The following is a 521,768-nucleotide window of genomic DNA, read 5'->3' on the forward strand; positions in this document are numbered from 1 at the left end:
CCGGCCGGCAGGGGACCGGGGTGGGCAGGGGGCGGTGCCGACCCTAGGCCTGGTTCCGATTTCCCTTCAATTGACCTCGGGGGTCATCGTCTGCTGCGCGCGCTTTCTTATCTTCCCGTTTCTAAAAGTGAGACCTGGACTCGGCCCAGACCCACCCGCCCCGCCTCTCTGACCTCGGCCGGACCCGCCTTGGCCGCCAGCCCCTGCCTCCCTGTCGCCTCCGGAGTCGGGGGTCAGGGCGGGAAACCCCTCGGGAAACCCCCGGGGAGCAGCTGGAAGAGGGGGCGGTGGCAAGGAGCCCCGGGCGCCGCTATTTAAGCCACGGCCGCGTGGGCTGGGGACACGCAGGGGCCGGCATGGAGTGGGGCCTCGGCCTCCTGCTGCCCCTCTTCTTGGGGCTGCTGCGGCGCGGCCGCGGTGAGGGTGGGGAGCTCCGGGAGCGGAGGAGTCTGGGGAGGGGAGGGGGGTCAGGTGAGACGACGGGGCGCAGGGAGGGGAGGGGGCTCAGGAGGGAGGAGGGGGCGCAGGGAGGGGAGGGGGTCCTGGAGGAGAGCCTTGGCGGGGGCGGGGCTGGGAGGGCTTGGGGTCCAGGCGCGGGCGCCCCTGGGACCAGTCCAGGCCAGGGTCCCGGGTGGCGGGCGGGGCGCCCGGCTGAGCGCGCCGTCTGCCCGCAGGTGCCCTGGAGGTGGAGCCGCCCGAGCTCGTGGTGGCGGTGGAAGTGGGTGGGTCGCAGCAGCTGACCTGCCGCGTGGCCTGCGCGGACCCCGGGGCGGCCTCGGTGCAGTGGCGCGGCCTGGACACCAGCCTGGGCGCCGTGCAGTCGGGCGCGGGCAGCAGCGTCCTCTCCGTGCGCAATGCCTCGCTGGCGGCGGCGGGGATCCGCGTGTGCGTGGGCTCCTGCGGGAACTCCACCTTCCAGCGGACCGTGGAACTGCTGGTGTTCTGTGAGCCCCGCCACCCCTCGCGCATCTGCACACCCGGCAGCCCCGCATCACCTCTGTCCTCCTTTGCCGCTGCCTCCTCTCCGGAGCCTTTCGGGATTGCCCACCCCGCCCCAGCTCCGTGCCTGCGTTCCAGCTCCAAGTCGCTCTGCGGCCCGCTCCCTCCTCTGCGCACCCTCCTCCCTGCAGCCTCCAGGCCTTCAGTCCCCCATCCTTTCTACTCTGGGCCCCTCCCCCTTATATTCTAGCCACACCGAGCTTGGCCTCTGGGTCTTCCATGTCGCTGTGCACCAACAGTCCCCGCTCACCTTTGACCCCACCCCACACCCCCTCCTCAGGGCCCTCTGTGGTCCTGACCCTCCGGACTCAGCCCACCCCCCTCCGTCCCCTGTCCACAGCCTTCCCGGACCAGCTGACGGTCTTCCCAGTGGCCCTGGTGGCCGGGCGGGACCAGGAGGTGACCTGTACAGCCCACAACGTCTCGCCTGCCAGGCGAGACGACCAGAACACCGTCTCCTTCTCCCTGCTCCTGGGGGACCGGGAGCTGGAGGGGGCGCAGGCCCAGGACCCGGAACTGGAGGAGGAGTCCCAGGACGGCGAGGACTCGCTGTTCCAAGTGACACAGCGCTGGCTGCTGCCCCTGCTGGGGACCTCCCCCCCGCCCGCCCTCCAATGCCAGGCCACCATGAGGCTGCCCGGCTTGGAGCGGAGCCACCGCCAGCCCATTCCAGGTGAGTGCGGACCTGCCGACCCGCACCTTGGCGACCCCCAAGGAGCAAGTGAAGTTGCACCACCCAGCTCCTCTGCCTCGATGAGCGGGGCCCTGCGCTGGGACCCTGGTTCCCCCCTCACCTGCTGCGTTCCCATCCGAATGGTCACACTACCCATGGTGGCTGGGGAAATTGCAGGGTCCTGCCCCGGGGCCTTTGCGCTGCCGTGCCCTGCACCCAGAATGCCCTTCCCCCGGATCTCTCTGTGGCTCCCTCACTCACCTCCCTCAGGTCACCTTCCCAGTGAGGCTTCCCCTGACCCCCCTGCCCTGCCCCTCACATACGCACACGTGTATGCACACACGCGCACGCACACACACAAGCCCTTTCTCCTCTCCTGTTCTTGTTTCCGACACCTTTTATCAACACCTGACATCCTGTACATTCTCCTTATTTCCTTTCGTTATCTGTCTTGCCTGCGGTCGGCTTCACCAGGATGTGGATGTGTCTGTTTGGTTCTTGGGTGTGTCTGGGGCTAGAGCGGTGCCCGGCGCACAGTAGGTGCTGGATACCTACGTTCTGAATGAGTGAATGAACGAATGAGTGAATGACCTCACCAGGCACAGGGCAGAGTAGGTGCACGATAAATAAATACGTGTGGTGAACAAACGAAAGCATTTCCCGTGGGGCCTGGTGCACAGCAGGTGCTCCGTTCGTGTCAGACGTTACTGTTAATTTAACCCACACGTGTCTAATCCGGGACAGGCCCTTCGTGGCCTCTCACTACAGAAGCACCAATTCTCTCTCAGACAGGGCACCCTGAAACTCACGTTAATGTGCTTGGGGTCGTGGGGGTCAGGCAGCGCTTGGATCAAGTAGAAGCCAGGGGCTGGGGAGGGGGTGGTGGCAGGGCACATGGAGAGGCTGCTGGATCCGAGAGATTTTATAGGAGGACGTGCAGACCCCTCCTGGGGCCTCAGTCTCCCCATCTGCACCACAAGGTGACGAGCAGAAAGCTCAAGGACCCCCTCCCGCCATGGGGAGCATCTTCCCCTCTCTCCACCTCCCAGTCCCACAACAACCCAGCAGTTGATGACCCTGACCTTGCACTCCAGGCCCCCGTGTGAACTGGGTCACTGTCCACAGCAGCCCCGGGGGGTGGCCATTGCCCCCAGTACAGTGGAGGAAAGTGAGACCCAGAGCCCCAGCAGCTCGCTCAGGGTGGGGCGGCTGCCATGGACCCCGAGACCGCTCCCAGCCACCGAGATACCTGCGATCCACCCGAGAAGCCCAGGGTGTGCTCGCAGCTGTTCTGGTCCAACCCCATGATCCAGATGGAGAGACTGAGGCAGGAGGGGGGGCCTGGGGCGGCAGGGAGGGAAAACGGCCACCTTGTTTTCCAGTCCTGCACAGCCTGACCTCCCGGGAGCCCCCTGTCATGACCTCCCCAGAGGCAACGCCCCAGCAGGGCTCCACCCGCAGCCCTGGGAGTCCAGACCCCACGAGTCCTCGCCCCACCAGTCCAGGCCCCACCTCTGGGAACAGCTCCGCCAGGACCTGCCGCCCTGAGATCCACCAGTCGCCTGCGCCAGGGGGCCTGGAGCTGCTGTGTGAGGCGGCCTGCAGCCCTGGTGTGGCCGTGCGCTGGATCCAAGCCCCTGGTGGTCTGGAGGCCTACGATAGGCGGGAGGCCGGAGCCCAGGCTTGGCTGAGCATGCCGTGGGCCGAGTGCACCCCCGAGGGGTGGTTCCAGTGTCGCCTGGACCCCGGGGGCCAGATGGCCAGCCTGTACCTGGTCCCGCAAATCTGTAAGTTCTGGGGCTGGGGAGGGCCCAGAGGAGCCACGGGCGGTGGGGGGACGCCTTGCATCACCCCAGACCAGGAAGTGCCCCACCCAGCCTCAGTGGCCAGACGGCCTCCCCGACATCGTGCAATTACAGTGGCCTGGCATGGCAATGGCTGTAAATTTCAGGGACGTGAGATTTTACACCTCTTTGTAAACTAAAATTTACAATACAGACCCGAACAGCCTGTGGGAGGGAAATGGAAATAGGATACCGCCACTTACGGAATTTCAAATTTTCTGGCAGCCACATTCAGAAAAAAAAGTACAGATAAGTTTGATACTATGTTTTATAGAACCCAATATATCTCAGACGTTATCATGTCAACATGTAATCTCTAAACAAGTGTGAGTGAGACATTTTATATTCTTTTTATCTGGAGAAATACACATCTTCAACGTGCGATGTGTATTTACACCGAGGGCGCTTGCAGATGAGCCACACTCTGAACGCTGACATGGCCTGTGCCCACCTCACTGGACAGCCCACCTCCCACCGTCAGGTCCTATGCACCTTTCAAAAGATTCCCCCTGGATATCCAGGGGTTTGCACATGTCAAAAGCTGTTCTAAATGGTGAAGCCCTTTGTAAAGTTTCAGGGAGCTCGGTAGATTTGGAAACCCTCAGCAGCTCTGCTGAGCTTCTCCCCAAAACCTGCAAAGAGGGGTTCAGGCTCCTCACGCTTCTTTCTCCAGGCTCCCCAGTGCCGTCCGTGACCGTGTGGACGGGCAGCGTGGTGCTGGCGCTGCTGCTGCTGGCGGTCCTCACCTATCGCCTGTGGAAATGCTGCCGACAGACCACGGGGCCCACCAGCTCCTCTGGGCCCCCTGCCCTGCCTGGACCTGACTGAGGGGGTGGGAGTCAGGAGGTCACTCCTGAAGTGACCGGCTGTTCCTTCACTCACTTTTGACTGGAGGACGTTTGCAGGGTTCTGGACTGCATGAGGGCTGACTGCCGGCCCCTCACCCTGAAGGTCAGCAGTCCAGGTTCCCTTGCTGGCTGGATTTCCCCTGAGTGGGGCCCCTGGGAGCCACCCCCTACGGTCCAGAGCTGGAGAATAAAGAGCATCTGGTCTGACTTCACTGGTCCCTGTCAGGGTATGAGGATGCTGGAATCCTCTGCACAGCCCCTCTGAACTGGGTGACTCCCCAGCGCCACGTGGCCAGGGCTGGGGAGAAGGGGCAGCCGGGAGGATGTGCTCTGCCCGAGGTGGGCCATCACCGGTGCCTGCGCCCTTCCCTGGATTTGAGGACACCAGAGCCTAAAGAATATCTAGGACTCCTCAAAAGAAGTGGGGGACAGTATTTGGTGGAGGAAGAGCGTGGGCAGAGACACAGAAGAGAGGTGGCTTATTAAGGGAAACTGCATCTCTTTCTGGGTGGCTGGGGGCTGAGGAGGGGGGAGAGGAGAGAAAGGCTGGAGATGAGACCAGCATATGAAGGGGTGCAGGTGCCGGGGACTTCAGCCTGCGGGCACGGGGGAGCTACGGGAGAGTCTAGAGCTGTAGAGGATGCGGTGTGAGAAAGAGCCCCTCGATGGTGAGGAAAGGTAACAGCCTGGGCCGTGGGGACCACGAGAGGGCCAAGCATTCCGCGAACACGTGCTGGGGACTTGGGGCCACGGGAGCCCAGAGCAGTCCCTAAGCCCAGCCTGGTGGGTGGCTGCGGGGAGAGGGGGGGTCTTTCCCCCTAAGGTGAGCTATAAACTCAGACGGAGATTGGGTTGGGTTTACGACCAGCCCGCGCACAAAGGCTCAAAGACGAAAATCAGAAAAGTGGGCGGGGGCGGCGCTCAGTCCGTGAGTCTGGGCGCATCCATCCCCGCCCACGCTCGGCCGGGCCTCTCCGGTAACCAAGGAGACTCGTTGCTAGGGGACCACACTACTAAAAGACTCGCCCACTACCAAGATGGCAAGCAATCCGGCTTCATGCCAGAAACCAAGCCCTGCCTGAGGAGCCATTTTGGAGTCTGGCAAAATTCAGGTTCCGGACCCGAGCCAGGAAACTCAACCAGTCCACGGAAAGAGAAAACCCGAGGGGGAGTGCCGACTAGAACCCAGGGAGAGAAGGATCTGAGCTAGTCATTTCCCAGAGTCTCCCCGCGGGATCCCCGAGCTCTCTGCCCTTAACCAAGATGGCCGCACCCACGGCGCCAGCGCAGTGGAATATGGCGGCGCTTCCGGTCCCGCTGCCCTCAGCGAAGATGGCGGCAGTGGAGAAGCGGCGGCCGGCGGTGGCCCCGGCGGCCAGTTTCCCGGACAGCGGCCGGCCGGTGGTGTCCCGGGCGGCGGCAACGGCCGAGAGCGAGGAAGACTTCCTGCGGCAGGTCGGCGTGACGGAGATGCTGCGCGCGGCTCTGCTGAAGGTGCTGGAGGCGCGGCCCGAGGAGCCGATCGCCTTCCTGGCGCACTACTTCGAGAACATGGGCCTGCCCTCGCCGGGCAACGGCGGCGCCGGGGAGCCCCCGGGCCAGCTCCTGCTGCAGCAGCAGCGCCTGGGCCGCGCGCTGTGGCACCTCCGCCTGGCTCACCACTCTCAGAGGTGCGGGGTGGGGCCCGGGCGGGCTGCGGGCGGGAGCTGGACTCCAACTCCCAGCGTGCTCCGCGCGGCTCTCCGCCCTCGGCGCCGGTGGTGGCGCGCGGGGCATGCTGGGAACTGTAGTCCGCAGTGCCTCCCGGGTGCCGGGTGCACCGCGGCCGCGATGGGCTTGTGCTGCCGCGGATAGCCCGGCAGGCTTCGTCCCTTGTGACAGCTCTTTGCAGGTGCTGAGTTCCCCCTTGCAGCCCACCCCACTTTGAAAATCTCAGTGCCCAAGGTTGCAGAGCAAGGCCGCGGAGCCTGGTCCCTTCTTGCTGCCTCGTTGCCAGCATCCCCGTCCATTCAGCCAGAAAATGAACACAGACAGGGCTGGGCCGTGGAGACAGAGAGCAACTCGGACACCCAAGGGCCCTACCCCAGGGGGAGGCTCCTGGCGGTAGGAGGGGCGTCCAGAAAGAGGCCTGCCTGATGCGCAAGGGCACCGGCCTGGGGGCTGCAGAGCAGCAGGGTGGGACCCACGGGGGGAGCAGAGCCTGAGGCAAGCATTTATGAGGGGGTAATTTTATAAGGGGGTGCCCCCGGGAGAACCCAGGAAAGGGGAGGAAGCCAAGCAAGGAAGCTTTTCAGGGGATTCCCAGGTGCTTCCAGCAACCCCCACTCCTGAGAGAGTCACAGCTGCAGGTCACAAGCCCGGGAGGGAGCCCTGGTGTGGGAAGGCAGTGAAGGGCGCGCATCTCAGCAGATCACCCACATCCCCACCCACAGAGGGGAAGGGAGTGGGGGGGGTGTCCACGATGACAGCCATACAAGGAGTGGTGGGGCGTCTGGGGGCTGGGGGCCCCCTGCGGTGGGGACCGGGGAAGAGGAGCAGGTTGGTGGGCTGTGTGTGGTCTGGGATGTGCTGGGAGGGTCGAGCTGATGGGTGTGCTGGGGCCAGGGTGGCAGGAGAGCGTGTGAGAAGAGTCCCAGGTGGCCCGTGGGGCTGTCTGCTGAGATGGGAGGTCACTGGTTTGGGGGAAGTTTCCAGAGTCACTTTGGGACTGTTAAGTCGTGGGGCTGGGAGAACCTCACAGCAGGAAGGTGGACAGGAGGGTCTGCAACTGAGACAGGCGACTGGGACAGGAGGTTGTCACCTGGGAGGGGTTGTGAAGGCCTGAGGCGAGCTGAGAAGAGCCCAGGACCCAACACTGAGGAGCCCCAGCCTTGGAAAACCCACAAAAAAGCTTGAGAAGGCAGGCCGGACGTGAAGGAGAGAATAAGAGAGCAGCACCCGGAACGTCTTCCAAGGAGGAAGAGTAGTCAGCTGCAGTGCTGCCAAGTACAGTCGTTCAGGTCGAGCACTGGACAAGCCGCTCACCCCCATGGACACCACAGACGAGGATGTTCAGGTGAAGGCTTTTTGCAGAGCCTTCTCCTAATTCACACAGAGACACCGTGTGGGCTGGCGGTGGCCCTGTGTCCAACAGCCCATTTAGGGCCAAGGGGACTGTATTTTTTTTTTCAAATTGAGTTCATAATAGTTTACATCAATGTGAGATTTCAGTTGTACATTATTTCTTGACTGTCACCACTAAGAGCTCCAGGGGGCTGTGTTTTTCTTCCCGTGGCTGCTGCAACAAATTACCACAAACTTGGCAGCTTAAAACAACAGGAATTTATTCTCCTGCAGTTCTGGAGCCAGAAGTCTGAGGTCAAGGTGTCTCAGGGCCACGCTCCCCCCGGAGCCTCCAGAGGGTCCCTCCTGCCTCTTCTAGCTCCTGGGGGCCCTGGTGTCTCTGGGCTGGTGGCCTCTCCTCTGTGTCTGTCTCTCTCTGTTTTCTCTCTTGTGAGGACACTGGGCGCTGGGTTTAGTGCCACGTCATCTCCAGACCCCGAACCGATGGCATCTGCAAGACCCGATGTACAAATAAGGCCACACGCACAGGTTCCAGGTGACGTGCATCTTGGGGGACGCTGGTCACTGCACCGCAGGAGCGTTGGAGACTTTGGCTGGAGGCCACCTGGAGCAGCAGGGGCCAGAGGGAGGGGAGCGAGCAGGGGAGGCAGCGGTCACTCAGAAGACGGGCTCACTTTCGGAGCCCCTTAACCTCGCCTGACGGACCAGAAGCAGAAGCCGGGTTGGGCGGGTCCCGGGTGTGGAGACGGGTGCTCCCTCTGAGGCCAGGAAGCTTTGCCGAATGCTGAGGGGGTGACCCGTCCTGGCTGCTCTGAGAGCATCATCACGAAAGATCCGGGTGAAGTCAACCAGGGTGCCCCCTGCCGGCCTCAAGGCCCCACAGCACAGTCATTCTGGGACTTGCTGACCTGCGTGGCCAGCGGGTCAGAGCCAGTGTGGCCCCAGGCTTCCTTCCAGGCCATCTCCTTGTTAACAGTAGTAACAGCAGGAGCTCCGTTCCTGCGGGTCCCTGGGACCCGGGAAAACTCGCGGAGGGTCCTCAGCTCAGATCATGCTCTGGGGGGCCATCCTGGGCCCCGTAGAGAGTTCAGTCGCATCCTTGGCCCCACCCACCCAGTGTGACCACCACAGACGTCCCCGACATCACTCAGTGTCCCCTGGGGGTCACCTGTGTCAAGAGCCCTGGTCTGGAGTGAGTCCATGGCTCTTTCTGGGGACACGTCATGAATATATATATTTTTAACAAACGCTCATGGCCTGCTCTGTGCAGGCACTGTGCTGATTGAACCCCCAGTAAGCGCCCGATCCCCGCTCCACAGATGGGGAAACTGAGGCCGGAGCCCGGGCTCCCCCCACAAGGCTGAGACTGGAGCCTGGGCGTCCCGAGAGCACAGCAGCCAATGTGGGCTTCCCTCGTGTTCCCAGTGACTCAGCAGGTGGCAGGGACCCGCCAGGACTGTGGCCCGGGAGTGTGGCCCGGAGCCTGGCAGCCCAGAGGTGGAGGCCACCTCCTCTGGGTTCTTGAGGATCCTCATGGGCGGCAGTGACACCTGTCGTGTCCTCCTGCCTGCAGGGTGGGGAGCCTCAGAGAAATGGCGTCTGACAGCCGAGGTGTGGCCTGTCACAGCTGATGACGGCGTGCGTGGCCACCGCCCACCCTAGCACAGAGTCCGTCCTCTGTGCTCACGGAGGTCCGAGAGGCAGGGACGAGGACACTCCCCTCCAGGCAAGGAGAGCAGGCGGCGGTGACAAGGACCCCGGACAGGACGGGCTGGGCCTCACGCGCAAACAGGTGACCCCGGACCCTCCGTGGCCCTGGCACGGCTGACGCTCACTCCCCTCACACGGCGGGGTCAGTGGGGGCCCTGCTCAAGCCGCCGTGGCAGCGGGGGGCAGGGAGCACGATGGCTCTGAACCTCCATGGAAGGTGACCACTGGGGCTCCAGCTGAGCGGCCCCGCGTGGAGTGTGGGGGAGCCCTGGCAGCCAAGCCCTGAGGACCTGCCGTGGCTGCAGGTCATGAGGACCCCGAGCCGGAAGCTCAGCCAAGGCCCCGAGCCCGACACACAGCCCCGCGATGTGGTAAACATCTTTGCCGTCTGAGGCTGCTGGTCTGGGCATCTGTTCCGCAGCCACTGGTGACGCCTCACTCAATGGGATGGCCCCGCGGGCACCTTCCTGCTGAGAGTTGATGACAGAGCTCCTGCGAATGTTCTCAGGGGGCCTGGCCGGCTGACGTGTGACAGTCCTAATGACGGCAGGAGCGTTCATCAGCGTGAGGCTGCCTCTGGCCCACCCTCAGCACCTCACGGCATCATCTCACTGCCCGGGGTGCCGCAGGTCGGATGGGAAGAGGAAGCGCTCATGGCCAGATGGGCCGAGATTGAAGCCGGCTGGGAGAGACCCCCAGGGACGGCCTCTCACCCTGGACTCGGTGTCCTCCTCTGTCACAGGGTGCTGCCCACGGAGCCCCTGGGCCAGCACATCCATGCACAGGCCCCACACTGGGCAGAGTGGTGACAGAGTGGCCAGCATGTGCTGGGCGCCTGCTGCATACTCTAGGGGAGGAAGACGGACTCTGGGGCCTTCTGCTGGGCTACAGATTAAATCACCATGAGACAGAGTAACAGGAGGAAATCACGCACAGCTTAGTAACACGTTTACATGGGAGAAACCCAGGGAAACTGAGCAACTCGCCAGAATGGCCGAGCTGCCACCTTAAATACCGTCTTCAGCTAAAGACAAAGGAGGGTGTTGGGGGAGCATTTGGGGGCTTCGAAGGGGAGGAAGGCAACTCACAGGGACGTGGCAAAGCAAATGTTTGACGAACAGAACTTTGATGAGAGTGGGCTTAGCAAGGACCCCGCCAGTCTGCGATACCCAGCGTCATCTGTGGTGATGGCCTGTCCTGGGGACAGATCTATCCTGCGTTCTCTTAGGCAGTTGTGGGAGAAGTCAAAGTTTCTTTCAGAGTCTTTTGTTCTTAAAAAAAATTAAGGCAAGGGGCTGGCCCGGTGGTGCAGCAGTTAAGTTCACACGTTCTGCTTCGGCGGGCAGCCCGGGGTTTGCCAGTTTGGATCCTGGGCGTGGACCTACACACCGCTCGTCAAGCCAGGCCGTGACAGGCGTCCCACATATAAAGTGGAGGAAGATAGGCACGGATGTTAGCTCAGGGCCAGCCTTCCTCAAAAAATGATAATAATAATCAAGGCAAGGCAAAAAGACATTTTGAGGTGGCCAATTCTGATCCCCCATAATACCTGCCAGCATGTACTGGGCGCCTGCTGCATACCAGCCTGCAGAAAGGTGAGGCGACATTCCCAGGTCACACAGGAGGAGAGGGAGCTGCCCTGCGTCCCTCCCTCCCCAGGGAGCTGAGCCCCCAGAAGGGACGAGTGTGAGCCCCGCGGTCAGCCCCTTCCTCTGTGGATCCTCGGCCCACCATCAGCCCTGAGCCTCACTCCCCATTGTTGCAGTGGAAATAGTAACGAGCCACCCACACTCTGGCACCAGACCACGGGCCCCACACTGGGCTGTCGATGCCACAAGGGGAGTGAGACACGGGGTCAACCAGCGGGCAGGCTAACCCCGCAGACCCCACCTTCACCACAGTGCCCCCAGCTGCTTGCTCCTGGAGCTCACGACACAGCCGGGTATGTGCTGGGCCCTCAGGATCCCCGTGGGGCAAGGAGCCATACCCCTCACGGCCGACAGTGGGTGGACAGACTCCTGTGAGGGAAGTGGTCAGTATTCTTGCTTTGTGGCCCGTCCCTGTCGTGACCGCCTGCCTCTGCCTTCACAGCAGGAAGGTGGCCATGGGCAGCGTGTCAGTGGATAGTCGTGGCCCTGCGCCAGTAAGACTGTCTTTACAGAAGTGGGCAGTGGGCCGGGTCTGACCCCCCCCCCCCCCCGCCACGATAGTTGTTGACTCAGCCTGTGGGACTGTGGGAGACTGAAATGCGTGGACTCATGCTGGCGGCCAGGCACAGTGTTTGGCCGAGAGTGACCCCTCTAAGTGCAGGCATCATTGGGGGGACCCTGGGGACAGATGCCTGGGGTTGACTGGCAGACGTTTCTCGAGGACCTGCTGTGTGCAGGGTCATGTTCTGGGCACCAGGGCCATAGCAGTGACCGACATGAACTCCCTGACTGGGCTCCTGGCCTGATGTCCTGGTGGGAAAGACACAGTGTCCTGAGGACGCCACATAGGAAGTCAGATAGTAGGAACTCCCGTGAGGGAAGATGGAGGAGTAAGGTGTCGTGGAGTCAGGGGGCCCACGGAGGAGCTGTGGGGAGGTCCGGGGAAGGGCATGCAGGGCAGAGGGCACTGCCCGTGCAAAGGCCCTGAGGCTGGGCCGGGCCTGATGCTTCGGAGGCAGAGGGGGGACTGGAGATAGAGGGAGGATGGGAGGCAGAAGAGGCCTGGAGACAGAGGGGGGACTGGAGGCAGAGGGGGTGAGGGGGGATGAGGGACGGGAGGCCGGGCCTGGTGCATCGGAGGCGGGGACGGAGGCGGGGCGGGGCCGGGAGGCCGGGCCGGCGGGGGCTCCCCTGCGCCGCCGACGCCCCTCTGCCCGCAGGTCGGCCTTCAACAACAACGTCGGCGTGGCCTACGAGTGCCTGAGCGCCAGCGGGCGCAAGAAGCGGCCGGGGCTGGACGGGCGCACCTACAGCGAGCTGCTGCGGCGCGTGTGCCGCGACGGGGAGGCGCCCGAGGAGGCGGTGGCGCCGCTGCTGCGCAAGATCCAGTGCCGCGACCACGAGGCCGTGCCGCTCGGCGTCTTCCGCGCCGGCACGCTCGCCTGCTTCGTGCTGCTCGAGTTCGTGGCGCGCGCCGGCGCGCTCTACCGCCTGCTGGCCGAGCCGGGCCTGGCCGTGGCCGACCGGCGCCTGGGCCAGGCCGTGCTGGACACTCTGGAGGGCGCCCTGCAGGCCGGCGACGCCGCCGCGCCCGCGCGCTACCTGGAGGCCGGCTCGCGCCTGGGGCCCGACAGCCTGGCGCTCGCCATGGACCGTGCGCGGGGGGCCCGGCGGCCCGGCGCCCCCATGACCCGCGAGGAGTTCCTGGGGAAGGCGGCCGCCCTCTTCATCGCCAAGGTCAAGCCGGTGGGCTGAGGCCGCCCCCGCGCGAACGCGGCGTGGACCGGGGCTGCGCGGCCCTGCGTGCGGGGGTGCGGGGAGCCCCCAGACAGCTTCGGACCTGGAGCCACGCCCCAGCCCCTGCGGGGGAGCCGGGGGTCCCGGGAAGTGGGCCCCGTTCCCAGCCCCGCGAAGACCCCTCCTCGGCGGTAATAAAGTCTGTTCCCGAGGCCGGCCTGCTGTGTGTGCTCCCCGCCCGCGCCCCGTGTCCACGCGGGCCAGGCCCCCCGGGTCCCTCCGCTGCCCACCTGGAAACGCCAGGGCACCCTGGACTCGGCCTTATGGGAGCAGAGGGCACGGGGCCGCCCAGCGAAGTGCCCTGGACCCAGGAGCTCTGCTCTGCTCGCCACGCACTCCCAGCGCAAGCAGTTCCTCTTGGCCTCAATTTCCCCAGCTGTCAGAGGAAGAGGTCAGCTGGGCAGATACTGATGACAGTGGTGACGGGAATGGCTGACACGTTCGAGACCAGCAAGCCTCATTCGACTCAGCACGGCCGCAGGAGGAAAGTAGGCCACCACCCGCGTTAGGCGGATGGGGAAACTGAGGCCCAGAGAGGGGAAGGGTCACACAGCCAGCAAGGGAGCAGGCAGGGATTTGAACCCAGGCCCGGCTCCAGAGCCCACACCCTACACTGCCTCCCCCACCTGCTGCCAGTTCCTCTGGAATCCACGCCCGCCCACAAGCTCCCTCCAGTCACTGTTGACCCGGCGCCCGGCCCCCTCTGCCCCCCAAGGGACGGAGAGCCCGCAGGGAGCAGATTCGCAGCCGGAACCACTGCTGTCTGTGGCTCCCCTCGGCCTTGGTCGCCCCCTGATAGAGTGTCATCAGGACAACCCCTCTGCTGACTGAGGGAGACCCCACGGGAGCGGAATTTAAAGCCTTAATGAGCTGCCGATGGTGGAGTCCACATTGTCCCCACCCACCCCCAGACCTGCCCTGGGTGTAGGGTAGGTGGTCAGTGAACCGAGGAACCAGGGCACATCATGCTGGCCCTCGTCCAGAGCTGCCTGCGCCCCCTCAAGAGGCGGATCAAGAGGTGGCATCTGTGTCCCCTCCCCGAGCCCGAGTGGCTTCTCTGCCTCCCACAGGAGGCAGGCCTGGGTCACGGCCACGTTGTGGGGAAGCCCAGGCCACGTGGTCCCCGCCCAGCAGACCCGTGAGTTAGATAAAGGATGGTTGTCATCTTAACGCACAGTGTTCTGGGGCCATTTGTTACACAACAATAGGAAGCAGAAGGTTAAGAAGTGGCCGCTCAGTCAGCGGTGGCCATTATGTCACGGCCCGCGAAAGGGAATGCACCCGAAGAGTCAGCATCTGGCGGCCTCGGGCCCGGACCGTGCGCTGGGGAGCGGCAGGGAAGAGACGTGGGTGAGGCCCTGCGGTTCAGAGCTCACTCACGGGCTCCAGGCCGGGACAGGACCCCGGGCACAGCGATTCCCAGCAGACTTGGCTGGGCACCCTCTGGTGGGCTCTGCTCCCCGGGGGTAACCGCTCCCTCCTGGTCATCAGAACCCAGGCTGGGCGGTGTGCATCCGGCGTTGCTGGTGCCACCAGATGCCCCTCCCAGCTCGCACCTGCCCCTCGAGGGAGGAGCCACACGGCCCAGGAGGCTCCATCCCTCCTTTGGGGTCAGGCGTCCGCAGTGAGTGACACCGAGGGTACAAAAGTCGGCTGCTTGCCTCAGACGGAGCTGACTGGGGGCAGCTCACACTCCAGGGCCCCCCATCAGGCTGAGGGGACTCAGGCCGGGACCACCTCCCCACCCCGTCCAGCTTCCCTCACGGCCTCCACCGAGTAGCCCACAGCCCACCCATGGGTCCACAAGTCCCAGTTGCCAGGATCCTGGCTTGACTTTGCCAGCACAGCCCGGGGAGCTGACCTGCCCTCCTCACCCGGCCTCGCAGCAGCGTGCACCATGCAGGGCCCCAAATCTCCCGCCTCCAGCAACACGTGCTTCCTCATCCCGCACAGGACGCACCTCCTCTTCCCCGCTTCCCTGGGGGACCGTGTCCTCCCAGCTCCATCCGGGGCCTCTCCGTCCTCTCCTCATGCATCCTCCTCTCCCAGCTTCAGTTACCGTCTGGTTGCCAAGGGTTCTCAAATTCACCTCTCGGCCCCGCCCTGCCCTGCTCCAGCCCTTGAGAGCCAACCACCTGCTGGGCATCTCCCCAGGGGCACCTCAAGGATGTCTCAGGTCTGCTAAGTCTGGGACGGAGCCTGTCGTCAGCCTCCCTGATCCCAGGGCTCCTCTGGGGCGTCTGGTCTCTGAGGAAGCCCCAGGTCCAGCCAGGCACCGAGGCAGAGATTGGGGGCTGGCCTTGCTCTGCATCCTGTTGGTTGCAGCTAGTAACTTGGTCCAGCCTGCTCCTCCCTGTGGTCCGGCCGGCATCCTCATTCACCTGGGAGAACCCATCGGCCCCACTGGCCAAGAGGATTGCTCCAGGTGCCCTGGTCCCAGTGATTGGTTCAGGAATAGCATGTGACTCCCAGCTGGCCAATGAAATGCAGCCCTAGGAATTTTTTCTGGGACAGCTACAATGGGAGGATCAGGGCCTGAATTCTGGAGCCATCTTGTCACCATGAGGCCTGTGAAGGGAGCCAGCACTCAGGAAAGCTGAGCCAAGAGACTCCTCTGCTTCTTTTCTTGTCTCTGTCACCTCACTCCGCCCCAGGCACGCTGGTCTCTAGGTGATCCAGCTTGGCCCCACCTCAGGGCCTTTGCACGTGCTGTTCCCTCTGCCTGGAACACTGTTCCTTCGGACCCAGGTGGCTCACTTCCTTCTGGTTTCTGCTCAACTGCTGCCTCCTGAGACGCCTCCCCTGACCCCTGCCCAAAATAACCCTCCTGCACCACCCACTTTACTAAGACCCACCACACTTTATTTTTCCTCATGGTAATTTTTGCTACCAGAAAGTGCTTGCTTATCCATCAGCTTGTTTACGGCCTCCCTGAGGACAGGGGTTTTTGCTCCTTTTGTTCACCACTGCGTCCTCAGCGTCTAGATTTGTGCATGTAAGGCCATGAGTGAATGAATGAACGAATGAATGAGTTTCCCAGAGGAAGAATCTGAAGTTCATAGAGATAAGTGTGCAGTTCCCATGGCTGTTGCAGCAAGTCCCCGCAAAGCTAGTGGCTTAACACAAGTTTACTGTCCCAGTTCCGGGGCTGAGTCCTAAAGTCCAGGTGTGGGCTGGGCTGTTCCCTCCGGAGGGTCCAGGGGAGAATCTCTCTGTTGCCTTCTCCACTTCTGGAAGTGCCCGCATGCCCGGGCTCACGGCCCCTTCCTCCCTCTCCAAAGTGTGTCACTCCATCTTCTGCCCGTCGTCACATCGCCCGCTCTGCCCCCAACCCTCCCGCACCCCCCCCCCCGGGGACTACACGGGACCCACCTGGATGACCCAGGATGACCTCCCCATCTCCGGGATCTGAATCCCGTCTGCAGACTCCCTTTTGTCACGTGAGGGAGTGTATCCACAGCTCCGGGATTAGGACGTGGCTGTCTATGGGGGGCCTTGTTCTCCAGCACAGTAAGTAGCAGAGGGCACAGCCAGGGGGAGGCAGAGCTGGCCTTGCAGGGGCCACATTCTCTCCTGTGCGTCCCCTTTTACTCCCCCTGCAGCCCCTCTGCCTCCTGAGATTGTGTCTTTCTTCCCAAGAGGCATCATTGCCCCAAAACACTATTGTCTAAGCCTCCATAACATCTTCAGGATCCATGCTAAGAGCCTTTCAAATATAACATCATGTAACCCATTTAACAGATAGATAAACTGAGACTTGGTTTAGCACTTGAAGACCATTTCCAAGGTCGTGGCTGAACTCAGATTTGAATGCACGGCTCTTCTTTGGCATGTGCCAGAAGGCCCAACGCAAACTGGCTTCATAAGAAAAGAAGTAACTTATCAGCTTGCATCATTGGTGCATTCAGGGGGGGTCAGGTATGGCTGTATCCAGGAGCACAAACAGGGTTATCTGCCTGTCTTGTCAGTCAGCTCAGCTTTCCTGAGTGTCAGCTTTGTTCACAGGCCTTGTGGTGATAAACGGTCCCATATCTCCAGGCCCAGGTCCTCCCAGCTCAGCCACCCCAGCGCCGTGTTCCCAGAAAAACTCCCAGGATGGCTCAGTCACATACTGTTCCTGAACCAGCCACTGCAGCCAGGGGTCCTGGAGCCCTCTGATTGGATGACCATCCCTGCAGCCAGGGCTTGAGGGTCAGTCCAATTCCAACCTCACAGACTAAGAGTGGGGACCCCCAAAGGAAAAATCGAGGTGCGATGGCCAGAACCCAAGGTGCTAAGGCAGAAACCCCAGACGTCCACCACCCCATGATGTTTCAGAGCCTGAGGAGCAGGCTTTCCCCGGGGACGAGACCCCACATGGGACCAGCTGGAGAGGCCATCAACCTGGTACCTCCTTTTACATTTCCAGTTCCGCCCACCCACCCAACACGCCCCAGGGATGTGGGGTGTCGTGTAGAGAGATCTTGGGAAACCTCTCTGGAAGAATCTTGATTAATTCTCATTGTCTACGAGCTGCCACATGCCAATGCTGTGACACTGCACCTCTCCCCACCGCTCACACTGTCTTCCTTCCCCCACACAGGGTCACCTGCTGCCCCCAGCTGGATGAGGCCAGGGCCAGGTGTGAGGGCACCTGGGGGAGGGAGCCAGCTCAGCCCAGCCAGAAGTGACACCTGGCAGCAATGCCCCAGGGCCAGGGCCACAACAGGCCCCGGGTGCCACGGCCCCCTTCCTGGGGGGCTGTCACCTGCAGATGGGAGGGATGGAGGCCAGGGGGCAACGCCCACCCTCCTTACCAAGTGTCCTGGGGAGAGGCCTCTGGGCCTGCCCTCAGCCAGGTCAGAGCTCAGGCGGTCCAGTGAAGCCCAGGTTCAGGACTTGTGTGGGGTCGAAGGTCAGCCTGAGATCAGGGCGCAGCGAGGATCGCGCTCAGTCCGGGGGTTTGGCCGGGAGGGGAGCTGAATGAACCGGGAAGAGAGCTAATTTCTTCCCCAGCTTCTCGGGGGCGCAGCGCCGATCTGCTGGGATTCTAGCCCGTTGGAGTGAATCAAGCCGCGGGGGAACTTTGGGGCCTCCCCGCTGACCCTGGGGTCCCAGCGAGCTCCCCCCCCGTACTCAGCCCCTCTGAGGGGAAACTGAGGCACCGCCCGTCCAGGACCCGGTCTGCGGGCCGGGCGCTCGCCTGCCCTCCCGCCTCCCCGCACAGGCCCGGCTCCCCGTCTGCCCGCCCGGAGCACCGGCGGGGACGGACGGGGAAACTGAGGCTCGGGCCGCGGAGGAGGGGGTCTGGCCGCCCCAGCCCCTCCCTCCGCCCGGCCCGGCCCGGCCCCGCCCCACGCGAGGACGTCACAAAAAAGGCCCCACGGCCGGGCGGGCGGGCGCGGGTCTCAGGGCACCTCCGCCGCCTCCCGCGCACAGGTCCGTGCTCGTCCGGCCGGGAAGCTGCCGCCTCCGGGGTCGGAAGCGCACGGCGCCTGCGCGCTCGGTCCCTCCCTCCGGCGGCCGTTCTCGCGTGCACGGGGCGGGACTCCACTTCCCGGCGTGCCCCGCGGGCGGGCGCGCAGTCGCGGGCGGCGGGGGCGCGCAGGCGCGGTCCAGCGCGGGGGTCGCGCAGGCGCAGCGGGGCGGGGCGCGGGCCCAGGGAGCGCCGGGCGGCGGCGGCGCCAGAGCGGGTGGAGCGCTCGGGGTCCCCGGGTGGCGGCGGCGGCGGCGGCGGCGAGGAGGAGGAAGGCGGCCCCGGCCCGTCCCGCGCCCCCGACGCGGCCCCGGGCCCGTCCGCCGCCATGGCCCGGCCGCTGGTGCCCAGCTCGCAGAAGGCGCTGCTGCTGGAGCTCAAGGGGCTGCAGGAGGAGCCGGTGGAGGGCTTCCGCGTGACGCTGGTGGACGAGGGCGACCTGTACAACTGGGAGGTGGCCATCTTCGGGCCGCCCAACACCTACTACGAGGGCGGCTACTTCAAGGTGCGCGGCCGCCGGCCCGGCCCCCTCCCCCGCCCCGGAGCCCCCTCCTCCCGTGGACCCGGACTCTCCTCCTCCCCTGGACACAGATCTTCCTCCCCCGCCCCTTCTCCTCCCCCGGGACACAGACCCTCCTCCCCCGGTCCCTCCTCCTCCCAGTCCTCCCGGGCCCCTGTTCCCTCTCTTGGACCCTCTCCCCCAATTCCTCCCCCTATGGCCCCGGCCCCAGACCCTCCCCCCCCCGGAACCCCCCTCCTCTCAGGCGACCCTCCTTCTCCTGCAGGACCCTCTTTCCTCGCTGGCACTCCTCCTCCAGCTGGATGCCCTCCTTCCTCTTTCGGCCCCCCCACTTTGACCCTGGACTGCCTCCTCCCCCAGCCAGGCCTTCTTCCTTTGGTCAGGGTGGGGGATCCCTTGGTCTTCCCTTCTGTCCGCCTTCAGGAGACCCTGAGAACCACCCGGTTCCCTGGAAGGCAGCTTCAGGCCCCCAGAGGGGAGGCAGGACCCCTCTGAGCCCCTGTTTGTTGAGTGTGAGATCTTGCTTCCCTCTCCCTGGGAAGCTCACCTCCCTGGTGCCATCTCCTTCCCACTTGGCCGGCCCTGTAGGGAGGGGAAGGGAGCCCTGGCCGACCCAGCTCTCAGCTGCCTGCTCTGCCCCTGCCCAGAGGGACAAAGGGCTCTCCCCAGAACCAAAGGCACTATTGTTGGGGAGCAGCAGCCTTGGGGAGGGAGGAGCGGGGGGAGGGAGGCCAGCCCTGGGTGGCCGCTGGGTCAGTTGCTCGGGTTCCAACAAAGGCTCGGATGGGCCTTGGCAGCAGGACTTGCTTGGAGAGCGGCCATCCTGGCTGATAGCAGGGGCCAGGTCCTTGGCTTCATCCTGGGCTTTATGTAACACATTGTCCTGGGGAGGTTGAGGCTGTTCTCCCATTCTCCACCCTGTGCCTGCACCCACTGCAGAGGGTGTCCCGTGGACCCTGGGCCCCAGCTCCTGCCAGCACCCTGACCCTGGCTGCAGAAGCTGGGTTCCTCTTGCCCCAGCTGGCCTTTCTCAGGTTCCACTGAGCAGGTGGCTCCTGGGGGCCCGAGTCTCAGGCTCTGGGCCATTTTTCCTGTCCTCTGCGGTGGTTTAGTTCCAAGGGGTTCCCTTTGGTGGGGGTTGTTGGGAGCAGGGAGGTGAGTGCTTCCCGGGCCAGCTGTTTCTGTCTGGAGTGACAGGATACTCGGACCAAAACCCAGGCAGCACTCTCGACCTCGTGACCTGAGCTCAGGCGTGGCCTCGGAAGGACCCCATTCAGAGGGCAGGGGCGTCTGCTCTTTGAGCCACAGGTTCGAGGCGGGGGTCTCCCTGCACACCAGGTAGGGAGTAGCCTCAGCAGAGGAACCCGGTCACAGCCTGCCAAGAGCCCTGCAGAAGCCACAGCCCACTGGCCGCGGGGAGGGGTGGGCAGACGTCTGTGTCTGCGCTTTGGGCTCATGTCTAGGCGGGCCTGCTGCGTGGCCATGAGGGGGCAGCCGGGTCTGCTGGACGTGACCCCTGAGTCAAGGTCCCTTGTGCTGGCATGGGGCCGGGGGTGAGTGTGGACTGCCCTGTGATGAGTTCTGCATCTGGAATCCGGCCTCCTCGTGCTTGGAGCGGGTTTGGTCACTGAATGGTGTCAGCAGCCATCTCCCTAGCCTCTCTTGTCTACTTTAGGCTGGCTAGCTGTGAGGATAAGGGCTCAGAGCTGGGATAATAGGGTCTCCCCTGAGGCCAGGCCAGGATCCCAAGCAAAGTTGCCCGTCTGGGAGGAGAGAACGTGGGTCTCGCTGTTGCCCACTAACTGGTTGCAAGGGATTGTGGGTAGAGCTCCCAGGCTGGCGTTGCGGGGTCATCCCATTTCTCTAGAGGAGAGTAGAGGGTTCATCACAGCTGCCGTGGGGTGTGTCCTCGGGGGAGCCAGCCTGGGACTCTGCGTGGTTCTGCCGTCCATCTGGTCCTCTAGTCTGTGTCTGGCGGGGGGGGGGCTTCTCTTCCCAGGAGATGTGGAAATACAAGGGTAGGACGTGCCCCTGGGTCTCTGTGGGTTGCTTCCGCCTTCCTCCCGGCCAGCCCAGCCATGCCCACTTCTCCTTTTACGAGCCGTAGACGGCCCCTGGTGTGTGAGGGGGGTGCCGGGGAGACTGGGTTCCAGAGCCCGCTCTGCACCTCACTTGCTGTCTGCCCTTGGGCACAGTGCTTTCCGTCTCTGAGCCTCGGTTTGCTCAGCGGTAGCGGCATCTCCGTGGGCGCGTGAAGTGAGGTTCGCAGTGGGAACAGTGGGTGTCAGTGCAGGGAGGCCTGTGCTGTTGTCGGGCTGCCCTGTCGCCTCAGCATGCTTACCCAGTGGCACAGGGGCTGTCCCCGAAGGCCCGAGCCCCTGCCTGTGAGGGCAGCTCTCCCAAGGTGGGCCTGGCTGTCTCCAGGGCCTGGGCGGCGCCCCTCCCCCCGTCTGCCGTGATCTTCTGCTCGGCCTTCCTGACCCCCCAGAGGGACACCTGCGGGCAGAGTGCCGGCCGCCCTGCGCTGACTCATCTCTGCCCACGGCCCGGCCCGTGGCGGCGGCAGGAGCGGTTGCTGAGTGAACACACGGCTATTTTAATCCCCTCCGTAACTGGAAACTGAGGCGAGGGAGCCCAAGTGCGCGCTCGGGGCACACGGCTCCCAGGGCCTCAGGCCAGCAGCTGGGAGCCCCGACAGCGGGTGGAGGCCACTCAGCCCACAGACCCCCAAAAGCCAAGGTGGCCTGTTGTGGCCCGGACCCCAGGCCTGCCGGGGCGTGGGCGGCCAGCAGGGTCCCTCGAGCACACCCACCCATCCTGATGGGGTGTCCATCCCAGGCCATTGTCCTGTTTGTGTGTTTGCTGGCGGAGTCCCCGAGCGGTGCACGGTGCTCGGGAACCAGGCCATCTTGGCTGAGCCGCTGATCCCCACACAGGCGCGCCTCAAGTTCCCCATCGACTACCCCTACTCCCCGCCAGCCTTCCGGTTCCTGACCAAGATGTGGCACCCCAACATCTACGAGGTGAGCCTGTTCTCCGGTTCCTCTGTAACGGGGGTGGGGGGAGGCCGTGCCGCCACAGAAGCCGCTGACCCCTCCCTCTCTCTGTCCTCACGCAGACGGGGGACGTGTGCATCTCCATTCTCCACCCCCCCGTCGACGACCCCCAGAGCGGGGAGCTGCCCTCGGAGCGGTGGAACCCCACCCAGAACGTCAGGTGAGGCGGGCGGGCCCCCGTTCCTGACCTCCTTGCTTCCTTGGGCCCGGCCAGCCCTGGGGATATGGACCTGGGAAGACAAACCTGTGTGGTCCTTGGGGCCGCAGCCTCTGTTCAGACTGGCCTCCCACCAGGATGCGGGGGCCCTGGAGTCCTCAGGGCTCGATCTGCTGGCCTCTCCCTCCTTCCTCGACGTCCTGCCCGCCCGCCGTCAGGCTTGGCTTCTGGGGATCTTGTGTCTGTGGCTCCCTGCCCCTGGGTCTCTCCTCCTTTCTCAGCCTCTGCCATCTTGGGGGTGAGCTTCTCACCCTGAGCGGGCACCCCGCCTCTGGGCCCAGGCATCCTCGGTGCAGTCCCAGCCGTAGTGGAAGTTGGCACAGAGGGGCCTGCTCCCCAGGAGGGACGTCCAGGGGACGGGGACACCCAGGGGATGGGGACGGGTGGAAGGAGGGTGCCCAGGCGTCTTATCCCTGGCGCCGGGCAGAGGGCAGGAGGGGCCCGGTTGGTAGGGCTGCTCAGTGCTCCTCCCCTCCTGTCCTGGGGGTAAGTCCTGACCAACATCGCCTGCCGGGGAGGGGGGATGGGGGGATGGGGCCCCTGGGCGGGTGCTGGCTTCACGGTACGTCCAGAGCCCCGCAGTGACTCGGGCCTGAGGAGCCAGGAAGCCAGGACTCGGGGTGTCCCCCCCATAAATGGCAGCCGCGTCGGCCGTTCACAGCCTGCGGCTCCTGCTGCAGCGTCGGCCGGACTCCGGGGCGGACGTGCCCACACCTGGCTCCCTGCTCCCCCAGGACCATCCTCCTGAGCGTCATCTCCCTCCTCAACGAGCCCAACACCTTCTCGCCGGCGAACGTGGACGCCTCGGTGATGTACCGCAAGTGGAAGGAGAGCAAGGGCAGGGACCGCGAGTACACGGACATCATCCGGTGAGGGCTCCTGGCGGGCCTGGCGGGGACACTGGGGCCACAGAGGGTCCAGTGGGCTCAGGCCCAGTGCTTCCTGGGCTCTTCTCCTGGTTCAGAAAACTCAGTGTTTCTTTTCTTTCGCGTCAAGATCTCCCAGTCGTGGTCCGTGTGTTTACTGTGACACGGAGACACGCGTGTGCAGCTAAACGCCCGTCGTGTGCGTAATGCGCGTGCCTCGCACACAGGCTGACATTGTGGTGCACATGCTGACACCCAGGCGCCCTCACAGCTTTACAGGGTCCCCACAGCCGTTCACCTCGTGCCTGAAGCCCCAGGATCCCGTCTTCCTCTGCGCCCTCCCCCACGGGCAGCACCTCTCAGGACGCGGGGCCACTGTTGGCGTTTTGGCCCCAGTGTGTGTCCCACAGCCAGGCTGGGCTTGCTGTCAGCTTCTGGGTGCCACCTGACCCACATCGGGGCATGGGTGTGGTTGCGTATTTGTGCATGGGTATGTGCGTCTGTTTGCGTGCATCTGCAGGTTTGCACTGTATTGTTCGTGTTCACACATGTCTGTGTTAATGTGTGGGTTTGTGTGTTCATGTCTTCGTGTGTGTTCATGTGTGTCTGCGTGTTCGTATGTGTGCGTGTGTATCCCTCTGCTGGCTTCTGCTCCTTGGCTTGGCTTCATGCCCCTCCTCCTGGGGAGGGTGTTTTTCGTGTCACTGAGATTGTGTTTCACGTAAGTCTTTCTTCTCCATGTGACAGTCCGTGGGCGTCAGTCACCTTCGTGATTGTGAAACCCGGAGTCATCTTTGGAGGCAGGAGAGTCGTGGTGTCGCACGTTTCAGTAACGGTTTCTCTTCTAAGGAGTAGCTTTTCTGGTGATTAAGGTGACGGGTCACTGGAGTCTCGCTGGAACTGAGCCCCTTGTTCTAGTTGTTTCCTGTGTTTCCCTCGCAAGCAAACGGGTGAAGGTCTTTGCTGAGGATCTTGCGCTAGACGGTTCTCAGGGCGCAGGCGCCACCTCCTCGCTTGTGCCCCGCGCCCACTGTCCCTGTTCAGTGCGGGGTCTGCTGGCGTCTTTTGAGACAAACTTAATCCTTCGTTAGGTTTTTCCGACATTGTCGGTTGTCGTTTGCCTTCAGTTAGGAAAGCGAACAAGCTAGACGCACCCCTGCCTCCTGACCTGGCCCCTCGAGGCCCACGCTGTGCCCACGGGAAGCCGAGGGTGTGTCCCCCCTGCGTCCACGCAGACAGTGAGGACACTTCGGGCCCCAGACGTTGGCGACAGCCCAGAGGCATCATGGGTGGAGGGTGAGGAGCCACGGCCTGTCCACGCCACGTCAGAGGGCCCCACCGTGGCACCGGAGTGGGGCTGGAAAGGCAAAGGGCCTGGGGGACGGTCTCTGGGAGACGCGGCCCAGCGCTCGGCGAGGAGGCGACAGACCCGAGCGACGGAGGGAGCACGTTCACAAGGGAGAAAAATCTCAGACCAGAGCCAAGAAGACCCCACGGCCCCAGCCACTGAGGGCGACGTCTAGGGTCTCCTTCCAGATGTCCAGCCCTGGACCTCTCTCCTGGCCCAGTCACCCCCCTCCCCGACCTCTGACCCCTGACCTCACATCTAGAGACACAGAGGACAGCCTCCCTAGGCCACTGCTCTCACTTGACCTTCGAGGCCCGTCCATGGGGACTGACACACCTGCACCATCCTGTCACACTGCGTGTGGCCCCACCAGTGCCCACCTCTGACACACGTGAGCGGGCAGGTGTGCACATTACAGGCACACGCATGTGGGCAGGTGTACACGGGTGAGCAGACATGCACACGCAGACAGGGGCGCACGTGTGGACGGGCGTGGGGGTGTGTTGGGGTGACGGCTCCATTCCCGGGTCTCTGTCTGCTCTGCAGGCCGCCACCCATTTATCCTGAAGTCCCGTTCCCGGGGGATGCGCTCTCGTCCCTCACATGCCCTGTCGGGTGGTGTCTGCGTGTCTCATGGGAGCAGTTTCTGAACAACCGCGACGGTGCCTCGTGGTGACTGTGTCTGCTGCGCCCCACACACGCCTGAGGGGCTCTCCTCTGCGTCCCCACCGTCCGGAGCGACTGTCCCCCGTGCTGGGCGGTCATGGCTGTCGCTCTGGGGCCTGAACGGCTGTGATGGACGTCCCTGCGTGTGGCGCTGGTCCCACTGGCTGTCCTGGGAGGTGCTGTGGAGCCGTGAGGCACTGACCCCCGGTCGGGGTGAACTCGCTGGGCTCCCGAGGGTTGTGCCATCAGCTGCTCTCTGCCTGTTTCTCCTGGCTGCCCTCCCACGTGGCACCACAATAAGCACCGGGCTGTTTTTATCTTCGAGCCTCGCTGTGGCAGCTCCCGTGGCCATGTGGGTGAGGACGACAGCTCCTCTGCCTGTCGGCCACCCTGGCCACGTCCCCAGCCTGCCTGGGGCTCAGACATTCCCATGTCTGTGGCCGATAATGCACGGTGCTCGTTCTGACGTAGCTCCTGCCGGGATGGCGGGCGGGGGTCACGCTCGCTGGGGGCTCGTGCTGCGCTCCACATGAGCCGCGGGTGTGCCGGCTCTGTGCCCGCGGCCGTGTGCGGTGTCTGTTGTGTGCGTCTTCCTAGGGGTGAGCCCCAGCATCCGTCCGCTCCGGGGATCCGTGTTGCGTCTGCAGGGTGGGCTCGGCCTTGGGGCCCGTCCGCGGGTCTGCCCGTCTGTCCTTCCCTGTTCACAGAAGCACGAGGACGGGGCGTGAGTCCCTCCTCCCGTCGCCTGCGGCGGTGGTGCCGTGGGCAGAGGGTCTCGGGGTCGTGTCCCTGCAGTCTGAGGTCCCTGTGGTGCGGGCCGGGTTGCGCACCCTCCCACTGCTTCGTCCACATGTGTCCCCCAGCCTCGCACGCAGTCACCCCCTCCCCCAGAGGCGCGGCCGTGGGGTCCCGGCGCCCGCCCGCCGTCAGTGTCGCTGACGCCCCGTGTCTCCGCAGGAAGCAGGTCCTGGGGACCAAGGTGGACGCGGAGCGGGACGGCGTGAAGGTGCCCACCACGCTGGCCGAGTACTGCGTGCAGACCAAGGCACCCGCGCCCGACGAGGGCTCGGACCTCTTCTACGACGACTACTACGAGGACGCCGAGGCCGAGGCCGAGGCCGACAGCTGCTTTGGGGACGAGGACGACTCGGGCACCGAGGAGTCGTGACGCCGCGTCCCGGCCGAATAAACTTGCAGATTTTACCTCAGCGGCCGGCTGTGTGGGCTCTGAGCGCCCGACGCCGAGACTACCTCACGGGCGGCGCGCCGGCCCGGTCCCCCCGCTCCCGCCTCGGTCCGCGCATCCCGCGTCCGCCTCCGCTGGAGAGGGGCCTGCATTGTGGCCCGGGGCCCCGCGGGAGCTAGGAGCTGGGCGCCGGGCCAGCCGGGCGGGTGGGCCTGGAGCCGCGGGGACCCAAGGGACCGTCCCGGCCTGTCCACAGCTCCGCCGGCCGCAGTGGAGGCTTGGGGCTCCCGGCTCATGAGTGAATGGAGTGACTCGCGGTCGCCTCTTCTCTCTGCTTTGGTTTGTTTGGAATCTAAATAAAGCGACTTTACGAGAAGCCACAGCTCCCTCTCCTTGGCCACCTGGATGGCTGCTTGTCCCCAGGTGCCCGGCCGGCTCGCACCTGCAGCAGCCACGCAAGTGACCGGGTCAGGCGGGCCGCGGCCACCCTTGTGCCTGGGGGAGGGCCAGGGGTCAAGGAGGGTTCTCGAGGCCCAGGGTGTAGCCCCCATCCTGGGTCTCCAGCCCGGGAACGACCCCGCAGCGCCCGTCCAGCCTGCAAGCCGCCGCCAGCCAGGGTCCCAGGCACGGCTGGGTCAGGCCCACCAGGGCCCCGTGGTGGGGGCGGTATCGCTGCTCTGGCCCCAGGCAGCCCCTCTGCCCCCAGCACCCACAGGGTGCACCCGTCCCCGACGCCACCCGGGCCCTGGTCCTCTTCCATGTCACAGAAAGTCCCGTGCGGCTGACTGACATCAGGACGAAGGCCCAATGGGTCAGCCTGGGTGCGTGCCTGGAGCCTGGATGGGCCCTCACAGTTGCGGGCCCCACGGGCCTGTGCAGCCCCCGCGGTCCAGTGGTTCCGCCTCTCTCCTAACGTGAACATTACAACATGGAGGGTTTCACCCAGTCTTCTCAAGTTCTGGCTTTTCTTAAACCTGGAGGGCGGGCAGCCTGGGGCCAGCGAGGCCCCCGGACGGGACACGGCCGCGTCCTGCTGACCCACGGGCCGTCCTCATCCTCCCCCCGCCTCGGCCACCGCTGAGCCCTGCGTGTCACCAGCCATCCCACTCTCGGAGCACCGGGTGTCCCCGGGCCCCACGTGGGACCCTCCAAGCGCTCGCAGGTGCCGGGGCCAGGCCGACCCCTGTGTGACCTGCAGGCGGCTCCCAGGGCTGAGGCCAGCGAGGGGCCTGTGTCGCACCGGTGGGGCCAGCAGGTGGCAGCAGTCCCGGGTGGGGGGGGGGGCCCCGGGAGGAAAGGGCGGGGCCGGCCGCTGCCCATGGCGCAGAGAGATTCCTGGACCCGAGTCGAGTCGTCGTCAAGGCACAGAGCGGCTGAAAAGCCAAAGACGTTCATGGAAAAGCTTCCCCACCCTGTCCTGGGGTCGTCGCGGGACCCCACTGCCCCTGGCCCCTCCACTCGCTGCCGCGGACGTCTCCCTCCACCGTCCCCTCTGCCGCTGCTGCATTACAGGCCCCCAAAGTGATGGATGCGGGCCCACCGCCCATTTGTGAGCTCGGCTTCCTGGGTCAGAGCCTCAGGGCACTCTGGGCCAGCTCGTCCCCGCTCCGCCTGTCCGGGTGACCCCGACCTATGAGACGGCAACGCTCCCGTCCCCTTCCCCCCACACCATCCCCCCGCACGGCCCCAGGGAGCTTCCGCTGCGGATCTGACTGCGGCATCTGAGGCTCCGGGTTCGAGTGCTGTAATCCTGATATGGACAAGTGGCCTCAACATTCGAAACCTCAGTGTTTTAAGCTCAAAACGAGGATAAGCATTAGGGTCGCCCAGTTAAGTGTGAATTTCAGAGGAACAAGTAGTTCTCGCTGTAAGGATGTCCGTGCCACGTGGGACAGACTTGGACCAAGAAGGTTCCCCTTGTCTGTCTGAAATTTGGACTGAACTGGCACCCTCTGTTTTCAGTGGCTGAATCCGGCCACCCCAGTAGATGGAGCCACATCCCGGGGTCGTCAGGATCAGACAGGACGGGACTCTATAGATGCTGGTTCCTCCTAAACTCATCCCTGGCCCCATGCACCCCACTGGGTGAAGACCCGATTCCAGGACCCCACGTGCCAGACGGCGTCAAGTGAGAGACTGGATGGGGACGTGCTTCCAGAGCCCCAGCACAACAGTGAGTTCATCACCTCTTGGCATCAGTTTTTCCAGCCACTTCTCCTTTATTTATTGTGACCTTTTCGATAGCACAAAGCACAACGCCCAACTCAAACTGACTCAAGCAAAAAGGGATTTCATTGAATTTCGTTGACTGACAAGGCTCAGGGTTTCAGGCATAGCTGGATCCGGGCGCTGCTTCTGTCCAGACTCAGTCTCCGTCCACCTGTGGTCAGCAGAAGAACAGCCCCAAAGAGTGATGCCCGTGTCAGACTTCAGAACAGTAAGAAAATAAATTTGTGTGGTTTCAGGCACTGAATGTATGGTAATTTGTTAATTTGTTACAGCTGCAGGAGGAAACGCACACACCCCAAGCTCAGCTTTCTCCATATGGCCTCGTTCTCAGCTGGACTCCTCTTGCCTTGGGACCACCCCAGGCTGACATCCTTGCAGCTCCCAGTCCAGCAGGGAGTGAGGGCTGTTTCTGAGAAGTTCAAGCAGAAGAAATCTGGGCCGTGGTCTTCTTTGGGCTGGCGTAGGGAGGTCCTCTCTGCCCTGAGCTAATGGTGCAGCCAGGGGATGGAGCTCTCAGGGGTCTGGGTCCTATGGTGTGGGGGAGGGGCAGGCTGTGAAGGAGGCGGGGACGGGAGCCCCAGGAAGCCTGCACACCTGCCCCCCCCCAGCCTCACTAGCCCATCACAGCCCTCCACATGGGGGAGCTAACTCCTCATGGCCCACAAGCATCCATACCGCCTCTATTCATAATAACCAAAAAGTAGAAACAGCCTAAATATCCACAGACATATGATGGATCCACACAGTGTGTCCATCCACACCCTGGAATATTACGCAGCCCTGAAAAGGGAGGAGGTCCTGACACCTGCTCCCACGTGGACAGACCTGGAGGACGTGATGCTCAGTGACATGAGCCAGACACAGAGGGACACACACTGTGTGGTCCACTCACAGGAGGTCCCCAGAGGAGCCACATCCACAGAGACAGAAAGTGGATGGGGGGCCAGGGGCTGGGGGAGGGGTGGGAGTCAGTGTTTCATGGGGACAGAGCTTCAGTTTGGGGAGATGAGAAAGTTCTGGAGATGGATGGAGGGGATGGCTGCACAGCAACGTGAATGTGCTTCATGCCGCTGAGCTGTGCAAATGTGAAAATGGTGAGGACGGTGAATTTTGTGATGTGCATTTCTCCATAAAAGAAAAATGAGGCAAAGAAGACACATTAAAACCACAAAAAACCCACATGTGTGACAGGGGTGAGGGTGACGGGGCGCCGGATGACGAGGGGAATTTTGTTCGTCTCAGGTGTGATAACGAGGATGCAGTTTTGCCTTCAGAATCCACGTCTTTCTGAGATGCTCACGGTGAAGTACACGGGGCGGGGCAGGTGTGAATGCCGCCTCCCCCACAGGAAGGGGTAAGTGAGAGGCCCGGGGGCCGGAGCCTGCACCCCGCTGACTCCCCACACCATGGAGGCGCCCTCGTCCCTGCTGCCGCTGCTGCTGCTGGCCCTGGGGGCCCTGAGGGCAGGTGAGTGAGGCCTGGAGCCAAGTGGGGAAACTGAGGCCTGGAGCTTAGGTTCCCCGGGGTCCACGAGTGGGAGGCAGAGCCCTGGGTGTCAGAATGCGGATTGGAAACGGCCCCACTGTCGCCAGAAAGGGACAGATGGGAAAGATGGCGTCTGCTCTGCAAAGAAGGAGGCAGCTGCCCCTGCAGTGCCCCCCAGGGAAGGGCAGACGGGCCGTGGAGCCCAAGGCGGGGGTTTCTTTTCTAACAGGATCTGTGAGAGTCGCCCCTGGCGACCGGGACGTTTCTGGAAAGAGGCTCCAGAACAGGGTGGGAGGGAGAGAGTTCCACTTTCCGCCAATGTGACTCTCCATTGTGAATGTTGGGCCGGGCACACGGATGACCTAGGGAAAAAATACCGGAATTCTTAAAAAGTGTGGAGAGGGCTGCTGGTGGGTGATGAGAACATTCTGGAACTAGGTGGTGGTGACGGTTGCACAATCATAATGCACGGGGCGCTCCCGATGGTGAGTTTTAGGGGACGTGAGCTGCATCTCACTAGAGCTGTGAGGGTTTCGTCTAAGTGAATTCCAAGGGTGGGCCAGGCCTGAGCAGGGCCCCAGGTGGAGGTGAGGTCGTCTCAGGACCGATATTTTAAATTGTTTCACTTTGACTTAGTTTTGATCTCACAGAAGAGTCGCACGGATGGCCCGTGTTCTCCTCCCAGACTGCACGGTTGTGGACGTGCCGTCCCAGCTGCCTTACGGTGCCCCCGCCGGCGTCTCTATCAGATAGGAATGGACGTATTGATTAGTATTTTTCTGAGCCCTTTGAGAGTGAGTTGCAGACACACGGCCCTCGCCCCTAAATGCTTGGGCGTGTTTGCTGTGACAGGGACAACCTCTCACGTGCCGGGTGCCACGGTGCTGTCGCCAACCTGCAGACCTACTCAGATCGGCAGTTGCCCAGATGGCGTCCTCCGTGGGAGTGGAAATCCAGCTCCCCTTGGTCTCCTCCACTCTGGACAATTTCTCCGTCCCCTTGGGATGGGTGTGGGCCTGTCTGCTGTGTCCCCAGGGCCGGGTCCAGGTTGTGCATTTCCAGCGGGAACCACGGACGGGGCTGTGTTCGCCCCCTTCCTGCTGCCGCCCTTTGATCACTTGGTGGAGCTGACGTCCCCCAGGTTTCTCCAGGGTAGATCCTGCGCCCCTCGCACCTCACCCCGAGCTGGACTCACGGATCGTGGGGCGGGTGCAGGCCGTGCGCCCCCCAGCAGCACCAGGAGGCAGGGCCCGTCATAGCACATAGATACAACCCCAAGTTGCAGAGCAGGAAACCACAGCCTGGCGAGTGAGGCCCCCTGCCCAGGGTCGCCCAACTGGGAGGGACGGAGGTGGAATGTGAGCCCCAGCTGGCGGCCTCCCCAAACCACACGTGCTTGGCCAGGACTGGGTGCCTGGGGACTTGAGATGGGAGGAGGTGGGTGGGTGGTGGGTAGCCCAGGATTCTGGTCGGGCCGGATGAAAATGGCTCTGTGATGAACTGGGGACCCAGTGGGATAGGGATCCAACCATCCATCATCCTTTCTCCTTTCTTTCCTCTGGTCCTTTCTTTCATCCATTTATCATCCATCCCTCCCTCCATCCATCCATCCACCATCCATCCACCATCATCCATTCATGTCCATCCACCATCCATCCATGTCTACTTCATCCATTCTTTCATCCACCCACCATCATCCATCCACCATCATCCATCCACCCACCATCATCCATCCATCCATCATCCATCCACCATCATCCATCCATCCATCATCCATCATCCATCCATCATCATCCATCCATCCATCATCCATCCACCCATCATCTATCATCCATCCATCCATCCTCCTTTCTTTCTTTCCTTCCCTCCATTCACTTATCCATCCATCATCCATCCTTTCATCCACCTATCAGTATTTGCTGTGCAGATACTGTTCTAGGCCTGTTGTGGACAAGACCGGCTCAGGGCCTGCCCTGGCATTGCTTATGGCCTGCTGGGAATAGACGGGTAATGAGCAAGTCTGTGCTCGATACAATGTCAGGGAGGAGTGAGCTCTGGGAAGAGAACAGAGCGGAGGAGGGGAGGAGGGTTGTATTAAGGAGGCTGGGGGGAGGTCTCTGAGGAGAAGACTGTTGAGCAGATGCCCTGTGAGGAAGCCAGACTTGGGAATGTCCAAGGGAAAGGCACTCCAGGCTACCGGAACAGCACAGGCAAAGGCCCTGAGGTGGGAATGAGGGCAGTGCACTGGAGGAACAGTAGGGAGGCCAGTGTGGCTGGAGCGGTGTGAGGGCGAGGGTGAAGGAAGCAGGGCCCAGCTGATGTGGGTCTTGTGGGTCATGAGGAGTTTGGGTGTTTAAAGCATGATGAGGGATCATGGGAAGATTTTGAGCTGATTTACGGTAAAAAAACTTTTTATCCTTTTAAATTCATGATTGGTTTTAAAACAATTTTTATAACAGCTTTATTGAGACATAATTCACATACTCTACTATTTACCCATTTAAGTGTACACTTCAGAGAATTTTTGTACAGACTTGTGCAACCATCACCATGGTCTAATTCCAGAACATTCCATCCCCCAAAATGAACCCCCACCCCCTCCCCAGCCTCTGGCCCCCACGAGCCCGCTCTCTGTCTGTGGATCGGCCTGTTCTGGACGTGTCCCGTCCATAGCATCACACGCCATGTGCTTCTGTGTCTGCATCTCTCCCTGAGCGTTGTGTGTTCAGGTCCGTCCACGTGCAGCCATGTCAGGGCCTCGCTCCTCTTCACGGCTGCATAATATTCCAGTGTATGGGTGGACCCGTGTGTGGATCCATCATCCAGTGATGGATGTTTGAGCCGTTTCCACTCTTTGGCTCCTGGGAATCGTGCTGCTGTGAAAGTGCGTGCACAGGTTTTGTGTGGACGTGTGTTTTCGTCTCTCTTCGGGGGGAACTGCTGGGTCGGGTGGTATCTGTTAACCCCTGAGGAACGGCCAGACCGTTTGCACAGCGGCTGCACCATCTCACATTTCCAGCCGGTGGGTACGAGGGTCCAGTTTCTCCTCTTCAATCAGCTCCTGGCTGCAGAGTAGAGGCTGTGCTGTGGTGCCCGAGGGAGGCCCAGGTGGGGCCCAGAAGCAAGGGATGGTGTGGACACGGGAGAGTCACCTGCTGGTGACCAGGATGTGGGGGGAGGGTGCGGAGGGACGGGGGTGGCCCTACTTGTCAACCTGACCGGCTCGGGGAACAGAAGAGAGTGCGTCAGGGTGGCCAGTCTGTGGGGGGTCCAGGAGGAGGAAAGTCACGGCCGGGGCCAGGTTCTAGCCCTAACCTGGCCCTCGCTGTCCCCTCACCAGGAGGCAACACCTTTGAGACCTGCATCATCGGGGGGCGCGAGGCGGTGCCCCACTCCCGCCCGTACATGGTCTCGCTGCAGAAGGCCGGTGCCCACCTGTGCGGGGGGGTCCTCGTGCACCCACAGTGGGTGCTGACAGCTGCCCACTGCCTGGACCAGCCGTGAGTGACCCTGCCCTGCCCCACCCCCTCTGTCCCCCCAGGCGTCCCCGAATCTATCCCTCAGTCCCTCATTCTCACCAGGGGGTGGGTCCTGAGAGATTTAAGCCAATCGTAGGGTCGTCAGGGGGTCCCCTCCCTCTCTGGTGACATGCCATATGTGACAGGACGGATTCCTGGGGAAGTTCACTAGCTACAATGAAGCGCCTTCCAAATGGACCTCTTGTGACACCCAGGAATGTGCCTCCCACCTGTGGCCGTGGGATAGAGCTGGCCTACAAGGGTGGGCAGAGCCGACACAGGAAGGAACCTGGGTCCCTGATGCCACTGTGAGGCCACCAAATAAACCCATCCCGGAGCTGCCCTGCCTCTGGATTGGCCAGTAATAAAGACCCCAGATCAACGTGGTTGAAATCACCACAGGGCATTCTTGGCTCATGTAACTGAAAAGTCTAGGAGGCACAAGCTTCAGGCATGGCTTGATCCAGGTGCTCACACGAGGCGCTCAGGAACCAGCCTGTCTCTCAGCTCTGCCTGTTGCCCCTCGGCGGCACTATCAGGAAGGCTCTCTCACGTGGTGGCAAGGAAGGGCCCTCTTATGTCCTATGGAAAGATCTGGTTTTGCTATAGTTCTGGCAAAGTTCTGAGGACGGGTACTGATGGGCCCAGCCTAGGTCACGTGCCAGCCTCTGAACAGATTGCTGTGGTTGAGGCACAACATATGCACCGGGCGAGGCTGGAGCCTGCGAGGAGGGGAGCCCTAGGCTGGGGGGTCGGCATTTTTGGACACACACAGCCCCCTCCTCTGGCCGGGGCTGGGCTGGAGTCTGGGGCAGAGGCGGGAGCAGGGAGGGCTTCCCAGAGGAAGCGGACAGAGAAGGAGCAGGGAAGGGAGGAGAGGCGGGGGGAGGGCGCGGGACCGCGAGTGTCCCCGGGCGGGGGAGGGAAGGGCCCTCGGGCTGCGGGGCGGCCGCCCGCGCCCCACTTGCCCCCACCCGCAGGGAGTCGCAGCTGAGGCTGGTGCTGGGGCTCCACGAGCTCGGGCGCCCCGGCCTCGCCGTGCGCATCAGGGCGGCCGTCCCGCACCCCGAGTACAAGCCGCTCCCGCACCTGGAGAACGACCTCGCGCTGCTCAAGGTGCTGGGGGGCGGGCGGAGGGGCGGCGGGAGCCCCGGCGCCCTCCCGTCCCCTCCCCTCCCCTCCCCCCTCCCCCCTACCCCCTACCCCCCTCCTCTCCCCCCCTCCTGCCCCCAGGGCCCTCCCCGCCCCTCCAGCGCCCCTGCCCTTCTCCCGCAGCCCTGCCTCGCACCGCCCCTGCCCCCACCCTTCCCTGCCCCGCCACGCCCCTGTCCCACCCCGCCCCCTGCCCCGCGGCGCCCCCTCCCCCATGGGCCCTCCCCACCCCCACCCCCGCCCCCGCCCCTCTCCCTCGGCCCCTCCTTGCGCCTGCCGCCACTGACCTCCCCTCGCCTCCCCTCACCTTCCCTTCCCTCCCCTCCCCCTGCCCCACGGGCCCTCCCTGCCCCTCCAGCGCCCCCGCCCCTCTCCCGCGGCCCCGCCTCGCTCCCCGCCGCCCCTCCCTCTTCCCTGCCCACCCTGCTCCCCCCCTCCACTGCCCCTTCCATCCCACCGCTGTCCCCTGCCCCGCCACCCCTCCTTCAGCCCCCTCGCTCGCTGCCCCCGCCCCTCCCCGTCACCTACCCCCTCCTGTCCCCTGTAGCTGGACGGGAAGGTGAAGACCAGCAGGACCATCCGGCCCCTGGCCTTGCCCGCAGGGCGCCAGGCAGTGGCGGCGGGAGCTCGGTGCAGCTTGGCCGGCTGGGGGCTCACCCACCAGAACGGGCCCCTGGCCAGGGCGCTGCAGGAGCTGGACCTGCGCGTGCTGGACGCCCGGATGTGCAACAACAGCCGCTTCTGGGACGGCGCCATCACCCCCCGCATGCTCTGCCTGGAGGCCCCGTCCAAGGGCCAGGGCCCCTGCAAGGTGACCCGGCGGGGGGTTTCGGGGAGGCCGGAGGGCGTCAGCCTGTGGCCAGGGGCACCCCACAAGCCCCTGACTCTCCCTGGGCCCCAGCTCTGTCCATTCTCCGGGGGCAGGGCGTCCTGGAAGTTGGTACCAGCATTAGCCCATTTCTCATATCCAGAAACTGAGGCACAGAGAGGTTATGAGGCCCACGGTCACATAGTCGAGAAGCGAGCAGCACAAATGGGGTTTGAACTCTAGCACCAAAGATGATCAAGGCACAGCTACAGCTTGTGCAAAGGCCCTGGGGTGGGAGGAAGGAGCAAAGAGTGTTAAAAGGACAAGAAGGAGGAAGAGAATGACAGAGTCAGGGGAAGTAAGGAGATGTGGAAAGAGGCCCTACAGCCCCGGGGCGGGGTTTCTGCTCTCTGATCTGGAATCAGCCTGCCGCCCCAGGGAGCATGGGGCCCCTCCAGGGCGCACAGGGGTGACCTGTGCTCTGTGTGGCCTCCGGCAGGGCAACTCAGGCGGGCCCCTGGTGTGCAGCAGGGGCAAGGTGGCTGGAATCCTGTCCTTCAGCTCCAAGGCCTGCACCAACATCTTCAAACCTCCCGTGGCCACCGCCGTGGCCCCCTACGTGTCCTGGATCCGGAAGGTCATCAGACACTGACCGTCTCCGCCTGGGCCTGAGCTCCAGGGGTTACCCCGAGTCCCCGGCTTGGAGGGACCCTTCCCCTGCAGGTCACGTGGAGGGCAGAGAGGGGACCGCCCCGTCTCAGAGGACCAATAAATCCTAGTGAGGCAAACTGGATTCTGAGCCGACTTCTGCCCGTGCTGGCTGCGTGGCCTTGCGCAAGCCTCAGTTTCCCCACTCATAAAACAAAGGTTGCACTGAGGCTGCTCGGGGGAGCCCGGTGGCTGCTCCCAGGAGTGGGGACTGCAGAGGGCAGCGTTGGCTGGTGCCGGAGCCACAGCCAGAGCCTTGGCCAGCAGGGGGCGGGCAGGGCCGTGCTGGTCTGCGGTGAGCACCAGTGTGTGCCGGGTGCTGGGCCTGGGGAGCAGGCGGGGAGCCAGCAACAAAAACATCCAGACCCTTCTTCTTCCTCTCATTTTTTTGGTAACATCTTTACTGAGATGTAAGTCACGTGCCATGTAACTCACCCTTTTAAAGTGTGTAAATCAGTGGGTTTTAGTACATTCACAGTGTTGTGCGCCCATCACCATGATCTAATTCCAGAACATTCCATCCCCCCAAAAGCAGCCCCGTCCCCATCAGTATCACACCCACCCCCGCCCCCAGCCCCTGGCCCCCACGAGCCCGCTCTCTGTCTGTGGATCTGCCTGTTCTGGATGTTTCCCGTCCATGGGATCACACGCCGTGTGTCCTTCTGTGTCTGCGTCTCTCCCTGAGCGTCGTGTGTTCAGCTCCGTCCACGTGAAGCCGTGTCCGGGCCTCGCTCCTTGTCACGGCTGAGTCGTGCTCCAGCGTGTGGACGGACACGTGTGTGGATGTGTCACCTGCCGAAGGACACTCGGGTTGTGACTCTGCCGCTGGGGACACGTGTGCAAACGTCCGTGTGGGCGCACGTAGGAGGGGGATGGCTGGACTGTGCGGTCACTCTGTTTAACAGTTTGAGGACGTGCCACTCTCCAGCAGCATCATTTTATTTTACTATGAAAATTCTGAAACACGCAGCAAAGTGGGAATAACTGCTGGGTGAGCGCTGAGGTCCCCGCCGTGCAGGCTCAGCCACGAACGGTGGGACGTCTCTTCCTCTTGGTCGGCTGTCCCTCTGCGCCCCCGTCCATCCGGCTGAGCCGCTGACGCCTTTCAGAGTGAGGTGCAGACTCGGGACGCTGTGCACGTGGCTGGGATCCCGGGATTTGTTTAGAGCCCTCCCTCTCTCCCTCTCTGTCATACGGTGAAATGCACACATCTCAGGGGGTGATTTGCCGTTCTGACAAAAGCATGGAAGCCAAACCCTGCACGAGTCACCCCGGAAGATTCCTCAGCCCCTCACAGCCTGGCCTCAACTCGAGTTTTGACATAGTTATCACTTCCCATAGGAAACCAGTTAGAGGGGTGCAAGGTCCCGTTCCTCACCTCGTCCTGCTGATCCCAGGAGGCAGCTGTGCCGGTGCCTTCTGTCTCGTCCCAAGGTGTTCTGGGCGAAGGTTTTATACCCACAGAAACACGGGTACACATGGTGCCCCGTCACGGTGCTGACCTTGGAGGTGACCTCAACCTCTGGATCATAATCTTTTGGTTGTAATCTTTTACGGGGTTTCCTCCCATGCTCCCCCTCCCGCCCCACGCCCCAGGGTGTATCTGTGGGCAAGGAGCCCAGAAGCCGAGTTTGCAGAGCAAAAGTCAAGTGTTTTTTTCCCTTCGTCATGCAACAGCATTTCTTATTTATTGAGCACTCCTAAGTTCCAGGCTTTCTGGAGGAGAGGACGAGGAGGACGGAGAGGACGAGGAGGACGAGGAGGAGAAGGGGGAGGAGGATGAGGAGGATGAGGAGAAGGAGGGAAGAGGAGGAGGGAGGAGGGGGAGGAGGGAGGAGGGGGAGAGGAGGAGGAAGAGGGGGGAGAGGGAGGAGGAGGGGAGGGGAGGGGGAGGAGGAGGAAGAGGAGGAGGAAGAGGGGGGAGGGGGAGGAGGAGGGGAGGGGAGGGGGAGGAGGAAGAGGAGGAGGGGAGGAGGAAGAGGGGGGGGGAGGGGGGAGAGGAGGAGGAAGAGGAGGAGGAGGAAGAGGGGGAGGAGGAGGGGAGGGGAGTGAGAAGGAGGGGGAGGAGGGGGGAGGGAGGAGGAGGGGAGGGGAGGGAGGGGGAGGGAGTAGGGGGAGGGGGAGAGGAGGAGGAGGAGGGGAGGGGAGGGGAGTGAGGAGGAGGGGCAGGGGGAGAGGAGGAGGAAGAGGGGGAGGAGGGGGGAGGGGAGTGAGAAGGAGGGGGAGGAGGGGGGAGGGAGGCGGAAGGGGGGGAGGAGGAAGGGGGGGGAGGGGGGAGGGGGACGAGAAGGTGCAGATTCTTTTTTTTTGGCCCGTTGCTGAAGGTTCTTCATCTGTCTCAACAGACCTACTTTTTAGAAGAGTCAGATTCACAGAAGAGTCTTGAAGACGGTGCAGCGTCGCCGTGTCCCAGCCCCTCCCCTCCTGCTGACGACCGGCATTCAGGGGGCACATTTGTCACAGTCAGTGAACTGACATTGACGCACTGTCCTTCACCAAAGTCCACACTTCACTCACACTGCCTCAGTTCCCCCTGACGTCCCTCTTCTCCCCAGGACCCCACATGACGGTGACACTCAGCCTCCTCGTCTCCTTGGGCCCCCTGGGCTGAGACAGCTTGAGGCCGCGGGTCTGGGGAGGGCCGGGTGGGCTTGGCCTTGAACTTTGTAATGAGGCGTCAGCTTCCGAGGAACGGGCCCAGCTCAGGAGCCGAGGACTTTGCACAAACCAGACGGCGTCGGTGTGATTCGTGGAGGAGCCGTGCGCGTGGTCCCCTGGGAGTGTCCCACCCGACGAGGGAGACACAGGGGCCCCTCGCTCCTGCAGCCCCTCGGTCACAGGGGTTTGGATGATGAGTGACTTGGGAAGCCCAGGGAGGAGGTCTGGTGAGCGTCATCGGGGAGGCGAGGGCATCGCGTGTGGGAGGACGGCGACCCCAGTCCTGGGGACAGACCCGCCGCCTGGGGGCCCTTCTGGCCCCACCGTGTGTCCCCTCCACCTGCTGTTCATCCAAGTCCCATAGAATAAACCCAAACACAGGCTTCCTGAATGCTGAGCCGCTCCAGCGAAGTCTGAGACCCAACTGAGAGGAGGGGAGGCCGGCGAGGGGCGTGGATGAGGGGTGCCCCCGGAGGCGCCAAGCCCCTTCCTCCCCCGCCTCCCCCGGAAGGTGGGAAGCTGCGCCCCCTCGGCAGGGTTCTGGGGCGGCTCCCACTGGAGGCACAGCAGTGGAGGCCGCGGCCCCTCCAGCAGGAAGCTTATCTCGGCCTCACAGCTGCCGCTTCCTGGCCCGCAGCTCAAGCAGCAGAGCTGCCCGCCCATGTTGGATCCCAGCTCTTCCTTTGGGCGGGTGGGCTGGCAGGAAGGTTCTGGAAGGCCAGGCCCCTGGCACTCGTGGGGCCTGGGGACTCGGTGCCACCTGGCTGTGCGGGTTCTGCTGGAGTGAAGGGAGCGGGCGAACGGGGTGGGCAGCAGGACGGGGTGGGCCACACCCTGGTCTGAGGGTTTCACTGCATGGATAGCTCAGGGCCAGTCTTCCTCAGCAAAAAGAGGAGCATTGGTGGCAGTTAGCTCAGGGCTAATCTTCCTCAAAAAAAGGAAAAAAACAATCGCAACAAAAAGAATAAAATACCTTAGGGTAAATTTAACTAAGGAAGTGAAGGACCTATATAATGAAAATTACAAGGCTTTTCTGAAAGAAATGGATGACGACATAACGAGATGGAAAGACATTCCATGCACATGGATTGGAAGAATAAACATAGTTAAAATGTCCATTCTACCTAAAGCAATCTACAGATTCAACGCCATCCCAATCAGAATCCCAATGACATTCTTTACAGAATTAGAACAAAGAATCCTAAAATTCATATGGGGCAACAAAAGACCCCGAATTTCTAAAGCAATCCTGAGAAAAAAAGAACAAAACGGGAGGCATCACAATCCCTGACTGCAAAACATACTACAAAGCCACAGTAATCAAAACAGCATGGTACTGGTACAAAAACAGGTGCACAGATCAATGGAACAGAATTGAAAGCCCAGAAATAAAACCACACATCTATGGACAGCTTATCTTTGAAAAAGGAGCTGAGGGCCTACAATGGAGGAAAGAAAGTCTCTTCAACAAATGGTGCTGGGAAAACTGGAAAGCCACATGTAAAAGAATGAAAATTGACCATTCTTTTTCACCATTCACCAAAGTATACTCAAAATGGATTAAAGACCTAAAGATCAGGCCTGAAACAATAAGGCTTCTAGAAGAAAATGTAGGCAGTACACTCTTTGACATCAGTATTAAAAGGATCTTTGCGGACACCATGCCTTCTCAGAGAAGGGAAACAATAGACAGAATAAACAAATGGGACTTCATCAGACTAAAGAGCTTCTTCAAGGCAAAGGAAAACAGGATGGAAACAAAAAAACAACCCACTAACTGGGAAAACATATTTGCAAGTCATATATCTGACAAAGGCTTAATATCCATAATATATAAAGAACTCACACAACTCAACAACAAAAAATCAAACAACCCGATCAAAAAATGGGCTGGAGACATGAACAGACATTTCTCCAAAGAAGATATACTGATGGCCAATAGGCACATGAAAAGATGCTCATCATCGCTGATCATCAGGGAAATGCAAATCAAAACTACACTAAGATATCGCCTTACACCCATTAGAATGACAAAAATAACCAAAACAAAAAGTGACAAATGTTGGAGAGGTTGTGGAGAGAAAGAAGCCCTCATCCACTGCTGGTGGGAATGCAAACTGGTACAACCACTATGGAAAACAGTATGGAGATTTCTCAAAAAATTAGAAATAGAACTACCATATGACCCAGCTATCCCACTACTGGGTATCTATCCAAAGAGCTTGAAGTCAGCAATCCCAAAAGTCCTATGCACCCCAATATTCAGGGCAGCATTATTTACAACAGCCAAGACGTGGAAACAACCTAAGTGTCCAGCAACAGACGAATGGATAAAGAAGATGTGGTACATATATACAATGGAATACTACTCAGCTGCGAAACAGAACAAAATCATTCCATTTGCAATAACATGGATGGACCTTGAGAGAATTATGTTAAGTGAAATAAGCCAGTTAGAGAAGGACAATCTCTGTATGACTCCACTCATATGAGGAATTTAAAAATGTAGACAAAGAGAACAGATTAGTGGATACCAGGGGAAAGGGGGGTGGGGGTGGGCACAAAGGGTGAAGGGGTGCACCTACAACACGACTGACAAACATTAACGTACAACTGGAATTTCACAAGATTGTAACCTATCATTAACTCAATAAATAAAATAAAATAAAATAAAATATTTTTTAAAAAAAGGAAAAAAATCCTTAGGGTTCTGGGGATAGAAATCAGAGGTCAAGGGGGGCAGGGCCACAATCTCCCTGGAGGCTCCAGGAGGGAGGGTCCCTCCTGCCTCTTCCAGCCTCAGGGGCCCCAGGCGTCCTGGGCGTGTGGCCGAGTCGCCCCACCTCTGCCTCCGTCTCCACGTGGCCTCTGCTCTGTGTCTGTGTCTCTTGTCTTCTCTCAGTTATGAGGACCCCCGCATCCAGGACGAGCTCGTCTCGAGACCCTTAACTTAACTGCATCTGCAGAGACCCTTTCTCCAAATACCGTCCCGTTCACAGGGTCTAGGGGCCGCCTTGTCCCTACCCACGTCCACTCCCGACCCTCAGGCCCCCCTCCCCTGGCGGCCGAGACATCCCCCTACCGCACGCGTCAGCTGATGACGCGCTCCCGCTCAGTCCCTCCCTGGGCCCCCTGCGCCCAGAGAATAAAGTCCACGCGCCCCACAAACACCGCTGGGAGGGGCTGGATCTCAGAGTTCCCCTCTCAGAAAAATGCAGAGAATGAGCCGGAAACCCTGCGCAAGAGCCAGCGAGGGCACCGAGATCCTATGCCGTCTTCTCTGCCCTGGGCTGCGAGTTGAAAGGTTTTGTAACAAAAAGTAGAAGGAAGCCAACGGGACGGGACGGCCAGCCGGGGAGGCCTCTGCCAGGAGGTGGCCAGCGTGATGCAGGGAAGGGCATCGGGGCCAGGCACAGCCCAGACAAAGGCTCGGAGGCAGGAAACGGTGCCCATGAGGCCGGAGCCAAAGGTGTGGGGGGCATGGAGGGCGAGAAGCCCAGGGGTCAGCGGGGCTGGGCCTGAGGCTGCAGGAGGGGTCCGGCTTTGATTCCTGGAGCTGCTGGACGAAGGCTCTACCGGGCAGGCCCAGGCGCAGAGCAAAGCTGGACAGACGGCAGCTTCCCTCATCTTGCTGTGCCAGGAAGACGCCGGATCAAAGTCCGGACCCCTCCCGAGGGGTGCAGGCCGCAGGGGCCGAGAGTGGGAGACAGCGAGGGTCCTGGAAGTCTACTTGGCCATAGCCAGTTAGGGGCACCCGCCGGGAGCATGTGGGGCCCAGGCCAGGCCAGGCCGGCTGTCCCTGCCCCTGCACACAGGTGGGCGGGCAGCAGGCGAGAGGCCGGGATGGACCTGAGGTCCGAGAGTGACCCATGCGATGAGGGGAGTTACCGAGGGCGAGGGGACCGGGTGAGAGACGCCAGGTGGAATACTGGACGCCCAGTGAAGTTTGAATTTCAGGTGTAGAATGGATCGCTTTTGGGATCAGTATATCCCAGATCCTGCGTGGGACATACTCATACTAAGAGACGGACTGATTTTTTTTTTTACCTGAAATTCAAATTTAACTGGGTGTCCTGTATTTCTGTTTGCTACCTCTGCCCACCCTTCCCGGAGTGCTCCTGGTTGGCCTTTCCCTGGAAGCAGAGGGGGACGGGGAGCCTCCTGCCCCCGGGTGGGGCCAGGACGGAGCAGAGAGGGATCTGGGGGAGGGGGCAGGAAAGGCTTTCAGGGAGGGGACCAGAAAACTGGGTCTTCAAGGAGGAGCGGCTTTATTTTGTAAACAAAGGCTTCCTGGCAGCCCTGATATTTCCCACGAGATCTGTCGGCAGCCCAGCCCAGGGAGGGCAGGGGGGGCAGGAATGCGGCCCCGGCCGGAGGGGCCCTGGGGCCAGCTGGCCGCCGGCCTCCCTCATGCTGCACGTAGCTCTCGACCCCGTGCAGGCGGCCTTGCCAAGCCCATGGGCCCAGGGCTGGGGCTTCTGGTCAGCTCCGGGCACTTCTGAGAGTGGGTCTCGCAGGCCTGAGGTCCTCACCCCATAGCCCCTTTCTCAGCAAGTCCTGGCCCCTCTGCCACCTCCTTCCCGCCTTTGCCTCCGATGTCCACTGAGCTGGGACTCTGCTGGCCGGCTCCTCTCAGCCTCCTCCCCGGGCCTGCCTCCCTGCGCCGGACAGGCTGTTCCCAGACGTACCGCTCACCCCTTCCCGTGGCCACTGCCTCCTCATTGTCATCATCTCACATGTCATCACCTCCAAAAAGGCACCTGACCCCTTAGCTAGAGCAGCCGCCCCCTTACATGACCCTATGTTTCAGTTGAGATAATTCACATACGGTACAATTCATCCATTTAAAGTGTACAGCTCAGTGGGCTTAGTACATTTCAGAGTTGTGCGCTCATCACCACAATCAATTTTAGAACATTTTCATCACCCTAAAAAGCAACCCTTTCCCCATCAGCATCACCCCCACCCCCTCCCCAGCCCCTGGCCCCCGCAAGCCCGCTCTCTGTCTGTGGATCGGCCTGTTCTGGACGTTTCCCGTCCATGGGGTCACACGCCGTGTGTCCTTCTGTGTCTGCTTCTCTCCCTGAGCGTCGTGTGTGCAGGTCCATCCACGTGCAGCCGTGTCAGGGCCTCGCTCCTCTTCACAGCTGCGTCGTGCTCCAGTGTGTGGGTGGACACGAGTGTGGATCCGTTCATCCATCAGTGGGCATTCGGGTTGCTCTGCCTTTCAGCCATTATGAGTCGTGCTGCTGTGAACATCTGGGCATGAGTTTCTGTGTGGATGTGGATTTTCAGGCTTTGCTGGGTCAGATGGTAACTCTGGTTTAAGCCTCTGAGGATCTGCCAGGGTGCTTTCCACAGCGGCTGCACCGTTTGGCATCCCACCAGCCGTGCACAGGCTCTGATTTCTCCACCTTCACCAGCACTTGCTATTTTCTGCATTTTTGCTGACAGCCATCCGCTCGGGTGTGAACCATCATCTCACTGTGGTTTTGGTTTGCACTTCCCTGAGGGCTCAGGATGTCGTAAACCTTTTCAGGGGCTTCTTGTCCATTTCCGTATCTTCTTTGCAGAAGTGTGTGTATTCAGATCCTTTGTCTGTTTGTTTTGCTCGTTTGTTTTTTGCTAGAGGAAGGTTGGCCCTGAGCTAACATCTGTGCCAATCTTCCTCTATTTTGTATGTGGGACCCCACCACAGCACGGCTTGATGAGCAGTGTGAGGGTCTCCACCCAGGATCCGAACTTGTGAACCCAAGGCCACTGAAGCTGAATGCAGGACCCTAACCACTACGCCACTGGGCTGGCCGCCTTTGTCCGTTTTCTTAATTGAGTCATTCATCTTCTTTTAATCCAGTTGTAAGTGTTCTTCATGGATTCTGGATATAAGTCCTGATCAGATACACGATTTACAGATATTTTCTCCCATTCTGTGGGTCTATTCACTTTCTTCTTGGTGCTCTTCGAAGCACAAAATTCTGTAATGTTAATGAAGTCCAATTTACTGTTTCCTTTGTTGTTTGTGCTTTTGGTGTTACGTCTAAGAAACCACTGCCTAATCCAGGGTCACGAAGATTACATGACCCTGTTTTTGCTTGAAATTATTTATCATTTTATAAAGCGTTTGTTGTAAAACGTGGGGACGCCAGGGTAGGTCTCCCAGGCAAATATCGGATGGCCGGTTACGCTTGAATTTCATACAGATAGCGATCCTTTCCTGGCATAAGTACATCCAAATATTGCACTGGATGCTTACACTAAGAAATCACTCAGTCTCTGTCTGAAACTCAAATTTAATCGCCTCCAGATGTTTTTTGGCCAAATCTGGCCTGCGGGCCCACATCCACCTGTTCACAAGGGTCCCTATCGCCTCCTTTTAATGCTTTTTTCTTTTTCGTATTGTGGTAGAAAACACATACTATAAGTCGAGCATTTTAGCCGCTTTCGGGGGCGCAGCGCCGTTCTAACACGGTTTCCCAAGAGCGAGGAGAAACCCGGCTCCCAGCCCCGCCTCGCCGGCCGCGCCCCCGTCTCCTAGCAACGCAGCCACGCCACAGGCCGAGGGGCGGGGCCTGCTCGGGTCACGTGGTGCTGCCGCCCCGGCTTCCGTAGCAAGAGCCGGCCCGGCCCCGCGCGGGCATACGTGCACCCGTGCGCGTGCGCGGGCTCCTGCCGACGTGCCGTGCGCGCCCCGCTCCGCCCCCGACGCCGCCCTGCGTGCGCGCGCCCGGCCCGCCGACCGGTTCTTATAGCGCCGCGGGCGGCGGTTGCGGCGGGGACGGTGGCGACATGGCGGCCGCGCTGGTGGTGGTGCTGGGGCTCGTGGTGCTGGGCGCCGGGGGTGATTCCGGGGCAGGTGAGGCCGGCGGGCGGAGGAGGCCGGCTCGGGGCCGCGGGGTTCGGGGGGGCGGCAGTGCGGGGGGTCCCCTACGTTTGGGGGGACCCGAGGGAGTTCCCGGGGCCCGCAGCGCGGAGGGTCCTCGGGACTTGAGGGGACCCCGGGGGATCCCGGGGACGGCAACGCGGGGGGTCGCCGGGCTTTGGGGGACCCAGGTGGATCCCAGGGACGGCACCGCGGGGGGTCGCCGGGCTTTGGGGGGACCCAGGTGGATCCCGGGGACGGCACCGCGGGGGGTCGCCGGGCTTTGGGGCACCCAGGTGGATCCCGGGGACGGCACCGCGGGGGGTCGCCGGGCTTTGGGGCACCCAGGTGGATCCCGGGGACGGCAACGCGGGGGGTCGCCGGGCTTTGGGGGACCCAGGTGGATCCCGGGGACGGCAAGGCGGGGTGTCCTTGGGCTTTGGGGGGACCGCAGGGGGGACCCGGTGTTTGGGGGGACCCGAGTGATTCCCAGGTAGGGCAGCGTGGGGGCTCCCCGGGTTTTGGGGGGGTTCCCCGGGGTTTGGGGGAAACCAGGGGGGCCCTTAGGATTTGGGAGGAGCCGGGGGATCCTGGGGGCGGCAGTGTGGGGCTCCCTGGGATTTGCGGGGCCTCGGAGGCTCCTGGGGGTGGTACTGTGTGTCAGGGGGTCCCCGCCGAGGTCCTGCGTGGGGCTCGGGGGCAGTTCTGGTGTGGCAGTGCTGTGGGTCCCCTCGGTTTGGGGAGACCCCGGAGGGTTGCACTGGGTCCCCGGGTTTGGGAGCACTCAGGAGTGGGTCGGGGGAGCTCCGAGCGCAGCACTGCCAGATGGGGGGGGTTTCTCAGGCTTTGGGGGGACCTCCAGGGGCGGCAGTGTGGGGCTGGGGGCAGGCAGTATCTGCTTGGGCGGCCCCAGGGGTCTGACCAGGGTGGTACTGGGGGCGAAGCTCCTGATTTTCTGGCTCAGGGGAGGGGAGGGGAGGGGTCTGGAGCCGGCCTGACCCCTGGATGGGGCCCCTGGGGAGGGGATCTGGAGGGACCCCCACCAGGGGAAGGGACAACCCCACTGGGTCCTCCAGCGGCCCCTCTGGGGCCTGGGGAGACAACTTGAGGGTGGGGCTCCCTGCCCGGGGAGTGTTGGGGGTGAGTGGAGGGACCCCCCCGACTCCCTGAGCCCTTGGCTCTCACCCGGGGAGTGGGCTGTTGTCCTCAAGTGGACGCTGGAGCCACACGCACGGAAATGTCCCTGAAGGGGGCCGGCTCTGCGAGCAGGAGGGGATTGTCATTCTTGCCGGGATTTGGGTCCCGTGGCCTGCACCAGGTCCGCACCTGCTCCTGGCTGTTGGCCCAAACACTGAGCCCTTGTAGGGAGCCCCGGTCGCTCTGCTTCCTTCCATCTTGTGTGATTTCGGGGCCCAGGATGACATGGCGTGTAGTCTCCCCTCTTCGTTTTACAGGGTGGAAACTGAGGCCCGGGACTGGAGGCGAGATGCCCCAAGGTGGCCGAGTGGTGCCGAGTGGGAAGCGTGGGGAGGCTGGTTGTCTCGACTCCTCGCGGCGGGGGCGGGTTTGGGGTGGCAGATGTCTGGTTGGGGGGATGTGCCTGGGAACGTAGTTAGGGCGTTTTCCAGGACGACCGCTCTCCCGTGTCTCGACTCGGCCTGTGGTCCTGGGTTAAAGATTTATGGTGTCGGGCGCGGAGGGAACAAAGTGCAGCCCAGAAGGGTCGGCCCGCGCCCTCCTGGGAGGCAGGAGCTCTGAGCCCTGACCCGGTTGGCTGCCCTGAGTGGGGCCGGGAGGGACTCACCTGGTCACTCCTGACCCACTTCCAGATCCCAGCCCACCCCTTTTCTCTTCCTTATGACCAAAGCGACCGTTTATTGACGGCCTCTGGGCCCAGGCCCTTGGCCTCCGGCCAGCCTGCAGGCGCCTCTGGGAGGACTCAGACGAGCTCGGAGATAGGCCTCGAGTCCGCCCCAGCCCCTCAGACCTGGCGCCGATGGCCCGGTGGGTGGAGGAGGCCTCGGCCGGTGTCAGCTTCTCGGGGGGCCCTCCTCGTGTGACAGCACCTCTATTCCCGGGGCTGGGGACGACCCTCCCCCCGGGTGAGTGAAGTAGGAGTTGCTTCGGGGCCCCTGCAGGGGTGGTTTCCTCCACCCGCATGTTGCTGGCGCTCATGTCCTCTCCGGGAGAACCAGGCTCCCCCGGGACCATCTAGGGTCCCGTCGTCTGCTGGGCCGGCATGGGCTGGCACGGGGTTGCCAGCTGGTCCTGTGGCTGGTGACGTGGGCCCTCTGAGCCTCAGGTCGGGGGAGCCGCGTGCTGGCGGGGTTGGGGGTGGGAGACGGTGAGCCGGGCTGGCGTCCCAGACACGTTCTGTCCTGCCGGGCCTGCTGCACGGCAGCGGGCGGGGTGGAGGGCGGGTGCCTGCAGCCTTGTCCCGAGGGCTCCCGGGCTGCTGACCACGAGGCCTGCCTGGCCCTGCGCCCCGGCCCTGCCCCAGTGGGTGCGGAGTGGGTGGCTGTTTTTAGATGAAGGTGACCCTACGGGGAACTGGGGTTCCGGTCACGCGGCAGAGTTGGGTCTTTGAGTTTCCAGGGTGGCTCAGGGCCAGGCCCGTCCTTCCTCCCATCCCATTCCCTGTGGATTCCCCCGGGGTGCCCCACTCCCTGTGTCCAGGGCCCTGGGCTTGGCCAGGGGCACCGGAGGGCGTCATTCCTGCCCTGCTCCATTGTCGCCCCCTGCTGTCCCCACGTTTGCACGTCACAGGTCATGTCACCTGTGGCAGCAGGTCCCTGGGTGACCTAGGTGGGCCAGCACCGTTGTGATGCTCCAGACGTCCCCAGGTGACGCAGCACACGTGGCAGCACGCAGCCAGGCCACAGAGAAGACTCCTTAGGGGACAGGCTGGCAGGTGGCCCAGGTGGCCTGGCTCGGTCCCCTGCTGCGTGTGGCCCTCAGGCTGCGGGGTCCTCAGACACTGGGGAGGGAGGTGGAGCTGGAGATGGCCCAGCTCGGCCCCCACTGGAGGTGGCCTTCAGGGCTGAGGCTGGGACAGATCTGGCCAAGGTCCTTTCCAGCAGCCCTGGCTGAGGGACAGGGGTGCAGCCGCGGTGGACGGGCAGCTGGGCTGGGAGGGGCCACCAGCCTCGCTTGTGCCCCAAGTCACCCCCCACTCTGCACGGGCCACGGCTGTGCTATCTTGGGAGACCCTGACTCCTGACTCCTGAGAAATGTGGAGGCAGGAGGTACTTCCTTGAAGACAGTGCAGGCGCCCGAGCCTCCTGTCTAGGCAGCCGGCATCCAGACCCGCCCCGTGCCTGTCCTGAGTGCACCCTGGGCCCGGGCCTTGGCGCCAGCAGCCTGCATGTGCCGTCCTGCGCAGCCTCGGCCTTGAGTGTGTGTCTGTGTGCGTGCACTGCCTGTGTAAACGTGTGCATGTGTGTTGTGCGCATGTGTGCATCTGTCTAACTGCACGTGTGCGGCACTGTGTGTGTGTGTGTGTGTGTGCGTGTGTGCGCGCCCAGGAGCTGCTGAGGGCATCTCCGCAGGTCCTCTTGTCCTGCTGGAGTCCGGGGAGCCCTGTCCTCATGGAGGAGCCGCCCGCCGGCGGTGAGGCTGAGCACCGGCCCTGCGGGCGTCCCGTCCACGCGGGAGAGGCCACCGGGGAGGGAGGGCCCTCTGCAGTCGGTCCCGGGGGTGGGGTAGGGCCCGCTGCCAGGCCCCTGCTGCCAGCCCCTGCTGTCCCACGGACCCTTCTAGAACAGGCCCCGCTGTGGCGTCTCAGAGAAAGGCCGTCTACTGCCCTTTTGGGTTTGAGGTCTGATAATCTTAACAACCGACCAGCTGACGGTCTCTGGGTGCAGGGAGCAAGCCAGGCGGGGTCCCCTCGTGCAGTCAGGTTGTGTCCCTCGGGTGGGGTGTGGGCGTGAGTGGAGATTTGCTGCCTGTGGAGTCGGCTCACACTGGTGCTGAGATGACCGTCCAGTGGGGTCAGGATCTCTGGCCACCCACCTGGTTCCACGTGTTGGTTTCGCGGTTTCCCACTGGGGTCCCGGGGTCCGCGTTCTCGTGGGGCCGCTCTGTGTGGCCAACATCGTTCAGACACGGCCCGTGTTCTGCTGGTCGCCTGACCTGGTGCCAGGGCTCCTGCACTCGGGCCGAAGGGGAAGCTCTGTGCCGCGTCCCACGGGCCTGGGCTCAGGACGGCCGACAGCGCTTCTGGGTGAATGACTGTCACGCTGTCACGCTCTGCTTCAGGCCAGCAGGCGGGGGCGGCGGGGCACCCCGCGACCAGGTGACATCTGCCCAGCCCTGGACAGGCTCCGAGAGGGCATGGGGGGCTTGCTGCTCCAGCGACGGCCGGCGTCAGCGAGGGTCAGGGCGGCTCTGCCCTCAGCACAGGGTCCTGGTTCTGGTGGTTCCCCTGCTCCCCCACCCCCTGCTCCGTTGTGCCCGCAGGTCTGGGGTCCCCAGGAGCCCCTGTCCAGCCCCGTCCCAGCTCCCAGAGACCCTGGCTGCCCCTCAGCCCCGCTCTGGGATCTCCAGGTTTGGTTCCCAAGGGGAACGTCGTTCGCTGACAGGGGGGTCGCCAGTCGGAGGCCAAGCAGAGGGGCCGCAGGAGCCCACGTCAGCGTCCCGGGCAAGTGGGGGCTTGGTGGCGACTGTGAGGGGCTGTGGGAGCGCTCGGTCTTCCAAGACGGGCCCCTGGAGCCCCCTACCCACCGTCCCCCCAGGCCCGAGCATCCCGGTCCCACCCTGGCGGCCTCACCTAATGGGGGCAGATGGGATCTGCCAGACCGTCCGGTGAGGGACCCTGACCAGCGGCCACGGATTCATTGTGACAGAGGAGCTTGGGGTCTGTGCTGGGCTGGAGCAGCGGGCCATGATGCCTCGTCTTTGTCTGGGGCCCAGGGTGGGCGCTGGTCTCTGTCCCCATGCCTCAGACCCGGCCCGTTAAAACGCTTCCCGACCCCATGTCCCACTCTGCGTCCGCATGGTCGCTCTGCACACCGAGGCCGCTGACAGGGAGGGTGTCCTTCCAGGCGCGACTCCGGATGGTCCGGCAAGGCCGTGTTCCCTCCCAGCAGTGCCGACCTCAGGGACTTGGGGGGTGGGGACATGGGGGCGGGGGCGGGCTGGGTGCTGTCCCAACCCTGTGCCCTTCTGCTTCACCCCAGAGAGCAGGATCAGGCCGGGGCAGGAGGAGCTCGGCTCCAAGACCCGGCTCAGCTGCACGCTGAACGACAGCGCCGCCGAGGTCATCGGCCACCGCTGGGTGAAGGCGGGCAAGGTGCTCAAGGAGGACGCGCTGCCTGGCCAGAGCATGGAGTATGAGTGAGTGCGGCCCCGAGGGCCCGAGTCCCCGTCCCCACCGCTGCCCGCGTGCCAGGACTCTGCGGTCAGCGGGCTCTCGGACAGACGTGATACCAGCTCTGCTTGGACCTGGGCCTGGGGAGCCCGGGAGGGTCCAGTGGCTGCTGGACAGCACGGCCTGTCCGGCCTCTGAGCCTCCCCACCCCCATCCCTGGTCCGCGGCTCATTAACCCTCCGGCACTTGTGGCCCCCCGCCCTGGGGCCTCGTCCTCACTGGGCTGCGGACACCCGCTGTCCTCAGGCTCGGGGGTCGCTGGGAGCAGAGGCTTGGTGTGGCCCCGTCCCCACCCGGTCCCTCCTTGATGGGGTGGGCACACGCCCCTCCTGCCCCCCGCAGCCAGGGCTTCCCGCCACGCCCACTCGGACACGTGTCCCCACCCGCGTCTGCCTGCAGGGTGGCCATGGACGAGGAGGACTCCTCGGGGGAGTACGTGTGCATCTTCCTCCCGGAGCACGTGGGCAGGAGGAGCATCACAGTGAAGGGTGAGCCGCGGGCGGGCGGGCTCGGCCTGGGGGTGCGTGGAGTTGCCGGTGCAGAGAGGGACGCTGGCCTCCTCGCCCCCAGGGCGGCCGCACATTAAGGCCGTGAAGAAGTCGGAGCATGCCACCGAGGGGGAGTCTGTCGTGCTGGCCTGCAAGTCGACCTCGTTCCCGCCAGTCACCGACTGGTTCTGGTACAAGATCAGCGAGTCTGCGGACCAGGTGAGGGTGCGCCCACGGGGGGAGGGGGGTTCCAGGCTCCACTGGGGTCCTAAAGGCCCGCCTGCCTGCAGGTCATCACCAACACCTCCCAGGGCAAGTTCTTGGTGACATCCTCGGAGTCCAAGACCGAGCTGCGCATCTCGAAGCTGGACCTGACCACGGACCCCGGCCAGTACGTCTGCAATGGCACCAGCACGGCTGGCAGCGGCCAGGCCGTCATCTCGCTGCGCGTGCGCAACCGCTTCGCCGCCCTCTGGCCCTTCCTGGGCATCGTGGCCGAGGTCCTCGTGTTGGTCACCATCATCTTTGTCTACGAGAAGCGGCGGAAGCCGGACGAGATCCTGGACGGTGAGCCTGTGCCCTCGGCTCTGCTCCCAGCCTGGGGGGTGGGGGACCCGAGGCCTCCCAGCGACCTGCCCCAGCTCCCCGGCTGGCCTGAGCGCCGGCAGGACAGGCCGCCTGTGAGGTCCCGGTCCAGGGACCCCACTGACGGCCTGTCCTTCTCTCGCATGCGGCTGTGTTCTGTGCAGACGAGGATGCAGGCTCCACTCCACTGTAAGTCCCGGCCTCGCGGGGGCGGGGGTGGGTGGGGTCCGACGGCAGGGCCTGGACGCCGTCCTCTGGGTCTGGGGAGGGGCCGGCTGTTTGGTTCTCTGAGCACCAAAGCCCGGTCGTCCACAGGAAGAGCAGCGGGCACCACGTGAACGACAAGGACAAGAATGTGCGCCAGAGGAATGCCAGCTGAGGCAGCGGTGAGTGTGTGGGGGGCTCCTGCTCCATGCGGGCGGCAGGGCCGGGGGTCTGAGCGCGCTCTCCACACCCCGCCCTCCGCAGGTGGCTGATGAGGAGTCTGCATAGGCCTGCCCAGCCCTGGGAGCCCGCGCCCCGCGCCCCCTGCTCCGAAAGGAGACCCACCCGGATCCAGACCAGTCTCTCTCCTTTATAAAGAACTAAAGTAGGGCTTCCTGCGTGTAGGATTCTGTCCCCCGGGCTTGTGTTTTTCCTACATCACCATTTCCGAGAGCCCCGAGAGAGGCCGCGTCCCTCTCCCCTGCCCCTCGTGTCCCCCGTGTCTCCTCGTGTCCCCCGGGTCCCTTGCACAGGCCAAGCGGAGGGCAGGCGGCCTTCCCCAGGCTCCTGCCGCGTCCACCTCACGAGGTGTGTGGGCCGGCACCCGGTCCCTGCCCTTTGCGGAAGGTCACAGGTCGTGCAGTGCGAGCTTCCTGCCGTCTGAAGCCGGCGCTGTCGGTCCTGGTCTGTGTCATGCCGGGGACGGCTCTGACGGCGGGCTGCCGGCCCCTCGGGTGCCCCCTCACTCCTCCCACCCCCTGGGGTGGAGTCAGCTCTTGGGCCCCCTCTCCAGCAGCGAGGCTCCTCCCACAGCGCCCTGACCACCAATAAAGGCCAACCGCGTCCTCTTCGAGTCCTGTCTGCGCCGCGCCTAGGTCTCAGCAGGCGAGCTGTGGGGGGTCAGCCATGGGGCCGCGTCCCCCCGTGAGGCTGGGGGCTGGAGGCCATTCCCAGGTTGAGGGGTGCAGGTGGGGGGGTCCTCTGGGTGTCCCAGAGGCCACCCGCCTCAACTGCCTGCACCCACGGTCCGGGTGGTCTGTGAGGGGCCGGGGCAGCCGGGAGTGGGTCAGGCCAGGGCACGGTAGTGGGGGATGGAGTCAGGGCCCCAGGAGCCCCCGGGCAGGGCCCCATGGAGGGTGGAGGAGGTCTCATGCTCACCAACCCGCACGCCAACGGCTACAGGGAGGGGGGCATTCTCTGGGGCCCGGAGGTCAAGGGGCAGCCTTGAGGGCATGCCCTTGCCAAACCCTGGGGCCCGGCATGGACCATCCACGCCTCCCCCCGATGAGTGGGGAAACTGAGTCCCAGAAAGGGGAACGGCTTGTCCGGGGTGGCTCTGCTTCCACGCTCAACCGTCGCAGGTGCGGTGAGGGTCTCGGGTGCAGGAGGCAGGGGTCCCGGTGGCTCTTGCTGAGTCTCCAGAGAAGCCGGGCAGCAGCTCAGACGCAGAATCTATCTTTTCAACGTCGGCAAAACTCCAGCACAACCACCTCGGAAGCTGAGGGCGCTCGGCCCGAGCTGGGGACCCCGCGGGCCTGGGGTGGACAGGGGCGCCCTGCCTGCGGACAGGACGCTTCAGCGAGGCCTCGGTGCCCTCCTGGGTGCCCCCAACCCCACCCCCGCCCCCCGCATGCCGGCCCCACAGCCTGCGGGGAGCCCGGCCGCCACCAGAGGGCGCCACGCACACGCCGCCGAGCGGGACCCGGGCCCCCCGGCCCTGCGAGACCCCAGCCCGGCGCCCACCGTCGGACTCCCCGGCCCGGAGGACCAATGTCCCCGGGGCTACGGGTCTGGGGAGGAAACGGGCTCCTCGTGGCGACACTGCGCGTGCCCTCTGGGTGCTGCGGTCTGTCCGCCCCCTGGGCGCCCGACTGAGCGGCCCGGGACTCCGGAGCATCAGCGGCTGCAGGACCCCGGAGGCGGTTGCCGACGTGTGGTTGGCTTACCCAGAAGGAGCCCCCCCCCCACGACGCTGCTCACCCCAGGGCCCTCCAGTCCCCGCGTGGAAGTAAAGTTGGTCGCACACATGCTTCCCCTCAGCGCCGAGCTCTTGTCCTTCCGTGCACCCGACAGGCATTTAATGGGCGCCTGCAACATGCAGCCCATGGCGCTGGGGAGCGACCAGGCGGCAGCCGCTAGAGCTGCCTCAGGTTCCTCAGGGGTGGGATGGAGGAGTCCCAAGATTCAGGGGGCTCCTCTGGCGGGTGCCTGTGGGTTTCAGGTTCAGCCGGCCAAGGGCAGAGGGGCAGCACAGGGGCCGTCGGAGGAGCAGGGGCGCCTTCCTGGGCCTGCGCGTCCCCTCGCTGGGCACCCTGTGAAGCGGCCCAAGCCAGCCCCGTCCCCACCCCAGCGCCGTGGCTCCCAGGGCACTGCTGCCTTATGTGGGGCCCTGAGGCCGCCAGCGGGCTGGGGCCTCGCCCGGCAGCAAAGGGCAGAGCTGGCAGGGAACCGGCTGGGGTGTGGAGAAAGGGCATCAGGGTGAGTCCCGGGTCAGCAGGACTGCAGACGCCAGGGAAACTGAGGCCCAGGAGACAGATTCTCTGCTTGAGGTCACTGGCTTCAGGACTGGCCGTCTGGGTTCTGTCCACACAGTGGGGTTTGCACGTGTGGCTCTGAGACAGGGGCGCGCCGCCCCCTTCCCACGCCAGCGGTAGACGTGGAGCCCCATCCCACCCCCACGGCAGGTCAGACGTGGAGCCCCGTCCCACCCCCACGGCAGGTCAGACGTGGAGCCCCGTCCCACCCCCACGGCAGGTCAGACATGCAGAATCCGGGTGGCAGTGGATCCTCCGGCCCCTCCCTGGTCCTGGGCTCGTCTCACCCTGAGGGCCCCGCGCTGCGGGCTTTGGGCTCCGCCAGGACCTGCCCCAACTGAGGAGGACACGGGCTTCAGTGCTCACGGGGAGGCTGGGGGTGGGCAGGCTCGAGGGCCAGCATGGACGGGGTGGGCAGGATTTGGCCCAGAGCCCCAAGGAGCTGCCCTGCGGGAGGCTCTGTGCCTGGAGCCCAGTGACAGTGGAGCAGAGTCGGGGGCCGACTGGACGGCAGGAGGAAAGGGGTTTCCACCAAGAGGCCATGGGGATCAAGAGCCCATAGCCTACCGTGAACTGACTCAGTTTTGGTTTGTTATTTTTATTTTATTGTTTTTGAGGAAGATTAGCCCTGAGCTAATATCTGCCACCAATCCTCTTTCTGCTGAGGAAGACTGGCCCTGAGCTCACATCCATGCCCATCTTCCTCTACTTTATATGTGGGACGCCTGCCACAGCATGGCTTGACAGGCGGTGTCATGTCCGCACCCAGGATCCAGCAAACCCCGGGCCCCCAAAGGGGAACGTGCAAACTTAACTGCTGTGCCACCAGGCCGGCCCCCAACTGAGTCAGTTTTAACCTGTGCACACAGTCGAGGCCCACCTGCTGTCTCTGGGTGTCCCCCTCCCCAACACCCACCCCTGGATCCTCAGCATCCTTTCTCACACAGCTGGGCACTGTCCTGCCAGGCTCTGCTGCTTGCAGGATACTCTTCCTGCAGGTGTCCACAGGACACCATCCCTCCCTGCCTTCAGGTCTTCACACAGACATCTCCTCCTCCGAGAGGCCCCCGGACTTTGCCCCCAGCACCTCCTCATCCCCTCTCCCGGCTCTGAGTCATGTAGCCTGTACCACCTTCTAAGGGAGGATGTGCCCCCTACTAAACGTCACGTGTGCCGTGCTGGTCCTTTGTCTCTTCTGTGCGGCTCTCAGCACCGTTAGGTTCCCTTCTGAATCCCAGCCCCTGAGCAGGTGCTTAGTAAGTCCTTGTTGAATGAATGAGGGAATGAACGAACCCCTGGCCTGGACTAGGGGTGAGAGCGGGTGGGAGAGACGGCTGCAGCCTGTGGGGGAGCAGTGCTCAGGACCTGGGGACGAGGCCCCCAGGCTCAGAGTGGCCTGGGTCCCCAGGTCGCCGAGTCCTCTGCCTTGAGGCCCAGGCCAGGCCCCTGGAGGAGGGCTGTGTCTGCCTCTCCGCCACCAGGCGTGGTGGGCCCTCAGGCTGGGCCGCGGGTCCGCCTCCCGGCTCTCAGCCACGAGCCCCGGGGCCCTGGCCGCCTGCCCGGACTGACATCTTCCCAGGGCGAGCATGAAAGGTCCCCCTTCAGCTGGAACACACATCTGCCTGGGGCGGGCCCAGCCTGGTACAGCCAACGCTGCTGCCCGCCCAGCCGCTCGCCACCACGGACCGGCAGCGGCCCTGCCTGCCTGTCTGGCTGCGGGTCTGGTGGAGGGCACGGCAGAGGTGGCACCCTGGGAGGAGGCCAGACCCGCCTGGTGGGGGCGCCGAATCTCCACGGCTCCGGCCAGGCTGGCGGGGTGTGCGAGATGGCCCGGCTCAGCCTCCCATTGTCCAGATGGGCCCATCCCTTAATCGCTGTTGAAGACCTACTGTGTGCAGGGAGTCGTCCATCTCAGGCTCAGGGCCCTGGCACCGCCAGGACCTCAGGCAGAAAGGTGCTGTGAGGCTGAAGGGTCCCAGGAAGCCCCTCCTACCGTCCTGCAGGCCTCCTCTCTCTCCTCCGTCTGTCTCCCCACCACCCTCCCCTAAGGACACCTCCCACTCTCTGGTACAGCTGGGGTGGGGACTGGGGCTAAGGACAGAGTCCCCAATGTCACCTGACACCAAGAATCACCCTCAAGCTGGCTCCAGCCCAGAAGAAGAGCCTGAGGGGGTCTTCCCAGAGCTGGGGGCCTGAGCCCAGGGGCCAGAGAAATGGGGCGGGGGGGGGGGGGGTGGGACCTGTGACCCTGGGCACTTCCCCACTTTAAAGCCCACCCCCTTACAGGAGACGCCCTGCCCCCACTGCTGGAGGCAGGGGTCGCCAGCACCCTGGGGGGGCTCTTCTCGTCGGCCTGTCCTCGTGAGCAGGAGGTGGGGAGAGGGGGCGACCGTGGGAGCCGGAGACTCGCGCGCGCGGACCCCACTCTGCCCCTCCCCACACGAGGCCTCGGTCCGGGGCCTTCAAGGGACAAAGCCAGGACTCCGGCGGCCTCTAAAATCGTCCTTTTATTATGGAAATTCTCAAACCTATAGAAAGGAAGGAGGCGGCGGGGGCGGCCCGCGTCTCCGAGCCCGGCGTCAGCGGCACCGCCCGCTGTGCCCTCGGACGGAGGCGACGAGCGCGGGGACAGGCCCCTCGCCAAGGACGCGCGCAGAGGCCGGGCCCGCTGACCTTGGGCGCGTCCTTCCGCTTCGCGGGCCTCAGTTTCCCCTCCTGGGGCGAGGCCCGCGCGTGTCTCCGAGGCCTGGGGCCGCGTGACCTTGGGCCGTCCCCGGCCCCGGGCCTCAGTTTCCCGGGCGCGCGCGGAGCGGGCGGGGCGGGGCGGGGCGCGGGAGGAGGCGGGGCTCCGGTCCCGCCCGCCCTCGCCAGGCCCCGCCCCGCGGCTCCGCCCGCCCGCCCCGCCTCCCCCTCCCTCGGGCTCGGCCGGCGGCGGCGGCGGCGGCTCCCTCCGCACTGCCCGGCGCCGCCTCGCCATGGACGCGCGCGGGGGCGGCGGGCGGCCCGGGGAGAGCCCGGGCGCGACCCCCGCGCCGGGGCCGCCGCCGCCGCCGCCCGCGCCCCCCCAGCCGCAGCCGCCGCCGCCGCCGCCGCCCGCGCCGCCCCCGGGCCCGGGGCCCGCGCCCCCCCAGCAGCCGCCCCGCGCCGAGTCGGCGCCCCCGGAGGCGGCGGACGAGGGCGGCCCTCGGGCCCGGCTCCGCAGCCGCGACAGCTCGTGCGGCCGGCCGGGCACCCCGGGCGCGGCCAGCACGGCCAAGGGCAGCCCGAACGGCGAGTGCGGGCGCGGCGAGCCGCAGTGCAGCCCCGCGGGGCCCGAGGGCCCGGCGCGGGGCCCCAAGGTGTCGTTCTCGTGCCGCGGGGCGGGCGCGGGCCCGGGGCCGGCGGACGAGGCGGGCAGCGAGGAGGCGGGCCCGGCGGGGGAGCCGCACGGCAGCCAGGCCAGCTTCATGCAGCGCCAGTTCGGCGCGCTCCTGCAGCCCGGCGTCAACAAGTTCTCGCTGCGGATGTTCGGCAGCCAGAAGGCGGTGGAGCGCGAGCAGGAGCGCGTCAAGTCGGCGGGGGCCTGGATCATCCACCCCTACAGCGACTTCAGGTGCGGCGCCGCGGGGGGCGCGGCGAGCGGGCGCGCACGGTGGCCGTCCTTGGAGCGCCTCGCAGGGCGGGGCGGCGCGCCCCGCGGGTGACCTAGGGGCCCCCTGGTGACCTCAGGCGCGTCCGGGACCCGCCCCGGAATGACCTGGGCGCGCGGGGCTCCGCCCTTGGAGGGGCGCTGGGAGGCGCGCGCGGGTTGCCGCCGTGACCCCGGCGCGCCCCCTCCCGCGCACCTGACATCCCCCGCCCCGCGGGGTGGGCGCACGTCACGGGCCGCAGGACCGGGGTCTGAGGGCGCAGGGGCGGAGAGGACGAATAGAGGGGAACGTGAGCGCCCAGGAGGCGGCGGCGCGGAAGGAGGGAGGAGGGAAGGAAGGGCGCCCGGAGTGGAAGGACGCGCCCGGAGAGGCTGGCGGCGAAGGGGTTAAGCGAACACGGCCCCCTCCCACGGTCGCCACCTGCGCCCCGCGCCGCAGCCAGGCGCGTCCCAGGTCCCCGGGCCTGGACACCGCGTGAGGAGGGGGCACCGAGAGGCCCCGGCGCTATGTCTTCTCTGAGCCGCGTCAGCCCAGCGCCGGGTGGTGTGCCCATGTGTCAGTGGGTGTGTGGATGCTGATGTGGATTAAGCCGGTGGATGCGCGGAAGGGCTCAGAGCGAGGCCCGGCACAGGTCACGGGCTGTGTGTGTTTGCGGTTCTGGCTCCTGGGCGCGCGCATGGCCTGCGAGTGCGAACGGTGCGGATCACTGCAGGCCGTGTGTGTGGTCACGGGCATGTGACCGCGGGGGGCGGGGGTCCTAGGGGTGAGGGCCGAGCGAGGGGGGGAGGCGTGTCGCTAGGGGTGTGTCTGCGGGATGGGTCACTGGTGTGTGCTGGAGAGAGATGGGGTGTGTGAGCGTGTGTGTGCCCGGGCGGGTGTGCTTCGGCGGGCAGTGGGGGCGAGCTGTGTACGTGGGGGATGTGTGTCCGGGGAGCCGGGCGCTGAGGGTCCCTGTGGGTCCCGCCGGCGCCGGGTCCGTCTCTCCGCCGGGCGCGGTTTCAGCACCGCGGACAGCAGCCGCGTCCCCTGGGCCGGAGCCCGGTCCGCGACCCCACTGGCTCCTGGGTCCCCAGAGCAGGGAAAGGGGCTGTGGGCTCTCCCCTTCCTTGGCCCTTCCCCAAGCCCCAGTGCTTGACAAACAAGGAAACTGAGGCCCAGGGCACAGAGTCGGGGACAGAGGCTGGAAGGAAGTCTGGGATTCCAACCTCTCAGCCCTCAGCCCTCAGCCCTCCCCTGGGAGGTGGATGCTGGACTGGCTTGACCACTGGCTCAGGTTGTGGGAGAGGCCAAGGTTCCAGGGGCCCCGGGGGGAGGCCCAGATGGCTCAGCGTTCCTCTGTCGAGCATCTCGGTGCGTGAGATGCGGACAGACTCGAGTCCCAGGCTTCCCGGCCTGCCTGGCCCCACTGTGAATGGACAGCTAGTGCCAGCTGGCTGGGCAGGGACTTCAGTGACATACTGGGCAGGGGGAGGGGCTGCAGAAGGTAGCCATTCCCCCCGTCCCCTCCGGCGTGTCTGCCTGCAGCATCCCCTGGGTGGTGGGAGGCCCCGGGCTTCCTCTTGGCTGCAGAAGGGGTTGTGTGTGGCCTGGGGTGAGGGCTGCCCGGAGGAGGTGTTGGGCCTCCCCGTCCTGTGGCCCCCAGTGAGCAGCCGCCATGGGACCCTGGGCAGGCCATGCGGTCCGGCTGCACAGATGACGGGTAAAATAGAGGGGAGCAAGCCGGGGCCAGTGTGGGCCGTAGTAGCTGGGACTAGGGGAGCCACAGTCAAATTAAAAACTTAAGGTGTCGCCAAGCTGGGGTGCAGCAGGGCCTCCACAAGCCCCCGTGTTTCGGGAACTGTGCCCCCCCCCAGACCCTTCATTTGATACAGGGGCAGACCCCAAGCACCCGACCGAAGCAACACTTCCTAAACCCACCCTGGGCCGGGCGCTGTCAGAGCACCTGACCAATGTCGATTAATCCTCATGTCAGGAAAGGGGGGCACAGAGAGGTAAAGTCACCTGCCGAAAGCCACACAGCTCATCAGGGGCAGATGGGGGAGTCACACCTGGCCTGCAGGCCCCAGTGTCCACGCTCTTGACCACCAGGCAGCCTGGCCTCTGGCCAGGTCCTGTCCAGGCCAAGAAGAATGGGAGGAAATAGGCATTCTGGGGATCGTTCAAGATGTCAGGGGCGCCCGGGCCCGGGCTGTGGGTCATCTCTATGTTTGCGTGTGTGTGTTCGTGTTTAGAAACCCAGCATGGAGCCTGCGGGTCTGTTTTTCCACGATTGCTTCCCCTTGTGCTCACCACCGTCCCGTTGGGGCCCGTATCTGCCCACCGCATGCGATTGACAAGGGAGGGGGGTGGAGAGGGAGCCCCAGGCCCCCAGGTCCCGCCCGGGCGCGCTGCGGCTCCACTCCCCGAGCTGTGACTCTGTTGCCTGTGGAGCCCGTCCCGTGCGCACGGGCCTGGCACCCGCCTGGCACCAAGAATGGGACAGTTAATGTTGGTGGCCTGGAACAGCCCTGGCCGTGCCGCCCTCTGTGTTTGCAGAGGCCCCAGGGAGGGAGGCTCTTGACAAATGGACCTGGGCAGAGGGAGGTGTCCCCAGGTGGGGGGGCCAGAGAACAGCTGGGCCAAGGCCAGGAGGCAGGAGTGCGTGGGGCCAGCTGCGCTGGGGACAGTGTCCTGGGCGGTCTGCAGAGAGACCTGTGCTGCCTGGGCCTGGCCTCCAGTCCCCGCTGGGCCTCGCTGCCTCGGTTTCCCCAAATGCGGCACTATGAGGGGGAGGTGCATGCCAGCATCTCTCCGGGCCTCAGATCTCACCCCCTTTCTGCTCCCCGTCCGTGGAGCTCGAGCCTTTGCACCCCATCCTCCCGACGCCTGCCCTCCCCCCTCCGGCTCCCGGGTCGCCTCCCCAGGCCGGCCCTGCCTGCCCGTCGGCATGGCCCCATCTGGTGCCCACACTGCCCGCCCGCCCGCCCGCACTCCCTCCCCAGTGGCCTTGCTGCTCAGCGCGCTGCTCACCTGCCTCCCGGCCCGGCCACGGGCTCACGGCCTGTCGAGGTCCCCGTCCCTCCCCGGGGCCGGGCCACACGGGGGCCCCGGACGTGTCTGGGGACCAGGCGACAGGCACGTGGGGTGCTGGGCGGAGGCGGGTCAGCTCGCGGCCTGGTGTCCCGGGCGGCTCTGGACCAGCCGGGGCTCGCCTGAGGCTGTTCCCGCACCAGCACAGCGGGGCCGCGGCTCACACGCAGCCGTCTTGGGAGGCGACCCTGGAGCGGGCGGGCGGCCGAGGCGCGAGTTCCAGGCACAGAGGGGAGGGTTGGGATCAGGAGGTTTGACTTTCCTTCTTTGGGGACAAACGTGAAAACCAACGGATGAAGGAGGGCGGTGGGCCTCGCGGAGTGCCTGGGGCCTTCTGCGTCTGCCCCAAAATAATTTAAAAAGTAAATGTAGTTAATTCCCGCTCCCTTCACCCCGGTGGCCCTGATTCTGGGGGCCAGACGGGCTCGAACGTACCGAGTCTGAGGTGGTGAAGCAGGAGGTGGTGGGGCGTGGGGGGATGGGTTGTCGGCTTCTCCTGACGCTTCCCACCGCCTCCTCGGCTGGTCGTCATGGGAGTGACCTGGAGGTCGGGGGGGCCCCGGTGGGTCTGGGGTTTTCCCTCAGGAGCTCCCAGTCTCCCTAGAGCGAGAGGGTGGGCGGCTGGCTCTTCACCGGCTCCTGAGGCTGTAAGTGCCTCTGGGGTCCGACCCGAGTCTCTCCTGCTGCGGGCGCGTCCTCCCGGGGAGGCCTGAGGGCCAAGAGAGGAGCCGGTCTCTTTTCTGGCCCCAGATGCTGCCCTGTATCTGTGTCCCATCCTCTGGGGCCCCCGGGGGACTGGGACGGTGGAGGGGGGCCGGCTTGAAGAACTGACGACGGAACCAGAGCCCGTGTCCCCCCCACCCAGCTGGCCCGGCGGATCAGCGGGGGAGCAGGATGGGGCTCAGCAAATCCACGTGTCAGCTCGCGGGACTAAACCAGCATTATCCAGAGTCGGGGCTGGGGGGCGGGGTCGAGGGTGACTCTGGACCCGGCAGCCAGGCGCTCCGAGCGGGGGGGCCGTGGACAAACCCGTTTCCCAGGCGGGAGGCCCAGGACGCTCTGTGGTCCGTGCGAAGGGTCCGGCCGGGGCTCCTTCCTCTCTCCGGGGGCTTCCCGCCAGAATCTGGAATTTCTGGTCCCTGAATCTCCCACCTGAAAACCTTCACGTCCCCCAGCCCCCTCACGGCCCAGGGGCTCCGGGGCTGCTCCGGGGGTCCCTCAGGCCACCCACTTGCTCAGCTGCACCCTGCTGCACCGACCCCGTCAGCAAACCCACCCCACATCCAACCCGCAGAGGCCATCCGTCTCCTGCCTGGATGCCACCCTCGGCCCCCTTCCTGAACCCCCGCTGCCAGCAGCTTCCCTCTCGCCTGAAACCTCCCACCGTGGTCCCGGAGGCCCCACACCCTCCCTCATCTCCTCTCACCTCCCTTCACTCCCTCTACTCCAGTCCCGACCGCCCGCTGGCCTTGCACCGGGAAGCCCCACGGCAGCCACGGGACCCCGGCACCTGCTGTTCCTTCTGCAGCGAACTGCGCCAATCGGCTCCTTCTCCATCATCCGCCCAAATGCCGCCTCCTCCAAGAAGCCCTCCGTGCCCACCCCGGCTAAAGGGCCCCCTGTGAAGCATTCCGTCCATTTATCTGTCTGTGTGGGACGTCCGTCCCACGACCCCGGCTGGGCCCCCAGGTTGGTCCGGTGACCGCGTGTCCTCTGGGCCCAGCGCACAATCGGCCCCACGGCCTGCCCCGTTTTGGGATCGCCTGGGAATCTGGCCTCTTCCCCGGCGAGAGTGTCCCTTTCATAAGCCCTGACGCCGGCTGGGATCCGTGACTCCATATCCGAGGGCTCGGCCCTGACCCTCCATCCCTGATCACCCTTAATCGCCCACTTCGGCCCCTGATCCCGCGGATTTGCTGAACGTAATTCCCACTGCTTCCTGCCCGGTTCTGGCTTCTCGCCCCTCGGTCCTGTGAGGAGGGAGCCGGCCGCCCTTGCCCACAGTGTCCCTGACCACCGGCCGTGGGGGCTTGGCCGAGCTCCCAGGATGCCCCTGCCCAGGGGTGGGGGGCAAAGACCCCCTGGCCCTCGTCTGGCGCCGCCCGCTCTGTCCTGGAGGAACGGGGCACTTGTCACCTCGGGAACTTCAAAGCAAGGGGCCCTGAGTGCCAGAAGCAGGAAGGTGACCCCATGGCCTGAGCTCCAGCCTGGAAGTCTGGCCGCCTGGGTTCTGTCACATAACACTTGCCGTGCCTCAGTTTCTCTGTCTGATGTTCTTGCTGAGCATCCCCCGGGACGGCTGAGCGGCTGCTCCTTGGTCCCAGCCGGGGTCTGACAAGGGAGAGGCTGGCAGCCGCGGGCTGACTGTGTGCCAGGCCCCTGCTGCTGCCTGACTGTGTCCCCCGTGGCCCCTGGGGCGGCCCAACGTGGGAGGCTGCTCCGTCCCCTGCCTGGACCCTCTGCCCCAGGCCTCAGTTTCCCCTCTTCCTCCTCCTGCCCCTTCCAGGGGGACCAGGCTGGCTGGAGGGACGAGGGTCAGGGCCCCAGGCCGGGTGGGGGGGGGTCTCCCCATTGGAGCTGGCGGGATGCCCCGGGGATGCGCTGGGCCGTCCTGCCCCTCAGCCCCGCCCTGGTCCCCTGTCCTCTGCACCGGCTGCTCTGAGCCCAGGGACGCCACCCGCCTGGAAGACAGGCCGCACCACGTGACGGCGGGGGGAGGGGGCTGGGCCTCCGGCCTGCAGGGGCCGTTCCCGGACAGTGGGGGCAGTGGACACGGGGCGGGCCCTGGGGGCTGCGGGCCTGGGTCTGAGTTCTTCGTCCTCACTCCCGGGCTGGGCCACTGCTCCGGTCTGTCAGTGGGGAAGTGGTGCCTGCCCCTCCCTCACCCCACCCCAAGGATAGAAGGGGAGACCGTCAAGTACGCCCTCAGCTCTGTGGCCATTTAGATTGTTTCTAGGCCCTCTTGGTGGTTTCTAGGACACCCCCACCTCAGTGGTTTCTAGACCCCCCCTTGTTTCTAGGCCCCCTGGTGGTTTCTAGCTGTCCTCCCCCCCCCCCCGTGGGCCCCTGGTGGTTTCTAGTCACCCCCATGGTCTCTGGCTCCCTGGTGGTTTCTAGGACCCCCCTGGTGGTTTCTAGCTATCCCCCCCGTGGTTTCTAGGCGCCCTGGCCTTCTCAGTTACTCTTTCCTGCTTGCTTGGTCGTGTGCCATGAAGGAGGGAGTCAGGTCTCAGTCCAGAGAGGACTCAGGGCAGGATTAGCTGTGCAGCGGATGCCCTAGGGGTTGGGGACGGGGAGCGGGGCCAGCAGGCAGGTGGGACCCCCAGTCCCATCGGATGCTGGGCCCTGGGGCTCTGGAGGATGAGCAGATGCCCCAGCACCGGAGTCTGAGCCTCACAGTTCGTCTAGATTCAGGCAAAGGAGGGGTCGAATTTCCAGCAGTCATTTGATTTTGCCCTTCACATGCACCCCCGGGTCACGTGGCCCCGTCTAGCTCTCAAGGTCTTCATCCACCCCGGGCGGGTTTTGCAGCTCCCTCCCCATGGTGGTGAGGCCCCCCGAGGCCGCTCATCACAGGTGGGCCGGGCAGCCTCAGGGGGACCCTCCAAGGCTGCCACTCCCTGGGCTCCCCCCAGATGGATAGAAGAAGAGACTGAGGTTCCCAGAGGCTGGAGGCACTTGCCCAAGGTCACGCCTGCCCGAGGGCAGGAGAGCTGGGTGTCAGCCCAGTCTGGCTGCTGCCTCCCTGGTGTCAGACGCTGGGTCCCTTCCAGGCTCTGGCTGTTGCAGACCGAGCCGCTGTGAACATCTTGGTACAAATCGCTTTTTAATTTTTTTCTCTTCCTCTTGGACAGTTTCCTTGGGCTCAATTCCCCGAAGTGGAACGCCTGGGTCACCAGGCAGGCGTGGCGTTTAATAGCTCTTCCCTCGCAGGGCCGTCCAGAAAGAGCCAATTCACAGCGGCTCCCAAAATAGGGAGCTCACTGAGGCCAGCACTGGATTTGCGGCTTTTTATTTACTTGTGCTAATTTGGGCGAGTCTCTCCAGCCCCTTGGAACCTCAGTCTCTTCTTCTGTTCATGCGAGAGGAGAGGCCCAGGAGTGGCAGCCTTTGAGGTCCGTCCAGGCCCTGTCTGCCCACGTGGGATGGAGCCTTCTCTAAGTGGACGTGGGGACTCCGGCCGTGACGGGGAGGGAGCCGGGCCTACGGGAGGAGGAAACTCTCAAGAGAGCTGAGTGGGCTGACGTGATCCGGGGTGGGTGTCTCTGCAAAGTCAGGGGCAAAATCAAATAAATGACTCTGTTCAGAATTCGAGCCCTCCTTTACTTGAATCTAGACGGGCGTGTGGGTTCAGACCTCCAACCTGGGGCACTTGCTCCTCAGGAGACCCCCAGCCCCCCAGGGTCTTTTTTACAGTGTTAACATATATATAACATGAAATTCAGCAGTTAACAACTTAAAAGTGCACAGTTGAGTGGCATTAAGTATAATTACATTGTTGTGCAACCATCGGCCGATCCATTTCCAGAACTTTCTCATCTTCCCAAGCAGAAACTCCCATTCCCAGCCCACCCCCCGCCCAGCCCCTGGCCCCCACGAGCCCGCTCTCTGTCTGTGGATCTGCCTGTTCTGGACGTTTCCCGTCCATGGAGTCACACGCCGTGTGTCCTTCTGTGTCTGCTTCTCTCCCTGAGCGTCGTGGGTGCAGGTCCCTCCACGTGCAGCCGTGTCAGGGCCTCGCTCCTCTTCATGGCTGCATAATAGTCCAGCGTGTGGGTGGACTCATGTGTGCGTCTCTTCACCCACTGAGGGACCTTTGGGTGTGTCCACTGTCTGGCGCTGCTGTGGGCGCCTGGGTACAGGTGCTTGTTCGAGTCCCGGCTCTCGGGTCCTGGGAGCTGGACCGCGGCGTCAGATGATGATTCTGTTTAACTTTTTGAGGAACCGACAGGCAGTCCTCCCTCGGAGCCGGTTTGATGTGCGTTTGCTCGGTTGCTATGGGGCCGGGTGTCTGTCCCTGTGGCCTTTTGCTGCGTCCGTATGTCCTCCTGGGAACGAGCTTTATTCAGAACACCGTGCCCGGCCGTCAGCAGGTATTTTTTGAATGACCGGGCCTTTCTCTGAGAGCGCTTCCCAGGCGGGGTTTTGGAACCGACCTCGGGGACGTGTATCGTCCTGGGTGTATCGCTCAGGTCCCTACCAAGCTCTCTTCCTCCCTCCTGGATGGGCGCCCCGCCTCCTCCCTGTGTCTGGCCCCCAGGATTGCTTCCTGAAATGGAAACAGCCAGACCCCTCCCCTCAGCCTTCCAGTGCCCCACGTGGAAGCTCGGCCGCGTGGGACGGCGTTGGGACCCCGCAGCCCTGGACATCGGGCTGTGCACATCCAGCTCCCACCCTGCCCTCTCTGGCCCCCATGTCCCCACCGCGCCTGCTGCCCAGCAGGCCCAACGCTCCACATGCCCTCTCCACGCCCAGCGCCTCTCTGCTGCCTCCTCTCTCCTTCTCCCTAATGTTTTCTGGATGCCGACTTGTGCCAGGACTGGGCCAGCGGGAGGGACCCAGGCTGGGGAAACCCAGCGGGCAGTGGGGTGAGTTGGGTGCTGTCTTAGGCGTGGGAGGGCTTCCTGGAGGCGAGGTCCACGCCAGCCGTGAGCCAGGCCGAAGTCTTGGCTTTGCAGGAGGAGGGACGACCCGGGCTGGTCCTCGAAGGCACATGTGCCGGTGGAGACGGCGGTCCGCAGGGGTCACCACGAGGGCAAAGGCGCAGAGCAGTGACGGCCCGCCTCCCCACAGGTTCTACTGGGACTTCACCATGCTGCTCTTCATGGTGGGGAACCTCATCATCATCCCCGTGGGCATCACCTTCTTCAAGGACGAGACCACGGCCCCGTGGATCGTGTTCAACGTGGTCTCGGACACGTTCTTCCTCATGGACCTGGTGCTGAACTTCCGCACGGGCATCGTGATCGAGGACAACACGGAGATCATCCTGGACCCCGAGAAGATCAAGAAGAAGTACCTGCGCACGTGGTTCGTGGTGGACTTCGTGTCCTCCATCCCCGTGGACTACATCTTCCTCATCGTGGAGAAGGGCATCGACTCCGAGGTCTACAAGACGGCGCGCGCCCTGCGCATCGTGCGCTTCACCAAGATCCTCAGTCTGCTGCGCCTGCTGCGCCTGTCGCGCCTCATCCGCTACATCCACCAGTGGGAGGAGGTGAGGGCGGCCCGGGGCGGGGCCGGGGCACAGGGGGCGGGGCCACGGGGTTGGGGCGGGGCCACGGATTGGGATGAGGGTTTGATGGACGCAGGGGGTGGGGACACGATACGGGGGCGGGGCCACGGGGACGGGGCGGGGCCACGGTTGTGCGATGAGGGCTTGATGTGCACAGGGGGCGGGGCCACGGGGATAGGGCGGGGCCACGGATGTGGGATGAGGGCTTGATGGGCACAGGGGGCGTGGACACGATACGGGGGCGGGGCCACGGGGGTGGGCGGGGCCACGGGGATGGGGCGGGGCCACGGATGTGCGTTGAGGGCTTGATGGGCGCAGGGGGCGTGGACATGATACGGGGGCGTGGCCATGGGTGGGGCGGGGCTGTGGTGTGCGCAGGGGGCATGGCCAGGGATGCGGTGGAGGGACTTTGATGGGTGCAGGAAGCGTGGCTGTGGGTGTGTGGGCGGGGCCCGTGGTGTGAGGGCGGGGCCGTGATGGTGGCTCTGCTCCGGGCTCCGAGGGTCCAGGGCTGTGTCCCCAGGGAGAAGATAAACCCTGTGACAGGCACAGGAGCAGAGTCATGGGGGGGCCACGGGGTGGGGTCACAGGGGTCCCTACGGGGCAGATCCGCAGGGTGGGGTCACCCAGAGCACAGTGCTGACCCTCGACGCATCCGTACCCCTTCCCTTCATTCTGTCCTTGAGAGGAGGAATCCATAGTCCGTTGGCAATGGGGAAACTGAGGCTCAGGGAAGCGAAGTCACGCTCCTCTCCCCCAAGTCGGGACCCACCTCCTGCCGCCTGTGCCCAGCGATGTCGCCCTCAGTTTCCAGGGCGGGACAAGGCTCCAGGGGGAAGCGAGTGGGCACGAGGGGGTCCAGAGAGAGAGGGTGGGCGGCGGGCTGGGCAGGGGCCACGTGTCTGCTCTAGGACGTTTCATCCACCAGAAGCAGCTGGGCCTCCCGGGAGCAGGGGCCGCACGGGCCGCGTGAGGGTCGCCGTGCGACGGGGGCGCCTCTCAGAGCGCTGCTGGGGGGAATGTGGGTCCCCTTGTCGGGGAGCGTGGGGGAGCGTCTTCCTCCCGCTTCCCGCTGTCGGGGTGTCTGCGGGACCCTCACGCCGGCCCCTCCGCCCCCAGATCTTCCACATGACCTACGACCTGGCGAGCGCGGTCATGCGCATCTGCAACCTCATCAGCATGATGCTGCTGCTGTGCCACTGGGACGGCTGCCTGCAGTTTCTGGTGCCGATGCTGCAGGACTTCCCCCGCAACTGCTGGGTGTCCATCAATGGCATGGTGGTGAGCCCGCCCGCCCGCCGGCGCCCCGGCCCGCCGCGCAGACAGGGAAACTGAGGCCCCGGCTCAGACCCCAGCGCTCCCACAGGAGTGCGCAACGCCTGAAACCACCCATCAGGGCCCCTCGCGGCTCCGGTCCCCACTTTGAGCCTCTCAGACCCCAGACCGATGAGACGCACGTCCTTGACCGCGACGGCTGTGTCACCAGGGATGACATCGTCCCGTTACTTTTTTTACCAGGTCGCCTCCACTTTTTTATTCACGTGCATTTATTTAAAAGACCGTTTTATGTCCTGACCCTCCAGTGGGAAAGTGCCTCATGGGCCAGAAATAAAAATCGATGGAGGGAGGCCCAGCGCCTGGGTGCGGGCAGGCGTTAAAGTCGGGTTGGCACCACGGGGAGCCTTTCTCCCGCCCACTGGGTGCGTCTGGGGTGGGGGGGGCATGCGATGCGCGTGGAGTCACGCACAGAGCAGGTGGGCGCTGGTGGGCGCGGAGCGGCAGAGGGCGCCCGCCCGGCGCCTGGCACAGCTGCCGGCTGAGGCGGCTCATTGTCTGGCGGACACGCGGGCCTGCTGTGCTGTTTCCTGAATGGGGCCCCGCCACCCCTCCCACGGCCGGGTCAACCGAGGACTGGCAGGGGGTCCTCCCGGGCCCTCTGGCCCGATCCCAGTGTCCCCAGCTCACCGCCCCTGGGGATCCTTGGAAGTTCTACATGCTCTCAGCCTCACAGACACTCTGATCAGAGGCTGCAAAGGGGGGGGGGGCTCCTGAGCCCCCAGGGCCAGACTGTGGCCCTTCTGAGCCTCAGTTTCCCCAAGAGTGGAGTGAGGAGGCGGCTTCAGACCTGCCCCTGCCGCTCACTCGCTGTGACACGCACACATCCTGTCACCTGCCTGAGTCTCAGTTTCTCTCGGTTACCTTTGGACACGGGGAACTCACCACCTCGGGTGCCCGGGGGAGGACGGGCAGGCGGGGCCCTTGGGGTCGGGTGGCTCCCTGGGGGCCGTGAGCCCCTACCCACCCGCCCCCCTCCCCCGCGGCCTTGCAGAACCACTCGTGGAGCGAGCTCTACTCCTTCGCGCTCTTCAAGGCCATGAGCCACATGCTCTGCATCGGGTACGGGCGGCAGGCGCCTGAGAGCATGACGGACATCTGGCTGACGATGCTGAGCATGATCGTGGGCGCCACCTGCTACGCCATGTTCATCGGCCACGCCACGGCCCTCATCCAGTCGCTGGACTCCTCGCGGCGCCAGTACCAGGAGAAGGTCTGAGAGGGGAGGCGTGGCCCTGCCCCGGGTCTGGGGGTTTGGGGAGGCCACCCCGCCATCCTTCCAGGTCCTGAGGGGGGTGGAAGCCCAGGAGGGAGACAGGAGTGAGGGGGTCGGAACGGGACGGGGCCAGGCCAGGGGCGTCACCCTGGGGCAGAAGGCACAGGTGGCACCTCTGTAGGAGGTGGGGCTCTCGCGGGGGTCTCTGGGCCGGCTCACGAGGGGCTGGGACGGGGAAGCACCCAGCAGGGTGGCTGGAGGACACACCACGCGGCCGGGCCCCAGGGGAAGCCTCGGGGAAGCGAGGATGCCGGGCCTCTCGGATCTGTCCTCGGGGTGGGGGGCCTCCATGGGGCTAGTCCTGGGGCTGGGGGCCGAGAAGGGCCGAGGGAGAGCGAGCATTGAGTCTAGCTTCACTCTCCACTCTGTGCCTCAGTTTCCCCTCCGTAAGGCCCAGGGTGAGCTTGGGCTCCCCTGCCAGACGCTGCCCCGTCTGTCCCGCCCCACTGCCCCCTCGCCAGCCTGGCTGGGCAGCCGCGAGCCCCCCCGCAGTGCCAGCCGGGTCGGCCGGGTCAGCTGGGCCCGGTGCCAGCGCCCCGGCTGTCCGGAAGCCGCGGGCCTCGCACCCAAACAGGAGCTGGTGCCGCCACCCGCCCGCCGTCACGGGTTCCGCTGAGCTCAGGGCAGCTGTGGCCGGGGCGGAAGCGGGGCCGGGGCCCCCCTGGGGCACCGTCCTGGAGACAGCAGGGCCTGGCACCCCCACCCTGCTCAGAGGGGTTGAGCGGCGGTTTCTAGAAAGGTCATCGGGAGGGGGGCTGGGGCCAGCGGCCGAGACTGGGGTCTCTGGGACAGAGTCCAGCATCTCGGGGGACCCCTCTGAGGGCCTGGGGCCCCGGGGGGTGTTGCCAGATAAAACTCAGGACGCGGGAGTGACCTTTCACGTTGGCCCGTCCCCACGCCACGCCCAACTCGTTGCCTGTGTGTCTGACGTCTGATGGAGCCGGGCATCCTGGGTCTGTCGCTGTGGTCGGGGGTCCCAGCGGGGATGCTGACGCGGCCCCCCCCTCCTTACAGTACAAGCAAGTGGAGCAGTACATGTCCTTCCACAAGCTGCCCGCCGACTTCCGCCAGAAGATCCACGACTACTATGAGCACCGCTACCAGGGCAAGATGTTCGACGAGGACAGCATCCTGGGCGAGCTGAGCGGGCCGCTGCGCGAGGTGAGGCGCGGCCTCTGGGCAGAGCAGGAAGGACTGAGGCCACAGTGGTGCCTGAGGGGGCGGCTCAGAAGGATGGAGCGGGGAGGCGGCTGGGGGTGAGCCTGTGGGCCCCAGGGGAGCGCGCGGCCGGGACACAGGCCCGAGGTCTTGGGGGGGGGGGCTCTGAGGCTTCTTCCTGGGGGGCACTGACTTCACTGTGTTTGATAATTTTCACTCGTTCGTTCATTCATTCATTCATTCATTTATTCCTTCATTCATAGACAGACCTCACAGACCAGAACATGCGTAAAACTCAGCGGGTTTTAGCGCAGTCAGAGTGGTGCAGCCACCACCATTGCCTACACTCCTATCCCCCAAAGGACACGGGTGCCCGTGGGCCGTCTCCCCCCGCCCAGCCCTGTACTTGGCCGTTACGTAGCTGTCCACACGGCTCCGTGTTCAGAGGTTTCCCGGCTTCCGTCCGGCCCTCTGCCCGCCGTGTCCCCCGTCTCCTCTTTAACACGAAACCAGGGTGCACGCTCGGGGGTGTGGGCCCCTCGCTCGGCTGCCTGCCCCGGATCCGGACGCCAGGCGCTGGGTCCCCCGGAGTGGGCTGCGCGTTGCGGGAGGAGCCTCAGGCCGTCCCCCAGCACCGCCGGCCCCTCAGAGCTGTTTTATTTGCGTTTCTCTGCGGCCTGTCGTGACTTTTGCTGTTTTTCTGCAGGCCTTCGGGCCTTTCTGTTGTTTTCAGCAATTCCAGCTGGAGGACTTCAACTCTTTCTGACACAGATTTCCATCCCGATGGCCCTTTGTCTATTAACTTTTTTTTTTATTTTTTGGCTGTGGTGGAGTTTTAGGCTGCACACAGCAGGTGCTCCACGTGCGCTTTGCTGTATGCAGTAGGTGCCAAATGTGTGCTTGCTGTGCAGAGCAGGTGCTCAGCACCTTCTTAGTATGGACAGCAGGCGGGCAATACATACTTGCTGTGCAGAGTCGGCTCCGATACCTGCCTGCTGTATACAGCAGGTGCACAATACTTGCATGGCACGCCCAGGTTCTGGGGGCATTCACCCACGCTTTCTTCCAGCCCTGGTGTAGTTTCACACCGCACATGTGGACCCCTGACCCCTCTGGAGTCCGCCCTGGACCGTGACGTGACAATAGGATTTGGGCTCCTCTTCCGCCGCGGGGCGGACACGTCCGGCTTCGCCCCGTGACCGGGGCCACTTCTGCCTTCAAGTCCAGCCCCGTTGTGCTTGGGTCTATTTCTGGCCGTTTGCTCCATGGGGGTCGAGCCCCCGCCGCCTGAATCAGAGGCTCCCCACTCGTCTCGGCGGCTGGGAGGGCCGGCCCGGCCCTCGCTCTCCTCTTTCACCAGCTTCCTGCTCTTTGTGCTGCGAATTGTGCCGTTTTGCTGTTTCGCTGGTTTGTCCTAAATGCACTCGACCAGCTCCTGTTCCTGAAAGCACACCTGGTGGCATTTCGCTGGGGTCGTGTTACGTCACGAGTGGACGGCGGGGGGGACGTCTCTGGTCCTCACGACGGTCAGAGTCCCGTGTGCGGCACCGCGTGTCCCACTCCCCTCTGTGCCTTTGGGAGCGTTTCTGAGTTTTCTTCAAGGAGTTTGGACGTTTCTTGTCAAATTCAGGCTGCACCTTTCGGCTGAGGTCCTGGTGATGGTGTGAGTGGGGTCGTCTCCCCCGTTTTAGCTTCTGCTGAGAGGGTTTGGTTTGTAAATGTGGAGGCTCTTGATTTCTTCTCAAAGTGAGCTCCCTTCTGACCGAATGCGTCCTCCGGCACAGCGTCCGTGCCGCAGGGCTCTTCACGGATGGGCGAGGAGTGAAACCCCCGTGTGACGCCTCCCAGATCACACGTGTGACGACTCCGGCCCCCAGCAGCCTCTTTGCCCAGGGCAGCCGTCACCGGACGTCCATCCACCCGATTGGTTTTGAGGTTCTTGGTTTCCACGTTGACTTTTTTTTATCACTTGCTATTTTGACAAACTTCCCACATTGTTACTGCTTCCCACTGATTCTTTAGGGTTTCCGGGCGGTCGCATCAGCAGAGGCAGTTTTACTTTTCCCTTCCCATTCCTTATGTCTCCGAGTGCCTTTTCTTGTCCAATCGTGTCACCCGGCGTCACCAACACGGAGTTACGTGTGGGGAATCTGTGCGCGTCTGTTCTCGCTCCTTTCATGGCAAAACCTCCAGTGTCTGCCTGTTAAGAAAGACGGATTTCGGGGCCGGCCTGGTGGAGCAGTGGTTAAGTGTGCATGTTCCGCTTCTCGGCGGCTTGGGGTTCGCCGGTTCGGATCCTGGGTGCGGACGTGGCACCGCTTGGCACGCCATGCTGTGGTAGTCGTCCCGCATAGAAAATAGAGGAAGATGGGCATGGATGTGAGCTCAGGGCCAGTCTTCCTCAGCAAAAAGAGGAGGATTGGCAGCAGATGTTAGCTCAGGGCTAGTCTTCCCCCCCAAAAAAGAAAGATGGATTTCAGGTTAAAGTGTTGAACTTTCACAGACAAAGAAACTGAGGGTCCGAGAGGTGAACCGGGCCCAGAGGTGGGGCGAGACTGGAGGCGAGAGCGGGCCGTGTGCTGATGTGGCCCCACCTCCCGACCCTGCAGGAGATCGTCAACTTCAACTGCCGGAAGCTGGTGGCCTCGATGCCGCTGTTTGCCAACGCTGACCCCAACTTCGTCACGGCCATGCTGACCAAGCTCAAGTTCGAGGTCTTCCAGCCGGGCGACTACATCATCCGCGAGGGCACCATCGGGAAGAAGATGTACTTCATCCAGCACGGCGTGGTCAGCGTGCTCACCAAGGGCAACAAGGAGATGAAGCTGTCCGACGGCTCCTACTTCGGGGGTGAGCGTCGGCGGGCCCCCACCCGGGGACGGAGGGGGGCTGGGGCGGCTGGTGGGCCTCGGGAAGGGGCTCTGGGGGGCCAGAGCACACCCGTGGTGGCCGGGGGCAGCCGGGTGTTGCCCGGCGGCTGAGGACGCCTCCCCGCACTGCGCACAGAGATCTGCCTGCTGACGCGGGGCCGGCGCACGGCAAGCGTGCGGGCTGACACCTACTGCCGCCTCTACTCACTGAGCGTGGACAACTTCAATGAGGTGCTGGAGGAGTACCCCATGATGCGGCGGGCCTTCGAGACGGTGGCCATCGACCGCCTGGACCGCATCGGTGAGCAGCTGCGGGAGGGGCTGAGGCTTGGATGGGAGGCAGCGGGGCCAAGCTGACCCTCAGGGCCCCCCTGGTCCCCAGACCGGATCCTCTGACTTGCTTTCTCCCCTGGCCAAATGCAGCCCGTTTCCCAGAAAGTCTGGGTGTCCCCAGCTGTCAGAACTTCTGCTCACTTGGCAAACATCTGTTGAGCACCTTGTGTGCCAGGAGGTGTAGACGGTGAGCCGCGGGGCCGGCCCTGGGCCGCCCTCAAGAGGCTTCTGTTGTGGAGGAGGGGCTGGGGGTGGTGGTGGTGGGGGGGCCCTTGTAGTGCTGAGTGGAGACCAGGAGGAGGAGTGACCAGACAGCAAGGGAGAAGGTGTATTCTAGGAGTGGACACGGCATGTGCAAAGGCCCTGAGGTGGGGGCGAGGCCTGGCAGCTGGGAGGAGGGAGTCTGGGGTACAGGAGGGGCCTCGTGGGCTGTGGGGGAGGAGTTTGGACTGTCAATCAGGAGCAATGAGGGTCACAGTGATGCTAGGCAGGGGAGGACCTGGTCAGATTTGCATTCCAGAGGGGTGGAGGTGGCCTTGCCTGCAGGGGGAGGCTGGGACCTCAGAAACTGTTGAGGTGAAGCCCTAGGGACTTGCTGATGACGAGACCCAGGATCAGGGAGGTGGCCCCTGGGGCTATTTGTGGGAATAAAGATGACGGCTGGAGAAGCAGGCCTGGGTGGGGGGAAGAGATGTTAGAGGGAACACTTCCCAGTACACAGGCAGCGCTCAACACGTTTATGGACAACCGGCACTTGACAACCTGCTGTGCACAGTAGGCACTCAGCACATTCTGTGTAGATGGTAGGCACTCAGCACTGGCTGTGCACAAGCATGTGTTCTGGGTGTGATGCTGTACACAGCAGGTGCTCAGTACATGAGTGCTGTGCACAGCACACTCATGCTTGCAGTATGTAGGAGGAGCTCCCACGTGTGCTTCCTGTGTACAGTGGGCGCCCACACCCACTTACTCTACATGGCAGACACTCATACTTGCTCGCTGTATGTAGGAGGAGCTCCCGCGTGCTCGCTGTATACAGCAGGCGCCCCTGCCCTCCTGGTGTATGAAGGAGGAGCTCTCCTGGACGCTCGCTGTATGCAGTGGGCGCCCACACCTGCTTACTCTACTCAGCTGACACTCATACTCTCTCGCTGTATACAGCAGGCGCCCGCCCGCCGCGCTGACACCCCCCCCCACCCCCCGCAGGCAAGAAGAACTCGATCCTGCTGCACAAGGTGCAGCACGACCTCAGCTCGGGCGTGTTCAACAACCAGGAGAACGCCATCATCCAGGAGATCGTCAAGTACGACCGCGAGATGGTGCAGCAGGCGGAGCTGGGCCAGCGCGGGCTCTTCCCGCCGCCGCCGCCGCCGCAGGTCACCTCGGCCATCGCCACGCTGCAGCAGGCCGTGGCCATGAGCTTCTGCCCGCAGGTGGCGCGCCCGCTCGTGGGGCCGCTGGCGCTCGGCTCGCCGCGCCTCGTGCGCCGCGCGGCCCCGGGGCCCGCGCCCGCCGCCAGCCCCCCGGGCGCGCCCGCCAGCCCCCGGGCGCCGCGGACCTCGCCCTACGGCGCGCCCGGCTCCCCCGCCGCGCCCCGCGGGCCCGCGCTGCCCGCCCGCCGCCTGAGCCGCGCGTCGCGCCCGCTGTCGGCCTCGCAGCCCTCGCTGCCCCACGGCGCGCCCGGCCCCGGCCCCGGCCCCGCCGCCTCCGCGCGCGCCGCCAGCAGCTCCACGCCGCGCCTGGGGCCCGCGCCCGCCGCCCGCGCCGCCGCACCCAGCCCGGACCGCAGGGACTCGGCCTCGCCCGGCGCCGCCGGCGGCCTCGACCCGCTGGACTCCGCGCGCTCGCGCCTCTCGTCCAACTTGTGACCCTCGCCGCGCCGCCCCGCGGGCCCGGCGGGCCGGGGGCGGGCCGCCACCCAGACCAAAGCCATGCCATTGCGCCGCCCGGCCCGCCCGCCCCAGAAGCCATAGAGGAGACGTAGGTAGTTGTAGTCGGATGGGCGGGCCGGCCGGCGGGGCGGGCAGCCTGCGCCCCCGCGTCCCCCATCGCCCTGCGCCCACCCACATCGCCCCTGCCCAGCGGCCGCCTCGCGGCGCGCGGGGCTCCCTTCACCTCGGTGCCTCAGTTCCCCAACTGTGAAGCGGGGCCGGCCCGGGGCAGGGGGCGCGGCCCCGCCCGAGGAGGACTCTGTTTTTTAAGTGCAATACTTGGCCCGCCGGCTCCCCGCTGCCCCATCGCGCTCACGCAATAACCGGCCGGCCCCGCCCCGAGCGGGCACGCAGCCGCGCCGGCACCGGCCGGGGTCCTGGCCGCGCCTGGGCGTGGGGGAGGCGCCGGGGGTCCCCGCCGGCGTGATGAATGTACTGACAGCCGAGGCCGCAGCGCCCCCCGCGCCCCCCGCGCCCACTAACCCCCACGCCCCCATTCCGCGCAATAAACGACAGCATTGGCGCCCAGCCTGCCCGCGTCTGATTGCTCGGGCGGCCCCAGGGGGGCAGGCGCCCCGGGACCCCCAGAAGGCAGCGGCTCCCGTGGGTGGCGACAGAGCTTTATTTACACTGTGTCAGCGCGCAGCGGGGACGCCGGGCGTCAGCTGAAGAAGTAGGTGGAGCGCTTCACCTGCTCCAAGTTGAAGGGCCCTGCGGAGCGGAGAAGCGCCGTGGGCGGGGCCGGGGCAAGGGGAGGGGGTCCCAGGGGCGGGGCGGGGTCCCAGGGGCGGGGAGGGGCCCGGAGAGGCGGAGCGGAGAGGGACCGTAGGTGCGGCCTGGAAGGGGGCGGAGTCCCAGGAGTGGGGCAGGAGGAGGGGAGGGGCGGGGCCCGGGGTGGGGAGGGACCGTGGGCCGGCCCCGGGGACACACGCAATCAGGACGCCCGCCCGGCCCGCGGCGGTACCTGTCTTGGGCACCGACAGCAGCGTGTCCAGCAGCCGGGAGACCCAGACGTTCTTGGAGGCTTTCGGGGACCTGAAGGAGAGCGCAGGGTGGGGGTGAGGCAGGGCGGGGCGGGGCGGGGTGGGGGTGGCCGCGCTGGGTGGCGCGGTCCTCACCTGGGGCCGGAGCAGAACCGCTTCACCAGGAACCTGGACAGGTCGTGCAGGATGGGCTGGCTGTGCAGACGGACGAACTGCTCGCGGCACACCTGGGGAGGGGGCGTCAGCAGCGGGGGCCAAGGCCGGGGGCGGGAGGGGTGGGAGGGGCTGGGCTCCAAGGTCAGGCGGGTCACCACCGGCTGCCCCACCGCCCAGGAGTGCGTGCCCGGACGATGGCCAGACTAAGGTCCCACGTGGGGAGGGCCCGGGCCAAGGGGCGTCTGCTCTCACGGCGGGGGGCGGGGGCGGGGGGCGGGGGGCGGGCGGCACCTGGTTCATGACGGCGACGTCAGCCGCGTGCGTCCAGAAGCAGTCGTGCACAGACACGAAGGTCAGGCCCTTCCTGCAGCGGGTGCGGGCTCGGTCAGCGGCCGCCCCTCCACCCACAATCTCCCCTGGGGGGCCCAGCTCCCCACCACCAGGCGGGGGGCTCCCGTGCAGCGCGCACAGGCTCCCCAGGCCCCCACCCCTGCGCGCTCCCCATCTGTCCCTCTGCCACGTGTCCCCTCCACCCAGGGTGGAGTTCTCATCTGGGACGAACCCCTCTGCCCACCCCCCCCACTTGCCCAGCTGAGTCCCAGCTCCCCGTAGGGCAGCTCTGACGCCCCCACCCCGGGGCTCTGTCCCAGGAGCCCCCCCATCCACCGGAGGCAGACGGGGGCCTGGAGCCCACCCCTGAGCCCAGGGGCCGCCCAGACACGACCCCCCACCAGGGCTGACTTTCTAACAGTGTCTACACGCTGCCCATCACCTTGGGCTCGGCCACCTCTGAGGGCTCAGGAGGGACACGTGGACACCTGTGCCTGCCTGAGAGGCTGTGCATCTGTCAGGACAGTGTCTGAGCCCAGAACTAGCCACCCTGCACTGCCAGCACACACCTGGATGGGTGGAGCCCCCCGAGCCGGGGCCACGGGGCCACAGGGCCCACCAAGGGCCAGTTCCACACTCAGAGTGACCCTTCCCTGCCTGCCCACCAGCCGCTTCCCCCTCCCCCACACCTCGCTGCCTCAGGGCCTCTGCACGTGCTTGCAGTCCTCTTGTGGGCACCAGGTCCCTCAGGGCCACACGGTGGGGGTCCTTGCCTGTTGTAGGCCTCTGCCTGGGCCCCTGACCTCGTCCCTCACTGACACAGCACCTATCTGCGGGGCTGGCCTCACATCCTGTCCCCCACCATGTGGGTCCCTGCTGTGTCCCTAACCTGTGGTTAACGTGTGAGGGGGAGCGCGCCCAGCCTGCAGGGCCGGCCACGAAGCAGGGCCCACCTGTAGCAGTGCAGGGCCGTGAGCATCATGTGCGAGGAGTCCAGCGAGTGGATGAAGTTGGGCGGGAAGCCGTTCTTCTGCTTCAGCGTGTTGGGCTTCCTGGGGGGCGAGGGACTCAGGTGCCTCTCCCGGGCCCCGGCGCCCCCCGTCCTCGCCAGACGCCCTCCCCTGACCCCAGCGCCCCCCGTACTCACTGGCTGGTGTCCCCGCTGCTGCTGAACGTGAGGCTCTGGAGGCCGCCGTTGATCTGTGGGGTTGGGGTTGGGGTGGGAAGGCATGGGCGTGAGTCCTGCCCTGAGGCTGGGGGGGTAGGGGCAGTGGGGTGGGGGCACCTACCAGGATCTTGGAGTCATGGTGGTAGGGCTGGATGATGGGGATGCCCAGGGGCGTGACCCACTCCACGGCCGAGCCTGTGTGGGCGATGAGCCGGGCGCTCTCCGTCAGCCAGCGCTGCAGGAAGGGGCATGGGCTCAGGGTGCGGCCAGTGCGGGGGGCCCGCGGGGGACCCAGACCCGTGGGGGACAGGGGCGCACCTGGATGGCCCGGGTGCCCGAGAACATCTCCTGGAGGCTGAGGAACACCTGCCGCACGAGGTAGTGAGACGCCTCCCAGACAAACTCCTGCGGGGACGCGGGTGAGCGGGTGGGGCTCCCTCCACACCCACCCTGTGGCCCAGCACGAGACCCTCCCGGGGCACTGAAGCCCACGCCCCCGTTTTCCAGATGGAGAAACTGAGGCGGCGGCCTGAGGGTCGCTCTGGGGGCCCGTGGGGGGGGAGGCGAGCCCCTTCCTCAGAGCGGCCCAGTGGCCACCGTTCCGGGAATGGCAGCGGCCTTCGGGGTGAACAGTCCTGCTGCTGACACCCGCGATGCCGCGCACCTGGGGGAAGTCGCTGAGCTCCCGCAGCCGCTTCTCGATCTGCAGGCGGCCCCCGTAGCGAGTGACCCCGTAGACCACGGTCATCACCGTCTGCTTCACCACCTTGCGGCTGATGAAGCCCTCCAGCACCTGGGCCACCCGCACGCCCTGCTCAGCGTCCTGCCTGCGGAACACCTCCACCTGGGCGGTCGCAAGGTCACAAGGTCGCAGGGTCAGCGGGCGGGGCGCACACACCCTCCGCCTGCCGTCCCTCCCTGCCCCCCACGAGGCCCCCTCTCCCCATGGCCCTTGCTGCTGCCTGACACCTCCCCAGGCAGCCCGCCCAGACTGCCCAGTCACATCATGCATGATGGCTGGAGGCTGTGGCTGGGGGTCTCCAATGCCCGGGTGTCTGCAGGACAGAGACCCCAGGGGGCTGGGGGCCGTGGTGCCCACCTGCGCGGCCACCCCACTGTACACGTCCTGCGGCAGGTCCGAGGGCACAAGGTTGACGGAGGCAGCCCCCACGCTGTCCCGGCCCAGGGCGGCGTAGTGCTGCAGGCCGTTACAGGAGCCGTCCTGGGGCGAGGGGGCAGTGAGGGTCCGGGCAGGGCCGACAGGAGCGTCCGCGGGCAGTGAGCCCAGCTCCCTGCCTCCCCAGCTCTTGGCTCACGTTGCCAGCTCACTAGACCCCAACGCTGAGAGAGTTACCCCACACGAAGGGGAAACCGAGGCACAGAGACACAAACGGAAGTGCCCGCACAAGGCCGCCCGCAAGGCCAGCTGGTCCTGCGGGGGCTGGCCCCCACACTGTCCTGTGGAACCTCGGACCGGAGACACCCCAGTCAAGCCCCCCGTGGACCAGACACACAGCACCCTGGGTCACCCAGCTCACCTGGTGAACCGGGAAGTGGGAGACGTGGGCGGCGGGGTCTGGGGAGCGCGAGGCCCGAGCGATCTCCATGCAGCAGGCCAGGGCCTGCCAGGGCTCGTCCGCCTCCATCCACCACTTCCGGCCCTGCGGGAGGGCAGTCAGGTGGGCTCAGAGCAGCCGGGTGGGGGCGCTTCCTGGGCATGGAGGGGAGCTGGGCCGGCCCAGACGCCATGAGGACACAGGGAGGTGGGGACAGAGCCCCCAGGACAGCGAGAGGAGGACGGGAGCCAAGGAGCAGGAGGGAGACATGGGAGCAGCCAAGGGGACGGGGAGGGGCCTGGAGGAGGGCTGCCCTGGAGCGGGAGGAGCAAAACCAGAAAAAGGACGGCGCCGCGACTCTGTCCTAGGAGAAGACAGCAGGAGCCGCGGTGCTGACTTTCCTAGGGGGACGCCTGGAGGACGTCCGAGGGGGGCCGAGGTGGCTGGAGCCGAGGGAGGAACAGGCCTGCAGAGAGACAGGGAGACAGAAGGGCCCGGCCGCCACCCCCGCCCCTACCGTCATGGGCCTGTCGGCCGAGTCCAGGATGTCCTCCATCACCTCATCCGCGAAGGCCAGACGCGCCCGCAGCGACTCGCGCTTCTTGAGCCCCGTGAGGTTGACCAGGTGGATCTTGAGCCAGTCGAGGCCGTGGGGGCCGAGCGGGCGGCCCTGGGCGAACTCCAGCAGGGCGCGCGCCAGGTCACTGCCCAGGTGGTTGAAGTGGGGCGGGCAGGGGTAGGTGCGGCCGCGGAAGTCCATGTTGTGGGGCAGCCAGAAGACGCGGTGCCGCAGGTGCTGGGCCAGCGAGAGGCGGTAAAGTGCATCGGCCCGCAGGCTTTGCATCTCGCGGGCCACTTTCAGGCAGCGGGCCAGCTCCCGCCGCAGCTCGGCCTTGCGGGCGGGAGGGGTGTCTGGCGGGAGGCGGCCCCCAGGGGCCCGGGGTGCCTCAGAGGGTGGGGCAGGCACACCCAGGCGGGGACAGCCCTTGGCGGTGAAGAGCTCCAGCACCAGGTCCAGCACGCGCCCGTTGACTCGCCAGGCGCAGTTGCCCAGCTGGGTGAGGGCGTCCAGGGCGCCGTGCAGCTCGGCGGGCGGGCAGCGCTCCAGCAGGCGCTGGTGCTGCATGGTCCCCTCCACAGAGCGCATCAGCTTGGTTGGGCTCAGCAGGAAGGCGCCTGAGTGTGGCGACGTCCAGGGCAGTGGCGGGCACAGCATGGGCACCTCGGCGGCCTCAAAGGTCAGCGTGCGCTCTGCCGCAGCCGCCAGCAGCTGCGTGAAGGCCGGGTGCGGCTTCAGGATGCCAATCTAGGGGCGGCAGGCAGGGACCAGTCAGGGGGACTGCCGCCCCAAAGGCACGTGGCGGGCGGGGGGCCCCAGGATCTTCCCCAGATGCCCTGACCCTGAGGCTGGGCCCGTGACCCCAGCAGGATTTCCACAGGACCCAGCTGTGACCCAGGGGTCCCCACACCACCAGAGCCCCCTCCCCCCAGCAGCAGAGGAAGTGCCCACAGCACCCACCTGGCGGAAGCTGCGGAAGGAGTACACATGGTAGAGCACGGGGATGAGCTTGGGAGGCCCCTGGGGCGCGGCGAGGCTGCTGGGCATGCGCACAGCCCCCACCAGCAGCTCAGCCAGCTGCTTGCCCAGCTGCACCAGCACCGGCAACGGCCAGGGCTGCTCGTGGGGGGCCTCGGGCGCCCCCAGCGCTTCCCAGTGTTGCCGCGGCAGGCAGGGCTCCGCCACCTGTGGGGGCAGGGCGGGTCAGGGGCTGGGCGCGGGCTGTGCGCACTGCCACCCCCGGTGGGAGACTACTATCCCGGAGTTACAGATGAGGAAACTGAGGCTGCAGGTGGCAGAAAGTGGCTGGGCTGCAGGTCAGATCCGGCTGCCCTGGGGATGCAGGGGAAAGGAGATGTGCCCTCAGCTTCCCCACCTGGAAACTCACCTGGCACCCCAGGCCTGGGAGGCAGCCCCCCACCCTGCCCTGCACCCTGCCCCCATCCAGGGGCCTCACCTGGGCGTCGGAGGCCAACAGGTGCAGGTACTGGGAGTAGCGCTTTTCCAGCTCCCGCACCTGGTTGCTGAGCAGCTTCCTCTGCACAATGTGCCGGTTGAAGGCGCGCAGGCCCAGCTGCTGCGCCAGCGAGAGGAGCGACTCCCCCTGCGGGGGCAGCGCCTGCAGGGTCTGGGGGGCAGCGCCGTTAGCCCCTGCCCGGGCCCCGCCCACCCAGGTCCCGCCCCGCCCACCCCGGCCACGCCCCTGATCGCCCCGCCCACCGCCGCGGCCCCGCCCCCGAGCGCCCCGCCCACCACCCGGGCCCCCGCCCCCTGAGCGCCCCGCCCCGCCCACCTGCAGCAGCAGCCGCACGAACTCGCGCTCGCCCAGCAGGCACAGGTAGGGCAGCAGCGTGGGGCGGCCGTCGCGGGCGGCCTGGGCCTCGCTGGCCTTGGTCTCCTGCAGCGCCCGGCACAGCGCCGCCTCCCACCGGGTGCGCAGCCCCTTCAGGGTCTTCCGCTGCGGGGGCGGGGACAGGGGATAGACGCGGGTCACCACCGCGCCTGTCAGCCCGCAGCACCCGAGGCCCCCCCCCACGCCCCCCCCCACCCCCGGCACGAGGGCGGGGTCCCGGGCCCACAGGACCCCACCGGAGCCGCGCTAGGAGCGGCCGGGCCGGGAAGGGGTCTCGGGACCCAGCGGGCGCTGACCACGCTCGCAGGCGGCGCCGGGTGCGCACACGGCCGCCCTGGCCCAGCGCGGGGAGGGAAGGGGGTCGGCTGCGGGGCCACCAGCCCCTTACCGCGCGTAGGACCTCCGGGGTCAGCCGCGGGGCCTTCTCCACCGACTCCACGGTGACGGTGGTGGCCATCTCCACGCGGAGCTGCTGCTGGAAGAGACCCTCCAGCTTCTTCTGGGGCAGGTGCAGCCTCGGGTAGGACACGGGCCGGTCCTGCGGGGGCACAGGCGGGCGGTGAGGGCCCAGGCTCCTCACAGGGACACTCGTCCACACCAGAGGTCGGGAAGAGCAGCTGCCCACCCTGAGCTTCCCGGGACCCCCACCCCCCGCCTGGCAGAGTCACATCCGTTTCTCCGGCTCCTGGATCCTCTGTCTCTGACGTCAGGGAGAAAGCAGGGGGCAGAGGCATGTGAAATAGCTGCGCAGGTTTAAAAGAACAAAGCATTTCCCCCCTCACTCGGTGGGGCGGGAGACAGTCCAAGGACCTGGATGCTGCCCTTTTCTGTCTAAATTTAGAACAGGTGACCCGTCCAAAAGCAGATAAATTAAAAATAGCCAAACCCAACACACTGAGAATCAAAAATATACATCCACACAGACTCATGACTCGTGTCCACAGGAGCATGATTCATAACGGCCAAAAAGTAGACACAACCCGAGTGTCCACCGACAGCTGCATGGACAAAGGGTACGTGTCCACCCACACGCTGGAGCACGACGCAGCCGTGAAGAGGAGCGAGGCCCTGACACGGCTGCATGTGGAGGGACCTGAACACACGACGCTCAGGGAGAGAAGCAGACACAGAAGGACACACGGCGTGTGATCCCATTGACGGGAAACGTCCAGAACAGGCAGATCCACCGACAGAGAGCAGGCTCGTGGGGGCCAGGGGCTGGGGAGGGTGGGGCTGATGCTGACGGGACAGGATTGCTTTTGGGGTGATGGGATGTTCTGACTATACTAAGTGAATATACTAAAAAACACTGAATTGTACTTTAAAACGTGAACTGGATGGGAAGCGAATCATATCCCAATAAAAACAAAACCCAACACGTGGGGTGGCTCCGCCCCACCTCCCCATCCCCTCTGCCCTGGGACGCGGTACTGGGGTCCTGCCCGAGGCTGCCCAGCCTGGGGAGGTCACACCGCCTCTGCCTACAGCCAAGGTTCTGGGTAGGAAACGACAGCATGGCCGTGACACCCAAGGTGCAAGTGGCAGCCTCTCCTCCTGGCCCCTTCCAGCTTCACCCTCCGGGCCGGGCCCTGTGGGACCAGGCTTGCCAACGCTGTGGCTTTTTCAGCCTCCAAGGAGCAGGGAGGGCTCCTCGAGGAGAAATACAGGGAGACCCCATGGGGATGGGGCAGCCTGGCTCACCCCCAGGCACAGGACCCCCGCAGGCTGGGCTCACCTTGGCGTAGATCTCCCTGAGCAGTGGCGAGCTGCTGACCGGGGGCGGGGGCTGGGGCCGCGGCGGAGGGCTGAAGCCGGGCCTGGCCTTGCGCACGGCCCTCAGGAGCATGCCCTGATCCTCCTTGCACAGCGGTGAGCCCACGAAGAGCTCCTGCAGCTGCAGGCCATCCTGGGCCATCTGCTCTAGACACCTGCGGGCACAGGGGGGAGTGGCAGCCCACCTGGGGGATGGGGCAGCCCGACCCCCTGCAGGTCTGGGCACCAGCCGGCCATCGGGGCCGCAGGGGTCCCGGCCCCCTGACATGTCACTGTGCCACCCACCTCTGGATGGTGCTGGCGTCCTGGTCCAGTCGCCCCATGCACTGCAGGGCGGCCGCGTAGGACAGTAGGTCCGGGGCGAGACCGGCGTCCTTCACCATGAAGAAGACGTAAACCAGCTCTTTGAAGCAGCCCTGGGGAGACCAAGCCGGGTGAGGGGGTGGCCCAGCCTGCCCCCCAGACCACTCTCTGCAGCCATCGAATGCAGCGGGAGAGGACCACCAGCCGGGGACAGACGGTCCACCTGATGTTTCAAGGTTTAGGTTCGGGGGTCAGTGTTGATATTTTTTGGCTTTGTGGATCTGAATGTGCACGATTTCGGGGTGTAAAGGGGGCGTCCTGTTTCAGAGGACCACGTGCGGGTTCTGCCTCGGTCCCACACTTCTCCCATCGCCTGCTTCACGACAGCAGGCGCCTGTTTCCTCAGGTGCGAGCCGTCACTGACCCCCGACCTGCCTCCCCTCCCTGCACAGGCATTTTGGCATCCGTGTCCCTCTGGGCACGGCCTTGGCTGCCCCTGTGATGGTGGCACGTCGTTCTCATCTCCAAGTGTTTGCACGTCTCCCGCGAGCTCTGTGACCCACAGGTGGGTGAGGAGAGCTGTCACAGACCCTCCGCAGGGGAGGACGTCCCCACACCTCCTCCACGGTCTCGCGGCCCTCGCTCCACACTTGCCATCACCGGAGGTGACAAGGTGCCTGCAAGCTAGGCTTCGAGGTGCTCGTCAGAATGACCCTGGATGGGCCGCCCATTCAGCAGTCACCGCCATGCCCGTTGTTTGGCGTAAACGTGAATTGAATACTCAGTTCTGCACGTGTGTGGTGGCTACATGGGGCCGGTGCCAGCAAAGGCTGAATGGAGGCCCAAACTCGCGTCCACCCAGAACCTCAGAACGTGGTCTCGTTTGGAAACAGGGTCTTCGCAGGCTAATCTTCTAAGACAAGGTCACCTGGGTTAAAGTGTCTCCCAAGGTGGCTAGGTGACGATGGAGGCAAGGACCAAAGCGAGGCGGCCACAGCCAGGGACGCCAGAGCCCCCAAGGCTGGACAAGGCAGGAGGGCCCCTGGCAGGAGCCCTGGGAGCCCAGCCCTCCCACACCGTGACCTCGGACGTCTGGCCTCGGGGACTGAAAGAGAATGAACTTCTGTCCTTCTCAGCCACCAGGCTGTGGTGCCAGGAAGCTCGCCCGTGGGCGTCACGGCACGCCCGGCCCTGAGAGGCTCTCTGCCGGGGACTCCGAGGGCTTGTGACCTTGGGAGGGAGCACACGACCCCTTCGTCTCCACGGACTCCCTGGCTTGAATACGCTTCCCACGGGGATGAACGCCGGCAGGAAACCACCTGTGCCGGTCGCCCGTGGAGACCTCGGGCATCTCCACGTCTCGCCACGGTGACACAGATGGGAAGGGTCAGCAGCCACGGGGCTGCTCCCGGGCCTTGTCGTTATTGGATCAGAAGAGCACGTCCACCCTCTGCTGCGATTCTCTTGGCACCTGAGTTTTCACGTAACCGCTTCCTTCATCCACCTGAGTATCGCCAGCTTTTCCTGCTGTTCTTCACATTAGGGCTGCAGATCCTCGGGGAGAGAGGGTGTTGGGGAATGTCCTTCCCTCACAAGGGCACGTAAACAACACTGTCCTCAACAACCACGGGTCAGAGAGGAAATCGCAGAACTTTCCTAACACTTGGAGATGAAGAGAACGGAAAGTCACAGGATGCAGCTAATGCAGTGCCCAGAGGGAAATTCATAGCCGTGAACGCCTGTGTCCAAAAAAGGGGATCTTGAAGTAACCTGTCTATCTTAGGAAACTAGGAAAAAGAACCCAACTAAACCAAAAGCATCCAAGTCACTATCCTGAGCAGGGTCTGCAGGCCGCCTGGACGCCAAGGGCACCCCGGGCACCAGATGGGAGCGCTGGTCGAGCAGACCAGGAGGAAATGCACCAAAACATTAGTGGAATTTCTTCCTTCTTTTCTGGGCATTTTCAAATTTTCCTTTGACGACCACACATGATTTATATTTGACAAACCTGAAAGAATTGTTGAAACGATAACAAACAAAGGGCTTGGACTTTGGGGCTAAAAGACAAAGATCTGAATCTAAGTGCTACTGTTGCTGGCTGGGAGCCGCAGGCAAGTCCTGCCGTCTCGGGTCTCAGCTCCCACCTCTAATGGGCAGGGTGGGCACGCTGCAGCGACACCTTCCTCCTCGGGGGGGCCGGGCCAGGCGCCACTCACCTTGCGAGCCCAGCCGAGCATGACGGTGTTGTACATGGCGAGCGTGAGCAGCCGCTGCTGCCGGGACCTGCTGTGCTGGACGACCAGCACGTGGTGGGCGAGCGGCAGGTGGCCAGTGAACAGGCAGCACTCGAGGAAGGCCAGGAGCCTCTGCCGCTGGCTCTCCAGCCGCGCCTCGGCCACCCTGTCCGCTGGGGCCTGCTCCGCCTCGCAGCCCAGCCTCCGCGGGGCCTCCTGCAGCAGCTGCGCCAGCGGCTCCTCCCAGGGGCTGTGGGGGCCGCCCTGCTCCCAGCGCTGCAGGCTCTTGGCCAGCTGTCCGTTCAGCAGCCGGGGCTCCACCCGCAGCTGCTGCTCGCGCGCCAGCTTCCGGGCCTGCTCCTCCAGCTTCGCCTCCAGCCGCTGCCGGCGCTTCTGCATCGTCCACTTCTCCTTGTCCAGCTTCTCCGCCCAGCGGCCGCTGAGTCCCGGAGCGGCCCCCGTGGCCCCCGGCTGCGCCTTCCTGGGGGGCTGGAAGCCGCCAGCCTCCGGGAGCCGAGCCACGTCCACCCTCTTCACCGTCACCTCCGACACACACTCGGCCTGCAGCTGCCGCACCCGCGCCTCGAGCACTGTGGGGACAAAGGGCGAGGACGTCAGGGGACCCCACTCCAGCACCGGTCTCACCAGACCCCTGAGGTGGGGGGTGCTGTGTCACCTGGTCTTGGTGCCTCGGTTCTACATGTTGCTGACAACACCCAAACGTCATGGATTTTCAGGCGGGCACAACCCCTGCCCCAACCAGCCCTCTCCCCCAAAACCCTCCAGTGAACGTCCCAGACAGGCGCCTCGTGTCCCCAAACTGCTGCTCCGCATGCTCCCCAGTCACTGGCAGCTCTGCCCTTCCAGGTGCTCAGCCAAGAACCCAGGGTCGTCCACACTCTCTCCCTCCACGTCTAATCCCTCAGCCCATCCTCAGGGCTCAGCTGGCAGATCCATCCAGGTACCCAGACACCTCCCTGTGCTCACATCCTCCACTCTCCTCCTTGCTCACTCCACTCCAGCCATAATGACCTCAGGGCCTTTGCATGTGCTGTTTCCACTGCCTGGAAGGCACTAACCAGACAATCCACAGTCCCTATAACACCCAACGATCCACAGCACACCCCCCTCAACACCCACGGCCTGGCCCCTCCTCTCTACAGCCCACGGCCTGGCCCCACTCTGCTCTTCCCGAGCACGACCAGCAGCAGGTCAGTCACCTCACCATCTGTGGCTTCCTTTCTACAGTCATCATAACACCGAGCCAGCCAACACCCACCAGTGCTCCTGGGGACACATGGCCCCGCCAGCCCCTCAGCACATCCCCACCGACTGATCTACACAACCTCGTGTGACGTGCACTTCTGCTCCAGATGCCTTATTTCATACACTTGTTGGTCATCCCACTGAGCTCACAGCCCATAGCCCTGAGCCTCCCACGAGGGAGAAGCTCATCTCACACTTGGGTTCCCTCCAAGGGGCCCTCGCAGCTTCCTTGTGCTCAGAACACTGGGTGGCGCCTCCTGGCTACACCTGGGGGCCGTTTTAAACAGCAATTTGCCCACAAAAAGCACAAGAACACAGAAATGGGGAGAGAATCTGCCCCAGAAAGGATGCTTGTCCACAGACAGCCGAGCACCAGCCGGGCACCGGGAAGCTCCAAGTCCTGCTGCTCTGTGCACGTCCACAAAGGACCTCGCCAGTGCTGACTATGGGGTTACGGATAAACTAGCAGATGACTCTGCAAACAGAGGACGCGCATAACGAGGACCAGCCATGTCTGTCTCCCGCCCACACCCCTCACTGGGACATCAGCCAAGAGAGAAGGGGTGGCCTCGTGCCCAGCTCAGGGCTGGCACCCAGCAGGGGCGCAGGGAAGATCTGCTGAAACAGAGCAAGAACGCAGGCATGAATGTGGCCCTCAGAGCAGGCCAAAACGCAGCAGATGCTTCTAGAATGCACGCGACAGACTCTCAGGCTGGACCGTGCGGAGGAGGGAACGAGGCCACCGTGGGAGGGAGTGGGGACATGGGCATAGCTCCCCTCCCTGAGGCAGCGACATCTGAGCCAACCTGCGAGGTGAGAAGGCCTCAGCCCTGCAGGGACCTGCAGACAAGCAGGTGCAAAGGCCCTGAGGCGGCTTCAGATCCTCCTGGCAGAGGCCATGGGAGTCTGTGGCCCTCTGTGGGGGGGGCTGCAGTTTATTCTGCATGAGAGGAAACAGTTGGAAGGCTCTGGGCTGGAGAGTGCTGTGACGACGTGATTTAGGTTTCCAGAACCTTCTCGGGTTGAATGATCTATCTGGGCTTTGCTTTAGAATAATTAGGTAGGTAAAGAATGAAGAAACGGTGCTGGTGAAGCTGGCGGCTCTTGTGTTTACTTCTGTACAAACGGAATTTTCTGAAATAAAGCTTTTCTTTTCAAAAGCTCCCCTACCCCACCCCCGGCTGTTGGACACGCACTGGACGTCGGGCAGGAAGGGAAGGGGAGATGCTGGACATTGTCCGGGAGGAAGAGGTCACAGTGAGGAAGGACAGACACCCCCACCTCCCTCCAGAGGCCGCCGGGACTGGGCTGTCCCTCCAGGTCACAGAGACCTGACCCCAGAGAACCGAGGAGGGCGCAGGCGGGTCAGCTCAGGGTTCGAAGCCCGGCTCTGCACCAGCAGTTGCCTGTGGCCCGGGGCGAACCTCTCCAGCCGAAATTTGGGGCCTCGACTGTCTCGTCTGGAAAGTGGGAGCCCCCGGCGGGTCTAGGGGGTGCTTGGGATGTCATCAGAAAGGCTGGGACCGTGGTCACCAAGCCCATCTTACAGACTGACATCCCTCCTCACGGGGTGGTGGCGAGGAGCCCGGGAGGTGACCCGGCGGCCCGGGGCGGGGGAGAGGGAGGAAGGGGTCCCGGCTCACCCTCCAGCAGCTCGGCGTGGCCCCAGTCCTTCCCGCGGTCCTGCTCACAAGGGCTGGCCGACGAGCTCCTTCGGCGGCCCCACACGCCCCCCAGGGCCCCTGCAGGAGACAAGCGAGGCTGAAGGGGGTCTGGCGTCTCGGGGGCTGGGGGTCCTCATATGGACAGAAATTGCAGCATCGGGGGGCGAAGGGGCCCTAAACACGTGGAAACTGTCAGTGGTCTCAGGTCTCTTAGTGGAAGGAAACTAAGAGGTCAAAGGTGAAGGGGTCCCCACGAGCTAAGAAAAGTGGGGCGTGGGATCGAGAGGAAAGGGTTCCTCGAACTAAAGGTACAGAGAGTTCAAAGGCCAAGAGCCCCAAACCCCAAATAGGGGGTCAGGGGGCTCCAAAAGAAACCGAGAGTCAAAGGTCAAAGTGCCCTGCCGACTTCCGGCAGGACAGCAGGCCAAGAGCGAGTGAACGCGGGATCCCGTCAGTGGGCTTCCCAGGACCCCACAGGGCAAAGGGCAAAGGTCGGGGTGGCTGGATCCTGGGGGCCGAGAAGCCAAAGGTCAAGGCCGCGAGCAGAGGGCGTGGGCAGAGGCCGCGGCGTCGTCCCCAGGCCTCCCCCACGTTACCTTCCTCGGCCAGGAGGCCGGGGTGGCCCGCCGGCCACAGGGCCCGTCCGAGCCCGGCCGCGCCGCGGCCCCAGCGCAGGGCCGACATCTCCCCGCACGCGGACCCGCCGGCTGCCCGCAACGCGCCTGCGCCGCCCGCGCCTGCCGGGAGTTGTAGTTCCGCAGCCTACGGCGGCTGCGAAGGGACCGTGAGACCGGAAGGGCGCAGCCGGAACCACAACTCCCAGCGGGCAGCGGGGCCTCCGAGGCACGAGGGCATGCGCCGACGGAGCCCTCTGATTGGCTCTTCTCTCTGTCAAGGAGGGGCGGGACAGAGCTGTTGCTAGGGCAACGCGGGGAGATTCTAAGCCGTCTTTGGGAGGACCCGGAACTCGGATTCTTTTTTTTTCCCTAAGGAACAGTCGCCTAATAATTAGGACAGCGTTCTGCAATTCATAGATTCCTGTTCGCGATCTTCATTGATCCGACGACAACTTTGGGGCGAGAACTATTATTATCCCCAGTTGATTGTGGAAGAAGCCGAGGCTCAGAGAGGTCAATCAAGTTGCCCAAAGACACACAGTATGAACATTAGCGAGACTGGAATGAAAGCCAAGATCTGTGACTCCCAGACAGATGTCTTTGGGATATTTCCCTGGACATTTCCCTGCCCCACTCTTCTGGCCTGAATTTACCCGCTAGTTCCCAAGCTCCCAGGGACGGGGCACAGTGAGGCAGGAGGAGTAGACCAACCTATTAAATAGAGATGATGACACATGGAATCATCCCTGGGGCTTCCCAGGCCCCGCCTCCGGGGTGATCCCACTCAAGAGCACACAGGGGCAGAGGTTTAGAATCAGACCTGGAAGCCAAGCCCACCTATGGTTCAGTCGGGGAAACTGAGGCTGGGGGAGGGGAGCACTTGATTTGGAATCAGCTAGCATGTGAAGGATGAGAATAAGAATATCTGGGGTAACTGCGTTCCAGGCGGAGGTCAGAGCAGGTGCAAAGGCCCTGAGGCAGGACCTTGAGCAGAGTCGAGGTGGGGAGAGGAAGCAGAGACAACCACGGCAGGCCTTAGGGGCCTGGGCTCAAGTAGCCACCGGTCCCCAGATGCCAGGGCTTCGGTTTTTCCAGAGTGGAGGCGGGACCTGTGCTCCGGAAGAGCCAGAACCACCCCCACCCCCCGGGCAGGCCTCCTGACAGCACATTCCAGACGCAGCTGCCCACGCGGCCTGAGCACCGTGATGCCACCGGCTGGGAATGTCTTCCGCAGGCTGCAGCGTCCTCTCGAACGTGCCCCAGCCCACCCATGTGCCCGGGGGGCCATGACCTCAGTCCTGACTCACACCTGGGGTTGCCTTCCTGGCCCCAGGGGGCTGAATCAGCCGGGCTGATTGCCCAGGACAGAGGGACGCCCCCTCGCGTGCAGCAGACCTGCAGGGCCAGGAACCCGGGCCGCAAGCCAAGACTCACGACTTCTCTCTCCTCTCCTCCTGCCTCGGTTTCCTCTCGTCTTCAGTGGGACGTCAGAACGTCCCCAAGAGCTGGGGTCCCGGGTCTCGGTGGTGAGAAAGCTACTCTTTCAGTTCCCGCTCAGACACGGGGGGGCTCCCTCTGTGGCCCCTGCACTGACTTCCATCTCGGCTGCCGGGCTGTGACCTGAGAGGCCGTCACGTCGTCGTCTTCTCATCCTATTTCCTTTCACGGCTCCTTGTCAGCGTGTCGACGTCGAACACGGGTTTCCCACCCTGATGGTGACCCCGCGTTTCCTTGACGTTGGGGTGAACCCCGGCTGTGGGAGGGAGACGTCGGAAGTGTGGGCAACGGGAAAGGCCGGGGAGGGCAGGGTCTGCGGCTGAAAGAGACGGTATCAGGTGCCGGGGCTGCTGTGACAAATGACCACAAACTCGGTGCTTTCAGCAACAGAAATGTGTTTCCTCACGTTTCCAGAGAATGGAAGTCCAAAGTCGGCAGCAGGGGGCTGAGGTCCGGGGAACGGGGCCGCGGTTCCCCCCGTCCCGACCCGAGAGGGTCCCTCCCGCCTCTTCCAGCCTCTGGGGCTGCAGCGTCCTGGCCTTGTGGCCGTGTCACCCCATCTCTGCCTCTGTCTCCACGTGACCTCTGCTCTGTGTCGTGTCGGGTGTCCCCCCGTCTCGCTCTTGTACGTGACCGCGTCCAGGGTCCACCAGGACGACCTCCCCATCCGAAAATCTGAATCGAAGTGCATCTGCCGAGACTCTTCTTCCAAATGAGGGAAAATCCGCAGGCTCCGTGCATTAAACTGGATGTGTCTCTGGGGGCCGTCGTCCCGCTGATCACGGAGCTGAAAGGGAGAACTGGAAAGGCTGCGTGAGCCCAACCCCGGGATGTGCAATCGGGGTAGAAAGCCACTTGAGGACGCTGTGGGGACAGTAGGGGAACTTTGGGCACGGATGGTGGCTTAGGTTGCAGCTTGGTTAGGATGGAGGACTGGGCCTTGAGGACCTGCTCTGATGTGCTGAGAGGTGAAACGACACCCTCTCTGCGGCTCAGTGTCACAGATCCGCTCACGGAAGAAGGTTCCACAGTTTTGCCTGTTTGACAACATCACATAAATGGACCTCTTTTGTGTCCTGCTGCTTCTACTCAGCACGGCATCTGAGATTCATCCACGTTGTTGTGTGTTTCGGGGATTTGTTCTTTTTCATGGCTGCGTAGTATTCCCTGGTGTGAATTTGCTCCGTGTGTCGACCCATTCTCCTGACAACAGAGCAAGAAGAATGTACAGAATCAGGAGTGGATCCAGGAACCAGGTGTCCGTTGTGCTGCTCTGACGACCCTTCTGTAGGCTTGAAGTCTCAAAAGACCACAGTGAGACCCACTCTACCCCACAAAGACAGCTGTAATCAGAACAAAGCACAACCGCGAGGGTCGGCAAAGACGGGGAGAAACTGGAGGCCTCAGGCGCGGCTGGTGGGAACGTAAATGGTGCAGCTGCTGTGGGGAACAGTGTGGCAGGTCCTCAAAAAGCTAGCCACTGAATTGTCATACGACTCAGTGAGCCTACTCCTGAACACATAAACGAGAGGAATGAGAACACATGTCCACCCAAAACCGTCCACACATGTCCAGGGCAGCAGGACTCACAACAGCCGAAAGATGGAAGAACCGCGGTGTCCATCGACGGATGAATGTGTCCACCCACACACTGGAATATGACGCAGCCGTGAAGAGGAGCGAGGCCCTGACACGGCTGCACGTGGACGGACCTGAACACACGACGCTCAGGGAGAGAAGCAGACACAGAAGGACACACAGCGTGTGACCCCATGGACGGGAAACATCCAGAACAGGCAGATCCACAGACAGAGAGCGGGCTCGTGGGGGCCAGGGGTTGGGAATGGGGGGATGGGGAGTGATGCTGATGGGGACGGGGGCTTCTCTTTGGGGGATGGAATGTTCTGGAACCAGATAGAGGTGATGGGTGCACAGCTCTGTCCTGAAAACACTGGGTTGTAAGCTCACACAAGTGAGTTGTGTGGTATGTGAATTACACCCCAGTGAAGCTGTTATTAAATAAACTCCAACAACACTGGGCAGAGCCGGCTCCCCGGGCGTGGGTCCCATCCCGTCCCACAGGCCCCGTGGAAGCCAGGATGCTATTCCAAGTCTGCGAGCCTCGCCCTCCGCCCCGTGAGCGCGTGGATGATCTCATGCCAGACATCCTCCCAGGCTCCCCTTCCCGGCCCATTTTCCAGGGGAGCCAACACAAACGCAGGGTCCCCTGGGGGCTGACCTCCGGGCTCCGAGTGCAGAGAGATGAGCCATGGGGACACCCCTGTTTCAGTCCTGGGTCCTGGGGCTCGGGCATCTGCCACACCCCTGCGTGGTCCTCCTGGGCCGGGAAGAGGGATGGGGAATCCCCAGGGCCAGCAGGAAGGCATCCGGTGTCCGGCCGGACCGGTTACCCCTCCAGCCCTCCACCAGGGCAGGCTGGTCACCTTGAAGATGTCCCCTGGGGTTGTGGCCACAGGACGGGCCAAGGGGAGCAGACGGGCGGGGATTGGAGCCCTGAGGAAGTCGCTGCCCCTCTCAGGCCTCAGTTTCCCTGCCTGTCAGTTACGTCTCTTAGCTCTGAGTCTGAAGGTTCCCTGGGTCCCCCTCTCGGCCCAGGGCACGGCCTGGCGCCCACTGGGGCCAGGGTGTGTCTCTAAATGACGCGCAAGTGTGGGTGTACACGGGGCCGCCCCATTCCTGCCACCTCGGACGTGCAGCTCTGGACGCCCAGGACAGGGTGCTGGCCTCGGTCATCATCCGTGTCCCCGTCGGTCAGCCACGGACACGCCCACGTGTCATCCTCCCGTCGCCACCTTCTGGCCCACCGCACTCCCCCCACCCACCTGCCCAAACCTGTGTGCACACCGCCCCAACTGCCCCTCTGCTCCCCGCCACGGCGCCCACGCCCACCCTGCGCGAAGCCCGTGCCCCGGGGCCTGGCTCTCAGGAAGCCCCAGTTTGGAGGGAGGATGAGTCCCACCGGCCCGACCCCCTGGCATCTCCATTTCCCCGTCTCTGTGTCTCACACGTCTGTCCGTCTGTCCATCTCTCTCTGCTCCTCGCCCCGCAGGACAAACACGTGGGAGGCCAGGCGCGCGTTCCAATGGCCCCGCCCCGCCGCCTAGTCGCCCCGCCCCCGCCGGCGCTGGCCACGCCCACGAGACTCCCTATTGGCCCGCGCGGGGGTCTGGGTCGGGCGCCCCGCCCCCCGGCCGCGCGATGGCAGAGCCGCGGACGCGCAGGGAGGCAGGAGCGGGCGGCGAGCGGGGCGCGGGGCCATGCGCGGCCGCCTGTGGCTGGGCCTGGCGTGGCTGCTGCTGGCGCGGGCGCCCGGCGCCGCGGGGACCCCCGGCGGTCCGCGGAGAGCGCGCAGCTACCCGCACCTGGAGGGCGACGTGCGCTGGCGGCGCCTCTTCTCCTCCACCCACTTCTTCCTGGGCGTGGACCCCAGCGGCCGCGTGCAGGGCACCCGCTGGCGCCACAGCCCTGACAGTGAGTCGCTGGGGGCTGTCCGGGGACCGGGGAGGCGGCTACAGGGCGGATGGGCGGACAGTAACAACAACGGCTGCAGTAATAATAATAAGGATGAGCTGGGCCCTATCCACATGGTGGGAGGGGTGGACGGTGGAGGTGAGGGTCACAGAAGCTGCTGCCAGCTCAGCCCTGGCTCAGGAGCAGAGAAAGGTCTTTGTGGAAGAGCTGAGGTTGGGGGTCACTGGGCCCATTTACAGAGGGGAAACTGAGGCTCCAGGAAGGGCCCTGGAGCAGGCAGAGCCGGGCTCTGAGCTCTGGACTCCCCACACTGCAAAACCAAGCCCAGGAGCTGTCTGTACTGGGGATCCCTCTACTTCTCCCTAGATACCCATTTCGCAGATGGGGAAACTGAGGCACAGACAGGGGACATGACCTGCCCGGGGTCACATAGTAGGGGGAGTGGGGTTGCTGGGGCCCCTGGATGCCCAGAACCCCATCGAGTTGGAGTCCTTGTCCCTGCTGCCCCACCCAGCAAACAGTAGGCACTCAATAAGTGTTTGTGGAATGTATGAGGCAAGAGGAGACGCAGGGGCAGAGAGGTGGGGCTGGGGACAGCTGGGAGACCAGGGCGGCCGGCGACCCCAGCGGCCTGCCCCAGTCTCCCCACGGCTCTGAGGCCCAGGCAGGGGTGCCGGGGCTGAGCACATCGCTGGCCGCTCCTGAGTCACCATCGGGGCAGATAATGGCCCCTGCCCTGGCTGGCTGCTTTCATCTGGGGCTCCCGAGGCCGTCATTAGGCTCGTCAGACGAGGGCGACGACCGGAGACTGGCCGGGCAGGTCCATCGGTGGTGGGCACAGCCGGGAAGGGTGGCCTGGGACAGTGGTTGCTTCTCTCTGAGCCTCAGTTTCCCCATCCGGGCCGTGTCCTTAGTTCAGGCATCCTGAGTTGGGCCCCTCGTGTGCTGCACTGGGCACGGGGACGTGGCAGCCACCAGGACAGCCCACATAAGGGCTCCCAGAGCAGAGAGTAAAGCAGCAGGAGGGAAGGAGTGACAGGGAGATGCGTGGGAGCAGACAGCGGCCACTTCGTCTGGGAGGTCCGGGGCCTCTCCGAGGAGGTGGGCCCGACAGCCTCACACTGAGAGGAGCCAGGTGCCTGGCCCAGGAAATGCGCAGGCCCCGTGGGGCAGGGGGGAGCTCCCCATCGCCTCTGGCATCCAAGTCCAGCCTGAAGACCAAGGGGCAAGGCCTGGACTCGAGTCGGCCCCAGGGCACAGGTGGAGCTGAGACTGTGGGCAGCCCCCAGCCCTGCTTCGCTGGACAGGAAATAGGGGCTCAGAGCAGCACGGGCCTCTCCCAGGGTCCCCCGTCGAGGGATGAGGCCGGGACCTGGCTCCTGGCTCTGCCACCTCCCAGGCTTCAGTTTCCCCTTCTGGGCAGTGGGCACCTCCCACCTGGGGCCGCTGTGGGGTCTGGCATACGGTTGGCGCTCAGGCAGCATTAGCGGCTGTCAGCGCGTGGAACGCACGGTGTGTGGACGCCCCGGGTCCCTCCCACAGGCGTCCTGGAGATCCGCTCCCTCCGCGTGGGCGTTGTGGCCCTCAAGGCCGTGCACACCGGCTTCTACGTGGCCATGAGCCGCCGGGGCCGCCTCTACGGGTCGGTGAGTGTGCGGGTGGGGAGGGGTGTCCAGCGGGCGGGCGGCGGTGGAGAGGGTGGTCTGGCGCTCGCTCACCCGCCCGCCTGCCCGCAGAGGGTCTGCACCGCCCACTGCAGGTTCCGGGAGCGCATTGAGGAGAACGGCTACAACACATATGCCTCGGTCCGCTGGCGCCACCGTGGCCGGCCCATGTTCCTGGCGCTGGACGGGCAGGGGGCCCCACGTCGTGGTGGCCGGACGCGGGTGCACCACCTATCCACCCACTTCCTGCCCGTCCTGGTGTCTTGACCAAGGGACCATGGGGAACAGCCGGACAGATTCCAGAAGACGCCGGAGCCGGGCAGCCAGAGCCAGAGGCTGGGGGAGGCCCAGGCCATGGCTGAACACGTGTGCGGCCACTCATTTGTCTCAAAAGCATTAATGGAGCGCCTACTGTGTGCAGGACCCCCACAGATGCAGCCTGGCTCTTGGGGAGCTGCCGTCTGGGTCTGCAGGAAGGTGGACACTGAGCTGAGCGGGGCCATCAGCGTCCAGTCCTGAGCTGCAGAGCAGGGCAGCCCCAACAGTGCACCTCCTGGGCTGGAGACCGGGTACAGCCGTGCGGCCATTGGAAGGTCCAAGAAGGGCACTCCAGCCAGGATGCAAGTGGGCAGAGGCTTGGAGCGGGCGGTTGGCGCAGCGAGGGGTCTGGGGTCAGGGCAGAGGGCCATGCGGACACGCCACAGAGTGACAAGCCCCAGTCCCAGGACCTGTGGACGCTGTCACCTCGCAAGGCAGAGAGGACTCTGCAGATGGGTTAAGTCGAGGCCCCTGGGATGGGGGTGACCCTGGATTCCCGGGGCCCAGGGTCAGCCCAGGGTCCTGAGCAGAGGGAGGCGGGAGGGTCAGAGGCCGAGATGGAGACGCTGTGCTGCTGGCCGTGTGGACGGAGGAAGGGGCCCCGAGCCAGGACGCGGCGCCTCTGGAAGCTGGAGGAGGCGGGACACACTTCTCCCCTGGGGCCTCTGTGAGGACCCGCCCCCCCCCCCCCCCCCCCCGGGTTTAGCCCCGTGGGACCATGTCGGACTCCTGACCCCAGGACATGAGATGACAAATTTTGGTGACTCGTCACTGTGGCCACAGGGAGCGTGGATATGGTGTCTGAGGCGGGTCTAATTAAACACAAGTCTCCAGAGGTGCTCGGTCCTCGTGGGGCGGGCAGTGGGAGTGGGCGCCATGAGCAGGCGGGGGCTCCATGTCCTCCAGGGAGGGGTGGACACACTGCACCGCAGCCCCCCCACGGAGGGGGATGTCCAGCAGCCAGAGGAGCGGAGCCAAGAACCAGTTCAGACCCCAGCTCCAGGCCGCAGTTTCGCCCTGAGTCTGTTTCCCTTTTAGGAAATAGGGATGACGATGGCATTTACCGACAAGGCCTGCGGGGGGCCCCTCCTACCCCTCCCCCCACCCCTCCCCCCACCCCTCCCCCGACTCCACGTACAGAGAGCAAAGTCAGGGCACTCACGAGGTGCAGACTGCACGCTCACTGCGGTCAGGCCAGGGGGCCCCCCCGCCGGTGACCCTGCACCTGCAACAGGCCCCGTGAATGGGTGTGGGGGCTGCCATGGGGGCCGGGCAGAGGCGGTGCCTCGACGGCCCCCGACCCCTCGCAGACGGGGTTTGTGGCTTCACATCTGCAACAAGGTGAGGCTCTCCTCCTGGCTGACCGTCAGCGGCCCGCGTCCAGGGCTCGGCGGGGACGGCGGTGTGGACAGTGTGGGCCGGCACAGAAGGAACACGCCGACCGCCGCCTCTTTCCACGTAGGTGTATTTTAATAGCTTTCCAGACACAAGCAAGGCTTCCTGTGAAGACACCCCGGGGCCGTGCTGCTCTCGCTTGGTTCTGGTTCTGCGGGTCGTGCTCGGTCGTTGTGGCTGTCCCAGGCCGTCCTTTGGTCCCGAGTCCCCGCGAGCGGCTCCACCCTGTGCTTCCACAGATCATGCGGGCCCGCGAGTGAGCTCAACGTCCATTTATTTCAAAGCAGTAATAATTTAAAATTATAAAAACCTTTCCACCGCTGAACACGTAGAGAGCGAGGTTAGACAGACGGGGCAGGCCGGACGCCGGGGCCACATGTGCCTGTGCCCCTCGCAGGCCCGCGGGCCGTCTGGGAGGGCAAGCTTCCCCACGGCGGGAGGCAGCGGGTGCTCCAGCCTCTGCCCGCAGCAAGCGCGGCCGCCCCACAGTCCTGGCCCCGTGGGGCCTCCCAGGCTGGGCCGAGGGCCCTGTGCGCACGTGGACGCCGCTCAGGTGCTGCTGGCTGGGTTCTCGCTGCCTGGGGAGCTGGAGGAGGACGAGGACGAGGACGAGGAGAAGGCCACGCCGCCCAGGCCTGGGGGATCGGTGGCTGTGTTGCGTCCCGTGAGACTCTTCCGGCAGACGGGGCAGCTGTCATGCTTCGGGGACAGAGGGGGCGGTCAGCGGCGGTGGGGCGGGGAGGGGGCGCGGCCCGCCCGCCCGCTCACCTGCTCCAGCCAGGGCACGATGCAGCCGTCATGGAACAGGTGGTTGCAGGGCAGCTGCCGCACACGCTCGCCCAGCCGGTAGTCGTCCTTGCACACCGGGCACTCCAGCCCGCAGCCTGCGGCGGGACGAGTGGCCATGACACCGAGACCTACACACGTGGCCTCAGGAGCCCCCGCCAGAGGCCCCACTGGGGAACCTCCCCCGCAGGATGACCCCGTCCCCAGGCGCGAGACACCCACCTACATGCTCCTCGGTGACGGGGACAGTGGGGAGGGCCTGGATCTTCTCCTTGTCGGCGGGCGGGGGGCCCGTGTTCTCAAACTGGTTGAGGAGCTGGAAGACAACAGGCCGGGTGCGCGGGCGGGGCGGGCGGCCCGGGATGCGAGGCCGCGTCACCAGCGGGAGCTCCACAGGAGCCCTCTGTCCTGGTCCCCAAACACCCCCAAGCCTATCTCGTCAGTGTCACCTCGCACTGGGAGCACCACGGCCAGGGGACAGCACAGCCCTCCCGGGGGCTCAGCCACAACCTGGCGCCCGTTTCCCAGGGACAAGACACTCAGCCGGCTCAGCAGGAAGGGGCCCTGACAAGGCGACACCCCCGCCTCACCGGTGCCGCCAATGTCACAAGGAGCACAGGCCCTGAAGACCCGCGTGACACAAGGCCCGGATGGTGTGGGGACGGCCGTCTGGCCAGCGCCTGCAGCCTTGTTGGGAGGGAGGGCGGCCGAGCCGGGGCCACATGTCGTCCTCCAGGGAGTGCAGCCCGTCAGGCCCTGGCGGGAGGAGCGAGGAGGCCCCCGTACCTGCGTGATGATGGCGTCCAAGCCATTGGCCCCCCAGGCGTAGTCCATCGGGTTCGAGTGCAGGACGCCCCTGAGCAGAGAGGCCGGGGTTGAGGGGCAGAGGGCATGGGAGACCCGCCTGCTCACCAGGGGCCCAGGGCGGAGAGGCCGAGGTCGAGGGGCGGGGGATGTGGGAGACCCGCCTGCTCACCAGGGGCCCAAGCCCAGGTTGGGGATGGTGGCGGGGGTGATGATGCCGTTGACCAGCTGCTGGATGATCCTGGAACAGAGCGCCAGCGCCGTCAGGGCCATGAGGAGGCAGGGCACGTCCGCGTGCGCACCCGCAGCGCCTCCAGGAAGTGTTTCCAAAGGCGAGATGCCCGGCCAGGAAAGGAAGCCACATAAGAAGGCGTAGATGCCCCTGTGCCTGCGGCCTGGACGGCGGTGTCACCGGTCACCACCCCAGACCCCACCTCACCCCGGGCGTGTCCTGGGCACCCAGAGCCACCAGGAGCCCCAGCTCGGCCCTGCTGTCCCGTTTGCAGCAACCACAAAACACAGCGGCGGAAGTCATGGCGAGGTCACAGGGGACCCAGGGCCCGAGCGGGGTGGTGTGGGAGCCATGGACACCTGGGCATCAGGGACGGGCTGTGTCCTGAGCCGGGAAGCCCTCACACTCTCGGAGGGGAACCGGGCGGGAGTGCAGGCTCCTCAAGTCAGGGGAGGGTCACGGACACGGTCCATCCGCAGAGATGGGGGAGAGGCCCTGTGTCCAGGGGGACAGGGCTGGGGGTGGACGCTCGAGTCATTTGTCCCTGTGGACAACGGTCCGTCCTCTGTGTCCCCGGTTAGACAGGCCGACCCCAGTGCTGACCCTGCACCTGGGCGGGGGCTGGGGCTCAGTGATGGGGTGGGGGCATCTGAGGGGTGCAGACCCCTCTCAGCAAGGTGACAGGGGCACTCAGTGACATGAGGCCCACAGCCTGCCCAGGTGCTGCCGCGTCTTCAGCCCCCGGCCCCCGAACCCCGTCCTGCATGGTGGGCTCGGGCAGTGCTGCCCAGAGACCAGCCGAGGGCCAGCACCCACACCCCCAAGCCCACAGAACCTTCCGGAAGGCGGACACTGCTCCGCCTGAGCAGGGCGGGCAGGCTGGCAGCCCCGCGAGCGCCCCGCCCTCACCCTTCCAGCGTGGGGACGCCCTCGTGCCGGCCGGTGGCCCGCCGGGCAGTGAGGCGGGCGCGGGGCTGCCGGGCACCGTAGCGGTGGCGGGAGTGCGGCTCCCTCTCCCGCCGGCCCTCAGGGTCCCTGCCGTCGTCGGTCTGCGCCCCGGGGGGCAGCGTGGGGATCTCGAAGCTGTCGTCAAAGATGCCAAAGGCGAACTGCCCGTAGCCCTGCGGCAGCGTGAAGAGGTGCTGGTCCACGTTCTGTGGGGAGCGGGGCGCCGTGACCGCGGGCAGGAGCCGCGCACGTGCTGGGCTGGTCAGGGCTCCAGGGGGTGGGGAGAAGGGACAGCCCCGCGTGGGGCAGGTGGGAGGAACCCCATGGGGAGCTGGGCGCTAGCCTGTCCGAGGGAGGCCCGCAGCTGCCGACAGGGGGTTGTGCCCACTCCTCCCGCTAGTGAGAGGCGCCACCCGTGTCCTGGGGGCTGGGCCGACTCACCTCGAACGGCTGCCGGCCCTGGTCCAAGGGGGCCGTGGAGGGGCCCGAGCTGCTCTCTGCGCTCCTGGGGGACGCGGCACAGTCAGCAGCGGGCAGCCCGCAGGACAGGGCAGGACACCCCGCGCCCTGGACAGAACCCGACAGCAGGGACCTCCGCTGCCGGCTGCCTGGGACCCGCCCGCCCGCCACACCTGCTCCCCACAGCCCGAACGTGTTACCTGGGCTCTTCCGGAAGCTCCTCGATGAACCCGGACTCGCATCGCGGGCAGATATAGTCCTGTGGGAGGAGAGCAAGTGAGGGCGACGCGGGGGCCCGGCCATGTGGGGGCATCTGCAGCTTGCAGGACACCCGGCCTGGCCCCAGCAAGTGGCGGATAGCAGCCAGGCTGGCGGGGCCGGTGCACGGATGTTCGGCAGCCATAGCTGCATCCCTGCGTCCCCACAGCCAGGAGCTGGGGTCGGACCCCGTGACCGCCCGGAGGGTCAGCCTGCAGTCCCCTCAGTGACAGACGTCATGGGGTTTCAGGGCCTCCACTCGGCCACATCCCACCCGCTGACTGGGGCTCTGACGAGGCCTGCAGCAAAGAGGCCAGTGAACATTCCTGACTCAGGGGACATGACGATGCCCCGAATGACCCCATGCCCATGCCGAGACGCGGCCCCGGAGACAGGGCGAGCGCCTGTCTGAGGGCCTCGGGCTCTCAGAACAGATCGGCTCCCGGGAAGGCAGCCGCCGAGGGCAGGAAGCACCACCCAGGCCGAGGGACCAGCCTGCGGACGTCCCACAGCAGCATTTCTAGAACCTTTTGGCAGCCCCAGCATGTGGCCAGCGACCTCCAGCTGGAGCGAGACCCAGGCGCACAGCCAACACCCCCTGCAAGGCCCCCACCTTCACGGGCCCACCCATCCCACCAGCCAGGTGGCAGACGGAGAGCGCACGGCGGCCCGGGGATGGGGAGGGACATCAGCGCCAAAACCGAGCCACATGTTGTCAGTCAGGGGCTGCACAGGTGTTCCTAAGACCACACAAATGGACGGGACACCAGCCAGGCTGCCTCTGCCCAGGGACATTTCCACGCGCGGCCCCGTGTGTAGAGTGTGAGAAAGTGCGGGCTGTTCACGTCCAGGGCCTGGATCGCAGCTGGTGGTGGCCCACCCTCAACAGAGAGCGACACCACGGGCGACGCACGGGCCTTCCCTGTGGGCCCCTGGGGGAGCGCCGGGCACCTCTGTGAGGACAGCAGGTGCACCGCGGCGCATGCCATGGTCCCACTGCTGCTGCCAAACGCAAAGGGGCGCCGTCTGAGCTGAGCGAGGAGGCAGGCGGAGCCACAGGCAGCAGGGACTCGTGTCCAGAGTGTGAAAGAACCCTGCGGTCCAATGACAAACACACAACCCACACAATGAAAAAGTGGCCACAGGGTCAGAGTGGACCTTCTCCAAAGGAAACTCAGGACAGCAACGAGCCCGAGAAAAGGGCTCAGCATGACAGGCCCGGGAACCGCACGCAGACCCCAGCCGACCCCGTCCACACCCGCCGGGGGCCGGGCTCAGACCCAGGAGCCAGCGCTGGGTACTGGAGGATCGAGGAGGCGGAACGGGGGGCGGGCGGTCTCCCTGGGACGGTTGGCAGGGGCTCAGGAAGCTCAGCGGTCACCATGGCCTGCAATTCCGCTCCCAGGCATGCGCCCGAGAGAAACGCACACGTGTCCACATGGACCTGCACACAGACCTGCACACGTGCACCACCGTGGCACAATGCACAACAGCCAGACACAACCCCAGTGTCCATCGACAGGTGAATGGATCCACACACGTGTCCCCCCACACGCTGGAGCACGACGCAGCCATGAAGAGGAGCGAGGCCCTGACATGGCTGCACGTGGACGGAGCTAAACACACGACGCTCAGGGGGAGCAGCAGACACAGAAGGACACACGGTGTGTGATCCCAGTGACGTGAAACGTCCAGAACAGGCAGATCCACAGAGAGCGGGCTCATGGGTGCCAAAGGCTGGAGAGAATGGAATGTTCTGGAACTGGCAGAGGTGATGGGTGCAGGACCCCAAGTGGACACCTTAGGCGACTAGGTCGTCTCTCAAGCTGTCACAAACAACGGCAAGGCCAGCAGCCTTCTGCCCTCCTGAGAAGGAGCGTGGGCGCATGAGGCTGGAGGCCCCGTGAGTAACCACGAAGGTCATCCCTGGGAGTGGGGCTCCTGGGCCGGCCACTCCCCAAGGCCCTCCCGCCGGCCCCGTCTGTTGTTCCCGTCTCACACAGCGGGCAGCGCAGCCACACGGGTTGTGAGCAGGGCCCGGGGAGGGTGACAGACGGGGCCGAAATTAGGACGCCGGGAACCAGACCCTTAAACGTGGCGAGTCATGGACAAATCTGAGCCCTGCCTGGCCCTGACACCAGGGGCCACCTGACCGCCCTCGGCTCGGGGCCCAGCAAGGTCCAGGCTCCCAGCAACGGGATGGCAGGGCGGCATGAGGAGCCCAGGCTTCTGCCCTCCTTGCCTGTCGCTTGGCGCCCTCTGTCCCCTCCCTGGACCCCACGCTCTGCGTCCTGTCACAACACCAGCTGGCCGCTCCTACAGCCACCGTTCCCGTGCGGAGCGGCCACCCCAGATCTACCTGGCCACCCCCTCGCGGAAGTCAGGTCTCAGCTCAAATGGCACTCCTGCCTGCCAGCCTCAGTCTCCCCACCTGAAAGTGGAGACGGCCTCAACCCCGGGGCTCCAAGATCCGCAGCTGCCGAGGACCGAGGGCCGAGGCCTAAGTGCTGGCTGTGTTGGCGCCCTGCCCTGTGAGCGCGTCCCCAGGAAAGCAGCAGGTCCCAGACTCCAGGCAGCCAGTCCCTGCTCGCGGGCGGTGGGGAAGGGACCTAATCTGGGGTCTCCCCGTGCTCACCCCCAAGGGCACAACCCAGGGATCTTATGAGGTCCGGGTGGCCAATGGCAGAAACCCGCGTCCCAGCAGGGGACCCTGCGGCAAGGTGTGTGCCCAGGGGGCAGAACCCTCTCCTGAGGCCCTGACTGGCAGGCGCCTGTCTCTGGCCGGTGGCTCTCCCTGTGCTGGGAGGGGGTGGGAGGGAATGGGGCTGCCCAGCGCCATCACCATGGTAACAGCGGTAGCCAGAGCACCCAGGACGGACAGACACACAGGCCGACGCTAAACGCTCTGAGCACTCCACCCAAGACACATGCGGAGGTGCACGTTGGTGCTCCTCGGTGACAGGGCGGATGCGGGCTCTGGAGGGGAAGGACCTACCCAGCTCACCTGCCAGGCCAGCTGCGGCGGCGCTCGGAGACAGCACCACCAGCATGCCCACACTCCTGCACACCACAGACGGAGGCCCACGGCCGGGCGCGTACGCTGAAGCTAGGGAAACTGAGGCAGGAGCGGGAGAGGTGGATGGCCCTGAGCAATCACACTCCCAGTGCCACTGGGGTGGCAGGGCTCCGGGCACGGGGCAGACCGAGGGAATGATGATGCGAGGGACCTCCGCACCCCCACACTCCCCCCTCAGACGTCACTGGGAGAGACCTGCCCGGACCGCAGGGCAATGCTGGCCGGCTGTCACTGGGCCAAGCGCAGCATGTGCACGCCTGTCTGCCCCCAGACGTCTGGGACCCCATGGGCTGCCGGAGGCCGCGTGCCACCCCTGCATCTGTCGCACACACACCCGGCACATGTGCTGACCCCACGCCTGGCCGTCCCCCACCTGCCCGGGAGCTCAAGGACACTTCACCCACACGGACAATGGCATGGAGAGGCCACCGAAGGATCAGCCATGACGAGGAACTCGGGCGTGAGGGACGTGGCGCCTGCTCACGCCCCGGCAGGAACCTGCGTTGACTTAGGCCTGGCCTCTGGGTGAGCCCCGGGGACGTGAGCACGGCAGACCCTGCCGCCGACGCTCCACATCCACACCCTGCTGTCCGGGCACCAAACCAGCCATGCACCCTGCCCCCAGCGCTCTCACATCCTGGGAAGATGGAGTCCAGGCCTGTGTGCCAGCCGGCCCATCTGGTTCCTGCTGCCACATGCCCGCCCAGCCGGCCGCCTGCCCTTCCCTGTGCGTCTGGGGGTCCCACATGTGCTCCCCTGGACCCCCCAAACACACCTGGATTATCTCATCAACTGAGGCCCAGGGAGGTCGAGCGCCACACCCAGAGACACGCAACTGGGACGCAGTGAGCTGGGGGCGGCCTCCGTGGGGTGCCACGGCCGAGCCCAGGGCCCAGCTGCTGTGGAGACGCCCCCTGAGCGGGCGCGCCCGCCCTGTCCAGGAGCGTGAGAAGGTGCCCCTGATAGCGGCCAGTCCTCTCAGGGCAGGAGGAGCATCACAGGAACGCGCCCGCCTTCCCCCAGCTCAGAGCTCCAGCTTCCTGCCAGCAGAAGCCCGTTCCAGGGGCTCGAGTGCTGGCAGGGACCCGCCCCCGCCGCCGGCTTAGGAGCCCGCCTTCCTCCCCCAGGACACCACGTGTGTCCCTACTGACAACGTCACCGGGCAGGCCTCCCCGAAACCTACTCCAAACCCACCCAAGGCTCCTCCCGCCGGCCCGCTCAGCTGAACGTCTCGACTCTCCTGACTAGACATTTGCCGTGGCTGCTCTACGCTGGCACCTGGCTGGGGGCAAAGGTCACGGCTACCTTGTCGCTATCGGGTTCCACGACAAGGAAGTTCCTCCCGGGCCCAGTGACAGTCAGAAGAGGTCAGGGTCCTCCAGGTCCAAGGCCATATGGCCAGGAGCTGGCCACACCAGGCCCTGTGCAGGCCCGGGCAGGGGAGGCCCAAAACGGTGGCCGTGCACGCAGCCAGCCAGGCCGGCCGCAGAGCCACGGCCCGGGCCTCCCGGGGCGTGGCCGGGCCGCTGTGGGGCGATCCCGAGACCTGGGCCGTCCCGGGGCTCACGCAGCTGCGAGGGGCCGCAGGGCGGGAGACAGGCCCCTGCCTGCCACCATCGGGGCGCAGACCCGAGGCCCGGGCACAGGAAGCCGGAAGAGGCAGAAGCAGGACTTCCGGGAGGCTGCAGGGGAGCAGAGCAGGTCCCAGCCCCCCGAGTCAGCGCTCACCCCCCGCCCTGCTTCTATTCTCCCCTCTGCAGGGCGGGGAGCTGCCCCGCCGGTCCCTTCTCTGCACGCCAAACCCGGACGGCAGCTCGCGCCCCTTGCGCGGGGCTGGGATGACGCCCCCAGCCCCCAGCAGCAAACCCGCCTGCAGGGACCCCCACCGCCGGACGCGCAGGCCAAGGGTCCGGCTCCGAGACCGAAACGGCCCCGCCGCCCTCGAACCCGGCGACGGTGGGAGATCGGGGACCCGGAGCGCGCCCGGCAGGTGCGCAGGAGCCCCGCGCCCGGCGGCCCCTCTCCCGGTGCCCGGGCCGCCTCCTCGTCCCCACGCGGCCGGCCCGCGGCGGAGGTCGGCGCCCCGGCTTCCCCGCCCGCCCAGCAGCGCCGCCGTCCCCGGGCCACCCGCGGCGGGGGACCCCGGCGTCCCGACCCGCGCCCCTGCGCCCGCGCCCAGCGGCCCTCCGCCCGCCGCCGCCGTCGGGCCCGAACGGGCAGGGGGCACCGGGCAGGGGCCTGGCCGCCGTCCACCGGCGGGGCCGCCGCGGCCACGCGCCCGGAGCGGCCCCCGCGCCCGCCTCCCGCGGCCCGCGCGCCCCCGCGGGCCTCAGTTTCCCGCCCGGGCCTCACCGGCAGGCGCGGCACGATCTCCACCGAGCAGCAGTGGCAGAAGTACCGTCCGGGCTGCGGCGACGCCTCAGCCATGGCCACCGCCGCCTCCTCCGCGCCGCCCGCCCCCCGCGCGGCGCCCGCCGCCGGCCGTTTGCTGCTCCCTCGCCGGCCGACGCGCCCGCGCACGCTCACGCACGGCACGCACGCCAGGCGCGGCGTGCGGCGGCGCGCGCGGACGCGGGACAGGCGGGGCGCGCGGCGGGAGGAGGCCCCGGCGACGGTGGCCGCCGAGGAGCAAACTAGGGAGGCCGATCCTCGAGCGGGGAAACGGTCAGGGGGCGGGGCCAGTCCCAGGGGATGCGGAAGAGCACGAGGGGCGGGGCCTGCGCGGGGCGGGGCCTAGTCTCCTTGGCAACCCGGATCACAGCATGGGGGTTGGGACTGAGGGCGGGGCCTGAGCCGGAGGCTGCGGAAGAGCCCGAGGGGCGGAGCCTGCGCGGGGCGGGGCCGAGTCTCCTTGGCAACATGGATCCGAGCGTGGGATTGGAGCTGGCGGCAGCGCCCAGCCCGAAGATTGCGGAAGAGGACGAGGGGCGGGGCCTGCGGGGGGCGGGGCCTAGTCTCCTTGGCAACCTGGATCTAGGCGCGGTGTTGCGGCTGGGGGGCGGGGCCAGTTACCCAGGTTGCGGTAGAGGTCGGGGGCGGAGCCTGCGAGGGGCGGGGCCGAGTCTCCTTTGCAACATAGATCCGGGCGTGGGATTGGAGGTGGCGGCGGGGCCGGTCCCCGAGGTTGCGGAAGAGAGTGAGGGGCGGGGCCTGCGAGGGGCGGGGCCTAGTCTCCTTGGCAACCCGGATCAGGACGTGGGATTGGAGCTGGCGGCGGGGCCGGTCCCCGAGGTTGCGGAAGAGGACGAGGGGCGGGGCCTGCGCGGGGCGGGGTCGTTCCCCTCCTCTTCTCCAAAACCCATAAAGACCCCCGCTGCCCTCATTCTTTCTCCCGGGTGAGGTCCCACTATTCTGTCCCCTCTGCGTCCTCACTGCTCCTGGGTCGCCGGGCGCGCCCTCACCCCCGGGCCTTTGCACTGGCTGTGCCTCCGCCGGGTGCACCGTTCCCAGACACCAGCGTGGCTCCCTTCCTCACCTCTTTCAAGTCTTCGCCCAAACGTCTCACCTGCCGAGAAGCCGTCCTCAGCTGCGCTCGTTTCCACCTGATAAGCTGTAGGGTCAGCCGCACCGCAGAAGAGATTTTGCATCTTGTTCCCGGCCGGACTCAGGCATTCCGTGAACGCGAGTGGCGCGAATGCGGACGGGAGGGCTTTTCCTGGGTCTGGGGGTCGGCTGCCCTCCGGGCCGCAGTGTGACCCACGGGGGAAGAGAGTCGGAGGCCTGCGGGCGTGGCCTTGTTTCCATGATGCTCTGGGGTGGGACAGCCTGGGGGCCTCTGGGAAGGGGAGCGCGGAGGAAACCTAACCGCCCCCCAAAATTAATAGAAACCGTGACCCAGCGCAGGCCGGGATGGCCCCTGAGTGTCAGTCCAACCGCGCGTGTATGTCTTTGTCCACCCAGCGGACATCCACTGAGCACCGGCTGCATGCCGGACCCGTAGGGGGACAGCTGGGTCAGACGCCCCCAGTCCTAGGGTCGAGCCTAGGGTGGGCCTGGCTCTGCCTGGGGAGACAGACAGGGCTTCCTAGGGAAAGGGGCCTTGGAGCCAGGGCTCTGAGGAATGAGTAGGAGTTGGTTGGAGTTGGGCTCCCTGCAGAAGGGAGCGTTGGAGCCAGGGTGTGAGGAATTAAGAATTGGAGCCTGTCTATAAAGGGTGTTGAAGGCCAAGCGGCTGCGGACGGAGAGCGGTCTGCCAACCACAGGTGGTCCCCTGCAAGGCTCAGGGGTGAGTCCAGGCCCCTCCGGCTCTGACCGCCAGAGAGCACGCGGGCCCCGTCCCTGGGAATCCAGGAAACCGCAGGTCGCTTGCCGCAGGCCTCATGCCCAGTCTCTGGCTCATTTCACGTTCAAATCCCACCAAGCCCCCCTGGCTGTGTGACCCTGGGAAGTAGCTTAACCTCTCTGAGCAGGTGGCAGAACCTGCCTGCCAGGGTTTTAGGACTGGATGAGCTGTGGAGCACTCGTTTCATTCTCTCAGGCCGGAACGTTGCATGGGGGTTGTGACGGAGCCACGATGAACGTGGTGCACTGGCAGCGTTGAGCGCCCTGAGGCTCCACGTGTTCGCCGATTTGGGTTGGAATCAGGCCTCGGGGAGCGGCCTCTGGGGCTGGAGAGAAGCCACAGCCCCTCCCGGCCGAATCCCCACAGGAGGGAACATTCCTACAGGTGTGAACATTTGCACGGGTGTGAATATTCCTACAGGTGTGAACATTCCTATAGGTGTGAATATTCCTTCAGGTGTGAATATTCTTGTGGGTGTGAACATTCCTACAGGTGTGAATATCCTGATGAGTTTGAACATTCCTTCAGGTGTGAATATTTCTATGGATGTGAATATTCCTACAGGTGTGAATGTTCTGATGGGTGTGAATTCCTATGGGTGTAAACATCATCACAGGTGTGAATATTCCTGCAGGTACGAATAGGCCACCATATGTTTATGCACTTTTGCTTATTTTTCTTTTATTTATATATTTTGTCTTTTTCTCTTTAGTCACACTTTTGTTTTGTATTTTGTATTTCTTTTTCTGTTTGCATGTTTTGATTCTGATTTTGCGGATATTTTGGGTTGTGTTGTTCTTTATTTTTCACTTTTTATTTCACGTATTTTGGTTTGCTCAACTCTCTGGCCGACACTTCTTGTTTTTTGTGGTTTTCTCTTCTTCCCGTTTGAGGGGCAAACACCCAGGAAGGGGACTCGAGGCGGCCAGGCCTCCGGGTTCTGTTCAATCGGCCTTTTGTGAACCTGGCCCCTCGGGCGGCCACACCCAGACCCGGAGCCCCCGCTGCCCCGAGGCCGCTGTCCGCAAGGCGGCCACGTCCTGATGGACTGAACCTGCGGGTCCGGGTCCCGGTTCCTCGCCGGCTGTGGATGCCACAGGCCGAGACCTCAGGACGGCGCCGGGCCGTGGGGACGGGGATGGCTCCATCCTCCCGACCGAGGCCTCTGAGCGTCGCTAACTGCTGTGAGGCGACTTGAACCTGCAGATGAGCTTCCGGAACAGCACACTCACTCGCGCCCAGACCCCAGATGCACCGCGGTCGTCATTCTGCCCCCGGAGCTGTGTGTGCGGGGTTTCCAGCAAAGGGGCAGCCCCCTCACCCTTTATCCCAAACACGCCCAGGTGTGTTTCCAAAGGTGGCGGCCTCGTCCCCGAGCCAGGCGCACACTCACCAAGTCAGGGGATCCGCGGCCGCAGACACGAAGCCACGGCTAGTCCACCCGAGGCCCAGGGAGGCTGCCGCTCGCCCACGGTGGCAGCTTCAAGGCTTGGCGGAGGCTGCCTCCTGGGAAAGGACGGGGGGGGGGGTCCCTCCACCTCCGTCCTGGCAGGGACAAGACCGTCCTTTATTCACTCAATGACAACTCAGCGGGGCACTGAGCATTGCCATCACCCCAAGAATGGCCCCAGACACGTCTCCAATTTTAGCCCAGAGAGACTCATGTCGGACTCCTGATCTCCCGGATTAGAAACTAATAAATTTCTGCTATTTCCAGCAGCTCAATTTGTGGTGATTTGTCAGAGCTGCAACAGGAGATGAATACATCGAGCTCTCGTGAGTCATGTCCAGAAAGTCAGCCCCACGTCTGTCTTTCCTCGATGCCCTGCCCCAGCAGGCCATCCCTCCTGCCATTGGTCAGAGCTGGGTCACATGATTGTGTCTGAACCAATGGCCAGCAAGGAGGAGGGGCTGGCATCACTCCTCGGCCAATCAGGAGTCAGCTTGGGGCTGAGGGCGGGCCCTGCCTCTTGTTGCTAACGTGGCCGCCAATTCCTGCATGAAATTGGGTCCCTTTGCAGGGAGGGGGACCCCTTGGGGCGGTGAGGAAGAGCTTCTGTGGGAAGGGGCATGGATGGAGCAGGCCTGGACTCCGTGGGGGAGTCCAGGGGAAGCCGTGGGTGGCGTGGGAGGGCGAGGGCACAGGCGACGGGGGAGTTACAGGGCCTCCTCTCTTATCAGCATCACATGCCCCATCAGAGAACCCACAGGACCTGGCCTCCCACAGCCCCAGCTCTCGGGCACTAAGCTGACATAGAGTCTGTACCAGCCATCCTTCTGGCTCGAGGAGCCAGCATCCTGGAGGCAGAGGTTGGCACATCCGGGTGCGCATGCCTCCTACAGACACTGCAGAACCCGCTGCTCTGAGTCCTAGAGGCCGCACTTGAGTAAATTGTGAACGGGCTTACTGGAAGGTGGTATTGTCTGCTGCAAACGACAGACGCGCAGCTTAAACCAGCTTTATCTTATTGAGGAGGAGGAGTTCAGGCATGGCTGGATCCAGGGCCTCCAACAATAGCACAGGGAATTGCTGCTGCCCCTCTTGGCTCCGTGTCCCCTGGGGCTGGCCTCTCCCTGGCCTTGGGCAGGAGCCGCTTGCAGCTCCAGGCTCACACCCCTCCCCTCGGGCTTGGTCAGGACCTGGGTGTCAGTTTCCCCACAAAAGTCTCGGGGCCGACTCCTGGTTTGCTGACGGTCAGGTGCTTCTTATCGGCTGGCGCCCCCTCCTGGGCCATTTGGCTGGGACTGCAGCAGGTGACTCCACAAAGGCACATCTGGTGCTGGGAGCGGGGATGCCGGCCGTGACCCAGGGGCCGGCCCTCACCGCACAGTCCAGAGATGGGAGGGCCCTGCCCCGAGGGGGCTCAGCGCACCAGTCCTGGAGCCCTGCTCCCCTGGTTCTGACTCCAGTTCCCAGCCTGTGGGGCTTTGTGACTCCCAAGAAGTCACTTTCCTGCCTCTAGCCTCAGTTTCCCCCTCTGTGAAATGGGTGTCTGCCTCACAGCATCGAGGCGGGCAGCAAAGACTCTTCACGCTGGGCAAACACCTGCCCGCTGACTAACCAGAATCTGTGGGTGCACGTCCCGCCCTCCTGTGCCCCGGCCCTCGTGGCCTGGCTGGAATCTGCAGAACTGGGATCTGTGCCCATTTTGCAGACGAGAAAACCTGGGCACAGAGAGGTCACGCGGCCTGGCCGAGGCGGCACAGCCTGGAGTGGGCTTCCACCAGACGCCTCCTTCTCCCTCCAGGCCTCAAGGGCAGCCCCAGGGAGACCCCCACACCTTCCTGCTCCCGGTGCTCGCTCCCTGTGAGGCCAGGACGGTGTCACCGGGGCACAGGACCCCCTCTGCTGTGCCCACCGGTGTCGGCCGCCTTTGGCTGCTGTAACGAATTGCCCCAAACTCGGTGGCTTCGAACCACACAGATTGTCTCTTCCGGGTCCGGAGGTCAGAAGTCCCACGCGGGTCCCGCGGAGCTCAAGTCGAGGAATTGGCCGCATTCCTCTCCGAGGCTCCGGGGGAGCGTCTGTTCCTGGCCTTTTCCAGCGGCTGGAGGCCGCCCACATTCCTTGGCCCGAGGCCCCTTCCTCCGTCTTCAAAGCCAGCCCCGCGGGGGCCGTCCTGCTCACAGCCCGCCTCTCTGACCGCAGAGGGAGAGGCCTCCGCTTTCCAGGATCCGCGGTCCCCTGGGGCCCACGGGATGATCGGGGTCCTGTCCCCAGAGGAAGGCCCTTCACTGAATCCTGCCTGCAAGTCCCCTCGCACGGGTGACAGACTCGTGGGGTCCGGGGATCAGGCCCCGGACATCTCGGGGGTCGTGTCTGGCCGACCACCCTTGAGTTGGGCTTCCCCTTTCTCGTGGCACAAACGTCCGGTGCCTTCTGTCCCCACACCCCGTCCCCCCACCGCTCAGTCGGACTCGACTGAAACGAGAAGCCAGCCTCAGTCTCCCCCGGGGCCGGGTCAGGTCCAGCGTCCCCCGTCACAGCTCTGATGGCACTGGACTGTCACCTGCGGGGTCCAGGGGACCGCGGAGCCCATGGCGGCGGGCAGGGGCTACCAGGCGTCGCGGTAGGTGTTTGAGTTGGGGGGCCGGGTAGGCAGCTGGGGTGGGAAGCGGGCTGCAGGGGGCAGGTGGAGAGGAGGGCACGGATGGGAGGGACGGGCGGGGGGGCTCCCCAGGGAGGGCCAGTGTCCTGCCCGAGGTCACCCAGGGCACGGCCTCCGGGTCGGGGAGACGGGCCAGGCTGGGGAGCAGGAGGCGTCTGGCAGCCGGCCTCGGTTTCGAACCCACGCTGGGCTGACAATGACCCTTTGATTTGCACAGCCCAGGCCGGGGTGACGGAGCCACAGCGGGGTCAGGTCTCGGCCAAGGTCACGCTGTCCAGGCCCCAACACACCCTTGGCGAGAACATGGTATCCCGTCCCCGCCCCGTTCCCCAAGCCGGGAGCATCCTCTTGGACTGTCAGAGACCAAGGCCGGGTCACGACAGCCTGGCAGAAACGTGGCCCTTGGCTGCTGGCTGGGGGACACGGTCAGGCTGGGTGGCCAACAGTGGGGAAAGGGCTCTGGGCGTGGCGTCTGCATGGGCAGAGCTCAGAGGGGTCACGCAGTGGGGCTGCAGGGATCCTGTTTCCACACCTGGGGTAGGCGTTGGATGCTGGAAGGGGGCAGGGCGAGGAGGCACAGGCACCCGGGGAGATACCCTTGTTCTCAATCTTTTTTATTTTCCCGAAAGCATTTGCCACTCTTTGAAGTTATACATTCATTTGTTTGTCTATGCATTTTGTTGTCTGTGGCCCCTACAAACCATCAGTTCGGTGATTACACGACTGGGTCTGCCTTGGTCAGTCTGGAACCCCAGCACCCCGCAATGGTCCCGGCCACCAGGAGATGGTCACTGAGAGGAACACAGAGGGGCTGCCCAGAACCAGCCAGCATGTGGAAGGAGGTGCCCAGGATAGGAGGGACCAGCTCCAAAACAGGAAGAGCGCCGGCTGAACGGAGGCCCCGGCGGACTCCGGCTTCCCAGGCCCACACCTACGTCGCCGACGTCAATCGTCGGAAGCCCGGGATTCCGGGGCGCAGAGGCTGCAAAGGCCCGGGGGTCTAGCGCGGTCTCCACGGGGCAGAGCGCTTTGCAAGTCTGGTACTATTACTGCTGTCGGCGGTGTTGTTGGGACCCTTCACGTCTCTGGGTCTCCCCCCCCCCCCCGCCCCCCGCTGTGCCCCATGGCCGGTTGGGTGGCCTGGGGTGGAGCAGGGAGCCAGCGGGGGCTGAGGTCCCCGGGGTGGGGGGCGTTGTAGGGACGGGAGGGAAGGCCGGGGCCCCAGATCACGCTTGGGCCACACGAGTGGCCACATCAAACCCCGGATCCGCAGGGACACCCTCCCCGCGGGTCGCCCGCCGCGGGAGACCCCGACACCCACGGTGACACCTCGGACCCAGGGTCACCACCGGGTGCCCTCCCGGGCTGCGGCCACACCCTCCCCGCTGACCCCCGGGCTGCGGGCGGGACCCCGCGCGCCCCCGGGCCGGGCCGCCCTGCGCACCGAGCCGCCCGCCCCGCCCGCCGCCCCGCCCCGCGCGCGGGCTTTATAGGAGGCGCCCGCCGCGCGCTGGGAAGTCGGTGCCGCCGCCCGTCCGCCATGCGTCCCGGGGCGCCGGGGCCGCTGTGGCCGCTGCCCTGGGGGGCCCTGGCCTGGGCCGTGGGCTTCGTGGGCTCCGTGGGCTCGGGGGACCCCGCGCCCGGTGAGTGGGGCGGCCGCGAGGGGCGGGCGGGGCGGCCACCCACGTGGGCCGGGCCGGAATGCGGCTGGGGGCGACGCCGGGGGCCGAGGGCGGGCCGGCGGCGCAGGTTGACTCCGGGAGGGCTCGGGGCTCCCCTCCCCCCCCCCGCCCCGAAGGGCCCAGGGAGGGTCACCCGGAGGTCAGCAGAGCAGATGGACTCTCCCCCGCTGTGATTATGAAGACCGGGAGTCACAATGACCGCTCATTATTGAGTGCTTACTGTGTACCTCTTCCCTCCCTGACCCCACGCCACAGCCCAAGAGGGTGGGGACTCTTAGCAGCCTGGTTTCCAGTTGGGGAAACTGAGGCACGGGGGTCACACGGCTCTTGAGGGGCAAAGCTGGGATCCGAACCTGGACCGCTTGGGTCCTGAGGCCCCAGAGAGGCAGGGCCGGGTGGCTGGACCCAGGACCTCCCGCCACGGTCTCAGATCTTCCCCGAGGGGCCGGCTTAGGCAGCCGGGTCCCGGGCATCCCATTCCTGCCACTCCTGGGGAGACGCCAAGCAGGCAACATCCCCACTCCTGGCCTCAGTTTCCCCTTTATGAGATGGGTGCCGAGGACCTTGGGTTCCCAGGGCTGGTCCCTGGAAGGCGCTCGCCACGGCGCCTGGGAAGCAGGGAGTCCTCAGGCCAGGGCCGCGGCCACTCCTGGCCCCCAATCCCGGCCAGGACACCCAGGGGCCTCTGCCCCACCCCCACTCAGCAGCCCCACCCGGCTGGGCTCGCAGGGGAGCACCGAGCCCCCTCTCCGAAGGCTGCGTCCCCGGGGAGACGGTGAGCTCATGCGAGGGGAATGTTCCCAAGTTGGAGTGAGTAAGAGGCGGGCCAGGCGAGGGGGGGGCCTGCCAGGCGAGGGGGCTCCACGTGCCCTCGGGCCCTGTCTAGACAGAGGGCAGAGGCGGGAGAGGCGGCTCCGGGGCCCACTGACCCTGACACGTCCAGCACCGGGCGCTCGACGGGTGGGCAGAAAGCCAGGCCCGGGCTTGGGGGCCTGGACCCAGCGGGGGAGCTTCCTGGGATGGGACGGGTGGGGGCTGGCGGTGGAGCGGGGTGGGGTGGAGCACAGCGGGCAAGGACCCCAAGAGGGTCTGGAGCCCGGGCGGGGACGCCTGTGCAGTTCCCTGCCTGTCCTTCCCAGCTTGGGGGCAGGCCATCCGCTCTGCCATTACTGAGCGCCGACTGTATGCATCCCCTCGGGCCGGGAGCTGGGTGCCAGGAGGGGAACGGGAGGGTGGCCCCTGCAGGAACTGCCCGCCTCCTCCACAGGTGGTGTTTGCTGGCTCCAGCAGGGCCGGGAGGCCACCTGCAGCCTGGTTCTGAAGACCGACGTCAGCCAGGCTGAGTGCTGCGCCTCTGGCAACATCGACACCGCCTGGTCCAACTTCACCCACCCGGGGAACAAGATCAGCCTCCTGGGCTTCCTGGGCCTCGTCCACTGCCTGCCCTGCAAAGGTGAGACCCTGGGCACAGTCGCTGCGGTCAAAGGTGGGGCGGCTGAGAGTGAGCTCCCCGTCTTGGGGGGTATGCAAGAGGAGGCGGAGGCTGCCAGGAGGGGATCCCAGCCTTAGAGGGGGAGCTGGGGGGGGGGTTCCCAGGCCTCAGCCTCCCTCCGTTGAGGATTCAGGAAGCAGCTCTGAGGACTCCGAGCCTGGTTTCCAGCCTGCAGGTCTTTGCTCAGGCCCAGCCCCCCACCCGGAAGGACAGCAGGCTCACTCCCAGCTCCTGGGAAGGTGGATTTTCCTGCTTGGCCATCCTGGCCTGTGACCCCAGGCTCCACGTTCCCCGACGTCTTTATCTGCCCTCCACCCGCAGATTCGGGAGGGGGCTCTGAACAAACTTGTGCCTTCTGGACCGTGCGCTGAGCAATGCTGCCTGCTCCCTCGGGCTAGGAGCTCTTCGAAGGCAGGACGAAGGACGGAATGAGCCCAGACACATTCTCTGTCCTGGAGAAAGGGTTTGGGACCCTCCCGGGCCCCTGTGGTCAGGGCTGAACGTGCAGGGGCTCCGAAGGGGCGTGAGAGCCCGGGTGCTGGGGGATGACTACGAGTTTGCCAGCTGGAGAAGGTGCCGGGGCGCATCAGCAGGGACGAGGCCCGGGCTCAGGCCCCGGTGGGTGGGGTCAGGGCGGAGGCCCGAGCGGGGACTGCAGACCCGAAGGCCAAGCTGAGGAGCCTGGCTGGCCGCGGGGACGTGATTGCTCCCAGATCCTCCTGGCTGGGTGGTCCCGAACTCACTGCCACGTGCCCTGGCTCCGTCCAGAACCCCCTCCGGCTTCTGGGAGGAGGACGGACCTCAGACAGCGCCTGGCCTGGGCATGAGATGATCCAGGACACCCCCCCTCCCCACCTCATCTGGCCTTGGGGGAGGGAACCCAGCCCCCCCACTTCCGTTCCCGCTCGCGTGAAGCCACCCAGGCGGGCGCAGCGGTTCCAGATGTGCGCGTGGGCGGGCAGCGTGGGAGGTGCCCAGGTGCGACCCACATGCCCTGGCGGGGGGCAGCGTGGAGGGGGGTGCGGGTCCTCTTCTTAGGAGCATCCGCTCATTTTATGCGGGGAGGTGGGTTCCCACATCGGCCCCACTTTACACGCGTGGAAACTGAGGCTGGAGCGCGCATGCGAGCTCAGAGTCCGCCCTGCAGATCCACAAACTACAGAGCTGGGCGGGGGGGGGGGGGTCCTTCCGGGGTCTGGCCTGGAGTTCTCATGCTGAGGTGCACCTGGCTCTCCTCCCCTCACGGCTGAGACGGGCCTCAGTTTCCCCCTTTTGTAAACTAGTGACAAAGCAGCGTCCTCTCGTGGGGGCGGCCGGAAGGGCCTGCCAGGCGGGAAGCGGCCATTAGTGGGGTCTGACTTGCATTTCCGAAGGTCCCTGGGCTGCAAAGGGGACGGGCGCCCCAAAGAGAGGCTTTCCCTGGCCAGACCTGTTTCCCTACCTGAGAAATGGGGCTGCGGGGAGGGGGTGACCCCCAGAACAGAGGGCTCGGGCTGGGGGGGACCCCTCCCTAGGAAGTGAGCCCGGGCCGGGCGCCGACGCCTCTCCGGGAGGTTCTGGCAGGCACGGGAACAGGCACTGCCCGTCCTCCCCAGACCCGCGCCTGCACGGGGCGGAGCCCCCCTCCCGCGGGCTGACGCAGCCGGGCCCCCGCCAGCCTTCCCAGAAACGCGCGTAAATCAGGGAACAGACGTCAGCCCGAGGGGGTGGCCCAGCGGCGGGGCGACGGCGGGGCTGGGGGCCGGACGCCCGATCCCGGGTCCCGGATTCCGGCGACCCCTCCCGCCCACGCCGAGCCGCGCCTGCAGGCGGAGCCCCCAGCCCCAGGCCAGCCCGAACCCCGGTGCAGGGGGCCCGGGCGGCATCTCGCCCCCAACGGACCCCGCCCGCAGACCCGACCCAGTCCCCTCCCCGTGCGCCCCACCGGCCCGGACTCCGGTCCGCAGGGCAGGGGCGGGGGCGCGCGGCTCCGAGGACCCCCGGCCCCAGCCTCGGCCCGCGCCCCCGCCCACGCGCGCGTCTCGTGTCCGCAGATTCGTGCGACGGCGTGGAGTGCGGCCTGGGCAAGGCGTGCCGCATGCTGGGCGGCCGCCCGCGCTGCGAGTGCGCGCCCGACTGCGCGGGGCTCCCGGCGCGCCTGCAGGTCTGCGGCTCGGACGGCGCCACCTACCGCGACGAGTGCGAGCTGCGCGCCGCGCGCTGCCGCGGCCACCCGGACCTGCGCGTCATGTACCGGGGCCGCTGCCGCAGTACGTGGGGGCGGGGCCTGCGGGGGCGGGGCCCGCGGGAGGGCGGGGCCACCGGGCGGGCGCGTCCTATGGCGGGGCCGCTGCCGCAGTACGTGGGGGCGGGGCCTGCGGGGGGCGGGGCCACCGGGCGGGCGCGTCCTGTGCCGGGGCCGCTGCCGCAGTACGTGGGGGCGGGGCCTGCGGGGGCGGGGCCTGCTGGAGGGCGGGGCCACCGGGCGGGCGCGTCCTGTATCGCTGCCGCAGTACGTGGGGGAGGGGCCTGAGGGTGGAACCCGGGTGTGGGCCGGCTGGCGATCGGGGCGGAGCTTGCGGGTGGGACCCGGATGGGGGCGGGTCCCTTTGCAGGGGCGGGGCTTGGTGTGGAGCCGGTGTGGGCGGGGCTCGTGGCTTGGGAGGGCTTGAGGCAGGGCGTGAAGGTGGAGCCGGGTTGGGCGGGGCTCGCGGCTGGGGCGGGGCCTTGGGGCGGGGCTTGAGGGTGGAGCCAGTTTGGGCGGGCCTCCGGCGGGGGGCGTGGCTGTGGGCGGGGCTTCAGGGTGCAGCGCAGTGCCGCGGGGCTCTCAGCTGGGGCAGCCCTTGAGGGTGGAGCCGGTGTGGGCGGGGCTCCTTTGTGGGGGCGGGGCCTTGGGCAGGGCTTGGTGGTGGGGCTTGAGGATGAAGCCGGTGTGGGCGGGGCTCACTGAGGCGGGGCTTGAGGGTGGAGCCAGGCGGGGGCGGGGCTTGGGGCGAGACTTGAGGGTGGAGCCTGTTGTGGGCGGGGCTACTTGCCAGGGCGGGGCTTTAGGGTGACGCCGGTGTGGGCGGGGCTCTTTGCAGGGGCGGGGCCTTGTGCGGGGCTGGGGGGGGTGAAGCCGGTGTGGGCGTGGTTCCTGGCTGGGGCGGGGCTTGGGGTGGGACTTGAGGGTGGCGCCGGTGTGGGCGGGGCTCTTCGCAGGGGCGGGGCCTTGGGCGGGGCTTGGGGGGCGAAGCCGGTGTGGGCGTGGCTCCTGGCGGGGCGGGGGCGGGGGCGGGGCTGGGGGCGGGGCTGGACTGGCCCGCGCCCTGACCGCCGCCGCCCGCAGAGTCGTGCGCGCACGTGGTGTGCCTGCGGCCGCAGTCCTGCGTGGTGGACCAGACGGGCAGCGCACACTGCGTGGTGTGCCGCGCGGCGCCCTGCCCGACGCCCTCCAGCCCCGGCCAGGAGCTCTGCGGCAACAACAACGTCACCTACATGTCCTCGTGCCACCTCCGCCAGGCCACCTGCTTCCTGGGCCGCTCCATCGGCGTGCGCCACCCGGGAAGCTGCACAGGTGCGACGCGGGGCGGGGACAGCGGTGGGGGCCAGACCCCGGCCCCTTTCCGCGCCCCCATCTCTCCCTTCGTGCCTCCCCGTCTGCAGGCACCGCAGAGCCGGCAGAGGCTGAGTCGAAGGAGAAGGAGGAAGAGGAGGAAGAGGATGAGGAGGAGGAGGAAGAGGAGAACTTCGTGTGAGCCTGCGGGGCGGCCTGGGCCTGGCGTTCAAGGCCTCCCCGTTTTATTTATTGCTGCAGCAGAGTCTAATTTATGTCCCCCGGAGACTCCCCAGAGCCTGGACCGGGACTATCTGGGGAGCCCCAGAGCCCCGCGACGATGTCTTGGAAGGGCTGGGGGAAGGAGCCCTGGGAGCAGGGCTGCGGGGTGAGGCCTCCACCCCAGCCACCCTGCTGCCTGGGAGGACCCCGCGCTTCTGCTCCCTCGGGGGTAGCTCTTCATTATCGTGGCCCCCGGGAGGGCTGGGGATTCCCTGCCAGCAGTTAGTCAAGAGGGACCCCAGCCTTTTAGAACACAGACGGGGGGTGAGGAGGCAGCCCGCAGCCTGGCATGTTTAGACGAGTCTCAGAACGTGCCAGACCCCAGACGGGCCAAGGAAGTGACCGCTGCCCTCTACCAGCCCAGGAACTCCAGGGCCTGCCCTCCCGCTGCGTCCGTTTCTCTGGTACCTCTTGAAACACCAGCTTGTCCCCTGGGGCGGGGGGACGATATCTGTGCGTCCTGGTCCGGGCCTCAGGGTGCAGCGGCCAGGCTTGGCCCAGAACAGGGCACCACGTCCAACGGTGCCCAATCCGCTTAGGTGGCGACCCCGTGCGCCCGCAAGCTGCTGCTCACCCACTGGCTTGGGGTGGGGTGTAGACCCGAGGCCCACTGCACCCCTGGGGCCTGCTGGCCCATCTACAGGGGAGGTCCAGACCCAGGACCCCTTGGTCCCACGTGGGCCACCCTGGTCCCGGCTGGACCCTCCTCGCCCGACAGCCCGGCTCAGGGGTCTCAACACCAGCCAGATGCCGGCCTTGGGCCGATTCCTTTCATTCCGTCTGGGCTGTCGCTCAACGTCACCTCCCGATCCGTGCGTGCAGACCAGAGGCTCAGACCAGACGTGGGGGGTCTAGCTCCCCGAGTTTGGGGCGAGGAGCGAGGGGGCAGTTGTGGTTTCCGTCTCCCAGCCCCCAGGAAGTGCCTTATTTGTGACACCCAGAAAAGTGCCCTTGAGGAGGAGGTGGGCTCACTCAAGCCCCCCGACAAGGCACCTCCCCCACCCTGGGGTCCTCACCAAAGAAATAAAGACTCAGAAGCCACCTGGGGCGCCCAGGCCTCCTCTGCCCCATCTCTGTGCCGCCCACTTTGGTCGGGGTTACTAGCCTGGGGCCGGGGTGCTCTTAGGGTGGTCAGTGGGGGACTCCGGAGGTGTCTGGGGGAGACACATGGGTGTTTGTCTTTGGGGCAGCCGCCTCCTGGCTCTGGGCCTTGGTGTCCACCTCCGGGCAGCGGGCAGCAGCCAGGGAGAGAAAGGAGGCCTCCAGGGGGCAGGGGAGGGAAGGGGGTTGGAGATGGCTGCGGGCAGCCCCAAGAAGCCGTTTGGGTCAGAGTCTCGACAGGGAGGCGTGGCCTGGAAGGGGTGGGGGTGCAATTATAGCAATAACACGATAGGTGATGATACTGCAGCAGGCACACCAGGGGGCGCCCACCCGGCCCTCGCTCCGGGCCCGGGCACCCTCCCTTCCAGGCAATTTTCAGAGAGCGAGGAGCTCGGCCCCCTTGAGACCATGCCCTGTCACAGCCCGGTTCTGTCCATACATGGGTGTGGTTAGTGGCGAGTGGAGGAACAGCATCCGGCCAGGGGCACAGCAGGTGCAAAGGCCGGGAGGCCGTCCTGATATGGCTGTGGGTGGGGGTGGTGAATCCAGAGGGGTCAGCAGAGGAGGGTGGAGGGGGGCCCGGGGCCTGCAGCCCACTACCAAGTGAGGAAGCTGAGCCAGTGGCTGGAGGTCACCGGGGAGGGAGTGGTAGAGCGGGACCCTCGGCCACACTGGCACCAAGGAGAAGCCAGAAGGAAGGTGGGCGGGCCCTGGGAGCAGATGACCCCGTCTGGCTAGTCAGTTAACATTTTATTAGGTTATTTTGTCCCTTTCTGTTTGGAAGTGATGTCCCCCCACCCCACACACACCAGGCCTCCGGGGTTTGCGGGCCCCGTGGCGTCCCTGCGTGGGCCGCAGAACTTTCCAGGGTCGAGCCGATCTGCATCGTTCTCTGTCCCCCATGTGTATCCGGCGTGGTTCAGGCAGCTCCTGCGGGGACCCCAGGGGGGCTGGGCTGGGGGCCATGCGGGCGCTGCCGAACCACGTCCCAGATCCAACTCACGAAGGCGGACACCTGCGTGTACACGTCGGGGGTCTTGGGGTCGCCACACCAGAGGCCCGAGAAGGAGACGAGGCCGTGGGCCCGGTTCCGGCACACCAGGGGCCCCCCGGAGTCCGCCTGGGGGTGGAGGGGAAGGCGAGGTCGGGGGTCCCTCTCGGAGCCTCACTTTCCCGGAAGGAGCTTGTTGTGTGCATCCAACCAGGACCCTCCCTGCCTTGGGACCTTCCACGGCCCCCTGGTGCCCTTGCGGCAGAGACTGATCTGCTCATCTCAGCCTCCGAGGCCCTGAGGATCCAGCCCCCACCCACCTGTCTGCCCTCCTCTCCCCCTCACCCACCTGTTTCCAGCCACACCAGCATCCTCGCTGTTGCTGGGTGAAACCAAGCTCCCTCCAGCCTCTAGTCTGCATATTCCTGAGACCTGTCACTGCCCCTGCTGGATGTGGCTCGTATAGATACACACGGCTGCAGCGCTGTGTGCAGTGTGCGACCTGCACAGCTGTCCACGGCGGGTCTGTGACCGGTCTCTCTGCCTCGCATGCCTTCTCTCAGATCTTTGCAAGGCTCCTTCAGGCCTCAGCTCTGAGGTGCTCTCCTTTAAGAGGCCTCCCTGAATACTCACCCTAAGCTTCCTGCTGTCTCCCCTCCTCCCCTCCCTGGTCCTATCACCCTAATTACCATCTGAAATCGACTCTGAGCCTAGGAAGGGGCAACTTCACAGATGGAGACAGTGGGGTCCAGAGAAGCGATGTGACTGTTTCAAGGCCACACACCTGTGCTCTGAACCACTGAACTCTCTTGCCTGGAACAAGAGACCCTCCAGGCTCAGTTTCTCCCTCAGCACCAGGGCCGGGGTTGCCAGTAGTCTATACGAGGTTTTAGGAGCGGGAGTTCTTCTCTTGACATGTTACTTTACCCTACTGGACACCACTTAGAAATACACAAAGCTGTAGCTCTTTGTGCAGTGCACGACCTGCACAGCCGTACACGGCAGCCCTGTGACCCTAGGCAGCTCCCTGCCCTTCCAGGGCCTCAGATGAGGCCCATCTGGTCAAAAGCAAGCTGGGACTTGGTTCCAGAGGCTCTGCCCGGTTCTGCCTCTCTCTGTGGGCCTCAGTTTCCCCACACGGTAAGCAGGTGGGGCGAAGAGTGAGGACCTTACCGAGCAGAAGCCGCGCCTCTGGCTGTCCTCACTGTGGGTGCAGAGCATGGCCGGCTTTAGCCGGCCCGTCCAGGAGCGGTTGCAGGCGTCCAGACCCAGCACACGGACCTCGGCCTCCATCAGCCCAGGGGGCTGGTCTTCGAAGTCAGACACAGAGCCCCAGCCAGCCACACGGCACAGCGTCCCGGCCCTGGGTGGCCTGGCGCCGCTTCGCGGCAGCTTCAGCAGCCCCACGGCAGGACCCAGGACAGCAGAGCTGTTCAGCTGTGGGGAGATCGCCGAGTTTAGCCCCGCCCACAATGCCCACCATGGCTCCTGCCTCGGTTTCCCCGTCTGTAGTACGGGATGGAGCAGTGAGCCCCAGGCTTCGGGGCTCCACAGATGAGTAATGTCCACACTCGCTGGCCCGTCCATTTCACTGAGAACACGGCGCCCGGACCCCTCCTGTCCCAGGGGACCCGGTTCCGTCGTGTCTGTTGTGACCTTCTGCCACATTTTGGGGGGCAGGTTTGGGATGCTCTCCCTTTAAGACGGAGGCCCCGGGGGGGCCTGGAATCGAAGCCGGGGCACCCGGGTGGGAGCTGCGGGGGGGGCGGCCCCCTAAGCAGGACGGGGATGCGTGGGGTCCCCACGGCCACCGGGAGGAGCCGCTTCCTGCCCGCCCAGGGAAGGCCGAGGGCGCAGACATGGGGTCTTTAATGGGGGGTCAGGGTCTCATCATTCCCTCCGTCCACACGAACGTTGAGCGCCTGCTGTGTGCCGCTGACCCATGACCTGAGGTCGGGGGGGCAGCCGCGCACGGTGGTGAAGAGGCGAGTGAGCGGGTGGGGGCTGCGTGGACACGGGAAAGTGGACCAGGGCGAGGGGCTGGGGGACGGGCTCCGCGGGGGTCGGTCGGCCTCGGGTGGGGGTGAGGGGGCCACCCTGGGGGTGACGGGGACAGGCCGGGCCTGCGTCCCGCGCCCCCGCCCCGCTCACCCGCAGCAGGCAGATGTCGTTGGCGTGGGTCGCGGGCTGGTAGTCAGGGTGACTGACGACGGCCGAGACGCCCAGCACCTGCTGCGTGGGCTCCGCGACGCGCAGGGCGTGCGCCCCCAGCACCACCAGGTCCGCGCGGGGGTCTCTGCGGGGGGAGGGACCGCGTGAGGCCCGCCGTCCTGGCCTCGGTTTCCCCATCTGCGAAACGGGGGCAGCGGTGCATTCCGTCCTCACGCCAGCGCCGCGAGGGCTCGTGGGGGTGGCCGTCCCACCTTGGGCTGCAGTGTTGGCTCGGACGGTCCTGATGCTGATTCTGATAATGATCGTGGAAATATCCTCCCGGAGAATAAAGCGCTCACTGGGGTGGTTTAACTCCAGTGACCTCAACATCCGCCTTCGCGGTCACAACCACGTCCTTGGGGTCAACGTGCCGTTGTGACACCTCCTGTTGTCACCGCCGCCCCGGCGAGCCCGCTCCCCCGCAACGCCCCAGCCAGGGGTGGGGTCCCCGGCCTGGAATGTGGCCCCGCCCTCGGGGGGGGTGGCCACGGGTGGGGGGCTCACCTGTCCCTGAAGCAGTGGGCGGCCGAGACCACCCAGCGGGCGCGGAGCAGGAAGCCCCCGCAGAAGTGCTCGCCCTTGAAGCGCACGGACGCCATGTACGGCCGGGAGTGGGGGGTCACCTGGTGGCCGCCGATGATCCGGGCCCCCCAGGAGCCTGCGGGCGGGGCGGGGGCCGCGTCAGGGCCGGGCGGGAGGAGGGCAGGCGGGGCAGCTGATGGGGTCGGTGTCGGGCTGGGGGGGAGAAGGAGGCAGACACGGAAGGAGACAGAGAGACGCAGACAGAGACACAGAGATACAGAGACAGAGAGACAGAGAGAGAGAGACAGACAGAGACAGAGACAGGGAAGGCCTTCGAGAGCTGGGGGCCCGAGTGGGGTCGGGGGGCTCCTGGGGGTCCTCACCTGGGGGCCTTGTGAGCAGCGTCAGGACAGCGGCCACGGTCAGCAGCAGGCGGCCCCGGCCCCCCACCCCGCACCCCATGGCTGTCGGGCTGGCGGCTCCCTGGAGGACTCTGCCAGCCGCGGCCCCACCCTCGCCCAACAGCCGGGAAGGGGGCCCGGCTGCAGCCTGTGGTCAGAGGCCCCACCTCCGCCGGAGCCGGTGCTTCTGGGAGCCCGGTGACCGCCCGCCTCGACCATTGGCCACGATCGCGATTGCACAGGCGGCCAGGAAATGGGTGGGGGGAGGCTCTCGGGGCCGCCTGCCCGGGCAAGCCTGCGCTCTGCCAGGCCGTGTGACCCCAGAGGTCATTGACCCTCTCTGTGCCTCAGTTTACCCAGCATCAGCCCGGGGACCGTGTGCAGGGAGCTGCCTGCAGGACCCAGTACACGGTTGACGTGCGTGGTGCCTGCGGCCGCCTCTCGGGGGTCGTGGTGCCGGCTGTCCAGCCGAATGGGGTCCAGCCCCAGCCCTGCCTGTCGCTGACTGGAACCTCAGTTTCCCCATCTGCAACCCCAGCACCGATCTCAGGGCTGTGAGGACGATGAGAAGGGCTGGCCCCTGGAGCCCCTGTGATTATTGCTGCATTTATGGAGCACGTACTGTATACCAGCCCAGGCAGGAGCTGGAGATAGAGCGTGACGGTGACAAAGGCCCCCCACGGTGCTGATTCTGTGGGGCTGGGGGTGCGGAGCCGGCGATCTGGGATCAGGCCCTGGTGCCCCGGGAGCCCAGAGACCGACCGGGTGGGTCTCTCAGGGCCGCAAACGAGGGGCCAAGATGCTCCAGGGTGCTGGGGAGCCATGGGAGGCAGCAGAGCAGGGAGATGGCAGCTGCGGTGAGCCAGGGGGACACACGGTCGGAGGCGCGGTGCCGCCTGGAGAGCCTTTATTGAGGGGGAGACCCCGCCTGCCCGTCAGTAGTGCTGCAGCACGTCCCTGATCCAGGACACGTAGGCGGACACGCGGGTGTAGACGTCCGGGAAGTGGGGGCTCCCACACACCATGGAGGAGAAGGACACCACGCCCTGCAGCTGGCCGCGGCAGAAGAGGGGGCCGCCTGAGTCGCCCTGTGGACAGAGGGTGGCAGGGCGTCGTGGGTGGGGGAACTGAGGCACAGCGGGCAGCCCCCATGTGTCATTTCCACCCGAGGGATAGGGCTATAGGGCGCCCGGCTCACCGCGCACACGCCTCGGCGCTCCCTGGTGCCCGTGGAGGCGCAGAGCATGTCCCGCGTGAGGGCGCCTCTCCAGGACGCGTTGCAGGTGTCCCGGGGCTGGACGACCACAGTGGCCTCCAGCAGCGCGGCCGAGGGGTCGTCGTGGCCCGTGGTCTCGCCCCAGCCCATCACGTGGCACTGTGACCCTGGGCGTAGATAGCGGTTCCGGCAAGGCAGGGGCGTGGGGCGAACGGAGGAAGTGCGGCGGGCCGAGGTGTGGAGCTGGAGGTGGGGAGAGGCAGAGACAGAGGTGGAGAGACAGAGAGACAGGGACGGGGCGGGGGACAGGGAGAGAAATGATGATGGTAGTGGTGGTGATAATGGTGGTGGTGATAGTGATGATGGTGGTGATGATGGTGGTGATGGTGGTGATGGTGGTGATGGTGGTGATGGTGGTGGTGATGGTGGTGGTGGTGGTGGTGGTGGTGGTGGTGATGGTGGTGGTGATGGTGGTGATGGTGGTGGTGATGGTGGTGATGGTGGTGATGGTGGTGGTGATGGTGGTGATGGTGGTGGTGATGGTGGTGATGGTGGTGGTGGTGGTGGTGGTGGTGGTGATGGTCGTGGTGGTGGTGGTGATGGTGGTGATGGTGGTGGTGATGGTGGTGATGGTGGTGATGGTGGTGGTGATGGTGGTGATGGTGGTGGTGATGGTGGTGATGGTGGTGGTGATGGTGGTGATGGTGGTGATGGTGGTGGTGATGGTGGTGATGGTGGTGGTGATGGTGATGGTGGTGATGGTGGTGATGGTGGTGATGATGGTGATGATGGTGGTGATGGTGGTGATGGTGGTGATGGTGATGATGGTGGTGATGATGGTCGTGATGGCGGTAACGGTGGTGATGGTGGTGATGATGGTCGTGATGGTGGTGATGGTGGTGATGGTGGTGATGGTGGTGATGGTGGTGATAGTCGTGATGATGGTGGTGGTGGTGGTGATGGCGGTGATGATGGTGGTGATGATGATGGTGATGGTGGTGATCATGATGGTGAGGACACCTCCCCATGCTCTCGGCCTTGTCCTGGGTCCCTCCCCCTAGGTGAGGCTGCCCCTCCTGGCCCTGCCTGCCCGGCCACCTTGAGCAGCTGAATGTCATGGATGTCCTGCTGGGCGTTGTAGAGCGGGTAGGGCACAGCCCGCGTGATGTTGAAGACCTGCTGGGTGGGCTCCGGCGTGTTCAGGTTGTGGGCCCCCAGGACCACCCGGAAGTCGCTGAGGTTCCTGCCTCAGGAGGGACGGGGACAGGGCACTGAAACCGGAGCACGCCAGACCTGTAGCCCACCCACCCCCCGGGGCAGCCCCAGCCACTCACCAGGCCACCTCGCAGTGCGCAGCGGTCAGCACCCAGCGACGCCACACCAGCACGGCGCCGCAGATGTGCTTCTCGTCCAGCTGCAGAGATGCCATGTAGGGTCGTGAGTGGGGCGCCACTTCACGGCCCCCCACGATGCTGCCTCGCAGGGTCCCTGTGGGGCAAAGCCGGGTGAGGGGCCTGCGGTTTTAACCCCAGACGCTGCCCGTCCCCACACGTACCTGGGACTTCCAGTGGCCGTGAGTGTCCTGCAAGTACCGCCACAAACACCGTGACTTAAAATAACACACACTTGTCACCTCACATCCTGGGGTCGGGAGTCCGACGGGGTCCCACGGGGCTAAACCCAGGTGAGGCCAGGGCGGGTCCTCACGGAGGCCCCAGGGGAGGAGCGTGTCCCGCCTCCTCCAGCTTCCAGAGGCACCGCGTCCTGGGCTCGGGGCCCCTTCCTCCGTCCGCACGGCCAGCAGCGCAGTGTCTCCATCTCGGCCTCTGACCCTCCCGCCTCCCTCTGCTCAGGACCCTGGGCTGACCCTGGGCCCCGGGAATCCCGGGTCACCCCCATCCCAGGGGCCTCGACTTAACCCGTCTGCAGAGTCCCCTCTGCCCCGTGAGGTGACAACGTCCACAGGGCCCGGGACCAGGACGGGGGACGTTTCTGGGGCCGCATTTAGCCGACCACAGTTCCCTGTGAATTAGGTCACTGTGTCGTCATCATCCCCACTTTACAGACGGGGAAACTGAGGCACAGAGCCTCAAAGCGACAGGGTTGGGGCAGCACCAGCTGGCGTGGAGGGAACGGGCCTGTGTGTGGTATCCGGACTTCAGCCCAGGGAGGCCCGCTGGTCGGATAGTAAGTGATTGTCATTCGGCGTGACTGTGTCTGTGACAACGTGGCAGCCACGGGAAGCCGACGTGGCCCTGAGGACACCAAGGAAAATGCAAACCACGGGGTTGGTGGGAAAGTCGTCCCTGGGGTCTCGGCTGGGGCCGGACACCGTGTGGCCACTCGGAGCCCAGTCGCAGCTCATAGTGGACAGTCCCCGGGAGACTCTGCTGGCTCCTGTCCACTCTGGGTCTCTGGGACCGTCCTGTCACGACCGTGTCCCCAGCCACATACCCTGAATGTTGGTATGAGGACTACGTGAAGCTGCAGAGACAGCCGAGGATGGCAGCAGTGTTTCTGTCCCCATGTTACTGATGGGGAAACCAAGGTGCAGAGAGGTTAAATGCCTTGGTCAAGGTCACACAGCGAGGGAGCAATGGGGCCAGAGATGCAGCCTCGGGACAGGTCTGGTTGCCTCCACCAGGGGCCGATTCTACCCACAGCCAGTGCACTTCCTTCCCATCTGAGAAGCAGTTTCAAAACAAAAAAACCGTCCTTCGAGGTCCCAAATAACCAAGCTGCCCACAGTGGAGCTTTGCAGGGAGGAGGGACCGGGTGGGGGTCAGTGATCCCACTTCCCCAGCTGAGGCCCAGAGAAGGGAGCCTGGCTTGTCCAGACCCTGGGACTCCTGGACTGCACCCTCAAGGGTCCTTTCCAAGGGAGATGTGGGTGTCATCCTCGTCCTTGGGTCCCAGTCAGAGCAGACTCAACAACAACGACAATGACGATGATGATAACCATAGCTCCCTTTACTAAACACTTTTGTTATTGATTTGTTGGAGCTCTTTACATATTGAGGACATGAACTCATGGTCACATGAATTTCTTTTCCTGAGCAGCTATCAAGTGCAGAGGACACAGCCCCCCAGGGAGTGGGTTTGGCTCCTGACGATCTGCAATGGGACCCAATGCTGGCCCAGCCACAGCTGGACAGCTCCATCAGACCCCAAATGGTCTCTGTCCCCCTTACCTGCAAAAGCTGGGGATCCCAGGGCCAGTGTGCAGGCCAGGAGGACGGCAGGGGCGGCAGCTCCGGGCATGCTGCTCCGTGCAGGGCCCGACCTGGCTGGGTTATGAAGCTGGGGGCGCCCTTCCCTCTGGGATAAGCTCCCTCTTGCATCCGGCGCATCCTTCCCAGCCTCTTCGGGGGCTTGTGTAATGCGAGGTAACGGCACCAATGGTTCCCGGGGGGCTGGCCGTGGCGGGGGGGGAGCCAGGACCGCGTGGGTGTCGGGAAGGGGTGGGCCTGTCCCAGCCCCTCCAAGAAATGGTCAGTTCTGGCTCCCGTGAGGTTCTGACATAAATAAGAGTAACGAATAACGACTCTCATCGTTATTGATGCTCACCTCCCCGACCCTCCCCCTCCGCACAAGGGCTGCTGACGTCCCCGCCTGACAGAGGGAGAAGCTGAGGCACAGAGAGGCCCGGTGACCTTCCTGGGGTCACACAGCTTGGGAGAGACGCTGAGCCTCTTACTGCCTCACCAGATGCTTGTGGAGCGACCCTGCGAGTGAGGCCCTGAGGCCCATGACAGACAGTGGCTCCCAGAACCTGCATGCAGTCGGTGCTCATCACTCAGCCTGAGCCGGGTATGCAGCTGGCGCTCAGCATGTGCACAGCCCCTGCCCGCAGCCCAGAGCAGCAGGGGAGGTTCAAGCAGTGTGGGAGGTGGGGAGGGGGGGGTCAGGAGACCCTGAAAATTTAGGAAAAACTCAAAATCTTCCCAGAAAACCCCCCAGATTCAGTGTCGGAGGCCCAGGCACCCCACTTTGTGCCTCAGTTTCCTCATCTGCGACGGGGTCGGTGGTGACACGGCCGCCCATTGCAGACTCTCTCTGAGACCAGCGTCGGGGGCCTGAGAGGACTGAGGAAGGGACGGGTGCGTGTGAGTGCCTCGCACGTGGGGAGCCCCGAGCAAGCCCATCGCACCGATGGGTAAACCGAGGCCAGTGGGCCAGAGCCTCATGGCCCCTCCCGCCTCCTCCACCCTGACAGACTCCAGGATTTCCGCCCGGGGACGATAACAGGGGGAAGTGGCTTGGCTGCTGCTGGGGTCCCTGGAGCAGCCCCCACGGCTCTGAGCCTCACTGTCCCCCTCTGGGGGTGCGGGCGCCCCGGCAGGGCCTGTTTGCTCATCTGTGTGCAGGATGCTAGCGGGAGATGTGAAGTCATTCATCCCGAAAGCGCGTATTGAGCACCTGCTGTATGCAGCTGCTGTCCTGGGGCCACGGCAGCGGGGACGACAGACGAGTCGCTGACCCGGTGGAGCGGCGGCCAGAGACGCCACGGTGAGCAGACGGCGTCGTCCGCCAGGAGAACCGAGTGGGGAGAGAGCGACCGGCCTCGAAAGGGGGAGAGTGAAGGGGGCGGACTCAGAACAGGGCGGGAGGAGGCCCAGCAGTGTGGGACACGGGGCGGGCATCCTGGAGGAGGCGCGGCGGGTGTCACAGGAGGCGCGTGGGCCACGCAGGGCGGGCGGATCCCGTGGGGGAAAGAGAGTGAGGCCGAGGGCCAGGGTGGGGGCCACAGGCCTGAGCTGGGCCGGTGGGAGGTCGGGGGGCCCCTGACTCAGGGACGCAGAGCCCAGAGTGAGAGCACCCTGGAGCCCGAGGGCCCCGCAGGGTGTCGGGGCGGCCGCAGCTGCGAGGTGGGCCGGGCCTGGGCTGGGGCCGGGGGCGTCCAGGGTGAGCAGAGGCTGCGAGGAGGCGGGAGGAGAAGGGGGGTCGTCATGGAAACGGTGGGAGCCTGTGGTCCAGGAAGGGGGCGGGGCCGGGGGCGGGGAGCAGAGAGGAGGGGCCGGGGGTGGTGTGGCCGCCCCTCGCCCCTCGGGGAGCGAGGGGTCAGCTGAAGCCCACCTCACGTCAGAGTCCGTCCCACCTCCCGCCTCGGCCCCCCGGCTGTTCCCGCCACCGCCGTCTCTGCCTCACCCAATTCCGCAGCTCACATGGCGCCACCTCCAGGCTGGTCCCCTGGAAACAGCTGCCCACACAACTGAGTCTGGGGTGTGGATGCCGGCGTGCCCGTGTGGGGTCTTGAGGGCTGCGGAGAAGACTCTGGCTTTTGACCTGAGGGAGGCAGGTGCCCTGGGGAGCTTAGGGCTGGGAAAGGACGTGGATGGTTTATGGGGACGGGGAGAGAGGTCCCCACACCCTCCTCCCCTCCCTCCTATTTTTAGTTCTTTTTTTTTTTTTTTTTTGCTGAGGAAGACTGGCCCTGAGCTAACATCTGTGCCCATCTTCCTCTGTTTTATATGTGGGATGCTGCCTCAACGTGGCCTGATGAGTAGGGCTAGGTCCGTGCTCAGGATGGGAACCTGCAAACCCTGGAACGCCGAAGTGGGGCGCACGAACTCAACCACTGTGACACCGGGCTGGCCTCCCTCCTATTTTTCAACAAAATGCATCCACCATCCTTCAAACCTCGAATCATTTGTTCGGTAAACAAGAAACACCATGTCTCCCAGCCTAGGGCTCCTGCATCCCTGGTACCGTCGGGGCCAGGCACACAGCAGGTGCTCAATAAGTGTTTTTGGCTTGAACGGGCTCAAAGGCCAAGGGGCAGGGATGAAAGTGCCCACAGCTCACTTTTGCTGAGCACCTGGTGCGGGGTCAGCGGCAAACCTCGGCCCGCAGGTCGGACCCGGCCCACAGCCCGTTTTGTAAATAAAGTTTTATTGGCACACGGCCACCCGACGTTCACGCGTTGCCTCCGGCTGCTCTCGAGCCGCAGTGTCAGAGCCGAGTCCTTGCGACAGAGGCCGTCTGGCCCGCAATGCCGAAAATATTTACTCTCTGGCCCTCGACAGAAAAAGTTTGCCAAACCCTGAGGCAGCACATGCCGGGCCCTCCTCCAAGCCCTCCGTGTCGATTCGCCCGTTAACCCTGGGAGCAGCCCTGGGAGGGTGGGGAAGTGAGGTCCAGAGAGGTTAAGAAACAGATGCGGAGGCACACAGCACGGGTGGGGCTGAGCTGGGACTGGAACCCGGGGCCCCTGGTGTTTCTTGGGTCTTTTTCCTTCTTCCACCTTCTGTGTCTTCCTCCAGAGCTCGGCCAAGGCCGTTTGCCCTACACACACGCCCTTATCCAGCACGTGCTGAGAACCATTTTAGGAGAAAATGAAGAGGTTTTGGACAAATCTCCTTCTCCCACCCCCGACCCCTCGACCCCAGGGAGTGAGTGTGTTGGGGGCCAGGGGGCAGAGTTCCTGGAAGAACCGGGAGTCAGGGCCGCAGTCGATGTGTTGATGGGGACGGGTCCCGCCTCGCGCCCCGCCGCGGGGTCCACACGGGGACCCAGGCAGCGTGAGGGACTCAGACAGCCCACGAGGAGTCGAGGGGCCGGCAGGGGACCTCGCTGCCTCCTCCGCTCCCCCCAGGCTCCCGTCCAGGCTTCCCCCCCGCCACAGGCCGGGCCTGGCCCCCAACTCCAACCTGGGTGTCCAGTTGCCCACCGACGTCCCCCGTTGTCGCTGCCCCCAACGCCATCCACGTCAGCGTGTCCTTCCAGGCGCTCAGGCTGGAGACGGGGACCCCGGGGCCTGTCACCCCACATCCCGTCTGCTGGCAATCTGGTCGGCTCCCCCGTGATGGATCCAGAATCCACCTGTCTCTCAACCTGGTCCAGCTTCAGCCACGTCCAGGGGGTCCCAGGGCAGCCTCTTCCGGCCCCCACCCTCCCGGTTTAATGCAGTCCCCACCTGGCGGCCCAGAGGCCCTCGCCAAGACAACCGGGTCGGCCCCTGTCTGGCTCTAAGCTGTGCTGTGGCTCCCCAGTGCCCTGGCCACGGAGCCCGGGGTCCCCCGCTCCCTCCGGCCCTCGTGCGCCCAGGAGCATCAGCGGCTGCCGTGTCGTCCTCCATCCCGCTGGGGCCTGGCCGGTCCCCCACCCAGACGCTCTTCTCCGGGCACCCGCGCCAATGGCCTCTCCGGACCTGCCCCCGAGGGGGGGCTCCCCGGCCGCTCCCCTCGGACCTGGGGGTGGTGGGGGGGCGCGCGGGGGGCGCGGGCGCGCGGAGGGGCCGGGCGCGGGGCCCGGAGGCCGGCAGGAGGCGCGCGCGGGCCGGCGCGGGGGCGGCGCGGGGCGGGGAGCCGCGCGCAGGAGAAACGCGGCGGCGGCGACGCGCGCGCCCAGCCCACCCCCCGCGCCGCCGCCGCCCGGACAATAAACAGCCGCGCGCGGGGCGATGCCCGAGCCGGTGCCGCCGCCCCCGCGCCCCGCAGCCCCGGCCGCCCGGCCTTAGCCCGCGGCCCCGCCCGGACTCGCGGGAGATGGAGTGAGTAGGCGCGCTCGGCGCCGCGGGGCTCGGAGGCCGGGGGGCTGGGAGGGGGGCCCTGTGCATGGGGAGGGGGGCGGCGAGGGGCTTCCGGGACCCCCAGCTCCGCCCGGGAGGGACGAGGCCGGGCCGCGCCCGCCCGGAGGCCTCCCCGCGGCCGAGCCGGCGGCCCACGCGCGAATGGGGATCGGGCGGCGGCGGCCGGGGGCAGCTCGGGACGCCGCGAGGGGAGGCCCGTGTCCCCACCCGCGCCCCCCCGGACCGGCCTCGGCCACCTGCGCCCCCCGCCCAGCGGGCGCCCTGGGGGGATGGAGCGATCCCTCCCGGTGCACCGGGCACCCCCCCCCCCCAGCCTGAGCTCGCTGCTCCCTGCGCCCTGGGCGCGCGCTCGGGCCGCCCCGCTCCCCGCCCGCCGCGGGGGCCTCCAGGGCTGTCCGGAGCCGGAGCCCCCGCGGAGGAGGCCGGGGTCCGGCCACCGCCAGGGGTTGTCCCGAGTTCCAGCGGGCGGAGGGGGCTGGGATGGGAGACGGGAGGTCCTGGCGCTTTCCGACAGGGGGCCTGGGGTCTGCTCCCCCCCCCAGGAAAAGTCCCCAAGATGGGGCCCCAAATGGAGCAGCCGAGAGTCGGAGGGCCGGGTACCGGCGGAGTGGGCGGCGGGGTCCGTGTGGGGTGAGCTGAGGAGCTGGTGGGCGGGGGCTCCTCGCACAGGCAGGTGCCCGTGAGCGTGCACGGTCCTTGCAGACAGGGTCCCCTCTTCCCGGCCTCGGGGTGTCCCCCAAGCCCCCACTCCCACAGGTGGGCGCCTGGAGGGCGTGCGGTGTGGACACGGGCAGGGGGCTGGGCAGCCGGCCCCTGTGAGGCGGGTCGGTGGGCGGCTGCCCGGCTCTGGGCCCGAGGCCGGCACGTGGAGGTCCGGACGCCCACCCGGCCGGCCCCCCTGCCCTTCCCACGGGGTGTGTTTTCGGAGCTGACAACTTTCCTCCGGGGAGTCACCCGTGACCCGCCACACCCTCCCGCCTGCCCGGGAAGGCGACACCCACTGTCCTCTGCTTTTGAAAACCAGACAAAGGCCTGGCCGGCTCCCCCACCCGCCCGGGAGCCCAGCCAGGGGCTCAGGGGAACCAGGGCCCAGACTTGTCTGCCCGCTTACCCCCCGCTTGTTTATCTGCTCCACTCCCCGGGCCCAAGGGGAGTCTCTGGGCCTCCTGACAGCAGGCCCTGGGCAGGGTGTGGCCGTGGGGAGGGGGCCGCCTGGGGGAAGCCAGGAAAACGCCCACCCAGAGCCGAGGGAGGAAGAGAGATTCTGCTTGGACTTATTGTTTTCTTTCCCGCCACCCCTTTCATTCTTGGGGGGTGGTGGGAGATTCTGAGGCCCAGAGAGGGGCAGCCGCTGCCCCAGGGTCACACAGCACAGGGAGGGCCCCTGGGTGCCTGCTTGGTCATGGGCCTCACAGGGCACCATGCCCCCCATTAGGTGGACCCCTGGCTTTTCTGGGTGCAGACATGGGACGGGGACTTGGTGTTACGGGGCCCGAACAGCCGTAGAGAAAGCCTGTGTCCCCATCGCTGGGGTTGCTGGTGGGTGTGGAGAGGCCGCCGGGGCGTGAACACCTGCCCCCTGGCTCATCCGTCGTCCTTTTCCACCAGGCCAGAGCCAGCCCCGGGCCCAGGGCCTCCCTGCCGGCCTCCTGTTTCCTTAGAGTTTGCCGTCGGGGTCACAGGACGTGGTGGTGGTGGCGGTGGCGGCTCACGGGGTTGCCGGAAAGTTCCTTTTAAGATCGAATTTAAGAATTTGACAAAATTTGCTTCGTTTAAGGATCAAACTAATTTTCCTTAGTTTAAGAATTTAAGGATTTGGCGAAAAGTAGTGAAGACATAACCCCTGAGGTGGCGGGGGCCTTGGCTGATGCTACAGAGGTGGGACGGGGGGGGGGGGGGGGGGGGGGGCGGGCGGCAGGATGATGAGACACTATGTGGGGGGGACGGCTCTGCCCTGGGGGGCACTTGCTGTGTGACCCCGGGGACCTCAGGGTCTGACTGGCAGAATGAGGCGGTTTCAGACACCCAAACCCCGGTCCTGGGTGAGGCCGAGCTGGGGCCGGGCCGAGGGGGGTCGTGACCTTCCCGGGTCCCCGCCGGCCCCCAGGCCTGGACATTTGCAGGGAGAAGGTGTGGGTTGGGCACCCACCCGGCCCTTAATGCCTCCTGGGCGCTTGTTAATCTCCCTTTTTAATGAGAGGGAGCCGGTCAGAGGCAACGGGCCTGCTGATAATTGAATTTAATAACAAGCTTTTGTTTTCATTGTATCTATTTTTCAAAAACGTGTTTCCTCTGGAGCAGCAGGGGCTGCGGGTTGTCTGCGTCGTGGTAACAATGTAACGTTTCCTCCCAGAGCCGGGGGTCCAGTGTAGACCTGACCCCGAGGGAGGTGGCAGAGGAGCAGGGGGAGGGCGGCGTGTGAGAAGTGCGGGCGACACTGAAAAGTCACTGAGGAAGCACCTGCTGCATACGGCGCCCCGTTCCGCGTGCCGTGTCCCTGTGAACTCGCTTGATCCCCACAGCAGCCCTGTGAGGTGGGGAAACCGAGGCACAGAGAGGTGACGCATCCCGCCCGAGGCCACACAGCTGGAGAGGGTGGGGCTGGGATTTGGTCGCTGGCTGGGCCGTTTCCTCAGCTGCCGGCGTGGGGGGGTGCAGGTCTCCTGTACTTTCTTCCCGGGTCCCAGGGGCTGTGGTCTGGGGGGCTCCAAACTGTCCTGATCTCGGCTTTTCACCCCGGTTTGTCTACCGGGCCGCACAGAAGGTGTGTTCTGGCCCTGCATCCTCCCCCAGGGAGCCCTCCATGACTGCCAGTCTTGGGGGGGGAGGTATGGAGCGGGGGTGCTGACTCCCCACGAGGCTTCAGGTGGGTCACTCGGCTCCTCTGGGCTCCTGTTTCTCATCTGGTGACGGGGGCACCTGCCCACCGCAGTGGCCCATCCTCAGGGGTCTCAGATTTTGATGCTGGGAAACGGTTGACGATCTTGACAAAAACCACATCACCTTCTCCCGGGTCTGGAATCCTGTTTTCTGTCAGTCTTTCTCCGTCCAGGAAGCCTGTTTTCTGCTTATTTAGGACATATTCTCTGCGGACCTGCAGGACCCCGTGCAGGGTCGGAGGGTCTGGGGGGCCCAGAGGGTCTTCTGTGAGGTGTGGGGAAGGCTTCCTGGTCTTTCCCATCGTGGGCCTTTTCTGTGAAAGATGCTTAAGGGTCCACCCAGGCAGGCAGAGGGTGCACCTGGTGGAGAGATGGGCCCGGAGTGCCCAGCAGGCAGGAGCGAGGCTCTGGTGGCTGAGGGGCCAGACCAGGGAGCAGCAAGCCAGGGTCGGCTCCGGCGGGGCCGTGGGGGGCCGTGGAGAGAGGAGTGGAGCCGGCGGAGGGCAGGGCCCGGGGCCTGGGTGGGTGCAGACCCGTCTCCAGAACTTGGTGGTGGGCCCAGCTGCCCGCAGGGACGGGCCGGCCCCGGATGCGCAGGGGTCTCCCTCAGTGTGGACGGCGCGGGGAGGTCTCGGTGTCTGAGGGAAATGGCACGGGGTGGCCTTCTCCTGCCCCGGGCTTGGAGCAGGCGCTCAGGGCCAGTCAGAGGCCGTCCCGGGACCGTCTGGATCGGGCTGGGGGTCCGGGGGGCGGCCTGCTCTGGGCCTTGGTGGCGGGTGAGGCCGAGTGTGGACAGAAGCGGGTCGGGGGACGGGGCCCAGCCTGGTGGGCAGAGGGGGTGGGGGCAGCGATGGGGCTGCATGTGGGGCAGGGGCTGGGGGGCTTCTGGTGACGCGCGTCAGCGAGCGAGCAGTGGAGCCCCGGCCGGCATGTGTTCAAATCCTGCCGACCCAGGAGGGTCCGGGGCGGGGCCGGCGGGACTCATGATGCGCAGGGCCCGGCTCTGGCCCCGGCAGAGGCGTCCTCGATGCTGCTGTGCGTGTGTCTGTGTTTATCGTGATGAGGTTTATGGAGACACAATCCACCCCTTGAAAGTGCACAGGCCACTGGTTTCAGTGCATTTGCAGAGCTGTGCAACCATCACTTCCACATAATTCTGGAACATTCCGTCCCCATAAACAAACCCCGTCCCGTCAGCAGCACCCCCACCCCCTCCCCAGCCCCTGGCCCCCACGAGCCCGCTCTCTGTCTGTGGATCTGCCTGTTCTGGACGTTTCACATCCGTGGGGTCACACGCCGTGTGTCCTTCTGTGTCTGCTTCTCTCCCTGCGTCGTGTGTTCAGGTCCGTCCACGTGCAGCCGTGTCAGGGCCTCGCTCCTCTTCATGGCTGCATCATATTCCAGAGTGTGGGTGGACACGTGTGTGGACCCATCACCCATCGGTGGACTTTTGGGCCATTTTATGCATTGATTTGCACAGTCGCTCCGAGTGGTTGTGACTTGTGCCCCGTCCGTCGGATGTGGAGCTCTGGTCCTGTTTTAGACAAACCTGAGCTGTGACTGTGGGTTTCTTTAAAAAGAAGAAAAGGGAAGTGGTGGTGGGACAGGTGTGTCGCGTGGCAGGCGGGGCGGAAACCCTTGGGTGGGGCCTCCTCCGAAGATGGAAAGACCCTCATTGACTCGCTGGTCCAGTGAGCATGAATTGAGTACCTGCTGTGTACTGGGTGCTGGGGACGGGGCAGGGACAGAGACAGCTACAGTCCTCGTGGGGGAATAAGAAACGCAATTAGGGAAATGACTGGGGTGTCGCGTGGCGGTGAGGGCTGGGGGGTGTTTGGGGGGTGTGGGCGTGCAACTTAATTGGGGAGGTCAGAGGAGGTGACATCGGAGAACAGGCCTGCGGGAGCTAGTGAGGCCGTGAAGACCTGGGAGAAAGCGCAACGGGAAAGGGGGGGACACAGCCAGTGCAAAGGCCCTGGGGCTGGAGCCAGCCCGGGATGTTTGAGGAGAGTGGCTGGAGTGAACAGAGTGAGGGGTGGGGGGCACCGGGGCCTGGGAAGGGGTCTCTGCAGCCGGATCTGCCTCGAGACCCCTCCTGCCTGGAGCGGGAGGAACCTCTGCCTCAGCTGCCCCATCCAGGCCCCACTGGCCCTCCTGACGTGGCGCCCGGGGTGGGGGGCAGGGTCCAGCTCCTTCCCTCCCCAGTGCAGGTTAATAGGCAACAGGTTTGCTCCTGTGGGTCTGCGGCCTCCTCTGACCTCCATGTCCAGCAGCGGGGGGACCCTGAACCTTCTAGAAAGCCGGTGCCACGGGGCCTGTTCACCTCACCATGACAGGGGTGGTCCAGCCCTGCCCCCTTCCTGGGGAGGGGAGGGGACCAGGAAGGCTTCCCGGAAGAGGCGGCTGGGCTGGAGCTGGGCTGGGAGGTGGAGGAGGCAGAGGAGGGCAGGGGTCACCGGCTGGGGGAGGGTTTGGAGCCGGGAAGGTTCTGGGGCAAAAGGGAGACGGGCCTGCGGGGAGCTGGGAACCAGCGTCTGGAACGGACCTGCGAACTCCATCCCGCCCGCGGGGACCGGCCCGGGCTCCCCGCCCCCCAGCCCCGCGTGACTCCCCCCCCACGGCCAAGGCCAAGGTCGTCGTCGTCAGCTGTTTCCTTTCAATTAGCACAGGAATGTTCGGCTGGGCTGCGCCTGCCAGGCCCGGGACCCCTCATTCCGGCTGGAGCTGCCCGGGCGCGGGCTCCGGAGGGACAAGTGCGAACCCCCCTCCCGCCTCCCGCCTCCCACCTCCCGCCCCGTCCTGCCCGCTGGGTGACCTTGGGCTGGTTGCGTAACCTCTCTGGGCTTTTAAAAAACTAAACGCTTCGCCAAGCCGAGGCCTCTGCGGGCCGGTTGGGTTTGGGCCCCATTAGCTCATCTGCTGGAGCCCGATTCTCTCACGCGCTCGCAGCCGCCGCCCTCGCCGAGTCCTGAGCCGCCCACACCGCGGCGTGAGCCCAGAATTTGCTCCGAGCGCCGTAAAAATAATCGCGCGGGGACGGGAGCCGGAGCGCGCGAGGGCGGGCGTCCGGCCGCGGGTGTGTCCCTCCACACGGACGGCTGCGGGCTGTGGCCCATTGCCCAGCGGAGCCGGTGGAGGCTCAGAGACGCGGGTGACCTGCCTCGGGTCACACAGCCCGTGGGGGCAGCTGCCACGCCCTCTAAACCCTCCCCACGCCTTTTGGCGCAAACTCCGCTTCTCCGCCCAGGATGTGAGACCTTTTGTGATGTGGCCCCTGCCTCCCTCCCTGAGCCCGAGTGAACGAGCGTTTCAATCATCCCGCTGACCCCCCAGCCCCGTCGGACCTCGGGGAGACCCTGCGCTCCGTGTGGTCCGTGTGCTTCGGAGCCCGTCGGCCTGGGTCCGGGTCCCGCGTCACCATTGACCAGCTTCCGTTCACTGATAAACACACGGGGCCATCAGGAGGATGGAGGCTTAGCCGACGCCGCGCCTCCCCAGCCTCAGTTTCCCCTCCTGACCGGCCCACAGAAGGCGGCGAGCGCGGGGGTCGGGGGGGTCTCATTCCACGGCCGTGTCTTTAGGGTTCTGTGGGGCGACTTCGCTTTGTTTTTCGGATCTAGGGTGTCGGGCGTTATCTTGGCTCCACCGCGGCCACCTCGCGCCAGGGGCGGGTCCAGATCCTCCCCGGAGAGGAGCCGCTCCTTGGGTGGGCGCCCCGGAAACGCGAGCGGGGGGGGGGGGGGGGGTGCGCTAGGCCCGGCTCCCCCTCGCGTCCCGCCTCTCCAGGCAGCCCCTGAGGCCCGGGGTGGGAAGGCCCCCAGCGCCCCAGCCCCCCAGCACCCCCTCCCTCCCTCCCAGCGCCGGGCTGGGGGCGGGAGATGCTCGGCGCCGGCCCCGCCCCCGCCTGCCGGGCCTCGCGTTGCCATGGGGACGGCGCGGTTGCCAGGGCGACCGCCTCCCGCGGGCCGCCATCCCTCACCCGCGCGGCCGGCGGGGCGGGGCCTGGGGAGGGGCGCGCGCCCTGCGCCCCTCGGGCTGGGACTCGGGCTGTGCCCTAGGGCTGGGACTCGGGCTGGGACTCGGGCTGTGACCTCCGGCTGGGACTCGGGCTGGGACTCGGGCTGCGACTCGGGCTGCGACTCGGGCTGTGCCCTCGGGCTGCGACTCGGGCTGTGCCCTCGGGCTGGGACTCGGGCTGCGACCTCGGGCTGGGACTCGGGCTGGGACTCGGGCTGTGACCTCCGGCTGGGACTCTGGCTGGGACCTCAGGCTGTGACCTCCGGCTGGAACTCGGGCTGGGACTCGGGCTGGGACTCGGGCTGGGACCTCCGGCTGTGACACGGGCTGGGACCTCAGGCTGTGACCTCCGGCTGGGACTCGGGCTGGGACTCAGGCTGGGACTCGGGCTGTGACCTCCGGCTGGGACTCGGGCTGGGACCTCGGGCTGGGACTCGGGCTGGGACTCGGGCTGTGACCTCCGGCTGGGACTCGGGCTGGGACCTCGGGCTGGGACTCGGGCTGGGACTCGGGCTGGGACTCGGGCTGGGACTCGGGCTGTGCCCTCGGGCTGGGACTCGGGCTGGGACTCGGGCTGTGACCTCCGGCTGGGACTCGGGCTGGGACTCGGGCTGGGACTCGGGCTGCGACTCGGGCTGGGACTCGGGCTGTGCCCTCGGGCTGGGACTCGGGCTGGGACTCGGGCTGTGACCTCCGGCTGGGACTCGGGCTGGGACTCGGGCTGGGACTCGGGCTGCGACTCGGGCTGTGCCCTCGGGCTGCGACTCGGGCTGTGCCCTCGGGCTGGGACTCGGGCTGTGACCTCCGGCTGTGACCTCCAGCTGGGTCGGGGCGCGGATAGGGAGGGATGGACAGTCCCCTCGCTGCGCCGCCTGACCCTCCCCGGCCCCGGCTGGGCCCCGCGGGGACACTGCCCGCCTTGTCTCCAGCCCGGCGAGCTGGCCGCACCCCCGACCCTGCATCTGGCCTGCATGGCCACCTGCCCGCCGGCATGGGACCGGGCGTCTGGCTGCTTCCTCTCCTCTGTGTGGCCCTTGTGTGCCGGGGTCTCGTCTGTATATGCCCCCCCGCCCCCCAGCTTTGCCTCCTTCCCGCCTGGGTCCCTGGAGGCCACAGTAGAGCCGGGAAAGGGGAAGACGTGGGGTGAGGCCTGGAGTTGGCAGTTGTGGCTTGGATCCCAGCTCTGCCACTTCCTAGCTGTGTGACTTTGGGCAACTGACTTGCTGTCTCTGGGCCTCGGTTTCCAGCCGTGGGAAGAACATTCCAGGCAGAGGGAACGGCGAGTGCAAAAGTCATGAGGTAGTGATGAGCTTGGTGCAGTTGAAGGGCAGTGGGAGGGTCCTGGTGGCTGGAACAGAGTGAGTGAGAGGAAGGGCAGAGAAGTGCTGGGGTCTGGGCTGCGCCGGCCTCGGGGTTTCTTTAGAGGGCTGATGGGAACCAGGAGACCTGAGAGCAGAAGAGTCACGGGATCGGACTCTCATTCTGAGAAGCTTCCTCTGGCTGTGGGGTGCAGAGGGGGCTGCCTGGGGCCAGGGAGGTGGCAGGTCATGGTAGAATCTTGGGCTGGGGAGTGGGGAGGGATTGTGGGGTTTGCAGGAAGTGAGGTGCTGGGCCTATGTGGGGAGCACAGGGGTGGCACCCTGCCTGCATCACACAGGGCAACAGGGCAGACCCAGAACTCTAGCTGATCTGGCCCTCTGGTGTCTCTGAGCCAGATAGCTGGATCAAGCCTTTCCTGAACTCCACCCAGCTGAGCCCAGCCTCCCGGAGGAAGCAGAGAGGGAAGCCACAGAGGGCGTGGCTGATGCTGCCGGGCCCATGGGAGGTGCAGAGGAGCAGGTGCTGCCAGCAGGAAGGGAAGAGCTGGGTGGGGTTGCCTGACTGGGGCGTGGGAGCCAGATGACCTCACAGGTCTCAGGGAGGCCAGGAAACTTAACCTGCCTGGGGTGGGTGGATGGGGCGCTGCGGCCCAGGACAGACCTGACCCGGAGTAGCCTTCTGGGTGGGGGCGGGGCCCTGGGGTGGACCCAGCACTGTGTGACCTTGGGTCTCTTTTTCTTTCTGAGCCACCAGGGGAGGGGGACAGGAGGGCTCAGAGCTGGAGTGTCTCCAAGTGTCTGTGCTGATGGGAAACCGAGGCCCAGAGGGCAGAGGACCCACCAGGTGGCTCCGGGCCCCGGTACGAGGCCGAGGGGCACTGGGACCAGCAGGGTCTGTAATTTCAGTCCTTTGGGTGACAAGGGGCTCGGGCGGCCGGGGTGCAGCTGGAGGGTCTGTCTCTCGGCTCAGACTCCCCCGTGCCCGCCTCTCAGCGCCTCCCAGGGTGACCCTCGGGGCATGTGGGGTTTGGGGCAGAGAGTGGGGACCCCCCCGCCCCCCGTCGTCACAGTGACCTGGAAGCGGGAGGTTATGGTTGGCCCGTCCAGGCCTGGTCCAGGCTGTGCTGGTCGGAGCATTTAACTCACGCCGACTGTGTGCAGCTTCCAGGGGTCCCGTGAGAGGGGAGAGGGGGTCGTGTGGGGAGGGGATGTGGGCCCTCGTCCTGGGGCCCTGGGCCTCCTGCCCACCCCACAAAGGCCCGACCTCGGCAGCATGGAGCCCTGCTCCTTTGGGAGCATCTGGCAATGCTGACATTGATCCAGCTCCTTCTGCAAACCGGTTCAAGGCTGAGAGTGTGCCTGGTGGGCTGTCAGAAAGCATCGACTGGATGAGAAAGGGAGTCCGGTTGAATCCCGGCTTTACTATGTCCTTGCTGTGTGTCCTTGGGAGGCCCACCGACCTCTCTGGGCCTTTAGGTTCCTGGGAGACTCCAGGGGAGGCCGCTGTGAGCAGCCCCAGAAGTCCCGGGACAGATGGTCAACTTTGCAAGCCCCAGGGTTGGAAGTGGGGCTGGTGGATCCTTCGTCCTCCATGTATCCCTCCCAGTCTGGAGAAGACGTGCTTGGTGGGGCAGAGGGCGGGGGGTGGTCCTGATCCGGCTCCCAGGCTGGGCCAGGAGGTGATGGAGCTCTTCCTGAAAACTCCTCTCCGGGCTTTGATCCCGGGTGAGCTCCTATGCATCCGTCATGGCCCAACCTCAGTGCCCTCTCCTCCCCACACCCTTCCTGGGTCTCTAGACAGAGCCTGGCCCTCCGGCCCCTTGGCCCTGCCCTGAGGGGCGGCAGGAGGGTCTGTTGAGGGGATTAACGAGGTGATAGGGCTGGATGAGGGCACAGTGGGGCCTGGGGGGCAGGGAAGGGAAGATTGGCTGGGTGGCCACTGCAGGATTCAAACCCGGGGTGGAGTGGACCCCGCTTGACCTTGTCTGTGCCCCCAGGGTCCTGGTGGCAGAGACCACGTCCCAGCAGGAGCGGCTCCAGGCCATTGCTGTGAGTTCCTCCCTGCCCCTCGGACGGGGGTTGGAGGAGGGGTGGGGACGGGGCCCCCGGGACTCAGAACGGGGGGGGGGGGGGGGGAGGTCAAGGGTCAGATTGTTTCTGGGAAACCTGAGGGCCCTGGCTCCACCCTACAAACGAAAGTGGAAATTTGTCCTTAGAACGTGGACTCTCGGACCCCCCTGCAGGGGAAACTGAGGCCAGTGTGGACTAGACTCCCGCGCTCGCCGTGTGGTGACCGCGCTCTGTGGTGGAGGCGTGGGGGTCTTGGCGGTCTCTGCCCCAGAAGCCCTACCTTGGGGTCTGTGGACGCTTCCCGGTCACTCTGTCCCCTTAATGCTCTGGGAACGACCTGGGGTGAGTGGCTGGGTGGGCGCCAGGCCGGGAGAAGCAGGGTCCCGCAGTCCTGACCCCGTCTGTCCGTCCCGCAGGAGAAGCGCAGGCGGCAGGCGGAGATGGAGAACCAGCGGCGGCAGCTGGAGGACGCGCGGCGGCAGCTGCAGCATCTGAAGGTGCCGGGGGGGGGGGGGGGGTTACCCCGATTCTAACTCTGAGCCTGACCCCGACCTCGACCCTGACCCTGGTCATGACGTGACCCCAACCCTAACCGTGACCCTGATCATGAACTAACCTGAACCCCACCCTGACCATAACCTGACCCTGACCCCAGCCTCAAGCCTGACCCTGACCCCAACCTGATTCTGACCTCAGCTTCAACCCTGACCCTGACCCCAGCCTCACCCCGACCCTGATCATGAACCAACCCCTACCCCAGCCCGACCCCGACCCCATGCTGACCTGACCCCAGCCTCACCCCGACCGACGTCCTGACTCCAACCTCACTCCTGACCCTGATCATGAACTAACCCCTCCTGACCCCAGCCTGACCCCGACCCCAACCTGACCCTGACCCCAGCCTGACCCTGACCCCATGCTGACCTGACCCCGGCCCTGCCACCCAGTCCAAGGCGCTGCGGGAGCGCTGGCTGCTGGAGGGCGCACCGTGCTCGGCGTCGGACGGGGACGAGGACCTGCGGAGGCAGATGGAGGCGGACGAGCAGAGGGCGCGGCTGCTGGAGGAGGCCATCGGCAGGTGGGCGCCGGGGGGTCCGGCCGCGCTCGCATGCGGGGGGCGGGGGGGGCAGGCAGGTCGCTTCTCCTGCCTCGACGGGGCCTCAGGGGGTGTTGACGCGCAGCCCAGCGGGCTGGAACGGGGACGGGGGGCCGAGACCCTCCTGCGACACCGGCGGGCGGGCAGGTGCCGGGTGGGAGCCGCCAGGCCGGGGGGATGGGAGGTGCTCGTCTGCGGCCCGGTGCTGATGGGGGGACGGCCGGGCTGCAGGAAGCGGGAGAGGGCCGGCCGCCGGGGAAAGTGACCCCCCCCCCTCACCCGGGGCTGGGACAAAAGGCCGGGTTTCCGGGCGGCCAGGGGAAGTGACGGCCTGGATTCCAGATGTCCACTCAGCTGCGGAAAGGCCCGGATCCCGGAGCCCCCGCCGCGCTCGTTTGGAAGAAACTGGGGGGGTCCGGCTGGGATTTTCCTCCCGAGTCTCAGTTTCCCCGCCTTTGGACCGGAAGGCGGGAATCCCGTTGTGCGTCTTAATTGCAGCAAACGTTAGTGCCGACTGTGTGCCTCCGGGAGCTGGGCCGGGCCTGTGAGAGGGCAGTCGGGACTGACGGGCAGAGGGGCGCGGGCGGGCGGGAAGCACCGGCCGCCAGGGCTGCTGTGCATCACCCCCCACCCCGGGTGCAGCTCTGGGGAGGGGCCCCCTGTGAGCCCTACTGTGTGTCCTGTGCATGGCAAGTGCCCTCCCGGGGCTCCTCAGGCCACATTTTGGCCACTCGGTGTCCATGCCAGGACTCCTCCTCCAGGAAGCCCTCCAGGCTGCCCCTGGCCGCATCCAGCCAACAGACGTGGGCTCCCTTTGTCAGGGGGCCGTGGACTCACCCCCGTCTGTCCCGAGCCTTGAAGGGGAGTGTCCCCCACGATGCAGGGTGTCCCGTGACGCCCGCAGCCCCGCGCCTCGGGCAGGCGATGGCCGGGCAGGATTTTGGACACGGGTCGTGTCCTCACTGGGTGGCGCGGACCGTTGTCCTCATACTTGGAAAGTGAAACGGTTTTTCCAGTCTCCCGGGAGGGAGGACGCTTCCCGTGAAAACACACGTGTCTGGGTGGAAGTGCCGGGGGTTGGCGGGAGGCGGCCGGGTGGGAACCGGGGGTCACGCGGTGAAGGGACCCCGCCCTCCGCAGGCTGGAGAAGGAGATCGAGGTGCTGGAGAACGCGGACGCGGCCCCCGCCACCGCCAGGGAGCCCGCGGCGGCCCCCAGCCCGGCCCAGGAGGAGGAGAAGGCGGAGGTGGTGGTGAATTCCCAGCAGGTGAGGGGCGCCCGGGACCCCCGGCCGCAGAGCGAGAGCCCACCCGGCCCCCCCGGCCCCATGGCCGCTGGTCCAAGCCCAGATGTCAGAGCCGGCGCTCGCATCCGAGTCCCAGCCCGCCGCCCTCCGGCCTGTGACTGGGACATGTGGCTTTGCCTCTCTGGGCCTCAGTTTCCCCACCTACAAGTGCCCACCTGCTGGGGATGCCTCGTGGGCTCAATGGGCCCGTGGACGGTGGGCACTGGACACGGGGCCTGCATGTGGGGAGCTGCCCTGAGGCCCAGAGAGGTTGAGGGGCTGGCTCCAGGCTGCACAGCTGAGGAGTGGTCTCTGATGACCAGGATCCCTGGGCCCCGAGCTCCTGGTGGCCGCGGAGTGTTAACGCAGGACCCTCACGGCACCCTCCGTCGTGTCCAGGCCTCGAGGGGCCTGGGGGACACGCCTCCTGTCTCCTGCCCATCCTTGTGCCCCCCCCCCCTGAGCTGAGCTGCAGGGGGACACGGCCCCCACGGCGTCCCCCACAGTGTCCGACTCCTTGCCCAGTGGACACACCTGCCCACTCACCTGGGCCTGGTGTGGGCAGACTGGAGGCTGTGGGTGGAGCCCTGGCCTCACCGAGCCCCCGTTGGGTGGACACGTGGACGTCTGTGCACAGGGAGGGCGGACGGGGCCACTGGGGGGAGGCCAGGGCCCTGCGGGGTCCCCGAGGAGGCCCCTGACTCATGGGAGGGTGGGGCAGGCTGGGAGGGGCTTTGAAGGCTGGCTAGGAGTTCTCCAGACTGGAGGTGAGAGGGGCCATGGGGAAGGTGGACTCACCTCGGACGCCGCGTTCGCGGGGTCCCTGCCTTCTTGGTGCCCACGTCCTGGGGACACGGAGACACTGGCCGGGTCAATAATCTGGTGGCTTGTGGGGCAGTGACGGACGAGGGGACCCCCTCTGGATGGGGAGGTTGGGGAGCCGAGTGAAGGGGGAATCTGGGAAAAGCCTTCCAGGCGGAGGGGACCCGGCGCCCAGAGGCCGGGGACGGGGAGGAGGGAGAGGTGGAGGGAGGGGTCGCCCGGGGCCGGGCAGGGGATCCGTCCGCGAGGAGGTGACTCCTGCAGGGGGTCTCTGGAGCCGGGACCCCCCAGGCTCTCGCCCCCATCGGCTGGGCCGCGCTGGGCACCCCTGACCTCTCTGTTCTTTCTTGCAGAGCCCGGTGGGCACGCCCAAAGGTAGGCTTCCCGAGGGGACGGGCGGGCCTCGCGCCTCCTGGTGGCCAGAAGCGGGATGACGGGCGGTTTGTGGCCGAGGAGCAACATTGTTGCTGATAAAAGAGGAAAAGGCAACAGTGACCCATCGCTGCTACTTTGTCTCTTTGACCCAGACTCTGAGTCTGGCCCCGTGTCCTCGCCGGTCACGTGATTTTCACAACGTCCCTGTTACAGATGGGGAAACTGAGGCTCCGGAGGGGCGTCTGGCTGAGGTCTTGGCTGTGTCCCGAGGCTCCGGGTCTGTCCCCGTCCTCGTGGGGGCAACCAGGCTCGGCTGCCTCTGTCCCACGCCCCCCTGGGCCTCGGTTTTCATGTCTGGGAAGTGGGGTCTGCGGGGATGAGAAATCCAGACCCCGGCCGCCCTGAGGGTTAGGCGCCATTTGAAAGGATATGGGGACGGGGGGCCAGCCTGGTGGTGCAGTGGTTAGGTTCACACGTCCTGCTTCGGCGGCCCAGGGTTCTCGGGTTTGGATCCCGGGTGTGGACATGGCACCGCTCGTCAAGCCATGCTGTGGCAGGCGTCCCACATAGAAAGTAGAGGAAGATGGGCACGGATGTGAGCTCAGGGCCAGTCTTCCTCAGCAAAAAAAAAAAAAAAGAGGATTGGCAGTAGATGTTACCTCAGGACTAATCTTCCTCAAAAAAAAAAAAAAAAGGGACATGGGTCCCAGCACGCTGGTAAGAAAGCTGCCATCCAGGAAACGGGAAAAAGCCGGAAGTCTGACCCATTTTATGCCCCCAAATTATGACAGACCAATCACGTACATGTTGGCAGCTATTTCACACATACATATGACATTTAAATACACGCTTAGCTGTGAATCTAATAGTTTACGGAATCTGTTATTCAGTATATTACATTTAATATAAATCATATTTTAGAAGTGCAGATTCACCCCGTCTGTGTCTGCATCGCAGGCCGGCGGCAGGAGCGTCTGTGGCCTGATTTGCGTGTGTTAATTATTTATGGGGAGAGCGTCTCCTCGTCTTACCGCGGGATTGAAAATTAATAATTAAAAAATCCTCTCAGGGATTTTGTGAAAAGCACTCGGCCGCGATGGGAGGCGGACCGCGGGGCTGGCGTGTGTCCCCTGTGGGCGCGAGGGCGGTGCCGCGTGCGTGGGGGGCTCCGGGGCGTCCGTGTCAGGTGTCGTGGTCTGTGTGGTCGTCGCCCCTCTGACCCCGTCTCTCTCTCTCCCGCCGCAGAGAAGCGCGTCTCCACGCCCGCGAGGACGGCCGCAGGCGCCACCATGATGAAAGCAGGTGGGTCACCCCGTCCGCTGCGGGTCCGGGGCCGAGGGTCGCCGGTGCCGTCCGCGGGGGCTGTGGTCGCACGGCTGGACCGAGGCGGCGCTCCGAGCCTGGGGTGGGGCCTGGCCGCCTTCTGCTTTGGCTCGTCGGCACACGCGGCGCGGCTTCCCCCGAGAAGACGGGCCCCCCGCATGGCGGCTCTAACCTGACGCCCCTCGCGGCTTCTCTGCCCTAACCTCGCCGCTGCTCCCGGCCCGTGGGGTGCTGCACACGCCCGCACGCACCCGCTGCACGTCCTCCTCCTCCGTCCTCAGGCCGCCTCAGGAGAGGGAGTGAGCGCCCCATCCCTGGAGGTGACCAAGCTGGGGTCTGGGGCATTTTGGGAGCTGGGGTTAGTGCTAGGTGTTCTCCAAGGTCAGGGGTCAAATTCCCACTCTGCCCCTCGACACTTGGCGCTGGGGTCCCCCTGCCAGAAGGGCGGGAGTGGAGTGACCTTGTGGCACCAGGCCGAGCGGAGAGTGATGACAAGTCATAGCAGACGGCAAAACCTCGTTGCTGCTGCTGTTGCTGTAATTGAGCAGGGAGGCGGAGGCCGTCCTGGGGGCGAGGTGGCCGGGATGTGACGACACCCGGCCGCCCAGGGGGCAGGAGGCAGAGGGTCGCATTTCCCAGAGACGAGGTGCCTTCAGGCCTTTGCGCCAGATGGACCAGGCCCAGCAGCACCGGGGCCAGACGCCCCTACTGTTCTCTCACTCCGTGACCTCTTGTGCAGTGCACGACCTGCCCAACTGTGTCTGGAGGTGGGAGTGTCAGGCTGTGTAGGAACATCGGATTGAATAAGAGTCACTCATTCATTCAAGCGCTCGTGGGGCCCGGTGTGAGGCACACGGGGGGGGGCCGGAGTCCCCATGGGGCGACAGCCTGTGCAGTTAACTCAGGGAGAAAGCGAGGCAGAGAACGGGGAGCCAGAGGGAGGCAGTTTTAATGGGAGGTTTCAGGGGAGGCTGAACTAGGGGGTGACGCTGAGCAACGACCCGCAGGAGACGGCGCGGGGCCTGCGGACAGCGGGGTGGGGGAGGGTGTTCCGGGCGGAGGGCGCAGTGAGGCCGGCGGGCCTGGTGGAGGGACAGCGGGGCGGTGAGGGGGCGACGGAGGCGGCGCGGCGGGCGGGGGGCGCGGGCTCCCGAGGGAGGGACGTGGGGGCCGCGCGGCTGCGGGCGGAGCGGGGACGGCGACTCGGGCTCGCCGCGCCTCTGGCGGCTGCGGGGCGAACAGCCGAGGCGGCGCCGGGAGACGGGGGGGGGGGGAGGAGGGACGGGGGGGGGGGGGGAGGATGCGGGGATGGGGGAGGGATGATGGGGGGAGGATGTTGGAGGATGTGGGGTGGGGGATGGGGGATGGTGTGGGGTGGGGGATGGGGTAGTGGTGGGAAATGGGGACCGAGGAGGGAGAGTAGGGGATGGTGGGGGATGGGGGTCGGGGTATCAAGGATGGGGTGGGGGAGGGGTGGCAGGCGTGGATTGGGGGGTGGGGTGGAGAGATGGGGGAGGGACAGTGACCCCCCCCCTCGCTGGGCTGAGCCGGGCAGGTTCCCGAGTCCTGAAGGCGGAACCCGCAGGACTCACAGATGCACGGCCGTGGGGGGAGGGAGGAGGGAGGCGTCCCTGCGAGAAGTGGGGAGACCCCGGGGCAGCTGCAGGCAGCGATGGGAGCAGGTCTGGGAGGTGGTGATTTGGGGGCCCCCCCGGGGGGCAGTGTGGAGGAGGGGGGGGCTCCTGGAATTCGGGCCGAGGTCCTGGGGCCGCTGGGAGGCTGGGGTCTCCCGTGGGGTCTCGTGGTGACGATTCCTACGGGGCAGAGCCGGGCGCCGCTGAATCGTGGCCTCGTGGGGGTCACGTGACTTCGTGTGACGCGGACGCGGTTGAGCTCAGTCGGCGACTGAGGGACGTGAAGTGCGGACTCGCAGGTGGACAGACGGGGGGGGGGGGTGGTGGGGCCGAGGTCCGGCCGGGAGCGCTCACCCCTGCGCCCCGCTCTGCTCTGGGGACACGGGGGCAGTTTGAGACGGCAGGGATGGGCCTTGAAGGCCGAGCGGAGGAAGTGTGGCCCGCGCGTGGGCTGCGCCGGGAGGCCCCACCGCTGCTTGGCTCTGCGCTGCCGCCTCCCCCCTGGCTTGGCGGCGGCCCCGGGGGCGCGGGGGGGCGGGCGGCGGCGTAACCCCTGCCTCTCGTGCCAGCCATGTACTCGGTGCAGATCACGGTGGAGAAGGACAAGGTGACCGGGGAGACCCGGGTGCTGTCCAGCACCACCTCGCTCCCCCGGGAGCCGCTCCCCCAGGGCATCAAGGTGTACGAGGACGAGACCAAAGGTACGCGCCCCCCGTCCCACCCCGGACCCCTTCTTCGGCCCGAGCCTGACCCCGTCCCATGGGGACGCCACCCCATCCTCCTTTACTCCAGGAACCTGCCTTGAAGCTTGGCCGATCCCGGGTGGGATTCCTGGCCGGCCTGTCAGTCCCAGTCTCTGGGACGCTTGTGATAAAGGCTCCAAAACCCCCCAGACGCAGACGGGGTGTGAGAGGGTCTAGCAGGGCGGGGAGGGGGCCGGGCGCAGGACCCATGATGCACAGCGAGGTGGGGAGACAGGGCACCTGGCAGAGGCCGCAGCACGTGCAAAGGCCCTGAGGTGGGGGCGTTTGCTGGGCTGGAGGAACTGAGAGGAGTCGGTGGGGCCGGTGAGGAGGGGAGGGAGGCGGCTGGCAAAGGCTTGGGATGGGTGAGCCGGGGCGTGGTGATGAGGTCCCATTCTGTTTTTAGGGTTCCCGGTGGTGGCCGGGAGGGGAACAGGCCGTGGGGACACCCACGGGGAGCTGGGAGCCCCAGATTTCAGTCTTTCTTGATATGATTCAACCATAAATTCACTTTTTTTTTAACTGTGGAAAACTTTTATTTCCATGGTGCAACCTGTCAGCGTTTAGGGGCCAGTTTCATAAACATCTTGGCGTTTAAATTTATCCGCTTTCGGCCTGACCTGTGGGACGGGGTATGAGTGACCCCAGGGAGGGGGAGATTCTAGGCAGTGTTTGCGGTGATGCTAGAAAAGGAGAACAAACCCGCTCTGGGAAACTAAATGTGTCTTAAGAAGACATTAAAGGACACACTCAGGATCAAGGCGGCTTCTTTGTGGCGCGGAGCTCAGAGCCGGTCCCCCCGAGTCAGGTGCTAAATCCTAGAGCTCGGCTCTAGCGCCCGTTAGCGGGTCCACAAATGCCGCCCTTACAAGAACCTGGGACACGGGGTGGAAGGATCCAGAACACCGTGCAAGTCAGCGTCCGATGCAGTGGGTTTTGGAATATTCACCGTGTTGTGCACCCTTGCTGTCTGGTTCTGGAACATTCCGTCACCCCAAAAAGCAGCCCCGTCCCCATCAGCATCACCCCCACCCCCTCCCCAGCCCCCGGCACCCACGAGCCCGCTCTCTGTCTGTGGATCTGCCTGTTCTGGACGTTTCACGTCCCTGGGATCATACGCCGTGTGTCCTTCTGTGTCTGCTGCTCTCCCTGAGCGTCGTGGGTGCAGGTCCGTCCACGTTCCTATTTTATGGCCGAATGAGGTTCCGTTGTTGGGATGGACCACGTTGGGTTTGTCCGTCCTCAGCTGATGGGCGTTTGGGTTTTTCCCGCCTTTTGGTTTTCTAATGCCTTTCGAGGTTTTGGGGCCAGACGTCTGGGGACGACCCCCAGGAGTGGAACTGCTGGGTCAGGCGGTGACTCCGTTCCACCCTCTGAGGACCTGCTGGGTGCTTCCCGCCGGCCGCGTGCGAGGGTTCCCGTCTCTCCACATCCCGGACACGTGTCCTGGTCCGTTTTATCCCCGTTGACGCGCTGGGGGGTGGCCAGTGGTTTCGGGTCCCGGAGCCTCGTGTTCTCAGAGGACGTCGCGGCATCCGGGGTGCTCTTAAAGGGGCCGCGTCACCCAGCTCTGCGGCGGTCAGGGGCGTAGGCCCTGCCGCCTCCGGCTCTCGCCAGCCGCGTGGTCCCGGGCAGCCGCTCTGTCCAGCCCGGACCGGCCCCTGGGGATTCGGGACCCGCTGGACCGGACTCCAGTTGCTCGGCAACGGGAAGGTGATCCGTTTCCATGGCAGCCGAGGGCTCGGATTCCTGTGGGACGTCCTCCGCTTGACGCCGTGTGACCCGGGCGCTCCCCGTCCCCGGGCCTCCAGCCCAAAGGCACCGCCAGGCCCGGGGCGGGTGGACGCCGCCTCCCTGGGGGTTTGGAAACTGAGAGTAGAAAAAGCACTTTCCTTCTGGCCTGAAGCCAGGAACCCGGCCCTGACCTTTGGCCTGAGAGGCGGCGCGTCCCAGGGGCGCCCGGGCGTCCCTCCCCCTGGCAGCCGGGGGCCGGGTCTCTAGGAGGCGTTTGCCGGGCTCTTATCTGGGGCACCTGACGGTGGCCGGGCTCCTCCTCCTTAGAGACGGCCACACAGCCCGGAAAATCAGAGACACGAGCGCGAATGTCGGCGAGATTTGGAAAATGCGTTTGGCAACGTGGATGCACGTACGAAACTCTGGCCGGTGGAGAAGGGCATTCTTTTCAGTCGGGCCAAGCGTTTTCGGGAGGTGACGTAGTCCCGGGCCACACAGGCCGCTCCAAGGACTGTTGCAGAGTTTCTATCTTAGGCTGTGGGTTCTCGGGTTGCAGCTCCCCCAAACTCCCCGAAATTTAAAAACGCCCTTCAAAATAAATGCTGGCTTAAAGAGGCAGTTGGTCAAGGTGGAAACGGTAAACTGTTTACACTCGAAAGAAAACGACCCGGTGGGATCCAGGGGATGCAGCCAAAGCAGGACTCCGAGGAAAATGTATAGCCTTCAGGGCATTTACTAGAAAACGAAAAATATCGAGTGAAGGAACTAAACTTTAATTCAAAAATCACCCCCATAAACCCAAAAAAGGACTGAATCTGGACGCCTTCGACTCCTCAGGCCTAGCCTGGGAGAAGGAGCGGGGTCCAGCTGTGTGACTGTGGGCTGGTTGCTTCCCTTCTCTGAGCTTCACCATCCTCGCGGTGGCCGAAAACGGACCTACTCCACATGGTTATCTGACTGGAGTCAGTCACGTGGGGAATGTGGAAAACCCTCAAAATGCAGGACGGTAAAACGCCAGCTCCTTGGGTGACGCTCCATCTTGGTTTCTAACAAATGCTTTGGGGGTCTATGAATTTTTCTCTGTGCCCCAGTTTGGCTGCATCCACGGGTCCCGACTTGATCGTCCGTCGGTTCTGAATGCGTAATTTAATTTCCTCGATACCCCGGAGGGGGGCTCGCGGCCTTGCCCGGCCACCCTCCCGTCCGGGAACCAGCTCACTCCCCCTCTCTCTCTCTCTCTCTCTCTCTCCCCCCCTGCCCGCCTCCGCCAGTGGTCCACGCCGTGGACGGCACCGCCATGAACGGGATCCACCCGCTGAGCTCTTCCGAGGTGGACGAACTCATCCACAAGGCGGACGAGGTCACGCTGAGCGAGGCGGGGTCCGCGGCCGGGTCGGCGGAGACCCAGGGGGCCCCGGAGGAGGCCGTGCGGACCACGCCCTCCAGGCGGGAGATCACTGGGGTGCAGGCGCAGCCGGGCGAGGCCACCTCGGGCCCCCCGGGCATCCAGCCTGGCCAGGAGCCCCCCGTCACCATGATCTTCATGGGCTATCAGAACGTGGAGGACGAGGCCGAGACCCAGAAGGTGCTGGGCCTGCAGGACACCATCACCGCGGAGCTGGTGGTCATTGAGGACGCGGCCGAGCCCAAGGAGCCCGCCCCGCCCAACGGCAGCGCCGCCGAGCCCCCGGCCGCCGCGGCCCCCCGGGAAGAGAACCAGGTGGGGCCCGAGGCCCCCGCCAGCGAGCCCCAGGACCTCGACATGAAGAAACACCGCTGTAAATGCTGCTCCATCATGTGAGCCGCCCGGCCCCCCAGACCCCGGCCCCGCCCTCCGTGCCAGACACCCACCGCCCAGCCCCCCCGGCGCCTGCCCACCCTCCACCCACCGCCACGGGCCCCAGGACACGCCGTGTCGTCACACGTTCCTTCTGAGTTTTCTCTCACTGGAAAGAGAGGGACGGGGAGGTCCCGCCCGCCCCCCACCCAGGCACCGCCCCCGACACGCCCTAACCACTGAGCCGCACGCCCACACCTGGCCGCAGAGACACACACGGCAGACCCACCCGTCCCCGAGACGAGACCCCCGTGTCGCAGCAGCTCCACAGACGCGGCTCCCGCCCACGGCGTCCCGGCTGGCGTGACCCGGGGCCTCGGGGCGGCTCCGGGCCAGCCCGCCACCCTCTGGGCCTCCTGCCTGTGCCTTCCTGCCACCTCCGATGAGGTCCCCGAGGGGACATCTCGCCAGAGGGAGCCGCGGGGGCCTGCTCAGTCCCCACCCAGCCCCTGGAAGCGGGTCCCTCGAGGGTCCCCAGCTGAGGCGCCGGTGTCCGGGTCTCGGCTGGGGGGGGTGAGGCCGTGCCTCTTGGGGGCCCAGGCTCGAGGTCTCGGCTGGAGCACACGCCCCTCCCCGCGTGCCCTCTCTGGGCGCAGCCGGTGGACGGTGGAGCCTGGGGAAGGGGGCGTCCTGTGGACAGGCCCCCCGCCGGGTAGGGACCTGTGACCCCTGCGCTGCCGTCTGGTCGGGGTGGGTGGGGGTCTCGGAGCTGCCCCTGCGCGAGGCAGGGACGCGTGAGCCGCTTCTCATGCCGACCGCCCACCCCCACTGGGCCCTCCTTCCTCCTGGTGCTAATTCGGGGACCCCGAGGGGCCACCCCCGGCCCCGTCTCCAGCCCGCTTGGTCCAGGCTCCCGGGTCCCCCCGACCACACCCCGGCGATCGGGCCCAGTGCCGGCTCCGCTGGGTGTGGCGCGTCCAGGCAGCGAAGGGGGACCCCCACGGCCGCCCAGCCTGATGTGAGCCTGCCCCCCTCTCACCGGGAGGGGCGAGGGGTGACCAGTGCCCGTCCTGGGGGCGGCCAACACCCAGCTGTGCACGCACGTCTCTGGGGTGCAGCCACCCTTGTCCCCAGAGGCGCATTCGTGCACGCGCTCACAGCCCCTCTCGCGGGCGGAGCTGAGGACGACCAGGCCGCCCCCTCAGCAGGGCGGGTGCAGGGGCCGCCTCGACCGAGGCCCGGGTCCCGTCTCAGCTCCGCCCCTCGGTGGCCGGGAGGAGAGGCCCTCGCGAGGCGCCCTGGGCCGTGGCCGTGGCCCCCCCTCCACCCTCCTCGAGTCCACCCGCGTCCTCGAGCCGTGAGCCTCCGCCGCCCCCTCTGCTTTCGATGTGTGACGAGGCCCCAATGTTCTTGACTTTCCCGGAGAAGCAAATAAAACAGTGTGAGCAGCCGCGGGTCCTGGAGTTCTTGGGTTTCACGGGGCGGGGAGGGCGCGGCCGGCCGGGGGCGGGGCCCCACCTGCGCCATAAAGGGAGGCCGGGCCGGGCCCCGGGGAGCTGGCCTCTCCCGCCTGCCGCCGCGCACCCCTCGGGCTCACCCGGTGCCGTGGGTGGGGGCGTCCGTGGAGTCCGTCCCGCATCTGCGTCCCAGCAGGTAAGGCCCTGGGTGAGGGGGCAGCGCCCGGGGGGACTCGCTCCCCGGGGACAGAGGAGAAGCGGGCTCGCGGGAAGCGGGTGGAGGCACAGGGGAGGCGGCGTTTACCGGGGTTCCCACCCGGCTTCGACCCCACTGTGTGATCCTGGAGAAGTCCTGCCCCTCTGGGCTTCGGTTTCCCCATCCGGGCTTCATGAGCCAGGACAGTCGGGGCCTCATCCCCGCGATGCCCCCAGCACCCTGGGTGACCCAGTCTCTGCCCTTTCGGGGCCTCAGTTTCCCCGCATAAGCGGTGGGCTGGTGAGTACGGTGGCGTGCGTGAGATGGGGCTCGCGTTCGGATCCCAGCCCCACCCCTGACACTCAGCCCTCAGGCAGGACTGGGAGCTTCCCGTGCCTCAGTTTCCACACCTGCATAACGGGGACAAAGGGAGCCATGGGGTGACGGGAGGAGATGGAGGGGCTGTGTGCCCCGGGTTTTCACAGACCCACGCACGGCACGCGCTCAGCTGTAACTCCGGGCTGGGCCCTTTGTCCGGATCCGTCCGTGAGTCCCCTCCTCTCGGCAGCCCTGCCGGGTCCGGGCTGGGGGCCCGTTTGATGGAAGAAGAGACTGAGGTTCAGAGGGGCCTCATGTTCAGCCAAGGGGCAGGTCAGGACAGAGCCGCAGCCGTGGGATGGAGGCCCCATCCGCCGTGTCCCCTCCCCGTGGACTGACCGCCGGGCCCTGCGGCCCTGGGGGGGATCCCTGCTCCTCAACTGAGAATCTGCCCATTTCGAGCCTCGGGGGGGCCGTGTCCATCCCGCCAGTGTTTTCTGGTGCTTTCCGTGTCCTCGTTCGGTCCTTTATGTCCCTGAAGTGGCCTGGGGACTTCCAGCCGTGCGGTGGCTCCACTTCCCAGAGGAGGAAACTGGGGTTCAGAGGTCAAATGGGATTCGAACCCAGGCCCGGCTGAACCCCCAGAGACGGGAGAGCCAGGCTTGTCCCAGAAAGGGGCTCCCTGGGGGGGGGCGGCCCCAGAGGGTGGGCTGAGCCGGGTGGCACGGTGGGGGGTTGGGACGCAGACCTCCCACTGAGAAACAGACGGCGGGCTTGTGGCCTGCTGTGTGCCCCTGGGTGGGCGGTGTCCCTCTCTGAGCGGTGCCAAGAGGTGGCAGGAGAGCCAGACCGGGCTGCTGCAGGGAGGTTTCGGGGTGAGTTCCGGCTGCTCCACAGCGCCCGCCCCGCCCTGCCCGGTGTCGTCTTTCTCTCTCCTCCCCTGGACTTTGTTTCCCGAGGCCGGGAGGGGCCCAGGAGGAGGAGGAGGGGGCGCACCTGCTCCCGGGGCGGGCCGTCCCCTGGCAACCGCGGGCAGGGCGGCGCCGGGAGGCCTGGGTGCCCGTCGGCGGAGCGGAGCCGAGTCAGGAGGCTGCTGGGCCCGGGAGCCGCGGGTGAGGCTGCGGGGGTCCCGCGTGTGGGGTCTGTCTCCGGCTCGGGGTCAGTGTGCCACCGGTCGGCACGGGCTGCTCAGCGGTGGGGCCCCGTCCTCTGCCCCCACCCCCTCTCCCCTCGCTGTGAGCCCCAGGCTGGCTCTGAGGCCTTGGGGTCTGCGTCCCCCCCGCCCGTCCCTGAGGCCCGGGGGGCCTCGGTCTCCCCTCTGGCCCTCCTCACAGGCCCCCCCACGGGTTCCGGGAATTCCTGAGGCTTCTGGGAGATGCTGCTCAGCGCCAACCAGAGGCTTGCGGGGTGGGGGGGGGGGTCGTCTCGGACAGCACACAACAGCCCCACGGGGTCCCGGGCCCGGTTGGGGCGCACAGCACGGGGTCAGGGTGTCGGCCCAGAGGCTCGTGGGTGTCCAGCCTCTGAGGGCGGCCCGGATCCCGTGGGGCCGGAGACTCAGCCGCGTCCAGCTGTGTCGAGGGGTCAGGGGACCGTGGACCGAGTGACTGAAGGGGAACCCCGGAGCCCCTCCCGGTGGTGACCGGCCCAGCCTGAGCCTGGGGCCCCTCAGCAGCCCTTTGCCCCGAGGGCAGGAGGCCACCCGCAGGTGACAGGGGAGCAGGTGTGTGGCACCTGGAGCCATAAACCCAGTTCAGTTTGGCGTCTGCACAACACAGGGTCGGGTGGGGAGGAGGCATCCCGGGGGTCTTCCTGGAGGAGGAGGAAGGCTCAGGCTTGGAGACATGTTGCTCTGTCACTGGCTGTGTGACCTCGGGTGAGTGACCTCCCCTGTCGGGGCCTCGGTTTCCTCCGCTGTCACCTGAGGACAGGAATGGTCCTCCGGTCACAGGCTCTTAGGAGCAAATGGGATGCTGGTGCTTGGTGCTCGGTGCTCGGTGCTCGGGGAGCCGCCCACAGGCGCGAGGCTCTGGGGTTGTCACGAGGACCCACTTGCTCAGCACCTCCGAGGTCTCAAAAGGGACGAGTCTCCTCCCTGGGGTTTCTCCGCGATGGGGACCCCGCTCAGGCCCCATGGGGGGCAGCAGCATCCCGCGTTACAGATGGGGAGACTGAGGCTTTGCGAGAGGGGGTGCCTGCCTCAGGGTCACCCTGAGACCAGCGGTGGATCCGGGGTTGAAGGAATAATAGCAACGACTGCTGTGAAAGCATTTATCTAGCGCCTGCTGTATACCAGGCACAGGGTATGGATCTGTATGGCAGCCCTTCGGGGTGGAGCCATGCGCCCTGGACTCTGCTACCATCCAGGTGTGGACGCTCAGGCCAGAGGGCGGAAGGGCCTTGCTCAAGGCCACGGGCAAGTGGGACCCGGGACCCTTGCACCCACAGCCCCGCCCGGCCCCGCCCCACAGCCTCAGTGACTCACCCGCGCCCCGCCCGACACCCTGCGGCAGGTGGATTTTCCTCCCTGAGTTCGTGTCTCCCGAGGCTTGTAAATCCCGCTGGTGAGCAGCCGGTCAGTCACTCTGCAAACACACCTGCGTCAGCCGCCGCCCCCGCCCCGCCGGGAGCCAGGGCGCGGGCGCAGAGGGGGCCGGGGACGCCCAGCTGTGGGTCAGCGCCCGGCCAGCAAGCGGCTCAGCCCAACCCTCACACCCCGTGTGCTCAGGGCCAGGGGTGTCTGCGGACGCCGCGCCATTATTAAGCGCCTGCTGTGTACGAGGCTCTGGGCTGGAGCGGGGGGATGCTCACCCGGGCCCCACGGGGAGGGTCCCAAGCTGACAGCTTCTCGTGGGAGGAGACGGACCCACCCCCAGCGACCCTCAGGGAGAGTCCGCGGGGGCCGCGTGGTCCCTGCGCCGCGGCTCAGCCGGGTCGGGTCGGCTGGGATCCGTGACCCAATCCTGCTTGTTCTGAAAGATTGTTTCCCCGAGTCTGATACGTGGAAACAGCGAGTGAGACATAACGTGTCAGCTGTGACATTGTTGCCACGATGGATGTTGCACTGATGGACGCCACCCCCAGGTCGGGGAGGGGCCGCGATTTCCACCTCGGAGCTGCATTTAGGGTTTTTTTTTTTGGTGGGGAGGATTGGTGCTGTGCTAACATCTGTTGCCGATTTTCCTCTTTTTTTTTTTTTTTTTGCTGAGGAAGACTGGCTCTGAGCTCACATCCGTGCCCATCTTCCTCTACTTTATATGTGGGACGCCGCCTGAGCATAGCAGCTTGCCAAGCGGTGCCATGTCTGCACCCGGGATCCAAACTGGACAACCCCGGGCCGCTGTAGCGGATCGCACGAACCTACCCACTGCACCGCTGGGCCGGCCGCTGCATTTAGCTTTTATAACCAAGTGAATATGAAGGCAGCGAATGTGCACAGTTACTGTGATGGGACCAGGGGGCCGAGGCCGAGGGCCATCTGGGGAGTTGGGGATGGCCCCCCTCCTTCCTCAGCTGTCAAAAGGAGACGCCTCACACTGGGTTCTGGGAATGCCGGAGGTGTTCAGACAACGGGCTCCGAGGCCGGGGCAATCTGGGGGGGCTCCCTGGAGGAGGGGTCCTGTGGGCCGCCGCCAAGGAGGCTGTGGAGGAGCAGAAGGGAGAGTCCTGGGGCAGAGGGAGCCGTGCGGGGAGGAGGAGGGCCGGGTGTGGGGTGCGGCACCTGTGGAGTCCGGGGTTTGTGCCGAGGCCAGACAGACGCCTGGAGGGCCGGTGCGGGCGTGAGAGTGGCACCCGGGGACGTCAGGAGCCGCGGAGTGGGACCTTGGAGGAGCCTCCTGGAGCCGCGCTCAGCGGGAACTCGGACACTTGGGAGGGGCCCGTCCCGCCGGGGTCACTGGGTCAGGGTGTCACTTGGTCCCTCGGGACAAGGTCCAAGGCGTTCCCCAGCCCGTCTTGGCTTTATGGCACCGAGATGTGGCGGGCGGGGCGGGTGGGGGGAGTTGGCTGGGATGGGACGGGGCGTCCCCCTGGGCGGGTGCAGGGGGAGAGAACCGGGATGTGGGAGCCGGGAAGCTGGAGTCTCTGCCAGTCACTACCCCTCCCTGGGCCTCAGTTTCCCCACTTGACATCCCTCAGCGAGGGGCAGGCCCACTGGGGCCATCTGTAAACGTCGGAGGGAAACAATCACAGAAGGGACCCCAGAATGTGTGTGCCCTGGGAGACAGGCGGACACACGCACTGGGGGCGCCCAGGGAGGCTGTCCCGGCGTGGCAGTGGGTCTGGATGGGAAACTGAGTGGGGGAGGGAGGAGCAGAAGGGGTGGACAGCAGGGGGCTGACTGCGGCAGAGCCCACCGTGTTTGGAAGATGAAGTGGGCAGAGGTGCCTACAAACGTCAGACACACGTGGGGTGGTTTATTGAGTCCGTACAAGAGTGCTCAGGGATTCACGTGTGGCTGGATCCAGGAGCTCAAACATTTTTAGGATGCTGGGTTGGGGTTGGGGTTGGTCTGGAGAAGGCTGTGTCCACAAGGGGACACCTACGGCCTCCAGAGGTTCTCAGCATCATCTCACCATCCTAATAAGCCCAGCGGGGAGAGGGTGCAATTTTCCACATTCATTACAAAGTCCCAGGATTTCCTGTCATTGGGCAGATTGGGTCACGTGTCCAGCCCTCCACCAATCACAGAGGCCCAGGGCATGGAATGCTCTGATTGGTCGGCTGGGTCGATTGTCCATCCCCGAACCCATCAAAGGGCCAGGACGGTGCCCTCAGAGGGGCCGGAGATTGGGCTTCGCCCCAAGTCCCCTGACCTGGCGGCTGTCGCTTCCTTCTCCCTCAGTGAGCCCAGCGCATCTCCGCCCGGGAGCCCGAGAGCCCGGAACATGGACCGAGTGACCAGATACCAGATCCTGAACATCCCCCACTCGCGGCGCCTGGCCGGCCCGGCCTTCGACGGCGACCCCAGCTACACGGTCGAGCTGGTGAGCGTGGGGCCCCAGGCCGGCGGCTGGAGCCAGGACGACCCGCAGGCGTGGCCGGCTGACCGCAAGGCCCGGCCGAACCTGGCGCGGCCGGGGGCGCCCTACAGCCCGCGGGCCTTCTCGGTCCAGCGGTCCGCGCGGTCCCTCCACCCGGAGGACGGCGAGGAGGAGGAGGCGGAGGTGTACCACCTGGACGTCAGGCGGCCGTGGGACCTGGAGCGGGAGCGCTGGGTGGTCATCCAGGGCCAGGCGGTCAAGACGAGCGACGGGGGGGCCACGCTGGGTGACGCCCCTGACCACGGGGCCCCCGGGAGCCCCGGCCGGCGGCCGCCGTCCACACCCGCGGAGGAGAACGCGGTCGACAGGGAGCAGATCGACTTCCTGGCGGCCAGGCGGCAGTTTCTGGGCCTGGAGCAGGCGCGCACCGACGCCCCTCGGAGACCCGCGGGCAGGGCGGCCCCCGCGCACGACCCGCCCAGGCTCAGCCCGGCGCCCAAGGCCGGGACCAGGCCGCCGCTGGCCAACGGGCACGCTGCGCCGGCGAAGCCCCCGGGGAAGGAGGTGGTCCTGGAGGAGAGGGGCGTGCACGGTTGGTCCGCGGGGGCCGCCGTCCCGGCTGCCGTCGAGCCCCCCGAGGCGCCCGGGGAGACGCCCATCGAGCGCGAGATCCGGCTGGCGCAGGAGCGGGAGGCGGCCCTGCGGGAGCAGCGGGGGCTGCAGCGGGCGGGCGGCCGCCAGGAGCTGGTGCAGGTGGTGTCGCGGCCGGTGCTGAGCAAAGTGACCCTGGCCGACGCCCCGAGGCGCGAGCGCGGGCGGCCGTCGCTCTACGTGCAGCGGGACCTGGCGCAGGAGACGCAGCGCGAGCAGGACCACCTGCGCGAGGGCCGGCGGGTGGGCCGCGCGTCCACCCCCGACTGGGCCTCCGACGGGTCCCCCCCGCCCGCCGGGCTGCGGAGGGCGCTCAGCTCGGACTCCATCCTCGGCCCGACCCCCGACGCCAGGGCGGCCGACCCGGTTCCCGAGGCGCGCAGGGTGAGCCGCATCCCGCCCAGCGCCTACCAGCCGTACCTGGGCTCCGCGGCGCCCCGGTCCGAGCTCCCCGCCGTCTACGCCGACGACGCCGAGGCCGCGGGGTCCCCGAGGCATCTCTGGGGAGCCCCCGGGAAACCCCGGGGCGCGAAGCAGGAGCGCTCCAAGGCGGCGCAGGGAGCCCCGCGGGCCGACGGGGGCGTCGTGCGCTGGGAGAGCTTCCGCCTCCGTCCGCTGCGTTTCGGGGTCCCGGAGGAGCCCCCGCAGGCCGAGGCCCCCCGGGGCTGGGGCTGGGAGGCGCCCGGGGCCCCCGCCACGAGGCTGCACAGGTCCGGGTCGTCGGAGCTGCTGGAGCGCGAGGTGGAGACGGTGCTGCGCCGGGAGCGCGAGTTGGCGGCGGAGAGGCGGAGCGCGCTCTTCCCCGAGGTCTTCTCGCCGTCGCCGGACGCGGACGCGGACGACGACCGCGGCTCCAGGAGCTCGTCCCAGGCGTCCGGTGAGGGGCCGGGGGTGTCGGGAGGGGCCGGGGTGCTGCCCACCGTCCCTGCGCGCTCGTCCGGCTCCTTAAGCCGCGGACCGTGGGTTTGGACACGTCGTTAGTGGCGCGTAAAGGTTGACAGAGGTTGTGTCCTCTTGGTCGGTGGCTCCTCTGCGTCCATCCCAAATATCGCCCTGTGTTACTTTTTTTTTTTTTTTTGAGGAAGATTAGCCCTGAGCTAACATCCACTGCCAATCCTCCTCTTTTTGCTGAGGAAGACTGGCCCTGAGCTCACATCCGTGCCCATCTTCCTCTACTTTATCCGTGGGATGCCTACCACAGCATGGCTTGCCAAGCGGTGCCATGTCCGCACCTGGGATCCGAACCGGCGAACCCCGGGCCGCCACAGTGGAACGTGTGCACTTAACTGCTGTGCCACCGGGCCGGCCTCACTTTTTTTTTTTTTTTTTAAGATTGGCACCTGAGGGAACATCTGTTGCCAATCTTCTTTTTTTTCCTTTTTCTTCTTCTTTTTGCCCCCCCCCCCCCGAAGCCCCCTGGTATGCAGCTGTGTATTCCAGTTGTGGGTCCTTCTGGCTGTGTCCCCCGTGTCACTTTTAATGCCTTTCGCCTCTCGCCCTCGGCCCGCCTGCCCTTCCAGTCTTTCCTGACCAGCTGTGCTGGTCCCCCCGTCGGTTTTCCCAGCTCGCTGTCTGCTCTGTCCGTCTGTCCATCCGCCCGTCTCCTGAACTGGTCCAGCCTCTTGGCCCAGAGACTCCGTGTGTCCAGGGCTGGGGTCGGACCGCTGTGCTGCCCTCGAGGGGCCCTGGCACCTGCCCTGAGGCGCCTTCCTCCCCTCCCCCCGACCCCACAGGCCTCACGGGCAGCTACTCGGTGTCCGAGGTGCACTTCCGCCCCATCCACCTGCAGTCGGGCCTGGCGTGGACGGCGGAGGCCCCGGCCGAGGCGGCGCCCGGGCAGAGAAAGAGGAAGGAGCAGTGGGTGAGTCGGGAGCATTTAAGCTTTTGCGGGACGCGCTCGGGGCTCTGCGCCCGCCAGGCGGGGGAGGGACCCACCCAGGGTCACCAGGCTCCCGGCCGGGACCGCAGCCCAGGCCTGACCCCACCCCCCGTGTTTGTAACCGGGAGGCCAGCTCCTCCCTGGCTGGGGTATTGGGGACGTCACCGACAATCACCCCAATGCTGGCCGCGCACACCCGGTGCTCACAGCCGTGGTTTGGGACACCGAGTGGAGCCCAGTGACCCGGGGTTCAGGTCCCAGCCCTGCCCCTTGCCGGCTGTGTGATGTTGGACAAGTCCCTGCCCCTCTCTGAGCCTTGATCCCCTCCTCTGTGAAACGAACTTCAGTCAGAGCAGCCCCCTCTGAGCCTCAGAGCGGACCCGGCCGCATTAGGAGTCCACAGACGTCGACCCCTTTGTTAGGGGACATTTATATTGAAGAAAAATGTCAAACGAGGGACTGAGGCCTCATGGAGGGGAACAGCATGAGGGAACAGCATGGTGGATGGCTCTGAGGTTGGGGTGACTGAGGGGCATTGGGGGGACGCCTGCGGACAGGGAAGGCCTCCCCTTCTGCCCCCCCTGGTGGCCGAGTGGGCCGTGCTTTGGGTTCCAGGCGGGCTGTGGGGTGGGGCGGAGCGTGAAGGGCCCGGGCTGACGGACGTGTTCCCTTCCCGCAGTACGCAGGCATCAACCCCGCGGACAACATCAACTCGGACGTGAGTGGCTCCCGGGGCCGAGCGCCCGTCTCTCCCTCCCCCGTCTGTGCCCCCCGACCAGGGGCATCGGGGCCACCAGAAGCCCTTCCTCGGGGTGTGGGGCCCTCCCTGGGTATCTGCTCGATGGATGGTGTCTGCCCGAGGTGGATCTTGCTGTGATCCGCTCGTGATGCCTGCCGCGGGCACAGAGGGTGGAACAGGGTCCGCGTGCCGGGAAGGGTTCTGTCAGGTTGGGCCCAAGACGAGGGCATTTTCTTCGAGGGAGGGGTCCATCTGAGAGTGTGCAGGAGGCCAGCGACCTCAGTGGCCCCCTCTGAGCCGCGTCCAGAGTGCCAGGCCCGGGCGTGGGCCCCGCTGTGGAACTCAGCAGGAGTTAGCTTGCTGGGCACTATCACTAGGAGTAGAGGGTCTGAAACAGAGGAGGGGATGGTGCAGCTTTACCCCGTCCTAGGGCTCCCCTGTGAGCCGGCGGTGGGGGGGGCGTCCGGGGGAGGGTCAGGACCCTGATGTAGGGTGGGGACCCTGACGGGGATCCGTGCCCGTTCTCGCAGATCCTGGAAGCCACGAGGGTGACCCGCCACAAGAGCGCCAGGGCGGAACGCTGGGAAGCCGGCATCTACGCGAGCGAGGACGAGGACTGAGCCTGGGGACAGGAGCGCCCACCCCCTGCCCTGCCATGACCCCGTGGGAACTGCCAAGACTGCCCCCGAGCCCCCCGCCACCGACCCCAGCTTAGGAAATAGGTCCCCGGCCAGACCCACACGGGGGTCACGGGCGCCAACCCCGGGGCAGCCACGCTCTCCGACTCTCGAGGGCTTTCTTTTCCGTTTTTATTTTCCGGGAGAAATCGTTGTGGGTTTTGGGTCCAAAGCTGGGAGGAAACGGGATTTCTGTCGATTCTTTCTGCTCCTGAGAGTTTGCCAAACGCCGTCCGGCCCGAGGAGGAGGGGGGCCAGCTCCCCGCCACCCGGGGTCTCCGAGCCGAGCCCCCACCCAGCGGAGGAAGGGCTCGATTCGGGGTCCTCCTGCTGTGCCCCCCACACCGCCTGTCCCGCGAAATGAAATAAACCCGCGGGGCCGCCTGGCCCCCTCTGTCTGTTCCACTTTCTTGATGACATGGGTGCTGTTTTCCACCCCGGCCCGGCCGTCGGGTTCACCATCGTTCCCGGCGAGTGGTATGCAGTCGGTGCTCACTCCATGCGTGTCCGTGAGCGAGTGGCCTCTCCAGTGGGCCGGCCCAGTCCTGCTCCCACGGAGCCCGTCCCGCTGCCCAGCCGCTCTCCTCCACCATCGTCCTAGGAGGTTTGTTGAGCGCTTGCTGTGTCCTGGGCGGCCGGTCTCAGTGGGGCCCGAGGGCTGGCAGCTGGACCGCGTGGCCACCAGCCTCACGCCCGGCGACGAGGTCATTCGGGCAGAGGCGTGGGCGCCGCCTGTGTGTGGCCGCTGGGTCCCTGCCCGCCTGTGCCTCAGTTTCCCCGCTACACACAGGGGAGACGGTGGGACCAGCCTCACAGGCGGGCAGAGGAGGTCCGGGCACGGATTCAGGGCCCGAGTCTCCACGAAGCTCCTTCCCGCGGCTGCAGGGAACGGGCCCGGTGGCTCAGTGGGCGGCGCGGCGGGAACAGCGGGGGCCCTGGGGAGGAGCTGGGGACGGGGAGAGGGACTCAGACAGTCTGGGGGGGCAGGGCCCTGCGGAGTGGCCCCTCGGTGGCCAAGGTCACCTCTTCTCTGGGTTCCGGCAATTCCGTCCCGGGACCCCACGCGCCCTCCGGACGGTGGTTTCAGGGCCTCAGACACAAGCCGTTCGTGAGTCTGTGGCTCCCCGGCCGCCTCCCGCCACGTCCTCCCCTGGGGCCGTCCCTGCGTCCCCCCGGCTCCGGGGACGTGCGAGGCTCCCGTGGCTGCTGTGACGAGTGACCAGAACCAGGTGGCTTCAAGCAACACACAGAGGAGGACGGGCAGCAGTTAGCACAGGGCTAATCTTCCTCAAAAAAAAAAAAAAATTAAAAAACAAAACAGCAACACACACTTATTGTCTCAGTCCTGGACTCAGGAGTCCGACAGGGTCCCACGGGGCTAAACCCAGGGGTGGCCAGGGCGGGTCCCCCCGGAGGCTCCAGGGGAGGAGCGTGTCCCGCCTCCTCCAGCTTCCAGAGGCACCGCGTCCTGGGCTCGGGGCCCCTTCCTCCGTCCGCACGGCCAGCAGCGCAGCGTCTCCATCTCGGCCTCTGACCCTCCCACCTCCCTCTGCTCAGGACCCTGGGGTGACCCTGGGCCCCGGGAATCCAGGGTGACCCCCATCCCAGGGGCCTCGACTTAACCCGTCTGCAGGGTCCCCTCTGCCCTGTGAGGTGACACAGCCACAGGGCCCGGGACCAGGACGGGGACGTCTTTGGGGGACGTTATTCCGCCCACCACAGAGGGTCTCATCCCCTTTCTCAATTAACCTTCCATGGCCTCTGCTCAGGGCCACCCAGGACTGTTGCACAGATCGTGTCCTGCACAAGGCACCCGGCTGAGGTGCAAAGGGCTGGGCTCCCCCACGGCCCGGCTTCTTTGCCAGATGGGCCGCGTCACCAAGGGGCACGTTCGTGAGTCACCTCGTTTGGGAGACACCCCCACGGTGGGCCCAGCTCCTGGGGTCTCGGTACATTCTCCCCGAGCCCATAACACCCCTCAGGCCCGACTTGTGACTGTCTCTCCGTCTCTGTCGCCCCCACTCCTCTCCGTCCTCGAGTCCCGCTCCTCATCGGGAACGTCGGGTCCCATCGAGAATCCTCGGACACGGGGAGCAGTTTCCCGGCCTGAGGCTGAGAGACGAGCCTCCGGCCCAGCTGCCCGGCCCGCGCACAGCTCCCCCTCCACCACCCGCGTGCAGACGAGGACACGAGGCGCAGACCTGGGCCCCGTGACACCATGACCCCGACCCCAGGGCGCGCCCCCTCTGACCCCCTCTGGCCGGCGTGGCCCCTCCACATTCCTGGTCCCCCCCCCCCACTCCCGCCCTGGCCCCACTCGCAGTCGGGGACACTCAGGACCCAGGAAGGAGGGTCCGAGCCCCGGGCTGCACGCTCAGGCAACGTTGTGGGTTCTGGACGAGGCAGTGGCCAAGGGCCCCTTGACTGCAAGAAAAAACCGGCTGAAGCAAGCTGGCTTTGGCAAAACTGGTTCAAGTAACTGAACAGTCCAAGTAGGATCGGCTTCAGGTTCAGCTGGTTCCAGGCCCCAAGCAGGGCATTCAGGTCCCTCTTCACCGCTGAGAGCACCAGGTTCATGTCCGAGCTCTGCCCCTAATCCCTGAGTGACCACGGGCAGGGCCCGCCCCTTCTCCCAGCCTCAGTTTCCTCACATGCAACTTCCTGGTTTGAGGCCGAGAGGATACGCGCACGCGGCCACCAGAGGGCGGCAGGACACCGGCCGTGCGGCACCGGCTTCGCCTCCGCCGGAGGGAACCCGCCGCCGCCTCTTTCGGGCTCTCGTTGTGAGGGGACCGACGTCTCCCCAGAGCCCGTGCGGGGTCCAGGCGGCAACGAACGCAGCCCCGGCCCCTCGAGACCCCGCTGGGCCGGCGGAGGCCACGGGAGGGGCGCGGGGGGTGGACGACCGCTTCAGGGAGAGAGAACCCGTGCTCTGCCGACCTCTCGTGTCTCTAAACGTCTCTGAATGTGTTTTTCCCGGAACGTGGAAGGAGTTGGGAAAAATTGAAAAAAAGTGGGTGCGTTACAACGCAGAGCGTTATTTGAGATTTTCACGCACATGTTTTGTTTCTGCTGCAGACAGAGTGGACCATTCGCCCGAGTCCCGCCTCTGCGCTGCTTCCCGCCGGGACCCGGGCGTCTCCGGGGTCGGTGGTCAGTGGTCAGTGGTCAGCGCATCCGCAGCTTCAGACGGTTCCGAGGGCGCTGGACAGGCCACGCGGCCGGACCTGGGGGGGGGGAGTCGGGGCGGGGGGTCAGGGGGCTTCCGAGGGACCCCGTCTCCGCTCTCCGTCCTCAGCCTTCTGGGTCCCAGCCAGAGGCGCGGGCGCGACGGCACAGACTCCGAGCCATTCATTCGTTCATTCGTTCGTTCATTCATGCCTCCGGGTTCTGGTCGGACAACCGGGGCAGGAAATCAACGCCACTCACGCTCACGGTGCGTCGAGTGAAAATGTGATAGTACTCGGGCCTCGGAAACGGAACTGCCCACCTCGCGGCCCGACGCCCGCAACTGTCCTCCCCCGGCCCCATCCCCCACTCTCCCTCCTCCACCCACACTTCCCACCCCCGACCCCACACCATCCCCCATGCCTTAACCCCGTCCCCCCATCCCTCCCCCATCCCCGCATCCTCCGCCCCTCCCCCCGTCCTTCCTCCCATCCCTGCATCCTCCCCATCATCCCACCCCCCATCCCCGCATCCTGCCCGCATCCCTCCTGGACCAGCGCGGTCCCTCCCCCATCCCCGCATCCTCCCCTCTCCCCCGTCCTTCCTCCCATCCCCGCATCCTCCCCATCATCCCACCCCCCATACCCGCATCCTCCCGGACCCCCGCCGTCCCCTCCCCGTCTCCCGGCGCCGCCTCGGCTGTTCGCCCCGCAGCCGCCAGAGGGCGCGGCGAGCCCGAGTCGCCGTCCCCGCTCCGCCCGCAGCCGCGCGGCCCCCACGTCCCTCCCTCGGGAGCCCGCGCCCCCCGTCCGCCGCCTCCTGCGCCCTGGCTTTGCGCTGGCTGTTCCCTCTGCAGGGACGCTCTTCCCACTGCGGTCACCACCCGGGTCTCTATTCAAGCGCCCTTCCCAGCCGCGTCTCCCCCGACCCCCACCCCCTGCGGCCCCCTCGGCGCGAACCTCTAGCCCGCCTATGGTCCCCGTTGACTCCGGTCCCTCACCGCCCCGCCGCCGCCTCCGTCCTCTCCTCGTCTTCCTCGGGCTCGAGGCGCGGTCCTGCCCCGGGGCCTTTGCACGGCCTCGCCCTCTGCCCACACGCTCTGCGCCAGAGCAGCCGCCGCAGGGCCCGGTCAGCCGCCTGCAGGGCGCGCGGGTTGGCGTCTCAGGCTGGCATCGAGGACCGGACCCTCTCTGGGCTCAGGGTCCCCCACACCCACCTCACTGCTAACACAGGTCACCCCATTTGCTGCCGGCCCAGGCCCAGCACACAGCAGGTGCCCAATAAATGTGCTGGATGGAGGGATGGAGACGGGTCCCCAGGGCGGCTGCCCACCTGGCCTCCCTCCCGTCTGTTTACAGAGGCCGCGTTTCCAGCCCCACAGCTGGGCCAGGGCAGGGGTCGAGTGACCGTGGAGTCCGGGGTGACCAGCGCTGGCCCCCGGGAGTGACCGAGTGGGGCCTGGAGGCTGCTGCGGAGACATGTTCTGTGCACCCAGCACCTCTATCTGCTTCCAGAACATTCCATCCCCCCAAAAAGCAACCCCGACCCCATCAGCATCACCCCCACCCCCTCCCCAGCCCCTGGCCCCCACGAGCCCGCTCTCTGTCTGTGGATCTGCCTGTTCTGGACGTTTCACGTCAATGGGGTCACACGCCGTGTGTCCTTCTGTGTCTGCTTCTCTCCCTGAGCGTCGTGGGTGCAGGTCCGTCCACGTGCAGCTGTGTCAGGGCCTCGCTCCTCTTCATGGCTGCGTCATATTCCAGCGTGTGGGGGGACAGGTTCCCTTTGTCCATGCAGCTGTTGGTGGACACTCGGGTTGTGTCCACTCTGGGTGTTGTGACTCGTGCTGCCGTGAACACACGTGTGCAGGTCTGTGTGGACGTGGGGGCCTCGCTCTGGCCTCACCCGTGTGTCCCCATCTGGGCCCGGTCCTCAGGCTGCCGGCACCTGGTAAACGAGGTGCCACTCAGCACAAGGATGGAGCGGAGGGCGTGGGGTCCCAGGCTGGGTTCCCGCTGGGCGGCTCGTGGCTCCTCTGAGCCTCAGTTGCCTCATCTGTAAAACGGGGACGACAGGAAAACAGCCCGGAGGCTCCTCAAGAAGCTGCGAGTGGTCGTGAGATCCAGCACTTCCACCCCCAGGTCTGCGCCCCGAGGAGCTGACGGCACGTCCACAGCAGCAGATTCACCGCAGCCAAAGCTGGACGCGGCCGACGTGCCTGCAAACGGGCGAACGAATGAACAGTGCGGCCCATCCACATGGGGGAATATTACGCAGCCATGAAAAGGAGGGGAGCCCCAATTCATGCCGTAATGTGGGCGAACCTTCAGAAAATGATGGTCGGCAGGAGAATCCAGACACAGAAGGAGAAACGCCGTCTGACTCCACCCCCATCAGGCCCCCGGACCAGGCGAATCCACCGGGAGAGACGAGGAACCGCAGTTACCTGGGACGGGTGGAGGGGGACAGGGTGGCCGCTAACGGGCTTGGGACTTCCTTCCGAGGTGACAAAATGCCCTGGAATTGGATGGTGGCGACGGTGGCACAAAACTCTGAATATACCAGAAACCACCAATTGATCTGCTTTGAAAGCGTGAATTTGATGACGTGCGGTTTCATCTCAGTGAAAACAAGATGCTTCCGGAACTTTCTCAACACGAGCTCCCCCGTTCTGCCTTCTGATCGGCAATGGCGGGGAGTCCCCGTTGCTCCAGGTCCTGGCCGACATCTGGCGGGGTGGATATTTTTGGTTTCTGCCGTTCTTGGGGTGCACAGGGGCTCCCCACTGGGATTTGAATCTGCCCTTCCCTATGGGCGGGCGACTCAAGTATGGAGCCCATTTTCATTGCCATTGGGGGTCTTTCTTCAGAAGCTGCTCCATCAAACCTGGCCCATTTCCTTAAGCTGTTTTTCTTTGTCATTGATTTGTGAGAGTTCTTTACATATTCTGGACCCACATCCCTGGTCGGGTTACGACTGACCGCGAGCATCTCCTCCCAGGCTGCGCTTTCCCGTTTGACTCTCCTGGTGGTGTATTTGGACAAACCAACTTGTTTAAAATAAAAAGCTAAATGTTTTAATTAGAAATAAATCCGATGGGCAGGGCGGCTCAGGGCCTGAGTCATCGAGGACACAGTCGGCCAACAGCAGCGTCAGCATCTCCACGGGGAGGAGGGCAGAGGCGACAGGACTGGCGTCGCACACAGATAAAGAGACCGAGGTTCCCAGAGGCCCCCTGACTCGTCCTGGGTCACCTGAGGCAGCAGCCCTGCCCCTGACGTGAGTGGAAGCCGGGGACGGATGTTTCCGGAAGACACGGCCCCCGGCCCCCCTCAGGGTGTTTCTGGGCAGATCTGCAGATTTGGCACAAAATCCTCAATTTCGACTTACAAAACCTCGTTTCCTGCCAAGTCGAAGGGAAGAGGCCGGGGACGGGGCGGCCGCTGTTTACGTCTGGTCCACGCGGGCCGGCGGCCGCGACGGCTCGTCCGCTCACACGGGGGGCAGTGACATCGCGGGACGTCCACCGCGGGCGGGCAGGGCTGGCCGTTCTGGGCGCTAACTATCCGAGGGCTCGAAATTCTACCCGCGGGGTTTATGCCCCAAAGAAATGAAAATATGTGTCCGACCCAAACCCCGTGCCTGAGCGTCCACAGCAGCACGCGTCACGGCGCCCAAAGGTGGAAAGCATCCGTCACTCGCGGACGGATAAACAAGATGTGCACCAGGGGGAAACCGAGGCAGGAGGCTGTGCGAGGGAGGAGTGGGGAGGGGAGGGGAAGCCGCGTCAGAACCCGGAGGAGGCCGGGGCATCAAAGCCACGCGAGACAGTGTGTGGCAGTCAGTGATGGCCTGACCCGTGTGACGACAGAGTGGGGAAACTGAGGCTCCAGGAGCTGACGGATCTGCTTGTGGCCAAGGAACGGGGGCTGCAGAGGTGCGTTGGCCACCTGATCCCAGAGCGTCACTCGCCACCCGGCCAGGAGCCAACGACGGGACGCGGGTGCCCCCTTCGTGTGGCATCGACGCCGAGCTGCCCAGAGTTCGGGGAACTGAGTCCCGGGGGACCCGGTCGGCCTGGACCCCTCCTGCCTCTCATCCTCTGACCCCGGGGAGGCCCTGACCCCAAAGGGCAGGGCGTCCTTGCAGCCTCAGTCTGTCCACCTGAGATGGAGGGGGAGACCCTGACTTGGCGGCTGCGACGGGGCCAAGAGGGGACGTGAGGAGGGGGAGGCGCCTGGGGAGCCGGGAAACTGAGTCCCCACCTGCTTGTGCCCCGGGGTTCGCTGGTTCGGGTTCCGGGTGCAGACATGGCACTGCTTGTCAAGCCATGCTGTGGTAGGCGCCCCACATATAAAATAGAGGAAGATGGGCACGGATGTGAGCTCAGGGCCAGTCTTCCTCAGCAAAAAAAAAAAAAAAAAAAAAGAAAGAATATACCAGAAACCACTGAATTGCATAATTTATTTTTTCTGCATAATTTAAAAACACGCCTTTACTAATTTTGGGCACAAATTCATTTTCACGCACAGAGGGTGTAAAGACGTGTCTGCTCCAACTCGTTCCCACCATCCTTCTCTCTGGGAGCAAACACTCTTATTTTTCCACACTTTTCCCCAGCTTTATCGAGCTGTGACTGACAGATAACGCCGTCTGTATGTGAGGTGGAACGTGATGGTTCAGCGTGTGTAAACGTTGTGACGTGGCCCCCACGACGAAGCCGGTGCACACGCACCCGAGCCCCACGCGGGACCTGTTTCTCGGGGGGAGAACACGGAAGATCTGCTCCCGGCACGTTTCAAGCACCAGGTACAGGCCTCGAGCCTGTGCATCAGGCCGCAGAACTGTTTTCTTATAACCGGAAGGTCGTGCCTGCGACCACGTCTCCCGTCTCCCCGTCCGCAGCCCTGGTGACACCGTTCTCCTCTCTGGCCCCATGAGCTCAAGTTCTTAGATTCCACACGTAAGGCAGACGGGGCGGAATTTGTCTTTCTCTGTCCGACTCATTTCACTGAGCATCACGCCCTGCAGGTTGGTCCATGTTGCGGGAAATGGGAGGGTTTCGGTCTTGTTCCTGGCTGCGTAGTATTCCGCTGTGCACAACCACCACGTCTTTATCCGCTCGAATCCCCCTCGATGGGCACTTGGGCTGTTTGCACGTCTTGCTGTCGTGAGTAGCGCTGCAGTGGACACGGGGCGCACGCGTCTGTCCGAATTCTGTCTCTCTGGATAAATACCCAGAAGCGGGCCTGCCAGACGGTACGGTATTCCCATCTTTAACGTTTTGAGGAATCTCCCACCCTGTTTTCCACGTCGCCCGCCCCAGCGCACGTTCCCACCAGCCGGGCACAGGCTTCGCCTTCTCCGCGTCCTCACCGGCCCCGGTGTCCCCCTCAACGCCTGGGCCCACGGGTGTCTCCGTTTCCAGAGGGTCCTGTGGTTGGAATCGCGCATGTCTAACCTCCTCCGACCGGCTCCCTTCGCTTCCTCACGTGCGTTGAAGGCTCCTCCGCGTCTTCCCGTGGCGTTAGGCTCGTTTCTCTTTCTCGCTGAGTGACATTCCGTGGTCTGGACGGACCGCAGTCCGTCTGTCCGTCCTCCACCGCAGCGCATCTCGGCTGCTCCCCGTGTGACCAGCTGTGAGTAAACCGGGGAAACGTCCGTGAGCGGGTTCGTGTGTGGACGTCACCCGCTTTTCGAGAGCCTGGGCCTCCCGGGGTGGGGGTCTCACTGAATTCTGCGTCCCCCGGACCGTCCGTCTCACCAGGGATCCTGTGAAGGCGGGGACGGCGGCCTCCCGGCTCCCGTTGTGCCCACGTCTGACCCCGACGGTGGCTGGAGGTCGGGGTCGGGCAGATCTCGATTCGAGAAGCAGCATCTCCGAGCTGAGTGACCTTGGAGACTGACCCTGGGCCTCAGTTTCCCCAGCTGCAGGGAGGCCTGGAGGAGAGGGCCAAAGAGGCTGCCAGTGCTCCTGCAGTCCCAGCACGGGCCTCCCCGCCAGCTCCTCCTCTCCTCCAGGCAGAAAATGCTGGAAAGGAGCCACCGGGGCGGCCGCAGGTGGACACTCATGGCTGCCTGGTCCTCGCTCCTCAGGGACAGTGGCGCCGACTCAGGGAAGCGGGGCCCCAAGCACCCCCGGCAGGTTTTTCCAGCCGTGAGTCCAACGTGGTAACTCACCGCGGGGCTGCCCGAACTTGCCCAGGTTTCCGGCTCTCCCTCCTGCGCGCCCAGCTCTCCACCGACAAGCACACGCCCTGCGGTCTGACGCGCACCCGGCCCGGCCACAGGGCGGGTCCCAACCCCGTGCTCCAGGCTCCGTCCACACGGGGGAAGAATCCTGGTCACGGTGGGAACAAGGTAAACGGGGCCGAAGCTGCGGAAAAGGGCGGGTCCTCCCCAACCGGACGGAAGGCACCACCAGCACCCACAGCTCCGCCGTCTACACCCGAATGACCAAAGCCAGGCGTTCAGACAAAACTGTGTCCACAGGGCTGGCCTGTCCACCTCCGAGGTCCCACTGTGTGCCTGACACTGGGGACAGAAATGTGGACTCTGGGTGACAACGGTCAGGGGCTGCGGGGGCAAATCCAGCAAGGACCTGGGGGGGACTTTGACCCCCTCGGTTTCCTCCCAGCAAAGCCCAGCTCTTCACAGTCTTGCCCGGTCCCCCGTTCTTTCCCCTCCCCCAGGGCAGGGCCTCATGTGCAGCTGGAGCCAGCCTGACCTGCAGGCCACCGAAATCCCCATCCCCTTCCTCCTCAGCGGGAAGGTAGACGTTCTGACGGGCCGGGGTGCCCGTGGGGTCTCGCAGGCCGGCCGGACCCTCAGGCGCACGCCCCCCACAGTGCAGGGTCTCCGGGGGGACGGCCTGGGCGGCGCTGGAATGTTCCCTGGCTCCCAGGACTTGCTCAAAGTCCCCGGAGGCTGGCGGCCAGCAGAATCCAGAGGGAACAGGACTCCCGGGGCGGCTGATTTAAAAGCAACAAACAAACACCGGGCAGGAGGCAGGAACGCACGGAATGTGCCCGTCCCTCCGGGTGGGGCCTCCGGGGTCTTGGCGTGGGGGGAGGCCCTCGCGGTTGGAATCCTTCCAGGCCCGGGTCGGAAAGGAACCGCCATGGAAGGTTCCGGAGATGAGAGGTTCACAGGGGGAAATCGGCGCGAAGGCCGCGGGCTGGCGGGAGCCTTGGCCCGGCCGTGTCCCCACGTCCCCACCGGAACCTCGCACAATATGTGGAAATGACACAGAACATTCCGGAGCCCAGAGGCCGGCTTTGGAGAGAGCGCGAGTCCTGGTGGGTCTGTTTTCGTTGTTGGACCCAGTTTATCTTCGGAGAACGGAAGTCGCCCAGCAAACAAGGGGCGGGGCCTGCGCAGGGCGCCCACCTCATTCTAGAACTTTCCGCCGGGGACGACGCCCCGGGAATTCAGAGCCTGTTGGCGACAGAGGAGCCTGGGGCGGGCGGGGGGCTGTCTGTGCGTTTCTCTAAAGAATAACGACGCCGGGCTTCCGGGAAAGACAAACGGCGGTGGCCGCGGCCTTTCTGGGGTTTTCTCGTTTGTCCGGCTCTGCTGGGCCCGGGGCGTCGGCGGGTCGGGTCACGGCCAGCTGGGCGGGGAGGGGCTCCCGGCTCGCCTGGAATGCGGGGTTGGGGCCGCCGGAAACGCCCGCAGGCGCCTGTGCCCCGCGACCCGAGCAGCTAGGAGCAGCCGAGCCTCCTCCCGCTTCAGACGGCGTTCCGGGGGCATCCGTCTGTCTGTCTGTCCGTCCATCCGTCCGTCCGGGCGGGTGGGCCGCGCGCCCCAGACCGGGGAGGTGCTGGTGCCGCCGAGCTGGGCAGGGAAGGGGCTTGAAAGGGCGGGTTGTGTGTTGGGTTTTATCACGATTTTTAGAAAGTGACGTTTCAGAAGAAATGATGACGCCACCCGGGAAGTTTCAGGACGTAAACTTGGGGGAAACGGGAACCTGCTGAGCGGGGAGTGCGCTCGCTTTGGGCAATGGGCTGAAGCTACGAAAATAAAACCTAATGACTTGGTTGGCGTCACAGCATCCCAGACGCGTGGCTGCTTCTCCTCTGCCCTCCACTCGACTCTTAAACCTTTTCCCACACAAGCCTGGGAGACGGAGGTGGTTTTGGGGCCAGCCCAGTGGCGCAGCGGTTAAGTTCGCATGTTCTGCTTTGGCGGCCCAGGGTTCATTGGTTCAGATCCCGGGTGCGGACATGGCACCGCTTGGCAGCCATGCTGTGGTAGGCGTCCCACGTAGAAAGTAGAGGAAGATGGGCACAGATGTTGGCTCAGGGCCAGTCTTCCTCAGCAAAAAAAAAAAAAAAAAAAACCCAAAGATGGAAGATGTGGAACCGCGGGGAGCACGAGGTCACCTGAGAAAAGTCGACAGTGACTGTGTCACCCACGGATTCCGGGGTTGAAGACAGACGTGGAAAGCGTCTGGAAGCAAAGAGCGCGGACGAGGAACAGTGGGAACCTGTGGAACGCGCCGCGAGGTTCGCCCTTGGTTCTGGGTCCGTGTGGATTTCGTACAAAGATGCTTAGTAACTTTTAGGAACACGTGGGAACTGTTGGCACCACCCCAGTTACAGATTCAGTGTCTGTGTCTAGACTGACGCCTGCAGCCTACGTCTGTCTGCGTAGACATGCGTGTGGACAGACACGCGTGTGGGTGGACATGTGTGTGGACACGCGTGTGGGTGGACACGGCCGTCCATCCATGGGCACCGGGGTCGTGTCCACCTTCTGCCCGTCGTGAATCCCGCTGCTGTGGACGCGTATGAACAGCTTCTCGTGTGGACACAGGTTTTCAGGGTTTTTCTCCATTTCCACCCGGGAGGAGAATTGCTGGGCCACACGGTCCCCCCACGTCTGCCCGTCTGAGGGTTGGCGGCCGGGCGGCGGTTCTGAGGCCCGGGCCAGGCGCGTCCGGCCGTGAAGACGGCGGCAGGAACGACATCCCGGCCCGACTCATGGATGCGAGCGGCTGCGCGGAGCCCGGAGAACTTTCTGCTGTGATGCGGGGGCTGCTGCCCGGGTGCAGGTGGGGGTGGGGCCGCGATGGTCTCCCTTCACCCTCGCGTCTGCCCTCCTCCGGGAGGGGGCGGCTCAGATGCCTGTCCGCGTGTTCGGCCCGGGGTGGGGGGGCCGGGCCTGTGCTGGTCGTCACCCCCAGGCCACCGGAGCCGCTGCTGCGCGACGTGAGCTGGGGTGTCCGGTTCCCGCCATGAACTATTGATGCGGCAGCGTCTCCCCCTCTCGGCTCCGTCTTGGGTTTCGCGTGTCGCCCGTTGTGAAACCCGAGGGCCGCTCTGTCCTGGCCCCGCCGGGCCCCCCAGGAGGCACGTTCCTCCCTCTGCACCTGGATCCTTCCAGAACCAGGACCCCATGTCGCCCCCGAAACGGAGGCCCGACCTCCAGGGGTCACGGCTGCAGGTGACCCCGGGGGCTTTAATTTAACCCCGCGGGCTGCTGGGTCGTCTCTGGGGGCGTCCTGAGCGCTGTGTGGGGTGAGCAGCGTTCCTGGTCCCCCGCCAACTGGATGCCGGGAGCTCCCGCGTGTGACGACCACAGATGTCCCCAGACGAGACGGAGGGTCTGAGTGGACCAGGCCGGGTGCGGGGGGTCTGCTCCCCGGCGAGTGAGGAGTGGGGTCTCTGCACCCCCGTCCTGGCTGGTGTCCCCGGCCCGTGACCCTGTGGCTGGCGGGCGCCGGGGGAGCAGATGGCGGCCGGATCGCTTTCAGCCTGGCTCACGTTCCCCGTCCAGGTCGGGACGGCTTCCTCCTCATCAATTTTGCACGGCGTGGAGGCAGCCGGCCGCGTCCTGTCTCTGGGCAGCGGTCCCAGCCTGACACAGCCGTCTGCCCGGCCGGCCCCGGGAGCCGGCAAAGCTTGAGAAAGGGGACGAGACCCTCGGTGGTCGGCAGAATAACGGCCCCAAAGGCGTCCCCATCCCGGTCCTGGGCCTGTGGCTGTGCCACCTCACGGGGCAGAGGGGTCGGGGGTCGGGACACGGGTGCACCTTGTGGGGACCTGATTCAAACCAATGGGTTCGCTCGTCCACCGTCGAGGCCCCAGCGGCCCTGACCCCTCCCTTCCCACCTTTCGTTCCTGTGTTTCCTGCTGGGCCCATCATGGCTGCCAGGGCGGCTGCCCTCAGTCGTGAGTCCGTCTCCGTCGTCCCCGCACACCCAGGGCCCGGCCGAGTCCTGACGTGACCATAGGCCTTTAGGGCCCGGGGTCTGAGGCTCCACCACCAGCTTGACAGAAAGACCCCTGGCCCACCGTCCGCGTGGGCTGCACATGGTGGCCCCTCCTGAGGACGGTGTGGAGGGGGGACCCCAACGTAGGGGCCCAAGCAGCCCCCACCAGGAGGTCAGGGACCCCCAGCAGCGAGGAGCCACGTGGACGACAGGGCACATACCCCCAGAGGTCTTCCTCCCGATACCCTATTGCCCTTCAGTGGGTCCTGAGAAAACAGGAGATGGACCCCAGGGAGGGCGTCCTGCCCACTCCTGCCCAGTGCCTCTTCCGATGTCCCCGGGCGCCCATGCGAGGGACGTCACAGGAACCGTCCCGATGGCGTCCCGGGACAGACGAGGACATCAGGGGAAACTGAGGAAATTCACCAGTACAGACAGATGGGGGGAGACGTGGAGAAATTGGAGCCCTCGACGCGGCCGGTGGGGACGTGAACGGGTGGCCGCCACGGACAACAGGCCGGGGGCCCCTCAAAGGGTGGCGGGCGGCTCCAGGGCTGGGTGTCCGTCGTGGGCTGATTCTGTCACTGACCCCTAGGACCCCTGAGGGGACCTTCCTGGAAACGGGTTTTACGGAGGTGACCTGCTGCACCGAGGGCCTCGGGGGGACGGAGTCCCGTACGGCGTCCTTACAGACGGGAGACGAGGACGAGGACACACACTGAGGACACGGGGGCTGGCCGTCCACACGTGGGGGAGATGGGGCTCAGCGGGAACCGGCCCTGCCGACCCCGGGACCTCGGACGTCCAGCCTCCGGCACCGAGAGGGAGGAAGCGTCTGCGGCTGCGGGAAACTAGTGACGGCGTTTGTCCAGGAGCAACAGAAGCCACGTGCACACGAAACCCGCACATGCGTGTTCACAGCAGCCGAAACGTGGACACAACCGAGCGTCCATGGATGGGCGACGGATCCACACACGTGTCCGTCCACATGCTGGAATATCACGCAGCCGTGAAGAGGAGCGAGGCCCTGACACGGCTGCACGTGGACGAACCTGCACACACGACGCTCAGGGAGAGAAGCAGACACAGAAGGACACACGGCGTGTGACCCCATTGACATGAAACGTCCAGAACAGGCCGATCCACAGACAGCGAGCGGGCTCGTGGGGGCCAGGGGCTGGGGAGGGGGTGGGGGGGATGCTGATGGGGACGGGGCTGCTTTTTGGGGTGACGGAATGTTCCGGAATTAGGGAGATGGTTGCACAATGTTGTTACTGGAAACCATCCAATTGCACAATATAAGCTGCTGAATTGTGATACACAAATTATTTCTCCCTAAAACCTGTTACAAAATTCATTCCTTTGTTGCCTGTTTTAAATACTTCAGACACGCGCACGCGGAGCAGAAGGGGACCAACCGCGCAGACCGAGAAGTCAGAGGTCAGTGGCCAGAGTCTCGCCCCCCGACTCCCAGGAGTGAGGGGTCCTGAATCCGGGGTTCACCGTTCTCTTCATTTCCTCCACTTTCCCCACAAACACGCGCGACCCCGTCGGCGCCCACGGCTGCTCTGCTTTTTCCAGGCCCACCCTGAGCCGGGCTGGACGCTCATCCCCTCGATGGGCAGCTCCAGTGCCCTGTGCCCCCCGGGACGTTCCCTCGGCCGCGACAGAGGGTGGCCCCACCGCGTGGCTTGTCCAGCCCGGCCACGCCTCCAAGACCCTCCACGGCCCTAGGCTGCCGTCCCCTCCGCTCACCCCTTTGGGACCCCACAGACACGCCTCCTCCAGGAAGCTCTCCTGGGTCCTCCCTCCGGCCCCCGCTCCATCCTCTGTCCCGTCGCCCTGACACACACGTCCAACAGCAGCGAGATGACCTGCGGTGTGGCCGGACCTCAGCTCTGTGTCGGCCGCCGGCCGCAGCCGCCCACGCACGCGGGGCCGGAGAAACCGCCAGGGGCCTTGGATCAGAGGAGGCGGACGTCTGGCTCCTGGGAGGAAGCCCAGCAAAAAGGAGCGCAGAGAAGCAGCCGTTCGCTCCGGCCCGGCCGATGGGACTTCCCCCGGCCATGAAACGATCCTGGGGCCTCGGGGCGGGGTGGCCGCCAGCCCCGAGAATCTGGTCCTTTTATTTCCTTGAAACCATCAGGCGGCCAGCGACCCCTTTATTGCAGATCCAAACGGCAGCAGATTCTGGTTATTCGCAGACCCTGTGTTTGCGATTCCACCGCCCGTTGAAGTCAGTTTGTATCTATTTGCAAATGTATTTGTGAAGCGTGTTTATACACTTGCAAAACGCATCCTAAGTGGATGCTCTGTCGCTCTCGGGGTCATTCCAGCGGAAAGGAGCCGCCCGAGGCGCCCGTGGCGGAACCAGGCGACGTCGCCTTCTGAAGCCGCTCGGCGTGGACACCAGGGTCCTTTTCGTGGCTTATTCGGTGCCGCGTGTTTTCATCTGGTGCTTTTTGTGGGTGATTCCGCCGTGTATGTGGCCCCCGGGGTCGCGCTGAGGTGCCGGCCAGGGTCCCTGAGCACGAGGTGGCCGCGATGCACCTCTGGGAGGAGATGCGTGCGGACACGGCGTCCGTCAGGTGTGAGTTAAGCGCCGCTGGCCGTGGGTTCGAGGCTCGCGGATGGACAATATACAGGAAATGAGATGTCTTACGCAGGAACGCACGTGACACAGACGACGGATTGACGGGCGGATGGAAATATGGTGACTGCAGGCTCGCGGGACCCTGACCCTGTATTTCCCGCAGGAGCGGGGGGTCAGTGCTAATTCCGCGTCCGTGGAGGTGCCCCAATTATGCAGCAGTTTGCAAACGGAACGTGCCATGAGTCCTCAGATCGAGAGAACGTCCCCAGGTCCCCAGCGGTGCCCTCCACCCTTCTTGGCCACTGACTCGCCAGAGTGCCCCGGCCCGGGTTCCAGCACCATCCGTGGGTTTTGCCCCATCGAGAGCCTCATTCACCTGGAATCCCACAGCGTCTGTTCATGTGTCGGCTTCTTTCCCGTTGCTGTGAGCAGCTGTTCTTTTTCTTTGCTGCGTAGTATTCCACTGTGTGACCTCACCACAAACGATGTCTCTGTTCTGTGGTTGGCAAGCGCCTCGGTTCTTTCCAGGGTTTGTCTGTTAGGTTTTTTTCCAAAAAAGCTGCCGTGGAGATTTCTGTCAAGGCTCTTGTTGACTGTTTTCCCCACGTTTCTCTTGGGTAAACACGCGGGAGCTCGAGCCCCTCTGCTCAGACGAGGTAAACGGGCAAGTTCACGAGAAGCTGCTGAGTGGATTCCAAGGCGGCCGGACCGTCCCTGCCACCAGGGGCGTCTCCAGTTCCGCCTGCCCCGTCCTCGCCTGCGCTTGGCATTTCCACCCTTCGTCTCAGCGATTTCTTCAAAACAGCTTTATTAAATGTAATTCACATACCATGCAGCTCGCCGTGTAGACGGTACAATTCAGTGCTTTTCAGTACATTCAGGGCGTTGTGCAAACATCACTACAATCAATTTTAGAACATTTCACCACCGGGAAAGAAATGCCTGACATCGGTGGTCACCCCCCACCAACTCCCGGCCCCCACAAGCCCGCTCTCTGTCTGTGGATCTGCCTGTTCTGGATGTTTCCCGTCCATGGGGTCACACGCCGTGTGTCCTTCTGCTTCTGCTTCTCTCCCTGAGCGTTGTGTGTTCAGGTCCGTCCACGTGAAGCCGTGTCAGGGCCTCGCTCCTCTTCACGGCTGCGTCGTGTTCCAGCGTGTGGATGGACACGTGTGTGGGTGGACACGTGTCCAGCTTTGGCTGTCGTGAGTCATGCCGCAGTGGACACGTGTCCGTGCGTGTTTTCAGTTCTCTGGGTCACGGAGCGGGGATTGGAGTTGCTGGGTCAGGCGGCAGCTCTGTGCTGCCCGTCCGCACGTCCGCCCTCACTGGGACCCGCGCGTGCACACACACACACACACACACAGAGGCAGAGCCGCTGGGTCAAGCTGGGGCCAGAACGCTCACTCAACCTCTCTGGTCTTGGAAAAGGAAATGATAGTATTTCCTACTCAGAATGAAAGGGTTAAACAGGAAGGCGTGGAGGGAGGGGCCGTCCCAGCTCCCACACTGCGGACAGGATGGGGGATCTGCCTGGGCTGGGGGTGGGGTGGCCCTGGGGGGGGACCTTGAGAGCGCTGGGCAGGGCCTGGGGCCAGGGTGGGTTCCTTCCGAGGGTCTGGACAGATAAGACCAGGCGCTGCCCCAGGGCCTGGGGGAGGGGGAGCTGAGCGGGGGATGGGCGCCTGGGGTGAGAAGACCCTTGAGAGGTGACAGGACAATCCAGGGGCTGGACCTTGGGGACCTCCTCCCCCATCTGGCAGGGACGGGGTCCCCCTGGGGGCTGGGGGGTCAGCCGGCCACAGCAGGCGGCCACAGTGGGCGGGAGGCAGTTCTGACTCGAATATTCTCAGGCCATTCGGTTTGGCCCTGAGTCCCAGGAGGCCCGGGGCCATGCAGCCCGGGGAGGGGACGGCCTTCTCCATCCGCCGCCCCCAGCTCAGTCCAACAGAAATCTGGAAAATGGGTCAGAGGCGGGGAGGGGGGTGTGGAGCCACTCGCTCAGGCCCACACCCCCCATTGCTTTTGTAATCAGGGCAATGAATTAACAAACAGGAGAACAAATATTCCAAAACTATTCAGGCATCTCCAACTGAAACGCTGAAACGTGGGGGGGCCCACAGGGAGACGGCGGGGGGGGGGGTGAGGGAGAGGGGTAAACTGAGGCACCATCCTCCACCACCATCAGATCCGAGAAGAGGAACGAGGCCCAGCAGCAGGACCCGCACCAGGCCACCCCGCACGCCCCCTCGCTCCTCCAGGGACAGGGGGACAGTATCGCTTTCAAACTTCTCAGACAATGGCAAGGTGAGCCGGCGGCTCGGCTCGCCCTGAATCATTGATGAGGTGGCAGCTGGCGGGCGGGGGTGGGGGGGGCGGTTGGCTCCTCTGGGACTCGGGGTGCCATCTAACCGTGAATGCCGGGGGCTCCCCAGACCCGGCCCGGCATCACGAAGGGCCTGCTGGCAGCCCATTGTTGGGGTCCCGGCTTCAGACGGTGTCGTGGGCGGACTGGGGGCCTCCAAAACAACTCATCCACATCCCAGTCCCCAAACCTGTGAGCACGATGCTTGGAAAAGGGCCTTTGCAGGCGTGATTAGGGGTCTTGAGACGACATCGCCCTGGAGTGTCCGCGTGGCCCTAAACCCAGGGACAAATGTCCCCTTTAGAAACACGGGGAGAAGGGACAGAGGGAGGAGACGGCCTTGTGACGATGGAGGCGCAGGCTGGGGGGACGCGGCTGCAAGCCCAGGTCGCCTGGAGCCCCCAGAAGCTGAGAGGCAGGAGGGACCCTCCCTGGAGCCTCCGGAGGGAGCGCGGCCCTGAGACACCTGGATTTCCAGCGTCTGGCCCCCCAGAGCTGGGAGAGGACGAATCTGTGCCATGTTATGTCCCCTGGTGTCTGTGGTGCTTCTGACGGTGGGAATCAGGGTGGGTCTGATCAGGGCGGCCAGTGTCCAGCCAGATTCGGGGGCTTGCCCGAGACAGCAGAGGGACTTCGTCTCAGCCGCGGACATTGCTGTTCCTGGCTTCTCGGCTGCCCTGCTAGTTTTCTACCTGACCCTGTCCTGACCTCCAATTTACACCCAGAAGCTCCAGCGGGTTGTGGGAACGAACCGTTTTAGAGGGAGCCGTCCATTGCGGAGGCTGTTCTGATGAGGGGGTCTTTGTGCAAAGGCCCCAGAGCGGGGACGTGAAGGTAGGAAGTTGTGCAGGTCTAGGGAAGAACTTTCCAGAAGAGAACGGCTGTGCAGAGGAGGGCTGCGTGAATGAGGTCGGGAAGCACACGGGGGGGCCGTGGTGGGGGCCTGCTGGGCTGCAAGGTCGACCTGGTTTTTACTCTGAGCAAGATAGGTGGCCGGAGAGGGTCGTTATCAGAAGTGGGTTTTAACACGATTCTGACGGTTGACGTGCTGGGACCGGTGGAGGCTCCATCAGTGTCGCCACCCCCTCTTCTCCCTCCGGCTGTGAGGCTCCCATGGCCCCCTCCCTCCCCGGCGCCAGTGACCGAGGAGGAGGAGGAGGAGGAGGAGGAGGAGGAGGGAGAGCAGCTGGCTCCGTGGGACCCAGGGCGGAGCTGGGACGGGAGCCCCGGAGGGAGCAAATCCGCGGGAATGCGTCGGGGATTCTCCCAGATCCACCGGGACATTCCTCATTAGCGAGGCGGGGCTTCCAGAGCCGGCGGCGGACCGCAGGGCGCGAGGCCTCCCCGGAGGCGGCGGCCGCCCCTAATCCCCGGGCGCGTCCAGGCCTGAGGCTGGAAATGAAACCCGCCCTGGTGGGGGGGGGACGGCGCACCGCCTCCCCTCGACTCGGGGGACCGAGAAGCCCCGCGTCTGCCCACCTCGAGGCGGGGGCCGGTTAGGAACCCCCTGTGCGGCCCTGACGTGCAGCAGACGCCGGTCACGGACGCCGCTGGTCCTGAGCCTCCGCCTCCAAGAGGCTTCCCAAACCTCCCGGCCGCGTCTGCCGCCCGCCCCGCGCTCCCCACACGCGGCTGGCCCTGGTTTCCCGTCGCCTCCCCAAGGGGCACCCCTGTGACCCGCAGCCCTGTTCAACTCTTCTTGCAACCAGTGCTCTCGGAACACGTTAGGGGTCCCCCTTCTGCTGGGGTGGAGACGCGCCCGTCCTGCGCGGCCATGGTGGCGGGGCCCCGCTCTGTGAGCCTGGGCCTCAGTTTCCCCAAGTGCAAGGCAGGCCCACTCTGCACCCGGGGCCTCAGTTTCCCCGCATGCAGGGCAGGTCCACTGCGCGCCCGGGCCTCAGTTTCCCCGCGTGCACGGGCAGATCCACTGCGCGCCCGGGCCTCAGTTTCCCCGTGTGCACGGTGGGCAGGTCCACCGCGCGCCCGAGCCTCAGTTTCCCCGTGTGCACGGCAAGCCCACCGCACGCCCAGGCTTCAGTTCCCTCCTCCCCCCAGCCGGCGAGCGGCCCGCAGGCTCGGCGGGAGCGGCGGACACGGCGGTCAGCGGCCGCCCCGCTCCCCGCGCGCCGACCAGGCACCCGGTCTCAGTTCCAATCAGACTTTCCGGCCACGTGCCCTCAAACAAGATGGAGCCCCAGAGGTTTCCTGCCCGACCCCAACATGGCGGCGCGCCTCCCTTCGCCCTCAGGCCGGGGGTGGGCGGCCCCTGCCCGTTTGCAAGATGGCGGCAGCCTGGGGGAAGCACGCTTCCCGCCTCCCGCCTCGCCACGTACCCGCTCTCAAGATGGCTTCTCCCGCGAGCCCCGCGCAGGAGGGCGGCTGGCTCACGGGCTCAGGCGCCGTCACGTGGCCCCGTCTGGCCTCCCCTCCCCCGACTCCACGGGCCGTTTCCGCCTGGAGGCCTGATGGACGGCCGCCGCCTCCAATGACCGCCCGGCGTTCCCCTTGGCCCCACCCCCTGAGCGGTTTCTTAGCCAGTGGGAGGCGCCGGCGGCGGCCCGCGGAGCTGGCCCCGCCCCTCCCCGCGGCGGGAGCCAATGGGCAGGGCGCGCGGGGGACGTGTTCGGGCGTCTCCGCCATTTTGTGAGTCTATAACTCGGAGCCGTTGGGTCGGTTCCTGCTATTCCGGCGCCTCCACTCCGTCCCCCGCGGGTCTCCTCGGTGTGCAATGGACGGGTGAGTCGTGCCGGCCGCGCTCCCCGCCGCCTCCTCGCGCGCCCGCCGGCCCCTCGCCGCCGCCCGGGCCCCTCGGGGCGACGGCCCGCGCGCCGCTCCGTCGCTGTCCCGGCCCGCGGGCGCCTTTGGTGCCTCCCCACGCCGGCCTGGGCGCGCGCGGGGCGCGGGGTACGGCGGCCGGGGCCACGGGGGGACGACTGGGCCCGGCCCAGTCCGTTTCCGGCCTGCGCGCGACCCATCCCGGGCGCACGCGGCGGCCGCGCGGCCTTCCTCGCTTCCCGTCCGGTCCCCGCGCGCCCCGTGTGGCCCTTCCGGTGCCCCGTCCCCCCTTTCGCGCCCCTGCTGTGGCCCTGTGGGCCCCCAGTTCTCTCTGCGCGCGCCCCGCGTGGCCCTTCCCGCTCCCCGTCCGCCCCCCGCGCGCGCGTGCGCAGCTCCGCGCGCCCCCGCCGGGCGTCTGGTGCGCGTGCGCGGCCTTTCCCGCCGCGCGGACTCTGCCCCCGGCCCCCCCTCGCCCGCCGCGGGCCGGGGCGCGGCCGGAGACGCCGCCTCCTCCCGGAAGGGCGCGGACCCCGCTCGCCCCCGCCCGCCGCCCCTTTGTTCCCGCCGGGGGCGGGGGCCCGGCCGGCGCTCGCGGAGCCCAGAGCGGCGGGTGGAGAGGGAGGGAGGCGGGCGCGGCGACACAGTGTCGGCGCCGCGCTACAAAGTATCCGCGTGGTGGCTACAGTGTCGCGCGCGGGGAGGTGGCGGCGGTGCAGGGGCCTCGGTCCCGGCGGCGGCCGGTCCTTGCAGCCTGCCCGAGGGGGAGGGGCGCGCGCCGAGTCCCGGGAAGTTGGGAGGTTCCGGAGGCGGCTCCGGTTTCTTCCGACCGGGCGGTGCGCGCCCTCCCCGGCCCGACCCCCGGGGTGGGGGGGTGTGGCTCTCGTGCCCGGGGGTCACGTGCCTCGTGCGGCTCGGGTTTGAAATGATAGGTTTGGGGCTGAGTCGAGTCCAGCCCTTTAGAAAAGTTGCTGCAGCAGGAGGAACATGATCTTCTCGGGGTGCGCCTTGCTTTTCGGCTTGGACGCCGCCGCCGCGCCCCTGCCCAAGCCGGCGGGCCGCGGGGGCCCTGGAGAGGGTGCTCGGCCCGGCGGGAGCGTGTTCCTGGCCGTCCGGTCGAGCGCTGGCGCTCGGGCTGCTCCCTGAAGGGGCGTCCGGGGTCCGGGGGGCGTTCCGCCCGCAGATGGGGCGGCCAGGCCGCGCGGCCTCCCCGGGGCGGGGTGGCGGTCACCTGGGCGGCCTCTGGCGCAGGTTTGCAAACCGTTTGCAGTAAGGCCGCTTTGCGCAGAGCGCTTCCCGCTTGGAGGCCCCCCGGGTAGCAGGAAGCAGAGCCGCCCCGGCTTAGCCGTCGGGGCAGCTGCATGTTTCTCATTCTTGCAGTTTTTCTGGGGAGTTCTTCCTTGGCTTAGTGAGGTCTTTAGAAGTCTGCTGACACGAGTCCACGAGGTTTTGTTTCGTAGGGCAGAGGGGAAGGCGCTGCGGCCGAGGTCGGGGCGAGCGTGCCTGCGAGCAGGGGAGGGTGGCAGCGGCGTGACTGGGGTGCAGGGCTTGGTGTCCCCATGCCCGAGGGCGTCAGGCCGTCGACTTGGTTTCCTGAGGGCAGGAGCGACAGAAGAGGAGCTCGGGGCCCCCAGGGAAGCAGTGCAGGCGGCTGCCCCAGGGCTCTGTGCCCGGCCTAAGGCCAGCCTCCTCTGGCCCACCGGCTGAGGGGGACATCGCTGCGTGACATCACGGAGGCTCTGGTCACCAGACCACCAGGCTGGGCAGCCAGGTGACCTGGTGGGGGGCGCCGCTGACTCAGTTCCCTTCCTGGACGGGCGGTCTGTGAGTCACTCTGTTCGGTAGTTTGCCACTTCCTATCTGCCACGTCGAAGCTCTCGGGGGCTCCCGCTGAGTGGCCGCGGTGCAGTGCAGGCTCAGGGCGGCTGGAACCGGGGGCAGGCGCCATGCCTTCCTCCTGCCGCCCTGAGGAGGGCCCGAGCCCCACGGCGGCGGCGGAGGAGAAAGTCCAGTCACGCGGAGCCAGGTTGATGAGTAACTTGGGCGCGTTTTATCTTCCGTTTCACCTGCTGCTCCTTGCTGCCCGTTCTCCTCTGAGCTTCCCCTCTGTGAACCTTGAGTCCCTCCTCGTGCCCCCCGGCCGAGCTCTGACCTCAGGGCCTGTGCGCAGGTCTCTCCCCGGCCTGCCTCCCTGTGCTGGAAGGGTCCCTGGTTTCCAGTGTTTAGAAAGCAGAGCAGAGCAGCAGACTTTAGCATCAGGCTGCGGGAGCCCCAGGGGCTTTGCAGGGGTGTCTTTGTCTGTGGACCGTCCGGAGGCGGGGCCTGGGGTCCTGCTGGGAGGGAGGGGCGGAGGACAATGGTGGCTCCTTTTCAAGTGGAGCTGAGATGGATGGCTCACTTCTCTGCCTTAGCTTTCCCGCCAGGAGGGCCCGGGGGGCACGTGCAGCCGGGGACCCCACGCTGGCGGCTTGGCGGGTCTCCACACCTGGGCCGGCCGCATACCTGCCTAACCGTTTTCTCTTCTCTCTCCGCAGCATCGTCCCAGACATAGCAGTTGGTACAAAGGTAGGCGCTTCTGACCCTGCTTCCTTGTTGCTCGCTGGCCGCGGCTCCGGGTTTCCCATTTTGCTTCAGGTGGAGAGTGTAGGCCGGGCGAGTCTCTCGGCAGCGTTCTCTGCCCGTCAGCGTGTTCGCGTCCAGGCTGAGAGTCCCCAGCAGGGTGGGCCAGGTGGCCTTCCCGGTGAATGCTCTTTTAGCCTTGAGTTGGGATGGGCAGTGGGCGCTGAGCAGGGGTCCAGGGGCTGCGGGTGGAGACTGGGAAGTTGAATGTAGTTGCACCGTGAGGAGGCTGGAGTGGGAGGTGGGATTGGAGGGGCTGTGGCGCCCTGGGACCTTAGGGGCGGCTTGAGATGGTGCTGAGGATGAGTTTTGCTCTGGAACATTCCAGGGAGTGTTTCCGGGTAGAGGCAGGGGAAAGTGCTGGGCTCCAGCGTGCGGCTCAGCACGCTCATCTGTACCCACGGGGAGAGCAGGGTCGAGGGGCAGGCTGGTCGTCCTGGGCTCTGGTGGCCACTGCTGGCCACTTGGTTAATGATTTGGGACTGGGTCCTGGCCGGGGTTGGGGTCCTCCTCCTGGGGCTGAGTTCCCTGAGCCTGCTGGGGGTGGCTTGGGTGTCCCGCTGGTCTCTGGAAGCTCGGCTGTGGGGCCTGGGCTGAGTTTCAGTTTCCCCACGGGGTTCCTGTCCTCGCCGCCTGTCTGGTCCTTCTGCAGATAAAACCTGTTTGTTGGCTGGCGGCTGGGGGAGGGGGCCTCCGTCTAAGGCGCTTGTGACAATCGTGGAAACGCCTGGCTCACATGTAATCCTCCCGGCTGCCGTGGGGCCCACTTGGTGTCCAGCTGGAGCGGTCCCCTCCCGTCCCCAGGAGACTTTGCCCCTCTCTGCAAGCACAGCCCTGTGCCCGAAGGCCCTCAGCAGGAGGGCAGCATGGGGCCTGGGCTCCGTCGTCCCTGCCCCTGGTTCAGAACGAGCTGTGCTGTGGCAACAAGGGAGGTCCCCGTGCTGTGCGGAGCCGGGCACCCTGTCCCCAGCACAGGCATGCCCGAGTGCCAGCCTGGCCCACGTGCCCCGGGGTTCTGCCTCGCAATTCTCCCGAGTGGGCTGGTCCTTGTGAGTCACTGTCACTGTGTGTGCACACCCCCCTATGGGGGGCCGTGTCACCGACCCGGCCTGTGTCAGGGCAGTGGGCCGGCCGAGCAGGCAGAGAGTTGCCCGCAGTTGTGGGAGTGCCAGGCCACCTGCCATGGGAACACGATTAGGGCCAAGAATGCCACCACTGTGAGGAAACAGGGCCTTGGCCGTCGCTGTCAGGAGCCAGACGCTGTTCCTGAGGTGTGGGGTGCCTGGGCCGTCTCCAGCTCTGAGCCCGAGGAAGGCAGGGACTGGGTGTAGACAGGAAAGGGCTTTGCTGAGGACTCTGTAGGACTTGCACCTGCCCTCGGGGTCAGAGGGGCTCTGCGGGGGGGGCCACCTCCGTCTGTCCCTCCTGAGCCCTCAGGACCCGGGACCCACAACCCAGCATTAGGACGGTGGCTGCTTCTGAGCGCTGCCGTTGTAGCCCGGGGAGCAGTCTGGTCTGTGGTTGCTCTGCCCCGCGCCCCCCCACACCCTGACCTTGGCCCTGGTCTCAGGCCCACGCCTCCAGCAGAGCAGAGTTGGCCCCCCTGCAGGCACTCAACGCAGCCAGGGGCCTGGTTTGGGGACCTGCCCAGTCGGCGTGCTCGTTCCTGCTCCTCCTCCCAAAGGGTAGTTTGTTATTCTCTTTGGACTTCTTCAGTTGGTCTTGCCTGCCGGGGGGGCAGGGCTGGCAGGGGTCCAGGGTCCCTCAGCCTGCAGGAGATGGGGCCACACGGACCCAGGCAGGCAGGGTTTTGCTTGTTTGTAAGAGGCAGGTATGTTGGCGTTTGGGGGAAGGGCAAAGATAAGGCATCCTTGAGATGGGACACTGAGGGGAGGCTGAGGCTCGGCCAGGGCGCAGGGGGTTCTGCTGAGGACCCAGGAGGGCTGGTCTTTCCTCTTCCTGCTGCGGAGCGGAGGGCTCCTGGGGGCCGGGGACCCCTCCATGGCTGTCGGGTTCGCATCTGGACGTGGTCGGAGGAGTCACTTGGGTCCTGCTTCCCTGGCAGGGCGGCCCCGGGTGGGGGCCCCATCCTGGCTGCCCTTGGGGCCTAGTTCTCGGTGGGCTGGAGGCCTGGGGGCTCCTTACACCCACGTTCCTGGTGCTCGTGCTCCCGTTCTCCAAGCCCAGGGCCTGCCTCTGGGGAGTTGATTCGATTAGGTTGAGACGAGCAGTGAACGAGTCGTCTCTGGAAAGAAGCGGGCCAGTCAGAAGGCACAGGGAGCTTCCCTCGGCCGTGCTGGTCACCTCCCTGGTCTCAGGGCCGGGCCTCGCGTCTCGCAAAGCGCCAAGGCCCAGGCTCGGGTTTCCTCAGCCGCTGGGAAATAGGGCAGGCCCTCCGGCTGAGCGCGCGGCTGTGGCAGACAAGGGGGCTTTGTTCCTCGTGGGGCTCAGCCTTGTGATGGGCACTTGTGCCGTGGCCCCCATGTGGACCCAGGGGGGCCGTGCCCAACCTGGAGGCGGGGTGGCACCCACAGTCCCTGCAGGTGACGGGACTCCCGCCCCCTGCTTAGGAAGGCCCCATGCTTGTGGCGGGTTGGCAAGGAGGGGGGCGTCCTGGGACTCTGGACCTGCGCTGTGTGGGCAGGTGGGCTCAGCTGAAGGCCGCGGGATGTGGTTGGGGGTCCAGAGGAGGGTGGGTGCGGCTGTGCCCCCAGTTCCAACATGCCCTCTTCTCTTCCAGCGGGGATCCGACGAGCTCTTCTCTGCCTGCGTCACCAACGGACCCTTTATCATGAGCAGCGGCTCGGCCTCCGCAGGTAGCCCACCGTCCGGTGTGGTCGTGGCCCCAGGTGCTGTGGGGATGGACTCGCTTGTGGCGCATCAGCCCTGGCCCCCGTGGCCTCGTGCCCCAGTTCACACAGCGCCCTGCTTCCTGGGGAGTGGGGGTGGTGGAAGGACACCAGACGTGGGCCCCCAAGGCGGGCAGGGGCGCCGTGCCTCACGAACGCTCCTCCTCAGCCAACGGGAATGACAGCAAGAAGTTCAAGGGCGACAGCAGGAGCGCAGGCGTGCCCTCCCGCGTCATCCACATCCGCAAGCTGCCCAACGACGTCACCGAGGGCGAGGTCATCTCTCTGGGGCTGCCCTTCGGGAAGGTTACCAACCTCCTGATGCTGAAGGGGAAGAACCAGGTACGGCCGCTGTGCCGGGGGACGGCTGGGGGTGGCTCTGGGGGCCCGGCTCACCTGCGCCACCCGCAGGCCTTCATCGAGATGAACACGGAGGAGGCCGCCAACACCATGGTGAACTATTACACGTCAGTGACGCCCGTGCTGCGCGGCCAGCCCATCTACATCCAGTTCTCCAACCACAAGGAGCTCAAGACCGACAGCTCGCCCAACCAGGCGGTGCGGCCCAGGGCGGCGGGCGTGGGCGGGCCGGCGGCCTGGGGGTTGGCCCGGGCACGCGGCTCACAGCTGTGCCCCCACAGCGCGCCCAGGCAGCCCTGCAGGCCGTGAACTCGGTCCAGTCAGGAAATCTGGCCCTGGCCGCCTCGGCCGCCGCGGTGGACGCCGGGATGGCGATGGCCGGCCAGAGCCCGGTGCTGAGGATCATCGTGGAGAATCTGTTCTACCCGGTGACCCTGGACGTGCTCCACCAGGTGAGTGACCTGCGGGGCGCGGCTGGGGCGGGGGCGGCAGCCGTGGCGGGCGGAGGCGAGCGTGTCTGTCCCGCAGATCTTCTCCAAGTTCGGCACGGTGCTGAAAATCATCACCTTCACCAAGAACAACCAGTTCCAGGCGCTGTTGCAGTACGCGGAGCCCGTGAGCGCCCAGCACGCCAAGCTGGTGAGTGCCCCCGCCCGAGGCCCTGCCCCCAGCCCTCCCCGCCCCTCCCCCCGGCGCAGCGCTCACAGCCCCTCCCCGCAGTCGCTGGACGGCCAGAACATCTATAACGCCTGCTGCACGCTGCGCATCGACTTCTCCAAGCTCACCAGCCTCAACGTCAAGTACAACAACGACAAGAGCCGCGACTACACGCGCCCCGACCTGCCCTCGGGTGACAGCCAGCCCTCGCTGGACCAGACCATGGCCGCGGCCTTCGGTAGGACGCCTGGGCTCCTGGGACGCCTTTGTGGGGGGCGAGGATGTAGCTCAGGCTCAGGGCCCAGGCCCCAGGGGTGCCCAGCACAGACGCGGCCCCGCGCCCTGCCCCGGCGGCCTGGGCGGTGGGAGCGGTGATTAGCGTCTCATTTATTTCTAGGTGCGCCTGGTATAATGTCAGCCTCTCCGTATGCAGGAGCTGGTTTCCCTCCCACCTTTGCCATTCCTCAAGCCGCAGGTATTCACACACCCGGTCGTCCCCACAGCCGTCTGCATGCCCACACTCCTCCGTAGCTCTGCTTCCGCGGGCAGCTGACGTGGCGCAGCCCCGGGGAGCCACCTTCCTGGGCGCGGCTCTGGGTCCCCGAGGAGCCTGGACAGGGCAGGCGCAGGCCAGGGCCGCGCAGAGAGTGGGCTAACCCTGCAGTCTCTGGTCTGTTCCCTCAGCGTCTGCGGGGCGAGCCGCGTGGTTGGAGGGATGTGCCCCTAGTAGAGGAGTTTAAGTGGCCCGGTAAGCGGAGCGCATGCCCAGGCGGGCACCTGCGCGCCCCTCTCGGGGGCCGGCGCCGCCGCGTGAGTGTCGAGCCTGCTGGTTGCGCCGGCCCGTCGTCTGCATGGTGACGGGTGTCTGCATGCACGAGGCGGAGGCCGCGGCCCAATTCTGCATCCGCGGAGCTGGCGCTTCTGTGCTGTCTGGCGCATGTAGACAGGTCCAGGCCCAGCACGAGCTGTGCCACGAGGAGAGGATGGCGCGGCCGGTGGCCAGGCAGGGCCGTGAGCAGCCGGGCGCCTCTGCGCGGCTCCTTTGCATGAGGACGGGCAGGACCCGCGCCCCTCGTCCGGCTGCTGCTCACCGCATCCCTCCCTCCCTCCCTCTGCAGGCCTCTCTGTCCCCAACGTGCACGGGGCGCTGGCCCCCCTGGCCATCCCATCGGCAGCGGCAGCGGCAGCAGCGGGCAGGATCGCCCTCCCGGGCCTGGCTGGGGCCGGGAACTCTGTGCTGCTGGTCAGCAACCTGAACCCCGAGGTACGTGGCCCCAGGCGTCCTCCCAGGACACGGGCGGGCGGCCGTGCAGGTGGCAGACAGGCTGGGCCCCGTCACCCGGCCCGGGCAGGGCACTGTCCCCTGCGTCCCTCTGTGCTGGCGTCGCTCCCGCGTCCTCCTTCCCTTTGCGTGCGGTCTCCCGTCTCCATCACCTCAAGTCAGGTTTAACCTTGTGGCGCCCAGAGTCGCAGGCTCCTCGCCCGGGAGCCATCCTGACACCAGGGCAATGAGCCTCAGGAAGGGAGGGCGCGACCCCGTGTGGCTCGGCGTCCAGCCGGCTGGGGCGAGCTGGGTGCGGTGACGGGCTCCCAACTGTACCCTCCGGGCGGTGGGCGCAGCCAGGCTCTCAGACTGTCCTCTGTCTGTCTGACCGCTCCTCTCACTTCTCGGCCACGGCCCGGCTGTGTTAGCGGTTCCGGCAAAGCCGCCACTAACAGACCCGCCGAGCTCGTGTGAGCGTGAGGGCCCGCGGCGGCGAGGAGGCCCCGGCGCTGGTGTCCCCGGTGGCGGCCCCGGGCCCGTGTGCGTGTGGAGCTTGACTGTGGACACTGCGGGTTCTTATGTATTTACTGACCTGTGTTTTTTGCTACTTTTTTCTTTTCTCCCCTTCCCCTTTCCCGGTTTTTTTTCTTGCCCTGATCCGGAATTTCTTTGCCAACTGACTGCACGGTTCTTCTGCTTCCGTTGTTGCTTGAAACAAAACAAAACCATAAATAAATAAAAACAAAATTCCCCCTCAAACCCTGCTCTCCGGAACCAACCTGCCCTTGAATATTAACATCCTGACAACTTCATCATCCATCAACCTGCACGCCTGCCTCCTCGGTGGACGATGGCTCCTGCTCCCTGACCTCTCCCTTTCCCTGTCCCTCCGCTGCCTTGCTCTGCTGTCCTCTAAAGAGAGTCACACCCCAAAGCCTCTTTATTCTTTTCGGTATGTTATCATTCACACTTTTATTACCTTGTTTGCGTTTAACGGAGGTTACTGTGGCCGCCCAGCCGTGCGGGGTGCGCGGCGGCCCGGTCGCGCGCGGCGGCCCCGGTTGCGTTTTGTATCTGGCGCCGTGGACGCATGTGGCCCGCATGCCGCAGAGGCCAGCGTGTGGTAGCATGTAGTGCTGGCTCTGGCCGTTGGCGTGTCCTGCGTTTAGGACTTGTGGCTGAAGGTCGCGCTCCTGGTAACGTCCCCGTGGTAGACGCAGGTCCCCGAGGCAGAGTTTAAGCAGAGCTGCGGGGAGAGCCAGCCCCGTGCGGGGTGCGGGGTGCGGGGGCTGGCGGGGAGGCGGCGCGGGCCAGCGGCTCAGGCCTGTCCCCGCGCTTTTGAAGGCGTGTACGGCGACGTGCAGCGGGTGAAGATCCTCTTCAACAAGAAGGAGAACGCGCTGGTGCAGATGGCCGACGGCAGCCAGGCCCAGCTGGGTAAGCGCGGGCTCCGCGGGCGGGCGGCGGGCGGTGGGCCGGGGCCTCGGGCCACGTGTCCCATGTGTGTCCCGCCCCCGCAGCCATGAGCCACCTCAACGGGCACAAGCTGCACGGGAAGCCGGTGCGCATCACGCTGTCCAAGCACCAGAACGTGCAGCTGCCCCGCGAGGGCCAGGAGGACCAGGGCCTCACCAAGGACTACGGCAGCTCGCCGCTGCACCGCTTCAAGAAGCCGGGCTCCAAGAACTTCCAGAACATCTTCCCGCCCTCCGCCACCCTGCACCTCTCCAACATCCCGTAGGTGCCGCGGCGCGATGGCGGGCGGGGGTGTGGGGCCGAGCGCGTCCAGCCTGGTGGGCGCCGCAGACGCTCGGGTCCTTGGGGCCTGGACGCGCGCTCAGGGCCGCCCTCCCCGCAGGCCCTCCATATCCGAGGACGACCTCAAGATCCTCTTCTCCAGCAACGGCGGGATCGTCAAGGGGTTCAAGTTCTTCCAGTGAGTTCCAGGCCCCCCCACGTCCTCCTCCCCCGATTCCTCCCCCCGCTCACGCCCGCCGGCCTCTCGTCCGCAGGAAGGACCGGAAGATGGCGCTGATCCAGATGGGCTCCGTGGAGGAGGCGATCCAGGCGCTCATCGACCTGCACAACCACGACCTGGGCGAGAACCACCACCTGCGGGTCTCTTTCTCCAAGTCCACCATCTAGGCCGCCAGGACCCCGCGGGCGCCGCCACCACTTCCATCATTCCAGAAAAGCCACTTTAAAAAGCAGCTGAAGTGACCTTAAAAGACCAGAGATTTTATTTTTTTAAAGAGAAATCAGTTTACCTGTTTTTAAAAAAATTAAATCTAATTCCTTTGGGGAGCCGGCCTCGGCCCTCGCTCGGCGAGTGGACAGCGCGCCCGCCGCCCCGTGCCTTCTGCCGCCGGCGGGCCGCCGCGGCCCTCCTGTGCCTTAAACCCGCGCCCCGCGGGCCTCGCGGGGGCGGATGTGGGGCAGGGCCGGGTGCCCGGTGGCGGCCAACCCAGTGTAATCACGTGTGCGATGGCCCCCGGCCGCCGCCTTCAGCTCCCTAATCTTGTGCTTTGATGCGCCGCACGCCTGTGCCTAGCGATCTCTCCAGTTGACCAAATATGCTAATCTTTCTTCATTTATATGCAAAAGACATAGTTTAAGTAACTTTTTATAGCGAGATGATGAAAATGGTATGAGTGTATCTAACTTCCTCCTCGTGGTGACCTGTATACTGTACTCGTGTTTCTGTGACGGCCGCAGGGCCTCCCGACGCCTTAGGCCCGGCCTCGTCCCAGGACGGGCGCGCTCCGACTTTCAGGGTCTCCTTTTTCCTGCAAATTTTGGACCAAAGTTTTCTGTTTTGTCTGCCTCTGACACTGGGACCCAGACGGTGGGGCCGCGGCCCTCGAGTCTTAACGTCTCCTTCGCGCCTCACCTGTTCCCGCGGGTCCAAGGGGCTCCCTGCGCGCGGACCCCGTGCTGGCCGCCCCGCCCGGGGACCTGGGCCCCGTTTCCAGATGGGGTGGAACAAGGGTGTAGATATTTATAATTTTTTATACCTGTTGTCAGAGACGAGGGGCAGCAATCGCGGTTTTTATGGTGACAGATGTATATTTTGATAACAGCAATTACAGGTCAGTATTGTGACGGGGGCTCGGCGCGCTCCACCGCCCGCCGCCGGCTTGTAATGCGGAGAGAACGGAATTAAAGCAATTTTATAACAACCCTGCCTTGTCCCGCTCGTTCTTGTGCCCCTGCAGGGTCACGTGGGGGCACCCAGTTCCCGTCTCTCAGCCTCGTCTCCTGTCCTCATGCAGCTGGGGGGGCTGGGAGGTGGGGCCAGGGGTCGTGCCCCACAGTGTGGACCTCGGCACTGCCCTAGCTCCCGGTGCACTCGACGGGCCCCGCCCCCCACAACGAGTGTGCGCCCCAGGCAGGTGGAGCTGGGGACCCCGGCCCGTGTACCACCACAGGGCTGCCCTCGGGGTTCCTTGGACCGAAATGACTGAGGAGCCAGACGCCAGTATCGACCTTTATTGTCTGCCACGAAGTCCCGCCCCGCCCGCGTCCACCCCGCCCCATGCGGCTGCCCCGCCCCGTTTGGCCCCGCGGCCGCTGCGCTCAGTCCTTGAACCTGCGGGCCACCTGCATCTTGCGGTAGTAGCTCTCTGCCTCCGCCTCGCCTGCCGCCTCGCGCTCGCCCAGCGCCAGGCCGCCTGCTTTGCGCCGCAGGGTCGACTCGCGGCTGCCCGGCCCCAGCGCCCCGTCGGCTGCGCCCAGCGGGGGCAGCCCCTCGCCCGTGGCCAGGTTGACGGTGGCCACGGCACCAAAGCGTGGCTCCTCCTGGTCCACGTCGCTGATGGACGAGCCGGGGGACACGCCGGGCGGCTTGGGCCCGCCCCGGAAGCCGCGAGCCAGGTCCCCCAGCTCGTAGCTGCCCTCGCCCTCCGCCCCCTTAGCCCCGCCGCCCGCCGCCTTCCACTCCCAGGGCCCGTTACCCGCGGACAGGTGCACCACGGGGTGGTGGGGCGCATGCGCGTCAATGGTGACGATGCTGGCCGAGTCGCGGTCTGACGGCGACCGGTACTGGGAGGAGTCGGAGCTGGCGCTGGAGGATGAGGCCGTCTCGGCCGCCTTGGGGCCCGGCCCGCCCGGCGCCTTGGACATGGCGATCACCTGCAGCAGCCGGGGCGGGTTGGCCACGCGGGGCTGCGCGGGGGCCGCGACCATGGCCGCCCCACTCTTCTCGGCCATCATGAGCCACTTGGCCCGCACGGCAGCACTGCTCTTGGGGGACAAGCCGGCCGCCGCCTGCGCCCCCTCCTCGGGGATGTGCACCAGCGGCTGCGGCCCGGCCCGCGGCGGGAGGATGACCCGCGGCCCCAGCCCCGGCCGCGCCTGGACAGTGGGGTAGAGCGAGGGTGGGGCGGGACCCCCTTCCTCCCCATCCTCCTCCTCCTCCTCCTCTTCCTCCTCCTCCTCTTCCTCCTCCTCCTCCTCCTCCTCCTCCTCGGCCATGGGCTCGGCGGGCGCCCGCAGGTGCGCCGGGCTGGCCTCGTCGGGCAGCCCCAGGCCACGGCCCTCCAGCGCCTTCTGCTTCCACTCGCTGATGAGCTGCTTGGAGCGCGAGGCGTCGAGCGGCACGTGGATGGTCATGTGGCGGCGCGCGGGGTCATCGAGCGAGGGCGTGCTCACGCGGGGCAGCGTGTGGCTGAAGGTCACCATGCTCTCCTTGCCCATGGGGCTGCGTGGGGCCAGCAGGTCCACATCCACGCTGGCCCGCTTCAGACTGCCCAGCGAGGTCTTCTCGCGGGCCACGGGCCGCGGCACACCCTCCAGCCGCCCGGGCGGGCCCAGCTCGTCCGTGCTCACCGACTTGTTCTGCTGGTACACTGAGTCGTGGCCCCGCTGGGTCAGCGCCCGCAGCGCGTCCTTAGCAGGCGCGGGGGCCACCGGCTTCTCCGCGGGCGGCGCCTGGAAGTTGCCCACGGCGTGGCAGGCCTGGGGAGGAGACGCGGGCGGGGCATGAGGCGGGGGCCGGAGACGAGGGTCCCCACTGGCTGACACACTTGCCCTGGGGGGTCCGAAGGGGGAGGCCTGGCCCTCGCTGGGGGTCTGAGGGAGGCGTCGGTCTTTCCCAGCCGGCGAACTCTGGCCTCATGCTGCTGGCTCTGCATATGGAGCGCGTCTGCGCCACGAGGTTCTGACTCCAGCGTCCAGGGCACAGGACCGGTCAGAGCCTCAGCGCAGGGCCAGGCCGCGTCCCCCCAGGGGTCCCTCCGCGCGCCTGCACCCACCCCCAGCCCCCTCACCAGGTAGGCGGCGATGCCAGCGCCGATGAGGAAGCCGGCGTACACGTCCACGGGGTGGCTGCGGTACTGCGTGATCTGGGTGAGGCCGCACACGCCCGCAGCAATGGCGAAGGCAAACACCAGGACGGGCTTCAGCAGCTTGGTGGTGTCCGAGATGACCGAGTTGAAGTACATCTGTGGGCGGGGCGGGCGGGCGGGTCAGGGTGGCCGGGGAGCGGGGGTCGGGGGGCGGGCGGGCGGGGCCGGGTGGCCGGGGAGCGGGGGTCGGGGGGCGGGGGGCGGGTCAGGGTGGCCGGGGAGCGGGGGTCGGGGGGCGGGGGGCGGGGCCGGGTGGCCGGGGAGCGGGGGTCGGGGGGCGGGGGGCGGGGCCGGGTGGCCGGGGAGCGGGGGTCGGGGGGCGGGCGGGCGGGTCAGGGTGGCCGGGGAGCGGGGGTCGGGGGGCGGGCGGGCGGGTCAGGGTGGCCGGGGAGCGGGGGGCGGGGGGCGGGGGGCGGGGCCGGGTGGCCGGGGAGCGGGGGTCGGGGGGCGGGGGGCGGGGGGCGGGCGGGCGGGTCAGGGTGGCCGGGGAGCGGGGGTCGGGGGGGCGGGGGGCGGGTCAGGGTGGCCGGGGAGCGGGGGTCGGGGGGCGGGGGGGGGGGCGGGGGGGGGGCGGGGCCTCGCCGAGACTCACCGACACGTAGACGGCGGCGAAGGCGGACAGCGTGGCGTGCTGGGACGGGAACGTCTTCCTGTAAGAGGCGTCCGTGAGCCCCACAGGCTCTGGGAACCCCTCTGTGTCTCAGTTTCCCCGTGCGCTCAGCGGGCCGGGCCGGGGCGGCTCACCGTGCGGACAGGATGGCGTGGGCGTCATGGCCGGAGCAGATGTCCTGCGTGACGTAGGGGTTGGCGTCGCACGACGTGCCCAGCAGCGTGTAGTTGGGCTCACAGACCGTCAGGAAGAAGGGCGCGTGGTAGCCGGTGGCCAGCTGGATGACGTCGGTCACCAGGGCCGTGGCGCACAGGCCGAACACGTGGACGCCTGCGGGGAGGGAGGGTCAGGGCCGGGCAGGGGCCCCGCGGGCAGACTCGGGGAGGGGCTGGGGCGCGTCCGCCACTCACCCACGAAGCGCACCGTGCGCCTCAGGAAGGAGTTGAAGCTGCAGCCGCCGGCACTGATGCTGCCCTCGGCCCCGCCCGGGCCCCCGCCGCGGCCCCACAGCCGCGACTGCAGGCAGTACAGCAGGGCCTCGCCCACCATGATCTGCGGACAGGGAGGCGCTCAGACGGGCCCGGCCGGGGGCGCCCACCCCCCAGCCCAGACCCCGGGCGCCCAGGACTCACCGACGCGGCGGGCGCGGCGAAGGCCAAACTGAGGAGCATGAGCAGCGGGATGAGCTCCTCGTTGGTCTCCACGTAGGGCATGGAGAGCGTGCGGTCGTAGCACTGGAAGCCCACCTTGGCCGGCTTGAAGAGATCGGTCAGCTCCAGAAAGTACAGGGACACGATGGACGACGCCACGATAGGCAGCTGTGGGGAGACGGCCGGCCAGCTCGCCCCACGCTCGCTCACCGGGTCGTCCGTCCATGAATCTAGGCCCGTCCCCTGATCCAGCCACTGTCTGCCTGTGCACGCTGCGGTGCACCCGTTGGTCAGCTCACACGTCCATCCCGTGACCCACCCGCCACGCTGTGTAACATCCAGAGAGCCAGCCGGCCGTCTCAGCCACTCCTGCACCCAGGCATTCGTTCACCAACCCACCGAGTTACCCATCCATCATCCTCCCACCCACCCACCCACCCATCCATCCATCACCCACCCACCCATCCACCTCATTCATTCATTTCTGCTCTCCAGCCGCCCTTGGCGTCTTGAACAACCTGGAAACAGCAAACACATTCCTGCCTTTGGGCCTTTCCTCTCAAGGAGGAACAGACGCCCTTGGACCTCCCTCTGGTGCCTCGCCCTCCTCTGAGGGGCCCCCGGGGCCGCCGTCTCTCCATGCCTTGTGCTGCTTCATTTCCTTGGGACTCTGCGCCCCCAGACACCAACCTACACTCAGCATCGGGCCCACGGCAGGTGCTGAGCTGAATGCCTGAATCCGTGGTGTCGCTCATTCGTGCTCCTGTCCTTCCGCACAGCCTGGTCGTGCCCCCTCCCCGAGCTGGGCTGCTCCCTGTGACCCTCTGTCGACGCCCCCACGGCTTTCCGAGCCTCAGGGTGGGTCCTCTGCCCCAAAAGGACATGAGAGGTGGTGGGGCCCCCGCCACCCCCGGAGGGTCCGTAGGTACCTCCTCAAGCCCCCCAGCCTCTTCTCATCACCCCCAGAGACCCTCAGCCGCAAGCTAGGGACCCGAGAGCGTATCGGACCCAAGAAAATGATTCAGACACTCGCGGATGTCCTGCCAACGCATCTGGGACAGACGTGCGTTCGTAGAAGGTCAACGTAACGCTCGCAAGAAGGGAAAGGCAAGGAGAGCTGGCATGCAGTTTTGGGCCCATCGGGTTGGTCAAAATCCAAAAGGCCACGGACGCTTGGTGCTGCCACGCCTGGAGGCGAACGGGCACCCCTGCAGACGAGCTCCCTCTGTGCCCAGTGACACAGGCCAAAGGGGCTAGAAGCCCCCAATGACCAGTGCCTGGGGAAGGTGCCTCCGAGCTGGAGTACTACGCAGCAGTGAAAAAGGAAGGGACTCCCTTTCCTGGGACAATGTAAATCAAAGCAAAGAGCTCTAATCTCTGCCGGAAAAAAAGCCAAAAGCAGAAACTAGTGTTTTAATAGGTGGTGCCAGAAGAGATGGGCATCTGCTGGACCTGACCCCAAGCCTGAGGGGAGAGGAGTGGGAGGGGACTTCCGAGGCAGGGGGAGCTGCCTAACCTATCGTAACGGGGATTTCAATGCAAATCTAAGCAATAATCAGAGTTTCTGCCTGTTGGGGAGGGAGGGCTGGCCTGAGTTGAGCCAGCCTGTGCACCGGCCGGCCGCGGGGTGTGGGGGCCGCCGCTCCACCGTGTCCTGCCCGGGCCCCTCACTGCAGCAGTTTCCCCCATGTCCACTGGGGGAGATCGTGGCTTCAGGCGGACTATGGCAGGTGCTGGCCCTCCGAGGACAGAGAGCTGTCACCCTGGGCCATCGTCAGCATTGCCAGGCGGCTGCGCTTATGGCCTTTGATTTTTAAAACACTCGTGAAGTGGTCACCGTGGGTCCGGCCTGTCCCCGCCAAGGTTAGAAGTGCCGCAGCCCACAACCAGCAGAGGGGGACTTGAACTCAGGCCCTGGGGCTTCAGAGCCAAGTGATGGAGGAACATGCTGCACCCCCAGCCCCTCTGGGCCCCCAGCCCCTGCTCCAGCCCCTCCAGGGACCTGCGGACCTGCACCCCAGGTCGCCTCCACAGCCCAGAACACCCTTGTGGGCCTTGGGAACTCCTACTCGACCTGCAGAGCCCAACCTCTCTGACTCCCACCCCGGGGCACCCGGCTGCGCCCCGGACCCAGGCTGACCCCTGCTGCGGCTGCCCCTGTCCCTCAGCGTGGGGTCCCCAAGGGGTCCAGCAGAACCGAGGCCACTGCCCCGCCCCCCCTCCCACGCGACCCCCGCTCACCTCCACGAAGTAGAAGCAAGGCAGGAGCGTCATGCTGTCCTTGGGGATTTTATTCTTCTCCTTGGTCGCGATCATGGTGCCGCGGCCACCACAGGCCGTGGTCGGAGGGGACAAAGCCGCGCTGGAGGAGGGGGCCGCAGACTGAGCCCGGGGGGACCCGGTGCCGGCGCCTGCGGGGGAGGGGCGGGCGAGGATGCGCCAAAACCTCTCGGGGAAACTGAGGCTGGAGAGGGGGCGTCGCCGCGGCCTCCCCCGCGCACTGCGGCCCTGGCCAACCGGCCGGCTGCCGGGCACCCGCACGCCCCGGATGGGGGGGTCGGGAGGGGGCTCGGCGAAGAGGGCGGGGCCGGCCCGGCGCGGGGGTCTCGGGGCCGCGTCAGGGTCGGGGCGTCGCGGGGAACGGGGGGCCGGGGCCCGGGTGGGTCGGGCCCCGCGGCCGCAGCCCCTCACCTGGCGCCCGCGCGGGCAGGGCGGAGCTGGCGGCGGCGGCGGGCGGGGGCTGCGGCGCGAGCACAAAGCGCGGCCCCTCCCCCGCGGGGGCGGGGAGGCGGCGGGGGGCGGGGGGCGGGGGGCGGCGGAGGGGGAGGGGAGGCGGGAGGGACCCCGCCGCCGAGACCCCGCGCCCGCCCGGCCTAGACGCGGCGCGAGGGGCGGGGGCTCTTTGTCTCGGAGCGAAGGGGCCGCCGCGCGCGTCCGTCTCCAGCCGGGGCCCCGGGCGCGCCGTCCCCGCCTCCCCGGCTCGTGCCTCCTCCGCCTCCGGGGCTCGGGGGTCTCCGTCTGCGGGGGGCGCGGGCCGGGACCGGGGTCCGCGGGCTCCTCCCCTCCCGGGCCTCCCGGATGGGCCGCGGGAGCCTCATCGGCGCGGGGCGCGGGGGTCTCCCCGGGTCCCGCCCCGTCTCCGCGCGTCCCCGCGCCCCGCCCCGGTGCCCGCCGCCCGCCGGCGCGCGTTTCCATGGCGAGCTCCCTGGGCGCCCGAGCGGTCGGAAGACAAAGGAGGCTGGGGGGCCGCGCCCGCCCGCCCCGCGTCCCCGCGTCCCCGCCCGCCCCCCGCTCGGCCGCTCCGGGCCGCTCGCCAGGCCCCCAGCCGGCCCGGGATGCGGGGGCGGCGGGCGCGCCCTCGCTGGGAATTTACGTGTCGCGCATTGAGGCAGCGCTTGCTGTTTGCCAGGATCTACTCCCGGCCACACACAGCCGTGTGGCGTAGGGACTGACTGACCTCTAAGTTTAGAGGAGGGGGAAACTGAGTCCCAGGGAGCTTAAAATCCCCGCTCGAGGTCTCCAGGCCCCCAAAGCCCAGATGTATTCGGTGCATTTGCTCAGCGTCTCCTGAGCTCCCACCGTCTACCCGGCCCCAAACAGCCCCTGGGGAGCCGCTGCGAACCGAACAGACCCCGACAGTCCATCCCGCGGTTAAGTGTCTGATGAGAGCACGGGGGGGAAGGCTGCATTAATTGAGCGCCTACTGTTTGCCTCCGCGGGTCTTTGTTCCCCTTCAGCCGCTCACAGGCTGCCCCCCTCCTGGCTGTGACCCTTCTGGTTTTAAAAGAGATGCTGGGCCGGCCGGGTGGTACAGTGGTTAAGTTCGCACGTTCCGCTTTGGTGGCCCGGGGTTCGCCGGCCTGGATCCTGGGTGCAGACACGGCACCCCTTGGCAAGCCATGCTGTGGCAGGCGTCCCACATAGAAAGTAGAGGAAGATGGGCACGGATGTTAGCTCAGGGCCAGTCTTCCTCAGCAAAAAGAGGAGGATTGGCGGTAGATGTTAGATCAGGGCTAATCTTCTGCCCCAAAAAAATAAAATAAAAGAGACACAGCTCCCTGTGTCTTCAGAGAAGATTGTGTGTCCTTAGGAGGGAGCCCCAGGGCGTTTGAATCTCACAGGGGCCTCAGTGTCCTCCCCGGTCAATGGGCACTGGGGCTGCACCGAGCCTTGGCCACACCGGGTGCCGTCCTGCCTCCCCGGGCCTCGGGGGGACCGTCGGTTGGGAATCCTGGTGTCGAAAGGCGACCACAAACAGCCCCCGGGAGGTGGGGGAGGAGAGGAGAATGGGGCAATAGCTCGTGGCTGCCTCCCGGGGGGCAGGAGAAGGAAGGGGTGTCCTGGGGGCCCCTCCTGACAGCTGGGGGTCTGAGAGAATCTCAGGACTGGGGGTGGGGGTCCTGCTTCCTGCGGGATCCTCGGTGGTGGAGATGGGGAGGGCTGGGCGGTGGTGGCACGTGGCCCGGCTTGGGGGCCTGGCCTGGAGTCGGGGGCTCCAAGGAGCCATGGAAAGTCCAGAGCGGGCGCGAGGGGCTGCTGGAAACCTCTTACCGGAATTAACCGCTGGATGCTCCCCACAGCTTTGTGGGGCGAGGGGTTGTTGAGGTGCTCGTTGCACAGACGGGGAAACTGAGGCCCAGAGAGGGGCCCCTGGGGTCACCCAGCTGGGAAGGGCTGGCCCTGTGGGCTCCTGAGTCGCTCCTGTCGCCCCTGTGCTCTGGGGAAGCAGATTTGGGGGGACACTGCTGGGCGGGTGGACCAGGAGCCTCGGCGGGGACCAGGCCTGAGCCCCGGAACCCCGACATTCAGACTGAGCAGAGGCCCCTAAAGTCCAGCCTGATCCCTGCACCCCAAAACCTCCCAAGACACACTCTGTGGAGGGAAAGTCCCCCGGGAAGAACCCCCAGGGCTCCGGACACCAACTGGTGTCCCCGAGGTGTGGGGGTCACCAGCCCCAACTGCTCGGTTTCACCTGGAAATAAGCCCCATTTTAAAAACTGAGGTGAAGTTCACATAACATGAAATTAGCATCTGAAGCGTGCTGTTCAGCGTTTTCAGCACATTCACAGAATTGTGCGACCAGCGCCTCTATCTGGTTCCGGAACATTCCGTCACCCCGATAAGATCCCCCGTCCCCATCAGCATCACCCCCACCCCCTCCCCAGCCCCTGGCCCCCACGAGCCCGCTCTCTGTCTGTGGATCTGCCTGTTCTGGACGTTTCACGTCCATGGGGTCACACGCCGTGTGTCCTTCTGTGTCTGCTCCTCTCCCTGAGCGTCATGTGTGCAGGTCCATCCATGTGGCTGTGTCAGGGCCTCGCTCCTCTTCATGGCTGCGTCGTGCTCCAGCGTGTGGGCAGACACGTGTGTGGACCCATCGTCCATCGATGAGCGCTGGGGTCGTGTCCACCTTCTGGCTGTCGTGGGTCGTGCCGCAGTGGACGTGCACGTGTGCGTGTCGGTCTGCATCCGTGGCGCACACCCGGGAGCAGAATTGAGGAACGGGATGACCCGGTGATTAACAGCGGCGGAGTTGCCAGCCCGTGGTCCGCCAGCAGCGCCTGAGGACACTCGTCATTCTCCGCATCTTTCATTCTGTCTGTGGGTGTGAAGTGGTGTCTCTGTGGTTCCCTGATGACTAACAGTTCTGAGCGTCTTTTGCGGCTGGTCGGCCGCACGTGTATCTTCTCAGCCAGGCATCCGTTCCCATCCTTTGCCCATTTGTAATAGGGTCGTTGGTCTTTTTGTTGAATTGTGAGGGTTCTTTACGTATTCTGGACCCCAATCCTGTTCTTCTCTCCCCTTGGCTGCACCTCTCACCTGGGTCTTGGGTGCCTCAAAACTTTGAAGACCCTGAAGACCCCTGTGGTCAGTGGCAGGGCCCCCAAAGCTCAGGCTGGGGAAACCGAGTCCCAAGCTGGCCTTGTGAGTGATGTTCACAATTCTGCTAATGTGTTGGATGTCAGCTGTGTGCCTACCGTGTGCTGGGCCTTCTGACAATTAATTCACATCACCCTCCCCCGCACCTGGATGTGTGGCCCATTTCACAGAGGGGGAAACTGAGGCACGGAGCGGGCCAGTTGGAGGAGGCCAGGGAGGCCCCAGGAGCGGTTGGCGGTGGAGGCCTTGGGCAACTTCCCGTTTTCCCGCCCGGAGGGGCTGGACCCCAGCGTGGTGGGGGTGGGGGGGGTTGCCGCCAACGGCCCAGGCCCCCGGTATAAAGGTGGCCGCCCTCCCCAGCCACCCCAGACTCCCGGTCATGCCAGCACTCAGATTTCTGGCCCTGCTGGCCGGCCTGCTGGCGACTGCCGGCGTGGGTGAGTGTCCCACCGTGTCCCCTGTCTGTGCGGGGGGGCTGGCTGCAGGGGGAGAGGCCACGTGGGGCGGACCTTAAGGGGGTCTTGAGGCTCAGAGAGAGAAAGCGACTTGCCCAGGCCACACAGCCAGACTGGCCCTCAACAGCCCGGGACGGGGCATGCAGGAGGCCTGGGGTCACCTGTCCTCATGGGGAACAGGGGAGGGGACGGCCCGGGGTCCCCCCAGGGATGGGGCTGAGACTGGAGGGAGCTGCGCCTGCCTCCCCCAGGCTCGGCGGCCCGCGCGGACATCGTGGGCGGCAGGAAGGCCCGGCGCGGGCAGCTCCCGTTCCTGGCCTCCGTGCAGGACCAGGGGCGCCACGTCTGCGGGGGCGCCCTCATCCACGCCCGCTTCGTGCTCACGGCCGCCAGCTGCTTCCGAAACCGGTGAGGGGGGCGGGGGTGAGGAGGGGGCTCTGGGAGGGGGCTCGGGAGGTGGGGGACCCCAGACAGAGGAAGGCAGCCAGGGTGCGGGGTGGGTCTCGACAGGGGAGATGCGGCCGCGGAGGGACCCAGGCCTCCCCTCGGCCACCGGACTGGCCACTCCCCCGTTATTTGCGAGCTTGCCCCCTCCTACCCCGGCCCAAGGCGGGTGCAGAAGGTCTGGGGCTTCCCCGCGAGCCCCCAGGGGCTGCCCCAGCCTGGTGCCTCCCCCCTCCCCCCGCTCCCAGGAACCCCGGGATCAGCGCCGTGGTGCTGGGGGCCTACGACCTGCGGCGGCCGGAGAGCACCAGGCAGACCTTCTCGGTGCGGAGCATCAGCGAGAACGGCTACGACCCCCAGCAGAACCTCAATGACCTGCTGCTGCTGGAGGTGCGCGGGGGGCTGGGGCGTGGCCAGAGGCGGGGGCCCTGGGCGTGGCTGTGGGCGTGGCTAGAGGCGGTGCCGGGGGCGGAGGGCTGTGGGCGTGGCTAGAGGCGGGGCCCTGGGCGTGGCTAGAGGCGGTGCCGGGGCGGAGGGCTGGGGCGTGGCTAGAGGCGGGGCCTGGGCGTGGCTGTGGGCGTGGCTAGAGGCGGGGCCGGGGCTGGGGAGAGGCTAGTGGCGGGGCCGGGGCTAGAGGCGTGGCTGTGGGCGTGGCCGAAGGTGGTGGGGCGGGGCGGGGGGCGGGGCGAGAGGTGGGGGCGTGGCTGGGCTTGGCTGGAGGCGTGGTGGGGCGCGGCTGTGGGCGGGGCTTGGGCGTGTCCATCAGCCGGCGGAGCTCGCAGATGCAGCCAGGCCGCCCCTCCCGCCGCCTGTAGGTGGGCACCCGGGCTGTATCCATGCGATTGTTGATAGAATCTCGATGGACTTCTTGCACCGCGTTTGCTTGCGGAGTTTCCCGGGGCAGCCGGAGTAGCTGGGCCTCCCCGCCCGCGGAAGTAAAAACTGCCCGTTTGTCCGCATCGTCACTGACACTGGGTTTTATGGCTTTTTAAATGTTTTCCCAGCTGTGACGGGGATGGTGCCGTGCAGTTTCGTCTGCGTTTCCCGGAAAAGCCCTTTCCCTTCAGGGTCTTGTCTCCTCCACCCAATCGCTTTCCTGGCGAGAATTATCGATTCTTCTTTTTCTATGGTGGAGGGATGGGAGACCCAGAGAGGTACAGCGACTTGGCCAGGATGGCACAGCCGGGTACCGCCCAAGCTGGCATCTGAACCCAAACCACTGTACAGACCAGAATTCATGTGGCCGCCGCTCTGGGTCCTGGCTGGACCCCATGAGGCTCTGGTCCCCACTTCCTCCCTCTCCTGACTTGGTTTCCCTCCACAGCTGGACCGGGAGGCGAACCTCACCAGCGGCCTGGCGCTGGTCCCGCTGCCCGCGCAGAATGCCACGGTGGAGGCCGGCACGCGCTGCCAGGTGGCGGGCTGGGGGGCCACACGGAACGGGGGGCGTCTCTCCCGCTTCCCAAGGGTCCTCAATGTCACTGTGATGCCCCCGGACCAATGTCGCCCCAACAGTGTGTGCACCGGCGTCCTCACCCGCCGGGGCGGCATCTGCCAGGTACGGGCCGGGTGGGCCCTGGCACGGGCTCCCCATGGTGGGAGGAGGGGTCGTGAGAGGTAATGAGCTTCCCTGTGGTGGGAGAAAGCAAGCCCGGGATGTGGGCCCCGGAATTAGAATTGGATGTTTCCAAACTTGGAGCGATTTAACTGCGTGAGAAACAGTATTTATTAAACACCTACTGTGTGCCACGTCCTGTGCTGGGGGCTGGAGGCACAGGGGGAACAAGACGGAGCAGGGCCCGCCCCTGTGGAGCTCCCAGACCCCGGGGTGGGGGGGGAGTCAGACATGGATCACGGGAGGGGCATGCCCAGGACACCATGATCACGAGGTGGGTGGGGGGGAGGCTGGGGGGCACCTGGTCAGAGCAGCCGCCAGCTCAGGGGTTCCGAGTGGGAGCAGGGCGGGCAGTGCGGCCGGGGGGGGGGATCCCTGACTCGCTGCCACCCGTCCAGGGTGATGGGGGCGGCCCCCTCGTCTGTGATGGTGTGGCGCACGGCGTGGCCTCCTTCTCCCTGGGGCGCTGTGGCAGGGGCCCCGACTTCTTCACCCGCGTGGCGCTCTTCCGGGACTGGATCGACTCTGTTCTGAACTCCACGGCGGCCGAGCGCTGGCCCGAGGGGCCCCCCGCCGAGCCCGTGGGCAGCCTGTGACCTCCCAGGCCCATGCCCGTGGCCTGTGGCCCTTGTGCACCCCCGAAGCCCCCGGCCCGTGTGGCCACGACTCTAATAAACGAGCCATTCCCGTTCTCCTGGCGCCTGACTCTGCTTTGCGGGGGGCAGGGCGGGGCAGGAGGCGGTGACATCGGTGGCCTCCACCCCAGTGGCCTCTGCTCACTGAATTCACACCGAATTCGCTGAGACCGGGCGCTGTTGTCACCTCGGCCTGGCGGGAGGGCGCCAAGGCTCAGAGAGGCCAGGTGACTCCCCTGAGGTCACACAGCACGAGCGGGCTTTGAACCCGCGTCTGTGCGGTTGCAGACGCCCCTCAACACCTGTGGTTCCGGTCGGGAATCTGTGGGGCAAGACAGTCACAGACGACGGAGGACCTGGAGTCACAGATGGCTGACGCGCATAGAAAAGGGCTAAGATTTAATATTAAACAATAAATATAATTACATACAAATAGTATAAAGACATATAATAAATACAATTATATCCTCTACATTCTAGTTTATGGAGCTAAATAAAGCTTTTGTTAGAATAAGCACTTAAGTAATATTTATTATTTTCTATATGTTACTGTTACATTCTATACATTTTCACATATATTTAAAAATATGTAAAATATAATTAGAATAAATCTAATATATAAAGAGCATCTAAAATCAATAAGAAAAACAATAGCAGCCAGGTGGTAACCAGTGGGCGAGGATGTGACCTGAGGTCCACACGGAGGCCCTGCTGGCATGTGGGGAGCCTGAGTGACCCCCCCCAGGGACCCCATGTGTCGGCCGTGGGTGCGAGGGGCTGCCAGCACCGGAGGCACTGGGTCGCCCCTGGGTGGGGCGGATCTGGGGGTGTCTGAGCCAGCAGTACCACTCCAGAAGTCCCCCCGCCCGTCATCGTGCGGAAGGCGAGGGCGTGTGGCCTCAAGGTGCAGAGACTGCAGCCAACCCTCATCCCCAGGAGGGGCCCACAGAGCTCGTGCTGGGTCACCCGGCAGCGGAATATTACACAGCCACAAAAAAGGTCCCGGCCCCAGGTGCTGCCCCAAGGCCCGAGGGGTCTTCACGGCCGGTGGAGACGTGACACCCCAGGGGGGGCAGTGTGTACGTGGGGGACGTTCTCGTCGGCTGGTGGAGCGTCGGGGCCGAGAAAGTGAGTCGGTCTCGTTGGTGGAGGAGGCGGGACGTCCCGATCTCTCCGGTGGGGACTTTGCACACGAACCACACGAGGGCGGCGTGAAATTCAAGGTGAATCGTAGGTTCCAGGAGAGCGAGCGCCAGGGACCCCGACCCGTGGAAGGGGGGTCGCCTGGCTTTGGCTGCTCCAACCTGAGCCCAGGGCCCCCGGTGCCGCCCAGACCAACGGGGGAGACTGAGGCCCCGAGAGGGGGGTGGGCGGCTCAGCAACCCTGACCAACCCAGAGCCCACTTGGAACTTCGAGGGGTCCAGTCTCTCATTGTTCAGACGGGGAAACTGAGGCCCAGGGTGTGAGGTCCCAGAGCACATGGTTTCCCCAGCTCAGAGCCCCCGACGCTGACACAAAAGGGGTCTTTTTCTTTTTTGAGGCGAGGAAAAAGAGACAGAGACAGAGACACAGAGACACAGTGACAGAGAGACAGAGACACAGAGAGACAGAGACAGAGACAGAGAGACAGAGAGACAGAGATGGACACGCTCCAGGCTGGGCCCCCCACTCTTCCCACGATGCCGGGCGGGTCCTCCATGGCCCCCACGGCCGTTGCCGGTTGCACCACCCACAGTTGGAGCGGGAAGGAGCCGAGGCCACAGCTTCCAGCCCCACTTCCCCTCGGCCCCAGCCCGACCCCCGTGGCCCCAGAGGGTTCCTCGCGGTCGCAGACCCCAGGGCCGCCCCCCAGCCCCCGCCCGCACTCGACCCCCAACCCCGACCCCGGCCGCGGGGCGAGGCGCACAGGGAGCAGAGTGCTGGGAGGTGGGGACCCCAGGCCGCCCCCCACCCCCGACTGGTGACTGACCCCTGACCCTCCAGGGAGGCTCCTGGGGCGCGAGTCCTGCCGGGACGGGCCAGTTATCCAGCGGGGTTTGTGGTGTGTGTTTCTTTTTCCTTTTCCTTTTCGGTTAAAGCTTCACTGAAATGCAGCTCAGGCACCTAGCAGCTCAGGGTCTTCAGTGCAACCATCCCTTCCACGTAATTCCAGAACATTCCGTCGCCATCAGCATCACCCCCACCCCCTCCCCAGCCCCTGGCCCCCACGAGCCCGCTCTCTGTCTGTGGATCTGCCTGTTCTGGACGTTTCATGTCCATGGGGTCACACGCTGTGTGTCCTTCTGTGTCTGCTTCTCTCCCTGAGCGTCGTGTGTGCAGGTCCGTCCACGTGCAGCTGTGTCAGGGCCTCGCTCCTCTTCACGGCTGCGTCGTGCTCCAGCGTGTGTGCGGACACGCATGTGGATCCGTCACCTGTGGATGGTCTGTTCGCTCTCGTTTGTTTAGGTGCGTTAACGCCTGGGAGGCGGGCTGTTCTCATCATGCCCATGACAGACGGGGAAACTGAGGCTCAGGGAGGTGGTGTGTCCCGCCCAGAGTCACAAAGCAGAATCCAAACCCAGGCAGCGGGCACTGGAACCAGGAGGGCAACAGCGGCCCGGACAAGAGCCGGAATGACAAAGGGGTGCCCCATCCCGGGCCGGCCGCCGAGAGGATGAGCAGAGAAGGGGGTCGGGAGTCGTAGCCGTGACAGTGGGGACGATGATGGGGTCGTCCCGAGGCGTTAAGTGCACACGTTCCGCTTCTCGGCGGCCCGGGGTTCGCCGGTTCGGATCCCGGGTGCAGACATGGCACCGCTCATCAAGCCATGCTGTGGTAGGCGTCCCACATATAAAGTAGAGGAAGATGGGCACGGATGTTAGCTCAGGGCCAGTCTTCCTCAGCAAAAAGAGGAGGATTGGCAGCAGTTAGCTCAGGGCTAATCTTCCTCAAAAAAAAACAAAAAAAAGCATTTCTTTTTTGTCTCCAAGTTTCTGTAGGTTTAAACTTCTCACAATAATGAGTGAGTTCAAATAAATAGGTAAAAAATAAACATCTCTGCACCTGGCAACATCGGGTGCGTCACTCTCTGGGGGTCTGTCCTGGGCGCTGTGGGGGGTCGAGCAGCATCCATGGCCCCACCCACTCGATGTCAGGAGGACCCCCAGTGTGACACCCACAGATGTCCCCAAACGTCCCCCGGGGCAGGACGGCCCAGGTGGGCACAGGGAAGCCTGAGGCAGAAGTGGGGCAGAAGGATGTTTCTGGGGGGTCTCAGGAGGGGACGCGGCCTGTGGCCCCCCCGCCTTGCCCCTCCTGTCCCCCAGCCCTGGACGCGCCGGCCCCGTCCCCCTTTGCTGGGACCCCGGGCGTGGGGTGGGCGGGAGCCGCTGCCCACACCTCCTGGGCGAGCGGGGACCCCGAGGCTGGAAGGAGGAAGTGGGGCAACCCCAACGGCCTCCCCGCCCGGGGCTATAAGAGGGGCCGGCAGGCGGAACCCCGGAGCCGCCGACCATGACCTGCAGCCGCCGCCCCTCCGGCCCTGCCCTCGCCCCCATCCTGCTGGCCGCACTGCTAGGCGGTGAGTGGGGCTGTGTGTCCATCCGGCCGTCTGTCTGTCTGGGTCCGTGTGACTCTGGGGACATCCACACCTTCACATCCCAGATGGGGAGACTGAGGCAGGCCCGGGGCAGGACTCCAGTTCCTGCTGAGGACAAATGCCTCAAGCGGGGGGACAACGAGAGAAAGGGGGGCCCTGGGTCAGTTGACTCAGTTTCCCCATCTGTAAAATGGGCAAAACCCTGCCCGTCCCTCGTGGGGTACGGGGGCGGTTAAATAGAACCAGCGACTTCCTGGCCGACGCCTGGCATACAGCAAGCGCTCAATGAGCGCACGTGAACGAATGGATGACGGGTGTCGGGGGAAGAACAGGAGTGAGACCCCCTCGGACCCTCAGCCTCCTGAGGGTTTTCGATGCCTCGGTTTGTCTCTCTGCAAAATGGGTCGCGTCGTCGGGATTTCCCTTTTGCTTCTTCACCCGCCCCCCCGACCTTCGGGGCTGGGCGCCGTCAGAGACAGCGCTAGTGACCACCAGCCCCTCCCGACCCCAGCACCCGCCGTCCCCAGGCCCGACCCCGCGCTCGTCTGCGGATGGGGTGACGGAGGCTCCATGAGGCCCCCGCCCGGGTGGGGTCGCCTGGCGGCGCTGCCCTCCCTCCCCCTGTGGGGGGCCCGGTGGGGACAGGCCCCGGTGGTCGCTGACGCCCCGTGTCCCCAGGTGCGGCCCGGGCCGCGGAGATCGTGGGCGGGCGGGCAGCTGAGCCCCACTCGCGGCCCTACATGGTGTCGCTGCAGCGGCGCGGGTTTCCCGGCGGCCACTTCTGTGGGGGCACCTTGATCCACCCCCGCTTCGTGCTGACTGCCGCCCACTGCCTGCGGGACATGTGAGTGTTGGGGCGCCCGGGGGGGGCCGGGCGGGGGGGCCGGGCGGGGGGCTGGGTGGCCCGGTGGTCAGTGCCCCGACCCCCCTCAGGAACCCCCTCCTGGTGAGCGTGGTGCTCGGGGTGCATGACCTGCAGGCGTCGGAGCCCACGCAGCAGAGGTTCAGCATCGCCCGCCTGTTCGAGAACAACTACGACCCAGAGGAGCATCGCAATGACGTCCTCCTCCTGCAGGTGGGCGGATCCCCTCCTTCATCCCTCGGCGAGCACTTATTGAGCGCCTGCTGTATGCTATGTCCCAGTAGGCGCTGGGACAAAGCCCGGTGGGGAGACAGCCGTTCAGACTGTTGCCCCACAAACCCCCCCGCCCCCTGGCCTTCGCCCTGGTGATGACCCCACCCGACATCCTCACCTGGACCTCCCCGTCGGGAGGCCTCCCCGCTCCTGCCCCGAATCACGGTCACTGTCGAGGTCTCCCTGGGCCGCACTGTCATCCTCTTCCTCCCAGCCCCTCCCACCCCAAAAGGGCAGCTCCCCGAGGGCAAAGGTGGGGTCCCCGGGGCTCAGCCCAAGAACCGAGCCCTGGTGAGGTTGGGAGGGTCAATCAGGGCAGGCTCCCTGGGGGAGGTGATGCCGAGGGTTTAGTGAGATGGGGCTGGGTGGAGGGAACAGCATGTGCAAAGGCCCGGAGGTGGCGCTCCGGGGTTGACTCGGGAGGGGACAGCGGTGGGGCCCGGGGACGGGGTCTCAATGCCCGCCTGCCCGCGCTCTGCCGCAGCTGGACCGCCCGGCCACCCTCAACGACCAGGTCGCGGTGGCCCAGCTCCCCGAACAGAACCAGGAGGTGCCCCAAGACACCCGCTGCCTGGCCATGGGTTGGGGCCGCCTGGGCACGCGGGAGCCGCTGCCCCGGGTCCTGCAGGAGCTCAACGTGACCGTGGTCGCCTTCCTGTGCCGACCACACAACCTGTGCACCTTCGTTCCCCGCCGCAGAGCCGGCATCTGCTTCGTACGTGTTTCCCGCTCCGTGGGGGGACGGCTGGGGGGCCGCCCCAGAGCTGAGGGGACGGGAGGCGGGCGGGCGGCGGGGGCTCGAATCCCATGTCCTCCCGCTGGGCAGCAGCAGGCCGTGCTTTGGTCTCTCCATCTGGACGGTGGGCTCACCCTCTGTGAGGGCTCAGGTGCGGGGAACGGCCTCGGCGCCCACGGGCGCTCCCGTCGTATGCGGCGGCCTCAGGGGTCTGTCTCAGGAACCCTGGGGAATCTGGACCAGAGTCAGGGGTCCAGGTATACAGCAGGAGGCCCATAGATGCACGCTCCCCTCCCGTCCACGTGTCTTAAAGAAAATTTGGTGCCAGAGACATTTCACCCTAAATGGTGGGAGGCCACTGTCCCCGGGCCCGATTCCCCGACGTGGCCACGTCCGCCCGGCCTGCGTGACGGACAGGCCTGTCCCCACTCTTCCCAGGGAGACTCGGGCGGCCCCTTGATCTGCAACGGCGTCCTCCAGGGCGTGGACTCGTTTGTGATCCGCGCGTGCGCCACCACTCACCACCCCGACTTCTTCGCCCGCGTCTCCCTCTACGTGGACTGGATCCGCTCCGTGCTGGCGGGCGCGGAGGGCATGGCGCCCCAACGGAGGCATCAGATGGAGGCCGAGGTCTCAGAAACCTGAACCTCCAGACCCCCCCCCACCTCGGCCGCTCCCCACCCCGCACAGGGCTCGCAGGAGCCGCCCGGTGACATCAATAAAAGTCGAAACTCCCTCTCTGCGTCTGCTTTGTCCTTCCCAGGGGTGTGGGGGGACCGCGGCCGAGGGTCCCCAGCATCCAGGTGCCCGAGCCCCAGACCCGGGATGGGGGATTGGAGGCCTGGAGGCGAGGGGGACCCAGGACACAGTGCATCCCGCCTCTCGGATCCCCACAGATGTGGGTTCTAATCCAGCCCCTCCAGTGTGACTCTGGGCAGGTTGCTGCCCATCTCTGTGCCTCAGTTTCCTCGTCTGGAAAGTGGAGTCATCTCAGATTTCCCAGAACTGCCCATGGAGCCGCACCCTGTCCTCAGGGCTGGGGGCGTCGTGCTGGCTCTGGGTTTCTGGGCGGCTTGAGGACCAGGCTGTCGTGACGTGGAGTGTCCAGGGCCCCTGGGGCTCCTGATCCCATCACGGGGAGGCAGAAGGGCCATTGGGGAGGCTTCCCGGAGACGGTGGCAATGCATGAACGGGAACATAAGGAGAAGGGCCCCCGGCAGAGCAGGGCTGTGCAAAGGCCGTGCGTCAGGACAAGCTCGGGGGCGTGCGGTGTGGCTGGGATGGAGTGCGGCAAGGGGAATGGGGGAGGAGGGCAAGTCGGGGAGGTGGTGAGCCGGAGCCCAAAGGGCCACGGAAAGGAACTGGGGTGGGTCTCCAGGTGAGCCTGGGAAGAGGCAGAGGTCACCGGTCAGCCGTGAGAGGGCGAGTGGCCCCAGGGATGAGGCAGTCGAGGCTGAGAGAGAGGCGCCACCCCGCCCACGGGGCACACCGGGGTCGCAGGCAGCTCTTTCCTTATTGATCTACTCTGCCGCCACCTGGTGGCAGCGTACGAACCCATGCAAACGCGAGAACTCCTGGCCTGCCCGCTCGTCGGCTCTTTCCGGCCTCGGCTGACCAGCCCCGGGGAGTGTTGGGCGCTGCTGGGAACCCCCTGCGTTTCCCACGGCCGGGAAGTGGCTTCTGTGAAAAGCCCAGAGGGACATTTTGGTGCCCAGCCTTGGGGGTCAAAGGGCTTTGCCGGAGGGAACGTCGAGGGAGCCCAGCGATGGGAACGGAAAGACCCAGAACCCAGCCCTGGGCGCGTCCTGTGGGGTCACGCGTGGGAACGATGGTCACACGAACGGCCTGGGCCCTGGAGATCAGCCCCAGCGGGGAGCCGAGGACGGGCTCCCGGGAAGAATCAACAGGGTGTTCAGGACGCTTCTCGGAGCTCAGGGAGTAACGGTCCCCGGGGGGGTGGGGTTCTGTCGCGGGGGCCACGCAGCTTAGCGGGGTCACTCCCAACAGCTTGGGGTCCCCCAGCCCGTCCCCAGGTCTCCCCGGGCAACACCCCCCCGTCCTGGGTTCACGGTCAACGCGCCCTCGTCCGAGGACTCGCAGCTCCCATTCCTGAATCCTCGAGACAATCCTGAGAGACAGAGCCGGTTGTCACAACGTCCACTTACAGACGGGAAAACCGAGGCACAGAGGGGTTAAGTCAGGGGCCCCAAGGGAGGCAGGGGGCGAGTGGCCACTCCAGGATGTGAACCCGGAGTTGACACGTGGGAGCGTGGTATACAGGCGGTGCTCCATAAACGCAGCTTTGCTTAAATCTGGTCTCCCTGGCTGAGCCGCATCCCCCAAAGACAGGGCCTCCCCCATTCTCCCAACACCCCCTGGGGCCCGAGACAGGGCTGCGTATGCAACAGGCGCTCACTATGTGCTCGGTGATAACTGTAATGTGATGGCAGGGACCCCACCAGGAGGCCTGGTTGCCTTGCGTCTGACCAGGGGAGGGATGAGCAGCAGACACCGGGCGCCTGCTGTGCGCCCGGCCATCCTCACTGGGAAGAAGTGGGGTTCGCATGCCCATGGCCACACACGGAGGGGCCCCGGGACCCACAGGACTCTGGCCCCACCCGCCTGTTCCCGCACAGGGAGCCGTTGGGCCCCCCGGACCTGCTCGGAGCCGGGGGACGTTGCCTCTTGCGACAGCCTTGGCTCCAGCCGTTGCCACTGGAGTGTCGGGGGAGGCGGGGGGCGGGGCTGCGGGGTGGAGGGTGGCCGGGGTCCCCGTCCCGTTCCCAGTGCCACACACGGTCCAGCCTCCAGGCCAGGCGCGTCCTTTCTCCAGCATGTCCCGCCCCAGGCGTGCGTCGGGCGGAGCGGGAAGGGTCCAGCGAGGCTGGCGGGGGGTGGGGGTCTTTTCCCAGAACCTCCGCTGGTGACCGGGCTGCGGGCGGGGAGTGAGTCACCGTCATGAGCAGCAGCCACAGGGAGGCCGGAAGGCCGAGCCCTGAGAGGGGGACCTGGGGCTCAGGGAGGAGCCCGTCCAGCTGTGGTTTCGGGGCCTGGGCTTGAACCCCGGCCCTCCCACGGCATCACTGACTCATGGGTCCTGCCGTGCCTCAGTTTCCCCATCTCAGCAGAGGCCCCGCAGCCCCTGTCGTTGCCCCTGGGGAACATGAGGATGGTGCTGGGTGCACCACTGTTGTGGTTATTACTGTGCCCTGGGTAAACTGAGGCACGCGGGGGGCCAGCCGACGTCCTCTGGGCCCAGGGTGGCGGGATTTAGCAAAACTATGGGCACCGGCGGACTCGGCCCGTCAGGGGCTCGACGGCCCACCCTGCGGACACGTGCACACACACAACGTCTGGGACAGACGGACAGACACCCAACGTCCAGGGGCAGAACCAGCCTCGCGGCCCCACCTCCCCACGCTTCCTGCCGCGCCCCTCGTCCCCCACGTCCCCGCGGGAGAGGAAATGGGGCAACAGCAACGGCCTGGGCGCGAGGCAATAAGAGGGGCCGGCGGGCGCGGGGTGGACACCGAGCACGCCGACCATGACCCGCGGCCGCCAACCCTGCAGCCCTGCCCTCGTCCCCGTCCTGCTGGCCGCACTGCTCGGTGGTGAGTGGGGCCACGTGTCTGTCCATCTGTCCTTCCTGCCTCTCCGCTGTGCCCCCGACCCGAGTGGCCCCTTGTCCCCGTGGGGAGGTGATGGCCGAGACGAGGACACCTGTTTCCAGAAGAAGAGACTGAGGTTCTGAGTGGTGGGAACCCAGAGCTGGGGTTCGATCCTGGGGGCCGCTGAGCACACCATGGGGTCTCTGAAGCCACGATAATCCAGATCTGTCAACGCCCTGGCTGGGGGACCGTGTAGCTCCCTCCTCCTCGCTGTGCCTCAGTTTCCTCATCTGAGCACAAACAGCTGTGACCCCGAGGGGTTCTGGTGGGGGTTGGGGGGCTGACCGGCCTTGATCCCTGTGTGTCCCCAGGCCCCGCGCTGGCCTCGGAGATCGTGGGCGGCCGGCCGGCCCGGCCCCACGCGTGGCCCTTCATGGCGTCCCTGCAGCGGCGAGGGGGCCACTTCTGTGGGGCCACCCTGATTGCCCGCAACTTCGTCATGTCGGCTGCACACTGCGTGAACGGCCGGTGAGTCCCGCACCCTGCCTCCCAGCCCTCAGTTTCCCCTTCTGTCTGGCTGTTGGGGATGGGGGGGACCGCCCCGAGTCACCCCCGTCCCCCCCTCGCCGGCAGCAACTTCCAGTCGGTGAGGGTGGTGCTGGGGGCACACGACCTGGGGCGGCAGGAGCCCACACGGCAGACTTTGGGCGTCCGCGGCGTCTTCGAAAACGGCTTCGACCCCGTGAACCTGCGGAACGACATCGTGCTTCTCCAGGTGACCCGGCAGGGTGGGTCTGTCTGTGCCTCAGTCTCCCCTCTGCCACACGGGGAGACGAGCCCCAGCCGGCCGGGCCGTGGAGAGAAGGAGCAGGACGAGGCAGGGAAGCTCCGAGCAGTAGTCGATCAACAAATCCGTTTGCATTCGTGCGCCGTCGAAGACGCCCACATTCGGGCAGGCAGGAGACTTGGGGCCAAAACCCTCCCTTCCTGCCTCTCTCAAAGCTATGATGATTCTCTGGGAATGTTCTAGAATGGGAGCTTTCTAGGCCTCAGGGTTGCCCACAGTTTGTCTTATTGAGCACCCACTGTCACGTCCAGGGACGCCTCGGGCCACTGCGGCTGCTCCCGCTTGCAGATGGGGAAACTGAGGCCCGGGGTGGGGGGAGTCGTCGCCTGCCGCCCCAGGTGACACTCTGGTGCCCTGTCCCAGCTCGACGGGTCGGCCAGGATCAACGAGAACGTGCAGGTGGCCCGGCTGCCGGCCCAGGGCAGGGGCGTGCCCAGCGGGACCCCGTGCCTGGCCATGGGCTGGGGTCAGCTGGGCACCAACCGGCCGTTGCCCAGAGTCCTGCAGGAGCTCAACGTGACGGTGGTGACGTCGCTGTGCCGGCGCTCCAACGTGTGCACGCTGGTGCAGCGCCGCCGGGCAGGCATCTGCTTCGTGAGTGCCCCCCACCGTGCGCGCCCTGCACCCCGCCTCCCCTGGCCCCGCCCCCGCCCCGCCCCGGCCCCGCCCCATCCCAGGCCCCGCCCCTCACCCTGGGCCCCCTGCCCCAACCCGGCCCGCCACTCCCCAACTCGAGGCCCCGCCCCTGCACCGAGCCCCGCCCCCAATCCCCGCCCACGCCGCATCCCAGGCCCCGCCCCTCGCCCCAGGCCCCGCCCCCCAACACGGGTCGCAACGCCCCTGGGCCACGTCCCTACCCAAGCCCCCCACCCCCTGCGCTGGGCCATGCCCCAATCCCCGCCCACATGCCAACCACACCCCCTAACCGGCTCCGCCCCATTCCCAGGCCCCGCCCCTCGCACAGGCCACGCCCCAAACAGGCTCCGCCCCATCCCAGGCCCCGCCCTTCGCCCAGGGCCACGCCCCCCACTCCACACCACACCCCCCAATTCCCTGTCCCCACCACGCCCCCACCCTGGGCCCCCAGCTCCCTGACCCTGCCCGGCTGCAGCACGACCCAGGGAGGGATGCCCCAACTCCAAGGGGGCCCCCTGAAGCCCAGCCCCCCGACGTCGTGCGGCTCCGCAGGGCGACTCGGGCGGGCCGCTGGTCTGCAACGGGCTCGTGCAGGGCATCGACTCCTTCATCCGCGGAGGCTGCGGCTCGGGCTTCTTCCCGGACGCCTTCGCCCCCGTCGCGCAGTTCATCGACTGGATCAACTCCATCCTCCGCCGCCACGGGGACCCTGCGAGCGCGGCCAGCTAGGACGGGCTGCCCCGCTCCCCGCCCGCCCCCACCCCGGTCACCCCACCCCGCCTGCCCCCCGCCGGGCCCTTCCCACGTCCCGTCCCGCGGCCTCCAGCACAATAAAGACCCTCCCTGTCTCCTGGATTCGCGTCCGGCTGCGTGTCGGTTGTGCAATCGGGTGTGGAAAGGGGTGGGACCACCTCACGAGTACGCTGCCACCAAGTGGCGGCAAGGTCAGGGCCAGGGGACGAGAAGCCCCTTCCCCACCCTCCTCCTCGAAAGGAGGCCACTTGCTGTTTCTGGTTTCCTTCCCGTAAAACCCACTTCCACTGGGTCGGGGTGACACAGGGCGATGGCGGGTGTGCCTCGGGTACTTACCTGGCACGAGAGTTGTTCTGAGCCTTGGCGGGAGCCCAGTCCTCTGGCCCCACTGCAGCCCTTGAGGGGTGTCCTCTCCGAACCCCGCCCCACGCATGAGGCTGTGGAGGCCCAGAGCGATGGGAGCTGAGCCCAGGCCCGGGTTTGAGGCCCAGCTCTGTGACTTTGGGCAACTTGCTTGCTGTCTCTGAGCCTCGGTTTCCCAGCTGTCCAGGAAGAGCCCAGCCAGGGGTTGGGTCCCGGAGGCCTTGGCTGCATTGGGTGATGGCGCCTGTCCCCCGCCTCCCTGGCCATTTGCTCTGACACGTGGGGAGGGCAGAGCTCCTGTTCCTGAGGGAACCCGGGCCCAGATGGAACCAGCCCTGGGGGAGGCCTGCGCCCCACTTCTGCCTTTCTGGGCCGGGTCCAGAGGCGGGGACAATGACATGTGGCCTCTGCCATCGTGTGGCTCGCAGGCTGATGGTGGCAGAGGAAACAGCCGCCAACGCAAATGAAAAAACGAAAGAAGTACCTTCAGATGATGCCCCCACATGCAGCAGGAGTTTGGGGTGACTCGCCTCCCGTCCCTGCCCTGACCCCCCGGAGCTCATGGCCTGGGCGGCCCCAGGGCCTTTGCCTCCATTCCTGCCCCCATCCCGCTCCCCCCACTGCCCCATGATGCCCTCCCCATCCCACCCCCCGCCCAACACGGCGCCCGGCGGTCTCTCCACGTCAACGCGGCATCCGGGGTCCATCAGGGTTGTTTACCAAAACGGCCCATCTCGCTGGGTCGCCTCCAAATTTTGTCGCAATTACATAATTGTCCACTCTTGCGAAATCCGGGCTCCACATCCCAATGGTGTTTGTTCAGAGTGTCTGATTTTAACGAGGAGACGTCTTAGGGTCTAATTGATTGCATTTGTGGTGTTATTTTCTATTCTTCTCTGCACGTATGAAATTGTCCTCCAGGAAGAGAAAAGAAACCGAGGGGAAAATGTGGCGCGCTGTTCCCACTGGGGACGGCCGAGGTCCAGCCCACCCTGCTGGTCCAGCACCTGCCTCCGTTGTCTCCTGAGTGTTGACCCACCATCTGCACCCTACAGACGGCCACGTGACCCAGGGTCCCGTCATCAGAACCCACCACCCCCTTTCCCCAGTGATTGGTTTCCCAGGGGTGTGCCATTCAAACTCAGCCAATTTGCGGCCGCCTCAAGACACTGGCTGGAGTGATGGGGAATGAGGAGGGCCCACTGAGCCGCTAGGCTGAGTGTGGGGCCCCTGGGGCCACAAAAGGGGAGCCTGGTGAGGAGAAAAGCCATCCAGGAGAAACCAGAGGCACAGACCTGACACTGTTCAGGTGCCTGGATCGAGCCACACCTGAAGCTAGACCCTGAACTTCCCATTTAAATTTTTTCATTGAAGCCTACACCCAGTTCGACTTGGTTTTCCCATCACTTGTGTCCAATCGTCTTCCCAGCTGCCCCCTACATGCCACTTTTCCAGTACTGTTCTTGTTGGGCTGTCAGGCCCCAGAGCCACAGCAATGGGGACAATGGTGTCAGGCGTCCTTCCTCCCACCCCCACCCAACCTTCTCTCCAAGTTGGAGGAGGAAGGGAAAGAAGGGAGGAGGAGAAGAACCAGGAAATGCTTGTTTACAAACTGGCCTCCAGCTGTTGTTGCGAAACCTGGGGGGCACTCTGGGGAGACGGGGCTGGGGGCTGGGGGATCCACCCTCTGCTCTGCCTCCTGCCGTTCCCGGGGGTCTGCTCCCCACAGTGCACCGGGGCCAGCTCCGGGCCGGGGCGCAGAGGCGGGAGGCACCCCAGGGGTTGCTGACTCCGGGTGCAAAGTCCCCCAGGAAAGAAGCCGCAGTGGGGGGAGGCGGGAAGGCGGCTCCCCTTTCCCCAGCTGGGCCGCTGCCCACCCAGAGGGTTTATGGGAGCTGCCCGCCTGCCCCCTCCGCCCTCATAAAAGGGCCCCCGGCCCCGTGGGGCCAGTGTCGAGGCTGCAGCTGCATGATGGCGGACCGCGTGGTGCACCTGGCGGCTCTGATCCTCCTGGGGGCCGCCGTATGTGGTGAGTGGACCTGGGCCCACAGGGACAGCCGGGGGCCACCGGCCTGCAGGGCAGTCAGCTAGGGGCCCCTCCATCAGCAGGACTGACCCCAGCCCCACTCGGTGGCAGAAAGAGGGGACAGGGTCCGCGAGAATGGAAGGCTCTGGAGATTAAGGAATTCTCAAAACTCTGAAATCGGAGCTTTCTGCGCTCTGTGCACCGGGAGGGTCCGAGGTTCTGGGTGGGAAGCTGGGGGGCCGGCGGGAAAGGCTGGCGGGAGAGGAGGGTCGGTTTCCTCAGCCCACTTTTCTCTGTTTAACTCGAAGTCCTCAGGTCAGAGTGTAGGGTGAGAATTGCCCCAGACCCCACCACTCCCTATTGTCTGTCCCCTCGGGCATTCCTCCTCGGACCCCCGATTTCAGGCTCTGGGGAGGTGGGGGGGAGAGGATCCCAAGGATGGAATTCCAGGTGTGAGGGGCTGGGGAGGCCTGGGGGCTGCAGGGGGCGTCCGAGGGCTGGGCTGCCACCGCCCTGAAGCCCTCGCCCCGCTGCCGCCCCCAGCGGCGCAGCCCCGTGGGCGGATCCTGGGCGGCCGCGAGGCGGAGGCGCACAAGCGGCCCTACATGGCGTCGGTGCAGGTGGGCGGCAAGCACGTGTGCGGCGGCTTCCTGGTGGCGGCGCAGTGGGTGCTGAGCGCGGCGCACTGCCTGGAGGACACGTGAGTGCGGGCGCGGCGCGGGGCGCGGGGCGCGGGGAGCTGGGGGTGGGCTCTGACCTGCGTGGACCCCCCGCTCCCGCCCCAGGGCCGGCGGGAAGGTGCAGGTGCTTCTGGGCGCGCACTCCCTGTCGAGGAACGAGGCGTCCAAGCGCCTGTACGACGTGATACGCGCGGTGCCCCACCCGGAGAGCCGGCCCGAGACCATCGACCACGACCTCCTCCTGCTGCAGGTGCGCCCGGTCCGGCCGCGGTGCCTCCTGCTGCCCCCGGGACCTCGCCCCGCCTCCTCCCCTTCCCCGGTCCCTGCCCCCACCCGTCCCCCCGTCTAGCCACAGCCCCTCCTGCTGCACTGGGGACCCCCGGGCGTAGCGCGGTCCCTCCTGCTTCGTGTCCCCCTGGCTGACCCCGGGCCCTGACACCGTCCCCCCACAGCTGTCTGAGAAGGCCACGCTGGGCCCCGCCGTGCAGCTCCTGCCCTGGCAGCGCGAGGACCGCGATGTGGCGGCCGGCACGCTCTGCGACGTGGCCGGCTGGGGCGTGGTCACCCACGCGGGCCGCCGGCCCGACCGCCTGCAGTACCTGCAGCTGCCGGTGCTCGATCGCGCTACCTGCAACCTGCGCATCTACCACGACGGCACCATCACCGAGCGCATGATGTGCGCGCAGAGCACCCGCCGCCAGGACAGCTGCAAGGTGCTGGGGCGGGGCCATGGGAAGGGTTTGAGCCAGGAGGGGTGGGGCCAGGAGGAGGGGCGGAGCCAAGAGGGGCGTGGCCAGGGAGGGGCGGAGCTAGAAGGGGCGGGACCGGGGGCGGGGCCATGGGGGCGGGGCCACGAGAAGGGGTGGAGCCAGGAGGGGCGGGGCCAGGGGCGGGGCTATGAGAAGGGGTGGAGCCAGGAGGGGTGGAGCCAGGAGGGGCGGGGCCAGGAGTGGCAGGGCCAGGAGAAAGGGTGGGGCTAGGAGGAGGGGCGGGGGCCGGGCCCGTGGCAGAGGGGTGGACCCAGAGAGGTGCGAGGCATGTGGGGTGGGGCCAAGAGGTGGGTGGGGCGCCAGGGGTGGGGCCAATAGAGGGGGCGGAGCCTGTGAGGAGCCGGGTGTGCGGGAGGGCGGAGCCAACAGAAGGGGCGGTGCTTGAGGGCTAGGGGAGTGGGCGTGGCCTGAGCAGGTTTAGGGCTGAGATGGAGGGTCAGTGACACAGCAACAGGCCCAGGAGGGGCTGCCTGAGATCAAGGCAGGGCTGGGAGCAGAGGCGGGATCTGGAGGAGGGTGCCGGGCCGAGCTCGGAGAAGGCCGGGAGTGGGGCAGCGTGGGGCAGGGTCGGAGGAGGGGGCTGAAGCCCGGGGGCGACAGGCCTGGAGAGAAGGCGACCCCCTGCGAGGGGCGGGGCCGGGAGCCTGGAGGCGGGGCTTGGCGGGCGGGGCCTGGGGAGGTGGACGAGCGAGCGGGCAGGCCGGGGCCGGAGCGCGGAGCGGAATTGCAGGGCGGAGAAGGAGCGGGAGGGGAGGCGTGGCCTGCAGCCACCCTCACACCCCCCGCGCACGCAGGGCGACTCCGGGGGCCCGCTGGTGTGCGGCGGCGTGGCCGAGGGCGTGGTCACCTCGGGCCCGCGCGTCTGCGGCAACCCCAAGAAGCCCGGCATCTACACGCGTGTGGCCAGCTACGCGGCCTGGATCGACGGGGTGATGGCCGGGGACGCGGCCGCCTGAGCGCGACGTGAGGGGCGGCGGGCGCGGCCGAGCAATAAAGTCCCGCACTTCTGCATCCGGGCAGCCTTCACTGAGCGCGCGCCGCGTGCGGGGCCCGGGGGGCGGGAACGCGCAAAGGAAGGCGCGCCGGTCACGCGGTGCCCGGGAGTGGCCAGGTGGCGGGGCCTGGGGACACAAGCCTGGAGCCGGGCCATGCAGCGGCGCCCTGACTCTTCCCTGGAGGCCGGAGAGCCGCCCCGAGGCCAGGGAGGGGCCGCGGTGGGGGGGAGTCCCCTCTCCGTGCGGCCGAGGTCCAGCTGAGACTGAGAGACACAGAGACCCTCTCAGTTGTGTTCTTAGAACCCGTGTCCAAATGGGGAAGCTGAGGCTCGGAGAGGCCAGGCGAGTCTCCCGAGGTCACCGGGAAGCTGCTGGGCCAAGCCTGGACTCGAACCCAGGGCCACGGCGCCTGCGCTCAGAGGCCGTCCCGGGGCCGTGAGGCTCGATGGGGGAGGCCGGCGCACTTACCCGGGCAGCCGCGCTGACGCGGGTCCAGCCACCTCCCTGCCCTCCTGGGTAGCCACACAGAGGGGCAGAGGGCAGAACCCAGCCCCAAGGCCCTTTCTCACACCCGGACGAGGGTCCCAGGAGGCCCACACCTGCTAGTCTCGAGGCATTAAGCCTAGTCCACAAAGGAGGTCAAAACCTCTTGTTGAAAAAGAGACCGAGGGTCTGAGGGGACCTCACGAGCCCCACAGAGGTTGAGGTGTCGAAACCGGAACCTGCGGGGGGTTGTTTCCTGCCACAGAGCGTCCACCTGGGAGCCCTTCCTTCCTCCACACGTGAGAGTTTGTCCTGCGTGCTGGGCTTCGGGCAGCGTGATGTGGAAGGCCCAGCCTCGCCCGAGGGAACCAGGTGACACCCCAGGGTGCCACCATCCCTCGTGAATTCCACGTGTGACTTGAGACGTTTAAATAACAGGCGAAGGGGGCAGGGCCGATGGTGGCCTCACCGTCAGAGGTCGTTCTGTCCACAGTGCTTCCTGGATGGCACGGCGCCGGGCCGCGGCTCTGGAAGGCTCCGGGGGTGGGGGTGGCGGGTAGGACCATGTGCCGTCTCAAAGGAACACACAGGATGTCCAGCTAAGTGGGGATTTCAGGAAAAACGACCCCGTTTATAATGCACCCACGTGACGCTGGGACAGGCGAAAAACTTCATTGTCATCTGAGACTCGGACCCTGGCTGGGCACCCGCACTTCATCTGCCACGCTGGGGGGACACGTGTCCAGGCTGTCCCTGTGTGTCCACTGAGGGTGGCCCAGACTCGAGGGCACAGGGTGGGAGCAGCCCTGGGGCGGGTGGTGAGGCGGGGAGAGGAGGGGTGGGTGGATGGGTCTGCCCAGCAGAAGAGGGGACGGACGGCCCTCGCAGGAGGCACAGCCGGGCCGGGCCTGGCAGGGGACTAGTGCTGTGCGCCCTGCAGGGACTCCTGCCATCACAAGCGCTGGACGAGCCTGTGGCCCTGCGGGGCCCCTTCCAGCAGCTCCCCACTGACACACGGGTCCTCCACATCGGTCAGGGTCATCACAGGTCCTCCACGTCAGTCAGGGTCGTCAGCCGCGGTGGAGGGGACAGCGGGGGACCCGGAGCCACCGGGAGGGGCAGGGACACCAGGGTGTGCAGGGGGGGTGGGGCCGTGTGGCTGTGCCCTGGACTGCAGACCGGACCCCACTCGCAGCTGAGAAGTCAGGGGCCACCCCTGGGCACCCCTCCTCATTTGGGTGCTGGTGGGCCAGGTGGCGGGTGGGGTGTGGGGCTCACGACTGACCGGGGTCCTCGCCCCTCTGACGCTGCAGCCCCTGGGCATTTTCACCCCATCCTGTGCTCAGTGGGAGCCCTGGAAGGTTCTGGAGGAGATGGTTGGGGGGGGGGAGTGAGTGGCACTAAACGCAGTGTGCGCGTGCGTCTTCTGAGTCTGAGCCGCCGCGTGGCCTCGGCTCCCTCACTGTGACACGGCCCGGCGGCCCGGCTCCGAGGAGCCTGCGGGAACTCAACCAGGGCGCTCGGGATGCGTGCAGCCCGCTGACGAACGCCTCTTCCTGTAACAGTGACACTCCGCTGTCCTTGATCCCAGAGGTGGGAACTGTGGGGACACATGGGTGTCACAACGCCCCTGGTGGGGGACAGGACAGGGGACAACAGAACCTCAGATCCACAGACCCCCCCCTTCAGCCCCAGAGAACATTCCAGCAGGGCCCCCATGCTGCCCCGGATGCTTCTGCGCAGCTGGGCACCTTTGGTCCCAATGGGCTCGTCCCAGCGATTGGCAGGACGTTCTGATCGTCCACTGCTGCGTGACGGACCACCCAGAGAGAGTGACGCGGAGCCCTCGCCATTCCTGACGGTCAGCCTCCACAGGTCAGACCTCAGGGGCACAGCGGGTGGCTCGTCCCCACTCCACTGTGTCTGGGGGACCTAGAGTCCCCCAGAGGTGTCTCCCCCGCGCTGGGCGCCTGGGCTCGGGGACGAGGCCCACAGTGGCCTCCTGCACTCCGGGCCTCCTGACAGCCGGGCAAGGGCCCAGCATAGGCGGCCGCCCTCCGGCCTCGGGGCCGCATGCGCCACTCGTCTGCACAGGACAGGTCGACACAGGCCAAGCTCGCCCAGATTCGGGGGGCGTGGACCCCACCTCTCCATGGGAGTGAAGAACCCGGGGCCACATGTAAAACCGCCACGATTTAGCCCCAAACCAATGAGACAGGAGCGCAGGCAAACAGGCTCCTTTCCTGAGACAAGTCGCTGCTTCAGAGTCGGGATGACTCGGGACGCCGACTGCTGCACGATCCATCGACCGAGAGAGACAGGCTGAGGGTGACGGGGGCCAGGGTGGGGAGGACCCCAAAATCGACCTCCGAGGGGGAGGCCTTGTTCCCGCCCCCGAAGCTGCCTGGGAGCCCGTTCCTGCGGGCGAGTCAGAACCGTCCACATGGACGTCCTCCCTGCTCCCCTGCCCGGTGGCCAGAGGTGGTGGGTGTCCCCCCCGGTGGGCACAGATGCTCCCAGTCCCCGTGGGCGCCCAGGCTCACACGGCGGGACCTGATGCCCTGAGTCCTGCAAGCACAGTGGCAGGGGCTTCAAACCCCGGCCTCCCGCACACGTGGCCCCAGCAGGTGACAGTCCACTCCCGCGGGCGCCGCCTCCCTCGAGCCTCCCAGAAGGGAAACAGGGACCATCACCACCGAGCGGCAGGCGCGGGGCTGGGCGTTGTGGACGGCAGAGGCGGGAGCCCTGGGGACGAGGGTGAACTCCAGCAACCGGGGGCCGGGGAGCCGAGCCGCTCGGGGGGGTTGTGTGGGGGACGAGGCAGAGCCACGTGGGGACAGGCCGTCGACAGAACCCACTGCCCACGCCCAGCCCACGGCTCCCTCAGGGACCCGGGTCCGCATACAGCAGGCGCTCAACACACGTTCACAGAGCGAGAGAGCGACACACGGGCACAAAGACCAGAACTGCGTGATGGGGCGTTGGGACGAGGGTCTGGGGGGCTGCACAGGACACCCACCCCAGCGGGACGTGTATCCGGCCAGCCAGGTCAGGACCACCTGAGGCCTGCACAATGCCGACGGGCACAGGGACACAGTGCTGGCTCGCAGCACCGGCAGCGCCCGCCAGATGCCTGACAGTCCAGGTGGGATGATTTCGAGGACAGACACCCACCGTCCTGGACCCTCAGAGCCGTGTGTGAGCTGTGGGATCCGTGGGGCGGCCCGGCTGTCTCGGTCACCGCCTGGCATGGGGGCTGCGCAGTGGGCCCCTCCTCTGGACTCCGAGGGAGAGCGAGCGGCGCCCGCTGGGCAGAGGGGTGCCAGCTCGAGGCTTTGGGCCGCGTCCTCGCCTGCCCCATGGTGACGGGGCGTGACTGAAGCTGACGAGGCCCCAAAAGCCGCACTTTGAGGACGGCCGTATGTGGACACACCCAACAAAGCTCCCGGGTGTGCAGGACGTCCCGCCACCAGCGAGGGGTCAGCGTCCTTTCCTACAAAACCCACTGGGAATGTATTCACAGGGCCGGGGCTGGGTCAGGGGCAGCTGAGGGGCATGCGCCGCCAGAGCCCCCCGCACAGGCAGTTCTTGATCCAGCGCTGCTCCCACTGCTTGACGGCCGTCGTCTTGTTGGGCGACTTGAGCATGGTGACACAGCCGCACCTGCAGGCAGAGCAGCGGACGGGTGCTGGGGGGGATGCTGCCCCCGCCACAGGGCCTTTGCACACGCTGTGCCCCCACTAACACTGTTCCCTGCACTGCCCCCCATGCAGAGCCCACTCTCCCATCCTGCCCTCCTGGCTCAGGCAGCGCCCCCTCGCCTCCCTGAGTGGACAGAGGGGCAAGGTTCCAGTCTGGGCTCGGCCACTCCCTGGCTGAGACGCCGGAGCCAGAAGCTGGGTCCGTGGGTGTTTGGCAGGAATCAGGCCACGTTTGCAAAGCTCCAGTGCAGGGCCACAACCTCATTGCTGCGCTTGGCGGGCTCCCGGGAGCCCCGCGGGGGCAGGCTCGGGCTGTGCAGCCACCTGCGCCCTGGCACCCCTCACCGTCCACAGCTGGGACAGGACGTGTGGGACCCCACGGGGCGGCCCGGGCCCTCAGAGACCACCTGGAGGCCCGCTCAGCAGCCCCACGGGGGAGGCGCATTCGCAGTGGGGACGCTGAGGCTGGCGGGTGGTGGCACGGGCAGCGTCTGCCGTGGGAACGGAGGGGCCGGCGGGAGGCGCTCACCTGGTGCAGGCCTTGCACTCCTCCGTCGGGTAGGCGCCCAGGTGCAGCCTCCGCAGGTGGTCGATCTTGGGCTGGCCCGGCGCCCTGGCGGACGGGAGGGGACGACGGAGGGTCAGGGGCCCGCACGCACACACCACACGCACATACACACGTGCGCACAGGTCCAGCTCAGGCAGAGCGTGCGTGATGTGCGGCTGGCGGTGGAACAGCAGGGAGTGTGTGCGTGCGCGGTGTCTCTGCGCCCTCTGCCCCGGCCCCTGTGGACGACCGGGGACCTGGCCTCGGGAGCCCCCGAGGGGACGGCTCGTGACCCGCATGTTACAGACGTCTGGACGTCGCGCAGACAGGGCTCACAGCCTCCTTCCTAGTGCCCCCGAAACCCACACACCGCCCAGGCCCAGAGCTCACGCGGTGCTCCCCTCCGAGACGAGAGAAAATGCCGGAAGGTGCCAGCGCCCCCCACACACAGCAGCTTCCCCAGAGCTGGGCCCCGGGAGCCTCTGTCCTCCTCTGGCTCGTGTGTTTTCTGAAATTTCAACCCAATCACAGGGGATTTGTGTCTCTCTCCCTCAAACGCAGCCGGGGCCGAGGGGGCCTGACATGGCCCGGGGTCGGAGCACAGCCTGGCCGCCCGCAGCCGGCACCTTTCTGAGGTCGCCTGCTCGTCTGTAAACGCGCACACAACCCCCCGACAGTGCTGCAGGGCAGCAGGGGCGGACGCGGCAGGCCATGCCGCACGTTCCAGAAAAGGGCCGCCGTGACCGCACCGGACGTCTCGGAGCGCTGGGGACACGCTGCCCAGGGAGAGCGTTCTGGTTACCCCAGACACGCCGGCCGGTCTGCGCCACAGGGTGACTCAGGAAGGGCGGGACACGCATTATCAGCTCGTCCTCTGGAGGAGCCGGAGCCCAATAAGCAGGGTCAGCCTTGCAGGCACTCCACGCAGGTGACAGAGTGGAGGGAAGATGACATTACACAGACAGCCGACTGCGCCCATCAGGAATGACCGAGGCGGCTGGATGCAGGGAAGTGACAGGCTGCTAGCAGGCAAGGGGAAAATGACTGACTGATGGGGATCTTGGGGCGGCACTCAAGTCAAGCTCAGAAGGAAGCAGCAGAGACAGCACGTGCAAAGGCCCTGAGACAGAGGCACGTGGGGGGGGTCAGGTAGGATCTGGGGAGAACCTTCCAGAAAGAAGGGCCACAAAGGCCCTGAGGCGGAGCAGGGCACACACCTGCTGAGGCCGTCCAGCTGCAGGGCCGTGGCGCTGCCCAGCAGAGCGGGCGCCTTGCCGAAGTGCAGCCGCAGGGGCTGCTTGGGCTGCAGGCGGCTGACGAGGCCATCGCTGACGGGCAGCCAGTCCAGGCTGGGGATGAGCAGCTGGCTGGGCAGCAGGCAGCACTCGTCGACCAGCGCCTCGTCCGGCTCGCTCGTGGGGCCCTCGTCACGGCCTGCGGAAGGGACCACGGGACGTTGGGCTCGGCGGCCTCCCCATGGCTCACGCACAACAGGTTCAGCCCAGCTCTGCCCTGACTCCCCGGGCGGCCCTGGGACGCTCCTTCCCCCCGTCAAACGGGGACCCACTGACTCAGTTAACAAGCATGCAGGGAGCGCCAGGTGCCCTCTCTGCATCTGCCCCAGAGACGTGAACCCAGTGACACACGACAAGCCACCAGGGGCCAGTAACGGCTGACGTTTCACGAGCACCACACCACGTGGGGACCTGTGCTGGGTGCTGGGGGAACAGCCGGGACCAAGCGCTAGTTCCACCTGTGGGAGCTCGGACTCTGGTGGGGGGACTCGGTCAGGGCCATATTTTGGTGGGGGGACGGGAGCAGAGGGCCGGGCGTCTTACAGCAGATCCAGAGCTTGGTGAGCAGGCGGAAGAGCAGGGACATGCTGTCCTGGGTGTCCGAGGTGGCGGTGTACACAGGCAGGCAGCTGGGCTTCAGCAGGCCCCAGATGCGGATGACCACCATCAGCTCGCGCAGCATGCCCAGCGAGGTGCCGTCGCGCAGGAAGCTGTGGCCGGGCCGCAGCGGGGAGCCCTGTGGGCGGAGGCCTCGGCTGGGTGCGCGCAGCATCCGGGGCGCCGGGGCCAGGGGCCTGGGGAGGGGCGGGGCCTGGGAGGGGCGGGGCCAGACGAGGTCGTGGCGGGCGGGGCTCTGGAGGGGCGGGGCCAGACGAGGTCGTGGTGGGCGGGGCTCTGGAGGGGCGGGGCCAGACGAGGTCGTGGCGGGCGGGGCTCTGGAGGGGCGGGGCCAGACGAGGTCGTGGCGGGCGGGGCTCTGGAGGGGCGGGGCCAGACGAGGTCGTGGTGGGCGGGGCCTGGGAGGGCGGGGGCCAGACGAGGTCGTGGTGGGCGGGGCTATGGAGGGGCGGGGCCAGACGAGGTCGTGGTGGGCGGGGCCTGGGAGGGCGGGGCCAGACGAGGTCGTGGTGGGCGGGGCCTGGGAGGGCGGGGCCAGACGAGGTCGTGAGGGGCGGGGCCCGGGAGGGGCGGGGCCGGGCGGGCGCACCTGGTTGGGCAGGCTGGCCAGCAGGTAGAGCACGAAGTCGCCCACCCACTGCAGGAGCTGCTGCAGCGCCTGGAGCGTGTTCATGTCCAGCACAAACTCCTCTGTCTTGAGGTTGATCATGACCTTGTCGATGTCTGGAAGGAGATGGCGAGATGGCGGTCAGGGGTGCCGGGGACTCACGTGCACACACCGGCGACCTGGCTTTGCACCCTCAGCCCCTCCACCAGCACCCGCTGTGCCCTGGGCCCCGGAAGGGGCAACCCCAATGCCACGAACAGCAAATGGGGGTGAGCGTGGCTGTGCGGGGACCTGGAGGGCAGGGGTGGATCGAGGGGGCCTGGGCGTCCACGGCTGGCCCTCAGAACGAGCTCGGGCCACCTGTATGGGGCACCCTCCAGCCCCAGGCCTCTGAGGGTCCCTCCAACAAGGACACCATTCCCCAGACCCCGCCCGCCGACAGGACCAGCGCGACCCATCCTTTGCTCCCCTCTGTGAGCATCTGTCCCCAGCCCTGGGCGGGACCTGTGAGGGCCAGGACATGTCCCCCCCCTCGGGTGACCCCCACGCCTGGCACACATCATACACTGTGGACGCCCCTCGACAAACTGAGGATGGCCCCACACACCATCGGCTCTCAGCTATAGGGGGTCTGTGGTCAGGTCAGACAAGAGGGAGGGAAGCCACTTGCTGTGTGTGGCCACAGGGCGGGGCCAGGACCCACCGACATCAGTGATCTTGGCACAGATCTCGGTGAGCCGGTCGCCGGGACTCTTGTCGGGCGTGTTGAGCAGGTGCGGGCGCAGCAGCGACTTGAGCGTGGAGCTGACGGCGATGAGGAAGAGCTTGGCGTGGTAGTCGCACACGCGTGTCACCGTGCAGGGCGACAGCTTGCAGAGCGAGGCCTTCATGGCCAGGATCCGGGTGGACAGCACCTGGGGCAGACGGGTGAGTGGTGGCGGGCGGGCAGGGCACCCCGAGGGGCCCGGCAAGACACATTTGCCAGCGGGTGGCTGGCGGGAGAGCGATGGGGCTGGGCAAGCTGGGGCAAGCCGCTTAACCTCTCTGGGCCTCACCCTCCTACGGCAGAATCAGTGCCTGCCTCACTGTAAGGGCGGAACTCAACCTGGGAGCAAGGGACACCAGATGACACCTGGGGAATATCTATGGTTGTCACCCGGGGGGTGCCCTTGTCATCGACTGGCTGGGGGCCAGGGAAGCTGCTCGACACCCCATAGCACCCAGGATAGCCCCCCAGAGAGTGACTCAGCCTGACGTCAGCAGCGCTGGGCAGAGGCGGATGTGGTCTCAGATGACTGAGTGAGTTAAACATAAGAAACTTGCTCACACTCAGGCCGCGTGGTAGCCAGGCTGCCGTCCTGGCCTGATGGGATCAGCTCTGATCCCGCAGCGTCCGGGTTAGGGCTCGTGGCCTCCTCCCCGACAGCCCCACGCGTGTCTTATCGGGCTGCTGTGGGGCCAGGGCCTTCCTGTTCATTCTACTTCCTGATTGGTCATCGTCAGTGCGGAGGACACAGATTTTTAAACCGCTATCTCCACGTGGCCCCCTGTGCCAAACTGTCTCCAGACCTGACGGCCCCTCGCGGACGCTCGAGTCTACAGGTGCAGGACCTTCTCATGTGAAATGACCCTGTTCCTCCGGCCCCGTCTCTAAGCCTCTCGCTTATTGCTCCTACCCTATCGTGTGGGCGGAGGCTGCCACCACTACTCGGGTGGCATGGTGCACTGCACACCGGTGTGCCCTCTGAGAAAGCACGGTGTGTGCAGGTGTGAACACAGCGTGTGCGCGCCCGGCCCCCACCCCCGGCCCTGCTCACCTGCTGCAGCGCAGCGTTCTGGCGCGTGTACTCCTCGTGCAGCTTCTCCACCAGGCTCTGCACCATGCCGGGCTGCACATGCAGGAGGATGTCCCACCAGTCGTAGCCGGTCACCATGCAGTACTCCAGCAGGAAGAGCAGGTGCCGCAGGGCCAGGTGCACCTCCAGCGCGTGGCCCATGGAGGGCGAGATGCGCAGCATGCTCAGCTGCCGGAGAAGGCGGGCGGCCAGTGAGGCCACGGGGGCCGGCCCTGGGCCCTGAGGCCGCACAGATGGGGTCTGGGCTCTGGGTGCCTGGCGCTCCCTCCCTGGCCTCACCGTCCCCCATCCTGGGTGGGTGGCCACAGAGGTGGAGCCTGGCGGGTGGAGCGCTAACTGCACTCGCTGGGCCACGGGCACCAGGTTTCCCAAAATAGGCTGAAGGCTCCCAGCTCCGCGGGGAACTCTGGGGTGACGCGACCCACCACCGCGGCTACGTGGGGGTGAATCCGCTCGGGTCAAAGGCAGGAGACGGTTCCAGAGAAGCCAGACCGTTGCACAGGAGGGGTGCCGGACGGCCTGCCAGCAAGGCCACCACACGGACACGCCGAGGACACAGGGAACGTGCACGGACTGTGACCTGCGGGAGCCGCTTTCCTCCAGGCAACGGGGGGCTGCTCCCCGCTCAGGTGAGCGTGTGAGCATGAAAGAGTGTGAGTGTGAATGTGCGTGAGTGAATGAGCGTGCGTCTGTGGGAAAGCATGAGTGTGCGTGTGAGTGTGTGTGGATGCGTATGACGGTGCTAACCGGCTCCCGCCAACCCCAGGACCGTCCCCGGGGCACAGGATTGCAGCGGTTCCTGGGCACTGTGTGGGCCCGGCCGTGGGGGGTTCCCCGGGGGCTGCCAGGGGTCCCCACGTCTCCTTCCAGGGCTTTGGGACATGAGGGCGCCCACCCCGCCTGAGCGCCTACTGCGCACAGTGAACCCACCGCAAGCACAGGCACCTCAGGCTCCGAGTTAGTGACCTGCCACCGAAGGGCAGGGAGGGCGGAGGCACACCGGGCTTCCTCACCCGAGGGCCCCTCCTCAGTCCACCCCCTCCATGGCGGTCCACGGGCATCACACGGTTCACCTTCCCGTGGTTGTCAATGCCCACGAGGGCCAGGGAGGTCCAGGACAGCTGCATGGCCTTAAAGTGGACGGCGGGGCCCGTGGCCCGAGGGCGCTTGACGGCCGGCTCGTCCACGGAGCGTGGGGCGGCGGAGCTGTAGAACACGGCCATGGTCTGCAGCGAGAGCCGGTGCACGATGTGGACGCTGCCGTCGTGGAAAGCCAGGGCCAGCCCTGGGGCACACGCGGGGTCAGGCCCAGCCAGAGGGGCCCGGAACACGCCCACCACGGCTACAGCCCTCCTGCTCTGGACCATGGGACGCGCTGCCCTGGGGAGGGGAGGAGCCCGAGCCCCCGTGGCCCCCAGCGTCCAGCAGCCCCCCGGCTGCCTCCCTTCCTCTCTAACAGCCCCGAGGAGCGAGGAGAAGAAGCTGCCCGTCAGGCCACATCTCCGCGCTCCCTTGCGGCCGGCTCTGCTGCTGGCCGACGTGAGCAGACACGACTTCCAGGGACAAGGTGGGGGGCCGTCCAGGCCACGGGGACGGCAGATGCAAAGGCCCTGGGGCTGGTAGCACATGAAGGGCCTCGGGGTGGGAATGGAGGTCAGGGGCGCCGAGAGCCCCAAGCGCGTGATGGACAGGGGCAGGGCTGGGGTCGCTCATGGTCAGAGACTCGGGGACAGCGCTCAGGGTGACACTCAGCTGCTGGGCTGCAGGGGCGGCTTCCCTGGAGAGTCCGCCCCATGCCTGACCTCCCCTGACGGGCCACTGACAACTCTTCTCTGCTACGAGCACAGCTTTGGGTCAACCAGGCGCAGCCCTGCGGGAGCGTCATAGCCTGGGAGCGGCACCCACGGCCCCATGACTGAGCCCGTGCACCAGGCGTACCGAGGCCGGGGTAGAACTGGGTGTCGCTGGCCACCTTCAGGTCAGTGTTGGTCAGCGAGATGGGCAGCTTGGGCAGCGCCACGGCGGACACACGGTCCAGGTCGTTGGTGGCCGACAGGATCCGCCACTTGAGGATCATAGGCTGCTTGTCGCCAACTGAAAGTGGGGAGAACGGGACGGCGGCGGGTGAAGGCCAGACTGAGGCAGACCATGCAGGGTCACCAGCCGCCAGCCCCGAGCCCCCTCCACCCGTCCAGCGCCTGCCCCGGGGCCCCTGCCCCAGCCGGCTGCTGGGTTAGACGGGCCGCGATCCACAGTAGGCGCTCAGGCGGGGTGGGCGCCCTCATGTCCCGAAACCCTGGAAGGAGACGTGGGGACCCCTGGGAGCCCCCGGGGAACCCCCCTCTGCCGTGGACGGAGCAGAGGTGGTCAGCTAGTGGCAGTGGAGGCCACCTCGCCCCCGGCTGGAGCCGACGCACTGAGAAGTGGCCCACCCCCAGGCCCTGCCACCCTGAGCCCCGAAATCCCCCTCGGGACTCGGCCAGCTCGGGTTGGGCTTTCTGTCCCTTAGCATCTCGGGGGTCTGGGTGGGACCCAGCTCTCCACCCATTGAGGCTTGAGCTGGACAGGCAAGTGGCCATACATCTGTCCCTCCCTCAGCGTGACAACAAAGGCCCACGAGGGGTGGGCGTCTCTGCGAATCTGGGCGGCCCCATGGGTGCCAGCACACGTGATGCGAGCAGAGGCTCGTGCGCCCGGGCTGGGCTGCCACAGGAGAATGGACACCCACCGACGGCCAGCAGCCCGAGCCGCCCCGGAGGCTGCCGGCGGACACGCGGCCCAGGAGGAGCGCGAGGCGCCCAGCCCAGGACAACCCGGCGGTGGCTCTGCTCGGGGCCGGCCTGTTCCGCAGCAAAGCCGGCTCTCAGCTCTCCCTCCACCTGTGCACCCGGGAAACTGAGGCCCAGAGCTGGCTGGGACCACCCGAGGTCAGGGTGGAGTCTAGTATCCAACACGGACAACGTTGGCAGAGCCTCGCAGGAACAACCCTGTGGACGTCTGGGTCGTGCGCGGCCTAGCACCGGCCATCCGAGTCACACCCTCCCTTCCTGCCGACAGTCACACAGACGCCTGTGATGGCGAGGCCAGCCTGGGGCGTCAGCGCCTCATGCCCGGTACAGGCCCATGCTCTGCCTGCGCCGCGGGGCCACGCCAGCTGCTGCCCTTGAGCGCTCGGGCACGGGTCTGGGGACAGGGCGGTGGCGGCCGGCTGCACGCTGTTACTGCACAGCCACCACGGTGCACGCGTGCCGACTCTGCAGGTCAGCAGCACCAGGGGCCTCCTGACGCAGCCTCATCCACGGCTTCGGGGAGCACCCGCCCCCACGGCCCCCGCTCCAGGTCTGTCAGTGTGAACAAGCAGGGCGGCTGCACCTGCACCTGCGGCCCGTCCTGGGCTCAGGGCTGGAGTCCCAGTGGCCCTTCTGGCTCCCGAGTGGCTCCAGCGCGTCCTGGGTCTGCATGGAGAGCGGGTGCCGGCTGGGGGAGGGGCCGGGCGCCTGAGCCGTGGCTCCCCAGGATCGAGGACGGGACAGGAGGGGACGGGAGCTGGGGGGCGTGCTCTGGGCAGGCTCCATAACCCCTCTGAGCTGGGTTTCCTCAGTCTAAACCAGGGTTTCTGGAGGATTCTGTGATCTCCAGGATTAAGTAGCTCCCCTGGTCCATGCGCCATATGAACCCCCGGCCCTGCCCCATGGCCTGCCCCTTGCCCAGCCCACTCCAGCTCCTGGCCTCATGCCCCAGGACTTTTGCACTGCCGCTCCCTAGACCAGCACACGCTCCACACAGGAGGGGCTGGTGTGAGGCGGCCAGGTGTCGCCTGCCGGGTGACCGTGGGCGAGCACGTGGCCCCTGAGTCTCAGCTCCCTGAGCAGGATGGGAAGGACAGCGGCCCTCGGCGGGCATGCAGAGGGGACCAGGCGGCCAGCAGGAGCGGCGCCGAGGAAACTCACCCACGGGGGAGATCTGCTGGAAGATGTTGTTCACGGGCAGCCCCTCCTTGCGCAGGGACCAGCACTCCACGATGCTGCTTGTCTGGCTGGACGCGCACAGCAGCACCTGCGGGACGTGAGTGGCTGTGAGGGCGCTGGCCTCCTCCCTTGATGGCTCACGGCAACTCCGGCCTCAGCCCTGGGGATTCGCACCCAGGCCCACCCGCCCGCCACAGCGCTTCCGTGGGGAGGCCATGCTGGACCAGCCAATGTCACCATGGCGGTGCCCTCCCTGGGGGCAGCGTGGGCCCTACTGATGCATGGCTATGACGGGAACTGGGGTGACCACCAAACGATGGCCCCAAAGACGTCCCCGTCCTGGTCCCGGGCCCTGTGGCTGTGTCACCTCACAAGGCAGAGGGGACTCCAGATGGTTAAGTCGAGGCCCCTGGGATGGGGGTGACCCTGGATTCCCGGGGCCCAGGGTCAGCCCAGGGTCCTGAGCAGAGGGAGGCGGGAGGGTCAGAGGCCGAGATGGAGACGCTGCGCTGCTGGCCGTGCGGACGGAGGAAGGGGCCCCGAGCCCAGGACGCGGCGCCTCTGGAAGCTGGAGGAGGCGGGACACGCTCCTCCCCTGGGGCCTCCGGGGGGACCCGCCCTGCCCTCACCTGGGTTTAGCCCCGTGGGACCCTGTCGGACTCCTGACCCCAGGACGACGCGCGTGGCGCTCGGTGGCCGTGGCATGGGCGGCTCACCTGCTCCGACATGTCGCGGGCCAGGAACTTGAGGTGGGTGATGGCGGGGAACTTGTCCTTGCGGTTGAGGTCGGTGGTGCAGCGCATGAAGAGCGAGGGCAGGATCTCGGTGTCGATGCGGCACTTCTCGCTGACCACGCTCACGCACACCTTGTAGAACTGCACGGGCGACGCGCTGCTGCCGTCCGCCGTGGCCACCACGATGTTGCCGCCGCCCGTGAAAGCGATGTCCGCCAGGGCCACACGCCCGCGCAGCCGGCACAGGCTCTCTGTGGATGTCAGCACCTGCCCACTGGGCTTCAGCAGGGACACGGTGACCAGGCCGCTGACCGTCACCGCGATCCAGCCCTCCATGGGCTTGCCGCCGAACAGCGTGAGGGACGGCGAGAACTTGACCCGGGAGAATTTCTCACCGAAGCTGGAGGCGCCGGACTGCGGAGGGCAGGAGGCGAGGGGCTGCTCAGGGCGGCGGGAGAGAGGCCCCCAGCCTCTAGGGGTCTGCCTTCTGCGACCCCACGAGCCCCCTCTGAGAGTCGCGTCCACAGAAACACGCAGGGACCACGGGGCAGAAACCGCAAGACCGTGGCCTTGAGTTCAAATCCTGCCCTGGGCCCGCGAGCGCTGTGAGACACCACCTCTCTGACCCTCAGTCTCCTCGTCTGTAGCCCAGAGGTCCGTGTGAGGACTGAGTGACCGGACACCGGGAGGACAGGGTCAGCATCTCTCTCTAAGGCCCGGCCGCCCAGCATTTTCCGCTCTGTGGGCCAGGCCAGGCTGCTGCAACGGTCGGCTCCCACTCTGCACAAGTGACGCAGAAGCAGCTGCCGATCGGGCTCCACTGACAAGTGGGTGGGGCTGCACAACGTCAGGAGCCATGGAACGTTCTGGAGTCAGCGGGCTGGCTGCGCTAGACACGAAACACTAAACTGTGCACTCTAAGTGGGCGAGCCACAGGGTCCGTGCATAACCTCAACAAAGCCCTTACGGTCGAAGCAGCCCATCCCAAGCTGCCCCCCGTGGCGTGGAGCCCGGCCATGAGCACTGCAGCCACAGGCCCACAGGAAGTGCGCGGCCCTGCGCTGGCCCCAGGGAGCGGACCAGGGGAGCCACAGGAGCAAAGACACTTTCCGCTGCCTCGATCCAGGAGGGCCTCCTGGTTCCAGGGAGTGGCCCAGCCAGAGGGGCCTCACCTCGCGCCAGACGGCTCACACCTTCTCTCCTTGAATCTCCGCCACAACCCCCCACCGACCCCACTGGACAACGAGGGGAGGGACACACACAGGCGTGAAGTCAGGATCTGAACTCAGGCGCCCCGACCCCGGTGGCTCCTGCTCTTAATGGGGATGCTGGGCTCAATCACGGGGCACAGACAGGGGCTCTGGGATGCTACTGAATTAAAGGGTGGGCTGGGTTCTGAGGACAGCAGCCATCAGTTAAATGGGCATCTCACTGAGGACAGCAGCCATCAGTTAAATGGGCATCTCACTGAGGACAGCAGCCATCAGCTACGTGGGCGGCCCACTGGAAATACAGGTACCAACAGACAGCTCGATCGCAGGTGAGCTGGGCCCAGGGCTCCACAAGCCAGAGGACGCTGGCGGTGGGAGAGGAGCCGGGCTGGCGGGTGGACGGGCAGGGTGAATGACCTCGTCCACCCGCCCCGCTCACTCAGGCCCAACGCTCACCTTTTCCACGTGCAGCGCCAGCTTCACACCGTTGTGCAGCCAGGACAGGGCCACGATGGGGTCCCCCTCCACCAGGCTGCCCACGGGGCTCTCCCAGCTGTTGGCCAGGTGGTCCGCCATGCTCCAGCACTTGATCTGCCCGTCGGCATCAGCTGACAGGAGCCGGGAGCCTGTGGGGGCAACCCCGTGTCACAAACCCCCAGCAGGCTCAGCGGAGAAGCCAGCCCGTGGAGGCAGGGCAGCACGGCACAGGGCATGTTCCGGAAATGACTCTGGACACGGGGAACGGGGGGAGCACTGGCCGCCAAGCCACAGGTCGAGGGTTCGAGTCTCAGCTCTGGACATTGGGGACGCAACTGAGAAAAGACAGAGCACAGTGCTCTGCGGTCCAGGGTCCGGGGTCAGGGTGCGCCTCAGGTCCCCAGGCCGCCTTACCTGACTGGTCCCACTCGAGGCAGGTGATGGCCTCGCTGTGCTCTGAGCTGATGGAGTGCACCTCCCAGGGGTGCTCCGTGTCCAGGATGTGGATCATGCGGGTCAGGTCTGCGGGGACCAGGCGCGGTCAGCACAGCGGCGACGACATGGCCCCCCAGCTCCCGATGACCAGGGCTCGAGAAGAACCCAGCCAACACCCCGCCCACGGGGACGGCACAGAGCCACCACCCACCATGCCGCCCGGTCAACTGAGGAACAGGCTCGTCCCCGTCGGGAGACCAGAGCAGGCCTGGGGCTCTGCCACCAGTGTGGCTACAACCACGTCTTTAAAAGACACGGAAAGTAGAACTGGAAGAAAACGACCCCACAATGGCAGCAGCGGCTGGTGCTCTCTCTCCTGAGCCCCTGTGCTGCTCTGCTTTTCTCTAACGGACACATGTAACTCAGTCGACGGAGCTCCACGCTCACCCCGCTCCACCCCACAGGGGCGACCCCCGTGTCCCAGGCACCAGAAGGGTCAGCACGGCACTGCCGGCCCCGCCCCAGTTATGGAGGAGGAAGCCCGGAGGGCCTGGGCAGTGGGGGCGCTCCCAGGCAGGCCTCGGGCCCCCCACGGTGGCACAGAGGGGCTAGGAGGGGGCGCACCCTGGTCGTCGTTGCGGAGGTCCGTGGTGAAGGCGACGAGGTTGCGGCAGGACCAGGCGCAGGCCAGCGGCACTGACGGGCAGTGGGTGCTCTTGGGCCATTTCTCCCACTCACAGACGTAGGCCAGGTCCATGGCGCCACCTGCCACAGGGCACGCAGTGAGGACGTCCCAGCTCCTGGAGGGGGGACAGCTTGTCATCGACATTCACTGAGTCCCCACAGGGGGCGCGTGCAGGCAGGATGCCGGGTGGCCAGAGAGTGACAGGGTCCCGACCCTGGCCCTTGGGTCGCATGTGTGTGTGGGGAGGGGGCCGGGGAGACTACAGGAGCACAGCTGTGAGGGGGCGAGGCAGGCAGATGTCTGAGGGAAGAGCATTCCAGGTGGTGGGAACAGCCAGCACAAAGGCCCAGAGGCCAGATGGAACCCCAGATGTTCAAGGAGTGGCCGGGTGGCCAGAGGGGCTGGAGCAGAGTGAGTGAGGGGAGGGGGCAAGGTGAGGGCAGGGAGGGGACGAGGCAGGTGGTGCAGGGCCCTGGGTGAGGTGGGAGCCCATGGTGGGCCGTGACCCATCTATGTTTCAAGAGACCCCCTGGCTGTCTGGAGGGCGCAGCTGGGGGACGTGGGGGTGGGGGGAACTGCACCGGTCCGGGTGGGCAATGACAGGGGCAGAGGAAACTGCGAGGAGAGGTGCGACCCGGGGTCTATCCTGGAGGAAGAAGACCCCACAGACGTGCAAGAGCGCATGTGGGGCCGCCTTATGCGGAGATGGGGAGACAGGCAGGGAGGCAGCAGCTCGCTGTGGGATGTTTCCTTTCACCTCCAAACTCCAGTGAGATGGAAGAACCCCCAACCCCATTTCTTTCAACCCCCCCCCAGGACACCCTATTCTTCCAGCCCCGCCCCGGAACACCAGGCCCCGCCCCCAAGTCCCTCCAACAGCCCTTACGCCCCGCCCCCAAGCCCTTCATCCCCATCCACTACATTCTTTGCTTTCCAGACCCGGCTCCCAACTTGCCCCTGGAGCCCCCAGGCGCGGCCTAAAGTCTCAGGCTCCACCCCAGGGACCCCAAACAACCCCTAGGTCCAGCCCGGAAACGCTCCAGCACTGCCCCTAACACCTTGTGCTTTCCAGGCCCCGCCCCCATGTTCTCCAGGTCCCACCTCCAATTCTCCCCTGCAGACCCCCAGATCCCACCCCAAGGACCCGACATGATCTCCAGGTCCCGCCTCCAAACCCCTATCATTCTTAAGCCCCGCCCTAGGACATAATCTCTAGGCCCCGCCCACCAGGAACCGCAACCACTTTGGCCCCGCCCCCATGACCCCCGCTTCCCGAACTCGTCGCCACCTCCAGCTCGCCTCAGGCTTCACCCCTTGTCTCGGCCCCTACACCCCGACCCCGCCCAGTGCGCGCCAGCCCGCGTACCCAGCACCCTTTGCTTTCCAGACCCGCCCTCTGACCCCACAGGCCCCGCCCCGGGCCCGCAAGGCCCCGCCTTCTCCGGGCCGCGCTCCCCGGCGCCGCGGGCGCCGTCCGGCCGCCAGCATTCTCCCCAAGCCTCGCAGCCCCGCGCTCACCGGGCCGGCCGAGCGTCCAGCCGAGCAGACGGCCCGCACTCGCCCTAACACCCCAGCTCCGGCGCCGCCATCTTTCCCGCGACCAACGAGACGCCCGCGCAGTGCGGCCGCTTCCCGGAGGCTTCTGGGACGGCGGCGGCGGCTCCGGCTCCTCCCCGCTTCCGGGTTATTTGCATATGTCTATTAACAATTCCCAGCAGCCACCTGAGTTATATTTGGTAGAACAACGAACACCTTCTCAACTCCGGCGCGTGACTCCAGTTGGTTATGCTATGAGTTGTACTGATACATAAGAAATGGGCGAGTGGCTAAACCTTTTTTAACGGAATTCACCCTTACCGTAAAGAAATTGGTTCTATGCGCTATAAATAGCCTTCCGGCCGCAGTAGCGTTCGTGCTCGCTTCGGCAGCACATATACTAAAATTGGAACGATACAGAGAAGATTAGCATGGCCCCTGCGCAAGGATGACACGCAAATTCGTGAAGCGTTCCATATTTTGCACCTTCCTTTTCTGACCTCCGCGGGTGGGGAAACTGAGGCTTGATCAGCTGAGCGACATATCCAATCGAGGACACTTCCCCATCCTCAACTCCTCCAAAAGCTGCTTCCATTCCTGTTTGCTTTACATTTCTGTGTGTGTCTGTGTGTGTGTGTGTGTGTGTGTGTAACACTGGCCTACAACACTGTATAAATTTCAGGTCTTCATCCTTATATTTCGATTTCTGTGCAGACGACATCGTGTTCACCACCCAAAATCTGATTTTCCCTCCATCACCATCACCTGTGCCCTGTCCGCTCTCTGGCCCCTGCCCTCCTCCTTCCCCTCTGGTAACCGCCCATCTAACCTCTGTGTCTGCTTGCTCGTTTGTTGTCCTTGTCGTTTTTATCTTCCACATGTGAGTGAGACTATATGGTATTTGACTTTCTCCCTCTGACTTATTTCGCTCAGCATAATATCCTCAAGGTCCATCCATGTTGTCACAAATGGCATGATTTTGTCTTTTTGATGGCTGAGTACTGTTCCATTGTGTATATATAACACATCTTCTTTATCTAATCATAGGTCGATGGGCACCTGGGTTGTTTGCCTGTCTTGACTGTTGTGAATAATGCTGCAGTGAACACGGGGTGCATAAGTCTCTTTGAATTGTGGATTTCAAATTGTTTGAATAAAGACCCAGTAGTGGGATAGCTGGGTCATACGTTATTTCTATTTTTAATTTTCTGAGAAATCTCTATACTGTTTTCCATAGCGGCTGCACCAGTTTGCATTCCCACCAGCAGTGGATGAGGGTTCCCTTTTCTCAACATCCTCTCCAATATTTATTTTTTGTCATGGTGATTATAGCCATTCTAACGGGTGTAAAATGATATCTCACTGTGGTTTTGACTTGCATTTCCTTGATGATTAGTGATGTTAAACATCTTTTCATGTGTTTATTGGCCATCTGTGTCTCTTCTTTGGAAAAATGTCTGTTCATATCCTCTGCCCATTTGTTGATCGGGTTGTTTGTTTTTTTGTTATTGAGTTGTGTGAGTTCTATATATGTTGTGGAGATTAACCCCTTGTCGGATATATGATTTGCAAATATTTTCTCCCAGTTAGTGGGTCGTCTTTTTGTTTTTTTCCTGGTTTCCTTTGCCTTCCGGATGCTCTTTAGTCTGATGGAGTCCCTTGTTTCCCTTGTCCAAGTAGACATGGTATTGGAAACGATCCTTCTAAGACTGATGTCAAAGAGTATACTGGCTATATTTTCTTCTAGGAGTTTTATGGTTTCAGGTCTCACCTTCAAGTCTTTAATCCATTTTGAGTCTATTTTTCTGCATGGTGTAAGATAATGGTTTACTGCCATTCTTTTGCATGTGGCTGTCCAGTTTTCCCAACACCATTTATTGAGGAGACTTTCCTTTCTCCACTGTATGTTCTTGGCTCCTTTGTTGACAATTAGCTGTTCATCGATGTGTAGGTTTATTTCTGGGCTCTCGATCCTGTTCCACTGATCTGTGTGTCTGTTTTGGGCTGGCACCATGCTGTTTTGGTCACTATAGCTTTCAGTATATTTTGAAATCAGGGAGTGTGATGCCTCCAGCTTTGTTCTTTTCTCTCAGGGTTGCTTTGGCTCCTTGGGGTCTCTTGCTGTTCCATGCTTTACATTTCTGTTGTTCATAGGTGGGGAAACTGAGGCTCTGATAAACGTGGTGACTTGCGCACTCGGGGGCCCTTCTGGATTCCAACCCCATCCCCAATTCCTCCTCCAGAAGCTGCTTTTGTTCCTGCCGGAGGCTCCGTTTGGAAGGTCTTATCCAGGAAGGCCTCCTGGGGCTGCAGGGAGGGGTGCATGGGGCGGGAGGCACCGCCTGGGCAAAGGCCCGGAGGCCGGGCTGCCTGGGGGCCGAGCTGGGCTGGAGGGGTGGAAGGAGCCCACAGCCCCGCAGTGGCAACCGCAGGGCTGGAATCCGTATGGGTGTGGACGTGGCCAGTGGGTGCCCCGGGAGTCCACACATCGGACACCCTGTGGCCCAGCCCTGTCCTCTGGGAACCCGGCATTCAGTGCCCTTCACGAGCGGGAGCCTCGCAGCTCCCTGTATCTCCTTGCGTCCTCCGTCCTAACCACTGGGATTTCGTCCTTTAGCATCTATCTTTAAAACTGTCTAAACGTAGGGGCCGGCCTGGTGGCCGAGTGGTTGGGTCCCGCGCTCTGCTTTGGTGGCCCGGCTTCCCCGGTTCGGATCCTGGGCGCGGACCTAGCACCGCTTTCCGTTTTCTCCCCAAAGCCCCCTGCGTACACAGCTGTATATTCTAGTTGTGGGTCCTTCCAGTTGTGGCATGTGGGATGCCACCTCAGCGTGGCCTGACGAGCTGTGCCATGTCCGCGCCTGGGATCCGAACCAACGAAACCCTGGGCCGCAGAAGCGGAACCCGCGAACCCAACCACTGGGGCGCCCGGCCCCGCGACCCTAGAGATCTAACAGTTGGATAAACACGCGGGGAGAAGAGAGATGTCATGTGGGATTCCCAATAATAACGCAGAGCTCTGGCCTCAGTGCAGCTCCCACCCCCGCGAGGGCTGCACACAGCGACCCTTCTCGAGGGCTCGGTGTGGAGGGGGGACCCCGAGTGCAGGAGCTCACGGCCCCCGCCAGCAGAGAGGGGCCGCGTGGACGGCAGGGAGTCCCCGACGTGGCGCCCTGAGCAGGGCACGTGCCTCACTGAGATCACGGAAAACCCAGGCTGGGGCCGTCCCGGGACACCGGCCAGTCCCGGACACACGCAGGGCGAGAGGCCACATGATGACGAGGCGGAGGCTGGAGGGCCGCGGCCACACGCCCGGGGATGCCCGAGCCGCAGAGGCCGGGAGAGGCGGGAGGGACCCTCCGCGGAGCCTCCGGGGGGAGCGCTGCCCGGCCCCCCTGGATCTCGGACTTCTGGCTCCAGAGCTGGAGGCGATGGATTCCTGCGGTTTTCAGCCGCAATGTGGGGTACTTTGTCCCCAGGAAGCTCACACAAGTGACCAGAGGCCACGGGGCTGGGAAACGGCAGAGCTGGGGTTCCAGGCTGGGCACCTGGGGGGGGTCGGGCCCGGGGCCGATACCCCCAGCAGTCTCCCCGCACCTGCCCCACTGTCGGGGCGTCACTCAGCGCCAAGCCCCGTCGCCGAGGCCTGCAGCCCCCCAGGACAGGACCCAGGCGCCCCCGGAGCCTAAGGCGCCCCCAGCCCTGCCCCAAAGGAAACCCCACAGGGGAGACAAGAGCACCAGGAATTTATTGACTCTGCACTCTTCCCAAAGCACAATGAGACACACGCACGGGAGGGGCGCCCCCAGCCCTGCTCTTGGGGGCCCAGGCCGGAGTGGCCAGCCCGAGGACACCCCAAAGCATCAGGCTGGGAGCGCCGAGGGGACATGGAGGGGGAACCGGGGTGGTCCGGGGGCGGAGGCTTCTGGCTGGAAGTCCCAGACCCCCGGTAGGAAGGGTGGGGAGAACGGGGGGGGGGGGTGTATAGAGCCGGCGGGGCCCCAAGAGCCACCAAAAGACACCAGGGGAGGACAACACACATCCCCAAAAGAGGGTAAAACCAGCATTTCAAACGCAGCTTCCGCCCTGGGTCGCCAGGCGCGCGCACGCACACACACACAAGACGTAACAGTCCCAGGGCGAGGGACGAGGCCCCAGAGACTCCCCCACCCACCTCCACGAAGCCAAAAACTGGGAGTGGGGGGTCAAGCAGGGACTGGAACGACACCCCCGGATTTATCAGTGGGGGCGAGTTTTTGGTTTTTCTTCCCAAAAGGGAAATTTAAAAATCTACAACAAATCACATCAAATTCATTAAAAGTGATAAAAACCCAGCCTCTCCCTCCTCGCTTAAGCTTCAGAACAGGCGGAAAAATCTGAACGAAGAAGGAACATGGAAGTGACCAGGCCGGGTCTCCCCGCCGAAATACAAGTCCCAGAGCGAGGAGCTACGGGGCCGATATAGTCCAGGGCAGCTCCAGCCGCCAGAGTTTATCTGGAAGGGCTGGGCAGGGAGGGGGGCCGGGGTGAGACAGACCCACCCCAAGGGGGGAAGATTACATTTCCAAAGACAAATTTTAAAAATAATAAAGATATTTTAGCGGATGGTAGGGAGGTCTGGGCGCTGCGGGGCCGCCATCAGCTGCGCTGCTCCAGGTAAGCGGACAGGAGCAGCCCCGGCGGCAGGAAGTCCAGGTGCCGGTTGCTGACCTTCATCTGCCGCCTGCCCTCGAGGTCGGCACCTAAGGGAGAGGGACAGCGAGGCAGGCGAGAGGCCCCATCTTCCCAGGGACCCCCCTCCCCCCGTGTGCAGGCCCCCCGTCGACTCCCACAGACAAGCACCCCCAGCCCAGCCCCTCGCCGGAGTCTGCGGGAACAAAGGCCAGCGTGGGGGCCGCAGGAGCAGCCGTGCTGAGGTTGCCATGGAAACCGTCTCCTTAGCAACTGCAGGCGGGAGGCGGAGAGACAGGCGCAGGGAGCAAGGACCCGATGGGGCGCCCAGGGGCCGGGCAAGGGCCTGCGAGGACCCTCCCTGGGGGGCTGCAAAAGCGGGGACACAGGCCCCGGGACGTGGCACTTGCTGGAAGTGACACGCGTGGCACAGTGGAAGGGGACAATGGCTAAATGAGAACCCTGCTGTTGCTGGGGACCCCTCATCTCATCTCGGGGTCCCAGCCTCATCCCCCAGGCCCCTCTCCCCGCAAGTCCTGAAGAGGCAGATTGAGGGGTGTCTGTGTCCACAGCGTCACCCCGTGGGCCAGACGCACAGGGGGCTTCTGGGGAATTAACACAGAGCCCGCTGCCAACTCTGCTCCCGCTCTCTCCTCCCCAGCAGCTCCCGCTGAGTAACCAGACGGGTGTAACCCCGGCCTCGGTTTCCTGGGGCTGAATGGGCCGACCGGGGTCCCGGGGGCTGCCAGGCACTTACTGGCCGAGATGAGGTCCATGTACTGGCAGACGGCGTGAAGCAGGAGCCTCTCGAAGCTGCGGAGGGAGGGGGGGTGAGTGGCCGTGGGCCAGAGCCGGCCACCCCGGGCAGCTTGCCACGTCCGCCCCACCCGGTCACCTGTTGTCCAGCATGGCCGTGTACACAGCCTGGGGGGACACCGAGAAGAATCTGAGTAGCCGCTCCTCCCAGGTCTCCAGCGTTTCCTGTGGGAGAGGCCAGCCCAGGGGTCAGGCCGACTGTGGGATCCAGGCCCCCCACGCCCAGGGGAGCCTCCAGAGTTCAAGGCCCTGCGTTCAAAGGCAGCCTCTGACCGGCTCCGTGAGGCTAACTGTTTCCAAGGACGGCAGGCACTTCGATATCTCCATATCTTTGACTGCCTGCACCTATTGCCTGGTGAACTCCTACACATCCTGCAGTGCCCAGGTTCATTGCCCCTGCCCCTCCCACCCTTAAGGAGACCCTTTGCCAGGCCCTGGGTCTTGCAGTCTGATTACACTGGTCTCTATCTCGCCCTGTCTCCAGGACTCCATTGCACACCGGGGAACCAGTGTCCCCCTCCCTCAACCTCCGTTGAGAAGTTGAGAAAAAAGGCCATTAAAACAGACCAGGCGTGTGGGGACAGAGGAGGCCCAGCCTGCTACCCACCATGGGGATGCGGCTCCGCTTGAGGACGGCTCGCAGACGCCGGCTGATGCGCTGGAAGCACTCGCGGGGCGTGTAGGCTGGGTCCTCTGCAAGAGCCCAAGTCGCGGGGCAGCCACTGAGGTCAGCCGCCGGGCCCGCCCACACACCAGGTACCTCCCCACCTGTCCCTGGGCCCGCCCACAAGCCAGGGTCCTCTCACCTGCCCCTGGGCCCCGCCCACACCCAGGCTCCGCCCCATCCACTGGGCCCCCGCCCACACCCAGGCTCCGCCCCCATCCTCCAGGCCCCGCCCACACCCAGGCTCCGCCCCATCCACTGGGCCCCCGCCCACACCCAGGCTCCGCCCCATCCACTGGGCCCCCGCCCACACCCAGGCTCCGCCCCCATCCTCCGGGCCCCGCCCATACCCAGGCTCCGCCCCATCCACTGGGCCCCCGCCCACACCCAGGCTCGGCCCCATCCACTGGGCCCCGCCCACACCCAGGCTCCGCCCCATCCACTGGGCCCCGCCCACACCCAGGCTCCGCCCCATCCACTGGGCCCCGCCCACACCCCAGGCTCCGCCCCATCCACTGGGCCCCCGCCCACACCCAGGCTCCGCCCCATCCACTGGGCCCCCGCCCACACCCAGGCTCCGCCCCCATCCTCCGGGCCCCGCCCACACCCAGGCTCCGCCCCATCCACTGGGCCCCCGCCCACACCCAGGCTCCGCCCCATCCACTGGGCCCCGCCCACACCCAGGCTCCGCCCCATCCACTGGGCCCCGCCCACACCCCAGGCTCCTCCCTGCACCCTGGGCCAGGCCCCGCCGCACCCCTTCTCCTCGCCCCACCCCTTCTCCTCGCCCCCGCCCCAGGCCCGCACCTCTCCGGCGGTCCTCGCCCCGGCCAGGCCCCCTCCTCCGCGCCTTGCTCTTGCCCTCATCCTCCAGGTAGCGGAGCACCCGCTCCTGCTCCTCCCCGGACCGGTTCATGAAGTCGTTCCAGACCTGGAAGAGAGGCAGGCGGGCCCGCGGCAAATGACTGCGCGCCCCAGGGCCTCCGTTTCCCCATGTGCCCTGTGCACGCAGAGGCCCAGCAAGTGCACGGACTACTCCTTGTGGACACGCTTGCCCACCGGGCCCGCAAGTTCAGGGGGCACCTGCGGACCCGCCTGTCTGGGGCTGGGCATCCCTATGGACCAAATGCGCCCCCAACCGAGTAATTAATTCCAAGTGATGAGCAGATGGATCACAGGTGCTGGAAGGTTCTGGGGCGGGATGGGGACCCCGAGGGAGATGGAGGGGGCATTCATCAGGGGACCGGAGGGGCATGCGTGCAACTGGCGGAGGGACCAGCATGGGCAATGCCTGGTGGTGGGACGAGAACCGAGAGAAGGCCAGTGTGGCGGGAGCAGGGGGAGCGAGCGCGGAGGGTCCAGGCCCACCTCCACGTAGGTCTCGTTGTTGCAGGCCTCCGCGAAGATGCCGGGCGCCGCTGGGGGAGCCAGGTCCCCGTCCTCAGGACCAGGCGTGCCCCCGTTTGTCTCCAGCAGGGTCAGCAGGTACTGGGCTAGGTGAAAACAGATGGACCCTGGGCTAGGGGGTGGCATTCGGGCCCCCCAAGCTCCACGGGGACCTGAGGACCATCTCCACGCCCCCCCCACCTCTATATTTAGGGCCTTTACTCTCACACTGGTCTCCCCAGTTCCATGCTCCAACTGTCCTTCCCAGAAGGGACAGAAACAGTCCAGCCTCCACAACGCCTACTGCTCCCTGGCTTGTTGAACTCCTGCACATCCTGTAAAGCCCCAACTCCAATGCCCAGAGCTCCCCGTGTCCAGCTCAGAGCTAGGCTCACGGTAAAGGCAACAGATAATGCCAACACACACACACCATTCTCATCTGAGGCCTGGGGGTCCCCCCGGAGGCACCCCCCCCGACCCCAACTCACTGTTCTCCAGGCGCTGGAGGCTCTTCCGCCCCTTGGCCTTGGGCACGAGGTCTGAGTTCCGCACGGCCTGGTTGATGAAGTGCTGCTTCCGCTTGGAGGCCGAGAACCTCTTCACTTGGGAGCCGGTTAGAGTGGGCAGGCATCCTGGAAGGGGCCTGGAGGGTCGGGGGAGGGGGTCAGTCCTTGGGGCCAAGACAGGCCAGGACCCCCAGGAGGAACCCTGACACTGCCACGGTCCCATAGCCATCCCCCTGCTTGGTTTCCCCCAGCGATGGGGAGCTCACTCTCTACCATGTGTGGAGCCCTGGACCCTCCGAATTTCATTTAGTTTCATCCTCACGTCCCCCGGGGAGGCAGGTATGAGGTGAGGACGGGTTAGTAAACCGAGGCTCAGAGAAGGGAAGACACTGGCCCTAAGCCGCACACTGGGTGGGTCGCTGGGAAAAGCTGCCCCGCCCCCCCCCCCCAGGCCCAGCGTCTCCCTCCTCCAGGAGTTTCTCAGGAGACATGACCTCATGGAGCGTCCCCCCCCCCCACCCCCAGCAGCAGAGAAACCAGGACGCGGCCCCCCCATGAGCTCAAGGCGACACCTGAGCCCACCTGCCCCCCCAGCCCCCCACCCTCCCCCCGGCACTGTGCCCAGGGGCCAGGACCCGGGAGGGGGCTGCAGCGGCCCCCTCTCGGCTAATCTCCCCTCCTCGGAGCTAATGGCGTTAATTGCGGGTCGGATTAGCGGCGCAGCCAGGCCTCCCGCTGGGGACCCGAGGCCGGGGACAGCAGGCTGAGGGGCGGGGGCCAGGGCTCTTCCATGGAAACTTCCAGCAAAGACAAGCTGCTCGGCTTTCCTGGCGACCCCCAGACCTCGGGCTGAGGGGACCGCCCCCGCCGGGCGCAGGGCCCTCACGCTGCGGGCGGACGGGCACTCGGGCCCTCAAGGGTTGGGGTGTCGGGACTTGCTCATCCCATCTGCCAGCTGCCCCTCCCCGGGTCCCCCCGGCTCCGGCCACACGCCGCCCCGCGCCCGCCCCCCCCCCCCCCCGCTGGCTCTCGGGGTCCCGTCAAACCTCATCCTCGAGACCCCGGCCCCTCCACCTGCTGCCCACCTGCTCGGTTTTGGGATCGCGTCCCTCCTACTCCCCCGATGGCCACCCACCTCCGTGGGCAGGGCACGCCGGGAACACAGTAGGCGCTTAAAAAATAACCGCCAAGTCGGTTCTCCCAAACAAATCCCACAATTCCAAGAATGAGCAGAGCCCCGAGTCCAAAGTCCCACCCAGACTTTCCCAATGTTCAAAGTTCCCAAAACGCAAATTGACCACGGAAGCCCGACCCCTCCCCCAGCCACCGACAGGCTCTAGAAAACCCCGCGAGCTCGAGGACGGCGGGACCGTGAGGCCTCAGAGGGGTCAGCAGGGAAGCCGGCTCACGGGGTCTACACATATGTAAAGAGCCCCCAGCCTTGAGTTTTTGCACCTGACGGAAAGGCCGCTGGACGGAAAAGCGGACAGGCTGAGAGACCCAGCGTGGGGCAGGCGGACATCCACGCGCCAGGATCTGCTGGGTAAACTCACGCGGGTGCAAGTAGCCGTCATCCCGGGCTGGGCCCTGGAGCTCAGCTCTGAGTTCGAATCCTGGCTACGATGCTTCCCCATGTGATCTGGAGCCTCAGCTCTCTCTCTGCAAAGTGAGGTCAGAATGGCCCCTGCAGGTGCCCGTGGGTTTGGGAGGGGACACTCGGGGCCAAGAGGGACTAGGACACACACCTTCCTCCACTGACTCAGCTGCAACCTGCTTGGTTTCCTCCTGTGACGGGGAGATCACTCCCTCAGCCACACTGTCAATCACACCAACGTCCCTGGGTTGAGCCCTCCCCTTCCTTCACCATCGCCTCTGAGAGGCCAATACTATTACTCTGATGCCCTTTAGACAGATCTGCGAACCGAGGCACAAGGTCACCATCCCGGGACCCCACAGCAGCAAGAAGGGCAGGACGTGGAGACCCAAGTCAGCACAGAGCCAACGATGCTGAGGCTCCACCCCAGCAGCTGGACGGAGTCCAGGATGGCAGCCTGGTGGGGGCTGATAACAGAGGCCACATCCGGGGAGAGCCATCGGGGACCTCAGCTCAGGGTGGGACCCAAGGAGAGCTGGAGCCCTCGGGGCCCCAGAGAAATGTCACTGGACACCAACAGGATTTGAACCCGAGTCTGAACAGGGCTGCGCCCCGACCCCACACCCCCCGGCGACCACTCAGCCGTCCTGCTTCCCGCTGGGCCCACAGAGGACACTGGCGGCCCGAGGCCACAGCCCACTTGGCTTCTCCCTCCAGACCCCCAGACCCACGGGCCCCTCCCCTGCTCTACCACCAGGCATGGCTCCCTAGCACCCTCGAGGGCTCCTCCTCAGCCTGGCATTGGCAGCCCGGCCCGGCCCGGCCGTCCCCAGACCACATGGGTCTGGGCCCGGTTGCCCTCTTGTGGTCTCAGTTGCCAAGCTGAGCCCTGGAAATGAATCCCACCACCAATCCAAGCTTGCCAGCTTCAGCCCGACTCTAGCGGGACAGGAAAACATGTGGTCTCGGGGCAGACGGCAGGGCCGGGCCCACTGGAGACCCGGGGACAGGGCATTGGGGGCCGGGCAGAAGCGGCAGCACGGGTCCCCAGCCAGTCAGGGTTGTAGGCAGCCCGGGGCGAGGGCTGGGCAGTGGCACAAACTTTATATAAAACATCCACACGTCAAAACGTGGAGGCCCGCCCCCTGCCTGCTGCCTGGCTCCCCCTCCTGCCTCAGGGGCCCCTTCCTGGTGCCTCAGACTCTCTGCCTCAGGGCCTTTGCACGGCTGAGCCCTCTGCCTGAAGTTCATTCTGGTCTCTGCTCACAAGTCAGCTTCCCCAAAAGCCGCCCCGCCCCGAATCACCCGATTGGCCCTCTTGCTGCCTCGCCAGTGGGTGTCTGACACCAGCTGGCCCGCATACCTGTTTACTCCTTGGCTTCCTCTCTAGGGAACAGGACGGGGTTGTCTTGGTCCCTGCTGTGTCCGCAGGGCCTGGCCCACAGCGGGTGCTCAACAGCTGTTTGTTGAATGAATCCCTGAACTTCTGTTTACACACGGCCCCCAAGGGCCAGTTCATCTGCTTCCCATGCCACCCAGAGACCACTTCACAGACGGGGAAACTGAGGACCCAGCCGGGGCAGCTGGCGGGGGTTGGGGGGCGTCCTGGACCCCTCGGGCCTCGGGAAATGCTCTCACCGGGGAGGGAGCCAGCGTCCAGTGAGGGGGGTCGGGCCCCCCTGCTAAGCCAGGCCCCGGTTGCGCCCCTGAAATGGGGAATCCGGCCACCTCGGCGCTGGGCAGCCGGCCCCCTCCCCCAGGGACCGGTGACAGGAACCTACTTCCAGAGCCGGAAACCACCGAGGGCTCTGCAGCGGGAGGTGACTCAGGCTGGGTGGGGCGCCTGGGGTCCCCCCAGCAGGAGCCACACCCCCAGGATGAGGAGGTGAGGGCGCAGGGGGCGGGTCAGAGGGACCCACCTGGGCCGGGGTCAGGGCCTCGGCAAAGGGGCATCGTCTCCCCTCGGGGCGGATCCCCCCACATCTGTAGAGACCCATATGGCCCCTGGGTACACCCCCCGCTCCCCCCGCAGCGGAGGTAACAACGGCAAGGTCATAATAAACACAGATGCTAGAAAGTCCCGAGAAATAGGATAAGAGCAAAAGAAGGATAAAAATAAGGAAATGATAAACTCGCTTAAAATAATAAGGAAACAAGTAAAATCCTCAGAGGTTTAAGTCGCAAGTGGAGAACCCACGCGCGCCTCTGCCAGGCTGGTCCCAGGGCAGGGTCTCGGGCCCCCAGGCACCCTGAGAAGAGGCCGCTGTTGTCATCTCACTTAACAGATGGGGAAACTGAGGCACAGAAGCGCAGAATAAGCTGCCCAGGCCGCACGCACGCCCGCCCGCCCGGCACACGGAGGGGGCAGACATGGACCCAGAGCAGAGGACTCATCACCCCCCAGGAAGGAGGACAGCAGGGTGGGCACACGGGGTCCTGCATAAAGGCCGGCGGGGGTCAAAACTCGGGGACCCCGGGGTGCAAACCCGCAGGGGGCGGCTCCACCTGCCTGGGGTCAGCAGGCTCCCGGGCCTGGTCCTAAGCCCCCTGTCCCCCGGTGGGCGCCCCATAGACGGGGAGCCCCGTGTCCCGGGAGGCGGGGCCGTGACCCCGCAGTAAACAGGCCCCGGCGGGTCACGCCCAGCGCGGGGACAGGAGCGGCCGCCTCGGGTAAACACGGGGACACCGCACGGCGTCGGGGTCCCCCCCGGGGTCCGCACCCGCACGGGGACCTCAGGAACGCAGGAACGGGGCGCCCCCCGCCCCCCTCAGACAGGCGGGCACGCGGGGAGGGGACCCCCAGGGACCAGCGGGCGACAAGGAGACCCCCGCCCCGCCCCCACCCCCCCACCGTCCCGGGGTGTCCTCGAGCAAAGGGGGCGGGCCCCGGGCCGCAGCGAGGGGACCGGGGGACCCCGAGTCCGCAGGAGCGCCCCCCGCCCCGCCCCCGCCCTCGCCCGCCCGCCGCTCACAGCGTCCGCCGCCCGCCCGGGGCGCCCCCCGCCGCCGCCGCCGCCTCCGGGCCGCCCTCCGGGTTCTCCAGCGCCACCATGGCCCGCTCGCAGCCGCCGCCGCCGCCCGGCAGGGCCTCCGCGGCAGGGCAGGAAGTGACGGCGGGCGCCGGGGCGGGGCCGCGGGCGGGCGGGCGGGCGGTGCTGGGCGGCGGCCACGGGGCCGCGGAGCCCGGGACAGGCCGGGAAACTGAGGCGGGGGCCGGGCAGACCCCGAGCTGCGCTGGGGGAGGGCACGCAGCCCCGGGGACAGACTGGGAAACTGAGGCGGGGGCGGGGGCCGGCAGACCTCGGGCTGCAGGGGGGCGGCGGGGGCACCCAGACCCGTGGACAGACCAGCAAACTTGAGGGGGGGCGGGGGGGAGGGAAGCAGCCCCGGGGACAGATGGGGAAACTGAGGCAGAGGGTGAGGGCCAGGCAGACCCCGGGCTGCCGTTGGGGCGGGGCACGCAGCCCCAAGGACAGGCCAGGAAACTGAGGCAGGGTCGGTGGCAGGGGAGACACTGGGCTTCTTGAGAGGGTCACCCAGCCCTGGCACAGATCCGGAAACTGAGGCAGGGGCGGCGGGGGGGGGGGGGGGTGGCCGGGCAGACACCGGCCTGCAGGTTCGGGGGGTCACGCAGCCCCACGGACAGACCGGGAAACTGATGCATTGGCGAATCTGGCCACAAGGCCGCCAGAGTTGGGGGACAGATTGGGAAACCGAGGCCTGGGTAGCCAGGAAGAGGGGGACGTCCTTTCCAGAGGCGGGGGACAGGTGAAATGACCTGGACTCCCCCCACCCAGCACCCACGGGGCCTTTCTTCCACCAGCCCCCACCCAGTCCTCAAAGCACAGCCCCTGGAGCCCAGCTGGTGCCTCAGTTTACCCATCTGTAAAAATAGGGCATCAGCCCCTCCCCCTTTGCCATTTAGGGTTTATTCATTCAACAAATGGCCACTGTGGGCTGGGCTCTGGGGACCCCCCCCAAGTCACCAAGACAGACCCCGCCCCCACCGAGTGGGGTGGGGAAGAGGAGGCCCCTGAGAGGGGGCCCCAGCAAGCTGCAAAAGTGGGAAGGGTGTGCTGGCAGAGGGAACAGCCAGCGCAAAGGCCCTGGGACATCCTGAGTGGCCAGAGCGGGGGAGGGGGCACATGATGTCATGTGATGACAGACCTGGTTTTTGTCCTCAGGGCACTGGGGAGCCATGGGAGGGTTTCTAGCAGAAAGTTACACCTACTCCAGAATCTAGAATCTGCCCTTCAGTCTACAAGGAAAGTGGGGAACTGGGGATCGTGTGAAGGGACACCCCAGGGATGCGACCCACCAGATCCAGCCTGGTAGAAATTGTATGAGACAAATTACTTAGTTGCTTTAATAAATAAAGAGCAAGGTGGAAAAAAGAAAAGAAAACAGTGAAAAGACTCCTGTGTGGCTTCATTTGGATAAATGTGAAAAGAGGCAAAAAGGAATCAGTGGTGATGAGTTGACACCCCCTGGTGTGGGGGGGCTGCTGGGAGGGGCTCTGGGGGCTGGGAACGTCTGCTCCCTGCTCTGGCCCAGGGGGATGAGCTGCTCCGTAAATGTTGATTCTGGAGGCTGCAGCCTGGGCCTCCCTTGCCCTGATCCTCGGGCCTCCCTCCCAGGGGACCTGGCTGGCATCTTCTTAATGCCCTCGGGGACCCTCAACCTGGGCATGAGCTGCCCCCCAGGGCCCCCACCTCGAAGGTCCAGCCCGTCCGACTCAGCAGCTTTCCCAGAACAGTTCCTCCAGCCCCACCGAGCAACCTTGGTCTCCTCGTCCTAACCCGCCCCTCGTTACTGCCCCAGAGGGGTTCTTCTTCCTTTTCTGGTTTCTTACGCTGCTGTCAAGAAGGCATAAAAAGGGCAAACAGGGAACCGTCTCCCTCCCCCCGGCTGTCTGTACTTCCCTCTGGAGATGTGCGTCCCTCGGACACCTGTGCATATTTATCCATTTCCTTTGCCCCTTTTTAGTCTTTTTTTGCACGAATGGCAGCATCTTTTTCTCTGCTACATAGTACTCCACAATGGCCCAAATGTCCTGCTTGTATCTGGGGTACATTTCCAGGTGTAGATTTTTGGGACCAACCGTGTCCTCTGCCAGTGTCACAGGTGGCCATGTCCCCAGAGCAGGTATCTACCAACCACTGCCAGCTGGGGTCTGCGTGGCAGCACTTGGAGCCCCAAGAAGGTCAAGTTCTTTGAAGAATGGGCATCTTGTAACCGCCAGATCCCAGGCATCTCTCACTTCTCTTAACCTTCCATGGCTCCCCGGTGCCCCAGGGGACGGCTCCTTGCAGCCCCAGCGACACTCGGGGCCTCCACAGGGGGCCGGCCTCACCGCAGGCCTGGGCCCACCCACATGGAGCCCCAGCCCCTCGCAGGGTCAAAGTCACCGCCTGCCACACGCCTTATTCCCTTGTCTCTGTGCTGCGTTTCTGGCCACGAGGTCAGGGGCCACAGCAGCCTCCAGGCCTCCAGGCGGCCTTCCCCTCCCGGTCTCCGCCCGCAGCCCCCCTCCCGCCGGCCCCTCCTGCGCTCTCGCCCTGACCGTGAGGGGTGAGGAGGGAGCGGGGGAGAGGGGTGCTGCGCGGGGGAGTGGAGGGCGCGCGGGGGAGGGAGGGCGGAGAAGAGGCGGGGTCGGGGGTGGGGGGGCCGCGGGGTATAAATGCGCGGCGTCAGCAGAGGAGCCGCTGAGCCCTGCGGAGCCGCCCTCCAGACCCTGTGGCCTCCAGCCGAGACCCTCCCCGGGCTCCGCGGGCGCATCCCCGGCGGGCGGGCGGCAGGAGGAGAGCCTCCGCGGGGATCCCGGGGCGCAATCCCCGAGGGCGACCAGGAGGAAGAGGGCGGCGAAGCCATGCCCGCGGTGGCGACGTGCGGACCCAACGCGTCCTGGTGGGCGCAGGCCAACGCGTCGGGCTGCCCGGACCGTGGCGCCAACGCCTCAGACGATGGGGACCCCGCGCCGTGGTCGGTGGACGCCTGGCTGGTGCCGCTCTTCTTCGCCGTGCTCATGCTGCTCGGCCTGACGGGGAACTCGCTGGTCCTCTTCGTCATCTGCCGCCACAAGCAGATGCGGACGGTAACCAACTTCTACATCGGTGAGCGCCCGGGCGCTGCGCCCTGCGTGCGCGCCCGCCTGCCCGGCCGGGGGGTCAGCACGAGGGCGGAGCGCACCCCTGGCGGTGCATTGGGCCCTCCCCATAGAGCTCTCTCCCCAGCAGGGCTCCGGGAACTACTGTCCCCCGAACCTTAGGCTAGAGGTCGCCAACTTTGGCGTTGGAGGGTTCCCTGGGGGCTACAGTAGATAAAAGGGAGGTTGGAGAGCTTGGCGCATGGAGAGCTCACCCCTGTCGCTGGAGGAAGACGTCCGATTGAAATGTGGTTCTTACAAGACGGTACCCCACGAAGAGAAGGAGGGTGGAGGAGGGACCGCTTGGCCCGGGGCCCCCCAGTTTGCTGCCTCTGCCCCAGTGGCTCGGTTTGCACCTTTGTGTGATGGGGGTGGGGGTGGATTACCCGGCACAGGTGAGTGTGCAGTGTTCTCTGTTCTGTGGTGGTTGCTGGGCGAGCACCCCTGTCTTCAGTGTGCACAGGAGGAAACTGAGGCTCAGGGGGACAGAGGTCTGTGCATGCTCTCCCAGCCCGGACGGGGTTGGGGGGCGGTGGTGAGTCGGGCAGATTGTTGCTTGAATAGCTATGAAGCCGGTGCTCGGGGACGTTTGAAACGTCAAAGGGGGAGACTGGAGGGTGCCCCAACTTCTCTGCCCGAGGGCGTCGGGGGCCTGCCCCAGCCGTCCTGCTGGTCCCTCGGACGAGGCGAGGGCTAGGGGGCTGGAACGGGGCGCTGAGTGGCGCTGAGGCCCGAGCGCCCCGCGTCCAGCCCCGCGCGTGCCCCGCCTTCAGCCAACCTGGCGGCCACAGACGTGACCTTCCTGCTGTGCTGCGTGCCCTTCACGGCCCTGCTCTACCCGCTGCCGTCCTGGGTGCTGGGCGACTTCATGTGCAAGTTCGTCAACTACATCCAGCAGGTGCTTGGCTGCGGGGCCCGGCCGGAGCCGGGGCGGGGGCGGGGCCTGGGGACCGTGGGCGGGGCCTGGATGGAGGCGGAGCCTGGGAGGTGGGCGGAGCCTAGGCAGGGGCGGAGCCTGGGCTGGGGCGGAGCCTTGGAGCCAGGGACGAGTCTGGGTGGGGGTGGAGCCTGAGAGCAGGGGGTGGAGTCTGGATGGGGCGGAGCCGGGGCAGGGCGGGGCCTGGGAGCTGGGGGCGGAGCCTGGGCGGAGGCAGAGACTTGGAGCTGGGGGCGGAGTCCGGGTGGGGGCGGAGCCTGGGAGCCAGGGGCGGGGTCTTGGTGGGGGCGGAGCCTAGGTGGGTCGGGGCCTGGGAACCAGAGGCAGAGCCTGAGCCTTGGAGCCAGGGACCGGTCTGGGTGGGGGGTGGAGCCTGAGAGCCGGGGGTGGAGTCTGGATGGGGCGGAGCCGGGGCAGGGCGGGCCCTGGGAGCCGGGGGCGGAGCCTGGGAGCCAGGGGCGGGGTCTTGGTGGGGGCGGAGCGTAGGTGGGTCGGGGCCTGGGAACCAGGGGCAGAGCCTGAGCCTTGGAGCCAGGGGGCGGGGTCTGGGTGGGGGCGGAGTCTGGGAGGTGGGCGGGGCCTGGGGCGGGGAGGCGGAGTCTAGGTTGGGGAGGGCAGAACCTGGGCCCAGATGGGGCACAGCGTGGAGGAGGTCGGGGCAGGGAGAGAGTCTGGGGTGGGTGGGACAAGGTGGAACCTGAACCAGGTCGGGGTCGAGGACTATGCGGAGAGACAGATAGGGAGTCCTGGGGGCCGGAGTGGGGTGGCCGTGGGCCCCAGGAGGGTGATTGGGCCCCGCGGCTTCTTGCCCCGCCTGTCCCGCGATCCTAGGATGGCCCTGCCTCTCCGTGTCTCAGCCTTGGGGTCTCCGTGGACCCCCAGTGGTCCCCTCACTTCCCCGGCCATGCTGGGCTCCTCTCTGGTATCCCCTCCTCTCCTGTCCCTTCAACTTGTGGCCCTGGGGACCCTCCCTGGACACGTTCCGGTGCGCCTGAGTGGTTGGACATGGGGGGGGGGGTGTGGACCCTCAGAGTGGGTGGGGACAGGGCAGGCCGTGGACCGGGCAGGGGCCCACGCGCCGGCTCCTGGGGCTCCCAGGTCTCCGTGCAGGCCACGTGCGCCACCCTGACGGCCATGAGCGTGGACCGCTGGTACGTGACGGTGTTCCCGCTGCGCGCCCTGCACCGCCGCACGCCGCGCTTGGCGCTGGCCGTGAGCCTCGGCATCTGGGTGGGTGAGTGCACGGCGGGGGGGAGGAGGGGGCTGCACGGAGGTGGAGGGACAAGTCCTCGAGCTCCGGGCTTCCCCCCCCAATTGCCCCTCTCCGGCCTCGGTCGTGCATCTGGGCAATGGGCGCAACAGTGACCCCTGCGAAGGGCTACTGAGGGCGCGGGTGGGGGCGACCCAGGAGGCACTCAGTGCGCGCTGCTCGGGGAGGCTCTTGGGGAGACCAGCGCCCTGGACCCCTCGCGCCCCCTAGTCCCCCGGAGAAGGTCTTCAGCCCGGCCTGTGGTGCAGGCTCGGCGGCCGTGTCAGCGCCGGTGCTCGCCCTGCACCGCCTCTTGCCCGGGCCGCGCACCTACTGCAGCGAGGCCTTCCCCAGCCGCGCCCTGGAGCGCGCCTTCGCGCTCTACAACCTGCTGGCGCTCTACCTGCTGCCGCTGGCCGCCACCTGTGCCTGCTACGGGGCCATGCTGCGCCACCTGGGCCGGGCCGCCGTGCGCCCCCCGCGCGCCGACAGCGCCCTGCAGGTGCGCGGCTGGGAGGGGGCGCGCGGCCAAGCTGTGTGTGTGGGGGGGGAGACACGAGGGAGGGGTCCCAGGGGGTGGCACGGTGGGGGAGCTCTGAGGGGGCTGCCCCAGCCGACCCTCAGCCTTCCCTCCTCTCGCCGCCCCCCCCCCCACCCCCAGGGGCAGCTGCTGGCGGAGCGAGCGGGCGTCGTGCGCGCCAAGGTCTCGCGGCTGGTGGCGGCCGTGGTCCTGCTCTTCGCCGCCTGCTGGGGCCCCATCCAGCTGTTCCTGTTGCTGCAGGCGCTGGGCCCGGCGGGCGCCTGGCACCCGCGCAGCTACGCGGCGTACGCGCTCAAGACCTGGGCGCATTGCATGTCCTACAGCAATTCGGCCCTCAACCCGCTACTCTACGCCTTCCTGGGCTCCCACTTCCGTCGGGCCTTGCGCGGCGTCTGCCCCTGCGCTCCCCGGCGCCCCCGGCGCCCCCGCCGCTCCGGACCCTCGGCCGCCGCCGCCGCCCCCCCGCCCCGCGCCGAGCTGCACCGCCTGGCCGCCCGCCCGACCCCCACCGGGATCCCAATGGAGCCGGGAAGCGGCGGAGGGGGCCGCGCAGGCTGTGCGTCCTGAGGGAACACGCTGCCCCTCTCTGAGCCTTCTCTGGAGATGGGCCCCTCGGGAACAGGCGCTCCTTGAACAGCACCTGCTATTATTCTGTTATTAATCTATTTTTGTCCCAGATAATTGTCATGAACTTGTTTTGTCCTCTTGTAACGTCTGGTACGGATTTGCTGTGCTGTTCGCTGCTATCGATATCGTAATTATTGTTTCTGTATTTCCTGAAAGTGGAGATGCTTTGATGCTGGCCCCTTCAAGGAAGCGTCTATAGAAATTTCTGCACACGGGCCTGTGGTCGACGGTAAGATTGTAAGATGCGTCGCACTCCCAGAGATGTTAAACCGTGAACCCCATGTGTATCTTAAAATGGATGAAATAAGGCGTCATTATTAATAATGTACCTGTCCTGGCCGGGAACGTGGTGGCTGCCGTCGGTCCCGTGAGTCCTCCTGGGGGCTCAGGGTGCAGAACCACCCGTGTGAGAAGCAGATCCACTGCTTCGTAACAAACCACCCCAAATGGAGAGTCGCAGAACAGCATCCGTGTCACCTCCCAGGATTCTGTGGTGTGGCTGCGCTCAGTGGGCGCTTCCCATCCCCCACGCGGGTGGGTGGGGGTGGCTCACCTGGGGACCAGGAAGCCTCTGGCAGAGTCACACTGCATCTTTGGCAGAAATGTGCAGGAAACGGTGGAAGTTGCAGGACCTGGAGGCCCAGACTCACAGGTCCCAGCAGCCACTGCTACCCCATTGACGGTTTGGGGGTGTCAGAGACCCCCCCCCCACGATTGGAGGCGGGGGGTAGACCCACGTCCTGGTGGGATAAGCTGCGTGTGTGTGCGGGCGAGAATCAGTGAAGCCACCCACGACGGCCCTGCAGGCCACAGGCGGAGTCGCCCCGAAGAAGGACCGCCTGTGTCTCGGAGGCCCCAATCCTCACAAATTATGTGGGGCCGTCCTGGGCCCCCAGACAATCCAGATTTGCTGAGATGTTAATAAGACCGAGAGGGCAGAACATGGCGCCATTCGGACCCTGGCCTGACCCTTGCCTGTTCCGGTCTCCAAGACCCGGCCTGGGGACTGGGCTGGACACAGGGTGGAAATTCTCCCCTTGGCCTGCAGGCCCTGCCCACCCCCTGCCCCTCCCCACTCTCCCCCAAACCCGCAGTCTCTCTGCGGCTTCCTGAACGGCTGGGCCGCTGTCCTCCTCGCTTCTGGGCCTTTGCACATGCAGTTCCCTCTGTTGTGCCAGGTGCATCCTCGCTCATCCTCCAATCAACTTGGCTGCCCCCTCCTCCGGGAAGCCCTCCTGGCCCCCTCCAGGCTGGGTCAGGCGCCTCGTTCAGGCCCAGTGCTGCCCCCCTCACAGCTCTGACATCCTTGGGCTGTACCTGCCGGGTGCCTGTCTGACCTGGTCCCCACTGTGTCCCCGGGGCCCAGCACACAGTAGGGCTGAATAGATATTTGTGGGATGAATAACCAAGTGTGTCGTGGGGACTAAAAGAGGAGGTGTGTGCAAAAGGTGGGGTGTGATTTCTGTGTGAAAAATGAATAAAAAAAAAAAAAGTAGGGCTGGTCCCATGGCCAAGTGGTTAAGTTTGCACACTCTGCTTCGGCGGCCCAGGGTTCTGCCGGTTTGGATCCTGGGTGCGGACATGGCACCGCTTGTCAGGCCATGTGGAGGCGGCGTCCCACATGCTACAACTAGAAGGACCCACAGCTGAGAATATACGGCTGTGTACCTGGGGGATTTGGGGAGAAAAAGGAAAAATTTAAAAAAAGAAACATTAAAAAAAAAGGTAAAGGGGGCGTCCTGAGTAATCAGCTCAGAGAGATGAAAACTTCCGTCCGCACACAAACCCGCACAGATGTCGGCAGCAGCTTTATTATCAAAAGCCCCAAACTGGGGACACCCCAGGCGTCCTTTGGCAGGTGGGGGGTGAAACCCGCTGTGGTGCATGCATCCCACGGAGCACCGCTCAGCAGCACAAGGTCGAGAACATGCCACGGACACACGCAACACCCCACGTGGCTCTCCGGGAATCTCGGCAAGCATGAAGGACCCACGGGTGACACAATGTCTGGTTCCATCTGGGTAGCAGCTGGAGGTGACGACATCGTGGGACTGAGACAGATGCGTGGTTGTGGGGCTAAGGGATGACGGGGAGGCGGGCGGGCAACACCTGGAGGTGGACACTCGAACCTACCCAGGTGACAAAGTCGCAGAGAGCTAACCACGCTCACAGGTCCCAGGAAAAGAAGATCTGGGTCAGATGGGAGGGTGGCCTCAGTGTGGGCCTCCTGGTGGCCATGCCGTGCCCCGGTTTTGCAAAACGCTGCTGAGTTACTGTCGGGGCAGCTGGTGAAGGGAACGATGGAGATGGCTCTGCAGGAGAGGCTACAATTATCTGGAAATAAAAAGTAAAATAAAATGGTGTTAAAGGCTCGAAAAGGACATTCAGGAAGAGGAATCATTTCAAAACTGCAGACCCAGGGCGTGCCCTTCGTGGATCCTCACGTCCTTGTCCTTTCAGCTGGGCACTGTTCCCCGTGCCAGGTAGCCACCGCGCCCCACACCTCGCCTCACATGGAGCCCCTGGCTAGTCGTCCACGGGGCCAATAAGTGGCAAACGACCCAGGGAGCTGCAAAGTGGCAGCAGTAGAAAGGGCTGTGAAAGGAACATGCACGTCCGTTGTAAGTAACTGGGAGGCTGACCTTGGTGGGGGCCAGTCGAGGAAGGCTTTCTGAAGGAGGTGAGTCCGAGAAATGTGAAGCGAGCCCAGAGCTGGGGGAGGATCGCACCGGACAGAGGGAACAGCCGGTGCAAAGGCCCTGAGGCAGGATATATCTGGTGGATTTGAGGGGTAGCAGGGAGGCAGGTGGGGCTGGAGGGGAACGAGGAGGGGAGAGGGGAGGAGGTGAGGACAGAGGTGGTGGGGACCTTGCCAGCAGCGGAGATGAGTTGGGTCTTTCCCGTAGGTGGGCGACGGGAGCCATGGGAGGCTTCCAAGCAGGGAGGGACGTGGTCTGAGGCAGGCAGAGATTTTTCCAATTACTATTTGATGGCGATGACTATTTTTCTGATCTTTTGGGCTGCCAGGACCAGGCATCTGCCGGGAAAGCCCATCCGGGAGGGGATGCGGATGGGCCCCAGGGGATATGGGGATAAACCCCAGGCGTCTGGTTTAATTTCAATTTCAGATAAACAAAGAAAAATTTTTCAATATTTGCGGTAAACTTAAAATTATTTGTTATCTGAAATTCAGATTTAACCGCGAGTCCCGCGCGCTGTCCAGCAGCCCCTCGTGGAGCAGAAGGAGCTCCAGGGGACGACAGCCTGGCTCCGCGGGCTTCAGTTTCCCCGCCTGACCCGGGGAGCTCGTTTCCAGGTGAGACGGCACCACCTGGCGGCCGCCCGCGGGTCGCTGGCCCCGCCCCTCCTGCGAGCCACGCCCCCTTTAGGCCCCGCCCACCGCAGGCCCCGCCCCCAGGCCGCAGCCCCGCAGGTGCCCGGCAGGTGGCGCGCGCACCCCGCGGAGGGGTCTCGCTTCCCCGGGCGATGCCACCAAGGTGTCCCCAGCGCCTGGGGGGGGGGGGTGGCCCCGGTGTCCCCCAACCTGCACCCCCGGCTGAAAGGCTCCCCGCGGCCACACGGGGCGAACAGAGCCGCACTACTACTCATTTCCCGGGTCCTCGGCCCTTTTTGCTTCGCGGGGTCCCCTTCTAGGAAAAAAATGTTAAAAATTGTTATTTGGCGTAAAGACGAATATCATTCAGGCTGGATCCGCTATAGAAGATACTCGCTTTTTTCTTCTCATTTTCAAAGAAGTTAGGATGACATTCTCCCGGACCCTGGCTCCCAGCGACAGGCAACCTGGAGGTAGCACGGGTGACAGCAGAGGGCGGGGGTTACCGGGTCAAGGGGCGCCCAGCAACCCCCCTCCGGGCTTTTTTGCTTTGGGACACCGAGATGGCGAGTAGTTCGGTTTGCCCTGCAGCTCTGTGTAGACAGACACCCAAAATCCCGTGGGAGGAGAGAGGAGGGGCGGGGACACACGGATTCATCCATCAAACAACACGTATTGAGCTCCACTGTGTACCAGGCCAGCCTCAAGGCTGGGGACCCAGCCGCCGGCAGGGCCAAGTAGGTTAAGTAAATAGAGCTGTTTTGAAACAGAAGCCTTTCGATGGAGATAAAGGAGGGCGGCGTGATGGGGTGATGGGGACTCTGGGAGGTCGTGGTGGGGGGTCGCTCCTAGGGGCGGACGTTCCAGTTGGAGTCGGGAGAAGGCACCGGCCATGGGGTGACCCGGGGAGGGCGGTTCAGGCAGCGGGAACAGCCAGTGCAAAGGCCCGGAGGTGCGACTGTGAGGAGGAAGATACGTGGGAAGGTGGCCAGTTTGGGATCCAGCGGAACTTTTAAGAGGATGCCGCCCACCCCTGAGCGGACAGCAGGATGAGTGACTGACTCAGGGCCTGGGTGAGGATCAGGCTGGTTTTTGCCGGGGGGGGGGGGTGGGGGGGGGACGGACATCCAAAACCCACAGGGGCCCCACAAGATGGTCAGGCCAGGAAATTGTATAGGGCTGGGGTAGCTGTACTCATTTCCCAGCTTGAGAAACAGAGACCAGAGACGGGTCTGCACTAACCTAAGATCACACAGCCAGGACGCAGCTGGAACCTGGGCCTGCCGCCCACCCCAGTGGAGCCAGCAAGTCTGTATCAATTCCCAGCTCCCTCCTGGGGCTAAAAATAGAAGCCCCGTGGCTGGAGGCAGCTTGGGATCCTGCAACCCTTCACCCTCCCGGGCCTGGCACCTCTGGGGAGATAGCACCCAGCTCCGCGGGGACCACAGCGTCCCTTGGGAGGGGGAGGGGCAGCACCCTCCTGCCCTTCAGGGTTCCCCCCACTGCCCCCTTCCCTTTGAACAGGGGGAAATGTAATTCTCAAAACTACTGTGCCAGGAATGAATTCCATTTTACAGAAGGGGAAACTGAGGCACAGGGAGGCCCACGCAGCTGCCGGGTCGCGACACCCCGGGGTGCATGCTGATCTGTTGGGCTCTCTGGTGCGGAGGGGGCTGTTCGGCACTGGCTCCTCTGTGGGCGCCTCCCCTGCCCGGCTCACCTGGGGCTCCCCACGCCCCCTCCGCGGGCAGAGGTCTGTCCCTCCCCGCGGGGGGCGGGGAAGCAGCTGGGGTGGGGTGTCTAACAGCCTGAAGGGGGAGGCCTCCCTGCCACCTGCTGCCATTAGGCCACACGCAGCCCCGGGGCCGGGGCCGGAGGGTTGGGTCCCTGCAGGGCGTGGGCGGGACTCCGGCCCTGGGGTGGGGGCGGCTCTCCCGCGCCCATCCCTCGGGCTGGGGAATCCCAGAGCCGGCCTGCGATGGGGGGGGGGCCCAGAGCAGATGGCACGGCCGAGAGCCACAGGGGAGGGGGAGGGGCTGTCCACGCCCCCCCCCCTCAGGACCAGGACTCCAGCCCCACCCCCCGGGGACCTCCGAGAAGTGGGGGGCCCTCGGGGGGGCCCTGCCCGCCTCCCGTGCTCCCCCGACTCGGCTCTTATCTGGGCTGGAGCCTGGGCGCCTGAGATAAGTAAGCCCCAGGGGTCGCCTCTGGGGCTCAGACCTCCCAGCTGAGCCCACTCCCCGCCCCCCCCCCCCCCCCCGAGCTCCCCTACTACTCCGTGCCTCAGTTTCCCGCTCTTCGCAATGGGGACATTAAGAGTCTCGCTACGCAGCGGTGTCAATGAACCTGGGCACATGGCCGGGCCGCCGGGCGCTCAGAACACGGAGACGATCGTTCAGTTCTTAGCGCCCAGAAAACCAGCGGGTGTCGCCTCCCGGACGGGGGGGCTGTCAGGTTCCCCAGAGGGGGCGACATCGGGGGAGAGGTCGTCATGATTTGGCGACCGGCCTCCGGGGACCCTGCGCCCCCCGCCACCCCCAGGCCTCTGCGGGTGCCAGGCCCCCCTGCAGCCGCGCCCTCTCGGAGGCCCGCCCCTCCGCGCCCCCCGCGCGGGGCCCCCCCGGGTCTCTATCCCCATTTTACGGACCTGCAAACCGGGGCTCGGCTGCCGGGCGCCGTGTCTAAGGGGCAGGGGTGAAACTCCGAGCCCGGCAGGCCCCTCCTAGGTGCTCGGTGAGATGGGGGAGGGGGTCGTCGACCCGGCTCGAGGCCCCCACCCTTCCGCGGCCGCCCGGGCGGAGGCCCAGCCCCCCTCCCCTCCCCCGCGGGCGCTCCCAGCCCCGCCCGCGCCCTGGGCGCCCTGTGCGCTCGGGGCCGCGGCGCGCACTTTGCCCACCTTCCCTAGGCAGGGGGCGGGGCGTCCCGCGTCGCTGTTCCCCTTCCTTTTATTATTTATTATCATTTAAAGGGGCCGCGACTTGAAAATTTCCGTCCAGTCTTCCCCCCCCTCCCCAACAGCCCCGGGGCCGGTGGCGCGTCGCCGGACCGAGCGCGGGGCGCGAGGGGGCTTCGGGGAAGGGGGAGGGGGCCTCCCGAGACCCCTCCCCGCGTCCCGGGCCGCGGCGCTGAATCACCGGCGAGGTATTTGCATCTGAGAGCGATTTGTCACCCGGTGATTTGTCTGCGGGGCGGTGAGCGCGCCGGCGGGGGGAGGGGAGGGGCGGGGGAGGCCGCGCGCGGGGAGCCTTTTACCAATCGGGTCGGATGGGGGTGTAGACGCGGACTCGGCTGGCGGCTCGGTGAGTCGGCGCGCGGCACAAACCCGGCGGCGGCCGGCAGCCAGCAGCGCGCAGCTCGCGGCCCGGGCGGGAGGCCAGGCGCGGCCGGGGCAGGGCCGGACGCCAGCGCGGGGCATGCGCCCCCCGAGCGGGCCCTGCGCCCCCCGAGCGGGCCCCGCGCGGTGAGGCTTGGGGGGGGCGCGCGCACTGGCCTTTTAAACCGCGCGTTCCGGTCTCGGGTGGGCGCAGCGCGCCGTGGAAACCAATGAGCGGGGTCCCCAAAGTTGGGCAGGGACGTGGGTGGGGGGTCCAGCGCCGGGAAGGCGATCCTAGGGGGTCGGAGTTGGGGCAGTTTGCTCGACGCCCCCCCCTTGGAGACCTCACCCCCTACCGTATTGCGCCGGGGACGCGCGGGGGCGATCGGGGGTCGCGAGCGCGCGCTCCCCCCTCCCCAGCGGAAGGAAATGGTCTCTCGGCGCGCGCGGGGGGCTGCGCTCCCGGTTCTTATTTCATTTTTTTCTCCCCGGAATCGGGTGTTTTATTCGAGAGCCCCGAGGGCGCGGAGTGGGAGCGCCGGGTGCGGAAGGCCGTTCCCTGGCGACCCTCCCCAGCCCGGACGGTTTATTTATAAAGTGTCGGCTCCCGGGCAGAAGGGGGCCCCTGGAGGGGACACCACGGTCCCCAGGTCCCCGCGCCCGGGATAAGGGGGTGGGTTCGGCCCGGGGCCCCGGCTCTCTGGCGGGGATCCCCGGGAAAAGCCCCCCCGCCTCCCCCCCCATCCAGTGCCCCCCAGACACAAAAGCGGGCGCAGGAAGCCCGGGGAGCGCGCGTTTGTCAATCCAACGTTCGGCGGCCGACCCCAGGCGGCGGGTTTGTCAATAATCTTCCGTTTTTAGTCGCCCCGGCCGGAGGGGTTGCCCCCCCCACCCATGCAAATCGGCCGCTTTCCAAGAAGCCTTTGAAATCCGGACTGGGGTTTTTGTCGTCTTATTTCTTCTTCTTCAGTTCTGCTCGGCTCACTTCCTCCGGGCGGGGGGGGGGGCGGGCGCCCCCGTCCCGACTCCCCGAGCCCCCTCCCCAGCTCTTCGCCCCGCCCTCCCCCGCCCTCCCCCGGGGTGGAGTGAGGGGCCCCTTTCGCCACCCGCGGGCCCCGGCCTTGCACAACTCTTTAAATAACTGTGTTTTGCAAGGCCCGGCCTGAGCGGGTGACCTCTCTCTCCGGGAGGCACTGGTGGGGGGGGTGGGGGGTGGGAGGGTGTGGCCCGGGATCCCTCCCCGCCCCCCTAGCCAGGTCCCAACGACCACCCAGCGCCCCCCCATCCCCGCCCCGGTCCCTGCCTGGGAATGCCTCTCCCCCGGGGTTGTCATAAAGTGGGGGTAGGGGCCGAGGACAAAGGGCTCTTGGGGGGAGGGGTCTGGAGGGGGTGGGCGGCACCAGCTGAGGGTTAATGGCGGCCACTGGGGGCCCGGGCCCGGCCCAGGGGGGCCCTGGGGTTCCCACCTGCCCCCTCCACCAGCCTCAGCGTGGAGACCTGCCCCGCTCCCCTCCCCCACCCGGCGACCCGGAAGGGTCATTAAACCCAGCAGGCCGGGAGGGGGGGGCGTGGGGGGGAGTGGCTTCCTCTGGCCTCTTCCTTCTGCCCCCCAAAGAGGGGGGGCGTTGCCTGGAGCGTTTCCGTGGGGAGGGGGGGGTCCTCTCTTGAAGTTGTCAAAGGTGGGGGAGGGGCGGCGGACCGGGGCGAGACACTGGGCCAGAAATGTCCCCTCAGCACTTCTTGGGGCTGGGGGGGGGGCGACGCGGCCAGGCCCCGGGGTGGGGGGCTGGGTGCCGTTTTCTGCCTCCCAGGACGAGCCTCCGCTGGTCACTCTCCAGCCCTGTGGCCTCTGAGAGGGTCTTTGTGTCCTGGAACCCCTCCCCTGCTGGACACCCAGGTCCTATGGGGACACGTCTCTCCCCCCTTCCCCACAGGGGCCCCCCCGACCCACCCAGTCCCCGTCCAGCTGGGAGCCCAGGGGGTCTGGGTGAAGGGTGTGCAGTCCAGGAAGGCCGAGGGCCACCCAGCTGCCCGTGGCTCTGCAGGGCCCCTCTCTGACGGACGAGGCTGGGGGGTCTACACTGCAAGGCTCCCCCCTCTGGGTGGGATCAGGCTGCTGTTTCAGGCCACCAGAGGGGTTGGGAGGGCGCCCAGCCTGGTGTCTGAGCATCAGCCAGCTGCCAGGAGCCTCTGCCCTCGGCCGGCCCTTCCCGCATGGGGCCGTCTGCCCCAGGAGCGGCTTGCAAGCCTCTGGGGTCCCTTTGCTGGGTTAGGGGCGGCCTCCTGGGTCCCCCCTGCCCCCCGCTGTCCCCGTGGTGTGCCATCTGGGGTGTCCCTGCCCGGCCTGTCGGGTTCTGCCTGGTCTGTTTTATTGGCGGCCTGGGCGGGTGGGGGTGTGGCCGGGGTTGGGCGGGGGGCTGGGGCGGGATGGCGTCCTCTCATCTCCCGGTGGTGCCAGGCTGGGCCGGGTTCCGGAGCGTCCCTCGCCGGAGCCCCCGCGAGGCCCTGGCAGTCAGGGTTGCCGGTGGTCCGAGAGGACCCCGGGCTCGGGGCAGAGCGCCTGGCATCCTGGGAGGCCGGCCCCACTTGGGGTCCCCAGGGGCCGGGGGACTCCCCCAGAGAGAGTGCGTGGGGCGGTGGGGGAGCCTCCCAGACCCGGGTTTGAACCCCAGCCCGCGTGTGTCCTCCGCAGGGCTTCTCCGAGCCTCGCTTCCTCGTCTGTAAAATGGAGACCCGCGGGCGCCCCCGTCCTTAACCGCCACGGCCCCACCGGGCGCCCCCTTAGCCGTCACAGCCTCGCAGCGTCCCTGCTGAGCACAGAGAGGTGAGCGCTGTCCGGGCGCCCCTTTGCAGACGGGGAAACCGAGGCCTGGAGAGGAGGAGGCTCGGGGACGAGATGAGAGCACGAGTGGGGCGGTTCGGCTCAGGGCCTGTATCCAGCAGGTGCTCAGTCTGCGTCAGCCGTGTCTCTTAGCCTGAGAGAAAGGGGGGTGCCTGAGCCCCCGGGACCGGGCTACACCGGCCTTGGTGCCAACAGCACCTAGAACTCGGAACCGGAACCCGGAACCCCCCTGGATTCCAGCGCCCGGTAGCCGGCCGCGGCCAATCCGAGGCGGGGAGCGCCCTGTCTCCCCCCCGCTGTTTATGAAGCGGTGATCCAGGCCCTGTCCCGGGAGCTGTGGCCGGCGACCGCGCGCTTCTCTGTGGCCCAGACGGGTGGGGGCCTCCTCGAAACCCTTGGGGTGCGGGGTGACCCCCACTTCCCAGCCCGCTGGAGGGCGGACGGAGGGGGCCGGATGGGGAGGGCTCGCTCCTCCCTCCGCCTCCAGGGAGGCCTCCAGGTTTGCACTCTGTTGGGGCCCGAATGGGAGGGATTTTCCCAGAGGCCTTTGCGGTCGACCTCTGGGGAAGATGGGGACCGAGGAGCCCAGGTGGGGTCTGACGCTGTCTCTTGCCGCCCCCAGGTTTCTGCGAACACGTGAATGAGCCGCATGCCAGCCGCTGCCCCGGCCTGAGAAGGAGGCGCCCCCCCGCCCGCCCGGCGCTGGCATGCCCCGCCAGCCCTCCGCCTGAGCCCGGCGGCCCCCGCCCCCGCCCCCCGCCACCCTGCACTGCCCCGGCTCCCCCGAGGCCCCCACACTGCAGTGCGGCCGGGCCCCCTCCCCGCAGGGGCCGCCCCCCTCCGGCGCCCGGGGCGGCCCGGCCCGCAGGGCCATGAAGCTGCAGGCCGTGATGGAGACCCTCCTACAGCGCCAGCAGCGGGCGCGCCAGGAGCTGGAGGCCCGGCAGCCGCCGCCCGAGCCCCCCGCCGGCCCCCCGGCCCGCGCCCGGGCCGCCCCCGAGGAGGACAGGGAGCCGGAGCACGCCCGGATGCAGCGCACGCAGATGGCCGCGCTGGCCGCCATGCGGGCCGCCGCCGCGGGCCTCGGTCACCCGGCCAGCCCCGGCGGCTCCGAGGACGGGCCCCTCGGCTCTGAGGATGAGGACACGGCCCGGGAGGGGGCCCCTGGCTCGCCCGCCCCGCCCGCCCGAGGCAGGGAGGCCCCGGGACCCGCCGAGGGCGACAGGCACTTCGAGGACGTGGGCTCTGACGATGAGCTGTGAGTTGGGGTCGCGGACTGAGCGAGAGTTTATTGAGCGCTTACTGTATACCATGCAGCTGGGGGCCCTGGGGACACGGCCGTAAAGGAAGGACAGACCCTCTGTCCCCCTGAGCGCCGAGGCTGGCGCCATCCCGTAGAAGTTTCCGGTGACGGTGGCCACATTCTCCACATGCGCGCAGAGTTGGGGAGCCGCCAGTCCTGACTGCTGCTGAGCGCTCAAAACGTGGCCGGTGCAGCCGGAGGTCCGAGTCTGTAGCTTTATTTCATCTTAGTTTCAGGGGAACCGGCCGCATGTGGCCGTCGGTTGGCCCCTTTGGGTCCGACTCAGGCCCTGAGCCGGGCGCTGGCGAGTCCCGGGTGGGATCCTTCTGGAAGGACGTTTAACAAGCAGAGAAGCCCGGGGGGACGTGGGTGTGATCAGGGGGCTGCTGAGAAAGCAGAGCAGAGGGGCGGTGGAACGGTGTGCCTGGAGGAGGGAACGGCGTGAGCAAAGGTCCTGGGGCAGGAAGCGCTTGGCATTTTCAAGGCCTACAAGGAGGCCTTGGGGGAGAGGCAGGCGGGGGCTGGGGTCCACGGGGGTCCCCGGAATTGGGAAGCAGAGTGTGGCCAGGCCCTGAGCAGGGGGTGCTCACAGGCCCTCTGGGCAGCCGGAGCAGCTGGTCAGAGAGGGAAACCGAGGCTGGGACGGGGAGCAGGGCGGCCCGGGGCCGTGCCTGACCTGTGCCCTCTGCCCGCTCCAGGAAGCCGAAATGGGAGGAGGAGGAGGAGGAGGAGGAGCTGGAGGAAGAGCTGGGGGACGAGGACGAGGACGAGGATGAGGATGAAGAGGAGGACTACGAGGATGAGGAGGGGCTCGGGCCCCCCGGCGCCACCGGCCTGGGCCCCGCAGCCCTGTTCCCCCGCAAGGCCCCGCCGCCCCAGGCCTTCCGCGGAGACGGCGGGCCGCGCGCGCTGGGCGGCCAGGAGCGGCCCGGAGGCGGGCCGGCGCCCCCCGGGGGGGCCGCACACACGGCACCGCCCCTGCAGCCGCCCGACCACGGGGACTGGACATACGAGGAGCAGTTCAAGCAGGTGGGCCCGGGCGCGCGGCCGCGGTGGGCGTCGGGGGCGCGGTCGGAGGCCTCGGCGGTGGCGGGGAGCCCGGGCCCTGGGGGCCGCGTGGCCGTGGACGGCGTGGACAGACGGTGGCTCCGCGGGCGGGCGGGCGGCCGGGGCAGAGGAAGTGGCCGGCGGGCGGGGGGCCTTTGAAGTGGGGCCGCGCGGGGGCCGGGCAGATGGAGACCAGATGGCGGCCCCGCTCGCATTCCAGCCGCGGCCAGCTGGGCCCTGCCCGACCTCCGGCGGTGGCGGCGGCGGCTCTGGCCTCGGCCGGGCTCATCGGGCGGCCCCGTCGGGGACGCCGGCCCCCAGGACCAACCGTGAGCCCCCCCCACCCCGGGACGGAGCGCGAGGCCGGGGCCGGAGGCAGCTTCGAGGAACGCGCGGGCGGGGCTGCCTGGCCTCGGGCCGGGTGCTGGCACGCGGATGGCGGTGCGGCCGGTGGAGTGGCAGACGTCACCGTCACCTCCTCAGGGCGTGGCGCCCGCGTGCGGACGCCAGCCTGAGCCTCACCCGCCCTCTGCCTCAGTTTCCCTCCCCGTCCGAAGGAGACGCTCGGCCGGCTGGGTGGCTGCATCTGTCTGGCGGACGAGGAGAACCGAGGCGCGGTGCTGGGGTGTCGGGGTGTTGGGGGGCCCCCAGCTCCCGGGATCTTGGGCTCGAAATAACACGAACGGGCCCTTTGTGGGGAGGTCTGTTGACTCACTCGCCGCATCCTTGCCGTCGGCCCAGGCGGGCGACACCCCCGGCCTCACAGGGTCACGGCCGGGCCCAGAAGGAGGGACGAGGCCGTGTGGCCCTTGTGGGGTCAGAGGTCCCCAGGACCCCCAGCCATGCCCAGCGGCCCAACACCGACAGGAGGGGGGTTTGGGCGGCCGGCCTGGCCGGGACGAGGGGTCAGATGCCCTGACCCCAGAGCCCCCTCGGCGTGTCAGGAACAAAGGGCCGTAGGAGCCATTGTCCACTTGTCAGACGAGATGATGATGTCTGGGGACGCCCAGGGTCGGGCTCGGGTGGGGAAACTGAGGCCAGAGCAGGCAGGGAGCGCCCACCACCAGAGGCTCTGCTCCCCTGCTGTGGGTGGAGCGGGTCAGTCAGCAGGTGGGTCATGTTTAAGGATGTGGGGCGATGCCACGCGGTCCGGCAATTTTCGCTGGGAGGCGGGAGGCCCTCGGGTGGGACGTTCGGGCCGAGCCTGTGGGAGCAGGAGCCGGGCTCAAACCGAGGAGACGGCTGTGCAAAGGCCCCGGGGTAGAAGCGGGCTACGCTCGTGTGTGGAGGCCGGATGCCACTGGGCCTCGCGGAAGGGGGCGGGAGGGGACCCGAGACGCCGGGGCCGAGGGAGGTCGTGGGCAGGCGGGATCCTATTCCCGGCCCGTCTGCGGCGGGTCCAGCTGCCGGCGCTGCCCTCGCGCCCAGCTGGCCGGGCACCTGCGCAGCCAGTGTCAACAGTGGCCTGGGCCCAGCCGGCCGGCAGATGTCGGCCGTGTTGACTCTGGCGCCCACCCCACCCCCTTCCTGGCACGTGGCAGCCGGGCCGGCCGGCCGCCCACTTGGCACCGCGTCTGTCTCTTCCTCCGCGGTCTTGGCAGGGCCTGGGGCCGCCTTCCGCCCGCAAACCCTCGACAGCCGGGACATCCCGCCGTCGGCCCCGGGGCTGGGGGGCAGCCAGGCCGGGGAGGGGCCGGAGCCACGGGCTCGGAGCCACGAATCTTTCCTTGAAGACCCGGAAGCTCGCGGCCGTGGGGACTGGACGCGCACGGGGGGAGCCGGCTGGGGATCGGGGTGCATCGCGGGCGGTAATTAGGATCTTGGCCTCCCGGTATCGAATGTGGCATCCCGGTGACCTCCCGGGGGCTTCCTGTCGCCGGCACGGCTGCGCCTGGGCTCTGGGACGCGCCACCGTGCGGCTTGAAGCCGGCGGGCTCTTAATCACAGATCTTCAGCCGCTTGTGGATTCCAATCCTTAGTCTCAACAACTCATGTGAACGTGGGGTCTTTTAACAGCTTTATTGATGTGAAATTCACGTAATTTACCCACCGAAAGTGTGTCATTGAGTAGTTTTTAGTGTATTCGTAGGGTTAAGCAGTTGTCGTCTCTATGTAATTCCAGAACATTCCATCCCCCAAAATGAACCCCGACCCTCCCAGCCCCTGGCCCCCACGAGCCCACTCTCTGTCTGTGGATCTGCCTGTTCTGGACGTTTCACGTCAATGGGGTCACACGCCGTGTGTCCTTCTGTGTCTGCTTCTCTCCCTGAGCGTCGTGTGTTCAGGTCCGTCCACGTGCAGCCGTGTCAGGGCCTCGCTCCTCTTCATGGCTGCATAATATTCCAGCGTGTGGACGGACACGTGTGTGGGTCCGTCATCTGTTGGTGGCACTCTGGTCGTGTCGTGTCCACGCCGGCCGTCGGGAGTCGTGCCGCGGGGACACGCGTGTGCACAGGCCCGTGTGTGGGCGTGTTTTCAGTGTCCTCGGACGCACACCCGGGAGTGGAATTGCTGGGTCGGGTGGCGACTCTGTTCCCCCTTCTGGGGACCTGCTGACTCGTCGGCAGCCGCTGCCCCGTCTCACGTTCCCGCCGGCCGTGCTCGGGGCTCCGGTGGACGCCCGCGGCTGTGACCGGGACTCTGGCCGTCTCGCCGTGGGTTTGGTTTTGCGTTAAATGTCGCGATGTTTCCCGCTGCCCGAGGTGACGTCCACTCACGGCGTCACGTGGCAACGCGGAGGTGACGGTTCTGGCTGACGTTGTCGCCTGGCTGGTGTGAGCGTCTCATGGATCCTCCCTGGATCCCACGGTGGGGAGGGGTTGCTTCCATTGTGCAGATGGGGAAACCGAGGCACGGAGTGGTGCAGTCACATGGGGCAGGTGTCAGAGCGGGGATTTGACCTCGAGGGTCGGCCCGCTGTGTGGTTTGGGGCAGCCTGGGGGCCTCTCTGAGCCTCTGTTTCCTCCGTCTGAGATGGGGCCGCTGGTCCGGGGCCGAGGCCCATCTTGTCTCGTTCCTTCTGGGCCTTTCAGCTCCCAATTTCTTTAATTTTGGGAAACACCTCAATACATTTTCCGCTCCATCTTTGATCCCAGAAATAGCGCTTGATCCCACTCTTGTAGGGAGAAGAAATGGAACATTCCAGCCACCCCCGGCTGCGGGTTTTCCGGGCCTTTCTCTATCCGTTGACGCCCAGAGATGTGGTGTTGTCACCCAGCGTCTCTGTTGTGTCGGAATGTTCCGGGTCTTTGCAGCTAGGGCTGTTTCCCCTGTGGGGCCGACCCCGGCACTCGGGTCTGTTTTCCTGCCGTGTCCCCATTGTAGACGATACACGGTGGATGTCTTTGGGTTCACAAGGGGGCCCGGGGCGGGGTGGGGATGGGAAGCTGGCGTGGCAGACGTCTGCTGCGTCCCGCCTGGGAACCCTGCAGGCTGGCAGGAGCCAGAGTGGGATGGAGGCAATCCCAGCCCTGAGGGTGGGGGCTGGGCTGGAGGAATGGGGTTGAGGGGAAGGCTGCCCGGACGAATGGGTTCTGCAGATGGGGCTTTGCCGGATGTGTAGGAGTTCGCCGGATGGACAAAGGATGGGGTCTGTGTCTTGGAGCGGTGTGGCTGGAACATAAAGGGGGTCGAGTCGGGCTGGACAAACCAAAGGTGGGCTCGAAGCGGGGGAGCCTTGACGGGATTTGGAGCCGGGGAGGCAGAGAGGTTGGGAGGACCCTTCTGGGGTCCACGAGCCAGGGAGGACGGGAAGAGACCAGCACTTCTGCAGGGCTGTGTGGGGCTGGGGGAGAAGGACGGTGATGTCCCGGGGGAGGAGTGTGGCCCGGGCGGAGGCCTGAGGTCAGGCTCTGGGTTCTGAGCCTGGCGACCTTCAGCTGGTGCGCCCGAGGCAGAGCGGGCCGGGGACCAGGCCCCATGGGTCCCGTGGGCCGGCTCAGGCGCCGGGCGTCTTCCCGGGGTGCCGGGAGCCCCGGCTGCGTGTGGCGGGAGGCGGGGCGGGTGCCGGGGAGCCCCTCGGGAGCCCAGCCGTCCCCGCCCGGGCAGCGCCCGCCTCATCAAAGGCACTGTGGCTGCTGGCGCGGAGCCAGCGGGCCGAGGCGGGCGGGGGGGGGGCGGCCCTGGCATCGTGCCCCCGCCCGTGCCAGCCCTGGGAACAGCACTGACTCAGCCGGAAGAGCCTTATCTGGCCGCGCGCAGCCACCCGGCCGCCCGGTCACGCCGTGGGGTCACCGCCGCGGTGTCCTGGCCCCACGCCCGCTGTCGGCTACCCGGCCTGGTGGCTGCCGCCCAGCGCCCGGCCCGCCCCACGCTCCCTAATAACACACGCGGCCGCCGAGGGAGCGCCCGGCGCCCCGGGTCAGGGGTGGGCGTGGGCGAGCCGCGTGGGGACTGGCGGCAGACGGCGTGGGGACGTGGCGGGCGGCGGGTGGTCCCCGTGGGTGTCGTGCGCGGGCACCGTGGCTCACGTGTCCCCGTGTCTGCTGTGGTTTGCGTGTGCACCACGTGACGTGGACGTGTCCTGAGTGTGGCCCCGGGGTCTGGACACCCTCACGGGGGCGTGTCGATGCCGGCGCCTCGCACGCTCGCCGTGTCTGTACCTGACGGGGCAACGGCCCCGTGGCTGTTTGTTTGCACGTTGCACGTGGCTGCGGGGGGCTCGGTTCCTTCCTCTGGTCACACGCTGCTGTGTGATGTTGGGCAGGAGCGTGCCCTCTCTGATCCTGAGGGGATGCTGGGCAGGCTCGGTCCACTCTGTGCCTCGATTTCCCCTCCTGACACAGAGACCCTTCAACTCCCTGAGCTTCCTGACCTCACAGCCGCCACCACCCGGGGTGACTCGTGGGGGCGCCCGCCTCTCTGTCTGCGACGGCCCAGCACCCCCATTTCCATTCACGTCGCCCGGCCGGTGGGTAGGGAGGCTCCCAGCCGGGTCGGGGGTCCCGGCAGGCGGGTGGGCACGCGTGGGGGCGGGGCGCCGACCGCCCCTTCTCCGCCCGCCCAGCCGCGCGCAGGCGGAGGACAATCGGGGGTCACGGGGTTAAACGGTAACCAATCTGGCCATTGAAGGCCGGGCGCTCAGGGCCGGCGGGGGTCTCGAGGGGCCGGGGGCGGGGGGAGCGAGGTCGCCCTGCGGCGGGGTGACCCCGAGCCCGGGGACCGTGTCCTGAGAGGGGGATGGACGCAGAGCAGGGGCCGCGCGACCTCGAGGCAGGAGAGACCCTCCGTGGACCGTCCCCCGGGGTCGGTTCGGGGCAGCGCGTGTCCCCGCGTGTGTGCCCGTCTGAGCCGGTCCGGCCGCCGGGCCTGGGGACGCGGCTGTGAACCCGACGGACGGAGGTGGCCGCGGGGCGGAGGGGGCGTGGGCGGCTGAGGGCGGGCGCGTCTGTCTGTGCGTCCGAGTCCGGGTGGCGCCTCGCGGGGTCGGGGTCCCTGTGGGCTCGGGGTCCCCCCCCCGACGGAGGCTGAGAGCCGGGGGGCTGTGACCCTGTGACCCGCACGGCCCCTCCGGTTGGTCCCCACGCCGGCCACCGGGCTGCGCGGCTCCTGGAGAGGAAACGGGGCCTGAGGTCGCCTCCGGGGTCGTTTGGCTCTTTGATGTCGTCGCAGCTGTGCCCACCTCCCACCGGGCCTCAGTTTCCCCGTCTGTGAAGCCCCCCCAGGAGAGTCCGTTCCGGAACTTTCCGGGGCACCCCGGCTCGTCTGCAGGAGGACACCCAGGGGGATGTTTAATTTCGGGGCCCCGGAACCCCGTCCAAAATGCCCCAAAAGAAGCCTGGATGGCGACGTCGTAATTGCTGGGCTGGGAGAACATTCTGGATCTTTGACTTCTGGCCCTGAGGCCCCCCCACCCGCCGCCCCGCGTGGTCTTCCCAGAGCTGCCCGGGGGCTCAGTCCTGAGTCCTTTCAGTGGAGGGGCCCCGCGTGGCTGGCGGTCTGCTCCGCGGTGGGGTCGCCGGCTTTGAGTGTCCTGTGCCGCCTCCTCCGGGCAGCCTTCCCAGAAGCATCCTCCTCCCGCCTCTGGCTCCCGTCATCCCAGGTGCGTCCTCCACGTCAGGCCCACTGGTGTCCCCGTGGGCCTCGGTTTCCCCAGCTGTGACACGGGGCTGGCAGGCGACCCGCCTGGTCCTCACCCCCGTCTTCCTGGAGCTGGACCCTCTGCCCTGCACGGTCAGCCCCCACGGTCCCCGGGGGCGCCCCCCCCCACAGATGAGAGGACGGAGGGTCAGGGTGGCCCTGGTCCCACAAAGGCCCGGCCCGGACAGGGGTCCAGCCTCAGGGCCGTTTCCCCGGAACCCGCGGCCCGGAAATCCAGGAAGAAGCCGCTTTGAGCGTCGGCTTCGCAGCCCAGCCTGTGGGACTCGCCTCCGAGCTCTTTATTAATATCCGCGGTGGGTGGGGTGCCGTGTCGTCCGAGGGGGACGCGCGCCGGGCGGGGTGGGGGGGCGCCCAGCGGACAGATGTTCCGGCCCTGCCCAGAATCACTTCCCCAATTTCCCGCGAGCCCGGGGGGCCCCTCAGCATCTGCGTGGAGGAGGCCGCTGACGGGAAACGAAAGGGCCGCGTGGCCGGCGGGCGGGGGTGCCCCCGGGGGTCAGGTGCACCCGAGGGCGGCCGGTGGGAAGAGCCTCAAGTCGCCCGGCGGGCATGGATTAAGCGCCTGCTGTATGCGGGCAGCGGGGAGCGACCCTGCCCGTCCCGGGTCCCGCTCCCTCGCGCCGTCTCCCCGCCGGCCGGGGGCTCCCGAGGGGCGTCCGGGTCCCTCTCGGGCTCCCCGCGTCCCCAGCGTCCAACACGGGCCTTGACATACAGCAGGCGCCTAATAACGGCGGCACGTCGGCTGCCCCGGCCGCAGCCCCGTGGCTGCCATCTCCTCCGGGTCCTGTTGTGGGAGTTTCCAGAACAGAAAAAAGCCTTAGATGCAAACCCCGCGGTGCCCGGCCGGCCTTCTGAGATGGGTAAACTGAGGCCTGGGTGCAGGCGGGGAGGGTTCCGGATTCCGTGTCCTTCTGCCCGCAGCCGACCTCTTCCCGCAGCCCCAGCACCGATCCAGCCTCACTCATTGTCCGTCTGTCCGTCCCGGCTCTGGGGTCCCCGTGGGGAGGGGGCGTGACCTCGGGCCGCGGAAAACGGGGCGCAAAACGCCTGATGTGAGGCTGGTCCCCGGGCGCGTGCGGAGCCCTCCCCGCCTCAGTTTCCCCGTGTGGGAGCCGCCCCGCCCGCCCTCTCCCAGCAGCCCTGGGCGTTTCGTGAACGGGGGAGGCCGGGCCCCCAGGGACGCGCTCCGGCCCACCTGGCCCGGCAACGGCCGCGGGTGCTGAGTCATCTCGAGGGCGCAGGGGCCCCGCCAGGCCCCATAGTGGGAGCGGGGGCTTTATCGGGGCCGAGGGGGAGGCCGGCGGAGGATGGGCTGCAGGGGGCGAGGCCCCGGTGTCCGCTCTCCTCCGTTCGCTGGTGGGTGCCTGCTGTATACCGGGAGCCGCGTCTGCACCCACCGAGCCCGATTCTGCCCTCAGGGGCTCACATCTGGGTGGGAGAAAGTCGAGAAAGAAACTGTCCCAAAATAAGCTCATGGCCAGGTGACCGTGACCGAAGCTGGGGCGTGGGGAGCAGGGAGTGTGACCGCAGGGCTGCCCCGGCCTGTGGGCCGGTGCCTGGGGGTCAAGCCAGCTGCGCGAGTTAAAGAGGCTGGAGCTGGAGGAAGGGACTCCGTGTGGGGGGGACCAGCACGTGCAAAGGCCCTGGGGCAGGAGCGGGTGTGGGGAGCAGCGAGCTGCCCGTGTGGCTGGAGTGAAGTGAGTGAGCAGGAGACAAGCTGGAGACGTAGTCGGGGGACCGGCCGGCTGGAAGTTTGGGGTTTCTCCTGAGAGCAATAGGGAGCCACGGGCAGCTTTTGAGCAGGGGGCACACAGCCTGATCTCCACGTAAAGATTTTAAAGCCCCTCGGACCCGGCACCCCGGGAGGCCACCAGGAGGAAGCGTTGTCGTCTGATGCAGCGCCCCGGTTGCTGTGGGTGTTTCTGGGGTGGGGGGTCGGGCGTGAGAACCGGCTGAGCCGACCTCTCAACTTTGTCTCTCGAAGTTTCACTCTGCTGACAGGTTACGATGAATCAGTTCTCGTCCAAAACCCCAAAGGGGGAGAAATAGGTGCGATTAGACACTCGAGCTCTTAGCACGATTCACGGCGCACGAATCCTGAGAAGGTGGAACAGCCCAGATGTCCGTCCACCGAGGATGGACACACACGCATGGCCATCCACATGCTGGACTATTACGCAGCCGTGAAGAGGAGCGAGGCCCTGACACAGCTGCACATGCCAGGGGCTGGGGAGGGGGTGGGGGTGACTGTTGATGAGGACGGGGCTGCTTTTGGGGTGATGGAATGTTCTGGAATGAGCTAGTCGTGCTGGTTGCACAACGTTGTGAATATACTAAATGCCATTGACCTGTACGCTTTAAAATGGTGAATTCTGGGACTGGCCCGGTGTCACGGTGGTTAAGTTCTCATGTTCTGCTTTAGCGGCCCAGGGTCCGCAGGTTCGGATCCCGGGCGCAGACCTGGCACCGCTCATCAAGTCACACGATCGCAGCGTCCTACATAAGATAGAGAAAGATTGTAACTGATGTTAGCTCAGGGCCAATCTTCCTCACCAAAAAAAAAAAAAAGTGAATTCTATGTTTTGTGAATTTCACCTCCATAAACATCTTCCTAAAGATTTGGAGGGAAGCAGGTGAGGTTCGAGCTCCAGCCCCGAGGCCCCGCCCGCGGTGGCATCTGTTTGTCCCCTCTGACCCTCAGCCGTGGGAGTCGCCAGGCCGGCCCCGGGGGGGCGCGGGGGCCCGTCGGGCTGTGGCAGACGCGTCCCCGTGGAGGAGGACGACCCCGGGTCCCCGTCAGCCGTGCCGGACGGGCCGAGCGCGCCGTCCCAGAGCCTTCCCGTCCGCGGGCGTCCCTGCCGTTTCCGCGTTGGCCCCGATCTGGGTCCCGTCCGGGACGGCCGCCTCCCCCCGGGTCCCCCGCCAGCCCAGTGGCCGCGGCCCGTCCCGAGGTGGGGCCCCACGGACTTTGGAGCCGCTGGGGTGGCGGGAGGGGGCCCAAGCAGACACCGTGAAGGGGACAAAGGTTGTCCGGGGGCCCCGCGGGCGGGAGGGCGGTTTCTTTACAGCCTGGGCCCCTCGGCCTTGGGCCGGACGCCGCCCTGTGCTCCCCCCGCGGCTGCCGGGGACCCACATCGCTGCCCAGCTGGGGCGTGTGGTGGCGCCGTGACCTGTGCCTGGCCCTCTGGGGGCGGGTTTGCCGGTGGCCACAGGGCCTTGTCCTCCTGACTGACCTGCAGGCTGCGGGCTGGGCCGGGGGGACCCCACAACGCCAGGGTCATCTTGGCCTGGTCAGCACTGTCGCCCTGCTGACCCCGGCCGTGGTGGTGAAGATGCTCACCATTCCGGGGACCCCCCCTCCCCGCCCGCGGCTCCCACCCCCTCAGGGGCTCCCCACACCCCTGCGCCGGCCGAGCCTCGGTGGTAAAGCAGAGGCAGGGCTGAGGGGGGCAGGAACAGCATTTCAGGAGCAGGAACAGCCCGTGCAAAGGCCCTGAGGTGAGGGCGGTCACGTCTCGCTGGGGAAGCGGGGACGAGGCCGTGGCTGGAGCGGAGGGAGGCGAGGGCCAGCGTGAGAGGCGAGGTCTCTGGGGCCGATGGGAGCCATGGGGGACTGCGGGGCCGGTGGGACGTGGAAAAGTCCCTCTGGCTGCTGAGTCGGGGGGGAGGCGGAGAGGGGCTGTCAGTCCCATGTGCTCTGTGCCTCGGTTTCCCCTTCTGGGAAGTGGGTGGTGCTGGGGACGAGAAGATGGGCATGTGGGCCGTCCGACCTTGGTACCTGGGGGATAGACGCCCCCCACAGCCGAGCCGGGTAGGAGCTGGGCCCAACCCGGGGACCCCGCCCGCTGCCCGGGAAGGGAGCCCTGCACTCAGGGGCACGCCTGGGACTCGGGGCGGCCGGGCGGCCCAGCCCATGTCGCCCTGAGAAGTCAAGGTCCTTTTAACGAGCGTTTATTAAGCAACTGCTGTATGTCCAGTTCTGGGCAGAGTTGGGAACAGCATTCCAGGCGGGAGGAACGGCCAGCGCAGAGGCCGGGAGGTGGGGCCCCGCGCCTGGCGGTTTGAGGAGCAGCGCGGCTGGGGCGAGGGGCCCACGGTGGGGTTGGGGTCCTCGGGTCGGGCAGGGGCCGGAGCGAGACTCCCGTGGTCAGAGTGGCCCAGGCCCGGCCCGGGAAATCAGGCTGCGGGCAGGGCGGAGTGGGCTGCTCCTCTTGGCCCTCAGCCCGCGGGAGGGGTTTCCGGAAGTTTCCCCCGTCCCCAGCCCGGGTTTGCGGCTCCGGGTCTGGCGGCACCGACGCGCCCTCTGGTCCAGCCGTGGAGGGGCCGGGGCTCTGCGGCGACGTGTCGTGCGTGGCCCAGCTCTGTGACCTGCGAGCCTGGTGGGGATGGGCAACCGGGCCTGGTGCCCTTGGGGGGGGGGGCCTGGACACCGCCATGGGGGCTCTCGACACTGTTCCCTCATCCCTGGGGCCTGGCGGGCGGGACACGCCCCTCAGGGGTGGGGAACTTGGGGCCGGAGCTCCATAAAGCCGGGCGGCCTTTACTGCCGGCTTTGTTGGCCGCCCGCAGCAACGGCCATTAAAGCCGTTCCTCCCCCCGCAGCTGGGGGCCCTGCGCGGCCCCCTTTACGGCCCTGCACAATGCCCCGCCACGGGGGTCTGACCATCCCGCCCACTCTGCCCACCATTTGGCCTGGGGGTTAACGGCTCCCCCCTCCGCCGAGCCAGCCCCCTCTGCCTGCGGGTCACGGGGCAGCTGGTTGCCACCCTGTGCCTCAGTTTCCCCACCTGGAATACAGGGGTCCCAATGGTTACCAGGCACCGAGGGTGAAGCTGTCATGCACTGTTCCCAAAAGATGGGGAAACTGAGGCAGGAGGGGCCCTGCAGTCTCTTGTGGGGGCCGGGCCAGGGAGGAGGGTTCAGGCAGGGTGGAGCCCCCTCATCAGGAGGGTCCTGAGGTTCTCCGGCCCCTGAACGGGCTTCCCAGGTTGGCCGTAACAGATGACCGTGAGCCCCGGGGCCTAGATCATCGGGACGTCTGGGCTCACAGCAGGCAGGGCCGGGGTCCCCGGGGGTCCCTCCTGCCTCCTCTGGCCTCCGGGGGCCCCACGTCCCTGGGCTGTGGCTGCATCGCCCCGATCCTGCCTCCGTGGTCATGGGGCCTTGCCAGTGTCCCTGTGTCCTTCTTCTTATAAGAACGCCCCCTGGGGCCGGCCCGGTGGCGCAGTGGTTAAGTTCACACGTTCCGCTTTGGTGGCCCGGGGTTCCCCAAGTTCGGATCCTGGGTGTGGACATGGCATCACTTGGCAAATCATGCTGTGGCAGGCGTCCCACATATAAAGTAGAGGAAGATGAGCACGGATGTTAGCTCAGGGCCAGTCTTCCTCAGCAAAAAAAAAAAAAAAAAAAAAAAAAGAACGCCCTTCACTGGACTGAGGGCCGCCCAGCTCATCTGAAACGACCTCATCTTAACCGACAACGACAACATCCCAAAGGCCCCGTTTCCAGATGAGGCCCCATTCCGAGGTTCCGGGGGGATGTGAATCAGGGGGCACCTGCCATCTCGGGCGAGGCCCCCCTGAGTCTGTCTGGTCTCGGTCTCGGCCACGTAATGAGCATTGATTAGGCAACTGCTGTGTGCCCAGGTCAACACACAGGCAGGAAGACACAGTCCTGACGTCCCCGGGGCGGAGGACCGACCAGACTGCAGTGGGCGGCCAGCAGCTCGGGGATGGGAGGCCGGGCGGGTGGGGTGGGGTGTGGGTGCCCGGGGCGCAGGGGGCGGGGGGCAGGGACGAGGCCCCTTGTGGGCTCACCCCCCAGGAAGAGCCACCTGCAGGCCCCACCCCCCAGGCCGCGGGAAACGCGGGGCCTCCCCCCTCGCCGGCCGCCATAAATCAGCGCTGGAATGCGGCCGGCCGGCCTGACCAGGCACGGCCGAGACAAAGGCCCGGCCTCGACCACCCAGGTCTGCGCTCCAGCTGCCCCCGGCCCAGGCCCCCGGAGGCCCCACTTTCTCTCCATTGCACAGATGGGGAAACTGAGGCGCAGGGAGGGGCAAGATGGCCGAGGGGTGGCCGGCCCCGAGGACCCTGCGTCCCCAGGCCCCCGCCATGTCCCGTGCAGCCGGAGCTGGGCGTTGGCTCATTCTTGGGCCCTGATGACGGATTACCCCGGGCCGGGGCTGATTGGTGGTTTCAAGGCCCCCCACGGCCGCCTTCCCCGGAGCTTAATTTGAAGCTTGCGCTCCGCTGCGGCCCCTGGGCGGATCCCCCCAACTCCCGTCTCTAATTATCTCTGCTGACTTCCTGCCCGCCAGCACCTGGGAGCCGACGGTCGGCACGGCCGGGGACCCCCTGACCCCCGGGACCCCAGAGAACCCCGACAGGCCGGGCCTCGCCTGCCTCTGTGCCTCAGTTTCCTCTTCTGCCAAATAGGGCCGTCTCTCGGGGTGGGGAAGGGGGTCGGGGGACGTGTCTGGACGCTGGTGGGGATCCTGGGGGGTCTGGGGTTGGGACCATCCCTGCCGGCAGCCACCTCGGTCGGGCCCCCCCACCCCCATGCGATGTGGACACGGCGCCCAAGCCCTGGCACCGACTGACGGTCCGGCCCCCCCCCCCCACCCCGCAGCTTTACGAACTGGACGGCGACCCCAAGAGGAAGGAGTTCCTGGACGACCTGTTCAGCTTCATGCAGAAGCGAGGTGAGGCCCGGCCGCCGGGACGTCGCGGGAAGCGGGCCCGGCCGGTCAGAGCGGCAGTGAGTTCCCCGTGGCTGGAGGCATCCAAGAGGTTTCTGACCCAGGGGTGGGGCCCGGCCCGGCCTGGAGCGTCTAAGTGGGCTCCTTTGCCCGGAACTGACCGTCCAGACCTCCTCCCTGGCTGCTGAGACGCGGGGGCCGTGGGGTCCCACAGAGTCCTGGGTCCCAGGACCCCCCACCGCGGGGCCGGCCTCTCTGTGGGGAGCGGGGTTGGGTCCCGGGCGGGCTTCTCGGCCCTTGTGGCCTGCAGACAGGGTCCTGCGGGCGCTGGTGCGAGGTTTGGGCCCCGGCCGGCCCCTCCTCTGCTCCCTCCGGGGGCCTCAGTTTCCCCATCTGTAAGAGTCCCCACCATGTGGCAGCACCCCAGACATGCTGAGTGCTGGCCCGCATTGATTGAGCACCAACGGTGTACTGGGCCCGGCCCACCCTCAGTCCCCCCAGGTCGGGGGTCCTCAGTAGGGAAACTGAGGCCCAGACAGCTGACAGGGCAGGGCCCCAGCCCTGGAGGGTTTCGGGGACATTGAGGGTGAGCCGGGCCCCGAGAGGTCAAGGGGCAGCCAGGGGTCAGCTTGGGGCTGCCCTGCCGGCCAGCAGGACAGGGTCCCCCGAGCGCCCGCTGCAGGGTGGGGCTCACTTCTCTGACCCCCGACAGCCCATGGGGGGGTGACAGTCCCCGCTGTTCAGGGAAGGAAACTGAGGCCGGGAAGGGCGCCCGGCCGGGAGCACAGAGGCAGGAAGGGGTGGGGACGGCGGGCGCGGGTCTGGGGCCACGGCAGGCCCAGCCCCCCGCTCTGTCCAGGCCGCGCGGCCCCTCCCTCGCCCGCAGCTTCTGTAAACACGGCCCGGGCGGCGGAAGGGGATGAAGCCGCCACGTTAACCCCTCCCGCGCCGGCGTCCACACGGCGGCCCGGGCTGGGGGCCCCTCTCCTGCTATCGCGAGGCCCCGGCCAGGCCCCTGCCCATCATGTGGTCAGGGGGACCCTCCCCCGCCCGCTTTATCGGTCCGTCCACACCTGCCCGACCCCTCCCGCCCCGGAGTGTAGGTGAGGCTGGGGCCCCGGTCGGGCCTGTCCGGCTCCTGGCCGCACCGGGCGCTGAGGGTCTCTGTCCAGCCCTGCCTCCCTCGCCAAGCCAGGCGCTCCTGGAGGGCAGGAATCACAAACTCCTACACATCCCTCAAAACCCGGCTTCCAGGTCCCCTCTCCTGCCGTCCTCTTGGACCCTCGCCCTCTGTCACTGGGGGCCTGTGGGGCTGAGAGTCTGTCAGACGCCCCCCCTTCACGCTGGACCCCGCGTCCTGCATCCCACAGGCCCCTTCCCCGTCACTCCAGAGGGAAAGGAATCTTTTTTCCTCCGTATCACAAAGGAAAAGCCCCCAATTGAATCTTTCTCCGAATTCTCGGGGGCTGGAAAGGTGGGAGGGGTCCTGCCTGCACCCCATCCTCCCGCCGTTTCCTTGACGACCTCTCCACCCTTCCTTATCGCCCCCTCGGCCCGGCCTGGCCTCCATCCATGGGGCTCTGTGGCCGCCCAGCCCCCGCTCCTTCTGTAAACATCCGTCCAGGCCCGGCGGCTGCACGGGAGGCCCGAGGGCGGAGGATCTCAGTGTGATTCCCTCTGTTCTTTCCCCCCCACCAGGCTCTGCCTGAGCCAGTGTCCTGGGTGGGCGGGCTCAGGGTGGGTGTGCTCAGGGCGAGTGCTCAGGGTGGAGGGGTTCAGGGCAGGTGTGCTCAGGGTGCGTGGGCCCTGACGCTTGGCTGTCTTCTCTTCTCTCCCTCTTGGACTGAAGGATGGACTCGGGCCGGGTGGGGGGGGTCTGAGGTCCGTCCTCCTCCGTCCCCTCCAGGTTGTCACTGGGGATTTGACAGCCCAGGAAGGACCCGGAAGCGGCCAGGGGTGGCGGGAGGTGGTTGTGGGATGTCTGGCTTCCGGGGAGCCGGGGTCCAGAGGTGGAGGGGGCGGCGTCCAGGCCGGGGTGGGCGAGCTGGACCTTCCTCCCCCGGGTCACGGCCTGGGGCCTCGGGGGCCGTCGGCCCACACTGCTGTTTGTTGAGCGCCTGCTGTGTGCCAGTCTGGGCGCGGGGGACCCAGGTGGGCGGAAGAGGGGCAGCACCCCAATCCTGGGCCAGCCCCCCCCCAGGGCAGCCCCCCGCCCGCTCTCCGGCTGCGGATGAACCGGCCGCGCGGCCCCCGGGGCCTGGAGGCAGCGGCCTCTGGGACCGAGCTGGCGCTTTGGCGGCTGTTGCTCTCGGTGACGGAGCAGCAATAAGCAGGGCCGCGTCCCAGGTGTGACCCCGGTGGCCCCGCAGCGGCTCCCTCCTCTCTGACCCCCCGGGGAGATCCGTGCTGAGCCCAAGTCACCGATGGAGAAACTGAGGCAGAGCTGCCTTCTTGGTGCTCTCCGCAGCGGGCGTATCCTCAGGGTGACCCTGCCCCCAGGGAACACCGGGGGACGTCTGGGGACGTCTGTGGGTGTCACACTGGGGGGGGCCCCTGGCATCGAGTGGGTGGGGCCAGGGACGGCCCCACAGAGTGACCTGCCCGATGTCACAGTGCCGGGGGGACCTCGCTCTGGACTGACATGTCAGCCCCGGACTTGGCGTCCGCTGGGTGTCGGCCCCCGGCCCCTGGTGGCAGCGGCCCCGCCTCACCCTCCCCCGTCGTGCCCCCCGCAGGGACGCCCGTGAACCGGATCCCCATCATGGCCAAGCAGGTGCTGGACCTGTTCATGCTGTACGTGCTGGTGACGGAGAAGGGCGGCCTGGTGGAGGTCATCAACAAGAAGCTGTGGCGGGAGATCACCAAGGGCCTCAACCTGCCCACCTCCATCACCAGCGCCGCCTTCACCCTGCGGACACAGTGAGTGCTGCCGCCGCCGCCAGCTGAGATCCCGAGGGTGTCCCGGGCAGAGGGCATGGCTTGTGCAAAGGGCCTGAGGCAGGAAGGACCCAGGGTGGCCAGGGAAGGGGCAGCCGGACAGACCACGGAGGCACGACGGGGCCACGTGACACGTCTGAGTCCTGAGAACACGAATTGAGTCTTGATGAAGCGGGAGGTTGTCGTGGGGACGGGGGCCACGTCGTGGGGACAAGCATTGAGACGGAGGGAACAGCATGAACAAAGGCCACGGCTCTGAGGGCCACCAAGTGATTCCCGGGTGACGGCATGATGAGGATGGGGAGGGGGTGCCATGCCGGGGTTTTGGGGCCACAGGTGACGTCCCAGGTGCCATCCTGTCCCCTCACCGCCCCCCCCCACACACACAGGTACATGAAGTACCTGTACCCCTACGAGTGTGAGAAGCGGGGCCTCAGCAACCCCAACGAGCTGCAGGCCGCCATCGACAGCAACCGGCGGGAGGGCCGGCGCCAGAGCTTCGGGGGCTCGCTCTTCACCTACTCGCCGAGCGGGGCCCACAGCATGCTCTCCTCGCCCAAGCTGCCCGTGTCCTCCCTGGGCCTGGCCGCCAGCACCAACGGCAGCTCCATCACCCCGGCCCCCAAGATCAAGAAGGGTAAGAGGCAGCCGGGGGGCCATGGGCTGGGGTCCGGGGGGCCGGGCGTTGACTCACCTCCAGCCTTTTCCCCTCTCTGGGTGACCGGGATGAGAAACCCCCAGGTTGGCGTGGAGGAGGGAGGCCAGTCTGCCCTCACTGTGCCCACTGCAGACATTACTAATCAATCACCATTTTTTCCAAACCCCAATCCCACCGCACACAGACATTACTAATCAATCCATTCCCCCATCCCACCCCTTGGCAGACATCACTAATCAATAGGTCTTTCTCCAGTTCTGCTCCGACGCAGACATTACAAATCGAGCACAGTGCTCCCGTCTCATGCCCCCCCGGCAGACATGACTAGTCAATCCCTGTGTTCCCGGGTCCACACTGCGGCAGACATTATTAATCGAGTGCCGTACTCTTTCCTGATGCTGTGGCAGGCATTGCTAATCAATCGCAGTAGCGTGGGTCCCCGTTAATTAAGGTTTTTCCAGTCCTTGCCCGTGACAGACAGTCCTAGTTGATCACCGTGTCGCTCTCCCTCTGAGCTTTAGGATCCTTCTCGTGCACTCAGCAGATGCCAGCGAGAGGGTGTGTGGGTCTGTCGACCCGACCCCATGGCCGTCCCTGGAGCTAGTGCTGGGTGCCCACCGCCCCTTTCTGAGCCCACTTTCTTTGTGGGTAAAGTGGGGGAGGGTTACCCCTTCCTTGTAGAGTTTGGGGAGCCGTCAGGGTGGAGAGTGCCCGGCGGGCCCCGGCCTGGGTTTGCAGATGCCTGACAGCCCCCTGTCCCGGGTCCCCGTCCGCGGCAGGCATCACCCGTCGATCACAGTCTTCTCTCCCGCTGAGCCTCTGAATCCTTCCTAACACAGAAGCACCAACAGCACACGTGGCAGCTGGCCTCACGCAGGTCCGGGGTCCCATGTCTCCTCTGCCACACGGGCCGTGACTTGACTCCCTGCTTCCTGGGGCTGGCCTGAGGGTCTGAGCTGATCCCATGGTGCCCTGAAAACGTAGGACTGGTCAGATCTGAGGTGAAGGGGTCTCGCTGACTTTAGCTCATTCGGCCTCTGTGGGCCTCAGTTTACCCCCCCAGTCTTGGGTGTTCCTGGAATACCCATCAGTGATTATGGAGATCCACCCGTGCTGAAGCCGGGGAAGACGGGGGTGGGAAGAATCAGGGGTTCTGATCCCGGGGAGCTCACGAGGGGCCCAGGAAGCGATAAGCAACAGTGGGAGGTCCACGGTGACGGGACGCTGGCTGGAGACGGTCCGAGGGGGCTCCTGAGGAGGTGGCGTTTCAGCTGAGACGGAAGAGGGAGGCAAAGGGGAGGACGGTGCAGAAACTCCAGAGTGGGGGGCCTGGCAGCCACGAAAGTTGGAAGGTTGGAGTGGGGACCCGGCACGTAGAGGCAGCGCCAAGCGTCCAGGGACAGAAGGGGGAGGAAGAGTCAGGAGAAGAAGAGACAGCGGGTCCCAGTGGGACCAGTGTGTGGGAACAGCCAGGACATTCGTTTCAACCGAGGAAGAGGGGAATGGGGAGGAGCCGGCTCTGGGGTTCTGGGTTCGAGCCCAGCTCAGCCTCTCTGCAGCTCTGTGGCCTGGGTAAAGTTAGCCGCCCTCTCTGGGCCTCGGTTTCCTCCCCTGTGAAATGGGGATGAGTGTCCGGGTGGGCTTGGGGTTGTTGAGACGGCCCCTCGAGGTGATTCGTGTTAATTGCTCTAGACGAGCCGTGTTGGGCCCTCGGCGTAACTAGTGATCTATGTGATGTGTTAGACGCTGCTGTGGGCTCTCTCGGTGGCACGAACGCCAGCCACTACCATAGTTCTGTTACTGCAACCGGTGTTGTTACGTCCTCGCCAGTATTACCGTCATCATGCCTGAGAGTAGGAAGGATTTTATAGGCCTTGTGTCTGTTCAAAAGCCTATGCACTTCCCTGGAGCGGAAGTGAGCTCCCCATCGGTGGAGGTATTCAAGAGGGTGCACATTCCTGCCTCGGAAGGAAGGTGGGGCTGGGCCACCTCAGTTCCCTCCCAGCCACTGACTCCTGTTCTCCCCTGTCTAGAGGAGGATTCGGCCATCCCTATCACGGTCCCCAGCCGCCTGCCAGTCTCCCTGGCGGGCCACCCCGTGGTGGCAGCCCAGGCGGCCGCGGTGCAGGCGGCAGCAGCCCAGGCAGCCGTGGCGGCTCAGGCGGCCGCGTTGGAGCAGCTTCGGGAGAAGCTGGAGTCCGGGGAGCCTCCTGAGAAGAAGATGGCCCTGGTGGCCGATGAGCAGCAACGGCTCATGCAGCGAGCCCTGCAGCAGAACTTTCTGGCCATGACAGCCCAGCTGCCCATGAGCATTCGTATCAACAGCCAAGGTATCCACCCCCCAGCACCCAGACACTCCGTGCTTCCTGCCTGTGTCACAAAGTAAGGGCCTCAGAGCCAACATATGTAAAGAGTGCCTAGAAATCAATAAGAAAAAAAAAAGGCAGACCAACCAATGGAAGCAACGGGTAGCTGTGACTAGTAAATTCAGATGCAAAGCTGTTCAACTCCGTCTGGTTGGGGATCTTCAAGCTAACAAGGGAGGAAATTTTTCACCCATCAGAGTTTGATAATATCAGGCACATGGTCATGCGTCGCAGAACGATGGGGACGTGTTCTGAGAAATGCGTCGTTAGGCGATTTTGTTGTGTGCACGTCGCAGGGTGCACTTACACAAACCTAGATGGTGCAGCCCACTGCACACCTAGGCTGTGTGGTCTCGATCTCATGGGACCACTGTGGGGTGTGTGCTCCACCGTTAGCCGAAACGTCGTTATGCGGCGTGTGACCGTAGGAGGATGTATAGTGAAGGCTTGAAGCAATGTGTGTGTCCATCAGTGGGGGAATGAACGGGTCACCTCTGGACCACTTTGCAGCCATTATAAAGAGTGAGATGATGTGGGTGTGCTGACATCTCTTAAGACTTAGAATCAGGGGCCGGCCCAGTGGCGTAGGGGTTAAGTTCATGCTCCACTTCGCCAGCCTGGGTTTCACAGGTTCGGATCCCGGGCCCGGACCTACGCACTGCTTATCAGCCACGCTGTGGTAGGCGTCCCACATAAAATAGAAGCAGATTAGCAGCAGATGTTAGCTCAGCGCCAATCTTCCTCACCAAAAAAAAAAAGGGGGCAGGAGGGGACATAATCACAGAAAAAGCAAATTTTAGACAAATGCATTCGTGCTCAGTAAGCATTTATGGAGTACGCGCTGTGTGTACTAGTGACAGACACAGTCCACACCTCGGCGGAGCTTGAAGTCCGGGGAGGGTGACGGACGGGATGCGGATGGTCACACGGATGACGGGTTTTCTTGTCCCCGCAGCCTCCGAGAGCCGCCAGGACTCAGCCTCGAACTTGAGCAGCACGAACGGCAGCAACAGTATTAGCATGTCCGTGGAGATTAACGGCATCGTCTACACAGGTAGGCGCCCGGGCCCGCCCGCCGTCCTCCCGGGTTACCTGGGGGGGGCGTCCAGGGCCTTCCCCCGCCCCCCGAGCCAGGAAACAATGTAGCGGCGCAGTCAGCGCTTTTTTAAAAATGCAACAATGTTGCAAAGTTTGCAACAATGTTGCAAAGCTCCCGCTGGCAGCGCGTCGTGCGCGCGGCGGCCGCCAGGTGGCGCTGTGGACGCGGGGCAGCTGGGTGGCGGCGGCGGGTGGGCCTTGCAGGGGTCAGGGCCCCGGGAGGTCGCTGTCCGGTCATCCGGTGACCCGTGTCCCCTCCTGTCCTTGCACCAGGAGTCCTGTTCGCTCAGCCGCCGGCCCCCACGCCCCCCTCGGCCCCCGGCAAAGGCGGCGGTGGTGGGAGCCGCGCAGGGAACAGCGGGAACAGCAGCGGCGGGGGCAGCGCGGGCGGCCAGGCCGGGCCAGCGGGGCCGTCCACACCGGCCACGTCTTCTACCTCAACTAACTCATTGCCTTAACCACTCCCCACCGCCTCCCCCACCCCGGAGCACCCCCCCCCTCCCCGCCAGGCCGGGCAGGGGGTCGAGGTGGGCCACACGGGGGAGGGGCGGCCGGGATGGCGGAAGATACGGGTGGGGAGGGGAGATGTCCGCAGAGGAGCCACAGCTAGCGCCAAAAAAAAAAAAAAGAGAGAGAGAGAAGAAGAAATATATACGTATATATATATAAAGAAAATTTAATAAAACAGGGGGAGACCAAGTAACACTTGAATTACTCAGGTTTCGGACGTCCAGGCCGAGGAATTTGTGAGAACAAGCGGAGGAAATGGGAAGAGAGCGAGGGGGACGCACCCTGGGGCTGCTCCCGCGGCCCCGGGGGACCCGCTCGGACTGGAGTCCGGTGTCCGGTTTGGACCAGTTGCCATGTCAGGCTGATCCTGTTTACCTCGTACATCCCTGCACTGTGCGTTTTCATTTTTGTCTGGTTTTTTTTTTTTTTTTGCTTTTTTTTTTTTTTTTTTTTCCTCCATCACACACACTCGCCACACCCGGCTCCTTGTGTTGAACGGAACCCCTGAGCCAAGATCAGTTGAAATTTTTTGTTTATTATTATTTTTCTTGTTGCTTTTGGGAACTTTTTTTTTTTTTTAAAGAGATAGGGATATTCGAACTCTATAGGGTTTTTAAGAGGTCTTGGGGGTTTTGTTTTGTAAATAGTCTATTTTATTCTCGGGGGAGGAATCAAACCTTAGCAAAAGGAGATATATATCTATATATCTATATATTTGTGTTCATTCAGGGAAACTGGACTTGAAAAAGCAAAAAAAAAGAAAAAAGAGAAAAATCGGAATACCCCTTTTATTTTTCCCACGACTGATTTGGGGGCGCTGGGGCCTTTCCTGTGGGCGGCGGGGGGGCTGGAGCCAGCAGAGGTGATGAGCTCAGGTGCTGCGGGGGGCGTGGGTGCCGAGTGGCCGTGACGGGGACATCGGCCCTCGTGCTGGCTGTGCCCCCCTGTGCCGGCTCTCCCCTCAGGGACCGCCGAGTCTTAATCAGGAAGGAGAAAGTGCTGGAACCCGGTGGAGATGGGGGGGGGGGGGCTCCGGCCCGTGGTCCCAGCCCCCAGGCCCCTGTCTCAGGGATGCACGTGGCCTTGTGGGGACTGGCGAGATGGGACCTGGGGTGAGCCGGCCTTAGCTCAGGGCGAGGATTTTGGGGCCACGGCACCCTGCACCCCCTGGCCCCGTCTCGTCTCCTCCAGTTTGTCCCTCCACTTGGGGCCTCGGCTCCCTGCAGTGACGGTGACTCAGAGGCCAGGGAGGGGCCGCACCGCCAGGACCCCTGCCCTCGTTAGTGTGACCCAGCTGGAGAGGCATTGTTGGCAGCCCTGGCGATGGCTCCACCGGGCCGGCTGCACGGCCGTCCCCAGGCCCAGGCCCAGGTGGGCTCTGAGGACTCTTGGCCGCCCTGCCCTCCCGGGTCCCTGGGGACCTGGTGGCGTTGGGTGGAGCTGTGCCACCTGCACGGTGGTGCGTTTTCACTCGCTGGGTCTCGTTCCCTCGGGGGGGGGGGGGCGGGGCGGGGGACAGTGAACTCGCTGTCCCCAGGGCAGCCCCGAACCTCTAATTGGGCCCTGGGAGCCTGGCCTAACGAGGCCCAGTGGACACCCTCCTGCCTCTGGCCCCAGGGGCGTCCTGTTGCCTTGGGGACCCTGGGGGAGGGTCCTGGGCCCCCCTGTCTCCGGCGTCTGTGTCTTTGGGAGGGAACCCCTTTCCTTGTTGTATCTCAGGGTCGTCTACACCCCCTCCAGCCTCCCAGGAGCGGGTGGCACGGGCGTGGGGCTTTTCTCTCTGTTTTTCCTTCTAGAAGGTTCTCTCCCCCCACCTCTCGTGGCAGCAGCACAATCATTGTGGGAGGGGGGACCCTTTTGTCCCCAGACACAATCCAGGCCCCCCCAGAGCTGTCCCCCCCTCCCTCCCCCACCCCTCGGGGGACCCGGGCCTGGGGGGCCGTCACCGTGAGGGTCCTTCTACCTCAGGTCTGATTTTGATGCCAAAACCCGCGCCCTCTCGGTCGCCCGGGTCCCCCGTCCTGGGCGCATGGCCTGTCTGTTGCCTGTCACAGGCCCGGGGGGCACGTGGCCCCCCGATCTGACTCAGGGTGGGTCCACCTGCCACTCGGGGACCATGGGGACGGGAGGGGACGCACCTCTGCCAGCCGCTCCCCCTGGGTCCTGTCCCCTCCTGTCCCCTCCTGGGGGGCCGGGGGGCCGGTGTGGCTCGGCACCCCTTTATGCAAACCGGGGTGGCGCGTGTTCCTCCCGGGCGGGGCGCTGAGCCGCTGGGCGGGCGCGGGGACCCCCAACTCAGGGTGGAGGGCGGCTCCGGAGCTGCAGGTGGACGGGCTGCTTCTAGAATCTTCCGTGTGAGCCCTGACTGGTCGGGCGGGGGCGGCTGGGTCCGTATGTAAGAGTCGAGCATCTGTACAGTCACTTTTATTGCTTTTTATCCTTTTTTGCCACTTCTTTCCTTCTTTTTTTTCTTTTTCCCCTTAATTTCGCTTTTGCATCCCCCCCCCCCCCCGGCTTCCATTCCTGACGTGAAATTTCAGTTCCTCCGGGGTTCGTCGGCCGGCGTGCGGCCGGCACCCCAACTCAGGTTAAAGGAAACAAAAAAAACCAAACTTTTAAGAAAAAGGTATAAACTACTCTCTACCTCCGGCCGGGGCGGCCTGTACCGACTTCAGTTTTTGCAGAACATTCAGGTATTAAAAGGGAAAAAAAAAAAAAAAAAAACCAAAAAGAAAAAAAAAAGACAAAAAAAGGTGTGATTTTGAAATTTAAAAGAACACTGAAAGTTTACATTTTATAACATTATTATACAGATTGTATTTAAACTTCAGAAATATTTAAGACAATTGTAACCCTGTAAAGCTGATGAGATATTAAAACAAGACAAGACACTCTGACTTTTAACAGAAAAAGTCGCCTCTGTGGTTTTTTCTGGCGTCACCCCCACCCCGACCCCGTCTGGGCCCAGGCGGCGAAGGACAGGGGCCAACCCGGGGTCCTCCAGCCAGGACTCACCCCCAGGGGACCCCGGGCCACGTCTGGGGACATCTGTGGGTGTCACACTGGGGGAGCTCCTGGCATGGGGGGGGGCAGGGATGCTGCTTGACCTCCCACAGCACCCAGGACGGCCCCACAGAGTGACCTGGGCCTGATGTCCGAAAGAGACGCCATCTGAGAGGCGTGTGTGGCCCTCAGCGCCTCGTGGCGGCCTGATGCGAAGTCCCTGTGTTAGGGATGTGTGGGCGACACGGTGTGTGGCCGGGCCTCTGCCATCTGGGTACTAATGTCTGTGGCTCCTGCCCCTCCTCTCTGGCTTCATTCCCTTGTCTAAGGAGACCACGCCTGGGCCTGCCCCGGGGCCTTTGCACAAGCTCTCAGGGCCTGCGTGATGTGTGTGTGTCCTTCCCTCTGGGCGGGGGTCCTGCTGCCTTTGCTCCACACACACCTCCCGCCGGCCCTTCCTCCCCCCCCCCCCCCCCCCCGCCCCGGGGTGGAGGTCATGGGGCTTCCCCAGCTCCCCCCAAGCCTTCACGCGGTGGTCTGGCTCATTGTCACCTCTCAGTAGCCACAGAAACCAGCCCCAGGGGTGCAGTCGGCCCTCAGGCTGCATTTTGTGACCCCTGGACTTGGCGCCCATGGGAAAGAAGCCCCGTGTCGTCTGCCTCCCAATAGACCAAACGTGGGCACGATTGGGGTGGGAAAAGCTTCCAGGGGTGTCCGATGCACGTCCCCCCTTGTGTCCCCTGAGCCCAGAGGACCAGATAGGACAGACTCAAGGTCAGCGCGGCCGGAGGGTGGGCAGGCCCAGCCTCCTGCCACCTGGCGCTCCTGCCACCAGCACCGGCCGCAGCCGGCCCGGGCCGGTCCCTCCTGCCTGGGTCGGCCCCCAAGGCTGCCCTCAGACCGAGGGACAAACAACCAGCCCTCCTGTGGCGGCGGCCGGTTCCCACACGCCTCCCTGTGGCCCGTTTCTCACTCGCGCCAGACAGGAGTGGCCGCATCTGGGGATCAGAGGTCAGAGGACAGAGGTCAGCCCACCTGCCTCTCAGAGCCCCCTGCCCCCTCGCCCCCAGGGAGATAAAGAAAATGTGATTTTTTTTTAATAAAAGGGCATTTCCGGCAAACTGGATCGGCCAGTCCAGCACCTTCATTCCTGGGCTGAAGAGGAATTCAGAGAGGGAGCAAAAGGCCCGGAGGTCACACAGCTCCTGGGGGCGCAGGGCGGGGTCGCCCCCCTCCCGGGCCCCCCAGCTCTGCGCTGGTTCGGAGGCCGGAGGCTCCCGGAGGTGAAACGTGAAACCCGGTCCGATGGGAGGTGCCGAGAGGACGCGGAAAAGAGAGGGTTTTGACGGAATCCTGTGCCTTTCCCTCCCCCACGAGCGCACGGCGGGGCTGCGGGGGTCGGTGGCGGGTCCCCCGGGCGGCGTGGGTGCTGGGCTGGGACGCGGGAACGGCGGGGTCTGGTCCGGCGGGTCCGCGCGCACCCAGCGCCCGCCCGCAGACGGGAGGTGGTCCCTAAGCGCGTGGGGAACGGAGACCGCGGGGCGTAGACCCGGTGGAGGGGGTCGTGCGGGCCTCTGTGCCTCAGTTTCCCCCATCTTGCTCCCGCCACCTTGCCACGCGCTCGCGGCCTTGGCTTTGGGGCCGGGCGCCCGGCTGGCACCGAGGAGGTCTGGCGACTGGGTGGTCCGAGACGCCCCCGGAGCAGGGCTTTTGTCCTGCGCTCCTGACACAACTGGTCTGTCCTCATTCCGGGAGCCGGGCTGGGGGCGGGGTGACCTCTGACCTCGCGCCGCCGCCTGGCCGGGCTGGGTCCCCCGGGAGGGAGGGGGAGGGGAGGCCTGCGCGGGGCCGCGGCTGCGATCCAGCTGCCGCAGGAAGTTGACCCCGCTCTCCGGCCGCACCCCCGTCGGCACAGTCGGTCTCCGGCGCCCCAGTCCTGCGGGGCCGCCCCTGCGCCCTGGAACCCCGGGGACGCAGACCCAGGGCCCCGAATCCCCTGGCCGTGGGGACCACAGCATCCCACCCCCCAGCCCCCGCCCGCGCTTTGCACGTGGGGAAACTGAGGCCCGGAGCTGCCTGGTGACCCGCGCGCACGGCTCAGAAGTGCCGCGTCCACCCCCCCCCCCCCCCCCCGGGAGCCGCACTGGGGGGCCATTCTCAGAGCGGGTCGGGCCGAGTCCTGGGGCGTCAGGATTCAAGGAGAGGAGGTTTGGGGGAACCGGGCTTTGAAAAGCGTCAACGAGCATTCCAGCCGTTTCCTTTTTCTTAGTCACTCTCAGAAAAAAAACCCAACAGTTGAGAAACCCGGGGGCATCAGCCGGTTCTGGGGGTGGAAGTCAGGAACAGGTGGTTCTAGTTCCCACCCGTCTTTGGACTAGGTAGTCCCTGCCTCGGTTTCCCCATTTGGCAGCTGCTGGGGCTCAACTTTTTGGACACCTGGCTAGCCTCAACTTTCAAAAGTCCTTCAGTTTCCTATGTCCCCCTCCCCCGGGGATAAAATAAAATCCAGGCTCCCCACTGCCCACAAGGCCCTGGATGGCCCAGCTGCCCTGCCCGCCATGGTCTGGCCTCAGGGCCTTTGCACGGGCCTCCGCCCACCCTTCTCTTTAGGTTGTTAGTTCTGTGCTCAAGCGACACCTCCTCTGGGAAGACCCTCCCCTGGACCCCCGAACCAGGCTGGTCCCCGGGACACTCCCCCCTCCGCAGAACTGCTTCACGCCTTGGTCCCCTCCCGCTCGGTGGCTCACGCCTGCCACCTGGCGGCCGGGGCTGCGCCTGCGGGTCCCCCGCTCTGGGCGCCCGTCCCCTCGCCCTGGATCGCGCTGCGGGGTCGCCGGCTCCGGTGACACCCCCGGTGGCTGGGGGCGGGGGCTCCAGTGCCCCCCGATGTGGCTTGCAGGGACCCCGCCCGGGACAGCCGATCTGCCGAGCGGGACAGCTCCGCTTTTAAGCGATTTCTGCGTTTTCAGAGGTTGGCAACACGTTCCGCACGTTAAAATACACGGTGTAGACGCGGCCCGGGGCCGGCAGCCGTGGCCGAGGCTACGCGCTCCTCGAGCTCGCGGCTCGTTAGACCCGCACGGAGCTGCTGAAATACAAACGGGGACTTTGCGGCCCCCGAAGAAAAGGGGTCCGAGGAGGCAGATGGCGCATCCATGAGCACGCATTTAATGACAACGTGTTGCGCGGCAGCTAGACAAGCTGTCACGTTAGGTACGTAGTCTGCGTTTTACGTGCAACGCCTCATTTAGGCCTGCGAGGTCGGTAGGTTATTATTTGCACATTTAAAAAAAGGATCCGAAAGGTTGAGTCACTTGGCTAAAAAGCGCCCAGCGGAAACGGCCCCGCCAGACGTCCAGGCTCTGAGGCTATAACTGCCCGCAGGGCACCCCGGGACTTGGTTTCTCCGTCTGTTTCGGGGGCGATCCCCTTCCAAGATCTCCAACCGGTCGGAGGTGCCCCCCGATGATGCCCAGAGCGGGAAAAAAGCTCCGCTCACAGCGCAGCCCCCTCCCCGAGGCCAGTGCGCACGCGCGAGTCGGGCCGACGCCGGGGGCGGGGCGGCGTGGGCGCCGCTCTGGGCGGCGCGGCGCAGTCGCGCGCGTCTCGCTGGTGATGACGCACATCCGGGGCGGTGGAGGCGGCAAGATGGCGGCGCCCATGGAGGTGGCTGTGTGTACGGACTCGGCGGCGCAGCTGTGGAGCTGCGTCGTGTGGGAGCTGCACTCGGGCGCCAACCTGCTCACCTACCGCGGCGGCCAGGCCGGACCGCGCGGCCTGGCGCTGCTCAACGGCGAGTACCTGCTGGCGGCGCAGCTGGGCAAGAACTACATCAACGCCTGGGAGCTGCAGCGGAAGGTGGGCGGCGCGGCCGGGGGTCTGTGCACGAGGAGCCCGCGACCGGGGTCGGGGAAGGGTCGGTGGGTCGGCCGCACGCGCCCTGCTTCGGGGCTGGGTGGGGAGGCGGGGAAGAGTCTCGGGCCGGGGGCTCTGCGCATGTGTGGGTCTGGGGGCTTGGGAGGGAGGCGCGCGCCCGGGGCGGTGGGGTCGGTTAGGGCGCTCGGCGCACGCGCGGGGCTGAGCGTGGGGGGCGGGTCTCACGGGGGCGCCAGCCTGCGCACGCGCACACGGAGGGCTGGGGGGAGGAGGGGGTGGCCGTGGGGCGCTGCGCACGAGCGGGCGCGAAGTTTGACTACGGGGAGAAAGCATTGTGGGGGTTCCGTGGGTCTGGGCGGGTGAAGGTCCGGGTCCAGGAGACTCATACGTATATTGCCCCCCAAAAGAAACATTGCTTTTCGCCATGAGGACTCACGGTTTCTCCTCTTGCAGAAACCCCAAAAGGCAGCCCCTGGAGCTGCTGGCCCCCCGTTCCTCCAGCCGACGTCTCTTGGGGTGGGTGGGCTGTTTCCCCTGAGGGTTAGGGGAGGCAGGATTGGGGCAGAAGCCGACTAGCCACTCGGCTCTCCGGCCCCGCCGCCCTCCTGGGCCCTCAGTGCCTTCCCCGCCCCCAGGGGGGTCTCTCTGGCCCCCCCACCCAGACCAAGCACCATTCTGCTTTTATCCGAGGATGCGCTGGCCTCGCCCTGCACTTTGCAAAGCCTCGGCTGGAGCAAACGTCTCCTTGCTCAAACACCCCTGTGCCCGCTCCTCTTTCTGGTTCTCTCGGGCGCCCCGTCCCCCTCTCCCCGCCGCCACCTAGCCTAGCTCCCACATTCTGCACGGAGCACAGAGCCTGCTTCTGTTCCTCCAGGACCAGCTCCAGCAGAAGATCATGTGCCCCGGGCCTGTCACCTGTCTGACCACGTCGCCCAATGGCCTCTACGTCCTGGCGGGCATCGCAGAGAGCATATACCTGTGGGAGGTCAGAGGAGAGCCTAAGAGGGGGGTGGCCTTGGGGTGCTGGGTTAGACCACCCACTGAGTCATCACGGACAGGCGGTGAGTTTGGGGGGGACCCACCGCACCTCCCGCACAGTCTCAGTGCGAGATTTGTGCCAGAAGACGGAGGGGTAGCCGCATTCTGCTTCCCTGAGCTCCTGCGCGCCTCCCCTAGAGGTTTGCCAGCCCGAGGGCGTTCAGACCTCGGTGTGTGATTCTGAGACCAGGAAGCAGTCGCTTAGGTGCAGGGAGGGAAACTGAGGCAAGGAGGGGCTCCTCGAAGGTGACCCATCACGGTAGAAATCCTCACCCTGGTCGTTGTCAGCCTGGTGCAGGGCCGTGGGCAGAAATGAGTGGCCTGTCCCGTGATCGGGGGCATCTTAGGGCCTTGCCCCTCCTTGAGGGGGGACAGTCTGTGGTACCTCTTGGCCAGTGGGGGCTGTCCTCCCCAAACCCCTGCAGAATTCCCGACCAGCAGGAGCCGTGACCACGAGGGGGCGTCCCACACGGCCAGCCAGATGCAGGAGCCCAGGCTGAGGGTTCCAGCCGGCCGGCCTGATTCATGCTCCGCCTCTGCTGACCCCGTTTCCCTCTGCGGGGGTGAGGAGGGGCCGGGGGGGCCGGAAAGCCTTAGAGCTGGGACTGGGGGCGCAAGGGACATGTGTATCCAAATGTCCCCTTCACGAGGACACCAGCCGTTGGATTTAAGGCCGCCTTCCTTCAGTGTGATCTCGTCTCAAGTGACCGTGCCTGCAAAGACCCTGTATTCAACTAAGGTCAGGGGTTCCGGGGTTAGGACGTGGACGTGTGTATTTGGGGGACACAGTTCAACCCACAAGAGCATCAGTGTCACCCCCCCCAACACCACAGTCCCTCCCACAAAGCAGGCCACTGGGAAGACGGCCGCTTCCCGCTGACAGAATCATCCTGGGGGGCCGGCCGTGGATCCCGATCTGGCTGGCCCTGAGGGACCCACAGGCTGCCACTCACCCCACAGAAAGCTGGTCCCGCCCCTGGGGCTACCAGGACACCACCCCTGACCCTGTGCAGGGCGGGGGTCCTCGCGTGGGCTGTGGCCCAGGGCTCAGTGGTCAGGGTAACTCTGGACGAGGGGGTGGGAGCAGGAGCGAGACCCGACCCCCTTCCCGGCTGGCCGTCATCCACGTGGGGACCCGGCAGCAACAGGCGCCCAGGACGCCCGGGGGTGGTGCAGCCCACCAGCCTCCCTGCTCATCTCAGACCCCACACTGGGCCACGTACCGCCAGCCCAGGCCCCGGGGCATCGACGGGGTAGCCTCCCCCGGGACGTGGCAGCAGGGGGGCCGGAGCTGTGCCCGTTTCCAGCCCTGACCCGAGCGCCCGCCCCCGCAGGTCTCCACGGGGAACCTGCTGGTCATCCTCAGCCGCCACTACCAGGACATCTCATGCCTGCAGTTCACGGGGGACAGCAGCCACTTCCTGTCGGGGGGCAAGGACTGCCTGGTGCTGGTGTGGAGCCTCTGCAGGTAGCGCTCCGGCCCCCGCGGCGGGCTCTGCGTCCAGCTGCGGAGCGTGTGGTCTGTGTCCCCCGGCCGGCGAGGCCACAGTGGAGGGGGCAGGGAGCCACTCTCTGGAGAGGCTGTGCCAGGGCCCCTGGCGGGAGGGGCTGCACTCTGGGCAGGCTGGTGTGAGGTGGGCGAGGGCAGTGGGTTTGTCCAGGGCCGAGGGGCACCGGGGGCAGGGGCATCGGGACGGGGCCTCCCCCCTGAGGTCTGCTCCTCCCCGCAGCGTGCTGCAGGTAGACCCGTCCAGGACCCCGGCCCCCCGGCACGTCTGGTCCCGCCACACCCTCCCTATCACAGACCTGCACTGTGGCCTCGGGGGGCCCCTGGCCCGGGTGGCCACCGCCTCGCTGGACCAAACGGTGAAGGTAGGGCCCCTCCCGCCGTGGATCTGGCAGCTGGCAGGATCTTGGCCGGCGTGAGCCGGTGCGTCGCCTCCTCCCCCAGGCTGGCGGCTCCAGACAGCCCTTAATCCCCCTGGTGCTTCCGGCTTCAAGGACGTCCGGAGGTGGACGGTCCAGGCCTCTGTCGGCTCGGAAATTCCCACTTGGCCGCCCGTGCCCGGTGGCTGCCTGCCCAGACGTCAGGGGATCTGAGGGCGTCTTGGCCCTCAAGTTTTTGTCATGGTCAGGGGGTTGGGGGGACTTTCAGGGCTGACCGGCCGGTGGCCTGGGGGCTGACGGCGGCTAACGCTGGCAGTGGTAAGGGGTCCCGGCTGTGAGAACCAGGGCCCGCCTTGGGGAAGGCCGAGTTTCTCGGCCCCCAGACCCCTGTGGGTGACGGCTCCGTCTGAGGTTCGGGGCTGCAGCGTCTTCCGGTCAGGGCTGCCCTGCTTAGACCAGCACGGGCCCCCGGTGCCCGCGGAGCCCCGTCCCACACGCCCGCCGCCCCCAGCTGTGGGAGGTCTCGTCGGGCGAGCTGCTGCTGTCCGTGCTGTTCGACGTGGGCATCATGGCGGTGACCATGGACCTGGCCGAGCATCATATGTTCTGCGGCGGCAGCGACGGCTCCATCTTCCAGGTCGACCTCTGCACCTGGGTGAGTGGCGGGGGCAGCTGTGGGGGCGCCCGGGCTGGGGGCTGAGGGGCTGGGGGCCACTCGGGGTCCCCTCCTCCCTGTGGCCGGGGCCTTGTGCTCCCTCCCAGACTGTAGCCCCCGCTCAGCCCCCCGTCACCCGCAAGTCCCTCTGCTCACTGGCCCTCTCCACCTCCGCAGCCCGGGCAGAGAGAGAAGAGCTTCCAGCCGGAGCAGGACAGCGGGAAGGTGTTCAGAGGGCACAGGTGCGGGGTCAGGGGGTGGGAGACACCCTGTTCTCTTGCTCTTGGGTCGGGGGTCATTTGCACTGCCCTCTCTGGGGTCTGTCTGTCCCCAGGAACCAGGTGACCTGTCTGTCGGTGTCCACTGATGGCAGCGTGCTGCTCTCGGGCTCCCACGACGAGACCGTGCGCCTGTGGGACGTGCAGAGCAAGCAGTGCATCAGGACGGTGACCCTCAAAGGTGGGGCCCGGCCTTCTCAGGGATGGGGTCCCCGGAGCTCCTCCGAGAGGCCTGAAACCGTGTGGCTCTTCCGTAAACACCCGTCATCTCTGGCCCGGTGTCTGGGAGGAAGGGCCCAGGGTCCCGCCCAGTGGAGGGGGCAGCAGTCAGGGCCCTTCCTAGACGCGGCGGGGGAGCGAAGAGGGCGGGAGCCCAGGCCCAGGCCTGGCCGAGCCTGACCAGCGGTACCCACAGGCCCCGTGACCAACGCCTCTATCATGCTGGCGCCCGTCAGCATGCTGAGCTCCGACTTCAGGCCCAGCCTGCCCCTGCCGCACTTCAACAAGCACCTGCTGGGCGCCGAGCACGGCGACGAGCCGCACCGCGGGGGCCTCACGCTGCGCCTGGGCCTCCACCAGCAGGTGCGTGCCCACCCCCACTGCAGACGCACGCAGCGCGTCCAGGTGTTCAGAGTGGCCTGACCAGAGGTGCTGCGTGTGTCCAGCGGGGCCTGGCCTTGTGCGCTCAGCCCACGCTCTGTGCCCCTCTGTCCACTGTTTCCACGCGGTGGCCTCATACCAGCCCCGCGGGGGTGGCAGGCCCCTCCCGCAGACGGTTGATGGGCGGCTCTGCCAGGCTCCTGGCCCCCGGCCGCAGGCAGCATGCCAGACAGTGTCCAGGCTCCTATCCGCCGGCCACGGGCAGTGTGCCCAGACAGTGTCCAGCAGGAGACGGACGGCCTCCCCGTGGCAGCACCATCGTCCATCTTGCTGAGCCAGGCAGGCCCTCTCCGTGGGCTGGAGGCACCAGCTGACTGGCTGGCCGTCTTCTGGAGCCTTCTTGACCTCGGTTTCTGTGCATCCCTCAAGGCCTAGCTCGGCGAGATGGACAATGCTGCTGCCACAGAGAGGTTGTCCATCTCCTGCTGGACACTGTCTGGGCACGGTGCCTGCGGCCTGGGCAGAGGCCGGGTGCCTGGCTGGCAGGCTCTTCTCCAAGCCTCAGTCTCCCCATCTGTCAGTGGCCTCAGGATGGCTCCCCAGAGGAGGGTGGCGGCCAGCACTGACGGGATGGGGAGAGGGCATCGGGAGGCGAGGTGCTGACACAGCCCCGTCCCTGTTGCAGGGCTCGGAGCCCAGCTACCTGCAACGCGCGGAGCAGCTGCACGCGGTCATGTGCGGCACCATGGAGAAGGTGGGCGGGGCCGTGGGGCGGAGGGGCGGGGCCGTGGGCGGAGGGGCGGGGCCATGGGGGAGGTGGGCGGGGGCCGGGGAGGAGGGGCGGGGCCATGGGTAAAGTGGGCGGGGCTTCAGGGGCAGTACCATGGAGCCGGTGGGTGGGGTCGCGGGAAGGGGCGAGGCTACGGGGAAGAGGGGAGGGGCCTGGAGGGGCAGTACCGTGGAGATGGGCGGTCGGGGGGGGGGGGCGGGGCCTGGGAGGGACGGGGCCTTGGAGAGGGGGGCAGGGCGGGCCTGGGGGCGCAAGGTGGGCGGCACCATGGAGAAGATGGGCGGGGCGAGGCGAAGGAGGGAGGGGTGGGGCCAGGGAAAGTGGGCAGAGCCTGGGGAGGGGGGTGCCATGGAGGAGGTGGGCGGGGCCACAGAGAAGGGGCCGGGGCCATGAGGGGGGGCGGGCCGTGGAGGCGATGGCCAGGGGTGGGACCGGGCCGGGCCGCGGCGGGAGCAGTTGACTCCGCCCGCTCCCTGCCCTGTGTCCCGGGCCGTGGGGCCGTCACCCTCGCTGCGGCCCCGCGTGTCCGAGGCCCGCGCGCCCTGAGCCCGGCCCTTCCCCCGCCTCCGGCAGAACGTTCTGGGCGGCCAGGAGCAGCTGCGCGTGCGCGTGACGGAGCTGGAGGACGAGGTGCGCAACCTGCGCAAGATCAACCGCGACCTGTTCGACTTCTCCACGCGCATCATCACGCGGCCGGCCAAGTGAGCGCGGGGCGGGGACCCGGACCCCGGACCCCGACCCCGGCCGCCCCGGGCCCAGCTCGCCCCTCTTCGTTCCCGTTTTGTCTGGACTTTCGCCCCGTGTGGGACCGTGTCGTCTGAGTGTTCACCCAGCGGTGTCGTGTGTCACGTGGTGCCATTCTGTTTTTAGCAAAAACCCTAAGGTCCCTTCTCTCTGGGCCTCCGCGTGCCGCACCCCGGAGGCCTGGGCCCGCTGGGTTCCGGGACCTGGCGGTGGGGCTGCCCCAGCGGAACTCACTGGAGCGCACGCCGAGTCCGATTTTATAAACCCGTTTTTAAGAAGCTGTGGTTCTGTGACTTTCCAGACGCGTTTCCGCTGCCCCAGTGCCTTTGCACCACCGTCAGGGCCTCGGAGGGAGGGACCTTGGGGAGAGAGTGATGCAGTTACTGTGGTGTGGTCACGCCTTGCCTGTTCCTCTGGTGGTCACCCGAGGGTCCGCCCAGCCTGGGTCAGGGCAGCTGGCTTTGAGGTGGTGTCCGTTTCTGGGCAGGGTCCCCCAGGGGGACATGCGCCCAGACAGCTCGCCCAGGACATTATCACCTGTGTCAAGGGCCCAAGAGAGACCAGGCGACCCCACTGCCTTGGGGTCACTGCCAGCCAGTACCTGGAGCCCAGCCCAGACCCCTGACCCCAAGGCTGCCCGTGGAACCTTCCAGAAAGTTGCCCCGAACTGACAGCTGGGTCTCATGATCCAGAAAACCCACGTGACGTAGTCAGTGCCGTAACAACCAGCCTGGAGCCCACGGCGCCCTCAGCTCAGGCTTTTAGCCTGACTCACGTCCCCTCCCGGGGCCCTCGCCACCAGGGAGCCCGGGTGGCACCAGGCTCCCCCTGTGCACTCACCCCCGTGGCCCCGGGCCCAGCGTCTATGGCTGGTGAGGGGTCTTGCTGGCTGGCAGGGGTCCACATCATAGGAGCCCCTCCAGTGGCCCCTCTGGGCCGGAAGCAGGACGAGGTCATAGCAAGTCTGGGGCCCCTTGGCGGCCACTCAGTGCCCAGCAGGGTCTGGGAGCTCGACCCCCTCCCCGGGGCCCGGTCCGCCCTTGCCCTTGGTCTCCCAGGAGTCAAGGGTCAGGCTCCCCAAAGGCCAAGGGCCCCTCACCTGCTGGCCCGACACCCACTGACCCCTGACCCCGGGGAGAGCCCCAGCCCCAGCCCCAGACCTGCTCCCCCTCGGCTGCCCGCACCTGCGTGTGGCTGACGGCCGCCCAGAAGGAGATCTGCCGCCTGGTGCGGCCGCCTGCATCTGGCTGAGGCCCAGGCGGCAGCTGGCAGGTGGCCACCCAGTGGCTGAGGTCCAGGCCTCTGTCTGGTGTCCGCCTCCCCCGCTCCAGATTCTTCCCCGGGGGGGCTGCTCCCAGTGCCCCTGAACCCCCAAGGGTTCCCAGGGCCACAGGCCCCCAGCGCCGCTCCGGACCCTCAGCTGCCCACTCAGCGGGGCCCGGAGTTCCTCCCCATGCGTCCACCCGACCTGACCCCGGGGCTGGGGGCCCAGGGGACCTGAGGGCCGTGTTCCCGTGGGGCTGCGGGCAGGGAGGGTGGGGTCCCCACACTGGGCGGTCACTGGTTCTGACTCAGGCCTGCAGATGCGGCGGCCAGTCTGCCGGGGAAGGCCGCGCATTGACATGCAAACCGCCTCCAGCCCGCGCCATCCCTGTGCCCGCGCAGTGCCACCCTGGAAGGTCGCTTGTCCACCCACTCGGGACAGCGGCCAGCTGGCCGTGCTGCGAAGGAGGACACAGCTGGGTGGGGGACCCGGAACCTGCTGACCTCTGCCCCATCCAGCCCGAAGTCAGCACGTGGCCTTGCGTGAGCCCCACTTGGCTCCCAGACTCGGTTTCCCCAACTACAAAGGGAACAAAGCGCCCCACCCCCCCCGTCCCGGCCTGCAGGGAGCCTGTGCGGAGCTGGGGGGCGGCAGGTGACGCCATGATTGCGACTGTCATCCTGTTGGTGAGGATCGCACGCCTTCCCTGGAGGGGCAGCCTGACCCCGAGTCCTGGGCGGTCCTCGCAGGCGAGATGCCGGTGGCACCGACGTTCACCGCGACCCCCACGTCCTGCTGAGTTTGTGCCAAACAGCGAGACACCGCCTCTCAGCCGCGGGGACAGCCGTACCCAAAACAACGGAAAACGAGTGTCGGTGAGGAACGCATGCACGGCTGATGGGAACGCGACACGGGGCAGCCGCTGTGGGAACGGCCAGAGTTCCTCAAAACATCAGTGTAGAATGACTGCGTGACCTACCAAGTCCACCGCTGGGTGTAGACCTAACAGAGTGGGAGCAGGGACTTGGGGGGACGCCTGCACCCGTGTCCACGGCAGCCGGAAGGTGGACACACCCTGAGTGTCTGGACGGATGATGGACACTCACAGTGTGGCCATCCACACCCTGGAATACTACGCAGCCCTGAAAAAGGAAGGCGATCCTGACACCTGCTCCCACGTGGACGGACCTGGAGGACGTGACGCTCAGGGACGTGAGCCAGACACAGAGGGACACACACTGTGTGGTCCACTCACAGGAGGTCCCCAGAGGAGCCACATCCACAGAGACAGAAAGGATGGGGGGCCAGGGGCTGGGGGAGGGGTGGGAGTCAGTGTTTCATGGGGACAGAGCTGCAGTTTGGGGAGATGGAAGGTTCTGGAGACGGATGGAGGGGATGGTGGCACAGCAACGGGAATGTGCTTCATGCCGCTGAGCTGTGCAGTGAAAGTGGCGGGGACGGTGAATTTTGTGTCCGTTTTACCACAATTAGACAAAAAATCACCACATGTTCCCTTGTTTAATCTGCATGGGAGTCAGGAGGCAGGAACGACGATCGCCCTTGTAAAGATGAGGAAACTGAGGCACAGAGCGGTCAGGGAGCCGCCCCAGGTCACACAGCAGGCAGCAGAGGTTCTGTGAACCCGGGTCCTTCATCGCTGCCCCTGATGGTGGGGAAACAAGGGCCGAGTGGGACTCGGGACAAAGCGGGGGCAGCGGCCGAAGCACAGACGCGGCGGCTTCGGAGGGCGCCCCTGTGTAAGTCGCGGGAGCAATGCAGGCGGCAGCTGCCTCCCCAGAACCAATGTTTGTTGACTGACTGACGGACTGACTGCTGTGTGCCGAGGGGCAGGTTGCCGGGAGGGAGTGTCGCCTACCAGGATGGGTCCCTATTCTGACGCTGTCCGAGGGACCGTACCCCAGGGTGGGATGAGGCCCCAGGGGTCCCTGAGGACACTTTATAACCTGGTGCCTCACCCAGGACCAGCCAGGTGGGCGGTGGCCCCGGGTGGGGACCCTCCCCATCCTGCGAGGCCTGGCCGGGTGGCTGGAGGAGCTGGCCTCCTTGTCCCCTGGAGCCCAGCCCCCCCATTACGCTTGTCCCTGCATTCGGTCCGTGCGCCTGGCTGGCACTCGGCGTCTTCATCTCTCTAATGGAGGTTTGTCACTGGCTCCAAGAGGAGACGCTTCCCGCGCATGAAAACGCAGCCAAGTGTGGACTCACCGGGGCCGGAATGTTCCGTGCTGGACCCGCCGTCCTGCCGCCCCCGGGATGCCGGGGGACACTCAGCTTTCTCCCCTCCCCCCACCCCCCCAGGGAGGACGGGACGAGAGGATCCGGGCAGGGCGCTGCCAGCATTTACTGAGCGCCTGCTTCCTGCCAGGGCCCCGAGGACCCCTGGCCATTTGACCTGGGGAGGCCCAGAGGACACAGGAGGCGGCTGGGGGTCGCTGGACGGCGGGAGCTACAGAAGGTTCTGGAGCGGTGGAGGCTGATGGAGCTGAGTGTCCTTGTCTGGGCAGTGACTCAAGCAACAAGCAACTAGTGAGTGCCCACTGTGTGCAAGCCCTGGACATGGTGCAGTCAACAAGCCATCACCATCCCAGAGTTGAGTCGGGGATACGGCCAGAAAGCAATCAGTGAACAGAAAGGAAACACTGTGATGGAGTCAAAGCTGGGGGCGGGGTAGGGGGTGCATTCTACATCTTCCTGGGTGACAAGTAGGGAACGTTTTTCAGAGTAAGGGCATTTGGCACTGGGTCTTGCCGGGTGAAGAGGAGTTCTCTGGCCCACATTGCCTGCCCATGGCTGGAGGGCAGAAGATCCACCCTATAGCTTTCGCATCAAATAGCTGCCTCAGTTTCCCCAGGGTGCACACGATGTTAGAACCCAGATGGGTAGGTCTGGGTAGACGCTGCTTCTTGGAGGTGGGAGGGGCTGCTGTGTGACCACAGCAGGGCAAATCCCGACCCCTCCGCGGCCTCAGTTTCCCTGACTGAACAATGGGCAGCGTTCACAAGCCAGAGAGGAGATGGGGGGATCCCGGGAGGAAACAGGGGTGAGCTTGGGGGTCGATTTTGATGCAAGACCCTCCCTGGTGCTGTGCCCCGGTTTCCTCGTCTGTAGAGTGGGGGGTAGGCGGCCTGGCACGAGCGGGAAAGAGCAGTGGTTAGCTCCCGCGCCCACCACTGCCCTGCGCGGTGTGGACCTGGCGCCTCGGCTCCCCGCCCTGGGCGGGGGTCCGCTTCCCCTGGGGGTGCCCGGCTCGGGGACCTGGAGGCGGCGAGGGCGCACGGCGGCGGCCCGGGCAGGGAGGGGTGCGCGGCCCGGCGGGGCGGGGAGGGCGCGGCGGGGCCGGGCTGCAATCCCGCCTCCCGCGCGGTGGCCCCGGCCGCTCCGCCCCGCCCGCAACTTGGGGATGGAGTTTGTGCGCGCGCTGTGGCTCGGCCTGGCGCTGGCGCTGGGGCCCGGGCCCGCCGGGGGCCACCCGCAGCCGTGCGGGGTCCCTGCGCGCCCGGGGGGCTCCGTGCGCCTGGGCGTCCTCCTGCCCCGCGCGCCCGCCGCCCGCGCCCGCGTCCGCGCCGCCCTGGCCCTGGCCCCCGCCCTGGCGCCGCGGCTGCCGCGCAACCTGAGCCTGGAGCTGGTGGCCGCCGCCGCCCCCGCCCGAGACCCCGCCTCGCTGGCCCGCGGCCTGTGCCGGGCGCTGGCGGCTCCGGGCGTGGCGGCCGTGCTCGCCTTCCCCGGGGCGCGGCCCGAGCTTCTGCAGCTGCACTTCCTGGCGGCCGCCGCCGAGACCCCCGTGCTCAGCGTGCTGCGGCGGGAGGCGCGCGCGCCCCTGGGCGCCCCGGTACGCGCGGACGGGCGCGCGGGCGTCAGGGCGCGCGGGGCCCCGGGGGTCGGACGACGGAGGCCCCGGGATGCTCTTGGGGGCGCGCGGACCCGGGGGTCGGACGAGGGAGGCCCGGGGACGCTCTTGGGCGCGCAGACCCGGGGGCCGGATGCCGGAGTTCCTGGGGCGCACGGGACCCGGACTTCCGGACCCTGGATGAAGAGGCCCCCGAGGATGCCCAGGAGTCCGGGTGACGGGGACCGTCTCTCGGGTCCGGGACCCCGGATGCCCCCGGGGCGTAGGGACCTGGAACCGGGGGCAGGACCGGGGGGACGCCTCTGGACCCCGAGGGCGGAACCCACAGAACTCGGGTGCAGACCCCGTCCCCCGGGCCCTGGGGTGGAGTCCCGGCCCGGCAGCCGCTGCCCCTTCGGTCCCCGGACGCGCCCCCTTCCCGGTCCGAGGGCGCCTCCCGGTCCCGGCGCGCAGGGCTGCGGGGCTGGGACGAGGACGCGGGTCTCCTTGTTGGCTCTCCCGCCGGGCAGTTTTGGGGGCTGCGTGTCCAGGGCTTCCTCCTTCCAGGGTCCTCCCTCAGACCTCGCCACCCCACAGCCTCCTCGATGGGCCCCTCGTGTCCCGGGGCCACCCTGTCACCCCAAGCCTCCCTGCCGTCCTCCACCCCCTCCGGGTCTTGGCAATTTCTTTTCTCTTCTTGGTTCCACCCCCAGGCCCTGACCGGGGTCCGAACAAGGGAAAGATGGGACAAGGAGGACAGAGGGTGTCTGGCAGAGCTGTGGGGACCCGGCTGTGCCCCAGGGAAGGCCCCCTCCAGGGCCAGCAGGGAGGGGCCCAACGTGGGGCACGGGGGCTGGCAGGGCCTCCCTCCCTCCCAGCCCTCCTGGGAGCCCCTTCAGCCTGTCCTTGTCCTCGGGGACGCCTGGGGTCATTACCCGGTGGTCCCTGTGGCAGGCGGGTCCCCTCACCCCTGCCCCCCCAGGAGAGATGGGGACCCAGATCGATGCCCGTGGCGCCCTCTGCTGCCACCTCCCAGAACTGCACCCCTGGGGGGACTGTCGGGTTTGGGGGGACTGACTCTGGCCCCCAGGGACTGAGCAGCTTCCCCAGCCTTTCCCACAGCCCGCGGCGCCCTGTCCCCAGCGAGGGACACCCTGCCCACCTTAGGTGTCTGGCAAAGCTCCCTCGTCCTTCACAGGTTCAGGAAGTCCAGAACTTTCTGGGTGCCGCTGGGCACCGGGGGCCCCTTGGCCCCTGGCTTGGTGGGCACCGGGCGGTGGTGTGTCAGGAGGGGTCCCAAGAGGAAGTGCTCTGGCTTGGCTCTGAGCAGGAGGGCATCGCCTAGTTCACGATTACGGAGCCTCAGTCCTCGGTCCTCGAGGGGCTCCCAGCTGGGTGGGGTGGGTGAGGTCAGGAATGGGGTGAATGAGGGAGTCCAGGCTGAGGGAGTCCAGGCTGGGAGTGTCCAGAGGGGAGCCCGGGTTCTTCCTGAGGGGCGAGGATGTCTGGATAGAGCAGGGACAATGGGGCTGGCTTTTGAAGGATGTGTAGGAGTCGGCTGGCATAGAGGGAGAAAGGGATTCCGGCTGGGGAACAGCATGTGAAAAAGCCTCAAATTGGGGGACCACCAGAGTGGCTGGAGATAAGAGAGCAGGCCCTGAATGCCAAGCCAAGGAGGCTGGGCTTTGTGCTGACGGCAACGGGGAGCCACAGAAGAGTTTAGAGCAGGAGTGGGTCTGGGAGGAGGCAGGTGTGAGGTCCAGTTATCAAGGGGACACCTGCCGATGGGGGCGGGAAGGGGCTGGTGGGACGTGGAGGCGGCCAGTCCCAACGGTGACCCACCCCTTCCCAGAACCCGTTCCACCTGCAGCTGGACTGGGCCAGCCCCCTGGAGACGCTGCTGGACGTGCTGGTGTCGGTGCTGCGGGCGCACGCCTGGGAGGACGTCGGCCTGGCGCTCTGCCGCGTGCGGGACCCCGGCGGCCTGGTGGCCCTGTGGACAAGCCGGGCTGGCCGAGCCCCGAAGCTCGTGCTGGACCTGAGCCGGCCGGCCGCGGGCGATGCAGGGCTGCGGGCGCGCCTGGCCCCGCTGGGGGCGGCGGTGGGGGGCACGGTCCCGGTCCCCGCGGCTGTCCTCCTGGGCTGCAAGGCGGCCCGCGCCCTCCGCGTGCTCCGGGCTGCGCCCCCCGGGCCCCGCTGGCTGCTGGGCACGCCGCTGCCTGCCCAGGCTCTGCCCACCGTGGGGCTGCCACCCGGGCTGCTGGCCCTGGACGAGGCGGCGCGGCCCCCGCTCGAGGCCGCCGTCCTCGACGCCGTGGAGCTGGTGGCCCGGGCGCTGGGCAGCGCGGCCCGCGTGCAGCCAGAGCGAACCCTCCTCCCAGCCGCGGTCGACTGCGGCGCCCCGCCACCAGCTGGGTCCGAGTCCTCGGGCCGTTTCCTGGCACGGTGAGTGGGGACCCTCATGGGGGCGGCTCTGACTGCGGTTGGGAAATGCAGCGTTATTGGGCACTTGCTGTATACAGGGCACTGTCCCCACGAAATGGGTAATTCTGTCCTTGTCTTCGGGGGAAGCAGAGCCTGAGACGAGGGTTCTGGTTGGGGGCTCAGGGTGGGAGCAGGAGCTGAGCAAGGAGGTGGTCTCACTGGAGTGGCCTCGGCCTGAGCCCCCGCGGGCCCTGGAGCTGAACCGCCCCCCACAGTCAGCAGCACGTCAGGTCTGGCGGTCAGTCGTTGGCTCGGGCAGGGCTGTGGTCACAGCCTCCAGGTTCTGGGGGCTCTGGCCGGTCCAGGGATCTGGTGCGGGGGACCCAATAGCGTCCACTGTGGTCCCCAGGTGTGCACTCAGAGAGGTGAGGGGCGCGGGGGGTCCATCGCCCACCCCTGACACCTGTCCCCGCCTCCCGCCAGGTTCCTGGCCAACACGTCCTTCCAGGGCCGCACGGGGCCCGTGTGGGTGACCAGCTCCTCCCAGGTGCACACGTCCCGGCGCTTCCAGGTGTGGACCCTCCGCCGGGACCCGCGGGGCGCGCCAGCCTGGGCCACCGTGGGCAGCTGGCGCGACGGGCGGCTGGAGCCGGAACCGGGGAGCATGGCCGCGAGGCCCCCACCCCCTCCAGGCGCCCGGGCCCGGCCCCGGCTGCGCGTGGTGACGCTGGTGGAGCACCCGTTCGTGTTCGCCCGCGAGCCGGACGAGGACGGGCAGTGCCCGGCTGGCCAGCTGTGCCTGGCGCCCGGCACCAACGACTCGGCCGCCCTGGACGCGCTGTTCGCGGCGCTGGCGGCCGGCTCGGTGCCCCGCAGCCTGCGAAGGTGCTGCTACGGGTACTGCATCGACCTGCTGGAGCGGCTGGCGGAGGACGCGGCCTTCGACTTTGACCTCTACATCGTGGGCGACGGCAAGTACGGCGCCCTGCGCGACGGCCGCTGGACCGGCCTGGTGGGCGACCTGCTGGCCGGCCGGGCGCACATGGCCGTCACCAGCTTCAGCATCAACTCAGCGCGCTCGCGGGTGGTGGACTTCAGCAGCCCCTTCTTCTCCACCAGCCTGGGCATCCTGGTGCGCACGCGGGACACGGCCTCGCGCCTGGGCGCCTTCACGTGGCCGCTGCACTGGTCCATGTGGCTGGGCGTCTTCGCGGCCCTGCACCTCACCGCGCTCTTCCTCACGCTGTACGAGTGGCGCAGCCCCTACGGCCTCACACCCCGCGGCCGCAACCGCGCCACCGTCTTCTCCTACTCCTCGGCCCTCAACCTCTGCTATGCCATCCTCTTTGGCCGCACGGTGTCCAGCAAGACGCCCAAGTGCCCCACGGGCCGCCTGCTCATGAACCTCTGGGCCATTTTCTGCCTGCTCGTGCTGTCCAGCTACACCGCCAACCTGGCCGCCGTCATGGTCGGCGACAAGACTTTCGAGGAGCTGTCGGGGATCCACGACCCCAAGGTGGGCGGCCACACGGCCCGGGGGGGGGGGGTGTGGAGCTGGGAGGCCGGGACCGGCCCCAGGTGGGCGTCCACTCCTGTGTACGTTTGTTGAGCACCTGCTGTGTGCCAGGCACTGGGGACGCAGCTGGGACAAAAATGAGGCAAGGTCCTCGTCCCCAGGGGGAGATGGCAAGAGTCAAGACAGAGAAAATAGCTGGTGTGTGTGGTGACAAAGAACCAGGGAGAAAAGTAAGGCAGAGGGGGGACACAGGGAGGGCTGGGGGCCGTTTTCTCAATGGGGGTGACGTCTGAGGGACTTTTACGTAGGTGTCAGTAGGACCGTTGCAGAAAAAGGGCACAGCCATGCAAAGGTCCTGGGGCGGGAGCAGGGTGAGCGAGGGGCGAGGGCATGGAGGGGACAGAGGGGGCAGGTCATGCAGGTGTCGTGGATGCAGGAGGACCTGGGCCTCGAAAGTGGGTCCAACCGAGACAGAACTTTGGCCGGGAGCCTTGGAGGGCCGCAGGCAGAGCAGGGGTATGCCCCACTCCACACGTTGTTCTTTTTGAATGAAAAATCCTGAGTATTCCTGAGTAGGGAGCAATGGACACCGGGAACCAGCCCATCGCCCAACTCCACAATCATGTCCCTGCCGATTGCGCCCACACCCAGCCCCGGGCGCTGGATTATCGTGGACACAACTCCCAGACGCTGTGTCATTTCCCGTAAACATCCCGGGGATGTTGGCAAACGTCAGGGGCCGGTTTTCCCGGTTGTCTTTTTTTTTTTTTTTCACGGTTTGTTTGAATTTGGACCCAAAACACGCCAACACGGCGGATGGTAGAAACCCCTCGACTCCCGGTTCTCTCTCCATCTCTTTTCCCCGCTGATTTGCTCGTTGGAGAATCGTGGGTTTTTGGTCCCGTGGCGTCTCCCACTCTCTGGACGTGGCTGGTTGTGTCCCCTGCGGGGTGTCTAGCCTGTTGTGCTGCCCCCCCCCGCCTCTGCCCGTGTTCTCCGTAAACGGGCAGTAAAGCCCAGACGCTGGGCTGGCAGATGGGCTGACCGCTCGCCACGGGCATGGTTACCTTTCAAGTTAATCACAGTGGATGGAAGCGCTCAGCAGCCATGAGAGGACAGCACAGGGACAGAGTGCTTCCACCGCCAGAGACTGGTAGGTGGCACTGCTCTCGGGGCTCAACTGACTTGGGTCTGCCTTTTTTGTTTGTTTTTGGGTTTTTTTGAGGAAGATTAGCCCTGAGCTAAACATCTGTTGCCAATCCTTCTCTTTTTTGCTGAGGAAGACTGGCCCTGAGCTCACATCCGTACCCATCTTCCTCTACTTTATATGTAAGATGCCTGCTACAGCATGGCTTGACAAGCGGTGCCATGTCCGCACCCGGGACCCGAACCGGTGAAGCAGAACATGCGCACTTAACCGCTGCGCCACCGGGCGGGCCTCGGGTCTGCCTTTTTGGAGGAGGCGCCGGTCACTGTGACCACCCGCTCGTTCACTAGAAGCCTGCGCCGACCTGGGGTGGCACCCAGACCGGCCGAGGGGACTGCGCTGGCCCAGGAGGGATGCTGGGGGGACGGTGGGCCCGGCCTGGTGGGGACCACAGAGGCCCAGAACAGTGGGCAGGGCCCGGGTGTCCTGAAGGTGGAGCCCACAGGACGTGCGGACGGACGGACGGACGGACGGACGGACAGACGTGGAGAGGAGAGGGAGAGGAGAGGGAGGGAGGAGCTGCGCTGACGAGATGGGCACCCGGGGTTGGGGGGCAGATCGGGAGGGGGTCTCGGACGTGGTGAGCTTAGGGCGCCCGTGGGACCCCAAGGGGAGACGGGAGGAGGAGTGGGGAGGAGGGCTGGGGTTCAGGGTCAGATCTGCGTGGAGAGGGACGTGCGGGAGTTTACAACTGCGGTTTTCAACTTGGCGGTTCTGCCCCCCGGGGGACCCTGGACCACGTCTGGGGACGTCTGTGGTTGTCACAACTGGAGGCGCTGCTGGCATCGAGAGGGTGGGGACCAGGGATGCTGCCCGACCCCCCACAGCGCCCCGGACGGCCCCCCAGAGAGTGACCCGGCCCCACGCCGGCCGGGCGGAGGGGGCCGTCGGGGCGGGGACGGCCTGGCGCTGACCGGCGGGCGGCCCGCAGCTGCACCACCCGTCCCAGGGCTTCCGCGTGGGCACCGTGCGGGAGAGCAGCGCCGAGGCCTACATCAAGGCGAGCTTCCCCGAGCTGCACGCGCACATGCGGCGCCACGGCGCGCCCACCACGCCCCACGGCGTCGCCATGCTCACGTGAGGCCGCGGCGGGGCTGGGGGCGGGAGGCGGGGCTGGGGGCGGAGCCAGGACGGGGGCGGGGCCGGCGGCGATGGCGGTGGGGGCGTTCTGGGCACGTTGCGCTCACCGCACCCCCGCCCCGCAGGAGCGACCCCCCCAAGCTCAACGCCTTCATCATGGACAAGGCGCTCCTGGACTACGAGGTGTCCATCGACGCCGACTGCAGGCTGCTGACCGTGGGCAAGCCCTTCGCCATGGAGGGTGAGAGGCCTTGGGGCCGGGTGATCTGGGGCAGCGGGGACCCGTCGAGGGCTCGAGGGGGCACAGCGCCCCTGCGGCTGTCCTCCAGCCTGGCCTCAACCCCGTCCCGGCCTCCGCCAGGCTATGGCATCGGCCTCCCCCAGAACTCGCCGCTCACCTCCAACCTGTCTGAGTTCATCAGCCGCTACAAGTCGTCAGGCTTCATCGACCTGCTGCATGACAAGTGGTACAAGATGGTGCCTTGTGGGAAGAGGGTCTTCGCAGTTACAGAGGTGGGATGGGGCCCCGGACACAGGGCGGGGGTAGGCGTGGGGGCCCTGAGCCTGCGTGGGCCTTGACTGAAGTGGCCAACCCCATGCTCATTTCCAAGATGTGGATTTGTCTGCTTTTGTGCACTTCTATTCATCCTGCGAAACCCCAGCTTCAGCACCCTCTCCTCCATGAAACCTCACTCCTTAACAAGGAGCCTGAGCCTCCCAGTCCAGCTCCACAGCCCCAGGCCCCTCCCTCGGGTCCCACTCTCGCCTCCCCCAGGCCAGGGCCCCCCAAAGGGCTGACGTGACCGCGAAGGGCTTGCCCGCGTTCGGCCCGCAGACCCTCCAGATGGGCATCTACCACTTCTCGGGGCTCTTCGTGCTGCTCTGCCTCGGCCTGGGCAGCGCCCTGCTGAGCTCTCTGGGCGAGCACGTCTTCTACCGCCTGGCGCTGCCGCGCATCCGCAGGGGCAACAAGCTGCAGTACTGGCTGCACACGAGCCAGGTGAGGGGCAGGACGCGGGGGCGGGCGCGGGGGGGTGTGGGGGCGGGCTCCGGCCCAGCCTGACCCCAACGCCGCCGCCCCTGTCCGGGCTCCTAGAGGATCCACCGCGCCCTCAACACGGAACCGCCCGAGGAGCCGGAGCCCAGGTAAGGGCCCCGGGGTCGGTGCCCACCCCCCATTTCGACGCCCGCTCTCAAGCGCCCCCCGCCCCACGCGAGGACCGGGACAGATCCGCCCACGCCAGCCGCGCCCTCCTCGGGGACTCTGACCCCGGAGCGCAGGGCGGGCCGTGGGTGGGCGCGGCCGACCCTGCCCTGGGCGACACCGGCCCAGCCCCGTGCGCCCCCCGTCCCCAGGGCTCCCGAGGAGCAGCGGGACACGCCGGCCGCCCGCGCGGGTCCCGGGCGCTGCACACGGGTGCGCGGGGCCGTGGCGCGGGAGCGTCGCGTGCGCTTCCTGCTGGAACCGGCAGTGGCCGCCGCCGCCCCGGACGCGGACGCCGACACCGACACCGACGCGGCCGGGTCGCCCGAGGGCCCCGTCTGGCTCCGCTCCAACGGCCGCCCGCCCGCCGCGCCGCCCACGGGCGCCCCCGGGCCCAGCGAGCGGGAGGCGGGCCCGGCGGAGCTGGAGGCGCTGGAGCGGCGCATCGCGGGCGCGCAGGAGCGGCTGCGCCGGACGCTGGCGCGGCGCGGGGAGCTCCTGGCCCAGCTCGGGGACGGCGCCCGCCACCGGCCGCTGCGCCTGCTCCGGGCCCGCGCGGAGGGGCCCCGGGCCGCCCGGTGACCGCGGGGAGCACGCCCCGCCGGCCCGCGCCTGCGCAGAAGCCAGCCCGCCCGGGAGCCGGCCCCGGGCCCTCCTCACCTCGCCCCCCGTACGCTCGCACACGCACGCGCACACCGAGCCGCCGGCGGGCCGCTGTCAGCAGTTTATTCTATATACAAACACAATTTTGTACACTGCAATTAAATAGAGTGGAATGAGCGCCTTCTGCCTCCCTCGCGAGAGACGCGCGCGGCCGCCGCCCCTCCGGCCCGGCGCGCACACGGGGCAGGGGCCCGGGAAAAGGCACTGCGCACGACGGAGCACCAGCCGCCGGGCTGGGACGGCGCGGGCCCCCACCCCTGCTCCCCCTGCTCTGCCCCACAGCTCACTCCAGACCTTCCACCACCCCCTTCCAGAACCTTCCATGGAGCCCTGCCCCCTCTCCTGCCCGGCTCATCGGCCTGCGTCTGTTCCCCATGGGGCCCACCAGCAGCGGCAGGGGCAGCCTCGGACAGTCCACACTCGGGAGAAGCCCTCCTCTGGGCAAACCTGGTGGGCCCGAGCACCAGCCGCGGCAGGCCGGGCGGTCCCAGGGCCCCGGGGCACAGCTCCCCCGAGCCGGAGGGCTCCAGCCAGGTCACGCCCGGCCAGTCGGGATGGCCAGGGACAGGTTCAGCCGCCCAGGGCTCAGGAGCCAACGTCCAAGGGCACATCTGCTGGGGCCACAGCCTCGGGGCTGGAGCCACCCACTCCAGTGGCCGGGGCGGCTGTGTCAGGTGCTAGGGAGTCACTTGGAGGGGGAGCGTTCTGGGGGGCCCGCGGTAGCCCCGCGCCGGGGCTCAGCGAGCTGGCCGTCCGCCGCTCCAAGAGGGAGGCGCTCAAGCCGGACAGGAAGGAGGCGTCCGTGATGATGGCGGCCGTCTCCGCCATCCAGCCCAGGTCGCCACTGGCCGCCGCAGCCACCGAGGCCGCCGCGGCCACCAGGGAACTGGGCGCCTCAGCCACAGGCCCGGGGCCCGCACCGCCACCCGGCGAGCCAGGGCCCAGGGCGGCGGGCTGGCCTGCAGGGTCGGGGGCGGCCGCTGGGGCGCCCCCGTTGTTGTTGAGGTCGTCGGGCAGCGCGGTGGGGGCGCCGGGGCCCAGCGGGGGCGTCTGCAGGAGCAGCTCCTGGATGCGCACCTGCTGCAGGATGGCGGGCAGCTCGTAGTGGTGGAAGAAGTAGATCATGGAATGCTGCGGGGGGCGCCGGGTCAGCGGGGCCGGGCCGGAACCCGGCCCTTGGAACCCGCAACGGCCCGAGGGCAGCCCCCCACAGGGAGGCGGGCCTGACCTGGATGAAGAGCCAGGAGGTGACGAGGGCCAGGCTGCTGTACTGCCCGTTGAAGCGGTAGTGGTAGGCGTAGAAGGCGAAGTGGTACAGGTAGAAGAACCTGCGGGGGGGGGGGGAGCCACTGCCGCCACCCCGGAGCCACTGCCGCCACGGACCCCACCCCGGAGCCACTGCTGCCACGGACGCCACCCCGGAGCCACTGCCGCCACGGACCCCACCCCGGAGCCACTGCCGCCACGGACCCCACCCCGGAGCCACTGCCGCCACCCCAGAGCCACTGCCGCCACGGACCCCACCCCGGGCGCCACTGCCGCCACGGACCCCACCCCGGGCACCCCGCTCACCGGAGCCAGTGCCGCTTGCTGGTGCTGGTGTGGCAGCAGATGGCGTCGTACTGGTCAGCCAGCCACACGATGAGGATGATGTAGAAGGCCGTGGTGGTGTCATTGAAGAACTCGGACATGATGGCCTCCATCCCTGCGGGGACCGGGGCGTTGGACGGGGCAGCGGGGGGGGGGGGGGCAGGGGCGGGCGGGGTACTCACCCACGAGGGCCAGGATGACGGTCAGCAGGGGCGCGGCGGGGAAGGCGATGGCCATGTTCATCTCCAGCATCTGCAGCAGGTCCACTGTGGGCAGAGGGCGGCGGGCGGGCAGACCGGGTGAGGCGCCCGGTGGCCGGGGGTGGGCAGGGGCCACGGGGCCTGGGGCTGAGCCCGCGCGCCGGCCCAGCTGGGAAACTCACCAATGAAGACGAAGATCTGGTGGTGGGAGTAGCGGAGCAGCATGGACACGCTCAGGGTCTGCAAGGGGGCCGCGTGAGGCCTGGGGAGGGCCGCCCGACCCGGCCCCGCACCCCCCAGCGCCCCCGCCCGGCCCGCGCTCCCCTGCAGCCACCGGCGCACTCACAAAGATGACCATGATGACGAAGGCCGCCAGGTAGGAGGTGCGCGCCATCCACATGCTCACGAAGCGGTAATGCTCCCCCGACACCACGTTCCGCAGGAAGCCTGTGGGGGGGCGGGCTGAGTGCCGGCTGCGCCCCGGCCTGTCCCCCACCCCCGCCCCGCCCTGCATGCCGCCGCACCCTTGTTCTCCTCGTTCTCAGCCAGGCCCTTCACGCTGGACATGAGAATGTCGTCGTAGCCCAGGAACTCAGCCAGCAGCAGGCGGCTGAAGCGGTCCCCGAAGCATTGGTCCCGCGTGGGGTCTGTGGGCAGCCCAGGACGCGGTGTGTGCCTGGCCAGGCCCCGGGGAGCCCAGACCTCCTCTCTGAGGGGGGAGCCTCCCCACGGGAGCAGCACTGTGACCCTGAGCAACAGGTGGGCCGGGGCCCGGGAGGGGGCTTCCCGCGGCTGCGGAGCAGGCAGCCCCCAGACGTGGGGACGGTCCGGACCTGGGACTCAAGTGCTTGTGGGTCACCCCGCCCAGGCCCTCTCGGAGGAGGAGACCCGAGAGCTGGGGCCGGGACGCTCTGCCTGTGGTGGGGGCTCGCGGGTCGCAGGGGAGACTCACCCAGGGTGACCACCATGACGGGGATGCTGAGCCGCTGCCGCGTGGCCTGCGACAGCCGCAGGAAGCCGTACTCCAGCGAGTACTCCACGATGTACTCGTCCTGCGGCCACCCTGCGGGTGCCCCAGGCCCGGTCAGCGCGGAGCCCCACCCACGCCCTGGGAGGGGCTGGGTGACCACACGCTTGGTTCGTGGGCGGCTGGTCAGACGGCACCCACAGGACTTTCTAGGTGCAGGCAGGGGAGGGGCGGGTTCCCCGAGAACGTGCAGCTCTGAGCTGCAGGGCCTGACCCCTTCAGAGGAGGGTCCCAAGGAGGAGGAGCCGGGGCCTGGGAGCATCTCCCACAGCCTCACATGCTGCTGAGAGATAGGGAAACGGAGGCACGGAGCAGCCACTCCCCAGCCCGCGCTGGTCTGGCTGCTGGGAGCAGTAGCCCCTCTGGCCAGGCGGTGCCCCCAGAGAGCCCCTGAGGTGACCTCAGCTGCCATGGCGGCCGCGGCCCGGCGTGCGTACCTTTCGAGGGCGTCTCGGGGAAGGGGAACTCCGGGCTGTCATTCAGGGCCGCGGCGCCGCCCGGCGGCTTCAACACCTTGGGTTCGATGTCGAGCTCGAACTGCAGGGGGTGTGGGGGGCACCGAGAGGTGGGGCGGCGCCAGGGGGTCCGGCCCTGGGCCGCCTCTGCCTGACGTCCTCCACTTCTGGGGCTGAGGGCCTCTGACCCACAGCCAATCAAAGACCCAAGCCAAGACCCCTTGAGTGGTCATCTCCAGGTGGGGGTCTGCCCCCAAAGCTGGGGGGGCAGAGGGCTCAAGTTGGGAGGACAGGCCTCCTGGCGAGCTCTGCACCAACACCGCACCTGCCCGGGCCCACCCCGACTCTGACCGCCCCAGCACCTCCCTCCTGGCCCGTCAGTGCGGCGTGACCTGCACGCCTCCAGTGACAGGCGCACAGCACCTCTGCAGGAGCCGCACCAGCAACTGGGGCCCCGGGGCCTCCCTCTTGGGCCCCAGAACTCGGCCAGGCCCTCCAGGTGACAGCCAGGAAACGACCGAGCCAAGTGGGCCAGCAGTGCCGCCTGCCCCAGGCCCCAGCAGGGAGCAGGCCGGGCTGGTGAGCCAGGCCCGGCGAGGGCGTGTGCTCCAGGCGGGACCTCCTAGGCGGCAGGCGGCCAGCGCACCTTGACGGAGCTGTTGGCGAACATCTCCATGGTCAGCTCCTCCTCCTCCTCCTCCTCCACCAGGCCCGCAGCCAGGCCGCCGCCGTCGCAGAACTGCAGGAGGACGGGCGCGCGGCTCGAGTTGGGCTGCACCTCCACGCGCAGGATGCCCTCCCGCGGCCAGCGGTCGCGCACATGCTCCAGGCAGTTGATGGGCGAGCGCGAGAAGACAATGTGGATGTAGGCCAGCACGAAGAGCACGAACAGGGCCTGTGGGACAGCGGGCACTTCCTGGGACTGCCCCGGGGGGCCTGCGGGACCCGCCCAGAGAGGCCCGGCTGGGGCCCACCTGATGGGACCCACCAGAGCACAGGGTGCCATCACCCACCACTCTGTCCCGCAAGGCTCTCCCTGCCCTTGGTGCACTCTGACCCGCCAGTTAAAGCCAGCTGCCCTCTACCCGGCGGGCATGGCCAGCTGCATCTGCCAAGAACATGGCCAGCCCTCAGGAACTGGGCCAAGGGCCCCACGGCAGGGCCAGCTCGCTTGGTGTCTCTGAGGCGTGGTGTCCCCATCTGTAAAATGGGGACAGCACTGGCTCCCACTAGGCGGGCCTGCCCCCAGGAAACACTGGGCCACATCTGGTGACATCTATGGTTGTCACACTGGGGGAGCTCCGGGCATTGAGGGGGTGGGGCCAGGGATGCTGCTCAACACCCCACAGTGCCCAGGACGGCCCACACAGACAGTGACCCGGCCCCGACGTCAGCAGTGCTGGGGGGACCCCGCCCCGTGTCAGGCTACAACAGCACCTTCTGCATGGCTCACAGTAGGTGTGTCAGAAGGGCCACCCCCTCCCCAGGAGCCCACCTCCCCAGCTGACGATTATGCTTCTCATGAGCCCTTAGCGGACAAATGTCACCCTCCCGGCCCAGACACGGTGTCCAGGACATCACTCCCGTGTCCCACCTGCTGCCCCACTCCTTGAGGAGAGTCCCCAGCTCGCCTAAGGTGGTGCCCACCATCGCCCCAGGAAAGTGGCGTCAGCAAGCTCATGACCCCAGGAGCTGCTCAGAGATGGGGTGATCCCCCAGCTGGGCTGGCAGAGCCTCTGAGACGCCCCCACAGCCAAGCCCCGCTCTCCAGGAGAGCTGACCGTGGTTGAAAACCACAGCCCACAAGAGGCCAGAGCACAAAGCCCCTCCTGGCCCAGCGAGCTGCCCGTGGCCACTTAGGGCCACACGGCCACCAGCCAGAACCTCACCCCTTCCATGCCCTGCCACATGCCCCAGAGGGTAGTGCTAACACCAGCCGGGGGCACCAGCCTCCCCTCTGGAGCTCACCCTGCAGCCCTGGTGAAGGCTGGGGCAGCGGGGCGCCCGCCCCGTCCTAGCCAGGACACTGTGACCTGAGGGGGACAGAGCGCCAGAGAACGGGGAGAGGCCCTTTCTGGGCACCCTGTGCAGTCCTGGATCCAGCCACTCCTGCAGCTGGGGCGAGCCCACCCGAGGCCCTCAGCTGTGCCAGCCCCGATCTTCCTCCCCTGGGCCACTCGAGCCGGGGGCACCGCTGAGATGTGGGCAGAGAGAGGTGGCCCCGCCCAGACCCCAGGTGTGCAGGTCGAGGGTGGACGCTGAAGCCAAGGCCAGAGCCAGGGCCTCAGCTGCGGAGTGTCCCACAGGCCAGGCAGCCTGCTCCCTGAGGCGTGGCTGCAGGCAAGCACCCCGGGGACCTGCACGCCAGCGTCGTGTCTGGGGGCCCGCCGAGCCAGAGACGGGTCGTGAGGCCTGGTACCCGCCGCCCTCGGCTCAGTCCACCAGGCTCTGCAGGCCAGACGTCCAGCGGGAGCCGAGCCCAGGATGCCGCCCACTGTGGGCCAAGAGGACAGCACGGCACAACCTGCCAAGACGGCACCAGAAGTGCTGACACAACACGGAGCCGGACGCCAGGGGCCACCCATGCACCGCCCCACACTCGCGCCTGACATCGCCTGGGTTTATAGGCGGGAGACCTTACAGACGGGGGGACTGGAGCAGCGAGGTCACACGGCCAGAAGGGAGCCCAGGAGGTAAGCCCCGAGGACACGTGAAGGAGAGACCTGGCGGCACCCAGGCGCACGATGCTGCTGAGCAGCCCCCAGGGCCCAGCGCCACCATGGGGCCTTCGCCAACGGCCCCACCAGCACCTTGATCGCTACCTGAGGCCCCAGGTGGGGTCGACTGCCCTTGACAGAGGGGGTGGGTCCCTGGGGGCGGGGCCAGGAGTTTCTGCCCCAACTGACAAGGCCCGCCCCCAATCCGGGCCTCAGTTTCCCCATTATGGAACAAGCAGGCAGAATCGGTTTCAGTCCCCTCCAGACCTGTCATCAGCCACACAGGGCAGCCCCAGGTGAGGCGGCACCAGGCAGCCCTCCCCACTTCTCCCTTCTAGGGATTTCAGGAGTCTCATCCGTGGCCTTCCCACCCTCTGACCAGCAGGGTGGTCCGGTCACCCCTCAGGTCTGGGGTGATACAGCCCCCCAATCTCTGCCACCCCAGAGAACCCTGTGCTCTCACCTCCCTGGCTGCACTGGTCTTGCTGTTCTGCCAGCCCCAGGGCCTTTGCACAGGCTGTTCCTGCTGCCTTCTCGAGGCTGCAGCTGCCGCATGTCACACAGACCGCATGCCCCACAGCCAGTCTGTGCCTTCCTCCTCGTCTGCCCACTCCCCCCTGGGTCCCAGGGCCCAGCTTGAGGCGGCATGGGGAACAGGTTCAGGGATCCCACTCAGAGCAGGGACCCTAGGGGCTTCACACACATCCTCTCCTTAATCCTTGGGGACCCCGAGGGCACCCCATCACCTCTGCTGCCCACATTGGTGCCCCTCCCGCCATGGCCTCCTGCTCGGGGCTGCAGGGTCAGGAAGCCCAGGGTCCAGAGTCCAGTGCCAGCTCTGGGCCTCCGCGCCAGGAGAACCAGCCGAGGTGGCAGCCCAGGCGGGTGGGGGGACGGGCTTCTAAGGGCCCCAAACACGGGCCCAGCGGCCACCTCTTGCCCCCAGCAGCTGGCATGTGGGACACAGGTCCCCAAACGGCCTGAGGAGGGCGGGGGAGCGGGCACCTGGGCAGCCCGCAGCAGGAGCTGGCGGAACCGGCGGCCCAGGAAGAGGCTGAGAGGAAGTCCGCGAGGGGACCTCGGTCTCGCAGCGAGAGTCCGGAAGCCAGCGACCGGAAACACAGCAGCGGGCGTTCTGGAACTTGAGGCGGCTCAGAACCAGCCGCCGGCCTCACGTGCCGACGGGAACTGGGGCAGATTCCGGGAACGAGGGGCCTCGCCGCTCCAGCTCAGCGGAGACGGACTCGGGGCTGACGCCTCTGGGGCCACCTGCCCAGGGCCTGTCTGCTGGTCGCCCCAAACACCCATCTGCTCCTAAACCGGGGAGCAGCAGACAGAGCCCAGCCCCTCAGAAGTGGCCCCATCTGAGGTCTGGGGAGGACAGGGCTCCCTCTCCTCCACGCAGCTTCTGTCCCCACTCTCAGGCATCCACAGACCCCAGGAGCCCAATAAAGGAACCCCGATCCCATAATCCTCCACAGCCCCACTCACAGCCTCCGGAGGGGCCCCGAGCGGTCCTGGGGAGGGGAGGGGGCAGGAGGGCCACCTCAGCATGGCCTCACCAGGCAGAGAGCAGGCCACTCTGGCCCACGAGGGACTGGGGGGCTCAAGGGCCCCCGGGAGGCTGTGGCCAGCCCACACCCAGGTCGGTCCGGGCCCCACTGGCGCTCCTTCCACCAAACCCCAAAGAACCAGCAGGTCCTGACCAACCGGGCCGGCCGCGCCCCAGCGCCTGAGCGTCAGCATCAGCCGCTCTGTGCAGCCCGGGAGCCCAGCCAGCACCCCGGCCCGGCCCGCGGCAGGTGTCAGGCGACACCTGGGACCGCCCTGTGCTCGGGAACCCCGGCCCCCGGCCCAGCAAGCTCCTTCCCGGGGGGGAGACCCCTTCTCGGACGGGCCGGGCGGTGCCCCCGCGGGTGGACGCGCAGAAGCTCGCGGGCCCGGCTGAGCCGCGAGCGGCAGCGCCGGCTGTGACTTTGTCACCAAGCCTGGCGAGTGACCTCGGTCAGGTCACGCTCCCGTGAAGCCCAGAGAAGGAGCACGGCGGGGGCGGCGGGGGCGCAGTGGAAGGTCCCCAGGGTGGGAGCCCCCGGAAGGCGCGGCGGCAGGAGGAGCGGGGCCGGGAGCAGCTCGCGGGGCAGCCGGTGGCCCGGGGGTGTGTCCCGGGGGCGCGGCCGCCGCGGGCTTTGGGGAGACCCGGGGTTGGAGATCGGGGCGGGACGGGCCCGGGTGGGGGGGTGCACGGGGTCACAGGGCGAGAGGCTCCCGGCGGGTCGGGGCCTGGGGAGGATGGGGGTGGGCGCGGCCCGGAGCCGGGACCAGGAGCCACCACGGGATGACACCCGGTCCTTCCCAGGTGGACGTCTCGGGGCAGGGGGCAGGGGTCAGGGATCGCAGGGTCCCCAGTGGGTCGGTTCTAGTCCCCCGGGTGGGAAGGTGGCCCGGGCGCGTCGGGGTCAGGGGGCGCAGGCCCGCCGCCGGGGTCAGGGGTCGGGGGTCGGGGCCGCGGTCACCTTGAGCAACACGAAGAACTCGAAGAGGCGGCGGAAGGCGGGCGGGAAGAGCCGCGAATAGGTGACAGCCATCTTGAAGAAGAGCGCGTGGAAGAGCCGGTCGCGCACGTTGATGAGTGGGTTGGGGTTCAGGTTGGGGGTGCGCGGCCCGCGCGCGGGGGCCGGGCCGCCGCCGCCGCCGCCGTTAGGCCCGGGCGCCGGGGCCCCGGGCGCCGCGTGCTCCGACATGCCGTCCCGCGTCGCGCCCTTAGCGGTCCGCGGGTCCCCGAGCGCGCCTCCCGGCAGCCATGGGCCGTCCCCGCCGCCGCAGCCCGCTCACGGCCGCCCGGCCGCCGCCGCCATCTTCCGCCTCCGCGTCCTGCTGACGCCTGCGAGTCGCCGCGCCCGGCCAGAGCGGCCCCTGCGCCCGCGGGGCACGCTGGGATGCCGGCGGCCGGCCCGCGGAGGCCCCGCCTGCTCGCTCGGCCGCGCCGCTCGGGGACGCTGCGGGGCGGGGCTGCGTCGGGACTGCTGTTTTGCAAGTTGGCCCCCAGAATCCTCTGCGGCTGCGAGGCCGCGTGTGGGAGTCAAAATTAGTCAATATGGGAGGGTTTTAAAGACAGCTAAGGAAGTGTGACGGGAAGACATGTTCCTTTGCATGGTGCTCTCGAGAAAGCCATGCCGGACAGGTTGCATCAAATTGGCATAACTGTAAAGCACTTTGGTCAATGGCCTTCAAATAAGCCGGCGGTTGGCATCTCAGCTTCGAGTTTCGTTGAGGAAAGGCTGCCGCGCCTCCAGCGAATCTTGGGCGAGGCCCTCTGACGTCGCAGGGGCCGTAGCGTCATAAAATCCCGCCGGGCTCTGCGCCTCGCTGTTCGAGAAGGTCGGCGACGAGAGGAAATTCCTCGCTCCTGCCCGTCTTGGTGCATGCGGGGATTTCGCACGGGGGCCGCGGGGCTCAGGCCGGTTTTTGCCCACCCGGTGTCACCGCGGCAATTTCTTTTCTTCTCCAGACCCTCGTCCCTGCTGCGCGCCCCCCGTGTGGCCTTGGCCCGATGGTGACCTGGAGGACCGGACGGGACTCAGAGCCCGTGCCGGCCACTAAGGGAGCGTCCCTGTCCTTGTCCTTGTTCCGTGCCCCCTGCGCGACCTGCATCCGGAGGGTCAAGGACTGGACAGGACTGGGAGCCCGTGCCGGCCACTGAGCTGTCCTGAGCCGCGTCCTCCTCTTGGCCGCCGCCCGGCTCACAGGTGGCCAGCCCGTCCCCCGCCCGCAGCCGGCACATTCCGCAGTGTCCCCGCCCGGGAGGGCGCCTCGGGCCGTGTCCTCATCCTTGACGTCTGGCGCCTCCGCGAAGGAAGAGGACGCCTCCCGTGTCACCACGGCGCGCTCCCGGGCAGGGGGGCTGGACCCAGCAGGATCCCGGGAGGGCAGACAGGGGACACGGGCGAGGACGCACAGTGGACACCCGGGCCCGCTGCAGACGGCGCCCCAGGGCCAGTGCCTGGTGTTGGGGACACAGAGCCGGGGACCAGCAGGGACACGAGCGGTGTCCGCTCTGGCTCCCGACTGAGAGCATCCCCCGCGGGGGTCGCAGAAGAGGTTGTCATCTTCTTGTCCCGTAGAAGGCGCCCTGCACAGGGCCTGGCGTTCACTAGGCGCTCCATGAGTGCACACTTGAAATTATTGTGGGTCACCCCCCAGGTCACTTGTTAGTCACAAAGAAGAAAATAAAACATCTTTCCCAACGCAGGGCACGGGCGGATGTCCCCTTGGCGTGGGGAGTGCAGCCGGCCTGGCCGCTTGTGGCGGGTGGGTCTCTGATGCGTCCAGCGAGGTCCAGCGCCTTAGCCGGACCCGGTGGCTGAGACCGGACGGGTTTCGGAGAAGGCCTCCGGCGTCGCTGTGACTCGTCTGCGGTGGGCGGTGGCGTTGGGGCAGGTTGGGGGCTTCACACAGGCTCGCCGAGAAGGGGACCCTGGAGCAGGGACAGGAATGGGGACAGCGGGCAACCAGGGTGGGAAGAGCATCAGGCAGAGGGCAGGGCCACGGGAGGGGCCTGGAGGGCGCGCGGTTGGGGGTCAATGGGGAGCCCCCGGGGCATTGTGAGCAGGGGAGGATCCTGACCTGAGCTGACAGGCTTATGGTCACTGCCTGTTGCTACTTTGTCGCTGTCCCGCCCGCAGGTGTCCTGGCCGGGAAGTGGCACCAGGCAAGGCCCGTTTGCAGAGAGCAAGGGGGTGTCTGAAGCCCGGGCTGCACGGCCCAGCCCAGGGTCCTGCCCTGACCCCTGGGGTCCCACTCAGAGCCCCGTCACCGCAGGGACAGGATCGCCCAGGGGTGGCTGCCTGGAAGGGGCCACAGGACCCTTGCTGCACCTGCAGCCCCGGAGCCAGACCCCTGAGACCCCGGGGGCCCAGCCCACCGCCCAGGCACCCGAGGCTGAGGCTTGGGGGGGGGGTGTCAGCCCTGCTATCCCAGGTCCTCCAGCCGTGGACCCCGGCCCACGGGCATGGCCGAGGTCACACCCCGGAGTACCTGGGGACGTCCCCCGTGAGCCCCTGCAGTACCCCAGGGTCAGTCCTGACAGGGAGCGCCACGGGGTCAAGGGCAGAGGGCGGGGCGGCCGCAGAGGCCCCGGAACCCCGCCCTGTTCCTGCAGCTGAGGCCGAAATTCCTGAGATTTTGAGTGAGTTGTCAACAAGTCCTCATCTCGGGTCACCCTGGGCGGTGTCACTCCGAGAATTCCACATATTTCCACACATTCACCGTTCCCTGCGGCCGGCAGCCCCAAGGGCAGTGGGCGAGTCACGGACGGGGAAACTGAGGCACAGAGAGGTCCAGCCCAATTGCCTGAAGTCGCACAGCCAGGCGGGGCGTCGGGACCCGAGCCCAGGCTCCCACATTCTGGAAGTTGGGGTCCTCGGCGGAGTTTCCCCAGTTGTCACAGCCTAAGCTTCCGAAACCCCGGGATCTGGAATCCTGGGATGTCCATCCAAGTCTGGATTCCTCGGGTTCTGGGAGGCTGCGGGTGTAGACGAGGAGTCGTTGGTCACCCATTTTTTGTAAAAGACCAAAAAGCCAGTATTTGCAGCTTTGCGGCCCAGAGGTGCCTGAGTCCAGCTGCAAACGTGTGGGCACAGCCGGGCCGAGGGAGCTCCGTCCGACTAGACCTGAAATGCGGGTATTGTATGATTTCTACGTGTCGTCAGAGTCTTCTTTTGATTTTTCTTTTCTTTTTTTTTACTTTTTAGCTTGGGGACCACCCCCCAAAAAAACCGCAAAAGAGTGTCCGGGTTGGGCCCGCGGTCCAGAACGCGCCGGCCAGTAGGAACGTAGCACAAACCACACCCACAGTTCTCAGTTTTAAGCCACATTAAAGGACCGAAAAGAGGACAGTCTCGGAAACGGTTCCCATAACTCGGTGTCTCGGAAACGGGATCATTTCAACGTGTGATCGATGTGAAAGACGATTAACGGGGCCTTTCACCCGCTGCTGCGCCAGGTCCGAGAAGTCCGGCCCGACCCGGACGTGGACGCGCCCTCGGAAAACTCGCGGCCAAAACGGACCCGCCAGGACGATTCCCGAAACCTGGATCCAGCATCGGTTTTTAAGTTTGTGTCAGAATTAACTCAAGTCAAATAAAATGAAGCCTTCGCTTCGCGGCCGCGCCGGCCACACGTCCAGTGCTCGCGAGCCGCGTAGCCGGTGGCCACAGAGGCGGCCGGTGCCCTGTGGGGCCTTTCTGTCATCTTGGTCCCCTCGGTCAGCCCAGGCGGGAGCCCCATCCGCAGGCGGGAGTGGGGGGCGTGACCAGGTGACCCGCGGGCGTGGGGCTGGCAGTCACCCATCGCCGCAGGCCGGGCAGGCGGTCGAGGGACCCACTCGAGCCCCCTTTCCCGCCGCCGGGGCCTCCACAGCGCCCTGGGTGCCGCTGCAAGGGGTCCACCCAGACCCCCGAGTCCGTCCCACCCTCCCAGCTCCCGGCCTGGACACCACCAAACTGCACGTTCCCACATCAGAGCCGTTGGCTCATGGTTGACCCCCCCCCCCACTGGCCACTGGTCCCCATTTCACAGATGATAAACTGAGACCCAGAAGGAAAGGGACTCACCCTTGACCAGCCGGCTCGGACTTGAACCCTGAAGAAAGGAGCCGTCGGCCAGATGGCCCGGGAGAATGACAGGTGGAGACAGAAAACAGACTTCCCGGCAGTGAGGCGCCAGGGGCGAGTCATTTCCGGACCCTCGCAGAGCCCAGCCAGCCACTTGTGTGTCAGACTCCTACTCACACCTCAGAACCCCATCTCCAACGTCCCCTCTTACATGCAGCCCCTACTCCCCGCTCATGTTCCTGCACCCCAGTCCCCTCTTTCTGTCCTGTGCCTGCTCACCGGGGTGGGTGGGGGCTCCTGTGCCTGGCTCCGTCTTCCCAGAGATGGGCAGGGCCAGAGTTACGGTCTCTCGGGACCCAGAATCACCCAGCAAGGGAATGGCCCAGAGGCTGCGTCAGGGAACGTTTGATGAATGAATAGCTGTGTGAATGAATGAATGAGTGACTGACTGAATAAGCAAATCCATTTATTCCCTTACTGATTGATTGATCCGTACATAGACACCACCTACTGAGCACCCACTGTGTGCCCGGCCTGGTCCACTGGGCAGGCTCAGCCCTACCCCCAGGGCATCTCCTGATCGACACTCTCTGCTGTTCCACCCTCCTCCCCATTCCACTTCATCCTTCAGCCCAGAATTCAAGGCCCCTTCTTATCCCCCACTTCCCCAGCTTATCTGATTAATCCCTAAAGGTTTTCAACCACAAACAATCCCTTCCTGTCTTTGTACCTTTTGCTCTGCCAGCAACACTTAATCCCTTTGGGACTGGCAAACTCCTATTCACCCGTCGCAGCCCCAGCTCCCATGGCCCACTCCTCAGAGGAGCCGGCCCTAGTTCCCTTGCCCACCACCCAACTACCGGAGTTCCCAGGAGGCAGGGGCCAGACCGGGAGGCCCCTCTAAGTGGCAGAAAGTGGGGGGGGCGTCCTCATTCGTGCCCCAAGGGAATTCGGGTGCCACCCAGCAATCCCCCCTCGCCTATCGTGACGCAGAAGGGTAAACTGAGACCCAAAAGGGGTGCGGGAGCCGCCTAGGAGCCCCCAGCGGGGTGAGGGCAGGAGGGCCCCGTCTGGGCGGCCCAGCGCCACCGCCGTGCCTCAGTTTCCCGTCGGTTCCGAGCGGCGAGGGGCCGGGCCCGGGGCGCAGGGGTGGGGTGGCGGGGGGTCAGGGCGGCGAGGGGCTCCGGAAGTCGGCGGCCGCAGGAATCCGCGCGGCGCGGCCTTATAAGGCCATGTGCGCCGGGCGCCAATCAGCGGCGGGGGCGTGGTCGCCGGCTCCCGGGCGCCGCCGTCCTCCCGTCCGTCCGTCTGTCTGTCCGTCCGCCAGTCCGCCCGTCCGTCCGTCCCGCCGGCCATGAGCTCCACGCAGTTCAACAAGGGGCCCTCGTACGGGCTTTCGGCCGAGGTCAAGAACCGGGTGAGTGGGGACCCCCCCCAGCTCCCGGGGCGCCCCCCATCCCCGACTTCCTCGGGACCCCCGCGGGCCCGACTCTGGGGGTTGGGGGGGCACCGCGAGCTCTGCACCCGGGGCCGCGCGGCCCTTCTCCTCCTGACGTCTCGGGGGGCCCGGGGCGTCCCCCCGAATCTGGAGGGGGGCCCGTGAGGGCTGCGATCTCGGGGTAGGCGTGACCCACCCGTCCCCCCATCCTCTAGGACCGCTCGGGTCTGACCTCTGCCCCCGCCCCGCCCCCAGCCGCAGTCCCCCCCCCACTGTCGCCCCCACAGCCCAGGGGTCCCCCCCGCGCCCCCTCGTCCTCATCCCCCGGCCGCACTTCTGCTTTCGGGGCCCCTGCAGCGGCGGGAGGAAGGGGGCGGGGCCGCAGCCTGCAGGAGGGTGTGGCCCCCCCACAGGAATTTCCCGACCTCTCACACCTGGCGGGGGGCGCCCAGGGGAGGCTGGAGCCCGGGGGGCCGCCCGGCTGCTCCCACCCCCACATTCTCTTTGTCCGGGTCTGACACGGTCAAAGGGAGAGCAGAGGCCTCGCTCACAGCTCGCCGGGGTCCCCTAAATGCGACCCTAAAATGTGTGCGTTTGGCAACCTGGAAACGCCAGGTGGAGACACTTTTTGAGAAAGCGCTTGTGGTGGCGGCTCAGAGAGGGGCAGACACTTCTGCAGGGTCACACAGCAGGGTGGGCCCGTCCCGGGAATGGGGAGCAGGGGGGTCATCCCAGAGCCAGGGGCAGGTCCCAGGACTGACAAGCCAGGTCGCTTCCAGCCTGCTGGGGGTTTGTCATCCCCGCCCCCACCCCACACACACACCCTCCCACCAGGCACCTGGGAATGTGGCCCCACAGCCGCGGCCGCGGGGGACCTGCCTGGGCACGCTGAGGGCACAGCCCCGCCAGCCCCCGCCGGGCACCTGCGGGCGGCGGCACGGGGAGGGAGGGCTCTGCCGGTCCCTGACCCCCTGGGGCGCACCGTCCCGCCCTCCAGCCCTGATTCCCCGGGCTGCTCCTTGGCGGGTTTGCCCATGGGGCTCAGAGACACGGCTGAAGCTGCCGGCACCGCACAGCTCGCGGGAGGCAGAGGGGGACCCAGACCCGCCACGTCCTGCTCCTGGTCGCCTCCCGAGGGGCAGCAGAAAGGGGGTGAGGACAAAGCCCCCCAGCGGGACCGGCCTTGGAGACCAGCTTCCCGCGGCTTCGAGCCCACAGCCCGTCCACTTTACCGGCTGCTTAAGAGGAGGGCGACCCAGAGACCCTGCCGCCCGGCCCCCGTGCCTCAGTTTCCCCCCGGCCAGCTGGCACGGAGGTGGGCCGACGTCCAGTGTGTGTCTCTGAGGGGCCGTGGCCGCGGGATCTCCGGCCGCTGGCGGTGGGGGGGGGGGGGTCTGGCCCGCTGGGAACAGCTGGTCCCCATTTGGGGGAGGCCGGCTGCATTCCTGGCAGTTTGCGGCCGGCAGGAATGCGCGGGCAGCGGGGGAGGAGGGCCGGCCCGCCGGGCGCCTCTGCGCGACCCCAGCCCCGGAGCCGTCGGGGACGGGACCCAGCTGGGCGCGCGGACCGGGCATCCAGACCAGCCCGCCCGCCTCAAGCGCGCCTCTCGGGACGTGACCCCCTGTCTGGCTCCGCGTGCGGCCGGGGCGGCTCCCCGAGGCCGTGGGAACCGGGAGGCCGAGGCCCCAGGGGGCCGGGCCGGGTGGATCGGGTGACTGACCGGCCTCCCGCCTCTGTCCCCCGGGCGGCTCAGCCCTGATCCCGTGTCGCAGGGTTTGTACGCAGGGACCAGGAAGGGGGCTGGGGGTCCCTGACGTCTTGGGGCTCCCCCGGGCTTTCTCGGCCGTCCATACTCTGAGATGCCGCCGACGGGGACGGGGCCCGTGTGCGCTCGCGGGCAGTGGGTGTGCGCTGATGGGGCCCGTGAGCGTTTTTATCGATCGACGCCCAGTGGTGACAGGGGCAGCCCTGAGCTGCACAGCAAAAAGCACGACGGGGGATGGCCTGTCAGCAAGGAGATGGATCACACAGCAGAGGGGGGCGACCAAAGCACGGGCAGGGGGGTCAGGCAGGGGTGGCGAGAGAGGGGTGCGAGGAGGGTCGTCATGGCGGGGGCCTCAGGGGAGTCCTCTCTCGGGAGGGGAACTTCCAGCTGTGACGGGATTGCAGGGAGGGACCCAGCCGTGCAAACATCTGAGTCAGAAGTGACAGCATGTGCAGAGGCCCTGAGGCAGTCACTGGTGTGGCCAGTTCAAGGGGCAGAGAAAGGTTGGGCGGTTCCTCAGTAAGTTAGACACGGAATTATGACCCAGCCATTCCACTGCCAGGTACACACCCCCAAGAATCGAAAACGGGTGTTCAAACAAAACCGGTACACGGATGTTCCCAGCAGCACGATGCACAATAGCCAAAATGGTGAAAGTCACCCAAATGTCCATCAGTAGCGAATGGATCGGTCTGGCCATTCAGTGGAATATTGCAGAGCCCTGAAAAGGAGCGAGGCCCTGACACGGCCGCACAGGGACGGACCTGAACCCACGACGCTCAGGGAGAGACGCAGACACAGAAGGACACACAGCGTGTGACCCCAGGGACGTGAACAGGCAGATCCACAGACAGAGAGTGGGCTGGTGGGGGCTGTGGGCTGGGGAGGAGGGGGCGGGGGTGATGCTGATGGGGATGGGGGATCTTATTGGGGTGATGGAATGTTCCGGAAACGAGGGAGAGGTGCTGGTGGCACAACGTGGTGAGTGCCACTGAATGGTGGCTCTGACATGGGAGATGTCACGTGCGTCTCAGCACATTCACAAACGAGGGCAGAGAGGGGTCAGCGTCTGCTGCCGGGGGAGCGAGGGGGTCTGACGGCCCAGATCCCGCGGGGGCCGCGTGGGGTCCAGCATCGTTTTGGGATGTGGATTCGTGCCCGTGTTTCTCGGCGGGAGGTCCCAGCGGGGCTGCGCCGTGGGGGGTTGTCTGTACCCGGGGAACGGGGCCGGATCTGCTTGGGGCGGGGTGGTATGGGGACCTCCAGGACCCTCTGTCTCTTCTTCCCTTGGAGTCGCAGACCCCTCCCCGGCAGGCGCTTCTCGGGGCCGCCGCCGGGCGCATAGTCACCGCGCACCCCGCGACCTCTGCTCCTCCAGCTCCTGTCCAAATACGACCCTCAGAAGGAGGCGGAGCTCCGCGGCTGGATCGAGGGCCTCACCGGCCTGTCCATCGGCCCCGACTTCCAGAAGGGCCTCAAGGACGGGATTATCCTGTGCACGTGAGTGCAGGCGCCATGCGCGTCCCCCTCAACCCCGGGCTGTCGCGAGCCGTGACCCCACCCGCCACCTGCCGCCGGAAGCTCCTGCCTCGAGGGGTCCCCGGCTCCTTCTGGCTCCGCTTCCTCCGGTCCCGTCGCTCTGTCTGTCCCCGCGCTCGGCGGTTCCCGTTACAGCCCCTACGCGGGCCGTGCTCACGGGCGGGTGAAGGCGGCACTGCGAGAGGGGAAACTGAGGCCCAGATAGTGAGGCAGGAGGGGGCCGTGGAAGGTATGCGCGTGGCCGAGATGAGAGTCGTGGCCCCTGAGGTTCCCCTGAACTGACGGGACGTCCCGTGTCCCCCCCAACCCACCCCGACCCCGTCCCCCAGACTCATGAATAAGCTGCAGCCGGGCTCCGTCCCCAAGATCAACCGCTCCATGCAGAACTGGCACCAGGTGAGGGGGCCGGCGGGCCGGGCCGGGCCGGGCCGGGGTGGGGGGCAGGGACCCCGCCATCTGACAGGTGGGCCGACTGGGGGGTCCCCTCACCGCCCTTCTCCCGCCCCCTCGCAGCTGGAAAACCTGTCCAACTTCATCAAGGCCATGGTCAGCTATGGCATGAACCCCGTGGACCTGTTTGAGGCCAACGACCTGTTCGAGAGCGGGAACATGACGCAGGTGCAGGTGTCTCTTCTCGCCCTGGCGGGGAAGGTGAGGCCCAGAGAGGGGCAGCCACCTGCCCGGAGTCACACAGCGAGGTCGACTGACGGTGGTAGATTTACGGGCCCGTTCCTCTGCGAGTCTCTCTGAGCGCCCGCGGGGAGGCGCGGGGCGCCCCGAGTTCGGTCGTGAACCAGACAGACACGGTCCGCCCCTTACGGGCTCACAGTCTGACAGGGGAAGAGACAACGAACAAACCTTTTTTTTTTTTTTTTTTAAGGTTGATATTTTGGAGCAGTTTTAGGTTCGCAGTCAAAGTGAGCAGCAAGGTCCAGAGATTTCCCATATAGCCCCCCCCACACACACACACAGCCCCCCCGCTGTCAACATCCAGCCATGGGCCTCCATCGACACCTCCTTATCACCCACTTGTTCGGGGTTTCCCCTTAAGCTCCTAAATCGTTTTTTTGTAAGTTATCAATTGTGAGAAGTTATAAACTGAAGGAGAAGAATTAGGCCGACGACGTCCAGGGTGGGTTGGAACAGTGTTTCAGGAGGAGGGAACAGCAAGGCTGAGCGGTGGGAACAGGGAGGACAGCGTTCGTGTCGGGGAATCGGGTCCCGAGTGGTGTTCTCGGCAGTGTTGCCACCAGGGGAGTGGAGGCTCCGGGGGGACCGGCATCCGGGGAGCGTTGGGGGCCGTGGCCTGGACGCGGGGGGCCGGGGGTTGGGTGGAAGGAGGTGATGGACGGTGAGAGAGAGGGGGGCGTGTTGAGGCCCAGGCACCGAGGCGTCGGCGGTGGACGGGGCGGGCGGCAGTCACTCCCGGTGACCCCCCCGGCCGAGCCTCGTGCTCCAGCCCGGCCCCCTGGTGCTCCCGGCGCCCCTCGCCTCCAGGCCAAGACGAAGGGGCTGCAGAGCGGCGTGGACATCGGCGTCAAGTACTCGGAGAAGCAGGAGCGGAACTTTGACGACGCCACCATGAAGGCCGGCCAGTGCGTCATCGGGCTCCAGGTGGGCGCCAGGCTCCTCCAGCCCCCACCGGGGTGCCCGGCGGCGGGAGGTGGGCTTCTGAGGCGACACGCGGGCCCCGTGCAGCCGGTCGGTGGCCCCTGGAGCTCGGGGCGGCATCCCGAGGCCCTGACGGTCCGGCCGCCGCCCTGCAGATGGGTACGAACAAGTGTGCCAGCCAGTCGGGCATGACGGCCTACGGCACCAGGAGGCACCTGTACGACCCCAAGAACCACATCCTACCGCCCATGGACCACTCGACCATCAGCCTCCAGATGGGCACCAACAAGTGTGCCAGCCAGGTGGGCCCCCCGGACCCGCGGCCTCGTCCCTGTCGTCAGACCCCCCGCTCTCTGGCTGTGCCTTCTCTGTCTCCACCTGGGCTCGCCCCGTGTGTCCCCGGGGAAGTTACTCCCCGGCTCCGTGCCTCAGTTTCCCTCAAAGGTTCCCAGGGAGAAGGTCGTAGGTCACAGAGTCAGGAGAGAGGGGGCGTCTGAGCAGGGCGTGGTAGGATGCATAGGAGTTTGCGCCGTGAGCACCAAGACAGAGAGATGGGAGCAGAGTGGGAATTTGGGACTGCTCGCCTCCCCTGGGGCCCCTGGTCCCATCCTCACCCTGACGCCCTCCTCCCTCCCCAGGTGGGCATGACGGCTCCTGGGACCCGGCGACACATCTATGACACCAAGCTGGGGACCGACAAGTGTGACAACTCCTCCATGTCGCTGCAAATGGGCTACACGCAGGGCGCCAACCAGAGTGGCCAGGTCTTTGGCCTCGGCCGCCAGATATACGACCCCAAGTACTGCCCGCAAGGCCCCGCAGCCGACGGCGCTCCAGCGGCCGCCGGCGACAGCCCCGGCCCGGGGGAGGCCCCGGAGTACCCCCCCTACTACCAGGAGGAGGCGGGCTACTGAGGCGTCTGCCCGCATCATCGCCCCGTCTGGGTTTTCGGGTTTTTCTGTGTTTTCGTCTTGTTTTTCCGCATGTTCCAGCACTGCCCCCGGGGGTCTGTGGGGAAGGCTGGAGGCTCTGGGGGCGGGGCGTGCGGGGTGGGGCTTCTGCCCGGGCTCGTCCTGCAGCCAGGTTCCCAGCAGGCTTTGGGCCGAGCTGGGGGAGTGCGGGGGAGACCCCAGGCAGGTAGGGGAACCGGCCCCGGAAGGTTTCCGGTTGCTTCATCTCCTCTTCCGTCTTCTCTGCTGAGCAGTTTGTGGTTTCTGTGCCCGCAGAAGTTGCAGGCAGTTTTAACAAGAGAAAGATGCTTCTTTTTTTTTTCAGGGGGGTGGGCGGGGACGGTGCTGGGGGTGCTGGGGAGGGAGGAGGTCCCCTGGGAGACGGCCAGGCCACAGTCCCGAGATGTTTTGTGTGTTGGGATGGACTGGATTTCCTGAGGCCCAGACGGGACAGTGGAGTTCTGAGTGGTTGAGGCAAAGCCAGGCCCACTCCGCCCCCCCGAAACTTGTCCCCGCTCCCCCACCTCGCCCCCCGCCGCCAAGTACTGCACAGGGACCCCCACCCCGAGGCCCTCCCGGGGACCAGCCCCCACCCAGGAGCCCTGGGACCAAGAGATAATGTGAAATACCAACTGTGGACCAAAGGCAATAAAACCTCTTTCTAGGAAAAGGTGCTGGGAGAGTTGGTGTCCAAGGCCGTGGGGGACCTGTTGGCTCGGGTCCCTTCTGGGGGGGACGAGGGGGGTATCGTCCATCTCAGTCAGTCCCCACAGCCGCCTTGGGAGAGAGGAAGCTGAGGCCCAGGGCACAGCCAGTGTGGCTCCAAGAAATGATCTGAGGGCCAAGACCCGGGGCTGGGGAAGGGACCGGCCTCCTGGCTGGCTGGGAGGGAAGTGGGGGCCTCCACCCCAGGCCCCACCGGACACTACAACACCCAGGTCCAGCCCTTTGCTTGTGATTGGCTTGGCCTGGAGTTCCCTCCCTGGCAAACTCCTATTCATCCTCAAAGCCCTAACCCCGAAACCACCTCCTCCACTAAGCCCTCCCCACACCGTTCAGAGCTGTGGATCCGCTCACTTGTTCCATCTTCCCCGAGATCTTGTGAAATGTACCGAATTTGCAGGCTGGGAAACAGATCTAAAGGTTTTCCTCAAAGTGGGGGTGACCATTATGACCCAGGACTCTGATCTTAGAATGTTGGGGGCCCTCTCCCCCTTCTGCCACCACCTGGCCCACTGTAGGGACCAAGGAACGTTTGTGGGATGAAGGGATGGACGAATGATGACTAGTCGAACCCCCATTTTCTGGATGGACAAATGGACTCCCAGGGTTATAGAGTCTGGCTAGGCCTGGGGTCCCCTAGGGGAGGGGGGCGAAAGGGACCTCCTGCGACCGGGAGCTGCGGTGTCGCAGGCGGCTATGCGGCGTAGGGGGACAGCCTGGCCGGTATGTCCAGAGGCCCGGCCGCGTGGGGGAAGCCAGGCGCCTCGCTGCCTCATGGTGATGAGGCAAGAAGCGAGCGGCCCCTTTAAGAAAGCCGGCTGGGCGGGGCCCCGCCGTGGCCCCGCCTCCTCCCTTGGCGCGCGCGGCTCCAGCTGGGCCAGGGCCCTGAGTGGCAGGCGCGGGGGCCAATGGCAGCGGGCGGGGGCGGGGCCGGGCGCGGCCGCCGGCACCGGATGCCAGGTAGGGTCGGTCTCAGGGGCGCCGCGCCCGCTGAGGGGCTCCTCTTAAAGGGGCCGCGCTCCCCGGCCGCGGTCGCGCGGAGGGAAGGTGGTCAGTGTTGAGGGCTGGAATGGTGAGAGCGTCCGGAGAGAGAGGACGGCCCTGAGACTCGAGGATGCGGGCGCGGGGGACGCGTGGGCGGGAGCCAGGCTCCCTGGGAATCAGGGGTGCGGGCCGAGTCCAGGCTCTCTGAGTGTCGGGGGGCCGCAGAGCTGACCACTTATTCTCACGGCGGGGACTGGACATTAGACGCACCGGAGAGGGGGGCTTTGCCAACACACGCCTGCAGCCCCTGCCGGTTAGAATTCCTCCAAGCCTTCTGACCCCATCTGACAAATGGAGAAACTGAGGCTGCTCCCCCAGACCCCACTTGATGTAAAGAGAGTCCTGGAGTTGGGGGGGTCCCGGATCCTGGGTCCTAGTTCCCGCCTCATATGTGACCTGTGGCGACTCCCTGCCCCTCTGGCGGCCTCGGTTTCCCCATCTGTACAATAATGAAGTAGGCCAGAGCTGGACAGTTCCAGGCAAAGCGCGGGATCAGGAATCGCTGGTTCCAGGAGCCTCCATCGCTGCCCCTTCTCCTAACTCATTGTCTGGGTCTTGTGGTTCTTCTGAACGATGAGTAGCACTTGAGGGTGGGCAGAGCTGGGGGGATTCTGCCTGTCTCTCTGGGGGCCTGGGTGGGCCCCTCTTTCAGCCAGACAGGGAAAATGTTCAGAACAGAAACCCGGTGCGGGGAAGAGCGGGGGAGAAAGGCGGATCCTTCCCCGGGTCAGAGATGAGGCCGGGGGGGGGGGGGGGGGGGGGGGGGGGAGCCCCAAGTGGGGCTTAGGGCGGAGCCGGGTGATGAAGGGGTTAAGCCGAGGCTCCGCCCCCTGAAGAATTAGTTGGTAGCCTTTGGGACCCCAGCCACTGCCCTGCAGGGAGCGACAGCCCTGGCAACCAATCGGATGCGAGGACGGCTACGGGCCGGGCTCCCATTGGCTCACTCCACCCCTGGGGGAGGGCGTCCCTTTAATAAGTGCCCACTATCTGCCTGGGTCTAGGCAGAGCTTCCAGGAACCCTGCGCGATGGGATAGAGGAATGACGTTCAGAGAGGGACAGGGAGTTGCCCGCAGCCACACAGCACGTCCTCAGCCTGACCCCTCCGTCCTGTCCCCTGTCCCCTGTCCATTCCCACCATGGCCTTCGGGACGCAGCTAATGCTGCTGCTTTGGAAGAATTTCCTTTATCGCAGGAGACAGCCGGTAATGCCTGGGCGGGCGGACCAGGGTGGGGCGGCCCAGGCGTCCCCCGCTGTCCCCACTACCCCCGCCTGCTCTGCACCCCCAGATCCAGCTCTTGGTGGAGTTGCTGTGGCCTCTCTTTCTCTTCTTTATCCTGGTGGCCGTCCGCCATTCCCACCCCCCATTGGAACAGCACGAATGTAAGACCCAAACCCCCCCCCCCCCACCACCAGGGTCCAGGCAACTCTGTGTGTGGGGCCGGGGTGACAGGAGGTCACCCGGTCCACAGCGCCTCAGCGAGCAGCAGGGAGGGAGCATGGACCCGGCACCCGAGACAGGGCTGAGGGTGGGCGCTCTGCCGAGGGAGGGTGTGATCCCCGTGGGGACTCAGACAGGTGCCCGGCCCCCACAGGCCATTTCCCCAACAAGCCACTGCCCTCGGCGGGCACCGTGCCGTGGCTCCAGGGCCTTATCTGCAACATGAACAACACGTGCTTCCCGCAGCCCACGCCCGGCGAGGAGCCCGGCGTCCTGAGCAACTTCAACGACTCCCTGTGAGCGGGTGGTGGGGGGCCGTGGGGGGCCGTGGGAGAGGGGGGTGCCTGCCGGCCCCCAACCTCCTGGCCTCTCTCTCTCCCCAGGGTCTCCCGGCTCCTGGCTGATGCCCGCACTGTGCTGGGGGGCCCCAGGGCCCACAGGATGCTGGCCGGCCTGGGGAAGCTGATGCCCACGCTGAGGGCGGCTCGCAGAGCTGGTGAGAGGTGGGGTTCTCGGAGCCTCGACCTGCCTGGCTGTGAAATGGGCCTGGGGGGCGGGGGGGGGGTGTCACCGGCCAAGCTCTGCCTAACTGTGCTTTCCACGAATTCCTCCCCCAGCCGGGACTCAGCCAACTGACCGGCCGCAGGAGGGACCGTCCCTGGCCACCGAGCTGCTGGGGACACTGTTTGGAGGGGTGAGGTGGGGCAGGGCGAGACCAGGCCGACTCTGGGACTGCTCTCAGGAAGTCTGGGCACTGCTCCACCCTGGGCTGGGCACCTCCCTCCCAGGCCTCTGAGTCCAACCTCCGGGCCTTTGTCTGGGCTGTCCCGGGCGCCTGGAGGGACACCATCCTTCCGGTGCCCAGAGAGGCCATGTCTGGTGTGGTGGCGAAGACTCCGGCCCGTGAGGCCTCAAACGGGTCCACGTACCTCTTGCCGCCTCGGTTTCCCTATTTGTAGAGTGGGGTCTATGATGGCAGGGACCTCCCGGGGCTTGGCAAAGTGGTTGACCCCTAGAGAGACCTCAGTCAAGGTCGTTGTCACCCTTGTCCTTTTTCTCCCCAGGAATTCTTGGGGTCTGAGCTGCGCCAAGCCCAGGAGTCTGTGGACAGCTTCCTGGACGCAGCAGAGGACCTGGCCCAGGAGGTAAGAGGCCCCCATCCCCAACCCCAGCCTGACCCCGTGAGGGTCCGCTGCCTGGATGGGGAGGTGACAGGGCACCCCGACACTTCCTGGGGTAGGTTTTGGGGGGGACTTGGGCAGAAAGGGAGGGACACCGTGCTCCTGGAGGGGTGCTCTGTCCCGGTTAAGGCTTCGCCGTAGGACCTGGAGGGAGGGAGGACGGCCAGCGCCCTCTGGTGACCTCCCTCCAGCTCCTGGCGCTGCCCAGCCTGGCGGAGCTGCGGGGGCTGCTGCAGAGGCTCCGGGGGACAGGCGGCCCCCTGGAGGCGGTGTCAGAAGCCCTCTGCAGTGCCAGGGGGCCCAGCGTCCCTGGGGGCCTCTCCCTCAACTGGTACAAATCCAGCGACCTGAAGGAGTTCGTGGGGCAGGAGCCGAGGCCGGCCCTACAGGACAGCAGCCTGAGTAAGCGACTGACCTCGGGTTCCCAGGGCGGAAAGTGGGGTGGTGCGCACGGGGGCAGGGACTCATGGCGCCCCCGCCCCAAGGCCCCGCCTGCGCTGAACTGGTGGGGGCCCTGGACACCCACCCTTTGTCCCGCCTGCTCTGGAGGCGCGTGAAGCCGCTGCTCCTCGGGAAACTGCTGTTTGCACCTGACACACCGTTCACCCGGGAGCTCATGGCCCAGGTGAGGGTGGGTGGCAGGGTCCCTCCCTGAGCCCAGGTGGATGAGGACCAGGCTGGAGGGAGGCCGGGCCCCGGGAGGCTCCCTGGGGTGGCCCGTGGAAGCAGAGTGTTGAAGAGGTGAGAATTTGCCAGACTGCAGGCAGAGGGACCAGCAGGTGCCCCCGCTCAGAGGCACAGGATGTGGAGCAAAGGGGAGGAAGCAGGAGAGACGGGCGGGGGTCCCCCGAGGAGGGGAGGGTCGTGCACAGGCCTCGATCTTGGCGCCCGTCTCCCGCAGGTAAACCGGACCTTCCAGGAGCTGGCTCTGTTGAAGGACGTCCAGGAGGTGTGGGGTCTGCTGGGCCCTGAGGTCTTCAGCTTCTTGAATGACAGCGCCAACGTCGCCATCCTGCAGGTGGGGCCAGGACGGCGGGCGGAAGATTTGTCCCCAGCCCTCCCTGGCCGAGGATTTGGGCAAAGGGCAGGGCCTCTTGTGCCCGGGTGTGGAGGTGGGATGTGGTGTCCCTGGTGAGCGGGGTGACAAGGCCCTGAATGCCCAGTGCAGGACCCCACCTTCCCCTGCCACCCCCCAGAGGCTCCTGCAGATTCCAGACATGGGAAGGAGGCAGCCAAGACCCGGAGGCCAGGACCGGGCCGAGGCCCTGCGTGCCTTTCTTGACCCCCGTGGGGGCAACTACAGCTGGCAGGACGCCCACGCTGATGTGGAGCGCCTGGTGGGCGCGCTGGGTCTTATGATGGAGGTGAGGGGGTGTCCACTTGGGAAACTGGGGTGGTGGGGGGCCAGCACGCCCTGTGGGGATCTGATAGAGGAGGACGCCCCACCCCGGGGCTTCCAGGAGGAAGCACGACCGGGCCGCGAGGTCCAGGGGAGGCCCCGGGTGCCTCGGACACCTCGGACCCACGCCCCGGCCCCTCCCCAGTGCGTGACCCTGGACAAGCTGGAGGCGCTGCCCTCGGAGGGTGCCCTGGTGGCGCGGGCCCTGGAGCTGCTCGATGAGCGCCGCTTCTGGGCAGGCGTCGTCTTCCTGGGGCCCGAGGACCCCGCGGACCCCGCGCCGCTGCCGGGCCCAGGCCACGTGCGCATCAAGATCCGCATGGACATCGACGACGTCACGAAAACCAATAAGATCAGAGACAGGTGTGTGTGTGGGGGGGTGGGGTGGGGTGGGGGGTGGCTGTGTGGGCGGGGCCTCCGGGGGCGGGGCCATGGGCATTCCACCTATCAGAGACCATGGTAGGTGGAGCCCAGGACTCCTTAGCCCAATTGGGGTTCGTGGTGGGCGGGGCCGAGGGCGTGATTGAGCCCTCGGCTGAGGGCGGAGCTAAGGCTGCGGTGGGCGGGGTCTGGGACGTCCCTGGGGCTCCCTGCAGTGCGGACCACCATGCCTCTTGCAGGTTTTGGGACCCCGGCCCGGCTGCTGACCCCCTGACCGACCTGCGCTATGTGTGGGGCGGCTTCGTGTACCTGCAGGACCTGCTGGAGCGCGCGGCCGTGCGCGTGCTCAGTGGCGCCGCGCCCCGCGCCGGCCTCTACCTGCAGCAGATGCCGTACCCGTGCTACGTGGACGACGCGTGAGCGCCCCTCCCTCCCCGCGCGTGCCGCCAGCCGCCCCGTCCCGGGTCTCAGGGTGGGACCCCGACTCCCTTGGGAACGCCCCTGTAGTCGAGGCTGCAGACCCTGTGACCCGGGGCGGGACGAGCAGGGATCCCCCAGGGTCTGGGGTCTCCGGATGCAGGAGAACGTGGCCTGTGCTGACCGCAGGGACCCCGAGGCCGGATCAGGGGTCCGAGGATAAGGGAGGGCGAATGGCCAAGCCTGGCTGCGTCTTGGGATCCCGGGGTGCCAACCGTCGTGCCAGACGCGGGCTGCACGGGGTCTCCGCCCCAACCTCTGCCGCCCCCGACCCCCAGGTTCCTGCGCGTGCTGAGCCGGTCCCTGCCGCTCTTCCTGACGCTGGCCTGGATCTACTCGGTGGCGCTAACGGTGAAGGCCGTGGTGCGCGAGAAGGAGACGCGGCTGCGCTACACCATGCGCGCCATGGGGCTCAGCGGCGCCGTGCTGTGGCTCGGCTGGTTCCTCAGCTGCCTCGGGCCTTTCCTCCTCAGCACCGCGCTGCTCGTGCTGGTGCTCAAGGTGGGCGTGCCTCGGTCTTCCTGGCTGCAGAATGGGCGCGCGCGCGCGGGTAGCGGGCAGGAGGCACCTTGCGTTGGTGCGCGCCCCTGGGCGAATCTGGGCGTGCGACCCCAGCTCCCTTTGCGTCCGCAGCTCGGGGACATCCTCCCGTACAGCGACCCGGTCGTGGTCTTCCTGTTCTTGGCGGCCTTCGCCGTGGCCACGGTGGTCCAGAGCTTCTTGCTGAGCGCCTTCTTCTCCCGTGCCAACCTGGCGGCCGCCTGTGGGGGCCTCGCCTACTTCGTGCTCTATCTGCCCTACGTGCTGTGCGTGGCCTGGCGGGACCAGCTGCCCGTGGGTGGCCGCGTGGCCGCGGTGAGAGCCTGGCCGGGCCGCGCGGGGTGTGGTGTGGGGCACCCTCACGGCGCTCGCTCGCTCACCCACCCGCCCCGACCCACAGAGCCTTCTGTCGCCCGTGGCCTTCGGCTTCGGCTGCGAGAGCCTGGCGCTGCTGGAGGAGCGGGGCGAGGGCGCGCGGTGGCACAACATGGGCACCGGGCCTACGGCCGACGTCTTCAGCCTGGCCCAGGTCTCAGGCCTCCTGCTGTTCGATGCCGCGCTCTACGGCCTCGCCACTTGGTACCTGGAGGCCGTGTGCCCAGGTGGGCACTCCCGGGGGCGCACCTGCGGAAAGGAGGCCGGGCTGAGGGGCGGGGCGCGGGGTGGGGCGGGACTTTGGGGCTGTTTGGTACCCCGAGGCAGGTCCGAAGTGAGAGGGCGGGGCTTCCTGGCACATGCGCACAGGGGGCTGCCTTTGAGCGACGCCCGGGGGGGGGGGGGGGGGGGGGCAGCTGGTCGGCGTTTCCCGGCCAGCTATCCGCACGCCCTGATCCCAGGTGCGTGGCCGGGGCTGACACGCTCCAGGGGGATGGGCTCAAAGGGTAACCGAACACCGCTCCCCACAGGCCAGTATGGGATCCCCGAACCGTGGAACTTTCCTTTTCGGAGAAGCTACTGGTTTGGACCTCGGCCCCCCAAGGATCTCGCCCCGCCCCCCGCCCTGCAGGACCCGGAGGGTGAGGCCCGACAAGCCTTAACAGCCACTTCCCCGTCTGGAGCCCCCAGGCTCCCCCCAAAAAAACCAGATTCCGCAGATCCCAATCTTCGCCCAGCTCCCCAGGTCCCCAGGGGCTCGCCTAACTCCTACAGACCCCAGCCCGCCAGGTCCCCCGCTCCACAGGGAGCCCCCAGCTTGAACGGCCCCCACCCCACCCCCGACCGAGGGTGCCCCACTTTCCGCAGTTCTGGTGGAAGAGCCGCCGCCTGGCCTGATTCCGGGGGTCTCCATCCGGAACTTGGAAAAACGCTTTCCTGGGAACCCGCAGCCCGCCTTGCGCGGGCTCAGCCTGGACTTCTACCAAGGCCACATCACCGCCTTCCTGGGCCACAACGGGGCCGGGAAGACCACCACGCTGTGAGCCGCCGCCACGCCCCGCCCCGCCCCGGCCTGCGCTTGCGCATCTGTTCCGTGGGAAAGGCGTCTCCGGTTGGGGGGGGTCCCATCTCCACAGTGGGAGGCGGACCCTCGGTTTGGGTACACAGTAGGCAGGCGATACGTGTTTGCTCTGAGCCTCAGTTTCCCTCCCTTGTAAAATGGGGACATAACACTCCTTTGGTCCTTGAAGGGCTAGCGCCCCTTCTCTGGAGGGGCCTCAGTGTCCTGCTCCCAAGACGCAGCAGCTCTGAGAATCCTACACCCCCAGGTCCATCCTCAGCGGCCTCTTTCCGCCCACTGGTGGCTCCGCCTGCGTCCTGGGCCACGACGTCCGCTCCAGCATGGCCGCCATCCGGCCCCACCTGGGCGTCTGCCCGCAGTACAACGTGCTGTTCGACATGTGCGTCCTGGGGGGACCCTGGGGTGCGGCGGTGGGAGGCCCGGCTGTTCTTGGGGGACCCTGCCTGCCACGCTGGCCGCTCTGTTCCTTGCCCGTGGCCGCAGGATGACCGTGGACGAGCACATCTGGTTCTACGGGCGGTTGAAGGGTCTGAGTGCGGCTGCCGTGGGCCCCGAGCAGGACCGGCTGCTGCAGGACACGGGGCTCGTCCCCAAGCGGCATGTGGAGACGCGCCACCTGTCCGGTGAGCCCGGCCTGGGGAGGGGCGGGGACCTTATCCCGTGGGGGCTGAGGTCAAGGTGGGTGAGCAACGGGCAGTGGCGGGGAGGGGGGAGTGGCGCGCAGCCTTGACCAGGGCTGGGGGTCATGCTGACATCCTGACCCCCCCGTCCCTTCCCAGGTGGGATGCAGCGGAAGCTTTCGGTGGCCATCGCCTTTGTGGGTGGCTCCCAGGTCGTTATCCTGGACGAGCCCACCGCTGGCGTGGACCCTGCTTCTCGCCGCGGTATTTGGGAGCTGCTGCTCAAATACCGCGAAGGTAAGAGTTGTGGGTGGCCTAGGGTTCCCCTGGGTTCCATTTGAGGGGCCAGAAAAGGTTTCTAAGGAGGAGACAAGGTTCCTGAGGAGGAGGTGCTGGAGGTGGGGTTTTGAGGGGTGAGCAGGAGTTTGCCGCACAGGCAGGCAATTCTCGGTGGAGGGCACAGTTCAGGCAGACAGCTGGTGGCCTGATGGTCCACGTGGGTTGGGTCCCCGTGACCAGGGCGCACACTGATCCTCTCCACACATCACCTGGATGAGGCGGAGCTCCTGGGAGACCGCGTGGCGGTGGTGGCGGCCGGCCGCTTGTGCTGCTGTGGCTCCCTGCTCTTCCTACGGCGTCACTTCGGCTCTGGCTACTACCTGACACTGGTCAAAGGTCCCCCGCCCCTGGCCACCAGCAAGAAGGTGAGGGCCGGACTGACCCCTGACCCCCCAAGGCTATGTCCAGCCCCGATGGCCATGGCAGTCGGTGTCCCTCGGCCCGCAGGGTGATGCCGACTTGGAAGACAGGAGGCAGGAGGAGCCGGGTGGCACGGCCGGTGAGGGCTGGGGAGGGAGAGCCAAAGGGAGGGCTGGTGGGGGCAGTGGCAACAGGGCCTCACGACCCCAGACTGACCCCTGACCCCGGGTGAGCCTGACTCCAGCCCCTGCCTTTAACCTCACCTGGGCTGAGCCCGCACACAAACCTCCCTGTGACCTCTGACCTTAGGTGGACTCCATGCTGACCCCCGGCCAAGTCCTGCTGTCGGGTGCTTAACCCTGACCCCCTCTGCCCACAGGGATGGGCACCTCCTGGGTGACCAAGCCCCTACTCCAGGGAGGCTGGGCCCCACCGCCCCCCGCTGCACCCCCGGCTGCGCCCCGGCTGCTGGCCCTGGTGCAGAGCCACGTGCCCGGGGCGCGGCTGGTGGAGGAGCTGCCGCACGAGCTGGTGCTGGCGCTGCCCTACGAGGGCGCCCTGGACGGCAGCTTCGCCGGGCTCTTCCGCGACCTGGACCTGCGGCTGGGGGAGCTGGGGCTGACCGGCTACGGGATCTCTGACACCGGCCTGGAGGAGGTGCGGCTGCCGGAGGGGGGAGGCCTGCCTGGAGGTGGAGGAGGGCTCTGCTTCCTGACAGCAGGGCAGCCCAGGGAGGGGCGGCTCTGAGTCCCTTGGGGAGGCCTGGGGGACACACAGCGTCTGAGCCCCCATTTGGTCTCTCCAGATCTTCCTGAAGGTGATGGAGGACTGTGCTGGGGACTCGGACCCAAAAGGTGTGGCCGCAGGCCCCTGTCCTCGACCCCTAACCCTGGTCCAGAGTTGGCCCTGGCTTCAGACCAAGTGCTCATCCCTCGCTGAGTCTGGCCCAATGCGCAGCCCTGACCTCCATCCCTGACCCCTGAGCCCTGCATCTGTGACCTTTGGCCTTGACCCAGACCCCAGGCTGAACGGTGGCCCCTGACCCTGGCCCCCCGGTGGCTCCACAGATGGTGGCCGCAGGCAGCCCCTGGGCACGGACATTGCTCCCCTGGACGCAGACACTCAGCTCAAGATCCTGCCGGAGGGGTCAGCCCTGGAGAACGGGGTGCCAGGTGAGTGGTCTGCGCCCTGAGCCTGGGGCCCCTCCCGGTCCCCCACGGGGCCACCACTGACCCTCTCACCCCTGCAGCTGGCTTGGCCCCAGAGACACAGGCCCTGCGGGGTTCCGGGCCGGCCGCCGCAGGCCGTGTGGAGGGCTGGACGCTGGCCCGCCAACAGCTCCGGGCCCTGCTCCTGAAGCGCTTGCTGCTGGCCAGCCGCAGCCGCTGTGGCCTGTTCGCCCAGGTGCGGGGGCCCCGGGGGATGCGGGGGGACATGGGTGCCTGCCTCCACTCAGGTGGCCTAACTCAGCCACCTGACCCCGGGCAAGTCCCTACTCTGAACATCTGCAGTGGGAGCACTGGGGAGCCAGGGATGGTCGTAGAGCAGGGGCGGGAGGGCAGCTGACGGCCGGTCCTCCAGATGGTGTTGCCGGCCCTGTTTGTGGGGCTGGCGCTGGCGTTCAGCCTCATCGTGCCGCCGTTCGGACACTACCCGGCCCTGCGGCTCAGCCCCACCATGTACGGGGCCCAGGTTTCCTTCTTCAGGTGGGTGCGGGTGGTGGGGGTGGCGGGAGGGCCAGGGGCTGGGGACGCAGCGCTGACCCCGCCCCCCACCCACAGCGAGGACGCCCCTGGGGACCCCGAGCGCACCCGCCTGCTGGAGGCGCTGCTGGAGGAGGCAGGAGTGCAGGAGCCGGCCCAGAAGAACGGCTCCCATGGGTGAGGGCCGGCCTCGGTTTCCCCCTCAGCGCCCTGCCTGTGGGCCTCGGGGGGGTCCCCGGAGCCTCCCCGGCCTGCAGCCCACAGCCCCGCCCCCCACCCCCCACAGGTTCTCGGTGCCCGAGGTCCCCCCGGACGTGGCTGCGGTCTTGGCCAGCGGCAACTGGACCCCGGGGTCCCCCTCCCCGGCCTGCCAGTGCAGCCGGCCCGGCGCCCGGCGCCTGCTGCCCGCCTGCCCCGCCGCGGCTGGCGGCCCCCCGCCGCCCCAGGCCCCTGGCAGCTCCGGGGAGCTGGTGCAGAACCTCACCGGCCGCAACCTGTCCGACTTCCTGGTCAAGACCTACCCGCGCCTGGTGCGCCAGGGGTGAGCCGTGCGGGTCGGGGGTCTCAGCGGGCGGGCCGGAGGGTCCCTGAGTGCCCCCTGCGCCTCCCGTCTTTACAATCCCACTGCCCCCCTGGCATCTCTGTCCGTCCCCCTCACGTCCCTGTCCTCCCTATGTGTCTGTTTGTCCGTCCGTCTTCCCTGCAGCTTGAAGACCAAGAAGTGGGTGAACGAGATCAGGTGAGGAGGGGGCCCCCCAACCCCAGGCCCCTGGCTGCAGCCCCTGCCCGCCCGCCGGGGGGCTCGCCCCATGACCACGGCCGTCAGCCGCCCGCCATGCCCCCACTGACCCACAGGTATGGGGGCTTCTCCCTCGGGGGCCGAGACCCCAGCCTGCCCTCGGGGCACGAGGTGGGCCGCTCGGTGGAGGAGCTGCGGGCGCTGTTGAGTCCCCAGCCCGGCGGGGCCCTTGACCGCCTCCTGAACAACCTCACGGTGTGGGCTCGCGGCCTGGATGCGCAGGACAGCCTCAAGGTGGGAGCCGGGGGGTGGCGGGCGGGCGGGTGGTGGGGGCAGGTCGGACCCCGTCACCCTGACCCCTGGGCCCTGACCCCACCCCAGATCTGGTTCAACAACAAGGGCTGGCACGCCATGGTGGCCTTCGTCAACCGGGCCAACAACGCACTTCTACGCGCCCGCCTGCCCCGGGGCCCCGCCCGCCGCGCCCACAGCATCACCACGCTGAATCACCCTCTGAACCTCACCAAGGAGCAGCTGTCCGAGGCCACGATGTGAGTCCCTCAGCCCTGTGTGGGCTCCGCTGCCTCAGTTTCTCCGTCGTCTCGGGGGATGCGGGCTGGATTTGCCCTCCGTCACGCTCCACTGTGTGAATGGGGGAACAAGAACCCGTCTCTGTCCACTAAGCCGGGGTCACGGGACGTCACCGGGCCCAGCGGGGCTCCGCTCTCCCCCGACGGCCCGCATGTCCTCGTCAGAGACCCATGCGACCTCTCCTTGCCAGCCGCCGCCCGCGTACCCCCGAACGTCCCGGGCCATGTCCCCACCCCCGTGGGCCGCCCTGTAGACCGGTCAGTGGCACGCGCCCTCCCCCCCAGGATGGCCTCCTCAGTGGACGTGCTCGTGTCCATCTGTGTGGTCTTCGCCATGTCTTTCGTCCCGGCCAGCTTCACTCTCGTCCTCATCGAGGAGCGCGTCACGGGAGCCAAACACCTGCAGTTCATGGGGGGCCTGCCCCCCACTCTCTACTGGCTCAGCAACTTCCTCTGGGACATGGTGCGCGGACGGCCCGGAGGGGTGGGGGCCCGGCCACCGCTCGCCACTGCCCCTTCTGGCCCCTTCCGGGCAGGGACTGGCCCTGGGGGGCGGGGACGTCTCGGGAATGGCGGGAGATGGGGCATCCCGCCCCGTGCACGCTGACGGGGGGTCCCTGCCGTCTCCACCGCAGTGTAACTACTTGGTGCCGGCGTGCATCGTGGTGCTCATCTTCCTGGCCTTCCAGCAGAAGGCATACGTGGCACCCGCCAACCTGCCCGCCCTCCTGCTGCTGCTCTTACTGTACGGGTGAGACCCCCGGCCCCCCAGAGCCCCCCAGGGCCCCCCAGGCCCCGTGCCCTGCCCGATCCCCAGTGGGGAGCTGGGACGCCAGAGCAGGTCCCAAGGCCGGAGGTGACCGCAGCTGTGACCTCACTCCACGGGATGCCCAAATGGCCTTCGAGCTCAGCTCGTGCGGACTCCCGTCTCCAGAGCCCGAGCAGCGAGGACGGGAGGGACCCGCACTCGTCCCCTCGGGGCCACTGAGCCCCCCGTCCGGCTGGTCACCTGGCGACTCCCATTGCCCCCAGCTGGTCGATCACGCCGCTCATGTACCCGGCTTCCTTCTGCTTCTCCGTGCCCAGCACGGCGTACGTGCTGCTCACCTGCGTCAACCTCTTCATCGGCATCAACGGCAGCATGGCCACCTTCGTGCTCGAGCTCTTCTCCGATGAGGTGGGCCGGGCTGGGGGGCGTGGGGAGAGGCCCGGTGCGGCGCGGGGGGGCGGGGGCTGCGGCTGGGGTGTTGGCCTCGCCCCGGACCCACCTCCCGCCTCCTGTTCCCGGAGCAGAAGCTGCAGGACGTGAGCCGGATCCTGAAACGAGTCTTCCTCATCTTCCCCCACTTCTGCCTGGGCCGGGGGCTCATCGACATGGTGCGGAACCAGGCCATGGCCGACGCCTTCGAGCGCTTTGGTGAGAACTTCCTTCCAGGTGGAGAAGGGCCGGCCAAGAGGGGATGATACAGGGTGGGGACAAGCAGCAGCCCCCCGGGAATAAAACTGAAGGTCTCGGCTGGCCCCAGAGTCGGGCCACGTTCGAGGTGCAGCAAAGCAGCCATAAAAGCTAATTCTATCTTGGGTCACATCACAAGGGGTCTAAGGCCCTAAATAAGGGAGGTGGTGATATCACTGTTTTTCTATACCAATTAGACCTCAGTTGAGTGGCCTATCCAGTTCTTGGTCCTTTCCTGTAAGAACTCAAGGTTTCTAGGATGGGGAAGGGTCCAGTAACCAAGATCCTCCAAGGAGCCAGCCCCTCCTTCCTGTCCCCACAGGAAATGGGGATTTCCAGTCGCCCCTGCGCTGGGAGGTGGTCGGCAAGAACCTCTTGGCCATGGTGGTGCAGGGGCCCCTCTTCCTCCTCTTCACACTCCTGCTCCAGCACCGGAACCGCCTCCTGTCAAGGTCAGTGGGGCCCGGGATAGGGTGGCAGGGGCCGCGGGCCGGCTTGGGGCCCACTTGTGTCTCTGTCCTCAGACCCAAGCTGAAGCCACTGCCGCCCCTGGGGGAGGAGGACGAGGACGTGGCCCGCGAGCGGGAGCGGGTGGTCCGAGGGGCCACCGAGGGGGACATATTGGTGCTGCGGGACCTGACCAAGGTGGGTGCCGCCAAGGGGCGCGTGGGTGGGGGGCTCCCGCCAGCCCAGCCACTTTTCTCAGGGACCTGCTCCCCCTCAGGTGTACCCCAGGCAGAGGACACCCGCTGTTGACCGCCTGTGCCTGGGGATCCCCCCCGGTGAGGTAAGTCAGAGAGGAGGTCCCGGTGCAGGGGCAGCGAGAGGCTGCCCTACTGCGCACCCACTGCCTTTATTCAGCACCTCTGTGTGCCTACCACCCTTTCTTGGACATTTACTATGAGTCTCCTGCCCTTTATTGAGCAACTGCTGTGCGCCTGCGACCTTTTACTGAGCACCCACTGTGCGCACCAAAGGCGTATCAAATGCCACATCTGTGATGATCAACTTTTATCACGCGCCAACAGCATTTATGGAGCCCCTATTGTATACACATCCGTTTCAAGCACTTGCTCACAGCCAGTATCTATCACGCACCCGCTTTGTCCCAGTTCACACTCAAGCGCCTACTATGTGCAGACTTAATTTCTGTGTGCCAGTTAGTGGCAGCCTCTTGGGGCCGGTACCTGTGACACCTGCAAACACGTGGCGTGTCGGCGTAAGTGGCAGTCACTCTTTATCAGGTGCCTACTATGTGCCAGCCAGCACTCCAACTCAGGCTGACTGTGCACCCTGCCCGAGTGCCCACCGAGTGGCAGGGGCCGTTCCTGCTAAGGGACAGCTTTATGCCTCCCCACACGCTCCCGGTATCTGCCCCTCGGGGCCCCCTTGTCCACAGCCCTTCACGGGGAAACTGAGGACCCACCCTGGGAACCCGAGGCCCCGGGCTGGCGCGGGGCCTTGCTGAGCGCCGTGCGCGGTGAACCCGCAGTGTTTCGGGCTGCTGGGCGTGAACGGAGCCGGGAAAACCTCCACGTTTCGCATGGTGACCGGGGACATGCTGCCCAGCGGGGGCGAGGCCGTGCTGGCCGGCCACAGGTGAGGGGGCTCTGCGAGCGCGCGCGGGCCCAGCCCCTGCAGGTGGATGGGGCCTGGTACACACCCCCTGTCCCTTACCAGGGGCTCCAGGGTGGGGGGCCTCCAGCCTGGCCGGGGCCTGGCCCGTGCCCTGAGCCGCCTGCGCCCCGACCCCAGCGTGGCCCAGGAGCCGGCCGCCGCGCACCGCCGCATGGGCTACTGCCCGCAGTCGGACGCCGTCTTCGAGCTGCTGACCGGCCGGGAGCACCTGGAGCTGTTCGCGCGCCTGCGCGGCGTCCCCGAGGCGCAGGTCGCCCAGGTGACCCGCCACCCACTTGGGCTCTGCTGGGCCACGCCCCCGCCCTCCCCGGCTCCCACCCTCGCGGGGGTCCCCAGCTCCCCGCCGTCCTCCTGGCCGCACCCTGACCCCCGCCCTGCTTCGGGGGCCACCCCTCCCCTCCTCTCCTCCCGGCCGTGGCCCCGCCCGCTCACCGTGACTCCACCTCCCGCTTCGCGCCTTCCTGCGCCTGCGCCAGGTGCGGCTCCCCTCCCTGAGCCCCGCCCCTTTCCCCACCTGCATCCTCGCCCCGGCCCCTCCCACTCACCGGGCCCCGCCCCATGCTCGCTCTGGCCCCCAGTGCACCCTTTAGTCAGTCCGGCCCCCACCCCACACTGTGCCCCGCCATGCTCCCCCTGGCCCACCTCCCCCCTCATTCGGTCCCCCCACTCTCATTCGGGCCCCCGCCGGGCTCACTCCGCCCCCCCATGCTCCTATTCACTCCGGTGTCCCCCCGACTCCGGCCCGCCCCGCAGACGGCGAGCTTGGGCCTGGCGCGCCTGGGGCTCCCGCAGTACGCGGACCGGCCCGCGGGCACCTACAGCGGCGGCAACAAGCGGAAGCTGGCGACGGCCGTGGCGCTGGTGGGGGACCCGGCCGTGGTCTTTCTGGTGCGTGGGGCGGGGCTGGGACGAGGGCCGGGCCGGGCCGGGCTGGGGCGGGGCCTGGCTTAAGCGTCTCCCGCACCCCAGGATGAGCCGACCACCGGCATGGACCCCGGCACGCGGCGCTTCCTCTGGAACAGCCTCCTGGCCGTGGTGCGGGAGGGCCGCTCCGTGGTGCTCACCTCGCACAGGTGGGCCCGCGCCCGATGCCCGGGGCGGGGTGTCCAGGTGGTCTAGGCTCTGGGGAGAGAGGCTGTGGACGGCCCGGGGACACACGGGATGGGGTGGTCCTGCCCTCGGGCGGAGGATGCCAGGCCCGAGGGGAAGGACGCACGGAGGTGGGACGTGGCCCCGGAACCGAGCGGTCAGGGCCCGGCGGGAAGTGTCCAGAGCGGAAGGGGGGGCCAGGCCGGGAGGGGGAGGGTCTCGGGGCTCCGGGGCTCACCAGCTGGGCTCCCGACAGCATGGAGGAGTGCGAGGCGCTGTGCACGCGCCTGGCGGTCATGGTGAACGGGCGGTTCCGCTGCCTGGGCAGCGCGCAGCACCTCAAGGGCCGGTGAGCGGGGCGCGGCCTCCGGGCCGGGGGGCGGGCAGGGGCGCGGGCGGAGGAGGGTCAGGTGGGTGGCCGGGCTGGGGGCGTGGCCGCGGGGTGGGCGAAGCTAGAGACGGAAGACCCGTGGGTGGGGCGAGGGCGAGGTCGTGCATTGGGTAGGGGGGTCGAGAGGGAACAGGTGTAGGGGGCGGGGCCAGGAGGGAGCAGGAGGGCGGTGTGGGTGGGGCCGTGGGCGTGTCCAGTAGCCCGGGTCCCGCTCCCCGCAGGTTCGGGGCCGGCCACACGCTGACCCTGCGGGTGCCCGCGGCGCGGGCCGAGCCGGCGGCGGCCTTCGTGGCGGCGGCGTTCCCGGGGTCCGAGCTGCGCGAGGCGCACGGCGGCCGCCTGCGCTTCCAGCTGCCGCCGGGAGGGCGCTGCGCCCTGTGGCGCGTCTTTGGAGAGCTGGCGGCGCACGGCGCGGAGCAGGGCGTGGAGGACTTCTCTGTGAGCCAGACCACGCTGGAGGAGGTGCCGGCCGCGCCGGGAGGGGGCCGCGGGTCAGGGCGGGGCTGGGGGCCGGGCCCTCAGGCTGACCGCCTCTCCTGTCCCCTCCCTCGGGCCACCCACCCGCTAGGTATTCCTATACTTCTCCAAGGACCAGGGGAAGGAAGAGGACGACGAGGAGGAGCAGGAGGCAGGAGTCGGGGTGGACGCTGTGCCAGGCCCGCAGCGCCCCGGATTCATCACCCAGTTCCTCAATGACACCAGCACGACCGAGACAGTGCTCTGAGCCTCCTCTGTGGGGCCGGTGGGTGGGGGGCCCCTGGGAGTGACACAGGCAGGGCAGAGTGGCTGGAGCCCGGACCCAGGCTCCCAGAGGGGCCGCTACCACGGAGGAAATAAAGAGGAGCTGAGGTGTGAAACTGTGTGGTGTGTCCGTAAATGGCTCTGTGCACCGTCTGCATACAGGCCCCTGCACGCGAGGGTGTGCACGTGTGGGTTTGTGACACACATGCAATTCTTAGGGTGCAGATGACAGCCCCGCTGCAGTTGGCTGGCCCCCCAGCTGTAAAGGCCTCTATGGGGACCAGGGAGTGATGGGGGTGGGGGGTGTCACATGGGACTGTGGCCTTCATAAGAGCCTGGACACTGGTCCGGGGCCCCTTGAGTGCCCACGTGAGTCTGGTGCCTGAGGGCGGTACCTGTGGGTGCCTGGTCGTGAAGTGGGCATGAGGTCAGGGCTCGGGAATGTCCGGGGCAGCTTGGAGAAGCCCAGCGGGGGCGGCCCAGCGCTCAGGCCTCCAGACCAGGCCGGGAGCCCACCCACCAGCCGCCCAGCGAGCCTGCCATCACCCCTCATCCCGGCCCCCAGAGCCATGAGTGGTGGGCAGAGGATCCTCAAGGCACTTCTGGGCTGGGCCTGCGGATGGACCCGGGCCTGGAGAGCCGGGTTTGGCGTGACGGGCTGTGGCCCACGCGCCCTGTGCCCGGGAGATCCAGCCCTCCCAGCCGAGGTCAGTGGGGGGCCGGTGCTGGGGAAGGTAAAGAGGATGAGGTTTTGGGATTGACGGTGGGACTTCGGAAGGGAAGGGGAGGAAGAATTGGGGAGGGGAGGGGGCTCGACTAGGGAGGATCCGAGACAAGAGGTGATTTTGGGGGGGATGGGAGGGGATGGGGACCCAGGGAGGGGAGGAGGCGGGGATCTGGGCTCTCGGGGCCCTGCCAGGGGCGTGAGGAGTCGGCCTGGTGGCCTCGGGCGTGTTATCAGCGCTGCCATGTCAGTTCTGCTGCCCACCGCGTCCGGGGGGGCAGCGTGCGCCCTGGAATGTAGGACGGGGATGGGGGTGGGGAGCTGGGCCGAGGCCAGTGCAGGCGCGGGACTGAGGGGGACGTGACCCGCTATGCCCTGCGCTGCCCAGACCCTGGGGTCTGCAGGAGGCCGGGGGCGGGGGTCGCCTGTGAGAGGACGGGTGTCTGCGTCCGAGGTCCGCGTGCACAGCTCCGGGTCACGCGTTTCATCTGCGGAGCGCGTCTGAGCACGTGTCCCAGCCTGTCCCTGCGTGGGATCGTGCGCGCGTGTCTGCACTCCTGGCTGCGTCCGGGTGTGTCCGCGCGAGGGTCAGCGTCTCTGCTGCCCGCCCCCATCCCCCCAGGGCGCAGGTGCCAGGCGGCGGCGCGCGCTCCGACGCGCGCGGACAGCCCGAAAGCGGAAGCTGGGGGCGGGGCCAGGCTGGGGGCGGGGCCTGGGACCCCACCTTCGAGCCCACCCTGCCGAGCCGCAGGCTGAGGCCGGGAGGGTGGGTGGGGGGCAGGCCTGCGTCGCCGCCTCCGGAGGCCTTTTCCTGTGGAGGGAGGACCCGCCAATGAGGGCAGGGCCTGTCACGTGGGCCTGACAGCTGGGGAGGGGGTGGCCCGTGACAATGTGGTCCCGAGGCGGCCAGGGCCCAGAGCTGCGACGCTGAGACCCCCGCCTGCCCCAGCCCAGCCCTCGCCCTCGGGCCGCGCGGCCCCGGCCCCAGCATGTTCTCCAGGAAGAAGCGAGAACTCATGAAAACCCCTTCTATCTCCAAAAAGAACCGCGCGGGAAGCCCCATCCCGCCGCCCGCGGGGGTGAGTGAGACTCTGCGGGGAGCGCGCGGCGGGCGGGGACCTCGGAGAGACACGGGGCAGCAGGGGGCCGGGCGCATCCTGCGCCGGGGCTGCCGGGGCGGGGGCCGCCCAGCGCGATGCTGGGCCGGCGGCGGGGGTCCCGGGCCAGCTACAGCCCCCACCGGGCCGGACTGCGGGCGCCGCGCGGGACCGGCCGCGACCCCGGCGTTCAGCTCACGGTAGGAGCTTCTGGGATGGGCGTGCATCCTCCATCCCCTTCCCCGAGAGCCGGTGGCGGGGCCCTGGGAGTGAGTGGGTGGGGAGGGTGCTGGGGTGGGGGCGGCAGTGCGTCTGGACTCTGTGGGAGGGGGGCTCGGGAGATTTGGGGGCTCGGGGCGCCGTTGGACGTGAGAGCTGTGGCACAGTCATTGGGCCTGAGGTTTACAGGGCAGCGGACCATGGAAGGGGATCCTGGGGCGTGTCTCCAGGGCCCAGGGGGTCTACAAGGCCTGGGGGTGTCTGTGGGACCGGGCGTCCACTGCACCCTCGGGCTCTGGGAATCGCCAGAGGGGTCTTTACCAGGGAGTAGGTGGCGCGCAGCAGCCTGAGGGGGGCTACAGGGTCCAGGACCCTCCCCTGGCCTTCCCTCCCCCCACCAGGAAGCGGGGTGCCTCCTCCCCCACACCCCCACAGGCCACGCCCCTGGCTGTGGTTTGGGTCGACGGTTGTTTGTGAAAGCTCTGGGGAAGAGGATGTTGGGTAACAGGTGTGGGAGGGGCGCGGCACCAAATCTCGGCCCTCTGACCTCTGGCCTTTGACCCCTATGGGGTCAGAGTGAAGACCCTCCAGCGCCCCCCTTTCCTTCTTGGGAAACTGAGGCAGTGCCCGGGGTTGAAGCACCAGCGTCACCAGCTCCCCACCCCCTATCCTAGGAGCTGCCCAAGAAAGATGGGGCTGACACCGTGTCCCTCGGACCCGGCGTGGACTTACTGGGCCCGGGCTGCAATGTCAAGGCCACCGGCACACTCAAGAGACCCACCAGCCTGAGCCGCCACGCCAGCGCCGCCGGCTTCCCGCTGTCCGGCGCCGGATCCCGGACACTCGGCCGGGCCCACCGCAGCCCGCTGACGGCCGCCAGCCCCGCTGAGGCGCCCTTTGAGGGACCCTGCCCCGACACCACGGAGGACATCTCCCAGCTGCTGGCCGACGTGGCCCGCTTCGCGGAGGGCCTGGAAAAGCTCAGGGAGTGTGTTCTGTGTGATGGTGAGAACCCACAGGGGCACCAAGACTGGGTGGGGGGCAGAGCCGGCCGCACGTATCCTAAACACGGTGGGGTCAAGGCAGCACTTGGGGAGGCTCAGAAGGGGATTGGCAGGAGGGCTTCATGGAAGAAGCCATTGCAGCTAAGGCTCTGAGGGATGTGTAGGAGTTTGGTGGCAACTAGCAGGAAAAGAGGCATTGAGGCAGAGGGAATGTGGTGCACACACATGCTCAGAAACATGTAATGCAGATGCATTTGGGGGAACGGGTTTGGGGTGTTGCTGATGTTTGAAGTGTGTGAGGCTGAAGGCATTGAGGATGGCAGGCAGAGGGGCCCGGGACATTATCCTGGGGCAATGGGGAGGCACAGAAGGTGTTAGAGCAGTGGTGGGACGAGGTCCGCTCTGCATGTTGGACGGAGGTGGACTGGAGGCAGGCTGGAGAGACTCAGGAGGGACAGGAGGTAGGCCCAGTGCACGAGCTGCAGGAGTTTTCGGGAGTGAGCGGCCTATGGGACGGCGGTTCCGTTTTCTTCTCCACGAGGCCGCTGACAGGCGGGCTTCCTGCCGAGTTATTTTCATCTGCTTCCTGTTTGCCCCTGGCAGCGGGCAGGCACCTCGTGTGCAGCGTGTGGGTCCTGCACGCTCCTCAGGAAACCACAGTGCCAGGGCCGTGCCTGGCGCTCCCGCCCACTCCACCCTGGGCACCCATTCTGCAGATGAGGAAACCGAGGGCCCTAGTGGGCCTCTGACCACCAGCTTAGTCAGCCAAGGAGAGGCCAGAGACGGGATTCGACCTCACCCTGCAGAGGAGCCTCTGCGCTTTGCGCGCGCTAAGGAAGGGCTCGCCAGCAGAGACCCCGCCCCTGCTGGGAGGGGGGTGGGAGCCCCGGGTTATCTGGTCCCAGGGGCGGCCGAGCTGTTTCCTGGGGAAACCGTAATCTCGGTTCCTTTCCCATCCTGGCGCTTCCTTGGAGGTCGGGCTGCGGCGGGGGCGCCCTTCTGGGGGAAGCGCCTGGAGCAGGGAGGATGTGGGTTCCGTCCCGGCGCCGCGCCCCTCGCCGAGCTGGGACATCCCGGGCGAGTCGCCTCGCTCTCTAAGCCTCAAGTGTCTTATCTGTGAAGCGGGGCGACGACGCGCCCCGCGAGGCTGCCGACTGTCCCCGGACGTCCTCGGCCTATTGCGATTCTTGTGGCGACAGTGAGAACCACACGGCGTCTTGGGGACGCCGGCGCTGTCAGCCCAGGCGGAGGCGCGCGCCGGGGTCCACGTGGGCCGGGCGGGGTCTCCTGGGGCCGGCCCGCCCCCTCCGGGCGGCGCCTCCTCGCGCCCTGCTCTTCGGCTTTGGGCCTCAGTTTCTCGGCCCGTCCACCCCCCCTCCATCCCCCGAATCAGGTCGCCTCGGGTCCCAGGCTCGTGCGCCCTGAATCCGGGGAGCCGGGGACCCAGCCAGGGCCCGCGGGCGGGCGGGGCGGGGCTTCCCTCGGCGGGGGTGGGGCCTCCGGACGGGTCAGAGCCGGTTTGGCCGCCAGCCAGCCGCCGGAGGACCCCCCCCCCAGACCCGCCCGGCGCCCCGTCCATCCTGCGCGTTCCCGGGCCCCGCGCCCCGCGTCTCTGCGGGGCGGTGCCCCCGGCGCTGGACCCGGGCTCAGTGCGCGGCCGCGCGGGGCCCCGAGGTGAGGGGACAGAGCGGGGTCCCCCAGTCCGGCCGGGAGCACGTGGCGCTGGGGACGCAGCTGCTGCCGCGCGCTTGCCTCGGCCGCGCCAAGCGGGGCCCGTCGGGGCTTCGCCGGCGTCCTCCGCCTGCCGTCCGCTTCCCGGCGGGTGGGGGTCGGGGGCCCCTCCCCTTCCTCCCTCCCGCTGCCGTTCCCGCTGGATGGGGGGCGTTTTGCGCACACTGTCCGCCCGCGCGCGCCGCTTGTTTCCAGTTAAGAACGTTCGAGAAGGGCGTTTAAAGCCGCTTTCCAAAGCGCGGATCCGACCTTGCCCTCCTTTCCCCTGACACCTTCTGTGGCTCCCCGCTGCCCTGGAGGGAAGCCTCGAGGCGGGGTCCTTCTGCCTGCTGTTTTTTTTTTCGTGCTTTCAGAGTTAGCGTAGATGGAAGAGCTGCGTGATCCTCGAGCAACGACTTCCCCTCTCTGTGCCTCAGTTTCCCCATCTGCAAAACGGGGATGATGAGAGTGCTTGGCTCATGGGGTGGCTGTAGGGAGGGAGTGAGATAACGGGGTGCTGGAGGCCCAGGGCCCAGCAGGCAGGCAGGCACGGAGAGAGCTGGGCAGAGCCCTGAGCAGCCGGGAGGGGTTGGGGCAGGCGGGCTGCATGGAGGAGGAGGCGCCAGGACAGCAACTTGAAGGACAAGCGGGCGTGTGCTTTCTGGAGGGACAAGGAAGGAGTGTTCTGAGCAGAGGGGACTGGCCAGCAGTCCAGGGAGGGTCAGTGCCTCACCTGAGTTCCCACAGAGAGCCTTACTCGGGCAGCTGTCCTTGCTCATCTCTGCCTCAGTTTCCCCACCAGGGGACAGGAGCTCTGAGGAGGAGGTGGGCAAGCTTTCCCTGGGGCCAGGCCCCTCCCTCCACACTCACACCCACTCTGCCCAGCAGACCTCCTCGAGGCCCGCCGGCCGCTGGCCCATGAGCGCCTGGGTGAGGCCCTGCGTGTGATGCACCAGGTCATCTCCAAGTACCCACTGCTGAACACTTTGGAGACACTCACGGCTGCCGGAACCCTCATTGCCAAGATTAAAGGTCAGCCGGCCAGGACAGGGCAGCAAGGGCTCTCTGCCTGGGAGGGCTTCCCAGAGGAGGGGACTTTTGAAGTGGGTTTTGAAGGATGCATAGGAGTTTGATGGGCACAGCTGCTTCAATGCTCCCCCTGGGCTAAGGGCCCCCTTCAGTTAGTTGCAGGGGTGGTCACTTCCCAGAGTGGACCAACCCCCCTTGTCCTCATCTCTGCCTCCCAGCCTTCCGTTATGAGTGTAACAATGACTCAGACAAGCAGGAGTTTGAGAAGGCCCTGGAGACCATCGCCGTCTCCTTCAGCAGCACGTGAGCGATGGTGGGGGTGGGGAGGGTGCGGAGTGGGAGTAGGGGGTGGGGGAGGGGGGAGCCCATGTGCCTCTTGAGGCTGACCCCACCGGCCCCGCAGAGTGTCCGAGTTCCTCATGGGCGAAGTGGACAGCAGCACCCTCCTGTCGGTGCCCCCCGGGGACCCGAGCCAGGTGAGCAGGGGCGGCCTGGATGCTGCCCAGGGTCAGGCTGGCAGGGTGGGTGAGTCCCCCCTGCTCCCTCTGCGGACCTGGGCCTCCCTCTCTGTCCAGGGGGCTGGACCGTCCCCAGCAGGGTGGGCATCACGCAGGGCCCCACCCCCGGGGGTGGCCTCACTGTGTCCCTCCTGACAGTCCATGGAGAGCCTGTACGGCCCCGGCAGTGACGGCGCCACTGCCAGCACCGAGGATGGGGACGAGGGTAAGTCTGAGCCGCGCACGGCCGGTGCCTGAAGGGTGGGCCTCGGGGCAGAGGCCTGGGGCCGAGGAGGGTGGGAGGCTCAGTGGGGCCTGAGCAGACCCCCGCTCCCCCGAAGGCGGCCTGCACCCCGAGGCGGTGGACGTGCTGCTGCAGCGCTGTGAGGGCGGCGTGGACGCGGCGCTGCACTATGCCAAGAACATGGCCAAGTACATGAAGGACCTCATCGGCTACCTGGAGAAGCGCAGCACGCTGGGTGAGCGCTGGGTCCGTGGGGTGGGGTCTGGCGGGAGCGCCCCTCCCCCTGCACTCACGCCCCTCCCCCCTGCAGAGATGGACTTTGCCAAAGGCCTGCAGAAGATCGTGCACAACTGCAGACAGAGCCTCCTGCAGGAGGTGGGGCCGCGTGGGCGCCGGGCAGGGGTTTCCCATCTGTGCCAAGGTGGCGACACTCACCGGGAGGGGGCAGGGCTTCCCCCAGGGCTGGGATGCTGGGGCACCCCTCCTGTGCCACCCCGGTGACGGCTGGCCCCGCCCCCGCAGCCCCCCATGCCTCTCCAGTCCATCTACTCGCTGGCCCTGGAGCAGGACGCGGACTTCGGCCACGGCCTGGTGCAGGCGGCGAACACGCTGCAGACGCAGACCTTCATGCAGGTGGGCAGCGCCCCCGGGGGGCGGGCTGGGGGCGGGTGCTGGGGTCCCCACTCATGGCCCATCTCACCCCAGCCTCTGAACCTGCGGCGGCTGGAGCATGAGAAGCGGAGGAAGGAGATCAAGGAGTCGTGGCATCGCGCCCAGAGGAAGCTGGTACCCGGGCGGGGCGGGGCCGGGAGGAAGGGGGCGGGGCCAGGAGGAAGGGGCGGGGCCAGGTGGAAGGGGGCGTGTCTGAGATGGAGGGGCGGGGCATAAGAGGGGCGGGCCCAGGACAAAGGGGCGGGGCATAAGAAGGGCAGAGCAGGGATGAGGGGGCGTGTCTGGGATGGAGGGGCGGGGCATAAGAAGGGGCGGAGCAGGGAGGAAGGGGCGTGTCCTGGAGGAGGGGGGCGGTCCAGAAGAAAGGGCCTGGGTGGGGTGGCCTCTGCGAAGCATGGGCTGGGCCGTCCTATCCGGATTTTTCGGACACTGGCCATCGTGGCTTTCTGACCCTGTGGGGCTGGCCTTGGCGTCCCAAGTGGGAGCAGGTCCTGCCTCAAAGATGCTGCAGCCCCATGGCCCCCAGTTGCACAGGGGAGACCCCAGACCCACCCCACTCCCTGTCGCGGTTCAGGCTTGGGGCCGAACGGTGCCTGCTGGGGGTGCAAGGGGCGGGTCTGCGTGGAGTGGAGGGTGACTGCTGCTCTCGGGCCTGGGGGAGCTCCAGGTTCCTGCCTGGTACTCTTTCCCACCTCTCTGTCTGGTCGTTCCAAGGGCACTAGTATCTTTGGGTTTTGCGTTTTAGCTTTGTTAACAGGGCCTGTGGAAAGGCGCCCCCACGCCCAGCTCCAGCAAGGGCTGTCCTGGGGCTCCTTCCAGCACCGACCCGCATATATGCAGCTCCTCCTCTTGTGCCCTTGGTGACGGCTGGGTGAGCAGCCTCTTCTGCTCCTGGCCTCCACCCCCAGAGGCTCACCCATCTCAGTCCACGTGAAACGCTCAGCTGTGAGGCCACATGGCTTATTCCACTAAATCCCTATTGATGGACAGTTCAGTTGTTGCTGGGCTGCTGTTATTTCAAACACCATTACTGTGATGAGCTTGTGCCCCTGTCTCTCATCTCTGGGATGTGAGGCCAATTGTTTATCTTGGATCAGTGCCCAAATGGAATGGCTGAGCGTGGGTGTGCCAGCCTCAGCCACCGCTGTTCCTCTTCTGTGAACTCTTGGTTTGCATCCTTGCTCACTTTGGATTAGACAATGGCCTATTTCTTATTGATTTGCCAGAGCTGTTTACATATGAGAGAACCCAGCCCTTGATGATGTGCATTCCAGACCCCCCAACCCCCCTGGCCCAGTTTGTTTTTTGACTTTGACTTTACTTGTGGCCTATTTTGCCAGGTATAAACCCGTTGTTGTTGGTGATAGTCTTTTGTTTTATGGTTTCTGAGTTTCATGTCACACGCTGAAAGGCCTTCGCTGCACTGCGGTTATTAAAAAAAAATTCTCCGTGGTTTCTCTCTGTACCTGTACGAGTTTTTATCTCTACGTTCAAACCTCTGGTGGTGCGGGCTGTGAGGTGTGGCCCCCGGAAGGCCCACCGGGGTTGACAGCGTGCTCTTCCTGCCACCCCTGAGGGTGCTCAGCTTCCTGCCTGGGTGGCCTTGCTGTCGTCTGTCAGACGGGAAGTGAAAGAGACAGCCTGCGCTGGCGGGGGTGGGTGTCGTGTCAGTGTCAGCAGATGGTGTAGTTCCTGCCTCGTTCTGAGCTTCTCTGTGCCTCAGTTTCTCCAGCTGTAAAACGGGCACAGCAGACGCTCGTTCCTCCTGGGGTCCCACCGTAGGCGTTTCCTCCTTTTCTTCTGCCATCGGTTCTTGGGCAGGGGCTTCTGTTTGCCCAACTGGGTCCTGGGATCTGGGTGCAAAAGATGTGGGTGGCCGAGGTGCCTGGCTCGGTGACTGGCTGATAGGGTGGGGAGGGCGAGGGGAGCTGGGGAGCCAGCTCAGGACCCGCCTCGTGGCTCCCCGCCCGCAGCATGAGGCGGAATACAACCTGCGCAAGGCCAAGCAAGGCTACACGCAGCGCTGCGACGACCACGACAAGGCGCGCGCGCTGGTGGCCAAGGCCGAGGAGGAGCAGGCCAGCGCCGGGCCCGGGGCCGGGGGCGCCGCCTCCAAGACCCTGGACAAGCGGCGGCGCCTGGAGGAGGAGGCCAAGAACAAGGTGGGGGCGGGCAGTGGGTGGAGGGGGGCAGCGGAGGAGGCGAGACCCAGTGGCGGCAGATCCCGGGGCGCCATGCGCAATTCCCCCGCTCCCCGGGCTGTGCACCCCGCCAGGAGTGCCTTCCCGTGCGTTTCTGCGGGCTGGGTTTCTGTGTTGGGCCTCACGATGCCCTGAGGGCGGAACCCCGGGCTCAGGCCTCTCTCCGTGTCCCCTGGCCCCACCCCAGGCGGAGGAAGCCATGGCCACGTACCGCACGTGCGTGGCGGACGCTAAGACGCAGAAGCAGGGGCTGGAGGACGCCAAGGTGACGGCGCTCCGGCAGATCCAGGAGGTCATCCGGCAGAGCGACCAGACCATCAAGTCGGTGTGTGGCGGGTGCGCCCTCGCGCGGGGGGCGGGGCAGCCGCCGGGGCAGCCTCCTGACCCTGCCGCGCGCGCGCCGTGCGCGCCGCCCTCTCCGTCCACAGGCCACCATCTCCTACTACCAGACGATGCACATGCAGACCGCGCCGCTGCCCGTGCACTTCCAGATGCTCTGCGAGAGCAGCAAGCTGTACGACCCGGGCCAGCAGTACGCGTCCTACGTGCGCCAGCTGCAGCGCGGCGAGGAGCCCGACGTGCACTATGACTTCGAGCCCCACGTCTCCACCAGCTCCTGGTACGCCGTCTGCGCGTGCCCAGGGGGCCGGGCTGCCCGCTTGTGATGGGGGCGGATGTGACCGTGCTTCTGTGACCCCCATCACGGCCCCGCCTGCTGGCTGTGTGTCCCACCAGGTCCCCGGTCATGCGCACCCGGAAGAGCAGCTTCAACGTTGGCGACGCGGCGGGAGCGGAGGCTGCGGGCAGCCCCCCGGAGGAAGGTGGGCCCAGTGACGATGGGGCGCTGGCCAAGGAGCGCAGGGGTGAGTGCCCAGCGGGGACGTGGGGGCGGCCACGCCTCCCTGATGACCTTCTCAGCCCCCCTCAGGCGTTCACTGGAGGTACCTCCCTCCGCAGGTGGGCGCGGGCACCAGGCGCACAAGTCGTGGCCCATCTCGATCTCAGACGCAGACGGCAGCCTGGACCCCAGCTCCAGCCAAGGTGAAGGGACCTGCCCGGTGGCTGGGGGCAGAGGCCTCGGTGGGCTCACCGTGCAGCCGGGGTGATGGAGAGTGTGACCGCAGAGGACCCTCCGGGGAGCACCTGGTGGCCCGGTCTCTCCTGCCTCGGGGTGTCTGACCTCCCTTTTCCTGCTCAGGGGACTTTAAGAAGTTCCAGCGGATGTCGTCCAGTGGCACCATGTCGTCCAGTGAGGAGCTGGCGGACCAGGAGGGCAGTGCAGAGGGGTCCACCTTTGAACAAGGTGAGGGGGCCCCTACCCGGGCACTGGGGGGACAGGGGCTTGGACTGGGCGTGTGGGCCTGGCTCCCACCTGCCTCGGCCAGGCTGACTCCGTGCCCGCCCCCAGCTGACCTCAACGGCATGGCCCCTGATCTGTCAGTGGCCATTCCCAGCGGGCCCTTCCGCCACGTGGGGCTGTCCAAGGCAGCCCGGACCCACCGGCTGCGGAAGCTCCGCACGCCCGCCAAGTGCCGGGAGTGCAACAGCTACGTGTACTTCCAGGGCGCCGAGTGCGAGGAGGTGCGTGAGGGGGAACCCCAGGGCGCAGGGGGAGCCAGGAAGGTCCCACGCGGAGCGGAGTTCGGGAGGGATGTTAAGCGAGGCGCAAACGGGAGCATTTGGAGACCTGGAGCCTACTGGGGGGCGAGGGTCCCAGGTGGAGGGCACAGCCCATGCAAAGGCCTGGAGGCAGGAGCCGGCGGGCTGTGGGAGGAAAACCAAGGATCAGGGGTGGATTGGTGGGCGGCAGCGTGGGAGGGCGTCTGTCGGCCCTGAGGGGCTACAGCAAGCTCTGAGCGGCAATCTGGATGGCTCATGTAGGGGGCGGTTGTGAGGGCATCAAGGAGGAGACAGGAGGTGGGGCCAGGGGCCTGGGTGCTGGGCTGGGGGGCTGGGAGGGGTCGGCTCACTCCACGTCCCCCCAGTGCTGCCTCGCCTGCCACAAGAAGTGCCTGGAGACCCTGGCCATCCAGTGCGGCCACAAGAAGCTGCAGGGCCGCCTGCAGCTCTTCGGCCAGGACTTCAGCCAGGCAGCCCGCAGCACCTCGGACGGCGTGCCCTTCATCGTCAAGAAGTGCGTCTGCGAGATCGAGCGGCGGGCGCTGCGCACCAAGGTGACCACCCCGGGGACGGCGCGGTTCCGCCCTGGGGGACGCGGGGAGGGGAGGCGGGCGTGGGCCAAGGCTCACTGCGGCCCCCACAGGGCATCTACCGGGTCAACGGGGTGAAGACGCGCGTGGAGAAGCTGTGCCAGGCGTTCGAGACTGGCAAGGAGCTGGTGGAATTGTCACAGGCCCCGCCCCACGACATCAGCAACGTTCTCAAACTCTACCTGCGCCAGGTGAGGCGGCCAAGTTGGGGCAGATGCTGGGCCTGCCAGGACCTGAGGTTAGCGGGGCGGGGCCAGCGTGGGGGGCGGGGCTGCTAGGCTGGGGGCGTGGTCTGTACAGAGTGGGCAGGGTCGGTGCCAGGCAGGGGTGGGGCTGCTAGGGTGGGGGCGTGGTCGGTACAGAGTGGGCGGGGCCGGCGCCTGGCAGGGGCGAGGCTGCTAGGCTGGGGGCGTGGTCTGTACAGAGTGGGCGGGGCCGGCGCCTGGCAGGGGTGGGGCTGCTAGGGTGGGGGCGTGGTCGGTACAGAGTGGGCGGGGTCGGTGCCAGGCAGGGGTGGGGCTGGTAGGCTGGGGGCGTGGTCGGTACAGAGTGGGCAGGGTCGGTGCCAGGCAGGGGTGGGGCTGGTAGGCTGGGGATGTGGCCAGAGCGGGACACGCCGAAGCCGGACCGGGCCCACTGACCCCTGACCTGACCTGATGCCCCACAGCTGCCGGAGCCACTCATCTCCTTCCGCTTCTACCACGAGCTCATGGGGCTGGCCAAGGACAGTCTGAAGGCGGAGGCGGAGGCCAAGGCAGCATCCCGGGGCCGGCCGGATGTGGCCGAGAGTGAGGCTGCGGCCGTGGCCATGGCGGGCCGGCTGCGGGAGCTGCTGCAGGACCTGCCGCCTGAGAACTGGGCGACGCTGCGGTACCTGCTAGGACACCTGCGCAGGTGAGGGCCAGCTGGGCCGGGGTCCAGGGGGGCGGCATCTGGGGAGCCACTGACATGGCCCTTGTGCCCTCTGACACGCCCCAGGATCGTGGAGGTGGAGCAGGACAACAAGATGACGCCAGGGAACCTGGGCATCGTGTTCGGGCCCACGCTGCTGCGGCCACGGCCCACCGAGGCCACCGTGTCCCTCTCCTCCCTGGTCGACTACCCCCACCAGGCCCGCATCATCGAGACCCTCATCACCCACTACAGCCTGGTCTTTGAGAAGGAGCCCGAGGAGGCGCTCGGGGGCCAGGTGAGGGGTGAGGGGTGCCAGGCTCCGTGAGCATGTGGGGGCTGTGAGTCTGGCCCCCTTGTCAGGGTGCAGACGGGAAGAACTGGGAGACGTCTGGTTTCCACTGGGCAGTCAGGTTAGGGGTGGCCTTTTAGTTATATTTTAAGCAAAGACCTGATGGAGCCTTGGCTCAGGTCTGGGGGAGAGTCCCAGGCTGTGCAAAGGCCCTGTGGCTGTCTTTCCACCCTCTCTCCTTCTGCCCCCCACTGGCCTTTTCCTGTCTCCTGTCTCTGTGCCAGCTACAGCACCTCCTCACACCCTGGCTCCAGCCTGCCACTTTCTCTGGCCGTCAGGCTCTCCTTTCACGTCTACAAGTTCTACTGGTTTCTGAGCAGCTTCCTGCTCCTGTACTCAAGTCCCCGTTGCGTGTCTTTAATCCCTCTGCCAGTGTCCCTCAGTGTGGAGGGGAGGCCGGGTCCCAGGTTTTGGGAGGCAAACGCCTGGGTGTGGCCTCAGGACGGTAGCTCCCGTCCTGGTGTCCCTGCAGGGGCCCAGCCTTTCTGGCCAAGGTCGTCTGCCCCATGGGACAACCTCGGCCTGTTTATGACATGGGGATGGGGTGTTGTCACATCCTCAGCAGCAGCAGCGGGTGTTAACAATTTTTACGGTTTCTATGTAGTTCATTTACAAGAAAGAAAACGGACCTGGAGCTGAGCAGGCATCCAGGTCCCTAGCTGACCTCCATCCCACCCCCACAGGATGGGACGTCCCACCAGCGGGCGGAGGTGGTGGTCCAGGTGCCGTACCCGGAGGCGAGTGAGGGGGCCGCCTTCGCCCTGCAGGAGGAGGCTGAGGACGGCGGCCGAGGTGAGTGGTGTGGTGGGATGGGGGGCACTTTGCCAGCAGCCGGCGCCTGACCCGGGAGACAGGCAGGTGGGCGGATGGTGGCGCCGTGGGTCCATGTCTCTGCCCGTGGGTTTTGTCTCCCACGGAGACCATGTGTGTCACCTGTCCATTCATTGCTTTTATCTGTTGCAAACACAAGAGATGCCCTTTCAAGGTGTGTAGACAATGCTGAGAAATGGAAATGACCCCGAGTGTCGAGACTGCACCTCCTCTGCGGGGGGAGGTTTCCAAGCCGAGACCTGTGCCTGCTGAGGGGGGCCACCTCGCAGTGTCACAGGCAGCGGAGCCTGGGTCCCCTCCTGGTCTCAGGGCATCCGTCTCTCTCCCTCTCTCTCTGTCCCTCTGTCCCTCCCTCCCTCTCTCTCAGACTTCCCAGAATCCCACATCGCCTCCAACGATTCAGACTCAGAGCTGGAGGAGGTGACAGACCTGCTGTCCCCGGTGGGTGGGGCTGCCCTGCACCGCCTCAGCCTCCTGGAGAAGCAGGGCAGCGAGGCCAGCGTGGACGAGGGCCGGGACAGCTGCAGCGGCAGCGAGGAGCAGCTGGGGGCTGAGGCCGGGGCGGCTGGGGACAGGGACAGGTTCTGGGAGGGGCTCGGGGAAGGCCTGGCCAGGCGGCTCTCGGAGTCCAACGCCAACCAGAGCAACAACAACGTGGCCCAGGCCCAGCCGCCCGCCCTGCAGCTCCATGGCGGGCAAGTGCCGGCGGGCAGCGGCCCGGGGAGGCAGCCGGAGTTGGTGTAGCTGCGGTGGTGGGGCAGGCCCGTCCCATTCCTGGCTCCTGTCCTGTGGCGTGCCTGGGCCAGGCCACGGCTCCCTGGGCCACGACGTCCGGGCACCATGAGGCCTCCTGCTTCCAGCCTGCAGCGCCAAGGGCATGGCTGGCCCCCTTTTCCGGAAGCTTCCAGGAGTATGGTGTGAGATTTTGGTCCACCCTGCACTCCATTACACCCTGCAGGCCCGGCTTGGCTGAGCTGGGGGACAATGCTCTCAGGAATAGCCGTGGGGCTGTGAGGACAGAGAAAGCCACTGAGCGACCCCTGCCTTGCCCTGGAGGCTGGCTGCCCCCCGGACCGCAGGCTCTGCCCTGACTTGCGTCGAGGGCCGGGAAGGCCACCCTGGTGGCCGGACAGCGGGGGCCCGGCGGCAGCCTCAGGATGCCCTTGCTTTTCAGAAAACTGGGTTTTGCCACCAGGGTTAGGTACCCAGTGAGGTCTGTCTGGGTCAGGGCGTTCTTCTTCGATACGCACATTTATTTTGCTTAAAATAAAGTCTTTACTCTGAGCCCGTCTTCTCTGGTGGCGGTGGCCTGGGGACAGGGACACAGTGGGCCCTGAGGCTGTCCCAGTTCCTCGCTGGGGAGGGCTGTGAGGAGGAGAAATGCCCCGACGAACAGCCCACTGGGTGTGAGGGCCCAGGGCCTCCGAGGCCGGCTGTGCAGACGCTCAGGGGTCAGGTGACCGCTTCAGGTCAACTTTGAGCTGAGCGCTGTCCTGTAGAACCTTCCAGATGACAGAGATGCTCCGGGGCGGCAGGCACCGGCCTCCCGTGGCTGCTGAGCTCTGGAACTGTGGCCGCTGTGCAGCGGAACTGAGGTTTCAACTCCCTTTAGTTTAGATGGAAGACCCTCAGGAGGGCCGGGGCCACCATCTGGGACCCCCCAGCTCCCATCACCGACCCCTTGCCCAGCTTGGAGACCCCCCCCCCCCAGGGAAGTTTATGCGGGAGGGCCCAGGACACCCAGCGGAGAGGAAACCCAACTTTCCACCCGACAAGGGAGAATTATCCGGAACTCACAGCGTCAGGATAAAAGCAGCCCCGGGGCCCCTCACGTGGCCGCACCGCCCCCTGCAGCAGCTTCCTAAAAAAGAGCTGGAAGGGAGGCCAGCGAAGGACAGCCCAGGGCCGTGTTTTGCAACCAGATGAATGGCGCAGGGCCACGGCCACGGCCACTCCCGCCCTCCTGGAGGCAGAGTTGAGTACCTGCAAGAGGGACACCTGCCTGCAAAGCCGAAATAGTCACTGTCTGGCCCTTTATAGAAAAAACTTGCTGACCCATGATCTACATTTTTAAAAAGGTCAGAAGAATTAACAGACCAAACTATTTAACAGATCAGTGCTCAGCCAGACAGCAGCTTCCCACTTACCGGCGTCAGTCAGACAGCAAATGCCATGAGAAGCATCCCATTTGCAGGTGCGAAAGCATCTCCCCGGGGCCTGGCGAGGCCTGCAAACTCGGGGCTCTGGATGCTGTTGGAGACACCCCTCATAATTTGCCTAGTCACCTGGCTTCACAAGGTGGTGCCAGATTCAGGCATGGCTTGACCCAGGCTCACAGCATGTCACAGTGACCTGGGGCTGTGTGAATGCCCAGGCCCTCCTCCTCACCCGACCCGTCCCCCAGGAGGGGGTGCTTCTTGTGGAAGCCCTGAGACAGGTGTCACAGAGCATCCACCCACCCTGAGCCCATCTCAGGGACTTGGACAGGCTGTGTGTGGTGGCATAGGCAGGATCTGGTCCCCAAGCAACAAAGGGGCAAATTCCCAACGGAAAGCCAGGTGCTGCCGGAGGGAGGGGCACGAAGGCTTGGAGGTAAGGGCAAACTCGCTCCACAGAGCCGACTTGAAAGCATGCCGAGGGGTCCAAGGCCCTTCGTACGGGGCAGGGCAGGCGGGTACCCAGCTCCAGAGCCACAGCAAACCCGCCCAAAGCACAAGGAATCTTTGCGGACGTTGACGAGTTGATTCTAGGACTCACTTGCAAAAGCAAACATTCAAGAACAGCCCAAATTTTTATGGTGGCAAAAGATACATAATATAAACTGACCATCTTAACCATTTTTCAGGGCACAGCTCAGCGGCATGAAGCACATTCACACGGTTGTGCCACCATCCCCTCCATCCGTCTTCAGAACTTTCCATCTCCCCAAACTGCAGCTCTGTCCCCATGAAACACTGACTCCCACCCCTCCCCCAGCCCCTGGGCCCCCATCCACTTTCTGTCTCTGTGGCTGTGGCTCCTCTGGGGACCTCCTGTGAGTGGACCACACAATGTGTGTCCTTCTGTGTCTGGCTCATTTTGGCCAAGATGATTTTGGGAACAATGTACACTCATTTGGGGGGAAGGAGAGACTTTTCCTACCGTTAGACACACTGCCATTTTAAGAAGCTGAGCTGATCCATGAAAAAGAAGAGAATCTCAAAACAGACCCGTCTATCTGGGGGTTTACATAGCAGTGGGGCCGTTCGGGGGGTGACAAAAGGCCCTGCCAGATGCTCAATGGACGGGTCAAGACCAGTGTCTGCTTGTGGAGATAAAGTCACATCATGCAACGCCCAGAAGTAAAACCCAGGACTTAAGGCCACGTGTAAACAGCAAACCTACAAGCAGACATCTAAGAAACACAAAAAAGGGGAAGAAGTTTTTGGAAACTGTGTATCTGAGGAGGAACTTGCATCAAGAGCATATAAAGAACTCCCACAACTCAGTAATAAAATGACAAGTGACAAATGACCCAGCGAGACAAAGGGCAGACTCTGCACAGACATTTCTCCAAAGCTGACACGCAAGAAGCCAGTAAGCCGGGAGGTGGCTGGCCGTCACCGTCATCAGGACAATGAGTCAGGGCCGGCGAGCCGCCAGCTCACGCGCCCAGCGGACCGCAGAGGAACCCGCGGGCAATGCAGAGGAACTGGTCTGTGCACGGCTGCTGGGAGCGCGAAACGGCGCCACTGTGGAAACTATCTGGCAGTTTCTCGAAAGGGCAACCAGTTTCCACACAACCCAGCAATTCTACTGCTGGGCTCACACCCAAGAAAACACACACGCACATCCACACAGAAACGCCTACGTGAGGGCCGGCCCGGTGGCGCAGCGGTTAAGTGTGCAGTTTCCGCTTCTCGGCGGCCCGGGGTTCACCGGTTCGGATCCCGGGTGTGGACATGGCACCGCTTGGCAAGCCGTGCTGTGGCAGGCGTCCCACATATAAAGTAGAGGAAGATGGGCACGGATGTTAGCTCAGGGCCAGTCTTCCTCAGCAAAAACAGGACTGGCAGTAGTTAGCTCAAGGCTAATCTTCCTCAAAAAAAAAAAAGAAAGAAAGAAAGAAACACCTACATGGATGCCCACGGCTGCACGACTCACAACAGCCAGAGTGGACACGACCCCAGCGCCCATCGACGGCTGACGGACCCACACGTGTCTGTCCACACGCTGGAGCACGACGCAGCTGTGAAGGGGAGCGAGGCCCTGACACAGCCACACGTGGACGGATCTGCACACACGACGCTCAGGGAGAGAAGCAGACACAGAAGGACACACGGCGTGTGACCCCATGGACATGAAACGTCCAGAACAGGCAGATCCACAGACAGCGGGCTCGTGGGGGCGACAGGCTGGGGGGCGACGGGCTGGGGGGCGACGAGGGGTGATGCTGACGGGATGGGGTTGCTTTGCCAGGAGATGGGACATCTGACTGTGACTGTGGTGCTGGGCACACGACCGCGAGTCAGCTCCCCTGTTGATCTGGCAGCAGAGGCCTGAGCTGTGCTGATGTGAACTCTCTCTTGACAAAGCGGAGGAAACAAATACGGCGGCTGCTGTACCCGCGCGGGGATGGCCGTCTCACATCGGATACCAAACGGGAAAAGTGGGCAGTTTGACCCCAAACCTCTGTGCAAGAAATGCACCATGACACAAACGAGGGAGCGGGCGTGGAGCACGGCCCGCCCTGTGCTCGGGGAGGGGCCAGACGCAGGCTCCCGGCGCCCGTGGGTGGGACAGGCGCTGGGCAGTGGGCGCCATCCCGCCACCGAGCGAGGCCTGCTGTTTCCCTGTGGTTTCAGACTAGCAAGTTTGTTTACTCAAAATACGTTTAATTTTTTAAAACACGCAGCAATCAATCCTAACTGAAAACCCAGATGAGGTTTAATCCCGCCCCCGCTGCCCTCAAGGCTCACACAGACGTGGCAGGGCCGCCTTGAGGGGACACGGCGACAGCAGGGCTGACCAGAGATGGGAGCCAGGGCCCACTCGGGGCGCTCAGAGCGGGGGGAAGGAGCTGGGACTGTTTGTCACCATCCCCTTGGCATCCTGTCCCCTCCAGACGCTCGTCACACGGAATCCGAGGTGGCTCAGCGTCCAGGCGAGGCCACAAGGACCTCAGCTCAGGAAAGGCAACTCCGCCATGGGGTCTGGAGGAGCAGCGGCAAGGCCTTCAGGAGAGTGGGTCCCACAGGGCAGGCGGCCCCCTCGCCCACTGCCGGGCAGGGTGGTCAGGGCGTGTCCGTCTCCCAGGCGCTGGACGAGGGAAGAGGCGGTCACACCTGTCCTGGGAACTGGGCTTGCCCAGACTGGACTCGGGGAGCCTCCAGGCCCCCAGGAGGTGGCCTGAGGGCTGCGGGGGAACCAGGGACGGGAGGGTGTGGGGCACAGGGGAGACCGGGAGGGGAAGCATGGCTGCGCCGCGCTCTCGCTCGGGTCAGCAGCTCAGCGGGGTGGGTACCACGTGGGGCTCGCACACCAGAAGGAGCGGGAACCTTCCTGCACATGGGCGGGGAGAGGCAGACACCCACCCCAGGCCCGGCTGCCCAGGCCCCCCGCCGGGCCTCAGCGTCCGTCTCACCTGGCGGCGGGCGGCGGCTACTGCACCAGCCGGTAGGTGATGTACCTGCCCGCCGTCTCGCTGGGCCGAATGATCTTCACCACCTGCGAGGCGGGAAAGCAGGAGCTGGGGGCGCGTCTCCCGGGGCAGGGCGCCGGCTCTGAAGGAGGCTGAGCAGGTCCCCAGGGCCAGAGGGGGTCGGGCTCTCACCTGCCCTCGCTTTATCCCGAAGTAGCGTGCCACAGGGTCTCCGGCCTGGATCCTGGGCAGCTGGTTCTCGCGCAGCTTACTGGACGCAGAGTCAGGGAAAAGGCACTCGGGGCGGGTGGGGCGGGGGACACAAAGTGAGGAGGAGGGAGCAGGAGGGGACGGCCCGGAGGGGCCAGAAAGGATACTACCGGGCCAGCAGCTCCGTCACCTCCTCCTTGGTCATGACGACGTGCTCCGGGACCAGCTGCGAGAGAGCACCCAGGTCTGCGCCAGGCCCGTGTGCCCCACGCAGAGGAGGGGTGCAGGGCGGGCCCGGGGTCGCTTCCTTGGTGTGAAATGTCAGCCCAGGCGCTCAGGGCGTGTGCGGAGTCCCGGCCTGAGTCCCACCCCTCCTGACGCCCCGTGACTGTCACGCAGACGGCCACCAGGAGAATTCCAGGAGCCCCGGGGCTCCTAGGAAGGAGATCCCAGCCCGCCCAGAGTCCCTGATGCTGCAGACGGGGTGGGAGCCCACGGCAGCGAGTCCCCTGGGGCTGCTGCTCCCGCCCAGGGGCCACAGCCTGAGGCCCCTGCTCTGCGTCCCTCAGCAAAGACCTCTGCACACGCCGGGCACGCCCAGCTCGGGGCTGTCTCCCCAGAGTCCCGTTCTCCCACAAACCCCGCATCTCTGCCGGCCCCGAACTGGTGAGGGGCTTTGGGGCGGGTGGGTTTCCAGCCTGGGCTCCTCGCTCACCCCCATCTTCCTCAGCCGGCAGTGGGCAGGGCCCGGGGCCCACCCCCTTTCCCCTGGGGTCCAGACGCCCACCTCGTGCTCCGTGATGTTGATGAGCAGCTCCTGCTGCAGAAACTGTTCCAGTATGTACTTGGGGGCCATGTCGACCAGGGACTGCAAGAGACGCACACGCTCAGCAGGGCCCAGGGGCACACCCTGCCTGCCCCCCTGCTGAGTCCCCTGAGACAACCCCACCCACTTCTTCCCCAGAGACCGCTGGCAGGCGGGGAGCTGAACGTGGCTGCTCTGGTGCCCCAAGACGCCAGGCGTCATAAACTGGGAACACCCGCCTGGTGGACGAGCCGGCCCGCCCTACCACGTGGGGCCCTCAGGCAGCCCCCAGGGGCAGGGGGACAAAGGTGTTGGCCACTCCTCCATCCCAACCACCAGCCTCTGCTCAGGCCTGGCCAACACCCAGACAGGGGGCGCAGGGCCCACCCTGGGGGACACCCCATCCTGCCCACTCAGACAGCAGCTCCCTCTCAGATCCTGAGCTCCCGGAGCTGCACCCCAGGAGCAGGCGGGCACAGCGCCCCCTCCAGCAGCCGGAGGTGACACGGCATCCAGCTGCGGCAGTGCCCACACCGGGTGCGCCCGAGAAGGGGAAGGGAAGCGAGGCGCGTGGGTCAGGGCAGAACGGGAAGCGGTCGGGCTCGGAGCATGCCCGGGCGCCCGGGCCGTGGCGGCCCACCTGCTTGGCGGAGGGCGTCATGCCCTGCTGCACCACGATGAGGGCCCGGGTGATGTTCTCCTCCTGCATGCGCTGGCAGTACACCTTGATGGTCTTGATGCCCACCTTGGGCTCCTCTGCGGACAGAGCAGAGCTGGTCTCACGGCGAGGCCCCTCGAGCCCTCGGGCCCATGCCAAGGCCGTTACCCCTCTCTGGGGCCTCAGTTTCCCCATGTACAAAATGAGACTTGAGTCGCTGTTTCCCAGAACAGGGAGCTGCCTGGGGAGCTGAGAGGCGCCGGCACCAGGCCCTCCAGGACCCTCTCTGGGAGTGGGATCCAGGTCTCGGTTGGTCCTGAGTTTTGGCAACCCCAGATTAAGCAGCTTCTTTAGCCTGGGAGCCCGTGAGATGCGTTGCTGGGGAGTCAGAGGTGTGAGGACCTCAGGTCAGCTGACCCAGAGAGCGTGGTCCCGGCATGGCAACGGGTCCCATCCCCCCACCACCAGGGGTGGGAGCCCTTGCACTCTCGGCAGCACACTGGGCCTGGGGCCTTGTCCCTCGAGAACCACTGGACCTCATGAGCCCAGCAGGTCAGTGCCCGGGCAGCGGCCACCAGGATCTGATGGGGATCCCAAGCCGAGCCTTCATCCTGGTGCTACGTCTCACTCCACTGACGGGCAGTGTCTGGGACCGAGCTGTGTCCCCAACCCCCACGTGGAGTCCTAACACCGGGACCTCAGGCTGCAACTGCACCTGGAGGGCGGGCCTTCAAAGAGGTGACTGTCCTAACAGGAGGTCACGAAGGCGGGCCCTGATCCAACTGACTGGGGTCCTTTATGAGGAGAAAACGAGGACACAGACACACAGAGGGATGAACACGGGAGGAGTGGGAGGAGGCAGCTGTCCACACGGAGGGACAGAGGCCTGGGGGGAACCAGCCCTGCCAACACCTGGAGCCCCGGCCTCCAGCACCAGAGACGTTAAGGTCCGGCGTCTGAGCCCCAGCCTGCGGCGTTTCCTTACAGCAGCCGAGCAAACCGACTGGGAAGGAGCCTCAGCCTGCCCCGTGGCACATCTGAGCGCAGGGGCGTCCCAACGTCAGGAGGGGCTGGCAGCCCAGCAGGGAGGCCTATGATAATCCTGCTCGGAGAAATGTCCGAGGAAGAGAGAACGAGGAAGGGGACGAGCAGAGGGAAGCTAGACAAGGCACGGAGAGGGGTCAGGGGTCAATGCCATCGCCCACAGTCAGGAGGGCGAGGGGGGTTTCTTCCAGGGCGGGCAGAAGGACGAGGCCCGGTATAGACTCTGGGCCACACAGCAGGCGGCTGTCACACGCAGATCGAGCAGGCCCTCAGACAGCACCACCAGACCGTGACCCCTCGGGGACACACGGCCGGGAGGACCAGCAAGGCCCTCACCCGGGAAGAAAACGAACATCTGGTCGGTGGGGTCGTCATTGTGGGCCACCAGCACGGTGAGGTCCGTGCGCCGCGGCCGCCCTTCACTCGGCTTGTCCCCAAACTGGGCCTTGAACTCCTCCAGCGTCTGGTCCAGCTCGTCCTGCGTCACCAGGTAGCCACGGTCGTGGCACAGCTGCAGGCAGACAGAGCCAGGTGACCCAGGGTGGCGGGGGCACCAGGGCAAGATCTGGAGCCGGACGGGGGCGCTGCAGAGGACCGCGTGGGGCGCTGGGGCCTGGTGCAGGCGGTGTGTGTAGAGGCCCGAGGAGAGGACGGCACAAGTGTAGACAGACACCGGGCGCACCCCAGAGAGCCCCGCCTGCTCCAGGGAACCAGCGGCCATGCCTCTTGTCATCCTATCCCCAGCCTCACAGGGGGCTGTGACTGGGGTGCAGCGGGACAGCTGGGACTTGAGGGGGAGCCCTGGGGTCCAGGGTAGATGGAGACAGCTAGGCGGGAAGGGGCTGCTGGGTGGGCCGGGTGACTCTAGTCCATAAAGTGGGGGACGGCCTGAGAGCCGGTGCTCAGAAACCGGGGCTCTTTGCGTGGGGTCGACGAGAAGAGGACAGAGACGCCTCCCGCCCCGTCTCCCCCGAAGTCCCCACAGCCCGATTCTCCCTCCTGAGCCCTCACGTCTGCTCTCTCAGGGCCCCTAACACCATCAGCCTGAAGCACAGCCGTTTTGGTCTGTTTTCAGGGTCACTTCGCAAAGCGGGGGAGAGGCTGGGGGCAGCTGCCCCGGCTCAGTCCCCACAGCCCTGCGAGGCTGGGTGGTCCTGGTCGAGGCCCACGCCTCGGGGGGGTAGGGGTGGGGGCCTCTGGGGATCACACCGGTCCCCTACCAGGGGCGGCTTAATGCACGTGGCACAGCGACTGCTTAGCCAGCCTGCCATGGTCACTCCACCCCAACCAGCCCCGGAAACTCCAAGTTGGCGGAAGAGGCGCAGAAATAGCCACCAGACCGAAAGGTCAGAGAGGGACGTCCTCGCTGGACGGCAGGTCAGGCCAGCTGACCGGGTGCCTTCCAAGCCCACGATTCTGGGGTTCTGTGTTACGCACGCGGGGCGGCCCCGTCTTCCAGAAATATAAACAAGAGGGAGACCCAGGGTCTGCCGTCTCGAGGGAGACCACGACCCGGAGACAGAGTCAGCATCCCAGGCAGACCCCGCCCCCGGGGCCGGTCGGACTCTGGCCTTGGACTCTGGTCTCGGCCGCCGGACCGCGGGGTCCCCCGTCCCCGCAGACACCGCCCCCGGAGCCGCCCGGACTCTGGCCTCGGCCGCTGGTCCTCCCGTCCCCGCCGACCCCGCCCCGCCTTGGCCCGGGGACCCCGCCTTGGCCGACCCCTCGGCTCCAGCCGCCCGGGCGGCGCGGGCAGCCTCGTTCCCCACCCCGGGCCGTGCGCTCGCCGCCCGCCCCCCGGACCGCCGCGCGCCCACCTCGCGTGGCCCAGCGAGGCCCGCCCTCCCCGCGTCCGCCTAGCGGGGCGCCCCACGCGCCGCTCACCTGCATGATGGTCTTGCGGATCTTCCACAGCCGGTAAGTCTCCTCCTCGTCGTCCATGGCTGCCGCCGCCGCTCGCGCCCACTGCGCCTGCGCCCGGCTGGACCGGCGCCCACTGCGCCTGCGCCGAGCTCCGGTCAGGCCCCCACCTCATCCGCCCCGTGCAGGGCTGTCGCCAGCGAACGCCTGACTGCAGCGACCTTCGAGCCCGGCAGCGCCAAGGGCAGCCCGAGCCTTCTGCGAGCGGCGGTTGGCTGCGCGAGAGGCGTGCGAACGGCACCGCCCCAAGGCACATCAGAAGTTCTCGCGAGGCGTTGACCGCAACGCCTCTCGGGAGTTGTAGTTTCCCCTCAACGCCCGCCTAGGGCGGCGGTTTAGAACCCCAACAGGCAGAAGTGAGGTGTGCGCGGGGAAACCGAAGCCTGCAGGGGGCAGGGGTCTGCTCGCCTCTCAGAGACGGTCGGGCGGCCTAGGAGGCGCTCTATAAACATGGGTGCATCCAACTGTAGGGCGGCTCTCTCAGTTGGCTCTTGGCCACGTGCAACTGAATGCCCCTGAGCCTCGGTTTCCCGTCTGCACAATGGAATTAATAAAGTGTCCCCACTGTAGAGGGTCTGCTGAGAATCTAAAGGGACAGTCGTGCTTGGGAGGAGCTTGGCCTAGCTCCTGGTGCTTATTAAGTGCTCCCACCTCGGTCGTCCCCTGTCCGGTCCACAGAGCGCCCCCCACCCCACCCCAGACTGTGCCTGTCTCATCATAAATAAGTTATAAAGTATGTTAGAAGGTGACAGTGCTGTGGAAGAACAGATAGAGCAAGACGGGAGCTGGGTGCTTTGCAGTCTCCAGTGGGACGGTCAGGGACGGCAGGGAGGAGAGAGTCCAGCAAAAGCCCACAGGAGGAGAGGGAGGGAGGCCTGGGGACGTCTGGAGGGAGGTGTGTCAGGCAGAGGAGGCAGCCCATGCAAAGGCCCTGAGGCTGGACCTTGCCTGGTGAGTTGGCAGTGTGGGGGAGGAGTAGAGAGGAGGTCAGGGGTGACCCCGGGCAGATCCCAGGAGGCGTCCTTGGCCGGGTTCAAAAGTTGCGTTTTCTTTTTCAGCCGTCGTCAGCATTTCAGCAGGGCAGAGGCAGAGAGACAGGGAGGGGCTGAGGATGAGGAGCGCGTCCTGGCCAGAGATGGGGGTGGCTCTGACTAGGGTGGGGTGAGCGGTGGGCAGGTTCCAGGGATTCTGAAGGCAGTGCCCACAGGATGTGCAGGTGGACGGGACGTGGAGATGAGAGAGTGAGAGACAGAAGAGGCAGGGTGGAGCTGCCCTGACAGGGTGGGGTGATTCTGGAGGGGTAGGTGCAGGGGGCAGATGTGGAGCGGGTCTTGGATGCGGTGAGCTTGGGGCTCGGTGGGACCCCAAGAGGAGATGGGAGGAGGCGGGGGGATACGAGTCTGGAATTCAGGGTGAGGCTGGAGCGGAGGGCGACACGCAGTGGAGATGGGCCCCAGAGCCCGGAGCCGCTCACTGACAGCCGGAGGTAGGGGAGGAAGCAGCAGACGCTGAGGGTCTCCCTGCCCCACTGCCCCGTACGACAGGGACAGGAAGAGCCTCCACTGGCTCCCAAGCGCACCTCTGGCACCGGTCCTTATGTAGACAAAGAGCAGGAGGATGGCAGGTGTCCGGACCAGGCGAAGAAGGCGTCTGCAGGGAGAGGACGGAGGGAGGCACTGGCAAAGCCACCGTGGGACGAGTCGGGCAGGCCTGAGGATTGGGACACTCGTGCCGAGCAAACACCGCTGGTGACCACGAGGAGGGCAGATCCAAGGAGGGGGCCTGGCTGGGGCGGTTTCCGGGAGGAAAGGAGTGAGAGATGTGGACATGGATTCGAAGGGGAGCAGAGGGGCTGACGTTGGAGAGGTTGGGGAGGGAGACGGTCAGGAGTGGGTTTCAAGACAGAGAAAGAGGGGCCGGCCCCGGGGCTGAGTGGTTAAGTTTGAGCTCCCCTTCGGCAGCCTGGGGTTTCACCAGTGTGGATCCTGGCACGGACGTGGCACTGCTCATCAGGCCACGCTGAGGTGGCGTCCCACACAGCAGAGACAGAAGGACCTACAGCTAGGATATACAACTATGTACTGGGGGGCTCTGGGGAGAACAAGAAGGAGAACAAAAAAAATTGACAACAGATGTTAGCTCAGGGCCAACCTTTTAAAAAAAAGAAAGGGCGTCTAGGTTGCTGGAATGACTCGCAAATCTGGGCAGCAGGCAGGGGGCGAACTCTTGGGGCCTCAAAGGGGCGAGTGAGCCTGGGCCCAAGGAGAGGCGGCTGGACGGCAACAGGGGGAGGGCCCGGTGGGCAGCAGGTGGCCGCTGCTGGGGGGCATGTGGGTGTGAGGTCGTCTCACGGCTCCTCAGGGCAGGGGAGAGAGAGGAGGGAGGGATCATGGGGAGCAGGTGGGCCTCGGGACCCCCAGAGGCTGGCAGGGCCCAGCTGTAACCCGGCCCACCGACCCCATAAGATGTTAACCGCAACCGTGCTCCGGGGAGAGAGTTCAATTGGTAACCCGACCGCAATGCCAGTGGTTCAGAGTCCTGCCGGTGACCGGGTGGCCTCAGCACCAGGACAAGGAGTGGCATCCTGTTCCTTCGCACCCCTCACTATGCGGCCCTGGCAGAGCCGGAGGCCCAGGAGTCAGGCTACCGCCCGCACACTCATGGGGGAGAGTGTAAAATGGCCCAGCCACCCGGTGAAAAACACTCTGGCAGCTCCTCAAACAGTTAAACACAGGGTCACCACGTGACCCAGCAATGTGATTCCTAGGTGCAAAGCCAGGAGAGATGAAAACACACGCCCACACAAAAACTGGTGTTAAAGGGGAAACGGTGGGAACAACCCAACTGTCCACTGACAGGCGAAGGAATAAACAAAATACCAAAATACTGTCCACCCACACACGTGTCCACCCACATGCTGGAGTATGAGGCAGCCTGAAGAAGAGCAAGGCCCTGACATGGCCGCAGGGGGACGGACCCGAACACACGACACTCAGGGAGAGAAGCAGACACAGAAGGACACATGGCGTGTGATCCCATTGACGGGAAACGTCCAGAACAGGCCGATCCACAGACAGAGAGCGGGCTCGTGGGGGCCAGGGGCTGGGGAGGCGGTGGGGGTGATGCTGATGGGGACGGGGCTACTTTTGGGGTGATGAGAATGTTCTGGAATTAGATAGAGGTGATGGTCACGCAACAGTATAAATATATTAAAAACCACTGAAACGTATTCTTTAACGTGGTTAAAATGGTGAATTTTATGTTACATGAATTTTATCTCCATTAAAAACAATTTTTGGGAGGCCTGCCTGGTGGCGCAGCGGATAAGTGCACACCTTCCACTTCGGCAGCCCGGGGTTTGCCAGTTCAGATCCCGGGTGTGGACATGGCCCCACTTGGCAAAAGCCATGCTGTGGCAGGTATCCCACATATAAAGTAGAGGAATGTGGGCACAGATTTTAGCTCAGGGCCAGTCTTCCTCAGCAAAAAGAGAAGGATTGGCAGTAGTTAGCTCAGGGCTAATCTTCCTCAAAAAACAAACAATTTTTTTAAAAGAAGAAATCAGGCCACAGGACGGGCCCCGTCCAGTCCTTCTCGGAACTGGTGGACACTCTGGAAAGGCCTCTGGCTGGTGGGCAGAAAAGCTGTGAAGCCCCCAGCACACAGGTGGCACAGCCCAGGGGCAGCCCCTCACTGCGGCCGGCTGTTCCGCCCTGCCAGCTCCTCCTTTCCTCCTCTGCCCTTATCCTAACTGGCACAGTCACCAACGGGGTGACACCTCTTGCTCCATCACTCCCCCTTGGTGAGCTCCACGGGGGCGTCGCCCTGAGCTGTTTTTCTGGCAGGCCTGAAAGAAAAAAGCGTGTCCGGGCCATCTTCAAGACAAAGTCATAGGTCACCGTGAACCAAACGGCAGACAGTCATAGGTCACCGTCAACCAAACGGCAGACAGCTGAGGCTTCCCGAGGGCCGGACAGGCTGGCCAGCGTGGCCCCGACACTCAGTGCCACCGGGAGCAGGAAAGGCAGCGGGGTTCCCTGAGAAGGGAGGCGGCCCAGCTGAGACAATGGGGGCTCCCCACCAAGAGGTGGGACCAAGAGGTGGGGCCCCGAGAACTTGGCCTCTGGCGGCCAGGCTGGAGAGAAGGAGCCACACAAAGGCCATTGTGCAAGACGGGGAATGTGGCAATCTGGCCCTGGGGATCCTGGCTCAGTCGCCTTTATCCCACACTCCGCCAGCTCTGCCCTGTGGCAGGCCTGGCTCAGGGGCAGAGGGACAGCGCTCACTGGCCCCCACAAACAACAGACAGCCCTGCCCCCATGGCCTCTGGAGAAGTGTTCAAGGCAGGAAGGGAGGGGATAAGATGTTGACAGCAGCGCAAAAGCAGAAACCACGGGCTTGTCCGCAAGTCAACCTCCAGGACCGGGAGGGGCGGGGGCAGCCAGGCCCGCGGCGGAATCCCATGAGTCAGTTCCCAGGAATGAGGGGGCCCTTTTGTCCGCACCGCTCTGAGCCTTGAGTGAAAATAAGCAAGTTTCTAGCCGAGACGTCGAGCCCCACGCGGTGCACCGTGCGCGGCCGGGAGGTTAGAAGTGGAAAGAAATCCCCGTGGGTCTGTGTTTCGCTGTAAGCACACACCTGTGTGTCCCTGGTGCCACCTGCGGGGGGCGGGGCCCCGAGGTGCTCGGTTACCGCATCTGCTTCCATGACCCCAGGACGCACGTGTCACCTGCAACAGCAGCTGGAGCCACGGCGCCCAGGACGGTGGCGCTCCCGCCACCGCGCACCAAGGGCGGGCACTGCGGCAGGAGCCTCCGCCCGGGCTCTCGCCGGGGTGACCCCCAGACCCTGCGGGGGCCCCCCCCGCAGCGACACCGAAGCTGCGACAGGCGGGGGTCCCCACGCCCCAGTTTGACTTTATTTACACTCAAAAGGAAACCCGCAGTTTTCAGTGAGCTGGGGGTAGTTTTCTGCGAGCTCGCCCCACTTCCACCTCCGCGCGTCCCGCGGCGCCGCAGTGAACCACGCGGCTAACTGTCCGCGCAACGCAGCCCCGCGCCGCCTGCGTAGACGCAGCCGCCCGTTCCTCCCCGCCCCCTTGGCGCGCTTGCGCAGTCCGCCCCAGCAACAAAGCCCCCTCCAGGCCCCGCCCCCTCCCGCCTCACTCCGGCCTCCCATTGGCTGGCTCCGCCACGCGCCCGCCCCGCCGACGCGGCCGACCAATGAGAGCGAGGGTGGGCGTGGCCGAGGGCGGGGAGGTGAGGCCCGCCGGCGCGCGTCCATTGGCCGGCTCGGCGAGGGGAGGAGCCGCTGCGTCCGGCCACCCGCCGCCGCGATGAGCCTGAGCCGCCTGAGCCGCCTGAGCCGCCTGCTGAAGCCGGCGCTGCTGTGCGGGGTCCTGGCGGCGCCCGGTGTGGCCGGCGCCATGGTGAGCGCGGCGCCGCGGCCGGACCGAGGGCCGTTGGGGCGGGCGCGCGGCTCCCCGGCGGGGGCCGCGGTGACCTGGGCGGGGGGCGTCCGGCGGGGGCGGGCGGGCGGGGGTCACCGCGGGTCGTGGGCGGGGGCGGGGCCGGGTCAGGGTCGGGACCCCGCGGGGCACCCTCCGCCCTGGGCCGGGCGAGCGGGGCTCCGACCGGCTGGAGCCCGGGGTCGCGCGCACGGGCGCCCGCCCCTCCCCCGCCGCGCGCCCCGGGGCCTGCGCGATGCGTCACAGACGGCGGTCCGGCGCCCTGGCTACGGCCCTTGTCCCCAGGGCGCGGCCCTCGGCGGGCACAGCGCGGCCGGCGGTAAGTGGGCATGGCCCGCGCAGCCGCCGGGTCCCCGGGTCGCCGCAGGCAGCGGCACCGGTTGCCCGGCAGGCGGCGGCGCCGAGTCCCCCGGAGGAGGCAGGCTCCGGGGTGCCGGCGCAGGAGGGCGCGCCCCCGGCGGCGGAGGGAGCCCTGCCCCGCGAGCCCCGGGCCGATGGAGTTCCCGGCCTCGGAGAGCAGCTGCAGCGCCGACTCCCGGGACCCGGTGCGCGCGGGGTCCCCGCCCCCGCCGGCGGGATGGGCCTCCGCGTCTCCGCTCGGGTGCGCCCCGCGGCGCAGGGGGCCGGGCGCCTTTGAGGAGGAGGATCTCTCGCTTTCTTTGCCCCGAGGCCTGATTTTTCTTCGCGCGGATCCGCTTGGCATCTGTTCTTCTTTTGGGGAGCCGGGCTGGGCGAGCGGGCCGGGTGGCGCGGGGCCCCGTGCGCGCCCCGAGGTCGGCCGGCCGCTCAGCGCGCCCTTGCCTTGCAGTGTGCGTCCCGCGACGACTGGCGCTGTGCGCGCTCCATGCACGAGTTTTCAGCCAAGGACATCGACGGGCACATGGTTAACCTGGACAAGTACCGGTGGGCACCCGCCGGCCTTGGGGGGGAGGCCGGGGGCCTGGGAGGCGGGTGGACCTGACCTCTCCTGACCGCCCCATTCCTCGTCCAGGGGCTTCGTGTGCATCGTCACCAACGTGGCCTCTCAATGAGGCAAAACCGACGTAAACTATACTCAGTTTGTCGATCTGCACGCCCGATACGCTGAGTGCGGTTTACGCATCCTGGCCTTCCCCTGCAACCAGTTCGGGAGGCAGGTGCGTGGCGGGCCCCGGGTCCCTGGGTGTCCCTGGGTGGGGCGTTGGGGGAGAGAGTCCGGGTCCCTCCGTGGACGCGGGGACCCCGTGTCCACTCGCCCCCGCACCCCTGCTCTTCCCAGGAGCCAGGGAGCAACGCGGAAATCAAAGAGTTCGCCGCGGGCTACAACGTGAAATTCGATATGTTCAGCAAGATCTGCGTGAACGGGGACGACGCGCACCCGCTGTGGAAGTGGATGAAGGCCCAGCCCAAGGGACGGGGCATGCTGGGAAAGTGAGTGGGCGGGGGGGCGGGGCAGGGTGGGTCTGGGGGGCCATGGGATTTCTCGTGACCTCACGCTTCTCCCGTAGCGCCATCAAGTGGAACTTCACCAAGGTAAGAGGGGCGGGGGGTGGTGTACAGGCCAGGACTGTCCCGCGGCCACCCGGCCTGGCCCAAATGGGGCAGCGGGAGCGGGGCGCCTGGCTTGCCCGGGCCCTCTTGCAGGGGGTCCCCCGCGGTGGCCTCGCGCCCTGACTCCGCGTCCCCGGGCAGTTCCTCATCGACAAGAACGGCTGCGTGGTGAAGCGCTACGGCCCCATGGAGGAGCCCCTGGTAGGTGCCCTTCCGGGGGGCGCGCGGGGGTGGGGCGCGCGGGGAGGCCCCCCTGATGCCTCTCCCCCCGCAGGTCATAGAGAAGGACCTGCCCTGCTACCTCTAGCTCCACACGGCTGTGTCCCCCCCGCCGAGCCCACCGCCCGCGCCCCCCGGAGCCTTCCACCCGGCACCCATGACGGTCGGCCTGAAAACCAGCGCGCTGGTGGGACTGACCCGAGAACCGGCGTGCACCTGCCGGAGGAAGGTCCCGCGGCCTGGCTCGGCTGCGGCTCGGCGCCCCCTCTCCCCCCCAGCTGCCTTGTGGGAATAAAATATACAGATTGGCCTGCTGGCTGCCCCTGCCTCTCTGGAGGAAGGGCGGGGGTGCCTTTTGCCCGGGTCTCTCTTTGCTCAGGGCCTCTGTCTCCTGATCCGTAATATCTTGGAGGCCGTAATCCTCGTGACTGACTGCTGCTCCAGGCTCAGAGACTTAACCCCTTAGGAGGCAGCTGTTTGGGGCCTGCCTGGGGCCTCAGCCTTCCCCCGCGCACAGAGATGGGGAGGTCAGGGGACTGAGGCCTTGTAGCCCTGCCCACGAGGCGCCCGCTGCACCTGGGGCCGGGCGTCGGGCCAGGCTGCTCTGGGCACAGAGCCATGTGGGCAAGGCCTGCTCTGCAGACCGGAGTCACGAGGGGTCGCCCAGCCGGGGCACCCAGGCCTGCCCCTGGGCCTCATCTGGCAGAAGCAGGGGATCTTGTCCACAGCCCCCCCAGGAGAGCCCTGCAGGCCAACACCCCACTTGTGTCCTGGGGGGCCCTGAGGCCATGGGCACAGCCTACCTAGCTGTGGGCAGCACAAGGGAGCTAGCTGTCCTGGTGAGGGGGTGGGGGTGGCACAGCTGGAGAGTGGCCGAGTTCCCCAACCTCCACTGCTCCCAGGGGAGGCCGGCAGCAGGGCGTGGGGACCTACGGGGGATGGGGGGCGCTGGGGAGTCAGAATAGTCGGAGCGACCAGCCGCCTTTGGCTGCCTCCTTGGCCGCTGCCCCCGTCTGCTTCCGTCGGGGGCAGTGCTCTGCAGAGTCAGGGCCAGAGGCCGCGCCTGCTCCCCCAGGCTTCCAGGAAGGGCCTGGCGCCCACTCCTGCCTTCCAGACCCAGGCCAGCTTGTGGGGCCTCCTGTCCCTGGGCTGCCCCACCTGCCGGCACCACACCCCCTGAAGCCCTGGGAGGACACCCAGGCAGAGCCCGCAGCCCTACACACAGGGCTCCTAGGAGCTGGTCCCGGCCCAGCGGGGTTTCAGGTGTGGCTTGTGTCTCTAGCAGGCTGAAGGTGGTCAGTGTCTGACCCAAGACAGCATGGGCCTGGCACAGCCAGTCTGGAGGCAGCTGGCCTGCTGTGCGGGTGCCAGGACTACAGTGGACAATGGCTCTGTGGGTTGGGGCCTGTTCCCAGGCTGGCACAGGGAGCGCCGACAGGGAGGTGTGGCTGGGGCCGGAGCAGCCATGGCCTCCTGGGGCTGGACGAGGAGCGGGCCACCTCTGCAGGTGGCAGCCACCCCCTGACCTCACTCCCCAGGGCAGGGCTGCAGCGGGCACCCTCTGAACGGCCCAGCTGGAGGGGACCCAATGGTGGCAACCCCCCCGACACTGTCTCTGCAGCTGTAAAACCAGACATAAAGTAGTGAAAAGGCACATATATTTTAAAAAAGATCTCTTTACATATATACACGTGACATAATTATAAATACAGATAGAAACGGGGGGGCCGCCCGCCCCACCGACTCCGTGGGCAGATTCTGGGGCCTGGGAGAGGCGGCCGGGCAATAATTTAGGGAGCAGAGAGCAGGGATGGGGAATTGCATATATTAACGGGGGTCTGCCCCACGGAGCCCCCCCAGACACGGCGGGGCCCTGAGCACCTGGGGTTTCCTGAGTTTCCAGCTCTTGGGGCACCCAGTTTTGCAGACTTCAGGGGTTCGGGCCTGGTGCCCCCCCAGGCCTGGAGGGCAGCAGGAGAGAGAGGCACAGAGAGGGCGGTCCCCACTCGCAGGCCCCGCCTGGGCCACTGGACCCGAGTCATCCTGAGTGGGACCTGCGCACGCGGCAGCCCCCAAGGCAGGGCCCGGGGGCACCCCGCAGGGCCGGCAGCTTCTTGGGGGTCTGCCCAGGCAGGCACGGCCGGGAAGGCACTGCAGTGAGGCCTCGGGAGGCTGGCGGAGGGCGCCCCCGTCCCCCTTCTCTCAGTAGTCGGCAGGGGCCTGGGCCCTGCTCATCACCCGCCTCGGTGGGGGGAGAAGGCGTCTGCGTAGACGTGGGGCGCTGCACATAAATAGGCTTCTCCGGAAGGGCGCCGGCTGCCCGCGGCCGGGCCTAGGAGTTGGGGAAGTGGGGGCTGAAGTGGATGACGCTCTGCCGCTCGGGGCCCCCGCCGCCCCCCGCCGCCCCCACGCCGTTGCCCAGCGGGACGGCGGGCTCGGCGGCCTGCACGGAGTTGAGGGAGCGCAGCATGTCCTCCAGCACCTCCTTGAAGTTGATGTCGCAGCCCTGCTGCACGAGCGCCGCGGGGTCGGCCGGGACGTCGGGCGCGCCCAGCAGCAGCCCGCCGGGGGCGCGGTCCGGGGGCGGCGGCGGGAAGGCGAAGGGCGAGGGCGGCGGGAAGGCGGCCGGCGGGCTGAGGGTGAGGTCCAGCACCTCGCCGGGGCCCACGGGCAGCGCGAGCGGGCCCAGCGCGGGCGGCGGCGCGGGGAAGGCCCGGCCCGGCACGCTCTTGCGCTTCACGTCGGCGTCCATCAGCTGCAGCTCCTGCAGGACGCGGCGCACGCAGCCCTCGGGGATCTTGATGCCTGCGGGCGGGGCGGGGGTCAGGGCCTCCGCGGGGCGTCCCCCAGCCCGCCCCGGCCCCTGCCGGCGCGCCCGCCCGCTCACCGACTTGCTTCTTCTTGTCCTTGGTCTTGAGGCGCACGATCTGCAGGTAGCTGCTGCTGGTGACGTCGGCCATGACGGCGGCGATGCGGCCCCACACGCGCAGCAGCGCCCCGCACAGCATGTAGTGGTGCCGCAGCCGCAGGCCCTGCACGCAGTCCTTGCCCTCCTGCACCAGCCGGCAGTGCCGGTTCCTGCGCGCGCGGGGGACCGACGGGCACAGACGGGGGTCAGACCGGCCGCGCCCCCCGCGCCCACCTCTGAGATCAAGGCTGCCCTCCTCCTCCTCGGGGATCCCGGGACGCCCCAGATGCCCGCCGGGCCCCCTCGTGCAGCGCGGCCTTGGAGACCATCCCTCGTAGAGCTGCCCACAGAGCAGGGCAGGGCTCCCCACGCGGTACCCCCCAACCCCCGCTCCGTCCAACTGCGACCCTCACCACGCCGTGTGGCTGCAGTGTGTCAGCGAGAAGGTGTAGCTGCTCTCCCAGTGCTCCCTGGCCTCCTCCGCCGTCACCTGGGGACACAGGGCCACCTGAGCCACCAGGACGGGCGGCCCGGCCATGCTTCCCACTGCGCAATTGGGGAAACTGAGGCCCGGAGCGCCCCAGGGCCGCTCATCCTGCACCTGGCGGCGGCACGGAGGGCCGGCCAGGGGGCGGCAGAAGCCCCGCCAGGGAGGGGTCGCGGGGGCAGCTTGAACAGCGGCAGGACACCGTGCAGGAGGCACGGGCCCGCGGGGCCCGCGTCCCGGGGATCGGCCCCTACCCGGTGGAACCTCCGGCGCAGGCTCTCCAAGGTCTCCAGCTGGCTCTGCCGGCCGATGTTGGGTTTGTACACGGTGAAGAGCTTGCCGCGGTTCTGCTCCGCCAGCAGGCAGCTCGGCTTGTTGCCCCGAACCTGCTCGGGGGGCGCGTGAGGCCAAGCGGGGTCCCCCAGTCTCGCCCCGCCACACCCCGGCCGCGCCCCCGCGCCGCCCCGCCCCGCCCGGCCCCGGCAGCGCCCCCTCTCCCCACACCCCTCCTCTGTCTCCGCCCCGCCCCGCCCCCGCCCCCGCCCCTCCACCATCCCCGCCCCTCCACCATCCCCGCCCCTCCCCAGGGTCCCGCGGGCGCCGCGCACCTTGTAGGAGACGTAGAAGCCGTCGTGCACGCCCGTGAGCTCCAGCGACCTGGCGTACGCCTCGTCCCACTTCAGCCCGCGGTCCACACTGATCTGCCAAGCACGCGGGCGTTAGGGGCCGGGCCGGGGCGCGGCGTGGGGATGAGGGGCGGGCGGGGCGGGGCCCCCTCACCTTGTAGAAGACCACCTGCCCGTCCTGCGGGTGCCCTGGGGCCAGGAACACCTGCTGGCTCTCCTCGTAGATCTCGTCGATGCCCGGAGCCAGGTCTGGGGGGAGGGTCAGCGGGGCAGGGTGAGCGGTCTGGCCTGGGGTCAGCAGACGCCCCGGGGCAGTGTGGCTCAGCGGGCTCCACCGTTTGCGCTCTGGGGAGCAGTTCTCGGGTGCGCCGGAGCAATGCCCCAGGGAGCGCAGTGGAGGGCTCCCCAGCAGAGCCGGCCCGGCCCCCCGCACGGTGGAGGGGCCCCCCACCAGCAGAGCCCACGTGCACAGCACGGCGAGGGCGCTCACCCAGGATGCCCATGTCGTATTTGCCCTCCTTCTTGTCCACCTCGATGAGATGGTCGAAGGTGTCGGAGAAATACTGGAAGAGCGTGTTCTGCTTGTGCACCTCCAGCCCCAGGATGCGGTTCAGGAACTTGGTGATGGAGCAGTCTGCGGCGGGCAGGGCGGGGCTCAGGCTGTGTGTGTGGGGAGCCCCCGACCGCCCGCCAAGCCTGGGAAATGCGGGGACCCCCACCCGGAGGGGCGGCGCCGGGACTCACCCTTCTCCACGTCCAGGCCGCCGGACCTGGACTCCCGGCCAATGATGCCGACCGACAGCAAGCCCTGCTTCATGTCTGCGGGAAGGGAGGGCCTTACGCGGGGTCCTCGGCCACCAGCCCTTCATCCAGCCCGCTGGGGGCCCCTTGCCACCAGAGTCCCCTCGGGGAGTGTGTGGGACGGGCCTTGGACACAAGTCCAGCCTCCCAGTCCCAGCGCCCCAAACCGCTCCGGCCCAGCTGCCCCGCCCCCTGGAGAGCGCCCCGGTCCCCCAGCTCGCCCCCAGCTCGCCCCCAGCTCACCGCGGAAGAAGGCGGCGCCCCCTCCAGGGTAGCCCAGGGGCAGGGGCACCTTGTTCTCCGTCTGGCTCAGGATGGTGTTGAGAACACAGCTGAGCGCCCGGGCGCCGTACTGAACGGAGGAGCAAGGGTGGGGTCAGAGGCTGTGCTCCTCCCGGGACCCCTCCCTCCCGGGCCGCCGCCCCTCCCCAAGGTACCTTGTTCTCGAAGTTGTACTTGCTCAGGTCTCGGGACTCGGTGGCTCGGCGGTCCCCGTGGGTCAGAGCCCCCTGCCGCAATGGGGAGGCGGTCACACGCGCCCCAGCTCCTCCCTGTGCCCCGCCCTGCCCCTCTTCAGGGAGCCACCTTCCAGCCCCTGCACCGACCCCCCAGCCCCTGCCAGGCCCCTCACCAGGCTCTCCAGCCGTTTGGCCACGATGGAGGCAAACCTGCGCTCGCCGGCCAGCTCGGAGATGAGAAAGACGTACTCGGGCGCCGAGACCTGGTTGGACCGGTGGGTGCGGCCTGGAGGCAGAGGGGGCACTCAGGGGCTGTTCAGCCGGTGGGCCGGGCGGCCTAGGGTCAGGGGCAGGCCTTGCCGGGGACTCACCGAACTGCTGGATGGCGCGGTCGGCGCTCCAGGGCAGCTCCAGTGTCATGTGGACCCGGCGCCGCTGGTTCTGGACCCGGCGGTCGGCTTGGAGGGAGACGCCAGAGCTGGAGGCCTCCGAGATGATGGCCACGAGCTGGGGGGACACGGGCGGGCCGGGTTGGCGGGGGTGGGTGGTCCCCCTGCTGTTCCGTGCCCCTCCTGCCCCATGCACCCCGGGTCCCCTGCACTCATTTATGGGTGACCCCCCCGGGAGTTTCTGGGCCTGCCTATGGGGGGCCCACTGGCATTGGAATAGAGTCTGGACCATGTCAGTCACCCCTGGAGGGGGCGGCGCGCCCAGGCACACGTGCACACGCACACACACGTCGGATGCACACAGACACGGCAGGGGCTGGAGCGGCCCCCCGCCCTCCCTGCGGCCCCCACCTTCTCCCCGCTCATGAAACGCTCCTTCTCCCGGAGGTTCACGTGGTCGATGGACAAGCCCTGCTCCGCCCGCGACTCGAAGGCCACCGTCCCGTCGGGCCTGGACACCACACGGCCCTTCCTGCCGGTCATCTGCAGCCACGGCAGGGGCGAGGGGACAGGCTGTCAGCCAGCCAGTGTGGCCACCCAGGGGCTGGTCCCCGTGTGCCTCAGTTTCCCCATCTCCCCGCCTGGGACCCGGGGCTCCTGGGGTGGGGGCTGTGGGCTCTGCCCCGCTGCCAGCAGCCCGGGGCTGACCAGCAGGGACTTTCATGATGTCTTAAGTCTCATCATAAACTGGGACCTGGTGCTAAAAGCATGTGAGGTGGCACCAGGGGGACCAGAGAAGAGTAGAGCAGTTCATGTGGGAGGGGACCAGGAGGGACAGGCCCAGGGCCCGAGGGCACCCAGCACCCAGGGCAGAGGGGGTGTGCAAAGCCCGGGGACCCGGGCGGAGTGGCTCAGGGAGGAGTGTTCTCTGGAGCTGGATGCTGGACCCTGCAGCTGCCCTCCCTCACTGAGCTGGGCAGGGACTTGTGGGGGCCACCAGGGGGCGCCTCCAGGCTCACCTCGGCCACCCGCTCAGGGCCCCCAAGCTGGTCGATGAGCTCATCCAGGGTGTTGACCGGCAGCTGCGGGCCCAGCGCCCGCACCTTGGCCAGCAGGTCCTGCTTTAGCCGCTCGACGTGCTCCAGGACACCGGGGCCGTGCGGGTCCCGCTGCAGGGGGCACAGGGGGCCTGCGGGGCCCGGGGGTCAGGGGGCCGGCCAGGCCGCTTACCCACAGCCCACTCACAGCGGGACTCAGCCCCAGGCCTACGAGGACGAGGGGAGGGGGACAGCCTGGTGCACTGGACGCCCCAGGGGCACTACAGGCCCCGGTCACTTTGCTTTTCTGGGCTGGTCCCCCCAGGACCAGCTCAGGTGTGGGATGGAGGCACCCCGAGTCTGAGCCCCAACAGAGCGACCTCACAGGCCCCCAGGGACAGTGAGAGGTCCTGACTCCATATGGGCTGGGGAGGGGGGTGGACAGACAGATGCTGGGGGAGGAGCAGCACAGAGGAAGCTGCAGGGCTGGTGAGGGAAGGAGGCTCCGCAGGGGGTCCGGAACATTCTCTCTCGCCCAGACTGCTGGCATGCACCGGTTCTGCCTTGGGGCAGCCGCGGGCTTGGCTTCCCCTCCCCAAGCCTCAGTTTCCCCATGTGTGAGGTGGGGAGCGCCCAGGTGAGGGCCTCACCGCGGTCATCAGCCGGGAGCCCAATGGCGTCCACAATGACCACATCGTCGTCCACCAGGGACTCAGGGGAGGAGTGGAAGTCGCTGTCCAGGCCGGCGTCCGATTCCGTGCTGCTGTCATCGCTGATGCGGATCACGCCGGTCACCTCGCACGCCAGCCGGGGCGCCTTGGCCCCGCGGCCCCGTGGCCGCCCTGCGGGGAGGAGCTGGGTCACCGCGGGCCTGCTCCTTGTTCAGGGCCTGGCCCGGGCCGGCTCACGGTGAAGCCCCGAGCTCTCGCCGGTCTCCTGCGTCCTGCTGTCGGCCTGGGGCAGTTTCACTGTCCCTGCTGACTTCCTGACACGGTGACGTGGCCTCGGGTGGCGCCTGTGAAGGCTGCGCGCCTGACCTCACGAGGCAGCCCAGGGTGGGTCGGCCCGAGGTGTTTCCCGGCACCGGGGGGACGGGGGTCTAGGCGCCTTCGGTAACCCTGCTGCGTCCAGGACGCCCTGAAGGCTGGTCTGGGAGGTGGAAGGGGTGGCACTGGGCGGTTGGGCTGGCTCTGCGCCCAGGCCTGGCTGTGTGACCTCAGCGAAGGGCCTGGCCTCTCTGAGCCTCACTTCCCACCATGAGCAGACGCTCAGCCTTCGCCTGGAAGAACAGCGGCCACCAAGCCAGCAGGTGCGAGGGGGGCCACTTCCTCATTCCGGGATGCTTTTGAAGGACCCCGAGCGTGAGGCTGTGCGGCAGGATCCCGAGGCCCCGCCCTCTGGGGGTGAGGCTGGAGGCCCCAGGCGGGTGTGTGGTCGCGTGGGGGCGAGCTAGCTGCACCTGTCCCACAGCACCGGGTTTTTTCTAACTCGGCAACAGTGGAAGGCTCTCTGGGCCCTGCTGGGACCTGCGTCCCAGGGGCGGGCAGTGTGAACGGGAGGCAACTGCCTTCGGGTTTCTCTTCTGGGAACCTGTGCTCCCACTGCCCGCCCTCTGCACCTGGCAGACCCTGGATGCCCCGCCCCCAAGCCAACAGTGGTTTCGCTCTTCATTTGCAGGGGGCGCTGGGAGAGGGGGACCCGGCCCCCTGGGGCTGCCCTGGAGGGGATGGTGGGGGTCAGGGGTCAGGCCGGCTTAGGGACAGCATCCCACATGGCTCAGCAGTGAGCAGCAGCAGGAGTGACCGGCTGACCCAAGGAGGACGCTCAAAAAGGAGAGACCAGAGGGAGGTAGCAGGAGGGAGCAAGGATGAGCAGGAGGCCCAGGAGGGCCACAAGCTGGAGAGTGGGGCGCGTGCTTACGTTTTCTCTTGCCGCCAGCTCCTCTCTCTCGCTTCCTTTTGGTGGAAGGAAAGTGCTTCTGGATCAGAGACAGGAAGACGCCTCTGAAAGTGAGAACAGAACTTGTTCACCATGAGCACAGGTCCTGCTGTCCAGCCAGGAGACCCACGGCCCATAATGTCCTGTGCACGGTTTGTTCTGGGCAGCAGCCAGCACCAGGGGCCCTGTGGGCGGGTCCGAGGGAGGGGCTGGGCCTGGGTGGGAGGGGACGGAGCTGTGAGGACAGCGGGGTGGGGTCCCGAACCCCATGCAGCGGGCGTGCAGCTGCAGGGGGCGCAGCTTAGCTGTGATGGCCTGAGCTGGGGCCAGGGCGATGGGGCTCCCACCACCGTCAGAGGGCCCTCGGCTCTGCCTCTGAGGGGTGAGGGGGCAGCCACAGCGGGCGCTCCCAGGGTCAGGGCAAGCGGAGTGGGTTGGAGGAGGTGCCAGGGCTTCCTGGACAAGGGAGGGAAGCCAGGCGGGGGGAGGGGCGGGCTGGGGCACCTTCCCAGCCCTGGGGAGAGAGGCCAAGGGCGTCAGAGACCCTGCAGGCCTGTCCCTAAAACCAGTGCAGTCCTCCTTGAAACAGCGCTGTCCCCACGTCGGGGGTGGGGGGTGCACCCACAACCCTTGTTCTGAAATCTCGGGACTCTCCGAGCCCTGGGGTCGCCCTGGTTAACTTTTCTGGCTCAGGAGCTGGGCCTGAGGTCACTAAGGGTGGGGCTGGCATCTGAGCAGGCACGCGGGGCTCCTGCCGGCCAGCCCACCCTGAGGCCACCTCCCGGGGCTGGGGATTCTCGGTCGGCCCCCAGGGAGGCCCAGCGAGTGGGGCGCCTGTTGGGACCACACAGTGAGGGGGTCCCGGGCCTGCCCGCCACCCTGCCCCATGGGCAGCACTCACTCGGCAGCTGAGACGAAGCAGTCGAGCTGCCCGTCCTTCTCGTCCAGCACCTCCCGGGTCCGTGCCTCGCCCGTGGACTGCAGCCCGATGACCACACACTGTGGGGGAGCAGGGTGGGGTGAGCTGGGCTCCGGGACCCCCCACCGGTCCTGAAGCGTGACCCAGAGGGGCCCACAAGGGAGCCCCAGGCCCCCTGCAGCAGGAAACCCGCAGTCTGCGCCTCGTCCCTCCCCTTGTGCCCTGCTGGCTGCAGGCCCCCAGCACGCCCAGATCCGCCCGGATCCGCAGGGCAGCCAACAGCGACCTCAGGCCCCTGGACCCTCTTGCTCTTCTCTGCCCCGCAGGCCCGTCCCCCCCCAGCTCACCTTGTCCCGGGCCAGCTCCTCCCGGGCCAGCTCCACCAGCCGGTGCACCTTGGCGGCCACGCACAGGTACTTGAAGAAGCGCTGGTGGGCCGACCAGAACTGACCCCACAGGGACTTGCGTGACTCCAGGCCGATGCAGTCGGCCGCCTGCTGGAACACGCCCAGCGCCTCGGCCCACTGCAACGACAGGCCCGCTGAGCTCACTGCCGCCCGCCACCCGGGCCCACCCCGCTGGGATTTGGGGCCGGGACATGGGGGTCTAAGCAGAGCAACACAGAAGTGCTGCCAATAACCAGAGTCAGAAGTATTCAAAAAAGAAAAAAAGTCCCAGACAAGGACAACACAAAGAAGGAGAACTACAGGCCAATAAGGGTGATGAACAGCGATGTGAAAATCCTCAACAGAATATCGGCAAATTGAACACAGAAATACGTTAAAAGGATTAAAATACACCGTGAGCAAGCGGGATTTATTCCAGAGGTGCAGGGATGGTTCAGCATCCACAAATCAATCAACGTGACACACCACATCAACAGAATGAGGAATAAAACCCACGTGATCATCTCAAGAGATGCAGAGAAAGCATTTGACAAGATCCAACAGCCATTTATGATAAAAACTTCTAGCAAAATGGGGACAGAAGGAAAGTACCTCAACATAATAAAGGCCATATATGACAAACCCACAGCCAACATCACACTCAGTGGGGAAAAACTGAGCACCGTCCCCTTGAGAAGAGGAACGAGACAAGGGTGCCCACTCTCACCACTCTTATTCAACGCAGTACTGGAGGTTTTGGCCAGAGAAAGGAATAAAAGGAATCCAGATAGGAAGAGAAGAAGTGAAACTCTCGCTGGTTGCAGACGACATGATCTTATATACAGAAAACCCCAAAGAATCCATCAGAAAACTATTAGAAATAATCAACGACAGTAAAGTTGCAGGATACAAAGTCGACTTCCAAAAATCAGTTGGTTTTCTGTACTCTAATAACAAACTAACAGAAAGAGAACTCAAGAATACAATCCCACTTACAATCACAACAAAAAGAATAAAATATTTAGAAGTAAATCTAACCCAAGAGGTGAAGGACCTATACACTGAAAGCTATAAGACATTATTGAAAAAATCGATAACGACATAAAGAGATGGAAAAATGTTCCATGCACATGGATCGGAAGAATAAACATAGTTAAAATGTCCACACTACCCAAAGCAATCTACAGATTCAACAGAATCCCAATCAGAATCCCAATGACATTCTTCATGGAAATAGAACAAAGAATCCTAAAATTCATATGGGGCAACAAAAGACCCCGAATTGCTAAGGCAATCCTGAGAAAGAAGAACAAAGCTGCAGGCATCACAATCCCTGACTTCAAAATGTACTTCAAAGCCACAGTGATCAAACCAGCATGGCACTGGGACAGAAACAGACACACAGATCAATGGAACAGAACTGAAAGCCCAGAAATAAAACGGCACATCTACGGACAGCTCACCTTCAACAAAGGTGCCAAGAACATACAATGGAGAAAAGAGAGTCTCTTCAACAAATGGTACCGGGAAAAGGGGACAGCCACATGCAAAAGAATGAAGGTAGACCATTTTCTCACACCGCACACAAAAATTAACTCAAAATGGATTCAAGACTTGAGAAGCTAAGACCTGAAGACATAAGACTTCTGAAAGAAAATATAGGCAGTACATTTTTTGACATCAGCCTTAAAAGGATCTTTTCCAATACCATGTCTACTCAGACAAGGGAGACAAAAGAAAAAATAAACAAGTGGGATTTCATCAGACTAAAGAGCTTCTGGAAGGGAAAGGAAACCAGGATCAAAATAGAAAAACAACCCACCAACTAGGAGAAAATATTTGCAAATCATATATCCAACAAGGGGTTAATCTTCATAATATATAAAGAACTCACACAACTCAACAACAACAAAACAAACAAGCTGATCAAAAAATGGGCAGAAAATATGAACAGACATTTTTCCAAAGAAGATACACAGATGGCCAATAAACACATGAAAAGATGTTCAGCATCACTGATCATCAGGGAAATGCAAATCGAAACTACACTAAGATACCACCTCACGCCTGTTAAAATGGCGATAATGGCTAAAACTAAAATTAACGAATGTTGGAGGAATATGGAGAGAAGGGAACCCTCATCCACTGCTGGTGGGAATGCAAACTAATGCAGCCACTATGGAAAACAGTATGGAGATTCCTCAAAAAAGTAAAAACAGAGCTACCATAGCCCCAGCCATCCCACTACTGGGTATTAACCCAAACAACTTGAAATCAACAATCCAAAGTAACACATGCACCCCTGTGTTCACCGCAGCATATTCACAACAGCCAAGACGTGGAAGCAACCCAAGTGCCCAATGACTGAGAACTGGATGAAGGAGATGTGGTGGATACATACAATGGAATACTACTCAGCCATAAAAAAGAAGAAATCGTCCCATTCACAACAGCATGGATGGACCTTGAGGGAACTACGATAAGCCAGCTAAGCCAGGCTGAGAAAGACAAACACCCTATGATTTCACTCATACGTGGAAAATAAACAAACACACGGACAAAGAGAACAGATGAGTGGTCACCAGGGGAAGGGGGCTGGGGGTGGCCACAGGGGGTGAAGGGGAGCATTTATATTGGGACAGACAAGTAATAACGTACAACTGAAATATCACAATGGTGTAAACTATTATGACATCAATAAAGAAAAAAAACCCCGAAACATGATGCTGGCGAGGCCACAGTGCAGGAGGCAGAGTGCTGAGGCCTCCAGAAAGGGGCAGGGAGCTGCAGTGACCACCTCCCGCCAGCAGGCACTCGGCTCTGATACTTTAGACCAGGGGTCTGAACGGGGTGATCCTGCCCCCAGGGGACACTGGGCCATGTCTGGGGACATCTGTGGGTGTCACACTGGGGATGCTCCTGGCATCCAGTGGGTGGGGCTGGGGATGCTGCTCGACCCCCCACAGTGCCCAGGACGGCCCCCCAGAGATGGCCTGATATACCCAGTGCTGATGGGGAACCCTGTTCTGGTTTGAGCTCAGAGAACCGTCTAGAACACCAGCAGGGCTGCTGCTCAGGGCTCATCCTGTGTAGGTGCCACCTGACAGAGCCCAGGAGCCCGTCTACACATGGCGGGATGGTGAAGAGGACGGGACAAAGCCACAGGGAGGTGGACACTGACAACGGCCGTGCGCTAGGGGTCATGACCTGGGGCACAGTGTTTGTGACGTGGCAGGAAGTGGAGGTGGCCGTCGTCTGCCTGCGTCATCAGTCACGTCAGAACCCCCGACTTGAACAGAACTGAGATGCCGTGCTCCCGCCAAAGCTCACAGGAGGCGGGCCCACCGCCGCCTCCCTTCCATGACCTGACCAGTCCCCGCGGCATCTTTAAGGACAGAGGAGAAACAAGCAGGTGTCCGTGCCCTCAGAGACCCCTGGCACCCCGCTCACCAGCAGGGCCGCACGGTTGTAGACATGCTCAAAGGCCGGGTCCAGTGGGATCTCCTCGATGCGGAAGGTGACACCAGAGAAGCTGAGCTGGCGAGCGATGTACATGCCGCTGACCTTCATGTCCATGGCCACAATCTCCATGGCGCCCACACCCCTGCGGACGGGGACAGGCTGCCTCAGCACTGGCCGGGACCTGCCCACCACAGGTGGGTCCCACCTGGCAATGAACTGACTCTGGGGAGGGGCTGACACCTGGGGCTGAGCCCTGGAGGACGAGAAAGGCTGGGTGCATGGAGACAGCACGTGCAAAGGCCCTGGGCTCTGATCCGCTGGGGCAGATTCTCACGTGATGATCCCTCCAGTTGCTGGAGGAGTGTGAGCCAAGGTGCAGAGCAGGCACACCTGACACCAGGCCCTGGTGTGTGGCGAGCAGGGCCCTCCACGGGTCCCCTGCCGCGCCCCCTGCACGGGCAGGGGAGGGTGCCCACCTCTTCTCGATGGCGTGCAGAAACTCATCGAAGGTCCGGAAGGGCGTGCCCTCGCCCCAGATGCCCAGGCGGCTCATGTAGATCATGTTCTTGGGCTCAGAGGCACCTGGGAAGATGTGGGGGGTGGGGGGGGGCGGGCAGGGTGGCTGTCAGCTCCTCCAACTTAGTGAGGTCAGGGGGCCTTGGACACAGCCCCAGAAATGGCCCGAGGGTCAGGAATGGGGACCTGACGCTCTCAGGAAAGTGCCCACGGGTAGTTGTGCCGAGAAGCTGGAACCAGCTGGCAGAGGGAGCCCTTGATGGGGCTGATGTCCACCTGAGAGAGCAATCTCTGCCTCGGGCCAGGTGGTACGGGGTGAAGACCAGCAAAGCCAATGGATGGCACACCAGACGCCCAGCACAGCTGCACCAGTGCAGACATTGCTAATGGATGACGGCACGTGCAATGAGGCTTCCCTCCCTGCCCCTGACACACTGGACACGCCCCTAGGATGCACCAGAGCAGACATCACTAATGGATGACGGCACATGCGATTGGGCACTCTCCCTGCCCTGGCTGCTGTCCTTAGAGACCAGCCATGACCCGTGCCCCCCACATGCCCTCACCTGTGGCGCTGGCGTAGACCACCCTGGCCAGGGGCAGCTTGTTCTGCAGGTCCAGCACGGCCTTGCCCATCTTGGTGGAGCTGGCGTTCTTGGCTTTGTGGCACTCATCAAACACGATCTGAGGCAGGCGTGGGTTAAGGACTGTTCTGGAAGGTGGGCCATCCCACGGGTCCTGACTCGATACCCCAGGCTGCCCCTTCCTGGTTGGGCGAACTCTGTGAAGCGCTGGGGGGGTGTGCGGCTATGGGGTGGGGGCCTCTGGGTGCCTCTGGGCCCCATGCGATACCGACGGAAACGTGGCACATGACGCCCTCGCCAGGACCTCGAAGACAACGCTGATGCACAGACGTGCACCAACACGCACCAGGACAAGGGGGCCTCTGGATAGGAGAGCCAGCCGTGACCGCGTCCACCAGGAGCTGGGCACTGGGACCTGGGCTCGCTTGGCGTCACGGCTCACGGTTACACACGAACCTGTGCCGATCCCAGTTTAAAAACAACACCGAAGAAACAAATTGGAAATGTAGAAAGTGCTGGATGTTTTAAGGGGAAGACAGCACGTTACAAACAAGTATGCCTACTATGTATGAGGCCACCATGAAAACACGGCGTGTCCACACACACGCATGCACATACACGCGTGATGTGCGTGTAAAGGGCTGATGGAGGACGGCAGGCTGGGGCGGAGCGTGCAGCCCTCGGGACGCTAACTGCCGTCGTCTTCACGCACGGGGGTGCCAAGTATCAGCCGCCCAGGACGCACCCTGACCCCACTCTCCCTGTGGCCCACGGACGCTGTCATGCATAAGGCGAGCATCACCCTGAAGAGCTGACCACAGAACGTGCCCTTGTGGACAGAAGAGACAGACAGGGCAGCGTCCCTCTTCTGACCTCTGACAGGGGCCAGGAGCAAGGGGGACTTCTGGAGAGCACGGGGGCCGGTCCCCCTTCTGGGAATGGCCTGGAGGACACAGAGGGAAGGGGCCTCCCCGGACATGCCCGCTCATTCCTGTCTATAAGGAGAGAGGCTGGAGACCACCGGAGTGTCCCTGAGACAGGGGAATGGCCGCGTCGGGACAGAGTTGTGTGAGACTCAGGGAAGAGCAAACCTGAGGGCTCAAGCGGGAAGCAGGAAATCGGTGTGAAATGGTACACACGGGACTGCCTGGGGCTCAGGAGGACGAACGTCCTGCACAGCCGCCCGCAGCACCATTGGGGCGCGGGCCAGGGGCTCCACCGCGGGAACGAGGAGGCAGCCTCAGTGCCAAGGGGCAGAATCTAGTGACAGATAAAGGGGGCCCCCTCAGGCACCTGTGCAGACATCCCCCGGAGGAGCTGGGACCCCCCGCGCCCGCTGGGGGGACAGCTGGGGGAGACTGAGGAGTCTGCTTGCAGGGCGTCAGAGGAGAGCGTGCCCTGCGCCCCCAGTGCACTCAGACAGGAACCGAGCGGAGACGCTGTCCACTCCGCCCTGCTCTTCCGGGCTGCACTTTCCTACAGGTCGGCGGGAGCAGAACAAACCATCCACGTTTTAGGGGAAAAGGAGGGAAGAGTGGAACCCCCCATCCTGGGTCTTCCTGCCACAGCTGGACGGGCCTGGGACGCGACACTGACTCCGGAGCACCGGCAGCCTTGCCTTGGGCAGAGCCGCCATCTGGGCCGCCTGGCCCGGCCTTCCCAGCCCACGGAGCCAGACCAGCTGGGGGCAGGGCCAGGAGGCCGGACGTGCTCTGCGCCCCTACACCTCCGGCCCGCGGTGTCAAAGCCACCACCACGCGAGCCTGTGGTCACAGTCGGGCCCGCTGGAGCCAGGAGGCCCGACCAGACCGCCAGGGCAGATGACAGCGGTCACCGAGGGTGAGCCTCCAGACCAGAACATTCCTCTGCCGGGAAGTCCTCCCGCGCCAGGGGGTGGAGCCCCCCGCCTTCCGCGGCTCCTTCCGCCTCCCGCCACACCCCGCCAGGTCGCCAGGATGCGACGCGAAGACCGCTCTGACCGCTCTCGCCCCGCCCTCCCTCCTCCGGCCCCTTCTCCCACAGGCCCCCTTCCCCTTGACGACGCCCCCATCCCACCTCCTCCAGCTCCCTCGGGCCCCCTGTAGCCCCTCCCCCGACCCCGCCCCTCCTCTCTATAGCCCCACCTCTTGCCCACGCCCCCTTACCCCACATCCTCCGGCTCCCTCCTCCACTCCTCCGCCCCCAATAGCTCCTCCCCTCACCCCTGCCCCACCCTTCCACCCCGCCCCCTCCTCCCTCGCCCCTCACCTTGACCACGCCCCCATCCCGCCTCCTCCAGCTCCCTCTCTCCTCCTCTCGACCCCGCCCCACCTTTCTATCCCTCCCCCTCCTCCCCTCCTCCCTCGCCCCTCACCTTGACCACGCCCCCATCCCACCTCCTCCGCCTCCTCTCGACCCCGCCCCGCGTCCGCTCCCGCGCGGCAAGGATACGACGCCGTCGAAGGCCTCCCCGCACCACTCGAGGACCTGGCGGATGCGCGTGCGGTGCTGCCCGCCGGCCTGGCTCTCCCCGATCAGAGCGGAGTAGGTGGCGAACAGGACGCCCTCTGAGGTAGTGTTGTCGCCGTACTTGATCTGGAGGAGAAGAGGGCGTGGGTGCGCGCGGGGGACCCAGGGCAGGGGGGCGGCGGCAGGACGCGCACCCACCTTGCTGAGCGCGTGCACCGCGATGCCATGGGCCTCGATGTCCCGCAGGTCGCGCTCCGCGTCGTACTTGAGGTCGTTGGAGACGCTGAACCTGCGGGGCGGGCGTGTCAGGGGCCGCTCCCGCCCCCCGCCCGGCTGCCCGCCCCCGGCCGCGCAGGGACGCACCACAGGGACTTTTTCCTGCCGCGCAGGAAGTTCTCCAGGATGATGCCGGCCACCGTGCGGCCCTTGCCCACGCCCGCGCCGTCGCCGATGAGGAAGCCGGCGCGCTGCCCGCCCGGGAGCAGGACCTCGTGTTGCTGTGGGATCGGGAAGAGGACGGGGTCAGGCCAGCGGGGCGCCTCTCCTGCTGGGACCTCGCGGGGGCCCCCTATGCAGGATGCAGACCCCCCCCAGGCGGGACGTCGACCGAGTGGGAGACGCCGGGGTCACCTGGCACGCGTAGGTGATGGCCTCCAGCTGCAGGGCGGACAGGGCCCCGCTGTCCGAGGCAGGCAGGGCGAGCGTGTAGGTGATGTCCGGTGGCGGGACGCTGGACAACGTGCTGGTCTCCACCACACGGTCTGGGTGCTGCTTCCCGATCTTGGCTGGAAGGGCGTGGCCAGGGACACATTAGGGGCTCGGGCGGGGCAGGCCAGGGGCGTGACCAGGGTCAGATCAGGGGCGAGGTCCAGGGCAAGCTGGGGGCGTGGTCGGGGGGCGGGCGGGGGGTCGGGGGGGAGTGATCGAGGGGGCTGATCAGGGGCGCGGGCCAGGGTCTCAGGGTCTGCTCGGCGGGATGGGGGTCGCTCTCAGAAGGCGGAGGGGCCCGTCAGTGCCTGGCGCAAAGGAGTGGGGGCAGACCCCTGCAATCCTCTCTGGGGGAGGGATACAGCCTCATTTTCCATCACACCCTCTCCGGTTTTGCTTTGCAACAGGTGGATTGACAGGTGGATTACGACCACGATTGCAGAACCACCCCTGGCCCGCCCACAGCTCCCAGCCTGCCTCCGCTGGGACCAGGGAACCCGGAACCCCAGGCGCAGCAGGGCAGTGCAGCCAAAAGTGGTCAGGGCTGAGGGCTCCCCGGGGAGGGCATGCTCACACTTGGTGGGCACGTAGTCGGCGTAGGTCTCTGTGTGGCCCAGCTCCTCCGCCTCCTCCTCCTCGGCTTCGTCCTCCTCCTCGGGCTGACTCTGAGACTGAAGGCCATGCTGTCATGCCGGGGACAGTCCTGTCCCCCCCAGCATGGCCAGCCCGCCCCAAGGGGCAGGGGCCTGGCCCACCAGCCAGCCCAGTGATGGGGGTGGTGGGGAGAGGGCCTGTTTGTTCCCTGCAGTGTGGTTCCTCCCGGAGGCCTCAGTTTCCCCATCTGTAAAATGGGCAGCCCATGGCCTGGCGCATGGCAGGAACCTGAGCGTGAATGGCCGTCCTTAGTCCCCAGGAGGAGGAAGCAGGGCTGGGGAAGGGGCCTGGCTCACCTGGTAGCTGCCGAGGAGTGAGGTGCTGGAGAGGGAAGACACGGGGTTGTCGAGGCCCGGAAACGACCCACTGGGCAGGAACAACTGGAGGGGAGATGAAGGGGAAAGGGGCCATCAGCCCACAGGCTGGACGTGGGGAGGAAGTGCCTCGATGGGACCTCGGCCCAGCCTCCAGGAGGCTCTCCACACTGTCCTTGCACCCCTCGTGGGCCCAGCTGCCCACTCAGTTCTGGTGAATGACAGGCCCGGGACAGGACTGCACAGGGCCTGGTGGCTGAGACCCTCTGTATGCCAAGCTGCGGGCACTGGGGAGCATGTTGGGACCCTCGGGGGTGGAACAAGAGCCAGCAGGACCGTCCCAAGGGCAGGCAGGTGGGCCTGGGGCCCTGTGGACTGGGCCACTCGGCCTGTGACCCTGACGGGTGGCCACCACACCGTGTCTCTCACTGACACGGAGCCCAATTCACGTGGCAGATGGGCCGAAGGGCAGGCCCTGTGTTCCCTCCCACCCCCCGTGGATGGGAGCCCCCAGGGCTGGCGGCTCCTCTGTGAGGCGAAGTGGCTGGAACCCCCCGTTGTACAGATGACTGAAGCAGGGACGTGTCCAGTCCTGGGGAGACTGATGGCCTAAGAGTCTCGACCTGGAGCCGGGGCGGCCAGAGCCGGGGGACAAGCCCTGCCCGGGGTCTCGGAATCAACGTGGCAAACAGATAGGCCGGAACTGGAGACCAAAACCCACAGGGAATGAGTCACGCGCGCGTCCTGGCCCACGACCTGCGCCCAGGGCCTGCGAGATTCCAAAGCACGCTCGCTCTTAAAAAATGTAAATCGTGAGAGCAACGTGGCCACCCTAAATAGCTCCACTGTGAAAAAAACAGAAATGGAGAAATCCCCCCAGACCCCATGCCCACGCGGACCCCGCCGTCCCGACCGGGGACCGTGCCTGAGCTTGCCCAGCGCATGTGTGTCACAGACGGTCTCAGGGGTGACAAGGGTCCCCAGGGGGCTCAGTCACATGATGACCGACTGAGCTCTTACAATTCAGAAGTTTAAGAACACAGCCAGCTTTCTCCAAGAGAAAATAAAATAGGAGCGAGGTGCGGGAAGGTCAGGGACCTGCGCTCAGTTCCCTCTTGTTTTTGTTTTTAAATTGACACAAACAAACACACACGGAGGCCGGTTCCGGGAAGGCTGACTCAGGGTTCCTGGCGGCGGGCAGCGTTGGGTTTCAGACGCCCGCGGCTGCCGGGGCCTCCCGTTCCCCATGATGGGCTGGAGCAGGGGGTGCCCTGGAGACGTGGGCAGTGCCGCTGCCCCGCTGGGCCCCTGCGCCAGGATGGGGATGGGCCTGGGTGGCCTGCTGAGGCTGCCGAGGGCGGGGACTGTGTGGGCTGCTCTGGGCACCTGTCCCCCTGCCGGCCCCACCCCTCCTAGGCCCATCTGTCTTGCTGTCCTGTCACAGACCCCTCCTGTGGGCTCCTGGGGCCCAAGGGTGCCGAGGACCCTCCCGATGACTGGGCAGGGTGGCCCGCCAGCGTCTACCAGCGTGCGGGCTCCACTCAGGGCCGGCTGGAAGGGCTGCCCCTCTCTCCCAGCAGAGGACCCTGGAGAGGCCTGGATGGGGTGGGGCTCCCTGGCCTGGCCTTGGGCCCTGCCTCCCTCCCCGGACACCCCCACTGCCCAGTCCTGGAGTCTGGGCCTGGCGCACCCATGGCCTGCTCGCACCTGGGACCCCTCTGGGCCGGCCTCACCTCACCCTGGGCCCGGCCACCTCCTGTGTCCCCCCTGCTCCTCCCCCGCCCACATCCTTCAGGAGGAGCAGCAGAGATGCCGCCCCGTGCTTTAGCCCCTGCAGGAAGCTGGCGAGGCGCTGCTCGCTGGGCTGAGAAACAGGTCTACCCCCGCCTGACCTGGGACTCATTCCGCCAGCCTCACCCTCTGGGCTCCCACCTGGCCAGGCACACGGCCCCGTGGCCGCAGAGCCCACGGAGCTTGCTCCTGCCACACGGCCTGGCTGCTGCTGCTGCCTCCAGCCCTCAGCCCAATGCGGCATCTACAGCCCACCGGCTGCATCCCATCACGTGACCTCCGCTCCTCAAGCCCAGGGCCACCCCCTCGGTCTGTAGATATTCAGAGCCACAGCACTGTCTGTGGGGGACCGGCCTGGCACTGTGGGGTGTGAGCAGCATCCTGGGCCCCCACCCACTTGACACCAGCACCCCCTAAATGTCCCCAGGCATCGCCCAGCGTCCCCCGGAGGCAGAGCGAGAACCAGTGCTGGAAATGGCTTTTTGCTCATCTCCTGGTGAACCCTGGCTCCCCGCAGGGCAGGGGACGGCTGGGGCCCAGCACAGAGCAGGACGTGGAGGTCCAGCCACCGGAGGCAGCGAGAGGACCTTCTGCAGGAGGAGGGGTGAGGAGACGGGTGCAGGAGCTCCCCCCACCCGGCCCTGCATTTCCTGGGCCGCACAGGGAGCGTGACGATTCTCAACTGACCATCTCGTCGGTGTCCGTCAACAGCCCGGACCTGCCCCCAGCCTGAGGACGGGGCCCAAGGCCGGCTGCCGGCACGGAGGCCGAGGGGTGTGCGCACCTTGTCGTGGGCGGAGGGGCCAGTGTTCACGTCCCAGATGGTGGGCACCTGGCTGAGGCTGTCGGCAGGCAGGAAGTCGTGAGTGTCCGCGATGTCGGAGAGGGAGTCCACGGACGAGGAGAAGATGGAGGCATTGGAGAGGTCATCGAGGTACGAGGAGTCCTGCAAGACAGGCCGGGTGAGGGGGTGCCCAGAGAGCGTCCACACGCGGGGGGTGCACAGAGCCTGTCCACCCACATGCTGGAACACGATGCAGCCGTGATGAGGAGTGAGGCCCTGACACGGCTGCACGTGGACGGACCTGAACACACGACGCTCAGAGAGAGCAGACACAGAAGGACACACGGCGTGCGACCCCATGGACGGGAAACGTCCAGAACAGGCAGATCCACAGACAGAGAGCGGGCTCGTGGGTGCCGGGGGTAGGGGTGATGCTGATGGGAACGGGGCCTCTCTTTGGGGTGATGGAATGTTCTGGAACTAGATAGAGGTGGTACATACATGACTCTGAACAGACTGAGAATACTGAATTCTGCACTTTAAGTGGGTGAGTCGCACGGTACCTGACTGCATGTCGATAAAGGTGTTTAATCAATAAAGGAAAAAAGCAGGGCTGAGAGCCCGGAGCCCGCGCGGGCAGCAGCGGGAGGCAGTGGCGCACTGGAGGGCTGTCAGGAGGTGGGAGCAAGGCAGGGGGCCCCCGTCCTGCCCTGCCTGCCCGGGTCATACACAACGTGAGCTTGTGTGCACCTAGCCCGCACTAGATGGGGGAAACAGACAGGAACCGGCCCCTCAGGGCTCCCGGACCAGTGGGGAATGAAACCCCAGCCAGAGTCCCCGGCAGCGCCCCCTGGGTCGGGGTGCCCACGCTGCCCACTGCCTGGAAGGCAGTGGGTGCCTGCTTTGCAGACAGGTACCCTGAGCGCCCCGGAGCTGGGGAAGGTGCAGCAGCCCTCAGCGGCCCCCCACAGGGAGGGTGACCCCCACAGGGGGAGCCCCCAATACTCTCCCACCCTGACTGCTGTGGGCAGAGCCGGCCCAGCTGTGGCTACAGAGGGCTGGGTCAGTTGACATTTGGCCCCGACACATTTCAGGTCAGTGGGCGGGAGCAGTTCCCGAGCAGGGCAGTGGCCGGTGGGGACGGCAGACACCACACAGAGGAGCGGTGGAGGGGTGCCCTCCGGGAGCCCCCAGACCCTGTGCACCATGACCGTGTCAGCCAGGTGGGCCCGTTAACGGGCCGTGGCCGGGCAGCAGGGGCGCGGGGGCACGTGTCCCACTAACCAGCGGGGAAGGCCAGGAGGGCGGACGGGGCTGACCAGCAGGTGTCTCGGGGCCCTAGGGCTCATTGGTGGACTCTGGGGAGGCGGGGGAACGCCTGGGCCCAGAGCCCAGCCTGATGTGCCCACTCAGGCCTCGAGGCCACTGCTGAGCTGGCTTCTGGGGGCAGAGGGCAGATCACTGAGAACAAGTCCCCGGCCCGGCCTGTGCCAGGCCTGCCCCACGCCCCCCGTGAGTTCCCTCCCATCGATCTGTGTCAGAATCAGATCCCTATTCCTGGGGTGGGAGGCTGGCTCCAGGTGACACCATCCAGCTTCCCAGGGCTCTGTGCTCAGACACCGGCGCACATGGGGGTGGGGGGATGGGACCAGGCCCACCCAGCAGCCTCCCTAGGGTTGGCTGGATGCAGGAGCCTCGGTCTGCCCATCCACGGGCTAGGGTCAGTTCTGGTGCTGGCCGGGGGTCAGGGGCCATGTGGGAAAGACCACTCTTGGCCAAGTCAGCTGGTGTGAGGCTGGGGGCTTTGACAGGATGCCTCCCACCGGCCCCAGGATGCCTTGGCCACCCGTGCAGGGGAAGGGGGTGACCGCTCACTCCTGTGGGGTGCAAGGAGAGAGCTCTGACCACAGGCCTCTCCTCGCCCCTGCCCCTGGCTCCATCCAGCACAGAACCCAGGGGCACACCCCAGCCTCCCCACCACAACTCCAGCCGGCAGGGCCCAGCGGTGTCCTGGGCAAGTCCAGGCAAGGAGATGAGGCCTGCAGCTGCCCGATCGGGAGACAGATGGCAGCTGGCAGGACCGGCTTGGGCACGGGTGGCCTGGGAAGGTTTATGAAGCCCCACCCCTAAGCTCAAGACAGACGCAGGAGGGCACGCCAGCCCCAGGAGCAGAAGGGGTGCACCATGACATACCTCGGGGCACCCGGCACCCTCACACGAAAGCGACAACTGGCCAGAGCAGCCTTCTTGGGGGGAAACTGAGGCAGCGGTGTGCAGGTCTGGCCCTGCCTACCCTGAGGCTTGCTCTCTGCCTGCTGGGACCTCCTCTGGGCTCCACCCCATCCGAGGGCAGCTGGGGTCCAAGGTGGCCCGGCCTGAGTATAGTGGACGATGCCAGGAAAGGCCAGGTCACGGAAGCCAGCCACCTGGCCCCCCGTGAAGTGATGGAGCAGAGACCCCAGAGATCCCTGCAGGCAGGCCAGGTGGGGTCTGGGTACAGGGGAGGTGGCCGCGTGTGTCTGCAGAATCCCTCTGGGGCCACATCTGAGTGTGGCCTTCCCAGTGGGCGCCACCCGAGCCTGCGTGACAACAGCCCCCGGGGCCGTCAAGTTGGAGGCCCTGCTTCCCAAGGGCCCAACAGTCACCACATGGTGGGCAGGACCGCGGGGTCCAGCCCTGACAAGGGCAGAGGAGGAGGACCAGCAAAGGGCGCTGCTCAGAGTACCCCACCCTCTGTAAGGGCTGCACACGGTGGGCCTTCCCGAGGACGGTGCAGAGGGGGGACCCCAACGTAGGGGCCCGAGCAGCCCCCACCAGGAGGTCAGGGACCCCCAGCAGCGAGGAGCCACGTGGACGGCAGGGCACATACCCCCGGAGGTCTTCCTCCCGATAACCTATTGCCCTTCAGTGGGTCCTGAGAAAACAGGAGATGGACCCCAGGGAGGGCGTCCTGCCCACTCCTGCCCAGTGCCTCTTCCGATGGCCCTGGGCGTCCATGCGAGGGACGTCACAGGAACCGTCCTGGCCCAGAGAGGACTGAGGAGCCGTGGTGCCTGCGTGCCACATGGGGTCCCAATGGGGTCCCAGGACAGGGGAGGACCCCAGGAGAACACAGGAGTGCGAGGAAAGCGGGGCCCCGGGTTCATGAAATGCACCAGCCCCGGCTCAGCGCCAGGAGCATGTCCGGCTCCAGTGTGCGGCGTGAGCAACGGGGGGCTCTGAGCCGCCTTCCCGCCGTCTCCGTGACTCCTGAACTCCTCTGAGATAAAGTCTGTTTAAAAAGTGGGGGCTCTCTCCTCACCCTGTGGACACTGCACCCACCAGATGCCCTGACCAACCGGCCAGTGAGAATCGAGAGGTGAGGGGAGGTGGGGCCGCACGTGGTCACCGGGGGTCAGGGGGAGGTGGGGTTCCCAGGGGTCCCTCCCAGCTCACCCCTGTGTGGGTGGGGGTGAGAGTGGACCCTGCCTCACAGGCTGCCGGCCCGCCTGCGTGGGGCCCTGACGCCCAGCAGCCCTCCAAGGTACGCCCAGCCCAGATCGCCCCCCCCGGGCCCCCACCCCAAGTGCCTCCTCCCAGGACCACAGGCCCCCACCTGGCTCCTTTCATGCAGCCCCCGAGTGGGCAGGGAGCTGGCTGGCACCCCTGACAGTTCTGAGGGACCAGGAGGGCATGGTGTCACCAGCTGCTGTGCCCGTATCTCCAGCATTTCGGGGGTCCCTAGACCAGGCGAGGAGCTGGCGGGACCCCGTGGAGTTGCCCATGCAGTAGCCCTGCGGCCTCAACCAAGTGGGACGGATGGTCCCCCAAGATGTGGCTCTGGGCCTCCCCCGTGGGGCTTCAGATGCTCAGCACCCCTCTTGGCCCGGGAAGCCGACCCCAGACACCCTGCACAGACGGGTTTTCTCACCCCGGGCAGCTGGACGCCCGCCTGGGTCCGTGGGAGCCCACAGAGGGACGAGACCTGTTCCCACCTGTCAGCCAGAGCCAACCACAAAGGCGCCCCCCCACCTCGCACGGCGACTCTGAGGACACCGAGAGCCCACAAGACACTCAAGGTCCCGACGCTCCCAGGAGCCTCGGGGCAGGAACAATGGGGGGGGGGGCAAGACGTGTGGGGGGGGGGTGCGGCATGTGGCTGTCCCCTCCCGCCACAACAAGCACTTTCCGTTTTGAGGCCGTCCTCCTGGGCCGTCCCACAAGCCCAGGGTCCCCACATCACTCGCTGCCAGAAAGCAGGCGGGAGCAGGGCGGAGAGGAGGGGGCCCCAGCTCGGTGGGTCCCAGCAGTTCCACAGGTGGAGCCAGGGGGCCGGGGGCCGGGTCCCGCCCCCCAGAGCCGGAGCCAGCGCCGAGCAGAGCGGCCGGCGTGTTACCTTGTTGAGAGCCGCGAACTGCAGCCAGAGCTGCAGCTGGGACATGGCGTGGCCGCCGGGTGTCCTGGCTGGCGGCGGGAGCGGCTCCCGCATGACCGCGGCCGGCGGCGGAAGCTCGCTCTCAGCCCAGCTGCATTTACATGTTGGTTTAGTCACCCCGGGCGCCGACTTCCCCTCAGGCCGGCTGACTTTCAGGAAATGATGCCTGCCTGGTAAGTCAGGGCGATTCCTGGCAGAGCGCGGAGAATTACTGTACGGGGCGGAATCTAGCCACAGACGGCTGTCAACAACGCCGCCCGCCCGCCCGCCCCCCACAGGCGCACCCCGCCGGCCAGCCCCCCGAGGCTGTGGCCAGACCCCCGCAGGCACTTGAGGGCCCGGCTGGGAGGCCCAGGCAGGCTCCTCCCGGCCCTGGCCTCGGTTTCCCCAGACTGCTGGTGCACTGGGTTCTGCTCACCTGCCCCCCTTGCCAGCTAAGCTGGGCAGGGACCCGCAGCTGGTCCCCGTGTACCCACAACCGTGACTCTAAGGGGCACAGGCCCCTGCGTCACAGAGAGGAAACAGGTCCAGCCCACCCCTCCACCTCCCACGCCCCCCCAGGCCCAGCCTGCAGCTCCTGAGCCTGGACCCGAGGCCAACACCGGCCTCCCGGGGCTCACCCCAAGGCCTTTGCCCGTGCTGTGCCCCCATCTGGAGGGTTCCCACCCTGCTCCTCCTGGAGCCCTGCCAAGGGACCGGGTGTCCCTGGAGGCCCCGTTCTTCCCCTCCCCGCCTGCTTGGTGACCCTCAGCTCAGCACAGAGGGCGGGTGGCAGGCAGGGCTGGTGGGTGTGGCACAGACACCCGTCCCTCAGGAAACAACTGTTCGTTGCAGAACACCTGCTTTCAGGGACGGCTCTGACGTCGGGGCCGTCACTCAGCCGCAAGGAGGGGCTGGCAGGCGCGCCTCCCTGCTCCTGCCCAGCAGTCATGGGCGCACACGGGAAAGCGTGGTCGTGGGGTCCGACACGGCAGATGCAAGGAGGCCACCCTGGCAGCCCCCGCCCTGTCCCCACCCACAGCCGTGGGGCAACACAAACCCCCACAAGGGAGCGATTGCGGCTGAACACCCTGCCATGCCGCAGCCACTATGGCTGGGTCACCAAGCCAGACAAAGACAGCGTGGGGACCACAGGGAGACGCGCGCAGACCCCAGCTGACCCTGTCCACACACGCTGGGGGCCGGCTCAGACCCAGGAGCCAGTGCTGGAGGATCGAGGAGGTGGAACAAGGGGCAGGCGGTCTCCCTGGGACGGTCAGCAGGTGCTCAGGAAGCTCAGCGGTCACCATGGCCTGCAATTCCGCTCCCAGGCATGCGCCCGAGAGAAACGCACACGTGTCCACATGGACCTGCACACAGACCTGCACACGTGCACCACCGTGGCACAATGCACAACAGCCAGACACAACCCCAGTGTCCATCGACAGGTGAATGGATCCACACACGTGTCCCCCCCACACGCTGAAATAAGACACAGCCGTGAAGAGGAGCGAGGCCCTGACACAGCTGCACGTGGATGGACCTGAACACACGACGCTCAGGGAGAGGAGCAGACACAGAAGGACACATGGCGTGTGATCCCAGTGACGTGAAACGTCCAGAACAGGCAGATCCACAGACAGAGAGCGGGCTCGTGGCGGCCAGGGGCTGGGGAGGGGGTGGGGCTGATGCTGATGGGGCAGGGTTTCTTCTAGGGTGATGGAATATTCTGGAATTACATAAAGGTGATGAATACACAGCTTTGAAAATACTTTAAAATGGTGAATTTTAAAATATGCAAACTTAACCTCAACTTCAGAAAAAACTACTAGAAACTGAAATGAAAAGAAAACGTACAAAGCATAAACACAAACATGTTACTAGATTTAAGTGACGTAAGATTTGCAAGTTGCCAGCAAAGTTTCTAAACTGTGTCTGGCCCCCATATCTCGTCACCAGACAGCTGGCCAACCGGCAAGGTGACACTGAGGAGACGGGGAAGCCAGGGGATGGCTGGGGGTCCCACGACAAGGAGAGGCCCCGCCTGGGGATCCTTACCCGCTGGGCACCCGGCCACCTCGCCCGCCCACCTGGCGGCTGTGCCCACCCTGGCGGCCACGGGCTATGGGTCTGCGATGGGACTGGACGGGGGTGGAGGGGCTGAACCAGGTCCGGGCAGAGGCCCCAGGAGAGGTCAAACTCGGTGACCCCCAGGATGTGGCTCCGTCCCTGTCTGGCTGTCTGAGCTGGGGGGCTGCCCTGCTGGCGGGACCCTCTCTGGCCCCCGGGCCGCCCCTCCGCCATGTGGCCAGGTTGGGCACAGAGGGGCTCTCTGGGGCTCTTGCCGCCTGGCCGTCCCCACCTGCCTCGGCCCGCTTCTCCCGCATCTAATGACCCGCCCCCAAGCACAGTTAGGGCTCAGCCCCATTGGCCAGCCCCGAGGTGCAGCAAAGGAAACTGAGGCCAAGGGAGGGGTGGGCAGCACGCACCGGCAGACGGGTGGGAGGGCATGGCACAGCCCTCAGGCTCACCTCGCTGCTAGAATGTTCCCGCTCTGAAAGCTTGAACTATGCCCCTCAAAACGACATGCTTGAGGCCTGACCTCTGAGACCTGTGAAGGGAATCTCGTCTGGAGACGAGGTCTTTGCAGACGGGTCGTTAAGATGAGGTCATGCTGGAGTGGGGCGGCCCCACTGCAATGACAGGTGTCCTTACAGGAAGAGGAACATTTGGACACAGAAGAGCAAGTGACGACAGGGGAGGGAGGGGGTGACGCAGCCACAAGCCAAGGACGTCTGGAGCCCCAGAGCCGGAAGAGGCAGGAAGGACCCTCCCCTGGAGCCTGCGGAGGGAGCGCGGCCCTGCGCCCCTTGACCTGGGACTTCCAGAACCATGAGGGGCACATCTCTGTGGTTTGAGCCACCCGGTGGGTGGTGCTGTGTTGGGGTGGCCCCGGGACGCTCATTTGGCTGCCCAGCGGCCCGAGCCAGCACAGCCAAGAGGGCCGGAGCCCTCGTTCAGTGGGACCCTGACGCAGGGCTTGCTGCAGGGTTCCCTCTAGGAGAACCTGCTCTGGGGCAGCTGGCAGCCCCCTGAACCCTCCCCACCTCCTTGTCCCTGGTTCCCGGTGCCTCAGTTTCCCTGCAGAGACCCCCCCCCCCACCCGAGACACCCACGCCCCTGCTCCTACTGGGCCTCAGCGCAGACCACAGCACGAGGGGCCTGGGCCCCTGCGAACCCAGGGCCTCCTGTGAGGAGGAGCTTGCGCCTGCTCCCGCCAGTGCCAGTAACTACTGGGAACCCGCTGGCGGGGGCGCCGAGGCCTCTGATCCCGCGAATCCATCTGCAGAGCAGTCGATGCCGCCCGCCCCTCGCCGGTGGGGAGCTGCCGAGAGTTTGCAAAGCACTTTTCTGGGCTGTGACCTCATCCTGGCTTCCCAGAAGCCCTGGGCTGGCAAATGGAAAGCGTCCTTACGGGTGGACGCAGGGCCCGGTGGAGATGCCTGGAGGGGACCCTCGGGGTGGACGCCCGCCCTGCTGGTTGTGTGAGGGGGGCTCGGCGCGTGGGAGAGAATGTTGTCAGGGTGGCACCTGCTCCGGGGGAACAAGCGTGCAGGGTGGTGGGGGACAGGTGCTGGGGGCCAGCAAGGGAGGGCAGGGCGGCCAGCCTACAGCCAGGACCCAGAGACCAGCATGGCGGAACCAGAGGACGGTGTGGAGGGGCAGGGGCAGTGAGGGCTGGAGGCATGAGGCGGGTCTGGATTGCTGAGTCCCTCACCCCCAACCCTGACCCCTAGATGTCCCCAAATAGCCCCCCAATCGGATCAGCCACGTCTGCAACATACGTCCACGCAAAAGCCTGTACAGAGATGTTCACAGCAGAACAATTCAGAATCGCCAAAAAGTGGAAACACCCAAATGTCCATCAGTGGATTATGGATCCACACGTGGCCCCCCACACGCTGCAGCCGTGAAGAGGAGCGAGGCCCTGACAGAGCTGCACGTGGACGGACCTGAACACACGACGCTCAGGGAGAGAAGCAGACACAGAAGGACACACGGCGTGTGATTCCATTGATGTGAAACGTCCAGAACAGGGAGATCCACAGACAGAGAGCGGGCTCGTGGGGGCCAGGGGCTGGGGAGGGGGTGGGGGTGATGCTGGTGGGGACGGGGTTCTTTTGGGGGATGGAGTGTTCTGGAATTAGGGGAACGGCTGCACAACCCTGTGAATTTACTAAAAGTCACCGAATCACATGATATGTGGATAATATCTCAATTAAAAAATAATGAAAAGAAGCCGCACAGCACACCCCCCAATGCACAGCACACCTGGGTGGGAAACCCCACGAGGGGCCCCTGGAGCTGTTCAGGTCAACAACCAGGGACGCAGGAGCCCGAATGGCTCTGTGCCAAGGAAGTCGGAAAGAGAGGAGGCCCATCCTCAGGGAAGTGGGTGGCGTGGGGGCCGTGGCAGGGGAGGACGTGCTGATGGGGCCGCAGAGGGCCACAGGTAGCCCTGGGTGATGGGCAGTGGACAGTGACAGCCCGTGAGCCCACGCTGTCACTAACAATGACCGAATGAAGGAGGGCCAGCTCTCCCGCAGACGCCGCCAGCGGGGAAGCACAGAGGAGCGAGGGTTCGAGCGCCGCCACAGACACCTCAGGGACGGTTGGTGCAGACGGCACCCACCGATGGACAATGGTAAGGCCATCCCATCCCCAGCACGCGGGGCCGGGGACCTGCATAGCCTCCTGGCCTCTCCCAGGACGAGGGGAGAGGAACGACCTGTCGCTGGCCAGGGGAAGGACACAGTGGAGGCCGCCCCATCCAGGATCATGGTCATCACCACCAGCAACAAGACGCATCGGCACTGGGGCCCGGGGACACCACGCCAAGGACACAGCCACCCATCAGTGGGATTCCTGCCGAGAATGCGGAACCCCCGCCTCAGCGCGAGGACTCCAGGCCAACCCAGGCCGAGGGACGCTCTGCCAATGACCGAGCGTCCCCTCCGAGCCTTATGCCGCGTGCGTCCGGGGCCCTGGCCTAGTCACTCGTGACAGTGAGGCCTCGGGGACGTGGGACGTCACATCACACACGACGTGCAGGGGGAGCCAGAGGACTGAGTGAGGGCGCTCAGGAATCCCTGGGGCTGTTTTTACAACTTTTCTGTAAATCTGGAGTATTTCAAAATTCTTTTTGTCGTGACAATCTTCAATCGTACAGAAAACAGTGTTGGAACTAAATGGTCAGACAACCTCGGGGTGCACGGGGGGGCCTCCCGCACTGGAACCCGGGCCCTGGTTCTGGGACCTCCCAGGGGGACTCCACATGGTAGCGTAGTCAACCTGCCCCCAGGGGGCCTAGGCCTGGGCAGGCTTATGGGCAGGATCAACGGAGCGACCAAGGTCCCCAGAGGTTCTGTGATTCAGCCCAGGTGACAAAAGAAGGAGCGAGAGCTCAGTGAAGCCAGGGCCAACACCAACCACAGGTGTGGGGACCACAGGGGAAGTGCTCCAAGCCCCAAAGGGAAACGGGGGAGCAGCTTTCTCTTTGTAGGTGACAAGAATCACACAGGTCAACTCCTTTCTCTTTTTGCATTGGCCGCCAGGGAACTCAGAGCTCAAGTTTAGTTACTGGGAGGTTTAAGACCTGTGGGGTTATGTTCACTGCTCACCCCCAGACCAGCTCTGGGTTTCCGATTCCAGTTCCTTCTGATTTACACGGCAGCTGGGAATGTTTCTAGAACGTGCCACGACTCACAGGAGGGCTTCGCAGGCATGTTGGTTTCCAGCCACCGCTGTAATAAGGTACTGCAAACTTGGTGGCTTAAAACAACAAACGTTTATTACCTCACAGTCCTGGCGTTGGGAGTCCGACAGGGTCCCACGGGGCTGAACCCCGGGGCAGGCAGGGCGGGTCCCCCCAGAGGCCCCAGGGGAGGAGCGTGTCCTGCCTCCTCCAGCTTCCAGAGGCTCCGCGTCCTGGGCTTGGGGCCCCTTCCTCCATCTGCACGGCCAGCAGCGCAGCGTCTCCATCTCTGTCTCTGACCCTCCTGCCTCCCTCTGCTCAGGACCCCGGGGTGACCCTGGGCCCCGGGAATCCAGGGTCACCCCCATCCCAGGGGCCTCGACTTAACCCGTCTGCAGAGTCCCCTCTGCCTCGTAAGGTGATCGGGATGAGGACAGGGACATCTTTGGGGCTGTCCCTGAGCTGGCCGCCATGACGATGCCATGAACCAGGAGCAGAGGGTGTCTGTGGTGGGTCCGGTGGGCCGCAGCTGATCTGTGAAGGGCCTCGAGTGCCAGGCTCTGGCCTCTTTCCCGCCTGAGTGGCAGGCCCAGGGGTCGCTGACTGACAGGGCCTGGAGACCGCTGCCCCTAAATGAACTCTGGTTTCACGCCCGTCGGATCCCACACTTGGCATCGGGGTGATACTTTGTCTGGAGGACCTTCTGCTGCTTTGAAAGGCAGGTCTGGGTCTAGCTGCCCCCAGCAGGGGCGGGTGGAGTGAGGGCCGCAGCAGCACTCAGCAGGCACCAAGAAATACCTGGGGGGTGGAGGCGGCCGACCTGCAACGAGGGGCGACTCTGGGCAGCGCCTCCCCCATTGTGCGGCGGGAAGCGGCCGAGGCGCCCCAAGGGAGTCTCAGCCCGAGAAACCGCGTCGATTCTTGGCAGAGCCGGGGAAGCGGTGGGAGCCAAATGCATTAGAGATCGATGGGGGGGCGAGCACGGGTGGGGGGCTGGGGGTGGGTGGCCACAGGCAGAGCCCCCAAAGGCTCCTGCTGGCCCCAGACTCTGCATGCCCCGTGCCTCAGTGTCCTCGTCTATACAGCAGGTGACGCCCCAGCTGAGGAAAAGGCGTCAGAGACAAGTGTGGACGTGGAGTCATGTTGGGTACCCGGTGGAGGGGAATTTAACCAGAGCTCCAAGGAGCTGGGAGCTAGGCGCGGGTGCCAGCCCCGGAGTCCTGCGGACGAGCAAACGGCACAGACGCAGCGACGGGGAGAGGGTCTCGGGCCACCAGCCAGGGCGCCCTTGGAGGCTGAGCCCCACGGAGCCCTCCTCTCGCAGAGGCCGAGCACGTCCCACGGGGAGGCCAAGGGTGTCCTCTTGCGCCGGTGGTCAGTGGAGGAAACGTGTGTGCCTGGAAGGCCCACGTTGTTTTCCAGGCAGCCAAAAAAGGGTCACCAACGCGTGGGTTCCACGCAGACACGTTCGCTCCCACAGCCCCGAGAGCCCGGGGAGGGCCCTTCCTGCCTCTTCCGGCCCACGCGGCCCAGCCTGTGCCCCATCGCCTGGCCCTTGGGCTCCGCCGTCCTGCGGCCTCTGCTCCGTGCCTGCGTCTCCTCTTCTGTCCATACGGACCCGCTGGATTCAGAGCGCCCCGGGGTCACCCCAGCTTCCTCTTCAGTTCATTACACTTGCAGAGACCCTAGTTCCCAACAAAGTCCTGTCCTGAGGACCCAGGTGGCCCTGACTCGGGGGCGCACTGGCCACTGCAGCAGATCCTCAGTCTCGCTGTCTGCCCAGTCCTGCCGCGGCCCCTGGGACAGAAAGGGGGCCGGGCTCCACGGGTGTGAGTCGGCTGGACAGCCTGGTCAGGGTCCGGGCAAGTCCAGCAGGTCTGAACCGGCCAGTATGTGCTGGGCCTCCCACAGCCTGTCACCCAGTGGGCGCCACGTGCCCGCTTTACAGGGGAAACGAGCGCCAGGCGCCCCTCACTCCTCTACGGGCGCCGTCCCAGCAGGACGGCTCCCAAACTGCACACCGGGGCGCCCCTGGCTGCGGGAACCCACTTGGTCACCGAGTATTGAAACTTTTGCGGGAATCCCAGCACTGCTCGGCCCCCCGCAGGCCCCAGGTCGGCCGTGGCAGAGCTCAGGCGCCAGCAGCATCCAGCGCTTGGGCTCTTTCCGACAAGTGATCTCCGGCGTTTGGTCCTCGAGGGGCCGCCTGCCGTGAGCAGACACGGGCGCCACACGAGAACCCGGCGGCAAGGCCGCGAGGGTGGGTCACCCGATTCCTCAGGGGTGCCGAGCCGCCCCACACCCCCGAGAGAAGGAAATGAAGTCTCCTCTCTCCCTCCATCTCGCGGGGGTCACGTTTTGAGACGGCTGCTGAGGTTTTCGGATGTAAGCACTGGCTGCGGCGTTTGGACCTGGCGGGCGACGCGGCAGGCGGCACACAGACCCTCACGGAGATGCTAAGGTGCCAGGTGGGGCGAGCGCGGGGCCTCCGCGGGCAGGGAGGGGGCGCTGAGGTTTAGGAAAGGTGACTCGGCGCTCTGGGACCCGGCCTGGAACCCACACACAACAGGACGGGCTCCCGTCCTTCGTTACGTGACCTCCGACCCGGCTTTCCCGCGGTGGGGAAGTCGCCTGTGACGGATCCAGAAAGTGAGACAGCGATTCAGGAGCTCCCGGCCGGGTGGGGGCACGGGGCACGGCTGTTCCCAAAACACAAGCCACGTCCCCACGGCACCGGAGAAACCCACGTGGCCCACGGTGAGCCGAGGTCGCGGGCCGCCCTGAGATGCGGCAGGGGCCGCCCGGGCGGGTGCTGGGCCCGCCTCCTACCTGAGGAAAGTCTCCGCTCTTTGGTAGGAAGCTGGAGGCGGCAGCCGCGGGGCCGTAGCTGGTGTCTGTGCAGGGCTGGTCCACGATGCAGGAGGCGGAGTTCACGAACGGGCTGGAGGGAGAGATGGCAGAAAGTGAGCAGCCGGGCGTAGGGGCACAGCCCTCCCCACTCTGCATGCAGTGCACCGGGAAAGCCCCGCGGTTCTGTGTGTGTGTGCTTCTAGGCCCTTTGCACAGGACATTCTGTGGCCTGGTTCTGGACCTGCATGCCCTGACAAACTCCTACTTACTCTTCAAAACCCAGCCCACTGTTGCCCTCCACAGGAAGGTGCCCTCCCAGCTCCTTTTAGCCCTGAAGTTTCTCACCTCCTGCAGCCTGGCATCACCCTCCCCGGTTCCTCATTCCCACCCCTCTGCCCTGCCCCCCTGGCCGGTTCTCACGGAGACAGATCACAGCTGGTCAGTCTCAGCTGCCATGCAGCCAAGGCCCGGCCCACGGGCCCCTCAGCAGGATGCTGAAGCCCCCCAGCTGTAGCTCTATTTTCGTTTAACCCATGACTACGGAGCAAAGGCCCCAGGGAGGGGGGTGGAGGCCAGCCAGCAGGACACACTCAGACCCGGGGCCCAGGGCACTTACTGGCTCTCACTGGAGAAGGCTGCATACGGCGAGGGCGAGCAGGTGGGCCACCACGGGTAGTGCAGCATGGCGTCCTGAAACAGAGGGGTGCGGAGTCAGGGGGAGGCATGCCCGGCCCTGGCCCGGCTGTGCCGGGGTCAAGAGCCAGGGCTCCATGGTCCAGGTACACGCTGGGTCACCTGGGAGTTACTTAATCGCTCTGTGCTTCCGTTTCCCCGTCTGCACGGCAGAATCGGCTGCCAGGGTCACAGTGAAGATGAATGTGTCCTCAGTACATACGCAGGGCTCCAGATGGGGCAGGGGGACGGCGGGCGTGGAGCGGCAGACTGCCAGCCCACGGAGGCTCTGACCCACCAGGCCTGGGAACGTGCATTTCACAAGGACCCCAGGATCTGACTTGGAGGCCCCCATTCTAGAGATGGAGGACGTGACCACACACAAGGCGAGGCCCCCATGAGAGAGACGTGCAGCCCGCCTCGGGGAGAGGGGACTTCTCAGAGGGGTGGCAGCCTCGGCCAGAGCAAGGGGCTCCCACCAGCACCGTGGACAGGCCCCTGCCCTGGACAGCCCTCACGGCTCAATGCCTCCCAGGAGGGTTGGGAACCTGGCCTTCTCAGCTCCCACGGGCCGAGGGAGCTCCTGGCGTCGACCAAGCCTCTTTGGCCCAAGAGCACGGCACAGGCTGGGGTTCTGGGAACCAGCTTTGGGAAACACCAGTGGGTAGCTGGCTAGGGGAACCTGAGGTCAGCAGGGGCACCAGGAGCCCTGCAATGGGGTCTGACAGGCCCAGCTCGGGGATGTGGCACCGTGGACACTCATGCCTCTCTGCAGAATGAGGGTGGTGCGTCCCATCTTCACACGAGGGCCTGCCCAGCCGGGGTCCCCTCCCCTAAATCGCCCGCTGTCCCCCAGCCAGCCCCACCCACAACATGGCCGGCATGGGACCCCATCAGGGAGGCCCCCACTGTCACTGAGGAGAGGCCTGCTGGTTGCGGTCACCAGCCCTGCTTGTCCCTGCCGGCCCAGCAGCCCCTCACCAACCCACGCAAGTCCTGCTCTGGCGAGGCCGCCGCTTTCGCCCTCTACACGGGACTCCCTAACCGTGAGCCCGGAACCAGCCCAGATGGCCCCGACCGCCTCGGCGCCCTCCTGCTCCCTCACCGGCGAGGGCAGGGGCCCCCTGTGACTTCCCATCACTGTGCCCCACCCCTGGCCCCCGTAGGGGCCCGCCAGCGTCCAGATGTCCAGCCCCCGAGAACCAGTGTGAGGAAGAAGGGGTGAGGCGGGGGCAAGGGACACGCTATCGCCTGGCAGAGGCGCCGCGGCCGTGCCTGCTTTGTTTTCGCACAGGCTACAAAATCAAAAACATCACAATAAAGAGTTGGGGGGAAAGGAAGCCCAGGGCAGCTCCCAGCACAACGGCGGCCGGGGGAGAGCAGGGTGGGGTCTTCCCAGGAACGCCCATTTCTCCCCAGGGCTCTGGTCCAGTGTCACTTCCCCCCTCCAACCCTGTTTGAGAAGAGAAATCCAGCCCCAGAGAGGGACATGACCTTCCCAAGGCCACGGGCACTTCCGGAACATTCTGGAGCAGAACTCTGACTCCAGACCGCGTTTGGCCTCCTGGATGAACTAGAGTAAAGGGCCTCGGAGTGCGGACAGCACCTTCGCCAGGCCAGGCCAGGGAGCAGGCTGCACTGTGGGCCCAGAAGGGGCACAGCTTCTGGGGGCTGTGGGGGGCTTCCAGGGCAGGAAGGACCAAGGGCGTCCTTGGCTCACCAATCATCTCCCCCTGCACCCAGACCGGCCTGGCGCTGCCCTTGCAGAGCCCCCAGGCCAGGGATCCCCAGGTCCTCAAGGACCTCACGCTGGGGACGCAGGACGCCAGGGGTCACTTGTGGCTTTGTCTACCCAGCCCCCCAACCTCCTCCCCCAACATGCAGCTCTGGTGACGATGCCAATCAAGGACACCCAAGTCCCGCCCCATGGGGGGAATGGGCTGCACCACATGGCCAGCCAATCAGAGCCTTCCTTGGGATTTCCCACTTGCAGCCAGAGGGGGTGGCTCCGCCTTTAAAAGGCAGGCCCTAGTAAATGATTGGTCCAGAGATGGGCACCTGACCCTGGCCAGCCAATCAGAGCCTGCCTGGGGATTTTCTACTTGCAGCCAGAGGGGGTGGTTCCTTCTCTTCAGAGGGTAGGCCCCTGGAACACGATTGGTGCAGAGATGGACACCTGACCCTGGCCAGCCAATCAGAGCCTGCCTGGGGATTTTCCACCTGGAGACAGAGAGGCTGGCCTGGTCCTGGGGAGGGGTAGCCCTGGCAGGGTAGCTCGAAGCTGCCCAGGTCATGTGTAAGCTGACGTAGAAAGACGACACTCCCACTAGGGCAGCAGATAAAATAGCACTGCCAGATAAAACACAGGATGTTTACTGAAATTGGAATTTCTGATAAACGACAAATAACTTTCAGTACAAGTATTGCACGGGACACACGTACTAGGAAACTATTTGTGTTTATGTGAAATTCAAATTTCACTGGATGTCTGTAGTTTTATTTGCTAAATCTGACCACCTTAGTGACACGGGAAGTTCTGGGGGCAGCTCGACTCCCTGCATCCTCCACCCTGGGCCCCACTTTCTGAGCTTGATTCAGCCCAGACCCAGGAGTCCTGGGTAAAGAGGGTCCTGCCCGCAGAGACCACGCACCCTGGGAGAGCCCCACAGCCTGCTCCGCCTGCCTGGAGGGGGCCGGAGCCAAAGTCACGGCTCGACCAGGCACCTCCCTTGCACCAGGGTCCCTACAGCAGCCCAAATGTCCCTCCCTGGAGTCCAGCTTCTGAGTCCCTCTGGTCCCCATGGGCTGTCCTGGCTGTCAGCCGGCTTCCTGGGTCACCATCAAGGGAATGTGGCAGGAGCAGATACCCAGTGGAACGGCTCCATCCTCTGCACACCCGCCCGGCGCTCCTTCTGACCCAGGAATTCTATTTCAGAAACACACCCCTGGGGACTCATCCGTGAGTGAGCAGGGAGGAAGACTCAGCATGGCTATTTATAGCCACAGAAAACTGGAACTGCCCCAAAGGCCCAACAATAGGGAAATAATTAAGCAAATTATAGGATGCAGAAAAGAAAGAATCCTGTGGGGTTATTAAGAATGACAAGCCCATGCTCTGAGCTACCGAAACGGGGTGAAACAGAACCCCAGGAATGAGTCCGCTTATTGCCAGGTGTCAGCCGCCATGTGGGGGCGTCGGCGAGGATCACATGGGGACAGGAAGGCACCAGCCGTGAGGACGGGCAGGGGGTGGCTTGGAGGGAGGTGGGGGACGTGGAGGGTCAGGGGACATGTGGACACGGCTTCAAGAGGAAAGGGAGAGGAGGCTGGAGGGCACACGGTGGTGTCCAGGACCCTGGCCGGAGGCGCTGGACATCATCCAAGGCTTTACGGCTGCAAGTGTAGCTTCAGTCCTAACGTGTTTCTACTCCCCGCCCCTCATTTGCCAGGCTCCCTCTCTGTAACCCCATAGTCTGTGCCCCATCCCATTAGGATACCACATGGGCACATCCGGGCAGGGGGTGGCTTCTGGGTCCGAGCACGCCCTCCCAGATCCTCTGCAAAGCTCCGATCAGGGGCCGGGCACCTCCCGACGGTCCCGGGCGTTGGGCTCTCAAGGCCTTCTGACCCTGGCACCCCATCTCCTGGCTCCCCCGAAACCTAAGCTTGCTTCTCGCTCTCTCTCCCTGCTGGCCTTCCCCCCTAGCCCCTATCCCAGCAGGACCGAAGGCGAGGGAGCAGCCATAGCTTTACTGAAGGAGGGGACCCCACGGCAGCCCCAGCCCGTCACTGCAGCACCCCACGCTGTCCTCTGGCGCCCAGCACCCCAGCTGCTCCCCGCCCAGCTTCCCGGCAGCTCGAGTCTCCCTACCATGAAACACGGTTTGTTTGTTTCTACAGGGGAACGGAGGGCTCCAGGCTGACTTGCTGGAGAATTCTGGACCCTTCTCTTCATGGCGCCTCTTCTAGCCTCTGTGCTGGGAGGAGGCCCCCCAGCACCTATGCTCGTTTTATTTCTTAGGATACTGCGCTGCAGTCACCAAAACTCGGGAGCAACCGAGATGCGCTGCAGTGGGGGACAGATAAACGGACTGGTCCGTCCAGATAACAGAACGTCATTCAGCGCTAAAGAGAAATGAGCCTAAAGCCACGGGAAGAAACGGAGGAGCCTTAAACGCACATGAGGAAGCGAAGGGAGCCGGTCTGAGGAGGTTAGACATGCGCGATTCCAACCACAGGACCCTCTGGAAACGGAGACACTGTGGAGACACTGAACAACCCGTGGATCCATGGGGGCCCAGGCGTTGAGGGGGATGAAGACCAGGGCTCGGGGGGTTTTCAGGGCAGTGACACTGCTCTGTGTGACACTGTGATGGTGGATATGTGTCACTCATTACTCATTTGTCCAAACCCAAGGAACGTCCAACACCAGGACTGAACCTGAATGTCAACTGGCGACTTCAGCTCACAACAATGTATCAGTATCAGCTCGTCTCTCCAACAACGTTACACACTCGTTAACGCAAGAGGTTAACAGTGGGGACGCTGGGGGATATGTGGGAACTTTGTGTGCAATTTTCCTGTAAACCTAAAACCGTGTAAGAAATAAAGTCTATTATAAACGAAAAAAGACAAGAAACTGCTATGACCCGTCACCGGGGTCCCAGCCCTTGACCTCCTGCAGGGGAGGCAGCAGCCCAGGCCCCAGCGTCTCCCCGGGGCCAGTCGCAGCCTTTCCAAAGACACTTAGTGTCTCACATCTGCTGACAGAACCCCCCACCCCAGAGGGTCCCCCTGCAGAGCTGGGGGCTGCGATATCCGTTCGAGGTCTGGGAGGGGAGGCCGTGTCTCCGAGGGCAGCGGGCCACCCCAAGGCCGACCCTGGGGGGCCGGGGCTCACCTGGACACTAGATCCGCACAGCGGGGTCTGCAGGGGGGACAGGCTGTACAGGACGCTGCCCGTCGGCGGGGGCTCGGGCTGAGGGAACTCCCCGTCCATGGCGGGCCCCACTGCCAGCATCGGGCGGCTGCACGACCCGGGCCGCAGGGGCGTCTATCTGGGCTTCTTGCTCCGTGGTGGCGGCATCATGACCTGGAGAGAGAGACGGCATGTCCTGAGGGCGCCCTCCGACCCCGACGGGTGAGGCACCCTCCCCAGGGACAAGGGACAGCAGGCTGAGGGAAGGGTGGGCCAGGCTTGCACAGAGGGAGTGGGGTGGGGACAGCGGCCCCCCGGCCTGCGCCCGCACTGACAACCCACCCCACAGGGAGAGGGTGTGAGATGAGGCTCCCCAAGTCCGCAGTGCTGCTAGGGGGACCTCTGGCTCCCAGCCTCTCCCCGGGGGCTGTGCCAGGGAGGGGGGGTCCCTCAGCTGCCAGAGTGGGACCCAGTCAGCCCCCAGGCTCCAAGCCCACACATGGGAGGCCCCACTGCCATCGTTCCAGGGGACACTGGGCCTGGACCCCTGACCACATGTCCCACCTGGGCATCAAACACCACCAGGCGGGGCTCCTGGCCGCAGGGAGCTGTGCCCGGGGCAGAACTAACGTGAACTTCCAGGGTAGACCTCGGGGCGAAAGCGGCCCCTGCAGCGTGGCCAGGCGCCCCGCCACATCCCCTCCCCATGTTCACCGCCCCACTTGGGCCACCAAACAAGCTCCTACCACCCGGGAGGAGACCCCCAGCGTGAGCAGCGGGGCCACGCGCCTGGCCCTGCGACCAGGGGTGTCCGCAGCTGGGAGGCAGACTCCAACCCGGCCGGCCCCTCCGAACTGGGGCCCCACAGCGGACTCGGTCGCCCTGTCCTGCAGCCAGCCGAGGCTTGCCAGAGGGTTTCCGGGGCAGTCGGGGCCCAGCTGAGGCGGGAAGAGCCGCCAGACCTGGTTGGGGGTAAGGACACACGGTGTCCCCACTGAGAACGTTCCCCAGGAAAAGCCGCGGGGCTGACCCCAGCCACACACGATTTCCATCTGCCTGGTGGTCTGTGACTGAGCCCCCTGGTCCCAGCCCCCACCACCACAAGCAGGGCCCCAAGCTGGCGCTGGCTCCTTGGCGGGCGGGTGGCGGCCGGGCACGGGACGTTAATCACTGAGGGAGGCAGGAAGGGGAGGCGGCCGCCACTCCCGGCCAAGCCCCAGTGAAGAAATCCTCGGGACTTCCAGTAATCACCGGCCGCACGGGCGGCTTGTGCAATCGGCAGGGGGCGGGGGCGGGGAGCAGCTGCCTTTACCCCGCACTCCTGGGTGGAAGGGACGGGACGGCAGGAAAAGGAAAGGGGCCCCGGCTGATCTGCAGCAGACGGTCGGGTGCGGGCCCTTCAAGAAGGCAGCTGCTCTACTCCAGGCCACTGGCAGGATGCCACCGCCTGCCGCCCACCGAGGCCTGGACCCCCAGTGGCCCCCGGCCCTCCTGCCAGCGCCCTCCAGTCTCCCGCAGGGTGGGACCTGGGGGGACACAGACTCAGAGGCTGCGGGCGGAAGGACCCAGGGTCTCACTCGAGGAACAAATGGCCACTCCGTGATCTGGGGTCTTGGCCGTTCCTGATAGAGACTCTGGGGTCAGGCAGACGGTCAAAACTTGATCGGCCTTCCACCAGCTGGACAACTCAGGCACCTCGGCCCCCTGAGCCTCAGTCTGCTCATCTGGAGAAGGGGTTCCTTGGGGGACAGGAACAAGGCTCGCCAGGCACTCACCGAGCCTGGGCCTCTGCAATCTCATGGCCACCTAGGCGACCAAGGGGCACCCGCCCCCAGAAACCGGGACAGGAGGCGGCAGGAACCACCTCTGCTCAACAGAGGATGCTCAGCCGGCCGCGGGCGCTGGCTGGTTGGCTCTGGTCTCGGAGGTTCAACCACCCGCCCTTTCTCTGCCGCCAGCGCTCGGAACGAGTCCCCCACCCAAGGAGCCCTGTCAAACCCCGCTGGCACCCCTCCTGCCACAGCTTCCCCTTCGGCAGCCACGGCCCCGAGCAAAGCCGACCCCTTCCCATTCCGGTGCTTCTCGGCTCTGCCGCGGCGGAGCCCCGGGCTGCTCCCGTGGAAAGCACCATCCGGAGCCCGTGGGCTGACGAGCAGGAGGGGGCGCATGGGCAGCTCCCAGGGACCGTCCTTGGGGCGCGCCGTGCCCGAGGGACCCCCACAGGCAGCAGGCTGGCCCTGGGCTCGTGGCTTGTCCACGTCCCTCGGGCCTGCGCAGACCCTCCTGTCCTCCCCTGGAGCCCCGCAGGCTCCTGTCCCAGGAATGGCGGTGGGCCATGCCCATGAGCCCCGAGGGAACCTGTCCTCAGTGGCAGCCCCGAAAGCTCAGGCACCACATTGTCACCTGCAGTCCTTCAGAGAAAGGGTCTTTGTCAGCCGCAGGGAGGGCTCCGGACTTGGCTAGGGGCCCGAGACCCGGGGGCTGGGGCCCGGGAGGTGTGACGGAAGAGGGGCTGGGCCCAGGGCCTGTGCAGCCTCGCTTCTCAGAGACTCGCGGAGGCCTGCCATGCCCGGGGCCCCCAGAGACTTCTCTGAGCCGGGAGGGCATTCAGACCCAGACCTGGAGCAGGTGTGAGGAGGGGAGAGACGCGGGCGAGTCGGCACCCAAACTAAGACCAAGGCTGAGGGGGCAGGAGGCGGCAGAGGGAGCCTCGTGGGTGGGAGCCTAAGACGGTGCAGCTGCCGGAGAAGCCGGCAGGTCCTCAAACGGATAAACAGAGAATTAGAACAGATCCAGCAACTCGGCGCCTAGTTGTCCACCCAGGAGGACTGAGAGCACAATCTACACAAAACCTGCACGCGCACGTCCACAGCAGCACAGCTCACAAGGGCCGAAAGGTGGACACAACCCAGATGGTCATCGATGGATGACGGATCCACACAACATATCAACATGTCCCCCCACACGCTGGAGCACGACGCAGCCGTGAAGAGGAGCGAGGCCCTGACACGGCTGCACGTGGACGGACCTGAACACACGACGCTCAGGGAGAGAAGCAGAGACAGAAGGACACACGGCGTGGGACCCCATGGACGGGAAACGTCCAGAACAGGCAGATCTACAGAGAGCGGGGGTGTCAGGCACTGGGCAAGAGCAGAGGACACTGAGCCCCCCACCATCCCCATGCCCTCAGGGGCCACCCCTACAGCGCTCTCCTTTCTCTGACACCCAGGTCCCCTGTCACCTCTAACACCTCGGCGCCACCACAGCCTCAGGCTTCCTGCTCCTGCCCCCCAGGTGCTGGGGCAGCCCCCCAAACAGCCCCCTGCCCCCGTCGTCTCGCTTCCCGGCCTGGCCTCGGCTGGCTGCCCCGCCCCCGCCCCCAGCTCGAGAGTGTGAACGCACCGCAGCCCTGGGGGCTTCCAGCCGCCCCAGGGTCGACCCCCAGCCCTAGCGAGGTCTGGGCCGCGTGGCGGTGCGAGCCGGTGCCCCGCAGCGGCCGGGTGTATTTTTAGACGGGAGTCGCATGACGGGCGAAGCGTGGGTGCTCTCGCGGGAGGGGCCTGCGCTTCACAAATATCGCGGTTCAAGTTCAGAGGATTTCCTCTCAAGTTCAGGTTTTCAGATGAGTCATTACAAAAGAGAAAGATCAAGGAATTAGTGGCCCAGACAGGACGATGGGGGGTGGAACGTGGGAAGCGGCGGAGAGCCTGGCGAGCCTGAACCCAGGCGGCTGCAGCCACCGTCCCCTCTGTGAGCCCCTCGGCCATCGCCCAGGTGGTCCTCAGCAGGGCCGGGGCCCCAGGGCAGGCCGCCAGTCTCACCCCACACTGAGCTGTCGGCTCAGCCCCCAGCACACTCTGAGGCAGCCGCCCGGACCTCCACGTCGTGCTGCCTGGCCTCTGCCAGCCGTGCAGCCTGCCTGCCACTTGTTTCCTCATCCATGTCCGGCCAGGCCAGGACGAGGCCACTGTCCCATCCACCCCCCACCCCCCCCGCCAGGAACCGCATCTCCGGGCAGCATGGACCTGCTAGATCCCACGGGGCACAAGACAGCAGCCCTTCCGGCCATCCCTCCACTGGCTCCAGACAGCCCTGGGATCCCAGGACAAGGCGGAGCGAGGGCCGGCCGGCGTCCCAGGCGGCGTGGTTATTAGGGCAGAGGCCCCGGTGGAACGGGAGGCCTGGCCAGGCCCCACTTGGCTGCCCTGGACTGTCTGGGAGGAGGGCCCGTCCGTAGAATCCACGCAGGGCGAGGGCTGGGGAGCTCCCGCCTCGCCTCGCAGTCAGAGTCAACCTGGGGTCTGTCTCCAGCAGGAAACCTGGGAAGGGACACGAGCAGGGCATTCAGGAGGAGCTCCAGGGCTCCTAGGTGGAGGTGCCCAGCAGAGACGGGATGTGCTGGAGTCAGCGGGGCAGACAGACGGGCAGCCGCGGCCCAGGAGCCGAACCAACAGAGCTCAACCTAGGGTGACACCCAGCGGCCTGTCCTGGGGGCACCAGCCCCACGCTGAGGTCCTGCCTGGGCTCGTGGGCACGGCTCAGCTCTCCCAGGACCCCCAACGGGGCACGTGCCCCTGGACGGCCACCTCCACGGGGGGGCTGGCCCCAAGGACCAAAAGGAAGGTGGAGGGGAGGGTCCCGAGGAAAGGTGGCGGTTCTCTGCTTCCCAAAAGCCTCAGGAGCCCCTTCCTCATCCACTGAGCACTGAGACCGGGTGTCACTCAGGTGGGATGCACGGGGACAAGCAGCAAAGGGGGCCAGGGTCAGATCTAGGGCCCAAGGGCCAGGCAGGCACTGAAGGCCAGCTGGTGAGCGACCGGGGGACAAGGATTTGGAGGAGGGGGCCGGGCGGGCAGAAGAGGCGTCCTGGGGCGACCCCCACACTCACATCCACGGGAACCTGTGAACGGGCCCTCATTTGGAAACGGTCTTTGCAGATGAAATCAGTTAAGATGGGGTCACACTGGGGGAGGGTGGGCCTGATGCAAAGCCTGGGGTCTTTATAAAAGGGACATCTGGACAGACACACAGGAATAAAACAGCCCTGTGACCACAGAGGCAGGGGCTGGAGGGGGGCGGCCACGAGCCCAGGACCCCTGGAGCCCCCAGAGCCTGAGGGAGGCGGGAGGGAGCCTGGGGCTCAGGGAGAGGGTGCAGCCCTGCCCAGCCGGATCCCAGATGTCCGGCCTCCAGAGCTGGGAGAGGGTGAACCTCTGTGGTTTAAGGCGTCCAGTATGTGCTCAGTTGTCATGGCTGCCCCAGGACACTTGGACAGGACGGGGAGGCAAACCCCAGCTGGAGCCAGCACGACCCTCGGCCTGGATTCCTGTGACCCCTAGGGGGCCTGGAGCACTGGTGACCGGGTGAGGCTGGCACCAAGCATGTGACCTCGGATTTCCACAGAGTCCCCAGAGGCGTCTGGAACTCAGCAGAGTCCCCCAGGGCCCCCCCCCCGCCCCCACCTCCTCCAGACGGTGTCTGAAGTGATGAAGTAACAGAGGGTCTCTTGCAAAACTTCCCATCCTGCTGGGACACGAAGCCCCCCTCCCTCCTTGTCACGGGCTGGGCACGCTAGGGGGACGCCCCAGACACTCCAGGCCAAGGCCCCACGTGGCCGCCCCGCCCAGCGGACAGGGACACCCCGAAGCTCCTTTGCACAGCCGGGCTGGTGGGTTGCTCGGCTGACACTCTGGCTCCAGCCTGGCACGGTCAACACGTGGCCAAATGGAGGACCAGTAAGCGGACGGTGAACAGAGGAGGCCCTGGCGGGAGGGTGGCTGCACAGCCCGTCACCCCAACCTCACCCCCAAGAGCAGAGGCAGCAGAGCTGGACCATGTAGGAGCCAGGAACATGGTGCACACAGAGTGACCCCACATGCCACCCCAGGGACGGTGCTGTTGCCCCAGGAGCCACTCATGGGGAGCAGGCACATGACTGAGGACAGAGCCAGGCTGGACAAGGCATGCAGCAGCCTCAGCACTCCCACACTGTGGACAGGCGGGCGCAGGAGGGAAAGGCCGGCTGGGAGGAGAAACTGCATCTGGGGAAGCAGAACCAACCCGATTGATGCGAGGGAGGGACGGGGGCGACATTCGCTAGACACAAACGTTTATGCAGAAAAGGAGACCCTTGGGCTGGCTCTGGAGGCACCGATTCGGTCGCCCGTGTCTGCCCGGCTCTCCGGCTAATGCATCTGCCGGCCGCGGGGACCCGTCGGCTCTTGCAGGACAGACCGGCCAGCCGGCAGACCCGCAGCTGCAGTGACAGCCCCACACAGGGGGAGGCGGAAGGACGCTCTGATGCCTACAGCAAGGCAGGCGCTTGACAAATGAACTTAGCACAGCTACAGCGAGCCGCACCCGAGTTTATAAGGACGTGTCAGAGCCGCGCGGCCCTGAGAAGGCTGGTCAGCGGGGAAAGGGGACCAGGATGGGCAGCCTTCTCTGTCACAGCTGGGGACACAGAGCCTGGGTCTCAGAGGGCCGTGGGTCCCTGCTGCCCCAACTCCCAGATGCAGTTCAGCGTTCCAGGGGACAGCAGAACGCTTCCCAAGGTGGCGGCACGGATCCACCTGCCCACGGGCAGCGATGGAGTTCCGGCTGCTGTACCGGCCGGCCCGCCGTCGCTCTTGGCAGACCTTTCAACCTCTGCCCAGGCCAACAGGTGTGCGACGGCTTCCCACGGCAGCTCAGCATCTTCCATGCAGGCTCCCCCTCCCGGGAGGCGCCTGCTCACGTCTTGTGCTTATTTGTGGTTTTAAAAAGGCTGCAGACACACTGAGCTTGTGATCTCCTCTTACTCCAGGTCTTCCTCCCCTGAGCAGATGTTAAGCCAAATCCCACTGGCCCCAACTTCCTGGTCCTTTGAAACTGACATGCTCTGGTCTGTCCGGGGTCCGTGCTGAGGGTGGTCTGTCCCTCCTGGCACTTGCTGCCATCCCCGCTTGGTGCTGGGTGTGCCTCGGGCTGGCTAGTATGCCAGGTCTCTCTACACAGCCCCTCGGAGCACGCTGAATGGGAGAGCAGCTGGCACTGCCCGCAGCCAGGTCACACTAGTCCCAGGTGAGCGGCCTGACCAGTCAGCACCCTCCCCGGGCTCCTGCCATCCAGCGTGGTGCCAAGAACATCACAAAGGACCTTCGCCTGAGCCCGAAGGGCATCCAGTGTCCAGGAGGAGGGAGGCCCCTCCCAGCCCTGAACTGGGCCCAGGGGACAGCGACCTTGCCCCACAGACCCATGCAAACGCCTGTGCTGGGCTGGACCCCGTGCCCACCTCCGAGAAGAGGACAGAGGCCCCCAAATCGCAGTAGCAGGAACCCCAAGACCCGCCCACAGAGCCTGGGGGCATTTCTCCCTCTGCTGTGACGAACGACCCCAAACTCGGCCCCTTAAAACATGCACTGGACCCTCCGGCGGATCGTGGGTCAGACGTCTGGGCGAGCTCGCCAGCCCTCAGTGCCCAGCCTGCGGAGAATCCGCTTCTGAGCTCCTGCAGATGAGGGCACGGTTGAGGGCCTGTCTCTGAGCTGGCGGTCGGCCGGGGCTGGGTCTCGGCTTCTAGGGGCCGTCTGTGTCCTGGGCACACACGCTGCCCCCTCAGAGCCAGCAGCAGCATGAGGCCTCCACGAGCTCTGGGTCCCTCCGCCCCCAGCCTCCAGCAGAGGACGCTCTCACTGACCAGGACCTGTGATGACCCTCGGCCCCAGGAATGTAGGGCCATCCCCATCCCAGGGGCCTCGACTTAACCCGTCAGCAGAGTCCCCTCTGCCCCGTGAGGTGACACGTGCGCAGGGCCCGGGACCGGGATGGGGTCATCTCTGGAGCCGTCACTGAGCTGACAGGACACGGGCAGGACACAGTCACGAGTGGATGAGTGGGCAGCAAGGCCGGCCACCCTGCACACGGGAGCAGGAACGTGGCCGGGGCTTCCGACGGGCCGGCTTCTCCAGAGAAGCAGCAGGCTCGGGTCTGGGGGTGGCGGCCCAGGTCCTCCCCACATGAGGTGCCTTCCTCCAGGTTCCCACAGAGCTGGGTGCAGAGCCACCGGCCCCCCTGTTACCACCAGGACCCCCAAAGGTGGTCCCCAAGCCCTGACATCTGCCTGGGGACTCACTCACCCTGAGCCCTAACCCAAAAACAGGGGACCAAGCTCCTGGAGGGCCAGAATCTGATGAAACCCCCAAAACACCCCCAGCCAGCTCACCAGCTTCCTGGTGACGGCAGGAGAGGCTCCCTGGTCCTGTGCTGCCAGCGCCAAGCTCACAACCACCCCCGCCCCCGAGGTGGGGCGGGAGGAGTGACGCCCGGTCCCAGTGTCCAGGGCAGAGCCGTGCCCCAAACTGGTTGAGGAGAACATTCCAGACCCCCTGAAGCAGCCCTGAGAGGCCCCCAGGCCCCACGCAGACCCGGCCATGGCCACAGAACCCAGGAAGAGACACGGGCAGGGGGCCAACAGCTCACACCCCGACCCGACCCCATGGCTGCAGCTCGGGGGCCAAGCTTTCCGCAGTTTACCTCCTGCTCAGCTGCACCAGAGCGCAGGCTGTGGGCGAGGGTCGGACACGGCCACCCCCGGGGGAAGTCGGTGCCATCCGGCCCCCACCCACCCACTGCCCCTCCCTCTCGGCCCCGTGGCCCCTGAGCCCTCACAGTGGCGGGTCACCCACCACCCGGAACACGGCACGTGAGCTTCTGAAATGCAGCAGCCTTGGAACGCAGGGGGCTTGCTCCTGAGGGCACAAGGCTGGTCCCGACAGGAGAGTCAGCGCCCCCTCTGAACAACGGACGGTCAGACAGATGGACGACAGACGAGCGCGGCGGTGGAGTGAGCAGCCTGAGCACGCTCCAGGAGGCACGGGGAGCCCAGGACAGGGCGCCGAGGTGGACCACCCTCAGGACACAGCAGGGGTCACATAAACACCTTCCCCTGGTGGGCACGGTCCCTGGCAGCCATGCTGTGGACACCCAGGGAGCACGGCAGGAGGGCACGTGGACCGGGAGGAGTCATGGCCAGTGGGAGCATGGGGGCCAGGGGGCGCCCACTTACTGGGTTCACTGCCCCCAGCCATCACCTGGCCTCATGGGGGCCGGCCAGTGACTGAAGGGACCGGAGGGCCAGGGCAGCGCTGGGCCCGGCCGCCGCACTGCACACGGCCGAGGTTCCCGCACCAGGACTCCAGACCCCCAGGCCGCCTCGTGCAGGACACGCCCGGCCGCCCACGGCAGCTCCCGGGGGGCCAAGCTGGGACCTGGGGGGCTCCCAGAGTGGTCCCATCTACCCCCCCCAACAAGAAGAGAGGCACCACCTCTGCCCTCCTTGTGGGCCCGGGAGAAGACGCCTCAGGACCGCCCAGCACCCCGTGTGCACTGGCAGCGAGGGCCACACCAGGGGCCACCCCCAGACGCCCACTCGGCCACGGCACGCAGGCACCTGAGTGGCAAGCACAGGCCTGCTTTCTGGGGTCTTTTAAACACTTGGTTGTTTTATGGAGAAACAATTCATGCACGGTATACCACACCCAGTACACTCACAGAGCTGCGCACCCATCACCTCTACCTGCTTCCAGAACATTCCATCACCCCAAAGAGAAGCCCCCTCCCCATCAGCGTCACTCCCCATCCCCCCCCAGCCCCTGACACCCACGCTCTCTGTCTGTGGATCTACGTGTTCGGGACGTTTCACGTCCATGGGATCACACACCGTGTGTCCTTCCGCACCTGCTTCTCTCCCTGAATGTCGCGTGTTTGAGGTCCGTTCCCGGGTGGGATAGAAACAAACGGTAGGTCTTGGCTCTGCCTCCCAGGGCGCCCGGCAAGCCCGGAGTAGCAGGTGAGAGAGCTGAGCATAGAGCAGCCGTCCTGCCCTCGCCCGAGTCACCCGAGGAGGCAGGGCGGCCACGCCTCCCAGGAGGGCAGCAGGCCGCCACCACCCCAGCAGACGGTGAGGGAGGCTGGCTTTCCACTGCAGTCCTGCTTAGGTCCCGCGTGCGGCACCCACCTGCCCACGGTGGTGGGGGGAGGGCAGTTCCAGGGACAGGGCACCAGGGCTCCACTCGGCGGAGAGGGGACCGTGCTGGCCGGGCGCCTCCAACACCAGGACGGGCATGGCAGAATGGCGAGGTGGCCGGCGAGCAGGGCACAGGCCGGGCCAGGATGGGTCTGGTGACCGCGCTCTCCAGCTACGCCGTCTGACCATACCGCCCTCGGCCACGGAAAGCAGCCGGAGACGCTCCAAGCCTGCCCACGCGAACTGCATGTGCACATGACACATGGACACGCTCACACACACGCTCGGGGATGCAGGAGCACACGCAACACACGCATGGAAAACACACGTGTACACACAGACACACGCTCATGAGCACAACACACATGCACGTGCACACAAAACACATACCTGCACACGGACACACGCACACCCTAGGGCTGTGCTGGCACCGTGGGGGGCTGCCTCCCCACCGCCGTGTCAGCCCGCCGGTGTGCTTCCACGTTTAGATCACGTCACCCTCCAGCAGGACAGCAGCTCCCGCCCGCACGGGCCGTGAGGGCTTCATCAGGGCGGCCGCCGGGAGGGGGAGGCGGCCTCTGGGGCTGGACACAGTTGCCTCTTTATTCCCGGCCCAGCTTGCTCACCCGCCAGAGCCCCGCCAGAGCCCCGCGCTGGGTCAGCGTTTCCGGCCCGGCCCCTGCTGGAGGGGCATCTGAGACTCCTTGGGAACTCAGCCGGGCCAGCCCAGGCGGGTCACACCCCAGTGGGGGCCAGGCCCATGGCTGTGGAAGTCCCGCCTCGGTTTCCCCTGGGGGGCTGAGACTGGCCCAAGGGCAGGCAGTGGCCCTGGGTCACCATCCTCACACCTGCGGCCCCGCCCGCCCCAACTTCAAAGCCAAGTGACTCTTCTGCTCTCCCCCTATGGGCCCCCCTGGAAACCCGGCCCTCGTCTGACCCCGGGCTCCCCCACCCCTCTGCCACAGCTCAGACGTCCCCCAGCACACACCCCGGGCAGGCGCGAGCAGACGGCTGAGTTAAACAAAAGCGCCTTTCCCCAGGCCCCGCACCGGCTTCTCCCTGGGGACGGCGTCCTGCGCTGGCCGGGCTCCCCGGGGTCTGGTGGGCGCCTGCCTGCATTTCCCCCACTATCACCATCGGGGGCCCCCGGGCTGCCTGCCCACCCTGCCCTTCACCGGCCCGCCCAGCCAGCGGTCCAGATTTTACACTCGGCGTTCTTCACAAGGACTCTGGAGGGGACTGCCAGCTAGGGACAGCGTTCCTGAGCAGACAGCCCCCAGCAGCCATCACCCACCTCTGGGGCCTCCCCTGGGAAAATCCAGGGAGTTTGGAAAAAAAGATGAGACTGGCCGGCCGACGGGCCCCAGGTCTCAGCCTCAAAGACCGGGGCACTTGGCCACTGCTCTGCTCTCGGGGTCCGGCCACACGGCGCCCACAGCCAGACCAGCAGAACCCAGGGCAGGGCAAAGTGAAGCGCACAGTCGGGTCCAGCCCTGGCGGCCCTTCCCATCTACTGACCGGCCGCCTCCTACCCTCCCAGGAGTGTCCTGCCTGTGAGGGGCCTTGCTTCCCTCTGGGGCATGCACCCCCAGGCCCCAGCCCCATTTTCTTGGAACTTTTCAGAATCGCCCACAGGGACAGGGGCTCCATCAGCTTGCCTGGCAGCAGGCCCCCAGCTGAGGTCAGTCCAGCACCAGCCCCCTGACCCACCCTGACACGCTCACCACCCCCCGGGCTGCCAGCACGCTTCATCGCACGCCGGCTTCCAGGCTGGGGGCAAACAGGTGACACCAAACCCGGACCGTGGGGCCGTGGACAGGCAGCGGGACCAACGCGCATTCCGTTCCAGGAAGCAGAAGCCGGGGGCACCCCAGACACACGGCACAGACTCGAGTCTTCTCCTTCTCAGAACGGTAACAGCCTCTCGCAGGGGGACACCCCACCGCCTCCCTGGCACCCCTGTCTGGCCGTCCACGCCCCGGCATCCCTCGGGTCCACCAGCCTCCTGCTCGGGGCTCTGGGAAGCAGCAGTGCCCGCATGACTCTCTGGCCACGGCCCCTCCTCGGCCGCCCACACTGGCTGTTCCTCGCACCTCTGGGCAGGAGTCCCTGCCCACCACCTCCCCCTGGCCCATCCTTCGGCCAGTCCCAATGCCACCTCAGGACCACAATCCCACACCAACAAGCTCTGCCGCCTGCCGGGGTCAGCTAATACCAGCAAGGCCCCTACCCCAAGGCCCAGGGACCCCACCCGCAGGGGGAACAGGAGTGTCTGCCCCTCCTGCAGCACTGCTTGGGCTAAGGAGCCAGGAAAAGAGGGGTCCTGGGAGGGGGGACACTGAGGAGAACCAGGCAGGAATCCCCAGGGAGCCCGGGGTCAGGGGCCACCAAGATAAGGGAGATGAGGGGTCCCCCCAGGAAAGGGATAGGCTGGGGTCACCGAAGCGCACGGGGCTGAGGGTCACAAGAAGGGATGGGTCAGGGAATCCCGGAGGGGGGAGTTCCAGGGGGTCATAAGATGCTGGAGGGTCACCGAGAAGTGCGGGGCCAAGGGTCATCAAAGAAGTAAAGTTCAGGGGTCACCACACAGCGCAGGATAGGAGTCACCAAGAAGGGAGGGGTCAGGAATCAGCGATGAGCGAGGTGGAGGGGCACCGAGAAGGGCAGGTTGGGGGTCGCGGCGGAGAGCGGGGTCGGGGGTCACCGAGGAGGGCGAGGTCAGGGTTCGGCGAAGAGCGGGGTAGGGGTTCACGGCGGAGAGCAGGATCAGGGTCGCTGCGGAGGGCGGGGTCAGAGTTCCCGGCCGAGAGCGGGGTTGGGGGTCACCGAGGAGGGCGGGGTCAGGGTTCAAGACGCAGGGCGGGGTCGGGATTCACGGCGGAGAAGGGGGTCGGGGTCAGGGTTCACGGCGGAGCGCGCGGTCGGGGTCGCCGAGGCGGGCGGGAAACCCCGGACCCCGGAACCCCCGGCCCGGGGCGCGGGCGGCCGGAGGAGCCAGGGCCGCGCGGGCCGGGAGCGCGGCCGCGAAGGGCGGGGGCGGCGGGGTCGGGGCGGGGGTCGGGCCGCGCGCGCCTCACCTCTGACCCGGGTCCGGCCGGGCGCGGAGCCCGCGGCGCCTCCGTTTCTACGAGCTTCGCCGCGGACGCGCTCACTTCCGGGTTTCGGGCGCCATCTTGGGGGCCCCGCGCACTTCCGGTCATGCCGTGGGCGGGGCCTCTAGTGGGCGTGGTCTCTGGTGGGCGTGGTCCTGGCGGGGCGGGGCCTCCCAGGTCGGCCTTGGTCCCTGGGCGCCTTGAGGCCCCTGCTCCTTGAGAGGGGTTCGGACTCTGCTGGCCCCGGGTTCGGATCCCACGCCCGCCTGTCCTATTGGGACCCTGGCCCGCGGTTTACCCTGGCGAGCCTCAGTTTCCTCCTCTGCAACATGAGGGTAGAATCGAACAAGTCCCACCTGCAGACCTTTGCATGGGCTGTTCCCTCCCCTGCTGCCCTCTCACCCCTGACCTTGAAACTACTGGGGTTCTTGTAAAACACAGATCTGGCTCTGAAGCCCCCTCCTCGGAGACTCCCTGGCCCCCTGTCCTGCTCTCTCTATTGCCTCCCCACCAGTAGCCATCCTCCCGTCAATCTGCCTCCTGCACAGTGGGGTCGGGGGTCTGGAAGCTCCAGGGGCCACCCGGAGAGAGACCCAGAGCCCGTCAGGCCGGCTCCCTGCTGGCTCCCTCCCCATCAGGGCTTCCAGGGGCCTGATGCAAACGATGCCGATGCTGGGATTTACCACACTGCCAGGAAGAGGGCGGGACTCGGTGCTGGCACGGAGGGCAGCTTTCCTGTGACTCGAGCCTGTTGGACCCCTCACTAGATGGGCCGGGCCGGTTCTGGCAGATCCAGTGCGGGGGGCACCACCCCTTCCTCAGCTGGGTTTTCAGCAATGATGGCTCTGCCACGGCTTCGCAGGCTTGACCTCACCACCAGCCAGAGGCCTCTGCCCCATCCCAACCCCCTAAAATTAAAGGTCACCTCTCCACGGGTTTGTTTATTCATTCAATGAACTCATGGATGCTGCTCTGTGTCTGGCCTTGAGCTGGACAAAGCTGGGGACCCAGAGAGGACTCAGTTCTCAGCGCAGCCCTCAGGAAGCCCCCAGACTAGGGCAGACATTCCCTTCTGCAAGATCAGGAGGCTCTGCATCATGGAGGGCTGCATGGAGGAGCGGGTGTTGAAGCTGGGGCTTTGAAGTTCAAGTAGGAGTTTGCCAGACAGACAAGGGGAGGAAGGACAGCCCAGTTAGAGTCAAAGCTGTTCAAGGGCCTGGTCTGGTCAGAGAGATGAGTATGTTTGAAAGCTGTTTGCCCTACAAAACTCAGCCCAAGGAGCTCCCCCATCCCTAAACCCACAAGCACAAGGGAGCAGATGGGGAAACTGAGACCCAGAGAGAAGTGATTCATCCAGAGCGAGCTTGCATTGGTGCGCAGAGTTCTTGGCAATTTGGGTTGTAACCTTGACTTTGAGACTGTTTTTCATAACTAATGAAATCAAACTGAGAAAGAGACACCTAAGCTTCGAACAGGTGAGTGAGCCGATCTGGGGACAGAGCGTCCCACAGCGTTTTCCCATCTCCTCCCACACAGGACCAGCCTCACGATCTGCGGGGCCCCTCGTTCAAAAAGGATTAAGAATCTGGAACGGCGACGGCAGAGCTTTCCATGAAGGACGAGGCTCCCCCCACCGTGCACCCCGAGTCGCACGCCCACGAAGCCACCAGGCCTGCCACGGCCGGCCCTGGGAGGCAGCGAGCGGTATTACCTGCCTTCTGCTGGTGGGGACGCCGAGGCGCATCATGGCTCAGGAGCCAGCCCGAGGTCACAGAGCCGGCCTCTGGGAGGCGTGGACTCGACCTCTGCCACGTCCACCCCGGGAAACCACGAGGTCCCGACGGGTAATTTTGCCTGACGTGGGGGCAGTTTGCCCAGGCCAGGGTGGGTCCAGCCATCTCAGCGTGGAGGAATCTGCCAAGTCTGGGGATGTCTAGGGAATTAGTCAGATTCGGGGATTTCCAGGGCGGCCTGGGAGAGCAGAAAGGACAGTGCTCTGAAGCTGGAGGCCCGGCTCTCCCTGCAGCACTGCTTACATGCTGTGTGACCCCCAGGAGCTACTTAACCTCTCTGTGCCTCCGATTCCCCACCTGTAAAAGGGGGATGGCGATAACAAGAATGACTACCTCCTAGGCTGTTCAGACAGATAAATGGACGGTGCCTGGTGTCTAACCATCATGCCTGTTCCCAAGGGTGTTTCTGGATCTTTCCTAGGAGGAGTCCTTGGGGCCGCCTAAGCGGGGGTTCAATAAGATAATGATAAGGAGGAGGCCAGAGAGGAGGGATTTGGGGCGGTGCTGATGCATGGCTGGCCCTGGAGGCCCAGCTCTGCTGGGTCAGGCTGCAGAAGGACCCACTCTGGGGTGGGGGGGGGCATGCCCTGCTGGTCACATGCGCCGAGGCCCCCTCTCCGGTGGGGCCGGGCCTTGCGGGAGGCCGGAGGTCTATCTGGTGAGGCCCCATCTGAGGTCAAAGACGCTCCACCCCCAACCCAAGCCCTCCCATGGCCCCCGTCCCGCGCAGGGACCCCCCAAGTGTCCCCCTGGCCCTCTGACCAGGCTCGGGGCAGCAGGGTCGCCAGATAGAAACACCGGGCACCCAGTGAACTTTGAACTTAAAGGACACGAAGGCTTTTAGCCTCGGTACGTCCTGGGCGGTATTTAGGATATACTTATACTAGAGCGATGGCCTCCATGTGTCTGAAATTCCCATCCAACGGGGAGTCCTGCGTTTTTATTGGCGAAATCAGGTGACCCAAGGCGGGGAGGTTGCAGATACAAAGGGGGTCCCAGAGCTGGGGCGGGGCCGGGAGGCCCTGGGCAAGCGGCTCCCTCTGTCCACACTGCAGGGTTCTCGCCTGCTAAGTGGCCACGATCGGAGGACAAACATTGGGCGGGAGGCCATGTTCATTAGTTATTTCAGACAGCGGAGAACTGCAGACAGACCCCCAAGGTCAGGTCCCCCCCGCCCCGGGGGCTTCGCTGTAGGTGGATGATAACATGCTTGGGCTGTCCCTCAGTTTCCCCATCTGGGAAGCGCCCCCTGGGAGCTCCCCTCTCCCAGCCTCAGTTTCCCTCCCAGGAAGGAGTCCTGGGCCGTGCGCGCCGGGCAGTCCAGGAGACTGAGGCAGGCGGAGGGCGCACCCAGGAGCCTGTGGGGCCGGGTTGGGTGGGGGGGGCAGACCTGGGCAGGTGAGGCGGGGCAGGTGGGCCCAGCCCGGCCCCACAGAGCTGGGGTGGGGCGAGCCACTTCCTGTTTCTCCACATTCTGGAAAGCCCCGGCGTTCCCGACCCGCGGGAGGACCTCCACCCTCCGCTGGTCCCTCGCCACTTCTCCTTTCCGCACACACTTCCCCTCGGGCCGGGCCCGCGACTCGGTTCCCGCCTCCCCAGCCCCTTCCCTCTCCTCCTCCTCTGCTCTCTCTCTCAAGCCCCAATCGGGCCCTTCCCGTGGTGCAGAAGGGGAAACTGAGGCAGGAGCCCCAGGGGCGGGGGAGGGGGCCTGCCCCCGTCACACAAGTGTCTGTGCTCCCTCAGCCCCTCTCCCCATGTCTCTCTCTGTGTCTCTCAGATTCTCTGTCTCTCTGTTCCCACGTCTCTCAGTCTGACCCTCTGTCTCTGTCTCCAGCCATCCTCTCAGAGGCATCCGCCCTGTCCGGCCACCACGCCCGCCCTGTGCCCGGGCCCACCTGCCGCTGTCCCCGAGCTGTCCTCAGGCGGCACTGGCTGGCTGGTTCCAGGGCCCTGCGGCTCCCTCAGCTCCCTCCGGGCCCGGCCTGAGCCTAGAGCGGGATCCTGCCAGGCCCGGCCAGGGCTGCCTCTGAGCCAGGACGACTTCGGGCAGCCGAAAACCCGTCCGACGGGTTTGAGATCCGGCCCAGACAGGCTTTCCCGCCTCTTTACGAGGCTGGGACACCAGAGCTGCAGGGGTTAAATGTGACACCAGAGGGATCGCCCCCACACACACACACAGGCTGCATCAGGCCTGGGCCCTGAGGTTGGGGAGCAGGCGTGAAGGAGGAGAAAGACCAGCAGTCAGCCCCAAAGGAGAGGGACTGTCAGGGAGAGGGTGCAGCAGGTGCAAAGGCCCAGAGTGGGGAGAGCATCCAGGGAGCGTGTGCAGGGGCCTGGGGCAGTGAGGCTGGGAAGGGGGAGGTGGGGTAATGGGGGGGCCCAGAAAGCCAGGATGTGGCCTTTATCCTGGGGGCAGTAGGGAGCCATCGAAGGTGATGGGGCGATGGAGTCATATGGTCAGGGTGGGGCTCGATCTGCCCACATGTGCTAGACCAGATGGGACTGAGGGGCCACATCTCTGAAGACTCATCTTCTGGCGAGACCGAGGCCAGAGGAGGCCGAGCTGCTGCTCCCAAGCCAGAAGGAGTCAAACTTTGCATTTCTCCCTGTCAAGGGCCCATGGAGAGCCAGGCGTGGCTGGAGGACAGCTGGGTGGGGGTGAGGACCCTCCCCCAGTTCTCACCCCCACTCCCCGTCAGCTCGGCTTGGTCCCCAGGGCGATGGGGAGCCATGGAGGACTTCAAACACCTGCAGAGATGCAGCGGGGCGGGGACGGGCGTTGGAGGGGAGAGGGCCCGCGGAGGGAGACGGCTGGGCCGTAAGGTGGGCTAAGGGGAGGGACACAAGGCCGCCCGCCGGTTGGGGCCACGTACTCACCCAAGAGGCATTTGCTGGGTGCCTCCTGGGGCCGGGTGCTGGGGACACAAGGGACCACGAACAGTGGAACATCCTCGCCGTTCAGGGCCCTTCCCGGGCAGGTCCCCCGAACACGGGTGCCAGGCCAGGGTCCGAGCCGATGGACGAGCCCTTCCCTCCCCCAGCTCCGGGCTGTCCCGACCCCCCCCCCCCGGGTGTAGACGGCGCCAGCCTCCAGTGCTGATGTCACCTGCGATGGGACTTCCTGAACCTTCACCTTGGATCTGCCCAGCCCCACAGGGAAATTCCAGGCCTGCGGGGGCCGGGCTGACTCACGTCCAGGTCCCAGCGGCACGGGAGGCGCGGGGCTCCCGAGGGGCGTCGGCGGGCCTTGGGAGACCTTTCTGGGGTCCCGGCACCCTGCATGCCCCGGGGCTTAGGAATAAGCCAGACGCTGCAGCCCCGGATCGGGCGTCCCCATCACAACCTGCAGGGCATGGGAGGGAAGCTGGGTTCCAACGGGTGGGAACTTGGAGGGTGGGTTTTGGAGTGGGTCTGGGGTGTTTCTCCTCTCCCGCTGGTCACCTCGTGTCCCCCAGGACTGTAAGGATGACCGACAGGACAGAGCCTTAGCTGCAGAGCACGAGGGTTCAGACTTTCTGGGTTCCATTCCAGCTCTTCCGCCCGGCGGCTGTGTGACTCCAGGCGAGTTAGTTAACCTCTCTGTGCCTCCGTTTCCCCATCTATAAAATGCCAATAATCACAGTACCTCCCTCGGAGGGTCTTTGTGAGAATTTGTTGAGAACCGGTACGTGTTAAGCTTTTGGAGCAGGACCTGAGATATGTTGAGGACTTCATGAGAAAAATGTTTAAAAATAAACAAATAAATTTGTAGCAGTACAATTCACGATAGCCAAGAAGTGCAGACGACGCAGACGTACTTTGGCAGATGATGGACACACACGCGTGTCCACCCACACGCTGGAGCACGACGCAGCCATGAAGAGGAGCAAGGCCCTGACATGGCTGCACGTGGACGGACCTGCACACACGACGCTCAGGGAGAGAAGCAGAGACGGAAGGACACACAGCGCGTGACCCCATGGACGGGAAACGCCCAGAACAGGCCGATCCACAGACAGAGAGCGGGCTCGTGGGGGCCAGGGGCTGGGGAGGGGGTGGGCGTGATGCTGACAGGGACCTGATGTTTTTAGGGAGAGATGAAAATGTTTTGAAGAGGAAGATGGGCACGGATGTTAGCTCACGGCCAGTCTTCCTCAGCAAGAAGAGGAGGATTGGCAGCAGATGTTAGCTCAGGGCTAATCTTCCTCAAAAAACAAACAAACAAACAAAAACAACCCACCGTCCAGCTCAGCAAAACCAAGGAGAGCCTGAGAAACTGTCAGAGCCCAGAGGGGCCCCAGGAGACGTGGGAACTGCATGTCATGTGGGATCCCAGATAGGGCGCTGGGGCAGTAAGGGGATGTCAGGGAAAAACTAAAAGAAATCTGCCGAAAAGCAGGCTTGGGTTAATAGTAATCATCAATAAGAAACATCCCCCACGAACGGGAGGTGTTGACAATGCGGGAAAGTGCTAGCTATGCAGGATGTCTGCACGGTGTCTTTGCAACTTTTCAGTAAATCGAAAACTAAGCCTATTAGAAAAAGTAGTCGGAGTACGGGGCTGACCACGTCCCCCCTCCCCATTACCCCATTAATGTCCCTGGGCCGGGCGCTCGCTCGTGGGGGCGCAGCCCAGCCAGGCCGGCCATCTGCAGCTTCCATCTCCAAAACCCCCTGCCTGAGTCTTATCTCCCAGATGGGTTAGAATCTTTTGGTTGCAAATGACAGAAACGGAAACTGAAACTGGCTTTTTTTTTCATACTGGGAATTTTTTTGCTCATGGAACTGAAAGGTCCAAGGATAGATCTAACTCAGGGTTCTCCCCCTCGGCACTGCTGGCATTTGGGACCAGATGGTTCGTCATGTTGAGCAGCTGTCCTGGGCGCTGTGGGGGGTGGAGTAGCATCCCTGGCCCCCACCCACTCGATGCCAGGAGGACCCCCAGTGTGACAACCACAGATGTCCCCAGACATGGTCTAGTGTCCCCTGGGTGGGGGAGATTGCCCCTGGTTGAGACCCACTGGTCCAGTCGGTTTCAGGTTCGGCTGGATCCAGGATCCTCAGTTTTACAGAGTCATCCATCTCTCTACCTTTAGGCTCTGCCATCCTCCCTTGGCTTTTTTCCTCCCTGCTTGTGGGGACAAAGATGGCACCAGCAGCCCCAGAACAAATCCAAAAAATCACCCCCCCTCATCGGCTTAACAGCTCTAGCAGAAGGCCAGCAGCTTTTCCTCAGGAAAGGCAGCAAAAGTCCCAGGGAAGGTTCCGTTTGGCCCAACCATGGTCACGTGTCCTTGTTGAACCAATCGTTGAGGCCAGGGAATGGAAAGCCCTGATTGGCCGAGCTGGGATCCCATGGTTACATGGAGTCAGCCAATGGGGTGAGATCTTCTGATGTCAGCCAATGGGGTGAGGAGCATCTGGACTGAACTAGAAACAGCAGAGATTGATCCCACTGTGGGTTGTGCGGCCAGGTCTGGGGGCTCCCGGGGAGGCCAGAACGGGGAGGGCTCTGCTCTCAGCTCCCTCCGGTTGCTGCAGGATTTATGTCCTTGTGGTCGGAGGGCCGAGGGCCCCATTTCTTGCTGGCTGCGGGCTCAAGGCTGCCCTCGGCCGCTCGGGGTGGGGGGCGGGCTGCGCCAGCTCGGCCGTTTGCTTCCCCAGGCCCCCGAGGAGGGGACGCAGGTCAGGTCAGCTAAGATGGGCGGTCCATGATGCCACCTGGTCACAGAGTGATATCCGGTCACTTTGGCCACAGTCTGTTGGCCCTGCCCACCCTCGAGGGCAGTGGACGACCCACGCTGACCACCAGGACGTGCGATCGGGGGGCCACGTCAGGGTCTGGCCCCCACCCAGCCTCCGGAGAGGAAGCAGGACCCACGTGCAGCCCGACGCTGGAGTGCAACGGAGTGAAGCGACTTCAAGGGGTCTGCAAACTCCGGCCCGCCAGGCAGGTCAGGCCCGCTGTCTGTCTGCACACAGACCCCATCGAGCTGAGAATGGCCTTCACGTTTTTAAGTGGTTGAAAAAGAGCAGAAGAAGACTCATTTCGTGGCACGTGGAAAATGATATGAAATTCACGTTTCGCTGTTTGTTAATAAAGTTTTATTGGCACAGCTGCGTGCGTTCATTTTTTTTTTAAAGATTGGCACCTGAGCTAATATCTGTTGACGATCTTCTTTTTTTCCTCTTTCCCCAAAGTCCCCCAGTACATAGTGGTGTTTCTCTGTTTTTTCAGGGAGATCAGCCCTGAGCTAACTGCTGCCAATCCTCCTCTTTTTGCTGAGGAAGACTGGCGCTGAGCTCACATCCGTGCCCATCTTCCTCTACTTTATATGTGGGACGCCTGCCACAGCATGGCATGCCAAGCGGTGCCATGTCCACACCCGGGATCTGAACCGGCAAAACCCTGGGCCGCCAAAGTGGAGCGCATGAACCCAATCGCTCGGCCACAGGGCCCCCATATGCGTTCTTTTAAGTACTGTCTCTGGCTACTTTTGTGACACAAAGGGCAGAGCTGTGGCCGTCTGTCCGGCCTGCAAAGCTGAAAATATTCGCTCTCTGGCCCTTGATAGAATGGGTTGGCTGACCCCCACTGCACACGGCCATACGTCCCTGGGCAAGGACGCGGGGACCTCTCTGAGCCCAGGAGTCTCCTCTGTCGGGTGGGGGATGGTGAGAGGGACCTCAGCCTCGGGGCCGGCGGGTGGGCGCTGACCTTCAGGTCAACATTTGTCAGTCGCGATTATTATCGCTGTCACCCTGCGGGTGGCCTGGGGCGAGGAGTCTCCTCCAGCTTCTCCAGGCGGAGCTGCGGGAGGGCAGCCACACCTGCACGTGCTGATGTGTGAGCCACAGCACAACTCTGTACAAGCACCTGCAGGTAGGTTGACAGGATCCCGCAGGTGGAGTTGAAAAGGGGGGCGGTGCTGGCAGGGGCTCAGACCCCGGGGTCCAGGGACGCACTTCTGAGGACGGTGGGGGGGGGGAACTGAGCTGCAACCGTCATGAGAGAAGGAGGGAGTTAGGTGGACTCGAAGTGAAGTGTTCCAGGCAGCGGGCACGGCAAGTGCCAAGGCCCTGGGGTGAGAAGACGAGAGGACAATGGGACTGGAGCAAAATGGCCACTGGCCCAGGGCCACATGCTCCAGACCACCACATGCAGTCAGGGCACGGCGGCCTGGCCACACGGAGACGGTGAGTCCCTCATCCCTGCCGGCCTCCAATTCTCCCAAGCCTCAGTTTCCCCAAACGCAGAATGAGGGCTGGCTCACGCCCAATGGTATCCTGGAATTTCACTTCTGCACTGGCCTGGCTGTGCGTCCAGCTGGCTGCCACATGTCTCTGGCTCCCAAGGTCCCAGGGGAGAGAGGCTTGCTGGTCGGGCTTCCCCATGCCAGGCGCCTGCTTCCGGTAAGCGCTGCTCCTAAACCCCACCCCCCATTCAAGTCAAGAGGGGTCAATGGGAGCCTGGGGTCTTGGGGAGAGGAGGGTGGAGACAGCTCCCCGGGCACCCCTCTTGGCCAGCACCTCTGCAGGAGCCGTCTGGGCTCGCACGGGGCTGGCCGTCTGCCTTGCACCTTCCGGAGCATTTCCCAGGCCCCCAGGGACCCTGGGAGGAGTGAGTGGCCCATTCACGGACGGGCCCATGTGACCCAAGGTAGTTACAGGAGCCCAGAGCTGAGGCTGGCAACCCAGGGGTCCTGAGTGAGCCCCAGCGTGGCCTGGATTCCACTGGGCAGCCTTTTCACTCATTCCTTCATTCACTCATCAGTCTCTGGTGCCCACAGGGTCCCAGCAGATGCTGGCCCTGGTGACCCAGTCCGTCCTGGTGATCCACAAGTCCACCGGTGGGGGGGACAAATTAAACACAGCTGATGAACCTATAGCTTCACCCTCTGTGTCTCTCTCTCTCATTTTTTTCCTCTGTGGTTTGGTGATTTTTTTTTTTTTTTTTGCACACAACCCAGTTGTTTTTCCTGTGAAGTTTCCCACGGTCGAGAATTTCCTGATGTGTTTCTCTGCGATAATCTAAGTTTTCGAAGAGGTAATTCATTCCTGCATTTCAAAACCCCAGAGTGAAAAGTACACCCTGCGCGCAGCTGCCGCGGGAAAATCGAGCGGTTCCTCAAAAAGTTAAACAGCATCGCCATCAGACCCCACGGCTCCACTCCTGGGCGGCTCCCTGAAGAGATGAAAGTGGGGACTTCAACAGATGTCTGCACACAGGTGTGCCCACGGCAGCGTCATTCACAGCAGCCAAAAAGTGGAAGCACCCCCAGAGTCCATGACGGATGATGGACACACACAGTGTGGTCCAGCCTCACCCAGGAATATTACGCAGCCATGAAAAGGAAGGAGGTCCTGACACCTGCTCCCACGTGGAGGGACCTGGAGGACCTGATGCTCAGGGACGTGAGCCAGACACAGAAGGACACACACTGTGTGCTCCACTCACAGGAGGTCCCCAGAGGAGCCACATCCACAGAGACAGAAAGTGGATGGGGGGCCAGGGGCTGGGGGAGGGGTGGGAGTCAGTGTTTCCTGGGGACAGAGCTTCCGTTTGGGAAGATGGAAAGTTCTGGAGACGGATGGAGGGAATGGTGGCACAGCAACGTGAATGTGCTTCATGCCGCTGAGCTGGGCCCTGAAAAATGGTGAAGATGGTCAATTTTATGTGATGTGTATTTTCACGATAAAGAAATGTACCCAGATTAACCTCTCCCTCCCACACTGCCCTGCATGATGACCAGCCCGCTGAGTGTCCTTCCAGGAGAAGCCCTGGGAGGTGACGCCCTGACTGACCCCCGCCCCCAGCTGCCCCTGGTCAGTCGGCTCTTCCTGCTCTCAGCTCTGCTCCTCACCTAACATCGGCCCGAGTCCTTGGCCCCTGGACTCACTGAGGGCACCGGTTCTTTTGGGGGCCGCGTGGTGTTCCGCAGTCGGGCTGTGTCACAGCTGATTTACTCCCTCCTCTGGGGGACTTCTAGGGTGTTTCCATGCACGGCTTCCCTTGCCAGGGGCAGCCACGAGGTCCTGGCATCTCCCACGTGGGCGAGTCGGGAGGGGGAGGGATCCCTGGCACGGTTCCTTCCCTCTGTCACTTTGGAAGACGAAGTCACCCTGCCCTTGGGGGCACCGACCATTTCATCCCACCAGCAAAGAGCCAGAGCCTGTTTCCCACCCCTGAATTAAAACTAAAATTCTGGTAAAACACACATAACACAAGTTTGCCATCTTAAGTGACATTGAGCTCGGTGGCATGAAGCACATTCACACGGTTGTGCCACCGTCCCCTCCATCCGTCTCCAGAACCTTCCATCTCCCCAAACTGCAGCTCTGTCCCCATGAAACACTGACTCCCACCCCTCCCCCAGCCCCTGGCCCCCCATCCACTTTCTGTCTCTGTGGATGTGGCTCCTCTGGGGACCTCCTGTGAGTGGACCACACAGTGTGTGTCCCTCTGTGTCTGGCTCATGTCACTGAGCATCACGTCCTCCAGGTCCATCCACGTGGGAGCAGGTGTCAGGACCTCCTTCCTTTTCATGGCTGCATAATATTCCAGGGTGTGGATGGACCACACTGTGAGTGTCTGTCATCCATCCACGGACTCTGGGGGCACTTCCACCTTTTGGCTGCTGTGAACATGAGTGGGCAGACATCTCTTGAAGACCCTTTCAGTCCTCTTGGGTCTACACCCAGAAGTGGAGTTGCTGGATCATATGATGATTCTATGTTTGACTTTTTGAGGAAGCATCATCTTGTTTTCCACAGCAGCTCCACGATTTTACATTCCCACCAGAAGTGCACAAGGTTCCGGTTTCCCCACATCCTTGCCGACGCTTCCTACGCACCCTCCAGGAACCCCCTCGCCCCCCACGTCCAGCCTCAACCATCAGCAACTCCGGGCCGGTCCCATTTCATCTCTGTTCCGCTCTCGGACTTTTCCCCCTACATTTTATTAGAGCACTTTCAAGTGTGGGGAAGAGTCGAAAGGGTTTTGTGGGAAAGGCCGCGCCTCGTTCCTACGACGAACCTCTGACTGTATTTGTTTCCCACGTATCCAGACGCCCATCTTCTCCTCCATGCAGCCATCAATCCGTGTGTGCGTGTTGCTGCATTTAAAAATAATGTGCCACGTGTTTGAATGGCAAAACAGAACCCCCAAAATGGACCAAATTCCCCCAAACGGACAAAATCAGGTGCCAATGAGGCTGCAGGCCAACCGGAACTCTCTGGCATCGCTGGTGGGGACGCCGCCTCTGTGCAGGGCACTTCGGGTGGTTCCTCAAAATGTCAAGCACGGAATTGCCACATGACCCAGCCGGTCCACTTCCAGGAACTGACCGAAGAGAAATGAAAACTTCCGTCCACACGGCAAGCTGCCCACACGTGTTCACGGCAGCGGCTGCATCGTCACTGAAAGCTGTGAACACCCCCTCGCGTGCCTGTGCCGGGGAACAGAGGAGCTGGCTACGCCCGTGGGGTTCCGTTTGTGTGACATCCTGAGAAGACCAGGCCATCGGGACAGAACCCGGTCCCTCTCGGGAAGGGCTGGGGGCGGAGGGAAGTGATGACCACAAAGGGGCACTGGGGGCTTTTGGGGGAAATATTTTCTTTCTTTTTTTTTTTTGAGGAAGATTAGCCCTGAGCTAACATCTGCTGCCAATCCTCCTCTTTTTGCTGAGGAAGACTGGCCCTGAGCTCACATCCATGCCCATCTTCCTCTACTTTATATGTGGGACGCCTACCCCAGCATGGCTTGATGAGCGGTGCCATGTCCGCACCTGGGATCTGAACCGGTGAACCCCGGGCTGCTGAGAAGCGGACGTGCAAACTGAATCACTGCACCCCTGGGCCGGCCGCTTTCTTTCTTGATTATGGTGGTCATTACACATCTATATTCTTTTGTCAAAATTCATGCTACTGTATGTGTAAAAAGGTGAATTTTCCTGCAATAAGTAATTCCAGGGACCTTACATACCAGTCTCTTGGGGTCGCTGTAAGAAACGGCCACATACTGGGCAACTTAAACACAACAGAAATGGGCCGGCCCAGTGGCGCAGCGGTTAAGTTTGCATGTTCCGCTTCTCAGCAGCCCGGGGTTCGTCAGTTCGGATACCGGGTGCGGACATGGCACCGCTCATCAAGCCATGCTGGGGTAGGCGTCCCACATATAAAGTAGAGGAAGATGGGCATGGATGTGAGCTCAGGGCCAGTCTTCCTCAGCAAAAAGAGGAGGATTGGCAGCAGATGTTAGCTCAGGGCTAGTCTTCCTCAAAAACAAAAAAAGAGAAAAAAAAACAACAGAAATTTACTTTTGCTCAGTTTTCAGCCCAGATCCAGGTGGGCGGGGCCGCGTTCCCTCCAGAAGCTCCAGGGGCGGGTCTGTCCTTCCTCCTCCAGCCTCTGGGGGCTCCAGGCATCCCCGGGCTTGTGGCCACGTCCCCCAGTCTCTGCCTGTCTTCCCGCAGCCTCTGACTGTCAGATCTCCCCCGTGTGTCTCTCATAAGGACACTTGTCACCGGAGTCCGGGCCCACCTCCGTCATCCAGGGTGACCTCACCTCCAGATCCTTAGCTGGGTGACATCTACAGAGACCGTGTTCCCAGTGAGGTGAGGGTCACGGGTTCTGGGGACTTTGACGTGGACATCGATTTTGGGGGCCACCAGTGAACCCGCCCCTCCTGACTTGAAAGTGGAACAGGAGGAGCCCCGTGAGGACACCTTCTCCCAAATGCTGCAGCCTGCGCATCGCGTCCGGGAATATTGTGGAGCAAAATCCTAGATGGCACAGCCTCCTTTCCTCCGTAAATACCTCAGTGTGTGTTTCTAAAGCCGTGATTCCCGGGCCGGGCAATCCAGGGGCCACAGGGCCACATCTGGGGACATCTGTGGTTGTCACAGTGGGGGAGCTCCAGGCATTGAGTGGGGGTGTGTGGCCAGGGATGCTGCTCAACCCCCCACTGCACCCAGGACGGCCCCCCCTGCTGGACAGAGAATGACCCGGCCTGCGGTCTGGGCCTCCCTGCCCTGTCTGTGACAATGTGTGTGACAACGGTGATGACCTGGAGTGTCACTGCCCCGAGGGACTGTGTGTGGGCTGGACACACTGTGTGAGTCTCACACACACACACACACAACCCCGCCAGGAGCCTCGGCCGCTGTCCCCACCCGCCCCCTGGCGGCCACACAGGTCCACACAGACTGGCCCTGGCTGTGTCCTCACCTGCAACCCAGGCTGGATCCCCGGTGGAGGCGGACCTGATTTGGGGAGGACGCCTCTGGCTCCTGGGGCCCCTACTCCTCGGGTAGGGGGCTGAGCTGGGCCCCTGGAGACGGGTGGTCCTGGGATAGGAAGCCGACTTTTAAGAGACCCACCAAATTGGAGGAGCTCCAGGATGGGGCAGCTGGCCAGGAGAGTGGCCGGGATGGCCAGCGGCCTCCTTTGTCCACACTGGAGAGGTGGGGGGGGGGGTCTTGGCATTGAGCTGGGGGAGCAAGAGGGTCAGCAAGGGGGGCTGTGAGGGGCAAGTGGATCTGCGGGCCTCTGGGTATGAATGTCTGTGTGTGGGGGTCATGGGTGGGCAGGAGAAATGAGAGGCGTGAGGGACGGAGCGTGGAGGAGGAGAAGGGGGCAGAGGCAAGGCTTGAGCCCAGGAGAGGCCGGTGGACTCCCACATATACCTGGGGCCCCCACCTGTCACCTGGGGACCCTACCTGTCACCTGGAGCCCCACCTGTCACCTGGGACTCCCACCTCTCACCTGGGGCCCCTACCTGTCACCTGGAGCCCCCACCTGCCACCTGGGGCTCCCACCTGTCACCTGGGGCTCCCACCTCTCACCTGGGGCCCCTACCTGTCACCTGGAGCCCCCACCTGCCACCTGGGGCTCCCACCTGTCACCTGGGGCTCCCACCTCTCACCTGGGGCCCCTACCTGTCACCTAGAGCCCCCACCTGCCACCTGGGGCTCCCACCTGTCACCTGGGGCTCCCACCCACCACCTGGAGCCCCCACCTGCCACCTGGAGCCCCCACCCGCCACCTGGGGCTCCCACCTGTCACCTGGGGCCCCCCATTACCTGGAACCCCTTCCTATAACTTGGAGCCCTCACCTATAGCCTGGGGCCTCCTACTTGGAACTCGAGGCCCCAACCTACAACGGGGTCCCCCACCTGTAACCTGAGCCCCCAGTGTAACCTGGGGCCCCCTACTTGTAACCTGGGGTCCTCACCTTTAAGGTGGAGCCCCTCAATGGTAAGCTGAGACCCCACCTCTGTCCTGGGGGGTCCCACCTGTAGCCCGGGGTCCTTAATAAAACCTGTGGGATGGGGAGGACGAGAGAATGCAGAGAAAGGATTTTCCCAGACTACTGAAAATATCCGCAACCATCGGCTACTCCTATTACCGTTATTCCCATCCATCCGTTTACCGCCCCCGAGGTCAGCCTGCCTCTTCCGATCCAGAGCGGCAGCGCTGGCTCCGAGTCTCTTCCTTCCGTGATGGTTCATAAGGAGACCGTACATGTCACCGCCACGGCCTCTTGTATCTGACGACGTATGGTGTTGCTAGTCCCCATCCAGAGAAATGGGAAGGGAGAGGCCGAGACCCCTCCACCGAGGATTTCTGCTGGGCAAAGGGCAGGGGCCAGAGAGAGTGTCTCTGGAGAGGCTTAGAGCAGCCCCCATGGGGGTCTCAGGCCCCGTGATGCTGGGAAGGTCCCCAAAATCTGGTCCCGTGCTGGGCTGGCCTGGGTTTGATGCTTGTTATGAACACTACTGAGCAGGACAGCTGGGCAGCCCCAAGGCCCCCATCACCGGAGCAGTCGGTGCTAGAACCTCACAAGGCTCCTGGGGGCTCCCAGGCTGGGAACTTGGCTCCACCCGGGACCTGGGCACGTGGCTTCCCTTCTGCAAGTCTCAGCCCCTGGCCCCCACGAGCCCGCTCTCTGTCTGTGGATCTGCCTGTTCTGGACGTTTCCCGTCAATGGGGTCACACGCCGTGTGTCCTTCTGTGTCTGCTTCTCTCCCTGAGTGTTGTGTGTGCAGGTCCGGCCACGTGCAGCCGTGTCAGGGCCTCGCTCCTCTTCAAGGCTGCGTAATATTCCAGCGTGTGGGTGGACAATTGTGTGGATCCATTCTTCTCTTGATGCACATTTCAGTTGTCTCCACTTTCTGGCTACTATGAATCCAGCTGCTGTGAACATTTGTGTACAAGTTTTTGAGTGGAAGCGAGTTTCCATTTCTCTTGGGCATAAACCTGGGAGCAGAATTGCTGGCCGTGTGGAATCATTATGTTTAACCTTTTGAATTTTTTTCCAAAGTGGCTGCACCATCCGTATGAGAGTTCCAGTTTCCCCACATCCTCGCCAATACTTGTTATTGCTCAGTATTTTTATTATAGCTGTCCTAGCAGTTATGAAGTGGTTAATTCTAATAACATATTTGTTTTAACCTAACATAACCGATTATATCATTGCAACACGCAATCAATGTAAATTATTGAGATACTACATATATGTGTTTTTTTTTCATGCTAAACCTTCAAAATCCAGTGTGTAGTTTACACTCCCAGCACATCTCAATTTGGGCAGCCACATTACAAGAGCTGAAGGGCCACATCTAGACAGCGGCTGCTGTGCTGGACAGCACAGCTCTCATCGCTGAGGATGCAGCAGTGTCTAAGACAGACCCACCCCAGCCCCAGAGACCTTCCAGTCTACTGCCAGAGACAGAAGAAAAACACATAAAGAAATATATAAACGACACAATTTCTGATGGTGACAAGTGTTCCAGGGAATGACCAGGAGGGCTTCTCGGAGGAGGCAGCATCTGAGTCGAGATTTCACCTTCAAGAACTCTTTCTGTAATGGTCACCAAACATTTCCCAAGTCCCTTCCATGTGTCCTGACCCTCAGGAGAGGGGTGTGGGCTCTGTGAAGGATAGTGGGGCCTACGTACACTAAGATTGTCAAACGCACCCCCAGATTCCAAGAAAATTGGGTGTAAGCCAGTGGTCAAAAACACGGAAGATACCAAAAGGAATTTAAGTTGGGCAGTGTGCCCTCCTCTTCTGTTTTCTGGGAGACATTGTTTAGAACAGACGTTATTGCTTTCTGAGATGTTTGATGGAAATTCACCAATGAGACATCTGGGCCCTAATTATCTTTGTAGAAAGGTTTTTCTGTACAGATTTAATTTCCTGAATAGATGTAAAACTATGCAGATGATCTATTGCTTCCTTAATTTTTTTTTTTCTCCCCAAAGCCCCAGTATGTAGTCGTAGATCCTGGTTCTAGGTCCTTTTAGTTCTTCTATGTGGGATGCCACCACAGCATGGCTTGATGAGCAGTGTGTAGGTTTGCACCCAGGATCCGAACTGGTGAACCCCAGGAAGACCAAGCGGACCGGGTAAACCTAACCACCACACCACCTGGCCAGCCCTAATCTATTTCTTCTTGAGCGAGCTTTTATTTCAGGTGTTTATTTCAAGGTGTTGGTCCATTTCAACCAAGATGTATTTATTTGCATCCAGCTGTTCCTAGTACCTAAATCTTTTAACATCTGTAGGGTCTGTCGTGTTTAGCCCTTCTCTCATTTCTCACGTGTAGTCTTTTTTTTTTTTCTTGGTCCATCTGGCTAGACTTTTTCTTTTTTATCGACGTTTTTGATCTTTTCAAAGAACAATCATTGGTTTCATGGATTTTCTTTATTCTTTTCTATTCTATTTCACCGGTTTCTGCTCTGATCTTTACGATCGCCTTCTCAAAAGGAATCTGGGGCTAAACCACACGTTTTGATCAAGGCTTGCTGGCCATCTGCGAATCAAGAGCTTCACACAAGACAGGCAGTTTGTTCCGGCAAAACAATAATCTAGCGCTAAAAAGCAGAACGGCGGAAGATTCAGGGACAAGAGGTATTTTCAACTTCATCGAGCGGTATTTTGCCAATTCTTTCCGTTTTTCACCCAAAGCACTTGGCCGGCACCGCCCCGGCTCTGTTCTGAGCTTTGGCTCTTGAGCGCTTCAGGATAGAGACCGTCGGGAGCACCTCTCTCCGGCTCCGGCCCCAGCGATGCCTAGTGATGGCTTTTTGCCTCGAATTGGCCACTTTGGGTTACTTTTTGACCCTTGACCTCGCCTCCGGGGGCTTCCGGGGGAGGGGTCCTGGCAGGCGCGCCCCAGTGTCCCCGAGCCGCCTCCTGGCCCACGAGGACGCCGCCCACCCTGCGGGCGTTCCGAGGAGACCGTTAGCGCTCGCGACCTTCGACCCCAGCCCCAAACCCCTCCGAGGTCAACGCCGGGGCCTCACCTCCCCGCGCTCGCTTCCCGCCCCCTCCGCGTGACGGGCGCCTCCGCGGGCCAATGAACGAGCCGTATCCACCCCTAGGGCGGGGCCGCACGCCGACCAATCCCCGCTCGGGCCCCCGCCCGGGTCCAAATGGCCCAATCGGCGGCGGCGGTGGGGCGGGCTTCGGGGGCGGGGCCTGCCGGCTCAGCCAACGGGCCGGCACGTCGGCGCCGCGGGGGGCGGGCCCTGAGGCGTGCGTGCGGCGGCGCGGCGGCGCAGGGCGGGGGCGGGAGGTAAACAAGATGGCGGCGGCGTGTCGGGCGCGGAAGGGGGAGGCGGCCCGGGGCGCCCGCGAGTGAGGCGGGGGGCGGGCGGCAGCGGCGGCGGGGCGGCCGGACCGCGGCCGCCTTGCATGGGCTGGGCCCGCGCGCCGCCCCGCCTGCTCCACGCGCGCGGCGGCCGCGGCGGGGGGACTCGCCGCCCGGGCCCCGGCGGCCTCGGGCACCCCCGGCCCGGGGCCTGCGGCCTGTGCCGCCTCGGCCGCCCGGAGCCCCGCGCGCCCCCCGCGCCCCGAGCCCCGCGGCCGGCGGCGCAGAGCGAGCGCGGGTTGCCGTTGGGGGCGGGGGGCGCCCGCCGGGCCCGCGCGGCCGCTCGGGGGTCCCCGGCCGGTGTAGGGGCGCCCCAGGGCCGGCCGGAGCCGACGGAAGTTGCTCCCCGCGGCGCGAGGGCCCCCGGCCGACCCCTGGACCCCCGACGCGCGCCCGGGGCCGGCGAGAGCGCAGCGGGCCGGACGGAGGCGCACCCCGCTCGGGCCGGATAGACACCTGCCGGCGTCTGGGGCGCCCGGGACGGCGGACACCCACAGCCCCGCGCCGCGGCCGCGCCCCAGCTCGTCCGCCCCGCCTCGGGGGCCCGGGCCCGGCCGGCCGCCGCGGGGCCCCGGCCGCGCGCCCCGGCCCGCCGGTAATGGACGGCCCGGCGGAGCCCCGGCTCGGCGGCGGCCGCCGCGTGGGTCCGAGGGTCTGAAGTCCCTGGAGGATGACCTAGCACTTCAGCGCCCCGCCGGCCTCCCCAGGGCCCTCGTGGACGCGCCCGAGCGACCGGAGCTGCGAGGCCGGGCGGCAGCCGCACCGTCGGGGCCCGGGCCCCGCACCAGGCGCGCCTCGCGAACTCTCGTCTAGGACAATCGTTTCTTTTTCGAAGAAGGCTTTTTCTTTTTTCTTTTGCGTTTTTGTTGACTTTTTTTGTCTTTTCTGGAGAAGGGAATTTTGGGGAGGAAGGGGGAACAAGAGAAAGAAGCGCACCCCCCCTCCCCGACACCCCGGGACTTGAGGAAGAGGAGGAAAGCCCGGGGTCCAGGATGGATGTGGCGGACCCGCAGCAGCTGGGCATGTTCACGGAGGGCGAGCTGATGTCCGTGGGCATGGACACGTTCATCCACCGCATCGACTCCACCGAGGTCATCTACCAGCCCCGGCGCAAGCGGGCCAAGCTCATCGGCAAGTACCTGATGGGGGACCTGCTGGGCGAGGGCTCCTACGGCAAGGTGAAGGAGGTGCTGGACTCGGAGACGCTGTGCAGGCGGGCCGTCAAGATCCTCAAGAAGAAGAAGTTGCGGAGGATCCCCAACGGGGAGGCCAACGTCAAGAAGTGAGTGCGGGCTTCCTGGGCCGGGCGGCCGGGGCCTCTGCTCGCCCTCCCTTCTCTGTCTTCCTTCCTTCCTACCTCTTCCCTCCTTTCTTTCCTCTTCCTTCCCTTCCTTTCCTCCATTCTCCGCTTCCTTAAGGATCTGAGCTCACCAGCCAGCTCCTGAGTCCTCCCTGCCGGGGAAGGTGTCTTTGGAAACCTGCTGAAGTGTTTTCACAAAGTCGGGCCAGCTTGTTGGCCCCTTGGGCGTCCGTCTGTCCGTCTGTTTGGGGTCTTGGGCACCCAGGTCAAAGGCTGCCTCGGAAGCGGGGCGCGCCCCTCTTCCCCCTGGCCATCCCGGCTGTCCGGAGGACCTCGGTGCCGGTGGAACCAGCCGGTGTTTGGCCCTGAGAGCAGTGTTCACAGCCGGCCAGGGCCGCCGGCAGGCTTTGGGCACAGCGGGCGGCCGGCACTGGGGCCAGGCGGACGCGCTTGTTTATCCCGGCGGCGGCGGAGGGAAGCCCTGCGGTTGCCAAAAGTGATTGTTTGCACCGGCTTATCGGTCAGCAGGGGGCAACTTAGCTCTTTCTTGCCGGCCTGAGAGGTGACACTACACGCGTCCGTGACCTCAGGACCCTGGGAAACTTTTTAAACAAACTTTTTTGTGCGCCCGTCTGCCCCAGGCATCCCGGCGGGGTCAGGGGCCGCGTGCAGGAGTCGCCCCAAGGACGGGGCCAGGGGTGGGGCGAGCCCCGCCTCTGTTCCTCTTGCCAGTTTCAGGAGGGGCCCCCTTATCGCTGCCACCCCAGGGGACGCCGCCCTGCGGCCGAGCTCCTCTCCCAGCCTGCTGTTTCCAGGAAGGGGTTTATCTAACGGGTCTGGCTGGCGGCAGGACTGACTTATGACCTTGGACAGTCCGCAGGCTCGCCAGGCCCATCCTGGGAAGTGCTGCCCGGGATCCGCTTTCACCTGCCTCCTTTCCGCCCTGCCTTCCGCCCATCTTGGCCGCTGGAGCTGGGCCGGTTCTCTCGCCCTGGGACAGCCCGGGGTGCTGACGTTGGGGATGGAGCGAGCACTGAAGCTTGGCAGAGCGGGCTTGTCTCACGGTGGGCCTGGCTGGCAGGGTGGGCGGTGTTCCAGTGTGGACTCGTCAGTCTCTGTGCCCTCAGCCTGTGGACAGTGGGAGGAGGCGTGGCGGGGTGCCCCACGCCCCTCGGTTAGTTCTGTGCTGGTCTCTTTCCTGTGAGGTGGAGGTTGGGTGGCAGCCACCAACACCTGGGGGTAGGCTCAGGCCCAGGGACGCCTCACCAGAGTCAGATCTCCACTCGGCTGCTGGCTTGTCATTAAGCCGAGCACGTGGGGTGAGGCGGCCCTCGGGCTGCCTGTTTGCCACTGCTGAGGGTGGGGGACAGTGAGCACCTGCGTCCTGGGTGCTGACCCCCGAGGCAGACCCCCCTCCCGCTCGCCAGTCCTGTCCTTGTTTTCCTGGCTCCTCCTGGGCTTCTTGTTCCCGTCTGTCCCAGGCGCAGGGTGCTGGTGTCTGCCTGTCTGACCAAGCCTTCCTGCATGGAGTCGGCCCAGGTCCATCGAGGCGTTGTGCTGCAGTGGCACCCCAGGCCCCAGCCTCTTGGGAGCAGCGCCCGAGGGAGGAGGGGTTCCCGGACTTCCGTCCACGGGCCCGGGTTCCAGCACTGATTGGTCATGCGGCTGGAGGCACCGAAGCCCAGCCTACTGGCCACCTGGAGGCTTCAGGTGTAAACCCGTCCAGGGCAGCGACTGGTGCAGCAGCGTTCAGCGGGTCCCCGGTTGCCCACAGACCCCATGCCGTGGAGGGGCGGGGCGAGGCGCCCAGCGCCCACCTTAGCCAAGACCTGGTGTGCACGCATGCCTGAGATGCAGTTTGGCTTGGACAAATGCACACGCCCAAGGTCAGGTTAGAGGACACTTCACCACCCCGAAGAGTCCCCTCCTGCTCCATGGGGACACGTGACCGGACCTGACTGCAGGGTCACAGAGCGCTGGGTCCCAGCCCCTGGTTTCCTCAATGGTCAGCTGAGGTCCCCAGAGCTTGTGGGGCCTCACGGCGTGCAGTGTCTGTCGAGAACTGAAGGGGAAACTGAGGCCAGGGAGGTAGCGTGGTTGGCAGGCCCCGTGCCGGATTTCATCAGCTCCCCTGGATGTGTGGGGGCTATGCCTTTCGGAGCCTCCCTGGGAGTGCAGGGCTGCCCGGCCGGCTGCCCACCTGCCCTCGGCGTCTGGCCCGAGGACCTGCTGGGGCTGCGGCCGTGGGACAGAACCCCCACCCCCACCCCACCCCGCACCTCCTGGCTCTGGCGCTGCCCCGGGCGCCACATCGAAGTGCTCCGCCCTGGCGGCTCTGGGCCGGGGAAGGGGTGTCCCCTCCCAGGCCCGAGATTCCTGCTCCTGGGCCGGCCTGGCTGCAGCCACCCGCAGGGAAAAAGGCTCCTTTGTCTGCGAAAGGCTTAATAAACTCGAGTCCACTCGCCTCTCCATGGGTAAAGTGTCCAGAACCTTCCCCGCCAGCCTCAGGAGTCCTCCCGTGCCAAGGGGAGGCTTCTCCTGGGGCGGTGTTTGCCTGTGGTGCTCTCCTGCCGGGAGGCTGCCACAGGTCTGCGCTCGCCCCCTGCCCTGAGAAACTCCTGTGTTCTCGTCGTAAAGCAAGGAAGTTCCAAAGAGCATCAGGAAGTCAGGAAAGTCACCCACAGTCTCGGTACCGACGTGTCTTGGCACATTTCCTTCAAGGCTTTTTTAATGTGTGTTGTTAACCCATCCAAGCCGTTTCTAATGAAAAACGAAACTCCCCTAAGGACCATTCTTAGGAAATAAGTTGTATCGACCTGTTTTTCCGACAGGCAGTAGGGTCGCATGGACCCAGCCCGCCCAGGCCACAAGAGCGGGTGGTGGGGGCCCCCTGGCGCCGTCCTCTGGGGCCGGGGTGACCTGCTGCCGCGTGTCCTGCCCGCGGGGTTTGTGCAGCTGTGGGCAGCGAGGCGCTCATTCCCCTTTTTACCGCCACCCGCTGCCCGCTGGGCCCCGGAAGGCGGCGGGACATGGGTTCAGTGCCGCGGGCCGCGCACAGCAGGCGTTGGGCCGGTGAGCGGAAGGCCGTGTCCTCGGGCTCCGTACCCGGGACAGCCCGAGTTTCCTACACTTCTCACAGTTCACAAGACACTGTCCTTTTGGGACTTTTTTCATTAATTGTTTAGTAACATAAAAGTCGGTCTCTGTTCACAGCCACAGCAAACTGTGGGGCGGTCTGCGGTGCCCCTGCCCCAGGCCGGGGTGTCGACATGTTGCTGCCGGGTGTGGCCCCCCCTGTGCCCATCGGTGCCACGTCGTGTGACCAGGGCGAGGCGTTTGAAGGGTGTGTCGGCAGAAGTGGAGTTTCTGGGTCAGAGGGAGCGAGCGGGGCATTTGATAAGCTGTGTTGAGCCCGCGGTCCCCACGCCTGTCCGGCCCATGCCTCATCACAGGTCTTGTCCTGGGTTGAGAGTCCTTTCTGGCATGTGCCCGCCGTCCATGTTCGGGAGGCGACATAGGGGACATGCTGGGCCACACGGGCCACTCCCTTCGCCTGGGCGTCCCACGGCCCCCGGGAGCGCTGGCCGTCAGCCCCTCTGTGCTGCCGGGCCCTGGGCAGCAGTGGCGGTTCTGACGGGCTCTGGTCCCCAGGCTGGGCTTGGCAAGGCCGGGCGGCCCTGCGGTGATTGGCGGCTTCTTGGACCTGGATGGTGGATGGTTGGGATTTTCACAGTATCCTGGACTTTGTCGGCTCTTGTTCCCGTCCCAAGCGGCCTCCACAAGGTCCCGGCCTCTGCGGGGCACCTGCCCCCCTTGGTGCTGGAAGGATTCTGCCATGAGCCCAGGCTGGCCGGCCGCCAAGGGTGGTGGCAGGAGGGTGAGGTTTGTCCCCGCGGCTTGCCCGCACCGTGCGTCCTGGTGGCGGCCCTGGCAGAGGGCTGAGTGTGAGAGGCAGTGGGAGCCCAGGGACGCGCAGGCTCCTCGCCCGTGAGTGTGTCAGAATCACGACCGAAGGGCCTTCGTCCCGAGTGCAGCACGCGGCTCAGCTGGAGTGGATTCTTTCAGCAGCTTTATTGAAATGTAATTTACATAGCATAAAATCCCGGTATTAATGTGTAATTCAGTGAGATTTAATAGTGTCACACATCGTGAGAACTTCCCCATGCCTATCTCCAGAACATCCCATCACCCCAAAAGCAATCCTGTCCCGTCAGCATCACCCCCACCCCCTCCCCAGCCCCTGGCCCCCACGAGCCCGCTCTCTGTCTGTGGATCTGCCTGTTCTGGACGTTTCACGTCAATGGGATCACACACCGTGTGTCCTTCTGTGTCTGCTTCTCTCCCTGAGCGTCGTGTGTTCGGGTCCGTCCCTGTGTAGCCATGTCAGGGCCTCACTCTTCTTCACGGCTGCGTCGTGTTCCAGTGTGTGGGTGGACACGTGTGTTTGTCCATTCACCCATGGGTGGATACTCGGGCCGTGTCCACCTAACGCCTGTTCGGAACTGTGCTGCTGGGAACGCGGGCGTGCAAGTGTTGGTGTTGAACTGTGCCCTTAGTGACTTTCCCTTCGTCTTAGTCTCCTATCTGGGCCTCTGGGGCCCTGGCCATGTTGAGCTTTGTCAGCAGAGGGGCTGAGCGGAAGGGGATCTTGCTCGCTGTCCCTCTCCCAGAGCCGCCGTTGGCCCCTGGCTGCCCCTCAGGAGCCTGCGTCCGGGGCAGGGGTCCCCGTCTCCCCCAGTCTGTCCCCGTGTGACTGTGGTGCTCCACTGGCTTTCTGGCTCTGGCTGTTCCGTTTCTCTTCCGGTTAATCAACTAGTCGGCTGAGCGTCCCCTCTGCTTGGGCAGCGCTCGCCCCGGAAGGCGCAGCCTCCACGCCGGCTTCCTGCATCTGGGGCCCCAGCTCCTTCCTTTGCCCGAAGCACTGGTTTCCTGTTCGTTTCCTGGCCGCAGACATAACTTGCAGGAGACACAGAAAGTGCAGAGAAGGTGACAGAAACTCCCCGGCTGGCTTGGGGCAGCGTGTCGGCATGTCATCCCGGGTGCAGGGCGTGTGGAGCGTGCCTCCAGTTGCCTGTCTCCACCGCCGTCTGCACAGCTGACCCTCTGCACGGTCCCCTGCCCGTCTCATAGTGCTTGACATCGTGGCCGTTCTTTCCTGGGTGAGTAGCGTGGCTTCCGTGGTTCCGGGGTGCTTCGGTCCCGGGTGGTTGAACACAGGAAAGAACGGTCAGGCTCGCCCCGTGGTTGCGCCTCCCTAGTGGCAGTCACAGCGGGGACCTCTTTTTAATGCATCCTTTGTTGATGTCACACTGGAGCGTGGAGCTGTCTGCTCGCTGGGAAAGGGCGCTGTCGACTGCTGCCAGGTGGCGTGAGGGTGCTGGCTGCTCTGGCTGGGACAGCACGTCTGTTGGCGGGCTTGGCCGACGGCCATGGGCAGACGAGGCTCAGCCCAGTTATCTGGGGACATAGGAGTGCATGGCCGTGGGGCCGTCCTCTTGCCAGTGAAGACCTGAGGTGAGAGCCCCCAGACTCCTCTGCCTGCGACAGGGGTCCCGACTCACAGAGCAGCCACGTGGTTTTGTTGGTGGTCCGTGTCAGAGTTCAGAGACATGTCTCCAGGCTTAGCCGGTCAGAAGCCCCCCGCTGAGGTGGCCTCGAGTTGGCTGGACGTGTGAAGGGGCTCCCTGTCTCTGCACACGGGTGCCTTGTTGTTGCATTGAAAGTCCCTGGAGTGGTCTCGTGGGATGAAGAGAGACAGTGCCCGGAGGGTTTCCAGGGCTGGGAAGGTGTGCCGGCCGGTTGGGGAGCGCTCGGTTCATGGAGCTGCCGTTGGTCAACCTGACGTGTGGGAGAGTCTGGTTGCCATGCCGGTCTCTGCCGACTAGTCCTACTCCCGGGTGCGGTCCCAGGAAGCCAGAGCTTGGGGGTGGGGCTCTGTGGCCGATCCCTCCGTCCCCTGGGCATGCCGGGCTAGCTGATTGAGCTCGCGTCCTGCCTGGATGCCCTTCTCTGGGCTTGTCTCACTCCTGTGCCTTCACGAAAACCGCCCTGGCTGCAGACCCCGTGGCAGGCGCCCGCGCAGCTGCCTCCCGGCCCTAGCCACTGGCCCCACGCTGGCCAGGCCCTTGGCGGGTGCTTACCTGCCTGGGTGGAGGGAAGGTGCCAGACAGTGGTCTCTGAGGGAAGTTCTGCACCCGTCCCTGGGACACCTGGCCCTGGGACACCTGTGAGGAGTTGCTTTGCACCTGCTTCTGGGGCATCTTCACCTGGGACACCTGCACTGGGACACCTTAGAGGAGCTGGCTCTGCTCCTGCACCTGAGGCATCTGCACCTGGGACACCTGCACTGGGACACCTGGCCCTGGGACACCTGTGAGGAGTTGCTTTGCACCTGCTTCTGGGGTGTCTGTACCTGGAACACCCGCACAGGAGACACCTTAGAGGAGCTGGCTCTGCTCCTGCACCTGAGGCATTTGCACCTGGGACACCTGAGAGGAGCCGGCTCCACTCCTCCACCTGGGACACCTGCACTGGGACACCTGAGAGGACCCGGCTCCACTCCTCCACCTGGGACACCTGCACTGGCACACCTGTGAGGAGCCGGCTCTGCACCTGCACTCGAACACCTGTGAGGAGCCGGCTCCACTCCTGCACCTGAGGCATCTGCCCCTGGGACACCTGCACTGGGACACCTGTGAGGAGCCGGCTCCACTCCCGGAAAGGTCTTTCACATGTGTGAGCGAGTGCTGGGACCTGGGGACCAGCACTGGGGTGGAGCTGGCGAGGTCCAGGGGGGACCTGCCAGGGGTCGGGAGGGGCTCAGAGGCAAAGAGGGTGGACATTCCGATCCTTTACAACACAGTCTCACCTGAGCGGGCCTGCCCCCTGGGGACACCAGGCGACGCCTGGGGACATCTGTGGTTGTCACACTGGGGATGGTCCTGGCATCGAGTAGGGGTGGGAGTCAGGGATGCTGCTCAACCCCCCACAGCGCCCAGGACCGCCCCCCACAGAGAGAGGCCTGGTTCCAGTGTCAGCAGTGCCGAGGGGGAGAGACTCTGCATTAAATGATTAGAGGAAAAATTGAGTCGGACCCCTGCTCGCAGTGGACACCAGAATAAACCCCCGATAGTCAGATAGCATAAAGTAGGGTACCCCCAGCGTCTCTGAGCCCCTCCTCTCTGCCTCCCACTCAGCGAGTGGATTTGCATGTGGGCAGCATCCTGGGACCTCAGTGGCCAGGGGTCAAGGAGAACCACGAAATGGTGGGAAAGTCATTGGCAGATCCCTGCTGTGCTGAGGGGCCCTCTGGGGGGCGGTGCGGGGCGTCAGCGGGCTTGTGGGGAAGCAGCTGAGGGCTGGGCCTCGTCCCCGAGTGGGGGCCTTCTCTGCTCTGGGTCTTGGGTGTGGGGGCTACACAGGAATGCAGTGCTGGGGGCCGCTCCTCTCAGAGGCTGTGTCGGCGCCGGGCCGGGATGCTGTGTGGCAGCAGCCCTACCTGGTCCTGGACGTCACGGCCTGTGGAGGCGGCCCCTGGGAGGGTGGGCGCTGTGGGGGGCACAGGATTCACACACTGGGGAGGGGGCAGGAAGGGCTTTCTGGAAGAGGCGGCCTTCACACATAGCTCGGACAGTGAGAGGAATGGGACCCAAGTCTGAGGGGCCATGGGCTGAGGGTCCCCTCCTCTGCCTGGCTGTTCCTGTGTTTCGTGCTGGGCTTCTGGTGAGGACTTTCGAAAGGTCTCTTTTGAGATGTTGTTCACGTGCCGTACAGTTCAGCCTGACGTACATTCATGTTGTGCAACCAGCATTGCTGTGCAGCTCCAGAACGTCCCATCACCCGAAAGCAGCCCCACCCCCTCCCCAGCGTCTGGCACCCGTGAGCCCGCTCTCTGGATCGGCCTGTTTGGGACGTTTCACATCAATGGGGTCGCACACTGTGTGTCCTTCTGTGTCTGCTTCTCTCCCTGAGCGTCGTGTGTTCAAAGTTGTCCGTCCACGTGCACCCGTGTCAGGGCCTCGCCCCTTTCACGGCTGCGTAATAGTGCCGCGTGTGGGTGGACACGTCATGTTTCTACTTCCACTATTGATGGACACTTGGGCTGTTTCCCCTTGGGGCTTCCGTGAGAGTGCACGTACAGGTGTCTGTGGGCGTGTTTCCAGTTCTCCCCGTGCGTACGTGGAGCAGAATAGCTGGGTCAGCTGGTAACTGTTCGGTCTCCTGAGGAGCTGCTGACTGGAGGGCCCCTCTCCTGCGTGGGCTGTTTGGAGAGAGAGAGCATTGGAAGGCCGTCTGCAGAGCGGCAGCACTGGGCTGACCCTTTTCCTAGGCCGCGGGCTGCGTCAGGGCCAGGTGGACGGGTGTCCCGGTGGCCATCTGGTGGGGCCAGTAGGGCCGCTTTCTCCCTGGGCTGTTCCCGGAGCAGCTGTCCATCCCGCAGGGCCCGGGGTGCTGGGGACAGGAAGGGAGCCCTTGGAGACACTCTGGCCGTGGCGCACTGCCAGGGAGGGACATGGGAGGCTGGGGGGATGCGCGGCCTGGCCTTGCTGTGTGACCAGCCCCGCCTCCCACACATGGTGGACGCTCCCACTGCTGTCCCGGTGCTGCTGTCGCCGTGGTCTCTCATGAAACAACACCTTTCACGCTCAGTGAAGATGAGGACAGAGCGTCGGGTCACCGTGTCCTCATCCGAGCCCCTCAGCTTGGGGAGCACCTGGTGCTGTCACTTGTGGACCGGCACATGCAGAAAGGCCAGCAGCGCAGCCTCACAGCCCTCCTGGTGCCCACCCGCCGCCGAGCCTGCGGGTTTTGTCACCAGGTGGAGCGCGCGGCCATGCCCCGGTGGGGTCAGCTGACACTCTGTCCTCTCTGCAGGGAGATCCAGCTGCTGAGGAGGTTACGGCATAGGAACGTCATCCAGCTGGTGGACGTGCTGTACAACGAAGAGAAGCAGAAGATATATCCTCTCGGGGCCGGGCGTGCTGGGGTGGCCGAGTGCCCTCCCTGCGCTCGGGGCGGGGCCACTGCCCTGACCTGACCCAGCGGGCGCTCCTGGCGGCAGACAGCAACCGGGGCGAGCGCCGCTTGTGGGCCGTCAGTGGGGCAGCCCGGTGGGCCCTTCCTGGCGTGGGTGGTCCGCCACAGTTGGCTTGTCCCAGCCACTGCCCGCGGGTATGGCCACGAACCACCCACATGTGTTTTTCCAGTTAGTCCAGAGTTAACCCACGGGCCCTCATGTCCTCCGACCTGCTCTTGTGTGTGTGCTGGACCTCCTGGCGCCCGGTGCCCTGGAGTGGGGGTCTGGGGCTGGAAGAAAGACTGCCCCGGCCTTGGGCTGGGTGGCCCTGTGTTTGGGGGGCTGCATGGTGGGCGTGCTCCCTGCCTTTGGTGTTGAGGCCTTTCCTGTCGTGGTGGCACCTAGTGGGTGGGAAGCGTGTCATTCTGCAGAATGTCACGTTGGGAGTGTCCTTGGCCGAGCCCTTCACTGCTGGGGACAGGCGCTGTCTGGGGGCGCGGCCCTGGCTGGCTCCGGCTCCAGGAAGCGGGTGGGGGCCCCGGGTCCCGTCAAGGAGCCAGTGTCCTTCTGCAGAGGTACCTGTCCGTGACCTGCTGGGCAGAGTCAAGGGGTCCCAGCACAAGGCTCCTCTCCACGTGGGTCTTGGGGCCGCCCCCCTTTCTGGGCCTCCTCCCCACCGTCCCGCCCGCGCTGGCTTCCTTAGCGTGCCACGTATATGGTGATGGAGTACTGCGTGTGCGGCATGCAGGAGATGCTGGACAGCGTGCCCGAGCGGCGCTTCCCCACGTGCCAGGCCCACGGGTGAGCGCACCACCGGCCGGCCTGCCCCTCCCTCCTGCCGCCCCCACAAGCCCCAGGCTTCCAGGAGCCAGCCCCCTGATGGGCCAACAGCTATTTCTGATTATCAGCAAAAGGAAAGCTCCAGTGTGTTTTCAGACTGCGAGCTCTGGGGCCTGGTTTGCGGAAGCCCTGGCTGACAGCCCCGGCAGCTACTCTCTGCACACCTTCCTGCCCCAGTGTGCCCACTTCCCTCAGCTTTGGGACCTCCTGGTCCGTGGGAAGCCCCTGAAGGCAGCCTGTGCTGTTGCAGGCTCACTGGCCCTCCTGGGAAGTCACAGCCCCTTCCCTTTCCTGCAGCACCAGCTGGCCTGTGGCATGAGGGGAAGGGAGGCTCCGTGGCTGGGTCCAGGCCAGAGTGATCGGAGGGGGCAGCATATCCCTTGGGCTGATGAGGGGTGCTAAGGAGGGCTGCCCTGGCTGGGGAGGCAGCTTGGGGCCAGGGCGCTCCTTTGCCCTCCCAGGTGGCTAGGTGGGAGTGACCCAGCCCTCATGGGCACAGGAGCAGCTCTGCCTGACCAGTGGCCCCTCTGGTCCCCTGATGGGCTGCCTGTCCTGTCATGTCTATTTGCCCGGCTCTGACGGCTCCTGGGCTGTAGCCTCCTGTGCCTAGTTCTGCGGGGTTACCCCTGGCAGCCTTGGTGCTGAGGGGGACCCGACAGACGCCGTGCCTGCAGGTACTTCTGTCAGCTTGTGGATGGCCTGGAGTACCTGCACAGCCAGGGCATTGTGCACAAGGACATCAAGCCGGGCAACCTGCTGCTCACCACCAGCGGCACGCTCAAGATCTCCGACCTGGGCGTGGCCGAGGTAGGTGCCCGGCCCTTGGGCCCTGGTGGGGGGGGTTGTCCCCAAGGCCTCGCCCTGAGGGCCGCCTGGCACTGCTGCAGGCCCTGCACCCGTTTGCTGAGGACGACACCTGCCGGACGAGCCAGGGCTCCCCGGCATTCCAGCCGCCCGAGATCGCCAATGGCCTGGACACCTTCTCTGGCTTCAAGGTGGACATCTGGTCAGCTGGGGTCACGCTGTAAGTGCCTAGTCCCCTGCTCTGCCCGAGAAGGCCTCTCCTTTGCCCAACATGGCCCAGCACCCTGCCCCTCCCAGCAGGTCCCCCAGACCTGCCCCTGCCCCCCAGCGCCTCTGGGCGGCCGGAGCGTGTGAGAGGCCCTGGAACCAGGGTTAGGAACCCCTGTGGGTAGGAGTGGAGGGGCTGCCTTCTGGGTCCTGGGGTCAAGACCCATGGGGACGCACAGCCCACCCTAGTTGTCCTGCCTTCGTTCTCAATGGTTTGCACATGGGCCTCATTCATTGTTTTGAGGCCAGTGTTTCTGTCCCAACGCTTTATGCTAAGAATTCCCAAACACGGCAAGTTGAGTGTTGCTGGCCAGCTGCCATGTACCCTCCCCCCCAATTCTGCCACGTTCTTCTATCCGTCTGTCTGTCCACGGTCACTTCCCCGAGCACTTGAGCATGAGCAGCTTTGAGTGGGCTCAGTGTGCTCCGGGACCCTCATTACTCCTGAGGTCAGGCTGACGCTGCAGAGCTGGGTAGCGCAGGCCCCATCAGTCCAGAACCCTCCGTCCTGCCCCCGTGCCAGGGCAGCCACCGGCTGGGTCGTCTCATTTCATTTTACTGAGAGAGAATTCACGTACCATAACCCGCCGTCTAACACGTACCATCCAGGGGCTTTCAGTATTCTGGAGTGGTGTAGACACTGCCCCACCTGTTCCGGAACGAGCCCGCCCCCCGACACGAGCCTCACGGGTTAGGGTGGCTAAGGCTGGTTCTAGGCCGGGGCTGCGGGAGAAGCCCCCACCGACCACTCTCTCTCCTCGCCCGGGCGAAGCTACAACATCACGACGGGCCTGTACCCGTTCGAAGGGGACAACATCTACAAGTTGTTTGAGAACATCGGGAAGGGGGACTACACCATCCCGGGCGACTGCGGCCCTCCGCTCTCGGACCTGCTGAGAGGTGAGGCCCTCAGACACGACTGCCATGCCCTGGGGGTGGAGGGGGGTGGCTGCCAGTGAGTGATGGGCGTCCTGCGGTTTTTCTGCCAATCACTGGCCTCTCGAGAGCTGGGTCTCCTCAGTGCAGCCCCCGTCCCTCTGGCGTGTCCCTGCTCTGCAGGGGTGGGGAGCAGCTGTGGAGGGCCAACCCCACGGGGCTGAGTCGGGAAAGGGCTCGCTGGCCCCCTTGGGCTCCAACGCTTACTTTGGACCTTTGTTCCACCTTGTCTGACCCCACTTCCCCCGGAGGGAAACAGCAGCCTGGACCCCAGCCCACCTGCTGGGTCAAGGTTTCCTGCTGCCATGGGTCTGGTCCCACAGGTCTCTTCCTGCTGCATTTCCTGGGCTGTGCAGCAGGTGGCACTGTCTGTCCATGCCAATGGTCTTTCTAGGTGTGGCTAGTCCAGGCTTGGGGCCTGCCCAGGTGGGGCCCATCCCAGGTGGGGCCTGTCCAGATGCGCCCTGTCCAGGTGGGGCCTCTCCAGGTTTGTACCGGGCAGTGCTCAGCATCTGGGCTCGTGTAACTGGCAGCTGAAGAAGTGGGTTCCTGGTCCCAAGTAGCTGCAGACACATCTCAGTTTCCTGATAACAAGTCAAGCTGGTCTCACGTTTGAGTTGAAATTCAAGTGAAATAAAGCTACAGTTGGGCTCATCTCCAGTGCTCGGCGGCCCGTGTGGCCCAGTCCTCTGAGCGAGTACCTCCACCTCCTCCTCGCCCAGGCCTGCGTTGGTAGCTGCCCCGGGACCCTCAAGACAGGTAGCCGGGCGCTGGGCAGGCAGCCTGGTTATTCTTGGAGCGTGGGAAGCAGCCCGGCCTGTTTCCACGGGAGCTGCGGCCCAGCCGGCTCCCTCAGACCGGCCTTCTCCCTGTCCCGACTGGACAGGACCCCCGTGCTCAGGGGGGCTTGGAGCCTCCCCCGCCCCCTGCCCCTGAGGGCTGTCCGTTCCCGGGTCTCGCTTTGCAGGGTGGTGACAGAGGTCGTGCTGGGCTCCTCGCCCCTCCAGGCCCTGGGTGGTTGGCGTTCTTCTAAGTGAAGCTGTCTTTACTCACGTCTGAGACGAGGGTCATCACAGCCCGTGCTGTCGTTGAGCCTTGAGTTGGCCCCACATGGGGCTGAGGGACGGCCAAGGGCGTCCCTGTCTCTGTCCCCAGATACGGTAGGGCAAGTCCTCGCTTCCTCTCGACGTTTCCCTGAGGCCGAGCTGGCTGGTCTGGTGGTCTCGACTCCCCCGGGCAGCAGTGGGGTCTGCCTCAGGCCTCTGCGCAGCCAGTGCTGCGTGCAGGCTCTTCCTCGGCCAGGGTGGGTGGGCCGCCTCCCGAGCTGCTTTGGCACTGCCGGCCTGAGAACTTGGCACTCAGAGCCGGGGGCCCCTCCCCGCCCCTAGCAGCGAGGCCACGGCCCCGATCTTTCCTCCCCTCCTGCACCCCTCAGACCTTCTGCCCTTTGAGCCCAGATCCCAAAATTGCTGCTGGCTTCCTGGGAACAAAGCCGCCTTCCTGCACGCAGTATTCAGCGCTCCAGGAGCTGCGGCGCCCTCTCCTCCGCGTGATGTGTGAGGCATGGCTGGCAGCTGCTCTGCCTGCCCACAGGAGGCGGTCGGAGCCGGGACTGCGGGCTCCAGTGTGCCTCGCAGCCCTGCGTGTGGGCTTGCGCCTCAGGCCAGTGCCGCCCCAGCCAGCCTGGGGGGACTCGCCCCTCCGAGTGTCCTGGGGGACCTGCCCCGGTGCTGGGTGAGGACCCTTGCAGGAGCACCCGCAGCATCACCCTGGCAGCCTCTGATTCTCTCCTGCTGCCGTCTCGGGCCTCAGGGTCCTGGCCGGAATGACCAGGCGCCCGCAGAGGCCCCACGAGCTTCATCTCCCTGGGGCGTGTGCACAGTGTGGCATCCTTGGGTGGGAATAGTCTGTCCTCCAGCGTCGTCCCAGGCTTTGTTGTGTCCCACCATGAGGCTGCATGCACCTTGGGGCCTGGACGGCCCCTCGAGTGGTGACAGAGCCGTGGGCCCATGTGCCCTGTGTTCACACACCCACAGGCTCAGCGTCTTTGCCCTCGCACCCCAGCGCTCTGGCCAGCCTTTCTTGTAGAGGCCAGGCCCTGGGTGGGGGCCCCTCAGAGCACTCTGAGCTCAGGGTTCTGGTCATATGTACCGGTCCCTGCTCCCTGGGGTCCTCTGGGCACAGGCGGGCTGGGGCTGTTTGCCTGGTGCTGACCCGCCCCTCCCCGTGCCGGTCTCCCCATCAGGGATGCTGGAGTACGAGCCGGCCAAGAGGTTCTCCATACAGCAGATCCGGCAGCACAGGTGAGGGGTGCCCGTCCCAGCACAGGAGGGGCCGGTGCAGGGGCCAGCTCAGCGCTGGCCACACTCCCATGTTGGGGCCTGGACAGCCTGGCAGGCCGTGGCAGTGGGAGCGGGACGGTCTGGGGTGCAGGGCCTGTGCTGTCTCGTCTCTGCGCCTCCCTCCCTGCCTGCGCCTGTTCCGCAGTAGGAAGATGGTTGGGCCCTGGGGTCCGCAGGCGCCCCGGTCCAGAGGACGGGGCCCAGGTAGGGGGCTGGGTGAGTCCCTGGCCGGCCTGACTTGCTGATTCTGCAGCTGGTTCCGGAAGAAGCACCCACCAGCTGAGGAGCCAGTGCCCATCCCGCCTAGCGCGGACTGCAAGGACCGCTGGCGCGGCATGACGGTGGTGCCGTACTTGGAGGACCTGCACGGCTGCGCTGCCGACGCGGACGAGGACCTCTTTGACGTCGAGGATGACATCATCTACACTCAGGACTTCACGGTGCCCGGTGAGTCAGCGGCTTTGCACCCCGGCCTCGACGTCCACCTGCGGTGGTGGCAGAGCCTACATCCCTGACGTCCCTGAGCCCTTGGGGCAGGTCCGTTCACACCAGTGTCAACCCCGGGCCCAACGCTGACAACAAGGGGCTGCCGAGGGGGCACGGTTGGCCAGGGGCAGGGCTGGCACCCCCTCCCCCACAGGCGCAGGTGGGGACCTGGAGGGTGGAGGCCGCCCAGGGCTGGCCCTTGCGTCCTGGGGAGTGCGCCCATGTCCCACGCGTGGTGTGAGATGGGGGCGGCCCCCTGATGGCTCCGAGGGTCCGGTGGCCCTCGCGGTGGCGGCTGCCCGCCCTGACGCCCTGGCCTTGCTTCCCCAGGTGGCGAGGAGGCGTCTGAGGCAGGGCTTAGAGAGGAGGCGGGCGCATGGAAGAGCCCGTGCTCAGAACTTTCTGGAGAGGAGGCTGAGGCCAGGGGCGTGGAGGAGCTCGAGGCTATAGTATAGCTCCCTGCCCGCTCTGCCTCGCCCTTGAGGCCCGCTGGCGCCTCCGCAGGCCTCCCCCTGCCCCACGCCCTACCCCGAGGCGTGGTGGTTCCTCTGTTCCGGGGCTGGCCCAGCGTCATAAAGGTCTGCCCCGCGAGTGTGTGGTGACGCTTCCTCTGCTCCCCTGCTCGTGGCGGCTGCAGGCTCCTGCTGTGGGAAGGGGTGGTGTGTGGGATGTCCCACGGGCAGTGGGCCCCTGGGCCACGACACTGGGCACACAGCTGTCTGTGGCAGATGCCAGCGTCTCCGCATCCCACTCTGGGGGGGCACGCTCAGGGTCTGTGGCTCAATCATAGTCGGCTGCAGGGTCAGCTGGGAGCTGGTGTCCCGGGCCCAGAGTCACTATGGCCACAGTCCAGTCGTGGGTTCAAGGCCTCCTGGAGCCTCTGTCCCCTCCACAGAGCAGGAATGAGGCATCCTGTCTTTCAGAAGCACGGGGGCTCTGCCACAGGTGCTGGTGTGACTGTCGCTGGCAGGGGGGCTGCTGTCCTGGTAAGGCCAAGCGAGGACCCTACTGGATCCCCAGGGCCTCACCAGCCACCGATCGCACGCCGTCCCTGGCTCACGGGCGTCCCTTGGCCCGTGAGAGGCCAGGGCTGCCGTTGTTGCAGCCCCGTGATGGAGGGCTCACCTGAGAGGGCTCTCCGGGTCTGAGCCACGTTTCCCAGCTGGGAACGTCCCCTGTGCCAGAAGTGGGACAGTCCCACTGCGAGGTCAGGCAGCCGTGTTTCTAACCTGCACGCAGGTCGGCCCGGGCCATGGTGGGGCCTGGACCTTCACTCTGGTCTCCGCTGTGTGGGCACGCAGAGGCTCTCAGCTGCTCGCCCCCCACTGTCCCCACCAGGGTCCTGCCGCCACCCCCGAGAGCTGGGCCTGGGCCGGGGTGAGCGTGGTCGGTGGCCAACAGCCCCGAGCCTTGGGGGCGAGTGGGGCAGACCCCTGCCAATGGCTGCCCTCTCCTGCACTGTCTGCTGAGGGCAGCTGGGCCCCATGCCCTCCCCCTTCAGAGCAGGGCGCCGACCCGCCGCGCATTCACTCCATTGGGAGCCCTGAGCAACGCTTCTTGTGTGCATGCGGGCAGGCTCGCAGCAAGTTCAAGAAGCTGCCGAGGCAGGCACCTGACACCCTGGGTGCAGCGAGGGTCTCGAGTCACAGAGATGGGCTGGAGGCGGTGGCCACGCTCCCTGCACCCCTCCCCGCCCCTCAGAGGGGCCACAGAGCTTGGCAGGCGTGCAGTCTTGGCCCGAGGCCCTGAGATGCCAGTGAGCACAGGCAGCCGGCCCAGGACGGGGCACGGTGGGCCCCAGGCGCCGGTCTCTTCGTCCCGCGCCCGTGTGGGAGCCGAGCTGGGCTTTTCGGGAGACTCGAGTCTCACACCCCGGCCCCAGCCCAGCCCTGCCTGCATCCCATGGGGCCCAATGAGGTCAGGCCTCTGCACAGGTGAGAAGCTGGGGCTCAGGGCGCCCTGGGACCCTGGTCCTTCACCGTGTGGTGGGCGGAGGGTGAGCAGGGCAGCCCAGGCCCCTGATGCAGACCCCAGCTCACCCTGACAGACAGGCAGCATGGGCTGGGCCCCCGCCCTGGCTGGCCAGCTCTGCCTCTCCCTGTGAGGGCCCTGCAGACAGGCCCTGGGAGGGTGGACAGGTGGTGGCGGAGCCCCAGGAGCAGGGCGGCCTGGGGGCGTTGGGCTCAGGCCTGGGGTCAGCCCGCTTGCCCTCTCCCTCCTAGGACAGGTCCCAGAGGAGGAGGCCGGTCAGAACGGACAGAGCCGGGGCCTGCCCAAGGCCCTGTGCATGAACGGCACGGAGTCGGCCCAGCTGAGCACCAAATCGAAGGCGGAGCGCCGCGCCAGTGCTGCCTCCAACCCTGCCCGCAAGGCCTGCTCTGCCAGCAGCAAGATCCGCCGGCTGTCGGCCTGCAAGCAGCAGTGAGTGCGGCTGTGCGCCCGCAGGTGAGATGCCGCGGGGCTGGTGGCAAGGGCTGCCCGCCACAGCTGGGTTTGTGCTCGCTGCCGTCGGGGTCTGGGTTAAGAGTGGAGGAGGTCACTTTCTGTAGGACACTGGCCACTCGGCCAGAGGGCGGGGCCCCTCACACCAGCAGCCTGTCCTGCAGAACCGAGGGGCTCACCCTCCCCAGCTCAGGGCAGCTTCAGGGTGGGATGGTGCTGGACAGGGGTGGAGGCAGTGGTGATGGAGGCAGGAGGCGAGGAGGCCAGAAGGGCTGGGGTGGGCTGGGGGGTGGGGGAGGGGGGGCGGTGTCCTCCCACCTCTGCCTGCCGCTGTTCAGGAGAGGGAATTGGGCCCCAGAGGGTCTGGAGGGCCTGAGGCTGCCGCCCTGCCCGCCGCATCCCCGCTCCTGGAGCAGCCCCTAGGCGCCCGCCGCGCTGAGCTTGGAGGGAGGCCTCTGCTGGCCGCGGGAGGGAGACCGACAGGGTGGCCTTCGAGTCAGTGCAGCCTTCCCTGGCCTCTCGGGATCCTCTACAGCCCTTCGTGACTGGGCCTCAGTTCCCTGTGCGACTCGTGGGCCCCAGGGCGAGGCCTGCCACCCAGGGATGCAGAGCGCGTTGCCAGTGCAGGAGTGACCCCCTTTTGTCCCCACCTGCAGCCTGTCTCCAGGAGCCCCAGCCAGGTGCCAAGGCCCAGGTCCTCCTCAGTCTTCCCGCCAGCTGCTGGCCCGCCGCCTAGGAAGGCCGTCATGCTCTCCCTGGGGACCACCTCGGGAATCCAGGGGTGCTGGAGGGCGGCGCTGGGGGACAGCAGGGACTGGGGTCTGGCCCTCCCTCGCAGCCAATGGACACGGCCCACGTTGACTTTGCAATCCTGTGCTGAGCCCCTCCCCCGGCCGGGAGGAGGGTGAGGGCCCGGCGGGGGCCTGGAAGCCTCGCCACGCACTTTACGTCCAGACTACTGGTTCCCGCCGCCCCCCTTCTCCGAGGGGCCACGGAGTGCCTCGGGCCGAGTGATGTGTTCCGACGCACCCAGCCCCGCCGGAGCCAGGCAAAGAGCAGGCCTGTCCACCGGGATGCATGCCCAGCGCCCGGGGAGCCAGCGGCCACCTCGTTTTCGTTTGGTTCCTTTTTCCTTTTTTTTTTCTTTTTTAAGAAAAAATAAAACAGGTGGATTTGAGTTGTGGTTGTGAGGGGTATTTGGGAATCGCCGGATGGCAGGGCGCGCCGTCAGGCGGGCGCTGAGTCTGCGCCTGGGGGACCCTGTGACCCACAGCCCGGCTGGCCGCGGCCTGCAGGCTTGGCCGGTGGCGCGGTGGCAGCTGGGCCTCCGCCGCGGGGCTGCCTTTGGGCACGCCCGGCCTGCTGCCCTCCCGGGCGACCCGGCCCCCCGAAGCTCCGCCCCAGGGCCTGCCGGCAGGACCCCGGCCCTCTTCCCCCGAGGCTGCGCGCTCCCGGGTCCCCAGAGAAGAGCCGGAGCAAGCCAGCGTGCGCAGTGACATTTATAACCAACCAGAGAATGGGACACGACGGACGGACAGACGGCGCGGAGCTCGGGCGGGCGGTGCCGCCCCATCTTTTGGCAATAAATAAAGCTTGGGAAACTTGAACCGGCCGCTGGGTTGTGTGAGTCTCGGGGCCGGCGGCTCTTTGGACGGCGGCCCGCTCGCATGCGGAGGGCGGGCGCGGGGGCGCGGGCGGGCGGGCGGGCGGGGCGGCGGCGGGCACGGTTATTGCTCGGAGGGGGCGCGGACTGCCGCGAGCACGCGCCGCGGTGAGGTAAATGGCTCCGGGGCTTTGGGGGGCTGGCAGCCACGGCCTCCAGCCAACCTCCCACCCGGCGGCCGGCGCGCTCCTCGCGGATGCTCAGCGCCCCGCGGGACTCCTCGTGGACTCCAGCGCGTGCAGACCACACGCACGTCGAGGCTCAGTTGGCCCTGGGAGGGCCGCTCTGCGCATGCGCCTCGCGCCCTCGGACTGGTCTGGCCCTTGCGGGTGCAGGCCCTGCGCATGCGCCTCCTGTGTCTGTGTGCTTGAGACGTAGTGCGGTGCACACGGTGGCCCCGGCCACCATCCAGAGGCCGCTGTCTGGGGCCAAGGGCAGTTGAACGTGGTCCTCAGGAGCCCAAGGGCAATCTGCCACGCTTCCTCCAGTCGAGTTGGGGTCCTCGAGCTTCGCCACGCCCCACGCACCAAGCCTCGTGCCTGGAAGGGACTGTGCGCATGCGCACCTGGGGGCGGCGCGGCGACCTCGTCGCGAGGATGTGCGCCTGCGCATCTGGGCGGGCACGGGCGTCCGGGACAGCGCGCGCATGCGCAGGGCCCCGCCACCGGGGTCCCAGCGCACGTGCGCCGGGCGTCGTGCCCCAGGTGTGTCCCGCCGCGGGGGCCCCGCGCGGCGTCGGCGAAGCTGAGAAGTGGGCGCAGGGCGCGGGGCTTAGGCCGGGCTGTGGTCGGGGGACGTGGGCGCGGCGGCGGCCAGCGCGGGGACCGCGGCGACGGGTTGCACGAGGCGCGGCAGGAAGAGTCTGTCTTCCAGGCCCGCCGCCAGTTTGTCCAGCAGCGCGCCCGGGGGCGTGGCGCACAGGCCTGAGCCTGGGCAGCCGCCGCCGGGCTCCTCCTCGATGGCGGGGATGGCGGGGGCGGCAGAGGCGGCCGGGTCGTCCGCGCGGCCGTCGGGCGGGCAGTCGACGCTGTCTCCGCGGCGCAGGGGCGCGCGCGTGGGCCGGGGGTCGGCGCCAGGCAGGCCGGTGGTCGCGGCGCGCGCCCCAGGGTCGCTGTGCTGCCGGCCGCGCTGCGTCCACTGTTTGCGCGCGTGCGGATGCGCGCGTGCGCGGTGGCGCGCGGCGGCGGGGGGCGCGTCGTCGAAGTGCGGGTCGTGGCGCAGGAACTCGTGGAAGAGCGCGTCCGTCTTCTCGTCGATGCTGTAGTCGCGGCGCGGGGCGCGGCGGGGCCAGGCGCGCGGGCTGCGGGGCCGGGCGGGCGCCTCCGGGGGCGCCTCGGGGGCGGAGGTCGGGGCCACCTCGAAGCTGCTGCCCACTGTGGCCACGCGGCCGGCGCTGGTGAAGGAGGAGCGCTTCTCGGAGGCGCTGGGCGGCCCGTCGTCGCCCGCGCCGCGGCCCTCGATGCTGGCGTAGCCGCTGTCCATCTGCAGCAGCTTGCGCGGCCCGCCCGCCTCGCCGTCCGCAGGCCGCGGCGTGGGCGGCGGCGAGGGCGGCGGGAAGGCGGGCGCGGCGCCCCCGGAGCCCGAGCTGTCGCCGCTGCGCACGGAGTCGCGGTCGTTGCCGCTGCTGCTGTGGTCCGAGGCGGCGGCCGCGTGCAGCTCGAGCGAGGCGCGGAGGCTCCAGATGTCGTGGTAGATGGTCTGGGTCTGCTCTGGCCCCGCGTCCCGCTCGCCATCCGACTCCAGCTGCTGCTGCTGCTGCTGCTCAGGCCCCGCGCCGCCGCCGCCGCACTCCGGTGGGGACTCGGGGCTCGCTCCTCCCGCGGCGCCCGCCTCCTCCGCCGCCTCTAACCTGCAAGCCAGGCGGCGGCCATCAGAAGGCTGTGCGCGCGTCCCCCCCCCCCGCATCTGCTCCGCGGCCACCCCGCCTCTGGGTCGGGGAGGGTGGGCACGGGTGGAAACTCTCCGGGCTTGACTCGGCCTTGTGATAAGTTTTTTAAAATGCTGTCTTTTTTTGCAGGAGATGGTTTTTGGATAAACTTTGAACCCTCGTGGCACCTGCTTTTCAACTAGGGCGTGTCTTAAGGTGTCTAAGGGAAACACAGGCTGGCGCTGAGGTGGCTGGCCCCTGAGGCCAGGGTTAACCTCTCCTTGGGAGCCGTCTCAGCGTGGGAGGAGGTGGCCTGGGAGGACTGGACCACATGGAGTCCAAGTTGAGGTTCATTTCATGCCCCATCTTGGATGGATAAGGAACCAGGCAGACCATACACAGAAGGCTGAAGTGCCCCACCCCACTGACGTGGGCCCACAGCTTCAGAACAGTTGCCCTTGGGCTGGGGGGCGGGGAGCGGGCTGCTAGCAAAAGTGATGACAGCAGTTTCCGAGAAGGGGCTGTCCAGACCTCAAGAGCAGGGGCAGGCAGGAGGGGACCTGGGGCCACGGCACAGCCCTTTAGAACGTGGACCCCACCAGGAAGCGGCAGGACCCTGCTGGGCACACACCCCCAGTGGCCCTGCTGGGGAGGCATCCGGCCTTAGGGACCCTGGGGCCATCCCGGGCCCCCCTACCCTTACCCAGTCTCCCCCTGCCGCCGCCTCTGGTCCGTGCTGGAGAGGTGGCCCCAGCCAGGCAGCCTCTGGGGGGGACGGTGGAGCCGGAGGGACGAAACCGCCTGTCTGCAGGGCGGGGTGGGCGCTCCCTGGGCCTCCTAGGGGGAAGGGGGTAGGGCGGGAGCCCACGGGTCCAGCCCTAACACTTCTATCTACTGAAAAATACCTGCCAAGAGTGGGGGGCGGGCTGGTGGGGCTGGCCAGAAAGGGGCGGGGGGGCGGGAAGGTCACGGCGTCGCCCGCGCTGGCGATGTACTGGATGAAATCCACTGGGGGGGCATCTGCGTCCTCCTGCTCCGTGCTCTCGCTGGCTGCCCGCTGCCGCTGGAAGTGGTGCCGCTTTGGGGAGCCTGTGCGGAGGAAGGCCGGCCAGCAGTCAGCCCGCTAGGGCCCTCCCAGCCCCGGGCTTAGCCAGGTGCCTGTGCACCCTGCTGTGTGGATGGAGAAACCGAGGCACAGAGAGCAGAAGGGCCAGAACCAAGGAGCTCAGAGGCCTGGGCAAATGAGTGAGTTGGAGTGAGGTACCAAGCTGCCCACAGTGGCCTTGGCAGACAGGTGTGGCTGGAGGAGCAGGGCCTTGCCCTGGACGCCCAGTGGCAGAAGCCAGAAGTCATGGGAGAGGCAGGGACAGGCTCCTGGGGGGCCAGTGAGGGGGAGAGGAGAGTCGCTCTACTGCCAGCACCACCCACGCCGTGGGTCCCCTGGCCAGCGGCCAGGACCCTGGGACGGAGGCCTGGGAAGAGCCTGGGTGGGGAGGACAGACACCCCGCAAACAGGTTCTGGGTACTTCTGCGTCTGCATCTGACTATAATCAGCCTTAGGAATCGCAGGCTCCATCCTGGCTCCCACAAGGCAGGCGACAGGCCTCCCCTCCCTGGCCAGGAGCGCCCCAGCCAGAGCTGACTGCCCGCCCTGTGCCGGAAGGAGCCGGGCCCCAGCAGTGGAGCGAGGTCAATGGCCACTCGCCATCTGTTTTCATCCCCTCTCCCGGCTCGGAGACCAGTCACCTGCCCCACAGGCGGCCCCCTGCAGCCTGGCCCCACTGGGTCCCTTGAGTGGGTTACGGCTGTCGGTGCCCACCGCTCAGGCAGCCACCTCCCTCCCCACGCACGGCCCTGCCGGGGGCTGAAGATGAAGCAGCCCCGTGGCCAGAGGTTTGCAGAATTGCAGGGCTACTGTCGTTAGCCCACACTGGGGCACACTGGGGCCCACGGGTCAAGCGGACCCCAACCTGTTGTAATCAAGTGCTGTTGGTACACGGCCCCACGTTTACACGCCGTTGCCGGCTGCTTCCACGCTGCCGCGGCCGACGGGCTGTCTGACCACAACGCCAAGATGCGCTTCTGTCTGCCGCCTCATACAAGTTGAGCCTGGGGCGCAGCGTGTGGCCCGACCAGCCGAGACCAGACCCTGGGCAAGATGCCCGCCGGCCAGCACAGGGCAGGCGCTGGGCCCCAGGAGAAGTGAGCTGTCCCATCCCTGCTGCAGGGCCGCGCCCTCCGGCCTCGCTCCCCACCAGGGGCCGTCGCTCACCTCTCGTGTCCAGACTGGATGCCCGCTGGCTGGGCTCCAGCTTCCACTTCTTGACCTTGAAGTAGGGGCTGGCCCCGTCTAGGCTGGCATGGCGCCGCAGGCGGGTAAAGAACTGCAGGACTGGGCTGGCCTCCCCAGGCCCCGCTGCCGCCCCCGGCCCCGCGGGCTTGGCGCCCCTGGCACCCGAGTCCAGCTGGGAGGGAAGAGGGCCAGTCTCAGGCACGCAGGCCCCTGCCTGCTGCCCCAGGGCCGGCCCAGCCTGGGCCACGGCTTGGCATTATCGGGGCAGCTTTGGCTGGCTAGCTTCCCAGCGCCACCTCCCGTCACTCCAGGGGGTGGGGTGAGCAGGGGGCGACCCTAAGCCTGGGGACCAGGACAGGGAAGGGGGCTCACCGAGGGGCCTTCCCCAGAGTCGCTGGACACCGAGGGGCTGATCTCGAAGTCGGCAGGGCCCACGGCGGAGTTGTAGGGGTCACCTGGCAGGGCGGAGCTGGGGCCCACGGAGCGGCCAGTGAGGGCCTTCCCCGGGGGCTGTGGGACAGAGCCGGGGTGGGGGAGGAAGCAGTGACAGGTCAAAGAGCACGGGTGGGTGAGGGGGCATGCTAGGCCCGGCTGCCCGTGGTGCCCCCCAGCCGGGCCCCCTCCCCGCCCTAAGATGAGGACCACAGCCGGCGGGACCGAGGGAAAGGGGCCACCCACCCGGTGGGGACAGGGGTGGGCTGGGGTGGCCGGCCCGGTGAGCCCCCCATCTCACCTGGAATATGGCGAGGCTGGCCTTGGGGGTGGCCGTGGGGTGGAGGGTGGCAGCTGCACTGGCCTCGCCCGAGTCACACTCGTGGATGGTGACGATCTTGAGGGGTGGCAGGTGCAGGTGGGTGAGCCGGGCGTTCTTGAGGTGGTGGAAGTCCCCCTCCGTCAGGGTGTACCTGCGCCCAGCACGCCACCGTCACCTCGGACGGGCCCATCCCCCAGCCACGGCCCCCCACTCTCCCCGGCCCCATCGTCCCGTGCCAGGTCTCAGGGGCAGGGCAGGACCGGGCCCCCGGCAGAGGCCAGCCCGCCCGTGAGCCCCATCTGGGGTGGCACTCAGCCCCCGTGCCCCCGCACCCCCTCACCGGCGGCCCTTGTCATGTGTCTTCCGGCTCTGCTCAAACAGGGCGGCCTCGTTGAAGGACACGCGGCGGCCGGTGGAGCCGGTGGACAGGAAGCGCTCCGTCTCGGCATCCTGGCCCTCGGGGTCCTCCCCCCTGAAGTCAGGGTCTGCGAGGAGAGCCAAGAGAGGGTGGGCCCCGGGCGGGCCGCGCCGGGCGGGCTGCTGGGGGCTGGGTCGGGGACGGACCGCCGGGGACGGGAGGGGTGGGGGTGGGCACTCGCTCATCCGCTCACACACTCACTCGCTCGCTCAGCACGCGCCTGTGCGCACCTACGCGTGGGCGTTAAGGAAACAGAGATGAGTCGGAATCGAGCTGCGCCCAGTCTGGTGGGGGAGACAGACAGACACAGGTGGTCAGGCGGCCCGAGGGGGGCGGGCGGGCGGCTAAGGGTGGACGGGAGGCTGGGCAGGCAGGCGGGGTGGGGCCTGGACGGTGCCTCACCTGGGGCTGGGTGAGTGCCATTGTCCAGGTAGGTGGTGGTGGTCTTCTCTGCTTCCTCCACCGCTCTGGGGGGACAGCAGGAGAGCCGGTGGGCGCCAGGACCCAGGTGGCACCGCCCACGGGTCTGAGCTCCCAGAAGCCCACCTGCTCGTGTCCCACCCGTCCTCCCAAGCGTGTACACACCCGTTGCACTCGCACGGGTGTGCACCTGCTGCTCCAGCACGCAGGCCCCTCCCCCCCAGGCGGCGGGGGGCGGGGCCCGCACCTGTTGAGGCGCCGGTGGACCTCCCAGCAGCGCTTGCACAGGAGCAGCACGCCCGACAGCACCACCAGCGTGCCCCCAACGAACAGTGACATCACCACCACCAGCAGCACATAGTTGTCCCGGATGGGGTCGGGCTCCGCCTGCGGGCGGCAGGGTCAGGGCAGGGCAGGGCGGGGGCTCAGGCCTCCCCACCCGCCCACCCCATCCCCCTCACTCACAGTGGGGCGGCTGGTGGTGTTGTCCCACGTCGTGGTCAGGGCAGCAGTGGTGGCCGTGGTGGTGGCGGCCGTGGCCATGGTGGCTGTGGGCTGCATTTCCAGGCTCGGAGGAGGGGCCTGGAGGGGCAAGGCTTGCTCAGCTCCAGCTCCTCCGTCCCGCGCCCCCTACGGCCTCCCCAGGAGCGGGAGCCCACCCAGGGCAGTGGCTGGCGAACAGATCGGGGGGAGCCCCGACGCAGCCCCCCTCAGGTCAGCGCCGAGCGCCGGGGCCTCCGTCTCCCCATCTGTAAAGGGGGGAGGTGCATGCACGTCAACTGCCTCCCCAGCCGGTGGGGCCGGCCCAGCAAGGTAGCGCGGGCCCAGAGCCCTGCCCAGGAAAGGGGAAGCGCCCCAGGGAGGAGTGGGGAAACTGAGGCCGTCAGCTCAGGCCTGCGGGGACCAGGGGCGTCCCTGGGGCCGCCCCCCGCGGGCGGGGCGGCGGGGCGGAGCGCCCTGATCCCGGGTCACGGTCACGACTCCGGGAGGTAAAGATCCCCCCTCCGCCGAGTGCTAGTGGGAGCGGAGAGGCCAAAGAAGGCGCATCTGTTCCCAGCCCTGAAGAATCCGGTTCCCATGGCGACGAGCGGCGGGCCGAGCTGGGGGGGGCGGGTTGCCAGGGAGCCGGGGGGAGGGGATGGGGGAGGGAGGGCGAGGGGAGGGGAGGGGGGAGGCCTCCTGCAGGACGGCGGGCCGCCCCGGGCGCAAGATGGCTGCGCCGCCTCCCCGCCGGTGCCCAGCGCGGCCGGCCTCCGCGCCTGCCTTCCGCCGGGGGAACGGAGGCCGGGCAGGGGCTCGGCCCTCGGGGAGGGGCTCCCGGGACGCTGCACCTGAGCGCCTCCCCGGAGCCCGGCTCCTCGCGGCGGGAAGGCCCGGGGGGCGCTCCGGAGTCTCCGGGAACAGAGCGCGGGGCCGGGGCGACCACCAGCCCTGCGTCGGCGGGGCGCGCGCGCGGTCCTTCCCGGGGGAAAGGGAAAGCCCGTACACAGGCTGCAGCGTCCCCAACGCTTTCGGGCTTTGACCCCACTCGACAGCGGGGCAAACTGAGGCCCAGAGAAGGGGGGGGCGCTCCCGGCGAAAGCCAAGTGTCCTCAGCGCTCCGGGTCAGGGGCTGGCCGCGGCTACCCCGGATCCTCGCGGGGAGGAGGCGCGCATATGTAGGTCGGGAAACGAGTACAGGCTGCAGGGGAGGAAGCAGGGACGATGACAGGCGAGCAGGAAAGATGGCAGGACACCGAGCAGGAAGAGAGGTGGGCTCTTGGGGGTGGGCGGGGACGGCAGCCGAGGGCGGAGGTTCCCCACGGGCCGGCCCCCGATCCAGCGAGGCCTCCCTCGGCTCCCAGAGCGAGCTCGCCACCGCGCCCAACCGCGCGGCCCCAACCGGCCCGGGGGCGGGGATGGCGAGCGAGGAGAGGCGGAGAGCCCGCCTCCGGGCGCATCGCGACCTCGGGCTAAGCCAGGAGGCGGAGACGCCATCGCCCTGGCTGGATCTCACGGCGGGGAAACTGAGGCCCGGGGAGGGCGTGGGCGGGGGGTCTCTCTCCCGGCCGCCGAAGGGGGATGCTGAGCCCCGCGAGTTGGCCCCCACGCCCGCCTCGCCTCTTCCGCTCGCTGCCTCCGGCCTCGCCGCCTCGCGGGGCGAGGCCGGGGGTCCCGAGCCAGAGAGGGTCCCGGAGCCGACCGCGCTCCCCGCCGCGCGCCCCGGGCCGCCCCCCGCCCGCCCCGCTGCAGCCCCGGGCCCGCCGCGCCTACCTCAGCGCCAGGGCGCGCGGCCCATGGGCGGCGGGCGGGCGGCGGCGCGGCGCTCCCGGCTGGCTCCGGCGCCCGGTGGCCGCGGAGCGGGCGGAGAATTTATGAATGGAGAGCGCGGCGCGCGGGGGAGGCGGGCGCGAGGGGAGGGGCCGCGCACGTGACCGCGTTGGCGGCGAGCCCGCTCGGACCCGCTCGGTGCTGCCGGGTCCCCGGCCGGCCGCCCCCACTGCGCTCGCCGCTGCGTCTGGCTCGCTCGGCGCCGGCCACCGCCTCCCCTTCCCTTCCGGCGCGGGCGGGGGGCGGAGCCTGCGCTCCGGGGCGCCCCCTCCCCACGTGGAGCCGCCCTCTCCCGCGGCGGCTGAATCTCCGCCCCCGGCCCCCGAGGCACGACTCCCGACCCTTCCCGGTCCCCCGGGGCCGGGGCACGAGCGCGCGTTCTGGGATGCACGACACCCCCAGCCCGGGGTCCTGGGGTGCGCTGACGACCCCTCCTACGCTTCGCCCAATCCAGGGGTCCCCAGGGTGCACAGCGCAGGGCGTCGGGCCATGCGCCCTGCCTTTTTGGGACGGGCAAAGATAACAGCACACAAGCTGTGTTGAGTGCCGCCAGGGCCCTCCCCGCGCCGGCTGACATGAGGACTAGGTTCCCGGCAGAAACCGCACGCCCTGTCAACCCCCAAAGCTGCTGCCCCTTCTTCCTCTTGGACGATCGTGCCTCGTCCTTCGAGATGCTTAGGCCACCATCCTGCCACCAGCCTGGTCCAGGTCCCTCCCAGTCGGCCTGGCCCTGTGCTCAACACCCCCAAACGGCACCCCTTTCTCCGCTAGTGAAAGCCAACACTGCTCAGCGAATGCCCGAGGCCCAGTTCAACCTCAGGGCCTTTGCGCCTGCAGGTGCTGAGCCGGGTCGGCTCTTTCCCTACCCCGCCTCGATTCCCTCCCTTGCCTCCTTCAACTCTGTCCCAAATGGCAAAGTCTCTGGCGTCTTTTCTTGGCTGCCTTTGCCAACCGGGCAGCTGCCCGCCATCCCCCGCCATGCACTTTGCTTCTCTTCGTGGCCCTGCACGTTGTCTATGTTACACGCTCGTGTGAGTTATGTCCCTACTGACCCCTGCCTCCCCCTACACGGTGAGCTCCAAGGGCAGCCGCACAGGTGACACTTCTAAAGGATGGCAAGGGGCAGCTGAGTGGATAAACACCCAGGAAAGCCGGCTTTGAGCAGGCGGGAACTGCATGTGCAAAGACCCTGAGGTAGCAAAGTGTGTTTGCAGAAGATCAACGCGTCGGAGGGAGCACAGGAAACCATCTGTGGTTCCCAGCCGGGGCAGAACATGGTGGTGAGGCCAGGCCAGGCCAGGCGACCGGAGCCACCCAAGCCAGTGATGGCAGCAGCAGTGGCCGAGCTGGGTGGGTCCACCGAATTGCAGGGTGACTCCCGGCTTGGGACTCGAAGAACCACCTTGGAACGGGGATGCGAGAGAAGCCGGCCAACGCATGGGTTTGACGCCTCCATAGGGGTCCGGGGCTGCGCCCAGGACGCACGCCCAGGAGCTCGAGTGGGGGCTTCCCGCGCCCCCCGGACCAGGACGCCGAGGGCATTGGGGCTCACGCCCCGAGCGCCCCTCACGGGGCCGGCGCCGAGCGGGCGGGGGTCTGCGCGCCAGGCCCGGGCCTCCTTGGGCGGCCGCGTGCTGGGAGGCAGGAGCGCGGCCAGCGCCTCGGGGCCGGGCGGGGAGCTGGGGCGCACGCGGCCCTGGGGTCGGGGGGCCGCCGCACAGCACCTGCGCCCCCCCACCCCGCCGCCGCCAGGTGAGCCCCGTGCGCCCCGCCCCGCGCAGCCCGCGCTCCCCGTTTCCCGGAGCCCGAGGTGGGGGCGGGGGCCCGGCCCGGCACGCCGACCTGCGTGCGCGCGGGGGCGGGGCGGTGACGTCAGCGCCGCGAGCGAGGCTGCGCGGGCCGCGGTGACGTCAGCAGAGCCCCAGGCCGCCCGCGCACGCGCACCTGCGTCAGCGGCGCGCGGGGGCGGGGGCCGGGCGGGGCCGCGGCGAGCGCATCCCCGGGCGCGGGGCGCCCTCTGCCGGCACTCGCGGGGGCTGCAGCCGAGCCATGCCCGCTCCGCCCGGCGCTTGGCCGGGGTGGACCGGACTCCGCCTGGGATGCGCGTCCCGGGGCGCCTGCACCTGCTTCATCGCAGCGTGCCCCGTCCCGTCCCTCCGCTATGCTTCTTTTTTCTAGGACTATTTGTCACTTCCTAATAGGCTATAGGATTTGCTTACTTATTACTTCGAATGTCCGTTAAGCGCCCCCACCACCCAAAACCAGAGCAGGAATCTTGACATTTCCCTGATGCAGGTCTCTCCAGGGCCTGGCATGCAATGAGCGCCCCCCAAGATTCTGCATTCAACTCAAGTGTCTCCTCCGCACAGGCTGCTGGTTCTCCCCATGCAGAACCGTCTAACCGACCTCCCACCAGACCACCAGGCTGGGAGCCGGAAGGAAACTACAACCCCCAGCATGCCGCGTCGTCGTCGTCGTCAGCGTCGCGCGCGGCCCGCCGGGAGTCGTAGTTCGCGGCTGCGCCCTCGTCCGGACTCCTTCTCCCAGACGTCCCCGCGCGTCGTCCTGCTCGCCCTCCAGGCCGTCCGCGTCCGGTCCGAGTCCGCCCGCTGCTGCCGCCGCTGCCGCCGCCGCCATGCTGCCCGCCGCGCTGCTCCGCCGCCCCGGCCTGGGCCGCCTCGTGCGGCAGGCCCGCGCCTACGCTGAGGCTGCCGCCGCCCCGGCCCCCGCCGCGGGCCCGGGACAGATGTCCTTCACTTTCGCCTCCCCAACGCAGGTTCGGACGCCGGCCGGGCTCGGGGCCCCGCCATGGCCGCCGCCCCTTTTCCGGACCCGGGACCCGGACCCTCGTCCCCCCACCCCTGCCCGTGTGGTCCGGGATCCGAGCCCCCAGCCCCAGGGTCACCGCCCCCCATTCCAGACCCGCGCCCTGTGCCCTTCCCCCGTGCAGTCCCGAATCTGAGACCCCCAACCTCGCTGGTCACCGCCCCCCGTTCCGGACCCGTGCCCTGTGCCCTTCCCCCGTGTGTTCCCGAATCTGAGACCCCCCCCCCACCCGCCCGGGTCACTGCTGCCCATTCCGGACTCGCCCCCTGTGTCCTTCCCCCGTGCGGCCCCGAATATGAGATCTCCCAATCCCCCTGATCACTAACCCCCCATTCCTGATCTGTGTCCTGTGCCCTTCTCCCCTGTGGTCTAGAATCTGAGGTTTCCCACCCCATCCCTGGGTCACTGACTCCCTTTCCACACCCCCCACTCCCACTTGCTATGTGGTCCAGGATCCAGCGTCCCAACTTCGGGGTCACTGCTCCTGTTTCTGCTCCCCCGTCTGTGGTCCAGGATCTGATTTCCTTAATTTCTTGGTGACCGATCCCATGCTTTGCCCCCGTGTGGTCTCAAATCTGAACCTACCAACACTTAGGTTACCGCCCCCCATTCCAGACCCGGTCTTTCGTCCTTCCCACATGGGGTTTGGAGTCCGAAGTCCTGGAATTTCCACTTGGAACTCCACACCCCAGGACCGGGGCAGGTCCAGAGCCTCTGCCCCTCTCCCGAGAGCAGGTCCTCCTGGGTTGGCACCCTGTGCCGCTTGTGCCCTCGCAGCGCGCGCCTGTGAAGGGGCTGGGGTGACTTGACTTCCCCACTTTCTTGTGGACAGAGGGTCTCGGGCGCCATCCAGAGAGCAGAAGCCGAGTGCCCGCCCCAGCGCCCCGTTCTCCCCCCACCCTGCCCGTTTCACTGCAGGGAAACTGAGTCCAGGCTGCAGGGGCCCGGCCTGCAGTCACCCATTGCCCGTGTGTCCTCCTCAGGTGTTCTTCAACAGCGCCAACGTCCGGCAGGTGGACGTGCCCACGCAGACGGGGGCCTTCGGCATCCTGGCCGCACATGTGCCCACCCTGCAGGTCCTGCGGCCGGGGCTGGTGGTCGTCCACGCTGAGGATGGCACCACCTCCAAGTACTTTGGTGAGTGGAGTGCGAGGAGGGGGCTGAACCAGACCAAGGCAGGTCGGTCCACGTGTCACTTGAGGCCACAGTGAGAGGCCAGCCACTGGCACCGCGCGCGGCCCATTCTTGGCTGCGGTTGAGTAGCGTGTAGCAGGGGGAATGGGCGCCAGAAGGAGAAGTAAAGCCTCATGGGGGAGCTGGTTTGAGGAGGAAGGAAGCCGGTGCGGGAGGAAGTGCTCTGCGACCTTGCTCCAACTTCTTGTTCCCAGCCTAGGACCACGGTGTGAAGCCGGGTCCCTCACCCCTGACCCTGACTCAGCTCGGGGACTAGAGCGTGAAGGGGGGCTCTGCTCTCTCTGGATGTCAACTCCCAGTGCCGGGCCCCAGGGCCACCCTGTGGGGCTGCTCTCCTGGTTCCAGGGCTGACCTCGTCCCAGGTGGACGTGGAGCCCTCACTCCTGCTTGTCCCCTTGCAGTGAGCAGCGGCTCGGTCACCGTGAACGCGGACTCCTCAGTGCAGCTCTTGGCCGAAGAGGCCGTGACGCTGGACATGTTGGACCTTGGGGTGAGTGTCCCCAAGGGGGAAACTGAGGCACTGAGCAGGCGGGAGCTGCGGGAGGGCTCCCAGGGTGGGGGAGGGGTGGGCGCCAGGCCCGGGTCTGCTGGGCCCTTACCCACCACCCACCCCCTGCAGGCCGCCAAGGCGAACTTGGAGAAGGCGCAGTCGGAGCTGTCAGGGGCGGCGGACGAGGCCGCCAGGGCCGAGATCCAAATCCGCATCGAGGCCAACGAGGCCCTGGTGAAGGCGCTGGAGTAGGCGGTGTGCGGTCCTGGCCTGCAGGGACCCTGAGGCTGGCGCTGGACTGGGTGCTGGGGGGCGTCCTTACAGAGGAGGCCGCCAGGGGGCAGCGCAGTGCCGGCGTCTGCCCCGGGAGCACCCACGGGGCCCCATCCCCTGGCCCAAGTGGGCGGGCATGGGAGTGAGCTCAGAGACTTTGCCCTGCCCTCAGAGGGGCTGTCACCCCGGGGGCTCTCCTCCCGTCTCCCAAGATCCCCCAACCTGACCCACCGCCGCCACCACTCCTCCTCTCTGGCCGCCCCATGGGACAGCCTGCCCCGGCCCGCGCCCCCATTAAAGACCTGGGACCCGCCTCGTGTGCGCTGTTTCTGTCTTCTGCGGGGCTGGTGGGTGTGGGACCTGCCTGGTCTCTGCCCAGCCCTCGCGTTCCCTCTGAGGTTGGGCAGTAAATGCCAGCTCAGCCTCGGGGGGCCAGGGAGGTCCTTGGGGGGTCTGCAGTCAACTGCGGACTGGAGGTTTCGGGGTAACAGCCAGTGAGCCAGGCTGGGTAGTGGTGGGGTGCTGGCCTTCACCCCGGACCGGAGACTGTGGATGGGTGAAGGCGCCCGCCAGGCCTGGGGGCAGCGGGGGGCGTGGCCGAGCTCCTGGAAGGCCACCTGGGGCTCCGCCTGCCTGGGAAGGGGCAGGTCCTGCCTGCTCCCACGGAGGCCCCGCCCTGCACTCGCTGGCCGTGGGTGGCCCGGGCTGGCTGGCCGCCCATCCCTGGTGGTGTTGGCACCTCCGTGGCACCCATCCCCTGGGCCTGCCCCAGATGGGGCGGGGCGGCCGGGCGGAGGCGGCCCTGGCCTGGCGAAGCCCCAGTGCTGCCCACCTCGCTTTTGCAAGCATCGGGGTGGTCCGGCGTTGGCTCCATGTTCCAGGTGGCGGGCAGGGGCTTCAGGGCAGGGGTCTGAGCCCAAGCAGGGCCGGCTGGGGATTCCAGGAGGGTGAGTGTGTGGGAGAGCCAGGGCCTCCCTGTGTGTCACTGGCAGCCAGGAGGTGACGGGGAGGTCACCGCAGGGCATGTCAGCACGGTTGGGGCATGCACTCGTGTGTCACGGTCCCATGTGAGTGACTGTCCCATGGCCGCATTCAAGGGTCCACACGGTGGGAGGTGTGAGTGCTGAGGCGTCCAGGCAAGCTGGTAGCTGCTGGGCATATCTGTACAGGCTCCCCTTGCTCCTCGCCAGCAAGGCCCAGGCAGCTGGCCTCTACTTCCCCAGGAAGGCCACAGGGTCACAGGTGCAGCCCCACCCCTCCATGTCCTGGGCTCGGAGCCTGGGTCCTAGAGTTGTTGGCCACCCCAGGTACTATAAATAAGACCAAGGACGTGGTGGGGGGGGCGGGGGACATCCTCACCAGGCGGCTGGACCAGTGTCCCCAAACCAGGGACCCCCTGCCTGCACCCTCGTGCCCTGAGGGACCTCAGCTCTTGGCTGGGGACACAGTCAGGCTCAGGACCCCCCCCCAGCACAGCACAGCGCAGGCCCCTGGGGAGCTGTGAGCCTCAGGGACAGCCGTGCCTCACTCCGGCGCGCAGGAACAGCCCGTGCTGGCCTGGCCATGTCCTGGGGCAGGAGGGGCCCAGGGTGGGGCAGGTCACAGGGCCAGGAACAGGGGGTCATGACCTGTTCTGCCAGGGCAGGCCGCTGCCCAAGGCTTCACCCCCTCCCGGGAAGGGGGGGTCCCCTCGTGACTTGTGTGTGCTCATCCTGGGACTGCGCGCTGGAGCGCAAGGACACCAGACAGGAAAGAAAGCAGGAAGCTGTCGACTTAGCAGGTTTATTCGCAGGCCCCGCAGAGGCAGGCAGGCCCCAGGCCTCCTGCAAGTGGCCCCCACCAAGTGCGACAGGAGGGCCCCCCTTCGCTGCCACCAGAGATGCAAGGTCTCAGAGCCCCTTGAGGTCACACAGCTCTGTCCTCCCCGCCTGACCCTAACCCTAGCCCCAGCACCCCCGCGGCTCCTGGGGCCCCTGCAGCTTGGACGTGCTCCGGCTCCAGGGCCCACGGCTCCGGCTGGAAGCGGAGCTGACCGGCCCCGTGACCCCGTCTTGTGTGCTCCCTCAAACCTCCGAACTTTGCACCGGCTGTTCTTGCTTCCTGGAGCACCTCCATCTTCATCTGGCAAACTCCTATCCACCCCTCAAGCCCTGCCCTGGTGACCCCCTCCCAGGGGCTCGCCCGGAACCTACAGCGCTGGGAGTGTCTGGGTGTGCCGGTATCAGGGTGGGGGGCTGGACACTGCAGGAGCGTTGGGTGGGAGCAGGATGGAGGCCTGGAGAGGAACACAGCCCTGGGAGGGGCCGGGGTGGGGGTGGGGTGGTCAGGCCAGATAAAAGAAGAGACCAGATAAGCGGACAGGGGTGGGGGAGTAGAGCCTGGGGTCCTCCTCTGGGCAGCGCCCCCACCCTAACCATGGTCTTCCTCCGAAAGCCCCCTGCCCAGGGCAGCCCACAGGGAGAAACAGGACAGGCCAGGTTTCTGCTGTCAATGGCTGTGTGGCCTCAGTTTCCCCATCTGTAAGATGGGTCAGGGTGACTGTGTCCACCCTGGAGGCTGGGTGCCAGCCTGTGAGCTTCCATTAATGAGTGATGAAAATGTCATTGGGCCTAGGTGAGGGTCCCACGCCCCCATGCCCCAGAGCGAGTCCTCTTGATTCTGGCACTTCATCCTACAGCCCCTGCTCCCCACAAAGAAACAGGCTCAGAGAGGCCAATGACCTCCCAGCTCACACAGCACAGCGGGTGACTAGCTGCACACGGCAGGCCTGGCGCAGGTTAGTCGCTCCAAAAATGCCCTCTGAGGTCAGCGTTAAGGGATGCAGGAGGCCAGGCTGCCGGGCAGCTGGCCCGGGCAGCCCCACTCCAGGCAGGTGACTCCAGCCTGTTTTCCTGGACCACGGCCGCTGACTCAGGACCCCTTTCCCGCCCCCCCACGCGGAAGCACCGGGCCTGGGAGGGCAGGAAAAGGGAGTGGAGCAGGGAGCCGACCTGTGCCCTCCGAAACCCCGTCCCGGGGACCCCGACACGGGTGCATCCGAGTCGACGGCGGCCGGCTGTGAGCCCAAGTTCAGCCGCATTCAAGGAGCGCCCCCCTTTTGCACGGGCGAGGCTTGGGGGGCGGGCAGCCCAGGCCCCGCGGCGCCCCTGGGCCCTGGCCCGCAGGCAGGGGCGGGGGCCGGCCTGCGTCACCGCCCGCCCGGCCCCCCGCCGCCTGCTCGCCCAAACTCCACCCCGAGGGAAGGCGGCGCGGATAAAGGCTCGGGGCCACCCGCTCTGCCCCAGACCGGCCCCGCCACCGCGCGCTCGGCCCGGACGTGGGTTCGCTCGGGACCGTGGGGACCTCGGACTGGCTGCGCCCGGTGAGTGCGGGGCGGAACCTCGAGGCCGAGGAGGGGTCCTCCGCTCCAGGCTTTCAGCGCGCCCCACTTTTCTTTGTTCTTGGGGCAGGCAGGACGCGGGGTGTCTCCAGTACCGGGAAGCCCCCCGGAGCGTGGGGTGGGAGGGGCTCGTCGCAACCGACACCGCCCCGGCGGGACCTCAGCCCCCGCCCCGCCCCCCCGGGCACTCCCCCGGCCCGCGAGTGACCTTGAGCCAGTGGCCGCTCGGCCTCAGTTTCCCCAGCCGTGCAGCCCGTCTCCTGACCCAGAGGTCAGCCGCTCGGAGCGAGGCGCCCCCACGCCCGCAGCCCCGGCGGCCTCCCCCCACCCCGGGCAGCCCCGCGCCCCCTCCCCGGCGTCCGGGCCGCGCTCCCGGGCGGGGCCGGCAGAGGGCGCGCCGGCGCTGCTGACTCACCGCAGCCCCGAGCGGAGCGGCGCGCGGACGCAGCCGGGGACGCCGCGTCACGTCACGGCTCAGGCGGGCACCACTCGGGAAGCGGGCCGACCCGCGGGACGGGGGTGGGACGCGAGGTGGCCCCGGCGCGGGAGCCGTCCTCCCGGCCCGGGCCACGTCACCGTCGGGGGGGTGGCAGGCCCCGCCCCTCGCCGGGATCTCACGCCCCCTCCTCCCCGGGTGAGGGCGCCGGCCCGGCCGACCCTCCCGCGAGCCGGCCCGCCGGGGCCCGGCCACGAGGCGCGGGGATCGCCTCCCGCTTCCGCTCGCAGCGGCTTCCCGGACGGGCGCGGGGGGAGGCCCCGCGGCTTCCTGCCCCTCCCGGCGCGGGGACCACGCCGCCCCTCGCCGCGCCGCCCGGGCCGGGGTCCCGCGCCCCCAGCCGCCTGCTCGCCCGCCCTTTGTTACGGGCGCCCGGCCTTATGAATGGCCCCCGGCGCGGGCGGGGCGCGGGGGCGGGCGGAGCGGCGCCAGCCCAGCCCCCGCCGCGCGCTGCTTGGCCGCCGGGCGAGGGGCGGGGCGAGGGGCGGGCCCGGCGGCCACGTGGGGCAGCGCCGCGGCGGCTCCCATTGGCCGGCGCTCGCGGCCGACTCGGCGTTCGGCGCGCGCCCATTGGTCGGCGCGGCGCCGGCGGAGTAAGTAGTGAATGGGAGGGGGCGGCGCCCCGCCCCTCGGAACGTTGATACATTATAACTTTTTTTTCTTGTTACTTTCACCCCCAGATCCTCGGAGCGGCGGCGGCTGCGGCTGTTGCTAAGGAAGGGGACGCGCCGGGAAGCGCGGCCCGAGCGGCGGACGGCCCCGAGCGCGGCCAGCCGAGCGGCGCCCCCTCCTCCGGGACCCTCCCCTGCGCCCGCCGCGCCTTGGCCGCCCCCCGCCGCCCTTGAAAGGAGCCGCGAGCGCAGTCCGCACCCTCGGAAGGCGCCCCGACGAGCCGACGCGACCCCGGAGCGCCCCTCGGATTTCTGATTCCTGACTTGCCTTCCGCTCCTGGGACTTTCTCGACGGGGACGCGCGCTGCCCCCCGCCCCCAGGGACCCCGAGGACCCCGGTTTGGGGAGCCCCACGCCCTGCCCGGAGGCGCGGCGAGGATTGGCGGCGCCCCGCGGACCGCAGCCCCCCAGCGCGGGCCGGGGATGGAGCCGCAGCCCGGCGGCGCCCGGAGCTGCCGGCGCGGGGCCCCCGGCGGCGCCTGCGAGCTGGGCCCGGCGGCCGAAGCGGCGCCCATGAGCCTGGCCATCCACAGCACCACGGGCACTCGCTACGAGCTTTCGGTGCCCCCCGACGAGACGGTGGAGGGGCTGCGCAAGCGGCTGTCTCAGCGCCTCAAAGTGCCCAAGGAGCGCCTGGCGCTGCTCCACAAAGACACGTAGGTACCGCGCGCCGCCCCGGCCCCCGCGCCCCCCGGCCCGCCGCCCCCTCGGGCCCCGGCCCCCGGGCGGGAACAAAGAGCGCGCCGCTCAGGGAAGGAAGGGGGCGGCCAGACGGGGGGCGGGGGCGCGCCGCGCGCTCTCGGGCGCCCTCTGCTCGGCCTTGCCTGCCGCGGCCCCCTCCCCCGCCCGGGGTCGCTGCACAAAGGCGGCTGCGAGGGCGCCCCCGGCCGGGCTCCCGCGGCCCCCCTCGCGGGAAGGCAGGAGTCCCGCGGCGGCGCGGGGGTCCCGGCTGCGGGGGTGGGGGGCGCGGCCGCCGCCTCCTCTTTCCGCGTCCCCGCCGGCTTCCGCATCTGCTCGGCGGCCCCCTCTGCGTCTGGCTGTCTCTCCCCCCACTTGCGTCTCCCTGCCCCGCTTTGTTCTCGCCACCGAGCGCTCCCCGCAGCCTCCCCCTCCCCCCTGGTATTTAAATCGCCTCCAGGCCGGGGAGCCCTCCCCCCGCGGGCCTCCGGGGACACGCAGTGTCCATCCCCAGCGGAGGGGCCCCCGTGGGGGAGGGGCGGGAGGGGGAGGGTCTCCTTTGTCTGGGCGGCGGCGGCGGCCTGCGCCCGGGAGGGAGGGAGGAGCGGGAGCCGGCCGGGCGAGCCCCTAGGCTGAGCCCCTAGAAGCCCACAAAGACGAGCCCGGGGCCGGAGTCTGTGAATTACCGGCAGGGCTGGCCGCGGGGTGCTGGGAGGGTAGCACAGAGTGCATTGGGGCGGGATGATGAAAAAGTGCCTTGCCGCGGTGCAGAGGGGGTGCCCCAGTGCAGAGTTGGGGTTCCTGGGGAGAAGAGGTGCGAGCCGCCAGCATAGGGGCTCCCAGGGCCAGACCTAGGACCTCCTCCCCGCCCCACGCTCAGAGCTCTGGTTCTGGAAGCCAGGAAGGGGTGGGGGTGGGAGCACAGCCCTCCCCTGCGGCCTCCGCTTCCGCGTCCCTGCCTTGTCTCCGCATAGCCTCACCCTCTTCCTTCCTCCCCCCCAGCCGGCTCAGTTCGGGGAAGCTGCAGGAGTTCGGAGTGGGGGATGGCAGCAAGCTGACGCTCGTGCCCACCGTGGAGGCGGGCCTCATGGTAAATGGCTGGGGCAGTGAACCCCGCAGGCCCCGACACAGGCGCGCAGCCCCCTTCCACGCGAGCTCCGTCCCCATCACACACGTCTGGGTCCCCTTCTTCTCCAGGGCAGCCCACCCCAGCAAGCAGGGCCCACCAGACCCCGCGGGCAGGACGCACGCTCAGGGTCTCCCCCCCTCTGTCTTTGTAGTCTCAGGCGTCCCGGCCAGAACAGTCCGTGATGCAGGCCCTGGAGAGCTTGACCGAGACGCAGGTGAGAGTCGCGCCGGCCCCTCCTAGCCCATGGGGTCGCAGGGCCCGTGCCCCGCGGCTCTGGGGGTTGTTTGTGCTCCCAGGAGGCCCATGGGGAGGGGAGGGGAGGGGACGCGCCGCCCCGCCTTGGTGCCAGCTTGGCCTGGTCACCCCGCTTCCTCTTCCTCCTCCCCCAGCACTCACCACCTGACCTTGAGAGCTTTCTCTCCCACGGTGGCCGCCATGGGGGAGGGGGCGAGCTTTCACAAGGCTGCCTGCGGGGTGACCTTGGCCCACGCGCTCCCACCAGCCTTCGTCCCCAGGCCCACACGGTCAGCCACGGAGCGCCCCTCCGAGGCTGCTGTGGTTTCTCTAGAGCAATCTTTTTTTAATTTCTGCTGGTGGGGGGGGGGGAAGGGAGGGAGGGACCAGCCTGTGTGACACTCCTTCCCCCTTTGGGTGACCCCATTGTGAGGGGTGGGGAGTCACCCCTCCTCCTCCTCCTCCTCCTCCTCCTCCCTCTGGCCTTTGTTCTCTGCCCCAAAAGGGGGCGGGGGGGGGGGGGGGCGGGGCGCTGGGCCCCAGGGCCAGCAACGCTGGGACAGGATGTTAGGAAAATATTTAGAAACCTGCCAGGAGGGAGGCTGGCCCACACCCGGCTTCCCGGCTTAGTCGTTGCCTTTTTTTTTTTCATTCTCAGTCCTTTCCTCATTTTTCTGGTGGCGGGGCCCTCCGCCCAGGAGGGTGACACAGGCTTCAGCTATCCGCCCGCTGCCAGGGTGGGGGAAGCAGGCCACCGCCCGCCCGGGCGAGAGGGTGGGCGGGTTCCCGTCCTCCTCGGCTGGGCTGGCCGCAGGAAACCTGCTCAGCGGCTTCCCTTCCTCCTGCCCCGAGGCCCTCGCCCCCTCCCCGACGTGTAGCATCCTGCCCTCTCTGGCGGGCTAGCGCGGAGGAGGGGGCCTGGAGCTGGGTGGTCTGCCATCAGCAGGACACCCGGGAAGGGAGGGGGTCCCGGCAGCCGGCTGGGGGCTGCACGTGATTTCCTGGGGCGGACGCAAACTGAGCTCCCTGCTCCTGGGGGGGCTGCGGTTGGCAGGGGGGCCCGGGGCGTGTTGGGTTCACATCCGCCCCAGGGTGCCTGCGTCAGGAGGGAGATGGGGGGGGCGCTGGGCGGAGTGACTGGGCTCCCAGGGCTGTCTCCCCGCCTGGCACCGAGTCATGCCAGCCTGTCCTCCCTCCCCAGGGAGGAAGTTGTAGGGTGGCGGGTGTGGGGGGGGGACACCCCAGCTGCTGTTGGGAACCCACCCCAGGCCCTTCCTGCAAGGGGTGGCTCTGGGGCCAGGGGAGTGGGGGGGTACCCTGCAACCTGGGCTGGGGGGTGAGGGCTGCACACTGCCCGCCTCCCTCGCCTCCTCCCCACGGCCCCCCGAGCAGAGAAGGTTACGCCAGCCCGCTGCCAGCGGAGAGCTAGGAGGCGGCGGTTCTGAGTCATCCCGGCCTGTGTCACTTCTCAGAAACCTCCGCCCCCCCCCCCATCCCGGCCCCTGGGAGAGCTCGGTGCTGGCCAGGCCCCAGAGGAGGGGCAGGACGGCCAGGGGTCACATGCACCCCCTTACCCGCTGCACAGAGGGAGCCAGATTTGAGGGTTCACGTTTGTGCAGGCTGTGTCGAGGCCCCAGGGGACCGGTCAGGGCCCCCCCCCCCTCCACCAGTGGCGAGGCCTCCCCCTCGGCCTCCGCCCCGCCCAGGACAGATAAATATTTATCTTGAGAAAGCAAAGGTTAGGACGAAGAATTTGTTCAGGAATTCCGCCCACTCGCCACCCGGGTGGCTTGACTGGGGGGGGCTGGAGATAGGGCCCCCTTCCATATTCAAAGGCAGATGGGATTTGGGGACCAAGGGGTGGGGGAAGGGTACGAGGTGAGGGTTATTGGAGGGCAGTGACCGCTGGCTGGGCCCCGCCCCCTCTGGCCTCAGTTTCCCCTTGAAAGAAGCAAGCTGGCCAGGGAGGGCCAGGCCCCCCGTCTGACCCGCCTCTGTCCCCCACAGCCCCCAGCAGCGCCCGGGCCGGGCCGGGCTGGCGGAGCCGGCTTCCGGAAATACCGATTCATTTTATTTAAGCGTTCGTGGCACCGACAGGGACCCCAGAGCCCAGAGAGGGGCAGCGAGAGGCCCCAGGTCACGCAGCGCGGGGGGCCGGGCCGGGCCGGGCTGGGGGCGCCACAGACAGGGACCCCGGGGCTGACGAGCCGCTCTCTGCAGGTCAGTGACTTCTTGTCGGGCCGCTCACCGCTCACCCTGGCGCTGCGAGTGGGTGACCACATGATGTTCGTCCAGCTGCAACTCGCCGCCCAGCATGCCCCACTGCAGCATCGCCATGTGCTGGCCGCGGCCGCCGCCGCCGCCGCCGCCGCCCGCGGGGACCCCAGCATGACCACTCCCGTGCCCTCTCCCTGCCGGCCGGTGTCCAGCGCTGCCCGCGTCCCCCCGGTGCCCACCAGCCCTGCCCCCACGTCTCCCTCGCCCATCACAGCCGGCTCCTTCCGATCTCACTCGCCCTCCGCTTCCTGCCCCGAGGTGAGTCAGGGACCTGAAGGGCGGGGACCCCCGGGGGCCGGGCTCCAGCCCCAGACGGGTCCTCCGTCCTGAGGCCCGTCCAGACCCTGGACTGGGGTTGTCCTCGAATCCTGATCTCATGCCCGGCCCCTGGCTCTCACCAGCAGATGGACTGTTCCCCTCCCGCCAGCGCCAGCCCCACGTCCACCCCCGGGGGCAGCCCCACCTCCCGCTCCCGCAAACCCGGCGCCGTCATCGAGAGCTTCGTGAACCACGCCCCCGGGGTCTTCTCAGGGACCTTCTCCGGTAGGTGTCACGGCACCCACAGGTGTCTCCCAGAGCCGTCACATGCACTCACGACCTGGTGGGGGACGTGTTCTTACCCGTCCTGCCCCGGGGGTTTGCATGCACATGCGTGACTGCACAGAGGGCCACGGGTCCACACACCTGGGGGCGAGTCCCCACGTCCCTTGCTCCCGCCCTGGAGTCCTGCTGTACACGTGAGACCCGGCGTCCACCGCTCAGGTGGGCCCTCACCAGTATCTCTCCCCGTTCTCCCCAGGCACGCTGCACCCCAACTGCCAGGACAGCAGCGGGCGGCCGCGGCGGGACATCGGCACCATCCTGCAGATCCTCAACGACCTCCTGAGCGCCACGCGGCACTACCAGGGCATGCCGCCGTCGCTGACGCAGCTGCGCTGCCATGCCCAGTGCTCCCCTGCCTCGCCCGCCCCGGACCTCACCCCCAAAACTACCTCCTGCGAGAAGCTGGCGGCCACGGCCCCGGCCTCCCTGAGCCAGGCCCGTGTGTGCAAGCCCCCGGGTGAGCATCCGACGCCCCCCCCCCACCCCCCGCCCACCCTCGGGCGCTGAAGGCCCCTCTGTGTGCGCCGCTCAGAGCAGCTGACCCGCTGGAGGGCAGGGGGCCCTCCAGCTGCCGCTCGCCCTGCCCTGCGTGAGCCTGGAGAGAAGGGAGCATGTGTGTCGGGGGCACAAAGTGGCCTTGTGCCTTCCCGAGGGGGGCCCGTCCTCACTTCCTCCTCGCCCCCCCAAGGGCACCTTCTCCAGATGGCCCACGGAGCCTCTGAATGGCCGAGTCAGGCCAAGAAGGGGGCCGGAGCCCTCCCTCCTGCGCAGGGGCAGCCTGTGTGCCCCCAATACATCCCGATTTGGGCGGAACAGTGACGCCATTCTGCCTCCCGGCCCCAGGTCACAAAGGGGAAACTGAGGCACGAGCCTGCGTGTCTCTCTGTTTGGTCACGGAAGGGGCCCCAAGGGCTCGAGCTCCAGTTAATTTGCACGGTGGCTGAGTCCCACGGGCACCGCCCTCACGGAGCTCCTGGCACACCGGGGCAGTAGACGCAGGGACAGCTTTTAATGACCTCATGGCGCCTCCCAGGGTCCAGACTCACCATACGCTCTTGACCGGCTCCTGGCCGGAGCGAGCGTCCAGGGACTGTGCTTGGGTCTCCAGGGCATTTGCTGGGGGTCCTGGTATTTGGGGGTGTCCGGCCTCCTGGAGGAGGGCCCAGGGGTCACTCACAGTCATTGTCTCCCCCCCACCCCCCACAGGAGACCGGCTGCGGCAGACGGAAAACCGCGCCACCCGTTGCAAAGTGGAGCGGCTACAGCTGCTGCTGCAGCAGAAGCGGCTGCGCAGGAAGGCCCGGCGCGACGCCCGCGGCCCCTACCACTGGCCGCCCAGCCGCAAGGCCGGCCGCAGTGACAGCAGCGGTGGCGGCGGGGGTGGCGGCCCCAGCGAGGCCGCCGGTTTGGGCCTCGACTTCGAGGACTCCGTCTGGAAGCCAGAAGTGAACCCCGACATCAAGTCAGAGTTCGTGGTGGCCTAGGAACCGTGGCCCTAGCCCCGGTGGCCGCACGCGTGGGGGCCCAGCGCAGGAGGGCAGGCGGTGGCCATGGCGGTGGCGCCGCCGGAGGCCCCTCCCTCCCCGGCTGGCGTCCTTCTGGTTTTGGGTTTTTTTTTGTTTTTTTTTTAATTTCACTTCTCACCATGGTTTTCGAACTCTCTGTGGACTTGCGTTCCTGCCTCCTCGGTTCAGCTCACACGTGCCCCCGCTTCCTCCGTCGCCCCATCCTCGTCTCCCGTCCTCGGCCTGGCCCGCGCCAGGTCCCTCACCACCCACCTTCCCGAGCTCCAAATATGTAGCAGTCTTTCCAGATGGTTCACACGGAGACGAGGAGGCCTCCCCCATCCTTTCCGCTCCACCGCCCTCCCTCATTCTCTTCAGGTTTGAGTCGAAAATGTAGATGCCTCATTTTGCACTTTACAGCCGAGGGGAGGGGGCGGCGGGAGGAGAGCCCCCTGCACCCCGGCCACCACCGGCCCGGCCGCCTACACGCCACACGCGGGAACCGCAGGTGCACCCGACCAGGGACTGTTTCTCTTCCACATCTGTCCTTTTTTCTCTTCTTGGTTTCTTTTTCCCACTTTCCTTTTTCCTGGAAAAGAAAAGGAAGATCCTTTTCTGGGCAGAGGCTGGCCAGAGGCTGCTCGGGGGTTCAGGTCAGGGTGTGGGGCCCTTTCCTGGCAGGAAAGGCAGGGGGAAGGGGACAGACGGGCCGCCAGCCTCCGCTGTCCACGCACTGTGCGATTTCCTCTGACGCCACCCCTTTTTTCTGAGCTGGGGGTATTTATAGACTATTAATTTTCTGACTGAGCCAATTAGTGGTTGGGAATCTCTTGAAAATTCGGGAGAGAATTGGCTGGGGGGCGGGAGAGATGCCCCCAGCCCTGCTCCCGGCCCAACCTGAGGGATCTGGGCCTGTGGACTGTCTGGGGGTCCCTCTGGCCGAGGGAGGGGTGGGGGTGCTGATCTGTGAATCCCCCCGGCAGGGGCCACGCTGTGTAGCATTAACCCCCTTGGGGGGGGTCGCTGCTGGTCTAATCTGGACCCTCCCCCATTCATGCCCATGGCCTCGGGGTCTTTGGTCCCCCGGGGCAAAGGGACAGACCCCCTACTGGGGCCATTTCAATGGGGGTGGAGTTTTCCTTTCATTCACTTTTTTTTTTTTTTTACTGATAATAGAGATGTTTGGGCCCTGCCCCCCACCTGTCAGTCTCGTCCTGGCCCCACCCATCTGTCCTGATGGACACCCCCATGCCCTGCCTGTCCCCCCGACCCCTTCCTACTCGTAGGTGAACCCCAGGTCCTCACCCCCCATTATATGTTTAAAGTTAATGGTTTCAGATGTGAACATCATTTGTTAACTGTAGCTCTGTAAATTTTTTTGTGGGGGGGTGGGCAGGGAGGGGTCAGAGGGTAGGGGTCAAGGATTTTGTTGTTTTGTTTTTGTTTTCCAAAAAAAAAAAAAAAGCAGAAAAAAGAGGCGGGTTTGTTTTTGAAGAACTGTCCTGAAGACCTATTTAAGTGTGTGTTCTGTTTTTTTAACGATTTTTAAATAACGTCTGTGCCTCCGCGGGTCCGAGGGTGGAGGCCCCAGGCAAGGCAGGAACCGCCTGCCCCCCTCCACCCTCGCCAGGGCCCACCCCTCAAGAAAGCATTACCCACCCTCGGGTCGGGCTGTGGGGTGTCCCGGCACCTTGCGGGAGTTTCCTGTATGAAAACATAAAATTGGAAAAGAAAGAAACCTACAGCGACACCATGATTTCAAGGAATAAACAGAAAATGAAACTGAGTGAATGTCCCGCCTCCTCACCTGGGAGGGGTCTTGGCCATCGGGGAGTGGCATAGGGGGTCTTTCCGAGGAGGGATCTGGGGTGGGATGCTGGGGTCCCCCACCACCTTAGGGAGTGCCAGGTGGAAAGTAGGTTCTGGGGCACCCAGTTTGGGCGGGGAGGGGAATGCATCCTGGAACGGTTCCCACGCCCCCTCCCGGGTCTGGGGTGAGGGGACAGGAAGCCGCCCAATGGGGGAGGGAGGGGCTGGCCACTTCCCGGTACCCAAGGCCGGAAGTCCTGCAGGGTGTGGGCACGGGGCTGCCCGCTTGCTGTGTGCCCTGGGTGGGGCCTTGCCCTCTCGGTTCCTGGCTCTGTGAAGTGGGCTGGGACTTGCCCATGGGACACCGTCTCCAGGGAGACATGGCTGCACACTCTGGGCCTTGGTTTCCCCAGCCAAGGAGAGGGGAAGGCGCTCCTACAGTCTGCCCACCTGCGGGGCCAGCCGTGGGGGCACTGCCTAGGTGGGCCCCTGACCCCAGCCCCCTCCCTCCCAGATGCTACCAGGGCCCCCTCCCCCCTGAATACCACCAGGGCCCCGCCCTGGCCACTGGGTCTCCAGAGGCCCCAATCCTCCAGCCCAATCAAGCTGGGGACCTGGGGCTGGTGGTCAAGGCCTCCCGGCTTGCCCGGCCCTGGGTGAACTCAGCCCCTCTCTGGCCTCACCCCGGCCTTGCATTCCACTGCTCCCAGCCCTGACCTGACCGTCAGCTTCAAGCCTGCAGGCCTTTGCCCGGGTTGTGCCCTGCCCAGCAACACCCCTCTCCCCCCGCCCCTGCTCGGCCTGGGAACTTCCTCAGTCTGCATCTCCCACCCCTGCCCGCCTGCGGCTCCCTGAGGACTGAGCCAGGGGCGAGTCCTCTCTGGGGTCCCACCTCCATCCACTTGGGCCTGGGTAGAGACAGGACAATCGTAATAACACTTAATGTCGTTTTACGTGTATTTCCTCGCTTAACGAGCACTGCCACCCTAGAGTTAGAACTAATTACACACCCACTGGATGAGACACCCCAGGTCCAGAGAGAAGGATCGGAGGTGTTTGTACAATTAACGACCACCACCTTCCGCGCCCATTCCTGATGGCCCAAGCCCCGGCTCCCAGGACCCCAGGGAAAAGGGAAACTGTACCTTCCAGGGAGGGTCCTGGACCATCTTGCGGAGGCCCTTGCGCCCCTCCCGCGGCCCAGTCACCCCCAAATCATCGCACGCCCACTGCAGGCAGGTGGGACGCCCAGATCAGGCTGACCCCTGCAGACCTCAGTGTTGGGGATGCAAACAGTCCGGAGGCCCACAGGGTGGAGGTGTGGGTGGGACAGCTCAGGTCAAGCCCCGCCCACGTAGCCGGGTCCCGGGGGTCAGGCCGAGGGCCGCGTGACCCGGGTGGCCGCCGCGGGGCTGGGCGGGGGCTGCGGAGGGAGGTGTCGCCTGAGCACCTGCTGAATCACAGGGGCTGTGCCTGCGCTGCGGGGTGCGCGCTGCGGGGAGGGGGGGGCATGCCCTGCTGCCCGGAGCCCACCCCAGCCTGGGGTCCGAGGGTCACAGCCCCGCCCGGGGGGCCTGGGAGGACACCACCCCGGGTGGGGCCTGCCGGCCATCGGCCCTTGCCCCTGCGCGTGCCCGCAGCGCGCACACCTGCAGGGAGGTGGAGTGGGGGGGCTTCAGCCGAAGGGGTGCGACGGCGAGAGGGCGGCAGGCCAGCCCACGTTAGAGTGGGAGGCACGGAAAGGTAAACTGAGGCCAGGAGAGGGTGGGGGCTGCGGGACCGCGGGGGCGGGGTCGGCCCTGCACAGCCCCCTCCCCCCATTGAGGAAAAAGCTGAATGGGAGGGGGCGGCCCCCGGAAACCCGCGGGGATGGAAACGCGGTTTCCAAGGCAACGCGCCGCGAAGCGAGCCTGACGTGACCGCGGCGAGGGCGCTCCGCCCGCCCCCGTCCGCGCCTCGGAAGGCCCAGGCCCCGCCCACCACCTGGGGACGCCTCATTGGTGGCCGCGCCGTTCGCTCCTCCGCAAGCACCAATAGCAGCGCGGGGTTGCCTCCCGGAGGCGGGACTGCGGCGTGGCCCCCGCGGAGTGCGCAAGCGCGGCGCGGGGGCGTGCGGTCCCCTCCCTCGGATTGCTGGTCCGCATGCTTGGGGGCGGGAGGCGCGCCGAGGGTCTGACGGCGGCAGCATCGCCGGCACGGAAGAGGGGGCGTACCTGGGGGCGCCGCACGTGGACCCCCCCCCAGCCCCGGTGCGCTCACGTGCACCCTTCTTCCACGTCCGAGCATGGCCTCGTCCCCACGACCGCGTGTGCGCGACCCCGGGGCTGAAGGAGCACAGGGGGCGAGCGGGAGGAGGGTACTTGGGCTGAGGCTTTGCCGAAGCAATAGAAGTTTGCCAAGTGTAGGACAAGGAGCCGCAGGTGGGGGTCACGGCTTGTGCAAAGGCCTGGAGATGTGAAAGCGGATGCATTTAGGGGGCACCTGGGAAGTCAGGTGGGGAGGATGAACAGAAGGCGAAGGCAGGAACCCAAAGCGGTGACTCCATGACTCCCGGAGTCTGTGGCTCAGGGGGTGAGATGGGGACCCCAGGGAGGAGGAGCGGCAGGTGGAGGGAGCACAGGGCTGAGCATCCAGGGGGTGGCCGGACAGCCTGACGCCCGGCCTGGGCTCTGGGGGAGGCCTAAGGAGGGAGAGAGAAGCGTTGGCAGAAGGTGGTCTCTGGTTCACAGCGAGGTGGTGGGTAAGGGGGCTGCAGGGCGCCTGGGGGAAGGGGACAAAGTGGAGATGTCCCTGTGAGCATCTGACCCCCGGCCAGCCTCAGAGCCAGCACAGGGAGAGACGAGGGCGGAGGGCGCCATCCGCCGCTGCCTGGCTGTGGCTCAGGTCTGCTGTGTCCACTAGAGGAGGCAGCGGTCAGCGTGAAGGGCAGTGGCTCGGCCAGGTGGGGAGGATGAGAGCCCAAACCGTCAGTCCACGGCTGGTCCCCGCCTGGGCGGAGGGCTCAAGACTGAGACAAGGGTCGAGGCTGGCAGTGTGGACAGGCGTGGCTGCCGAGGCGTGGAGCCAGCCTGGAGGCCGGGTCCGGGTGGTGGCTTTCGCACGGGGCCGCTCCTGCGGTGATAAGGCAGCTGTGGGCGAGCAGGAGAAGGTCACTGGGGTTACGCTTTCTGCTCGAGGCCAGAGTCCCCCGGGGGTGGCCAAGCGGGTAATTGGGGCTGACTTCACGTTTTTGAAATGCCGAGGGCCATGGTCAGGGGGTGGCTTGGGAAGGACGGCAGGGAGGAGCCATGTGGGGAGACGCGAGTGAGCGGTGCCCCGTCGGGGCCGGCTCCTGCCCCCCCAGCACCAGGCAGGTGCCCCGGGCACAGCCACCCCCCAGGCCTGGCGGGCCCACCCTGCTCCCCGGGCACCTTGGGAACGGGAGTTCCGAGGCTGCCCCGACCAAGGGCGCTGGGGCGCAGCCCCACCCACGGCCGCCCAGCCCCGGGAGGGCAGAGAACAGGCGGCCTCTGCTGTCACTCGGGACAGGTGAGCAGCCCAGCCCGTGGGTGGGGGCGGGGCCGCCGTCACCTGGGGCCCTGCCTGGGCGACTGTCCTCTGCTGGGCCTCTGTCCCCGGCCATGTCAGCCTCTGTGGAGTTCTCTTTTCCTCCGGGTCCCGTTTCTCTTTCTTTTGCTCCCTCGGTCTCTGGGCCTGACTATTCCTGTCTGGGTCTCCCTCCATCTCTGCGGGCCGCCTCCCTCTATTTTCGTCGTCTCTGTCCCGCCGGCTCCTCCCCCTCCCCCACTTCCGCCCCCTCCCCCACCCCGGCCCGCATTCCAGCCCCCGCCCCCGCCCCTCCCCAGGGCCAGCTGCTGCGGCGTGAGGTGCCCGGGACGGAGGGAGTGGGCTCGGCAGGGGTTAGAGGTCGGGAGCCGGCTGGGGGGGGCGGGGTGGCACCCCCTAACCCCTCTGGAATGTGGGCGGGGTCCCCGGCAGGCAGGCGGAGCTGGGGGCCTGGACAGCTGGCTGCAAACGCGCTGCACACACCCCACACCCCAGACGCTTCCCAGAGGCCAGGAGGATCAGCACAACGCGACTCCCACACGGGCCCCCTACAGCCGCCCCTGACAGTCAGCGGGTCGATCCTGGACCCCGCCTGAATGCCGGGCTCCCGGCTCTGCAACGCGGCGACCCCCATACACAACCCCTGCCTCCCCCACAGAGCGGCCCCAACCCACGCTTTGCTACCATCACGACCTCAATCGACTCTGTGACCCTCAAAACGAACGGCACCGTGTTCTCACCCTGGGCCAAGACCTCCCTTAAGAAAACCACAAAATTGAAAGTCACACCAGGCAGCTGGCGCTCACATCCTCGGAGGCGCCGTGCCACCCGAGGCGGCGCCCTCCCCCGGCGGCGGGACAGGTGCAGGGGCCGGCGCGCCCCTCACGCGCCCCATCGCTGCTGGGAATGGGAAAAAGAGACTTCTTCAGGCTCACAGACAACTCTCTGTTTGTCCCGCGACACCAAGAAAGGAAAAAAAGAAGCACCGGGAGGTTCTGCTTGTCACCGGCTGCCGGTTCCTCACCCACACTGACCCCAGGAAGTGCTGCTGCCGCCCCCGCTTCTCAGCTGAGGCACCTGAGGCCCAGGGAAGGCCTGGGCGCCGCCTACCTGCACAGCTGGGCACCTGGGCCATGGCCGACCCTCAGGGGTGTGTTGCCTGCTTGGGGGTGGGGGCCCCGATGTGCCCACGGACCCACTGCAGACGTAGGTGTCTTCCCTGAGCCCCCAGCAGCTTCCCCGGGGAGGGGGCGCTCACTCCATTTGTGCCACTCCTGTGGTGCCTGGAGATGCCCCAGGTGCCAGGCGGGGGTCCTTGTCCTTGTCCCTGTGCCTGCAGAGAGCCTGTGTGTGTGTGTGACATTCTGCATGTGGGGCCAAGGTCAAGCGAGTGGCCAGGGCACGGGTGGGGTCAGCTCCTCCTGCCCCTGGAGGTGGGGGCTGTGGCCTCAGCCCTTCCCCGGGTTCAGACACCCAGTGGGTTGCATGCCCCCAGCCCCCTCCAGGGCAAGCCTTGGGGTTTTCATGAGCTGAGCATGGGGGGGCCTCTGAGTGTGCAAAAGCTCTGGCATTTCACAGACACCTGATAGGTGTTGTATGCGTGAATGCATGTTCTTGATGTGTGCTGGCCTGTGCCTCAGTTTCCCCCAGTCGAAGGGGTCACCATCCAGGTCTCAGGAGCATCAGGAGTAGGAAAGACACAAACATGTGTGGCCCGAGGGGCAGGCATGAGGCTCCCACAGGCCTTCTGCCTAACCACAGGTGGGCCTCGAGGACACGACATGTGTCCCAGTCTACGGCCAATCGAGTGTGTGTGCAGTTGGCGGGCACTGTAGTCACCAGCACAGCCCGTTCAGGACCTGGCTTTGCTGCTCCTGGGATGGGGGCCTGGGCAGGAGCAAAGAGTGGCAGCCTCCGCCTTCCTGGGCTGTGAGTCACCGGGAGCCCCGCCAGGTGCCCCCCGCCCTGCATCTGCACGTCCTCCTCCCCTGTGGAGACCTCCTCTTAGGAACAGGAGGGGAACAAGCCAGGGTGCAGCCTCGCCTGGCTCCTCGGTGGGCAGGCAGCTGAATCTCCTGTGTTCACAGTCGGCAGCCACCTGGGGCCTCCTAGGGACCTCCAGGTGCAGGTGGGAACTGGGGGAGGTAGCTTAACTCTTCCTCCTCCTGGCTTCCGGCCTCCTGTAGCTCCCGGAGGCCCTGGCCGCTGCTGACACACAGCGCGCGTGCCCACCCCAGGGACATGAGTCACGCCGCCAGCCATGAGCACATATGCTCTGTATGTCCCGGCCCACCGGAGTCACGCACACCCAGCCCTGTCCCCGGCTGATCCCACATTCTCGTCCCAATGATGCACACACTCTGGGGTCCGCGCACAACCTCCCGTGCTGCTGCACGTGGAGCGCCATGCAAACACGTCTCCATGTGTGCACAGGCACGTGCACACACACATCCGTGTGAGTTCCATACACACCCGTGCACACATGCACACAGCCCCATTTTCGTGTCCACACAAGCACGTGTCCCCTGGAATCCTTGTTTCTCCGTCTCTGTACCCACGAGTCCCCTGCCCAGGGGCACACATGCGCACCACACCTGGCAACGCGCACACATATCTGGTCTCCGTTTCCCCCACCCTGGCTCCGGGCCCCGCGGATCTGGGCGAGGCGAGCCGGCTGGAGTCTCTGCAGGGCGGTCCCACTTCCGCGCCCCCGCCGGGCGGCCGCCAGGTGCACCGTCCCGGCCCCCGCCTGGCCGGCCGGGAGGGGGCGGTAATTACGCGGCCCCGGGGTCCCCCCCTACACACGCGCCTTTCATCCCGGCCACGCCCGGCCCGGGCCCAGACGCTCATTACCGCCTCCCGCCCGGTCATTAGCCGGGGTCGGGGGAGGACCCGGCGTCCGGCGGGCCCGGCCCCGCGGGGAGGGCGGAGGGGGCGGTGCGGGAGCGAGGCGGCCCCGCCCCCGTCTCCATGGCGACGCCGGCGCGGGGGGGCGGGGCGCCCGGTGCGGGGTGGGGATGGGCTGCTGGGGTGGGGGTCCAGGAGGCGGGCGCCCCCTCCGCCCTGGCGGCTGCCTGGGGAGCGGCGACTTGTGAATGCGCCCACGCGGGACCTCCCGGCCTAATCTCGGCCCCCGCCGGGCAGGCAGCGAGCACCGCGTCCCGTCCGCAAATAGCAGCCTCGCCCCCGCCCGCAGCTATTTTGAGCCCCCGCCTCCCCCGCCACCTCCGCGGCGCTGCAGCAGAGGCGCGGGGGCGGGCCAGGGACCCCTCCGCACGCTGGGGCCCGCGGCCGGCTGCTGCACCGCGGGGCGGGATCTGGAGCCCCCGGCCACGCTGACAGCGAGGTCGCAGCGCCCCCTCGTGTCGGCGGGGAGAGCGCGGCGCAGCGGCCGCGGCCGGGACGAAGGTGGTCCCAGCCCCCTGAGAGCGCCCCAAGGGGACGCACGGCCCTGGTTACACACTGAGTCACAGGGACCCGCGGAAACACAGGTACGGGGACGGGTGACACACCTGAGACGCAAGCACATAGTTCCCACGCAATGCCGGTGCAAGCGCACCTGGCGACAGGTAGGCACAGGTATGGGGCCCGCTCCGTGATGGGAACCCAGGACAGTCGTGGTTGCAACGCGGAGCCTGGTACCCTGCAACTGGCTCTCGTAGTAAACGCTTAATGAATGTGTGCTGGCGGGATGAATGAATGAATGAATGAACGAACCAGGGCACTTCACAAAACCAGGAGAAGGCAGACTCAGAACCACAGAACAGCGGGGGCGGGGCGGGGACCAGACAGGGATCGGATCGGGGCCGGCACGGCTGTAGGGCCCCCTGGCCTGGGCTGGGACAAGGAGCCGGCGACCTGACTTGGCTGGGAGAGCAGATCAGAGAGGGCGCGCGAGCATTGCTGCTGGGCTGGGCACGCCGGGCCCCAGGCGCCCCCATGGGCGGCCGGCGGGAGGGGGAGCTGAGCGCCGACGTCTCTCTCTGCTCCTTTTAATAACCACCCTGCGTGAGTGGCTGACGCAGCAGCAGGCTGCTGCTGACGGGGAGCTGCATGGGGGGGCCGCGGCGTGGGGGGGCGAGGTGCAGAGGAGGCAGTCATGAGTCATGAGCGCTGCCTGGGGGAAGGGGTCCCTGAGCCGAGGAGGGGTCCTAGCGACCTTGTCCCTCCCCACATCCTCTGCTGCATCAGCCTAGCCCCACCTGAGGGTGGGAGCGAGTCCGAGGCCTGTAATGGGGCTGGGACGTCTCTGGGGTGGGTAGCAAAGTGGGGGGTTGGAGAGGGGTCTGTTCTCAAACGCCACGCTTCTTCTGCAGAGGGTCTGTCTTCTGAAGACTTTCTGGGGCAGGGCTATAGCTTGGGCCTCTCTTCTGAGCAGGCAAGCGTCCCCAGCAGCTTCTTCCAAGCCAGGGGAAGCAGCATGGGCTGGGCAGGGGGCAAGTGGTGGCCACAAGAGGGACTCCCATAAGGTGGCCTTGGGGGTCTCCCAGGAGCAGCCGTGGGGATGAGGATCTCTGCAAAGGTTCTCCCGGTAGCAGAGGTCTTGGGATCCCCTAGACAGGAAAAGGATACAGGGGAGGAGCAGAGCGGGCCCGGGCCCCCTGGGGAGTGAGTGGGTTCTGGGGGTGCAGAACTAGGTACTGGAGGGGGCTGGAGCGCTTAGGGGCGGGGAGCCCGAAGGCCGCGCTGAACATGGGTGTGCAGTGGGGACTGGAGGGCTGGGCCAAGCGGTGAGTTGGGGAGCCCAGGTAGGGGGTCAGTCTGTGGTCTAGAGCAGGATGCCCAAAAGTGTCTGGCGGGGTGAGTGTTGGGGTGTGGGCGCCGCACCAGGCGGGGTGCAGTCAGAGTTGGGGTGGGAGTTAGGTGTGGGTGTGGGTTCGGGTTTGGGTGAAGTTGGGGTGCCCCAAAGTTGGGAAGTGGGAAGAATTGAGATCGTGGCCAATATGGGGGTCCACGTACGTGAGGGCATCTCACTGTTGGGGTTTGGGTGGGCGGTGTGGTCGTTCGATCGCGTGAGGTAGTGTACTCAGGAGCGTTGGGGTCTTGGCAGCTCTGGAGTGTCGTGTATGTTGGCAGGTCTATCATGACTGAGGTCAAGGTTCAGATGAATTTGGGGCGTCTGACAGCTGGGGTCGGGTGGGTGGGGAGCTGCGTGAGGTCGTTATGCCGGCAATCGCTTGGAGCACAGCAAAGGTCGGGAGTCCAGTGACACCGGGGGCCCCCACGAGGTCCAGGCCCCTGGCAACCGCTGCCGTCGACCCCTTTGTTCCCCGCCGCAGGCCAAGGGGCGGGCAAGCGGAAGTGGGTCAGCCCCGCCGCGCCTCGGCCACGCCCCCCGCGCACGGGCCGGGGTCTGCGGACCGTGCGCGTCCCCGCCAATCCCCGTGCCCGGCGCCCAAGCGCGAGGGAGGGGGCGTGATCGGCACAAGCCCCGCCCCTGACTCATGAATATGAGGCGCGGCCGCGGCACCTGGGGCCTGGGATTGGCCGACGCGGCGCGGGGGCGGGGCAGGGGGCGGGGCCCGGCGGCGGAGTACATAAGGCCGGGAGCCGGGCTCCCCCTTCACTCGCGCGTTAGGAGGCTCGAGTCGTTTCGCTGTGCCGTTTTCCCGCCTGCGTCAGGGACCTGCCCGGCTCGGTGGTGAGGGCCCTGGCGGCGCCGGGTCCGCGGGCCCGGGGCGGCGGGCGGCCTGCGGCCGGCCGGACGAGGCGGGGCGGCGGCGGCGGCGGCGGCACGCCCCTGGGCGGGGGCGGTGCCGGGGCGGGCCCCGGGTGGAGTCCGCCCCGCCGGCGGCGTGGGGCAGCGGGAGACCAGGCCGAGCCGCGGCCGGAGGGCGTCCCCCGCCCGGACCGGGCCCACTCGTGAGCAGGGCGCCGCCGCAAAATGGCGGCCGCGATCGCGAGGCTGCGCCCAGCGAAATGGCGGGAGCGCCGAGGGCCCGGATGCAGTGGCGCAGGGCGCGCGCGGGGCGCATGCGCGCGGCGGGGGCGGGCCCGGGGCGGGGCCCTGTTCCCCGTGCCCCCGGTCCCCGTGCCCCCGCTGCCGGTGTCCCCCCTCCCCGGTGCCCCCGCTCCCCGTGTCCCCATTGTCCCGCGGTAGCTGGCCGAGGGGACCGCCGCCCCACGTCCCGGCGGATCTGATGAGGGTCGCGGCACCGGCACCCCATCTGACCTGTGTCCCCGGATCCGTTGGGCGGAGGGTTTCCCCGCCCACGGAAGGTTCTCTAAGTCAGCACCCCAGTCCCACCCCCGCCCCAGTGGACCAAGCACTGCACCCCCCCCCACGCGCCCCGCTTCCCAATGGTCAGGCTGTGAGCGCGCCCCTCGGCACGGGGACCGTGGTGGCCGGTGTCTCCTTGGGTGTCCAGGCCTGCACCTCCCCCCTTAGCCGAGGTTTGGGGGCGGCGCGGGGTGTGGCCCTCGTCTCGGGGGGCGGGGCCCCGAGTGACAGGCCGGTTCCGGGCTGGTTGGAGCCGGCTCCCGGGTTGGGGATTCGGCGCGATCCAGGGAAGAAGGCCGTTCTTGGGGTCCTCGTCTCGAGTGGGGGAGGCTGGCGTGGAGGGAGGGAGCCTGCGGGGAGGGCGCGCCCGCGGGTAGGGTCTCAGGGGTCCCCGCGCCCGCAGGCCGCCATGGCGTCGGACGAGGGCAAGCTGTTCGTCGGGGGGCTGAGCTTCGACACCAACGAGCAGTCGCTGGAGCAGGTTTTCTCCAAGTACGGGCAGATCTCGGAAGGTGAGGCCGCCGCGGGCTAGGGGGCTGCGGGCTGCGGGCCTGTGGGGTTGCGGGGGCTGGGGGGCTGCGGGCTGCGGGCTTGGGGGCTGCGCGGCTGGGGGACTGCGGGCTGGGGGGTTGCGGGGGCTGTGGGCTGCGGGGCTGCGGGGCAGGCAAGTGGCTGACGCCCGGCGCTGTTCCCTGCAGTGGTGGTCGTCAAGGACAGGGAGACCCAGCGATCGCGGGGTTTTGGCTTTGTCACCTTTGAGAACATCGACGACGCCAAGGACGCCATGATGGCCATGAACGGGAAGGTGAGGGGGGGCGCAGGGGGCCGGGTCTAGCGCGCGGGGCGCAGAGGCTGACCCGGCCGCTCTCCGGTCTCCAGTCCGTGGACGGGCGGCAGATCCGCGTGGACCAGGCGGGCAAGTCGTCGGACAGCCGCTCCCGGGGCTACCGCGGCGGCTCTGCCGGGGGCCGCGGCTTCTTCCGCGGGGGCCGAGGCCGGGGCCGCGGGTTCTCGAGAGGTGAGTGCGGGGCTCGGGGCCCGTGGCCCTCGGGCCGCAGCGGGGCGGGGCTGGCGGGAGCTGGCTATTGCCCATCGTGTCCTTGTCTAGGCGGCGGGGACCGAGGCTATGGCGGGAGCCGCTTCGAATCGAGGAGCGGGGGCTACGGGGGCTCCCGGGACTACTACGGCAGGTGAGGGTGCGGGCCGGCGGGGGGCCGGGGGGTGAGTCCCAGGTGCCCTCCAGCGCCACGTGTCCCCCACAGCCGGAGTCAGGGCGGCGGCTACGGTGACCGGAGCTCGGGCGGGTCCTACAGAGACAGCTACGACAGCTACGGTAAGTGGCGCCCCGAGGCCCGGCCGTCGGGCCAGGCGGCCTCTGCGAGGGACGCTCAGACCTCGTCGGTGCCCTCGCCCCTGCGGGCCGGGGCTGCCTCTCGGGTGTCGGTCCCAGCGGCTGTTTCTGCCCCACGACGAGAGGCAGGACGCGGCGGCCCGAGCAGCACAGGCCGCTGACCCTCGAGCAGGTGGCCGCAGTGCACGCCCGGCCGGCCGCTGGGCGCGGGGGGAGGCGGCGGCCCGACCCTCCAGGCCCCGGGCGGGGAGCGCTGCCCACCGCGCGCTCGGCGCGTTGACACTGTGCCTGCTTCTGTCCTCAGCTACACACAGCGAGTAAGGCCTGCTGCTCGAGATCGTGCCGCTGGCTGTGTCCCTAACGATTGTGGGAGCTTCGCTGAGCCGTTGACGTGTAGTGACCACACTCCCCGACCCCACTTTTGTAGTTCTCCGTCCCATCTTGTCAGACGCAGCCTGACCGCTCCTGACCCCCGGACGGCTTCGTCACTACACTTTTCTCTTTAAGGAAGTGCTGTCCGTTTTTGAGGTTTTTAAGAACGTTTTGAAAAGCACTTCAGGGTTTGCTTTTTTCTTCTCCCGTGAGCCAGGAGCTTCTAGAAGATGGCTGGGGGTCGTGTGGGTTTTTTGGTTGTGTTGCCTTCTTGGTTTCTCTTTTCCGTGGGGTCGGCCCGTGAACAGGGAGCCCCGCTTTGCTTCCCCTTGAGATCGAACGGACTCGGAATCCGCTCTGGTCGGGAGCTGAGGAGCGGAGGCTTTTCCACCTCCGTGTCCGTGTCCGAGGGGAGCGCGGTAGGACCGGCCCGGGGCGCCCCGAGCGCCCGGCTGCCCAGGCCCGGCCCGCACCCCCGCGGCCGGCGGTCGTCCCTGGCGAGGCCCTGGGCATGTTTATTTATATCGTCCTTTTTTACCGGAAGACGTGTGCGCATCCGTCGCTGTTGTATTGAAGTGGTTGAGGAATCCTTGTACGCAGTTTCTTTGGCTTCACGAAGCCGATTAAAAGACCGTCTGAAACGAAC

The 521,768-nt window shown here is 66.1% G+C and overlaps 38 protein-coding genes, 3 long non-coding RNA genes and 1 other non-coding gene across 102 annotated transcripts in view; 28 read left to right on the top strand and 14 right to left on the bottom strand.

Annotated features, from left to right (window-relative positions):
* The first annotated feature begins 224 nt into the window (after positions 1–224).
* Positions 225–4,572, top strand: MADCAM1 (mucosal vascular addressin cell adhesion molecule 1). 2 transcript variants are annotated; one of them, XM_044751741.2, is made up of 5 exons: positions 225–471; positions 675–944; positions 1,340–1,672; positions 3,055–3,459; positions 4,190–4,572. In XM_044751741.2, exons 1-5 carry the CDS (start codon positions 357–359, stop codon positions 4,342–4,344), a joined length of 1,278 nt encoding a protein of 425 aa, XP_044607676.1. In that variant the 5' UTR covers positions 225–356; the 3' UTR covers positions 4,345–4,572. The 2 variants fall into 2 exon arrangements, with proteins under 2 accessions (XP_044607676.1, XP_044607677.1); XM_044751742.2 differs by having other exon boundaries at positions 228–417.
* Positions 4,573–5,657: 1,085 nt separating this feature from the next.
* On the top strand, positions 5,658–12,735 carry TPGS1 (tubulin polyglutamylase complex subunit 1). The gene is made up of 2 exons (XM_044751748.2): positions 5,658–6,034; positions 12,007–12,735. The coding sequence occupies exons 1-2, from the start codon at positions 5,661–5,663 to the stop codon at positions 12,539–12,541; spliced, it is 909 nt and encodes a 302-aa protein (XP_044607683.2). The 5' UTR covers positions 5,658–5,660; the 3' UTR covers positions 12,542–12,735.
* Positions 12,736–18,197: 5,462 nt separating this feature from the next.
* Positions 18,198–26,273, top strand: CDC34 (cell division cycle 34, ubiqiutin conjugating enzyme). Of its 4 annotated transcripts, XM_070491008.1 has the most exons (6): positions 18,404–18,543; positions 18,824–19,896; positions 21,495–21,581; positions 21,677–21,774; positions 22,493–22,700; positions 25,669–26,273. In XM_070491008.1, the coding sequence occupies exons 3-6, from the start codon at positions 21,558–21,560 to the stop codon at positions 26,074–26,076; spliced, it is 738 nt and encodes a 245-aa protein (XP_070347109.1). In that variant the 5' UTR covers positions 18,404–18,543; positions 18,824–19,896; positions 21,495–21,557; the 3' UTR covers positions 26,077–26,273. The 4 variants fall into 4 exon arrangements, with proteins under 4 accessions (XP_044607678.1, XP_044607680.1, XP_044607681.1 ...); XM_044751743.2 differs by lacking the exon at positions 18,824–19,896 and having other exon boundaries at positions 18,198–18,543; XM_044751745.2 differs by lacking the exon at positions 18,824–19,896 and having other exon boundaries at positions 18,198–18,543; positions 22,512–22,700.
* A 3,053-nt stretch (positions 26,274–29,326) lies between these two features.
* On the top strand, positions 29,327–35,882 carry GZMM (granzyme M). Of its 2 annotated transcripts, XM_070491009.1 has the most exons (6): positions 29,410–29,593; positions 32,631–32,719; positions 32,952–33,111; positions 34,110–34,245; positions 34,829–35,092; positions 35,589–35,882. In XM_070491009.1, exons 1-6 carry the CDS (start codon positions 29,457–29,459, stop codon positions 35,739–35,741), a joined length of 939 nt encoding a protein of 312 aa, XP_070347110.1. In that variant the 5' UTR covers positions 29,410–29,456; the 3' UTR covers positions 35,742–35,882. The 2 variants fall into 2 exon arrangements, with proteins under 2 accessions (XP_044607685.1, XP_070347110.1); XM_044751750.2 differs by lacking the exon at positions 32,631–32,719 and having other exon boundaries at positions 29,327–29,593.
* A 9,206-nt stretch (positions 35,883–45,088) lies between these two features.
* Positions 45,089–52,812, top strand: BSG (basigin (Ok blood group)). Its single transcript, XM_014845692.3, has 8 exons — positions 45,089–45,308; positions 50,492–50,648; positions 51,082–51,170; positions 51,253–51,389; positions 51,461–51,737; positions 51,920–51,944; positions 52,071–52,141; positions 52,224–52,812. Exons 1-7 carry the CDS (start codon positions 45,242–45,244, stop codon positions 52,132–52,134), a joined length of 816 nt encoding a protein of 271 aa, XP_014701178.3. The 5' UTR covers positions 45,089–45,241; the 3' UTR covers positions 52,135–52,141; positions 52,224–52,812.
* Positions 52,813–57,453: 4,641 nt separating this feature from the next.
* HCN2 (hyperpolarization activated cyclic nucleotide gated potassium and sodium channel 2) lies at positions 57,454–76,852 on the top strand. Its single transcript, XM_044752189.2, has 8 exons — positions 57,454–58,085; positions 66,985–67,408; positions 68,546–68,707; positions 69,756–69,974; positions 71,052–71,198; positions 73,805–74,045; positions 74,202–74,366; positions 75,605–76,852. The coding sequence occupies exons 1-8, from the start codon at positions 57,469–57,471 to the stop codon at positions 76,264–76,266; spliced, it is 2,637 nt and encodes an 878-aa protein (XP_044608124.2). The 5' UTR covers positions 57,454–57,468; the 3' UTR covers positions 76,267–76,852.
* Positions 76,853–76,935: 83 nt separating this feature from the next.
* On the bottom strand, positions 76,936–90,925 carry POLRMT (RNA polymerase mitochondrial). 2 transcript variants are annotated; one of them, XM_044751632.2, is made up of 21 exons: positions 90,770–90,925; positions 90,153–90,251; positions 87,226–87,833; positions 84,992–85,122; positions 84,669–84,861; positions 83,322–83,471; positions 82,874–83,038; positions 82,538–82,708; positions 82,042–82,266; positions 81,040–81,828; positions 80,505–80,627; positions 80,066–80,188; positions 79,631–79,810; positions 79,285–79,371; positions 79,088–79,201; positions 78,946–78,998; positions 78,752–78,850; positions 77,760–77,832; positions 77,448–77,539; positions 77,294–77,364; positions 76,936–77,040 (listed from the first exon to the last, which is right to left on the bottom strand). In XM_044751632.2, exons 1-21 carry the CDS (start codon positions 90,855–90,857, stop codon positions 76,991–76,993), a joined length of 3,684 nt encoding a protein of 1,227 aa, XP_044607567.2. In that variant the 5' UTR covers positions 90,858–90,925; the 3' UTR covers positions 76,936–76,990. The 2 variants fall into 2 exon arrangements, with proteins under 2 accessions (XP_044607567.2, XP_044607568.2); XM_044751633.2 differs by lacking the exon at positions 79,285–79,371.
* A 103-nt stretch (positions 90,926–91,028) lies between these two features.
* FGF22 (fibroblast growth factor 22) lies at positions 91,029–99,457 on the top strand. Of its 2 annotated transcripts, XM_014845740.3 has the most exons (3): positions 91,029–95,779; positions 97,322–97,425; positions 97,516–99,457. In XM_014845740.3, exons 1-3 carry the CDS (start codon positions 95,566–95,568, stop codon positions 97,708–97,710), a joined length of 513 nt encoding a protein of 170 aa, XP_014701226.3. In that variant the 5' UTR covers positions 91,029–95,565; the 3' UTR covers positions 97,711–99,457. The 2 variants fall into 2 exon arrangements, with proteins under 2 accessions (XP_014701226.3, XP_044607573.2); XM_044751638.2 differs by having other exon boundaries at positions 97,322–99,457.
* On the bottom strand, positions 99,210–108,263 carry RNF126 (ring finger protein 126). Of its 2 annotated transcripts, none has more exons than XM_044751637.2 (9): positions 108,072–108,263; positions 102,586–102,644; positions 102,368–102,431; positions 101,888–102,099; positions 100,919–100,987; positions 100,729–100,798; positions 100,165–100,258; positions 99,925–100,040; positions 99,210–99,855 (listed from the first exon to the last, which is right to left on the bottom strand). In XM_044751637.2, the coding sequence occupies exons 1-9, from the start codon at positions 108,144–108,146 to the stop codon at positions 99,706–99,708; spliced, it is 909 nt and encodes a 302-aa protein (XP_044607572.1). In that variant the 5' UTR covers positions 108,147–108,263; the 3' UTR covers positions 99,210–99,705. The 2 variants fall into 2 exon arrangements, with proteins under 2 accessions (XP_044607572.1, XP_044607571.1); XM_044751636.2 differs by having other exon boundaries at positions 101,888–102,132; positions 108,072–108,257.
* Positions 108,264–115,586: 7,323 nt separating this feature from the next.
* FSTL3 (follistatin like 3) lies at positions 115,587–122,128 on the top strand. Its single transcript, XM_044752442.2, has 5 exons — positions 115,587–115,753; positions 117,060–117,245; positions 119,318–119,533; positions 120,592–120,819; positions 120,909–122,128. Exons 1-5 carry the CDS (start codon positions 115,651–115,653, stop codon positions 120,998–121,000), a joined length of 825 nt encoding a protein of 274 aa, XP_044608377.2. The 5' UTR covers positions 115,587–115,650; the 3' UTR covers positions 121,001–122,128.
* A 643-nt stretch (positions 122,129–122,771) lies between these two features.
* Positions 122,772–126,426, bottom strand: LOC106834199 (serine protease 57). Its single transcript, XM_070491581.1, has 5 exons — positions 126,289–126,426; positions 125,888–126,041; positions 125,324–125,468; positions 124,346–124,609; positions 122,772–123,301 (listed from the first exon to the last, which is right to left on the bottom strand). The coding sequence occupies exons 1-5, from the start codon at positions 126,365–126,367 to the stop codon at positions 123,101–123,103; spliced, it is 843 nt and encodes a 280-aa protein (XP_070347682.1). The 5' UTR covers positions 126,368–126,426; the 3' UTR covers positions 122,772–123,100.
* An 806-nt stretch (positions 126,427–127,232) lies between these two features.
* On the bottom strand, positions 127,233–134,340 carry LOC106834201 (serine protease 57-like). 4 transcript variants are annotated; one of them, XM_070491577.1, is made up of 10 exons: positions 134,173–134,340; positions 132,671–132,782; positions 131,942–132,085; positions 130,714–131,607; positions 129,661–129,777; positions 129,078–129,104; positions 128,857–129,010; positions 128,621–128,765; positions 127,505–127,765; positions 127,233–127,394 (listed from the first exon to the last, which is right to left on the bottom strand). In XM_070491577.1, exons 4-10 carry the CDS (start codon positions 130,781–130,783, stop codon positions 127,242–127,244), a joined length of 927 nt encoding a protein of 308 aa, XP_070347678.1. In that variant the 5' UTR covers positions 130,784–131,607; positions 131,942–132,085; positions 132,671–132,782; positions 134,173–134,340; the 3' UTR covers positions 127,233–127,241. The 4 variants fall into 4 exon arrangements, with proteins under 4 accessions (XP_070347678.1, XP_070347677.1, XP_070347680.1 ...); XM_070491576.1 differs by having other exon boundaries at positions 131,942–132,438; XM_070491579.1 differs by having other exon boundaries at positions 130,714–131,037; positions 131,512–131,607; positions 131,942–132,782.
* A 461-nt stretch (positions 134,341–134,801) lies between these two features.
* PALM (paralemmin) lies at positions 134,802–157,577 on the top strand. Of its 4 annotated transcripts, XM_070491573.1 has the most exons (10): positions 134,885–135,014; positions 143,665–143,788; positions 145,266–145,317; positions 145,755–145,835; positions 146,286–146,416; positions 147,575–147,701; positions 148,895–148,916; positions 150,162–150,218; positions 152,443–152,574; positions 155,622–157,577. In XM_070491573.1, exons 2-10 carry the CDS (start codon positions 143,754–143,756, stop codon positions 156,149–156,151), a joined length of 1,167 nt encoding a protein of 388 aa, XP_070347674.1. In that variant the 5' UTR covers positions 134,885–135,014; positions 143,665–143,753; the 3' UTR covers positions 156,152–157,577. The 4 variants fall into 4 exon arrangements, with proteins under 4 accessions (XP_070347676.1, XP_070347673.1, XP_070347675.1 ...); XM_070491575.1 differs by lacking the exon at positions 152,443–152,574 and having other exon boundaries at positions 134,802–135,014; XM_070491572.1 differs by lacking the exon at positions 143,665–143,788 and having other exon boundaries at positions 134,882–135,014.
* A 68-nt stretch (positions 157,578–157,645) lies between these two features.
* Positions 157,646–167,431, top strand: MISP (mitotic spindle positioning). 3 transcript variants are annotated; one of them, XM_014845736.3, is made up of 5 exons: positions 157,646–157,780; positions 162,942–164,608; positions 165,465–165,592; positions 166,290–166,328; positions 166,880–167,431. In XM_014845736.3, exons 2-5 carry the CDS (start codon positions 162,985–162,987, stop codon positions 166,967–166,969), a joined length of 1,881 nt encoding a protein of 626 aa, XP_014701222.2. In that variant the 5' UTR covers positions 157,646–157,780; positions 162,942–162,984; the 3' UTR covers positions 166,970–167,431. The 3 variants fall into 3 exon arrangements, with proteins under 3 accessions (XP_014701222.2, XP_044609542.1, XP_070347672.1); XM_044753607.2 differs by lacking the exon at positions 157,646–157,780 and adding an exon at positions 159,060–159,210; XM_070491571.1 differs by lacking the exon at positions 157,646–157,780 and adding an exon at positions 159,627–159,974.
* Positions 167,432–187,925: 20,494 nt separating this feature from the next.
* Positions 187,926–199,068, top strand: PTBP1 (polypyrimidine tract binding protein 1). 6 transcript variants are annotated; one of them, XM_014845686.3, is made up of 15 exons: positions 187,926–188,104; positions 190,675–190,705; positions 193,500–193,575; positions 193,778–193,950; positions 194,020–194,166; positions 194,250–194,420; positions 194,497–194,607; positions 194,689–194,863; positions 195,023–195,100; positions 195,744–195,889; positions 196,808–196,841; positions 197,234–197,326; positions 197,410–197,626; positions 197,748–197,825; positions 197,902–199,068. In XM_014845686.3, exons 1-15 carry the CDS (start codon positions 188,097–188,099, stop codon positions 198,032–198,034), a joined length of 1,671 nt encoding a protein of 556 aa, XP_014701172.1. In that variant the 5' UTR covers positions 187,926–188,096; the 3' UTR covers positions 198,035–199,068. The 6 variants fall into 6 exon arrangements, with proteins under 6 accessions (XP_014701172.1, XP_014701175.1, XP_014701174.1 ...); XM_014845688.3 differs by having other exon boundaries at positions 187,976–188,104; positions 195,044–195,100; XM_014845684.3 differs by lacking the exon at positions 187,926–188,104 and adding an exon at positions 189,947–190,166.
* On the bottom strand, positions 198,576–205,782 carry PLPPR3 (phospholipid phosphatase related 3). 3 transcript variants are annotated; one of them, XM_044753604.2, is made up of 8 exons: positions 205,186–205,324; positions 204,736–204,856; positions 202,477–202,662; positions 202,255–202,396; positions 201,979–202,174; positions 201,827–201,884; positions 201,157–201,330; positions 198,576–200,845 (listed from the first exon to the last, which is right to left on the bottom strand). In XM_044753604.2, the coding sequence occupies exons 2-8, from the start codon at positions 204,808–204,810 to the stop codon at positions 199,466–199,468; spliced, it is 2,211 nt and encodes a 736-aa protein (XP_044609539.2). In that variant the 5' UTR covers positions 204,811–204,856; positions 205,186–205,324; the 3' UTR covers positions 198,576–199,465. The 3 variants fall into 3 exon arrangements, with proteins under 3 accessions (XP_044609539.2, XP_044609538.2, XP_044609537.2); XM_044753603.2 differs by having other exon boundaries at positions 204,736–204,905; positions 205,186–205,300; XM_044753602.2 differs by having other exon boundaries at positions 204,736–205,782.
* A 114-nt stretch (positions 205,783–205,896) lies between these two features.
* On the top strand, positions 205,897–211,586 carry AZU1 (azurocidin 1). Its single transcript, XM_044753695.2, has 5 exons — positions 205,897–208,811; positions 209,081–209,237; positions 209,522–209,663; positions 210,598–210,831; positions 211,287–211,586. Exons 1-5 carry the CDS (start codon positions 208,754–208,756, stop codon positions 211,482–211,484), a joined length of 789 nt encoding a protein of 262 aa, XP_044609630.1. The 5' UTR covers positions 205,897–208,753; the 3' UTR covers positions 211,485–211,586.
* A 2,730-nt stretch (positions 211,587–214,316) lies between these two features.
* LOC139041261 (uncharacterized) lies at positions 214,317–216,863 on the bottom strand. Its single transcript, XR_011496078.1, has 4 exons — positions 216,355–216,863; positions 216,075–216,250; positions 214,567–215,934; positions 214,317–214,446 (listed from the first exon to the last, which is right to left on the bottom strand). It is a non-coding gene; the product is annotated as an uncharacterized lncRNA (long non-coding RNA).
* PRTN3 (proteinase 3) lies at positions 215,009–218,149 on the top strand. 2 transcript variants are annotated; one of them, XM_044753694.2, is made up of 5 exons: positions 215,009–215,083; positions 215,780–215,945; positions 216,035–216,176; positions 216,721–216,951; positions 217,411–218,149. In XM_044753694.2, exons 1-5 carry the CDS (start codon positions 215,017–215,019, stop codon positions 217,615–217,617), a joined length of 813 nt encoding a protein of 270 aa, XP_044609629.1. In that variant the 5' UTR covers positions 215,009–215,016; the 3' UTR covers positions 217,618–218,149. The 2 variants fall into 2 exon arrangements, with proteins under 2 accessions (XP_044609629.1, XP_070347683.1); XM_070491582.1 differs by having other exon boundaries at positions 216,721–217,547.
* Positions 218,150–218,342: 193 nt separating this feature from the next.
* On the top strand, positions 218,343–223,079 carry ELANE (elastase, neutrophil expressed). The gene is made up of 5 exons (XM_044752190.2): positions 218,343–220,583; positions 220,952–221,108; positions 221,214–221,355; positions 221,791–222,021; positions 222,616–223,079. Exons 1-5 carry the CDS (start codon positions 220,517–220,519, stop codon positions 222,790–222,792), a joined length of 774 nt encoding a protein of 257 aa, XP_044608125.2. The 5' UTR covers positions 218,343–220,516; the 3' UTR covers positions 222,793–223,079.
* A 1,672-nt stretch (positions 223,080–224,751) lies between these two features.
* Positions 224,752–227,666, top strand: CFD (complement factor D). The gene is made up of 5 exons (XM_044753696.2): positions 224,752–225,208; positions 225,749–225,905; positions 225,991–226,135; positions 226,338–226,598; positions 227,450–227,666. Exons 1-5 carry the CDS (start codon positions 225,148–225,150, stop codon positions 227,609–227,611), a joined length of 786 nt encoding a protein of 261 aa, XP_044609631.1. The 5' UTR covers positions 224,752–225,147; the 3' UTR covers positions 227,612–227,666.
* Positions 227,667–231,085: 3,419 nt separating this feature from the next.
* Positions 231,086–245,948, bottom strand: MED16 (mediator complex subunit 16). 2 transcript variants are annotated; one of them, XM_014845680.3, is made up of 15 exons: positions 245,786–245,948; positions 244,207–244,382; positions 243,562–243,669; positions 243,127–243,296; positions 241,442–241,873; positions 240,708–240,813; positions 238,696–238,851; positions 237,831–238,042; positions 236,719–236,925; positions 235,605–235,815; positions 234,884–235,017; positions 234,220–234,412; positions 233,599–233,815; positions 232,364–232,447; positions 231,086–231,796 (listed from the first exon to the last, which is right to left on the bottom strand). In XM_014845680.3, exons 2-15 carry the CDS (start codon positions 244,337–244,339, stop codon positions 231,670–231,672), a joined length of 2,490 nt encoding a protein of 829 aa, XP_014701166.3. In that variant the 5' UTR covers positions 244,340–244,382; positions 245,786–245,948; the 3' UTR covers positions 231,086–231,669. The 2 variants fall into 2 exon arrangements, with proteins under 2 accessions (XP_014701166.3, XP_070347142.1); XM_070491041.1 differs by having other exon boundaries at positions 237,771–238,042; positions 245,786–245,924.
* Positions 245,949–246,179: 231 nt separating this feature from the next.
* Positions 246,180–246,286, top strand: LOC123279179 (U6 spliceosomal RNA). Its single transcript, XR_006517098.1, has one exon. It is a non-coding gene; the product is annotated as a U6 spliceosomal RNA (small nuclear RNA).
* Positions 246,287–249,532: 3,246 nt separating this feature from the next.
* R3HDM4 (R3H domain containing 4) lies at positions 249,533–258,570 on the bottom strand. The gene is made up of 8 exons (XM_044753693.2): positions 258,413–258,570; positions 253,829–253,983; positions 253,323–253,447; positions 252,762–252,885; positions 251,898–251,983; positions 251,370–251,455; positions 251,232–251,287; positions 249,533–250,545 (listed from the first exon to the last, which is right to left on the bottom strand). Exons 1-8 carry the CDS (start codon positions 258,490–258,492, stop codon positions 250,442–250,444), a joined length of 816 nt encoding a protein of 271 aa, XP_044609628.1. The 5' UTR covers positions 258,493–258,570; the 3' UTR covers positions 249,533–250,441.
* Positions 258,571–261,151: 2,581 nt separating this feature from the next.
* Positions 261,152–266,631, top strand: KISS1R (KISS1 receptor). Its single transcript, XM_044753649.2, has 5 exons — positions 261,152–261,553; positions 262,359–262,483; positions 263,621–263,756; positions 264,041–264,273; positions 264,433–266,631. Exons 1-5 carry the CDS (start codon positions 261,310–261,312, stop codon positions 264,877–264,879), a joined length of 1,185 nt encoding a protein of 394 aa, XP_044609584.2. The 5' UTR covers positions 261,152–261,309; the 3' UTR covers positions 264,880–266,631.
* Positions 266,632–266,734: 103 nt separating this feature from the next.
* LOC106834259 (uncharacterized) lies at positions 266,735–271,098 on the bottom strand. Its single transcript, XR_006517017.2, has 3 exons — positions 270,921–271,098; positions 267,073–267,273; positions 266,735–266,967 (listed from the first exon to the last, which is right to left on the bottom strand). It is a non-coding gene; the product is annotated as an uncharacterized lncRNA (long non-coding RNA).
* Positions 271,099–271,272: 174 nt separating this feature from the next.
* ARID3A (AT-rich interaction domain 3A) lies at positions 271,273–299,923 on the top strand. Of its 6 annotated transcripts, none has more exons than XM_070491585.1 (10): positions 271,274–271,414; positions 274,279–274,410; positions 275,051–275,686; positions 276,430–276,760; positions 289,508–289,580; positions 292,313–292,496; positions 292,904–293,151; positions 295,206–295,502; positions 296,494–296,592; positions 296,910–299,923. In XM_070491585.1, the coding sequence occupies exons 3-10, from the start codon at positions 275,301–275,303 to the stop codon at positions 297,092–297,094; spliced, it is 1,803 nt and encodes a 600-aa protein (XP_070347686.1). In that variant the 5' UTR covers positions 271,274–271,414; positions 274,279–274,410; positions 275,051–275,300; the 3' UTR covers positions 297,095–299,923. The 6 variants fall into 6 exon arrangements, with proteins under 6 accessions (XP_070347688.1, XP_070347686.1, XP_070347689.1 ...); XM_070491586.1 differs by lacking the exon at positions 271,274–271,414 and adding an exon at positions 271,467–271,572; XM_070491584.1 differs by lacking the exon at positions 271,274–271,414 and adding an exon at positions 271,579–271,733.
* A 3,001-nt stretch (positions 299,924–302,924) lies between these two features.
* Positions 302,925–310,295, top strand: WDR18 (WD repeat domain 18). The gene is made up of 10 exons (XM_014845679.3): positions 302,925–304,007; positions 304,900–305,010; positions 306,398–306,531; positions 306,794–306,935; positions 307,462–307,605; positions 307,783–307,847; positions 307,940–308,064; positions 308,299–308,465; positions 309,169–309,237; positions 309,847–310,295. Exons 1-10 carry the CDS (start codon positions 303,615–303,617, stop codon positions 309,976–309,978), a joined length of 1,482 nt encoding a protein of 493 aa, XP_014701165.1. The 5' UTR covers positions 302,925–303,614; the 3' UTR covers positions 309,979–310,295.
* Positions 310,296–314,699: 4,404 nt separating this feature from the next.
* On the top strand, positions 314,700–323,149 carry GRIN3B (glutamate ionotropic receptor NMDA type subunit 3B). The gene is made up of 9 exons (XM_044753593.2): positions 314,700–315,128; positions 316,978–317,570; positions 318,033–319,065; positions 321,204–321,349; positions 321,478–321,593; positions 321,714–321,865; positions 322,188–322,352; positions 322,449–322,498; positions 322,709–323,149. The coding sequence occupies exons 1-9, from the start codon at positions 314,700–314,702 to the stop codon at positions 323,136–323,138; spliced, it is 3,114 nt and encodes a 1,037-aa protein (XP_044609528.2). The 3' UTR covers positions 323,139–323,149.
* A 119-nt stretch (positions 323,150–323,268) lies between these two features.
* Positions 323,269–332,109, bottom strand: TMEM259 (transmembrane protein 259). Of its 2 annotated transcripts, none has more exons than XM_044753633.2 (11): positions 331,722–332,109; positions 327,138–327,386; positions 326,474–326,573; positions 325,962–326,072; positions 325,534–325,656; positions 325,356–325,456; positions 325,192–325,249; positions 324,992–325,072; positions 324,792–324,924; positions 324,448–324,547; positions 323,269–324,350 (listed from the first exon to the last, which is right to left on the bottom strand). In XM_044753633.2, exons 1-11 carry the CDS (start codon positions 331,947–331,949, stop codon positions 323,805–323,807), a joined length of 1,830 nt encoding a protein of 609 aa, XP_044609568.1. In that variant the 5' UTR covers positions 331,950–332,109; the 3' UTR covers positions 323,269–323,804. The 2 variants fall into 2 exon arrangements, with proteins under 2 accessions (XP_044609568.1, XP_044609567.1); XM_044753632.2 differs by having other exon boundaries at positions 324,992–325,075; positions 331,722–332,107.
* A 4,963-nt stretch (positions 332,110–337,072) lies between these two features.
* CNN2 (calponin 2) lies at positions 337,073–343,793 on the top strand. Its single transcript, XM_044753689.2, has 7 exons — positions 337,073–337,236; positions 340,401–340,522; positions 340,891–340,957; positions 341,075–341,212; positions 342,059–342,175; positions 342,328–342,474; positions 342,811–343,793. The coding sequence occupies exons 1-7, from the start codon at positions 337,174–337,176 to the stop codon at positions 343,084–343,086; spliced, it is 930 nt and encodes a 309-aa protein (XP_044609624.1). The 5' UTR covers positions 337,073–337,173; the 3' UTR covers positions 343,087–343,793.
* Positions 343,794–344,756: 963 nt separating this feature from the next.
* ABCA7 (ATP binding cassette subfamily A member 7) lies at positions 344,757–361,543 on the top strand. Of its 3 annotated transcripts, none has more exons than XM_070491590.1 (47): positions 344,757–344,805; positions 345,891–346,092; positions 346,178–346,271; positions 346,484–346,625; positions 346,713–346,825; positions 346,947–347,023; positions 347,394–347,474; positions 347,702–347,912; positions 347,996–348,135; positions 348,412–348,528; positions 348,707–348,874; positions 349,055–349,272; positions 349,530–349,706; positions 350,046–350,268; positions 350,401–350,622; positions 350,708–350,909; positions 351,213–351,323; positions 351,550–351,721; positions 352,011–352,142; positions 352,247–352,386; positions 352,543–352,680; positions 352,903–353,087; positions 353,170–353,221; positions 353,462–353,739; positions 353,888–353,936; positions 354,150–354,254; positions 354,332–354,486; positions 354,664–354,788; positions 354,864–354,962; positions 355,072–355,326; positions 355,492–355,524; positions 355,641–355,818; positions 355,906–356,075; positions 356,400–356,577; positions 356,750–356,865; positions 357,147–357,291; positions 357,408–357,531; positions 357,893–358,022; positions 358,095–358,215; positions 358,295–358,357; positions 359,063–359,169; positions 359,326–359,467; positions 359,962–360,096; positions 360,178–360,281; positions 360,554–360,646; positions 360,910–361,150; positions 361,257–361,543. In XM_070491590.1, the coding sequence occupies exons 2-47, from the start codon at positions 346,027–346,029 to the stop codon at positions 361,410–361,412; spliced, it is 6,483 nt and encodes a 2,160-aa protein (XP_070347691.1). In that variant the 5' UTR covers positions 344,757–344,805; positions 345,891–346,026; the 3' UTR covers positions 361,413–361,543. The 3 variants fall into 3 exon arrangements, with proteins under 3 accessions (XP_070347691.1, XP_044609521.2, XP_070347692.1); XM_044753586.2 differs by lacking the exon at positions 344,757–344,805 and adding an exon at positions 344,812–345,142; XM_070491591.1 differs by lacking the exon at positions 344,757–344,805 and adding an exon at positions 344,835–344,917.
* A 1,364-nt stretch (positions 361,544–362,907) lies between these two features.
* Positions 362,908–376,394, top strand: ARHGAP45 (Rho GTPase activating protein 45). Of its 2 annotated transcripts, none has more exons than XM_044753592.2 (23): positions 362,908–363,232; positions 364,144–364,474; positions 367,072–367,215; positions 367,431–367,515; positions 367,616–367,688; positions 367,869–367,935; positions 368,051–368,188; positions 368,264–368,328; positions 368,476–368,586; positions 368,659–368,739; positions 370,599–370,787; positions 371,014–371,151; positions 371,255–371,445; positions 371,562–371,689; positions 371,784–371,867; positions 372,025–372,129; positions 372,235–372,407; positions 372,812–373,000; positions 373,090–373,227; positions 373,704–373,930; positions 374,015–374,225; positions 374,963–375,071; positions 375,478–376,394. In XM_044753592.2, the coding sequence occupies exons 1-23, from the start codon at positions 363,143–363,145 to the stop codon at positions 375,852–375,854; spliced, it is 3,444 nt and encodes a 1,147-aa protein (XP_044609527.1). In that variant the 5' UTR covers positions 362,908–363,142; the 3' UTR covers positions 375,855–376,394. The 2 variants fall into 2 exon arrangements, with proteins under 2 accessions (XP_044609527.1, XP_014701211.1); XM_014845725.3 differs by lacking the exon at positions 362,908–363,232 and adding an exon at positions 363,297–363,450.
* Positions 376,343–385,616, bottom strand: POLR2E (RNA polymerase II, I and III subunit E). Of its 5 annotated transcripts, XR_011495874.1 has the most exons (10): positions 385,332–385,564; positions 382,386–382,501; positions 381,728–381,808; positions 381,108–381,166; positions 380,923–381,001; positions 380,734–380,816; positions 378,961–379,188; positions 377,258–377,360; positions 376,908–377,093; positions 376,343–376,716 (listed from the first exon to the last, which is right to left on the bottom strand). XR_011495874.1 is itself a non-coding variant. In XM_070491051.1 (8 exons), the coding sequence occupies exons 1-7, from the start codon at positions 385,386–385,388 to the stop codon at positions 380,751–380,753; spliced, it is 633 nt and encodes a 210-aa protein (XP_070347152.1). In that variant the 5' UTR covers positions 385,389–385,490; the 3' UTR covers positions 377,870–379,188; positions 380,734–380,750. The 5 variants fall into 5 exon arrangements, 4 of the variants coding, with proteins under 4 accessions (XP_070347152.1, XP_070347151.1, XP_044609642.1 ...); XM_070491051.1 differs by lacking the exons at positions 376,343–376,716; positions 376,908–377,093; positions 377,258–377,360 and adding an exon at positions 383,784–383,958 and having other exon boundaries at positions 377,870–379,188; positions 385,332–385,490; XM_044753707.2 differs by lacking the exons at positions 376,343–376,716; positions 376,908–377,093; positions 377,258–377,360; positions 378,961–379,188 and adding exons at positions 379,964–380,408; positions 383,784–383,958 and having other exon boundaries at positions 385,332–385,569.
* Positions 385,617–390,333: 4,717 nt separating this feature from the next.
* Positions 390,334–394,237, top strand: GPX4 (glutathione peroxidase 4). Of its 3 annotated transcripts, none has more exons than XM_044753700.2 (7): positions 390,334–390,795; positions 391,643–391,737; positions 391,826–391,970; positions 392,093–392,244; positions 392,322–392,346; positions 392,506–392,565; positions 392,639–392,893. In XM_044753700.2, exons 1-7 carry the CDS (start codon positions 390,703–390,705, stop codon positions 392,669–392,671), a joined length of 603 nt encoding a protein of 200 aa, XP_044609635.1. In that variant the 5' UTR covers positions 390,334–390,702; the 3' UTR covers positions 392,672–392,893. The 3 variants fall into 3 exon arrangements, with proteins under 3 accessions (XP_044609635.1, XP_044609636.1, XP_044609634.1); XM_044753701.2 differs by having other exon boundaries at positions 390,638–390,795; positions 392,322–392,362; positions 392,639–394,237; XM_044753699.2 differs by lacking the exon at positions 390,334–390,795 and adding an exon at positions 390,977–391,153.
* Positions 394,224–449,294, bottom strand: SBNO2 (strawberry notch homolog 2). Of its 6 annotated transcripts, none has more exons than XM_070491044.1 (32): positions 449,171–449,294; positions 432,364–432,555; positions 427,408–427,481; positions 426,771–426,882; positions 413,794–413,955; positions 411,201–411,284; positions 410,825–410,921; positions 410,173–410,327; positions 409,906–410,039; positions 409,741–409,831; positions 409,525–409,668; positions 407,077–407,194; positions 406,471–406,576; positions 405,983–406,136; positions 402,494–402,670; positions 402,129–402,226; positions 401,210–401,292; positions 399,940–400,131; positions 399,272–399,441; positions 398,664–398,795; positions 398,235–398,370; positions 398,037–398,149; positions 397,843–397,914; positions 397,649–397,757; positions 397,349–397,423; positions 397,095–397,238; positions 396,759–396,853; positions 396,587–396,674; positions 396,233–396,364; positions 395,905–395,981; positions 395,471–395,661; positions 394,225–395,388 (listed from the first exon to the last, which is right to left on the bottom strand). In XM_070491044.1, the coding sequence occupies exons 2-32, from the start codon at positions 432,481–432,483 to the stop codon at positions 394,818–394,820; spliced, it is 4,206 nt and encodes a 1,401-aa protein (XP_070347145.1). In that variant the 5' UTR covers positions 432,484–432,555; positions 449,171–449,294; the 3' UTR covers positions 394,225–394,817. The 6 variants fall into 6 exon arrangements, with proteins under 6 accessions (XP_070347149.1, XP_070347145.1, XP_070347144.1 ...); XM_070491043.1 differs by lacking the exon at positions 449,171–449,294 and adding an exon at positions 445,468–445,604; XM_070491046.1 differs by lacking the exon at positions 449,171–449,294 and adding an exon at positions 445,468–445,604 and having other exon boundaries at positions 396,587–396,679.
* Positions 449,295–464,042: 14,748 nt separating this feature from the next.
* On the top strand, positions 464,043–483,521 carry STK11 (serine/threonine kinase 11). 7 transcript variants are annotated; one of them, XM_044753637.2, is made up of 10 exons: positions 464,043–465,193; positions 474,086–474,169; positions 474,939–475,028; positions 475,727–475,874; positions 475,955–476,091; positions 476,911–477,038; positions 479,320–479,377; positions 479,670–479,863; positions 482,130–482,347; positions 483,001–483,521. In XM_044753637.2, the coding sequence occupies exons 1-10, from the start codon at positions 464,904–464,906 to the stop codon at positions 483,250–483,252; spliced, it is 1,599 nt and encodes a 532-aa protein (XP_044609572.1). In that variant the 5' UTR covers positions 464,043–464,903; the 3' UTR covers positions 483,253–483,521. The 7 variants fall into 7 exon arrangements, with proteins under 7 accessions (XP_044609572.1, XP_014701163.1, XP_014701160.2 ...); XM_014845674.3 differs by having other exon boundaries at positions 464,052–465,193; positions 475,742–475,874; XM_044753639.2 differs by having other exon boundaries at positions 464,054–465,193; positions 482,125–482,347.
* Positions 483,471–492,252, bottom strand: CBARP (CACN subunit beta associated regulatory protein). 4 transcript variants are annotated; one of them, XM_070491053.1, is made up of 10 exons: positions 492,013–492,252; positions 490,225–490,341; positions 490,007–490,146; positions 489,742–489,806; positions 489,262–489,406; positions 488,901–489,072; positions 488,540–488,677; positions 488,147–488,339; positions 486,780–486,963; positions 483,471–485,856 (listed from the first exon to the last, which is right to left on the bottom strand). In XM_070491053.1, the coding sequence occupies exons 2-10, from the start codon at positions 490,318–490,320 to the stop codon at positions 484,779–484,781; spliced, it is 2,211 nt and encodes a 736-aa protein (XP_070347154.1). In that variant the 5' UTR covers positions 490,321–490,341; positions 492,013–492,252; the 3' UTR covers positions 483,471–484,778. The 4 variants fall into 4 exon arrangements, with proteins under 4 accessions (XP_070347154.1, XP_070347153.1, XP_070347155.1 ...); XM_070491052.1 differs by lacking the exon at positions 492,013–492,252 and adding an exon at positions 491,246–491,379; XM_070491054.1 differs by lacking the exon at positions 492,013–492,252 and adding an exon at positions 491,091–491,205.
* A 2,452-nt stretch (positions 492,253–494,704) lies between these two features.
* On the top strand, positions 494,705–497,165 carry ATP5F1D (ATP synthase F1 subunit delta). Its single transcript, XM_044753709.2, has 4 exons — positions 494,705–494,845; positions 495,879–496,032; positions 496,491–496,579; positions 496,709–497,165. Exons 1-4 carry the CDS (start codon positions 494,705–494,707, stop codon positions 496,829–496,831), a joined length of 507 nt encoding a protein of 168 aa, XP_044609644.2. The 3' UTR covers positions 496,832–497,165.
* A 1,459-nt stretch (positions 497,166–498,624) lies between these two features.
* MIDN (midnolin) lies at positions 498,625–509,610 on the top strand. 4 transcript variants are annotated; one of them, XM_044753641.2, is made up of 9 exons: positions 498,625–500,213; positions 501,408–502,054; positions 503,079–503,166; positions 503,357–503,419; positions 505,447–505,575; positions 505,660–505,974; positions 506,118–506,259; positions 506,516–506,776; positions 507,526–509,610. In XM_044753641.2, the coding sequence occupies exons 2-9, from the start codon at positions 501,822–501,824 to the stop codon at positions 507,801–507,803; spliced, it is 1,509 nt and encodes a 502-aa protein (XP_044609576.2). In that variant the 5' UTR covers positions 498,625–500,213; positions 501,408–501,821; the 3' UTR covers positions 507,804–509,610. The 4 variants fall into 4 exon arrangements, with proteins under 4 accessions (XP_044609576.2, XP_044609578.2, XP_044609579.2 ...); XM_044753643.2 differs by having other exon boundaries at positions 506,121–506,259; XM_044753644.2 differs by lacking the exon at positions 505,447–505,575.
* A 1,167-nt stretch (positions 509,611–510,777) lies between these two features.
* LOC123279135 (uncharacterized) lies at positions 510,778–513,392 on the bottom strand. The gene is made up of 2 exons (XR_011495876.1): positions 513,204–513,392; positions 510,778–512,761 (listed from the first exon to the last, which is right to left on the bottom strand). It is a non-coding gene; the product is annotated as an uncharacterized lncRNA (long non-coding RNA).
* A 5,288-nt stretch (positions 513,393–518,680) lies between these two features.
* Positions 518,681–521,768, top strand: part of CIRBP (cold inducible RNA binding protein) — a 4,521-nt gene continuing 1,433 nt past the window's right edge. For 2 of the 4 annotated variants that reach the window (XR_006517016.2, XR_011495875.1), the window contains exons 1-6: positions 518,686–518,820; positions 519,803–519,911; positions 520,098–520,204; positions 520,279–520,417; positions 520,508–520,589; positions 520,662–520,732. Coding sequence is in view for 2 of the 4 variants with exons in the window: in XM_070491058.1 (XP_070347159.1) it covers positions 519,809–519,911; positions 520,098–520,204; positions 520,279–520,417; positions 520,508–520,589; positions 520,662–520,911 (681 nt within the window). In the remaining 2 variants the exon portion in view is untranslated. The other 2 variants (XM_044753708.2, XM_070491058.1) reach the window with 2 other exon arrangements.

Source organism: Equus asinus, chromosome 20, assembly GCF_041296235.1.
Source record: "Equus asinus isolate D_3611 breed Donkey chromosome 20, EquAss-T2T_v2, whole genome shotgun sequence".
In the NCBI taxonomy this organism is placed as follows: Eukaryota; Metazoa; Chordata; class Mammalia; order Perissodactyla; family Equidae; genus Equus; species Equus asinus.

What these genes read in the sequence shown, in the direction of transcription:
- MADCAM1 (XM_044751741.2), top strand. Translation starts at nt 357, where the DNA reads ATGGAGTGGGGCCTCGGCCTCCTGCTGCCCCTCTTCTTGGGGCTGCTG. An exon ending in CGTGGAACTGCTGGTGTTCT is followed by an intron (nt 945 to 1,339) that starts GTGAGCCCCGCC and finishes CCCTGTCCACAG; the next exon opens with CCTTCCCGGACCAGCTGACG. An exon ending in CCACCGCCAGCCCATTCCAG is followed by an intron (nt 1,673 to 3,054) that starts GTGAGTGCGGAC and finishes CTTGTTTTCCAG; the next exon opens with TCCTGCACAGCCTGACCTCC.
- TPGS1 (XM_044751748.2), top strand. Translation starts at nt 5,661, where the DNA reads ATGGCGGCGCTTCCGGTCCCGCTGCCCTCAGCGAAGATGGCGGCAGTG. An exon ending in CTGGCTCACCACTCTCAGAG is followed by an intron (nt 6,035 to 12,006) that starts GTGCGGGGTGGG and finishes CTCTGCCCGCAG; the next exon opens with GTCGGCCTTCAACAACAACG.
- CDC34 (XM_044751743.2), top strand. Translation starts at nt 18,367, where the DNA reads ATGGCCCGGCCGCTGGTGCCCAGCTCGCAGAAGGCGCTGCTGCTGGAG. An exon ending in GGCACCCCAACATCTACGAG is followed by an intron (nt 21,582 to 21,676) that starts GTGAGCCTGTTC and finishes GTCCTCACGCAG; the next exon opens with ACGGGGGACGTGTGCATCTC. An exon ending in GAGTACACGGACATCATCCG is followed by an intron (nt 22,701 to 25,668) that starts GTGAGGGCTCCT and finishes GTGTCTCCGCAG; the next exon opens with GAAGCAGGTCCTGGGGACCA.
- GZMM (XM_070491009.1), top strand. Translation starts at nt 29,457, where the DNA reads ATGCCGCCTCCCCCACAGGAAGGGGTAAGTGAGAGGCCCGGGGGCCGG. An exon ending in GCCCACTGCCTGGACCAGCC is followed by an intron (nt 33,112 to 34,109) that starts GTGAGTGACCCT and finishes CCCCACCCGCAG; the next exon opens with GGAGTCGCAGCTGAGGCTGG. An exon ending in AGGGCCAGGGCCCCTGCAAG is followed by an intron (nt 35,093 to 35,588) that starts GTGACCCGGCGG and finishes GGCCTCCGGCAG; the next exon opens with GGCAACTCAGGCGGGCCCCT.
- BSG (XM_014845692.3), top strand. Translation starts at nt 45,242, where the DNA reads ATGGCGGCCGCGCTGGTGGTGGTGCTGGGGCTCGTGGTGCTGGGCGCC. An exon ending in TCAGCGAGTCTGCGGACCAG is followed by an intron (nt 51,390 to 51,460) that starts GTGAGGGTGCGC and finishes GCCTGCCTGCAG; the next exon opens with GTCATCACCAACACCTCCCA. An exon ending in GCCGGACGAGATCCTGGACG is followed by an intron (nt 51,738 to 51,919) that starts GTGAGCCTGTGC and finishes TGTTCTGTGCAG; the next exon opens with ACGAGGATGCAGGCTCCACT.
- HCN2 (XM_044752189.2), top strand. Translation starts at nt 57,469, where the DNA reads ATGGACGCGCGCGGGGGCGGCGGGCGGCCCGGGGAGAGCCCGGGCGCG. An exon ending in TGTCCATCAATGGCATGGTG is followed by an intron (nt 68,708 to 69,755) that starts GTGAGCCCGCCC and finishes GCGGCCTTGCAG; the next exon opens with AACCACTCGTGGAGCGAGCT. An exon ending in CGACCGCCTGGACCGCATCG is followed by an intron (nt 74,367 to 75,604) that starts GTGAGCAGCTGC and finishes CACCCCCCGCAG; the next exon opens with GCAAGAAGAACTCGATCCTG.
- POLRMT (XM_044751632.2), bottom strand. Translation starts at nt 90,857, where the DNA reads ATGTCGGCCCTGCGCTGGGGCCGCGGCGCGGCCGGGCTCGGACGGGCC. An exon ending in CCACGCCGAGCTGCTGGAGG is followed by an intron (nt 87,834 to 90,152) that starts GTGAGCCGGGAC and finishes TTGTCCCCACAG; the next exon opens with TGCTCGAGGCGCGGGTGCGG. An exon ending in CGGGCACCCGGGCCATCCAG is followed by an intron (nt 79,202 to 79,284) that starts GTGCGCCCCTGT and finishes CCCTTCCTGCAG; the next exon opens with CGCTGGCTGACGGAGAGCGC.
- FGF22 (XM_044751638.2), top strand. Translation starts at nt 95,566, where the DNA reads ATGCGCGGCCGCCTGTGGCTGGGCCTGGCGTGGCTGCTGCTGGCGCGG. An exon ending in CTGGCGCCACAGCCCTGACA is followed by an intron (nt 95,780 to 97,321) that starts GTGAGTCGCTGG and finishes TCCCTCCCACAG; the next exon opens with GCGTCCTGGAGATCCGCTCC.
- RNF126 (XM_044751636.2), bottom strand. Translation starts at nt 108,146, where the DNA reads ATGGCTGAGGCGTCGCCGCAGCCCGGACGGTACTTCTGCCACTGCTGC. An exon ending in GGCGTCCCCACGCTGGAAGG is followed by an intron (nt 100,988 to 101,887) that starts GTGAGGGCGGGG and finishes GCTCTGTTCCAG; the next exon opens with GATCATCCAGCAGCTGGTCA. An exon ending in TGGACGCCATCATCACGCAG is followed by an intron (nt 100,259 to 100,728) that starts GTACGGGGGCCT and finishes GTTGTCTTCCAG; the next exon opens with CTCCTCAACCAGTTTGAGAA.
- FSTL3 (XM_044752442.2), top strand. Translation starts at nt 115,651, where the DNA reads ATGCGTCCCGGGGCGCCGGGGCCGCTGTGGCCGCTGCCCTGGGGGGCC. An exon ending in CCACTGCCTGCCCTGCAAAG is followed by an intron (nt 117,246 to 119,317) that starts GTGAGACCCTGG and finishes TCGTGTCCGCAG; the next exon opens with ATTCGTGCGACGGCGTGGAG. An exon ending in GTACCGGGGCCGCTGCCGCA is followed by an intron (nt 119,534 to 120,591) that starts GTACGTGGGGGC and finishes CGCCGCCCGCAG; the next exon opens with AGTCGTGCGCGCACGTGGTG.
- LOC106834199 (XM_070491581.1), bottom strand. Translation starts at nt 126,367, where the DNA reads ATGGGGTGCGGGGTGGGGGGCCGGGGCCGCCTGCTGCTGACCGTGGCC. An exon ending in GCCCACTGCTTCAGGGACAG is followed by an intron (nt 125,469 to 125,887) that starts GTGAGCCCCCCA and finishes CTCCCCCCGCAG; the next exon opens with AGACCCCCGCGCGGACCTGG. An exon ending in ACGACATCTGCCTGCTGCGG is followed by an intron (nt 124,610 to 125,323) that starts GTGAGCGGGGCG and finishes ATCTCCCCACAG; the next exon opens with CTGAACAGCTCTGCTGTCCT.
- LOC106834201 (XM_070491577.1), bottom strand. Translation starts at nt 130,783, where the DNA reads ATGCCCGGAGCTGCCGCCCCTGCCGTCCTCCTGGCCTGCACACTGGCC. An exon ending in ACGGCCACTGGAAGTCCCAG is followed by an intron (nt 129,011 to 129,077) that starts GTACGTGTGGGG and finishes TTTGCCCCACAG; the next exon opens with GGACCCTGCGAGGCAGCATC. An exon ending in AGCGCCGAGGCGTGTGCGCG is followed by an intron (nt 127,395 to 127,504) that starts GTGAGCCGGGCG and finishes CTCTGTCCACAG; the next exon opens with GGCGACTCAGGCGGCCCCCT.
- PALM (XM_070491573.1), top strand. Translation starts at nt 143,754, where the DNA reads ATGCTGCCGGGCCCATGGGAGGTGCAGAGGAGCAG. An exon ending in CCCGGTGGGCACGCCCAAAG is followed by an intron (nt 148,917 to 150,161) that starts GTAGGCTTCCCG and finishes CTCCCGCCGCAG; the next exon opens with AGAAGCGCGTCTCCACGCCC. An exon ending in CGCCACCATGATGAAAGCAG is followed by an intron (nt 150,219 to 152,442) that starts GTGGGTCACCCC and finishes CTCTCGTGCCAG; the next exon opens with CCATGTACTCGGTGCAGATC.
- MISP (XM_070491571.1), top strand. Translation starts at nt 159,943, where the DNA reads ATGTTGCTCTGTCACTGGCTGTGTGACCTCGG. An exon ending in GAGCTCGTCCCAGGCGTCCG is followed by an intron (nt 164,609 to 165,464) that starts GTGAGGGGCCGG and finishes CCGACCCCACAG; the next exon opens with GCCTCACGGGCAGCTACTCG. An exon ending in GAAAGAGGAAGGAGCAGTGG is followed by an intron (nt 165,593 to 166,289) that starts GTGAGTCGGGAG and finishes CCCTTCCCGCAG; the next exon opens with TACGCAGGCATCAACCCCGC.
- PTBP1 (XM_014845684.3), top strand. Translation starts at nt 190,087, where the DNA reads ATGCCTTCCTCCTGCCGCCCTGAGGAGGGCCCGAGCCCCACGGCGGCG. An exon ending in GCGCCCAGCACGCCAAGCTG is followed by an intron (nt 194,608 to 194,688) that starts GTGAGTGCCCCC and finishes CCCTCCCCGCAG; the next exon opens with TCGCTGGACGGCCAGAACAT. An exon ending in CTGCACCTCTCCAACATCCC is followed by an intron (nt 197,627 to 197,747) that starts GTAGGTGCCGCG and finishes CCCTCCCCGCAG; the next exon opens with GCCCTCCATATCCGAGGACG.
- PLPPR3 (XM_044753602.2), bottom strand. Translation starts at nt 205,689, where the DNA reads ATGGAAACGCGCGCCGGCGGGCGGCGGGCACCGGGGCGGGGCGCGGGG. An exon ending in GCGCACGGTGCGCTTCGTGG is followed by an intron (nt 202,175 to 202,254) that starts GTGAGTGGCGGA and finishes CCCTCCCCGCAG; the next exon opens with GCGTCCACGTGTTCGGCCTG. An exon ending in CACGCCATCCTGTCCGCACG is followed by an intron (nt 201,885 to 201,978) that starts GTGAGCCGCCCC and finishes CGCCTCTTACAG; the next exon opens with GAAGACGTTCCCGTCCCAGC.
- AZU1 (XM_044753695.2), top strand. Translation starts at nt 208,754, where the DNA reads ATGCCAGCACTCAGATTTCTGGCCCTGCTGGCCGGCCTGCTGGCGACT. An exon ending in GCCAGCTGCTTCCGAAACCG is followed by an intron (nt 209,238 to 209,521) that starts GTGAGGGGGGCG and finishes CCCCGCTCCCAG; the next exon opens with GAACCCCGGGATCAGCGCCG. An exon ending in GCCGGGGCGGCATCTGCCAG is followed by an intron (nt 210,832 to 211,286) that starts GTACGGGCCGGG and finishes CCACCCGTCCAG; the next exon opens with GGTGATGGGGGCGGCCCCCT.
- PRTN3 (XM_070491582.1), top strand. Translation starts at nt 215,017, where the DNA reads ATGACCTGCAGCCGCCGCCCCTCCGGCCCTGCCCTCGCCCCCATCCTG. An exon ending in GCTGGCCGCACTGCTAGGCG is followed by an intron (nt 215,084 to 215,779) that starts GTGAGTGGGGCT and finishes CCGTGTCCCCAG; the next exon opens with GTGCGGCCCGGGCCGCGGAG. An exon ending in ATGACGTCCTCCTCCTGCAG is followed by an intron (nt 216,177 to 216,720) that starts GTGGGCGGATCC and finishes GCTCTGCCGCAG; the next exon opens with CTGGACCGCCCGGCCACCCT.
- ELANE (XM_044752190.2), top strand. Translation starts at nt 220,517, where the DNA reads ATGACCCGCGGCCGCCAACCCTGCAGCCCTGCCCTCGTCCCCGTCCTG. An exon ending in GCTGGCCGCACTGCTCGGTG is followed by an intron (nt 220,584 to 220,951) that starts GTGAGTGGGGCC and finishes GTGTGTCCCCAG; the next exon opens with GCCCCGCGCTGGCCTCGGAG. An exon ending in ACGACATCGTGCTTCTCCAG is followed by an intron (nt 221,356 to 221,790) that starts GTGACCCGGCAG and finishes GCCCTGTCCCAG; the next exon opens with CTCGACGGGTCGGCCAGGAT.
- CFD (XM_044753696.2), top strand. Translation starts at nt 225,148, where the DNA reads ATGATGGCGGACCGCGTGGTGCACCTGGCGGCTCTGATCCTCCTGGGG. An exon ending in CCTGGGGGCCGCCGTATGTG is followed by an intron (nt 225,209 to 225,748) that starts GTGAGTGGACCT and finishes TGCCGCCCCCAG; the next exon opens with CGGCGCAGCCCCGTGGGCGG. An exon ending in GCGCACTGCCTGGAGGACAC is followed by an intron (nt 225,906 to 225,990) that starts GTGAGTGCGGGC and finishes CTCCCGCCCCAG; the next exon opens with GGCCGGCGGGAAGGTGCAGG.
- MED16 (XM_070491041.1), bottom strand. Translation starts at nt 244,339, where the DNA reads ATGGACCTGGCCTACGTCTGTGAGTGGGAGAAATGGCCCAAGAGCACC. An exon ending in TGGCGCTGCACGTGGAAAAG is followed by an intron (nt 241,874 to 243,126) that starts GTGAGCGTTGGG and finishes TGCCCTCCGCAG; the next exon opens with TCCGGCGCCTCCAGCTTCGG. An exon ending in TGCCAAGATCACTGATGTCG is followed by an intron (nt 235,018 to 235,604) that starts GTGGGTCCTGGC and finishes ATCTCCTTCCAG; the next exon opens with ACATCGACAAGGTCATGATC.
- R3HDM4 (XM_044753693.2), bottom strand. Translation starts at nt 258,492, where the DNA reads ATGGTGGCGCTGGAGAACCCGGAGGGCGGCCCGGAGGCGGCGGCGGCG. An exon ending in AGCGGAGCCGCATCCCCATG is followed by an intron (nt 251,456 to 251,897) that starts GTGGGTAGCAGG and finishes CCTCTCCCACAG; the next exon opens with GAAACGCTGGAGACCTGGGA. An exon ending in ACGGCCATGCTGGACAACAG is followed by an intron (nt 251,288 to 251,369) that starts GTGACCGGGTGG and finishes CTCCCTCCGCAG; the next exon opens with CTTCGAGAGGCTCCTGCTTC.
- KISS1R (XM_044753649.2), top strand. Translation starts at nt 261,310, where the DNA reads ATGCCCGCGGTGGCGACGTGCGGACCCAACGCGTCCTGGTGGGCGCAG. An exon ending in GGTAACCAACTTCTACATCG is followed by an intron (nt 261,554 to 262,358) that starts GTGAGCGCCCGG and finishes CCCCGCCTTCAG; the next exon opens with CCAACCTGGCGGCCACAGAC. An exon ending in GAGCCTCGGCATCTGGGTGG is followed by an intron (nt 263,757 to 264,040) that starts GTGAGTGCACGG and finishes CCTGTGGTGCAG; the next exon opens with GCTCGGCGGCCGTGTCAGCG.
- ARID3A (XM_070491587.1), top strand. Translation starts at nt 275,301, where the DNA reads ATGAAGCTGCAGGCCGTGATGGAGACCCTCCTACAGCGCCAGCAGCGG. An exon ending in ACGAGGAGCAGTTCAAGCAG is followed by an intron (nt 276,761 to 289,507) that starts GTGGGCCCGGGC and finishes CCCACCCCGCAG; the next exon opens with CTTTACGAACTGGACGGCGA. An exon ending in CATTCGTATCAACAGCCAAG is followed by an intron (nt 295,503 to 296,493) that starts GTATCCACCCCC and finishes TTGTCCCCGCAG; the next exon opens with CCTCCGAGAGCCGCCAGGAC.
- WDR18 (XM_014845679.3), top strand. Translation starts at nt 303,615, where the DNA reads ATGATGCCCAGAGCGGGAAAAAAGCTCCGCTCACAGCGCAGCCCCCTC. An exon ending in CTGGTGTGGAGCCTCTGCAG is followed by an intron (nt 306,532 to 306,793) that starts GTAGCGCTCCGG and finishes TCCTCCCCGCAG; the next exon opens with CGTGCTGCAGGTAGACCCGT. An exon ending in CGCTGGACCAAACGGTGAAG is followed by an intron (nt 306,936 to 307,461) that starts GTAGGGCCCCTC and finishes CGCCGCCCCCAG; the next exon opens with CTGTGGGAGGTCTCGTCGGG.
- GRIN3B (XM_044753593.2), top strand. Translation starts at nt 314,700, where the DNA reads ATGGAGTTTGTGCGCGCGCTGTGGCTCGGCCTGGCGCTGGCGCTGGGG. An exon ending in CGGGGATCCACGACCCCAAG is followed by an intron (nt 319,066 to 321,203) that starts GTGGGCGGCCAC and finishes GGCGGCCCGCAG; the next exon opens with CTGCACCACCCGTCCCAGGG. An exon ending in CCCGAGGAGCCGGAGCCCAG is followed by an intron (nt 322,499 to 322,708) that starts GTAAGGGCCCCG and finishes CCCCGTCCCCAG; the next exon opens with GGCTCCCGAGGAGCAGCGGG.
- TMEM259 (XM_044753632.2), bottom strand. Translation starts at nt 331,949, where the DNA reads ATGTCGGAGCACGCGGCGCCCGGGGCCCCGGCGCCCGGGCCTAACGGC. An exon ending in TCGCCAACAGCTCCGTCAAG is followed by an intron (nt 326,574 to 327,137) that starts GTGCGCTGGCCG and finishes CACCCCCTGCAG; the next exon opens with TTCGAGCTCGACATCGAACC. An exon ending in CCTCCTGGCTCTTCATCCAG is followed by an intron (nt 324,351 to 324,447) that starts GTCAGGCCCGCC and finishes CGCCCCCCGCAG; the next exon opens with CATTCCATGATCTACTTCTT.
- CNN2 (XM_044753689.2), top strand. Translation starts at nt 337,174, where the DNA reads ATGAGCTCCACGCAGTTCAACAAGGGGCCCTCGTACGGGCTTTCGGCC. An exon ending in CGGCCGAGGTCAAGAACCGG is followed by an intron (nt 337,237 to 340,400) that starts GTGAGTGGGGAC and finishes CTGCTCCTCCAG; the next exon opens with CTCCTGTCCAAATACGACCC. An exon ending in CCATGCAGAACTGGCACCAG is followed by an intron (nt 340,958 to 341,074) that starts GTGAGGGGGCCG and finishes GCCCCCTCGCAG; the next exon opens with CTGGAAAACCTGTCCAACTT.
- ABCA7 (XM_070491590.1), top strand. Translation starts at nt 346,027, where the DNA reads ATGGCCTTCGGGACGCAGCTAATGCTGCTGCTTTGGAAGAATTTCCTT. An exon ending in GCAACTTCCTCTGGGACATG is followed by an intron (nt 356,578 to 356,749) that starts GTGCGCGGACGG and finishes TCTCCACCGCAG; the next exon opens with TGTAACTACTTGGTGCCGGC. An exon ending in GCCAGACCACGCTGGAGGAG is followed by an intron (nt 361,151 to 361,256) that starts GTGCCGGCCGCG and finishes CCCACCCGCTAG; the next exon opens with GTATTCCTATACTTCTCCAA.
- ARHGAP45 (XM_014845725.3), top strand. Translation starts at nt 363,349, where the DNA reads ATGCTGGGCCGGCGGCGGGGGTCCCGGGCCAGCTACAGCCCCCACCGG. An exon ending in CACGTCTCCACCAGCTCCTG is followed by an intron (nt 371,446 to 371,561) that starts GTACGCCGTCTG and finishes GTGTCCCACCAG; the next exon opens with GTCCCCGGTCATGCGCACCC. An exon ending in GGCGGGCGCTGCGCACCAAG is followed by an intron (nt 373,001 to 373,089) that starts GTGACCACCCCG and finishes CGGCCCCCACAG; the next exon opens with GGCATCTACCGGGTCAACGG.
- POLR2E (XM_070491051.1), bottom strand. Translation starts at nt 385,388, where the DNA reads ATGGACGACGAGGAGGAGACTTACCGGCTGTGGAAGATCCGCAAGACC. An exon ending in ACGGAGCTGCTGGCCCGGTA is followed by an intron (nt 381,002 to 381,107) that starts GTATCCTTTCTG and finishes CTCTGCGTCCAG; the next exon opens with TAAGCTGCGCGAGAACCAGC. An exon ending in TCGGGATAAAGCGAGGGCAG is followed by an intron (nt 380,817 to 380,922) that starts GTGAGAGCCCGA and finishes CCCGCCTCGCAG; the next exon opens with GTGGTGAAGATCATTCGGCC.
- SBNO2 (XM_070491044.1), bottom strand. Translation starts at nt 432,483, where the DNA reads ATGCTGGCAGTGGGGCCCGCCATGGACGGGGAGTTCCCTCAGCCCGAG. An exon ending in CGACTACGTGCCCACCAAGT is followed by an intron (nt 410,328 to 410,824) that starts GTGAGCATGCCC and finishes ACGCCCTTCCAG; the next exon opens with CCAAGATCGGGAAGCAGCAC. An exon ending in GGGAGGCCTTCGACGGCGTC is followed by an intron (nt 407,195 to 409,524) that starts GTATCCTTGCCG and finishes CGCCTGCCTCAG; the next exon opens with ATCGTGTTTGATGAGTGCCA.
- STK11 (XM_044753637.2), top strand. Translation starts at nt 464,904, where the DNA reads ATGGATGTGGCGGACCCGCAGCAGCTGGGCATGTTCACGGAGGGCGAG. An exon ending in AACGAAGAGAAGCAGAAGAT is followed by an intron (nt 474,170 to 474,938) that starts ATATCCTCTCGG and finishes TTAGCGTGCCAC; the next exon opens with GTATATGGTGATGGAGTACT. An exon ending in TCAGGACTTCACGGTGCCCG is followed by an intron (nt 479,864 to 482,129) that starts GTGAGTCAGCGG and finishes CTCCTAGGACAG; the next exon opens with GTCCCAGAGGAGGAGGCCGG.
- CBARP (XM_070491053.1), bottom strand. Translation starts at nt 490,320, where the DNA reads ATGCAGCCCACAGCCACCATGGCCACGGCCGCCACCACCACGGCCACC. An exon ending in GTCCACCGGCGCCTCAACAG is followed by an intron (nt 489,807 to 490,006) that starts GTGCGGGCCCCG and finishes CTGTCCCCCCAG; the next exon opens with AGCGGTGGAGGAAGCAGAGA. An exon ending in ACTCTGGGGAAGGCCCCTCG is followed by an intron (nt 488,340 to 488,539) that starts GTGAGCCCCCTT and finishes CTTCCCTCCCAG; the next exon opens with CTGGACTCGGGTGCCAGGGG.
- ATP5F1D (XM_044753709.2), top strand. Translation starts at nt 494,705, where the DNA reads ATGCTGCCCGCCGCGCTGCTCCGCCGCCCCGGCCTGGGCCGCCTCGTG. An exon ending in CACCACCTCCAAGTACTTTG is followed by an intron (nt 496,033 to 496,490) that starts GTGAGTGGAGTG and finishes GTCCCCTTGCAG; the next exon opens with TGAGCAGCGGCTCGGTCACC. An exon ending in TGGACATGTTGGACCTTGGG is followed by an intron (nt 496,580 to 496,708) that starts GTGAGTGTCCCC and finishes CACCCCCTGCAG; the next exon opens with GCCGCCAAGGCGAACTTGGA.
- MIDN (XM_044753641.2), top strand. Translation starts at nt 501,822, where the DNA reads ATGGAGCCGCAGCCCGGCGGCGCCCGGAGCTGCCGGCGCGGGGCCCCC. An exon ending in GCGCTGCTCCACAAAGACAC is followed by an intron (nt 502,055 to 503,078) that starts GTAGGTACCGCG and finishes CCTCCCCCCCAG; the next exon opens with CCGGCTCAGTTCGGGGAAGC. An exon ending in CTTCTCAGGGACCTTCTCCG is followed by an intron (nt 506,260 to 506,515) that starts GTAGGTGTCACG and finishes CGTTCTCCCCAG; the next exon opens with GCACGCTGCACCCCAACTGC.